The 543,858-nt window shown below is 43.1% G+C and overlaps 2 protein-coding genes and 8 non-coding genes across 11 annotated transcripts; 2 read left to right on the top strand and 8 right to left on the bottom strand.

Moving 5' to 3' along the window:
* The first annotated feature begins 40,882 nt into the window (after nucleotides 1-40,882).
* On the top strand, nucleotides 40,883-145,216 carry LOC146060604 (multidrug and toxin extrusion protein 2-like). 2 transcript variants are annotated; one of them, XM_083173989.1, is made up of 17 exons: nucleotides 40,883-41,151; nucleotides 80,699-80,800; nucleotides 82,609-82,677; nucleotides 91,478-91,626; nucleotides 104,348-104,390; nucleotides 105,988-106,032; nucleotides 108,204-108,301; nucleotides 110,097-110,194; nucleotides 113,257-113,370; nucleotides 114,096-114,163; nucleotides 121,269-121,377; nucleotides 122,170-122,245; nucleotides 138,594-138,663; nucleotides 138,770-138,902; nucleotides 140,209-140,303; nucleotides 143,065-143,164; nucleotides 143,874-145,216. In XM_083173989.1, the coding sequence occupies exons 1-17, from the start codon at nucleotides 40,984-40,986 to the stop codon at nucleotides 144,137-144,139; spliced, it is 1,803 nt and encodes a 600-aa protein (XP_083030115.1). In that variant the 5' UTR covers nucleotides 40,883-40,983; the 3' UTR covers nucleotides 144,140-145,216. The 2 variants fall into 2 exon arrangements, with proteins under 2 accessions (XP_083030115.1, XP_083030117.1); XM_083173991.1 differs by lacking the exons at nucleotides 80,699-80,800; nucleotides 82,609-82,677.
* Nucleotides 145,217-271,189: 125,973 nt separating this feature from the next.
* Nucleotides 271,190-271,409, bottom strand: LOC146060926 (small nucleolar RNA U3). Its single transcript, XR_014470496.1, has one exon. It is a non-coding gene; the product is annotated as a small nucleolar RNA U3 (small nucleolar RNA).
* A 1,712-nt stretch (nucleotides 271,410-273,121) lies between these two features.
* Nucleotides 273,122-273,341, bottom strand: LOC146060925 (small nucleolar RNA U3). Its single transcript, XR_014470495.1, has one exon. It is a non-coding gene; the product is annotated as a small nucleolar RNA U3 (small nucleolar RNA).
* A 1,716-nt stretch (nucleotides 273,342-275,057) lies between these two features.
* LOC146060924 (small nucleolar RNA U3) lies at nucleotides 275,058-275,277 on the bottom strand. Its single transcript, XR_014470494.1, has one exon. It is a non-coding gene; the product is annotated as a small nucleolar RNA U3 (small nucleolar RNA).
* Nucleotides 275,278-277,015: 1,738 nt separating this feature from the next.
* LOC146060923 (small nucleolar RNA U3) lies at nucleotides 277,016-277,235 on the bottom strand. The gene has a single exon (XR_014470493.1). It is a non-coding gene; the product is annotated as a small nucleolar RNA U3 (small nucleolar RNA).
* Nucleotides 277,236-278,964: 1,729 nt separating this feature from the next.
* Nucleotides 278,965-279,184, bottom strand: LOC146060930 (small nucleolar RNA U3). The gene has a single exon (XR_014470500.1). It is a non-coding gene; the product is annotated as a small nucleolar RNA U3 (small nucleolar RNA).
* Nucleotides 279,185-280,913: 1,729 nt separating this feature from the next.
* On the bottom strand, nucleotides 280,914-281,133 carry LOC146060928 (small nucleolar RNA U3). Its single transcript, XR_014470498.1, has one exon. It is a non-coding gene; the product is annotated as a small nucleolar RNA U3 (small nucleolar RNA).
* Nucleotides 281,134-282,862: 1,729 nt separating this feature from the next.
* On the bottom strand, nucleotides 282,863-283,082 carry LOC146060929 (small nucleolar RNA U3). Its single transcript, XR_014470499.1, has one exon. It is a non-coding gene; the product is annotated as a small nucleolar RNA U3 (small nucleolar RNA).
* Nucleotides 283,083-284,811: 1,729 nt separating this feature from the next.
* Nucleotides 284,812-285,031, bottom strand: LOC146060927 (small nucleolar RNA U3). Its single transcript, XR_014470497.1, has one exon. It is a non-coding gene; the product is annotated as a small nucleolar RNA U3 (small nucleolar RNA).
* A 2,138-nt stretch (nucleotides 285,032-287,169) lies between these two features.
* VPS53 (VPS53 subunit of GARP complex) lies at nucleotides 287,170-497,621 on the top strand. The gene is made up of 22 exons (XM_083173988.1): nucleotides 287,170-287,372; nucleotides 294,401-294,481; nucleotides 316,011-316,060; nucleotides 316,586-316,652; nucleotides 347,526-347,612; nucleotides 349,507-349,622; nucleotides 364,258-364,377; nucleotides 377,260-377,338; nucleotides 378,295-378,438; nucleotides 379,570-379,712; nucleotides 386,944-387,085; nucleotides 389,429-389,524; nucleotides 393,294-393,388; nucleotides 408,209-408,451; nucleotides 419,336-419,483; nucleotides 424,768-424,850; nucleotides 429,832-429,910; nucleotides 444,673-444,821; nucleotides 450,460-450,529; nucleotides 458,422-458,559; nucleotides 482,425-482,529; nucleotides 496,512-497,621. Exons 1-22 carry the CDS (start codon nucleotides 287,289-287,291, stop codon nucleotides 496,677-496,679), a joined length of 2,487 nt encoding a protein of 828 aa, XP_083030114.1. The 5' UTR covers nucleotides 287,170-287,288; the 3' UTR covers nucleotides 496,680-497,621.
* The last annotated feature ends 46,237 nt before the right edge of the window (nucleotides 497,622-543,858 follow it).

Genomic DNA, 543,858 nt, shown 5'->3' with positions numbered 1-543,858 from the left:
ATATATATATATATATATATATATATAGATTCGGGGGTCGGTCGGCACTCTGGTTGCCTGGCTGCAACGGACCGTGTTGCCTTCCCAATGCTGTGATATACAAAGACGTGGAAAGAATGGGCGGCACTCACGGGTTTGAATCCGAAAATCAACTTTAGTGGGGGTGTCACAGGAAAACCAACGTTTCGAGGCTTCTCTGCCTCTTTTTCAAGGTGTGTGTCTTGAAAAAGAGGCAGAGAAGCCTCGAAACGTCGGTTTTCCTGTGACACCCCCACTAAAGTTGATTTTCGGATTCAAACCCGTGAGTGCCGCCCATTCTTTCCACGTCTTTGTATATATATACACACACACACACACACACAAAACTACTACAATTACAGAAAAGACTATAGCCTTAGGGATCATCATCAGTGCTAATAATATTGTAGATGGAATCATCTATTTAAATTGACCCAAAATAAATGTTCAGTTCAATAAAAATGTATTACTGCTATATCTTTGCATACATGTGAAAACATCTCCCTCTTTCTGTAAAAAAGGTTGCCAGAAAAAGTCACTGTTGAAACTTCTTGTTCCATTTATTTTTTGGTGAATTACATGCATGAAGCAATCTGACTTGTGGTTACACGACTACCACTTCCCTAATTACGATTTTCTAATTAAATCCAACCCACCCACACAAAAAAAAACTTTAACGGTAACTTGTCAGAGTTACGCATACTGTAGAGTAAACAATGAATTCATTATCATGCTGTTAAAAATAGCCTTAGAATGATAGACATAGCTCAAGATGTGAATTCAATAAGCCAAATACAGCTTCCGTGCAGTATTTAATGCCGGTGCGAGTGGCCGGCGAGGGGGTTCAACTGCGAGGATCACAGAAAACCAGTGATCCTCGCAGTTTAACCCCCGCGCCGGCCGCTCGCACTATGCAACGTTCCGGGGGAATCCTCGCAGTCACAGAACGGCGAGGATTCCCCTAAACTGCGAGAGCCGCGGCTAGTGCAGCAAACTCGCTGTAATTAGCCTCGATTCTCGCAGCTTTTGGAGGCACATTCGCAAATTCCCCCTCGCTCAAAAAATGGAGCGAGGGGGAATTTGCGAATGAGGGGGGGTCAGTTGAATACTGACAGGGTGAGCGGTGACTGCGAGCAAAAAGTCCTGCTCGCAGTCACCGCTCGCCCACGGCATTGAATATATGCCAAAGTATACAAGCTATATACCCTATTGTAGTTTTAGTATGCCTGAACAACAAAACTATTTTAGCACTAGCACCAATAACAGATGAATGGAGTCTGGGTACTGGGGGTGTGGCCATATTAGGGGGCATGGTCACGCCCACTTTAAAAATAAATGGAAAAAGTATAGACATTTGTCTGCCTCAGCAGCACTGGAAAAGCATACATTCTCCTCACTCAGCAGCTAACTCAGACTTTCCACCTCCCTCCTCATTGCCCATGCTGTGGGTTTAGCACAAGAGTTGTGTTATATGTAGTTCCAGATTATAGCACCAAATACAAGCTATGGACCTGAATTTGATATGGGATTCAGTATTGAATCCCGGCGGTCGGGATCCCGGCGTTCAGAATCCCGACGCCGGAATCCCGACAGCCGAAATGCCGACAAGGGGGGAACGTGGATCGCCCCCCCTTGCGGGCTCGCTGCGCTCGCCACGCAGCGGGCCCGGTGCCTCGCTACGCTCGGCACGCTAATTTATTCTCCCTCCAGGGGTGTCGTGGACACCCCAGGAGGGAGAATGTGTCGGTATTTCGGCGGTCGGGATTCCGGCGTCGGGATTCTGAACGCCGGGATCCCGACCGCCGGGATTTTAACTGCATCCCTTTGATATGTACGCAAACACAATGTTTTCACAGTCGAGCTATTAGTAGTGCACCTGAGTCCCGATGGTGTTACAACAGTGATTGGCAGTCAGGCACTGTTTGGGAGAGGAAATGGGGGCGGGATGGCAAGAAGAAAGGAATGTTTTTACCATTTTGGAGGGGTGTTACTGCTTTCTATTATGATCCTACACACCGTAGAAATGTGTGTGTTGCTATTTACCAGGAGCGGATTGGGAACTAAAAGTGGCCCTGGAAAACCTTTAAAGAAGTGGCCTCACGTGGGCGGCACCAAATCAAATGTAAGCGGAGCCAACAACAAAATAGGCAGGATTAATACATCACTACTGTACATCTGGGTGGAAGCCATATTAAGTGGAGCCCAGAAACACCCCAGAAATTGTGACACCCACTCCTGTCCCTGTAACAGATATCACAATGGATATAGATGTCTTAGATGAGTATTTGCAGCGTCGGGTACTTTGCTCTGTGACCGGCAACGGCTGTTTGTGTGGGAGACAGGAGGGGTCAGGGCCACTGCTCTGGGAAGGCCAGATCATAAAAATAAGTGACTGGCTCATAAGTGGCCTCATAGGTGGGTCGGCCTACCAGGAAACTTCCCTGTAAGGTCTATGGCCAATCCGCCTGTGCTATTTACAAACATGCTTTATAGCTATAGAGGTACACAGACAGTCATTTTTGCATACCCCACAACTTTTGCTATTAACAAATCGGGCCAGAAAAGTGGCGGTGCTAAGGGCAGGGTGGACTTGGCCTCTGGTAGAGGGGGCATGTCATAGTGCAGCGACCCCCATTTTTTTTCCAATTTTCGGGTCATGCCCAGTGCTCCCTTAGTAACTGGGAAGCCCCGGATCCCCTTCCTTCCCTCCCTCCCTGCACTGAAGAGATGTACAGTGTATCTCCTCAGTGATCACCGGCTGCTCTGCAGAACAGAGCAGCTGTGATCTTTAGCTCCACCCAACTGCCCCCCCCCCCCCCACCGAGGGACTGTCCCTCTGTAATAGGCACAATTGGAAGGTATGTGTTTGCTTTATGTGTGCGCATTTGCAGATTAGAGAATGCTAATTGTTCTATACAACTCAGTGCAGCTCCAACATTCACAAATCTCCATGCATCTGTGAATCACGCCCCTGTGTTCCTCTGTAACTTGTTGTTGACTGAACAACTTTAAATCTAATAAAGAGGAAACAGCAAGTTTACACGTTCTCTAAAAAGGGGAAATGAGCTATTTTCTAAGAATCTAACAATGTAAAAGTAAACAAATGTTTTGATAATACTGGTCATAAATACTGTAGATTATATGCTGGCTAATGAAAAAGGTAAATTTGTGTTGCAGCAATGTAGAATAAACCTGTACCCTTGCCAGTGGCGGCACCTACCTTTTGGCAGGAGGGGGGCTGCAGTACCTACCGACGTAGGTACTGCACATGCGCAATCCCCAGATTGTAGGGGCTGCCACTCGGCAGCCTGTAGAGAGGCATCCCGGGGGTAAGGGAACATCTCACAATGGCCCTTATTCTGATCGGTGCGGTAATATCCGCGTACGTCCGTGCCGCCGATGTTTTGTGTCTGCGCATGTGCAGAGGCGTCTCTGCGCATGTGCGAGCGGGGCGTACGGCCAAATCCCGCATGAAATGTGAACACTCCGAACAGGGGGTGGAGAGGGGTGTGAAGGGCTATTTGGGCTCATTACCATATGCATACGCCCTGCGTTTCATGGGCGTTCCCATGCAAACGCTGGTCGTACGTATAGTAATGCGGCCGTGATGCACGTGTAGGGGGCGGACATATGACATCGCCGGATGTCAGCTGCCCGCCCAGATCCCTGCTTTTGCACGGAAAAATGTCTGTGTGGTCTGAGGTTGCGGGAGCTGGTGAAGCACTCGGTCCTGCGACCATCGAATGATGGGGGAGGTTCCCTGAGATGGAGGAGGCGTATTCCATGAAAAATACACGTGCGGTCCGTTCGGTCAGCTTCTTACCGCGTACGGACGGAGTTGGCGATCCGTATGGAAGGCGGGGTTTCGCACGCACGGTCCTGCCTGCATAATCGGATCCGGCCGCACCGATCAGAATAAGGGCCAATGAGACTGCCTTGGTGACTGGCAGGTCGGACTTCCAATAGGAAGTCACAGCCACTCACAGTGAAGCCAGTGTAGTCTCACAGACTGCATTTGGCTTCACTACAGTGGTGGATTTTACCCTGGGGGGCTGCAGCCCATAGGTAAAAACCGCCACTGACCCTTGCATATAAATTAGTATCTGCTCAAGAAATGCTCTCTTCAGTAAAGTACTTGTATAGTGCAAGTACTGGCATTCTCCAAATAAAGAGTCCTGCCGCGATACTGGCTGAGCCACGCTAGGGCACAAAGCAGCAGTACAAAGATAGTTTTGTCAGATTTTTGATAGTACCACCCCTGGGATACTAGCAGAAATCCACAAGTCAGGCATAGCAGCGTGCTGATTTGAATAGCTCTTTGGAGCTCTCTCACTGTGCTATTCACAGTGCATTGAATTAAATCAACCCCAAATAGGGTGTCTGGGAAAGGGAGAGAGAAAAAGATAGAGGAGCAATAAAGAGAGGTAGAGAGGAGTGGTGAAGGAAAGAAAAAGATCTTCATGGCAAATGGGGAAATAAGAGAGGTGTATGGGGGCCAGATGTATTTAGCTTCAAAAGTGATAAAATGGAGATTAATAGAAAGCCAGTCAATCAGTGCCTAACTGTCATGTTACAAGCTGGGTTTGAAAAATGACAGGTAGGAGCTGATTGGTTGGTTGTTTATTAATCTACATTTTATCCCTTTTTGAATCTTGATACATCTGGGCCAGAGAGAGAAGGGGAAGGAGCGAGAGATTGAGGGGTGCAAGCAGGAGTGGGCGAGAGAGAAAGAGGGGAAAAGGAGAGTGTGAGAGTGTCAGGGAGAGACAGGGAGTGAGACATGGTGTCAGGGAGAGAATGAATGCAAATGGGGTCGATTTTAATTTAAAACGATGTTAAAAGAGCTGGGAAAGAGGTCCCAGACGTTCAATTGTTGTCACCATAAGTCTGGAGATGCGGCTGTTTATTTGTGTGAATGGTATTATGCAACTTAAGTGCTTGCTGCAATGTTGCTTGCATTGTGCTAAAGGCAGAAAGCAGCATTGTGGCACTAGTTTGTCCTCTGGAGGAGTGCCATAACAATAACAAGCGCTATCAATTGACAAGTTCCGGGACCTCCATGCAGGCCCTATTTACATTGGGAACAGAATTGAATAAATATGTAAATGTTTGAAGTCACAACAAAGGCAGGCATTTTAGGGTCATATATAGGTCATATATTTAGGGTTATACAAATTCCGGTGGGGCCGGGGATGGTCGCATGCACGTGGAGCTCCGGTCCCCCATCCACGGAGCTCCACCATGGCCATCCGGCCTCCGTAGCAGCGGGCGGTGTGCAGCGGGCAGCGTGGCAGTGGTGGTGAGGAGAGGGAAGGAGAGGGAAGAGGCAGGCCTGCTCACCGCTGGCAGCGAGAGGTGGCGAGGGCCGCAAACCACTGGAGCAGCAGCGGCCTGTGGGCGGGCGGCCCCCCCCTGCTGGGGTTGAAGAGGAAACCACACTGGGAGCTCCAGCTCCATCCATGCAGCTATCATAACAAGGCCCCCCAGCCCAACTGCGGGATCGTGAGCTGAGACAGCCACCAGGAGTGAAGAGGAGAGAGGGCCGGGATCCCCCCAGGCAGCTGCGGTCCGGCCTAGCGGAGGCACCACACAGAAGTCTGCAGGCAACTATCTCGCGACCACGGCATCCAGGCATCCAGGCTTCCGGCGGTAGAGGTGGTAGAGGTGAGGGGAAGCTATGGGAGGGCACCAGCGGTGCCCTCAGGAGACATTGTGGCATGGATTTCAGCCCAGGGAGGGCCCAACTCCAGTCCCAGCCCTCACTGACTCTGCCCAGGCCTCGCTGATTCTCTCTCACCCACTCCCCACCAACTCCAGCCCCAACCCCAGGCCTCAATGTCTCTGCCCAGGCCTCAGGGACTCTCTCTCCCCCCCCCCACCCCCACTGCTGCCACCACCGCCACCAACGCTACCTACGGCTCTCCCTACAGGAAGATGCAAGATGACGCCGCAATGGCTGTTTAGGAACTGTGCACTCAGCCATATGTATACCGTGTCCTCTTTATGATAACTGTACTGTCTCTGTTACAACTGTGCTGTCTTTGCTCACACTGGGGCAGATGTATGATCTGTCGTTATGGGGGAGAAGGGGTATCAGCGCACATTATGTGCACTGATACCGCTTCTCCCCCATGTATGACGGCGCCAGGATGCGGTAATGGACAGGGGCGCTATGCGCCCCTGTCCATATCGGCGCTGCTATCAAAATGATAGCAGGCCGAATGTATGAACGGTCAGCATCGCTGACCGTTCCGCACGAAGCCGGGGTTGGCTTCGCCAGCATCAGGCTGGCGAAGCCCTATCTAAACAGCAGGGACAGCGCTGTCCCTGCTGTCAGCTGTGGGCTGCGCTGGGGATCTCGCGTGAACAGCGAGATCCCGCGCATGCCCAGTGCGGCCGGCCGGGGGACAGGAGATAGCGCATCAGTATTAACTGATGCGCTATCTCCAGAAAGGGACATCGCCGAAGGGGGGAGTTAACGCTCCCCCGCTTCGGCAGACAAGATGTTAATACATCTTGTCGATGTCCCTTCCTGCTTCGCCTCGCTATTGAGGCGAAGCAGGAAGTATCATAGCGGCGCGATAAGCGCTGCTATGATACATCTGCCCCACTGTTACCTCATACTGTGCTCATACTGTTACCCACCTGGCTGCTGCAACGATCAGTGGCACCGCTAATGGCTGCCTAGGCGCTGTGCAGCTAATCGGGAATGTGTTCCCTGTGCGATAACTGTACTGTCCCTGCTTATATTGTTCCAACCTGGCTGCTGCAACGACCAGTGGTGCCGCTGAATGGCTGCCTAGGCGCTGTGCAGCTCAGCGGGTATGTGTCCCCATGTGAAAACTGTACTGTAAAAGAAAGGTGGGGATCTGGTACCAACTCTATTGAAGGGAAGGAACTAGGGGGAGCGCTCGGTAGGGGTGGCTACCTCAGCAGCTGCTAGAGAAACAGGTTAGTGAGACTTGTATAATTGAAAAGCAAAAAGGTGGGGGGGGGGGGGGAATAGCAGCGCTTTGGGGATTTAACCCAAAATAGAATAATATATTAAATTAAATGATCTTTACAGATATTATTTATTATTACCATTTGACAAAAATAAAATATAAAATCATATAAATTGTAACAATTGTCGACATGTAATGCCCATAACCACAAAATAGCAACAAGATAGGGAGAGTCCGTTCCTATTATGCCCAAAGAAATTTGGATGATTTGATAGTTACCACTCCTGGTTAAATGCTGGAATGTTTCTTGTAGACACCGTCCATAAGTCCAAGTGGCCGGCCCAAACCAAAACCTGGCACAAATAACCGGAACCACTGGCAGTTGGAAAAGATGGTGGGTCTTCTTTTCTCTCAGCAGGAGGAGTGATGGCTGGTGCACCAGATTACGAAGTGACCTCCCAGATGGAAGTTGGTGGTCTGAGTGATTCAATCTTGTAGGGCTGGTCCAGGCTACAATCCCAAATGGATAGGTGGATGATGGGCAGGCACTAACTGACGCGTTTCGCCGCTCTTGGCAGCTTTATCAAAGGTGTAGTGCTTGTGGGCATGTGTGGGTATATATACCTTAGAACAGGGGTGGCCAAACCGGTCCTCGAGATCTACCAATGGTCCACGTTTTCCAGGTTACCTAGCTGGTGCACAGCTGTAGTCATTACTAACTGTCACATTAAAAAACATGCTGCATTCATTCCTACTATAGATCCACAGGTTGCCTGGAAAACAGGAGGCAGACCATTATTAAAAGCTAAACATATATATTTATATATAACGTAAAAATGAATGTTAAATTAATTTTTATTAGAAAAACAAATGTGAGTGAATTCACTTCCTTATCCACGGCATCTGCCGTTTCTCATTGGTGGAAGTGGTCACATGACCTGGAATGGTAGAGCTTATTGGTATAACGCGTGGTTCACGTGATTACAAGAATAGTAAAACAACTACAATGTCCATCAGGCATAGCGTGCAGCATATTCCGTGTTTCCCGCTTCCAAATTTCACCAATTAAAGATTGGATCACGAGATGCAGTTTCAAATGAAAAGGATCACAGAGTCATGTTGGTATATAGCTAGGTAGAATCCTTAAAACATCGTATATTGCACAATCTTTGCTCCTGGACTTTACTCATGGTGCGGGTCACGTGATCACTTCAGACACTGTTTCACGTGTATCGCGTGACTTGCGTTTAACACTCCAATGAAATGGGAAGGAGGTGATACTTTGATGATAAATAAGACGAATAAATCACAGGGCTATGGTGGTATATAACTATACAGGTTGAGTATCCCTTATCCAAAATGCTCGGGACCAGGAGAATTTTGGATAACGGATTATTCCGTATTTCGGAATATTTTAATATTTAAATTATGTATTTTGAAGTATCTTGCATGTATGCTGTATAAACACATAAAATACACACAAATATATTTTATTACCACATAAAATACACTCAAATATATTTTATTTGTTCAAAAAACAAGGTTTCAAACATGAAACAAAATTTGTGTTCTATCTCAGATATTGAATTTGAATGCCAAGCAATCATTTTCTTGCACATATATAGTGCCAGTTACATATCATGTCACCAGTAGTGCTGTTACAAATGTCCCCAGTGAGTTTTTAGCAAAAAAAAAAATTTAAGTTTTCGGAATAATTCGGATAACGGATACTCGGATACGGGATACTCAACCTGTATTAGTATCCTTTCTACACAGTATACAGTGCAATTAATGCTCCGGGACCTTTCCTAATAGGGCGGGTCAATTGATTGCTCCGGCATTGTTTAACTACAATACCCAGAATGCATGGGCTTATCGCGTGACTTGCGTTTAACACTCCAATGGAATGGGAGGGAGGTGATACTTTGATGATGAATAAAAAGACTAAATCACAGGGTTATGTTGGTATATACCTATATTAGTATCCTTTATACATTATAAAGTGCAATTAATGCTCCGGGAACCTTTCCTAAACTTTACTGTCCCTGCTTATATTGTTACCCACCTGGCTGCTGCAATGACCAGTGGCGCCGCTGATGACTGCCTAGGCGCCGCGCAGCTCGGCGGGCATGTTCCCCCCACATGTAATGTCCCAATGTAATGTATGTAATGTCATCCCCCCCCCCCCCCCTTCATCCCTGCTTGATGCTGCACTGAAATGCACAAAAAATTCCTAGTGTGCGCAAGCACACATGGCCAATAAAGTTGATTCTATTCTATATCTAAAAGGAAGTATACCAGAGACTGATCAGTGATTGGTGCCACAACTGATGGGTTGTTTCTGATAAAAGAAAAATGAAAAATAGAAACAATCACATGTGCTGAGTGCTATAATAACAAAACTAATAAATACTATACGTTCCTTTTGTGCAGAACAGATAATAAATCATGAAATAACATGCACATGGGGGGTTATTCTAGTCCATTCTTTCTGACAAAATCCTTCTTAGATGGACAAAACCATGTGCACTGCGGGTGGGGCAGATGTAACTTGTGCAGAGAGAATTAGATTTGGGTGTGGTTTTTCTTCAAAGTGAGATCTATATTGAAGTGTAAAATCATGCAGTCAGTATTTTCCCTGCACAGAAACAAAATAACTCACCCAAATCTAATTCTCTCTGCACATGTTACATCTGCCCCCCTGCAGTGCACATGGTTTTGTCCATCTAAGAAGGATTTTGTCAGAAGGAATGAACTAGAATAAACCCCATGGTGTCCTCTGTTTATATTCTCTGTTCAATGACTGGGATTCATCGAATAATATGAAGGGAAAATGGAGAAATACAAAAGAACAATGTGTAGTATTGTCACATCACAAAATTGATAGATGAAATTCTAAAGTGCCTTGGTGCTTAGCAGATAGAAGAGCGTATCCCACTCAGATGTAAATGAGTATTCACAAGTGTCGCTTAAGGTGTCAGAATCTACATTTTTGGGCCTTATTCTAGTTCACTCTTTCTGACAAAATCCTTCTTAGATGTACAAAACCATGTGCACTGCAGGGAGGCAGATGTAACTTGTGCAGAGAGAATTAGATTTGGGTAGTTATTTTGTTTCTGTGCAGGGTAAATTCTGACTGCTTTATTTTTACACTGCAATAAAGATCTCACTTTGAAGTAAAACCCCACCCAAATCTAATTCTAGCTGCACATGTTACATCTGCCCCACCTGCAGTGCACTTGGGGCCTTATTTTGGTTCATTCTTTCTGACAAAATCCTTCTTAGATGGACAAAACCATGTGCACTGCAGGGGGGCAGATGTAACATGTGCAGAGAGAATTAGATTTGGGTGGGGTTTTACTTCAAAGTGAGATCTATATTGCAGTGTAAAAATAAAGCAGTCAGTATTTTCCCTGCACAGAAACAAAATTACTCACCCAAATCTAATTCTCTCTGCACATGTTACATCTGCCCCACCTGCAGTGCACATGGTTTTATAGAAACATAGAATTTGACGGCAGGTAAGAACCACTTGGCCCATCTAGTCTGCCCCTTTTTTTAAACATGTTACCTCAAACCATATTTGAGGTGTTGTCCATCTAAGAAGGATTTTGTCAGAAAGAATGAACCAAAATAAGGCCCCTGGTTTTGTCCATCTAAGAAGGATTTTGTCAGAAAGAGTGAACTAGAATAACCCCCAAAAATGTAGATTCTGTACCCCAACTCATATAATTTAAGGCATTGTGAAACACGTAAAGGTATATTTCACTTTCTAGGGATCAGTAGATCAAGGTTGGCTTACCACACTTTTTTTTATGGCATGTGTACTCATATAAATGTATCTTTTTGATATCTGTTGGTGTTTACAGATAGTTTTCTTATACTTTCAAGAACAAATATAGAGGTGGGTATCAGTTCATGTGTATTTAGTAAAAAAAATATTTTTATCAACAGATTACACAAAAATGGCACATACTGTGGCTGTGATTTCTATCAATAATACATATTTTAAAACCATGTATATACCATATCTATATCTGAAAAAATCACTGGTCTATAAAAAAGGTGGGATTCAAAGAGGCTGTGGAACCAATCACACAGCAATGTCATAACGAGAATGACCCCTAGGTAATGTGATTTGCCTTTTTATCAAATTGGTCGTTTAAACACAGGGGGCCAGATTCTCTAAGCTTCAAAAGTGATAAAATGGAGAGTGATAAACAGCCAGCCAATCAGCTCCTACCTGACATGTCACAGACTGTGTTTGAAAAATGGCAGGTAGGAGCTGATTGTCTGGCTGTTTATCCCTCTCCATTTTATCACTTTTGAAGCTTAGAGAATCTGGCCCAATGTGTGCTACCATTAGACAAATATAATAAGACTAGTAAACCAGCTAGAAGCAAATGCTTCGAAAGCTAGTCTGCTACTCTGTGATTGCCTCTGTGTTTGTGCATGTGGGAGAGAGAAAGAGATGTAGGGTGACATTTAATGAGATGCGAAAATGTGACTTTTGAGATATTTTCGCCAAAAACGTCCGAAATCACACTTTGCGGCAAAACCGCAATTTTGCAGCGAAATCGCACTTTTTGAAAGTGCGATTTTTAGTCACACCAGAACTCGCATCCCGATGTTTTCCCATTGATAAGTCTACAATTCGCATATTTAATGAGATGCGAATTCGGGAAAATGTGTCTAAAATCGCAAAACATTTAGACCAGGTTCTGATATGTGAATTGCCCAGAATCCTGCACAGATCATTGTTTGTTTTTGTTTTTTTAAATGGCGTGGGGTCCCCCTCCTGAGCATAGCCAGCCCCTGAAACAGTGCTACAGAAGGTGATAGCTGCACCGGAAAAAGCCGCCTCACCCCGCTGTCTCTGCGGGGTGAGCTGGCTATGCAGAAAGGAGACCAGCGCTGGATCCTGGATTGTTAAGTATATTGGTGTAAAAGTGAGGTGTGTGTATGTGTGCAAAATAAAGTTATGCTTTTCTCTGTGTGTGTGTGTGTTTTATTTTAACATTCTTTTTACAGGTGGACTACAAGTCCCAGCGGGCCATGCTGGGACTTGTGGTTCTCCAAGTCCCAGCATGTAGGGGAGGTCTGCTGGTACTTGTAGTTCTCCTGCATAAAGCAATGTTAGGTATGTGAGAATTAACCCTATCAGGCCGGCGTCCACTGGCCACAGACGCCGGTGACAGCCCCGGGCTGCAGCCTTGTAAAGGTGAAGCCTGGGGGGCTCTTTATTGGGTGGGTCCCCACTCCTCAAGGTACCCCGTCCAAGGCTGACCAGCCACGGTGCTCATATTTCGGTGAGGGGACCTTATATAAAAAGTGTCCACCGGCTGTCACCGTGGGCTGTTGGAGCCCGGTGCTGGTTTCAAAATACGGGGGACCCCCAGATATTTTGACCCTTGTATTTTTGGAAACAGGTCTGGCTCAATGAGCCCGGGCTGGTTATGCTTCTAAACACAAAATCGCACATTTACTCAAATTCGCACATTTTCATGCCTAAAAATCGCACATTATCGCAATTTTGCGTTAAAAAATGTGATTTTAAAAAGTGCGATAAAATCGCATTCTATTAAATGTCACCCGTAGTTTCACTCGCTGCCAACAGATGGCAGTGTTTCAGAGACACACAAATGGACACTAGACACATATATATAGATGATAAACATAGAGAGTTTGTGGTGCACCTTCGACAAAGTCATTTTTTCTTTATGTTTATCTAAAAAAAAGTTGTACTTTTGACCAAGAGGAAATGAAAATATCCAAACCATGAGAAAGTTTAGTCCGGACCATTCAAATATAGTTAATGTTAAATAACCTCCTTGGTGTCAATGATCCAAAAGTGTGCAGATTCCCCAATTTGTAAGCACGTTTTGGGCCAATAGGAGCCATTTCAAGACATGAGGCCTCTGCTACAACCTGAGTCCGAGCTACACATTGGCAGCTTTTGTGCAAAGTTTTAGGAATTTACCCTTTTCTATAGTTCCTATAAACTGCCCATATAAACTGCATCAGTGGCGTAACTATGGAGGGTGCAGGGGGTGCAACTGCTATGGGGCCCGGGGGTTTGAGGGGCCCCATGGGCAGGCAATCCCCTGCACCCTCTCTTGAAGTATTTATTTATATTTGTAAGTAGTGGCAGCGGCTCCTGTGCACCCTGTCAGCGGCTGCTGTAGTCTTTTGACCTTTTCCCCTTTCCTACCCACGTGACATCAAGTGTCAGCGTGAGTCCTGGTGCCCGGGAAGGGTAGAATTGGGGCTGCCAACAGGGGTCAGCGGGAGACTCGGTGCTGCTGATCGTTACAGCGGGAGCTGTCAGCAGGGGGACCCGACGCTCCAGAACGCTACAGCGGGGGACCCGGGGCTGCAGATCGCTACAGCAGGAGCTGTCAGCGGCAGACCAGCGCGTCTGGCATCGTGACGACCAGGTACACCGCGTGGCTTTGAACTAAAGGGGGAGGGGGTACTTAGAGGGACAGGGAGTAGGGGGGATTGGAGGTACTGTACTATGTGATTTATTTTACCACCCCCTCTTCCTGCCTCCCCAACTCTCCCATTTGCTGCAACCCCCCTTTCTCTCCCCATCCTCCCTCAACTCTCTCTCCCCAGCCACCCTTTCTCTCCTCCCTCTCTTCTCAGCCACCCCTTAAGGTGCCCACACATGGAGCATTTTCCCTCTCCCCCTCTTTACCTTGCAATGTGTCTCTCTCTCCTTGACACTCTCACACCCTGTCTCTACAGCTTTCTCTTCCTGAAACTCTCTCTTGCTCCACTCTCTCTCTCCCTCCCTGACATTCTCTCTCTTGTGCTCGCATCCCCCTCTCCGACACCCCTCTCTTTTCCTATGAAGAGGTCTCCTTGACCACCCTGTCTCTATCTTTATCGCTCCTCTCTTTTTTTCTCTCCCTCTTGCCAACAGCCTCTTTGCCACTCTTTCTTCTGCACCCTTAATTCTAGTTACAATGTTATGTGGGGAGGGGGGGGCCCTTTCAAGATTCTGCTATGGGGCCCTCAAAGTTCTAGTTACGCCCCTGAACTGCATCCAAGAAAGCATTGAATTGCTTTGAATAAAGTCTGACAAGAATAGCTGGCAATGGCAGAAAGCTTATCAGTATCCAGCTGACTAGATCCAGAAACAATGTACACTAGGAATGCAATCTCTTCTCACTCAAATGTGCATGTCTCCAACTTAAAATATAGCTGGACAAGACCTTGCATACAATACATGCTCACGTGACTTTCTATATTCTTGAAAATGAACAGGTTATCATCCAACCAAAATGCTAAATCAGTGGCGTAAGTTCATCCCAATTGCCCGGGGGCAAGATGTATATTGGTGCCCCCCAACACATCCACATCCACACACAACCTTATATAATTATATATATATACATATACCTATGTCTCTTAAAATATATACTGTATATACATAGAGAGAGAGAGAGAGAGAGAGAGAGAGAGAGAGAGAGAGAGAGAGAGAGAGAGAGAGAGAACACATACAGTATGTATTTCAGAACTCAGCCACAGAAGTTATTTTGATAGCTTTCAATTAATGGATTTAAACTTTCAGGTGAGGAGAGGGGAAGCGGGACCATTTGTCTACAGCAATTAGATAGACAGCCATTAGGTCGACACCATTAGTTCGGCAACCAAATAGGTCGACATGCCAAAATGTCGACATGCCAAATGTCGACACTGTCATTGTGTTGACACTGCCATTAGGTCGACAGTGTCTAGGTCGACAGTCAAAAGGTCAACATGGGGTTTTTCACTGTTTTTTGACCCAAATGTCGACACAGTCGACATGGACACAGTTTGAAGTGAACCACAGCCCCTCGCAACGCTCGCTTCGCTCGTGATGCTTTGGGCACGGTGCCTTGCTGCGCTCGGCACACTATTTTATTCTCACACCACACCCACGTGGATGGTAGGGCATGAAATACCGCCTGTCGGCACATGTCGGCTCAAAAAACAGTGAAAAACCCCATGTCGACCTTTTGACTGTCGACCTTTTAACTGTCGACCTAATGGCAGTGTCGACCTAATGGCACGTCGACATTTTGGCATGTCGACCTTTTGGCATGTCGACCTATTTGGTTGTCGAACTAATGTTGTCAACCTCATAGCTGTCTATCTTTTTGTTGTAGACAAATAGTCCGGATACCAGGAGAGGTGCCCCCTTGAGTTCAGGAGCCCGGCGGCAGATGACTCTATTGACTCCCAGTTCTGCCACTGTGCTAAATATTTGTAAAGAAGATCCTGGAAGATGTTATTCATATATTTTTGAAAAACAGCTGGCACATTATTTAGGGCAGAATGCACTGACATCCAAAGCCCCTTACCACCCCCCTCCGACAGCTACCGCAGCGATAATAACATATGCTCGAACATATGCGATTAGTATCGCAAAGGGCAGCTCTTGCGATAAGAGCTACCCTTTACGAAGCAGTCAGTGGAGGGTGAGCCAGTCCCCGACGGCTCTCCCCCCTTCTTCTGCCCGGCTGCAGCTACCTGCTGTTGTGGGACTCAGCCTCCTCCTCCCTGCAAATGGAAATGGAAAATAGGACTGTCCCCTAGGGGTCAGAACTTGGGGGCGCTTGTCACTTGTCGCTTAACCAGCAGCTGTTCGAAAAACGGGGTAGTGAGTCCCGTGATAAGGAAACCAAAAGGAAATACAAATTTGAACAGCGCACATGTAATGAGAATCGATGAATGTAAAATTACTTTAATAAAAAATTGGAAAAATAATAACAGGGTTAAATCAATAACAAATGAATTAATAATAAAAACATTTAGCTAGAATGAACTAGCACAATTAAATTCATGTTAAAACAATGGAAGGGGAACCCCCTGCGGGATGGAAATTGTGTCCGTTCCTATGATACCCCTATATGAACATGAAGATATACAATTTTTACCACCCTTGGTAGGGTATGTGTGTCCTCCACCGAGTGTCCACAGGTCGGCCCAAAGATGGCTCAAATCACCGACAGTTTGTAGTGTGTGGTGCTCGGATGCTCCCCAAAGGGTGGTTTGCAGATGGTATATTACCAAAGGCTGTTCTTTGAATGGAGGCACATGAAGGTGGAATCCTTAATGGAAACAATGAATTTGTAGATCCAGGGGTTGGTTTGGACTTCAATCCAGATGTATATAGTATGTGGGGGGGTTCCCAGCAGCTACTGACGCCCCTCCTCGTACATACCCTCCTCCCTGCACCCTGAAGGGTATGGACGAGGCTAGGAGGTCGCTGGATCTGGGCAGGGTTTCATGCATACCAAAATGTTGTAAAATACGGTTTTTACTGCATTTTTGTGACAGTACATCCTGTCCTTAGACTGAAAAAGCTTATCTAAATACTTATCATGTCCATCATACGTTTTAAAGGCTTTTTTCTATTCAGCACCATCTGATTAACTTATAGGCCAAGTCAAAGCTTGGTGAAGACCTTTGCTCATTTATCAAAGAGCAAGTAAGTAAGTAAGGGGTTTATTCTGGTTCGGGCGGCTGGGCCGTAAGTATACGTTCCGGTTTTTTTTTGATCTGCGCATGCGTACCTTCCGCAATGCGTAGGCGCGACGACTCCACAACGCTCACGGACGGGTCTTTCCGTGCGAAAAAACCTGTCTGCAAGAGTACGGTCATTGTGGGCGGCATAGGGGCGTGTTGAGGGGAGCGGCCGAAATAATGAGGGAAACTGGGCGTACATAGGCGAAAGCACCGTTCATTTCGGACACAAAACAGGCGGCCGCCAACCGCCACCTCAGACCACCCATACAGATACCGCATGAGAGCGGACGCCTGTGTCTGCTAATTTACGCTGATTACTACTCAAACACATACACCTGAATGTAATAAGCAATGCTGCAGTCTATTAAGTCCAAACCATTATTTCACTACCTGCAAGCCACACACAGCCCTCAAACACATTGGAAGTTTATCTTTATACACTTCTCTACATGTAAAGGTTGGTTTAATTTAAGGTAAGAATCATTTTAAGACCAGCTTATATATGCTAAGGTATTTATTTGTAATACATTTTTACACAATCACTACGTGTTTTCATATAATTTACACAGCAGCACACTCAATCTACACAAGTCGACATGTTTTAACATTTTCACTCTAAAACAAACATATGTTTTGTATTTATGATACAAATACATAAACCACATCTAACAGCTACAAAGGATGTTTCAGCAATGTTTTCAGCCCATGGCCACTATTTTGCACACAATCATTGTATAGTACCCAAAATACATAACCGTACCACTTTCTGATCAGCTATGAATTGGATTTTACTACACTCTGGATGTAAAATGTCACCAATCACATTATTGCAATCACATCTCTCTAACCAATTGCTTATGACACTGAGAAATCATTTATATAAAAATGTGTAAACATGTTTGTTCACAAGCAATTTCATCATGTTTGGTCGACTCACACATCTTTAACATACCTGTACCAAGACATTACTGTTTTTTTAGGGAGGACACATATGCATTCCTACACAAATGTACCTTTTGATCCCTGTTTGCCTACCTCACCCACTCCATGACGAGATCATTGTTCTGGACCTGCTTTTACCTACTAACCTGCACAGAAACTGCTTTCTCACCTATTAAGTTGCTCTGCACATGTGCTGACACAAACTAATTAGCTGGGAAAAGTTGGATATGAACATGTGAATGGCCATGGAGAGGGTTACACATGGGAAACTTCTACAACACTTCAATAAATGCACAAAAATACCCTGGTCAGTAAGTACACATAAATGTATTATTTGTTTCACACAAGAAATTACACATGCAACAATTGTGTTTTCATTGTTAAAATAAATTTATTTTCTGTTCAGCATCACAACTTAGTTCACAATTTAATATCATAAATAAAAATAAAATGTAAAACATTATCAAAAATAACAATCAGCAACAACAAGAGGTTGCACATCTCCAAACATGTGTTACCCTGCAAATGCAATGGTGAAAGAAATGTGGACACCAGAATACAACCTGCAACAACCAGGGAGAATAATAAGCACTAGGTGATTCATCGCGCCCTACGGGCGCTCTTCACACCGTCGTAAGGGGCTGCGCCCCCTTAATTTGTGAACATTTGCATATGAGAAAGATGGTTAGAATTGTATGAAAGATGGCCTGTATTGCAACTTGAGTTATAGGTGAAATGTGTTAAATAGAGAGCATATGATGTGGAAGGGGGTGTGTATTGTTTTGTTTAATTAAAAAGCGGTTACAGAGTAAGATGTACATTGATAGTGTGGATGGTACATTAAATCCATTTAATCCTGGGGTTGCCGTGAATCGCGCGCGGGGGTGGGGGGGGGTGGGGGGAGGAGGTGAGGGGTGTCCGCGAATCGGGCGGAGGGGTCGTGGGTGGATGCCGTGAATTGCGGGAGGGGGGGGTTGCGGGGGGGGTTGGGTGCCGCGAATTGTGGGGGGGGCGCGGGGGGTTGCAGTGAATCGCGGGAGGGTGGGTCGCGGGGGCGGGGGGTTGCCGCAATGACAGGAGGGGGGGTCCGGGGTGGGAAATCGCGGTAGGGGGGGTCGTGGGGGGCACCGTGAACCGCGGGAGAGGGGGCCCAGGGGGTTGGCGCGAATCGTGGGAGGGGGTCGCGGGGTGCCGCGAATCGCAGGAGGGGGGTGTGTCACGGGGTGGGGCCGCAAATCGCGGGAGTCACCGGGGGTTCCGTGAATTGCGGGGGGTGTGCTGCAAATCGCGGGAGGGGGGTCGCGGGGGGTGCCGCGAATCGCCACAAGAAAAAATCAACACAGAAAGTTCAACACATGTAAATGTTGACATAAGTGTGGCACTTCATCGGTGTCCATGTCGACACATGAGAATGAATATGAAAACATTAAAAAAAAGAAAAATAAATCTTCAAAAACTCATGTCAACCTTTTTCATTGTCGACCATAGCCGTGCCAGTGTTTTGCATGTGCCATTTAATCCTGGGGTTGCCGTGAATCGCGTGCGGGGGTGGGGGGGGAGGGAGGAGGTGAGGGGTGTCCGCGAATCACGGGGTGCCGCGAATCGCAGGAGGGGGGGTGTGTCACGGGGTGGGGCCGCGAATCACGGGAGTCACCGGGGGTGCCGCGAATTGCGGGGGGTGTGCTGCAAATCGTGGGAGGGGGGTCGCGGGGGGTGCCGCGAATCGACACAAGAAAAAATCAACACAGAAAGTTCAACACATGTAAATGTTGACATAAGTGTGGCACTTCATCGGTGTCCATGTCGACACATGAGAATGAATATGAAAACATTCAAAAAAAGAAAAATAAATCTTCAAAAACTCATGTCAACCTTTTTCATTGTCGACCATAGCCGTGCCAGTGTTTTGCATGTGCCATTTAATCCTGGGGTTGCCGTGAATCGCGTGCGGGGGTGGTGGGGGGAGGGAGGAGGTGAGGGGTGTCCGCGAATCACGGGAGGAGGGGTCGTGGGTGCATGCCGTGAATTGCGGGAGGGGGGGTCGCGGGGGGGTGTGTGGGTGCCGCGAATTGTGGGAGGGGGGGGCGCGGGGGGTTGCAGTGAATCGCGGAAGGGTGGGTGGCGGGGGCGTGGGATTGCCGCAATGACAGGATGGGGGGTCAGGGGTGGGGAACCGCAGGAGGGGGGCCCGGGGGGTTGGCGCGAATCGTGGGAGGGGGGGTCGCGGGGTGCCGCGAATCGCAGGAGGGGGGTGTGTCACGGGGTGGGGCCGCGAATCGCGGGAGTCACCGGGGGTGCCGCGAATTGCAGGGGGTGTGCTGCAAATCGCGGGAGGGGGGTCGCGGGGGGTGCCGCGAATCGCCACAAGAAAAAATCAACACAGAAAGGTCAACACATGTAAATGTTGACATAAGTGTGGCACTTCATTGGTGTCCATGTCGACACATGAGAATGAATATGAAAACATTGAAAAAGTGAAAAATAAATCTTGTCAACCTTTTTCATTGTCGACCATAGCCATGTCAGTGTTTTGCATGTGCCATTTAATCGTGGGGATGCCGTGAATGGGGGGGGGGGGAGGGAGGTGCATACCTCCCAACATGACCCTTTCCAGGAGGGACACATTGCTTTGTTTCTGGACTTTCTTCTTAATTTATGGATTACCATCACCTGTGCTTAAACACCTTTCTTATCAATTACCCTGTTTAAAACAGGTGATGACAATCATAAATTAAGATGGAAGTCCACAACCCAGCGTTACAGCTCCAGACACACTTTGAGTGACAGATGTAGCCAAATATATAAGAGATGATACACACCACCAAAAATAAATCCTGCATTTCTAGAGGTCAAAATAAGCACTTTACTGCCCATGGCACGAAAATGGATAGATGGCCAACTCAGGAAGTGGATGTCCATTGCAATTTAAAAATGTGGGGTCCAAACACAGAGGAAGTGACCCAGGTGTCATTATTTTGGCCCTTTTTGCCCCTTTTTGGATGGGGCCTTGGGGACAGGGGCCTTTGGCACTGAAGGATTGCGCCCTCTTGCCCTAGTGGACACAGGAGGGTCAGCAGAGGTGGAAGGTTGGGGAGCAGCTTGGGGTGGGCCAGCAGATGGGGGATTGTCCCTTAGGGACCTGGCGGTGGTGAGCAGCTCCGTCAGAATGTCATTCTGGCGGCTGAGTTGTTGGGCAATGCTTTGCATGCCAGCCACCAGAATGTCATTCTGGTGGTTGAAGGCCTCAAACTGCTGGGTGTTGCTCTCCTTCCAATCCCCCATGAACTCCACAAACTGCTGCTGACGGCCTGCAGCCTCCACCCCTTGCTGCTTGATCTTGTCCAGCATCTCGATCCACCTGGCATCATATGTGGCCTGTGGCTGGGGGTGGCGTGTTGGTGGAGGCTGGACCACTTGCTCCACCTGTGGCTCTTAAGAGGAAGATGCTGCCGGTTCATCAGGTGGTTCTGCTTCTTCTAGGATAATAATTGTAAACAATGTCACCATCACATACACAAAAAATCTCTCTTACCAAATACAATGCATTACTGTGACTTACCATCAAAAGCAGCAGCAAAGACCTCCACCGGGAGCTCACTATCCATATTGGATATCCCCCTGACCTCGGCCACATCAATGACATCCAAGGCCTCCTGCTCCAGGGGGGTATATTCCAAGCTCTCTGGGATAGGCCCCCTCCCGGTGGACATGCTGTGGTTGTACCAGTCAGTCATCTTCCTCTTCAGTGTAGTTTTGAAGTCTGACCACCTACAAGGTCAAAAATACAAATATCACCATGAGATATGTGCACCACTGTGCTATTGAACATCATGACTACGTTACATTTCCTAGTGTGGGTGATCTTATGTTTTTTGTGCATAGGTTTCCCACACACACATTAATGTCTCCATTATGAGGCATTTCAGTGTCTCATCTCATTCATCAGGCCACTAAATGCACATACAGTACATATATCACTATGCAGAAATGACATCATCCCTGGCCAAATTATGCACCTCCACCTGGTGTGAAACTACACATCCCACCATAGCTTGACAGTGTTGATAATATGGAGTTATTTAACTATGGGAAGACATGCTGGGATGTGTAGTTTCACACCAGCTACATGTGCACAGTTTTGACATCCTTGTTTCAGTAGCATCATCTGGAACTTGTTACTACAACTCTTTTACAACTACACACTTTCTGTTGTCCCATCGCATACTTCACATGAGCAGAACTGTGCACATAACCTCACATCACACCAATGGTGCATGTTTCATATATACAGTAAATGTGGGTTATTAGACATGGTTGTGTTCACATGTGACATTGAAGTGTAGCAATATCTACAAACACACCTTTCTATTATTATCAAAACATACATGTAACATATGTACACACATATGACATTATCAGGGGGAGAAACACACTTGCCTTTTCTTCACTGATGTCAAATCTCTGACCACTGTTGACACCTGGTTCACTTCCTCTGTGATCTTCTCCCAAAGGTTTCTCCTTGCACTGGCACCCGGCTTCCTGGTAGGTAATTCTATCCATTCTCGTGCCCTGGGAACTAAAATACGCAATTCTGCCTCTAGAAATGCAGGGTTTCTTTTTTTGGTGGTGGTATCCTGCTCAGTACTCGGCCTAGATGGTGCAGGTCGTTTTCTGGTGGCCCCAGTTCTCTCACCATGCAGCTGCTGGGTCTCACATGTTTGGAAAGATGCAACCTCTTGTTCTGGCTGGTTGCTTGGCCCTTGTGGAGCTGGTGGCGTTGTTAGTGAGGGGCCCCCTTGGTCTTGGGCCCTCCTTCTCCGCTCCTGCTCCCTCTGCCTCAAACTTTCAAGCAGGGATTCTGCTTGTGCTCTTTGTAGGGCGTCCTCAGCTGCGGATCATCTGAGCCAGACATGTTTGCAGCAATTATGGGCAGCATCTGACTGGATATTTATATGGTAATTTCCCGCCTTGAGCAAGGGGGCGTATATTTTTTACCGCAATTTAGTAGCTAATTTTCGCCAATATTTCCCGCCGATATTTCCCGTCGATAATTTCCACGTTTATTACCACGGAAATTACGCAGGTCTCAACGCTCCTGAGCATTCACCTGTACATGCACATACACAGGTTGCTGACCATTGTGTGCTACATGGTGAAATGTGTGCACATGTTATGCCAATGATGAGTGTTTTCGGTGGTCTCTGTTGGGAGTACATGTATGCTTTCTTAAACTAAACTAAACATACCAACATTACAATGCTTTCCTTACATTTTTTAGGAGGATAAATTTGTCATACACCAACATGTTGTATGTGCCTTGTGATCCGCGTATGTATTAGTAGGTGGTTGCGTGTATAATTTTTCGCACACTGTATATACAGTACGTCTCTCTATACATTGAAAGCATACTGTTTGTTATGGTGTGTGTATATCGGAACGGTCCGCGAAAGTTTATATTTGCATACATATTGTTAATGTAAGGATTAATAAAGTTACAAATAAAAAAACTAGATTTTAGACCAATCAGCAACCACCAAAAGTTATATATGTACCTGCAATAATAACTGCGCCATTGCCAATATATCTTCAACCAGGGCTAACCCCTTTTCAAACGAAGAGCTGGTGGCCTTGGTTGAAATCATGGACCGGCGCCTGGGGCCCAGGGGCCCATATGTAACAAAAAGGGAGAAGCGGCGGGCGTATAATGCTGCCCGCCACATAATCTACGCCCGGACCGGCGTCCGTAGAAGCCTGGGGCAGGTGGAGCGGCGCTGGTCTGACCTGCGGCGGAGGCAGCCACACCTGCTATGCAGCATACGGTGCCATATTGCCCGATGTAAGTATATAATTTACAAATATTTATGCGTTTTGTAGCAATGAGTTCTGTAGTTTTAAAACATGTACATGAGTATGTGGGTGTATATGGGGTGTATATGGGGTGTATATGGGGGGTATATGGTGTGTATATGGGGTGTCTATGGGGTGTCTATGGGGTGTATATGGGGGTATATGGGGTGTATATGGGGGGTATATAGGGGGTATATGTAGTCCCTGTTTTTGGGTGTAGTATATCAATTAGTTAGCATGATAAATGTATTAAATATAACTGAAATGATCATTTGTAAGGTTATGAGCATGACTAATGTGAATTTTTCATTCCCCCATTTTTATGAAACCCAACCTTCGATTTCTATGCCATCAAAATGAACATTTCAGCAAGCGCCAGGGCACGCATGGAAGCCCGGGAGGAGGCAGCCCGGGAGGAGGAAGGCCGTGAGGAGGCAGGCTGGGAGGAGGAAGGCCGTGAGGAGGAAGAGGAGGAGGAGGAAGGCCGTGAGGAGGCAGCCCGGGAGGAGGAAGGCCATGAGGAGGAAGAGGAGGAGGAAGCCCGGGAGGAGGCAGCCCGGGTGGAGGAAGGCCATGAGGAGGAAGAGGAGGAGGAAGGCCGTGAGGAGGAAGAGGAGGAGGAGGAAGGCCGTGAGGAGGAAGCGGAGGGCCGTGAGGAGGAAGAGGAGGAGGAGGAAGGCCGTGAGGAGGAAGGCCGTGAGGAGGAGGAGGAGGAGGAAACATTGGGGCCTGCTGGAGCCCACCCCATATCTACCTACCCTTCCACCAGCCACTACCCTACCTCCACCCACACCCCTACCCCCACCCTATTTCCAACCCCCCTACACCTCCCCACCACCCACCCACAAACCTCTCCAATCCCCACTCCAACCCACTACCTCTATCCAAACTCCAATTCCATCCCCCTTGCTCCTGACCCCCCCAACCACCGGACACCCAACCAGCGGTGAGCAGGATGGCTCAACTAGCCGTAAGTAAATAATGTGCCTAATGTTTACCTACACTTTTCTACACATAAACAATCATAACAACCACATATGTGTATCCAACATCATCATTAGTTGCAACATATCACTGCAGGTTGATCATGAGGTGTGGCCTGTCCTTCTCCAGGAACAAGGGTCCCATGGCCATACCTCACCCCTTGAATAATTGACATAACAGTACATCCAACAGTACATCCAATGACATATCCGACATTAGTGGTGTTGTAGTTATGTGGGTCCAGGTTTTGTGTAACTCCACTTCCCAGCATGATGTGCAACATTAATTTATAGATTGTTTTGTTAATAGTGTGTGAGGCCATGCGGATGCATGCTTTACAAACATAGCTTTAGGCCTATAATTTGTACAGCAATGTCCTAAATTTTAAATAGTAAGGAGTGCTTAAGCCGCAACAATGTCATTAGCCTTAAATAGCACAGCCTAATTGTGAGGTTAGAGGTGAGTCCCCCCCCCCCCAAAAAAAATACCAATTGGGATACAGCATACATTCATCCAAGAAGAAGGAATCTATTTAATGTTATGTAATATATACAGTTATGTAATATGTACAGTATGTGTGTGTTAACATATTAGTTTTTAGTACTGTGTTTACAGCATACCCTTCTTCAATGTAGTTGAAAAATGTATGTGGCCTTCACACTTAACTCACAACTTCTTATTATGTACAAATACAACAAACATTTGTGTATATTATATATTCAATATAATATTTTTTTTCCCTTCACTACAGACACTGAACAGCACCAGGAAGATGTGGCCCAGAATTTGCAGGAAATATTTTTAACCCTGCTTTATTTGAACACTAGGTGATTCATCGCGCCCTACGGGCGCTCTTCACACCGTCGTAAGGGGCTGCGCCCCCTTAATTTGTGAACATTTGCATATGAGAAAGATGGTTAGAATTGTATGAAAGATGGCCTGTATTGCAACTTGAGTTATAGGTGAAATGTGTTAAATAGAGAGCATATGATGTGGAAGGGGGTGTGTATGTTTAATTAAAAAGCGGTTACAGAGTAAGATGTACATTAATAGTGTGGATGGTACATTAAATCCATTTAATCCTGGGGTTGCCGTGAATCGCGTGTGGGGGTGGGGGGGTGGGGGGAGGAGGTGAGGGGTGTCCGCGAATCGGGCGGAGGGGTCGTGGGTGGATGCCGTGAATTGCGGGAGGGGGGGTTGCGGGGGGGGGGGGGTGGGTGCCGCGAATTGTGGGGGGGGGCGCGGGGGTTGCAGTGAATCGCGGGAGGGTGGGTCGCGGGGGCGGAGGGTTGCCGCAATGACAGTCCGGGGTGGGAAATCGCGGTAGGGGGGGTCGTGGGGAGCACCGTGAACCGCGGGAGAGGGGGCCCAGGGGGTTGGCGCGAATCGTGGGAGGGGGTCGCGGGGTGCCGCGAATCGCAGGAGGGGGGTGTGTCACGGGGTGGGGCCGCAAATCGCGGGAGTCACCGGGGGTGCCGCGAATTGCGGGGGGTGTGCTGCAAATCGCGGGAGGGGGGTCGCGGGGGGTGCCGCGAATCGCCACAAGAAAAAATCAACACAGAAAGTTCAACACATGTAAATGTTGACATAAGTGTGGCACTTCATTGGTGTCCATGTCGACACATGAGAATGAATATGAAAACATTCAAAAAAAGAAAAATAAATCTTCAAAAACTCATGTCAACCTTTTTCATTGTCGACCATAGCCGTGCCAGTGTTTTGCATGTGCCATTTAATCCTGGGGTTGCCGTGAATCGCGTGCGGGGGTGGGGGGGGAGGGAGGAGGTGAGGGGTGTCCGCGAATCACGGGAGGAGGGGTCGTGGGTGGATGCCGTGAATTGCGGGAGGGGGGGTCGCGGGGGGGGTGTGTGGGTGCCGCGAATTGTGGGAGGGGGGGGCGAGGGGGGTTGCAGTGAATCGCGGGAGGGTGGGTGGCGGGGGCGTGGGATTGCCGCAATGACAGGATGGGGGGTCAGGGGTGGGGAATCGCGGTAGGGGGGGTCGTGGGGGGCACCGTGAACCGCAGGAGGGGGACCCGGGGGGTTGGCGCGAATCGTGGGAGGGGGGGTCGCGGGGTGCCGCGAATCGCAGGAGGGGGGGTGTGTCACGGGGTGGGGCCGCGAATCACGGGAGTCACCGGGGGTGCCGCGAATTGCGGGGGGTGTGCTGCAAATCGTGGGAGGGGGGTCGCGGGGGGTGCCGCGAATCGACACAAGAAAAAATCAACACAGAAAGTTCAACACATGTAAATGTTGACATAAGTGTGGCACTTCATTGGTGTCCATGTCGACACATGAGAATGAATATGAAAACATTGAAAAAGTGAAAAATAAATCTTGTCAACCTTTTTCATTGTCGACCATAGCCATGTCAGTGTTTTGCATGTGCCATTTAATCGTGGGGATGCCGTGAATGGGGGGGGGGGGGGGGGGAGGTGCATACCTCCCAACATGACCCTTTCCAGGAGGGACACATTGCTTTGTTTCTGGACTTTCTTCTTAATTTATGGATTACCATCACCTGTGCTTAAACACCTTTCTTATCAATTACCCTGTTTAAAACAGGTGATGACAATCATAAATTAAGATGGAAGTCCACAACCCAGCGTTACAGCTCCAGACACACTTTGAGTGACAGATGTAGCCAAATATATAAGAGATTTTTTTTTGCGCCTGTTTTTATGTTTCAAAAAAATAAAAGTTTATATTCAGTTAGAAGTTGCCTGTGTTTTTAATTATAAAAATGTTAGAGGGTTTGTAAGGGCAGGCACATACAGATGTGTAATGTAACTTATATTTGTAATTTGAGGTGAGGGGTAACGATTGCTGTGTGAATGCATACCTCCCAACTGTCACGATTTTAGAGGGACAGTCCCGATTTTCGGGTCCTGTCCCGCTGTCCCACCCGTGGCAGGCATTGTCCCGCTGCGGGGGGTGGCAGTTGGGAGACCCCCCAATCTAGTAGAATAGACGCTGTGCTGTTTTGTGGGTGGACTTTCACTCACCGGCCGCGTACGGGGAACGTACGCTGATATGGAACGTACGTACGTTTGGCCGCCGCAACCAGAATAAAGTCCTAAGAGAGTAAGGGTTGATGGTCTTTTATGGTGATGACATTCAGAACCTGGTAATCAATACAGGATCTAAGACCCCCATCTTTCTTTTTAATGAAAGGGTGCGGAGTCTAACCTGCCAGTGGTCTTCGCCAGGGAGCCCTGCAAGGAGCTTTGAACTTCGCTGGACCCGAGGAGCAGGTCACGGTCCCCTGCCCTGGTCCTCTGAACACAGTTGACTGATGTACCTCCAGGAGCTGGAGGTCTTGAGTGTATTTTGAAAATTCGATTTTGTGGTAGTCGGTCTGGGAAACAATGGCTTGGGTACTGGTGTTTAGCACTAATCAGTTAGGGAACCGATGTTTGTGACTATGATGGTGTTCTTCGAACTGGGAGCCAGGATTGATGTTAGTTAGCGGGTCAGGAACCCGATGATGTAAAACGGACTGGATTCGATGATAGGATAATTGGTCTGGAAAGCGATGGTAGCACTTTTGGCCTGGGAGCCAATGGTGACCTCTGCCAGTGATATCTTGGACTGAGCACAGACTACTTCAGATAGAATGCTGGAGATGGAATTAGCTTGAAGAGACTCTGGCAGATATTTAACCAGGGAGCTGGCTAGCAGCAGCAGGACACAGGTGCACAGGTAACCCTGGAGCAAGGATTAGCCTGGAGCCTTAGAACGCTGACTCTGGAGAGTAACCGAGGGAACAGACTAATTATTGAAGACACTGGAGGGTTCTGGGAGCCAGGGCTGGCTCCAGGCATGTTCGATAGTAGCGGCCACGCTGGGTGCTGACTCCTAAGGGTGGCCGTAATCAGGGCCGACCCACACGTTAGCACAGTAGCAGCTGCGTAAGGCTCCAGGCAACTTGCATGTATTCCCCCTTGGTAACAAGCATGAAACCCCATTGTCATTTAGCATGAAGGCCCTTGCATCAAGCATGAAGCCCCTGGCATCGAGCACGTAACCCCCGGCATTGAGAAAGAACCCCCTAGCAACGTGCATGTAGGTAAGCAGCACTTATGTGGCATAATATGCAATGGGTATCACGGTGTGGCATAATGTGTAATGGCATCACGGTGTGTGGCATATGTGTAATGGGCATCACGGTGTGTGGCATAAAGTGTAATGAGCATCATGGTGTGTGGCATATGTATAATGGGCATCACAGTGTGTGGCATATTTATAATAGGCATCACGGTGTGTGGCCTATGTATAATGGAGCACGATTGCCGCATTTGGGGGGGGGGGGGCTTTAAAAAATCTCACTCAGGGTGCTAGTAGACCTCAAGCCAGCTATGCTGGTAACCTTGCTTACTGTATATCCCCCTTGGTAGCTTATGTCGCAAGCAGCAGCATCAATTAAACCAGGAAGCTACCTGTGTTAGTTACCTATAACACTATAGGAACAAACTAGGGATGGCCATCGTTGCCATTGCCAGCGATGGTTGCCATTGATGGCAATTCAGCAACTGGCCATCGATAGTGCTTGACTATGCAATGGATGACCATCAATATTTTTACATATCGATGGTCAACAATAGTGTTTGATTGATTGGCCTGTGAGCCAATCAAAACACGGGGATGGGGCTCTGCGGGTGTCGGGGCCGGAGCTATGCTCCGTGTCCCGACACTTTGAAAAAAAAGCAAAAAAAACCAAAATCGTTTTGCTATTCCATCGATGGAGGTAAACCATCTGGTACTCCCCCAATCAATGGCAAAAGTATTCGACATCGGCCATGAACCATCAATGATTTCGAATCATCGATGGTCGATGGCCATTCCTAGAACAAACATAGGTCCAAGTAAAATGGTTTTAGCTGGCTCCATTTTCACTAGAATCAAAACTGAACCTAAAACACTTGAGAGTAGTTGTGCAAAACCAAAACATAGGGGCCTAATTTTTAATAATGACAGAATACATTGGCATGGCCTGAACTTTGTGGGCTCCATAGAAACATTTTGAAGTTGCCCTTGTCCCAATTTTTCTAGAATTAAAGCTCTCCACACCAGTTTTAATTTTCTGCACCATAATAGGTATAAACCATAGTAGTGCCCTAGTAAATGCCCCCTAGTGGTGCCCTAGCTTTGAACCATAGTATTTATTTATTTATTATTTAGAAGTGCCCTAGTTCACTTTATGTCATATTATAGAGTTAAGCTGGGTACACATCTATACAATCCCTGTTTTCTTGCGACCATTCGACCGACCATAGCCGCGTTGGACCGTCCACAAACAACAGCTGATACGCGCGTACACACCTGTACAATTTTACTTGCGACGTCCGATGTATTCCCGTCCAAACAGTCGCAAGAAAAAGACACCATACACACTCTCTCGATTTGGGCTTTTGACACGATATATATAAACAAAATTATCATAATGGGCTGGGTTAAGGGCATACCAATATAAAGAGGCGTGATTACAGAACCTAAAGTGATTTTCTTTTTTACATCAGTGCTGGCTGTGCAGAGAACATGTACGTTAGTTCATTTGTTCTGTTTGTTTTCTACCACTTTCATCACGAGCTTGAGGAAACGAAAGGTTCGTGCTTGCATTCTTGCTGCTATGGCCACAACATTGCAGTCTATAAAAAAAAAAAAAGAGGAGCAAGAATCGAAGCTGCTGGACCAGAGACTGGCTTCTGAGGCAAGACACCTTCTCTAATATACCATTGGTACAGGAGAAACGGAAGAAAAACCCAGATGACTTCCGGAATTATCTACGTATGGATGACCCTACCTTCATGGAGCTGCTGGCACTGGTCACCCCTTTAATCGAAAAAGAGGACACCTATTTCAGGAGGCCTATTTCAGCTGAGCAGACTGGTGGCAATGCTACGTTTCCTGGCTACTAGGAGGACCCTTGCGGATCTGAGGTACAGCACCGCTATATCCTCTTAAACTCTGGGATTAATAATACCTGAGACCTGTGATGCCATCATCCAAGTTCTACAGGAGCAATACATGAAGGTAAATATATGCCAAATAATATACATGCACCCCATCTTTATAGCAGTTCGTCATATGTCTGTCCCTAGACACCCTGGCGGCTGACTAAAATAGACGCTTACCACCCGTATGTCTGTCCCTAAATGAAATAGACGCTTACCACCCGTATCTGACCATAGTCACCCTGCCGGCTGACTAAAATAGACGCTTACCACTCGTATGTCTGTCCCTAGACACCCTGCCGGATTTTAGACATGAACACCAAATAATATTTTTAAAGTAACATCTTTTATTATACACTTGACAAACTTTGAAACATAACTATAAAAAAAACTTTATAATAAATATAGAAAAACAACTATAAGCGAAATCAAATTAACTTAAAGTGGCTGGTAATGGAGGGGAGTGTCTGTATCCATCACTGCTTGGGAGGGAGATGGAGTTTCCATGGTTCCATGTTACTGCCATGGTTGCCCTGAAATGTGGTACTGGGGATAGTAGGGATAATGACAATGGTGATACATTTGGTGGTGTTGTGGTACTGGGGCAGGATTGATGGGTTGTAATGGCATAGGGGGGTCATCTGTGAGCCGGGTTTGTCTGGTAAGGGTCCTGACACTGGCCCGGTACATGTCATTGATCAGCCACTCTGCTTCTGTCCTTGTTGCAGGATCCAGTTTTCGCAGTTTTTTTGCGACGTTGTTCCCCACGTGGTCCTGCTCATCTTCGTCCAATGCCATGAGTCGATTGGCAGACTCCAGAATCTGGCGGATCATGACCTCTGATGAATCTGGTGTCTGCGTTGGCCTTTTATGGCCTCTCCTTGATGCAGCATCAGGCTGCTGCGTGGCTTGCTGAATGCTGGTTGTGGGTGTAGGGGTAGAGCAGAGGAGGGGTGAAGGCAGCTGTGAGGGCACATCCAGTGTGGGTGAACACTGCTCTTCAGCAAATAGAGAAGGCTGTAAAACATAATGTAACAACAAAATCACTGATTTGTTTTGTAAAACCTCTTTACTTCTATATTTCAGTTCCCTACGACTACTGAGGAGTGGCAAGCTATTGCCCAAGATTTCAAGGATCTTTGGAATTTCCCCAAGTGGTGGTGCCATCGATGGAAAGCATATCCGAATCATGCCCCCTGCTAATAGTGGCTCTTTTTTCTGTAATTATAAGGCTTATTTAGCATTGTTTTAATGGCTATTGCCAATGCCAAATATGAATTTATCTTTGTGAACATTGGCAAAAATGGCAGGGTGTCTGATGGTGGGGCTTTGGAAAAGACCATGTTCCATGACAAACTGAAAAACAATGGACTTCATTTACTAGAGCGGACACAGTATGTGCATGGTCTGAACTTTGTTTTTGTGGCTGACGAGGCCTTTGCCTTGCACGCCAATGTTGTGAAACCCTACCCCCAAAGGTCCCTTAACAGAGAACGTAGAATTTTCAACTACCGCTTGTCACGAGCTAGGCGAGTGGTTGAAAATACATTTGGCATACTTAGCAATAAATTTAGGATTTTTCATAGTGCCATAAATCTTCGACTAGATAAAATAGACAAGGTAGTTTTGGCCTGTTGTGTGCTACACAACTATCTACGCAGAAAAAAACCCTGTCTGCACACCCCAATGTTTCAGCCATGGATGACAGTGAAACAGTTGAGGAGCCAGTAGGATTGACATGTTTGGAGACCAATCTAAACACAAGAAATGCTACTATGCGTGCAAAATTGACCAGGGAAAAGTACTTGCAGTACTTTAATGGTGTAGGCGCAGTGGATTGGCAGGATGACATGATCTGCTAAAAATTGCTATGAGATGCTACCTTTGTATTGTACTTTTTTTGTACTTTTTATCTTCATTTTTCAATAAATATTTCAAATATGTGTAATCGGTGTACTTACTGTGCCAGAGAGGGTTTCCTCAGCAGGTTCAGGATTCTGAGGTGTGGAGCATGGGGCAGCCTGGGCCGCAGCATAATTGCCGATGGACTCCCTCGGCAGCTCTTGGTCCACCGTAAATGCCAGCAGGTCGTAGTACCAGAGCCTGGACACATACACTTGGGGCCTTATTCTAGTTCACTCTTTCTGACAAAATCCTTCTTCGATCGACAAAACCATGTTCACTGCAGGGGGCAGATGTTACTTGTGCAGAGAGAATTAGATTTGGGTGGGGTTTTACTTCAAAGTGAGATCTATATTGCAGTGTAAAAATAAAGCAGCCAGTATTTACCCTGCACAGAAACAAAATAACTCACCCAAATCTAATTCTCTCTGCACATTTTACATTCCCCCCCCTGCAGTGCACATGGATTTGTCCATCTAAGAAGGATTTTGTCAGAAAGAATGAACTAGAATAAGGCCCTTGGTCCGTACCAGCCCCTAAATTTTTTGATCCCTCGACCTTGTTCAGCTCCTTTTTGAACACGGTCCTCATGTTGGCAATCCTTGTCTGTACCCATTCGATGTTCGCCGTGGGGTAATAAGGGAGGCTTACCCTCACCAACTCCAGCGCGACAGCTCTATTCTGCCTGTTGAAATAATCTCTGGATTTGCTGTTCCAGAGACAATTCTGGTCTTTGTAGGCCTCAATAAACTCCTTCATGAATTCCACGTTTTTCTCTGCCATTCTCGAAATGTCTGTTCAAAAATAAAACATAATGGACATTACTTTCATGATACACACAATACACACAATACATCAATACAGCATTTGCCATAACTGTGGTTGAGTACTCACCAAAGTAAAAGCGTGAAAGGAAGAGTGTGTATTCTGCTGTTTACGTCCACGTATTCCAACAGAATGAAGATTCTTTTGTGTCATAAGCATAGAAAACCTGTCTCACGCGTGCAGAGAAAACTGTGTGATTGGTTGATAGCGCTCGAATGTCCTGCCCATGCACGTGTTCAGTTGCACAAACAACGTACCTACAAGGAGCCATGTACTGCTCTCTGATCACAAAACTGGCTTTTGACCCTGTATTTGAAAACCACTATAAAGACGGGGTACGCGTCAGCTGGCAGGATGACTAGGGACAGACATATGGCAAATAGCTGGGATGCGCGTCTAGATGTAGACAGCCGGCAGGGTGACTAGGGACAGACATACGGCAAATAGCTGGGATGCGCATCTAGATGTAGACAGCCGGCAGGGTGACTAGGGACAGACATACGGCAAATAGATGGGGTGCGCGTCTAGATGTAGTCAGCCGGCAGGGTGGCTAGGGACTATACGGCGACCTGCTATAAAGATGGGGTGCATGTATATTATGATTATTTATTTAATTATACATGGGGAGAGGTGAACGCTTCTTGTGCTGTAGGAGAGATGATGCAGCTATGGAACGCCCACATGGGTGTTCCAGCTTTGGCAGTATAATCGCAAGAACTGCCAGCATATCGATCGAACATGCGTACACACTGCACTTTTGTTCCGATCTGGGCCCGTCCTGTCGGATGAAAATTAAACAGCACTGAACCTTCGACCGGCCGAGTATGGATGGACAAGACCGTTTTTGCCCGTTTATCGCTCGTACGAGACAGCGTACACACCTATACAATTGAACGGCCGTCCGACCCAGAACAGAAGAAGGGCACGACGATTGTATGTATGTGTACACAGCTTTACTTGAACACATTATGCAACACAGTACCCCCAATTCACATCTATATTGCAGTGTAAAAATAAAGCAGCCAGTATTTACTCTGCAAAGAAACAAAATTACATCCAAATCTACCTCTCTCTGCACATGTAACATCCCCCCCCCTGCAGTGCACATGGTTTTGTCCATTAAAGAGAGAATTTTCTTTGCAAGTGAACCAGAATCAGGCCCCATGTTCCATGCTGCAATTTACACATATTTATTTACTAGCTGACCCGCCGGACGTTGCCCGGGAAAACCTTGGGTTTTTATTATTTCCGAAATTGCTGAAAAATGTCATCTTACAGTATGCTGTGCCAAAGACCTAAGATTGTAATTTGTTCTAGATTCCACCATAATGTTAGAATGTGTTTGCATTGACACTCAATGATGGCAATGAAATCAGGTGTGGTGTTGTTGTTTGAAACACAACGCTCCTGAGTTGATAACTTGTATGTGTTGATGAATTCCACATCCACTCCTGAGATTTAGCACCTATGACATACCTTCCAACATCTGAGGGCCAAAATTAATTAAAAATTCACTGCTCCCTGCCACTGCCGCTCCCCTCACCGATCCTGTCTGCAACAGTCTCTGAGGTCTGGAGATCTGTAAAGCACATGCACCGGGCATCTCTACCAAACAGTGGGGCAGCCACTGAGTGTGGGAGCAGGTCCGCGGGCCTGGCCACATGACATCATGACTCGATGCACGCTAACCGCACCACTGCAATGCACCACTGGGAACGGGTGCAATGGGCCAAATTCTTCCCTACACCCACCAGGCCAATACACCGATCCAGCCATCGCAAATGGGTGCATTGATAAGGTTTGGAGTGTAATAAGTTGAAGAATAAGACTGAGATAAAGATTTGCCATGTTAAAGTGTTCAATTTACTCAATACATTGTGAAAACATATATACGTGTACATAGAAGTACAATTAAAAAATGAAAGTAGGATTAAAAAATAAGTTCTGATTCAAAGTGATAATTGTTTGGATGGGGGTGGGTTTCGAAACAAATCTATAGGTGGGTGGGAGTATGGATACTGGCCAGGGTGCGCAGAGATGGATATGGGAAAAAAGAAAAGCCGATACATTAGGTACAGTTTTTATTAGCCGGTACAGACTGTTAAATAAACGGCAAATTATTTTTTTATGTGTTTGTGTGTGTTACTGTTTTTGTGTGTGTGTTCCAGTGTATGTGGTTGTGTGTGTTGTGTTGTATGTATCTGTCCAATGCATAAGTGTGTTAGGTGTGCTATGTATATACAGTATGTGTATGTGTGTGTTGTGCCTTTGTGTATCTGTGCAGTTCTTAAGTATGTGTTTTGTGTGTTGTACTGTTTTTTGTGTGTGTGTGGTGAATGTGGGTGTGTGTTGCGCTGTTAGAGCTATGTTATGTGTGTGTGTTGAATGTATCTGCCCAATGTGTAAGTGCGTAAGGTGTGCTATGTATAAATGTGTGTGTGTGTGTAGTGTGCTGTGTGTATCTGTGCAATGTTTGTGTGTGTTCTTTGTATTGTACTGTTTTTGGGTGCGTGTTGTAGTGAATGTGGGTGTGTTTTGTACTGTGAGTGGTGTGTTATGTGTGTTTGTTGTGTTATGTGTATCTGCTGACTGTGAGGTGCACTACATATATATGTGCGTGTAGTGTGCTGTCCGTATCCTGACAATGCTTAAGTGTGTGTGTTCTGTGTGTTTCTGTATCTGCACAATGTTGAAGTGTGTGTGTTCTGTGTGTTTGTTGTACTGTTTTTGGGCGTGTGTTGTAGTGTATATGGGTTTGTGTTGTACTGCATGTGGTGTGTTATGTGTGTGTTTTGTTGTGTGTATCTGTCCAATGTGTAAGTGTGTGAGGTGCGCTACCTATAGATATGTGTGTTGTGTGCATACGTGGTGTTCTGTGTGTTTGTTGTACTGTTTTTGGGCGTGTGTTGTAGTGTATATGGGTTTGTGTTGTACTGCATGTGGTGTGTTATGTGTGTGTTTTGTTGTGTGTATCTGTCCAATGTGTAAGTGTGTGAGGTGCGCTACCTATAGATATGTGTGTTGTGTGCATACGTGGTGTACTGTGTGTGTGTGTGCGCGTGTACAATATGTACGTGTGTGATGTGTGGTCTATGTATATCCTCAGTTATTCCTAATTGTTTAAAGCCTTCACCATAATGTTAGAATATGTAATGCATACTCAATGACAGCAATGATATCAGGTGTGTAGTTGTTCCTTCGACAACGGTTTCCCCGATCGTCAATCTTTTCCCCAGATCATCAATGAAGGCAAATTAAAACTTGGGGGTTTATTCTAGTTCATTCTTTCTGACAAAATCCTTCTTAGATGCACAAAACCATGTGCACTGCAGGGGGGCAGATGTAACATATGCAGAGAGAATTAGATTTGGGTGAGTTATTTTGTTTCTGTGCAGGGAAAATACTGACTGCATGATTTTACACTTCAATATAGATCTCACTTTGAAGAAAAACCCCACCCAAATCTAATTCTCTCTGCACAAGTTACATCTGCCCCACCCGCAGTGCACATGGTTTTGTCCATCTAAGAAGGATTTTGTCAGAAAGAATGGACTAGAATAACCCCCTTGGTGTTTTTTAAATTTCTAAGTGAAATTTCCCAAAACCGGCTTCGAGGTGCACACCACCAGGTCCAGAGGTACCTTGTTGCCAAATTTGGCAGCTCTGAGTGCCACGGTGTGCCCGCAATGCAACGGACACGCACACACACACGTACACAGACTCTTCAACTTATTATATAGATTTATTTACAGTTTCCTATATAGCGCAGCAGATTCCATTGTGCTTTACAACTGATGACAACACAGAAAGAACAAACTGGGTAAAACAGACAGACATAGAGGTAATCAATACCAGTCAGTATTGTGGTGTTGGCATAATGGGCCTGATTCAGACCTATTCGCTCGGCTGCGTATACTCGCAGCCTAGTGAACAGGTCAGCATAGCCTGCTGCACTACTGATAGGCCGCCCCCCCCCCCCCACCGCCTGCGCCGCCCGCATCCCCTTGCATGCGGCCAAAATCATTCAATGGTCACGAGTCACGACCATAAAATGATTTCTCTCACCTCCAGAAATAAAGTCAGTCTAAACTGGCCCGAAGCAGGCAGCACCATGCCAGCGTTCCCAGGGAAAGACCAACATTTTCATAAAACGCTGGACATTCCCCTGATGCCTCCCCCTTCCCGTGCGAACGCCTCGGCGAGTGTGATACTCACCGAAGGTGTTCACACAGGGGATCTGCACTTGCGCATATATGTGCAAGTGCAGACCCTCCACCAATCGAAAAAGGGTCTGAAATCGGTCCCATACGAGCGCGTCTATGATTGTTGGCATTGTAAATGTCAACATGACGACTGCATCCCCAATAGTGGAACTCCCGTGTACACCGGTTATTTGTATATATTGTTAAGGGTTCATTTGAATGAATTGCTACAGAGCTAATTACCTTTAATTATTCAATTGTTTATCTGTATTGCATTTTACCATTACTGTATTTTCATTTATAAGTCAGTGCAGCCATCTAGTGGTTTATTAGGATAAATACAGATCAAGTTTTTCCTGAGATACAATAATATCACATTGATGAATAAATACCAGAGGTGTATTTAGACCTCATGGAGCCCTAGGCAAGATATTGGTTTGGGGCCCCCATCCCTCAAACAATCCAAAGCACTATATTTTTGCTGCTGATTGCAGGTGCCATAGATGGCGTACCTTGGCACAGTCCACCGATAAATGCACAATAAGATCGGATATTACAATGCAATCCTGGGCGGTAATATTCCAACCAGATTCCATTGTATATGTGATTCTTAATAAATGGGCCCGTTAGTCTAAATTAGTGGTCGCCAACCCCTTGCGGCAGTGATCTGGGTGGCTCAACTACTCTGCCTGCCACCCACCATACCCGCCACTTCCGTTCTCCCTCTGAGGGGAAGAGAGCACATCGCGCGTCTCTCCTACCACTCACTGTGCATCCCTGTGACTGGGCAGTCCGCCAATCAGGAGCCAGGCCGCCATCTTTGATTGGCGGACGGCCCAGTCACTAGGAAGTGAGGGGAAGGAGAGACGCGCGGTGTGCTGCGCTCTCCTCCCCTGAGACGGGAAGCAGCGGCGACAGGAGCAGTGCAGGAGGACTCCGGAATGTCCTCTCCCTGGCAGCAGCAGCAACAACAATGGTTAGTGTGCTGCTCCTGGGAAACTGGCACTGTGGGGCATACCCAGCACTATGGGGGCATACCTGGCACTGTGGGGGCATACCTGGCACCAGGGCCGGACTGGCCATCTGGCCCTTCTGGCAAATGCCAGAAGGGCCGATGGCCAGGTGGGCCGATTTTCGCCATCCTAATTGAACTAGTCAGCTCAGCACCGCCTCCTGTGCCGGTGTCCCTGTGCTGAGCGAACAGCCTAAGCACGTCATGACGCATATGACATCATGACGCAGCTCCGTCCTACAGCCAGTGATCTTCGCAGCAGCGGCAGCACAAGGGGCAGTTCCTGTCCCGCCTCCTCCCGAGAACGCAGCAGCGCTAGTACCAGGGATGAAAAAGTGCGGGCTCTATCACAAATTCATTATTTGGTGCTGTCCCCCAGGCAAGGGCGTCAATAATGCCTCCTATTCCTGCGTGGCAGCGCTATATGTGGAGAAGAGACTGAGGAACTTCACTCCTGCAGCTGAACATGGATACCGCTGTTAGGAAAGAGGCTGCAATCGTGACCTTTACATTGTCCACGTGCCTGATCATTGCCATGTGCATCTGAGGTAAATTGACACTTTTACATTGTGCCAAAGGCACAATGTATAATGGGCATACATTAGTGTGTGCCACCAATGTGTAATGGGCATAATGAATTGTGTAGCCTTATATAAAATGGGCATTATGGTGTGTTCCATAATGTGTAATGCCACGCCTCCTTTCCATGAGGCCACACCCCTTTTTGCCACGCGGCGAAGCCGCACAAGAGTCCGTCTACCGCAGGTGGGCCTGTGTGCTAAAAATGCCAGCGCCGATATCTGGTCCCAGTCCGGCCCTGCCTGGCACTGTGGGAGCATATGTGTAACTGGCACTATTGGTGGCATATGTGTATCTCCCACTCCACTATAAGGGACATATGTGTATCACACCCCCATTTTCATTGGCCGCACCCCCATGTGGCTACACCCGTTTTATGCTGTGCGCCGCACACAGTACCGCCATTTATTTAGAATGGCACCACAATCGGGCAGGCATTGTTTATCTGGCAGTGCTGGGGGGCATGGTGTTTCGCAGGAGTGCCACTATAGTAGGTCATGCCCCCTAATTTCGGCACGCGCAATGGTTCCTTCTATAGCTTTGCCGACCATCGAATGGTTTCTTCCTCGCATTCAAGGCTGCGAATGGATGATTATGAAAATCATCCATTCGCAGCTGTGCGGAGGATTGCGGCGTGGGGGGTGTCTGGGAGACACGTAAAGCAGGGTTGCCTACTTTTGAAAAATCATTTCAGGGAGAAAATTAAAAGCCAGGGGGCGGACCTTGCGTTGCCAGGGGGAGGGCCTTGTGACACAAGGGGGCGGGCCTTGTGGGGCGAGGGGGCGGGCCTTGTGACACAATGGGGCGGACCTTGTGATGTCAGGGGGCGGGTCTTGTGACACGAGGGGGTGGGCCCTACAGTATTTTGATAAGCATTACACGTTACGCATTACAAGCATACACTTGGGCAGGGATGGAGGCAAACAATCAGGGGCACAAATGGCAGGAACTGGCACACATGAGGAGGGGAGAACATGGGCAGGGGTAGAGGCACACATGGGCATTATGACAGTATGTCAGATAAAAGGATTATATGCCACATTCTTAAATGTACAGCACAGTTTGTATAATTAATTGCATTGTCTGTATTTTTTGTGTAAACCAAAACAAGGTCATGATTGTACTGTTATATACATGCTGCACTTAAAGAGGAATCTGAAGGGGAGGTGCCAGCATGGAGATAAAAGGCTTGTACTGTATATGATGACCTATGGAACTGGCTGGGAGGTAGATGAAGGATGTGGCATAGGGAAGGCACAAGCAACATGGAGCTGATAGATGATTTGGCTGCATCTGTGTAAAGTCAATAAATCACTACATCAGCTCTCACTAACCGATCTCAGAGGAGGAGAGCAGAGGATGAAGAATATTATATGATCGAGAGAGGCTGAGTGCTGAAGCCGTGCTGCGAATATACTGTACTTACACAGACAGAGGCACGCAAGAGGATCCCTTCCTCTTTCAGTTTCTCCCGGTCACAGCTGCGGCTTCCTTCATTTCCGCGATGGCTACGGCGCATGCATACCTCCCAACTGTCACGATTACAGCGGGACAGTCCCGATTTTCGGGTCCTGTCCCACCCGCGGCAGGCATTGTCCCGCTGCGGGGGGTGGCAGTTGGGAGACCCCCCAATCTAGTAGAATAGACACTGTGCGCACGCGCACAGCGTCTATTTTCGTATGAAAATGAGGTCGCGGCTAATTAGCATAAGCCGCGCCCTCATTTGCATACACCCCACCCCCTTTTCGGGCGCTCACGCGGCTTCGCCGCGCGAGTGTCCCTATTTTGTCACGGCAGAAGTTGGGAGGTATGCGCATGCGCTAGCAGCTAGATAACCGCGACGACGCGCCAACGTGATGATATTGCGTTGGCGGCGTCAGTGATGTTAACTAGCGCATGCGCAGTAGCCATTGTGGAAGAGCAAAGCGGCAGCTGCGGGAGAAAGGGGCCGACCTCCGGGAGTCCGTGAGATGTCCCAGAATTCCGGGACTCTCACGGACATTCCGGGAGGGTCGGCAACCCTGACGTAAAGCTGCAAAATTCACAGCTTTGCGAGTCAACCTGAATAAGGTCCAGAGTCCACATGAAATAGACTTAAAAGTCAGCGTCAAGAATGTAACCCTACAGCTGCCCTTATCTCCCCGTTGTCCTCCTTATCACGGGCAGGGGGCGTGTGCACTGCAGACTGCAGAGCCTTAGCGGCAGCAGCAGGCTGTCTTCGACTCCTGTGACACATGTCCCGGCGGCGGCATCAGGATGACCGGGCAGCAGCAGCAGGACGCAGCCGGGGAGCGGCAACAGATGTCGGAGAGCGCGCCGTTATCTGGGGGGGAGCCCGGCTGCCTGCGGTCACTGATGCGCCGCCTGCTGCCGCTACATTTCTGGGATGAAGTAAAGCAGCAGTTCCGGATGGCCGGCCCCGTGGTAAGCGCTTGGTGCTGGCTTATGTCACCCTCTGTCCCCCTCTGTCCCCATTCCTGCTTGCCGTTGCTTTTATTATTATACAGCCGGATATAGTATCTCTATCTCCTCTGTCAGTATCCGTCACCCTGTACCTGCTTACGCTGCCGTGCTGCATATTCATGTCCTGCTTAGTTCGTGTGACAGAATTTTCATTGTTATGATCCAGTGTGCAGTAATTTTATACAACTTTCATATCTATGGTGTATGGTGTACCCTCTTAGTGGCCTATATAGGGGTAGGTTATAGGACTTTGGTGCCCAATTATCAAACACTATTTGTGGCTACTTCAGGTGTTTTGGAGTTTAGCTGCACATATAAAAATATTCCCGCAACGTGGGGGTGGTTCAACACCGCTCGCTAAGCAGTGGTCGTTCGATGCTTACCAAGTGCTTTAATGACTGCCCCCACCCCTGTCACCGAATCCTGTTGGTACCCGAAAACATCCCATGTGGCATGTGACCGAAGGGGAGAAACTATGGTCGCCGAAGAGGGGGCGGGTGTTGTGCTGTCATGTCAGACACCTGCGTTCCCAGGGGAACGTCCAATGTTTTCTTGTGGACGCCTATAGGGTTCTATGGGGAATGCAATGCTGCTAGATTTACAAATATTTGGAATTGGTTATTGCTAGATCCACTTCTGTGTCTTGATTAGGGTGGCCAATCCCGGGATCGGGATCTGCGGGATCCCGGGATTTGGCCCCCAAAACACCGGGATTTCAATCCCGGGATTGGAGTTTCCAATCCCGGGATTTCGGGATTAGACTGCGCATGCGCAGTCTAATGCCGGGCAGCGTCTGAGCGGGTGCTCAGCAGCTGCCCGGCTTCTCCTGTCCCGGGCAGTGCGGCTCTGCGCAGCGTGACAACGTCAGAAGTCACGCTGCTCAGGCCGCACAGGCTGTCTGCCTCCATCCTGTCCCCGGATCAGCCCGCCCAGCCGTCCTGTCCCCAGACCAGCCCGCCCGCCCAGCAGCGGACCTGCCGGCAGACCGGGCCACCAGCGGACCAGCCCGGGCTGTCCCCGGATCAGCCCGCCCAGCCGTCCTGTCTCTGGACCAGCCCGCCCGCCCAACAGCGGACCTGCCGGCACACCGGGCCACCAGTGGACCAGCCCGGGCTCCATCACCCCACCTCGCCCACCCACCCGGCCGCACCACGCATCTGTAAGTAAATATGCGGGGCGGCCGAGGTGGGTTTTTAATAGTAGGGAAGCCAATCCCGGGATCCCGGGGATCCCGGGATTGGGCATTTTTCAATCCCGAATTCCGGGATTGAAAAAATGCCCCAGGATTGGCTTCCCTAGTCTTGATATTTCCTATCATGCTCTGGCCCCAAATATACCTGGAAGGGAATATAAATCTGTGGGAGCGAAGTGAGCCACCGTGCCTGAAGTGCTGAAGTGTGGTGAGCAAAGCAAGCCCACAAGGGTACAATCCAGCTGAAATAAAAGAAAGGCACCTACACCTATGTAAATACCTAAAAAACGCTGTAAGGGCATCTGACAACTTCTGCCCTCACCTAATGTCACATCCTCTTCAAGAAACAAAAGTGGATCTAGACACAACCATTTGGAATGCTTTTAACTACCGACATCTGCCCATTGTAGCCTGTGGGCTTCTCACTCCAATCTCAGCCATCATAGAGTGCCTGGAACCCTCCCTACCAGTGTCCAATCAGTTTGACTGCACACGTGTACACCCCCGTCATCTCACAGAGCACAGCACAGTCCTGTCCCTGCCTGTGCTTATTAATACATGCAGGTGACGTGATCCCATATTACAATGTGATCCCGTGCACTTATAATCCTGCTCAGTAGTGTGAATTGTGTCATGTCATGTCTAAAGGTGTGGATTGGTGGGCACAGCAATCCATGGAGATTGTATCATCACCAAGCATCCACTGCCTGATGAATGACCTGGGTCACCAATCGACCTGGGTTTGGTGTGAAGGACATCTACCCCAGGAATAACGTGGGTTCAACCAGCATATCTAAAAGTGGATTTGTAGCTCAGACCAGCTGAATTAATAGACCTGGAGCCAAGAATTTCCTGGCTCTTATGTGTGAAAGGGGTATAATTCACCATTTACCCACTCATCATTGGAGACAGAGATCACAGCATGTTTCACTGGGACCAGTGGCGTAACTATTAATTTTGCTCCCCCCTGCAAAAAAGTGTGTGGCGCCCCTAACCCCCCCTCCCCCCTCCAGGCTCCTCTCCAGTATTTTTCCCTAGCGTGTGACGTGATGCATGTGGTTACTCGCATAACAGAGAAACTAAAGCAGGGGAGAGGTAGAGAGACCCGCATACACTGCTGCTTCCCTTGGCTCTGACGCTTCCCAGACCGCCCTAGCATGCCCATTCGCCCGCCCATCCTGTACACAGTAGCCAATAGCCAGCTCTGTGTACAGTCAATTGAATCAGTGGGGGAATTTGTCATGTCTGCCATGGCCCCACCTGTGCTGCAGCTGACTCGCGTCCAGTGCTCAGTCAGTGGGCAGCGGCAGGCAGCAGCATGTCAGTGCATCGAGTGGGTGCCGGCGCCCACACAGACCCTGCTGCTTGCTCCCCCAAGCGGCTGCTGGGGCTGCCTTACAGTAGTTACGCCACTGACTGGGACAAGGCAGTATATGGAGCCCAGCACTGCAGAAATGCAGAGCTGAAATAGAAAAGCCCAGCACTCAGTTTGCCGGTGACCAAGACAGTAACTTGAAGCACTTCTAGAGTTAAAATGTCAGCACTGGATGCAGGGACTAGTGTATACAATGAACAGATATGACTGGAAGGACAAAGGAGTCTATGTAGAAAGAAAAAATCACTTAAATCATTCAGAAAATAATTTTTCTGCCTGATTTAAGTATCCTGCAGTAGTTATGTAGGAAAGGGTTAACAGAGAAGATGGAATTGTGGATTGGTATCCAGACTTATAGGTCAACCACTGTTGGTCGACATGCGACAGTACACTAATTTTAGGTCCATGTGCTACAAGGTAAAAATTGACACCCCAAAACTCAAATGAACAATAAGTAGCATACACTGGCCAGCAGTGAACAGCCCAGACCTTTCCATGGGCAGTATTTCTTACCAGAGGTAAGAAAGGGGCGCCAAAGAGGGGGTGTATGTGACCCGAGCAGCTCACACCAAGGAAGGTCAGTTCCTTGAGGAAGTACAATTGGTAAAAAGAAAAAAGAAGTGGAGCGCTAGGTTTAAAAATTTAAAATGAATTTGATATGGTCAATTGGGTATCACAAATTATAAACATTTATTAGCACATATACAGATAGCATTAATCGATTAGAGCTCATAAATATGAATTAAAAACAGTGGTTATATAACCATAAAAGAAGGGATAAAATAAAAATAGGACCGAGCTGTATACTTAAGCGTTCTCCCGCTTGCCAATAGTCCGGATCACAAAGTTCCCCTTTTGGTGGTTGGGGATCCAGATGTATGGGTGTCCATAAACCATGCAGGGATGTTTCTGCCGCTGTGCCTCAGAACTTGCTGTCTGTTGGATGGGTTGACAGATACACAGATAGATAATCGGCTTCCCAATTAGTTGGCTGGTGATGGTGTCCCAAAAGTTTCTTTCCAATTGTGGGGTGCAAGTAGGATCACGGTGCAAGAAGGTAACAGGCAAGGTATAGTTTAGGGAGTGTCCCGCAGTAAAGCTCCATGTCCAAATCAAGTGTATTCTGACGCGTTTCGTTACCCTAACTGGTAACTTTTTCAAAGGGATAATGCTGTGTGTCTGGTCAGGCTATTTATACCTTCTTGATCTAGAAAATGAACGCGATGGTTTATGATTCCTCTCTCTGGACAGAGATCTTTCTCTCCGACGTTCTCTAGAAAGGGACCTACTATGGCTATGTGAAAAGCTCCTTCTCCTTGGTGATCCTGCAAAAGTACCTCTGCAGTGCAAAATGTGCACTCCAACTACTTTTTGTCCCTTAAAAGGAGGGTCGTACATATTAAACAGCCCTTCCTCCAATTTGCATGTGAATACGCTCAATGTATATAGCTAAAAGTCTGTATTCTAAAAATATATATTCATTGTTTAATTATAAGTTTAATATGCTTGGATAAACAGCTAAAGGGGTATATTCAATGCCGTTTAGGCGAGCTATGACGGCGAGCAGTACCAATATCTCGCCGTCATAGCTCGCAGTCAGTATTCAACTGACCCCCCTTTCACTCGGTGTTTCCACATCGCTGGTTCTTTTCAGCGAGGTGGTAACAGCGAGTGCGGCCGTCAAAATGGCAAGGCTCGCCACTATATGCAGCAGGCTCGCTGCATTTGCGCCGAACCTCGCCCTTCCAGGGAATCCTCGCCATACTCTGACAGAGGGGGTTAGTTAGGCTGGCTTGTTTTTTTGGCGATCCTCGCCGAAAATAAGCCATCCTCGTCGCACAAACCCCCTCACTGGCGGCATTGAATACCACCCAAAATGGCAAATATTGTGTTAGCATTCAAATTTCTCTTTCAATGGTCCTGGTGACACAGCTCAACACTGGGATGTAGGAGGGTCCGAAGGAGCCAGGCACCTATCCTAAAGTTTTAGAGGGTAGGCTCCTCCCCTACTGCATCCCTGGACTCTTCAGTTCGTGTTAGGTGCCCACTGGAGTGGGTGCTATTCTAAAGGGCTGCAGGAGCAGCCGAAGAATTAGAGTAGTTAGGGGATTTTTATTGTTTTATTAACTTTTACCCTAGCTAGGTAGGCACAGTGTGAGGATTCTCATAGTGAATCCTCACACTGCTAGCGCAGCAGGAGCTGACAGAAGCGCGTCCTGTCAGCTCACTGTGCACAGGGGAGACACTGTCTGGTCTCCCTGTGCAGCGCTTATAGCCTTTTCTAAGAGGCTGCCTGGGCTCCGGAGTACCCTGAAACCGGCTCCACATTTAGGTGGGGATCATGGGGGACAGGCGCTCCGTGATGGCGGCGGCCATTTTATGCGGAGCTTACACGCTGAGCTCCTAGATGAGAGGACAGCAGCGTTGTGACAGGCATGTTCCAAGTGATCCCCAGTTGAGGGGGAGACACTGGAACTAGGAAATCCTACCTAAGGAGCGGCTGGCTGGGGGTGGTTGGCGCCAAAAGGTCACGGACCCCGCAGCAGCAGGGACCTGTGGTCTCTTCCTTCACTCTGACTTTGGCGCCTTTCAGAACGCTTGCAGCGGAGCTGAGCTGGCTTACTGATCCTGGCAGAGTGACTTGGATTTCCTGGGCATCGCTTCCCCGCAGTTGAAACCAACAGACAGATAAGTGACTGGGTGCATTGCCTCTGTATAAACGCTTGTACATTGTTTGCACTGTGTATACTGATAGATATACATTTATCACTGGCATCATGTCTGAGCATCAGGCTGTGGTTTTGGGGGAGGGAGCCCTTAGTGCACTGAGCGCGTGCAATGTTTGCACACAAAAGTTTGTCCCTGAGCAGATGGCCAAGGGGGGGTTATGTATTACTTGCGCTGATGTGAGACCCATGGGCAGTGAACCCCATAGGGCAGAGCAGATGGAACCTGCGTGGGCCAGGGCCCTAGGCAGGTCAGTAAACGCTTTGGTGCAGCTTTTGGACAGGCAGAGTGATGGGCTGGTAGAATCACAGAGACCTATGCCATCATCTCAGCAGTCGTCTGGCTCCTTGCCTCTTACCCAGGCAGATCCTGCGCTGATTCAGGTGATGCAGGATACTGCTAAAGGGATCAACAGGTTCAGTGAAATGCTGGACAAAATGGATGATGTGGCAGGGACCCCTAGAAGGTCTTATGCTTTGACTACTGTGGTAGATGAGGAGGAAGGAGAGTATACTGACATCCCCTGGGACCAGGGTGATGATTTGGAAGAGAACTCTGCTGCTGGTATAGAGGATCTCATTGTAGCTGTGAAGCAGGCTTTAAAGCTGTCTGTGGAGGATAAGACTCCTGTTAAAGGTGTTTTTAAGCGACAGCGGAAGGAGGCTGTTACTTTTCCTTCAGATGAGGGGTTACAGGAATTGTTAGAAGGGGCTTGGAAAACTCCTGATAAGAGGCTTCAGATGCCTAAGCGATTTCTTAGTCTGTACCCCATGCCAGAGTCTCATGCGGAGCTCTGGGAAAAGGTCCCAGTTGTGGACGCTTCAGTGGCACGGTTGTCCAAGGCTACTGTATTACCAGTACAAGGCGGTGCAGCTTTTAAAGATTCTGTGGATAAAAAGCTGGAGGGAAACCTCAAGGCTATCTTTGAAGGGGTGGGGTTTACCTTACGGCCCCTTATTGCTTCAGCCTGGGTCTCTAAGGCCATGATAGAGTGGGCTGGTGAATTATGCACCATGCTGCAGGCTGACCCTGGTGCGTTACTGCTTGCAGAAAAGATTAAGGCAGCTGCAGAATATACAGTGGAAGCAGAGGAGGAAGCCATTAAAATGGCAACCAGAGTGTCCACAGTCTCCATTAATGCCAGGAGAGTGCTTTGGCTTAAAGCCTGGGAAGCAGACAATGAGTCCAAGAAGGCTCTGGAAACATTAGCCTTCAAAGGAAGGGTACTCTTTGGTACCGAATTAGAGGAGATTATAAAACAGGCCACGGGCGGCAAAAGTACATTCCTGCCAGCCTCCTCAGCAAAGCAGACGTCCAGATTTTCTGCTTTTAGGCCGTCCTTTCGGCCCTCCCCTAGAGGTGGTGCGTCCTTTCGAGGACAGTCTTTCAGGGGAAGGTTTCAGTCCTCTAGAGGCAAGACACAAAAGTCAAAATTTGGCTCTTTTCTCAAGAAGCCTGCCACAAAAGGAGAGGACAAACCCTCTGCATGACTGTCAGGGGCTTCGCCCGACAGTGACAAAAGTGGGGGGGCGTCTCACACTCTTCAGGGACGCTTGGGCTTCTCTAGGCCAGGATGCCTGGGTGTTAGATATTATAACACAGGGTTACAAAATCCCTTTCAGAGGGCCGCCTCCGAAGAGGTTCATTCCCACATCCTTACCAAAGGAGGCACGGCTTCGTACAGCTCTTGTGAGAGCAGCTCACTCCCTTTTGGAAAAAGGGGTGGTTACACCAGTCCCCAGGGCAGAGTGGAAGAAAGGCTTTTACTCCACGCTGTTCCTGGTGCCCAAACCAGACGGGTCTTTCAGACCAATACTAAATTTGAAGTCTCTAAATGTTCATTTATGGGTAGACCATTTCAAAATGGAGTCCCTACGGTCAGTACTCCTGAGTCTGGACCAGGGAGAATTTTTGGCGTCCATGGATGTGCAGGACGCATATCTGCACGTCCCTATACACCCGGAGCATCAGACCTTGTTGAGGTTTGCCATAGGAGACCTGCATTTACAATTCCGGGCATTACCCTTTGGGCTAGCGACCGCGCCAATGGTATTCACAAAGATAATGTCAGTGATGGCGGCGGTGCTGAGGCTCAGGGGAATCACAGTAATACCCTATTTGGACGATCTCCTGTTCAAAGCAGAATCAGCAGCCATGCTGCAGAGTCACTTGGCAGAGGCCATCAGTTTTTTGCAGGCTCACGGCTGGATTTTAAATTTGCAGAAATCTCAGTTGGTACCGTCACAAAGGCTCCAATTCTTGGGAGTCATACTGGACACCCACCTTCATCGGGTATTCCTCCCGGAGGTAAAGGCCAGGGATCTGGTCACCCTAGTCCAGGAGATTCTCGGGGCTCAGAGCATTTCAGTATGGAGGTGCCTCAAGCTCTTGGGGAAAATGGTGGCGTCATTCGAGACGCTTCAATTTGCCAGGTTCCACTCTCGGAGGTTCCAATGGAACATTTTGTCAGCCTGGTCAGGAAACACTTTGACCATGAAATCCGAGATGATAGTGCTGTCTTCGGACACTCGGGACTCCTTGAAATGGTGGACAGAAGTAGATTCCCTTCAGTGGGGTCGGTCATTACAGACCTGGGACTGGTTGGTAGTAACCACCGACGCCAGTCTCAGGGGCTGGGGGGCAGTAGTCCTGGATCTCAGGCTTCAGGGCCTGTGGACGGCAGAGGAATCAGCGTTACCAATCAACATCTTGGAGCTGAGAGCTGTCTGGAAAGTGATTTCCTTGGCGGGAGACAGGTTACAGAACCTCCCTTTGAGGATTCAGACCGACAATGCCACAGCTGTGGCGTATCTGAATCACCAGGGAGGTACACGCAGCAAATTGGCCATGTGGGAGGTGTCCAGAATCTTCCTATGGGCGGAACAGAATGTTCCAGCTGTATCGGCTATATTCATTCCAGGAATAGAGAATATAGAAGCCGACTTCCTGAGCAGGGAGGAGCTCAAGGAAGGGGAATGGAGATTACATCCTCAGGTGTTTCACCAGATCACTTCGATGTGGGGGACTCCAAATGTGGACCTGATGGCATCCAGGGTCAACCGTCAAGTGCCCAGGTTCTATGCCAGAACGAGGGATCCACTGGCGGAGGCAGTGGATGCCATGACTATTCACTGGCAGGGAGATCTCCTTTATGCATTCCCACCTGTACCAATGTTACCGAGACTTCTGAAGAAAATACAGGGGCAGAAGGTTCCAGTGATTTTAGTGGCCCCAGATTGGCCAAGGAGGTCCTGGTACTCGAGGCTTCAGAGGTTGTCTGTGGACTCATGGCGTCTACCTCTGAGACCAGACCTTCTAAGACAAGGCCCATTCAATCACCTGGATTCCGATCGATTGATTTTGACGGCCTGGCTATTGAAACCACCATTTTGAAAAGGAAAGGGTTTTCTGAGGCAGTAGTACAGACGATGATAAAAGCCAGAAAAGCTGTATCTTCGGCAAATTATTATAGAGTCTGGAAGACTTACATTCGATGGTGTGAGAGAAGAAAGGTTCATACATCTCATTTTAAGCTATCAAGAATGATGGAATTCTTACAAGATGGTTTTTCATCGGGTCTAAGCCTTCAGTCACTGAAGGTGCAGATTTCGGCCTTGTCCATCTATTTCCAGAAAAAGATAGCCATTTTGCCGGAAATTCAAACCTTTTTACAAGGAGTATCCAGGTTGAAACCTCCATACAAGCAACCAGTAGCACCTTGGGATCTATCACTGGTTTTGGAATGCCTACAGAAGGCACCATTTGAACCTTTAAGGTCGGCTGACTTTAAGTTTCTCACGTGGAAGCTAGTGTTTTTGTTAGCAGTAGCATCTGCTAAAAGAGTTTCAGAGTTGGGAGCCTTGTCATGTAAATCTACCTTCTTAATTTTTCATGATGACAGGGCTGTTTTGAGAACAGTGCCTCAGTTTTTACCGAAGGTGGTATCTACCTTCCATTTAAATCAGGAGATAGTTCTACCTGTGTTTCAACCCCCAGAGGGTTCTAAGAAAAGGGACAAGTTGAGAACTTTGGATGTTGTGCGTGCTTTACGCATATATGTGGACAGAGTGAAGAGTGTCAGGAAGACTGACACATTGTTGGTATTGTATGACGTACACAAAATTGGTTGGCCTGCATCTAAGCAGACTATTGCTAGGTGGTTGCGGTCTGTGATAGCCTTTGCATACACCAAAGTGGGTAGACCGGTACCGGCCAAAATAAATGCGCATACCACCAGGTCAGTTGCCACCTCTTGGGCGGTTCGACATGGGGCCACAGCTGAGCAGGTTTGCAGAGCTGCCACTTGGTCATCTGTTCACACATTTGCCAAATTCTATAGATTCCATGAGTTCGCGTCGGAGGACGCATCATTCGGGCGAGCAGTGCTGAGAGCTGCAGACCTGAGCGTACCCTCCCAAAGGACCGGCTCTGGAACGTCCCAGTGTTGAGCTGTGTCACCAGGACCATTGAAAGAGAAAAAGGGATTTTTGTAAGAACTTACCGTTCGAATCCCTTTCTCTGATATGGTCCTGGTGACACAGCGATCCCTCCCTTACGCTCAGTAAGTATGCCAGAAGTTTCATGATGTTCATGTTAAAATGGTTAAAAGTTAACAGTTTCTGTTATAAAATGTGCATATAATATGTGCAGGCATTTGTACTGAGTTAATGTATTCCAGTGGCTTTGAAAGATTGAACTGAAGAGTCCAGGGATGCAGTAGGGGAGGAGCCTACCCTCTAAAACTTTAGGATAGGTGCCTGGCTCCTTCGGACCCTCCTACATCCCAGTGTTGAGCTGTGTCACCAGGACCATATCAGAGAAAGGGATTCGAACGGTAAGTTCTTACAAAAATCCCTTTATATACAGTATTAACCTAACTGTATAGGTCAGAGGTTCCCACATTTTCTTAAATCATAGCGCCATAGAGTATCAGCAATTTTTTTTACGGGATTGTGCTTACATGTCATCCTTAGGTTTACTTATGTGGAGTTGTGCATCTGATTATCTAAGTTTTGTGATTGGCAGCCACTAACATTGGTTTTGACTATAACTTTAACCATAACTAATTTTATTTGGTCCTGGACCATCAACCCAAGACACCCCTGGAAGCAGCATGCCAAGGTGCATAGGCACACAGGTTAGGAACCACTGGCATAGGGAACAGTAAGGGATATAATGGATTAAGTGATCCATAGGGAGAGCATTAGGCAAGCATTGCAAAAAGCTGAGGGGTACAGGATTATACACATGACAATAATCAAATCCACAAGGACCTGTAAATCCTCAGTGTTAGAGCTTATTGGAGTGGATATCTGTCTAAATTAATAGATGTTCAATAAACATCAAATAATGTGAAGCTTCATATGTAGGAAATAATTTAACAGGAAATAATTTAAGTAAGAAAAGGTCATATTAACTTGTTTTTGCTAAAAAAAAAAGAAGCAGTGAGCAGCCGGCGAGAGGGTTAGACGGCGAGGATGGCTTGTTTTCGACGATCCTTGCTGAAAACAAACCATTCTCGCCATACAAACCCTCTCACCGGCCGCATTGAATATACCCCACTGAATCCAAGATAAGTTCCCAAACCTATATGTTAACGGATTCACGGCACTCAAAAACAGGGAATTTAATGTGGACACCTGAAAAAAAAATTATCTCCTTTAACTGCAGTCTGTGCGTCCATCAGGGCTAGTGGAATAGTTCAAGGGAATCAATTAGCCTGCGGTAAATTACCGCAGGTAATGGAATTCCCCCCGTGGAGATAAATGTCTATGCAAATTTAAGTATAGATAAATGACTGTGACTCATCAAACTCCAGGAGAGTTGCACCTGAAACATATGTATAACAGGAGATAAGCTTTAAAAAAAACAAAAAAAAAAAAACAACACAAAATATCCCTATACGTATCTTTTTCCAGTACTGTATGTACTAAGGATTTTAACTGCTTTTTCACTGCCTTCACATGTGATTTGGGCTCTTTTTATGCAGCCACGGATCAATCGCATGAAAAGTGTCCAAATTGTATGTGATTGACAGCAGGTCTGATGCGATGCATGGTCCCATGTACATCGCACCGAGCATGCGACTCGCAGCAGCTGCAGAAGCAATCTGTTCGAAGGCAGGCTTGGTTGGAATTGCATGTGATATATTGTAATGTGAAAGGGTTGCATACAATATATTGCATGCAATCCTGCTGCGCCGGATGGTCTCGGGCTGCTCAAGGGCGGATTGTGGGTGACTTCTCCGCTCAGAGAAGTCACCCTAGTGTATGAGGGCCTTAAGTTTTATCCTATAACACTTCTATAGGCTTTATGGTGATATTTTCAATAGCTGTTAAGTCTAAGATAGCTCGCCGCCTGTCCGTTTCACCATCGCCAGCTTTGTCTCAGAGGACTGCCGTAATCTGCCTTCTCTGCAGTTCAGTGCGAAGGTCAGGTCTCCATTGTATTTGTGCCTGACACAGAGTGGCAATTTGGGCTCGAGTTTCTCATACACAGACAGCTCTGCTGACCAATGAGCGGTGTTAACATTTGCTTTTGGGCATATTTCATCACAGATTGGAAGACTGATTATAGGTTGAATGAAATATGGAAGAGGTGGAGTTATGAGTACAGGGGAGGAGCCAAGAGGGAATCTTACATGTGAAAGGTCCTTATTAGTAATACAAGGCGGGACTAGTAGGAATAGGGTGGGTCACACACAGTTGGGTTGATTCAATTCATGGTGAATAGCCTCAGCTATTCAAATCAGCACACTTAAGTCCGACTACTTGAAATCTGACTAGAAATCAACAACACTTGCACGGCACAAAGAGCATCACGGCAGGGCACTTAAGTTGGAGATGCCAGTTCTCGGGACTAAACACCCGCGATTACCAATTAGTTCTGCAAGCTCCCTCTCGAGACTATTCACAATGCACTGAATTGAATCAATCTCATTGAGTGTGTGTAAATAGGTGGGAATGGCTGTGAGTGATGGTTGGCAGAGATGTGACTGCCCAGGATTCGAGGTTCGAGATTAATCTTGGGGCTGATGCATTAGTAATGTAATGTTTAGTAAAGTGGATTGAAGAGGATTTACCATGGATTTATGTCAATGCTCTATGAAATAAAGAATAAGTATTTGAGCGCTGCTAGAGACCCTCGCTACAGAGTAAAATGTATTATTAGTTAACACCAAAATGCTGACTACAGTGCTCATTCTTCTACATGTGTAATGAATAGTAGCCCTGTATGTATAACTACTGTGTTTCCCTGATAATAAGACACTGTCTTATTATTTTTTTCGGTCCAAAAAACACCATAGGGCTTATTTTCGGGGTAGGGCTTATTTTAATTAACATTGATGACCGTTATGCTCCCCTGGTCCTGCTTTTATCCCCATCATGCCCCAGAGTCCTGCTTTTATCCATACCATGCCTCTCTGTCCTGCTTTTATCCCCATCATAAACCTCCGTCCTGCTTTTTACCCTCTCATGCCCGTCAGTCCGGCTTTTATCCACATCATGCCCCTTAGTCCTGCTTTTATCTCCATCATGCCCCTCAGTCCTGCTTTTATCCCCATCATGCCCATCAGTCCTGCTTTTATCCCCATCATGCCCCTCAGTCCTGCTTTTATCCCCATCATGCCCCTCAGTCCTGCTTTTATCCCCATCATGCCCCTCAGTCCTGCTTTTATCCTCATCATGCCCCTCAGTCCTGCTTTTATCCACATCATGCCCCTCAGTCCTGCTTTTATCTCCATCATGCCCCTCAGTCCTGCTTTTATCCCCATCATGCCCATCAGTCCTGCTTTTATCCCCATCATGCCCCTCAGTCCTGCTTTTATCCCCATCATGCCCCTCAGTCCTGCTTTTATCCCCATCATGCCCCTCAGTCCTGCTTTTATCCCCATCATGCCCCTCAGTCCTGCTTTTATCCCCATCATGCCCCTCAGTCCTGCTTTTATCCTCATCATGCCCCTCAGTCCTGCTTTTATCCACATCATGCCCCTCAGTCCTGCTTTTATCCATATCATTAACCCCCCAGTCCTGCTTTTATCCCCATCATGCCCCTCAGTCCTGCTTTTATCCACATCATGCCCCTCAGTCCTGCTTTTATCCCCATCATGCCCCTCAGTCCTGCTTTTATCCCCATCATGCCCCTCAGTCCTGCTTTTATCCCCATCATGCCCCTCAGTCCTGCTTTTATCCCCATCATGCCCCTCAGTCCTGCTTTTATCCCCATCATGCCCCTCAGTCCTGCTTTTATCCCCATCATGCCCCTCAGTCCTGCTTTAATCCCCATCATGCCCCTCAGTCCTGCTTTTATCCCCATCATGCCCCTCAGTCCTGCTTTTATCCACATCATGCCCCTCAGTCCTGCTTTTATCCCCATCATGCCCCTCAGTCCTGCTTTTATCCCCATCATGCCCCTCAGTCCTGCTTTTATCCCCATCATGCCCCTCAGTCCTGCTTTTATCCCCATCATGCCCCTCAGTCCTGCTTTTATCCCCATCATGCCCCTCAGTCCTGCTTTTATCCCCATCATGCCCCTCAGTCCTGCTTTTATCTCCATCATGCCCCTCAGTCCTGCTTTTATCCCCATCATGCCCCTCAGTCCTGCTTTTATCCCCATCATGCCCCTCAGTCCTGCTTTTATCCTCATCATGCCCCTCAGTCCTGCTTTTATCCACATCATGCCCTCCAGTCCTGCTTTTATCCACATTATGCCCCCCAGTCCTGCTTTTATCCACATCATGCCCTCCAGTCCTGCTTTTATCCACATTATGCCCCCCAGTCCTGCTTTTATCCCCATCATGCCCCTCAGTCCTGCTTTTATCCCCATCATGCCCCTCAGTCACCTTACACTTTAAGCAGGACTGCAGCTTTCCTTCCCTTTACTTCCATGTTTTTCAGTCACTCAGCCTTCCCGCCACGTCTCTCAGTCCTTGAGGTGCGCGGTGACATCACATGCACAATGCATCCCTGGGACCGCTGATGCCAGCAGAGGCTTCAGCGGTACCAGGGCTGTTAGGGACAAGGGTTAAATCTTTAACAGCAGCATCCATTTCATATGGGGTGGGGGGGAGCTGGAAGCATTGTAGTTTAGCGCAGGGACTGGGCAAAATGGGAATTTAGCTAGGGCTTATTTTCAGGGGAGGGCTTATTTTGGACCGTTGTGAAGAAATAAGGGTAGGGCTTATTATCGGGGTAGGTCTCATTATGGGGGAAACACGGTAGTAACGGTGCTGTGGAGGAGCCGTGTGACACACCATGACAGGGCTGAGACACTGTGCAGCGAGAGCACTAGTAATGGTGGTGGAAGAGAGAAGCTGGTTTATACTTGGTCCCTGACAGGACAGAGGGATCTGCAGTCCAAAGTGCAATCAATCACATCATGGCCAGTATCTGATTGAAGAACAGAGATGACAAATGTGCAGTGAACCCCTCAGGGATGCCCTATCAACCTTAATGCTGAGAGGTTGATTTACTATAATTTGTTTGTCAGGGGGCCTAATAGTAAATATTACATTAGCTGTATCCAGTACCGCAGCACTATGCAGAGGAAGCAGATGCAGCTTTTTTGTTGTAGTTATTACACATGTGAGGGACCGCAGCCAGTCAGCTCCTGTCATGTGTTTGACAAATTCACAGGAAGTGCCTTATGTGTTGTTTTGGATTAGTAATAAGTAATTTTTTGTCTGCGTCATTTGACTAAAGTTCACCTAGATTGCTGAATGGTATGATTGCTGAATGGTATTGCTATGTGTTTGTCAAGGATAACAGATAAAACATGTAAGAATATTTAAATGTAGATATTAGTAGTCAAAACCCAATTACACTACAGCAGAAATGTATTCATTGTCTTTTTACACAGATGTATATAATTTTCCATACTACAAATACGTATAAAGCAGTAACATAAATTGTTAGTATAAAGAACAGCAATATACACCTGCGCAGCTTTTGTTAGCAGATCTGCGAGTGTTTGCAAAATAATTTGTTGACCATCAAATGATTTTGTCCGGGCACGCAAGGCTGCGAATGGATGTTTATGCAAGCCTGGGGGGGGACCCCTTTATTGGGGGGGTCTCCACTCCTCCAGGTACCCCTTCCAAGGCTGACCAGCCACGGTGCTCATGTTTCGGCCGGGGGACCTTATGTAAAAAGTGTCCCCCGGCTGTGGCATGACACCATGGGCTGTTGGAGCCCGGTGCTGGTTTCAAACACGGGGGGACACCCCTATGCTTTTTGTCCCCCGTATTTTTGGAACCAGGTCCGGCCTAAAATTCGCACATTATCGCACTTAATCACACTTCTTTCCGGAATACGCACCTCATTAAATATGCGAATCAGCTGCAAAAATGCGATTTTAAAAAAGTGCGATAATTGGCGATTTTGAAAATGCGGAAAAACGCATCCTATTAAATATCACCCATAGAAACATAGAATTTGACGGCAGATAAGAACCATTGGTACTCTTTCCTTAGAACGGCGCCCACGATTTTGATCGTGGGCATCGTTAGTAAAAAAACGCGGGCATTGAATGCACTAAAAAATCGGGTGCGATGCGACCGACGCTATGCCCGCGATTTCCCATAGGGAACAATGTTAAATGTCTCAATTGACCCGATTTTCCTGTTCAATGCCTCAATTGACCCGATTTTTCCATAGGAAACAATGTTAAATGGCCCACAGAGGCCAAATAGGCACCCTGAAGTGTGAAATGGCCCCCACAATTGTTAACGCCACCCCACGATCAACGTGAACCCGAAGCGTGGCGAGTGCAGCGAGCCCGCGAGGGGCGGCGGTACGCGTCCTACGACCTTTTCATACCCTCACTATCCACGTCGGCGTGGAGTTGAGAATAGAAAGTGTGGCGAGCGCAGCGAGCCACCGAGCCCGAAGCGTGGCGAGCGCAGCGAGCCCCACGAGGGGACGCGGACAGCTGTGAAGCCCGCGAGGGGACGCGTATACCTGTGAAGGTATCCGTGTCCCCTCGCGGGGCTCGCTGCGCTCGCCACGCTTCGGGCTCGGTGGCTCGCTGCGCTCGCCACACTTTCTATTCTCAACTCCACGCCGACGTGGTAAGTGGGGGTATGAAAAGGTCGCAGGACGCGTACCGCCGCCCCTCGCGGGCTCACTGCACTCGCCACACTTCGGGTTGACGTTGATCGTGTGGTGGCGTTAACAATTGGGGTGGCCATTTCACACTTCAGGGTGCCTATTTGGCCTCTGTGGCCCATTTAACATTGTTTCCTATGGAAAAATCGGGTCAATTGAGGCATTGAACAGGAAAATCGGGTCAATTGAGACATTTAACATTGTTCCCTATGGGAAATCGCGGGCATCGCGTCGGTCGCATCGCACCCGATTTTTTAGTGCATTCAATGCCCGAGATGGCCACAATGGGCGCCCTTCTAGGTAAAGAGTACCGAACCATTTGGCCCATCTAGTCTGCCTTTTTTTTATCTTTCAGGTAATCTCAACCCTTTTTAATCCTTATTTATTTATAAGGATATCCGGTACTTGTTTCCTAGCACGGCCACAACGATCTTGATCTGGGGCATCGCAGGTAAAAAAATCGCGTCGGTCGCATCGCATGCGGGCTAAAAAATCGCATGCGATGCGACTGACGCGATGCCCGCGATTTCCCATAGGGAACAATGTAAAATGCCTCAATTTAACCAAATCAACATAGGGAACAATGTTAAATGGGCCAGAGACCGCAAAAAAAACCCCTGACCAGTGAAATGGCCCCCCAAAAATAGTTAACGCCACCCCACGATCAACGTCAACCCGAAGCGTGGCAAACGCAGCGAGCCCGCGAGGGGCGGGGGTACGCGTCCTCCGACCTTTTCATACCCCCACTATCCACGTCGGCGTGGAGTTGAGAATAGATAGTGTGGCGAGCACAGCGAGCCACCGAGCCCGAAGCGTTGGGAGCGGACGGGGATACCTTCACCGGTAAACGCGTCCCTTCGCGGGCTTCACAGGTATCCGCGTCCGCTCGCCACGCTTCGGGCTCGGTGGCTCGCTGCGCTCGCCACATTATCTATTCTCAACTCCACGCCGACGTGGATAGTGGGGGTATGAAAAGGTCGGAGGACGCGTACCGCCGCCCCTCGCGTGCTCGCTACGCTTGCCACGCTTCGGGTTGACGTTGATCGTGGGGTGGCGTTAACTATTTTTGGGGGGCCATTTCGTTTTTTGGGGGCCATTTCACTGGTTTTGGGGTCTCTGGCCCATTTAACATCGTTCCCTATGTTGATTTGGGTAAATTGAGGCATTTTACATTGTTCCCTATGGGAAATCGCGGGCATCGCGTCGGTACCATCGCATGCTTTTTTTGGCCGCATACGATGCGACCGACGCGATTTTTACTTTTTCAATGCATTTCAATGGAAAATCGCGGGCATCGCGTCGGTCGCATCGCAGACCATTAAAAATTACCCGCGATGCCCGCGATTGTGGCCGTGCTAGGAAACAAGTACCGTATATTTATATGCCTATCCCAAGCATGTTTAATTTGTTCTACTGTCTTAGCCTCTACCACCTCTGATGGGAGGCTATTCCACTTATCCACTACCCTTTCTGTGAAGTAATTTTTTTCTAACATTTCCCCTGAACCTACCTCCCTCCAGTTTCAGTTCATGTCCTCGTGTTCTATTACTTCTTTTCCTTTGAAGAAAATTTCCCTTCTATACTATGTTAAAACCCTTGATATATTTGAAGATTTCTATCATGTGCCCCCTTTCCCTTCTCTGCTCCAAACTATACATGTTAAGATATTTTAGTCTTTCCAGGTAAGTTTTGTGATGTAGGCCATGCACCATTTTAGTTGCCCTTCTTTGTACACTATCTAATGTATTTATATCCTTCTGAAGATATGGTCTCCAGAACTGGACACAGTATTCCAGATGAGGCCATACCAATGACCTATAAAGTGGCATTATTACTTATTTTTTTCTGCTACTGATTCCTCTCCCTATGCAACCAAGCATCTGACTAGCCTTCCTCATTGCTTTGCTACATTGCTTTCCTGCCTTTAAGTCACTTGAAATAGTGACTCCTAGATCTCTTTCCTCCTCAGTAGTTTCCATTATAGTACCCTTGATACTATATTAAGCCTTTGGGTTTTTGAGTCCCAGGTGCATAATTTTGCATTTTTTAGCATTAAACTGTAGTTTCCATGCTCTTGACCGATTTTCAAGTTTACCTAGATCATCAGTTATTTGATCTACCCCTCCTGGTGTGTCTACTCTGTTGCATATCTTTGTGTCATCTGCAAAAAGGCATACTTTCCCTTCAATACCATTTGCAATGTCCCTAACAAAGATATTAAAGAACACTGGTCCAAGTACAGATCCCTGGGGTACTCCAATGGTAACATGTCCCTCCATAGAATGCACTCCATTTACTACAACTGTCTGTTTCCTATCCTGCAACCAGGTTCTTATCCATTTAATTGTTTTATAATCCAATCCCACACTTTCAAGTTTATTTAGCAGCCTGCGATGTGGGACAGTGTCAAATGCCTTACTAAAGTCTAGATATGCCACAACTACGGCCCCTCTTCATCTAGTATTTTAAAAAAAAAGTCAATAACATTTGTTTGGCATGATCTCCCTGCAGTAAAACCATGCTGTTTTGGATCCTGTGAGTTGTTTAGGTACTTGTGTAGTATCACGGCTCCCACGATGGCCATCGTACAGGGAAAAATCACATTGCATCGCATGCGATCGCATGCGATCTGATGTAATTTTTCACTGAAATTATGGGCATGAGTTGAAATCATGTAAAATGCACCCCAAATGTCATTTTTCACACTGTACCACCCCCACTATCAACGCCAACCTGAAGCGTGGTGAGCGCAGCGAGCCCGCGAGGGGCGGCGGTACGCATCCTACGACCTTTTCATACCCATACTATCCACGTCAGCGTGGAGTTGAGAATAGAAAGTGTGGCGAGCGCAGCGAGCCACCGAGCCCGAAGCGTGGCGAGCGGACACGGATACCTGTGAAGCCCGCGAGGGGACACGGATACCTGTGAAGGTATCCGCGTCCCCTCGCGGGGCTCGCTGCGCTCGCCACGCTTCAGGCTCGGTTCTCAACTCCACGCCGACGTGGATAGTGGGGGTATGAAAAGGTCGTAGGACGCGTACCGCCGCCCCTCGCGGGCTCGCTGCGCTTGCCACGCTTCGGGTTGGCGTTGATAGTGGGGGTGGTACAGTGGGAAAAATGACATTTGGGGTGCATTTTACATGATTTCAACTCATGTCCATAATTTCAGTGAAAAATGACATTGCATGCGATCTCATGCGATCGCATGCGATTTTTATAAAAAAATGCATAAAAACACAGTAAAATCGCATCGCATGCCACTACATATGGCATGCGATGGGAGCCATGATACTACACAAGTACCGTTGTTTAATTTAAGATATTCCACTATTCTTTTTTTTTATAGTGTTCCAATTAATTTCCCTACTACTGATGTAAGGCTCACTGGTCTGTAGTTGCTTGCTTCTTCTTTGCTTCCGCTGTTGTGCAGTGGAACTACATTTGCTCTTTTCCGGTCCTCTGGAACTGCACCTGTATCTAGTGACTGGTTGAATAAATCTGTTAATGGCGCTACCAACACATTTTTTAGTTCTTTTAGTATCCTTGGATGCACTCCGTCTGGCCCCATTGATTTATCCACTTTCAGTCTTGAAAGTTCTGTTAGGACTTTCTCCCTAGTAAATGTACTTCCATCTACCTTATTTTTATGAATGTCCTTGCAACTTAACTGTGGTCCCTTCTCCTTCTATAGTGAATATGGAGCAAAAATAATTATTTAGATGATCTGCAATTGCCTTGTCTCCCTCCACCAAATTCTCAGTGTCTGTCCGCAGTCTTATTATTCCTCCATTTGATTTTCTCCTTTCACTTATATACTTTAAAAAAGTTTTGCTTCCTTTATCTACTGACAGAGCCATTTTCTCCTCAGCTTGTGCCTTGGCACGCCTGATCACTTTCTTAGCCTTCTTGCGTCTGGCAAGATACACTTCTTTGTCGTTATTATTTTGAGTCTGCTTGTATGTCCTAAAGGCCATCTTTTTTGCTTTTACACTAGTTGATACCTCTTTTGTAAAAAGGTTTTCCCACTTTAAAACGGCCCACTTCAATGTAGGTCTACAGCTTATCCGGCCAGAGCCGTATGCAATGAGAACTCAAATACTCTAACAATGCATGGTTCCCAATTCCCTATATATATATAGGAAGGTGAGGCGTCAACGTCAACAAACCGAGACCTGGTGACCTATTTGAGAAGTGATATCCCAAAACCGAATCACTCTTTCGATTTTCCCATTGGTATCTGAAAATTTACCTATATTTATACGATTCTGTGAGCCCTGTTCCTGAGGATCGTTGTTTTTTCTTTAACACATAAGGCCGGTGTAGCCTTTACCTATCTTTTCCACCATATTGGTATGGTGCATCCTACACCCTAGGATCACACCCTTAATTATATTATACACCCGACTTCCGGTTCCGGCTTCGGGCAGGACAGCCGCGTGAGGAGAAAGCTCCGTGGACGGCGAGGAGGGCGGCACCCCTAACTTGCCGGATCACGGTCCCCAACACCTCTCATGAACGGCGGAACATCTAGGGAGCCAGCGTGCAGTACATGGAGAGGTTTCTCCCTCCCATGCCTAAACGCCAGTCCCGCCGAGCTCCAGCAAAGCCGCAGACACCAGCATCCAAGATGGCGGCCGCACCTCCCTCCCCGGCAGACGAGACCCTGGCTGAGAGGCAGAAAGCACCCGGACTGCCAGCCCAGCAGCATCACAGGCCGAATGAGACCCTGGCAGAAGGGAAAAGGGCACCCGGTCAGCTACAACAATACCAGTACCAGCCACAGCAGACGCAGGTACCGAGCACCCCACACTCCCCTATTAATAACTATCAGAGCACCCCTGAGTGCCTGGCGCAAGACACAGGCAGTGGGGAGGAGGAAGAAATGGATGCTGGGGCATACAAGGGGATGATGAAGGCTATCAAGGCAACGATAGCACCTATGTTTAAGGAACAAGCAGAGGCATTTAATCTAAGCTTTGCTGACCTAAAAGGACATATGACACAGCTCACACAGAGAGTATCACAGAATGAGGCACAGATTGGGGCAACATTCCACGACGTGCAAGATCTGAAAACCCACAATGCTGAATTGCAGAAATCTGTATATGCTTTAACCAATAAGGTCGATGACCTTGAAAATAGATCGAGGAGATCGAATCTCAGAGTCGGTCAGGGGCCCAGCACTACATCATTTTGTCCGCAACACCCTGCCATCCCTGCTGGGAGTAGAACAAGAGTGTATGGACATGGTAATAGAAAGAGCCCATAGGCTAGGGCCTGAAAAGGGTGAATTTGAGACCAAGAGTCACTATATTCAAGTGCCTTAATTATTTACACAAGGAAACTTTATGGACAGCTTCGCGTAAGCTAAAATCACTGCAGTGGGAGGGCCACAAGCTGCACTTATTTCAAGACTATTCGGCTGAAGTGACCAGGGCGCGAAAAGAATCCACCAGCATTTGCTCAAGACTTATTGCAGATAAAAGGAAGTTTGCCCTGTTATACCCTGCCCGCCTTAGGGTGTTTGAGGGGGACTCTTTCAAGGACTTTTCTACAGCAGCTGATGCCAGGGCATACCTCCGGATGGAGAATGCAGATTCTGCTCAGCCGTGAGAAACACAAACGAGACAGGTGGCCCATGGGGGTCATGATGCAATAGCCACACGGTCTTTGGGGTTGAAAATTAACAGTAATTTACATGAAGTTAACCCAAGTGGAATCATCATAGCCTGAGGCCTTAGTATGCACTTAAGTACTTTCAGATATAGCAACTGTTAAGTATGATTTATGTAAGTCTTACATAAGATATTATGGGGAACGTGAGTTATATGTTATAAGTTCTGTATTAATATTAGGGGTGCCGACCCGACTACGCAACCCGGGAGATTGGTTTGATCTAGTCAACCCAGGTGCGTAGCGATAGACGGAGGTAGGGCAATAGCCATTGGAAGGATGTTGGGGAGGGAGGAGCCACAATGTTTGGGCTCGCCCCTCGCTGCTAGAGTCGTAAGAAACAACTTGCACAGTATAAGAGCGATTCTACTCTCAGGGGACAGTTTTTGGGTTCAGTGGGGAGGGGGGTGGAGAGATGGGAAAGTTACAGGTATGTTTTTCTGTGGTTTGTTCAGGGGGGGGGATGGGGGGGGGTGGGACTCAGGGCCAAGTGCATCTTTAGCAAGGAATATTCTCACAGTAAGTTAAAATGTCTAATGTGAAACTGTGTTCTTGGAATGTAGGAGGGATCAATTCCCCGATAAAAAGGAAGAAACTGCTGTTATATCTTAAAAAGCAAAAAGCAGACATTGCCCTGTTACAGGAAACACATCTCACTGATAGTGAGCATGAAAAGCTGGGGGCAATGGGATTCAAGGTGGAAGCATATGCTTCCTTTAATTCAAAGGCTAGGGGGGGTGGCGATATTATCGCGGAGGACATTGGGGGCGGTGGTTACCAAAACCATTAAGGACCCGGAGGGGCGCTATATTTTAGTGGAGATGACAATTCAGGGGGAGCAGTTTATAATCTGCAATATATACGCACCCAATATTTATTCTAAAAAATTCTTCGCCAACCTATTGACAAATCTATACCCTTATGCAGACTCACGCTTAATCTTGGGGGGGGATTTTAATATAGTAGCCAAACCACCACTAGATAGATCTTCTAAACCCAAACGAAAACTCACGAATCCTGCAATAGGCATAGGAGACATCTCATCACAATTGCAGGTAGTAGATAGCTGGAGGTTACTCCATCCTACTGACAGAGATTGCTCCTGTATCTCTGCAGCTCATGGTTCGCTATCACGCATTGACTATGTGCTTTTGTCTGCTGGCCTCTGTGGGCGTCTACTAGAAGCTGGGATGGAACCTATATGCTTATCGGACCATTCCATGATATGGATACTGCTAGAGACGGAGCTGGACGTCGGGAAACACCGCCAATGGCAGCTCCCCTCGTACCTAGCGTCGTCAAAGACGTTCAGGGATGCCCTGGAGGCCAAGTGGATGGAGTACCAACATAACAATGGGGAGCACAATGCAGATCCACTGTTGAAATGGCAAGCAGCCAAGGCAGTACTCAGAGGAGAAATTATTTCCTATGTAAATAAATACCGCAAGGAAAGGACGGCAGATTTATTTAAGGCTCAAGAGCTATTGACTTCTGCATATGCCACTTATAGTGCATCCCCCACTATGACACATAAAAATGATTACATGCAGGCAAAGACACAGTTTGATGCGCTACTGGAATCCCAGACCCTGTCATGTATAAACAACACCAACTTCCAATTCTACCGACACGGTAACAAAAACGGACGCCTGTTGTCCAACTTGATATGAGGCACAAGGACATCTGCACACATTAAAACTTTACATACATCGGGGGGCGACAGGGTACACAGGGGACCAGATATATTGGAAGTCTTGAGGGGATTCTATTCCAAACTCTACTCCCAGGGAGAAATAAATCAGGAGGAAAAAAATAAATTTTGGAGCTCGGTCTCCATGCCCCAGATCTCTACAGCTGCGGCAGAACGAATCATGGCACCCATAACAGCAGAATAAGTAGCACAGGCAATAACCAAGTTAAAACCCCTTAAAGCCCCTGGGCCAGATGGTTATTCAGGGGAATTTTATAAAATTTTAAAGCCTAGGATATGCGAAAACCTGACTGCAGTCTTTAATGCCATACTCACAGGGCAGCAACTGCCGCTATACTTCAACTCTGCAGTAATTAAGGTGCTCCCGAAGCCGGGAAGAGACCTGGAAGACCCGGGGTCCTACAGGCCCATTTCGTTGTTGAACACCGACTATAAGTTGCTAACTAAAATTATCTCTGAAAGAATTAAGTACGTCCTGCCTACAATTATTTCCGAAGATCAAACCGGGTTTATACACGGCCGCCATTCTGTAGTAAATGTACGCAAATTACTGGCGGTGATTCAGCGGTTGAGGGAAGAAGGGGGCTCGGGTGACCGGGTCATAATATCCATGGATGCCGAAAAGGCGTTTGACCTGGTCACCTGGGACCATTTGTACGAAACATTAGCCAGATTTGGATTCCCACAGACCTTTATTCAAATAATACGCTCCCTATACACCTCGCCCTACACACAGGTGGCATGTAATGGATACATCTCGCTCCCTTTTCTCATTCAAAAGGGGACGAGGCAGGGTTGCCCGCTGTCCCCACTTCTATTTGCACTGGCCCTGGAACCATTGGCAATAGCACTTCGGGCAAACCGGTGTTTCAAGGGAATCACAGTGGGAACCACAGAATTAAAAGTCAGTCTCTTCGCAGATGATATGCTGCTGTTCGTATCCCATCTATCTGAATCCTTACCGGCCATTAGGACATGCATTATCGGATTTGGGTCTTTCGCGGGTTACAAGATAAACTACCATAAATCAGAAATACTGCAAGTGTTAGGACCCCAGGTGGCAGAAATCCCACAACATATCATAGCCCCCTTTAAGATAAATACTAAGGCCATTAAATATTTAGGCATAAACATCCCGGACAATATTAGTGACCTATATAAATTAAACTATTCACCCATCATTGGGGAATTAGAGAGACTGCTGGGGATATGGAGATCGCTACCGATCTCATTACTGGGGAGGGCGGTGGTCCTACAGGTTATTGCATTCCCAAAACTCTCATATTGCGTTCAGATGCTACCGATTAGGTTATCCAGAACTGACCTACAAAAACTTGATAAAATATTTTTCTCCTTTTTATGGCAGGGAAAAAAAACACGCATTTCCAGGCACAAAATATATCTTAAAAAAGCGGATGGTGGGTTAGGAATACCAAATGTCCAGGCCTTCAGTCAGGCAGTCCACATGAGGTATATACTAGATTGACTTCAGGGACCTGATGCCTACACACACAGGGCCCTAGAGGGAGACATAGGGCGGTATTCAATGAGCCTGATTCGCCATGTTTTTATGGCGAATTTGTGCTGTTTGGCGAATTTCTGACTAAAACGGTGAATCACCCTATTCAATGACCAGATGGCGAATACATTTCAAGGTTTTTTTCGCCATGATTCACCGAGTAGCAATCGCTATCTTTTTATGGTGAAGTGGAATGTGAACTTTTAAAATAAAGTGTTTTGTTTTTTACATTTGGTGTCAAAAAATCAGGAATTTTATTCTGAGGAGGGGCATGCTATTTTTATTCATGTGCTGTAATTTTAAAAAAATATTTTTTTTTTTTTTTTTTACACAGCAGCCAGCAGGGGGCGCCGGAGCCGAGCCGCTCATTACATATTCATATATTCACTGCACCCGATCGTTACGATCGGGTATAGTGAATATACGGTCCCCTGCTGGCACCCCCGGGGGGCAGCCTGTGCTGCCTGGCACCCGGGGAGCCCACCTACCCCCCACAAAGTTCTGGGGCAGGCAGAGAGACTTCCATCTCTTTGCCTGCCACCGTCCTCAGGCTCCCTGCGGCAATCGCCGCAGGAGCTCATATTCGCCAGTCAGGGGCAGCGAGCCCCTGACACGTTGAATACCGGAGCCCACCGGCTCCGGAACGTGGCGAATGTGCAGCGAATCCTAAAAAGGATTCGCTGCACCTCGCAGGTATTCTCATTGAATACCGCCCCATAGTCTCACCATTTTCATTAGCAGGCCTGCTTCATGTCCCTAGACCCAAAATACCACAGCAAGTACTAGAGAACATATTGTTCAAAGACACATACTCCGCATGGCTATTCATTAATAAAAAATTGGACCGTAACCATCAAAACACAAAATACGATACATTATGGGGAAACCCAGGCTTTGCTCCAGGAATGTCAGAATTAGGATATGACAGATGGAAAAGACAGGGAATAATGGCGGTTAAGGACGTATTTGACCCTGGGGGACAGCTCCTCTCATTTCAAGATATAGCAACTAAATATTCACTACCCAACAGAGACTTCTTTATGTTTCTTCAGGTCAGGCACTTTATCCAATCTAAAAAGGGTCCTATGTTGGAGGCTGGAACTCCAGATGTGATTCAACAAGTGTTTGCCCTGAGCTCCACGGGTCCCTATAGGCTGAAATATATTTATGGGGAAATCTTGCCGACTTCATCTGAGGCAGTCTGGGCCGCCATGGTGCCAAAGTGGCAGACAGATATACCAGGGGTTACTTCAGGTGAAACGCTCCATAAACATATGGAAAAAACACTTAAAGTCTTACACTCCACTATGTTGCAGGAAGTCCATATAAAAACTCTGCACAGAGCGTACATCTCACAAGCCCAGAGAAAGTACTTTGTACCCGGGGAACTAGGAGTGTGTCTCAAATGCAAGGGTTTTAATGCTACATTCTTTCATCATATGTGGGACTGCGGAAAAATTAGGAAATTTTGGGACAAAGTGGTGATGTATATTAACACTACATGTGGAATAAAACTTACAAAAGACCCTCTGGCAATGCTCTGTGCGAACTTCTCCAATTGGAGTATACCTGGTCGAAAAACTGAATTGTTCCCACTTTTGACCATAATTGTGACAGTTGCGAAGAAAGTAATTTTGCGCAGTTGGACCAGTTCATCTTCTCCATTCTTGCAGGATGTGAAAGTGGCACTGACACAATTGCTATACTTTGATAGGAGAGCTACACTGCCAATGGTGGAGGAGGGCGTTGAGAAATTTTATGCAAAATGGGGAACGTACATAAGATCATTGGGAGAGGACACACAGAAACATGTCATGAAAATATTCGAGGGCACATCCTGGTACCTACTTAGATCATTGTCAAACAATTAAGATGCACTGAGTCCTAGAGGGGGGAAGGATTGGGAGGGGGGGTGGGAGTTTACGGGGTTAAGGTTAGTTAGGATAGAGGTAAGACATATGTTTCTTTTATATATATTAATAACTATTGTTTGGAGAAAAGGTACACATATGGCGGTAGTTGAAACCGTCGGGACTATTGAAGAAACCTAGACAATCCAGGGTACTTCGCCCCACAAATGACTTGAATAGGGGACTGGAAAACCTCTGTAACAAATTATGGTTAGTGAAATGATTGTAACCCAAGGCTTTATAAATGTAATTGTTATGCTTTATTCTCCAATGTTCTGAATTGTTCTGTGAAACAAACATTGCAATGTACAGGAAATGTTTTACCTTGAAATGTTTTACATTTTACATTGAAAAAATTTATAAAAACGTTGAAAGAAAAAAAAAATTATATTATACACCCAGCTAGACGGATTCTTCCGATAAAGTCATCATCCCAGTGATTTCCAGTATCCTATTGTCAAGGATCGGGTCCATACTGGTGTCATTCAGTACACCAAGCTAAAAAACAGCTTCCCCCAGAGTCATCTGTTCAGGGACCCTGTAAAACTCCAATATTCAAGGATTTCATCCCTACTTTCAAATTAAATCAGATTACCAAGCCAGTCTGGCTTTCACTTGGTTTACTATCTTCTGATTTTATCATTATCCTGTATGGATTCAAAACGCTGATTAAACATTTAAAGTTATTCTGTCTTACCCCTGAAGAAGTCGTTCTGACGAAACGCGTTGGGTTTCAATAAAGAACTTTTTACCGTGAACGGATTCCACGTCTCATTCGGGAAGGGGACAATAAATTGTTGTTATAAATTTTACCAGTGTCTTACACAGTAAGAAATTTATACTGAAGTGACTAGGTGGTACTAAACTCAGCGCTCTCCGATAAACCTATATATACAGGTACACCACTGATTTTCCGGCATCATTGGTTCCAGTGCCATGCCGGATTATCGATTTTGCCGGATTATCGAAGGATTTCTAGTTTTTACTAATTTTGCACCTTCAGTACATTTCTAAAGCAATACATAGTCAAATATATGCTACAGCATAATATTAATGAATGAATAAACACAGTAGTGTATGCAAAACTGTTTATTACAGTGTACTAAGTGCTTTATAAGCAAAACAGGTATCAGGTATATTTTGAACAAACATTAACAGTAAGTGCAGTATGAATGAAAGTCTTGCTGGGACCTTGGACGCCATATCTGCCCCACTGCTGCCTGCTGTGTCACCTGCATTGTACTTGGAAGCTGTACCCAGTGCCACTTGTTTATACTGTATCTTCCGCCCATGTGCGGTACTTGCTGGGATCTTGGACGCCATATCAGCCCCACTGCTGCCTGCTGTGTCACCTGCGGGATCCTTGGAAGCTGTACACAGTGGCACTTGCTCATGCTGTGTGTTCCGCCGATGTGCGGTACTGGCTTTGACCTCAGACACCATGATGCTTCCTGTGTCACCTGCAGTGTCCACGGAAGCTGTAATCACTGACACTTGCGCCTATTGCGTGTTACGCCCATGCGCAGAAAGTGTTCCTGGATTAAAAGAGTTCATAAACCTCTTTTAATCTGGACAATTTATAATTTTGCTTTGTCCGGATTAAAAGAGGTCCCTAAACTTCTTTAATCCGGACAAATCAAAATTGTCCGGATTAAAAGAGGTTCCGGACCAAAGGTTGCCAGAAAATCGGTGGTGTACCTGTATATGTATATATATGTAAATGTATGTATGTATGTATGTATGTATGTATGTGTATATATATATATATATACATACAAGTAGAGGATCTGCGCACGGTTAGCACATGATATGTAGGTTCCGTCTCTCAAGAATGTGGTGCTGCTCACTCCAAATAGGCTTGTCACGGCCACGGTAAATGTATAAAACAGAAGAAAGGAGGAGCGCACAGGTGAGTATAATCATACAGCGTTTACTTGAAAAAAGTGTAGGCTCACATACAATTAAAATAGCAGTATTCAGCTTGTGTGAGAATCACCGTCAATACGTCAGCTTCATAACACGGGCACCAGGAGGACATCCAGGAAAACCGGCAGATGGAAGTAGCTGCGGCGAGGACGGAGTTCAAGACACGAGGACTGCACATCAGACGGGAACCACAGTACAACGATCCGATACGTCAGGTGACCACGCCCCAACGCGTTTCGTCACTGATGACGAAGTCATGTCTTGAACTCCGTCCTCGCCGCAGCTACTTCCATCTGCCGGTTTTCCTGGATGTCCTCCTGGTGCCCGTGTTATGAAGCTGACGTATTGACGGTGATTCTCACACAAGCTGAATACTGCTATTTTAATTGTATGTGAGCCTACACTTTTTTCAAGTAAACGCTGTATGATTATACTCACCTGTGCGCTCCTCCTTTCTTCTGTTTTATATATATATATATATATATATATATATATATATATATATATATATATATATATATATATATATATATATACCAGGCTTTTTCTCACAAGATGGATAGAAACTGTGGTTCTCAAAATAACATTTATTTATACCATTCAAAATGTTCTAAAATATATTAAAATACAACATACATAACATGTCATAAAATTGAAGTACAGACATTCCTCACTTAACGACCTACCTGTTTACCGACAACCCGGACTTACGACCCGGGCCTTCATTTAGCGTCCGTGCTGTGACTCCTCAGACTTACGACCCCACCTGCTCTGATTTACGACCTGCCTGCCTACCATCTCGCAGTTACGACCTGCCCTGCCTATTTAGCGACCCGCGTCTCAGAAGTCTTAAGGGGTTTTACATAGGCTCGTTTAACAACCAATTCGCTTAACGACCTGGTCGTAGGAACGGAACCTAATCGTTAAGTGAGGAATGTCTGTATACTTATTTATCCATAATAGTGGTAGGAATATAAGCTTGATAAAGCCCACAATAAGGTCCTTAATTAAGGTCAAATTATCCAATAGTTAGCCAGAAAAGTTCCAAAACTCTTATTGGTATGTAGCAAAAGAAGAAAAAGTTAAAGATAGTTCGGGTGCACTCATAGGGTTGTTATATGGTCCGTTCAACTAGTTTAAAGGAGATGACTTTTATTAAAAATTAACCTTTATTTTTGCTCTTATTAAAAAGAGGGGAGATCTTATTGGTATACTGTGGAGCTGGCGTCCCGGATGATAAGAGGAGAGATGTCTAATATGATAGGAGCAATTGATATAGATTCTTTTCAGGATAGTAAATACTCATTGCACTGGGAACTGTGATTTCCCGGTGGTATACTGATAACTTAGATGGGGCACTGGACCTGAGGTCCACTTCAATTCAGGGATCTCAGTGCTCTGACCGCTAACAGCAGGAGGGCAGTGGTGGAGCCTGTGGATGGTAGGACATTGAGTCCCAAAGTTTCTCTGCTGGCAGCGAGGCTGTGGAAATGCAGGCTGGCTTGCCTATGTCAGAGGGCTAGCATGCCTGTATGTAGGAGCCACTGGGTTGTTCGGTGTCCAAGTGGCCATCTCTGTTTGCGGTGCGCTGGGATCTCTAGTGTGCCAGTTGCCACTCAGCTGGTGTTCATTCTGGGAGTGCTTCTTTGTGCAAGTGGTGGAGGAAGATAGTGTCAATGTGTTTCATCCCTTGATGCGGGGGACTTTTTCAAGTCAAGACTTTTTCTATTCCCTTCCCAGACACTGTGATCTAAATCTTTTCTTTTCCATACAGTACATATATATATATTTGAGTGCCGCCGCTACCCCCTACGCTGCATATATATATATATATATATATATATATATATATATATATCCATCCATCCACATAAGCATGTGCTTCTGAGGTTCTGGCAGTCTCCAATAGCCCCAAAAATGACCAGACAACGGGTCTTAAAATCAGCGTTTCAGGGGTCTTTTAATCGCCCCTTTTGTCCCGACGAAAGGGGCGATTGTAAAGACCCCTGAAATGTTAACTTTAAGACCCATTGTCTGGTCGTTTTTTGGGATATTGGAGAGTGCCAGAACCTCAGAAGCACATGCTTATGTGGATATATGCAGGCTGTAATTACAGCGACGTTTCAATGCTTTATTTGCATTGTCTTCAGGCTGGAATGGACATGTAAAGCGCCTCCACATCAATGGTACACCATTTGTATGTGGGGCGCCACACAAAATCTTTCAAAAATAATAAAATTTGTGTGGAGTCTTTTGTATAGGACCCCAAATTGGTGACATATTTTTGTATGAAAAGATCTACATATTCTGACAACTTACAAGTAGCATTGTCAATACCAGCAATGATTGGACGGCCCGGAGGTCTGTCCAATCTCTTGTGGATTTTCGGCAAATAATGGAATATTGCCAAAGGTGGATATTCATTAACAATGTATTTAGCCTCATTGCTGGAAATACATTTTTTAACAAGTCCCTCATTCATAAGGGTTTTAACTTTTTCTACAATAAGTAATGTTGGATCGGTTTTCAAACGAGAGTATGTGACAGAATCATTAAGAAGCCTATATGCTTCATCAAAATAATCAGAACGATTTAAAATTACAATCCCCCCCCCCCCCATCAGCCATTCTAATGACAATCTGATGGTTGTCCTCCAAATTTTTTATGGCTCTCCTCTCACTATTATTCAAAATATCTATGCTATGGTTTTTATTAGCACACATTTTCTCAAAGTCAGTCTTAATAAGATGGAAAAAGGTATCCACATAATTACCCCTGGATTCAATCGGGTAAAACACCAATTTTGGTTTTAAATCAGTTTTATTAACAGGGTCTAAGTCATAGGTGGGTGTAAATTTATTTTTAGCAAATAAAAAGTTCAAAAGGGTTTGGTCCATTTTTCGGGGCAAAAGATAATCCCTTCTTTAAAAGCGAAATCTCCTCACTGGATAATTTATGATTAGACAAATTAAATATCCCACAATCTTTTAATGTTAATATTTTCTTATTTTGTCCCTTCCCTCCTTTTTTTTCCACGTCTACATTTTGTTTCCTTTTTAGCGGGACCTTTGGACTGTCCGCAGTAGCCAGATATGTTTTCCTGCGATCTCTCCATTGAGGTCTCTCTAAAAAATCCCCCTGATTTTGTCTATTAGGTGTATTCAAAGCCTGATATTGGTTATAAACAGGTACATCATATCTGGGTCTGTTATAGTTATTACGTTTATAATTACCACGGTTTTAATTAGATCTATTGGGAACTGTATGCCACTCTTCTTGTTTCTGGTAATTATTATATATACGATTTTTGTTGACATAGCCATTATTCTCGTGTGTATTTACAGGCCATTTATAAACATTGCCATCCCTATAGTCTTGCAGATCTCTTTTAAATTTTTTAACCTTAGTTTCAACAACCTCATCTTCAATTTTATTCAACTTTGTATCACTAAGTTTTTTAAGATCCAAAAAATCTTTGGTATCTTTAACAGGTATCATCTTTAATTCTAAAGCTTCGATCTCAACACCTAATTTAGTAATTTCTTGTTTTCTTTCTTTAATTATTAATCTCATCAGTTGGAAGGAACATTTATCTAAAAGGTTAAACCATGTCTCAATAAAAACTTTATTCTCACTCCCAAAAGTGGGGTTCTTGGTTAATCTCAAACCTCTAGGTATTCTTTTAGCATCAATATCATTTTCCAGGGAAGTAACTTCCCAACTGTATTCCATCTCCTTAATGAGGAGTTTATCTAACTGCGCACACAAACTATCTAAATCGTTGTCATCTTGAGGGTTATTTTTATGCTCACACAAACCAGTCTCAAAGACTTGATTAAATCTTTTGTGGCATTCCTCAAGACGTCTATTTCTTCTATCCATTTTGACACACTAACACAGGTGTCCAAGGTGACTTAAAGTAATAAATAACAATTTGTTGTAGATCAGATAGAACTCAAGCAGCAATATGGAATATAGTGAAAAACAAGTTATACATACAGATGGTCCATAAATGCGCTAAAGAGTCCCAGGATGGAAAGGGTCTGTCTGTAATCAGATATACATGCAGTGCAGCTGTATTCCGTTTGGTGTTTCACAAAACACCGGAATAAGGAAACATGTAGAAAAAAAACAGAAAGCGCACAGGTGAGCTAGTATGAAAGTACAACATTTACTATAATAACAGGCTCACATACATGTAAGTAAGAGTATGCAGGTATGCAGTAGTATAAAAACCAGCATGGCAGGAGTCCACAATCAATAAACGGCACGGCGGCTTGGTTTCAGCGGCTGTAAGCGCAGGACCCGGAGACGTCACAGCGTCAGCAGCTTGTCGTCAACGTCAACCAAGGAACGCCCCAACGCGTTTCGTCAGCTTGTGACTTCGTCAGGAGGCGTGTCATGCATCAACAGAGATAGAACTTATATACCCAATGATGGGCAAACTGCGTGAACCTTCACTAATTATATTAAAAGGTATATCACCCGCATATACATTACAGAGCAAATAGAACATCAGAAATACAGAAAGAATCAATACATAATAAACTACACAAAATACAATAAAAAAAATATACATAAATATAATACATATACAGCAATGATCATAAAGGCTAAAAAATAACAGGCAGAGTGAAGGATACCGACACCGCATTGCACAACACAGACATCTCACACTGGACTAAGCATAGACTAAGGGGTATACGCCCAACTACAAAGCCCAGCACATCCAGAAAGAGAAGTCCATGTCATCAGTGCAAGAAAGGTACTATGTCGATACCTTCATTCATGCCTATAGGAGACATGGTATTTAGAGTAAAAATCCAATAAGATCCAATATATCCAATATATATATATATATATATATATATATATATATATATATATATATATATATATGCTACTGTTCAAAAGTTTGGGGTCAATTATATATTTCCTTATCTTTTAAAGAAAAGCACAGTTTTTTCAATGACGATAACATTACATTAATCAGAAATGCACTCTATACATTGTTAATGTGGTAAATGACTATACTGTCAATATTCAGGGTCTAGAAACACTTACTTGCATACCAGGTGCATACCAGAAACACTTACTTGCATACTAGGCTTGCTCAGAGACTGTTTTCCAGGTCTACACTGCGGCGTTCCAGTGTCCGGCTGGCGCTGGGTGTGCGCGGTAAGCGTCTCCTGCGATATCATCTCAGTGGGTGAGCACAGTGTGCAGCCTTGTTGTTCACAAACTCCCAGCACTGGGCCTTCTCTCCCTTACAGGCTTCATGTCACATGCACACCAAACATCACTTCAGTCTCCAACATGGACGCAGCCATATTGGTTTGATTCACAGGAGTTCCTCCGTCAATCCTGGACTGGCCATTTTGCCATCACTCCGTTATAACCAATCTGCTGCACTCCCTGCCTATAAATATGCTGAAGCGGCCAAGCAAACGGTCAGTGCAATGATGTCCTTAGGGTAATAGTGTCTCCTGCTACCTCTGAGTATTTCCTGCTTTCCACAGCACCTGCGGCTCATCATCCTGCTGCAGCCTGACTCCCTCCAGTGTCCAGACTGGGAAACTACCTTGGTGCATCCAAGTTCAGTGTTCCAGTGTACCATTGATTATTTATTGTTCTCCTGCCTCACTGCTTACTTCCATTTGCTATCTGCTCGCTTCTCATAATTATTACCAGCCACCAGTCAGTGAGTCAACATCGATATCACCACCATCGGTGGATACGATCAATCCCAGTCATCATTGATGGAACTCCTCTGTGTCTGCGTTAGTGGTACCAGCTTGAGCTACATACTCACCTGCAGTGCTCTCTTCATATTCTTCATCATCGATGGCCTACATTGGCTGAAGCCAAATACCCTTTATTATTATAGCTACCTGAATCCTTCCAGTGACTTCTTCTACACCCACGCCTTCGGGCCTCCTACCCTGCTCCCAGTTAGAATTACAGGGTATATGCAATCCAAACTCATTAAAGAACCTATCTTCCGTTACACTCCAGCCATAGTCCAAATTCACCCCTCAGATGTGACATATACTAAATGCAAACGTCTGTTTTTAAGGAAATATCTACATAGGAGTGTAGAGGCCCATTTCCAGCAACCATCATTCTAGTTTTGTAATGGTACATTATGTTTGCTAATTGCGTTAGAAGACTAATGGATGATTAGAAAACCCTTAAACCCTTGTGCAATTATGTTACTAAAGCTGAAAACAGGTTTTCTTGTTAGAGAAGCTATAAAACTGGCCTTCCTTTGAGCTAGTTGAGTATCTGGAGCATCTCATTTATGGGTTTGATTATTAAAATGGCCAGAAAAAGAGAACTTTTTTGTGATACTTGATAGTCTATACTTCTTCGAAATGAAGGCTACTCCATGTGAGAAATTGCCAAGAAACTGAACATTTCCTATGTGTGTATTACTCCCTTCAGAGAACAGCACAACACAAGTAGGGAAGCCAATCCCGGGGTATTTTTTCAATCCCGGAATTCGGGATTGAAAAATGCCCGATCCCCGGGATTGGCTTCCCTACTATTAAAAACCCACCTCGGCCGCCCCGCATATTTACTTACAGATGCGTGGTGCGGCCGGGTGGGTGGGCGAGATGGGGTGATGGAGCCCGGGCTGGTCCGCTGGTGGCCCGGTGTGCCGGCAGGTCCGCTGCTGGGCGGGCGGGCTGGTCCGGGGACAGGACGGCTGGGCGAGCTGATCCGGGGACAGCCCAGGCTGGTCCGCTGGTGGCCCGGTGTGCCGGCAGGTCCGCTGCTGGGCGGGCGGGCTGGTCCGGGGACAGGACGGCTGGGCGGGCTGATCCGGGGACAGGATGGAGGCAGGCAGCCTGTGCGGCCTGAGCAGCGTGACCTCTGACGGGGGTAGCCAGGCAGCTGCTGAGCACCCGCTCAGACGCTGCCCGGCATTAGACTGCGCATGTGCAGTCTAATCCCGAAATCCCGGGGTTGGAAACTCTAAACCCGGGATTGAAATCCCGGTGTTTTGGGGGCCAAATCCCGGGATCCCGCGGATCCCGATCCCGGGATTGGCCACCCTAAACACAAGCTCTAACCTAAGAAGAAAGAGAAGAAGTGGGAGGTCCCCGGTGCACAACTGAGCAAGAATACAAGTACATTAGAGTCTCTAGTTTGAGAAATAGATGCCTCACAGGTCCTCAACTGGTATCTTCATTAAATGGTACCTGCAAACCATCAGTGTCAACGTCTACAGTGACGAGGCGACTCCAGATGGTGGCCTGTATGAATGATTATAGTATGAACTAAAGTTGTATTTTTCTTATGTGTGTCTTTTATTTAACTATTGGTTTTGTTGTAGAACTGCAGGTACCCGCGGGCCCTTTAATGCCCTGCATGCTGGGACTTGTGGTTCTCCAAGTCGCTGCATGTGGGGGAGGCTTGCTGGAACTTGTATTTCCACAACAAAACCCAATAGTTTATAATCTTATTTTACACCACATTATCAGCCCGGTGCCAAATGCTCTGGGGCACCAGGGACAGCCGTGTGTGTGTGTGGTAGGGATGGGGGACGAGCCCATGCCGTTTTTATTTATTTTCTCTAATCTATTTATTTATTTATTTATTTTTTTTATCTATGCAGGCTTTAGTCAAATACAAACATAAAACATATTACTCGTGAATTCGTATTCGAATTCTCCAGTATGAATGATAGTAAATTTGTTGATACCATTGAAATGAATGAGGTTTTACGGCCGTATTCTATCGATGGTGTATTAATTGGGTGGGGGGGGGGACAAGCCCATGCCATTTTTATTTCTTTCTTTTTTTATGCAGGCTTCAGTAAATAAAAAAACATAAAACAACATTCGTATTTCTTGCCGATACCATTGAAATGAATGGGGATTTACGGCCATATTCTATCGATGGTGTATTCATTTGTATTTTTTACGAAAAATACATTTGTACGTTCGTAAAAAATATAATTCGTATACATTTCACCAATAGTAAATTAACCGATGTGTAAAATATGTACATATATCACATCGAATTGCTACGAATATTCCTACCCATTCAATCTTAGTAAATTCCCCCCCCCCCCCCAAGTATTTACAACTGTGGTGGCTGCTAAATAAGTGTAGACTTGGGACCTTATTCTGGTCCACACACTGTGAAATTTGCAGTGTTGCGTGTGGACTAAACGCCACCTGCAGTGCCGGCCACCCCCTCGCACCCGTGATCCCCCGCACGGCTGCGAATTGATAATATAATATTACTGGTACTGATACCAGAACAAAGTTCCCAAATATCCTTAGAGAGATCCCTCAATAGGGTATAATTTGGGAGTTAGTTCTGGGCACCCTGTATTTATGGGCAGTAATCACCCACTGCGGGCCCGCATGTGGGGATTAGCTAGCCTAAAATGTCTCCGGCTATCTGTCAGCCACTGTCAGTGCTAGTAATGTACTGAGCAGTGCAGAAAACCAAGGGTTAATAGATCAGGGTTAATCCCCATAAACAGTCAGGCTATCTCTAGCCTATCTGTGCGCAAGCAGATACAGCGCTCTCACACTTTTATTATTTTTCATACCAGAAATGTATTTAATGATTATGTGTGTCTCCGACTTTATCCTACAGCCTTTATTAGGGTAGTGGATATTACCAGGTATGGTCTCTGGCATAACCTATTGATTGATCTGCCTAGCCATTGAGCTCAATTATTAGGCACCAACAGCTGACGGGCGTTCATTAATTTCAGACCCGCAAGTTAGGGTTAAATTCAATCCTCACCATACAGCCTACAGATGTCCAGTTAGCACTGCATATATATTTGAAAAGCAGATGCTACAGGGACGAGAGATAGCCTGACTGTTTATGAGGATTAACCCTGATCTATTAACCCTTGGCTGACAGATAGCCGGAGACATTTTAGGCTACAGCTAATCCCCACATGCGGGCCCGCAGTGGGTGATTACTGGCCATCAATACAGGGTGCCCAGAACTAACTCCCAAATTATACCCTATTGAGGGATCTCTCTGGGGATATTTGGGAACTTTGTTCTGGTATCAGTCTGCCATACAGTTGGAGCAGACTTGTGACACCTGATACCTGGGTAATACTATATAGAAAAGAAAGGATCTCCTATCTACCTATGTAAAAACACACACATTACCTTTGTTGGTACTTATGTAGTATCTGGGCGTCCGATTTTGTGATTGTATGCCTTACCTTAAGGCATACAATCAGATGCGATTCGATGCGATTTTGCATAGGATTCAATGTTAAGAAGGTCCTGTTCATTTCCCCACTATCCAAGTGGGCATAGAGTTGATTTTATATAGCGTGGCGAGCGCAGCGAGCCACCGAGCCCGAAGCGTGGCGAGCGAAGCGAGCCCCGCGAGGGTACGCATATTTCTTAAAAAGTATTCTGTGTCCCCTCGCGGGGCTCGCTACGCTCGCCACGCTTCAGGCTCGGTGGCTCGCTACGCTCGCCACAGGTTTATATCCAACTCCATGCCCACTTGGATAGTGGGGAAAGGAAAAGGACCCCTTTTTCCCATTGAATTCTATGTTAAAATGGACTCAGACCATTTTAACATTGAATCCTATGGAAAAATCTTGACCATCGCATCGCATACGATTTGGTCGCATGCGATGCGATCCGATCCAATTTCTAAATCGGACGCCCAGATACTACATAAGTACCCCTTTGTTCAATATCGTATGACACAACAATAAACCAAGACCACAAAAGTGTATTTGAGAGAGCGATCTGCTTGCCACCTTTATTTTAATTATATATAATTTCCTACTTTCATTGTTGTCTGTCTTGTATCCATTTTAACATATTTTCGCAGCCTTTTATTATTGTTTATTAAAAGTTACATTTTATATGTCATTAGGCGCACCCATTAGGACATTCTTTCTCTGTTTTTGATATACTAGTACCCATTGTCCTAGGGTGGCACACCCCCATCCCAGAAGATTACCTCAAGCATAAAAACAAATAAGGGGGTCCTCTAACACACCACTGGTCTTGTGCGACCGACACACCTCTTCCTTTCTACTGACTTAGATGTGCAAGTGCTTGCAAAATCATTCGATGGTCGTCGATCATCAAATGATTTCACCCCCTCAAACATGCATGCAGCAGACGGCTTTATATAGACGATATAGTGGCAGATTAGCAGATAGAAATTGTGTGAATGAAAGGTCTGTTTTGCGTTTAACTACATTAACCATTTAAATACTGCTATCAGAACTGCGGTAAAACAGTGGCTGTTTATGGTTAGTTCACAACCCTGTTCATGATAGTCGTCCTGATGAGAACATATACTACAAAATAACACTTTATAAATGTATTTCATTGTTGTTTTTTATTTATTTTTTAGTGTCTCTCACAATTGATGGTTTACTTAATTAATATTATAAGCTCTATATTCTGTGGCCATTTGGGGAAGATTGAACTAGACTCAGTGACACTTGCTGTAGCTGTAAGTATTAATGTATTCCATATCAATTGTGTCTCAAATAAATGAAAGAATATTTGTATGAATTTAAATTAGACAAACTTCCCAATTCCTGGTTTTGTATGATGATTATAGATGCTCTTCACTGATTTACACTAGCCACAGAAACTACTGTTCTGCCAAGGAAGGTGTGTGGTCAACAGGTTGACAGTATAAAGGTGACCATACACTACTGCGATGTATTACAGCAGTGTATGGCCAGCCCATACCCCTCGAGCCGCCCAGGAGATCGGATGAGATACATTGCATGCGGTCCTTTCACATGTGATGTATCGAATGTGAACCCTGTTCCCCGCCGCCGGGAGGGGGGTCCAAGATCGAAGGTCAGACCTGCATGCAGATCCAACCTCCGACACAGATTCGGCTGCACATTGGACCTGAGGGGACATCAATAGCATCCAAAACGCTATAGTGTATGGGGGCCTTTAAAGTGCACAGTCAATAGGTCAACATGCTAAAGGTCGACACATGAAAAAGGTTGACATGGTCTACAGTAGGTCGACATGTTCGAAAGGTTGACATGGGAAAAGTGGTGGGTAAGATTTAGGGTGCGGAGGAAGACATTAGGGTTAGTCTGCACGGAAGGAGGGTTAAAGGAGGGTTAAAGGAGGGGAGAAGGTTAGAATACATATCCTAGAGCAGTGGTAGCCAACTACGGTCCTCGAGAGCTACCAACAGTTCACATTTTCCAGACAACCTAGCTGCTGCAAAGTTGCACTCATTACTAGGTGAAACATTTTCAAAGATCCACAGGTGAAGCTAATTACTTCACTTGTGATTGTGCAAGGAGATCTGGAAAACATTAACTGTTGGTAGCTCTTGAGGACTGGAGTTGGCTACCCCAGTCCTAGAGCTATTGGGATCATGCTTATTGGGATGTCAGGGTCGGTCTTCTTACCACTGGCATTTTCAGTGCTGAGATCCTGTAACCAACCCCTCTCCTCAGCCCAGCATGTTGCTGTGTGCTGCAGTGCCATAACTACTGTAGATATTTTGGTGTCCTGTGCAAGAAAGAGAATTGCACCAAATATTAAGTGGCGCGACCACAGAACACTACCAAATTACATTACACTGCACAGTAGTGTGCATTATTCATATTACACCGCATAGTAGTCTATATTATTCATATGACATCGCACACTAGTGTACATTATTCATATTACACCACATAATAGTGTACATTATTCACAATACACCACACAGTAGTGTACATAATGCACATTACCCCACACAGTAGTTATTTTATACACGTTACGCCAGACAGCAGAGAAACAGGAGACCCTTCTCCTCATTCTTCATCATCTCACGATGATGTCTCCAGATTGTCTGGATTAGAGTCCAGAGGTCAGAACAGCAGCATTGTGTGATTTTTAATGTACCCGCAACCCTGGCGTTGTGCAGACGTCTCCTGCTCTTACATATCCTGACGTACGCTGGCATCACTGGGAAGCAACTCCCCCACCCCGCCGCCTTGCAGCTCTCCCCCCGACCATGCTTCTGTGCAGTAGGCAGGGAGAAGCTTAACACCCCCCAAACACCGTAAATTGGCACCTGCTGGAATTGAGATCCACACAGCCTGCCAATGCTGCTTCACCTGCAAGTGCCCCCTGACCACCACCCCAGCCCAGGTGTCATTCAGGGCATTAGAAGAATGTACTAGTCCACAAAAAAAACCTAATCTACCAACTAATAGCATTGGTCAGTATTTAAAAATGAATGAAGTACTTTATTCCAATTACATTAATTTATCTATATTTTATTATGAACAACAGGTGATCAATGTCACAGGAATATCAGTTGGCTCAGGTTTATCCTCTGCTTGTGATACACTCATGTCTCAGGTATGTTGTAAAACATAAATTATGGTTTAATGTGTATATTTAATAACATATAGGCTATTATAAATGAATATAGAAAACAAATAATAGGAAAGGATATTTCTTAGTCATGTACTGTACAATAGGGATGGCCATCGACTATCGATCTTCCCAAAACATTGATGGTCGGGACCTAGTGCTCGATGTTTTAAGCATCAATAGGTGAGGGACGAATAGTTTGATGCCATCGATGGATGGCATCCGATGGCAATTTTTTTTCCCCTTGCTGGCTGCTGGCCAGCTACCAGGCTATACTACCCTCTCCAAGTCCTAGACTGTGACTCACTCTTTCTGAATTGACGAATGATGTCATCAATGCATCATGTCATGTGGCGCAGCGGCACTGGGAGTCGGGACTGTCTTGAAGTTCTTTGTGCATGTGTGCGTACTGGTGGCCTGCCAGGAGCTGGCCGGTCGATGGGGTGGCCGCCGCTGCCGGGAGGTGCGCGCATGCGCGATAGAACTATACCTGACGTGCTGGATTATAAGGTTGGTTTCTTCTGTGCATACGCACGTCGCACACGCACTCGGCCCGCCCCGTTCTTCCTCTGCGCATGCGCAAGTAGACGATGGTGGAAACCATTGATGGCTGCCGATAGAATGGTTTATAGTCCGGGATAAACTGCCATCAATGGGAACCATCGATGTAAGATGAGTCGATGGCCATCCCTACTGTACACTAATAAATTATAGTTAATCGCAACAAAAGGTTGATATATTGGGAGACGATCATAAAATGAACCACCCACACCCGCAATCAGTTCGCCGTGGCCACCCGCACCAACTGGCTGTACATGTGCATAAAAAAACTCCACATGCGCAGTCGGCAAACATCACTTACCGCCGCAAATGCACAATGGTGAGTGCCAGCCAGAATAAACTATGTATAGAGAAAGATAAAGAGAGAGAGGAAGACATTTAGGCCCTTATTCAGATCTGAGCGCAGTACAAATTTGTTTGGAAAATGGGCAAAACCATGTGCACTGCAGGTGGGCAGATGTAACGTGTAGAGAGAGTTACATTTGGGTGGGGTTTGTTGAAACTGAAATCTAAATTGCAGTTTAAAAATAATGCAGCCAGTATTTACCCTGCACAGAAACAAAATAACTCACACAAATTTAATTCTCTCTGCACATGTTACATCTGCCCCACCTGCAGTGCACATGGTTTTTCCCATTTTCCAAACAAATTTGTACTGCGATCAGATCTGAATAAGGGCCTTAGTCCGTGTAGTCATACTCTCCTTAAAGTAAGGGTTACCCCACTACTCCATGTAAAGTGATGCAATGTAAACTGCCCTACAATTTACCTTTGTGTTTATATCCTGCAGAAATTAATACAATAAGATAGAGGGACAGAGTCTGGAAACTGGGGTTTTTGCATATCTATGCACATTTTCCCACTTTCGTCTATAACTAACCAATTGCGATTCGGACGGAACTTGTCTTGGTCATTGTTGTACAGCAAATGGTAGCAACAATGCAATTGCAGGGAACCACCCTAACTTTTGGAACCACCCTATCTTGTGGAACCACTCCTTGTGACTCCCAAGTTATGCAGAAGGTGAAGTGCATGATCTTTCTGTTAGATCTCTTGCAACTAACATAAGATTTGTGCAAGTGCTGATTCTAATGGTCGCTGTTACGGTGCTGGCATATAATAAAAGGGTGGCATGGCTTTCCACTTGCATATTTATGGACACCAACATTAGCGATACAGATTCTCACATTAGCAAAATGGTGGGCTGAAGGGGGTGGCTAGTTTCCTGACAGTGGGAGTAACTGTGGGGTAGATTTATGAAAGGGCGATCAGGGGAATCTGCGCTATCCCCGTGCGTTATTGCAGGGGATAACGCTTCCCCTGATCTATGACACCCGCCCAGCGGGTGTCTTTCGTGCGGCGGTGCGGGGCAGGAGGCATAGCGCAGCTACGATATTTCGTGCTGCGCGCCTGCCTCCTGCCTAATTTATGAATGGTCAGTATCGCTGACTGTTCCGCCGCCTGCAGCTGTCGACTTCGACAGCTGCAAACGGCGATGCCCTATGCCTACAGCAGGGACAGCGCTGTCCCTTCTGCTGCGCTGGGATCTCGCGTGAGTAGCGAGATCCCGCGCATGCGCAGTGAGCCAGCCGGGGGAGAAGCAGACAGCGCGTCATTGTTAACTGACGCGCTGTTAGCTGGAGGGGACTTCGCCGGAGGGGGGAGTTAGCGCTCCCCCGCTTCGGCCGGCAAGATGTTGATACATCTTGTCGGTGTCCCCTCCTGCTTCGCCTCGCTAATGAGGTGAAGCAGGAACTGTTAGCCGCTATAATAAATCTACCCCTGTGTGAGCTACACTGTGACACGGCCAGTGCCTTGGCCAATAGGTTGCGATGCGCTGAGATTTTTAGATTAAACACTGGTGCTGCATGACTTTCGCCCACATCAAAGTGCTGGACAGCAAGGGAATTTCAACATCTAAAGCAGCCCATACATGCTGCTTTATGGGCGTGCTTTCCGTGCTGTACTAGCACGGATCACATTGCATTGCATTGCATGTGCATCCGTTGTGCATGCAATGCGATGCAATGTGATGAAACCTAAGTACAAAAATTATGTGCAAGCACATACTTTTTGTACTGTGCGATGAGGTGCGCAGGAGCGCGCACCTCAAAGCACACATCGGGTCAGCACGCTTAGCAGCGTGTATGGGGAGCTTATGATTAATAAAGTGTAGGCAGAATACTGATGGGGTTTTTTTTTATTTGATTTAACTACCTGCCTTATACCTTGGAGACAACAACATTTAAGTATGCATTATATTATAAGTTGAGTTTTTTCTTTTTTTATGGAAAAACCCTAAATTATTTGGGTAATATTATCTCAATCAACAAATTGTTCAACAAATTTTAAAGCAGTAAGATTATCTAGTGTAGTCTAGAAAAAAATGTAAAGAAAACATCTGATTAATTATTGTGAGCTGGTTGTATATGTTTCTCCTGTTGTACTGTGCATCAGAAAAGTAATATATTAAACCCTTTTAATGTTGTCATCACATTGATGTTAAGGAATTAAATCCTTTGTCTTTGAAACAAATCTTCAGCTTTATTAACCCTTTGAGTGCCAACGTTGCTGTGAGAAATGTGCAAAATATCTGCTAAAAATGCCAGGGTCGGAATCGAGGAATATGAATCACTTTAGTTAATGCCGGCAAATGATCTGATGTCCATTAATTGAAGTTTAGTTAAACATTGCGCCCCCGGGGGGGAAGCAGGTTAAAGGAAAAACTATGAAAGGACTTGACAGTTGCAAGACAAAGTATGTGAACCCTTTGGAATTACCTGGATTTCTGGATAAATTGGTCATAAAATGTGTTCTAATCTTCATGTAAGTCACAACAATAGACAAACACAGTCTGCTTAAACTAATACCACACAAACATATATATGTTCTCATGTTTTTAGTGAACACATCATGTAAACATTCACAGTGCAGGGTGGACAAAGTTTGTTGACCATCCTTTGGCAGCAATAACCTCAACCAAACATTTGCTATAGTAGCATATCATACCTGCACAACAGTCAGGAGGAATTTTGGACCGCGCCTTGAGTCTTGTTGGAGAAAGTGCGCTATATAAATAAAACTTACTTGCTTACTAAAACTGTTTCAGTTCAGCAATATTCTTGGGATGTCTGGTGTGTATTACTCTCATGAGGTCATACCACAGCATCTCAATCGGATTGAGGTCAGGACTGGGCCACTCCAGAAGGTGTATTTTCCTCTGTTGAAGCCATTCTGTTGTTGATCTACCTCTGTGCTTTGGGTCATTGTCCTGTTGCATCACCCATCTTCTATTGAGCTTCAATTGGTTGACAGATGGCCTTAAGTTCTCCTGCAAAATGTCTTCATAAACTTAGGAAATCATTTTTCTGTAGATAATATCAATCTGTCCAGGCCCTGAGGCAGCAATGCAGTCCTAAACCATGATGCCCCCTCCACCATACTTCACAGTTGGGATGAGGTTTTGTTGTTGTTTTTCTTCACACAAAGGGGGAAATTTACTAAGCTATATACGCTTAAAATAGGCGTATTTGTAGAAATAAATATGCCTATTTTAGGTGTATTCGTATTTTCGGAATTTACTATGCTGAAAATATGGCAATTCGTATACATTGCACATTCATATTTGTTTTTACGAATATGAATGTAAACGCCATTAGGAGAATATGACTAGGAATCACCATTTATGCGAATATGTAATATACGGCTGCTAATTCGCCGGATACGGACGCTAATTGCAGCGAAAATACACTTAATTTTTCAGGTGTATTTGGCAGAAGCCTGCACTGATCAAATCTGCGCAGGCTTCAGTGTAAAAGAAAAAAAACGGCGTGGCATAACCAGCCTCAGTCTCAAAGAGCCGGTCCTGGTTTTAAAAAATCAGAGAACCAATCAAATAAGGGTTCCCTGTGTTTTTTAAAACCAACAGTGGTTCACAAAATATGGGGGACAAAATGAGTATTTTATCAACGAGGGTAATGCCACAGCCGGGTGTAGACTTTTTGGTACTTGTTTCCTAGCACAGCGCCCGTCGTAGGTGATCGCATACCTTAACCGACGCGATTTTAGGGCTATTTTTAGAATTGAAAGAATTGCGTCCATCGCGTCCATCGCATGCCTTAAGTTAAGGCATGCGATGCGACCGATGGGATGGACGCGATTTTACATAGGGAACAATGTTAAGTGGCCCAATGGACCCGATTTTTCATTGTATACCCACCCTTATGGGTATTTTACATGACAAATGCCCCCCCCCATTGTTAACGCCACCCCACGATGAACGGCAACCCGAAGCTTGGCGAGCGCAGCGAGCCCGCGAGGGGCGGCGGTACGCGTCCTCCGACCTTTTCATACCCCCACTATCCACGTCGGCGTGGAGTTGATGTCATATAGTGTGGCGAGCCACCGAGCCCGAAGCGTGGCAGCACAGCGAGCCCCGCGAGGGGACGCGTATTACTTCACATGTATTCCGCGTCCCTTCGCGGGGCTCGCTGCGCTCGCCACACTATATCAAATCAGCTCCACGCCGACGTGGATAGTGGGGGTATCAAAAGGTCGGAGGACGCGTACCGCCGCCCCTCGCGTGCTCGCTGCGTTCTCCACACTTCCGGTTGGCATTCATCGTGGGGTGGTGTTAACAATGGGGGGCATTTCACCCATCAGGGTTGGGAAACAATACAAATTGGGGTCTGGGGGGCATTTAACATTGATTCCAATGTGAAAGGGTCTCAGGGACCATTTCACATTGATTCCAATGTAAAAATCGCGTTGATCGCATCGCATGCGATTTGGTTGCATGCGATGCGATCGATTCAATTTTTGGGGTCCCGATGGATACAATTTTTATCGCTGGCGCTGTGCTAGGAAACAAGTACCGACGTTTTATACAAGTCCCCCAGTCCAAAGTATTATCCCCCTGACCGGTCAGCCTGGGCAGGGATCCTGCGTTTTTTTCATTTTGCAAAGTCCAGCGTTTTTTTTTTTTTCATTTTCCCCCTGGATGCCTACTTGGAACGAAGAGGTTGTGATCTACGCCGGTGGACCCTGGTGAGTATCTATTCGTTCCACCCAAGTGTATTTTCTTCAGGACCAGCGGACAGAGGAGACCTACCTATGTGTCAAGGTAGGTAAGTATCAGTGTGAATGGGCTCAGTATGTAATAAACTTTTACTTTACTGATGTGTGTGTTTTTTTTTTTTAACTACAGTATTTGTTTTGTTGTGGGACTACAAGTCCCTGCATGCAGTACAATAATACACAATTATTATTAGGTCAGCCTGGTGCTCACTGCCCAGGGGCACTGGGGACAGCCCCAGGCTTCTGCCTGGGCAGGTAAATTCTGGAGGGGGGACCCCTTCATTGGGTGGTCCCTTCTTCCCCAGGATCCCTGACCAGTCAGGGGGTTAATGCTTTGGCCGGGGGAACTTGTATAAAAAGTCTCCCCCCGGCTGTGGCATTGCCCTGCTAGCTGGTTGGGACTGCTGCTTGTTCATAAAATATGGGGGACTCCTACTTGTTTTGTCCCCCATATTTTGTGAACCAGGACCGGCCCTAGGGCCTGGTGTTGGTTTTAAAAAATACAGGGAACCCCTATTTAATTTGTTCTCTGATTTTTTAAAATCTGGACTGACTCTTTGAGCCTGGGGCTGGTTATGGCCGTGGGGGGGGGGGGGGGGATCCCACAGCGTGTTTTTTTTAATTACTGCTTTTTTTTTTACACTGAAGCCTGCATGGATCAGTCATCAGCTAACTTGTATTGGTATTTATGGGCCATATATACGGCTCCTAAATACGAATAAGGCAGAATACGAATCTGTAAATACAGAATATTAGTAAATCTGCCCTATTTACTATTTGTATTTTAGACAAATACGACCAATGCCAGTCGTATGAAGAATATGAATTTGTATTCTTAGTAAATTTCCCCCATAGTGTTGTGTGTACCTTCCAAACAACTCAACTTTGGTTTAATCTGTCCACAGAATATGTGAACTATCCAGGTGCTCTTTTGCAAAAATTTAAATGTGCAGCAATGTTTGTTGTGGACAACAGTGGCTTCTTCCGTGATGTCCTCCCATGACCTCCATTCTTGTTTAGTGTTTTACTTATCGTATATTTTTCAACAGAGATATTAGTATGTGCCAGATATTTCTGTAAGTCTTTAGCTGAAACTCTAGGATTCTTCTCCACCTCAATGATCATTCTGCGCTGTGCTCTTGCAGTCATCTTTACAGGACGACCACTCCTAGGGAGAGTAGCAACAGTGCTGAACTTTCTCCATTTATTGACAATTTGTCTTACATGGACTGATGAACTCCAAGGCTTTTAGAGATACTTTTATAACCCTTTCCAGCATTATTCAAGTCAACAATTCTTAATCGTAGGTCTTCTGAGAGCTCTTGTGTGAGTCATGGTTAACATCAGGCAATGCTTCTTGATAATGGCAAACTCAAAACTGATTTTTTTTTTGTTTTTTTATAGGGCAGGGCACCTTAAACCAACACCTCCAATATGGTCTCGTTGATTTGACTCCAGGTTTTCTGACTCCTGACTCCAATTAGCTCTGGAGAAGTCATTAGTCTAGGGGTTCACAAACTTTGTCCACCGTGCACTGTGAATGTTTACATGATGTGTTCAATATAAACATGAGAACATATAATTGGTTGTGTGGTATTAGTTTAAGCAGACTGTGTTTGTCTATTGTTGTGACTTAGATGAAGATCAGAACATATTTTATGACCATTTATGCAGAAATCCAGGTAAGTCCAAAGGGTTCACATACTTTTTCTTGTAACTGTATTATTGGTACTATTTAGTCCTGGTTTGTATGTTTTCCACTTGAATTATGTTCATTTAATAAACACTACTCAACAAATAAGCAAATCCCAGAACATGTGACCAACAGATTTCTGAAGCTGTGTTTGCACTAAAAAGATAAACACTTAGGGGCTGATGGCAGCATACATAGTAAAATGGGTGTAGCTTGCAACAAAATAATGTACAAGCAATGTATTTTCACCCATATGCAGAGTTTAATGTGTGATCAAGATGCATTCTAATCTGCAACAGCAGCATATGCAACTGCTTTACACTAGGAACAAATAAAAGAAATCGAAATAAAGTCTGACTGCTATCACAGACTAAGGGCCAGATGTATCAAGCTTCAAAAAGTGATAAAATGGAGAGTGATAAACAGCCAGCCAATCAGCTCCTACCTGTAAATTTTCAGGCTAGGTTTGAAAAATCAGTACTTATATGTTAGTTGGGCACCCACTAAGCTATTTGCTTAGTTTTTCTCGTCCCCCTGCGGGGCTCGCTACGCTCGCCACGCTACGCTAGCCACACTTCGTGCTTGATGGCTCGCTGCTCTCGCCACACGATAAGATCGACTCCACGCGGATATGGATAGTTTGGGTATGAGCGTACTGTAGTGGGCGCCCAACTAACATATAAGTACCGAAAAATCACAGGTAGGTGCTGATTGCATACCTCCCAACTATCCCTCTTTTGTCCCATGGCGGGGGGGGGGCAGTTTGGAGTCCCCCGTCGCCCATTAATAGACGCTGTGCGCATGTGCACAGCGTCTATTATTGTAGCCAGAGGGGCTGGGGGCATATCCAGCAGCTCACGGAGCTGCTGAGCATGCCCCCATAGCGGCGGGAAAGGGGCGTGGCCTCACAGCAGCATCATGGGTACAGACCACACCCCTTTTGGCAGGCCACACCCCCTAAACTTACGGCGCGCAAGCTGTCTCGCCGGCCTGCCGTCATATGTTGTGAGGAATGTGATTGCCTGGTTGTTTATCAATTATTGAAGCTTGATACATATGGCCTTATTCCTATCTGCAGTAAACCCTGGCTGTGGCCCTAGTAACAACCTTCTTACAACAAGTATAATAGGCTACCAAAATCAGTAATGATCATTTATGCTAGTAAAAGTTAATTCCTTAAATCACAGATTTTTAAGGTCTGTCCTCAAGAACCCACACAGTGCATGTTTTGCAGGTTTCCTCACAGAATCAAGTGAAATAATTAGCTCCACCTGTGGATCTTTTAATATGTGTCAGTCAGTAATGAGTGCACCTGTCGGGTGACCTGGAAAACGTGAACTGCATGTGTCCTGGGGACCGAGTTTGAGAACCACTGCCTTAAATTATTATTATAAATATTATAAAGAATGTTTGGTAGTGTTGTTACTTTCCTGTTACTTTCCTGTCACCTTGCAGACATATGGAGGAAAAAATCTGAAACGTGTGGGGACAATTTTACAGAGAGGGACCCTCATCCTAATGCTGTGCTGTTTCCCATGCTGGGCCCTCTTCATTAACACAGAACATGTGCTGCTGCTCTTAGGGCAGAATCCAGATGTTGCCAGGTGAGCATTGCTTTACCACATCATTATATATTAGATTACATTGCTAAAAGTAATGTGCACAGAGAATATATTTTCAGATGTTATATTTAACAAATAACTGACACTGTACCTCATTGTTAGAATTTCTGCCTTATTAATTGATCACTGTAATACTCCTATTGCTCCAAACCACCAAAGGTCCAAATCAAAGTGTGCTTCCTACATACATTACAGACATCGGTTATGGATTATGGACCAATGTGCACACTATTAAGGGGTTGTCTCTAAAAGATGCCTTCTGCTGCATTACTGTACAATGCTATAACAGTGCAACTCCAACTACAGGCCAAATGTAAAAGGTTGTGAGAATCAGAAAGTGAGATATTTTGGGAGAGTTTCCCAATTTATTATTTATAAGTGGCAATAATTTACACTGCAAAACCTGACTTGATTTAGCCATGTAAATGATTGCCGCTTTAAAAAAAAATGAAAAGACTCTCCCAAAATCTCTCAGTTCTTGATTCTCACACCCTATTACATTTTGCCGCACATCTGAATAATGCAATTAGTCAGTGACATCACTGAGGTGCTACCTGACTAATAGTCAAGGATCTGGCTACCATTCATGAATTCCTGATTCCTAATGAATAAATTAGTAGTATTTTTATAAATATTGGGTCAGTGAAAAGAATGGCAGCTTACTCTGTGTGCAGATCACACTTCCTTTATAACATTAATTACTTAACTCAGACAAAGGAAATTGAGCTTTAAAACCACTGTTGCCCTGCATGAATATATAGAGTCGGGGTAGCAACACTTCTATAGAACCTCGCTGATAATAGAGGCACAAGGGATAGAGATGAAAGAGAAATAGATATAGAAGTGCGCTCTAAACATTCACCAGAAGAAATACACAATAGTAAAATCACATATGTTCTTTCAAATTTGCAATACATAGGTTTTTCCTCCAATGTTATGATCCAACACCTGAATGTAATCAGTTCACAGATAATACCCTACACGTTTCGTCCGCTAGGACGTCCTGAGGGGTGATCTGGATCTAACTGAATAATTCAAAGGGATTTGCTCTCCTCAATGTTAAAGATAGGGTGGTATATAACGACATTGTAAATAGAGTATGAGACCTTGTCATATAGGAAGATAATGCTCCTTAGTTGCCAGATATCAAGTCAGGCTTTAGATAATAATTTTACAGCTCACAGACAGGTGTCTCTTCAAAGCACTCATATTCAATAGTACATTCAGCTATTCAGAAGCAAACCGTGTATATATACTGTATATATATGTATATATATATATATATATATATATATAATACTTGTAGAAAGAGAAGTAGGCACTCACCAGCACTGAGAATTGTGCAAATAGCAGACAAAGTTTTATTTTCAATTCATCAGGTCATCAATATGGTCGACGTTTCGGCCCACCACAGGGGCCTTTGTCAAGACTTCAACACCTGGATACTCTGTCTGCTGCTGTATCCAGGTGTTGAAGTCTTGACAAAGGCCCCTGTGGTGGGCCGAAACGTCGACCATATTGATGACCTGATGAATTGAAAATAAAACTTTGTCTGCTATTTGCACAATTCTCAGTGCTGGTGAGTGCCTACTTCTCTTTCTACAAGTATTATTATTGGGATGGACAATCCTTTAAAGTGGAGCACCACCCTGTATCCTCATTAAATGGACTGAGTGCGGTGCCTTCTCCAGTGTATATATATATATAGTCAGGTCCATAAATATTGGGACATCAACACTCATATTCACATTCTCATATTTTGGGCTCTATACAATACCACAATGGATTTGAAATGAACCAAACAAGATATGCTTTAAATGAAGGCTATCAGCTTTAATTTGAGGGTGTTCACATCCAAATCAGGTGAAAGGTGTAGGAATTACAACAATTTCTATATCCCACTTTTTAAGAAACCAAAAGTAATTGGACAATTACATCAAAAAGGAAAAAAGGAATGTCCTTTTAGGTTGGGTGCACCTATATTTATCTAAAATCTAACTTTTAATGAGAATATATTAAAATGTTGCGAAATGTTAAAAGATACACACAGAGAATGGACATACAACGATTAAAGTAAGAAATAACAATTAATAAAATGAAGGTGGCAGACAGAATGCTCTCTACTAGTTCACTAATATATCAAGGATGGATCGATGTGTGGATGTGTAGGGCACCTTGATCTTTATTCACATGTGTTGGGCACTTTATTGGTTAATTTGCAGACCGTTTATTTGAACTGCTTGCTGCTGATGCCCGCTCAGCGGGTACCCACAATGTCTCTGCTGATGATAATTACGCACCTGGCCGTTCGCCCATTTACCCAGAATGTAACAGGGACAGTATGTGAGCTTGTACCAAGTGCAGTGTGATATTATCAATAACTGAGGTTGATATTCATCCACTGCGAGCCCGCATGTGGAAATTTATGCCTCAAGTGAGTACTGAGCCGGTTACTCACAGTCTGCTTGTGCTATTAATTGCATCGGCAGTGTGACGGTGAGTCTCAATAGGGGTGCACAGAGTTTATTTTCTCAGGATCTGTCCGGCTGCTGCGATGTAACATTCGTCGCAGTGCTCAGAGATCTCTGATATCAGATTGAGGTGTGTGTGCGCATCGGCTCACTAAGCGACCCCTAACGGAGCGGCTAGCTATCCCTTTTCCGTACCTAGAATATAAGCTTAATGGCTGGGCACGTGAGGGTAGAAAGCACCGGTATTGGTATCGTTTGTGCCCCGCTGTTTCTTATAGGGGCTGCTCAGTACTAAGTATTAATTCACATACATTGCAGAGCGTTTATATAAAATCCTTGCTGATATGTCCACACATCAGGTACATACAAATTATATCGCTGCCTACAGTAATCAGGCGCTCAGTCATTACCCATTTACCCCACATATAGCAGGGACAATTCGTGTGGGTTAATATTAGGTACAATATATTTATCTTAGATAGCTTGGGCTGACGTTAATCCACTGCGAGCCCGCATGTGGAAATTTACGTCTCTGATAGCTTTGAGCTGAATGCTCATTCACTGCCTGTGCTATTGGTGTGTACCGGCAGTGTGGTAGTCAATTTCAGCAAGTGTATTAAGCGTGTTTATTATCAGGGTTTCTCAGGCTGATAAGGTGTAATGTTCACCACAGCGCTCCGAGATCTTAATTATCAGATCGGAGCAGCCGGCCGTCCCTCCTATATGCCAAAAATATGCGCTCAGTGGCTTGGCATATGAGGGTTTGAAACGCCGGCACTGGTACCAATCTTGCCGCGCTACCCTTATAAGATCTGTGGAGTAACGCTTAATACTATACACAATCAAAATACATCCTAGTAATAAAAATAATAAAGAGTGAGAGAGAGAGAGTTCTGTCTGCGCACCACTAGCCGGCACGCGCTTCGCAGAACAGCTTTTTCAAGGCCTTGAAAAAGCTGGCCTTGAAAAAGCTGTTCTGCGAAGCGCGTGCCAGCTAGCGGTGCGCAGACAGAACTCTCTCTCTCTCACTCTTTATTAGTTTTATTACTAGGATGTATTTTGATTGTGTATAGTATTAAGCGTTACTCCACAGCCCTTATAAGGGTAGCGGGGCACGATTGGTACCAGTGCCGGCGTTTCAAACCCTCATATGCCCAGCCACTGAGCGCATATTTTTGGCATATAGGAGGGACGGCCGGCTGCTCCGATCTGATCATTAAGATCTCGGAGCGCTGTGGTGAACATTACACCTTATCAGCCTGAGAAACCCTGATAATAAACACGCTTAATACACTTGCTGAAATTGACTACCACACTGCCGGTACACACCAATAGCACAGGCAGTGAATGAGCATTCAGCTCAAAGCTATCAGAGACGTATATTTCCACATGCGGGCTCGCAGTGGATTAACGTCAGCCCAAGCTATCTAAGATAAATATATTGTACCTGATATTAACCCACACGAATTGTCCCTGCTATATGTGGGGTAAATGGGTAATGACTGAGCGCCTGATTACTGTAGGCAGCGATATAATTTGTATGTACCTGATGTGTGGACATATCAGCAAGGATTCTATATAAACGCTCTGCAATGTATGTGAATTAATACTTTGTACTGAGCAGCCCCTATAAGAAACAGCGGGGCACAAACGATACCAATACCGGTGCTTTCTACCCTCACGTGCCCAGCCATTAAGCTTATATTCTAGGTACGGAAAAGGGATAGCTAGCCGCTCCGTTAGGGGTCGCTTAGTGAGCCGATGCGCACACACACCTCAATCTGATATCAGAGATCTCTGAGCACTGCGACGAATGTTACATCGCAGCAGCCGGACAGATCCTGAGAAAATAAACTCTGTGCACCCCTATTGAGACTCACCGTCACACTGCCGATGCAATTAATAGCACAAGCAGACTGTGAGTAACCGGCTCAGTACTCACTTGAGGCATAAATCTCCACATGCGGGCTCGCAGTGGATGAATATCAACCTCAGTTATTGATAATATCACACTGCACTTGGTACAAGCTCACATACTGTCCATGTTACATTCTGGGTAAATGGGCGAATGGCCAGGTGCGTAATTATCATCAGCAGAGATATTGTGGGTACCCGCTGAGCGGGCATCAGCAGCAAGCAGTTCAAATAAACAGTCTGCAAATAAACCAATAAAGTGCCCAACACATGTGAATAAAGATCAAGGTGCCCTACACATCCACACATCGATCCATCCTTGATATATTAGTGAATTAGTAGAGAGCATTCTGTCTGCCACCTTCATTTTATTAATTGTTATTTCTTACTTTAATCGTTGTATGTCCATTCTCTGTGTGTATCTTTTAACATTTCGCAACATTTTAATATATTCTCATTAAAAGTTAGATTTTAGATAAATATAGGTGCACCCAACCTAAAAGGATATTCCTTTTTTCCTTTTTGATGTGATATTTCTCACTGTCCTGGGGTAGCACACCTCCGCCATCACCATAACTTGACAGTAGTGATTGACTTCAGGGGGTCCAATAACACTTATTGTATGGTCTTGTGCGACCAATCCTTTCTGTTCTTTTCCTAATTGGACAATTAACTCAAAAGCTATTTCCTGGACAGGTGTGGCCTATTTGCTTGTTATTTCATCATCAATTAAGCAGGTAAAAGGTTTGGAGTTGATTCCAGGTATGACATTTGCATGTGGAATCTGTTGCTGTCGACTCTCAATATAAGATTCAAAGAGCTTTTACTATCAGTTAAGCAAGCCATCTTTAGGCTGAAAAATAAAAAATAAAAAACATCAGAGAGATAGCAAAAACATTAGATGTGGCTAAATCAACTGTTTGGAACATTCTTAAAAATAAAGAATGCACCGGAGAGCTCGGTAACACCAAAAGACCTGGAAGACACTTCCCTGGTGCAGAAAAACCCCTTCACAACAGTTGGCCAGATCAAGAACACTCTCCTGGAGGTAGGTGTATATGTGTGTCAACAATCAAGAGAAGACTTCACAAGAGTGAATATAGAGGGTTCACCACAATATGTAAACCATTGTTGAGCCTCAAAAACAGGAAGACCAGATAAGAGTTTGCCAAACAATATCTAAAAGATCCTTTACAGTTCTGGAACAACATCCTATGGACAGAGACAAAGAGCAACATGTACCAGAGTGATGGGAAGAGAAGAGTATGGAGAAGGAAAGGAACTGCTCATGATCCAAAACATACCACCTCATCAGAAAAGCATGGTGGTGGCAGTGACATGGCGTGGGCATGTATAACAGCCAATGGAACTGGTTCCCTTGTATTTTTTTATATTTTGGCTGCTGACAAAAGCAGCAAGATGAATTCTGAAATGTTTCAGGCAATATTATCTGCTCATATTCAGTCAAATGCTCCAGAACTTATTAACCGGCGCTTCACAGTGCAGATGGACAATGACCTGAAGTATACTGCAAAGGAACCAAAGAGTTTTTTTTTTTTTAAGGCAAATAAGTGTATTGCTATGTAATGAACAAGTCCATCACCTGACCTGAATCCGATTGAGCATGCAGTTCACTTGATAAAGACAAAACTGAAGGGAAAATGCCCCCAAGAACAAGCAGGAACGGAAGACATTTGCAGTAGAGGCCTGGCAGAGCATCATCAGGGATGAAACCCAGCATCTGGGGATGTCTATGCGTTCCAGACTTCAGGCTGTAATTGACTACAAAGTATTTGCAACAAATGTATTAAAAAGTGTAAGTTTGATTTAAGATTGTTTAGTTTGTCCCATTACTTTTGGTCTCTTAAAAAGTGTGAGCTACAAATAGAAACCATTGTAATTCCTACTCCGTTCACCTGATTTGGATGTAAAAACCCTAAAATTAAAGCTGAAAGTCTGCAGTTAAAGCACATATTGTTTGGTTCATTAAAAATACATTGTATAGAGCCCAAAATATGAGAATTGTGTTGATGTCCCAATATTTATGGACCTGACTGTATATAGATGATAGTAAGTAACAAGACATTGGTTCCCCTGGCACACTGAATAGTTTTAGTAACCAATCTTGAACACTACATGATAATAGAATTCAGAGATATTGGTTACATATACCTGCGCAGGTGTATGATATGCCCCCAAGCCGCGTCAAGGCTACATTCTATTAACACTTTTCCCTCACTAACACTCTCTCTCTCTTATTTTAATTACATTTCATTTATCTCTCTCTTTATGTATAGCTTCGGCTTCCTATCATTAATTAATAACACTTAGTATCTCACTGGCATGCCGCACTGGGCCTCCTAGCTTATGATAGTTTTTGGGGTGCCACACCCTGCACCTAGATATAGCGCTAGGGACCCCCAATATACAGAGAAGCCTTGACGCGGCTTGGGGGCATATCATACACCTGCGCAGGTATATGTAACCAATATCTCTGAATTCTATTATCATGTAGTGTTCAAGATTGGTTGCTAAAACTATTCAGTGTGCCGAGGGAACCAATGTCTTGTTACTTACTATTAACCCCTCCCTTGCATGCACCTGAAAAGTTTTATTGAACTAATTTGAGCATCTACCACTATCTGTATGTATATAGATGATGCAATTTCAACAGGAAAAAATGGCACTCAGAAGACAATAATAATAGCTAAAAAATGTGTATTAGGTATCCACAGGGGGAATGTTTTGGTGTATGAGTCCCATCCTCAGCAAAGAAGCACCTCTTAACACAACACATTTATACTTATGAGAGCCTAGTGCGGCAGAGACCACCGCATGCCGTGTCCCACTGACTTGAATCGATCACCAAGCACTCCCGAGTGTATACACCAAGAAACTTGCCTAGCAACTGACTACTTGCGTTCCACACAACGCAATAGACGCTTCTGCAGGGACCCAGGAACCAGGGACAAGTTGTAACACAAAACATATATAGATACACAATATCCAGTGTGTCATGACTGTCGGTCTCCATCTACTACAGTATATACTATGAAGACACAGCCGGAGGGTAAGCAAGGGAAGTTGCTAGGCAACCGTCAGCTTGTATTCCACACTTTGGGAGTCACATAGAAACATCCTCTATATGTGAATGGGCAACATGATTGTCAGGACACAAAACTGGAACAATAAACATCACATAACATAAAAACAAAAACTAAGACATAAATATCAAAAACATGCAATGAAAAGAGAAAGTCTTAAATCAAAAACATAATCATAACAATATATTCCATCAAACTTTTTCAATTTATTTTATCGTTAAGATCCATTTGGATTCCAGCTTAAGCAACTTTTTTGCTTTGAGACCACCACGCATCGAGTCACTGACGTGATCAATCATACAATATTCCAAAGAGGTTATAAAATGACCCATCCCTATAAAATGACACGCCACCAACTGATCCACATCCCTACCAGAAGTAAAGTGCCATTCTATCATGAAACAGATGCATAGGAGGCCCGATGTAGTGTAACCCACACAAACAGACTATCACGTACACCACATGAGATGTTTTACAAGTCAAAAGAAACCTAATGTCAACATTCTTTGCAGAATGGAGGTGTTTTAACTTTTTGCAGATGATTTTATGTGTACAAGTAGCACAGGAGAGACAACTATAACAGCCGGGAGGCTTAGTATACGTGTTGGGTGGTATGGGGATACCCATCCCAATGATGTCTGATTTCACAAGGCGATCCCTGAGTTCGGGTCCCCTTCTTAATGCGGCCATAGGTCTCAAAGAACTCAGGCTTGGTAATGCTGGGTCTGTTGTAATGATGGGCCATAATGCATTAGTTGCATGGTGAATTACCTGACTGGTAACAAAAAATGCACTAGACTATGGCAGGACCAAAGTTGGATTCTTGATCTTAGGTGTTAATATTTATCTAGGAATAAACAAAACCTGGTCCTTTTGTTTTAAAAGAACAGATTGTTATACCCCCTATGTGCAGATTTTTAGATCAAAGTATTCAAATGGGACTCTACATGATGTATCAATCATTATACTAGATACCTGCATCATCTGCGATAGAGAAAGCCACGTTTAAATACAGGGGTATGATGACTAGAGGCCATCGAGAATGTGTCGGTCCACATCCTTGAAAAACACATCAGTACTAATTCTCCCAGCCTTGATGTTAACAGCGAGGAAATTAGTATCAGATAAACTCCAAGATGCTGTATATTGAATGGTAGAATCACCTGTATTTATCTCTGCAATCAGTTCAGTGAGATCAGGTCCACCCGTATACAAGATGAAATAGCACTCCATAGCACACCCTCTAAGTTGGACATAATAAGCTCCATCGAAAAGAAAATAATTGCATCTAAGGGTCAAACACAACAACTGCACAAATAACTCATGGGCAAACAGTTTGGGGTCTAGCTACTGCTGAATAAAGACTTTAACAGCCTCTAAACCCCTATCTTGTGGGATGGAGGTGTAGAGGCTACAGACATCAAGACAGACCATAATAGCGCCCCCTCTGGTACCTCCCCAATTTGCCCCAGCAGTTGTAAAAAACTGATAGTATCCTTCAAAAGAGATTTTTAAAGACAATAAGGGTAGTAAGTATGTAAGTCCAGATAAGAATTATTTCTACTTTTGCAGGGTAGTTTAGTGAGTTAATTAATGTTCAAAAATAATGTTCGTATTTTTGTTTTCTTAAGCACAAAGTATGTATATATAACCCCTGAGGAAGTCTAACAGATGAAACATGTTGGGTGATTCCTGGCTCCTAGCTCACCTCACAAGTTACATTTGGTTCTAATTATTTTAGCCTGTGTCCCCTATCTTAGCTTTTTAGGTGGATTCATGCATATATATTTTATTGATTTTATTGATTGTTTTTTCTGATTCTCATTTTTTATTGTTAGTTCCCTTGTCTTCTTTTTTGTTATATATTTTTTTGACTGCTGCATCATTATGCTGTCCAGGTTTTCTGGGATGTTTGCTGCAGCTGCATGATGCCACAAGCAGTCGCTATTAGATGTAAAATCATATCCGGTCGACTGATCTACAGTGTCTACATTAACCATGTTATGGTCAACCACGTTTAGTCAAATGTGTCTAGTTAGATGCCTAAAGATAGATCTAGACAGAAGTTAGAAGCAAGCATTAGGCCGCCAGGAGCATGGTCGATGGTCAAATGGTTGACCTGAGTTTTTCACTTTTTTGGTGCAAGTCGACTTGGTTCATACTTTACTATCCAAGTGGACATAGAATGAGATTATGTTAGTGTGCCTGAAGCATGGCAAATCATGCGAGGGGACACTGTGCACTTATACAGTGTCCGCGTTGACCTATGTCAACATAGCCACCAAAAAAACTTGAAAATTAATTTAGACCATGTGACCGTCGACCATTCTCCCATCAAACTAATGCTTCGACTATCTTTATGCGTTAGACAGCTTTGCGCTGTGCTTTGCCTTGATCTGTTCAAAAAGCAGGACTCGCCACTGCCAGTTCCTCTCTCTGCATAGCCGAATTTGCATTTGCGAAAATGGAAACTAGATTTGTGAGTTAGTGTCCATTTCTGTGGAAAAAGAATAACATTGAATAAATCGAAAGCAAAGTCAATTTCTACATGAGGTATTGCAGGTATTTCCGAGGATTGAAAATCTGCTGGGATTGAATTTCCCCTAGGCCTGTGTCTTTGCCTCATTGGCTCAAGACAGAATATATCTGTGTTACAGTGCCATTACTAAACATTTTGGAGCCCTGTGCCAGAAAAATAAATTGGTGCCCCTCCCCCCCACACACAACCACATTATGCCACACACCATAATGTTTATTTCACATTATATGACATGTCATAATGACTAGTAAACATTATGCCACATGCAGTGATGCCTATTACATATTATGCAACACGCCATAATGCCTATTATAGAATATGCCATACGGCGTTTTGCTTATTGCATATTATGCCATACTCCATAATGCCTATTACATATTACGCCACGCATTGGGCCTTATTTTGGTTCATTCTTTCTGACAAAATCCTTCTTAGATGGGCAAAACCATGTGAACTGCAGGTGGGGCAGGTGTTGCTTGTGGAGAGAGAATTAGATTTGGGTGGGGTTTTACTTCAAAGTGAGATCTATATTGCAGTGTAAAAATAAAGCAGTCAGTATTTTCCCTGCACAGAAACAAAATTACTCACCCAAATCTAATTCTCTCTGAACATGTTACATCTGCCCCCCCCTGCAGTGCACATGGTTTTGTCCATCTAAGAAGGATTTTGTCAGAAAGAATGAACCAAAATAAGGCCCATTGTGATGTCCTTTACACATTATACCACATATCGTAATGCCTTTTACAGATTATGCCATATTCTGTAATACACATCACATATTATAGCGATGAGTGCCCCCCAACAAAAGAGTTGACTTTTCTTTTGTGTATACAGAACTACACATGCAAGAATGCTCTACCACAGTTTTAAAATTATCTAATAGCAAAACTGTGGCAGATTATGCTTAGCTGTTTTCTTCATAACTGTCCTGCACTTGAACTTCCCACTCCAACTAATATTGCAGTTATATATTGAATTAATTAATTTATCTTTTATAAAATTATTTTCATTTATTCAGCACAAACACTTTTAAGAGAAAAGAAATGCACAGCTGCATCTTGTCCCAATATGCCATACAGCGAGAGATGCGTGTGAACTAACACGTCTCGTGCAACTCTATTGGTGTCAGGCATCTTGCATGCCAAAAATGTATCTTATTTGCATCAGTGTGTGTATGTGTGTGTGTAAAGGACCCATTAGGAGCTTTTGATAATTTAAATAATATGCAACATGCCTATATTTTGTGAACTGGGGCTGTATCTGCATATGAACATCTTTCTCACTGGGCCCCACACACAGCACGATATGCAGGCATTTTCTGAGCGATTTTAACAAACATGCCTGAAAACGCATGTAAATCGCTGTGTGTATATCCCTCACAGTGATTTACATGTGCGCCCCCGCCGTTCTGAATCTGTCCAACTTTTTTTTTTGGGGGGGGGGGGGGCACTAGGGCGAGGGCAAAGAACACTATGCCACCAACGTTTATTTGGATGAGGGAGGGGGGATACATACTATGCCACCAATGTTTATTTGTTTGGGGTGAGGGGGGGCACTATGCCACCAACGTTTAGTTATAAGGACGCTAATATTGTTTTGTTGTTTCATTCAATGCATGTCATGTCAGCAAATGCCCCTAGGTTAAATGTGGAAAGCATCAATATGGGTGGATGTATTGCTGTAATGCAGGTTCAGGAAATACATTATGACATTAGATTAAATAGAGGTTAAATGGAAACATACATTATTTATGTGGTGGATAGGAATTTACTGTTTATACCATAAAACATTATTTTTGTGATGAAGTGCAGTTTTTTACGTCACTTTCTGTGACAGTTGTGACAGATTTGAAATCTCCCATGCTGAATCTCCCATTATGAATCTCTGACACAAATCTCTCTGTATGTGGTTCATTATCTGAGAGATTGAAATCACTCATGCTGAATCTCCCGTTATGAATCTTTGGCACAAATCTCTGCGTATGTAGGACCCTTTAGAGTTTTCTAAACATTTACTCTGGACTCTGATTTTCAGATGTTATCACATAAAATATGGCTTGTTTTCTGCTCTGTGGAGGACTTGATTTATGAGGGGTTTCTCTAGCACAATAGGAGGTGGTCCAAATTAATTAACCATAAACTTAATTTTAGTCAGGTAATGTAGGCACTTAAAGCCATCCAGACATCAAATAGTTAACCTATCCATTATAAAATTACCCAAGATAACCTTTGATTTTGTTGGCAATGAAGACATTTTATTTTGACAGTATAAGTAATAAAGGTTAATATTTACACGATAATGACGGTGTAGATTACTCATCTATCAACTTTCACAAGATTATGTAAATAACCTCAATGACATTTAACTTTTTTTTTTATTTTAACTGTACATATTGCTAATTTGGTACTTATGTATTATCTGGGCTCCCATGTTAAATGCACCCCATTTTTTCATACCCCTACTATCCAACTACGCATGGAGTTGATTTTATATAGTGTGGCGAGCGCAGCAAGCCACCGTGCCCGAAGCGTGGCGAGCGCAGCGAGCCCCGTGAGGGGACGCGGTCTCATAAGAAAAACAGGAGCCAGATATTACATAAGTACCGCTAATTTCCTAGAAAATTAAATGCAGTGTCTATTAAAAAAAATTGAAATGTAACAAGCTTTTTTTTTTAGGTTAACACAGATCTATGTGATGATTTTTATCCCTGCCCTTCCTGTAAGTACAATGATTAATATGTACTTTATTTTGGACATTTCAGTCTTCTCAAGTATGATTTCACTTTAATTATTTAACTTTAGACTTTTAATCTAAAAAATTCTTAAAAAGGTATCTATTTACAATCAAACAACCCCCCCCCAAAAAAAAAAAATCCTTTTAGCAGTTTGTCAATAAAGCAATTTTCTGTTAATTTGTGTCCCATATGAATTATATTTGCAATATATATTGCAGCACAGTCTTTGGGGGACATGTAATAGTCTACAAGACGCATGCATCGGCACAATACCTATGAGTCTACATGTTTTTTTAAACTGACAATTTAAAAGGTAAAATCAGCCCAGTTAGATAATAATCTTTATTTAACAGTGTAAGTATTTGCTAACTGTAATCCCTATCCCTAACCCTCCCCTTACTGCATAACCCTAAACGTTTGCCCCCTGCATTCTAACTTTAACTAACCCAACCCACAATGTCAACATCATCATAGCTGTTAACATTGTGGAGTCAACAATATGACTATCTACATTGTAGATGTTAACATTTTGTTAACATTTTTACTACATATCCACCAGCTTTTGAAATCCATGAATTGGAGGCCACAGTAAAGGTGTCTTTGGAGCTGCTTAGTTTGTAAAGCACAGTAGCACCCTTTTTGCCCGAGATTCTTTTCCACCCCCCAAATACCTAATGCAGGTATGGATAGATAAAGCTTTCATTTAGTAATTATGCATTTTCTTTTTTCAGTTAAGTTTTATCGTTAAAGGAGTTTGAAACCATTGTTTTTATTGCTGATGTAATGCCTGTATACTTCAGGGATCTGCTGTCTTGGTAGTCATATAGTGAAGTTTCGGTGGTCATATATTGAGATTGTTATACTAGAGCGCACCTAACAGTTCAAAGCAGTCTGCAAATAGCATTATATTCAATCCTGGGTCCCGACTGTCGGTACGCCCCAACTGTCGTTTTGCTCACCTGTTATTCGTCAGGAAAGACAGCATTAAATAGGCACTCACCGCTATTTCCCCTATAGGAAATAGCGGAGGGAGATTAAATACTCCCTTATGTGTGGGGATATCCTTAAATTTTGTCTTGCTCTACCATTGCCTAAGCTTAATAAAGAGGTGTACACATGGAGCAATTCTTCTCAGTGATTTTAACTACATCATCAAAATCACTTAGAAGGGTTCCCTAAATCGCCCCGTGTGTACACAGTGGGCGATAGTGATACGCTATTACCCGGCCAAATAGACACTGCATGCAAGAATTGTTTTACTAGATTTGCAGTGCTGCTATCATGACAGCATCAACCCCAAACTATGCAGCAAACATGTCTAAAATACAAATTATGCTCCATAAAGATCCACACCATTAAATTAAAAAAATTTAAATGTTAAACAAAATAACAAATACTAAAATTGGAAATTAACAAATTAATAAACAAATGCAATTATAATTTAAGCAAATGTATTTCTGACTTTGGTATTGTGTAGTACCCTTTCAAGTTATTTTTTAATAATGGGATCCCTTTAAAATGACCATATTTGTACATTTATCATTCCATTATTGGGGATAATTTTCCCATTGTTTATTTCAGGCAGCATTCCTTTTCCAGCTGCAGACACGATATTTACTGAGCCAGGTATTTCTCTATACATTTTACACTATTTAGTTGATAAGACTTGACTCGTTTCTGGTTAACTTTGTAGTACAGGTTGAGTATCCCTTATCCAAAATGCTCTGGACCAGGAGAATTTTGGATAACGGATTATTCCGTATTTCGGAATATTTTAATATTTTAATGATGTATTTTGAAGTATCTTGCATTTATGCTGTATAAACACATAATATACACACAAATATATTTTATTACCACATAAAATACACACAAATATATTTTAATTGTTCAAAAAACAAGGTTTCAAAACGTGAAACAAAATGTGTGTACTATCTCAGCACTGAATTTGAATGCCAAGCAATCATTGTCTTGCACATATATAGTGCCAGTTACATATCATGTCCCCAGTGATGCTGTTACAAATGTCCCCAGTGAGTTTTTAGCAAAAAAAATTTTTTTTTTCACTTTCTGGAATGTCCGTATTTCGGAATAATTCGGATAACGGATATTCGGATACGGGATACTCGACCTGTAGTAGTAATGGTGGTAAAAATATTCCTGGATGATGATTGTACAGTACTGAAGTGACGATAAAATCACAATTTTGCAACGCTGTGCGATTCAGAATGTATTAAATATTATTTTGTTATCCATTCAGGATAATAATATCAGCCAGTACTGGTTCTCTTGCAGCCAACATCGTATCGTCTGTATACGTATAGTGCCTCCCTGTAATTGTCCTCTATCACCATGCTGATTTTTGTATGAGAGTATATGGGTGAAATTTAATAGGATGAAAGATTCATAAAGGGAGTGTTTTGGTAAGAAATCTCCAGTATTTTTAAAGCGGCAATCATTTACACTTCATAATTAAACTGCTTTTGCAGTGTAAATGATTGCCGCTTTTAAAAAAAACTGAAGATTTCTTACCAAATCTCTCACTTTCTGAATCTCTCATCCTATTAAACTTCCTCCATCTTTCTGAGGATGTATTGAGACCACTCTAGCAAAACAAATATATACATAATCCAATGCTTGTAAATAATTGCAAAACAGCAATAAAAACTGCATTATAAAGTGCCATTTTAAGTTTTTCCTTTTCCTGTACTGTAGCTGAATATGACATTAGGATTGATTCAATAGGGCTATTCTAATCTGTGCCCTGCCAAGTTGGAGGATGCTGTTCTCGCAAGTGTTTAGTCTCGAGTACCAGCATTTTCTGACTTAAGTGCCCCGTGGTGATGCTTTTTGCGCCATGCTAGGGCTTAAAACAGCATTGCCCCCCCCCCCCCCCAATTTTGTTGGATATCTGCTCGCACCCCAGAAATCCACTAGTCAGAGTTAGAAGCGCGCTGATTAGAAAAGCTGCAGGAACTCCCGCCGCTATTCACTGTGCACCGTGTTGAATTGACCCAATTGTGACTTAGGGCCTTATTTAGAGATGAATGCAGAAACACAGCCGCTGCACCTTTGTGTGCAGCAGCTGTTCTAAAATATGTAAGCAGCATGAGGCATCTTGAGTAGAAAGATGCACTGCTTGCTTTTGTGATTTGCTGCTACCTTCAAAGATGCAGCTTAGGATCACTCCACTTGGGTTAGATGCATTATTTTGGTCTCAGCAGCCCTCAAAAATGGTGCCAACAAGCTACCCATCAATGCTCAGTCCTGGGTGCTGTGGCTTAGGGGCACTGCGTATGATCTTGTGGATCCAGTTCTGCACATGCGCTGTGCTGCATCTGTATATGTGCACAGCTTATTCCAAGGGAGGTGTACATAAACTGTTGCATTTTGCGTAAATCTCTGAATTAGGCCCTTATCTGCATGAACATGAGGCATCTGAATAATCCTCAGGTTACTTAGGCTGTCCAGCGACTTCCCCCTGCTGGAGCCAGGGAAGCTGCGAAAACCTAGCCACTGGAATAGGCATGCTCAGAATAGGTGGGCATGTCACCACAACCCTTAAAAGGCATGCTGTGGCTAGGGTCCCTGTGACTGTTGTTACAGACACAGATCTGCACATATGCAGTACAGCTCATACACCTGCTCACATTCCAAATAACGGCAACATACATACGTTTGTGTACATCTCTGAATCAGACCCATTAAAACTTATAAGTAATTGATAGTAATAATTGAATGTTTTTAAGTTTGCTGTTATAAGCTTGACTAAGAGAATTGTTTTCATTGTATTCCAGGGTATAATATGGCCGCAGGTCATTACTGGCCTTGTTGTAAACCTCGTTAATATTGCTGTGAATGCCATCTTTATGTTTGGTCTGAATCTGGGAGTAATGTGAGTAATCATGCATTCAATCGAATTGCTACTATGATATTTATCCCTACATTGTCCATCCTTATGTTTTGTCATTAATTGGTCAAACTGACCATAGGGCTGCGAAATCGTATCTCGGATATGTTTATGCACATAATTAGGCATGTAAGATCTGTGAGGTTGGCTGATGATTTCATTAGTGAGATTTCTAATGATCGCCTACATAGTTATGTGTGGTTTCTTGCCAACCGCATCCACGCTATCTTGTTGTACATATGATATCTCCCATATAGACTTACGGGGACTATACGTATACCTATTCTGACCAAAAACTTATTGAGGACAGTGGTCCTTATTCTGATCACTTCGCTAGGACCAATGCATGGGCTGAAGCAAATGTACCAAACCCATGCCTAGCAAATGGATCGCCGGCGCCGCCCATTCGCATCCATTCAAATGCCTGTGGGAACCTCCCCCATCATTCAATGGTCAGCGATCATTGAATAATGTGGAAAGCGCTCGACCATGCATGAGTGGTCTAGACCACTCGTACATATCAGCAAAGAAAAGCAGGTATATGGGCAGGAAGCTGACATCCGGTTAAGTCAGCTGTCCGTCCCACACACGCACGTCACGACCGCATTTCCATCCGCACACCCTGTGTTTTCATGAAATGCAGGGCGTGCGCATATGGTTATGGCCCTGATCAGGCCACAACGCCCCTCTCCACCCCCTGGTCGGAAGGCCAGGAGCGAACACTCGGCAACCGGACTTCTCGATGAGTTTGCTCGCTTACTGCGTACAGACATGCGCAGAAATGGTCATAACATCAGAACACTGGCCGAATATGTGTCCAAATGAAGCGATCAGAATAAGGGCAAGTGAGTGGTGGCTTTTTTACATACAGAGAGATCATTGATTGGCACAATATGTATTTTTTGTCATCAGATCAGGTAATCGTTAGCGCTGATGTACGGCCCCTTATTAGGTAGGGATGGGCTGTTTTTTGTATATATGCAGTATGCTTAGTAGTTTTACACCAGTTGAATCTTAAACACTAATCGGATATACATATTACATTTATGATTATCTTAAAGTGGTCATAAATTATATTAAGTCTTTTATCTTAGTCATTACTTAAAATATTTTATCTAGGCATGTACATGTGCAATTGTTGAACAAAATACTTCAAAGAAATCATCACAAAGCACTGCTGTAAGTTTTGCAGTACTGTATGTTGTGTGTGGAGTGTTCCCCTTTATTGTACTAAGAAATCCTTAACCGTCTGAAAACTTATTTTGATTGACATGTATATTCCTGACTGATATACGATATCTGCCACAAAGTAAACTTATGGTGTGTACACACGTTAGATGTGCCTTAAGATCCTATCCACGATCTGATCAGATAGGATCGTGGATAGGATCTTAAGGCACATCGGATTTGCATCCTATCTTGACTATATATAGTGCAGATCTGCACTATATAGACAAGGCAGCCAAGACTTTCTGGCTTCCGGTACATGAACGCGCATCGGGATCGGATCGGGATCGCAAGGGTTAAAACCCTTGCGATCTGCATCCGATGTTGATCCGATGCCGATCCGATGTTGACTATATCGTCAACATCGGAAAGGAAATCGGACCGTGTGTACACAGCATTACATTTCTATGATGGCACTCACAAGGAAAGCAAAAACTTTGTTAAATTATATGCGGAAATTCATCATGTGACTAACGTAAACTAAAGTAGTCTGATTTGTTTTCTTATGTTGTGACTTTTACTTATTTATCTTATTTTTGTTTGATTTTTTTAGGGGATCAGCTTGGGCAAACACAATATCCCAATTTTCAATGTCTGGTGTGCTTTTAGTCTATATAATTTTGCGAAAATTACATATTTCAACATGGGGAGGTATGTGAGTATGAATAAAATGAAAAGGAAATGAACTCAAGTCAGCCACCAAATAATGACATACTGTACAAAGCATTTTTTGATTTTATGTCAATCTCAAATCGGTACTTGTTTCCTAGCACGGCGCCCGTCGGGTCCCATCGCATACCATAACTTAAGGTATGCGATGGGACTCGATCAGACCCGACCGACTTGATTTTAGGGCTTTAAAGACGTTTCCCGTACAATTAAAAAATCGGTCGCATCGCATGCCATTATAATGGCATGCGATGCCACGCGACCGACCCGATTTTTACATTGGACCCAATGTAAAAATGGTCCCTGAGACCCGATTTTACATTGGACCAATGTTTAAAGCCCCCCAGACCCGATTTTTTATTGTATTCCCACCCTGATGGTTAATTAATTATTATTATGTCAAATGGCCCCCCATTGTTAATGCAACGCCACAGTCAACGTCAACCCGAAGCATAGTGAGCCCAGCTAGCCCGCGGCGAGCCCAAATGCCCCCCCCATTGTTAACGCCACCCGAAGTGTGGTGAGCGCAGCGAGCCGGCGAGGGGCAGCGTTACGTGTCCTCCGACCTTTTCATACCCCCACTATCCATGTCGGCGTGGAGTTGATCTTATATAGTGTGGCGAGCCACCGAGCCCAATAGCCCATAATCGACTCCACGCCGACGTGGATAGTGGGGTATGAAAAGGTCAGAGGACACCTATTTGACATAGTAATTACCCATCAGGGTGGGTATACAATTAAAAATCGGGTCTGGGGGCATTTAACATTGGGTCAAATGCAAAATCGGGTCTCAGGGACCATTTTTACATTGGAGTGGGTATACAATTAAAAATCGGGTCTGTGGGGGCATTTAACATTGTAATCAGCCATCAGGGTGGCTGTACAATTAAAAATCTGGTCGAATCGGTCGCATCGCGATCTGACCGATTTTTCCGACCCGATTTCATACAATTGAAATCGGTGGCGCCGTGCTAGGAAACAAGTACCCTCAAATCAATCTGAAACCGTCTAACTTTGTAGGGGTAGCCAACAGGAAACCCCCATATTTATCATTTGCTGGGTTTCAACTTCATTTGAAACCTGACATTGATGTCAGTCAGGTTTTCATTTCTAAATGTGCCGCTCCTTTTGAACTTTTAGTTCAAACCTGACAACAAATAAAAGTGATGACAAACCCAGAGAGAAGCATTGCACACATTATAGGGCACAATGCTTCTTTGCTGTAAAAAGCATGTAAATTGTTAAGAATTATAAAAAAAATGGCATGGGGTCCCCCTCAAAAGAGTAACAAGCCCTGACTTTTGAGCCCAATCTGGTAATGGAAATATTGTGTGTGGGGGGTGGGGCACCGGTCCAGTCTCTCCATATCTCTAGTGAACAGCACAGTTCTCTGTGAGCCCAGAGATTGGTCTGATACTTAGCCAGTCATGCCTAAAGTGCAGAAAAATAAATAGAAAATATCATTATGGATGCCACCCTGTATGAAGACCAGAATACTATTGAACAAGGGGACCAGCCACCAGCATGGAGTAGGTGAGTATGTAGTGTTAGTGTGTAGTAAGGAATTACTGAAGTTGATGTGTGGGTACTTCGGTTTGGTGTTCTTTTTTAAAGTAGGAGCTCAGGTGGCAGTGGTCCATTACTGTCTTGGAATGCTGGCACTTGTGGATCTCCAAGAGGGGCAGGCTTGTTGGGACCTGTAGTTTCACCTCTGTAAATACCAATATTACTTCTTCTTTTACACCATCAACCCCTTGCCCACTGCCACCAGTACCAGTATGGGCTCAGATTTCCTGGGCTGGTTACACTCTTTGGGGATACCCCAGGACATTTAAAAATATTAATAATTAACTGTTTCAAACACTTTTAACTCTTAAGAAGCTTGCACAGTTGGAAAACAATCGGCACACATCTTTTCAGTGCTGCCATTTACAACTGCACTGAAGCTTTTCTAAAAAGTAAAATCTGCATGTTCAAAAATGGCCACTGGATTATCAAATCCTTGGCCGTTTTTTACCAAACATGTGGATTTCGACTATCCAAGTATTTCCCGGCTATTGGAATTCTTCCATCAGTCAGAACACCGAATACTGATAAATTAATTGATGTCTAATTGGTCGTGATTCATTGTTGGAAACGGTCCGACAGTTGGAATCAAACATTGAATACCCCCCACTATCATACCCTCCAACTGTACTGATTTAGCCGGCACAGTACCATTTTTTACAGTCTGTACCAGCTAAATCAAAGTGTACCGAATGTACAGTTTTTTTTAGGCATCCGTCTTGGAGGTACTGTACACAGCGGCAGCTAATCATAAGTGGTGGTGTTATTGGAGGCGGGCGATGGGAAGGAGGGGCTGGCTGCAGAGTGAGGCTTGCACCGCGTCCAATCACAGCGCCGGGGGGGGAGGGGCGGGAAGCCGCGCTTCAGTCCACTGCTTTCAAGGGCGATTAGCAGTAACTGCAGCCCAGCCTCCGCTCCTGAGTGACAGCTCCGTTGGCCAATCGTCACACCCACCCTGCCTCTCAGCTTCGGATCAGCGAACAATTCCCGAGTCCCGACCAGACCTGCACAGTGCGCAATCTCCGTTCCAAGAGTGCAGTCACCGGCGACCTGACAGCGGCGGCAGCTAGAGCGAGCGGCTGACCAGCTGGTCCAGATTGCTAAAACTGGGTAACACACCTAGTCACTCACCAACTATTATATGCAAAGAAGTGGGACACTACATACATGAATCCTACGCTCCTGTAACTACTTACATACTGTATTTACCCATTTCTGTTATTCTCTCCCCAGTCGGGTGTCTTCCTCACAAGTCTGACTTATTGAATATTTTTTTAGGTCTATTATTATTATTCATGTCACTGTTGATGACACACCCATTTTACCCATGGCCACTCCCTTTTGCAAATGGCTACGCCCCTTCCTAATGTGTGCCAATTTTCGCCCATCAAATGTTGGGGGGGTATGCCCACTATCTGTGTTGGAATTGCTCTTGTGTTCAGTAACCTCTATTTTTCTAATTGTATTTCTGCTTTTAGGTTGGTCTAGAGATTGTTTGCAGGAATGGGGCACCTTTGTGCGTCTGGCCATACCTAGCATGCTTATGACATGCATTGAATGGTGGAGCTTTGAAATTGGAGGATTCTTAGCAGGTTGGGCCCTATGTAATATTTCTACCAGCAGATTTTCCCCTTTTAGATTAATACAAGAAGAGCTGGGGGCATTTTAACTAGTTACAAATGTTCTTCATTCTTTATATCATACACAATAAGGGCTATGATTGCAGAAGTTGGGACATAGGGCCTAATTCAGACCTGTTAGCAAGGCCACAATTGTTGCATATGAGCAAAACCATGCAACCCTGCAGGTGGGGAAAATGTAACATGTGCAGAGAGAGTTAGATTTGGGTGGGATGTGTTGAAACCTCAATCTAAATTGCAATGTGAGAATAAATCAGCCAGTATTTACCCTGCACAGAAACCAAATGATTGACCCAAATCTATCTATATGCACATGTTACATCTGCCCCACCTGCAGTGCAGCATGGTTTTGTCCATATGCAAAAATTGCAGCCTTGCTAACTGGTCTGAATCAGGTCTATATACATTGTGGAACAATGTGTTGCTGCTTCAGAGCACTGAGGTCTTTTTCTAAAAGCATCCTATCTCTGTGTGAGGTTTATATATTCTCTGAGGGCTTGTGTAGGTTTCCTCCTGTAATCCATTGTTTTAGTGTATACAAGTGCTGCTTACAGTAAACTGTATGCGCTGTACAAATAACTGTAACAATAATGTTGGGATGAGTTGAATTAAATATAATTTAGAGCTTAGTGGTCCTTAACACTTTGCTTAGCATTTGGACCTGTATTTCTCTTTAGGTGTTATTAGTGTTGTGGAACTTGGTGCACAGGCAATAATGCTGGAGCTGGCAACTCTTGCTTTCACGGTAAGTTTTTTTTTATTGTCCTTTAAGCAGGCAGGTGTTATTTTACATTAAAGAACTCTCTTATTTTGATCAATGTAACTGTGTTCTCTCGGTTTTCAATTCGGTTAACTCAAGCGATTGCTCCTATAATTAATTTATTACATTTAACAATGCTGGGAAGCTTTACAATGCAGTGACGTTACTTGTCAATACCATAATGAATGAGTTCCATGCAGGGATAAATTTCTGCTTATTTCATATGCTAATAACTCTCCTGGGCAAAATTTTTCACCCTGAGTTTTAGCTTTTCCACATATGGTGGATAAAGATATACCTACTTTATTCATTTTCCATTTGTACAAAATTCAGACTGTACGGAAGGAGAGATGTCCAACCGGAAAAATGAAGGGGTAGGCACGGTTGGTCAGCTCATTAACACTTATAAACCACTATATTATTCAGAAGCTGTTGCCACACATTCCATAATTAGTATTTTCAATTTTTCTTTTGTATAGTCCCAACATTATGTAAGTATATTATCTAGACTCATCCCAGTGGGGGATTAGGACAATATCATCATACGGTACTTGTTTCCTAGCACGGCGCCCATCGCATACCATAAGGCATGCGATGTGATGTTAGCCAATGTTATACAATTTCAAATTGTATACCATCGAATTGTATGCCATATACAATGGTATACGATTTTAAATTATATAAGCACCCTAATGGGTATTTTCAATGTTAAATGTGCCCCCTATAATATAAATAATTGTATAAGCACCGTAATAGGTGCTTACAATGTTTAAAGCACCCCCACGCCACCCGTACCACGAGAACCTGAAGCGTCCTCCGACCTTTTCATACCCCCACTATCCACGTCCGCGTGGAGTTGATTTTATATAGTGTGGTGAGTGCAGTGAGCCACCGAGCCCGAAGCGTGGCGAGGGGACGCGGAATACATGTGAAGTAATGTGGGTCCCCTCGCGGGGGTCGCTGCGCTCGCCACGCTTCGGGCTCGCTGCGCTCGCCACACTATATGAAATCAACTCCCCACCGACGTGGATAGTGGGGGTATGAAAAGGTCAGAGGATGCGTACTGCCGCCCCTCGCTGGATCGCTGCGCTCGCCACGCTTCGGGTTGGCGTTGATAGTGGTGGTGGCGTGGGGGTGCATTTAACATTGTAAGCACCTATTAAGGTGCTTATAAAATTAAAAATCGTATAGGGGGACCATTTAACATTGAAAAGACCCATTAGGGTGCTTATACAATTTCAAATCGCATCGCATTGCATTGTATGCCATATACAATGGTATACAATTTAAAATTGAATACAATGCCATACGACTAAATATCGTGGGTGCCGTGCTGGGAAACAAGTACCCATCATACTATAAGCCATGTTCCCTCTAATTTTATGAAGGCTGAGTGCGGCAAAAGATTTTGGCTGTGCAACTTTGGAAGGAAATTTACATTTTTGTGCATCACTTATATATATAACTGGAAAACGACGTTCAGCATTTGTGTTAACTTAACTTCAAAATGATATTAAACATTCAAAAAATATAAACATTCAAAACACAGCACACAATGTAGTTAATGGGTGAAACATACATTAATTGAGTCCACAACTGCAAAAAGGGGACCACTGCTGCTAACAGTCTCTCCAGACTTGCTGTAAGAGTCTTAATAACCAGGGTCCATCACTCCGGCAGGTTTTTGCTATACTGTATTTGCCTTTTATAAGGTGGGCGGGCGGCCTTTGTGCGCTCTGTTGTAATGTCTGTGCGCGCGCTTGGGGAGTTGCACACAGCTTAGAGGTAACACTGACTATGGGCAGTATTCAATGAGAAAAGTTCTCCGTGTTTTGTGGAGAACTTGTGCTTTGTTCGCCTTGGACGGAGCATTTTGCTCTCCAAAAGCGAGCAACCCTATTCAATGTGAAATGTTCTCCGTCTTTCTAAGTGACTTTCTCCGTGTCTCCACGTGTAGCAATTCTCCATCTTTTGATGGAGAGCTGGAATGTGAACTTTTAAACTAAAAGGTTTTTTTAAGAAATTTTGGTGTAAAAAAATCAGTTTTTTTTTCTGTGAAGGGGCATGTTATTTTTATTCATGTGCTTATAGCACATGAATATATATTTAATTTAAAAAAAAATATTTTTTTTAATTTTATTTATTTATTTTTTTACACAGTGCAGCCAGCAGGGGGCCGGAGCGCTCGAGCCGCTCATTAGATATTCATATATTCACTGCACCCGAACGTAACTATGCACAAACGGGTGCAGTGAATACTGGGTCCCCCGCTGGCTATAGGGGGGTGCAGCCTGGGTCCTGGAGAGCCCCCCTCCCCTCCACAGTCCTCTGGAGCAGCCAGGGAGACTTTAATCTCTCTGGCTGCTTCCGGCTCCCTGAAAGCTCCCTGCTCCCTGCAGGGGTTAAGACTCTCCGCGAGTGGCGGAGAGCATCAGCCACATTGAATAGAGGGAGCAGGAGTGGCAGAGAGCCCTCCGGAACACGGAGAGTGCATGGAGAGTGAAATAAAACGCTCTCCATGCACGGAGAACTTTTTCATTGAATATTGCCCTATAAGGTTCCCAGAACCTCTCTGGAAAACACCTTCTTGGTCAGGCTTGATGCAATGGCTAGAACATTTTCCTTCTTTAACTACTGAGGACCTTATTCTGCTTGCCCCAAATGTAATCAAATTTCAGCAGACTTATACCATTGGCTCTGGTCTTGCCCCACCATTAAGCGATTTTGGGTCCGGATTTTGGGCTTACTATAGATCACTTAGGTGCAGATATATTAAGCCTTAAAGGGGTGTACACACGCTTCAATTTTGACAGGTTTTCAATTTGATTTTGCTTATAGAAGCAAAATCATATCGAAATCTAACGGTTTTTAATAGAGCATACACATGGTAATATTTGCTCTATTTTTCTATTCGATTTTGCTTCTATAAGCAAAATCGAATAGAAATTAAATCGAAATCTAATGCTTTTATTAGCATTCGATGCAGATTCGATCCCCCGTGTAGTGGAAATCGAATAGAAAAAAAGTCTTGGTATGCAAGACTATCTAGTGCAAATCTAATGTAGATAGTGCAAAGCTTATGAGTTTACTGCTGCATTCGATTTGATCCAGATTCGATTTCAATCTCTTGCATGTAGGATCAGGAACACTGTGACATCGAATCAAAATCGAATAGCAAATCGAATAGTGCAAATCAAATAGTAAATCAAATGGAGATAAGCAAAAATCAAAAAGGAGTAGAAAAAAACGTCAAAATAGGCCAAATCTACTCGAAATCGAATTTAACCCTTTCCCGACCGGGCGTTTTTTGTTAACTTTTTTTTTTTTTTCCTCCTCGCGTTCAAATAAGCGTAACTTTTTTAATTTTCCGGCTATATAGACACATGAGGGCTTTTTTTTTGCGGGACAAGTTGTACTTTTTAATGGTACCATTTACTATACCGTATAATATTCTGGGGAATCAGGAAATAATTCAATGTGGGGTAAAAAGGAAAAAAAACGCAATTCCACAATTTTGCGCTGGTTACGGTTTTTTTGGAGTTCATAGTTCGTTTAAAATGATGGGTTATCTTTATTCTATGGGTCGTTACGATTCCGGTGATACCAAACTTATATAGTTTTCGTTACGTTTTACCACTAAAAAAAAAATAGAAAATTTTACGGTTTTTCTAATTTGCGTCGCGTCGCCATGTTCTGCGGCTTATAACTTTTTTATTTTTCCACCAACGGACCTGGGTGAGGGCTCATTTTTTGCGGGCTGAAGTGTACTTTTTAATTAATACCATTATGGGATATGTGCGACTTTCTGATCTCTTTTATTTACATTTTTTTGGGTAGGCGATGCGACCAAAAAAGGTAGTTTTGGCGTTGGGAATTTTTTTCCGTTTACGCCTTTAACCGTGCGGGATAACTAATGTTATATTTTAATAGATCGGACTTTTAGGAACGCGGCGATACCAAATATGTTTATTTTTTTATTTTTTATTTATTTTTATTTGTGAAATGGGGAAAGGGGGGTGATTTGAACTTTTAATATATTTTTTTTTTTTACTACAAGGCCCCCTAGTGTACTTGACCACTAGGGGGCGCGATCGCCTGTACTAGGTTCAGCCATAGAGCTCTATGGCTGAACATAGTGATTTTCAGCACTTCCTATTACATCCTGCCTCAGGCAGGATGTAATAGGAATGCTGACATGGCCAGCACAGGGGTCTACATTAGACCCCTGGCTGCCATGGCAACCGATCGGCACCCTCCGATCTCGCCGCGGGGGGCCCCGATCGGCGCCGGAGGGGGGCGCCCCCCCTCCGATCAGCTATTTAAGCACTCCGGGCGCTTTGCCCGCGGTGCTTAAAGGGTTAAACGGCCACGATCTGCGAACTCGCCGCTCGTGGCCGTGAGAGCAGGTACCTGGCTGTAATATACAGCCATTACCTGCTCTCTTTCAAGCCAGCTCACTCCGTGAGCTGGCTTGATTCCCCCGCAACCGTCATATGACGTACATGTACGTCATATGTCGGGAAGGGGTTAAAAAAACATTGAATCGAACTGTGTGTATGCACTAAAAGACGCTTTTGATCTGCATTCGATTCGATTTGCATTCTGGTTTTCAGTATATCGAAAAGACAGGCAAGGAAGGCAGGCAAGGAAATATTGGGTACTTGTTTCCTATCTGGGCGCCCGCTAAGTTAATTGCGCACCATGCTATTCTCCGTAGAGAAATCGGATCGCATCGCATCGTACACATACACGATATTGAACGATGCGATCCGATTCGATTTCCCATAGGAAACAATGTTAAATGGCTCAATTTAGCCAAATTATCATAGGAACAATAGGAAATGGGCCAAAAACACCCCTGAACATTGAAATGTCCCCCCAAAAGTAGTTGACGCCACCCCGCCATCAACGTGAACCCGAAGCGTGGCGAGCGCAGCGAGCCCGCGAGGGGCGGCGGTACGCGTCCTCCGACCTTTTCATGCCCTACTATCCACGTCGGCGTGGAGTGAGAATAGAATAGTGTGGCGAGCGCAGCGAGCCACCGAGCCCGAAGCGTGGCGAGCGCAGCGAGCCCCGCGAGGGGACGCGGATACCTTCACAGGTAAACGCGTCCCTTCGCGGGCTTCCCAGGTGTCCGCGTCGCCATGGACACCTGGGAAGCCCGCGAGGGGACGCGTATAACTGTGAAGGTATCCGCGTCCCCTCGCGGGGCTCGCTGCGCTCGCCACGCTTCGGGCTCGGTGGCTCGCTGCGCTCGCCACACTATTCTATTCTCACTCCACGCCGACGTGGATAGTAGGGCATGAAAAGGTCGGAGGACGCGTACCGCCGCCCCTCGCGGGCTCGCTGCGCTCGCCACGCTTCGGGTTCACGTTGATGGCGGGGTGGCGTCAACTACTTTTGGGGGGACATTTCAATGTCCAGGGGTGTTTTTGGCCCATTTACTATTGTTCCTATGAGAATTTGGCTAAATTGAGCCATTTCACATTGTTTCCTATGGGAAATCGAATCGGATCGCATCGCATCGTTCAATATCGTGTATGTGTACGATGCGATGCGATCCGATTTCATTACGGTGCCGTACGTAGAAAACCTGGGCGCCCAGATAGGAAACAAGTACCAAATATTGAATTTGATCCAGTAAATCGAATGTGTCTTGAATGCACATTGAAATCGATATCGAATGCAAAAGTGCAGAACAAATGTGAAATCGAATGGAAAGCAAAGGCCAAATAAAAAGGGATTGGAATGGGGAAATTGAAAGCAAATCGAAATTGAATCAAAAGTAAATCGATGCGTGTGTACACACCATTAAAGAGATGAACCCAAGGGTGATAAAGAGTAATAAACATTCAGCCAATCAGCCCCTAACTGCCATGTTATAGGCTTGGTTTCATAAATGCCAGTTAGAAGTTGATTGGATGGACATTTATCATTCTTTGTCATCCTCACGTTTATCTCTCTTTAAGGCCTTATACATCTTACCCTTAATTATTTATGGCCCACATACCCTAGAATGGGCCATTTTTGTCCTTCTACCTCCCAATATTAGAATTCCTAGGGATTGTTCAAACATTTTTTATTAGTAGTCTCATCAGCTCTTTCTAAAGCCATTCTACAATTATTGATACAAAATACTTCACCAACTCTTAATGTTGAAGGATAAGCTTTTTTTATATTTCATATGAATCCGCTTGAAGCATCTCTTCAAAAAGTAATCTGCACAAAATTTTTTATGAGCGTTTCATAGAGGTTCTGACAGTTTCTACCAAAGAGGCTATAATGTACGCCAATGTTTGAAATACATATTCTTCTCAACAGCCCTCCAATATCATTTGAATAAATATATATTCATAGACCAGGACTTAGTTATTTCTCAGATTTGTCAGTACAATGATTTTATTCTATAGTATGTTTACTTTAATACTTTGAAATAATTGTCATAACTCTGTGATATTATAATTTCTTTACTGTATTTGTCACATGCTGGAGCTTCAATAAAAGAAAATATTGAAACAATAATTGTGGGTACTTATGTATTATCTGGGCGCCCGATTTTTTCATTGCATGCCTCTACTTAAGGCATGCGATGCGATTTTTCATTGTAAAGACCCGATTTTTAATTGTATAGTCACCCATGGGTGATTTCATACCCCCACTATCCAACTACGCATGGAGTTGATTTTATATAGTGTGGCGAGCGCAGCGAGCCACCGAGCCCGAAGCGTGGCAAGCATAGCGAGCCCCGCGAGGGGACGTGGATTACTTTACATGTATTCTGCGTCCGCTCGCCACACTATATAAAATAAACTCCATGCGTAGTTGGATAGTGGGGGTATTAAATCACCCATGGGTGACTATACAATTAAAAATCGGGTCTTTACAATGAAAAATCACATCGCATGAATTGTATGCCACTATATTGCATGCGATGCGATGTGATAAAAAAATCGGGTGCCCAGATATTACATAAGTACCTAATTGTGTGCCCTCAGTGTGGAATATGCCCCCTGTTTGCACCAGCATGTCTCTAGTTACTAGTATGTTCCCTGTGCTGCTATTGAAACAATATGAACTCTTCTGCCCACAGATACCTGTTGGATTCAGTGTGACTGCAAGTGTGAGGATAGGAAATGCTTTAGGCGCTGGAGATGTGGGGCAAGCCAAAACATCCTATAAAGTTGCTCTTCTGTGTATAGGTACCAGTATATATAGTTAGTTGAGACAAATTATTGCCTTGCATTTATAAGCAGATTTAAATGCAGAATTGTGCATTTGACACTTAGGGCCTGATTGCTGGTCTGCGAATGTTCGGAGACCAGCAATCAGTTTATTGCTGCCCCGTCAGGGTGCCCCCCCCCCCCCTCCCTGCAGGGCTGTGAATGCATTTGCAGCCATGCACGCAGGGGTAAAATCAATTCGCAATCACTGCTGTTGTGGTTGAGGTTTTTTTCACTCTTAATAGCCACCGAGTAAGTCTAGTCTATAGCGCTCAGTCTCCTCCACTGCTGGACTCCAGAGGGTAAGTATTTAAAAAATGGGTGCAGTGTGGGCCCCCTAAGACTCAGGGGCCCATGTGCACTGCACCATTATAGATATGCCACTGCTTATGATTTGTCCCCCTACGACTTCTTTGTGTTCCCATAAATGAAGTGCAAGAAGAGTGGAATTAGTTTTAAGTCACTTCAAGCTTTACTTACTCAGCGGCTGCGATAGAAACAGACTCTTCTTAAAATGCATGGCAACGCCTGTGTTTTTCCTGACACTCCCAGAAAACGTCCAATTACCACCCACAAACTCCGGCTTTCTGTCAATCTCCTTGGCCAGCCATCAAAAAAGTAGCAGGACTATATCGCAGGATGGCTGCACGCATGCATACTACAGGCCATAGTCTGCCCTGTGAATTTGCGATCAGGTCTGAATTAAGCTCTATGTATGTACAAGATAGTATGTTTAAAGTACCTTTCTAATCCAGTTTTTATTTTTCACAGGGTTTTGTGCTTTGTTAACTTGCACTTTGATGGCTGCACTAACAAATGTGGTTGCCTATATTTTTACCAATGACAGGTTTGTACATTTGTACTGCTAAAGATAATGTGTGACTCTTATAGGCTGATTCTGATTTTGCTGTGGCTTTGCCTTTATACTAATGCAGTTACAAAGCTCTGCCCTGGTGTATATCCATATATCCAAATGCGCACGGTCACCCACTGTTAGCATGCTGAAATCCCACTTAGTGTGTCTTTAGGTGCATAATGGGCAGCATCATCAAACTGTACACCTACTGTATGGCAGGTGCAGTTTCTCCGTCTGAGTACGGCCTCCCATGTGAGCAGGTGTGTGTTTCTGCATGCAACTGCATTCAGCAGCAGCCAAATTTGTTCTCAAAATGGGTAATCCTAACTTTGGTCTGCAAAAGAAAGGCATGCTAATCCCTACTTTACGTATTTTATATTTATATATATATATGCGGTAGGTAGTTCGGCACTGCTGCTGAATATTGGAAGAGTCCGTGGTGCCTCCCCTATAAATAATACTGCTCCAGGACCTTTATGAGCCGAATGAACAACTCCAATAAGGTGGGCGGCACTCCAACGGTGAAGGGTTAAATCAGGTGGTATTTATTTCAAACATGCCATAAGCCATATGCCAACATTTCGAGGCATTGAGCCTCTTTTTCAGGGCGTGCAAAGTGCTGCACTTTATTCTTCTATATTTGCACGCCCTGAAAAAGAGGCTCAATGCCTCAAAACGTTGGCATATGGCTTATGGCATGTTTGAAATAAATACCACCTGATTTAACCCTTCACCGTTGGAGTGCCGCCCACCTTATTGGAGTTGTTCATTCGGCTCATAAAGGTCCTGGAGCGCTATATATATATATATATATATATATATATATATATATATATATACTCCAAAGGAAAAGAGCACTCAGGAGACTTGGCATGAATTCAACATAACTGTATTAACGGTATGAACAGGACCGCAGCCCCTTCGTCAGATACCTACAGCCATGCCAAGTCTCCTGAGTGCTCTTTTCGTTTGGAGTTTACATGTGCAGTATTTGGGAGCAGCTGACTACATTAGAGTGCCGGCATAAGTGGATTGCTATATATATATATATATATATATATATATATATATATATACGCCAAGGGGGGTAGACCGCACTCACACTTTAAAGTTACAACTTGGGGGTGTTCAACAAAGAGGTTAATATGTGTCACCATATCCCTCAAACATAGTCCAGATTCCCAGAACACTTCCGTGTCAAGGATGTGAACACTCTCCTCTGAAATAACACTTCAAATGTTGATATCCATAGGAAAAGATTTTTAATCCAATAGTTTAACTTGCATCATGCCCCGACGTTTCGGTCCACATCAGACCTTTATCAAGGAGCCTACAATATAGTATAAAACAAAACAATTCGCTGCAGGAGTGTCCACACAGTATCACAAGTGGAAAAACAACTCAAACAACTTAAGTCATAAAAATTACATACTTTGATGATGGTCATAAACAGTTCAGCATAGCTTCACAGATTAGCCCTCGGAACGGGGGATCAGCTACATTATAGTGCTGCCTATGACTGACTTAAATACCCTGTTTAAAGTGGTCGATTTGGCGCCGATACTACGATCAGCGCGATAGTGCGCTGACGCAACTTCCGGTGAAACCGGAAGTGCGTCACCCGGAAGTACGTTCGGGTGGAACGCACAATTGAGCCGCACAGAGCCCGGAAGTCCCGGCGCTGTGTTATGGCTCATATAGCGATGAATATATTTATTCTATCGTGCACATACTGTTCAAAGCGGCTTCATGCAGCATATGAGTGATCAACTCAGTTCATGTCAGAAAAGTGTGTGATCGTGTGTTTATTATAATCCGACTGTCTGTCAGTGTGACGGAACGCTTGGGGTGACAGCGCCATCTATTGAGAAAAAGGCATAGTGTGCATGATTATGAGAACACATATATTCTACCTAAATACACCCGGTCTATTATCTTCTATAAACGATTTATAGACGATGTGTTCTTGATTTGGGACGGAGAGCAAGATGAATTTAATCAAATGGTCATTGACCTAAACGAACTCAGTTGCCCTATCAAGTTCACACATAGCATAGATGCCTGTTCTATCAACTTCCTGGACATCAATGTCAAGATCCAAGATAACACACTCCAAATAAGTCTGTATCGCAAAGATACAGATCGGAACACATTGTTGTTCACTACAAGCCAACACCCCCCTGCCTTGAAGGAGAACTTACCAATCTCGCAATATATGCGAGTGATCCGTAATAATACAAATATCGGAATCATGGAACAACAAATACTAGAAATGACCAATAGATTCAAGGAGAGGGGCTATTCCACACAAGCGTTGGATAGATGTCTCAGGAAAGCAAGGAAAAACATGCGCAAACAAAATCAAGCTACTAGTCCTGAGACCTCGACTAAAACAAATAAACGCATGATATATGTCAATACCTTCAATCATGCATCCAAGAAGATCAACAGCAGTATCAAAAAACATTGGTCCATTCTGTCTACTGATACCTCACTCAAATTACAGCAGTATCATCCCCCTATGGTTGCATATAAAAAAGGCCCCAACCTTAAACAGCTATTGATGAGGCCCACAACAAATCCCAACTCCGAAACAAAGACAACATGGCTATATTCCAAGCGTCCGGGCTGTTTCCGATGTGTAGGATGTACTACATGCAACAGCATGACTCCGGGTCCATCATTCCCCCATCCTCATTCGGGCAAGTCGATCAAAATTCGATACCACCTACACTGCCAGATGGACTTTGTTATATATCTATTGAGTTGCCCGTGTGGACAATCGTACGTAGGAATGACCACGCGGAAATTCCGCGAGCGGATGGCAAACCATCGAAACTCGATTCGAGCAGCCATGGAAACAGGGAAGGCTGAACTCCCAGTGCCACGCCATTTTTTGGCGGCAGGCCACCCGATATCTACACTCCGCTGTCGACTTATAGACTGGGTACCTCCCCCACCAAGAGGGGGTGACCGAGTCTTACTTCTCAATCAAAAAGACTGAATGCAGGTGGATTCATCAATTGGGGTCGTTATCCCCAAGAGGACTAAATGAGCATAACCCTCTATCTTTATTCTTGAGAGGGTGATTAAAAATGGTGTATGTACTGATAGGATAATTCTAGATTGCCTTTTCTTATATCTAGTTGGCTCTAACATCATGACTGTTCGACGAAATGTCGAGCAATGATAATTGATGGCCATCATAGACCATCAACCGTTACACTTAATACCCTATTGTCTATTGATAGTAGGTCCCTGGTAGGTCCATTTACATCTTGATAGCATTGGACAGTTGGACTTGGGTCCTAATGTTCCAATGCATTATTGGCACAACCCCAATAGGTGATTGATAGATATGTACTTCACCAACGTGAGAGGTTGCTGTTAAATTATCATTTACATTTGAGACTCACACCCACGTTTACATTACTGTGTGAATTTGTTTTTTTCAATAGTGTAAATTAATAAAATAAAAATAAAAATAAAAAGATATATAAAATATAAAAAATAAAAAATTAACAATAAATTTTTTTTTATAAAAAATATAATAAAACATAAAAATAATAAAACACCTATAAATTATTGTAATGAAATTAATACTGAGTGAATTTAATTGATATTGATTTAAATATGATCTATTTCCAATACACAATAGTACAAACTTATATCTTGTATCACCTTGAGGGGTTATAGTCTGACAGATAATACCCCTGCACATAGGATTCATAACGTGCTGATGCTGGCATTAGATTAAATATAAGCACACTATGCCTTTTTCTCAATAGATGGCGCTGTCACCCCAAGCGTTCCGTCACACTGACAGACAGTCGGATTATAATAAACACACGATCACACACTTTTCTGACATGAACTGAGTTGATCACTCATATGCTGCATGAAGCCGCTTTGAACAGTATGTGCACGATAGAATAAATATATTCATCGCTATATGAGCCATAACACAGCGCCGGGACTTCTGGGCTCTGTGCGGCTCAATTGTGCGTTCCACCCGAACGTACTTCCGGGTGACGCACTTCCGGTTTCACCGGAAGTTGCGTCAGCGCACTATCGCGCTGATCGTAGTATCGGCGCCAAATCGACCACTTTAAACAGGGTATTTAAGTCAGTCATAGGCAGCACTATAATGTAGCTGATCCCCCGTTCCGAGGGCTAATCTGTGAAGCTATGCTGAACTGTTTATGACCATCATCAAAGTATGTAATTTTTATGACTTAAGTTGTTTGAGTTGTTTTTCCACTTGTGATACTGTGTGGACACTCCTGCAGCGAATTGTTTTGTTTTATACTATATTGTAGGCTCCTTGATAAAGGTCTGATGTGGACCGAAACGTCGGGGCATGATGCAAGTTAAACTATTGGATTAAAAATCTTTTCCTATGGATATCAACATTTGAAGTGTTATTTCAGAGGAGAGTGTTCACATCCTTGACACGGAAGTGTTCTGGGAATCTGGACTATATATATATATATATAGTTTACATGTGCAGTATTTGGGAGCAGCTGACTACATTAGAGTGCCGGCATAAGTGGATTGCTATATATATATATATATATATATATATATATATATATATATATATATATACATATACAGGTTGAGTATCCCGTATCCGAGTATCCGTTATCCAAATTATTCCGAAAACCATACATTCCAGAAAGTGAAAAAAAAAAAATTTTTTTTGCTAAAAACTCACTGGGGACATTTGTAACAGCACTACTGGTGACATGATATGTAACTGGCACTATATATGTGCAAGAAAATGATTGCTTGGCATTCAAATTCAATATCTGAGATAGTACACAAATTTTGTTTCATGTTTTGAAACCTTGTTTTTTGAACAAATAAAATATATTTGTGTGTATTTTATGTGGTGATAAAATATATTTGTGTGTATTTTATGTGTTTATACAGCATACATGCAAGATACTTCAAAATACATAATTTAAATATTAAAATATTCCGAAATACGGAATAATCCGTTATCCAAAATTCTCCTGGTCCCGAGCATTTTGGATACGGGATACTCAACCTGTATATGAGATCAAACAGGCCATCAGGCAGCTGGATTCAGTATAATCAAATCTTAAGGAATTGTAAAGTGCAGTTCATCGGATATGGTCTCAAATTCCTCATACCACCTACCAACATCGAGTCCATGCCAAGAATAATCCATATATATATATATATATATATATATATATATATATATATATATATATATATATATATATATATATAGCAGATTTGGGGTCGGCACTCCTTACAACTGTAGAAACTTTGCCGGTGCCTTCACAAAAGATTTAAGATTAGTATCCAACGTGGGTGCCGCACCCACGTTGGATACTATATATATATATATATATATATATATATATATATATATATATATATAGGATAGTGAAGAAACAACAGCGGCACTCTGGGGATTTTTAGAAAAAATATATTTTCAGCAAAAAAAGCTTCCAACGTTTCGGGGTATGTGACACCCCTTTGTCAAGGTTATACGTGCAATAATAGGTACATACATGTGCTTACCTTTATCATAACAAGTGAGAAGAGTGAGCAAATCACGTTACTGCAGCGTGCTGGCATCAAACAAGAAACGGACAGTGAAAGGAAGTGGCCAGGCAATGGATATCCTGCTGTTGGAACGCAGCGTGGACAGCAAGCCTCAGGTCTCCTAGGAGACTAATGGTGATTGCAGCAAATGTGTCCGGTGTAACGAGATGCCAGCATCACCTGACGTGACTAGCTTACCCTAGGGTGAATATTAACATAAAAAGTGTATATTAGATAATAAAAACAGTGTAGAATCAACATGAAGATGCATTTAAAATAACGCAATATACCAGTGACAAAATCATCTATATAAAATAACGTGCTGTGACCAAATAGTGTTTAAATTATCTTAATAATACATGTAACATAGACAAAAGGCACCTCTTTGCCCTGACCCCTGTATATTAGCTATGAGAGGTATATAATGAATGCAGCTGTCCCGTGCTGTTTAATACCAAAGTATTGATGTTGACGGGAGTCAACATGTTAGCGTGTCGACAACTCTGGGGGGTAAAGTAAGCATATAAGGGGGACAAATCACTAAAAATAGAAAGGGAAAAGGATAGAGAGATAAGAATATGGAGAAGAAAAAGCACATTGAGTTTATCCAAAGCCGTTATTGCTTATAATGTGTCGACATTGAGAGTCGACATGCGGTCCTGACTCTGTATCACACGGGTAACTAAAAATACATAAGGTGGGACAAACTAATGTAATAGAACGGGAAAAGGATAGTAAGAACAGATTAAGAGGAAGAAAAAGCACACTACGATGTCCCATGTCAGGATTAGTTGGAGCACGATGTAAGTGAGTGTCAACACTCCATGTGTCGACTTCTCTCAGGGGAAACAAAATATTTCTAAGGAGGGACAACTTAATGTAATAGAAGGGGAACAGGATAGTAAGATAAGTGTAAGAGGAAGAAAAAGCACACTGCAATGTAAATAGTAATACATGCTTACAATTATGGTATTGGCATGTGTCAACACCATATGGTGTCGGTATATGGGGTAACTCAATGTTTCTAAGGAGGGACAAAGAAATGAACTTGAATGGGAAAAGGATAGAAATATAAGATCAAGAGGAAGAAAAAGCACACTCTTTAAGTTTAGATATATTCTCTTAGGTAATGGATAATCCGGTAAGGACGCCCGATGAGACCATGGAGGTCTGTATGTCTCTTAAATACTCTGGTGGTACAGCAAACGGGGCATAACTTAATGTATCTAATGTAGGATAACAGAAAATAATAGAAAAGGTAAAGTGATAGAAAGATAAGTGGAGAGAAGAAAAAGCACACATGTTCCCTGCAATGGGCAATGTTGGTTACTTGGATTCTGTCCCTCTGGACCTCCTGGGATGTAGGGGGATAGAAAGCAGAAAAGGTGAATAATGTACACTGAACCGAATGTTAGATGGATTAGTTATAGAAAAATGGCATAGCTGAATTTGTCATTGAGTCCATAGGGTTTAACACTGTTCAGTTTATGAATCCATAACGCCTCTCTTTTTAGTAGAAGTCCATCTCTGTCTCCTCGACGTAACGATTCTCGGATGTGATCAATGATCATATGCTTGAGGTCATTCAGGCTATGTCCCATCTGTGCAAAATGTTTAGCCACTGGCTGTTCATTTTCTTTGCCATTAAGAGCCTTATTAATGGAGGATCTATGTAGAGCCATTCTTGTGCGCAGTGATCTGATAGTTTTGCCTACGTACAACAAATTGCACGGGCATTGGATGACGTATATTAGATGGGTAGTAGTGCAGGTGACGACATGCCTGATGGAAAAGGATCTGCCATCTATTGGGTGATTAAATTTAGATCCTGTCAGCATGTGCTGGCAGGTGGTACAGTGTAGACACTTATAGCATCCGTTGGGACGCTGTAGAAATCTACCGTCGTTGGCTGCAATCATTTTAGAGAACCCTGTGATGTCTCTGTGTACAATCTTATCACAGATGTTACTACCCCTAGTGTGGCAGATTAGGGGGGTTTTCTCGCGCAGACTGGTGAGGCTGGTATCACTTTTTACAATCGGCCACAAGGCTCTTGCTGCCCTCGGTCGAACATATGAGGCAGTGTTGAATTTGGATACAAAGGGTAGTGCATCTTCATGTTTCGATTTTTTGGTCGTGTTGGTGGACAGCAGACTTTTTCTGGACATCTTTAACACTTCAAGTTTTTGTAATTGAAGAATCTCGCTTTTATAGCCTCGTTTCTCAAACTTCACTACCATGTCATCTAGAACTTGAGGTAGTTCTTGCTCATTGCTGACAATTCTGGCCGCTCTCATCATCTGTGACCTTGGCAACGCTTTCTTCAATGAGGTCGGATGGAAACTGTTACCTCTCAACACGTTATTTTTATCAGTCGGTTTGACGAATAAGCCAGTGGTGATGTGACCATCTGTAAGGTTGATCTGAACATCTAAGTAGCTGATGGTGTCAGATGATGACTGGTAGGTAAATTTAATGGGGGAATTCATTCGATTAATGTTTTCCATTAAGAGACAGAAATCTTCCTTGGTGCCATCCCATAACATAAACAAGTCGTCTATGTAGCGTGTTATCAATAAGACTTTGCCTCTTGCATCAGGGTTGTCTAGGAACATTGACTTCGTTTCTTGAAACATGAAAATGTTTGCGAATGAAGGTGAAACATTACTCCCCAACAACCCGATAACTGCTTATAGAAGGCACTGTTGAATAAAAAATAATTGCGAGTAAGAGTCAATCGTAACAACTCCAAAAACAGGTCATGGTCCAAAGTTTGCATCTTTGTATCTTGTAGAAACGATTTCATGGCTTTCAGGCCATCGTTATGGGGAATGCAGGTATATAAACTGCTGACGTCCATGACGCACAGCAGAGTGTTGGGTGGAACAACCTGGAAATCGTTAAGAGTATTCAAAAAATCGGTGGTATCCTGTATATACATGGGTTGTATTTTAATCAACGGTTGTAGTATGCCATCTAAAAACTGGGAAATGGGCTGAAAAATTGAATTACGGGCTGATATAATTGGACGCCCAGGTGGGTCTTGGAGATTTTTATGAATCTTGGGCAACGTAAAGAAGATCGGAACAGTGGGGTGTGGTTGCTCAAGTGCTTATTGTAGTTTAGATGTGATATGTCCAGCAGTGACAGCATTTTTCAACACAGTGTCAAGTTCATTCTTGAACATTAGGGTAGGGTCACTGGGTAGGCATTCATATACAGTAGCGTCTTGTAGTTGGCGATCACATTCAGCTGTGTATTTCGATAGGTCCTGTACAACAAGGCCACCGCCTTTGTCAGCAGATCTAAAAATGACATCACGATATCCACTTAGTTTAGAGAGAGCTTTTTGTTCAGTGTTCGAGAGATTTGAATGATAGAGATGCTTGGCATCATTGAATTTGTTAATGGCTGTATCCAATAGCCGTGTATACATGGCTATAGCTGGATTCTGAGAGGGAGGATCGAAAGAAGACTTGGATTTGCTTTTAATAAACTGGGCATGATTCTCAATCGATGGTGGTTGGGGTTTATCTTGGAAAAATTCTTTTAACCTTAGGTTTCTTGAGTGGCGGTATAGGTCAATTTTCCAAGTAAGATCTTCAAAAGAGGTCGTGGGGACGAACGAAAATCCGTGATTGAGGACCTTTAGCTCATCAGTAGATATAGATATATATATATAGTGTTTTCTATAAAGTAGCGGCACTCAGAGATTTGTCAATTTTTCAAAAAGATTTCGGGTACTTGTGTATTTTGGCGGCGCCCATCGCATCGCATACCATAACACATACGATGGTATGCGATGCGACGCGATATCGTACGATAGTGCACGATGGCATACAATTTTGAAATTGTATGCCATTGTACATGGCATACGATGCCATACGATGCGATGCGATGCGATTAAACATTGTATAAGCACCCTAATGGGTGCTTATACAATGTTAAGCACCCAAATGGGTGCTTACAATGTTAAATGCACCCCCACGCCACCCCCCACTATAAACGTGAACCCGAAGCGTGGCGAGCGCAGCGAGCCCGCGAGGGGCGGCGGTACGCGTCCTACGACCTTTTCATACCCCCACTATCCACGTCGGCGTGGAGTTGAGAATAGAATAGTGTGGTGAGCGCAGCGAGTCACCGAGCCCGAAGCGTGGCGAGCGCAGCGAGCCCCGCGAGGGGACGCGGATACCTTCACAGGTAAACGCGTCCCCTCGCGGGCTTCACAGGTGTCCGCGTCGCCACGGACACCTGTGAAGCCCGCGAGGGGACGCGTATAACTGTGAAGGTATCCGCGTCCCCTCGCTGCGCTCGCCACGCTTCGGGCTCGGTGGCTCGCTGCGCTCGCCACACTATTCTATTCTCAACTCCACGCCGACGTGGATAGTGGGGGTATGAAAAGGTCGTAGGACGCGTACCGCCGCCCCTCGCGGGCTCGCTGCGCTCGCCACGCTTCGGGTTCACGTTTATAGTGGGGGGTGGCGTGGGGGTGCATTTAACATTGTAAGCACCCATTTGGGTGCTCAAAAGCACCCTTTAGGGTGCTTATACGATTTTTGGTCGTATAGGGGGTCAAAATCGCGTCGCATCGCATCGCATGCCATCGGGTGCATGGCATGCGATGCGATCTGTTCGTCGTACGACGGACATCGGGGGCGCCGCCAAAATACACAAGTACCAGATTTCGGGTTGGCGTTGATAGTACGGGTGGCGTGGGGGTGCTTTTAACATTGTAAGCACCTATTACGGTGCTTATACAATTATTTATCTTATAGGGGGCACATTTAACATTGAAAACACGCATTAGGGTGCTTATACAATTTAAAATCGTATACCATTGTATATGCCATACAATGGTATATAATTCGATGGTATACAATTTAAAATTGTATAACATCGGCTAACATCGCATCACATACCATTGTATGCCTTATGGTATGCGATGCGATGGGTGCCGTGCTAGGAAACAAGTACCAGCTTTAAATACGGGTTTAAGTGATCAACCAGTGGCCCGTCATTTCCTTGCAGCCTCACACAATGGGGGAAATTTACTAAAGAAAATTTGTAAAAAGTAGGTGTATTTGTATCCAGAAATACACTTATTTTTGACATTTACTATCCCGAAAATACATCAATACGAATACGAATTGCCGTATTTTCGGGATAGTAAATGTCAAAAATAAGGGTACTTATGTATTATCTGGGCTCCCGATTTTTTCATTGCATGCCACTACTTAAGGCATGCAATGCAATGCGATTTTTTCATTGTAAAGCATGCAATGCATTGCAATGCGATTTTTCATTGTAAAGACCTGATTTTTAATTGTATAGTCAACCATGGGTATTTCATACACCCACTATCCAACTACACATGGAGTTGATTTTATATAGTGTGGCGAGCCCGAAGCATGGCGAGCGCAGCAGAATACATGCGAGGGGACGCAGAATACATGCTCGCCACGCTTCGGGCACGGTGGCTCGCTACGCTCGCCACACTATATAAAATCAACTCCATGTGTAGTTGGATAGTGGGGGTATGAAATCACCCATGGTTGACTATACAATTAAAAATCAGGTCTTTACAATGAAAAATCGCATTGCATTGCATTGCATGCTTTACAATGAAAAATCGCATTGCATGCCTTAAGTAGTGGCATGCAATGAAAAAATTGGGAGCCCAGATAATACATAAGTACCAAAATAAGTGTATTTCTGGATACAAATACACCTATTTTTTTACAAATTTCCAATAGTAAATTTCCCCCAATATCTAGTATACGTTATAGAATGATTGATCATATCCCACAATCGCTGAGGGGAGATGATCGTGGGCTACAAATCTTGCGTTGTGAGGCCCGTTGGATACAGCTTTTGGGTACTGTAGCACCCCATGGCCTGAATGAATACACTGGTTTATCAGCTCTCCTTTAATTAGCTAATTAATTAGCACTTGCAAATTACTTGAGTCTATATCTACTAGCAGTTCTGATACATCGTTTTCTAGTGCCTTTCCCATTTTTTTATTGTTTTTATTAAATGTAATCTTTGTATATGTTATATATAACTTTTACACTTCATGATGTGATTGTTATTGTGTGACCATGGTGATGGTCCTAGCTGAAGCCCCCAAGGCTGACAGAGCGGTCCGTTCGGCGGGGTGATGTCACTGCACTGTGCGTCCCGATGTGGGCGTGATCGCAGTCAAAGACACCAGCAAGGGTGACCTATATAATGTGTGTTTGTAACTAAGTGTTTGTACTGCCTGATGCTACGGTATTGAAACGTTGCAAATAAAAGTATATTGCTGCATTAAGGGCAGTATTCAATGAGAAAAGTTCTCCGTGTTTTGTGGAGAACTTGTGCTTTGTTCGCCTTGGACGGAGCATTTTGCTCTCCAAAAGCGAGCAACCCTATTCAATGTGAAATGTTCTTCGTCTTTCTAAGTGACTTTCTCCGTGTCTCTCCGTGTAGCAATTCTCCATCTTTTGATGGAGAGCTGGAATGTGAACTTTTAAACTAAAAGGTTTTTTTAAGAAATTTTGGTGTCAAAAAATCAGGTTTTTTTTTCTGTGAAGGGGCATGTTATTTTTATTCATGTGCTTATAGCACATGAATATATATTTAATTTAAAAAAAAAATGTTAAACATTTTTTTTTTTTTTTTTTTACACAGTGCAGCCAGCAGGGGGCCGGAGCGCTCAAGCCGCTCATTAGATATTCATATATTCACTGCACCCGAACGTAACTATGCACAAACGGGTGCAGTGAATACTGGGTCCCCCGCTGGCTATAGGGGGGTGCAGCCTGGGTCCTGGAGAGCCCCCCTCCCCTCCACAGTCCTCTGGAGCAGCCAGGGAGACTTTAATCTCTCTGGCTGCTTCCGGCTCCCTGAAAGCTCCCTGCTCCCTGCAGGGGTTAAGACTCTCCGCGAGTGGCGGAGAGCATCAGCCACATTGAATAGAGGGAGCAGGAGTGGCAGAGAGCCCTCCGGAACACGGAGAGTGCATGGAGAGCGAAATAAAACGCTCTCCATGCACGGAGAACTTTTTCATTGAATACTGCCCTAAGACGTGGAGTGCCATGCTCTTTGGATGTCGTTTGTATGAAATTGACAAGGGCACCCACGCTAGTAACATCGCTAAGAGGCTGTGCCTGACACTGCTGTATGTTTTATATATATATATTTATATATATATATATATATATATATTTAGATATAGATATATAGATAGATACACAATACCCCAATTGCGCTTAACAGATTTAAGGCAGCACCTCTGAGGGATCCCCTGTTAGACGGGATGAAAAGAAGGAAAGTTCAGGGTGCGCCTGTTACAGATTTTCACAGTACAAATGATGTAAAATTTGTCCAATAGCGCAATATAATGAACATAAAGTAAAATTCAATACATAATGGTATAAAAATATTTTTTAATAAATATGTCTCAAAATAACTCACCCAAATCTAACTATCTCTGCACATGTTACATCTACCCCACCTGCAGTGCACATGGTTTTGCCCATTTTGAAAACCAATTGGTCCTGCGATCAGGCCCTATACTGTATATATGATTCAGTGTTTGGAATCCTGGAATCCACATCCGGTTTTGCACCACTACAATTGACCTATCCCTGGTGCCGTGTGTTCTGTTTTTTTGGAGCCATTAATTCCCCTTTAACCAGTTGGCATTTTAACATGGAGAATATTGGGCAATTACCAAGCTACATTTAATTGTTTCAATTGATCTTCAGTGATTTTGCTCCATTCATTTCCGGTGCCTTTCATCATATGGGAACATTTGCCATAGAAACGCAGTGTGTTCCATCTGAGATGATTTCTTTGTGTGAACCTGCTTTGGGTGAGTTATTTTGTTTCTGTGCAAGGTTAACACTGGCTGCTTTATTTTTACACTGCAATTTAGATTTCAATTCAAACACTCTCTCTCTCTCTGCACATTACATCTTGCCCATTTTGAGAACAAATGTGTCCTGCGATCAGGTCTGAATTAGGCCGATTGCCTGTTTGCGTGAACATTGGATCAGCACCTGACTCAGAATCTGCTCCTTAGTGTGATTTGGGAAATAATCAGTTTTTATAACAAAATAATATCGTAACAAAACATGCAAACACAAATGGTATAAATTGTTGATCTGATACATGAATATGACTTAAGGGGTGTACACACAGTACAATTCCTTTTCTATTCAATCTCCCCACTGCGGGGTACACATTCAATTTAGACTATGCAGTATCGATCTGAACTATAATGTCTTGCCTGCACAGTCTACTTTTCTATTCCATTTCAATGCCGCAGGGCCACGCATCAGAATCAAATCAAAATGGAATGTTTTCGATTTATTTCCGTTTGATGCCCATTCAATTTTGCTTATATAAGCAAAATTTAATAGAAAAATAGATGAAATATAAACGTGTGTACACCCTATAAGGCTTTCCCAGATAAAGTTTGTTGTTTTTTTACCTAAAAATGGCTTAAATATAAAAACATTAGTTGTGTCTCTCTCTACAAAGGGAGTGACTTATGAACAGGGTTTTGGGGCAATTCTCCCTGGCACCCTGGGGTTGCCCATCCCCGACCTGTGATGTTGGTAGTGATGAGGTGTGGACAGGGCTGACTAGAGAAGATGAGTAGAGTGAGGGCATCTATCATAAAGTACAAAATATATGCTCAAGTGCACCTAGGATTGCAGAACAATGGTGAAGGGTGCAGTATATTTTGACAATCATTGTGTCGTCATAATGTTGTTGGTCTAGGGGTCATTTACCTGGTCCAGCAGTCAGCTGATCATGACTTCAGGTGGCTGTAAACATCACTGACCCTAACCTTCATCCTAGTGCTTAACCCTAACTTTTTTCCCACTGCAAAACTTAAACCTCTTTCAGAATAATCCTAGTCCTCTGCTGACAGTTTGTACAGAATATTAGCATTTTACATGTCGACATTGTAAACATGCAGACTTTCTGCTCATTCCATCATGTTCAAAGTCAACACTTTAGCATTGTCAAAATCATAACTGTTGACACTTTGACTACATCCCAGTGGTGAATACTATGTAAAAGGACTTCTCTTATGCAACAGCTTAGAACTGTTGTCTTCAAAACAATTAATATATGGATTAGCGCAACTACTGTATATCTTTTCTGTCAATACACGTGTATATATCCTGATGACGAGATTAAATTTCGAAACATTGATGTAAACCAGTCTGGTGCACTTTACTTCAAGACGTCCAAGTGCCACCCTTCAACATACCTGCATCACGCTACCTCAATTGGTGTTCAGCTTGGGAAGGCACCGGGTGCCATTACATTGTTACAGGGCAGTGGAGTGGCAGAATTTCTCTGTGTGTATGTCGTCACATTGCCCCGGCGTTTCGGTCCTTACGTAATGGACCTTTCTCAAGGAGCATGAATGAAGAACAATAGCGATAAGGGACAATACAGACCAAAAGAGTACAGACGCCATGACACCCTGGACCCCTTAATGTGCACCCCACCAGTGTCCCCATAAACACCTAGTGTGAGTGTGGTCACCTCTTGGATTTTATATATATATATATATATATATATATATATATCGAGAAATACCCCGAGGTGCGCTACAGAAATAGCAGCAACTCCATAGGACCCCTCTGTTAGTGGGGGACAGCGAAAACAAAATGGAATAGAAGTTATAGAGTGCGCTTGTACCACCACCTTAACAGGATGACACCTCTTAGGTATAGAGGAATTCAACACATTTATTGTATGAAAATACACAATGTTAATAAAAACAAATTTTATAAAACAATGTAAAAAGTAATATTTTTCCAATAAAGTTGATGCTTAAATTCCCTACGCATTTCGTCTTGACGACTTCATCAGGGGAAGGTTCAAAGCAAATAACTTATTGGGTTCAATGATTCCCTTCACATGGTTTAGAAAAAATACCCAGCATTTGGGCAAAAAAAAAATATATATACTAGTAAGCCTGCTCAAAGCAAAAGCTTCAAAAGCTAGTCAGCTACCTTCTGTGTTTTTGTATATGTGAGAAAGAGCTGTAGTTTCACTCCGTGCCAGCAGATGGCAGTGTTTCAGAGACTCACGGACACTTGATATATATATATATATATATATTATAGAACCGCACTCAGTCCAATATGAATGACAACAGGGCAGTGCTCCACTTTAAAGGATTGGCAGTCCCAGATATATACATTCATGGAAAGTAGGCACTCACCAGCACTATAAGATATCGAACGCTAGCCTTTGCTTGCTGCTCGCAGAGTGATTGACACCCTATGACCATTTAGGGGCGGTAACCATGTGTGTTCTGGGAGTGCCCCAGAAAATGCAGGCTTTCCCTTGTCAATGGAAGGCAGGTCTGCTGATGATATCAGCTGCTTTAGCTGCGCTGAGTGAGTCTAGACTTACTCTGCACTGTGAACAGAGGAGAAAACTATTAGATGGCGAGTGATTCTGAATGGTCTTCCTCTCATGTGCAGGGCTGCAACCGCATTCACAGCCATGCACATGGGTGGGATTTCAATCATGGGACAGCATTTACCTGCTCACTGGGCTCTGAAAACTCAGGCCCTAAGTGCGTACATATTCAAATTTACAACAAGTATATGTTTCTGGTCCCTAATACTGCTATTTAAAAACTTTGGCTTATCAAATGTTATTGAGTACTAATAGAAAAAACCTTCTAGTTGTTTGCTTTATATTGAGCTGTAATTATGTGTTGTCTCATTGGTAGAGAAATTGCTGCATTGGTTTCCCGTCTAATGCTCCTCTTTGCTCCATTTCACCTATTTGATGCTGTAGCTGTAAGTATGTATGTATGTATGTATGTATGCATCTACTGTAAGTCACTTGTTTACCAGTATAGTTGACTACTAATCCTAAAAGTTCACACCTGATCTTTTCTTCAAGGCCACCTGTGGTGGAATATTACGAGGATCTGGAAAGCAAAAGATTGGAGCAATTACAAATGCTGTTGGGTATTACCTTGTGGGTTTACCGATAGGAATATCACTGATGTTTGCAGTGAAACTTGGAGTAATAGGTATGGATTTAGCATATGTTGGGTGCATTTATACAATTGGTAAAACTGCAAAATAAGAGCTGCTGGAAATGCAGGGCGATTTCTCCCTCATGGGGCGAGTGCAGCGAGCACGCATGGGGATTTCGTTGTGCTTGCCTACGTTGGAGAATCGGCAGTCGGGATTCCGATGTCAGTATACCGACCGTCGGAATCCTGACTGTCCGGCCACCATACCGACCCCCTGCAAAAATGAAAGGGGAAAGGTACCTTAATATTCATTAACACTACAATTTTTCATTGCTAGTGATGCATTTTTTTTTATAAAGATCATGCTGCAGTCACAGCAATAAAAGTAACTTTGTTTTCAGCTTTTTGCGCATGCGATATATCGTATGCAATATATTGTAGAAAGTTTGACTCACATTTCCAGTCCCTTTAGCCCCTAATCCAGCCCATCAGATTTATTGTATGGTACAATTGTATACCAAGATATATCTCATGCGATTTATCTTGGCTTGATCAATCGCATGAGATATATCTTAAGCAAAAAAAGGCACCGAAGTGCAGTACCAAATTGGATGGAATCACTCCCGGGAAGGTCCAGTGGGAGTTCAAGGGATATTGCATCCAATTTCAGCATCAGATATATCGTTGTAGTGTAAGGGGGCCTTAACTCTCTGCACATGTTACAGTACATATGGTTTCACTTCTTACTACATATGTGATTTGATCACAGCACTACGAATTAGCAGTCTGTTTATGAAGTTGCATACCCTCCAGCTGTACCTTTTTGGTAGGTACAGTACTGTTTTTTTTTTATGACCTGTACCTTTTTTGGGGTCTCCAACTGCCCATTCTAAGTATAGGAAAGGGGGCGTGACCATGCCCCTTTACACATGGCCACACCCCTTTCCGAATCCGTATCGGTTTTTGCTCTTCAGATGTTGGAGGGTATGAAGTTGCAATAGTAGAAATATTATCCAAAAATGCTTTTATGTAGAGTTGTGATAATATGTCTGTATGACAGGTATGACAATTTTTAAATGTAGTAACCATTGTTTTGAATGAATGAATGAATGAATGGGAAGTTGAATAAATGCTGGATTTTTTTTCTGCAAAAACTTAAAACCAGTAGCACAGTATATTTGTGATATCTACAATAACAGTAGTCAGGTTTCCCCTTTTAACAGTTTGCAAATTACTAGCATATGATCTCTCCATATTTAAATTGATCAGATATTGCCAAAATATTAATTTATTAATTTCACTTATGCACTGCAGTAATCTTAACTAATGAGAATGTTTAAATCATATTTCCTCGATGTAGGCCTTTGGTGTGGCATGATGTTCCCTGTCGTTTTGCAAGCCCTGGTCTTCATAACATACATTTTACGTATGGATTGGGATAAAGCATGTGAAGAGGTAGTTACAATTTGAAATGTTGCACACTAGGGAGTAAATTTACTAACTATTGTTTTTGGTTTTAAAATAAATCAAACTGAAAAGGGTTTAGGCGGTATTCAATGACTGCTCATATTTCTGGAAGTCCGAAATATCGTCAGTTTTCATACAGAATAGATCGAAAGCACATTGATGTATTCAATGTTTTTAGGTGAAAACGTCCGCTAGTTCAACAATTTAATGTCCATTTCCGCCAATGCAGATTCGGCTTTTCAAATCTTCAGCCGCGAGTCCCAACTTTCAGAAATATTGGCCAAACTTGAATACCCCCTTAGTTATCAAAAACTTACTATTTATCATCTGTCAGATTTCAGCTTGAACTACAACCTGATGTTGAACTTCATTCATGTTGAATATTCAACTGCCTCCCCTTCGCTCGCCATTTCCCCTCGCTGGTTCTTTTCAGCGAGGTGGAAATGGTGAGTGTGCCCATTAAAACAGCGGGGCTCGTCACAATATGCAGCGGACTCGCTGCATTTGCGGTGAACGATGCTGTTTAAGGGGATCCTCGCTGTCCTTTCACAGCGAGGATTTCTCCCAAACCCTGAATACGGCGAGGGGGTTGGATGGCGAGAAGGGCTTTTCCCTTGACGGAAATAAGCCATCCTCAGTGTACAAACCCCCCTCCTCGCCGCATCGAATACACCCCCATGTCTGATTGGTGTCAGCAATTTACTGAGTGGGCATTGTATAATCGCTATACAGCTTTAGACAGGTCACAGGAGAATGTTGGGTATTTTCAACAGTACCATGTGCAGGGCTGCCATTAGAAATTGTGGGGCCCGGGACTGACAAAATTGGAAGGTCCCCCACCACCTATATACCAAAATATTTGAGTCAGGTATTTTGTCTGCACCCCTCTAGCCGGTGCATCACGGATGGTGTGATCAATTTGAGTTTTAACAATAAAAACCTAAATGACAAAAAACCTAAATGACACACTGTCACACAACGCAAATGGCAATTACATATTATACCGCTCACCATAATGCCCATTACATGTTATACAGCACACCATAATACTGTAAGCCCATTACATATTACACAACACACCATAATGCAGATTACATATTAGGCCCCACAACATAATGTCCATTATGTACTATGCCCCACACATATTATGCTGCTCACTGTAATGTCCATTACATGTTATACAGCGCACCATAATGCCCATTACATATTATACAGTACACTGTAATGCCCATTACACGTTAAGCCACACACCGTAATGCATATTATACATTTTACCACACGCCATAAATCCTTTAACATAATATGCCACACACCGTAATGCCCATTACATATTATGCTACATAACTGCTGCTTACTTATATGCTCGTTTCCAGGGGTTACATGCCTGTTGCCAGGGGGGTACATCTTGTTGCCTGGGGTTGCTTGCTCCTTACCAGGGGTTTCATACTCATTGCCGTGGCCAGGGTGAAATGCCCATTTGCCAGGTGGTTTGGGGCGTGGCGCATGTGCCAGGCCCGGGACCCCATTAGCAGGAACGTTCGTCAGGAGTATAGAGGCAGAGTCCAATGTCTGTGGGCATGGTGTGTCTGCCAGTCTTGCAGCCCCGGACTGTGTAGCGACACTCACCACTGATACTTCTCGGCTTTGTGTCCCATGACCACACCATGTTGGACCATCGCCTTGCTCCTCACTGTTGCAGCCGGGTCCAGGCTCCAACAGAGCCGGAGATGTGCACGGTCTGCACCGCCCAGAGTAAGGGAGCAGCTGTCGCCTGTATGGGAGGCAGGGGAGGGGGCATCCGGCCAGGAATCCCACTCTCTGCTACTCCGTAAGCTGCCATACAGGATACCGTCACTCGCGGGGGAAGGGGAGAGGGATGGTGATGTCGGCGCTATGCTTATTATGGGAGGCCGGTGCCACTGTGTGGGCACATCATGCTGACTGACTCTGCTCAGCCTGGCTGCTCTCCGGATGAGGTCACCAATACATACAGATGATCAGCTGCCCACCTCTGACAGAAGGCTTCAGTAAGTGGCAGGCAGCCATCCCTCTGCTGATTACTTAATGCTGCTCCGGCTGCCAATATTTTGTAGAGCGACCGGGCCCTCCACCCTCTCTTCAGAGTGGCAGGGCCCGATACAATTGTACCCCTGGTACCCACCTGATGGCGGCCCTGACCATGAGCAATTTAGCATCAGATACTATCTGCTAAGCAAACAAAGAAGACAGACACCCTGCCAACATGTGTTTTACTGCTTAACAGCTTTGTCAAGGCCAGAAAATGCAAAACAACCTGCCTATCTTTTTTTTATCCTGTTACATGGTTAATCTGTTTGTGTTATGTTTAGGTTTTATATTGTAGCGCTCTGTTATTCCTCTTTCCTTCTCCTGTAATCACAAGCTTGCTCTGCTGTAATTCTGCTTTCTCTTGCTAAGTCTTTGAGATATCAGAATTTCTGGTGGGTAATTAGGTTGCTATGGGTCCTAGAGCATGCTTAGACCAGAAGCTGGTTTCTTCAGTAGTTCTGTTGGGTGCAATCTTCTTTTTCTACCCCAATTGTTCTGTTATTGCTGCTTCATTTTTATCTGATATCCTTTGTGTCCTGTTTGTGTTTAGTCGATTTACAAGGTTGTGAGTGGACTCCTAGGCTCGGGTGTAATGCAGTTTAAGTTCGGACCCTTTTTTTTTTATTATCAAATGCATATACAAACAAACAGTTCTAACTAAAAGAAAACATTTATTTTTCAGGCTCAGGTTCGAGCAGGCGTGAAATCCAACAAAAATCACGTAGAACGCATTGTTTCTCAGTTGGATACTTCCAGCACTGGATTTGGCATGGTTGCAAATGGTAAGTATGAGTAATGGTGTGGCCAGAGATGACAGTGGATGAGGGTCTTAGTAGCATCCTGGGTCAGAAAGGGTGTGATCCTGGAAATATTTTTGAGATGGAAACAGCAGGACTACGAGAGGTGCGGAATATGTGGAAGGAGAGGGAGAAATCAAGAATAACTCCAAGGCAGGGCACTTGGGGGCTAGAGAAGATAGTTGTGCTGTCAATATTGTGGGAGATGAGTTTATGCGGGAGTGTTGGAAGATGATTCAGTTTATGAAAGCATCGGGTCATCCAATGAGAGATAGCGGAGAGACAGATGGAAATATGAGTGAGGTCAGGAAAGGAGAGGTAAGTAAAAATATGCAACCATTTCAGAAGGTCTGTCACACAGAAGTTTAGGGACAACGTTGCTCTCATTGGGAATTAATGAAGTTTTCATTTAGCAGAATACAGAAATTAACCCTTTAGTGGTCACATTCCCTTCGTACTTTAAAAGAAAATATTTTTCCTTGTGGGTACAGACCTTAAGTTTCACCACCAGATCTGGATTTTGATACATTTAAAACAAAATTACATTAAAAAATTCCTGGCCTAGTTGTAACCATACGGCAACAATATCAAAAAAGGGTTTAAATGTAATTCTCAACTATGAGGCCACATAACAAAATTATATTAGCAGAACCCAGCAAATATTAATCAAAACACCTCATTTTATGTATTTCAGGGGATGTTCATTCCTTTGACAGTAGATTGCCAGTTGTGGACCAAGGCAATACAGGTGCAGTTATCCTGCCAGATGCTGTCTATAATGAGAATCATTTAGAACATCTGGTATTACAAGAAGAAGAACCATCATCAGAACTTTCAAACATAGTGGGTGACCGCCTTTCTGTAAAGCAGCTTATTCTGTGGCGTGGGCTAGCACTGTGCATAGCTGTGTTAGTGCTATTGACTGGGGTCCTGATTAAAATTTTGATTGGCAATGGATAAAAATGATCAGCACATGAGAAACATAATTACACCCATGTGCAGGGGTTGTACATTGAAGACCTTACAGCTGATTGGCTAAATGTGTCATCAGACCATTGGTTTTGAGAGAACAGTTCATATAGTTGAAAAATGCTTTCAGTGAAAAAGTGTGCTATCAGATCTGGTCCTGAAGTTATCCATGTACCTTTCACATATTTGTTCACCTTTTGGATATTTTTATGATATAATTAAATATAATAAACCCAAAATAAAAATGGATATAGCTGGTGAATGTCCCAACATTGGATTACAATTTGAGCTTTATGAATGCTAATAATACTTTACTTAGACCTTAGTTTACATATGTTTTATATTAAATTGTATCTAATAGATCTGAAGTTGGCAAAACAAATGTGTATTGTCTTTCTTCATATAACAGGCATAGTATAAAGGCTTATCCCAATTTTTTTTAGGTATCTTATTAATTTTAATTGCAAGGTATATTGCTGTGTACACACGGTCCGATTTCCTTTCCGATGTTGACGATATAGTCAACATCGGATCGGAATTGGATGCAGATCGCAAGGGTTTTAACCCTTGCGATCCCGATCCGATCCCGATGCGCGTTCACGTATCGGAAGCCAGAAAGTCTTGGCTGCCTTGACTATATAGTGCAGTTCTGCACTATGTAGTCAGGATTGTATGCAAACCGGATGTGCCTTGCGATCCAATCCCGATCCGATCTGAAGGCACATCTGACCATGTGTACACACCTTAACATGTAGTTTAATTATATGTAAACATTAAAATAAATGTCATTAAAAGTCCACCAAAATATTTGGTCTTCAATACAAAATTATGTGTTTTATAAATGTTTGTTCATAATATTATTATGCAGGTATTATGTAATATGCAATGGTGCTATAAGTAATGCCCTGGGGGGCGCAGAGGACACAGGGTACATCGTGCCATGAACTGCAGTCTGGAGTGACACAAGCAATGGGCCTGTGACGCAGCGCAGTCCAGCGTAAAGGTAAGGGGCACGGGACTGCACACCGCGATTTGTGACAGTAAGTGGTTTATTAACCCCTTCCCGACATTTGACGTATATATACGTCATGGCCGGGATGTATTTCCCGACACATGACGTATATATACGTCATGACTTTAAACTGTCCCCGCGTCTATAGACGCGGTGACAGTTTAAACATGTCTGCTGTCCCTGACAGCAGACATGTCCCTGCATGCCCAGGGGGGGTGGCGATGCCTCCCCCCGTCGGCGATCGCTGTGATTGGCTGTTCAATGTGAACAGCCAGTCGCAGCGTTTTCCTGTGTTACCGGCAAATCAGACGCTCGGTAACACAGGTGTCAATCACCGCCGGGTGTGAGGGGGCATGAGGGTGTCACCGGTGATGACCACACCTCACCCCACCTCACCCCACCTGCCCCCAAGGCTGTGATTGGTCCGTCGGACCGACGGACCAATCACAGCCAAGGCGCGTCATTTAAACTAACGGTGACTGCGCTGCAGACGCCATTCCGGTCTGGAATTGCGTGCAGAGCGGTCACCGGCCACTCTGTCGTGATATACATACCTGAACCTTACCTGATACTTACCTGATCACCGCTGATCACCGCTGGTAGCGTGCTGCCAGCAGCTGGATGCTTCCTGGATCTTGTGACTTCCTGTGTCCTGCTGCTGAGTCACAGATCGTGAGAGATAGTGACAGATAGTGACAGAGAGTGATAGAGAGTGCTATATTTTGTGTCTGCTGCACCCCTTTTGTGCTGATCAGTATATCTGTGCTGATCAGCAACTTTTGGTTTTTTTTTTTTTTTATATATATACCTGTCAGGTCAGTTGCACCAAAGGTTGTGCTGCCTGTGCAACTGACTGCTGCCCCCCCTTTTGTGCTGATCAGTTTAAATTATTTAACTGATCAGCAACTTTTTGGGGGTCCAGGTTTTTTTTTTTTATATATACCCTGTCAGGTTGCACCCACAGTTGTCTGCCTGCTGCCCCTCACTGCTAATCAGTGTCGCATCACTGCATCACTGATCTGCAGTTTTTTTTTGGGGGGGGGGGATTGCAGTGGGGTTTTGTTTTTACACCCACGTTGCTTTTGTGGGTGCTTTTGTGGGTGTCCTGTGGCCGCTGATTAGTGACGTACATCACTGAACAGCATTTTTGGCACAGGGTTGATATCATTTTTTTTTCTGCAGTTTTTTTAAATTGTTTTTTTTTTTGGAGAGTGCTGTGGTTTATTACACCCACGTTGCTTTTGTGGGTGTCCTGTGGCCGCTGATCAGTGACGTACATCACTGAACAGCATTTTTGGCACAGGGTTGATATCATTTTCTTTCTGCAGTTTTTTTAAATTGTTTATTTTTTTTGGAGAGTGCTGTGGTTTATTACACCCACGTTGCTTTTGTGGGTGTCCTGTGGCCACTGATCAGTGACGTTCATCACTGAACAGCATTTTTGGCACAGGGTTGATATCATTTTTTTTCTGCAGTTTTTTTAAATTGTTTTTTTTTTGGAGAGTGCTGTGGTTTATTTTTATTTTTTTATTGTTTTTACACCCACTTGGCTTTTGTGGGTGTCCTGTTGCCTTTGAGCGCTGTTCAGTGACGGACGTTACTGACCAACATCTGTGCTCAATTTTTGGCGCAGGACCTTTTTTTTTTTTTTTTTTAACTCCTTCAATTTTTTTTTTTTTTATTGGGATCAAATTCCTGTATAAAGTATTTTTTTTTCTGCACTACATACACACTACACACTACATACCCCCCGTGTTGAAATAAAGTTTGTACCCCCCCTACACTATACACGTGTTGAAACATTACACTTACAGAAACACAAAAATAAAAATGTCATCCCAAATGTCATCCCAAATGTCATCCCAGTCATCCAGAAGAATGTATTCAGCGGAGGAGGCATATGCCATGCTTGCCTCTGACTCTGACACAGCCAGTGATGCAAGCGGGGAATTTGAAGGATTCGTCTTAAGCTCCTCTTCCTCCTCTAGTGATGAGGGACCCCCTCAAAGACGCCCCCGTAGAGCAGCTGAGACCCCCCCCCCAAATGATTGATCCCGTATGGACCCCACCACCAGACAATTTTGAGCCCCAGGTTCCTGAGTTTTTGGCCATCCCAGGAATCCAATTTGATTCAACAGGTCTCAGAGAAATTGACTTTTTCAAATTATTTTTCTCTGATGATTTTATAAATTTAATGGTGGACCAAACTAATTTATATGCCCAGCAGTTTATTGCTCAAAACCCCACGTCATCATTTGCTAGGTGGACCCCTGTAGATGCAGTAGAGATGATGACGTTTTGGGGTCTGGTGTTACATATGGGCATAGTAAAAAAGCCAGAAATTAGGCAATATTGGAGTACAGATGTTCTGTACAGCACCCCACTTTACCGTATGGCCATGACTCGGACTCGTTTTGAGATGATCCTTAAATTTTTACATTACACCGATAATGCACAGTGCCCACCCAGAGATGATCCCACCTTTGACCGGCTATTCAAAGTCAGGCCGGTCATTGATCATTTCAGTGCCAAATTTGCAGAGATGTACATCCCTGAAAAATTTATTTGTATCGACGAGTCCCTTATACATTTTAAAGGAAGGGTTAAATTCCGCCAGTACCTTCCCAGTAAGAGGGCAAGGTATGGCATAAAAATGTATAAACTGTGTGAAAGCACCTCAGGGTACACCCACAGGTTTAGGGTATATGAAGGGAAGGATTCAAGAATTGAACCGCCAGAATGCCCCCCCTCCCTCGTAGGTGTTAGTGGAAAAATTGTCTGGGATTTAGTGCACCCCTTCCTGGATAAAGGTTATCACCTCTATGTGGATAACTTTTACACTAGCATCCCCCTGTTTAAGGCCCTTGGTTCAAGAGGTACAGCAGCTTGCGGTACTGTGCGCAAGAACCAAAGAGGCCTCCCAAAAACGCACATTGCCCAAGTACTGAGAAGGGGTGAAAGCAGGGCACAATCCACTGAAAATATGTTGTTGGTCAAATATAAGGACAAGAGGGATGTCCTTATACTGACAACAATTCATGGAGACAGTACCACCTCCATCCCTGTACGAGGTACCAGTACCCACACCTCAAAACCTAATTGTATCCTAGATTACAATAAGTACATGGGCGGAGTGGATCTTTCAGATCAGGTACTGAAGCCGTACAGTGCCCTGCGGAAAACAAAAATCTGGTACAAGAAGCTGGCCGTGTATATCATCCAGATGGCACTGTATAACGCTTACGTGCTATTCCGTTCTACCAGCCAGAGGGGGACATTTATGCACTTTCAAGAGGAAGTCATAAAGGGCCTAATATTTGGGAACCAGCAGGTAGAGGGCCCCAGTACTTCTAGTACTGGCCCCCGTATTGTACCAGGGCAGCATTTTCCTAACGAAATCCCCTCCACTGCAAGAAAGGGCAGGACACAAAAAAGGTGCAAAGTTTGCTATAAAAAGGGAATAAGAAAGGATACTATTTTCCACTGTGAAACTTGCCCCGACAAACCCGGCCTATGTATAAAGGAGTGTTTTAAAATATACCACACATCTATGGATTATTAGGTTCATCATTTCACCGTGCTTCGGGGGTCTTGCTAATGCCACATAGCACCCACCATTCATTCCACCAGAATCTGAGCTGCAAAATCCAAAAATCACTCCTTCCCTTCTGAGTCCTGCCATTTTTTGGTCACACATGAGGCATTGTCGTACTCGGGAGAAATTGGGGCACAGATTTTGGGGTGCTTTGTCTCCTTCATTCCTTGTGAAAATGAAAAATTTTGAGCCAGAACTGCATTTTTGTGTAAAAAATGTAATTTTTCATTTGCACAGCCCAGTTGTATCAAAATTGGTGAAACCCCTGGGGGTTTGAAATGTACACTATACCCCTAGATGAATTCCCTGAGGGGTGTAGTTTGCAAAATGGGGTCACTTGTGGGGGGGTTCCACTGTATTGGTGCTTCGGGGGTCTTGCTAATGCGACATAGCACCCACCAACATTCCACCAGAATCTGAGCTGCAAAATCCAAAAATCACTCCTTCCCTTCTGAGTCCTGCCATGCACCCAAATGGTATTTTTTGGTCACATGTGAGGCATTGCCGTACTCGGGAGAAATTGGGGCACAGATTTTGGGGTGCTTTGTCTCCTTCATTCCTTGTGAAAATGAAAAATTTTGAGCCAGAACTGCATTTTTGTGTAAAAAAATGTAATTTTTCATTTGCACAGCCCAGTTGTATCAAAATTGGTGAAACCCCTGGGGGTTTGAAATGTACACTATACCCCTAGATGAATTCCCTGAGGGGTGTAGTTTGCAAAATGGGGTCACTTGTGGGGGGGTTCCACTGTATTGGTGCTTCGGGGGTCTTGCTAATGCGACATAGCACCCACCAACATTCCACCAGAATCTGAGCTGCAAAATCCAAAAATCACTCCTTCCCTTCTGAGTCCTGCCATGCACCCAAATGGTATTTTTTGGTCACATGTGAGGCATTGCCGTACTCGGGAGAAATTGGGGCACAGATTTTGGGGTGCTTTGTCTCCTTCATTCCTTGTGAAAATGAAAAATTTGGAGCCAGAACTGCATTTTTGTGTAAAAAATGTAATTTTTCATTTGCACAGCCCAGTTGTATCAAAATTGGTGAAACCCCTGGGGGTTTGAAATGTACACTATACCCCTAGATGAATTCCCTGAGGGGTGTAGTTTGCAAAATGGGGTCACTTGTGGGGGGGTTCCACTGTATTGGTGCTTCGGGGGTCTTGCTAATGCGACATAGCACCCACCAACATTCCACCAGAATCTGAGCTGCAAAATCCAAAAATCACTCCTTCCCTTCTGAGTCCTGCCATGCACCCAAATGGTATTTTTTGGTCACATGTGAGGCATTGCCGTACTCGGGAGAAATTGGGGCACAGATTTTGGGGTGCTTTGTCTCCTTCATTCCTTGTGAAAATGAAAAATTTTGAGCCAGAACTGCATTTTTGTGTAAAAAATTTAATTTTTCATTTTCACTGCCCAGTTGTACCACAATTGGTGAAACCCCTGGGGGTTTGAAATGTACACTATACCCCTAGATGAATTCCCTGAGGGGTGTAGTTTGCAAAATGGGGTCACTTGTGGGGGGGGTTCCACTGTATTGGTGCTTCGGGGGTCTTGCTAATGCGACATAGCACCCACCAACATTCCACCAGAATCTGAGCTGCAAAATCCAAAAATCACTCCTTCCCTTCTGAGTCCTGCCATGCACCCAAATGGTATTTTTTGGTCACATGTGAGGCATTGCCGTACTCGGGAGAAATTGGGGCACAGATTTTGGGGTGCTTTGTCTCCTTCATTCCTTGTGAAAATGACAAATTTGGAGCCAGAACTGCATTTTTGTGTAAAAAATGTAATTTTTCATTTGCACAGCCCAGTTGTATCAAAATTGGTGAAACCCCTGGGGGTTTGAAATGTACACTATACCCCTAGATGAATTCCCTGAGGGGTGTAGTTTGCAAAATGGGGTCACTTGCGGGGGGGTTCCACTGTATTGGTGCTTCGGGGGTCTTGCTAATGCGACATAGCACCCACCAACATTCCACCAGAATCTGAGCTGCAAAATCCAAAAATCACTCCTTCCCTTCTGAGTCCTGCCATGCACCCAAATGGTATTTTTTGGTCACATGTGAGGCATTGCCGTACTCGGGAGAAATTGGGGCACAGATTTTGGAGTGCTTTGTCTCCTTCATTCCTTGTGAAAATGACAAATTTGGAGCTAGAACTGCATTTTTGTGTAAAAAAATTATTTTTTCATTTTCACTGCCCAGTTGTACCACAATTGGTGAAACCCCTGGGGGTTTGAAATGTACACTATACCCCTAGATGAATTCCCTGAGGGGTGTAGTTTGCAAAAGGGGGTCACTTGTGGGGGGGTTCCTAACTTTTAGCATCTTATGGTGCCTAGAAACCTACATGGTGCCTAAAAAATAATCTCATAAAAAGGAGGCTCCAAAATCAAGTAGGTGCTCCTTCTATTATGAAGCCTGTGGTTTGGTCAACGTGCACACTAGGGCCACATATAGGATATTTATGAAAACAAAAGAATTGGGGGAATCAATTTTAGTCACATTTCTCTAGTAAAATCTACTGTGTTCCTTTGAAAAATGTATTAAAATTGCAAATCTGCAAAAAAAATGAAATTTTGAAATTTCACCTACACTTTGTTTTAATTCCTGTGAAACACCTAAAGGGTTAACAAACTTCCAAAATGCTGTTTTGAATACTGTGAGGGGTGCAGTTTTTGAAATGGCATCATTTATGGGGGTGTCTCACATACAAGTCCCTCAAAGTCACATCAGAACTGAACTGGTCCCTAAAAAAATCAGTGTTTGAAATTTTCTTGAAAATTTGAGAATTTGCTATTCATATTTTAAGCCTCCTAGTGTCCAAAAAAATTAAAAGGATGTTGAAATAATGATGGAAACATAAAGTAGACATATGGTCTATGTTAGTTATTAACTATTTTGAGTGGTATGATTATTTGTCTCACAAGCAGAAAATTTAACATTTTGAAAATTGCTAAATTTTCCATTTTTTTACGACATTTTGGTATTTTTCACAAAAAAACACAGACTGTATCGACCCAAATTTACCACTAACTTGAAGTACAATGTGTCACGAGAAAACAATCTCAAAATCACTGGGATAAGTAAAAGCAAAAAAAAGTTATCCCCACTTAAGTGATACCTGTCAGATTTGAAAAAAAGGGCTCTGTCAGGAAGGCAAAAACAGGCTGCGGCGGGAAGGGGTTAAAATGAATTAATGTGCTGTTATAGACAGAATAAGGACTCTTTTGTTCACAGATATCTTTTGGATTCAGTGTATATTCAAGTGTAGGGATAGGAAATGCTTTAGGAGCTGGAGATGTGGAGCTCCTCTGTGTATAGGTAACAGTGAAATATGGTATGTTGTGTTAAGATGCAAGATTGCATTTTATTCATATGTAGATGCAGGTGCATGCTTCCCAACTTTCCTTAACCAGGAAGAGGGACACCTTTGTGTGCCTTCGCGGTGTGCCCTTAATAATGGGTGTGGCCTCATGGCTAGGAGGCATGGCCCATAAGAACTTCCTTGAGAACACAAACCCATTTTCACCATTGAGGGGGCTTTCACAGCACTCTGGCTTGCCCCCTGTGCCTCTCTGCTGATGCATAGATGCTGTGCACATTCGCATGGCATCTATACACTACTGCTCTGTTAAGCAGAGCAGAAACTGAGAGAAGGGCTCCAACTGCCCCCACTCCACCCCAGGACACTGCTGCATGTGTGACTGTCATGCCAAAATTGGGACAGTTGGGAGGTATGGGGTTGTGTATTTGAGATTTATTGTGTTTAATTGCATTTTTTTATCATATATTACTGAATTCACCTATAATGGTAACTTACTTACTGGGAGCCCCTTCCCTGGCATTAAGAGGCGGAGCACAAGCTCCGGCCGCAGACATGTCACCTGGCGCCGGACCCGTGCACTCTGCCACTGGCTCCCCGCCCTGCTCGCCTGCTCCACTGCCCAGACACTCCTAGCCAGGGCCGCCGAGAGGCAGGGGGCGGGTACATTTTACACACACTTTAAAAATATATATTTATTGGGGCTGCGGGTGCGTCGGGAGGACTAGGACCTGTCCGCCCGCCCTACCGCCCATGTGACTGGCCACCCGCACGTCAGCTGTGGCTGCCCCTACCTTCCCCTGTCTATTCCTTCCCTGCACACAGAGAGCCAGACGCTAGAAGTCATAGTTCACCTCTAGCGTCTGACAGGAAGCACAGCTCTGCACTTCCTGGTAGTCCCTGTCAGAGACGCTGGAAGTCTCTGCTTGCCGCCGGGCCTCCCACATCCTGCCGCATCCTCCCACATCATACCCTATGCCGGAACCTGCTCGCCGCCGGGCCTCCCACGTCCTCCCATATCATACCCTATGCCGGAACCTGCTTGTCGCCGGGCCTCTCACGTCGCACATGTCTACCCGATGCCTGCCTCTGCACTTTGGTCGCCTGCACCCCTCCGCAGCTCAGAAACTGTAAGTCAGTGTGGGGGCACAGGGGGCAATTTTCTTTTAGGGAGGCCAATCCCAGGAGTGAGCATTTTTCAATCTCAGTGATATTGGTGTACCAGCCCCAAGATTTCTGTTGCCATCCCTTACATAGAAATGACCTTCTAGACCTACTTTGTCTCTGTCCTTGCGTCCCCACCATCTCTGTCCCGACCGTCTGGCCCTTCGTCACCACCGTCTCTGTCCCTGCATCCCGCCATCCCGCTCTATGCACCTTTGTCTCCGCCATCTCTCTCTCTCTCTGCATCCCCACCATTCCTTTCACTGTCCCTGAATTTTGCCTCAATCTGTGTGGCATACTGTGAATTTTGGCACAATCTATGTGGAATAATTTGAATTTTGGGTACTTATGTATTATCTGGGCTCCCATGTTAAATGCACCCCATTTTTTCATACCCCTACTATCCAACTACGCATGGAGTTGATTTTATATAGTGTGGCGAGCGCAGCGAGCCACCGTGCCCGAAGCGTGGCGAGCGCAGCGAGCCCCGCGAGGGGACGCGGTCTCATAAGAAAAATGGGAGCCCAGATATTACATAAGTACCGAATTTTGTGTCATTCCATGTGGCATAATGTGAATGTTAAGACATTCCATGTGAATTTTGGCTTATTCTGTGTAGCATAATGTGTAAGGGGCAAGTATAAGGAGTCTACTATTGTGTTGCATAAAGGGTATATGGTGTGGTACACACCCCTATATCCTTTAATGGCCACACCTCTTCAGAAGCAGCATTGGCTGCTGGACTGCAAGCGCCTATTGGCTAGCGGTCCAGGCAGCAGGAGACTTGAGCTCTGGGGCTGGGCGGCTCTGGGGCTGGGCGGCTCAGCTGCGCACAGAGGGGAGCAGATCCAGCTTGATCAAGTCGGCGGCAGATCCAGCTTGATCAATTCGCACAAACCCCTCACACATACACAGTGTGGATCATATCAAAAGTCCATGTGAGTGTTTATTTAATCTGAATGTTACTGGGACAAGGTCTGGGAAGGGTTTTTTATGCAGAGAGGGACAGGGTGGGGTTTTTTTGCCCAGAGGGGAGAGTTCAATTGGGGGGCTGTTATGCATTGTGAGGGGGGAGAGGATTTATATGCCCAGAGGGGGGGTTGTTTGCCCAGAGGGGAGAGTTTAATTGGGGGGCTGTTATGCACTGGGAGGGGGATGGGTATTTATATGCCCAGAGGGGGAGAGGGTTATATGCCTAGAGGAGGGTATGTTTACCCAGAGGGGAGATTTCAATGGGGGGGGCGCGAAACATGCTCTTGCTCCGGGCAACGTGGCACGTAGCTACACCACTGCTGGCAATCCTTAATTTGGATTCTGCAGTGTTGTAGCACTCACATATGCTGATCACATTTGCTGCTGCTTTGTGCATTTTGATTTTGAGTAAATTACATTGTGCATGCATTTTTTTTCTGTTTTGTTAAGAATACAAAACTATGCAAAATTCACAACTCGCCATTAGTCAGCTGCATAGTGATCTAAGCTCACTCCTGGATGGCATCCATTATTTAAACTTCTCTGAGCCCAAGGCCACTGGAAGGGGAGCAATGAAGCAAAAGGAAACTACCCCAGAGGGACTAATGATGAGCATGTGGCCAAGAGAAACTAAGTAACAGCTTTGTATAAAACACAAGCTGCTTCCCCGCCCAGTCCCCAGGCAGAGGGTGCCCAGACAAACATTTTTCTGTTCATTTCTGTTTTAAACATATAAAATGAGTATTCAACAAAAATGACAGTTTTAGGCTGATAATATTGTAGCGCTATGAACATGTTCAGTGCAAGAATGTCATTCATGAGGTTTATGTATGGGATGCAGTTGAAATCCCGGCGGTCGGAATCCTGGCGGTCAAAATACAGACGTCGGAATCCCGACCACCAAAATCCCAGCACTTTGTCCCTCTGTGGGTGTCCACAACACCCATAGAGGGATAATAAATTAGTGTGCCGAGCGTAGCGGGGCACCGAGCCCGCTGCGCAGCGAGCCCACATCCCCCCTTGTCGGGATTTCGTCCGTCGGGATTCTGGCGTATCAATCCCTTATGTATGTACAATATAATATGAGAGTTTAAATACCTTGGTATTGCTTTCTCATCCAGTTTTTTTGTTTCGTAGAGTTCTGTGCTTTGCTTTCTAGTACTGTGCTGGCTGCACTATAAACATGATTGCCTATATTTTTACCAGTGACAGGTTTGTATATTTGTATTACTAAACAGAACATGTCACTATTAGAGCCTGATTCTGCATTGGCCTCGGCTGCACCTTTATACTAATGTAGCTACTACATTAGTATAATGTACATTGCATAGAGGTAGAAACAAGTTGCAGCAGCTGTCCCGACAGCTGTTTCAACTGAGCAATGTCCCTGATGACAACTGATATTGCTCAGTTCAAACAGCTGTTGGGACAGCTGCTGCTGCTACCTGATTCTACCTTTATGGAATAAAAGGATTTCTTCATACTTGTGTGCCGGTTCTGACTCCTTCTATGCCATGGGGGGGGGGGGGTTAAGTGTACTGTGTATATATAAATAAGACTACATCGTTATGGACCTTAATACAGGTATCAAAAAGCACTCCGTTATGAAGAGATACAGGAACCACTGATGTGAGCATAGTGTGAAAGGGGCACTATTATTGTTTACATAATGTGTGGCCTGCTGTGTGGCCTAATGTGTATATGAAAGAAACATTTGTGATACTGCTTTGCCTGACAGTGGAGTGATTCACTAAAAACAATAATACAGTAATAAAGTTGCCAAATAATGAAGGATTGGCTGCTGCTCACCCAAATGGAGGAGTACTAAACTGCCACAAAATTAGACATAGACACTGTAAGAATAACATAAAAATGTAATATCAAAAATATCTAATAATAGGCACATACAGATGCGGCAGATCTCATCAGAGCGGCTCCCAATGTGCAAGGGGCACTACTGTGTGGCCTAATGTGTATATGATGTACTATTGTGTAGCATAAAGTTAATAAGGGGCTCTAGTATGTGCATAACTTGAATAAGGGAAAGCACTGTGTGGTGTAACAGGAACAAAAAAATAATACTGTGTGGTGTAATGTGATAAAGGGACACTACTATGTGGTGTAAAGTAAATAAGGGACACTACTGTACAGTGTAATATCAGTAATTGACATTTTATGCAGTGTAATGAAAGGGACACTACTATGCAGTGTAATGTGAGTAACTGACAATAATATATGGTGTCTTTTGAATAACCGACACTACTAGTAATTGACACTACAATGTGTTCAAATTTGAATAAGCGACACTACTGTGTGTACTAATTTGGATTGCTGTCATTTATTTTATACATGTATTTCTATGCTTTATGGTATTTGTTGTATGTGTAATTTTAATGTGATTTCATCTAAAATGTGAAGAGTCAATCCAACGGTATATATTAATTTATTTATGTAAAGGTTTAAGCTCTGCTATTTTTTCTTCTTTCTTTATTGTGTGGCCTTGCTCTTTCCCCGCAAGACCATTTTCCAGATATTGCCAGAAAATTCATGTCACTTATAACTTAATTAACCAGAATATTTAAATCATATTTTCTCAATAAAGGCTTTTGTTGTGGCATTATGTTCCCTGTCGTTTTGCAAATCTTAACCTGAATAGCCTACATCTTAGGTATGGATTGGGGCAAAGCATGTAAAGAGGTAGTTACAGTTTTCTGGAAATATCTATTTTATTTTCTCCTGCACTTGTGCGGTTTCATTTGAAATGTCGCACACTAAAGCCCTGATTCAGAGGTGGATGCAGTATCGATATTGTGCAGAAGCAATCATTTGCTTCTGCGTATATGCAACGAAAGTCCTGGAAACCCCTTTGTCTCATATGTACCATTGAGTGTCCGCAAAAACAACAGTTGTGCAAGGAATCGTATCCCTTTGAGCAGATGAGGGAAAGCCATGGGTTTTTCTGGGAGGTGAATGTGAAAAAAATCTTATGTGTGTTATGGGAGGTTCAGGGTCAAGTCAGTTGACTGCATTCTAAAATGCAGAGCCACATCTACAGGAGCCATGTTTAGGGAAAATTCATAGGCAGGCACATATAAGTCTTGTAAGTCTTGATGTTGTAAGTTGATGTTGTAATGTTGACACATTGTAAGTCTTGATGTTGACTGCAATGGTGCACCAATGGTGTAGTGTTTTACCATGCAAAGGCTAAAACGAGCATTTGCATATTATCTCTATTTCAGCCATGCATGAATTATTGTCCATCTCTGATTCAGAGACTCGATTTCCATGATAGTTTTCTAATAGTTCTTTTTTGATATTCTACAATTTAAAAAATGTAAACCTTAGACATAACTACAACAAACTCTCAGCTTCTACTGTACCTCAGGAACTCTGGAGTTGTCCAAGAGAAACCAGTACTAGTTAATACTTTCTTTGTGTGTTTATTTATTTTAATACTTACTGGCAGACTCTCAATCAGTTTAGTGTTATCACTAAGATGTGTGAAATGGAAGGGTTATACTGAGTAAGAAAAAACTAATTGTTTCCCCCAGCATGCTGCATGATATCAGTAACCAGATTTAAAAACCACAATGTAGGATTCAGAGATCTGGGTTACATATACAGTATTTGCAAATACATGGGTAAGCCCCGAGCAATATGTCAAAGCTTCTGTGAGTACTGGGGGTCCCTATTGCTATATATAAGTGCAGGTTGTGGCACTTGCAGCAATTGCTCTGGCGCTGCCCAGCATTAGACTGCGCATGCGCAGTCTAATTCCGAAATCCTGGGATTGGAAATTCCAATCCCGGATTGATATCCCGGCGTTTTAGGGGCCAAATCCCGGGATCCCGCTGATCCTGATCCCGGGATTGGCCACCCTTCTCATGATGCAAACAATGCTCTTTCTGGTGCAGGCATAGTCATTACCACTTATTTGAATAAATAGTTTATTGAAGATTTGTAGTGATACATCAATACAAATGTGTCTAGCAGAAGTAACTCAAAATCTCCAGCACAGAACAAGCTAGACACTGGCATTGTACAAGGGTAAAAAGCCTGTTTATTCTGATCCCACCAATAGGATTGTCAGAAAAAAAAAATGTCTGAAGTAGCTGTCAGCAGTCCAGTGAAATGCATTACGCAGTTTATGCGGTTTATAACATACTGTACCAGATAACAAAGACACATTTGTATTGATGACATACTATAAATCTTCAATAAAATATTTTGAAAAAGTTGTATTGACCACTCCATTGAAGGGTATTGTTTGAATTTGGATTCTGTTGGAGAATTTCTGGAATTTTCTCCTTTTTAAGGCTGCAAAAACCACCAATTTTTTGGTCTTAATCAGCGGTGTCGAGAGGGGGTGGGAGCAGTTACTATTTACCCGGGTCTGATGGAGGGTCCCAGGTCCCACGCCCCCTTCCCCTGCTGCAGAGACCGGGCATGGGGGAGTAGAGAGGACAGGCTACAGCAGCACAGCCTCTCTCCCCCACTCAGCACACACTGCTCAGTGCTGTCTGCTGAGCAAAGAAGAGAGGCAGCAGCCTGTCCTCTGGCACACATCTCGTACCCCTGCCAATTTATATATATATATTTTTTTTTTATTTTTTTTACAGAGGCGTGATCACACCCCCTCCCATTGGCCATGCCCCCTCCAGTTGGTCACACCCCATTTTACAGATTCACCATGATGCAGATAAATCTGAATCTTAAGTTAATGTGAATAAATGTATGTAATATCTTTAACCTATTCCACAGTGAATTTGCACTATACAAAATAAGTTCCCCAGGGTTTCTGCTCATATGTTAATATTGATTCTTCAACAAAATGTCACTAAATCTTAGTAAATACACAGTCACTGGCATAACAAGACTGACTCCCCCTTTGGCTCTGAGATTGTGGCATCGCTTCAGGTTAGGAAGGTAGAAATCACCCTAAAATAACTACCCAGAATGCTAGAAAGTTGCCTCATTTACAAATCATGAACGCTGGTTTTATAAAACTGAAACTGCAGCTGGAAACAAATGAAAACCATAAAATATGAATGTTTATATAATCCTTCTCATGTGCATTACTAAACCGAACAGAGGATTATATTTACAAGATAAATTAAAACCTTAATTGGGCAATTCACAGGACATTCCATTTGGTATTTCATCGGTTAAGTTAGTTTTGTGAAATTAGCTAAATTCATGAAAAATTGCAATACAATTGCATGCAAACAAAAAATGCAAAAAAAATTCTGTATGTCTTTTGTATCCTGCTATGTCACATGACAACATGTTTAGTAGTTATTTCTATACTTCTCTCTTGTTCTCCTGGCATCTCACGCTTGCTTTGCTGTAGTTGTGAAGTTTTTCTTGCTAAATATATTAGACATCAGAAATTCTGATGAGTAAAGAGGCTGAGGGACCTTTGAACGTTGTGAGACTAGTGCCTTTTTCTAGTAGTTCTGTGGTGTAAGCCATTTTGCCTAATCTACTGAAAGTTGAGGGAGATTCCTGATGTTGCAGTAGATAGATCTCTAGTGTCCTGTCCAATTCCTTCTGAAGTGGACAAAATGAGAACATACTGTGGGAAAATTTGTGTACAATTTGAACTCTGCCCAGTAAAGCATTGTATGTTTCCATGACTTGAGCAGGGCCAAGTGACATGAGGGCACAAAACTGTAAACAATGTCTTCTTTTCAGGATTATTGGTAAGCAAGGAGTACTGGCCACACATCAGACCAACTTTCCTCCAACCATCCAACTAGTTGGTTGGATGGAATAAAAACATGGTACTGGATAGTAGCAAATGTAATTTGTTAAGTCATTTGTTTCCTGTCACACCAGGGGTCTGAGTCGACGAGACTGAGACCTCTGGTGGGGACCTGGACCGGTACCTGAACCGGGGAGGTTGGAGAGGACCCTTACACATAGAATGCGTGACAGTGCACCCGAAGCCAATGAACAGTCAGTGGTAAAATACAACCGAGTTTTATTAGCAGATGGTTGTAAATAGACAGGCAGTAAAGTATGCAGATGATATAGTACAGTCTATGTAGATAGCGATACTTTACAGCTGGATGATGATGTGGTATCGATGGTGGAACATCGGATCCGGAATATCGGATATGGAGTGGAGACTGTGGGTCCGGAATGACGGACGGAAACTGGAAGTAGGAGATCCGGAATATTGGACTTCAATGACGATGATGGAACATCGATGGTGAGCGATGATGGAACATCGGAAGGACCAGAGTCCCGGAGCTAGGCTTGAATGCTGGGCTGTAGAAGCAAAATCGCAGGAGATGGAATAACCTGGACTTCACAGGAGATGGGATGCCTGGAGTACACTGCAGCATAGGAGAGACAACACCAGCAGGGATACACTTGCACGGAGACAAGGACAGCTGAACACACACTGGAGACAACTGAAGCACTAGCAATGGTTCTGAGAGCTCCCAGCATACTTATACCCACTGAGTGGCCAGGATTGGCCGGGCAGGTATGACTGGGAGATCAGAACCATCAGGATTGGACAGTGAAAACATGTGACTGGGAAAAACATGGCAGCCCCCATGTCTGCTATGGCGGGAAACAGTGTTTGTGGACGCCATGCTTGTGGCCAGGAGCAATGGCGGTGGACAGACGGATTGCCGGGCACTGGGTACTGTCACTGGGGTTCAGGATAGCGGTGCGCCGCGCAGCCGCGGACTCAGCAGCGCTGAGAGGACTGGAGGATGGCAGCGATGATGGCGCACGGCAGACAGGACGCTGGCAGGGATGACACTTGAACCGCAAGCTGAGCCTGCGGAGGCACTTAGCCGGTAAGATAGTCTGTCTGAGAGCTCGGATCGTGACAGCACCCCCCCCTTTAAGGGTGGCCCCAGGACACCTTTTAGGCTTGCGGGGAAACTTGGAGTGGAACGCCCGGATGAGTCTGGGAGCATGGACATCGATGGCATTGGTCCATGATCGTTCTTCGGGGCCGTAGCCCTTCCAATCGATCAAATACTGCAGACGACCATATCGGATGCGAGAGTCCAAGATTTTACTGACCTCATATTCCGTTCCACGCTGGGTGCAAACCTTAGGTGCCTTGGGGAGCTTGGAATGAAAGCGATTCAGGACCAGCGGCTTGAGCAGCGAAATATGGAATGTAGCTGGCACTTTCAATTAAGGCGGCAACTTGAGTTTGTAGGCCACAGGGTTGACGACTCGCTCAACTGGGAATGGACCAATATATCGGAGAGCGAACTTCATAGATGGCACTCTCAATCGAAGATTCTTGGTTGACAACCAGACACGATCGCCTGGACGGAGGGCTGGCACAGCTCTGCGTTTCCTGTCGGCAAATTTTTTGTACCTGCTTGAAGCTTTCAGGAGTGAAGAACGAATGAGCTTCCAGGATTTGATGAATTGCCGGATGGTCGTGTCGACCGCTGGAACAGAGGACACAGGTTGCAGAGTGGTCAGGAACTCGAGGATGAAACCCATAGTTGGCAAGGAATGGAGTGACATTTGATGAAGAGTGATGTTGGTTGTTACAGTATGGCAGAATTCTGCCCACGGAAGAAGTTGAGCCCAGTCATCTTGGGAGGAAGAGACATATGTGCGGAGAAATGCTTCAAGATCCTGATTCACCCTCTCCGTTTGGCCATTTGTTTGAGGGTGATAGGCTGTGGAGAACTTTAACTTGATTTGAAGCAGGGAGCACAGGCTTCGCCAGAATTTGGCTACGAATTGGAACCCTCTATCGGAGATGATTTCAAGAGGCAGACCATGAAGCTTGAATATCTCTTTAATGAAGAGCTGGGACAGCTTGGAAGCTGACGGAAGGCCGGTGAGGGGAACGAAGTGAGCCATCTTGGTGAACCGGTCAACAATCACCCAGATGGTAGTGAACTTGTCAGACTCTGGAAGATCAGTTACAAAGTCCATAGATATGTGCGTCCAAGGACGATGTGGCACTGACAGTGGCATCAATTGCCCAGGAGGAGACTGATGACTGGTCTTGTGCTGGGCACATTTAGCACAAGAGGAGACAAAGTCCTGTACATCCTGTTTGAGGGACGGCCACCAGATAGGACCTGGTGATAAACTCGTAAGTTTTCTGAATGCCTGCATGGCCAGCAAATTTTGAAGAATGCGCCCAACAAAGCAGCTTCTTCCTTAGGGCTGGCTTTACATATCTTTTCCCTGTAGGGGGCGTGAGATTTGAAACTCCCGTTGCGGAGAGGGCCACTGGATCAATAATAAAATGTTGATTTGTGGACTTTGACTCACTATCTTGCTCCCATGAGCGGGAAAGGGCATCAGCTTTTCGATTTTGTGTCCCTGGACAGAATGACAGCTTGAAATGAAACCTGGAAAAGAAAAGTGTCCATCTGGCTTGACAGGGATTTAAACATTGAGCAGACTTGAGATACAGAAGATTCTTGTGGTCTGTGATAATTGTGATCTCATGGACAGCGCCCTCTAGAAGATATCTCCATTCTTCTAATGCCAATTTGATGGCGAGGAGCTCTTGATCGCCGATGGCATAGTTACACTCTGCAGGCAGGAACTTACGAGAGTAAAACCCACAGGGATGAAGACGTCCATCGGGCGCTTTCTGCAAGAGGACTGCCCCAACGCCCACGGAGGAGGCGTCGACCTCGAGAATAAAGGGCAAGGTGGTGTCAGGCTGTCTTAACACAGGAGCTGAAGTGAACCTCTGCTTCAACAGATGGAAGGCTTCGATGGCTTCTGCCGGCCACTTCGCTGGATTGGACCCTTTTTTTGTTAGGGCAGTGATGGGTGCCACAATAGAAGAGAAGTTACGGATGAATTTTCTGTAATAATTGGCAAAACCCAGGAAACGTTGAATACCTTTCAGCGAAGAGGGAATTGGCCAATCTTGAATGGCCTGCAGTTTTCCTGGGTCCATTTGTAGACCAGAACCAGAGACAATGTACCCTAGGAAGGGTATAGACTTCACCTCGAAGACACATTTCTCCAGTTTGCAGTAGAGATGATTAGCTCGCAGCCGGGACAGAACCTCTTTGACCCAATAACGATGTTCTTCGATGTTATTGGCGTAGATTAAAATGTCATCGAGATATACGACTACATGTCGATACAGAATGTCCCGAAAAATCTCGTTGACATAGTGCTGGAACACGGCTGGTGCATTGCTGAGCCCGAAGGGCATGACGAGGTACTCATAGTGGCCGTCTCTGGTGTTAAACGCCGTCTTCCACTCGTCGCCCTCTCGTATGCGGATGAGATTATATGCGCCCCTCAGGTCGAGTTTCGTGAAGATGGTTGCACCGCTGACACGGTCAAACAGCTCGGTGATGAGGGGCAACGGATATCTGTTCTTTACAGTGATGTCATTGAGGCCGCGATAATCAATGCAGGGACGTAGGCCTCCATCCTTCTTCTTTACGAAGAAGAATCCTGCGCCAGCAGGAGAAGTTGAAGGACGGATGAATCCCTTTGCCAGATTTTCCTTGATGTAATCGGTCATGGCCTGAGTCTCTGGAAGAGAGAGGGAATAGGTTCTACCTCTCGGTGGTTCTTTGCCTGGGATAAGGTCTATAGGGCAATCCCACGGTCTGTGAGGAGGTAGAATATCAGCGCCAGACTTGCTGAATACATCTGAGTACTCTTGGTAGGGAAGAGGCGGAAGGTCTGCTGCATCGGCTGAAGAATGACGAGCTGGGAGTACCTTTTGGAGACAGGTACCGGAGCAGGAAGGATCCCAGGACAGGATTTCGGATGTCTTCCAATCAAGGCGAGGATTGTGAAGACGGAGCCAGGGTAAACCCAGAACCAGAGCATGAGTGGCTCGGGGTAGGACCAGAAAGGACAAGAGTTCAGTGTGCAGGACTCCCACTCTCACTGTAAGTGGCAAAGTTCTGCGGGAGACTGTTGCATCAGGAATCCTACTGCCATCCACGGCAGTAAGGAAGACAGTCTTGGAAAGACTTTCAGTGGGCAACCCCCACTTGCGAACCAGTTCGGCAGTTACGAAGTTGCCAGCGGCACCGGAATCAAGAAGTGCGGAGACAGTCTTGAAATGCTGACCAACTTGTAGGGAAACTGGAAGTACACAATCAGTTGCTGATGGAGAGGACTTAATTACTCCTAGCCTACCCTCTCCTTGACGGGCTAGGAGGAGGAGTTTTCCTGACGCTTTGGGCATGCAGAGATTTGATGTGCAGGGTCGGCACAATACAGACAGAGCTGTGCCAATCGACGACGTCGACGTTCTCCTGGAGACAAATGGAAGCGATTTATCTCCATTGGTTCTTCTTTGGAATGAGCCACTGGAGCAGCAGGTAAAGAAGGCGGAGGAGTTGGCACTTTAACTGGAGCGCTCTTGTGACGTTCTACAGCCCTTTCACGGAAGCGTAGGTCTACTTTAATGCATAACAATAAGTCTCTGGTAGCGAGTTCATCCTTAATACGGTCGGATAGACCATGCCAGAAAGCTGCGTATAAGGCCCCATCACCAGGGCTATTTTTGTGCAGGCTCCAGCAGGAACTGTGGCCCTTATTCTAGTTCACTCTTTCTGGCAAAATATTTCTTAGATGGACAAAACCATGTGCACTGCAGGTGTGGCAGGTGTAAAACCCCACCCAAATCTAATTATCTCTGCACAAGTAACACCTGCCTCACCTGCAGTGCACATGGTTTTGTCCATCTGAGGAATATTTTGTCAGAAAGAGTGAACTAGAATAAGGGCCACAGTTCCTGCTGGAGCCTGCACAAAAATAGCCCTGCCCATCACACCAGGAGAGTTCAGACGCCAGAATCTGGAATTGGACCAGATACTGCCCGACGGAGCGGGATCCCTGTCTGAGACGGAGGAGTTCAGTGGAGGCAGATGCTGATCGCCCAGGCTCATCGAAGATGCGCCGGAATGTTGACACAAAGTTCTTGTAGTTAGACAAGATGGCATCAGATTTTTCCCATAAAGGTGACGCCCATTCTAACGCTGCTCCACACAGGAGGGAGATGATGTAGGCGATCTTGGCCCTTTCAGTAGGGAAGTTACTGGGTTGCAGCTCGAAGTGAATCTCACACTGATTGAGAAAACCTCTGCAGGTCTTGGGGTTCCCATCATACTTAGTGGGGACAGACAGATGAAGGCGAGGTGCAGCAGCCAATACAGGAGGATGAACTGGACTTGGAAGTTCACTGACAGGCTCAGGGCCACTGAGAGTGGTCTGTTGTTTATCCAGCCAGGAAGACAGATCTTGGAGACAATGAATCACTTGGCTCTGCGCAGCCTCTTGCTGATCCAAGCGAACAGCCAGTTGCTGTACAGGGCTGGATGGTGATGCTTGGCTTGCGGCTGGATCCATTAGGCTAGTGCTTACTGTCACACCAGGGGTCTGAGTCGACGAGACTGAGACCTCTGGTGGGGACCTGGACCGGTACCTGAACCGGGGAGGTTGGAGAGGACCCTTACACATAGAATGCGTGACAGTGCACCCGAAGCCAATGAACAGTCAGTGGTAAAATACAACCGAGTTTTATTAGCAGATGGTTGTAAATAGACAGGCAGTAAAGTATGCAGATGATATAGTACAGTCTATGTAGATAGCGATACTTTACAGCTGGATGATGATGTGGTATCGATGGTGGAACATCGGATCCGGAATATCGGATATGGAGTGGAGAATGTGGGTCCGGAATGACGGACGGAAACTGGAAGTAGGAGATCCGGAATATTGGACTTCAATGACGATGATGGAACATCGATGGTGAGCGATGATGGAACATCGGAAGGACCAGAGTCCCGGAGCTAGGCTTGAATGCTGGGCTGTAGAAGCAGAATCGCAGGAGATGGAATAACCTGGACTTCAGAGGAGATGGGATGCCTGGAGTACACTGCAGCATAGGAGAGACAACACCAGCAGGGATACACTTGCACGGAGACAAGGACAGCTGAACACACACTGGAGACAACTGAAGCACTAGCAATGGTTCTGAGAGCTCCCAGCATACTTATACCCACTGAGTGGCCAGGATTGGCCGGGCAGGTATGACTGGGAGATCAGAACCATCAGGATTGGACAGTGCAAACATGTGACTGGGAAAAACATGGCAGCCCCCATGTCTGCTATGGCGGGAAACAGTGTTTGTGGACGCCATACTTGTGGCCAGGAGCAATGGCGGCGGACAGACGGATTGCCGTGCACTGGGTACTGTCACTGGGGTTCAGGATAGCGGTGCGCCGCGCAGCCGCGGACTCAGCAGCGCTGAGAGGACTGGAGGATGGCAGCGATGATGGCGCACGGCAGACAGGACGCCGGCAGGGATGACACTTGAACCGCAAGCTGAGCCTGCGGAGGCACTTAGCCGGTAAGATAGTCTGTCTGAGAGCTCGGATCGTGACATTTCCCAATTCAGAAAATGGACAACAACTGTCTTTCAGACAATGTATTGAAGTTGGACCTATTTGATTTAAACAATTTCGCTGAATGTTTTTGTCCATTCTCCTGAGTTTGTGAGCAAATTGCTTATTGGCATTTGCCCCCATACAGTACCAGATTTTCAGTCCAACTACCAACTAGTTGGATGGTTGGAGGAAAGTTGGTCTGATGTGTGACCAGCCTTTTAGATCTTTTTCTTTTCCCTTCCCTTTCCTCCTGTTACTGCTGCATGGGTTTTTTGTCTGATATTGTATGTTTCCTGCTTATGTTGGTGTTTTATATTTGGTCGATTTACAAAGTTGTGAGTGGACATCTTGTGTTTAATATAAATAGCATATACTTTTACATCAGGTAGTTAAAACATATTTAACAATGCAAGTAAAGACATTTATTTTTTAAGGCTCAAGTTTGAACAGGAGTGAAATCAAACAAATGTCACATTGAACTCAGCATTTTACAGTTGGAGTCTTCAAGCACTGGATTTGGCATTGTTATAAATGGCAAGTATGAGTGTATTTGTGATGAGAAAGGAGGTGCAGTGCCAGCTTGAGGCCATCCATACTTTTTGGGAATCAGCCTCATCATAATGGGGTAGCCACAACAGTGATGCATTTGTGTGAGACAGGTCATTTGAGTAGGGTTTGCTATCGACCATGGTCAATGTTGAATACTTTTGAGATAGATTAGGGAGAGATTGTGTATTCCTCTATCAATGATATCCAGAGGTTCTTCCAGACAATCTCTATTTATATGTGTTGTTCTTCTGATGGTGGTCCACCATAATAAAGACAAAAACAGAGAGGATATCCATCATTGCCCTCTTGACAATATGTGACAAATCTGACTATCTTCTGAGAAAGTGCAATTGTCGATAATATGATTTCCATGGAGTGGTAGTCCACCAAACACCTCGAAGAGAATATATGGAATATATATATGGCCTAGCATCAATCTTGGATGTGAGTGTAACCGCTCCAACAAAGCTGCAGTGTGCAGACCTCGAGATTATGCTGTAATCGCTGTGGTTGTGTTAACAGCTGATCTTGGTACGTGATTTTATACCACATATAAGAGTGGATTTTAAAAGAAATAAAAACTTTTATATTTCTGATACACGCACTATGGAGCACTCCTGTTTGTTTTTTCAGAGATATATATATATTTTTTGGAGCATATAATAGTTTAAATTTAGGGAAGGGTGCTTTGATTGGTGACTTACATAGTAATGCATTGCACTTCCTGGTTGTGCGTTCCAGCCGGGTGAAACGCACAATATTGTTATAATATAGAGATGGGTGTTTGCTAGCTTAGTGACCAATTATGTTCTTTGTTTAGATGTGTAGCCAATGATGGACGTGCGCCGATTTTGCATGCACGTGGTGATGCTTCACCGGGAAGGGACACGCACCATGTTGTTGGTCCGCCGTTTAGATGACACGCATAAGGGACCGCAGAGTATAATGGCGGTATGCGTTTCCTAGTCTCGAGAACACTTGAAAGATAAGGATGAGTTTATACACTATGTATTTGTGGTTCCTAGGAATGTATTGGTAATATCCATCTATACAAACTGCATCTCTGAATACTGATAAGTGGGGCATTTTAGAAATAACTATGGATCTATAACACGGTTGGTACATTTGTATGAGTGAGATATTGGGACTTCCTGTTTGCACAGATGTACTGGGTTAATTTAATTATGGCCCTATTAGAGTGTGCAGCATGTGGCAGGTACTAAGTTGTACTTTTTTGGGACTCAGGACACCATGATTAAGGGCCATGATAGGTCCGAAACATTGGCTTATTACTTGTTTGGAATGATAGAATAAAAAGAAAGCACTTGCTTACTGCTGCTTGGTGAGTTCCCTGATTCTATAGACTGTGAATTTGGACCATATCTTTATATGTGCCTGATGGGAGCACCTATATATATATATATATATATATATATATATATCACTATCTGGTCCTTCCACATGTAATCTAAGGTATAGTGATTCTAAATGCCAAAGTTAGACTGGATATATTTTAATGTATATTCGGCAATCAGATTCTATTATTTTCTAGATGGTGTTAAATAAATAACAAGTAGAATATGATTGGTTGCTATGGGCAACATCCCATCTTCAATAGAACTCCCATTTTAGTAAATTTACTCCAATGTGTGAAATGCAGAAGTAGATTTTAAAGCATTAAGAGACCAGGCCCAAGTCCCATGCTCCTCTGATCTGTCCTCTGGAAAAGGCATTAAACTTTAGCTCCCCCACCATCACATTTCTACCGCATTGAATAAGAGTTAGGTCCACATATAGGCCCTTATTCTGGTTCACTCACAAAGGAAAATTCCTTTTGAAATGGACAAAACCATGTGCACTGCAGGTGGGGCAGATGTAACTTGTGCAGAGAGAATTAGATTTTGGTGTGGTTTTACTTCAAAGTGAGATCTGTATTGCAGTGTAAAAATAAAGCAGTCAGTATTTACCATGCACAGAAACATAATAACTCACCAAAATCTAAATCTCTCTGCAGATGTTACATCTGCCCCTGCCCCCTGCAGTGCACATGGTTTTGTCCATTTGAGATTTCAGAAGGAATTTTCCTTTGCGAGTGAACCAGAATAAGGTCCATAGTGGCCAAGCGGGTCCTGTTCAGCGGGGTCTGCTTGACCAGAAAGAGGCTGTGTGGGGTCAAACAAAGCATTGTGGACGAATCCTGGAGAACAAGATTCGGGCACTGCTGAATAGATTTCAAGGGGGTCACAGTGTGGCACAGCCTCGCTGTGTGACCACATACTGTACTTTCAAATGTATTTGCTTTCCTGAAATCCGGTCATCCCGCCGTCCTGTCCAACTGCTTCATGCTGTGGTAGGACCCAGCAGTTGTGGCCCTGCCGCTTAAGTTTGGGGTGTCTCATAGAAGCCTTTGTGCAGGCTCCTTCTGTCCAAATGGGTCCCACTGAATGGGGCCCCCTTGGCTGCTATGTGTGGCCCCAACCTTAGGTTTGGGTATTTTCTTTCTTTGCAGGGTAAATGCTGGCTGCTTTATATTTAACCTGAAATTTAGATTTCAGTTTGAACACACCCCACCCAAATCTAATTTTCTCTGCACGTTACATCTGCCCCACGGTTTTGCCCATTTTGTGAACAAATTTGTCTTACGATCAGGTCTGAATTGTAAGGAGAACTATGATTAATATCCACTCTGTTTTTATCTTTGTTGAGGTAAACCACCAACAGAAATACACAATATTTGAAAAGAGATTGTATGGAAAGACCTCTATCTGATATTTAGGAACTTAATAGCACCTGTATAAATAAATTTAACAAGTGCGATGCGATGCACGCTCTCATGCACATCACCTCGCACAGCACAAAAAAATATGGCTGCACATACTGTAGTTGTTTTTTTTTTCCAAAATATATTTTACTGAAACTTGAATTATAAGATAAGGTATTTATGTATTAGCAGGGCGCCCAATTAGCATACATACGCTAGCGTAGGGAAATCGCATCGCATGTGCCGTTTTAGTGCCCTATGTAATTTATTCACTGCTCTGTTGGCCCCGGCGCATCGCACCTCCCGCAAAATCACACGCATGCAATTTTATAGGGTGCAATGCACATTAGCTATACACTTGTATGACATACAATGAGGTTTTAGGCACCCCCCCCCCCCTCACTATCCACGCCACCCCGAAGCGTGGCGAGCGCAGTGGAATGCAGCCTCCTGACCTTTTTGATACCCCCACTATCCACATCGGCGTGGAGTTGAATCTATATAGTGTGGCGAGCGCAGGGAGCCACCGAACTTGAAGCGTGGCGAGCGGACGTGAATTACTTTCCATGTATTGCGCGTCCCCTCTCAGGGCTCCCTGTGCTCACCATGCTTCGGGCTCTCCACACTGTATGAAATCCACTCCACGCCGACGTGGATAGTGGGGGTATGAAAAGGTTGGGAGGACGCGCTCTGCCGCCCCTCACGGGGTAGCGTGGATAGTGGAGGGGTGCCGAAAACCTCATTGCATGTCATACAAGTGTATAGCTAATGTAATTGCATCGCAACCCTATAAAATTGCATGGGATTACATGCAATTTTGCAGGAGGTGCGATGCGATCCATGCGATGCGATCCACCGGGGCCAAGAGAGCAGTGAATAAATTACATAGGAAAATCGGATTACATTGCATCGCACGGCACTAAAACGGCCCATGTGATGCAATTTGCTTAGTGGGGGCCCTGCTAATACATAAGTACCTAAGATAACATACAGTGGAAGTGCACATATACATAATGCACAGGATCAGTCAAACTGTAAATTATACACATATTTCTTGTAGTAGTCTAGAGCAACGACATATTGTCAACAGTGATAGAAAGTTTCAAAAGATTTTTCCTATTTTTATATAACAACGAATCACGGGAACAATATACACACATCCAGAGTGGGAGGTTATCTTGCATGAAGCAAGTTGTGTGAACCACAACAGATTAGTCAGTGTATTCATAACATAAAGTTTTTGATAATAATAGATTGTTATAATCTGTGTTTCGACTAGAAGGATGTGTATATAGCAAAACTGGGTTTTGTCCAACTGCACATAGTTTTTGTACTAGATTGCATATAATTGCATTGCAAAACATATGCTATGCAATGCTATCTAGTCCAAGTTGTACCGTGTATGGGCACCTTAAGCCTTGGTTTTGAAATAATGACACTGAGTAAGGTTGGAATTCGTAAAATACTTGTCTATTCATGTGACTTTCGATGTTTGTAAATTCTCCTCCATCTCCCATGCTTGTTTTTGTCAGGTCATCAAGAGGGAAAATGCAATGAAATATAGAATCAATTGGTATTGGGATTCCCACATACAGGGTCAATCGGAATCAAACATTCAAAATGTACAAGCAATGGCACATACCTTACTTACACATAAATTAAATGCTTGACACATGTAAAGGTATCTTTAAACAGGAAGCGGGTATTAGCCCATATCCCTTAGTTTTTGTACAAGCCAATTTTTATGTTTCTCATGTACTATCTCATTTCACAGATAAGGACTGGAATAACACTTTGGACACTATGCTTTCCTACCTGGTTCCAAATTCTAGGGCTATATCTGTACACTACACCTTTATGAGACAAATTCTCAACTACACCAAGTTTAAGGGAGGAATGACCACATGGTTACACAATTTTCCCTCCATGACTGTACCACAATTGCAAAAAGGCCTCCTTTATTCTAGGCAGACACTCAAGGCTAGTATGTTCACGGTATAAGGCTAGTATATTTCTCAGTATCTACCATAATTCTTACGTATCTCCAATCAGACGTTACCATATGGGGACATCTGATACACACACTTGTCCAAAATGCCGCCTCGACAATGCAGATACATACCACTGTTTATGGCCCTGCCCAATTATTCGATACTTCTGGCTTCTTGTAAAATGCTATGCAGAAGCCAAACTAATCACATTCGTCCCATTCATTCCAGAATGGGCAATATTGGGTAAATTTGACCCCAATATCCGCATGACGAGAGAAAGCAAAAAATTGCTACTAGTTTTGAGTGCAGCAGGTATTCTTCAAGGATGGATTGACCCCAACACACCACAATTTCCCTTATTTCTAACCATATTCCATTTCCTATTTAGAATGGACTGGGTGGATGCAATTGTTGACAGGGGGAAAAAAAAATTCTTTCTATTATGTGATTCATACATACAAATCTTCCTCTCATCACAAGACAAATGATACATGATAGCCCCCTGGACTGATGTCTCCAAACCATTAATGTTATTCTTAAGACCTGAATGATGATTGGACTCAAAATACTATCAGACTATGTTTTAAATTGATATGTTTGTGCAACACTTATACATAATTAGTTTTCAAATGTATCTATAACCATGTAATGCAATGTCTCAATAAAAAAAAGTATAAGAAAAAAAAAACAGGAAGCGGGTGCGAACCCTGTTCTCACAATGGAATTGATGTTAACACTCCTCAAAAGGTATCTTTCCAACTCCTTCTCAATATGAAGTGATGATAAAGCTCCTCAGGAAATAACTCTTAAGTATATTCCACTGCTTATATGTATAAAAAAAATAAAAAAAAATTATGACATCCAGCAAAGTTCTGTCTTTTGGGCAAATGAGGGAGGCTTGAGATTAGGGGCCTTATTCTGGTTGGCGCGGCCGGGCCCTACGCGTACGTCCCGGGATTTTTTATGATCTGCGCATGCGTACATTCGCCAATGCGCAGGCGCGACCACTCACCAACGCTTACGGACGGGTCTCTACGTGCGAAAAAACCTGTACGCGAGTGTACGGTATTCGGGGCGGCATAGGGGTGTGTTGAGGGGAGCGGCCGAAATAATGAGGGAAAATGGGCGTAAATATGGGCGTACACGGGGGTGTGCACCAAAAATGAGCGGTGCTACTACCGCACGATCGACTAAGGCACCGTTCATTTCGGACACAAAACAGGCGGCCGCCAACCGCCATCTCAAACCACCCCTACAGATACCGCATGCCAGCGTGCGCCTGAGTTTGCTAATTAACGCTGATTCCTACTCAAACACATACACCTGAATGTAATAAGCAATGCTGCAGTCTATTAAGTCCAAACCATGATTTCACTACCTGCAAGCCACACACAGCACTCAAACACATTGGAAGCTTATCTTTCTATACTTCTCGACATTTAAAGGTTTGTTTAATTTAAGGTAAGAATCTTTTGAAGACCTGCTTATATATGCTAAGGTAGCTATTTGCTAAACAGTTAGACACATTCACTACGTGCTTTCATAGACTTTACACAGTAGCACACTCAATCTACACAAGTCGACATGTGTCAACGTGTTCACTCTAATACAAACATAGGTTTTGTATTTAGGATACAATAACATAAACCACATCTAACACCTACAAAGGATGTTTCAGCAATGTTTGAAGCCCATGACCACTCTTTTGCACACAATCTTTGTATAGTACCCAAAATACAGAACTCTACCACTATCTCATCTGCTATGAATTGGATTTGACTACACTCTGGATGTAAGATGCCACCAATCACATTATTGCACTCACATCTCTCTAACAAAGGATTCCTACATCTGCTTATGATACTGTCAAATCATATATATGTAAAAACTTATACATGTTTGTTCACAAGCAATTTTATCATGTTTGGCCCATTCACACATCTTTTTTTAGGGAGGACACATATGCATTCCTACACAAATTTACCTTTTCACCCTTGTTTGTCTGCCTCACCCACTCCATGAGGAAAGCATTGTTCTGGACCTGCTTTTACCTACTACTGTAGGAGCTACCTCACCTGCACACAAACTGCTTTCTCACCTATTAAGTTGCTCTGCACATGTGCTGACACAAACTAATTAGCAGGGAAAAGTTGGATAGGAACATGGGAATGGCCATGGAGAGGGTTACACATGGGAAACTTCGACCACACTTCAACAAATGTTCAAAAATACCCTGGTCAGTAAGTACACATAAATCTAGTATTTGTTTCACACAAGAAATTACACATACAACAATTTTGATTTAATTGGTAAAAGAAATTTATTTGCTGTTCAGCATCACAGCTTAAAGTGTGAACACTTTAATGTCAGAAATCAAATAAACAAATAAAATAGACACAAAAATAAAAAAACAGCCAGAACAAGAGGTTGCATATCTCCAAACATGTGTTACCCTGCAAATGCAATGGTGAAAGAAATGGGGACACCAGAATACATACTGCAACAACCAGGGTGAATACTAAGCAAGATACACACCATTGTACAAAAGAAGAAAAAAGATGACTCTCTTTGTTGGGGCACGACTTGAATTTAAAATGTATAAATTTTAATAGATATGTGTTAAAATATGGAACTCACTACAGACCCTCCAAAACTAATATAGTTATTCACAAAGTCTTAAGAGAGAGAGGAAGGAAAGAAAAGGAAAACGAGGACGCAAATATTGCTTGTGCTGATTGTGTGACAGAACAGAAAGAAGCTTGTCACAATATCAAGGAAATTGCAGATATATTAAGATTGAGCATAGATGAAAAATCATAAATGAAAAGTAAATCAAAATACAGCTAAAGGTATGTATGTGTCAGCCTTGGTCGGATGTAATCTCAATGTGGGGATATTCTCCCATGAAATACATTGGTGACCTGGCTGGTATTAATCTTTAATTGGTATGTGACAAGAAAAAGAAAAAAGAAAAAATATATACATGAAAGAATATATAAATGTATTAGTATTGAAAATTCATAAAAAAGACCCAAATTAGGTCTGTAATCTTGGTTTCTATGCAAAAGAGATATATATGTCTTGTCTGAGACCGTATATCAATGGCGAAAATATTACAAGTTTTTTGTATAGGCTGTCACTGTGGGTAACCACAGTGTATGTCACTGTGGTACCAGGCGGTTATGGCTTAATATTTATAAAGATATATGCCGTTTATACATATGCGCAAACACATTGAGAGAGATATCTTAGCAACCTGGATATATATTTAAATAATGAGTGGAGTCACATACAGTGTGTTCTCACTGGTCTCTGATCGTTCCTGCTTTTCGGGTCGTGTGTCTCAAGGACAGTGAACGAGCCGAATGAGGGGCTTGATCATAGTAGAGACCAGCATAGTGAGAACAGCTTAGAAGGAAGAAAAAGTGGAGATCTGCTGTTGATTTCCAGTGTCCACTGTCACCCCTGTTGGTCAGAAGACCAGCGCAGAGGATCAAGCGGCCACCAGATTCAATGAGAGTCCCCTAATATGGAGAGAGTTTGCAAGATATGTACATATAGGTTAATACATGTTATACACCTCCTTTTAAACATATATTCCTCCTAATACCAGTGTGTACAGTTCCTGGTGCAAGTGCACTGGGGAAAGAAAAACATAAATCCACTCAAGAATTAATATTATGTAGCAATCAGATATCAATCCTGGTTACTTATCTGTACAGCGCTTCTGTATCACATGCCACAAATGGCAGCCTCCCCGCCTGTCAGCCTTCCTGCCTGGACGCGCGTTTCGCCTGTGCTTGTTCACCAGTATCTGTTACATGTCACACACGCTCTATTTGTACCTCTTAATTTTCGCGGGGAAACAGCAATGCTGTTTCTATTGGGCAGTCCCCCTGCACGCCTCCACCGATCAATGCAATCGCCGGCCGTCTGCCTGTCGGCGTCTGACGTGTATCACGCAGCAAGTGTTTGCGTGGTCGTCATGGAGACGCTCCATGTCATACTTGGTCAGGTGACCTGCGTCACCCTCTCCAATCATAACAGCCGCTTATATCCGGAGTCTCCTGCGTATCGTCATGTTTGTGTCCTTGTTGCTTAGCAACCTTGGACACAGTTTTTTACTGATCATTCCGGTCGCGTGATTCAGGGAAAAATGTCTGCTGTATTGGTAATCCCGCAGGCCTAGAAGTTTATATATCTTGCCACTATATCTCTCTTTATAGAATAGCAAGATAGAGGGCTTGATATTGGGTACCGTTTGTATCTTAATTGGTTATAACTAGCTAACTGCGTTTCTCTCTCTCCCCATTTGTTTATGGCATTACCGTTTTGTATATGTCAAAGATATTACCTAATATCAAATTTCCTTTCTCTATGTTTCAAAATGACTTAGTTTTTACATCCTCTTAAATCGATACTGTTGCTAACCTTCTGTGCTAAGGTTAGATATGATTTTAACTATTTACAGCAATTGTTTATAGATATATCCGTTAATTGTACAGTTTCTGATCTTAATAGTATTATTACTGTTGAAGTCTCTATTAATCTGATTTTAATTGAAATACAATTCCATGTGCTTCCCAATGGTGCTATGCAGATACGAAAAAAATATATATGAAAAAAATATATATATGAAAAAATATGAAAAAAATATATATATATATGTCTATGTTGATAATAACAAAATTTAAAGGGGATTATTGTAGATCGTTACACAATAACAATATTCATAATGTCATTAATAACATTATCTAATAATTTAGTAGATTATGACTGTAAACTTAGAAAGAGTTTATTTGTATATATGTATATATAACTATAATTTATCGTTGCTAAAGAAAAAAAGTGATAAGTGAAGAAATGACATACCTATAAATGTGAAAAAAAAAACTATGTGCCAAAAGGTGCCTAGCAATAAAAATAAAATGTAATAAATGGAATGTGATATTATGTATGAAAATGTAGGACTATCCTTGCCTCTATTGAGCTTATTGCCTCATTTTCTGTGTTTAAGATAGAAAGAGTAGTTGTATGTAAACTACTCTTATAAGGTGTATGTGTTTACTAAGTGCTAAACATGCTCCTCATATGCATATTCTTGTAAAGAGGGAAAAAGCGTCTATTCGAAAAGAATTAAAATATTATAGAGTGTCTAATTATGGTGATGCGTGAGTTCCTACTAGGATGATGCGTGAATTCCTACTGGGGTAGAGTGTCTATGAAGAGACTCCTGCAGTGATTCATATCAAATTTCAATCTTACTATTTTTCACCATTGGGGGAATTAGTCATGGAGTGTGATTCTATGAGATTCTGCAGTTAGGGCTGCATTTCATATTGATGCTGTTTACAAGAATGTTTGGTAATTAATGTACTCATTAAGTCCATGGGGTGATAGGGCATTCAGCCGGAAAGTCCATTCACTCTCCTTCTGTAGTATGTTTTTCTGGAGGTCATACTACACCAAAAATTTATCCTGCATTTGTAGAGGTCAAAATAAGAACTTTAATGCCCATGGCACGCAAATGGATAGATGGCCAACTCAGGAAGTGGATGTCCAGTGCAATTTAAACATTTGGGGTCCAACCACAGAGGAAGTGAACCAGGTCTCATTATTTGGGCCCTTTTCTCCCCCTTTTAGATGGGGCCTTGGGGACATGGGCCTTTGGGTCAGATGGCTTGCGGCGTCTTCCCCTAGTGGACACAGGAGGGTCAGCAGAGGTGGAAGGTTGGGGAGCAGCTTGGGGTGGGGCAGCAGATGGGGGATTGTCCCTTAGGGACCTGGCGGTGGGCAGCAGCTCCGCAAGAATGACATTCAGGCGGCTGAGGTGTTGGCCAATGTTTTGCATGCCAGCCGCCAGAGTGTCATTAATGCGGTTGAAGGCCTCACACTGCTGCCTGTTTGTGGCCTTCCAATCCTCCAAAAATTCCCCAATCTGCTGCTGACAGAGCGCAGCATCCACCCCTTGCTGCTCGATCCTCTCCAGCGTCACCATCATGCTCTCTTCCCATGTCTCCTGTGGCTGGGGCTGGGGGTGTCTTCTTGGTGGAGGCTGGACCACTCGCTCCACCTGTGGCTCTGCAGAGGAAGATGCTGCCGGTACATCCTGGGTTTCTGCTTCTGCTAGGATAATAATTGAAAACAATGTCACCATCACATACGCACTAAAAAATCTCTTTCAAAATACAATGCATTACTGTGACTTACCATCAAAAGCAGCATCAAAGACCTCCGCCGGGAGCTCACTGTCCATATTGGAGATCCCCCTGACCTCGGCCACATCAATGACGTCCAAGGCGTCCTGCTCCAGGGGGGTATACTCCAAATGATCGGGCATAGGACCTCTCCCGGTGGACATGCTGTGGTTGTACCGGTCAGTCATCTTCCTCTTCATTGCCGTTTTGAAGTCAGTCCACCTACAAGTTTAAAAATACAAATATCACCATGAGATATGTGCACCACTGTGCTACGTGTAGGGTTACCACCTAGTCCCTTTAATTCCGGACACATGTTACTTACACAGGTTCTGTGGCAGTTTAAAATTAGGTGAAGTGGAGTCTTGAAGTCAGCCAGCCACAGAACCTGTGTAATTAATATGTGTCCGGAATTAAAGGGACTAGGTGGTACCCCTAGCTACGTGACATTTCCTAGTGTGGGTGATCTTATGTTTTTTAGCCATATGTGTCCCACACACACATTCATGTCTCCATTAGGAGGCATTTCAGTGTCTCATCACATTCATTAGGCCACTAAATGCACATACATACATCACTATGCAGAAATGACATCATCCATGGCCAAATTATGCACCTCCACCTGTTGTGAAACTACACATTCCACCATAGCTTGACAATGTGGTTATTATGGAGTAATTTAACTATGGGATGGCATACTGGGATGTGTAGTTTCTCACCAGCTACATGTGCACAGTTTGCTCATTCTTGTTTCAGTAGCATCATATGGAACATGTTACAACAACTCTTTCAAAAACACACTTTCTCTTGTCCCATCACATACTTCACATGAGCAGAACTGTGCCCATAACCTCACATCACACCAATGGTGCATGTTTCATATATCAATGTGGGTTATTAGACATGGTTGTGTTCACATGTGACATTGAAGTGTAGCACTATCTACAAACACACCTTTCTATTATTCTCAAAACATACATGTAACATATGTAAACACATATGACATTATCAGGGGGACAAACACCAGGGCTATTTTTCAGCAGGCTCCAGCAGCAACTGAGGCCCTTATTCTAGGTCACTCTTTCTGAGCACATATTTCTTAGATGGTCAAAACCATGTGCACTGCAGGTGAGGCAGGTGTAAAACCCCACCCAAATCTGATTATCTCTGCACAAGTAACACCTGCCTCACCTGCAGTGCACATGGTTTTGTCCATCTAAGAAATATTTTGTCTGAGTGAACTAGAATAAGGGCCTCAGTTCCTGCTGGAGCCTGCTGAAAAATAGCCCTGACAAACACACTAACCTTTTCTTCACCGCTAGCCAATCTCTGACCACTGGTGACACCTGGTTCACTTCCTCTGTGATCTTGTCCCAAAGCTTTCTCCTTGCACTGGCACCTGGCTTCCTGGTTGCCAATTCTATCCATTCACGTGCCCTGGGCACTAAGATTCTTAATTCGGCCTCTACAAATGCAGGGTTTCTCTTTCTGGTGGTGGCATCCTGCTCAGTCCTCACCCTCGATGTTGCAGCCTGTTTTCTGGTGGCCCCAGTTCTCTCACCATGCACCTGCTGGGTCACACCTGTTTGGAGAGATGCAACCTCTTGTTCTGGCTGGTTGCTTGGCCCTTGTGGAGCTGGTGGAGGTTGAACAGGGCCTGTTACTGAGGGGCCCGCTTGGTCTTGGGTCCTCCTTGTCCTCTCCTGCTCCCTCTGCCTCAACCTTTCCAGCAAGGATTCTGCTCTGGCTCTCTGGAGAGCGTCCTCAGCTGCGGAATCGTCTGAACTAGACATGTTTGCAGCAATTGTGGCCTGCATCTGACTGAATATTTATATGTTAATCTCCCGCCATGAACAAGGGGGCGTATATTTTTCCCCGCAATGTACTTGCTCATTTACGCCGATATTTCCCGCCGATAATTGCCGCTTAAATTACGCAGGTCTCCACGCACCTGATCAATCACCTGTATATGCACATACACAGGTTGTGGAGCATTGTGTTCTGCAGCGTGAAATGTGTGCACCTGTCATTCCAATGATGAGTGTTGTCAGCTGGTATCTGTTGGAGTTCGTGTATGCTTTGTGAGTCACATTTCAAAACATCACGTTATAATGCTTTCCTTACATATGTAATGAGTATGAAATTGTCATACACCAACATGTTGCATTGTGCCCCTTTAAGCAGCGTATTTATAAGGTAGACGGTTGCGTGTATTATTTTCCGCCCACTGTATATACAGTACGGCTCTCCATGGTAATCGGTGTATTGTGCCCCCTTTAAGCAGCGTATTTATAAGGTAGACGGTTGCGTGTATTATTTTTCGCACACTGTATATACAGTTCCTCTCTATACATTGAATGCTTGCTGTTGGTTTTGGTCTGTGTATATCGGAACGGTCCGCGAAAGTTTCTACTCGCATCCAGTTTGTTAATGTAAGAAGGATTAATAAAGTTAATACCAAACAAACAATTTTTTAGACCAATCAGCAAGCACCAAAAGTGATATATGTACCTGCAATTATTAACTGCGCCATTGGCACTATGACTTCAACCAGGGCTAGGCCGTTTTCGACCCAAGAGTTGTTGGCCTTGGTTGAGGTCATGGACCGTCACCTGGGGCCCAGGGGCCCATATGTGAGTAATATGGACAAGCGGCGGGCGTATACTGCTGCCCGCCGCCTAATCTACTCCACGACCGGCGTCCGCAGAAGCCTGGGGCAAGTGGAGCGGCGCTGGTCAGACCTGCGCCGGCGGCAGCCAGTTTTGCTCTGCACACTTCGCCGCCATATTGCCCGATGTAAGTTTTTATTACTAGTATGTCTGCGTTTTTTTGCAAATGTTTTCTGTACTTTTTATAAATATGTTCCTGAGTATGGGGGTGTATATGGGTGTATAGGGGGTGTATAGGGGGTGTATATGGGTGTATAGGGGGTGTATATGGGTGTATAGGGGGTGTATAGGGGGTGTATAGGGGGTGTATATGGGTGTATAGGGGGTGTATATGGGGTGTATAGGGGGTGTATAGGGGGTGTATAGGGGGGGGTTTAAGTAGTTGCTCAGTTTTTGGGTGTAGCATATCAATTAGTTTGCATGATAAATGTCTGAAATATAACAGCAATGATAATTTGGAAGGTTATGAGCATGACTAATGTGAATTTTTCTTTCCCCCTTTTTTATGCAACCCAATCTTCGATTTCTATGTCATCAACATGAACATTTCAGCACGGGCAAGGGCACGCATGGAAGCCCGGGAGCAGGCAGCCCGGGACCAGGCAGCCCAGGAGCAGGCAGCCCTGGAGCAGCCAGACGAGGAGGAGGAAGAGGAGGAGGAAGAAGAGGAGGAGGAAGAAGAGGAGGAGGAAGAGGAGAAGGAGGAAGAGGAGGAGGAAGAAGAGGAGGAGGAAGAGGAGGAGGAGGAAGAGGAGGCCGAGACAATGGCTCAAGCTGGGGCCCACACAATTTCCCTATCCCCTTCCCCCACCCCCTCCCCAACCCCCTCCCCAACCCCCACCCCCACCCACACCCCTACCCCCACCCACACCCCTACCCCCACCCCCACCCACAACCCTACCCCCAACCCCCACCCCCTCCCCAACCCCCACCCCCTCCCCAACCCATTTCCAACCCCCCTACACCTCTCCACCACCCACCCCCAAACCTCTCCAATCCCCACTCACACCCACTACCTCTATCCAAATTCCCATCCCATCCCCCTTGCTCCTGACCCCCCAACCACCGCACAGCCAACCAGCGGCGACCAGGATGGCTCAAGTAGCCGTAAGTAAATAATGTGTCTAATGTTTACCTACACATTTCTACACATAAACAATCACAACAACCACATATGTGTATCCAACATCAACATTAGTTGCAACATATCACTGCAGGGCGACCATGAGGTGTGTCCTGTCCTTCTCCAGGAACAAGGGTCCCCTTGGTGGTTTTTTTGAGTGTGGCCATGCCTCACCCCTTGAATAATTGACATAACAGTACATCCAATGAGATATCCGACATTAGTGGTGTAGTAGTAATCTGGCTCCAGGTGTTGGGTAACTCCAGTTCCCAGCATGATGTGCAACATAAATGTAGAGATTGTTTTGTTAATAGTGTGTGAGGCCATGCGGATGCATGCTTTACAAACATAGCTGTAGGCCTATAATTTGTACAGCAATGTCCTAAATTTAAAATAGTAATGAGTGCTTAACCCACAACAATGTCATAACCCTTAAATAGCACAGCCTAATTGTGAGGTTAGAGGACAGTCCCCCAAAACCAAACTACCAATTGGGTCTCAGCATACATACATTCAAGAAGGAGTAATTTAATTAATGTTATTTACTATGTACAGTATGTGTGTGTTAACATATTATTTTTTAGTACTGTGTTTACAGCAGACCCATCTTCAATGTAGTTTCAAAATGTATGTGGCCTTCACACATAACTCTGAACTTTTTATTATGTACAAATACAACAAACATTTGTGTATGTTATATATTAATTTTTTGTTTTATCCCTTCATTACAGACACTGAACAGCAGCAGGAGGAGGTGGCAGCCCTAATGCGGGAGATCGTCCTCACCCTCCTGTACCTCCAGATCCTGTTTGGCCTTCTGGAGGCCCGCATTTAATTTTTTTTTATCCCCCCCCTTATTATTTTTGTTCTAAATAAAAGTTTATGTACAGTTCGAAATTGCCTGTGTTTTTAATCAGAAATATGTTAGAGGGCTTGTAAGGGTAGGTACATACAGATGTGTACTGTAAGTTATACTTGTAATTTGAGGTGAGGGGTAATGATTGATGTGTGAATGTGTGTGTTTTTTAGTAAAATAACACATAGTGAAAATGCATGAATGTTTAATGTTGTTAGATTAAAACATCACACATAACATCAGGGTAGGTATACATGTTACACATTGTGGACAAAGTAATTATGGACATAATTTAGTACATATACAGAAACACCAACATAACTTGATTTAAAAGTAACAGCAATATGGGGACACATAGATAGTGATTAAAATGCCACATTAGAACATAACAAATATACATGTAATGAGGGTTCAAATGTTGTTTTATTAGGTCTTTATTAAGGTAGACAATTGAGTTAATAGAAAACAATAATAGATTAACAAATAGATTAATTAATCAATTGTCAGAATTGTAGTTGAAAGGCAAGATGTGCAGGTCCATATATGTGAAGGGTATGGCAGCGTACACGGACGTACGCTCACTCTCACGAGCGGTGACATAAGCTGTGTTTTCCATTGAAAACAATAGGGACCCGTCCGTGCAAGCTGGCGTACGCTCAGATCTCCGCAAGAAGTCGGTGGGAAGACGGACGAAAGACGTCCGTAAACGGCGCCGTACGCTCAGTTGTACGCCTGTTGTCGGAGTGCAAGGGCTGGGCCGTCCGCGTACGTTGCCGTACGCTCATTTGTACGCCACTCCCCTTCTACGTTATTTCTGCCCGTACGTAAGCGGCTGATTTGTGGGTGGACTTAACCCTAACGGCCGCGTACGGCTAGCGTACGTTAATAGTGAACGTACGCACGTTTGGCCGCTCCGATCAGAATAAGGCCCTAGGTCTGGATCATAGGTGCTAAACCGGTAAGCACTAAACATAAGATGGTAACAAATGTTAGATCTGACCTTCTCCACAAGACCACCTCCAAACAAGAGAGACTCCCTGCGGCATGCGCATTTGTATTATCCTTGTATATTTTAGTGATACTTCTCCCAGACATGACTGTCTCTGACAGGTCTATTGTATGACAGGGTTCCTCCTCATTGTTTAATTTTTATTTGAAAGGTCAAAACTAATGGACTTTACAACTGCCAAATTATGTTGGGTTTCAATTGTAAGTTAAACCTAATGGGTAATAAACAGTTGTATTTATACCCCTTTTACACCGCCGAAAAATCCGGGTCAGCGGCGGGTCAGACCCGGATCTGCGGCGGTGTAAATGGGGTGAAGCCGTGTCCATTTGCACGGGTCCTCTGCTCAGGTCCTGACCTGGGTAGAACACGGTCAGGACCCGTGTAGAGACCGGTGTAAATGGCCCCGCTGCGGGTTGAGGCACCCGCAGCGGGTCCTTCCACGGCGTGCAGCGCTGTCTCCTCTGCTGCAGGAGGAGGGGGTTGTCTACTGCTGCTGAGGGGGGGAAGCTGTCAGGCTGCTGAGGGGGGAGACGGAGGGGGTGCTGGCGGCAGCTACTGTAACTCTTAGCTCTCCCCTGCAGCCGCAGGTCCCTGCGGCGAATGGGATGTCAGTGGCGGGGGTCCCTGAGGCGAATGGGAAATAGTAGTTTACATCCGCCGCAGGGACTCTGCCAATGACAGCCCATTCGACGCAGGGACCCCGCGGCTGCAGCGGGGAGTTACAGCAGCAACCGCAGCCAGCATCCCCTCCATATAAATACCTTAAGAAAGGGCGCCAGTCCCTCCTTCATTGACCCTGTCAGCTGGTGCCTATGGCGGGGTCAGCGGTGACTGACAGCCGCGCCGTGCGGGGTTGCCGTCATGTAAGGTGACGTCAGCGGGGGTATCCCCTGTAACTCAATGTATGTGCGCGGCTATCTAATGTTAAGTGAACGGAGTAAAAGCTCCGGTCTGTGCAGCACAGCATGAGCAGGTGTTGTGTATGCAAATGGTTTGTGTGCACTGTGCAACTTGGAGAAAACAAGAATAGCAGTGTCTGCTGATGTTAAAGTGAAGCCGTATGTCCAATAAGCAGAGACATTTGTTGCTGATAATGTAACATATAGACATCAATTGGTCTGGATGAGCGGTATTTATTTGTTAATGAAGGGAGTAAATGTAACGTTGCTATCAATATTGAAACTCAGATACAAAGTGGCAAGGGTTACAGGGGATACCCTGCTGACGTCACCTTACATGACAGCAACCCCGGCGCGGCTGTCAGTCACCGCTGACCCCGCCACAGGCACCAGCTGACAGGGTCAATGAAGGAGGGACTGGCGCCCTTTCTTAAGGTATTTATATGGCTAACTCCTATGTGTTACCCCTGATGAAAACCAGGACCCCCTGGTTGAAACAGCTGTTGGGCCGGATCTCTGCATTGTTTTTCTAACATGCCTGTATTGTAAATACAAATCCGCATCTTTTCAATTGAACCGAGTGCTGGTCCTTGATGAGCAATTTCAACCCCCCCTTGGCAACGAACAAGCATTTTTAATGACATCCACAAGAAAAAGCAGGGCTGACCCAGGTCCAGTGTAATACCCCTTTTCCACTAGCAAATTCTACCCGGGTTTTTGCTCGTGGACACGCACCGACACGAGTTTTTTGTCAGTGTAAACGTGTCCTTTTCACAAAACACGGGTAGAGAGACCAGGGAATTCTACCCTGGTATCTACCAGGTAAAACACGGCAATGACACGGGTCTGTGCGCAGTGTAAACGCACATTACCCGTGTTTTAGATCCGGGTAACGCTCTGAGGCCGGTAATTGGTTCTTCAGGGGCACCAGAAGATGATATCATCTGCTGGAGACGCGCTGGGAGACGCTGACCACGTGGACGCTTCCCAGCAGCAGCTCCTCCGGCGCTGGCCACAAGCAGCCATCGCAGCACATTGCCCACGCTGGGCACAAGCAGCCATCGCAGCACATTGCCCACGCTGGGCACAAGTAGCCATTGCAGCACATTGCCTCCTACCTACGCTGGGCACAAGCAGCCATCACAGCCACAATCCCTGCGACGCTGGGCCCAAGCAGCCATCACAGCACATTCCCTACAACGCTGGGCACAGCAGGTATTTGAACAGCAAAACATGTCTAGCCATAGTTGGACAGACAGTGAGATAAGAGAGCTGCTTAATATTCGGGGAGAGGAAGAAATAAGAAGACAGATGACGGGAACAGTAAAGGATACCTTTGTCTACAAGAACATATCACTTATACTGGCCGACAGAGGCATAAAAAAAACACAGCAGCAAGTGGTCAACAAATTAAAGGCACTACGCAAACAATTTATGAAAACACACGACCATAATCGTAAGAAAAGTGGCGTAGGACATATTGATTGGCCATATTATGAGCTGTGCCAATAGTCAGATGTCAGTAGAGGAGGACCATGCCGAAACACAGCACAGCCTCCCCAGCTCACAATGTGGACCACCATCCCCGCTGCTCGCATCTGACTGCAGTTTGGAAGAGTCAAGCATGAAGGATGATTCCGTCAGCGCTGTAATAAATGAGGAGGTAGAGGCTTCTCAGCCGGAGACTTCACAGGCACCCAAGTCGCCGGAGATTTCCCAGGCACCCAAGCCCACAACTTTGCGCTCCAATAGTAAGTATTAAATTTGCACACAGACAAGCACATACACAGACATTATGTAGTGGTGTCAAAACTATCACACTTCAAGCTCCTTTGGTACTACACATCCTAGCATACTGTGTCATAGTTGCTGCAGTAGTCCATACGTAAGACCAAAACTTATGTTAACACATGGTGGGATGTGTGGATAGTTGAATAGCAACCTAGAACAAAATTACACCACAATACCTTTAAACTGTCTTTGAAAAAGGATTGAAACCATAATGGGTAATGGATAGGTAGTGTGCATGTGCCGGAAGGCCGCAAACATGTGTTGGTTAAACTATGCAATGTTTATATATCATCAGTGTGTAACAAATCATTTTTTTATCCCTTTCACAGTCTATAACGTTCCCAAAAGAAAGCCGAAACCAAACAGAACAGAACAATCGGTGAGAGCAATGACAACGATTATTCTGGAACATCTACGTGAGGCGGATAGCGATTTGAACGCTCATGAAGATGCAAGAATTGCCCGATTTTTAGCATCTGAAAAAGAAATGCATGATTCTTTTGTCACAAATAGCGGATATGCATGAGAGGCAGATGACATTGTTTGAGCGTATGTTTAGCCGTATGCCTGCCAATACACAAGCACCACAAAAAGACCACACACAAGTGCCATATGGCCAGTACAACTATGACCATGCTCAGTATCCTAACACATCAACCCCACAACCCGAACAATATCGGGTTTATAGGCAATTGAGTTAGGCCTGTTGTTCCTACAGCAATGTTTGTATGTATCTTTTCAGGTTGTTAGGTTTCTGCACAATGTAGGTAGAGAAGCCAAAGTTGGCCCAGTTGGTACACATTTTTTATATATAATTTTAAAATAAATAACAAGTCCATATTACAGGTACAGGTAGTATAGGGCACATGTATAAGATATATATATATATATATATATATATATATATATATACACATAGAAGGGCAAGTAAAGGTCGCAGTACTAGGGTGCTCATTTTTTTTTATTTAAAAAAATATATAGTATATATATATTTTCCTACCTCAAGGATGTACGTTCTTAGGCCTGAAATAATTTGGTCCACGTGATAACTAGAATGGGCATAGCAGAGGGGAAGATGTATGGAGCAGTGATAGTGCTTTAGGCCCTCCTATCAGCTCCAAACTGTTAAGTGTATGAAGGGTTTCTGAACGGACAGTTAGGAGCTGATAGGATTGTCACTTTATGACTTCTCCCCCCCCCCCATCACTGCGTCATACATCTTCCTCCCTCTTGTGTTCTCTTTGCACTTATATTTTTGCACTAATAAATGTTTACCAAGCCATTTTGTACCTGTATGTCAAGTTTTGAAAACATACACGAAAGTTTTTTGACATGTTTTATAATTATACTTCAAGTATACAAAAAATGAATAAACACAAACTGTTCAACCAGCAATATTTCTCTGTGTCCCCTACTGCAACATTGATGTAAGGTTTTGAGTTATTGTGGCTCTTATCCGCTCTGCGGCAACGCTATGCACCCCCTCATAGCCTGCTGCATCATGTACGTTTCCCAACAACTCCTGGTCCAGCACATTCCACTCAGGAAGAAAGTTTTCCTTTTGCAACTCACATATATTGTGCAGAATGCAGCAAGCTGCGACAATATCTGGCATGATTTTTAAGTCCACATCATTCCTCTTCATGAGGCAACGCCAGCGTCCTTTTAATCGGCCAAAAGCATTTTCAACTGCCATACGGGCAGAACTGAGGGCATGGGTATATGCAATCTGTTGTGGCGACAGTTGAACATGCTGGGTGTAGCCCTTCATCAGCCAGTGCTGCAAGGGGTAGGCTGCATCACCAATGAGGTGGACCGGAATTTCCACACCATCAACAGTCACCGATTTCTGTAAAAAGAATTATATTTATTCCTGGTTCAAAACATAAATATTGGTTTAAGGGGACGCGGATACCTTCACAGGTAGACGCGTCCCCTCGCGGGCTTCACAGGTGTCGGCGTCGCCACGGACACCTGTGAAGCCCGCGAGGGGACGCGTATAACTGTGAAGGTATCCGCGTCCCCTTAAACCAATATTTATGTTTTGAACCAGGAATAAATATAATTCCTGGTTCAACGCCACCCCACGATCCACGCCAACCCGAAGCGTGGCGAGCGCAGCGAGCCCGCGAGGGGCGGCGGTACGCGTCCTCCGACCTTTTCATGCCCTACTATCCACTAGGGCGTGGAGTGAGAATAGAATAGTGTGGCGAGCGCAGCGAGCCCCGCGAGGGGACGCGGATACCTTCACAGGTAGACGCGTCCCCTCGCGGGCTTCACAGGTGTCGGCGTCGCCACGGACACCTGTGAAGCCCGCGAGGGGACGCGTATAACTGTGAAGGTATCCGCGTCCCCTCGCGGGGCTCGCTGCGCTCGCCACGCTTCGGGCTCGGTGGCTCGCTGCGCTCGCCACACTATTATATTCTCACTCCACGCCCTAGTGGATAGTAGGGCATGAAAAGGTCGGAGGACGCGTACCGCCGCCCCTCGCGGGCTCGCTGCGCTCGCCACGCTTCGGGTTGGCGTGGATCGTGGGGTGGCGTTAAAAATTTGGGGGGACATTTAAGGGTTAATGGGCTCTGTGGCCCATTTAACATTGATTCCTATGGCCAAATCGGGTCCATTGAGCCATTTAACAGTAAAATCGGGTCCATCGCGCCTTTTAACATTGATTCCTATGGTAAATCGGGAGCATCGCGTCGCGGGCATCGCGGGTACATTTATGGCCGGCCGCGACGCGACCGACACGATTTCCATGTTTAACATGGGTTTCAATGGGAAATCGCGGGCATCGCGTCGGTCGCGTCGCGGCCAGACATAAATGTACCCGCGATGACCGCGACGGGCGCCCAACTAAGTAAAGAGTACCCAAATTTCTTACCTCTCTAGGGAACAGACATCCACCTAGCTGGTCCTCCGCAATACTGTACAGATCTGAATTGGCTAGCACCCTCGCATCATGTGACCTACCGGGCCAACCTATGAACACATCTGTGAAACTAAAAAGAATGGTATATTACACATTGTTCCTCCAAAGAAAATGCCCACCCTTACAAAAAAAATAGTAAACTATTGCTTACCAGTATTTATGGTCCACTACAGCTTGCAGGACAATAGAATGCCACCCCTTGCGGTTATAGTAGTCTGCAGGGTTATCACGGGGGGCAATGATGGGAATGTGGGTACCATCGATTGCTCCACCACACTGAGGATAGCCACGCCTCTTGAATCCCTTGACAGTGTCCTCTAGCCGCTGTCCTTGTGGCATGGATATAAAGCGCTGGTATAGGGTTTTCAGCAATGCCCGTGTGACTTGGTATACAATCTTGCACACTGTGCCAATTCCTACACCAAATAGACAAGAGAGTGTTCTATACTCTCCAGGGGTAGCGTACCACCAAATAGCAATTGCTAACCTCCTGCTGGGCTCAATAGGCTTCCTGAACTTGGTGGTCTGCTTCGTGATGGCAGGGGACAGTAGTTCCAAAATATAGAAAAATGTAGCACGGGACATTCTGAAATGTGCCATCCACTGCTCATCCTGGAAACTTAGAACTGTCTGCATGAAAGCCTCCCCATGTCTGCGATCTCTCATCCACATTCTTCTGGTTGGTGCAGTGCTCATTTTGCAGGATGGTGGAAACACTCGCTGATAACAGCACTCTCCTCCTCCTCAAATAATGGCGACGAGCACTCTCCGCAAAGAATTGGGTCCTCCTCCTCCAGCGCAGCAGTAGGTAGCAGAGTGTTATAAGCTGCATCAAGCTGTCCATGGCAGAATAGTACAGCAAAATACTGCAAAATGTCTGCAAGCCCAGCATAGACACAGCTACTCTCTCAGACTCCATTGCTGCAATGCTGTAAGAAGTCCCCACCCACCACCCCTCCCCTTTGTCCCCTTTGTGACTTCAAACTGGTTTGGACTGGAAAAAAGCTATGTCTTGTGGGCATTCTTGGGATTTTTCAAAGTTTACCCGGGTTTAGTGTAAAAGGCTCCGACACGGGTATAACACAGGTCTATGTGCAGTGTGAACAGTGTTTTTACCCGTGTCTTACACGGGTATGATCCGTGTTCAAAAACCCGTGTTTAACATGGGTTTCAGATGGAAAAGGGGTATAAATGGGGTATAAAGCAGGGTCAGATCCTGGAAACTCCAGTGTTCAAAGACCAGGGTCTGACCAGGGTTTTTGGTGTAAAAGGGGTATTAGTCAGTAACATGCTATCTATTGGCCTAATTCAGACCAGGAGCCCAAATTCAGATGTGTTTGCACAGCTGCGAATTCGCACAGAGGCCGATTATCAATGAACTGTGCATGCATATTGGCCGATATGTGCGTGCACGGTGAGCAGCTACAATCAAGTCCTGCAACTTTTTCTGTTTTCTGGCTGTACGAACTGTGATTGACAAATAGGGGGAAATTTACTAAAGGAAATGTGTAAAAAATAGGTGTATTTGTATCCATAAATACACTTATTTTTGACATTTACTATCCCAAAAATACGGCAATTCGTATTCGTATTGATAGCACATGAATACGAATTGCTGTATTTTCGGGATAGTAAGTGTGCGTGTGGGGGTGTAAATCTAACGTTTCATGGAAGTGCCAAGAAACACACTGGGCGTGCCAAAAAAAATGCAAGGAGTGACAGGGAAAACACAGGCATGCCTCAGCCTGTTAAGGGATGTGATGTCAGTAGTAGCCCGGATGTGTCTGTTTTCATTGCAGTGCTGCAATGTCCTGGGCTAGATTAGTTAGTGAGTTCTTTTGTTTCTGTGCAGTGTACATGCCAGCTGCTTTATTTTTACACTGCAATCAGTTTGAACACACCTCACCCAAATCTAACTCACTCTGCACATCTTACATCTGCAGCAGCCATTCACAAACTTCCGATGTTAGGAACCATCGATGGTATGGCATAAAATAGTTTTATACCATCAATAGTTCCTCAAGGGCAACCATCAATGGACAACACACTGATGGCCATCCATAATTGACAGTCAGCTATAATTATATTATGAGCATACAAATAAATGGAAATATTTTTAATAGCCCCTTTTTGGTTAACTACTAAATCATTGCAAATGGTTAAGTCATTCAGTGCTAGATGACTCTAGTGAATGGGAAGTTGTACCTAAACCACAAAAACACACTCATTGCATTAGTCATGGTGATTTTGTTCATAGTCTTATGAGTTTGTGTAGAGGAGCAGGTCAAGTGGTATACAGAATGCTATCAAAATGCTTTTAATAGTTGATGTATCTGTGTTAATGAATATGTGTAATGGTTATACAGAAGTACACAGTTTAGTTAACTTAGTGTAGTTATTTTATCCAGATGGAGTGTTATAATTATTTTGCCAGTGATTTGGGCAATAGAATAATCCCTAGATCTCTCTCAAGACTGTGGAACATTTGTAGCAGTTACCTGACAAGAATACGCCAGAGTTTCCTGGATAATAATGCAGCAGAAGTAAAGCAGCTATGTGGATTAGCAGGACCTCTGGTAAGTAAGAGAAGATCATGGTCATTCACCAGGATTTAATCTGCAGTAAAACCCGGTTTATTCATGGGTGACAATAGATTCACAGCCGGTAAATCATATAACATATACAGATGTGCCCGTCCTGACACATCCTACAGCAAAGATGTGTCAGGACAGAGCTGTACATATATGGAAGGAGGGGTTAGGATACAGGTCCAAATGTGTTAGTAAATTCTCCATATATTGACATTCTATCCTATCAAAGGCCTTTCAGCATTGGTTGATGTTAAGATTACTCAGGCATTAATCCAAATTAAACATAGAAAGATAGAATTTGACGGCATATAAGAACCACTTGGCCCATCTAGTCTGCCCCTTTTTTAAACATGTTACCTCAAACCATATTTGATCCTTATTTTTTGTAAGGATATCAATATGCCTATCCCAAGCATGTTTAAATTGTACTACTGTATTTGCCTCTACCATCTCTGATGGTAGGCTATTCCACTTATCTACTACTCTTTCTGTGAAGTATTTCTTCCTCAAATGTCCCCTGAATCTTCCTCCCTCTAGTTTCAGTGCATGTCCTCGTGTTCTGCTGCTCCTCTTCCTGTGAAGAATGTCTCCCACCTGTACCTTGTTAAAACCCTTGATATATTTGAAAGTTTCTATCATGTCCCCCCTTTCCCTTCTCTGCTCTAAACTATACATATTAAGATATTTTAGTCTTTCCTGGTACATTTTGTGATGTAGGCCATGCATAGGGTGACCAACTCATCCCTTTAATCCGGGACACATATTAATTACACAGGTTCTGTGGCTGGCTTTCACCTGGTTTTAAACTGCCACACCTCAAGACTCCATTTCACCTGGTTTTAAACTGCCACAGAACCTGTGTAATTAATATGTGTCCCGGATTAAAGGGATGAGTTGGTCACCCTAGCCATGCACCATTCTAGTTGCCCTTCTTTGTACAGTCTCTAATGTATTTATATCCTTCTGGAGACTGGAGGCCTGTACTCTAGATGAGGTCATACCTATGACCTATACAGTGGCATTATTACATCTTTCTTTCTACTGTTGATACCTCTACCTATGTAACCAAGCATCTGACTTGCAATCTTCATTGTTTTGTTACATTGCCTACCTTCCTTTTAGTCCCTTGAAATAGTGACACCTAGATCCCTCTCTTCCTCAGTAGTTTCCATTACAGTGCCATTTATACTATATTTAGTCTTTGGATTTCTGAGACCCAAGTGCATGATTTTGTATTTTTTGGTATTAAACTGCAGTTGCCATGCTCTTGACCATTCCTCTAATCTACCTAGATCATCAATCATTTGTTTTACCCCTCCTGGTGTGTCTACCCTGTTGCATACCTTTGTGTCATCTGCAAAAAGGCAAATTTTCCCTCAATTCCATTTGCAATATCACCAATAAAGATAGTAAAAAGGGGGGCGTGGCCTAGCGGGCTTGCTGAGTGCACGCATCTTAGTGCAGCTCCCGTTGCCCGACTCTCCCAAAAGCCCTAAAAAGCCTTTTTAAAGCCAGTACATCCTGATCCTTCCCTACACCCGGCTGAAGGACTCACCCCTCACAGCTCCGGTCGCGAGATCTGCCAGCTGCATAGACAGGACGCAGCGCTGCACGCTCCCACAGGCTGCGGCCTGGGGATTGTGCTGAAGCCGGGGGCTAAAGTACTGACCCCCCCCCCCCCGCCGGAAGCGCACATCGCGGAGGATCCCCTGCGCCGCCCTACACACAGAGAGGCTTGCCACCTCCTGCCCTGCCGCAGACTACCCCCGCAGGCATACCTGAAAGCACGCCACCCGCCGCTGCCTCCTGAAGGACTGTGCCCCGGCGAGCGGAGGTGAGACGCGGCGGGAGCCTGGCCTGAGGTGCCGGACAGGTGAGGAGGGAGCCAGATAGGGGATGGAGGGCTGCAAGTGACCCCACAGACAGGCTGGGACCCCATAACCATAAAGGCACGCCCGCCATTTTAAGCTCCTTCACCAGCGGGCCCTGTGCTGCCCTATAAGAATTAAGTGGGACCTATTCCCCAGGCCTGTGGGAGACACCAACAAACGTACTGAGACATTACAGAGGAGGAGACCCCGGCTCAGCTGAAGAGAGGTACCCCAAAGACATAGAGGTCACCTCGCCTGAGATTAAGACCCTATATAACAGGGGATTGTAAAAGAAAGACATTTTGCTCTGCCTCCACGGGCATCCCCATTACTTTGGTTATCCTGGATCGCCATCTAGTGGGGAAAGTGAATATAACACCCTGATATACTCTTGGTTTAAATCATCCCATACCTCTTTATACAAAACTTGCTTGCAGACCTGTTGTGTATTGGACAATTCTGCTTCTCAAGGAGGATACCCCTCAATAGACCCTTACTCACGCAGACATTCTCCACAGGAGTGCCCCTGAGTGGAGCCTCCAACCCACTGCCGACAAGCCATTTAAGCAATAATGATCTGACAATAACAGAGACCCGCAGACCATGACCCCCTAAGCACCCATACAGTATGGGGTGGTGCAGTCGCTAGTCTACCACCAGGCTAATCATACATCACAGCTCCTCCAATGGTACAGCACATTGACAAGGCTATCCACACGTCCACCTTCTTCTAATATCCCGTCCACTTATGGGGAAAACCAAGAGAAGCTCGCAGGCACCGGTGTCTAAAAACCAGAGCGACAGTCAAGCTCAACCCAATATCTTCCGATATCTCACGCAGGGTCCTGGGACCACTATCGACGAGACCCAAGCGCCATCAGGCCGCTCGCAGTCACCACAAGACCCCCTTCAGATGTATTCCCTAACGAATCCCTCCGCTTCACAGAACGCAGAGGTCACGCTGACAGAAGTCCTAACATACCTCCGCACCCTACCAACCAAAGCGGACCTCCCATCCAAGAAAGATTTTCTAGACTTGGAACAGTCACTACGCGAATCAATTAAAATAGAAGTCTCGACAATCCAAACTGACCTGAGGCAGACGACGCAACGAGTCTCAGACCTGGAAGATCAAACCGAAGACATCGCCAACTATCAGGACAAACTCTACGAAATCGCCGCCACCCATGCCCAAGAACTGGCAACCCTCCAACGGCGTGTAGATGATATCGATAACAGAGGGAGGAGAAACAACCTACGGATAAGAGGCCTTACAGAGGATATTCAGGGCCCGGGCATCGTAGACGCGCTCACGAAAATCTTCAATGAGATAACTGGCGCCATACCGGATAATCCCATTGTTTTTGACCGAGCTCACCGAGCCCTGAGACCCCGCGGACTGCAACCCGATAAACCCAGAGATGTCATCTGTCGGCTACATTACCACAGAGAGCGAGAAGACATCCTAAATAAGGCCCGAAAATTAGAATCCATTGAATTTAACGGCGACAGAATCCAAATATTTCCGGACCTCTCATGGAGTACCCTCCAACAGCGACGCCTTCTCAAACCCCTTACTGACCTACTTAAGCAGAAGAACGTCAGATTTCGCTGGGGCTTCCCACTGAGTATTCAGGCATCTCACGAAGGTAAACTGGTGACTTTACAAACTCCAGAGGACTTGGACTCATTCTGTAGAGCTCTGGGTATCTCCAGACCACACCTCTCTGAATGGATACAACTAACAAAACGGCTGGACCCCCCGCACCCCCCGCCCGGTCGCACACGCTGGCACAAGGTGGGCGAGAATGCCGGTGCAGCTGTACCTATTGGTCTGACCCAGCCTGACGCAGTGCCTTGAAAATGGCCCCTCTCTAACGCACTGGGCTATAACTAACGAAAGAGAGTCGAGTTCTCTTATTTAACTGTTACGTTCCTAGTTATAAGTTCAACCTATTGAAAGGGTCTTGGACCTCCTCTGTTACTGCTAATGTTAGGACACCTTGGTCCCTTCAAAACATGCATAGGATGTACTAGGTGATTAGGGGAAACTTTAGGTAAATCATTAGCAATATGATAGTTCTTAAACAGTTCAAACCCCCTTAGACCGAGACACCTAGGCACTCTTTTCTCCCCCAATGATATATGAGAGGTTTCCCTGTGTGATACGGAACCTCCCCGTAGTAAAAGTTTAGGTTTTCCCCCGACCCCACTAACTAAGGAATCACCGGGCTCCGCCTTAACCAACACCACCAGCTCCCCTCATCCATATCCACCACGCTCTAATGAGTCGTGTCTCGTAAACTGAAAGGGGAAAATTAATAAGTGTACCCTGCCCCAAAGATCTCCTTTCCTTAGTGGGAAAACACACTTACTAGAAATGGATAGCCCTTAGTTAGGATATTCTGTGTACTAATAAGTGATATAATGTTAATTATTTGATATAATAGTTTTGTTTGTTTTTTTTTGTTTTTTTTGCTTTTAGTTTTGTTTTTGTTTTTTTAGTTCCTTTTTTTTTTTGCCCTACCCACGCCTGGTGGAGACTGCGGGCACTTACCCCAGTTCGGGTGAGCCACATTTTCCTTGGACTATGATGCCCAACGCCGGCATCACCAGCTCCAACAGTGGTTTAACACTTTTCTTGTTGAAAATTTGTAAATTACTAACTTTTTCAAATGTCTCTTTTTTCACTCCCCTCTCCTCCTCCCCCCTCACCTCCTCCCCCCTCTCTTCCTCCCCCCCTTTTCTCCCTACACCCAGGGACCGCTCCACCTCAAAACATCTTGGTAAGATCTGGACAAGGTATGTAAAACAGTGCGCTAAATAACCTTAATATACCGCAACCCAACACAATGTCACTTAACTTTTGTTCCCTAAATGTGAAAGGGCTTAATGTGCCAGAGAAAAGGTCTTCTTTAGTTAGAGAACTCAGAGCCAAAAAAATTGATATAGCTTTTCTACAAGAAACGCATTTTAAATTAGGTTCCTCACCTAGATTGACTAGCCACCACTACCCCCTAGTATACTCTAGCAGTAACTCCATGGGGAAGTCCTTGGGGGTCTCCCTGTTATTTTCTCGCAGAATACGGCCCACTGACATCACACACCACGCCCTAATAGAGGGACGTTGCCAAATATTGAAATGCTCAATATCCTCACAAAAATACACATTTGTGAATGTGTACTTTCCCAATACTAGACAAAGACAATTCTTTGGTAGGATCCTGCGTCTTATTGAGCCATTCAGAGAAGGTTGCCTCATGATAGGTGGGGATTTCAATTGGTCATTAGATCCTCTGCTGGATTGCAACCCAACCCCTAGTTCCCTACGTGTACGGGACCATCGAAAAGTTAAGCAACTTTTGCACGATCATCAACTGATAGACGCATGGAGGATTCTCAACCCCTCAACTAGGGACTACACTTTTTTCTCGTCCCCTCACTCTGTTTATTCTCGCATAGATTACTTTTTGGTAGATCATCAGTTCCTCCAACATTTTACATGTAGCGAAATTGGCCCGATCACCTGGTCAGACCACGCCCCTATCTACATCACAATGAAAACCCCATCCCCTTCCCCCCGCCCTTGGACCTGGCGGTTTAATGAACTCCTCCTCTCCGACGTCAGATTCAAAAAGGAACTAGCCACGGCAATTGCTGAGTATATCACCAACAATGATAATGACCTAACATCCCCAATAACGATATGGGAAGCACATAAATGTGTAATTAGGGGAAAGTGTATACAGTTGGGGTCCTTAATGAAGAAGGAGAGGGAGGCAAGGAAGGTGAAACTAATCGAACAAATAAAATCCTTAGAGACTTCCCATAAATCCACACTTTCTCCAGACACGTTAAAAGAATTGACTGAAGCCAGATCGATGCTCAACCAATTAATACGGGATAGAACTAAACTTGAGCTGCGCAAGTGCAGGCACAAATATTACCTCTGGGGGAACAAACCCAGCTCCATGCTAGCAAGGGCCCTAAGAGACCAAAGAGCACAGGCTTACGAACAGAGTGTAACAGACGCGGAGGGGAAAAAGGTCCACACCTTCTCCCAGATAGCAAAAGCTTTTGAGGAATATTACACTCGGCTGTATAATTTAAAAAGTGACCCCTCTCCATCAGACAAACTCTTACTTAAACAAAAGATCAACAAATATTTAGCATCTGTACAATTTCCTAAACTCTCTGATGCAGATCTGGCCTTACTGGAGAGACCATTTACTATAGAAGAGTTGGAACAAGCCCTGTCTAACACCCCCTCTGGAAAGAGTCCAGGCCCAGATGGGTTCCCGATAATTTATTACAAATCTTTCAGTTCGGCACTGATGCCCCTCTTCCTAAAGGCTTGTAATGCCATTTCAGGAGAGAAGATTTTCTCCCCGCAAAGTCTAGAGGCCCATATCTCTATCATCCCAAAAGAGGGAAAGGACCCCGCTCAGTGCTCGAGTTACAGGCCCATCTCACTTTTAAACACAGACCTGAAATTATTTGCCAAACTTCTTGCCTTAAGGCTTGGACCCCTTCTCCCGGAGGTGGTACACGGGGACCAGGTGGGCTTTGTTGCAGGTAGGGAAGCAAAAGATAATACAACCAAGGTGATTGATTTAATACACTTTACGAAGCTTGGGAAGGCCCACGTGGTCCTCCTGTCCACTGACGCTGAGAAGGCATTTGATAGGATAGACTGGACCTTCATGGAAGCCCTCCTGGAACACATGGGATTGGGCCCAAGCTGTCTCCATCGTATAATGGCCTTATATAGCACCCCCATGGCCCGAGTCCGGGTCAATGGAGCCCTATCGAACCCAGTCAGGATTCGGAATGGCACCCGCCAGGGCTGTCCCTTATCTCCCCTAATTTTCGTATTATGTATGGAGGCCCTGGCACGTGCGATACGGATGAATGAAGACATTAAAGGTATTCAGGTCGGCAGACATGAGCATAAACTGGCGCTATATGCGGATGACCTACTGGCATCCATCTCGAATCCAACCACATCGCTGCCGTCACTGATGTTGGAATTCGAGAAATTCGCACTTCTATCTAATTTCAAAATTAATTTCGCCAAGTCTGTAGCCCTGAATATATCAGCCCCAGATGGTACAGTGGAAGGTCTAAAACGGGCCTTCCCCTTCCACTGGCATCCAACGCACATCAAATACCTAGGGGTCTTGTTGTCCAAAGACAATTCAAACCTGTATCAGCTCAACTTTGTGCCCCTGCTCGCCAGCTTGAAAACCTCAATTTTAAAATGGTCAGCACTTAAATTATCCTGGTTGGGCCGAATTAACACAATAAAAATGAACACCCTCCCAAAAATATTATTTCTGCTTCAAGCCCTCCCAATTACAATACCCCCCTCCTTCTTCAGGGAACTACAAGCTATCGTAAGTAAATTTATTTGGGCGAACCGCAGGCCTAGGATATCCCAAAAAGTTCTTGTCCAAAGTCGTGACAGAGATGGCCTACAACTCCCCCACTTCCTCAGCTATTACCACTCGGTTCACATTACCAGAATTGTGGAAATGTCCAGACCTATACCATCCAAACAGTGGCCGGCTATTGAAGGTCACTCAGTGGGGGTATCCCCAAGGGTTCTCCCGTGGCTCCGGAAGATCCCACTGGTAAAGCACCCCACCCTGACCCCTACACTCTCCTGCTGGGGCAGGTATAGGAATCTGCACTATTTTGACCCGGGTGTGACGCTCCTTACTCCGTTAATTAATAATCCTGAATTCCCTCCGGGATTCAAATTACGGAATCTCTATAATCGCTTTTCAGTGGAGGTGTCCCACCTGGGTCAATTGGTAGATAGGTCTGGCCTTCGTCCCTTTGAGGACTTGCATAGAGATTTTGGTCTCCCGACAGGTCTCTTTTGGTTCTACCTCCAGATCAGACATTATATCTCCTCCCTCCCTAAACGAAAGCAAGGCTGGGAACCAACTCCCTTTGAGTCGCTAATACTCTCCAGGGAGACCCCAAAACACTTGATCTCTAAATTTTATCAAATATGTCTTAGCAACCTGCCAGACCCAATGCCTGCATATACAGGGGCATGGCACAAGGAGCTGGGCCGAGAACTGTCGGAGGACCAATGGAGTAAAATATTTCAATTTGTCTCTGCATCTTCCTCTTCTATCCAAACACTAGAAACCCAGTATAAGATACTATCTCGCTGGTACAGATGCCCTTCCATACTACATAAAATGAATAATGCCCTCTCGGAGTCCTGCTGGAGGTGCGACCAACATACTGGCACTCCCCTGCATATTTGGTGGTCTTGCCCAGTTATACAAGAATTCTGGCACCAGATCCATACCGTTTCAGAAAAGATCATTAATCTCTTCCTCCCTTTCAGCCCCGAATTCTGGTTATTCAATCTTATGGATATGCCCATCTCCCGATACAAAAAATCTCTAATTAGGCATCTAATGAATGCGGCTAGAGCGGTCATTCCCTGCCACTGGAGATCCAGCAGGGCCCCTCCCATTATGCACTGGTTTCGTAGAATAGATTTGTATATGTCAATGGAGGACATGTCGTCCTTTCTGAAAGGTACACCACAGACTTTTACTGCTACTTGGTTGAGCTGGCTCACCTATAAAGAATCTGCAGACTACTCCCATCATACCACACAAAGCCAGATCGCTGAGGTGTAAAGTCCCCCTGGGTACAACCCCCCCCCCCTCCCCCCTTACCTGACCTCCCCCCTCACCTGACCTCCCCCATCCTTCCTTCTCCCCCCCTTTCTCTCTTCTTTTCTTTACTCTCTCTTTAATACCCCTATTTTCTTTCAAATCTGAACATCTTATTTTAAGGACTAGTTACGCTGCCAATACTTATTTGCTGACTATGTCTATAATGTTTACTGCAAAACTAATGCTGCATTTATTTTTTGTAATTGTCTTTAATGTTTACATGGCACTGATGCATTACTAAGATGTACTGTGATTTTTCCTTAATAAAACTGATTGCATAAAAAAAAAGATAGTAAAAAGCACTGGTCCAAGTACAGATCCCTGGGGCACCCCACTTGTAACCTTTCCCTCCTTTGACTGTACTCCGTTTACTACAACGCGCTGTTTTCTGTCCTGCAACCAAGATCTTATCCATTCAACCATCTTAGAATCCAATCCCAAGCTTTCAAGTTTATTTAACAGTCTGCTATGTGGGACAGTGTCAAAAGCCTTACTAAAGTCTAGATAAGCTACATCTACAGCCCGACATTGATCTATTACTTTAGTCACCCAGTCAAAAAAGTCAATACGATTTGTTTGACATGATCTTCCCCCAGTAAACCCATGCTGTTTTGGATCCTGTAAATTTCTGGTTTTGAGATATTCTACAACTCTTTGTTTTAAGAGTGTTTCCATCAATTTGCATGAGGTCATTCATGTTGGTAGCTATCTCATCAGGAGACTTAAGCTGGAAACACATTAGACAATACTCATTGCGATGTCATGCATGATGGGACACCTTGTCTACATTATACATGAAAAGGGAGGTTTGATTAAATGTTCGACAATTGACAAATATAATAGTTAATCAAATATAGATCTTATCAGTATTTATAATTTTTTATCCAGCTATTGCAGTTGAAAGTTCCTGTAGTCTGGAGACTGACCCATGATAGGTCCCAGAAGATTTTAATAATCTGCCCATCGATAGCTATGATAGCCTTCTGAAATATGTCCTCTTTCTGAGTGTAATAGTGGAGGCGGCATATAACCTTGGTTGATCAAATGAAGCTCCTCTTAGCCAAATTTCTCTGTGTGCTTTGAAATTATTTTTAGAGTAATCTTAATCTTGTTTCAAAATGTAACTCAAAATTCTAGTCAGAGAGTCTGAGGTTCTGAGTTGGAATCTCCTCTGAAATGCCGCTAACCTGTTCATTGATAGTCTGACCCCAAACCTACTGTGGAGGAGTTTAAAAAAAATTCTCATCTCTTCACTTCTTTATTATGCAATTATTCATGGGCCTGATGAAAAGACCTACAAATGGAGACCCTCTCATTCAATGCCGGCGCTCACCAGAATGTCCCTGCTGTCGAGCGTTGGCTGAGAGGGAATTGGCAGCTGTGTGGCGGGACCCTGCCTGTCTCCACTTCAGGGAGATGGGCAAGGTTAGGGGGCGTGGCAGTGACTGACAAGGACCAGTGGCAAGGATGGACGGGGAGCTTCGTTGGAACAGGGCATGCGCCCCCTTCCCATGGATCGCGGGGCCAGACAGCTGGCGGGGGACGTCACGGCTCCATCTGTATATGGCCTTAAACGTCTTATGGAATCTATGGAAAATTATGGCAAAGTATACGACCATATAAACAGGAAGTTTCTTTATCATGTATAGAAAACGTCCAGATATATATATACAGGAAAGTTCTGCACTCACATCCAAGAGCAGTGAGTTACTGGGGTGCACAATTAAGGACATCCAAGCAGGACAACCATAAATAAATCCACAATGCTAAATGAAAAGCGGGGGCACTCACCAAGGCAGCTTAAGTCAGCGTTTTATCATTGAAAGTCACATAAGCAAAGTCGACCTTTCAACCCTCTAGGGGGTCTTTGTCAAGACAACAAATGCATGTTCAAAGGTACAACAGGCACGTAGCTCATTTCTACCTGCCTGCTGTACCTGTGAACATGCATTTGTTGTCTTGACAAATCCCCCTAGAGGGTTGAAAGGTTCGACTTTGCTTATGTGACTTTCAATGATAAAATGCTGCCTTGGTGAGTGCCCACACTTTTCATTAAGCATTGTTTATATATATATATATATATATATATATATATATATATATATATATATATATATATATATATATAGCACTCCTTAGTGCATTTATCAGAGATATAAAAGTTTATTGCATAAAGGTTTCCAAGGATTATACAAGCAATGGGTCACGTACCCATATTGATGGTTTACACAACCGCAGTGGTATCAGCATGGAACTCACCGTTAGATGGAGGGATTACACTCGCACGACAGGACAACGCTAGGCCACACCCCTGTATGCCACATCTTTGTGTAACTTAAGTTTGTAGCCAAAACTGTAAAGATAATGGGGAAGATGTATTAAGCCTTAACAAGAGATAAATGGAAGAGTGATAAAGAGAGATAAATATCTAGCCAGCCTAACTGCCATGTTACAGGCTGTGTTTTCAAAAAAGTCAGTAAGGATGTGATTGGCTGGCTGTTTATCTCTCTTTATCACCCCTGCATTTATCTCTTGTTAAGGCTGATTACATCTGCCTCACTGACCCTTAAGTCCTCAAATAATTAAGCCATTTGCAGTGGCGTAACTAGATATTCGTAGGCCCCATAGCAAAAGTTTGTAAGGGCCCACTATTTACCAACTGATGGTGATAAATGTATGTAAAACATATTACTTAGACAGTAAAGATGGGCCCCCTTCAGCTCTGGGCCCCATAGCAGCTGCACCCCTTGCACCTATGGTAGTTACGCCCTTGGCCATTTGTATGGCTATATTCTGGTTTTTGGATACCTGGTTCTGCCCTGGCAAAGATGTTTGATTAACTTTTTCTTTGTGTTATTGAGCATTTGATTGTGGTACAATGGGCCTTATTCTAGTTCACTCTTTCTGAAAAAATCCTTCTTAGATTGACAAAACCATGTGCACTACAGGTGGGGCAGATGTTACTTGTGCAGAGAGAATTAGATTTGGGTGGGGTTTTACTTCAAAGTGAGATCTGTATTGCAGTGTAAAAATAAAGCAGCCAGTATTTATCCTGCACAGAAACAAAATAACTCACCCAAATCTAATTCTCTCTGCACAAGTAACATCTTCCCCACCTGCAGTGCAAATGGTTTTGTCCATCTAAGAAGGATTTTGTCAGAAAGAGTGAACTAGAATAAGGCCCAATGTATGGAACTGATATCAGAATTTATCCATGAATAAGGGTTGTGCACAGATTGTAATTTAATTTGTTTTCTAATGTTTATTTTAAATACAATATACATTTCAAGGACTTCGGAAATACAGTATACGCTCTTCTCTCCAATTAAACAAGATTATAACATAAAAATGACAGTTCTGACTATCAAAAGTAAGTTTGGACCTGTAATTACAAATGTAAGTAATTACTGTCATAGGAAGCCAATAATGTACTGAACTATTTACAGTATGGCTCTTGGAAATTAATCATCGATATGTGATGGAGTTTATTTTTTCTAATGCTTTTGGAAAAAGTAAGAAATATTTTTTTAAAAACTGTGTTATATGTGGGAGCATATTTGACACTCGTGTATTAACCCTATTAACTACTCCATTTTTTTGGGGCCAGATGCTTTCCCAGATGCTATGTTTCCTCATCAATACTGTCAGCACCATTTTCTGTGGTCACCTGGGGAAAGAGGAGCTGGATGCTGTCACACTCGCCAATGCAGTAAGCTTATTTTGCTGTATATAATTAAAGATGTTTACAGTAGGCTTAGGGGAAAATGGCCTAGATTGTGAATTTTTGACATATTTAAATGTGCATGTTTCCAAATCAGAGTAGCTAGAAGTAATTTGTTGGCGTTAAGCAGCGACGGACTGCGCCCTATGTCACGCGTGTGCACACTCCGGGCACACGCATGTAGGTGTACACATGCACCGTGCATGCATTCGCTGCCTCTCCCAGCTTGCAGGAGAGAGGGGATTAGTTGCGTGTGATGCCCCCTCTCTCCTGGACCTAAGTGGTGCACAGAGAGAGCCGCTAGTCCTGCTACAAGTCCAGCGGCTCTCTATGTGCGCCGATCCAGAGGCTGAGCCTCCACTTACAAGAAGTGCCCTGTCGTTAAGAGAGGACATCATCACCAGAAACTTACCAGTAAATGGACCTGGCCAGAGATACAGTATTGCTGTAACTATGTATTTTCAGTTATTGGTCCAGACAGAACATACATTAAATAAACATATTATTTATTTATACTTAATTAATTAAAAATGCAAATATATTGATGTGCGATATTTATTGAAATATATTATTATATGGGCATAACATTTAAAACAATGAATACAATAATTTTATGTTCATTGGGGTTTTATTTTATTTAATGATAGAAGCACCAATTATATTGCAAATTTATGGCACTACAAGTGGCAGCAGGGATGTATTTAATATGCATCAATTAATATAATAATATGATTTGAAATCTTCTTACTTTTTTAAACGTTATTGCCCGGTTACTAAAATAATTAAATAGTAATGTCCAATCAAGATATTTTTCTATTTTTTGGGCCCCTTAATTATTAAGTAATAGCAAAATAGCAAACATATGTTTAACGTGGCTCTTTCTTATGTTCTGCCCAGAGTTAAAGCATACAATGCATGCAAGAGGCACCTCTTCTATTCTACAAATTTCTCTGACATTTCTCCTGCATGCTTTCAAGTCACAGACTGATATGTTTCATATTACAGTAATCGTGTTGTGGTCCTGAAACTTGATAGTTTAAAATATCTAAAATTACAGTATTACAGTACCTCCTAAGGATGAAAATGTAAATGTATGATCCCTCATCTAGGATTTACAATATCTGGACCAATAATTGGGGCCGAGGCATAACTAGAGGCTTGGAGGTTACCCCCCAAACTCTCCAGGTGGGCCTCTTATTTGATTTCACTAAACCCTTAGGTCTACATGTGCAGCTGCATTTTGTAGGTAGCAAAAGAGCCAATCAGGAAACGCAAATGAGTAGGAAGCTGTACAGAATTCTGACCAGAGTCATTCCCAGGTGTACAGAGGCAAACCAAACTCGACAGGTGGACCCCAATGACAGAGGAGCCTAGTCAAATAAACAGCAGACAACAAAGAGCCAGGCAGGCCTAATAAGGCAGCAGCATCAACATGGCAGAAGATGATTCAGTGTCCAGAAATCAAGGCTGCAGCTTTGCACCTATCCAGATGCAGGAGCTCAGATGCCGGAACTTGTTGAGCCCTTTTCACCTTGTGGGCCTCTGGACATTTGCTAATATAGACACCCTGTAGACACACTTAAGACACCACAGACGCAAGCCTCATAATAGGCCATGCACATGCGCGGTCCCCAAAACATCGGGACGAGGCCGAACTCGCTAAATAGCGAGTAAACTAGAATCACCCCCTTAGTGCACAAGATGAAAGACACATCTTGCTTACATCCCTTCAAAATAAAAATGTAACGATTGGAAACATTTACTGTAGAACAGATATGTCCAACGTTGGCCCTCCAGATGTTGTGAAACTACACATCCCAGCATGCTTTGCAATAGTTTTAGCATTCTCTAATAGCAAAACTGTGGCAAAGCATGCTGGCATGTGTAGTTCTCACAACATCTGGAGGGCCAACGTTGGACATGTCTGCTGTAGAAGTACTTTCCTACCTTTGAAGTGCTTCTCCAGGCTTGTGCTGCAAACTGTTTCTGATGAACACCCCTTTGCTGGCAGCAAACTCCGGTCTCAGTACTTCACAGCATCTGGATGCTCTGCCTTGACTACAGGATACAGGCCTGCTACTACTAAGCCATATTTCCCTCCAGTACACAGACATGGGCACAGCCATCATGGACTCTGTCACATGACACTACAGCCAACCCTGCCACTCTGATCATGACATTATTCCACTACAGCCTATCCACTGTCCAGACACTATAAGTATGCTGGGAAAACACTACCAATTTGCCAGTTCAATGAAATCTACAGCCTAGTTGCAACCTGTGTATCTGTTCCTGTGTAAATCCTTCCATTTACAGAATCTGTACTAATAACCAACCTGCTGCACAGTCTAGCTCCCACCAGTGTTCACTGGTATTAACTTCTTCAGTTCCAGATGATTCCAAGTGCTCCTGATACCATCCAGAATTAAACTCTTCAGTTTCAGCTGATTCCAAAAAATTCTGTTACCAACCATTATTGACCACCATCGGTAACTACAGACTCATGCATTTGCTTCCTAGCTGTTTCCTAGTGAGTCATCGAATACGGTCCCCATTGACTCATCATTGAGGTACCATCAGTTCCAGCTGATCTCCAGAGAATCTCACTAGCTTCCAAGCTACTCCCTGTGGGTTATCTCATTTCTACCAATCTGACATAGAATCACCATTGATTAATCATCGATACTTCGTTGGTTCCAGCCAATCTCCTGTGACTCCTGTTAGCTTCTTAGCTACTCCTGGTTAGCTCCAGCTCACCATCATCTCACCATCAACTCCCAATTGGTTCCAGCCCATCTCCTGTGACACCTACTAGCTTCTCAGATACTCCCTGTGGGTTCCAGCTCACCAATGGCTCAGCATTCTATTACCGATTCACCATCAATATTATATCGGTTCCAGCTGATAACCTGAGTTTCCAGTAACTTTCCTAACTTTTCCCAGTGGTCTATCAAGTCTGTCAGTCATCTCCAATCAGTCAGTCAATCATCGGATCATCTCCTGCTTCAAACTTTCACTGCTCATCAACTGCTACCGCTCATACCAAAGAAAATTCACTTCTACCAGTCACCTGTCAGAGAGCGACATAGATATTAGTCCCCATTGGTATTCTAAACATCGAGACATTATAAATATCTGTGGACACCCTCTGTGCCTGCATTAGTGGTTCTTACCTGAGCTCATATACTTACCTGCAGTGTACCTCTCATCATCAGATACTCTATTGATAGTCGACATTAGAGACATCTAGTACCAATTCCCAGTATCTCCAGCTTCCAGCACTCCTCTGGCTCCTTCCATTTCCTGCATCTGCTTCCCTTTGATTCCAGCTGATTCCAAGTTATATCTGGATTCATTACGGTCCAAGTCACCTTCCCATGTGAAATAGAATTCCCTCCTTTGTAAATCCCCCCCCCCCCCCCCCCCATAGACTTTCTTATTCTTCAATAAAAACCCTAAACTTACCTTAGTTGTCCATCATATTCTCAGCCATGCCTTTTTGCCCTGGTTTCTACCTATCTCTCTGCGGTCCAAACCTTATGTGGGTAAAGTTTATCAGTAAGTCAAGCTTCAAGCCCTAGACCAAGTTTAAACCTCAGGGAAAAGATGTCCAACAGTGCCATCAAAAGTGGTCTTCATGGAAAAAAGCCATTACCTTCAATGTGAAAACAAGGAAAAGTGATTCAACTATGCATGAAAACATACTGTGGAACCCTTTAAGAGCTTTGTGGCACCCCAGGGTGTCTAGGCACACAATTTGTGTACCACTGGATTATAGTGATATTTGAAATTAGTTGCTTTCTTAAATTACTGTAGCATCACACATGTTTTCAATCTTCTAATTAGTCATTCAGTCAGGGCCATCTTAACAATATAGTAGGCCCCTGAGCAAAATAATTTCTGGGCCCCCCCTCACAACCCCCCCTCCTCCTCACAACCCCCCTCCGCCCACCTATGTGCAGCAGCAGAGGGGGGCTGGGAGCTGATGTAGCGATCTTGGCAGCGGGTGGCGGGGTCCATCCAGGCAGTGGTGACTCAGACCTTGAGGGAGCGCTATTTGTTACTGGGCAGGAAACGCTGCAGATTTTGAAAAGTCTGGCTGCAAACCGATTGGCTGAGCGTCCGGCCAGTCTTTTTAAAATCAGCAGCGCTTCCTGCTCAATAAATAGCACTAAATCAAGGTCTGAGTCGCCACTGCCTGGACGGACGCCGCTGGCAGCTGCTGCCTGGATCCCCACCATACGCCGCCTGGATCCTGCCACACGCTGCCCGGATCCCTGCCAAATGCCGCCCGGATCGCTACATGAAGTCAATATTGTCTAGCATAGATTGCTAAGCATAGGTTGATTGTGCAGGCAAGGCAATTGTGACTAGATCATGGAATATTATTACTTAGACAAAATTGCTTAGTAAAAGGGGTACATCCAAAGGTTTAGGGCGAGCTATGATGGCGAGCATTGCCTATTGCATGCCCTCATAGCTCGCGGGTATGTATTCAACTGACCCCCTGCACTTGCCCTTTCCACTTAGCTATTTCTAAAATGCAAAGTGGAAATTGCATGTGCGGCCGTCAAAACTGCGAGGCTATATGAAGCAGGCTCCCTGCATTAGCCGCGAACCTCATCGTTCGGGGAACATAGAATAGGGCGAGCGGCCAGCGAGGGGGTTAAACGGTGAGGATGGCTTGTTTTCTGCGATCCTCGCCAAAAACAAGCCATCCTCGCCAACAAAACCTCCTTGGCAGCTGCATTGAATACAGCCCTATATCTCCAGTTTGTCCATTAGCTAATATCTCACCCTGTGTACGGGGCTTTGCATGCAGGCTTGATGGTGAGATATTCCTTGATGATCTGTACATATTATGATCTTATGATCTAATGTCACACTGTATAGTGTTTACATAACATATCACATGTCTGAGAGAGCAGGGAAATTGTATACAATATCTTATCTTATCCTATAGTTCTAACATGTACATAGCCTTACAGCAAACACAGTATTTCCTGTGATCTGTCCTAATACACTAAACAAAGAAGTTTTCAAGCATGAAGGGGCTATTTTTAAAAACTGTGCCTTCATACAGCTGGTTACTGTGTCATGTCAGGACCTGACCAAATCACAGATACCGTAAAGCTTGTAGTAGAGGGGACTCACATCAAGACAAGCTAAAGGAGCCCACACACGGTCCGTTGTGGACCGGCTCCGTTCTGTACTATGCGATGCGCGCTCCCGCGCATCACATAGTACGGTACAAAAAGTATGTGCTGCACATACTTTATGTACTAGCTACACATCGCATCGGATCACATTGCATGCACACTGCATGCACAAGGCATGCAGGGGCAAACGCAGGATTTTCCGAAGGGGGTTTCCAGAGGGGTGGAGCAAAGCACGGAGATGGACACTTAGGTGACCCAGTATATGCCGGGTCAGTTAAAGTATTATAGATAGACCAAATGTATATAAATAATAATAAAATATATATACATATATACATACATATATATACATATAGGGGCATCAACAGCAGTGTAGACCCCTGGGCATAGCAATGTATGCTATCCTCCAGCTTTGATGTCCTGCGGGTGGTAGGGGGTATTATATTCATCGCTCAGCATGTAGGGCCTGGATCAGTAATTTCCACTAATTACCTCTTTACTGCACAGATGGTGCGAGATGAGATGGGAGAAGGGGGCATTGGGCTGAATGAAGGGGCCCTGATACATAACTTCCAGGGTGGTAGAGGATGTTTAATATGCAGAGGAGGGGTGTATAGTGGAGTTCGCTTATTATTCATAATTTTCTGGTGGGAGGACAGCTTGCTTGACTGCAGATATCTCCAGTTCCCGGAAATAAATTTCTTAGATTTTAATGGAATTAAAAACTAGAGAATCCCACCTACCAAATGGTACTGGGGACTAGGGGATCAGAGTTCAGGAGGCAGAGCAATCTGCCAACGAGGATATAAAACTACATACCAGATGTGTGGAGCTGGAGCAGTAACCAGCTGCTGGAAGGCTGATATCTCTGGTTCTGGGAAAAGTAGGAGAATCCCAGCTTTTGGAATCTACCCTCAGAAAAACTCGATGTCAGACAGAACCTGAAATATCTGACTGGGAAGAGCAATTAACAGGCTTGGATGGGGACCACTGCTTTGAAGTCAGATATCTCCGGTTCCCAAGGGCCGATTTTTTTAATTCTTGTACCTATGGAAAGAGGAGACCCTCAGCTTTCAGACTCCTGCTTGCGCTACTGGCATGCAATGCGATGTGTGCTATTTAAGTCCCGAATGGATCCGTTAAACGGACCATGTATGGGGACCTTAAGCCGCAGTCAGATACTGGCAGCTCGGAGGCAAGCAGAGAATCTTTCCTGGCTGCCAGGCATGCAGAGAGAGAATGCAGACGGTCCTTTTACTGCAGGATTTTACTGGAACACCATTGGGTACTGCCTTCAAGTTACTTCAAGTGTGCAACAGTGGGACAGTAACGGAGAAGTTGTGCATTGGGTCTCCAATTGGGTTAAGTGAATCTAAGAGCTAATGTATATAAATCAATAAACATATACATTAAAGATGTTGGAATGATCAGACAATGTTATATGTTGGATTTGGGGATTAATGTGTTTTAATATTAGTTTGTAGCTTACTACGATCATGTAATTCTGGACCAGGTGTTCTTAACAGAGGAGGGTGAAAAGGAGTAGTCTCCAGCCAGATACTTCCCAGGTGTCATGAAAATGTGGGGATTTTAGGAATTAATATGGAGCCTTGGTGGTAAGCAATTCTCCCTGGTCAAAATGTTTTTATTGTGAGAACCATACAAGGTAATGTCAATGGACATGGCATAGTGTACATTGTGTGAAATTGTAAAATATACAGTTACACTCATGGTGACAGTAGATGGGTAAATATAACCACCCAACATGAAATAAGATCAAAAACTATAAATATACAAAATAGAGACCACATATAATAGTATCCCATTAAAAGAGTGTCTTTCCAAAACATCTTTTATTGAGATACACAGGAAAAATACAAATATATAAATTACCATACCCTTCAACATGACCCATTGCATTCGGTACACAATGCTCTGCTCCTGGACTTCCCTCTTAATGTATGATTGCCATTACCTGTGTGGAACTAGGTAATTGATGAGAAGGGTGTTTCAACTCAGGTGACGGCACACATACATTAAGAGGGAAGTCCAGGAACAGAACATTTGTGTACCAAATGCAATGGGTCATGTTAGAGGGTATGAAATACTCGCTTGCGTAGCAAAACAGACATAAATCAGACATGATAAACTACAAGGCCGATACTGCATGGTCCATTAAATCATGAAAGTCTGCCTCATGGACTTCAAGGGAAACATAAATTGAATTATCTCATTTTACAAATCAGTTATGAACAAAACTAAATAAAAGTAGTAAAAAAAATAGAAAAAAATAATTCAAAAATTAAAAAGGAAAGAAGAGAACTTAGAAGATTCAAACTCAGTGCAGCATGGATTATCTTCTAAAAATCACTCCAGATTTTGTTATAAATACCACATTGTTGTTTCATACAACTACAGTATATGGGTCTTTGTGTCCTCATGAAAAGAGTCTCAATAATAAAAGGGGAGACTAATGGCTAAAGGGCAGAGTTTTTATAAAAGGAATATTAGTTTTACATTAAAAGAAATAATACATTGATTCATGTGGTAAAAAGTGGGGTGTAGTCAGAGTAGTCAGGCAGAGATACATTTTAGGGGCTGATAGGAAAGTAGTAATGTTACAGCCAGGGAGGATGTGAAAATCTCAGAGGTAAAGAAAAGAAGCATAATGAGGTGTTAGCCATATGCCACTTGTTATGACTAGGAAGGAAGGTAGAGAGAGACGGGTGTGGTATGTTTCTCTGACAGTCGGGATCCCGACAATCATTATCCCGACGTCAGGATCCCGACTGCCCGGACTCAGACAGCGTGGCCAGCGCAACAAAGCCCCTTGCAGGCTCGCTGCACTCGCCGCGCTGCGGGCATGGTGGCTACGCGAGCCACCTATTCTATCCTGCCTCTATGGGGGTCATGGACCCCCACGAGGGAAAATAGCAGATGGCCGTCGGAAACCCGGCCATCGGGAACCCGGCCGTCGGTGTTTTAACAGTCGGGATCCCGACGTTGGGTTAATGACTGTCGGGATTCCGACTGTCGGGACCCCGTCCGGCACCTGAGAGAGACCATAGAGGTAGAGGGAATGTGTGTTGTCAAGACAGGTGAATCTGTTTAGAAATACCCAATACATGGTGCCTGTTACAATCATACAAAGCTCAGGCTACTTTCACAACATCACTGATTGGCTTTTTAGATGATCCCCCACTCAGATCTGAATGCTAACAATCTGTCTTCGATAAAGCGGACTCAAACTCATTTTGGAGGCCTTGAAAAAGCTGCTAAAGCGAAACGCGTTGGTACATCAAAACAGAGGACACCCACCTCCTGGATTACAAATTTGGCATTAGTACTTGTGCCCGGACAAGCTTCAACGGACCACCCCAGCAAACACGGAGCATAAGGACTCTAACATTCTCCATCGTACCAGGTAGTACCACAGACCATCATACGGCCCCTGGCTAAGGAGGGAATACAACTTCCAAGTCCATGCCACAGTGGTTGGTCCTAACAAAGTGTAGATCCCCCTTTTTTAATGTATATTGTATTCATTTTAATGTAATAAATTTGTATTGCATTTTACACCTCTTATGAGTAGGGTCCTCCTTCCTCATGTACTCACCCTACCTCATTACCTCACCTGTGCTCCTGTCCTGTTCTTCCCTTCCTCTACTTCATCTTCAGTCTCCTCGACAATTTTGACACCTACTTCTGAACTGATGCTGATTTTAGTTCTACCAGCTATACCCCTATTTATACTGTATTTTTCAACACACCCTGTACGTTACCTTGTCATTTGTTTTTTTTGTTTGCTATGTACGGCGCTGCGGACACTTTGTGGCGCCTTATAAATAAACGTACTACTACTACTACTACACCTGTTGCATGTGTACACGTTTAGCGCAGTTTCACACCACCTCCTCTTTTTCTTCACTTTATCCATTTGGGCTTGACCCCCGAATAAACCGAAACTGCAGCTCTGGCAAACCCACTCTCCATAGGCGCCTTCTCAGGACACTTAGGGGGAAATTTACTAAGAATACGAATACAAAAAATTGTATTCGTATTCTTGCTACGAATGAATACGACTGCATAAGTCGTATGCAAAGTCGTGTTCCGGAGGGGAATTTACAAAGCAGTCAAATACGACTGCTTTGTAACCCTCCGATGTCGTATCAATTCGTATTAACGGCCGTATATACGGCCGTTAATACGAATTAGTGTAGGCTGTCTGCACGGATCAGTCAGATCCATGCAGGCTGCAAGGTGTAAAAAAAAATGAAAAATAAATAAATAAAAAACAAAACAGCGTGGGGTCCCCCCCACAGCTGTAACCAGCACCAGGCTCAAGGAGCCGGGGCCGGTAATAAAAAATCAGGAAACCCGACAAATAGGGGTTCCCCGATTTTTTTTTTTAAACCAGCTCCAGGTCCGGGGCTGGTTCCCAAAATACGGGGGACAAAATAACTAGGGGTCCCCCATATTTTAAGAACCAGCCAGCAGGGTAATGTCACAGCCGGGGGACACATTATAGAAGGTCCCGCGGCCAAAACATCACCCTACCGACCAATCAGCCTGGCCAGGGGCCCTGGGGGAGTGGGGACCCCCCAACAAAGGGGTCCCCCCTTCCAGGACTTACCTAACCAGGCTGAAGCCTGGTGCTGTCTCCGGTGGCCCTGGAGCGGTGGCCACCGGGCTGATTGAGTGTAAAAAAATAGAATAAAAAACTATTGTTTTTAACTGTGGAACTATGAGTCCCAGCAAACCTCCCCCGCAAGCTGGGACTTGGAGAACCACAAGTCCCAGCCTGCAGGGCATTAAAGGGCCCACTGGCAGTTGTATTTCCACAGTAAAAAAAAATAGTGAAATAAACACACACTGACACACAAGAAAAATAAAACTTTAATACATCCAAAGCCCATACATACTTATACTTATTTATCTTGAGCCTGTAGGTAGGTCCCTGGGTTTTGGTCTGGTGCCTTGTCCTGGTTTTCATTTATTTATTTAATTTTATATTTTTTAATCACTAAAGCCTGCACGGATCTGACTGATCTGTGCAGGCTAAAGCCAAATACGACAGGAACATAAAGTGTATTTGGCTGGCCGTTTCACGCCAATTAGCTGCCGTATTTTTAATACGGCCGCTTAGTAAATCAGGAGTCACCATTCTTTTGAATGGTGATTCCTGTCCTATTCTAACGATGGTGTATGCATTCGTATTTGTAAATACAAATACGAATGTCCCATCAATATGAATACGAATATTTGTATTTTTGGCATAGTAAATGGCAAAAATACGAATACACCCCAAAAATTTGTATTTTCCTAGGAAATTCATATTAGTAAATTTCCCCTTTAGTGTCCTAATCCCTTGATTGTGCAGGATATTGAAGTCCTTCTCTTGGAGTAGTTCTGAAATTGTGGGGCACCATTAATATGTCCATTTCACCCCTGGAACATTTTTAGGGCAGGTGCTTTGCAGAGCAGACTGTCCTTGTGCATAAAGGGCCTTATTCTAGTTCACTCTTAGAGGCAAATTCCTTCTTAGCTGGACAAAACCATGTGCACTGCAGGTGGGCAGATGTAACATGTGCAGAGAGAATTAGATTTGGGTGGGGTTTTTCTTCAAAGTGAGATCTATATTGCAGTGTAAAAATAAAGCAATTTATTGCTTTATTATTTGCAAATTATTATTTGCAAATTCCCTGCACAGAAACAAAATAACTCACTCAAAGCTAAATATCTCTGCACATGTTACATCTTCCCCCTTGTAGTGTACATGGTTTTGTCCAGCTAAGAAGGAATTTGCCTCTAAGAGTGAACTAGAATAAGGCCCAATGAGTGCTACACAGAGGTGTAGCGAGGGCGGAGCCAGTGGAGCACCAGCTCCGGGTGCCGGATGATAACATGGCGCCGGAGCCGTGCCGGCACCGCCATGCTCGCCTGCTCCTCTGGCTGCTCCCCCTCCCGTTCCCCCTCCTGTTCCCGGCTCCCCGCTGTGTCCGGGAGACGTGTTTCTATTTTCAATCCACGTCTCCCGCTGGACCGCGCTAGCCAATAGGCGCTTGCGGTCCAGCAGCCAATCAACTGGTAGCTGCTGGACCAGGAGCGCCTATTGGTTAGCAGTCCAGCGGGAGACCTGAATTGAAAATAGCAGCACATCTCCCGACCCGGACACAGCAGGGAGCGTGCATTCAGGGCTGGTGCAAGCCCTGTCAGCGATCCACGGAGGGAGCCTGGATCTGGATTAGGGGCTACATGGCTGCAGTGTATGTGCCCCGCTCGGTGCCCACAGTCACAGCCACCACCAGCAGCAGCAGGTACTGTGCCCATCCTCTATCTCCTCCCTCTGTGCCCAGGTAATGCCACCAGCAGAGTTAGTGGGGAACGTGCTCCCGCCCCCCGTAATGCCCAGTGTGACTCCATGCCCTTGTGTTATATTGTGCCCCCCTGTGTTACCATGTGCCCCCTGTATTACTCTGTGCCCCCTGTATTACTGTGCGCCCCCTGTGTGACTCTGTGCCCTTGTGCCCCTGTGTAACTTTGTTTCCCTGTGTTATACTGTGCCTACCTGAGCTATGTGTTACTCTGCGCTCTTCTGTGCCATGTGCTCCCCTATGCCCACCTTTGCTATGTGTTAGTTTGTGCCCACTGTTATGTAGTATGTCATGGGCATAAGGGTGTGTTATATAGTATGTAATGGGCATTACGGTTTGTTATATAGTATGCAATGGGCATCATGTGTGGCCTTATTTGTAATTGGCATTACGGCATGTGGCTTTATGTGTAATTGGTATTACAAAGTTTGGTAAAATGTGCAATGGGCATTACGGTGTGTGGTATAATGTTGGGCCGCGCCCACTTTTCACTGCGCAGGAGCCTCACCTACTACAAATTGGGGGGGCGAAACATGCCCTTGCTCCGGGCACCATGGCACCTAGCTACACCACTGGTGCTACTGATACTATGTATTATGTCCCATTGAATTGCAAAAGTCTGGAGCTTGATTTCCATGGCAATGTCAGTGAAGAGTTTACAATGTATAACTGGCCTACTGAAAGTGCCTCATAATCCTGTTGATGACTATAGTACTCATAAGGTTCAGTAGATAAACCTTTCCAAACCAGCTGATCTAGGATTCAACTAACACCAAGTTCTCCTTCATTGAAAATATCCAAATCAACTGTGAACCAATGAAGGCCAGGCACTTTATGCTGAGTGAGCAGCTCATTTGAGTGATGAGCCCACATTGCATTGTAGGAAGCATAAACACCAAAACCCGTTCATCATCAAAGCCCAGAACAATGCATTTTTTTACGTCACACAAAGGTGTTCTTCATGAACTTGATGTGCATAGAAATTCTGAAAGGTATAAAAGATCACACACAAACTGTTGACCTCACAGAAGTCATCAAAGAAGCTCACTTCATCAAGCATGACAAAGAATTATCCCAGTCTTTGAGGCAATTTCCTGGTGAAGAAGTCCAGCAAGTAAGGCTGATGTGGGACACACATCTGTAGATCATGGTATCTCCGAAGTTCCAGAAACCTAGTATGATCTCTGATTCATCTAATTATTGTGCCTTTTATTTGCTCATGCATATTATGCATTTTAATTGTTTAACTATATGCTAATATTATCTACATATTTTATAACGTATTAAAATAGATTTTAATTTAATATTGAGTTTAGTTTTTAACCTTTATACTTACATTTTAGCTATTGTAGGAAACTATTTCTCCAAGATGTCACAACGTGTCCTTGTAAAATACAAACTTGATGATTTATTTTTTTATTTTTGTCAAGCAATCTGCTTAATCAAAAGTAAGATTAATGTATAAATAAAATCTTCTAAATCAAAACTGAGATTCTATTAGATTTTCTATGTAATATAATATATACTGTAGATATTTAAAACTTAAAGAAACTGAATAAACAATATTTGTTAAATGTATAAATGTCTGCTTCTAAAATGTATTGTGCATGCATTTTATTGTGACCATTCTCTGTTTCTAGGTTATTTCAGTTACTGGTCTTTCGGTAGGGCTTGGCTTGTCATCAGCATGTGATACCCTCATATCACAGGTATGCGAGTTTGGTCATTTCTAAAGTATATTGAAACCCGCACATAATCCTCTCTGCAGACCAATGGCAGCAATGTGGGGGGACTGTCAGAATAAAGACTATGGAACTGATTTAGGGCTGGATGCTGTGGTGGCATCAGACACAAGCTGCCAATGTTTTTAGTCTGTGTATGCATCTGTGCATGTATCGCAATGGTAACTGCAAATAAATGCAATTTCAATGGACCTTTCTGGGTGGTTACTGGGGGAGTGGGTAGTCCAACACCTTTGAACTGGCTCCTGCGACCATGTTCAGACAGAGATGTTTTACCTCCATAGGGCTGCTGCATTCTCCAATGGAGTGACCAGAGGAGTGCCTTTGTACACAAAGCAGTGGATTTGCGCTGCTGTGAATGGGTGTCTTTGTAGGTCATACTTCAGCCTATATATTAGAAAGCTCACGTTTTATTGGGCTGTAGGTACAACACTTATCGGCTACCCGCTCCCAACGTGCCAAAGCTCTCTCCTTCGGGGGAGCTGTGGTCCCCTAGGGCGACAACGACTCGCAAGGTGGAGGGAAGCCTACTGAGGGTCTCTCCAAGCTTCGGCAAGGAGAACACACCCGCCCTAACCCTTCCGGGGGTCTAGGAAAGAGGGTCTCTCTAAGCTTTGGCGAGGAGGACTCACGATCCCTATTTTCCCCTCTTGGGCCTTTTGGCTGAGAGGGATTAGGGGAGTAGTGGGGTCCTTCTACTTTGGGAGATGGTCCATATGTACGTACGCCCCTATGCATGATTTAGGTCACTGCACTGGGTGTTAGGAGCTTGGGCTCCAAGAAAAAAATGAAACTATAAGCACAGTAATTGCGATTACAGTTGTATCCACTTCTGTATCAGGCCCTATGGTCTGTATGTATTATAGGAATTGTGTATTATAGGAAATAGCGTACCGCTGGCATGGATAGTGGGGGGTTTGAAATGGAGGCATTTGCCAGTATGTAACATGGAGCACTGGCAAATGCGTCCTTTATTGTGCATGAGACCCACTTGCACACCGCACCCCCCTTTGTGCAGGAGACGCATGCGCTACCGAACCCCTAACCCTGTCCATTTTCCTGAAGCGTACATAGGCAGGGTTGCCATACCCTGCCGCAATAATTACTGAGACACAGGAGCGTTTGAGATGCTCCTGCGTCTCAGACCGATGGAGCGCCTCTCCGCCTGCGCCCGCATGATCCCCTCTCTGCCAGCATCCGCCAGCTCAGGGGATCTAGCGGTTACCGGTGCTGTGTGAAAGGCACTCACTAGACTTGCCAGGGATGCCGGGGACAGAGCTGCAGCTCCCGGGGACAGTACGTGACTAGCTGCCTGACAGGGACACTACGCTGACTACGCAGGGCTGCTGCGGAGTCAATACGCTAACTACACAAGCAGCCGTTGGGCTACACTGACAACGTAGCTTACCCTACGCTGAAAACGTAGCTTAGTCGGGCGCCGTGATAAAACACAAGTACCGGAAATATTAATATAGAGGAAAGAGTAGCACACTCTCAATCTTTCCTCTATATGTGCAATTATGCATCAATGAGGCTTTCCAACTAACAGCTGAAACAGGACTTCACTGCACCTACACTGGCCCTGTGCTTCTCAGAAGACCAAAGCAGGCACCTCCGAATGCAGAGGATCATCTGATCTGACTGAAGCACACTCATAGTCAACTTTTAACTAAGGCTTAATAGGAATTATAAATAGTGGGATGCAATTAGCTTCTTAGTTGCACAAATCACGTCACGGTTGTAAAGCTTCTGGTTATGGATCTGCATCTCTTTCTATATCTCTGCTGTTTACATGCTGCTTTATATATTTGCATCAGATATTTGGAGGTAAAAATGTAAAGTTAATTGGCATTGTCCTGCAACGTGGGATCCTCATACTACTACTGGCTTGCTTTCCCTGCTGGGCACTATTCATAAACACTGAGAAGATTCTGCTGCTCTTCAATCAAAACCCAAAGGTGGCCCGGCAAGTACATTTTTTTTAATTATTATTATTGAAGTATATATTACATTCTTTATTAAACATTTAGGAACCACTCCACCCTTCTCTCCCTTAATTACAAAATTGTTATATCATATTGTATTTAGTTGCATTTAGCTTTGCTGCTCCATATACCTGTCTGTTTAAAATGTCATAGTATCAAAAACAGATGGCAAAGATGACACCGTTTATAAACAACATACAATTGATGTAGGATAGACAATACTGGGCTGATTCTGGATCACTCGTAATGATCCGAATTAGGCCCCTGCCCGATATTCGGGGTTTGCGCATGCACATTTCTGCGCATGTGCAAACCCCGACAGCCAGGGTCGCCAATAGAGGGGTTCTGTGAGTACAGCTGTCCCAGTGAGTACTGGAAGGGCCCGAGCAGCTCATTTTGGCCACTGCAACCCCCTCTGACTGTCTCCGCTGCGCTCAGTTCACTGAACAAAGCAGGTCCCGTAGCACAGGTTTATTCAACCCAGGACGTTGGTGGCCAATTAAAATGCTGCACCGGCTTTTCAGACAATCAGAGCTCACATACCTGCAGCCAATCAGAGCGGCTGCCGGTACACAAGCTCTGATTGGCTCACCAGCTGGTGCTGCATTTTAATTGTCCACCGGCATCCTGAGTTGAAGAAGCCTGCGCCCTGGGACCTCCGGGCTGCAGTTCCGTGGAAGAGGAGATGGGGGAGCAGAAGCCGGGTTATGATAAGTCAAGTGTTGAGGAAGGGGGGGGGGACTGGAAATGAGTCCCGGGCCCCAAAATTCCTGATGGCAGTCCTGCCGGCAGTGAACGGCCACCGGGAAGGGATGGGGAGGTGGCAGTAATAGGCCATAGAAATGCCCAGCTGGGGGCAGGCAGCTGACTTCACATGACGTCAGCCACCCGCCTTGTCTTCGTCTCGGCACATGCAGATAAAAGTCAGTTGAGACTGACTTTTATTTGCGCAGGCAGGATAAATCGTTTGATGCTCGGCGACCATCTAATGATTTCTCCTCTAGTGGAGGCATGCGAGGGGATGTGTTCTCGTTACACATCCACTCGCAAGTTTCCGAGGTCATTCGGCGACGGCGGAAGGGCAGGTATTTGGCAGGGCTGCGGAGCGGTGTTTCTGGTGCTCGGTAAGCTTCGGTGTTCGCAGCTTTCCGAGCCAATCAGAATCACCCCCTATATACGTTGGTGTGTGTGTAGGGCAGTGTTTTTCAACCAGTGTGCCGTGGCACACTAGTGTGCCTTGAGCTGTTCTCAAGTGTGCCCCCACATCTAGAGATACCCAAACCAGTTTACAGCCACCACCAGTTCAAATGTTATTGACTGGTCTCTTCTTTTCATGTAAAGGGCCAATGTATTTTATTTTTGTTACCTGTGGGGATCAGTGTGATTGTTTTTAATGTGGGGGCCAATAGGTTTGTTTTTTTCCTGTGGTGGCCAATGTGTTTTGCCCTGTGGGGATCTTAGGGTGTGCCTTGGCAAATTTAAAGTCTTATTTAGTGTGCCGCGAGGTAAAAAGGTTGAAAATCACTGGTGTAGGGGCTATAGCAACAGCAATGCGTGTCCCTGTGTGTCACTGTCGCTGGCTGAGATTGATGGTCAGTGACCATCAATATCGCTGATCGCCAGTGCACTGTCAGCTCGCTCAGTACACAAAACTGACAGCCCGCGCTGTGTGTGGACTGTCAGCACTGTGTGCTGAGCGACAGCACCGCAGCAGAGGCCAACCTAGCATCGCTATGTGTGTAGGGCCCATTAGGCTGAAACTGTACTGCTGAGCATGCACTCTTTTAATTTAAATCAGCTGCATTAAACAGAGCCCTGTTATGTGGCCAGAAGAGGTGTACAGAGGTTTGTGCATCCAATTTCTGTGCTTTTAAAAACTTAAGAGGGCCAACCATGAAATGTCCGATGTACCTGTTGGTGCATATATCAAGCCACATTCTTTAACAGAATGTTTGCAGTGGTCATATTGAGCCAGGAGTAAACTTTTGTACTTAACACTACTTGCTATCAGGATATGGAGCCGCAATAACAGGTCTACCAATGCACCTATACTTCATCCTGCATGTGACGGTACTGGGTTTCCAGCAAGAGTGATTATTCCCTAGCGTCTATTCTATCTACGCTGTCTCTATGGCAATGCTATTGTTTAGGACAGTGGCTCCCAAACTTTTTTAAACCACAGCACCCTAGAAAATCAGAATTTGGTTCATTGCAACCCTAGGCCAAAAGTTTCTTATTCAGAAATTCAGAATTCAGATTCAATTATGTGGTGAGGGATATAGGGCATACTTGCCGACTTTCTGTTTCTCCTCTCTGGGAGAAGCCTGGAGAGGAGACTTTCAGCATGCTTCTTTGAGCGGGGCCAGAGCCTTATGCCATCAAGCCCCGCCCCCAATTACTAGAACTGCCGCAATTTGTTGGTGTACATTGAGGCACGGAGCTAAATTAAGGAAATGTATATATTTTAGCCCCGCCCCCTCCGCATACACCTGCAGTTGCCGGTATTTAACCGACAGGGTAGGAGGAGGCCAGGGGGAATGCGGGGGACTCCAGGCCATTCCGGGAGGGTAGGCAAGTATGATATAGGGCTTGATTAAGTCTTGATTGCAAATGCTAAATTTTTCTCAAATGGACAAAACCATGCTACACTGCAGGTGGGGCAGATTTAACACGTGCAGAGAGAGTTCGATTTTGGAGGGTTGTTTTGTTTCTGTGCAGGATAAATATACACTGCAATTTAGCTTTCAGTTTCTACACACCTCACCCAAATCTAAACTTTCTCTGCACATGTTACAGTATACCAGCCCCACCTGCAGCGCACATGGGCCCTTATTCTGATCGGTGCGTACTTTGCCGAATTCTTTCGGTGCGGTCCGCACGCCACGCTGTGCGGTGGCGTATGGCCAACATCCGTAGAAACGCCCACGTGTCCTCCGCATTCGGACGGACTCACTCTTTAAGAACAGGGCGTGTTTACGGACGACATACAAACCATGCGTGTGCGGGGGAAACACTCCGATTCTGCACGGTCTGACCGCGTATGCATGGCCTTCCCGTGTCCGAACGCACGCGACCCGGCCACTACACACAGATGTGGTGTACTTACGCACAAAACCAGACTACTCTTATCTGAGTTCCCAAATAGATCACATGACACACTTAGGCAATTATCCAACCACTTTGAAAAGAGATTGTTGCTCCTGGTCATCTCTTATTTATCTAATTGATCCTTAAACACTTACAAGCACTATACATTAACCCTAACATTCCCTATGGGGATAAAAATGTGATCTACCCTTTTGCTGCGTACATAACTAAACATCAACATGTTTTTTGTTTATATGCTATTTATACTTTTAATGTAAAATACTAAAATAACACACAGACAACTTCTTAATCCAACCGTAACTTTTATTTACATTAACAAAAATTTAAAAATAAATTAATCAAGGAGCAGGTCGCAGAGGTCCTGGAGATGGCCACCCATCCTCAGGAGGTCCTCCCGCATCCTCATGATGGCCGCACGCACACCTGGGCTGCCTCCTGGTAATCTGTAGGCATGAGAAAGGGGGTACAACATTAATTATGCTACTCACGTACACCTTGTACAGTCAATCCTAAGTACCTACACCATGAGAAATCATACATACAAACATATACTTAGCCAATCCTGTATGTAATGGCAGCAAATATATGATCATGATGCTGCCACCACACACACACACACACACACACATACACATACACACACACACACACATACATACACACACACATACACACACACACACATACACACACATACACACACACACACACATACACACTTGTGTGACATATACATTTCACAATCTATATATCAAAATCACAACCACACTTGAGGATCACTCACAGTTGTCCTGCCCAAAGACTCCTCACTCAACTCAAAACATACACCCACTACAACATGCCACATTTACCCATACATATATACCTGCATGTTACTGCTTAATAGCTAAGCTGCATGATAGATAGATACATAGATAGATAGATAGATAGATAGATAGATAGATAGAGAGAGAGATAGACAGAGAGAGAGATAGAGAGAGAGAGATAGAGAGAGATAGAGAGAGAGAGAGAGAGAGAGAGAGAGATAGAATAGATACCACATTAAAAGGCTAGCCTAGTCCCTCTACCCATTACTTCATGATTCCTTGTCACATTGCCAGATAGGTGAAAGTGCAGCACTAATCCGCTTCCATACACCAAACAATTTCTAAGGTCAATCCATCCTACATAATACCTTTCAAAAATACATGGCAACAACACGGGCCCACTGGCTAGAGGGGAGCCCAGGCAAACTGGCCACTTGGGACTCCAGTATAAATCAGGCCTGCCCATATTCCATTGATGTTTTATTGTTGCTTCTATACAAAGACCCTCCATAAATAAACACTCATCACCTACATGAGCATCCAGATTGCACGTTTGCAGCATGGCCCTATAAGGCCAAAGTGTGTCTGTTGTTTTCCATTTATTTGGACTACTCTTTACTATATTATAGCAAAATGTAATCAGCTGTGCGACATAACAAACTGTACCTAACTCAGTAATGATGCATTATGTCTACTTACCCCTGCCAGCCAGCTCCACCATCTCTTCTTCCTCCACATTGGGAGGTGGTGTGAAATCGGGGAGGGGTAGGGTGACCTCCTCCTCCTCTTGGTACACGGGGGGGGGGGAGGTAGACAGAGGAGGTTGGTGAGTGGCTAGGGGGAGGGGTGTGTGTAGAGGTGGTGAAGGTGAGGTATTCCACCTCATGGCGGCCCTCAACCTCCTCCTCCTCCATCTGCACCTGTCCCGCCTCCTCCTCCTCCACCTCCACCTGGCCCTCCACTTCTACCTCCTGGCCGACCTCCTGGGCCACCTCCTGGGCCTTCTCTGTGGCCTCCTCGTGGGCCTCCTCTGGGGCCTCCTCTGTGGCCACCTCCTGGGCCTCCTCTGTGGCCTCCTCCTGGGCCTCCTGTGTGGCCTCCTCGTGGGCCTCCTCCTGGGCCTCCTGTGTGGCCTCCTCCTGGGCCTCCTCACGGGCCTGTCTGGCTCTCTCCCGCGCTGTTGGTTAAACAAACAAAACGGTTGAGTGTCATTTGACATTCAAATCACTCTAACAAGTACATATCATAACCACATTATATATGTGTTATATATCACACATATAGTATATGGCATTTCTATGTCATCAACACCCAATTGACCTCATGTAATATTAATATTAAATAATGTGAAAATGCAAACACTCACTGGCCTAGATGCACTAGGCTTCAAAAGTGTTACACTGTAGAGTGATAAACACGCAGCCAATCAGCTCTTTCCTGTCATGTCACAGACTGTAGTTGACAAATGACAGGTAGGAGCTGATTGGCTGCCTGTTTATTACTCTCCATTTTATCACTTTTGAAGCTGAGAGAATCCGGACCAATGTCAATTATATGTATTTTGCGAAAATACTTTACAGCGTTGAAGACGCCGCCTCAGAGCCTGCAGCCGCTCCGGCTCCCGCCTCCGCAGGTCGGACCATCGCCTCTCCAGTTGGGCGATGGTCCTTCGCACATGAGTGCGGGCGAATATGCGTCGCCGGGCCGCAACATATGCCCGGCGCTTGTCCCGATTCGAAATGAAGGGGCCTGCCTGCCCCAGTCTCCTCTCCATGACTGCCACCAGCGACAGCAGCTCCGCAGTGGAGAAGGGTTGTGCTCGCTGGTAGGCAGCCATCTTAGCAATGGCACAAATCAAGCAATCATGTGCTGTCATTGGTTGATCAGAGTGATATTTGGTATTAACTTTATTGTTCATTTTTACACTAACAGCGTGTATGCGCCCGACCAGACGGCTAACCCATTGCATCGCACACCCACACTTGCTGTACCTTTGCATAGTTTAACAGACCATCCTAAAGAGACAGTGTCAAATAAGACTGGAACCCATTATATAGAATCTATAACATTCACCAAACATGGGTATAAGCAACAGGTGAAATAGTCTGCATCACTAGACACTTACACCTAACTCCACAAGGTACTAAACAGCTATTTTATAATGAAAGCTATGCAGCAGAAACATAGCAAATAGTGCCAGGCCCTTTCCCAAAATTAGGCCATGCTGCCATGTGTACACTTACCTTCTACTGGGCCATACTAGAGAGGTGGAATGAAAAGTAGCTAGCATCAAGGCAGAATTTGGAGTGCTTTCACATGTGAATTGGATGCTAGCACTGATTACTTGTGCCTAAGTGGTGGACTGGATTTACATATGGAATGGGTATTGTCAGTTGTACTACATACCAAACAAGTGCACAGTACAGATGTACATTCAAAAATACATTTCATGTGCGACCTCAGTTTTATTTGGTCATTGGTGGTCAAATCTGCATTTACCTACTAAATCAGACTTACTCAGTTTGCCAGTTTTTTTTGAATTTTTTTGGCACAGCAAGGGGCGTGGCCTATGCGCCGCACGGGTGACGCTGCCGTACGGAACGCGGACGTACGGAACGCAGGTTGTAGCTGATTAACGCCAATTACAGAAATAGTATTTAAAGTTGTGCTAGAAAGGCAAACAGTTGTTGCAAACATGGCTGGCTCAGAGTCAGAGGAAGAACAGGTGGTGCAGAACCTCTTGTCCCGCATGGAGTCCAACACCACCTATGTCCCCCTCAACCCAGACCAGCCATTGGGGGAAGAGCAGCCTGCTGGGCCATCCACATCTGCCCAAGCTGCAGCTGGCCCATCTTCAGCCTCAGCAGAATTATTGGGAACACAGCAGGTGGCTTCCCAACAGAGTAGCCTGCACAGCACTTCAAGTACAGCGACAGGTGGCCGTGGCCGTGGCAGTGGCCGTGCCAGTGGCAGTGGCGGTGCCAGTGGCCGTGGCCGTGGCCGCAATCGGCCAACAGAGGAACCATCCACCAGAAACATGGCATTTGAACCGCAGGAGCTTGACATCCTGGTGACCCGGGCACGGGATTTGATCGAGTGCCCAACGGCTAAGCTGACACACACAAGGAGATGGAAGATCTGGGAGGAGATAACGGCGGAGATTAATGCGGTGGCTCCACAAGTTCGTGAGGCGGAGCACGTTAAGAAGAGGCAAGTTCATGTGTGTTACATTTGAGCAGTACAAGTCCAGTAATGGTTACATTCGATATTAGATGGAGTTGGTCAATGGGTGGTCACGTTGCTTGGAGGCACAGACATGTTTGCCATGTCATTGAATTGATAGTTATTGTAGAGTGAGTGTGACTGTATCTTCTATGAGTTGTTTCTCAAAATGATTATAATGTAAGTTTGGTGTCAGGAGGCACATGTTGTATTATGTTTCAGATTGCAATGGGTGCTACAGCAAACATGAGGAGTGACATGTATTAATATGTACACTTTGATTGCAGGTGGCACGACTTCAAAGGTAACCTCAAGAAGAAATTGACCCAGCGGTGGGAACACAGCCACACCTCTGGGGCTGGCCCCATGCCTTCCAAGCTGCAGCTCACCCCCCTGGAACAGATGGCAGAGTGCTGCATTGCAGTGGAGGAGGTCCGGGGGGTGAGCACCATAGACAGCGAGTCCCCAGCGGAAGTGATGGCTTCTACGCTTGAAGGTAATTATTTGCCAGCCCATAAGTAGATGTTTTGAAATTTGCATGGAATGTGTGGTAATTGGTATTTTCTCGTTCAACAGCATCCCCACCGCTTGGTCAAGAATCTCTTGAGGAGGTTGTGGAGTCTGTGCCACCTGGCCCCAGTAGCAGGCCCGTGCAGCAGCAGCCGGCAATGTCCGCGGCTGAATTGGCCACGTGGGGGCATGTGCTTGAAAGTATTGTGCAGCAGGGAGAGTCGGCATCAGAGCGGGTGCGTAGGGCCGAGGAGGTGCTGCAGGGTTTGACCACCAGCCAGCAGAGTATCGCTGGGAGCCTGCAGGCTATGGCTGTCACCCAGCAATCCATTGCTGCTAGCCTGCAGGTGCTGGCTGATCAAGCCCTGCGGCAAAATGACCTCCTCCTCCGCCATAATGAGCTTATGGTGGAGCTAGTTACCAGCAATAGGGTCCTGATAGCATCCGTTTCTGGTGCATTACCACCATCATCACTCCCTGCTGCCAGAGGGGGAAGAACATCCCCTTCCTCCCCAGCATGTGCTCCACGTGACCCACCATGTGAGCGTGGCCGTGGGCGAGGCCGAAGAGCTGCTGCACGTGGCAAGGAGCCTGCCAGGGGCAAACGTGCCCGCAAATGAACTTGTGTCCGCATTAATCTCCACCGTTATGTCTTCCCAAATCTTCCATTGAGCTGTGTGTGTCAGCATCCTGTGTCAAATTCCGTGCCGAGGGTCACCACATTTGCCCGCGGTTCAAATGTCATGTTTGGTTCCCCTGTTGCCCTGTTTCGGCTACCATTACTGTCTGCTGTACTTGAAGTGTTGGTGCTCTACTTTTGTTGTGAAGCCACCTGATGTGTTCCTAATGATTCTGCTGTGGCTATTTATTATATATTATTTACTTTTAGTCCTGTTATGGTACCATTTATTTTGTGATGGTTTTGAAATTATTTTCTAAGTTTATTTAATAAATGTTATTTTGGCCCCCCAAATGTCTGTATTAATTGATACATGCAGAAGTGACATGTGTATTAGTATTATTAATATTAAGTTGTGTTCATTATTTGCAGTGTAAAAGTGTGTGAAAACTGCAGCATATATGTGTGTGTTTAGTAATGGTCCATTTAAGGTGCATTGGTTTCAATTGAAGCAGTGAGAAGCGTGTAATTTACAAGTAATGAGTAAATGAGGTGATAGTATTGTGTTCAGGTGACATTGGTTGAGGTGCGTCCGTCCAGATTAGGCGTTCCGATTGCCTAGCGCATGACCGAGTGGTGTCCGCTAAGCAATACTAGCCTTTTGGACACCGCACATTTCTTCCCTTTTTGTTCGCGTGCATTCGGCGTGCTATCCGAATGCACGCCTACCAAAATAAGTGTACTCCCCCGTGTCCGCCCATGTTTCCGCCCAGTTTAGCCCACTTTGAAACTACGCCCCTGTGTCATCCCGCATGACGCCCATAACACGCCCATATTTCCCGAGTGATTGCGGTGCACATTTCTGTACGGTATTAGTGAGAATAAGTACGGAGACCATGCGTGGCACATGCGCATGGCGTTCCCCACGCATGCGCAGAAGGCTAAAAAACGCGATCCGAAAGAATTCGGGAAAGTACGCACCGATCAGAATAAGGGCCATGGTTTTGAGAAAGATTTTGCTCTTGTGACCACCTCTGAATCAGGACCTTAATTAGTCTGGGGCCTACTTTTATGCTGTGTTAATTATTATGACTTGGTCATATTTTAAAGCTTATTTGCAGTCTACACTAGCAAGTAGGCACAGCAAACACTGGCAGACTGCTTATACCCACTACAAAGTGCTTGGTCTGAACACATAAATAGATGGTTTCTCAGCAAGTGTGGTCCTATAATCCCTCACATGAATATGTTTACTGCAATAGTTCTTCAAATGAATAACTGATGAACTTTGTCACTCTTACAGCATGGCAGAAGATTATGCTCTGATTTTTATCCCTGCTCTTCCAGTAAGTTCTTACCACTTTAGTACAAATATCTTAAAATAAGCTTGTAATCAATATACAGCTATGCAAAAACAAAAGTAATTGGCTTGATTCTGAGTTTGTGTTTTCTCTCCCTCACTATCTTAAGCTGGGTACACACTAGAACAGGGGCGAGCAGTTATTTTGGTTGGGGGCCCACTTAACACAAGAAAATACTTAAAAAATGGGATGGAGGGGGTACCTATCTGCGAGCGCTGTCTTTAGCTGCTGCTCTGGAGGGAATTGTGGGAACCCTCTAAAAAAGCAAAAATGGACAAAAAAGGGTTTTGAGCAGCGCTGGGTTTCACTGAAAGAATCACAAATGCGCAGAACCCGTTTTGGGGGCTGCCTTGCATTTGCGGAGAGAGAGGCATCTCGGAGGGAGGGAACACCTACCGATGGGATGCCTTGAGTGACTGGCAGGTCAGACTTTAAATAGGAAGTCACTGGCAGTCACAGTGAAGCCAGTGCAGTCTCACAGACTGCATCTGGCTTCACATTAGGTAGAGACAGTGGCGGGTTTTACCTGGGGGGCCTGCAGCCCTACAGCCCATAGGTAAAAACTGCCACTGGTAGAACTGTAAGTGGGGGGGAAAGTGCTGCAGGACGTGATAGATAAATGGAGAGAAATATGCATGAAGGAGTAAATCTTTTTTAGGGGGTAAAAAAGGTGTAGGGAAGTGGTAAGGGAGGGGAGAGAGGGAGTGGTAGGGTAGGTAGGTACTTGGTATAATAAGTAGTAATGATTAGGCTGTAGAATCTTCACATAAGTTACTTAGATATGGTGTAGGAATTAGATTGAATCATACTAAATATACATAGACATTAAAGGTAATTGACCGACTGAGGCTGTTTCTCCACGATATGGGAAATTAATTGATATAATGATCTATTTGAGGGTTATGTCTGATGAATATACCAGTTCATCTTTGTGAAAGGTCATAGGATATCTTCTTAAACATTGGCTATATTCTAATGTTCATCACCCGCACATTTAGTTAGTTAGCATGTGCTCCAATTGAAACCCTGATTTTGTAGCCTAAAAGTATTTACTATCAATCTGCTGTATTTTTACAGGCTGCATTTCTTTACCAACTAGAGGCTCGATATTTACAAAATCAAGTATGTATTTACATTCTAAATAGACAGACAAGTAAATTTATTATATATAAAAAAAGATATGTACAATAAAAGGTAAGTTTACATTTCTTTATTTTATATGCTATATTTTGTAGTACCATCAAAGTTTAAGTCTTACTGTACATTATTAATATAAGTCTTCTTTCATCTCTGATAATATTTTTAATGTTGACCTACTAAACAGGCTACGAGAGGTGGCTTATGGCTCCTTGGGGCCCCAGGAGACAGTGATTTGGGAATTCAAATTCTCAATGACCAAAACTCCCACTACCATACCGGTCTGGCTCCAGGTTTTAGCATAGCTCTGGAAAAGCAGACCTAAACTGTTTTATTCAATCCGTTGCCCTCCTGTTCCGTGTAGCAATAAGCCACAGAGTGAGTTACCAGAAGACCCAGGAAAGCATTAACCACAGCCAGATATGTCCCTGCACTGTGGTTGGAGTTTTACCTAGGGTGCCGAGAAGCCTCAGGGACTGTGTTCATCCATGCATCTGAATGCACAAGGACTGAGATGCCCACTGCCAGATTACAAATAGGCAGTTGTAAACCTGTCACTTAGACACATGTACATTAGTAAACAAGCTTTACACTACCTCTGATATTGGCATTATGCACATCTGAATCAGGACCACAGTCAAGCATTAGGTCCACATTAGGTTTTTCAATTTTTTTTAGAGCCGACATGTGCCGACAGGCAGTATTCCATGCCCTACCTTCCACTAGGGCATGATGGGAGAATAAAATAGTGTGCTGAGCGTATCTAGGCACCGTGCTCGAAGCATGACGAGTGCAGCGAGCCATGCGAGGGGACGTGCTGCTACGTTTCAGTGTCCATATCGACTGTGTCCAAATTTAGGACAAAAAAAATTTGAAAATACCCATGTTGACCTTTTGACTGTCGACCTTCCCCATGTCCACCTAATGCTTGTGTCGACCTAATGACCATGTCAACCTAACCCATATTGGCCTACAGTCATGCCGACCTTCCTGCCTGCCGACATTAATGCATGTCAACCTAATGGTGTCGACCTAATGCTTGTCGACCATCATGCTGTCTACCCAATGACCCAATCCAGCAGTGGATCAAAAAAACAGGTAGGAGATGTCTATTTACACCAGACGTTTCCTGCCGCATCAGCATATTAATTGTACGGTATTGCACATCCGCTTCCTTGCATCTGTGCAATACCGTACAGCTAGGAATAAGGCCTGATAGTAGTTGATATTTTTTAAGGTTAAAGTATCATAATTTCAAAGGCGTAACTATCATAGGTGCGGGGGATGCAGTTGCTATGGGGCCCAGACCTGAGAGGGGCCCACTTTGCCTGTCAAAGTTACATATGCTGTATACATTTTTCAGCATTAGGTGATAAATGGGGGCCCTTACAAACTTTTGCTATGGGGCCCACATGTATCTAGTTACACCACTGCATAATTTGCATCACATTTAAATGATTCTGTCTTATGGGGCACTTTGTGTAATGGCATAGGCACACATGAGCAGCAGCAATATGCCAATAATGGAGTTGATACAATAATCAGAATTACCTTCAAATGTTTCTGTTTTACAGGGAATAGTCAAAACACAGATCTTTGTCAGCATTATATCCAACATCATAAATGCCCTTGTGAACTATATCTTTCTATTTGTACTGGACCTTGGAGTCATGTAAGTAGAATATAAAATACTGTAAATCGGGGAGTCGCCAGCTGTTGAGTGCTTCAACATCATCTTTTCATTATAAACCTATTGAGGGGGTTATTCTGGTTGATTCACAAGGCTGTGAATTTGCAGCCTTGCGAGTCCATCAAATCCGCCTTGCGAATGGTTGCCTGGCGCCACCCATTCCCTAGGGCGACTCGCTCACAGGGGCTTGCGAATGGATGTTACACAGCAGAGTTTCGGAGGCAGAGGGGGAGTGGCTACCATACATTGCAGGGAAGCGGGTGTGTTATATTGTCCACCGTCTCCCTGCTGCATGACAATATGGGCTATGTGCGGGTGTGACAGGCTGGCAACTCGTGCCGTGGTGTTTAACAGACCTATACTTGACACAGGAAGCTCTGCATGAGTGTTACCTGGCTCCCTGGCCCCAGCACATCGTCATTGCTGCACTGCTGACACTGCCGCTCCTGACAGCTCAGTGTGTGCAGCCTGCAGTGGATCATGATCTCTGTGCATGTAGCGGTCCGCAATCGACAGGTTGAATGTCTGCAGTTGACCAGACGATCGCGATCGACTGTTTATCCACCCCTGCTATATACCATTGCTGTTGTCATAATTTGAGCCACTTGCCAAGAGGACGGGGGTTTCCAACCGGAAATCCCCTGCTCTACCACGCGTTTTGACGATACATGTGCTCCCACACTGTGAAGCTAATTCAGATCTGAATGCATGGGCACACATTTGCAACGGCCAACATTCAGGTAGAGGCCACCCCACTAGAGTAAAATCCCGCCTTGCGAAGTAGTGTAATTGCTCTGCAAATGGATATGTATGGCTACACCTCTATTCGCAGCCGAGCAAATATGTTCAAAATCCATCACATTACACTGGGGACAAGTCATTGTAGACTCAGAGCAGCCAGAGACTTACTCAACGGTGCGAAGGAAAAAGGCATATCCGGCCTGGAGCTGAAGTCACACGCCCTCCCTTAGTGTATTCCCACACATTCCCACACACTTTTCCTATGGACAGCTTTTTCTTAGTACTTCTACTAAAGGGACGGTTTCTACCCCTGATATTGATGCCACTGTGTTTAAATGTAAATTTATTTACAAATTAAAGAGCAATGTGAACAAAATATGCTGTAACAAGAAAATATGTTTCATTGTTGTATGAAAAAACTTTTCTTGTGTTTTTTTTTTTTTAACAGAGGATCAGCGTGGGCCAACACTATTGCTCAGTATTCTCAGGCTCTTCTTTTATTTATTTATATCCGTGTCAAGAAACTCCATGTAAATACCTGGGGAGGTACTGTGTATTTGATTTTTACACTTTAAAATATATGTGTACTATAGAGCAATTGCACCTAGTTTGTATTGCCGCTTCACAGCTTGATTCCCACCAAGGATCAAACTGTGGAGTTTGTATGTCCTCTTTTTGTTTTCATGGATTTCCTCCCATACACCAGATGCATTCTGGTATGTTTGCTGGCTTCTAGCCAAATGATATAGGGGGTGATGATTGCCACTTTAAATATACAAGCAATCTTGGCTGAAATCCCAGACCTCTGCCAACTCAGACCCTTTTACATTTCACCAACTAAGAGGTGGTATCTTGCTGAGACTTGTAGTTCCATACAGAAAAATTACTGCAGATGCACAATCTATAGTATTCAAGATACATTTAATGAACTCTGCCATCTATCATTGAGAAAAATAGATATATTTGGTATATTTTTTGGCCAAAAAATATGGACCCACCAACCATCGGCCAGATGACCTCATCTGGTGGGTCCCCAACACCAAGGTTAAAGTCCACAGTGCGGGGCTCAACCAAGTCAGCAAAGGCCAACCACCCAAAGGGACAACACAATGGGGGTTATTCTAGTTCACTCTTTCTGACAAATTCCTTCTTAGATGGACAAAACCATGTGCACTGCAGGTGGGGCAGATGTTACTTGTGCAGGGAGAATTAGATTTGGGTGGGGTTTTACTTCAAAGTGAGATCTATATTGCAGTGCAAAAATAAATCAGTCAGTATTTTCCCTGCACAGAAACAAAATAACTCACCCAAATCTAATTCTCTCTGCACATTTTACATCTGCCCCCCCTGCAGTGCACATGGTTTTTTCCATCTAAGAAGGAATTTGTCAGAAAGAGTGAACTAGAATAACCCCCAATGTGCTGCACATACTTTTTGTACTGCTTTCGGATCGCATCGCACACACATTGCATGCATGCTGTGTGATGTGATCTAGCCCATAACGTATGCGATTCTCGCAGCTTTTATGGGCGCCTTTAGGGGCAGATTTATTAAGCTTGGAGAAGAGATAAACTGGAGATAAAGCGGAGAAAAGGTAAAAGGAGATAAAGTACCAGCTAATCAACTCCCAACTGTCTTTTTCAAACACAGCTGATTGGCTGGTGCTTTATCTCCTTTTACCTTTTCTCCGCTTTATCTCCAGCTTATCTCTTCTCCAAGCTTAGTAAATATGCCCCTTCGTGCCTGCAACATTTTGCGGACACCGCACTGAGATGGTGTATGCATACATGTACATGCACCCGAGATCCTCCATAGGATCGCATGTTGCATACGCTCCCACAATCGGGCTGCAGCTTGTTGCAATGGCAATGTGAAAGGGCGCAAAATTTATGGTTTGCAGGAGGGCACCGGACACCCTAGCACCGGCCCTGGCAGCATACATTCACAACTTGTAAGAGGAGCAGGGAGATCACTCTCTGTGGCTAAGATCCTCAGCCTTTGCAGGCATACAGCACTGACAACACCGGTGACTTGGGCTGGAAGAATGATGGAAAAGTGTTCTTCTCATGGCTGGAGCACAGAACCAACCAACTCCATTGTCTCCAGTAGTTGCGCCCCTACATGGTGTCAATAAATACCCCACAGTCCTCTGTTTAAGCTGCTATTCACTGCATTGTACATAAGGATGTAGAGCCATGATGATGCAAGTCAGTGCAAATAATGGCATAAATTCCTAGCAACAGACATATTAGCCAAATCGCTGAAATTAAGCAGAAATCTCCCCATGTGTATGGGGCATTAGGTTTAGTTGCATTATTTATTTATTTTTTATGGCGGTCTCAATAACATATCCAGAGAGTCACAGGGTCCTTATGATTGATCCCAATCTTTCATTAAACTAGGAACAGGAGGGCTTACATACTGCAACACTCACATGATTTTTCTTTCTACTTTTAGATATGTGGAACAGTATAATCATTATCAAGTCACAAGCTCATAAATGCCACACTGTATACCATGTATAGACTACTCTTTAGGAGAATGAAATACTGTAGGAAAATAATGACTCATACAGGGCAAAATCTGCTAACAGTAATATTTATTACATAACAAACCCCTTAAACACCAAGACTAAATATAAATTGTTATAGAATTATAGAATTATAAATGAAGAAGGGTACAAGCAGGAACAGACATAAAGGAATGCAGCCTATGCCACATTTCCATAGAACATGGGTGATTTTTAAGTGACCGTGTCAAGAACTACAAAATATTTTTAGCTGGTTTCTTAATTAGCACTGTCTCAGTGTTTAAGTAGAACTCTTCATTCGTAAACCCCAATATTAAAGGGGTGATTTATCAAATCATGGAGAGTTAGATGAGAGAGTTAAAGATCTAACCAATCAGCTCCAAACTGTACAAACACAGCCTGTTAAAAGAGGTAGAAGCTGATGGTTAGTGCTTTATACCTCTACACTTTATGCCTCTATGGGTTTGATGCATGTTGGCCCAGTAAACAGCAAAAATCACTACTTACCAAGCACTGAAATGCCGCTCCAACGAATGCTGTGACATCAGCCGCCCGCCCCATCAGGCATTGGCCCATCTGCGTACCCATGTGAACGCCCAGCGTTTTCATGGGGACGCCCATAGAATGCTGGGCATTCCCATAGGCAAACCCATTTCCGACCCGTCTGCTCCCGGCCCTCCTTTCCTGCAACGAACAGGCCGACGAACTAACTCGCTGAAGCTGTTTGTTGCTGGTATCTGCACATGCGCAAATACGCGATTGAGCATGCGCAGACCCCCCAATATTGGAACGGGGACAAGTGTTGTTGACTCAGACTCTATGGGGGTTATTCTGATTCACTCACAATGTTACATAAGCCCCACCTGCGGTACATATGGTTATGTCCATTAGTGGGTGATTGTGCCTTTCCGATTGAATCAGAGTATATGCTTTGATAAATAATCCCCTTAGTATGATATACCAATGCAGCGGGCAGTACTTGGCCAATCAAGATATCCCAGTTCACATATTACCATCACGTGATTGACTCACATGCTTCCATCCCCTCATTGATGTGCAGAATAAAAGGCAAGAGGTCAATTACATGAGCAGAGCTAATGAGGAGAGGTTATGGTATGTAAACAATACATGAATTTATCTAAAGCTCTCCAATTTTCGAATCCAGTAGTGAATATCTTTTCAATAGAAGAACTGAATATTATTATTATTAATAATAAGTTGCTGAAAGTTATTCATTTGAAGATACGTATATAGCATGAGTATATATTATATATATTTTAAATCTTAAGGTTGGTCTGCAGAATGCTTACGAGATTGGAACTCCTTTGTGGTGTTGGCAGTACCAAGCATGCTCATGGTGTGCATAGAGTGGTGGACTTATGAAATTGGCAGCTTACTGGTAGGTGAGTAAAACTAACAAGTGCCTAAATCATACATTCAAAGCACCAAATGCATCATATGTAGGAATAGAAAAAGCTAGTCCAGCGCCTTGCAAAGGAAATCATTAAATAAATATTGTTTGTATAATGTTACAAAAATGTTTTTTTTTAATGACAGTATAAAAATGTTTTAATAAAAATTTCAAAATTACTGTTACATTATAAAGAGCTTGAACTATGGGGTCGATATGTAATAGCCTCTGATCTTGTACAAATAGCCATATGTAATAGAGGGCCTGGGGTTTATTGAAGATGGGATTTTGCTATGGGCAACCAATCAGATTCTATCTATTATCTTTTAGAACAGTGAAGGAGAACCTTGGTACTCTGCTGTTTTTGAACTACTCACTCCAGCTTGCTCTGCTACAGTTTTGCTATTTGGCCATGCAAAAACTGTTGCAAGGCATGCTGGGATGTGTAGTTCATGAACAGCTGGAGGGCCGAGGTTCTTCATCACTGTTCTAGAAGGTGCTAAATTAATAAGTAGATTCTGATTGGTTGGTAAGAGCAACATCCCATCTTCAATATAATTCCCATCTTAGTAAATAAACCCACCCAGTCATGTTTGTCAGTAAAGTAAAAAAATAAAAATGAGCAAACCAATGTTGCATTGCAGGGTGTACAGATGTTACATGCAGAGAGATTTAGATTAGGGTCGGGTGTGTTCATACTTATATCTAAATAGCAGTGTTAAAATAAAGCAGTCTTAACATTTGTGGGCAATACAGTGAAGCTGCCACTATTTACTATTTACCCAGCACAGAAGAAATGTAAACATATTTGCTCTCCTTGCACTGCAGGTGGTTTGTTCCAGGCACAGTTACTTACAAACATGAATCAAACTTAAACCAGGCCCAGAGTGAGAAATGACACAAAATCCGCCCAAAAAAGGATATATTCTATTATTAAATATTATACTGTACCACTGTACATGCACCGATATAGAGGTGTAAGATGAGTGCTAGCGCTATGTGCATGTGCACAAGGCTGGTTATTCATAAGGCTCTTTCTTAGATTGAAAATGGGGGGGGGGGAGGGTAGGCTCATCCTCTCACTAAATACAGCCCCATGCTGATTGGCCTAGGGCATGTTGGGCAAGCATAGTGAGTTTTTCCCCATATTCAGTGAGTTTCAATGATCAGGTGCTACCTGCCTCAACTGTTACAGGGAAAGGGGGGTAAAGGGGAGGGAAGGAAAGTCTGCACAATGCTGTATTCAGGCCTTTTAATTGAGGCTGGGTTTCCGCGGTATTATATCTTTTTATTTGTGGGGGTGCAGTCCGAGACAACCTGTGAGGTGAGAAAAAAAAGTGGGTTGTAAGGTTGGACGCACACCTTAAATTTGGATTTGTGTTGAATGTCTATTGAGTTAATATTTAACTTTTAATACATTTTCTATTTTTAAAGAATATATTTTGTCCCCTATGTGTTCCTTTGTTAAATGAAACAAAAGAGAGAGGATCATAAAGGTGAAATAAGGAGTTAAAATCACAAACATAGACAACATATAACACCAATATTGGGAGTTATTCTGGGTCACTCCTTCTGGCAAATTCCTTCTTAGATGGACAAAACCATGTGCACTGCAGGTGGGGCAGATGTTACTTGTGCAGAGAGAGTTAGATTTTGGTGGGGTTTTACTTCAAAGTTAGATCTCAATTGTCTGTATATCTCTGCACATTTTACATCTGCCCCCCTACAGTGCACATGGTTTTGTCCATCTAAGAAGAAATTTGCCAGGAGTGAACCAGAATAACCCCCATTGTGCTCAAAGGAAATTTAAAAAGTGTAAATAGTATTTAAAAATTCAGAGCCTGTTTTCTGACACACAGGGGGAAATTTACTAAAGGAAATTTGTAAAAAATAGGTGTAAAAATAGGTGTATTTGTATCCAGAAATACACTTATTTTTGACATTTACTATCCAAAAAATACGGCAATTCGTAGTCGTATTGATGTGCTATCAATACGAATACGAATTGCTGTATTTTCGGGATGGTAAATGGCAAAAATAAGTGTATTTCTGGATACAAATACACCTATTTTTTACAAATTTCCTTTAGTAAATTTCCCCCACAGTGTATAACTGGAGGGTTAGCACTGTGTATCTAATGAGATTCTTGCTACATTGCAATTTAATTATTCATCTCAGCCTTCTTTGGCATTGATCCCAGATTAGTCTCTCCAGGGGAATGTGTGTTGGTTACAATTGTTTCTTTTCTTGAAACACAAGGTAAAATCAAAGTTGTAACAGTATTAATCTTTACTTATTAAATGTATGAGTGGAGACCTTTTTGTATTCCAGTTATAATATATTTTTGTATTCCAGTTATAATATATGTATTACTGAGTTTTATGGGTGCTGGATTATTAGTATCAGTGATGTGATTTCAGGTAAGGTATAGGGTGATATATATGTGTGTTCTTTTTATTATTGATCCCTTTATTGGGTTAACATTTTTTATTTACGACATACGTTTTTATGGTGTACTCACCACAAAAACTTTTTACACATTAGTTGATATCACTATGGTTATTGGTATTTATTCTGCCCCAATGTGTGTGTACTCAACACAGTTTCATGGGAATCAATAACCGTATTATCTGTTTTAACTGTACTCCTATATATGCGTAATTGGCCTGGTTTCATATGGGCTGATAGTGATGTTTATTACAGCACTATATGTGCATCGTGGGCCTTATTTTGTATGAGCTAATAGCCATATAGAGTGGCTGCTATGCATACAAGTATCAGTTCCTGCCTGGACCGGCAGTCAACTTTATAAGGTCTTCTATCACATGGGTTAGTATTTGTATCCTATAGTCTCATTAATATCTGAACGCTTTAAATTAATTAATGTTTCACCCTTCTACATGCATATTCAGCCTGATTTACTGTGGGCTGATAACTATTTTTGTTGAATCTCCAAAATATGTGTTTTAGCTGCTGCCGAAGCTGCAGTCAGCTATATCAGGTCTCTAACACATCCCCTTATTTTCTAGTAAATATATTAATCTACTAACTAAACATTTCTATGTTACTACTGGCATCTACACAGGCTCTGATTTTTCTCCGACACGTGTTTCACCTACATAACAAGGCTTTTCAAAGACTCATTCAGCATGGATCGCATTTGTAAAGCTGATCGCAGGGAACGTTACAAAGGCGATCCATAGCAATGTATACACACCGCCTTGCTGCATTTGCAATTGCAGAACTGTGACCAGAGTTGCAATCTGGAATCAAACATCAGGATCATCAGTTCACATATTTTAAAGAGACTGCAAAACTGATTGTATCTGAAATAAATAATGAATCAGGCCCTATATTGTTTAAAAATAATGCACATCTCCAGCAACTTTGTTTCATATCCTCCAAATCAACAGCTATAACTAATGTTTAGTTAATAGATTAAATCAACTGAAAATTGACTTATAAGTCACCGCAAATTCAGTCTATTACATTCTGACCTTCATATGATTGTTAACCCTTTGAGTGCCAATGTTGCTGTGAGAGATCCTCAAAATATCCGCTAAAAATGCCAGCATCGCTCACAGTGACTGTTCTTTTAGTATAAATAAATACAAATACAGCCAAGTCAGTTAATTGAAGTTTAGTTAAATATTGCACCCAAAGGGTTAAGGTCAAACTTGTGTGATTGTGACAGCACATACAGTAAAGTTGCTCAGTAAAATAGTATTGCAGTACAGTATAAGCTCTGGCTTGCATTATATTGGAATCAATTGCATTTATCATATTGAGTGATCATTTGTAATTCAAGCAATTGTGATGTACTAATTAGTTGGTTACTCTGTACTTGCAGTTTTCAAGCAACTGCTGATATTTTAAAAGTGTTAATCTGCCTTTCTGGATGTCTTATTCACAGGCCTTTTAAGCATTGTGGAGCTTGGTGCCCAGTCTGTCATATATCAAGTGGTGACAATAGCATATATGGTATGAGTATACTATTACCTTACTCATTCTTTACAGACTTATTGCAGTCCTTTTGCAACTAGGAATATTAAGGTATACTGTAGTTAAAAAGACAGTATCTCTGAAAAATTGTAATATTTTTATCATCTATAGTTGCATTTTAAAAATGACTTTGTGTAAAGATAAGTGAAATAAGTTTTTTTTTCGGTACTCTTTACCTAGAACGGCGCCCGCGATTGTAATCGCGGGCGTCCGGGTAAAAAATCGCGGGCATCGCGGGTCCATAAAAAACGGGTGCGACGCGATGCCCGCGATGCCCGCGATTTTCCCATAGGGATCAATGTTAAAACGGTGATTGGACGCGATTTGACTGTTAAATGCCTCAATGCCCGCGATTTGGCCATAGGAAACAATGTTAAATGGGCCACAGAGCCCTAATAGTGCCCTTGAACTCTGAAATGGCCTCCACAATTGTTAACGCCACCCCACGATTAACGTCAACCCGAAGCGTGGCGAGTGCAGCGAGCCCGCGAGGGGCGGCGGTACGCGTCCTCCGACCTTTTCATACCCTACTATCCACGTCAGCGTGGAGTTGTGAATAGAATAGTGTGGCGAGCGCAGCGAGCCACCGAGCCTGAAGCGTGGCGAGGGGACGCGGATACCTTCACAGGTAAACGCGTCCCTTCGCGGGCTTCACAGGTGTCCGCGTCGCCACGGACACCTGTGAAGCCCGCGAGGGGACGCGTATAACTGTGAAGGTATCCGCGTCCCCTCGCGGGGCTCGCTGCGCTCGCCACGCTTCGGGCTCGGTGGCTCGCTGCGCTCGCCACACTATTCTGTTCTCAACTCCACGCCGACGTGGATAGTAGGGTATGAAAAGGTCGGAGGACGCGTAACGCCGCCCCTCGCGGGCTCGCTGCGCTCGCCACGTTGATCGTGGGGTGGCGTTAACAATTGTGGGGGCCATTTCAGACTTCACGGTGACTATTTGGGCTCTGTGGCCCATTTAACATTGTTTCCTATGTAAAAATCACGGGCATTGAGGCATTGAACACTAAAATCGCGTCCAATCTCATTTTTATCATTGGTCCCTATGGGAAATCGCGGCCATCGCGGCCATCGCATCGCACCCGATTTTTAGTGCATTCGATGGTCGCGATGGTCGCGATGGGCGCCGTTCTAGGTAAAGAGTACCTTTTTTTCACTCAGCGTAAATTACAGCCACTAAAAACATTACATTACATACAACTGCCATGTTTAGTAAAGTGGGAAAGAAAAAAGTCAAAAGGGATTAATTCAAATGAACTAAATATTTACTACAGATATGTAAAATTACATTAAAACCTACAGAATAAAACTTACAAGAAGCAAAGTTTCTGAGGCTGTATTATAGGAATAGGTATAGGTTGTATACTTAGTTGGCAATTATGATTTTTATTTTAAATGTCATCATATGTTTTCACTGACCTTTTGAGTGACAGAGAAATTCTGTTCTTGAAAAATTCCTTTCACTATAGATAAACTGTACATTACACTTCGGGGGAAATTTACTAAGTATATATGGCTACAAATACGCCTATTGGTAGCCATTTGTACATGTAATGTCATTTTTGTTTAATTGTGCCTCTCCCGGGATGCTACTTAGAACGAAGTGGACTGATCTTCGCCAGAGGCCTTGGTAAGTAAATTTATTTCCGCAGATCTGTACAGTTGGATTCTACTGGAGAAGGGGACAGACCAGTGGTGGACCCTATGGGTAAGTATAGTGTGAATGTTTGCAGCGTGAATTAAAGTTTTACTGTACTAGTGTATCTGCGTTTTATTTACCTATGCATTTTTGTAGAACCCGAATGATGGGACTTGTGGTTCACCAAGTCAATAAATGCGGTGCAGGTTTGCTGGGACTTTTAGCTCCACAACAGTGCATAATAATTTATTCTTATTTTTACACAAAAGCCATCAGCCTGGGCACCATGTACAGCCCCAGGCTTCAGCCTGGGCAGGATTAATTCTGGAAGAGGGGGCCTTTTTATTGGGGTGTCCCCACTCCCCTAGGGTCCCTGCCTGGGCTTAACAGTCAGGGGGAATAATGCTTTGGCCGGGGAAACTATTATAAATAGTTTCCCCCGGCTGTGGCATTACCATGCTGGTTGTTTGGGCCTGGTCCTGGTTCTCAAAATACAGGGGATCACTACTCCTTTGTCCCCCATATTTGGGGAACCAGGACTGGCCCTTGAATACGAATCCTGTAAATAGGGCAGATTATTAATAAACAAAAGTAATATAACTCAAACTGCAGCACAAGAAAGGTGACTGATTCTCATCCAGTTATCACAACATACAACAATGATAAGAAGAATAATGAATATATACTTCCATTGTTAAGTGTGTTACTCCAACCTGTTACAAAGTGTGTTCCTTAACCGTGGGGAGATCCAATTCAGTCGGAATACATATGCAGGAGGAGAGAGAGGCTTAAAATGGTGAAGCAAGTTTTAATATAAATCACATATACATTAAACACACAAAAATAATGTTTTAAAAATATAAAATGATCCAGGAGGTGGGGGCAAAAAGACCAATTACCAGCAAGTAGTTAGAACTGGTTTTAAACATTTTGTTATAGTCACCAGTTCAGTGCCCGGGTGAAAGGAATGGGGCATGCAAAGTCGCTGGAATGGAACCCATCTCTGTGTCCTCCTGGTCCTAGATGAAGGTGCCACAAGTCTACTATCGCATTTCGATTAACTGACTTGGGGTCTTTCTTAAGGCTGAATGTGTGGCTTATTCAGTGTCCTCTATATATCCTCCTAAAACAATCAATGGGGTAGTGGGTGGAGTGGAGCGCCCGCCCTTCGAATTTCCCACCTTGCTGCTCACTTCCAGGTGTGTGCACGGTGGTATCATTTCCGGCGATTGGAATGCAATCTGCGTTTTACTGCCATTTGTTTACCATCTGTGTGTCCCAGTCTCGCCGGAACATAATTTCCAGTATTTTGAACACATGCCTTACAGCATGTGTTCCACTAGTGCTTTATCCTACAATATGGTTCAGTATTAATCGTATAGAGAGTCCCATTTGTTCAATTACAGGTGCGGGGGCGTATATTAATGTAATAGTCCACATAGTGCCCTAAAACTGAATCAAATGCAAATAAACATATATAAAAAAATTGAAATACAGCTATGATTGTGCATACAGAATACATGACAGAAACAGAAGGCGGTATATGCACCTATCAGTATAAGACTATATCATCACAAGATATAAGGTATTATTAAATCTGCCCTATTTATGAATTGTATTTTCACAAAAATACATCCGATGCCGGTCATATGCAGTCGTACCCGGCAGCGGCCATATTCGTTAGTTAGTAAATTTCCCCCTTTGTGTTTATAATATATATTCAACAGAGTTATCAATATTTGTATGGAATATCAAGTAAGGTATAGCATATTTAATGGGATATATGCTGTAACTTGCCCGGGTTTTTTTATTGCAATTGTAACTGAATGCATTTAATAAACAAACAACAGATTTGATAAAAGCGTTCTGAGGAGTTTTCGGAACTAGGAGTTCTTATTACAGGGAGGGGTAATCAGAAAAGGATCCTTCGTATCCCTCCTAGATGAAGTCGGTAGAAAGAAGTCTAAAGGCTTCAATAGCCAGCATCATCTAGAATTGTCTACCCAAAACTAACTGGAAAGTTTAACTTTTTGGAGCTTGAGGCATACTGGCATCTTGCAGCTCCATAGAATCCTATGAGTACTGCAATGGCAGTGGACACTTTAGTGCAGGGGCTCTCAAACTCGGTTCTCAGGACCCCACACAGTGCATGTTTTTTAGGTCTTCTCACCAAAGAGAAATAATTAGCTCCACCTGTGGATCTTTTAAATGTGTCAATAAGTAAAGAATGCACCTGTGCACCTGCTGGGTGACCTGGAAAAAGTAAACCATGTGGGCTGCTGAGGACCAAGTTTGAGAACCCCTGCTTTAGTGCTTAAAGAAAATGTGGCATTAGCAGTTTTCAGAGGTTTAATTGCATTTTGGATCTGATACCTGTACATCCTATCTATATGCTTTATTTTCTGAATATTATTAAATATTAATTCAAATTTTAAATTTTATTAATGTACATCATTGTGATCAAGTGCATTCAATTTTAAATATGTGCAATGAAATACCCCCAAAATTAAAATATATCCATCTGGTTGCCTTTATATGCTGATTACCACCCATTTCCACTTGGAAAGCATTCCATATCGTAAAATGTCATCAATTACATAGTATATAGTGCGCATGTATTGTTTTTTTTTTTTATAGATACCATATGGAATTGGAATGGCTACCAGTGTCCGAGTGGGAAATGCACTTGGCGCAGGAAACATTGAACAAGCGAAGAGATCCATGAAGACTGCTTTCCTCATCACAGGTGACAGTGTAATGTGTGTTCTCTATAAAACTAAACTAGGCACAAGTCACTTGTTCTGCACCTTGAAAACGGGGGTCATGTACCCCCGAAACCTTGGTTCCATTTATTGCAACATGTATTTGGGATAAATTGTTTTGCATCCACTGAAGCCTCCAAGTACCTCTGCTTTCTTGACGCCTATCATCCATACTCTCAGGAGGCACCGGAGCACTGCCAACACGGCAAGTGAGAGTGCCGGTCCACCCCACAATCTACATATATATATATATTCTCCAGTCCGGTATGTTTACACAGTACAGCGTCCTATCAATTGCTGGTTATGGTCACTAATTTAAAACCACACATTGAACTGGCATCCCTAACTTTTGTATTTTAGTATATGCACAAATTACAACAGATTATACACATCAGGGTTTTCAACACACAGCTAAGCCGATGCACGCTTCGCTGTGAAGCTTTGAGAGGCTAATTAGCGTAAAACGCCCGCGAATGACGGGCCAGGTAAGTCCTGGAGGGGGAGGACCCCTTTATTGGGGGGTTCCCACTCCCTTTGGGACCCCTGGCCAGGCTGACTGGTCGGTAGGGTGATGTTTTGGCCACGGGAACTTATATAATAAGTGTCCCCCCAGCTGTGACATTACCCTGCTGGCTGGTTTGGCCTGGGGCTGGTTATAAAATACAGGGGACCCCATGTCATTTTGTCCCCCGTATTTTGGGAACCAGCCCCGGACCTGGAGCCTGGGGCTGGTTTTAAAAAATTGGGGAACCCCTATTTGTCGGGTTCCCTGATTTTTTTTACCGGCTCTTTCAGCCTGGTTCTGGTTACGGCTGTGGGGGGGGGGGGGGGGGGGGGCTACGTCGTTTTTTAAATTAATTTATTTATTTCTCTATTTTTTTTACACACTGCAGCCTGCACGGATCAGACTGATCCATGCAGACTACCTGTACAAATTCATATTAGCGGCCATATATATGGCCGCTAATACGAATTAATATACGCCATCGGAGGGTTACAAAGTGGTCGTATTTGACTGATTTGTAAATTCCCCTCCCGAACAAGACTTTGCATACGGCTGAAACAGCCATATGCATTCGTATTTATTCTTATTAAGAATACGAATACGAAATTTCGTATTCGTATTCTTAGTAAATTTCCCCCATATTGTCTGATTAGGGAACTATACAATTAACTATTGGAATAGCACACCAGATATAAATATTCACACGTCGGGGCAACAACACACAGCCCTATTTTAAATTCACACTTTATTTCCTTACACCAATCTTTATTTTAAGTATATTTTGCTGAAGTTAGATAAGTATTTTAAAATAAACCAATAAAAGTTGATAAATTTTACTGCATTGTCATTTAGTGCACAGGGATCAGATCCTTCTTTTTCTCCTCCTTGTGCACAATATTTGGAATATACTAGTCCTAATTTAAGAAAATATATATTCCACTTATTAGCTCACCCAGAAGCGGGATGTATTAAAAAACACTGCGTTTTACCGCATTTTCCTATGTACCATTACCCGTCCGCCCGTCTCCGCCTGGCAGGGTATCGCCACCCTCTGGGTGGTGATACCCTATAGAAGCCTATGGGCTTCTATCGCCGTCCGCGTGACCCCCCCCTCCCGTCCTCCATCGATCTCCTCCTCCCCCAGCAGGTGTCACAGCCGGGAGGACATCCGGCTGAAGGGGGGAGCAGGAGACGCAGGGGGACACTGACAGCCACCAGGATGTGACGGAGACCCACGCACACCACATTACAGGTATCGCGGGGGTCTCCGTCACCGCAACCCGATACTAACCGCATATGTTAGTACATATGCGGTAGCATCGCGGAGGCTGGCAGGCGAAGGGCGGCTATGTATATCAATACATCCCGTCCCCAGTGCACCACGAATAGTCTCTCTCTTTCCTTCTTTTGTTCTTTACATTTACTACTGTCTAAGGCTGCACCCCCTCAAGGATAATAACAATTTATGTTAAACAAATATAAAGGAGGGGTTCTTTATATCTTTCTTCTATAAATAAACCAATAAGACCTGGTGCGGTAACCCAAAATCTGCGTTCACTAATCCCTGGCCAGGGAGCCAGCTCCATGGGGGCACAGGGTCGTGGCACAGAGACCTGCCTGAACCGGAGACAGTGACAGGATGAATGCTGCGGGCTGCAGCTACTCCCCAGCCGCTCTTACTGTGCACTCCACTGTGTGTGGCAATACAGAGCTGGGCTGTCTGCCTTTGGCTGCACAGGCTGTTCTATTCCACCAACAGCCTGTGCAGCTATAGGCTTTCACTTGTCTCCTTCTGACAGCTGCCGGTGCAGACAGCCCAGCTCTGTACTGCTGCACTTCACTCTTCTACTTGTCTCTCAGTGGCAGTGGCGGAAGTGCCGGAGAGGTGGGGAAAGTCTGTGGCGCTGATCTGTGCTCTCCTACACCTCTCAGTATCGTCAGCCACCGGATGGGTGGGAGAAGAATATGGCAGCGCGCAGCAGGGGATGTGGGGTGGTACGGCATACCGGCAGCATATTTCTTAAAGGTACACCATACCACTCCTTACCACCGTACTTGCGCCACTGTTAGATATACTGTCCTGGCAAGAGTTTCTTGTTAAATTGCTGTAGCAATTAATCTGTTATTACTGTGAAAAATAGAAACATCTCAGCATTGTTGCTTCCAGCTTTGCCTCGATAAATGCCCCTGTAGTAATCTACCTCTGGAAAAAGTCACATTATTTTAAATATGACAGTTTCTTCACATAAGTATGTGCTGCATTTTAGTCTTGCAGTAATAGTGGAATAAGTATAATGATAAACTTCATGTACTTAATATGACTTTGCATTTCTGTGCCCTCCAGCTATTTTCATCATTATGGACACAATCCTGCTTGCTTTCTTAAAGAATGTATTTTCATACATATTTACTAGTGATGGGTATGTATAATGATTAATCATTGGGAAATGTTATGTTGTTACATTCTTTATTGCCCTTATTTGTGACACACAGTAATACCCCTTATATACATTATGCAACACAGTGGAAGTGTCTGTACCACATTATACCCACCCAGTAGAAGTGTCCTTTATGTGATTTACCCAACTAAGTATCATCTTTAAAGACATACAAGGGATGTTTCACTATTAAATAAAAGTACTTCATGTAGGTTTCTTTTTGTTAAAGATACTGTGCATTTTAGGACGTATGCCAGAAACTAAATACTGTACATATTTGCCAACATTGTTAAATATTGGTGGCAGTGGCAGGCACAAGAATAGTGCCAGTGGAAGACAGTCAAAGGGGAAGCATTAGGGCACTTATGAAGGCAGTTATATGTAGGACAAATAAATAAATAATAAAGTAGACTGAGCTGGAATAATGATGTTTCTTTTTATTAAAAAAAATTAAGAAACCAAGATTAATATTCTACTACTATACACTTAATAAAATGATAGCCGGATAATCATTTAGACATTCAATAAACACAATTACTAAATATACAACAAAAATTTGCAAAAGAAGGTAATAATAAGCACTATAATCCACTCCAATGGGGATGACCGCTCTCCTGTGTAAACCCAGTATGTTAGAAGGGGTTAATGAATGTTCTACAAGAGAAAAAAATTCTTAATGATTAGGTAACAATAGGCAGCCATAAGGCGGGATTCTCTAAACCCAAAATGCGGTAAAAAACTTGTTATCTGGGTTTTTACGGGATGCTCAAAAGCTGGCGATGCCCCACAGAAGCCTATGGGCTTCTACCGCTACCCACCGCCGCCCCGAATAGACCCCCGCCGCCCCACATGGACCTCTGCCGACCCCCCCCCCCCCCCTCACGTGTGTCCGGGCAGCACAGCGCTGTCCGGACCTGTGACCTCCTCTTCTCTGCACTGAAAATCCTCTCCTGGGTGCAGGGAGGAGGAGGAGAGCAGCAGCAGCACAAGCCGGGTAAGAGAGGGAGGGGGGAGCCGCTGGGACTCGCTGGCTCACCGCAAGAGTTGTCCTTTGCCATAATTATCACATATGTTAGAGCATATGTGATAATTATGCCAGCGATGTGCTGCGAAGTGCTGTGAAGGGCGGGTGTGGATGTTAAAGCATCCCGCCCTTAGTATTTCCATTTAGTATGCTTGTTAGCCCACCCACAGTTAGTAAATGTTAACGTTTGTTTGTCACAGTACTAGCATTTTTATAATTCAAAGTAACGGCATTGTTAGTATATTAATTACCATTTGTATGGAATTTTTCCTTTTTAAAGCTGTCAGCATGCATGCAGCTCCTTGTAGATGGCCATCTGTAGCCCCATGCTAGTGAGGCGTCTACCGGCTGGTTAGCACTGCCAGGGATCACTCTCTGTGGAAGCCGCTGGAGTAAGGCAGAGAAACACGTAAGTTTTGGTACCATCACCTGTCATTTCAAACTCAAAGACGCTCTCCAGATTAGGTGTATTGGAAGTACTAACCAGCCGGGAGATGCCCCACAGGTGGTTAATAGCTCATTATAGCAAAGGTTTGAGCATTTATATTCTGGCATTACATGGTTATCCCCTATGAGACCAATTTAACAGCTACAGTGTGCCTGGACTGCTGCACAATCATTGGCCCGGCTATACTGGTAACTGGTGCCCTGCAGAAGTAAGTGTGGGGGAAATATGCAGCATCAGTCAATACCCTGCATTCTGGGGACTGGATCCTAAGGCATTTGTATTACTGTGAGTGGTGCTTGTAACAGCTGGCACCTTACTTGCTTCATTACATGGTACCAGTAGCAACTGCATGATTTCTAGAGGAGGGTCTACAAATGCAATCCACAAACTCTTCGAAACACTGGCGCAAGTGCAAGAGTCTGAGAGAGTGATAGAAGAACCTAGTGACATTGGAAATTGATGTACAAATTGGTCTTTTTATACACTTTTAATAACTATATAGGTCTATAACATTGTTTTCCAACCCTAATCCTTAAATAGCCCAAACAGTTCACATTTTCCAGGTCACCTGTGGAATTTTAAAATGTGACAGATACACAATGCCCCTGCTGTGTGACTTGGAAAATGTGAACTGTTAGGGGTAATTGAGGACCAGGGTTCAGAACCACTTGCCTATATCATAGGCTATATCAAACATTTAAATAATAAAATAAGTGGTAAGGAAAATGTTAAACATACCATTATAAATAAATACACAAGCATAATCAAACCACCTTCTAAGCTCACATTCTCCCACCTCATGGTAAGGCTCCTGTCTATTCTTCCTATTAGCTACGCTCTGGTCCACTGCACTGATTGATGACTCATTTCCACAAACACTGCAAACTTGGTAGATGAAACTGCTACCACTGGTGATGTCTCTTAAACTGTATGATGTGGCGGAAGCTCTAATACACATATTATATACCATTGTTATAATTTAATCCACTTAAGGATGAGGGTTTCCAGGCAACCGGAATATCATACCTATCGTATTTTTTATATTGATATACTTTTTGTATTCACACAAATATCTTGCTAAAATAGTGCAGCATATGTCACTACCCTTAATAAACAATAAAAAAGAGGTGGATATTAAATTAATCTATCAATAGAATTAACAAAAGACATGTGTACATTGTAACAATTGCTTACAGTAAATCTACATATTTCTTTTCAGAGAAATTGCTGCATTGGTTTCTGAAGTTATACCCATATACATTGTATTTCACTTGTTTGAAAGTGTTGCTGTAAGTAGAATATTTATTCAATCTAATGGAGATGTGCATTCTTAAGGTTTTGTCACAGCTACTAAAACTTTTAAATGCAGCTATTATTTGCTAAAAGTATTTATATAACCAATAACCGGAGATCCACAAGTTATATATATAATGTAAAATGGCAATTCAATTAGAAGTCAGGGATCTAAAGTGCCAGAGAAATGGACACCTTGTGGCCACAAATGTTTCCCCATGTTCTCGATAGATGGTTTGCAGTAAATGCACTTAGTTTCTCATTCAGTAGAGGAAGCAAAACTCCACATCCGGAAAGATGCAATCACACTTAGATTGACAGTGGCAGGCATCAAGAGAGGCAATGCTGCATTTAGGAGGAATGGTCTGGACAATGCACGCATGTCCAGATCAGATGGCAGCAGTTCATCTGCCTTCGCAGCCAGGCTGTACAGGTAGGTAAAACCTAATCACTGCAATCATGGCGATCACTTTGCTGGGCATCCCTTAATATTCTTGGTGGCCTTGCCTTATGCTGGCTGACCCCCAGCACACAATTGATGGCAGTATCAGATTCTGCTATTTAGCAGAAGATGCTACATATACTGAATAAGGCCCTTAATTCTCAGAGATGGGAGCAGCCACATATCACAGCTACACATGAGAACTGATCTTGAGCCTGCATTTATTATATATTATCAGTTCTTTAAAAAGTAGGCACAGCAGTTGCATGGAAATAGGGGAGGGGGGGCGGGGGTTGGATGACATTTACATTTTCACTAATAAATTTATAAACACAGACTATGATCATGTTATTTGGCTCTGGACAGGGCTGGCGCCACCACTAGGCAGCTCTAGGCATTTGCCTAGGGCGCCGGCCAATGGAGGGTGCCAGTTTGCAGCAGGGAGCCGAGAGGTGAGTGGCACCTCTCCCCCCCCCCCTCCCGGGAAATGATGCGGCGTGTTGCACATTCTAGATCCTGCAAGATATCTAATACCAGCAGGTGTGAATGTACTCACCCATGTCATTTTTCCCTATTCTTTTCAAATACCTCCAGTTAAAGACCACATATATTATGGGTACAACTTTCTGATAATGTAATGCCAAAACTAGCATGCTTGCATATGGAGTTTACATGTACTCTCTAAGCGCAATGTTCCTACTTTTGCTTTGTAACATGTTCTTAAATTTGAATTGGCCTCCTTTTATTTTTTAAATAGTCAGTGCAGTGCCAGATTAAGCCTTCGCGGGGCCGGGGGCACTTTAGACAGGGGGGGCCCCCTTGCACTTGTCATTACTGGCCGCAAACTGCATGGGAGAATATTACACTGTCAAAACACAGAGTAAAGGCAGTATAAACTTGGTCAATGGGTAACTGCAGGGGATATATATATATATATATATATATATTATAGAGAAAGAGAGAGAGAGAGTTTTCGGAGACTCACGAACACCTTTGAGATTTCAATGGGGTGCACCTCTGAGGAGACACTCATTAGTCCCATTCATATAGCAGTTTAGGATATAGATACAATGAGGGCACTCACCACATTTGCATAATGAGAGAATTTTAATTAAAAGTACATCACCATTACATAGTGTAGTCAGTCTACGTTTCGGAAGACAGGAAATCTATCGGCGACTTCACAGCTCAAGCATCAGGATACATATACATATATATATATATATATACATACATACATACATACATACATACATACATACATACATACATACATACATACATACATACATACATACATACATACATACATACATACATACATACATACATACATACATACCACATGAAAAGCCTGTGTTTGTCCCTCTGCACCTTACTCTGTGGGAGACCTCAAAGTCCCAGTGCTGCCTCTGATTAAAAACCCTCCCATGACTAGTAATGAGCTCCACCAATCAGAGCTCAGCACAAACGTCTCAGCCTCTGCCCTGTGATGCAAAGTGTCATGGGACTTAGTCAACTCCCAGACTTAGTCAACTAATACACTGCAGACCTGTGCAGTCAGTGTGCCTTGGCTCCCGATGCTCAGCACCATTAATCATTGTCACATTGGCAGATAGGTGAAGCTCAGCACTACCCCACTCCCATGCACAAAATCTTTATCTAAAAAAAATAAAAAATATATATATTTTTCAAAATACATGCCAACCACAGGGGGCCCCTAGCTAGAGGGGGGCCCAGGGGTACTGACCCCTTGTGCCCCCACTATAATCCGGTCCTGAGTCAGCTTTGCTGCTAATATTGGCACTTGTTTTTTTCTGCTATTTTAGCATCCCAATAGTCGTTAAGTTTATACTCCCTTTACTCTGTGTTTGACAGTGTAATATTCTCCCATGCAGGATGCGGCCAGTAATGACCGAGGGAGAGGGCCCTCCTGTCTAAGGTGAAGGCTTAATGCCTCACTATGCTCTTGACGCTATTTTATTCTCCCATCATGCTCCAGTGGATGGTTGGGCATGAAATACCGCCTCTCGGCACATGTTGGCTCAAAAAAAAATGTATTTTATACTCCTTAATTTGCTAATGGTGCTTTAATAAAATAATGCATGATAGTCTGCAGCCTGGGGGTCTATTAGCTGTTACATTAATTAATACAGTAGCATATAATGGTTTGCTTTCCTTGCAGTGTGTTTCCAGTGGAGTATTAAGAGGCATAGGAAGGCAGAAGGTCGGTGCCATTATATTTGCCATTGGCTATTACTTGCTTGGACTGCCAGTTGCTGCATCTCTTATGTTTGCAGCCAAAGTGGGCATCAAGGGTATATTTACCATGTTTATGCAAATTTGATTAAAAACAACACATTTTTCAAAAAGATGAGAAATAAGGGAGGCAAGAACTACTAGTTAATGTTAAGAAACGCACACACATTAATTCTATGGTTAATTTTGTTGGGAGTCAATTAACCTACCAGTATATTTTTGGATAGTGGGAGGAAACCGGAGTACATAGGGGAAACCCAAGCAAGCATAAGGAGAATATACAAACTACACACAGGAATCCATGACTTATTTTGATTTATTACCCTTAAAAGTGATGAAAATTGCAGAAAACCAGAGATTTTACTAGGGGTAGGTTTGAATCCTGCTGAAAATCATGCTAAAAAATTCCCTAAAAAGTGGGTTGCCTCTGAGAAGCATTGTGTGTTAAAACCTGCACTTCTCTATATTATTGGGTATTGATCAAAGAATAGACAGTCTCTAGGCTCACAGTTAATAGGTCGACATTGGCAAAAGGCAGACAAAAGCAAAAGGTTGCTATGGAAAAGGTCGAACTGAGTATTTAACTTTTTTGTGTCAATGTTGACACCTGAGGATATGGACTCACAATTAGCGTAGTTTAGTGTGTACTGTTGCTTGGATCGCTTCGCCCTCCATGCTTCAGGCAAGGTGTGTTGCTCTCTTACCAATGTGCTAAGCACACTTTTTATACATTTTGGGGGAAATTTACTAAAGGAAATTTGTAAAAAATAGGTGTATTTGTATTTAGAAATACACTTATTTTTGACATTTACTATCCCGAAAATACAGCAATTCGTATTCGTATTGATAGCACACCAATACGAATACGAATTGCTGTATTTTCGGGATAGTAAATGTCAAAAATAAGTGTATTTCTAAATACAAATACAGAAAAATGGTTTTTAACACTGCGCTCTGCCTGTGTGGTGTTCTAAGCTAGATTCAGGTGCTGCTTATCCCTAAGGGTATCCCTGTCCCTTATAGCTTATAGTAGAAAAGATTGGAAATGGGAAAGCGCTATCCTGATGGTGTTAAAAAAGGAGCTGAGTGTTGTGCAAAGAAGAATTCAGTCAAGTATTGAAAAGTGAATAAAATAAATATTTATTAATTAATTAATGATGTAATGAATTTAGGATATTATGTGTGAGCCAGACTTGGTATAGCCGACAGGGGGGGGGGGCGGGGGGGGGGGTTTTGCTGCAGAGGGTACTGGTCGGCAGTACTGGGCAGTGTTGCAGTCTTGTTACCCTAGGGGTAATGGGTACCCTTGGTGGGTGTACGTGGTGTTTCTATACACCTATTAGGGGTCCCCAATTGCTGGGAATCTTCCTACACAGGTGTCGCCCGGGGAGAGTTCCCAAATGGGTTTTCAGTAAGTCTGTGCTAGACCACTTTGGCTACCGTGGGTCCTGAGCCCAGGACCTACGGCCTCCCCTGACGATCTGTGTGGGAAGTTGGTGATTAGAGTGTGGCAGTCTGGCTGGATGTAGTGTGCAGAGAGGTGCCTAAAAGGCTTCAGGCGATTCCAGATGGAACCCCCTTACAATCACATAGGCGGGTGACCTATGCCCTCACTGCTTCTATACTTGAAGCAAATGTCCGTGGTGTGTCCTTACTATGTAACGCTGGCGGCGTCCCGCATGTCAGCGTGTGTGCGCAGTCACTCACGGTTTCGCTGGGCGTCTGTGGAGGATGGCTGCCTGGGTGCTTCTCCGTCCGGAGCGGGTCCCAGGACTTTCCTCACACCCTCTGTGTCAGGATGTCTTCCGGGTCTCAAATCTCGCGAGACTACGGGTGTTCACTGCTGGTGCAGCGTCTGCTGCTGGATCTGTGGGATAATGGTTTAGAAAAAGTCTGTAGTTGTTGTGCGGAAGTCCTAGTCCTATACAAGCGACGCGTTTCAGCCTCTGAAGGCTTTTTTCAAGCTTAAAGGATCATCTGTACGTGAAGTTCATTTATGCCTGGTCTGGTCGTTTCATTGGTTGATAGCGCTGATCCGCTATTGGTTGACGGGGCGGGTGGGAGGTGCTGGCATGCTGTCAATCGAATAGTGGTTCCTAATGAATGAATATGTGAATCTTTAAAGATTCTATGTGTAACCTATCTGTGGATTGCGTTACCAGTGTTAATGCATACTTCAAGAGGGATACTGTATGATTTCAATATATGGAAACTGATTAATATGGATCTAGACCTCTTTGCTAAGTGGTGACATATGATGTTAGGTGGGCTGGTCTTTGTAGCTGTACAAATTTCGTATAAAATAAAAATAAAAATAGAGATTGTTATATTGTGAACGAGATTATTCCAGATGAGTATGGTGACATACATGTAGTTTACATGTTGTATATGAGAGCATAATGTGCAAGTATATGGTAGGCAGGTATTGTTATGAAAATTGGGAGATCTGAAATTCAGAGAGAGATAAAATCGTAAGAAAAAGGAAAGAAGAATTGAAAGATTTACACAAGTGTAATACCTATGTAATATCGGTATAAGTCTGACATGTTGATAGAGAGGTTATGGAGAGAGATAAATGCAGACATGTTGATATGGACGGTATGGAGAGAGATAAAGTGTTGGAAATTTAGGTTGTAATGAGGTTATACTTATAATCATTTAGGGTGGTGGTTGTCTAAAGATGTTACAGTATTGTAGCCACATTGAAATCTATATTTAAACCCTTTGGTTCCAGTGTCTTAAGTGTGTAAATCCACTTGAGTTCCTCTTTATCAAGCTTTTTCTCATAGTTCCCCCCCCTCCAGTTCTGTGTTACGCTGGTGATTATTGTGAATTGTAGACTTGCGGGGTCTTGGTTGTGCTTGTCCTTATAGTGAGCTGACAGGCTATGCTGCTCATAGCCTTTTCTTATGTTGCGTATGTGTTCCGCTAGCCGTATTTTAAACGGTCTTATTGTGCGGCCCACATACTGTATGTCACAGGGGCACCAGAGGAGGTAAATCACCCCTTTTGTATGGCATGTTACTTCCTGTTTGATTTTGAATTGTTGTTTAGTGACTGTGGATGAGAAAGTTTTTGTGTTCTTGCCTGTCGTGAGTTTACATGTTTGGCAGCCTATACAGGTTCCACAGCGGTGGAATCCATGTGTGTCGGAGTTGCTGTTGAGTTTGGTCTGTGTACTGCCGACCAGTACCCTCTGCAGCAAACCCCCCCCCCTGTCGGCTATACCAAGTCTGGCTCACACATAATATCCTAAATTCATTACATCATTAATTAATTAATAAATATTTATTTTATTCACTTTTCAATACTTGACTGAATTCTTCTTTGCACAACACTCAGCTCCTTTTTTAACACCATCAGGATAGCGCTTTCCCATTTCCAATCTTTTCTAAATACAAATACACCTATTTTTTTACAAATTTCCTTTAGTAAATTTCCCCCATATCCACACGGACTCTGATTGTGAAGTCCAAAAAATTGGAGCTTATAGTGTATGGATTCTACATTCTTACATGACAATGGCCCCACCTCCTCCTTTCTCATAAGAGAAATCTGTACCAATATTTAACCTTAGTATCCCTGTGAGCTTAAATGCTCTGCTATACAATGGTCCACAAAAGAGTGACCGAATTCTGTCTATTTTCAGACACTCCTCCCTGTTATTGGTAATCTACATTTAAAATATATTTTATAGTTTGAATTGTTTTCTCAATTTTTCTTATAAAGGTCTTTGGAGTGGAATGATCGTCTGTGGAATTTTTCTGTCTGCTTTCTTCACCATTTATCTCATAAAAGTAAACTGGAAAGATGTCTCCAATGAAGTAAGTGTCTATTGCTACAAAATTCTGACATCATTAGCAACATTTCACCAGTTTGATACCATTGAACAGTGATTAATACAGCAGGAGAATGATCAATTTGATCTTCAACAAAAAGTGATAACATTCTGAAAAGTCCAACTTTATGTCTTCTATTAGTTTTCTGTAGTCTCCAGCTTACCTGAGAAAGGTAATCATAGTCTATATTTTATGAAATGCAGCCGGTGAAGGTGTACATATATATATATATATATATATATACACATATATATATGTGTGTGGTATATTTAATTAAGCACATGCTTTTCTGCACAGGGAAAAACTATGGGTTAAATGCCCAGAGCTATTCAATTATATCGTATTTTACCCATGTAGGACCATATTCGTTAATAAGCAAAAACTCACTAAGGGCCAGATGTACTGAACCTTGAAAAGTGAAAAAGTGAAATGTGATCAATACCAAGCCAATTGGCCCCTAAATGTAATTATTCAAACCCAGTCTGTAACATGACAATTAGGAGCTGATTGTCTGGTTATCCGTCTCCTCTCTTTGAAGTTTAGTGCATCTAGCCCTCATTTCCACATAAAAGGGGTTGTTCTGGCTGATTCGCAAGGCTGCAAATTCGCAGCCTTGCGAGTCTACCAAACTCTGTCTTGCTGGCCACACCCACCCGCAAACGTGATTCGCACACAGGGCATGCGAATGGATGTTACGCAATAACATCCATTTGCAGGCCAGGGGGAACCTCCCACATCTATCAATGGTTGCCAACCATCAAAAAATGTGAAAGGTGCACAAATATGTAAGGTTGCTCTGAGCAACCTTACATATTCGTACACGTTCAGGGGGAAGTGGGCAGGCAGCTGACATCACCATGATGTCAGCTGCCCGCCCCCTGTCTGTCCCTCATGTCCGCACTAGCATGAGAACTGGGTGCTCCCATATGCTAATGGGGCCGTCCACCGCCCTACGCTCCTCTCCGCCCCTTGCCCGCTGTCCTGGGTACATGCACCTGGCGAAAGGAATGTTTGCTGTGGGTGCAAGCACATTTAACACTGATTGTTTTCCTTTTGGGATTTCTGCAGTCCATAATATAACTGAGACCCACCGATAAAAAACTTTAAACAGTACTAATGATCTAAAGGGCCCCTTACACTTGTGAGATTTTGTCAGATTTGACCCAATTCAGATGGATTGGGCCAATTTATCTGACAAAATCTGATGTGCCTGATGTGTAGGACCCAATGCACAATCCCGTGAATTGGTTTAACCAAGAGATGGATCCTCCTGCACATAGGATAAATCTCAAGTCAATCAGGTCCAATTTGTTGGACAACAAGTTGGACAAGTGTAAGGGGGCCTTAAGAAATCCTTTGTTTACAGCATTCAGATTATTCACAAACAGCTATCATAATACAGAAATGTTCCCCATATATTTTCACATCTACATATTTTTTTATTAATGTATAAAATAACTTTTATCTCCAATATATACTACCGTTCCCCTCCAGAACACAGTCTACCACCCCTCAGTAGTTAGACCACTTTCCCAACCAGTCAGAACTAGTTTACTCGTCTGCATGGCATTAGTCTCCGAGTCCTACATGCATCTTGGCCAGCTCCCAGGAAATCTCATTTTTAATCCAAGATGTCTATTGCAAACAGCTCTATCAGTAAAAAGTCATTGCACAACGATCATCATTAATTCAAATTGAGAAACACATTTTAGATAGAGTTTGATGCTGCCTAAGGATTGAGCAAGTGCACACTGTGCAAACTCTGTGTGGATCCCTTTGTATGCATAAACCCTTTGGGCCAGATGCACTAAGCTTCAAAAGTGATAAAAAGGAGAGTGATAAACAGCCAGCCAATCAGCTCCTACCTGCAATGTCACAGACTGTGTTTGAAATATGTCAGGCAGGAGCTGATTGGTTCGCTGTTTATCACTCTCCATTTTATCACATTTGAAGCTTGGTGAATCTGGCCCTGTGAGTGCCAACTTTGCTGTATTAGATGTGCAAAATATCTGCTAAACATGCAAGGGCCATAGTCCAGGAATATGAAATATGAAGAAGTTATTGCCAGCAAATAATTTGAAGTCAATTAATTAAAGTTTTAATGCATAGTGCAATATGTACTAACTTTTATTCCGAGTTTGAATATATAGTCAACATTTTATGTACATATTGCACCGTGTGAATACACCTTAAGTCACGCAATAAATCTAGAAATTTTATATGTGTCTCTTCTGTTTCAAAAATGCTATTCAAATAGACTGAGAATGCATATAAATGTAGAAATGTGAAATAAAACCAAATATAAATAGACAATATTAGAGCAGAAAAAATGGAAGCAACAAATCTTATTATAGATAAGCATTCTTATAGTTGATAAGTTGCAGGTTGAGCAATACCTGTCTGTTTGAAATATGAGGGAATACGTATAGAAGATGGAGAATGCCTATAAAAAGGTATTCTGACTCGAGTCTTAAAAACTGCACCTGTAATCCTGTACAATCCAGAACAAAAACCTATTAAAATTTACTGAGAAGAGTATTATGATATATTTTTTTTTCCAGGCTCAAGAACGAGCAGGGATGACATGTCAGGAGACTATTCCTGCAGGTATGTGTCCTGCTTGATCAAAGCAATGGTTACGTTAAAAAAAAAAATAATAATTCCCACCACAAGCACCCAAGGAAGTCATTGATTTACCCTATCATTTTCACTTTCCTTATAATCTCTTGCATTGAAAAAACTGGGGGCCTGAATGCATGCACTGTTGCGGCTTTTCCCTAAGGTCACTGCATTGCACTCTGGGCCTAATTCAGTCCCAAATGCAGATTTCCAAAAATCGCAGATCATGATTTTTGGACATCTGTGCACGCACGCACGTGGCAACACTTATACTGCAATTTACTAGTGATCGCAGTTTAAGTTCTGGCAGGGGACAGCAACAATGTCACGGGGGCGGCAATGTGGCATTGAGGTGGCATGATACAGCGTTTTCTGAGAACGGCCCAGAAAATGCAGGCATATCTGGGCTGCTCCAGGGAAAGGCTGTGGCTGCTGCGTGATGTAACTCCCAGTGGCTGTGACCCAAAGCATGACTGGCCTGTGCCTGGGTTCACAGCTAGGCTGTGCAGCCGGGGGGCTACATAGTTGCATAGTAGGTAAGGCTGAAAAAAGACTTGCGTCCATCTAGTTCAACCTGGTATAGATATCCATTGCTGATTTGGTAGGTTCTGGTATTTTGGTAGGTTCTGGTATTTTACAGACAAATTATATTTCTTATTTGTACCCATGGATGTTTTTCTCCAGTAAATGTTTGTCCAACTTTGCCTTGAACGCATTTAATGAGCCAGCCGTTACCACCTCTCTGGGAAGAGAGTTCCAGAGTTTGACTGTTCTGACCGTAAAGAAATTCTTTCTACTAGCTGAATGAAATCTTTTTTCTTATAATCTATACTCATGCCCTCGCGTCCTAGATTCCTTTCTAGTAGAAAATAGGGTGTGTGACAGTTCCTTATATTGGCCCTTGATATACTTGTACATGTTGAGCATGTCCCCCCTTAAACGTCTCTTTTCTAATGTAAATAGTCCCAAATTGCTTAATCTCTCCCCGTAGCTTAAATTCTCCATTCCCCTAATAAGCTTTGTTGCTCGCCTTTGGACTTTTTCTAATTCTATGATGTCCTTTTTATAGTGTGGGGCCCAGAACTGTACTCCGTACTCTAGGTGAGGTCTCACCAATGCTTTATATAGTGGCATAATTACCCTTGAGTCCCTAGTTTCCATTCCCCTCTTAATACATGCCAAAATTTTGTTGGCCTTTTTTGTAGCTACATTACAATCCTAGATTGCTGTCTATTTGGACTCCTAGATCCGGTCATGTGCAGATGATTCACTGTGGGCACAACCATGATACTCCCAACCTTTAAAAAAAACACAGTGCATGTCAATACTCTCGGCCCACTTTTCACCCAGAAAAGCCTACTTCTCACTGGTCTCTGTTTGCACATACCTCCCAACTGTCCAACTAAACACGGGAACGTTCCAGTTTTCGGGGACGTTCCCGCGTCCCTCCCACGGCCGGCAGGGGGGGCAGTTGGGAGTCCCCCCCAATCTGACAGAACAGACGCTGTGCGCATGCGCACATCATCTATTCGCGGCCGAAAATGGGGATGCGGCCTAATTTGCATAAGCCATACCCTCATTTACATATGTCACACCCCCTTTTCGGGCGCTCGCGCAAGTGTCCCTATTTTAATATTGAGAAAGTTGGGAGGTATGGTTTGCACAAGATGTGGCACGCATGCACCTACATACAAGGTTAGAAACATGTGATTTAACCGTTTTCACTTGTTGCTTTGTGTCTACTTTTGATACTCTATGTAATATGTGTCCTTCTGATACTCTGGTGTAATATGTTAGCACTTTTTTATATAAATAATTCTTGGGCATACAATGACTCTGGTTGTCTTCCACTATGCTGTTCCAATGTTCAAACAACCATGAAATGTTTTTACTAAATTACTTACCTTACCAATACTGGAGTTCTTCCTAGTGCCCCGTACCATTACCTGTATTTATCAGGATTCTGGCATTTAAATATAGCCAGAACCATGGCTGTTCACCTTTGGTGTTGCTTAATTTTCTCAAACACAGTGGTTCTAATTGAAACTAAGGGCTATTTCACACACTCCGGCTCCTGCCGGGCGGCAAAACCCCACACGGCCAGGAAGCCGTGCCGCACACAGCAATTTACAATGCTAGGGATGGCCACAGCCCGGCAGCTGTCCCTTCCAGTCATGACATCCGGCTGCAACCAGGCGGCCGGCCATGGCCGTCCCATGTGAATGGACACAATCGTGTCCATTATTAACTACTGTGCACGGCATTTGGCCATGCGGGGTTTCGCAGCCCGGCAGGAGCCGGAGCGTGTGAAATAGCCCTAACATTCCTCTGAATAAGGTGACCAGTCAAGTTTGTGGCTTTTTGTATGTACAATAAAAAATAGGCATCTTGTAGGTGCAGGTGGACCAATAGAATTAAATTGAAGGTTCTGCTGGATAAAAATAATCCAAGACAATAGGGCCTGAAGGAAGTCATGAATTAAACATTGCGGTGCTACCCCGCAGGTTGCCCAGGGGCCTTCCCATATTGTACAAGACACATTTACATCCTCTAATTAAATGGAGCTGCACCAGAGACTCTGGGCTCTTTGATCTGCGTCTCCAAGGCTGGAGCTGTCCCGGGACTCTGCAGATCCTGTCAGGCTTTTAGACAATTTTACCTTCCAGCCTGCAGTCATCTGCCTGCAATGAAGAACCCAGATCAAGTGCACAGCCTGGAAAAATGGAAAAAAGTGGTTGTAAAAATAACCCAATTGGGTGCTTTGATGGGATGTGTTTGTGGAGCTGCTACTAAAAAAGGGATTGAGAGTCCCTTAAACAAGAAGAAGAAATACACAAAGTTAGTAGCGCTAAACAATGATAGGTTTAAAAGTACATATTTAATAATGAAAAATACCATAAAAAAAGCACAGCCAATTGGAATATAGAAAGCACAGGCACCTCTATTTCTTAGCTACCTAATGAGAGGATCCATTCCTATTACACCGCCATTACTCCTAAAAGGAATTCCGGATATAGCAACAATGTCTTTTTGATTCTGGAAAAGTGTTGTATAATTACCGCAATGGATATCCAAGTGAAGATTTTAATCCTTATTAAGGAAAGCGTAACAGCAAAGTCCTTCATGTGGATGTGAGAATTGAGTAATTTTGCAGAGTTCCATATAATAGCGTCTGGATGGTCTGGAACAAAGTGGCAAGGTAGCTCTTAGCTATTAATTGTAGTTTCTTAGGGTCACTGGAATGTCTCTCTAGGAAGTGTTTAGATACACTATGTGTGCAGATCTTGTTAATTATATTTCTTCGATGTTCTAAAAACCTTTGTTTGAGGGGGCGGGTGGTTCATCCCACATATAAAATATATGACATAAAGAGTTTTATAAACTGTAATTCGGGCTATGTTATTTATGTTCTCATATTTCTCATATACAAGTGTATTTCATATAGAAACCCTAGTTCACATATACTACAATGGATTTAACAGCACTTACCCTGCCTCCTAGAAGGAAAGGAACGGACCAGCACTCACAGAATTTTAAAAATAAGTTGTATTTGTAGTTACAGCATGGTACAGAACAAGCAGGCTGACCCAACAGCCGTTTCAACTGGAAGCCTGTCCAGTCTTCATCATCCTCAGAGAAAACTATTTGTGAGACCCTGCTCAGAGGCCTCATTAACTCATACCTCCCAACATGACCCTTTCCAGGAGGGACACATTGCTCTGCTCCTGCACTTTCCTCTTAATGTATGATTGCCATCACCAGTGGTGAACAGGGTAATTGCTAGAGAAAGGTGCTTCAACACAGGTGATGGCAATCATACATTAAGAGGGAAGTCCAGGAGCAGAGCAATGTGTCCCTCCTGGAGAGGGTCATGTTGGGAGGTATGTTAACTGCAGTACCTGGTCATGGTGGATAAGAGGGACACTGTAACTAAACTGAAGCCAATGATCTCAGTATGACCAAAAATACTAGCATTTTTGTATGTAGTATCAATCAGTGTTTTGTGTGCTGTGTAAAATAAAAGGTATTGTTGTACCTAGTGACACTAATCAAAGGATCCAAATCTAAAGGATTCCTGGATTTAGCATCAAAGCCTAAGATTTGAACCCTGGGATTTTGGGATGACTTCCAGCATGTGTGCATTCCACCGCAGTGACAAAGTCACTGCAGTCTTAGCAAATAGACAAGGAGTAGCCAACTCCAGTCCTCGGCATCTACCAACAGTTCTTGTTTTCCAGAACCTAGCATGTGCACAGGTGCACTCTTTAGTCACTGTCAAATTAAAAAAGATCCACAGGTAGAGATAATTACTTAACTTGTGATTCTGTAAGGAGACCTGGAAAATGTTAACTGGAGTTGGCTACCCCTGGGTTAGACAAACTGGGCTTTTCCAGCAGCTCAGATGTTTTCCAGACTGTGTCCTATAAATAGCTACATGCTGGCATAACATCATAGGTCACACATCTGCAAGCTGGGCCTTCAGTCCAGCTTCACACAATGTACTGCACTGATCTGATCTGAACAGAGAGAACCAATCACTGATGACTGTAAAACTATAGATTAAGTGAATGGCAGCTGAAATGGGTTTAAAGGGACTAGGAGGCACAGCTCCCTTTCTTCCACTGCATGTGAGTCAGCTTCTTTAGCTCTGCAAGCTGAAGTGATACATGGGCTGATTTGCAATTGAATATTTGTGGCTAAATCTGTTTTGACCAAAAATCGCATAACAAATAGACCATAGGCCAGATATATCAAGCTTTAAAAAGTGATAAAATGGAGAGTGATAAACAATGAGCTCCTAACTGCCATGTTACAGGCTAGGTTTGAAAACTGACAGGTGGGAGCTGATTGGCTGGCTGTTTATCACTCTCTATTTTATCACTTTTCGAAGCTTGATACATCTGGCCCCAGGTCCAGCCTGGCGAGTTTGACAGAACCATGCACAGATCAGTGATTGTATCGACCTTTATTGTGTCGATGTCCAATGACTGTATACCGTGTGTGTGTGTGTGTGTATTAAACTTTTACTGTTCTATGTTGTTTTCTTAATTGTTTTCACAAAAGAACTACAAAAACCAGCAGGCCCATTAATACCCCGCATGCTGGGGCTTGTGGTTTGCCAAGTCCCAGCATGTGGGGGAGGCCTACAGGGACTTGTAGTTCTTCTGTGAAAACCGAGTTATATTTAAATTCTATTATTTTTTTTTACACAAATTAATCAGCCCAGCACCCACTTCCCAGGGGTGCTGAGGACATCCCTGGGCTTCAGCCCTGGAAGGGTGAAGCCTGGGGGAGACCCCTTTATTGGGGGGTCCCCACTCCCCCAGGTTCCCCCGTCCAGGGCTGACTAGCCAGGGTGATCATGGTTCCGCCAGGAGACCTTCCATAAAATATGTCCCCTGGCTGTGCTATGACATGTATGGTATGCTGGTTCCAAAATATGGGGGACCCCCAGTTTTTTTGTCCCCCATATTTATGGAACCAGGAACGATCCAAGCGCTGGTTTCTTAAATATGGGAGATTTTGCCCCAGACTGGCTCAATAAGCCCGGGCTGATTTTTTTCCTCCGTATTTGGGGAACCAGGACTGGCTCAATGAGCCCAGGGCTGGATATGCTTGGAGGGTGGGGACCCCACACCATTTTTTTATTTTTTACACAAATCCTCCTATTACTAAAAAAATGCACTTGTCTAAATAACCGCACATTCCATTACTAAAAAAATCGCCAGAAATCTAACCCTATTACATTTGTGACATGTGCGATATGGTGAGATTTTTTTTAGACACCTAAAAAATCACACCCTTTTATATTTTGCCCAAAGAATCTTATGTATTTTTTGTTTATTTTTTCCTCTACCTAAAGGTAAATCATCTTTAAATCATCTTTGTAAATTATTTTTCTTAATTTCTCAATAAAAGTATTTCTATCTATTTCCATACAATATTAGACTAATGTAATAACAATTAATGTAAAAGTAAGCATTCCTGCAGTAAGTCATTAAGGTTATTGAGCTGTTTTAACTCATGTTTTTCTGACTTTTGCATTTTATAATGAAGTGAAATTCAATTTTTCCATTACAAATATTGTTTTGTCTAGTATGGGGCAAATGTACTGTATAAAACAGTCAAAAGAGTGAACCAGTGGAGACATTCCCTCTACCAACCAATCAGTGTCTCCAGTACCTATTATTTTATAATGTAGTTGATAAATGCTTTCTCAAAGCCAATTGTTTGCCAGGGGCAACTTCTCCACTGGTCCAGTTCTCCGCTATTTTAACATCAACCCTTAGTTTTTGTCACTATGGGGGTTATTTTAGTTCACTCGCAAAGGCTCAATCACTCTCTTATGGACAAAACCATGGGCCTTATTCTGGTTATTGCGGTCCGTTCCGACTTCTTTTGGAAATGACCGAACGCCACGCACGGCGGACATTCTAAAAACACACGCCCACAGGTCGTCCGCATCCCTTCGGACAGACTTGCTAAGAAGAGGGAGTGTCTTCGGACTGCATCCAAACGTGCGTGTGCGGTGGGAACACAAAGATTCTGCACAGTCTTACTGCGTCCGAACGCCGAGTTGGTGTATTTCCACAAACCTCACTAATCTATTTGGAACTCATGCTTCTGCAACATGACACACTTATCCAATTAGCCAACCTCATAATACATAGATTATTTTTAAATGTAATCAATTACTTCCTAATTGATAATTAAACACATTACTTGCACTTTAGATTAACCCTTACATCTGGGGTAGCCAACCCTAGTCCTCGAGAGCTACCAACAGTGCATGTTTTGCAGGTCTCCTCACAGAATCACAAGTGAGCTAATTAGCTCCATCTGCGTATCTTTTAAAATGTGTCCGTGATTAATGAGTGCAGCTGTGCAGCAGCTAGGTTGTCTGGAAAATGTGCACTGTTGGTAGCTCTCGAGGGCTAGGGTTGGCTACCACTGCCTTACATCATGTTAAGTGTTGTAATGGGCCATTTAGGCAGCAATGCTTCCAATTGAAACTGTGAAAAGAGTGTAATTAATCACTAATGACTAGAGGAGTGGATTGTATTGTGGTCAGCTGCGAGTGTATAGGGTGCGGGCGTACTAATTGGGCAATCCGAATGCCTAGCGCATGAACCAGTGCTCTCCGAGAACTGAAACTTGCTTATGGACTCGCAGATTTCAGGTGTGTTGGTTCGCTTGCACTCGGTGTCCGGTCCGAATGCATTCCTACCACTGTTCGTGCACTCCCAGATTTACGCCCAGTTTTGCCCACTTGGAAACCGCACCCTTGTGTACGCCCACATGACGCCCATGTTACGCCCATATTTCCAGAGGGAGTTCGGTGCACATTTGTAGACGGTATTGGTGAGAACGAGTGCGCAGACACTACGTTGCACATGTGCATTGCGTTGCCTACACATGCGCAGATAGCTAAAAAGCGCACTCGGAAAGAATTCGGAACGGATCGCACCAAGCAGAATAAGGCCCCATGTGCACTGCAGGTGGGGCTGATGTAACATGTGGAGAGAGTTAGATTTGGGTGGGGTTTGTATTTCAAACCGATATCTATATTGCAGTGTAAAAATAAAGCAGCCAGTATTTGCCCTGCACAGAAACAATAAAAAACCCAAATGTAACTCTCTCTGCACATGTTACATCAGCCCCACCTGCAGTGCATATGGTTTTGTCCATAAGAGAGTGATTGTGTCTTTCCGAGTGAACTGAATAACCCCCTATGTTGAAATCAGTTACTGTTATAGTAACATAGAGCTGCCTTTTCCGTTTACAGAAGCAAATAATATGTCAGACATCATTGGATTATCTGAGGTCCCCTCTCAGCATACAGAAACAAAGCAGCCACCTCTTCAAGAAAATCCAGTTGGCTCTAGAAAGCTCTTACCAATGAGGGAAGTGATTATTCTGCGTGGACTCACTCTGCTTCTGGCCATTGTTGTGCTACTAACTGGAGTTCTTATTAAAGTATGGGAACCTGGTCACTAGAGAACCATCCACGCTAAAGGAACATTATACTGAAATAAATGATACAGACATATTTTTTTTATTGTTCTGCACAACCTGGGGAGCAAATACTTCTAGGCAGAACAATGGGCCCTTCATCAATGCAATATTTACATCATATTGCACTGATTAGAGGCTATTGTGCTGCCCAAAAATTTTAGCTCTTTGCTATGTTGTTTACTGGGTTTCCTGATAGCAATAATAAAAAGCTCAAATTAGCTGTGTGGTTATTTTTTATACTAAATTTGTTGTCGTGAGCAGGCAGGTAGGATTAGGGCTTGGTAAGGTCCGGGCACTTAAGCATACCTCCCAACTATCTCGCTTATCGCGGGAATGTCCCGGTATTTTGGGACATTCCCACATCCCTCCCACCGCCGGCAGTGTCCTGTGGCGGGGGGGGAGGGAGTTGGGAGTCCCCCCTGTCCTCCGTCAATACATGACTGAATAGACGTTGTGCGCATGCACACAGAGTCTATTCTTGCAGGCTGGGGGCTGGCCAGCAGCTCACAGAGCTTCTGGGCATGCCCCCACCGCAGTGAAAAAAGGGGGAGTATAAGTCACGCCCCCTTTCCAAAAAATTTGCCAGCGCGCACCGAGTCCCAACCCAGTGTCTCCAAATGTTGGGAGGTATGCTTAAGACAGGGGGGCTAGCAGTGAGGGTGTATTAGATAGTGCATACCTCCCAACATGGCCCATGATATATGAGTGTTCTCTGATATATGATATATAGAGAACACTCTATTAACCCCTTGAGTGGTGGGTTTTGCTGGGGCAGGACAAACCTACCAGGGCAGGTTTATCCTGCCCCAGCAAAACCCACCACAGAAGGCTAGAAGCAGCCAGCCCCCCCCCCCCCCCCCTCGCCTCTGCTCCGGCGTTAGTACGCCGGAGCTTCCCTGCTATCTCTCTCCCCAGCCCTATGCCGCCTGTCACATTTAGCAGTGACGTCGGCGGCAGGCTGGGGGATGTTCGCGGCTCGGGAGGAGTCGGGTGCCTGAGCGCTTCCGAGTCCCCCGAGCCGCTCCGATACCCGAGCCTGCCGCCGACGTCACTGTAAAGTGACAGGCAGGTGGGCGGGCGGGTCGGGGAATCTCCGATCGCCGGAGCAGAGGTACAAGGGGGGGAACAGTGGGGGACTGGGGGGCTGGAGCTGGTCGGGGGTGCAGTGTAGAGGTGCTGCGCCAGTGGTGCACACCTGGACACCACTGGCGCGCACCTATTGTATAATAGTGGTATGCCTGGAGATTTTCCGGGACAGCCCGCTGCGGCAGCGCAGCTGAGCCCGGAAAATCTCCGGGCATACCACTCAAGTGGTTAATAAAGCCTGGTCCAAAGCCAAACACTTCTAACACCGTTCATAAAAAAATCCACTCCAGCAAATCAAAGGCCTTGTTAGTGTCGAATGAGGCCACTGCTATCTCTGTACGGACTAAGGAGCCAGTCTGCATATAAGTAAATACTCTACGCAGGTTTATTGCAGTAGACTGGTCGGACCTAAAACCGGTCTGATCTGAGTGTATTATTTCGTCCATCACACTATTTAATCTCCTCGCCAAAATAGTCGCAAATATCTTGGCGTCGACAGACAACAATGATATAGGACGATATGATTCTGCCCTAAGTGGGTCTTTGCCTTTTTTGAGTATCACTGTAATAACAGCCTCTGTCATTGACTGAGATAGCGTAGCCTCCTTCTCCATTTCCCGAAAGAAATACAAAAGCCTCGAGGCCAATGTGCTCTCGAGCACCTTATATATTTCTGCCGGGAGTCCATCTATTCCTGGAGCCTTACCCACCGAAAGATCCTTTATTGCAGCCTCAACTTCTTCCAGCCTAATGGGATGTTCTAGTAATTCACTGGACTCTTGGGATAATTAAGGAAGCCCAAGATCCTGTAGATATTTTATACAGTCCTGGTTACTCACATTGACCTTAGAGTTATATACTTCCCTCAAATGTGTCACAAAGACCTCCGCCACTTTTGGGGTTTCTGTAACTATATCCCCAGTATTTGTGGCAATTTTTATTTGATAGCTTATCAGACTTTGCAATATAGGCCATAAGTTTACCAGCTCTATCACTATTTAAGTAAATTTTATGAGCAGCCTTTAAAAGCCTGAGCTTTGCCATCTCCTGCAGGTGTGCTATCCAGGCTTTTTGGGCAATTAACCATTCCTGTCTACTGGATTCGGCTCTATCTATCATAAAATTTTGTTCTAATTTCAACATGTTCTGCTCCAGTACGAGTTCTGTTTTTTAAATTGAATCTCTGGCCTGGGCAATTTTATTAATCAAGATACCCCTTAAATAGGCTTTAAAAGATTCCCACACTATTATAGGTTTTGTGGAGGTTATATTAGTTCCAAAGAAACCTTCAATATTCACCTTTACATCTTCTAAGTCACCCAGCCGGGATAACCACATCGGAAGCCATGCATCGATTGGATCTTCAGGCTCCCAACATCAAATCTAGCTGTGTGTATCTCAATGATTCAATGGTCTAACTATTGATTATTGTACTGTGCACATGCGCAGAAGCTCTGAGCTTCATGCACACGCACATTACCTGAGCTGCAGACGCCAGCTGCACAAACATACTTAATGAGCAGATGGGCATTGGAAAGCTGCATCCAATGGATGGCAAACATCAAATTCTCTCAATTTGAAGGATCAAGTACATACATTGAATACAAAATTGATGGTTTCTAGTTTATTTTTGAACTAGAATTCCGAACTGAGACCTGCACTGTTACTTGGAGCACCATCTGCTGGCCATTCATGCAGAACTGCACTTGTGACACAGTACTTCAGCCAGCAAATAGGCGTTAATTTAAATATTTTGAAGCCATGAAGCCAATACAGCAATATTAATAAAGGACTACTAATATATCTGAATTTGTCATACGATAAAAATAGCCATCACAGACCGATGGTTAACAAGCATCAATATCTTTTGTTCCAATGGAAATTCTGTTTTCAATTGAATTCTGTGTGACTGGAAACCATCTTTGCGGTTTCTTTCCCAATGTTTGGTGATGTTACTGTGAATCTTGCAAAAAATTGTTGATGTGCGCACAGGGTCAATGATTTTTGTCACACCACTTTAAACCACACAGCAACAATGACTTACAATAAATCTACAACTGTTCCTCCCTACTGATCATCATTCCACCACATGCAAAAGAACACAATGATCTTCTGCATTAAAATCTGTCATTTACAATGATGAAAAACAACCACTCAGCTTGTAATCTTTTCCTCCTATTCTCCCATGACAGAAGAAAAGGAACGGTCATCAAAAGCAAACAGCAGCTACAATGAAGCAGCACTGTGAGCTCACTTCGCGCTCAGAAAAAATTACTATTGCTCTTCCTCATGGTTGGTAGGTCTGGACACTTTAGAGCACATTTCCAAAAGTTAAAAACTATAGAAATGATCCCTGAAAGTATAGTCTTACCTGAAACAATGTATCATTCTAACTGCCGTGGCAAAGAGAATCTTTTTAATATCATAGAGATTTTTTTTTAAAAGTTTTTACACTGTGTCACAACTGAACATCTATTCAATATATCTGAAAGTAAGACATTATGCTGCATTTAATATGAGGACCAAAGTTGAATTCAACTTTTCTTACAGGATGTATTCTTCTATATTTGTGCACTCACTTACTCATTTGCATGTTTGAGATTCTCTAACCAATCAGGAAGTGGTCCTGGAACAGCTGTGACACAGATTAAAGCAGCAACTACAGATTAAGTTTATACAGAATGCTAGGATTACAACACCAGATTTTACAGAGAAAACGGGAATTTAAATATATGCTTTTTTTTGGCATGGTGACAGGTTCTGCTCTCTAGATCACTAGCGATCCTGTAAGATTTGCTGTGGGATTGGTGCTTTCTATCTGTTCCTCTACTTTTGGTTCATTTTATGGCAGAGGACCAAAATAATCTTAGCAGTAATGAATTTAGAGGCAACATACCCTCATATGTACGATAGTATTTAAAGAGTGATAGGTATGATAGATGACATAATATTAAGGTAACAAAGATACTCATTTTTTTTCTTTTAAGAAGGAAGTAAAGGAGTAAACCTTGGGAATAAAAATGAAACACAAACCAGCTCCTGCTTGCTTTTGGGTGTAATTTGTAAGAAACCATAAAAATATTCAAATGGACCATGTTAGTTTTACTGGAAGCCTACAGTTGGTATTAATTTAACATATATGTTTTCTATATTACACAATTGGGCATCCCTTTAAGTTGCAACTACACTACCTTACATCCCAAATACCTCCAAAATAAGGATGTCCTGCACTCCCAAATGGCTTCCTACCACGCCACAGTGTGCATTGACATCGGAAGCCAGGCATCAATTGGATTTTCAGGCTCCCAACATCAAATCTAGCTGTGTGTATCTCAATGATTCAATGGTCTAACTATTGATTATTGTACTGTGCACATGCGCAGAAGCTCTGAGCTTCATGCACACGCACATTACCTGAGCTGCAGACGCCAGCTATACAAACATACTTAGTGAGCAGATGGGCATTGGAAAGCTGCATCCAATGGATGGCAAACATCAAATTCTCTCAATTTGAAGGATCAAGTACATACATTGAATACAAAATTGATGGTTTCTAGTTTATTTTTGTACTAGAATTCCGAACTGAGACCTGCACTGTTACTTGGAGCACCATCTGCTGGCCATTCATGCACAACTGCACTTGTGACAGTACTACAGCCACCAAATAGGCGTTAATTTAAATATTTTAAAGCCATGAAGCCAATACAGCAATATTAATAAAGGACTACTAATATATCTGAATTTGTCATACGATAAAAATAGCCATCACAGACCGATGGTTAACAAGCATCAATATCTTTTGTTCCAATGGAAATTCTGTTTTCAATTGAATTCTGTGTGACTGGAAACCATCTTTGCGGTTTCTTTCCCAATGTTTGGTGATGTTACTGTGAATCTTGCAAAAAATTGTTGATGTGCGCACATGGTCAATGATTTTTGTCACACCACTTTAAACCACACAGCAACAATGACTTACAATAAATCTACAACTGTTCCTCCCTACTGATCATCATTCCACCACACGCAAAAGAACACAATGATCTTCTGCATTAAAATCTGTCATTTACAATGATGAAAAACAACCACTCAGCTTGTAATCTTTTCCTCCTATTCTCCCATGACAGAAGAAAAGGAACGGTCATCAAAAGCAAACAGCAGCTACAATGAAGCAGCACTGTGAGCTCACTTCGCGCTCAGAAAAAATTACTATTGCTCTTCCTCATGGTTGGTAGGTCTGGACACTTTAGAGCACATTTCCAAAAGTTAAAAACTATAGAAATGATCCCTGAAAGTATAGTCTTGCCTGTAACAATGTATCATTCTAACTGCCGTGGCAAAGAGAATCTTTTTAATATCATAGAGATTTTTTTTTAAAAGTTTTTACACTGTGTCACAACTGAACATCTATTCAATATATCTGAAAGTAAGACATTATGCTGCATTTAATATGAGGACCAAAGTTGAATTCAACTTTTCTTACAGGATGTATTCTTCTATATTTGTGCACTCACTTACTCATTTGCATGTTTGAGATTCTCTAACCAATCAGGAAGTGGTCCTGGAACAGCTGTGACACAGATTAAAGCAGCAACTACAGATTAAGTTTATACAGAATGCTAGGATTACAACACCAAACAGATTTTATAGAGAAAACGGGAATTTAAATATGTGCTTTTTTTTGGCATGGTGACAGGTTCTGCTCTCTAGATCACTAGCGATCCTGTAAGATTTGCTGTGGGATCGGTGCTTTCTATCTGTTCCTCTACTTTTGGTTCATTTTATGGCAGAGGACCAAAATAATCTTAGCAGTAATGAATTTAGAGGCAACATACCCTCATATGTACGATAGTATTTAAAGAGTGATAGGTATGATAGATGACATAATATTAAGGTAACAAAGATACTCATTTTTTTTCTTTTAAGAAGGAAGTAAAGGAGTAAACCTTGGGAATAAAAATGAAACACAAACCAGCTCTTGCTTGCTTTTGGGTGTAATTTGTAAGAAACCATAAAAATATTCAAATGGACCATGTTAGTTTTACTGGAAGCCTACAGTTGGTATTAATTTAACATATATGTTTTCTATATTACACAATTGGGCATCCCTTTAAGTTGCAACTACACTACCTTACATCCCAAATACCTCCAAAATAAGGATGTCCTGCACTCCCAAATGGCTTCCTACCACGCCACAGTGTGCATTGACATCGGAAGCCAGGCATCGATTGGATTTTCAGGCTCCCAACATCAAATCTAGCTGTGTGTATCTCAATGATTCAATGGTCTAACTATTGATTATTGTACTGTGCACATGCGCAGAAGCTCTGAGCTTCATGCACACGCACATTACCTGAGCTGCAGACGCCAGCTGCACAAACATACTTAGTGAGCAGATGGGCATTGGAAAGCTGCATCCAATGGATGGCAAACATCAAATTCTCTCAATTTGAAGGATCAAGTACATACATTGAATACAAAATTGATGGTTTCTAGTTTATTTTTGTACTAGAATTCCGAACTGAGACCTGCACTGTTACTTGGAGCACCATCTGCTGGCCATTCATGCACAACTGCACTTGTGACAGTACTACAGCCACCAAATAGGCGTTAATTTAAATATTTTAAAGCCATGAAGCCAATACAGCAATATTAATAAAGGACTACTAATATATCTGAATTTGTCATACGATAAAAAAAGCCATCACAGACCGATGGTTAACAAGCATCAATATCTTTTGTTCCAATGGAAATTCTGTTTTCAATTGAATTCTGTGTGACTGGAAACCATCTTTGCGGTTTCTTTCCCAATGTTTGGTGATGTTACTGTGAATCTTGCAAAAAATTGTTGATGTGCGCACATGGTCAATGATTTTTGTCACACCACTTTAAACCACACAGCAACAATGACTTACAATAAATCTACAACTGTTCCTCCCTACTGATCATCATTCCACCACATGCAAAAGAACACAATGATCTTCTGCATTAAAATCTGTCATTTACAATGATGAAAAACAACCACTCAGCTTGTAATCTTTTCCTCCTATTCTCCCATGACAGAAGAAAAGGAACGGTCATCAAAAGCAAACAGCAGCTACAATGAAGCAGCACTGTGAGCTCACTTCGCGCTCAGAAAAAATTACTATTGCTCTTCCTCATGGTTGGTAGGTCTGGACACTTTAGAGCACATTTCCAAAAGTTAAAAACTATAGAAATGATCCCTGAAAGTATAGTCTTGCCTGTAACAATGTATCATTCTAACTGCCGTGGCAAAGAGAATCTTTTTAATATCATAGAGATTTTTTTTTAAAAGTTTTTACACTGTGTCACAACTGAACATCTATTCAATATATCTGAAAGTAAGACATTATGCTGCATTTAATATGAGGACCAAAGTTGAATTCAACTTTTCTTACAGGATGTATTCTTCTATATTTGTGCACTCACTTACTCATTTGCATGTTTGAGATTCTCTAACCAATCAGGAAGTGGTCCTGGAACAGCTGTGACACAGATTAAAGCAGCAACTACAGATTAAGTTTATACAGAATGCTAGGATTACAACACCAAACAGATTTTATAGAGAAAACGGGAATTTAAATATGTGCTTTTTTTTGGCATGGTGACAGGTTCTGCTCTCTAGATCACTAGCGATCCTGTAAGATTTGCTGTGGGATCGGTGCTTTCTATCTGTTCCTCTACTTTTGGTTCATTTTATGGCAGAGGACCAAAATAATCTTAGCAGTAATGAATTTAGAGGCAACATACCCTCATATGTACGATAGTATTTAAAGAGTGATAGGTATGATAGATGACATAATATTAAGGTAACAAAGATACTCATTTTTTTTCTTTTAAGAAGGAAGTAAAGGAGTAAACCTTGGGAATAAAAATGAAACACAAACCAGCTCTTGCTTGCTTTTGGGTGTAATTTGTAAGAAACCATAAAAATATTCAAATGGACCATGTTAGTTTTACTGGAAGCCTACAGTTGGTATTAATTTAACATATATGTTTTCTATATTACACAATTGGGCATCCCTTTAAGTTGCAACTACACTACCTTACATCCCAAATACCTCCAAAATAAGGATGTCCTGCACTCCCAAATGGCTTCCTACCACGCCACAGTGTGCATTGACATCGGAAGCCAGGCATCGATTGGATTTTCAGGCTCCCAACATCAAATCTAGCTGTGTGTATCTCAATGATTCAATGGTCTAACTATTGATTATTGTACTGTGCACATGCGCAGAAGCTCTGAGCTTCATGCACACGCACATTACCTGAGCTGCAGACGCCAGCTGCACAAACATACTTAGTGAGCAGATGGGCATTGGAAAGCTGCATCCAATGGATGGCAAACATCAAATTCTCTCAATTTGAAGGATCAAGTACATACATTGAATACAAAATTGATGGTTTCTAGTTTATTTTTGTACTAGAATTCCGAACTGAGACCTGCACTGTTACTTGGAGCACCATCTGCTGGCCATTCATGCAGAACTGCACTTGTGACACAGTACTACAGCCACCAAATAGGCGTTAATTTAAATATTTTGAAGCCATGAAGCCAATACAGCAATATTAATAAAGGACTACTAATATATCTGAATTTGTCATACGATAAAAAAAGCCATCACAGACCGATGGTTAACAAGCATCAATATCTTTTGTTCCAATGGAAATTCTGTTTTCAATTGAATTCTGTGTGACTGGAAACCATCTTTGCTCCCCCTTTGCGGTTTCTTTCCCAATGTTTGGTGATGTTACTGTGAATCTTGCAAAAAATTGTTGATGTGCGCACAGGGTCAATGATTTTTGTCACACCTGACACACCACTTTAAACCACACAGCAACAACGACTTACAATAAATCTACAACTGTTCCTCCCTACTGATCATCATTCCACCACATGCAAAAGAACACAATGATCTTCTGCATTAAAATCTGTCATTTACAATGATGAAAAACAACCACTCAGCTTGTAATCTTTTCCTCCTATTCTCCCATGACAGAAGAAAAGGAACGGTCATCAAAAGCAAACAGCAGCTACAATGAAGCAGCACTGTGAGCTCACTTCGCGCTCAGAAAAAATTACTATTGCTCTTCCTCATGGTTGGTAGGTCTGGACACTTTAGAGCACATTTCCAAAAGTTAAAAACTATAGAAATGATCCCTGAAAGTATAGTCTTACCTGAAACAATGTATCATTCTAACTGCCGTGGCAAAGAGAATCTTTTTAATATCATAGAGATTTTTTTTTAAAAGTTTTTACACTGTGTCACAACTGAACATCTATTCAATATATCTGAAAGTAAGACATTATGCTGCATTTAATATGAGGACCAAAGTTGAATTCAACTTTTCTTACAGGATGTATTCTTCTATATTTGTGCACTCACTTACTCATTTGCATGTTTGAGATTCTCTAACCAATCAGGAAGTGGTCCTGGAACAGCTGTGACACAGATTAAAGCAGCAACTACAGATTAAGTTTATACAGAATGCTAGGATTACAACACCAAACAGATTTTATAGAGAAAACGGGAATTTAAATATGTGCTTTTTTTTGGCATGGTGACAGGTTCTGCTCTCTAGATCACTAGCGATCCTGTAAGATTTGCTGTGGGATCGGTGCTTTCTATCTGTTCCTCTACTTTTGGTTCATTTTATGGCAGAGGACCAAAATAATCTTAGCAGTAATGAATTTAGAGGCAACATACCCTCATATGTACGATAGTATTTAAAGAGTGATAGGTATGATAGATGACATAATATTAAGGTAACAAAGATACTCATTTTTTTTCTTTTAAGAAGGAAGTAAAGGAGTAAACCTTGGGAATAAAAATGAAACACAAACCAGCTCTTGCTTGCTTTTGGGTGTAATTTGTAAGAAACCATAAAAATATTCAAATGGACCATGTTAGTTTTACTGGAAGCCTACAGTTGGTATTAATTTAACATATATGTTTTCTATATTACACAATTGGGCATCCCTTTAAGTTGCAACTACACTACCTTACATCCCAAATACCTCCAAAATAAGGATGTCCTGCACTCCCAAATGGCTTCCTACCACGCCACAGTGTGCATTGACATCGGAAGCCAGGCATCGATTGGATTTTCAGGCTCCCAACATCAAATCTAGCTGTGTGTATCTCAATGATTCAATGGTCTAACTATTGATTATTGTACTGTGCACATGCGCAGAAGCTCTGAGCTTCATGCACACGCACATTACCTGAGCTGCAGACGCCAGCTGCACAAACATACTTAGTGAGCAGATGGGCATTGGAAAGCTGCATCCAATGGATGGCAAACATCAAATTCTCTCAATTTGAAGGATCAAGTACATACATTGAATACAAAATTGATGGTTTCTAGTTTATTTTTGTACTAGAATTCCGAACTGAGACCTGCACTGTTACTTGGAGCACCATCTGCTGGCCATTCATGCAGAACTGCACTTGTGACACAGTACTACAGCCACCAAATAGGCGTTAATTTAAATATTTTGAAGCCATGAAGCCAATACAGCAATATTAATAAAGGACTACTAATATATCTGAATTTGTCATACGATAAAAAAAGCCATCACAGACCGATGGTTAACAAGCATCAATATCTTTTGTTCCAATGGAAATTCTGTTTTCAATTGAATTCTGTGTGACTGGAAACCATCTTTGCTCCCCCTTTGCGGTTTCTTTCCCAATGTTTGGTGATGTTACTGTGAATCTTGCAAAAAATTGTTGATGTGCGCACAGGGTCAATGATTTTTGTCACACCACTTTAAACCACACAGCAACAATGACTTACAATAAATCTACAACTGTTCCTCCCTACTGATCATCATTCCACCACATGCAAAAGAACACAATGATCTTCTGCATTAAAATCTGTCATTTACAATGATGAAAAACAACCACTCAGCTTGTAATCTTTTCCACCTATTCTCCCATGACAGAAGAAAAGGAACGGTCATCAAAAGCAAACAGCAGCTACAATGAAGCAGCACTGTGAGCTCACTTCGCGCTCAGAAAAAACTACTATTGCTCTTCCTCATGGTTGGTAGGTCTGGACACTTTAGAGCACATTTCCAAAAGTTAAAAACTATAGAAATGATCCCTGAAAGTATAGTCTTACCTGAAACAATGTATCATTCTAACTGCCGTGGCAAAGAGAATCTTTTTAATATCATAGAGATTTTTTTTTAAAAGTTTTTACACTGTGTCACAACTGAACATCTATTCAATATATCTGAAAGTAAGACATTATGCTGCATTTAATATGAGGACCAAAGTTGAATTCAACTTTTCTTACAGGATGTATTCTTCTATATTTGTGCACTCACTTACTCATTTGCATGTTTGAGATTCTCTAACCAATCAGGAAGTGGTCCTGGAACAGCTGTGACACAGATTAAAGCAGCAACTACAGATTAAGTTTATACAGAATGCTAGGATTACAACACCAAACAGATTTTATAGAGAAAACGGGAATTTAAATATGTGCTTTTTTTTGGCATGGTGACAGGTTCTGCTCTCTAGATCACTAGCGATCCTGTAAGATTTGCTGTGGGATCGGTGCTTTCTATCTGTTCCTCTACTTTTGGTTCATTTTATGGCAGAGGACCAAAATAATCTTAGCAGTAATGAATTTAGAGGCAACATACCCTCATATGTACGATAGTATTTAAAGAGTGATAGGTATGATAGATGACATAATATTAAGGTAACAAAGATACTCATTTTTTTTCTTTTAAGAAGGAAGTAAAGGAGTAAACCTTGGGAATAAAAATGAAACACAAACCAGCTCTTGCTTGCTTTTGGGTGTAATTTGTAAGAAACCATAAAAATATTCAAATGGACCATGTTAGTTTTACTGGAAGCCTACAGTTGGTATTAATTTAACATATATGTTTTCTATATTACACAATTGGGCATCCCTTTAAGTTGCAACTACACTACCTTACATCCCAAATACCTCCAAAATAAGGATGTCCTGCACTCCCAAATGGCTTCCTACCACGCCACAGTGTGCATTGACATCGGAAGCCAGGCATCGATTGGATTTTCAGGCTCCCAACATCAAATCTAGCTGTGTGTATCTCAATGATTCAATGGTCTAACTATTGATTATTGTACTGTGCACATGCGCAGAAGCTCTGAGCTTCATGCACACGCACATTACCTGAGCTGCAGACGCCAGCTGCACAAACATACTTAGTGAGCAGATGGGCATTGGAAAGCTGCATCCAATGGATGGCAAACATCAAATTCTCTCAATTTGAAGGATCAAGTACATACATTGAATACAAAATTGATGGTTTCTAGTTTATTTTTGTACTAGAATTCCGAACTGAGACCTGCACTGTTACTTGGAGCACCATCTGCTGGCCATTCATGCAGAACTGCACTTGTGACACAGTACTACAGCCACCAAATAGGCGTTAATTTAAATATTTTGAAGCCATGAAGCCAATACAGCAATATTAATAAAGGACTACTAATATATCTGAATTTGTCATACGATAAAAAAAGCCATCACAGACCGATGGTTAACAAGCATCAATATCTTTTGTTCCAATGGAAATTCTGTTTTCAATTGAATTCTGTGTGACTGGAAACCATCTTTGCTCCCCCTTTGCGGTTTCTTTCCCAATGTTTGGTGATGTTACTGTGAATCTTGCAAAAAATTGTTGATGTGCGCACAGGGTCAATGATTTTTGTCACACCACTTTAAACCACACAGCAACAATGACTTACAATAAATCTACAACTGTTCCTCCCTACTGATCATCATTCCACCACATGCAAAAGAACACAATGATCCTCTGCATTAAAATCTGTCATTTACAATGATGAAAAACAACCACTCAGCTTGTAATCTTTTCCTCCTATTCTCCCATGACAGAAGAAAAGGAACGGTCATCAAAAGCAAACAGCAGCTACAATGAAGCAGCACTGTGAGCTCACTTCGCGCTCAGAAAAAACTACTATTGCTCTTCCTCATGGTTGGTAGGTCTGGACACTTTAGAGCACATTTCCAAAAGTTAAAAACTATAGAAATGATCCCTGAAAGTATAGTCTTACCTGAAACAATGTATCATTCTAACTGCCGTGGCAAAGAGAATCTTTTTAATATCATAGAGATTTTTTTTTTAAAGTTTTTACACTGTGTCACAACTGAACATCTATTCAATATATCTGAAAGTAAGACATTATGCTGCATTTAATATGAGGACCAAAGTTGAATTCAACTTTTCTTACAGGATGTATTCTTCTATATTTGTGCACTCACTTACTCATTTGCATGTTTGAGATTCTCTAACCAATCAGGAAGTGGTCCTGGAACAGCTGTGACACAGATTAAAGCAGCAACTACAGATTAAATTTATACAGAATGCTAGGATTACAACACCAAACAGATTTTATAGAGAAAACGGGAATTTAAATATGTGCTTTTTTTTGGCATGGTGACAGGTTCTGCTCTCTAGATCACTAGCGATCCTGTAAGATTTGCTGTGGGATCGGTGCTTTCTATCTGTTCCTCTACTTTTGGTTCATTTTATGGCAGAGGACCAAAATAATCTTAGCAGTAATGAATTTAGAGGCAACATACCCTCATATGTACGATAGTATTTAAAGAGTGATAGGTATGATAGATGACATAATATTAAGGTAACAAAGATACTCATTTTTTTTCTTTTAAGAAGGAAGTAAAGGAGTAAACCTTGGGAATAAAAATGAAACACAAACCAGCTCTTGCTTGCTTTTGGGTGTAATTTGTAAGAAACCATAAAAATATTCAAATGGACCATGTTAGTTTTACTGGAAGCCTACAGTTGGTATTAATTTAACATATATGTTTTCTATATTACACAATTGGGCATCCCTTTAAGTTGCAACTACACTACCTTACATCCCAAATACCTCCAAAATAAGGATGTCCTGCACTCCCAAATGGCTTCCTACCACGCCACAGTGTGCATTGACATCGGAAGCCAGGCATCGATTGGATTTTCAGGCTCCCAACATCAAATCTAGCTGTGTGTATCTCAATGATTCAATGGTCTAACTATTGATTATTGTACTGTGCACATGCGCAGAAGCTCTGAGCTTCATGCACACGCACATTACCTGAGCTGCAGACGCCAGCTGCACAAACATACTTAGTGAGCAGATGGGCATTGGAAAGCTGCATCCAATGGATGGCAAACATCAAATTCTCTCAATTTGAAGGATCAAGTACATACATTGAATACAAAATTGATGGTTTCTAGTTTATTTTTGTACTAGAATTCCGAACTGAGACCTGCACTGTTACTTGGAGCACCATCTGCTGGCCATTCATGCAGAACTGCACTTGTGACACAGTACTACAGCCACCAAATAGGCGTTAATTTAAATATTTTGAAGCCATGAAGCCAATACAGCAATATTAATAAAGGACTACTAATATATCTGAATTTGTCATACGATAAAAAAAGCCATCACAGACCGATGGTTAACAAGCATCAATATCTTTTGTTCCAATGGAAATTCTGTTTTCAATTGAATTCTGTGTGACTGGAAACCATCTTTGCTCCCCCTTTGCGGTTTCTTTCCCAATGTTTGGTGATGTTACTGTGAATCTTGCAAAAAATTGTTGATGTGCGCACAGGGTCAATGATTTTTGTCACACCACTTTAAACCACACAGCAACAATGACTTACAATAAATCTACAACTGTTCCTCCCTACTGATCATCATTCCACCACATGCAAAAGAACACAATGATCTTCTGCATTAAAATCTGTCATTTACAATGATGAAAAACAACCACTCAGCTTGTAATCTTTTCCACCTATTCTCCCATGACAGAAGAAAAGGAACGGTCATCAAAAGCAAACAGCAGCTACAATGAAGCAGCACTGTGAGCTCACTTCGCGCTCAGAAAAAACTACTATTGCTCTTCCTCATGGTTGGTAGGTCTGGACACTTTAGAGCACATTTCCAAAAGTTAAAAACTATAGAAATGATCCCTGAAAGTATAGTCTTACCTGAAACAATGTATCATTCTAACTGCCGTGGCAAAGAGAATCTTTTTAATATCATAGAGATTTTTTTTTAAAAGTTTTTACACTGTGTCACAACTGAACATCTATTCAATATATCTGAAAGTAAGACATTATGCTGCATTTAATATGAGGACCAAAGTTGAATTCAACTTTTCTTACAGGATGTATTCTTCTATATTTGTGCACTCACTTACTCATTTGCATGTTTGAGATTCTCTAACCAATCAGGAAGTGGTCCTGGAACAGCTGTGACACAGATTAAAGCAGCAACTACAGATTAAGTTTATACAGAATGCTAGGATTACAACACCAAACAGATTTTATAGAGAAAACGGGAATTTAAATATGTGCTTTTTTTTGGCATGGTGACAGGTTCTGCTCTCTAGATCACTAGCGATCCTGTAAGATTTGCTGTGGGATCGGTGCTTTCTATCTGTTCCTCTACTTTTGGTTCATTTTATGGCAGAGGACCAAAATAATCTTAGCAGTAATGAATTTAGAGGCAACATACCCTCATATGTACGATAGTATTTAAAGAGTGATAGGTATGATAGATGACATAATATTAAGGTAACAAAGATACTCATTTTTTTTCTTTTAAGAAGGAAGTAAAGGAGTAAACCTTGGGAATAAAAATGAAACACAAACCAGCTCTTGCTTGCTTTTGGGTGTAATTTGTAAGAAACCATAAAAATATTCAAATGGACCATGTTAGTTTTACTGGAAGCCTACAGTTGGTATTAATTTAACATATATGTTTTCTATATTACACAATTGGGCATCCCTTTAAGTTGCAACTACACTACCTTACATCCCAAATACCTCCAAAATAAGGATGTCCTGCACTCCCAAATGGCTTCCTACCACGCCACAGTGTGCATTGACATCGGAAGCCAGGCATCGATTGGATTTTCAGGCTCCCAACATCAAATCTAGCTGTGTGTATCTCAATGATTCAATGGTCTAACTATTGATTATTGTACTGTGCACATGCGCAGAAGCTCTGAGCTTCATGCACACGCACATTACCTGAGCTGCAGACGCCAGCTGCACAAACATACTTAGTGAGCAGATGGGCATTGGAAAGCTGCATCCAATGGATGGCAAACATCAAATTCTCTCAATTTGAAGGATCAAGTACATACATTGAATACAAAATTGATGGTTTCTAGTTTATTTTTGTACTAGAATTCCGAACTGAGACCTGCACTGTTACTTGGAGCACCATCTGCTGGCCATTCATGCAGAACTGCACTTGTGACACAGTACTACAGCCACCAAATAGGCGTTAATTTAAATATTTTGAAGCCATGAAGCCAATACAGCAATATTAATAAAGGACTACTAATATATCTGAATTTGTCATACGATAAAAAAAGCCATCACAGACCGATGGTTAACAAGCATCAATATCTTTTGTTCCAATGGAAATTCTGTTTTCAATTGAATTCTGTGTGACTGGAAACCATCTTTGCTCCCCCTTTGCGGTTTCTTTCCCAATGTTTGGTGATGTTACTGTGAATCTTGCAAAAAATTGTTGATGTGCACACAGGGTCAATGATTTTTGTCACACCACTTTAAACCACACAGCAACAATGACTTAAAATAAATCTACAACTGTTCCTCCCTACTGATCATCATTCCACCACACGCAATAGAACACAACGATCTTCTGCATTAAAATCTGTCATTTACAATGATGAAAAACAACCACTCAGCTTGTAATCTTTTCCTCCTATTCTCCCATGACAGAAGAAAAGGAACGGTCATCAAAAGCAAACAGCAGCTACAATGAAGCAGCACTGTGAGCTCACTTCGCGCTCAGAAAAAATTACTATTGCTCTTCCTCATGGTTGGTAAGTCTGGACACTTTAGAGCACATTTCCAAAAGTTAAAAACTATAGAAATGATCCCTGAAAGTATAGTCTTACATGATACAATGTATCATTCTAACTGCCGTGGCAAAGAGAATCTTTTTAATATCATAGAGATTTTTTTTGGAAAGTTTTTACACTGTGTCACAACTGAACATCTATTCAATATATCTGAAAGTAAGACATTATGCTGCATTTATTATGAGGACCAAAGTTAAATTCAACTTTTCTTACAGGATGTATTCTTCTATATTTGTGCACTCACTTACTCATTTGCATGTTTGAGATTCTCTAACCAATCAGGAAGTGGTCCTGGAACAGCTGTGACACAGATTAAAGCAGCAACTACAGATTAAGTTTATACAGAATGCTAGGATTACAACACCAAACAGATTTTATAGAGAAAACGGGAATTTAAATATGTGCTTTTTTTTGGCATGGTGACAGGTTCTGCTCTCTAGATCACTAGCGATCCTGTAAGATTTGCTGTGGGATCGGTGCTTTCTATCTGTTCCTCTACTTTTGGTTCATTTTATGGCAGAGGACCAAAATAATCTTAGCAGTAATGAATTTAGAGGCAACATACCCTCATATGTACGATAGTATTTAAAGAGTGATAGGTATGATAGATGACATAATATTAAGGTAACAAAGATACTCATTTTTTTTCTTTTAAGAAGGAAGTAAAGGAGTAAACCTTGGGAATAAAAATGAAACACAAACCAGCTCCTGCTTGCTTTTGGGTGTAATTTGTAAGAAACCATAAAAATATTCAAATGGACCATGTTAGTTTTACTGGAAGCCTAAAGTTGGTATTCATTTTATATAAATGTTTTCTATATTAAACAACGGGGCATCCCTTTCAGTTGTACGAAAATGTTGCAACTGCACTACCTTACATCCCAAATGTGGGCCGATGCTTGCTCAGTGCGTGCGGATGACATCAGTGCCCGCCCTTTGTTTTAGCGATCATCGATGGCAACGGTTTTTACTGAATGGGAGAGACATCATTCAATGGTCGGCATCCATCAAATAAATTCTCTCCCGCTTGGTTGCATGTGAAGAGATGTGTTCTTGTGCATGTCCCTTCACATGCTAGTCATGGGATGCGGTCGGTGCTGGTGGCTATGACGTGTTCGCTATGCTGCAAGTGTACGCAGCCTAGCAAACAGGTTTGAATCAGGCCCTTAAAACAGATCACATTGTTACTGTCACAGAGAAATAAGGATTAAAAAGGGTTGAGATTACCTGAAGGGTAAAAAAAGGGGCAGATTAGATGGGCCAAATGGTTCTTATCTGCCATCAAATTCTATGTTTCTACTTTCATTCCATTGTACAACTTAAATTTGCCAATAGGAGGCACTATGACGCTTTCCCTTTTTAATTCTTTGCTATTTTCTTTTATTGTCTGCATCATGGTATTGTCAGTTTTATGATACAGGAGTATTCATTTTTTTCTAGCTGGTTTTCATTTTTGGGGGCGGGGGGGGCGGGAGGGGCGGTAGGAATGAGCTCTATGTTGTGACTGCTATACATCCAATAAGTGGTGCTATGTTGTTACTGCTGTACAACCAATAGGTGGGGATGTACTGAGACTGCTATTCAAAAAATAGGAGGCGATGTGCTGTGTGTGTACTATACAACCAATAGGTGGCGCTGTGTCATGCCTACTATACAACCAATAGGTGGCGCTGTGGCAAATATACTATACAACCAATAGGTGGCGCTGTGTCATGACTACTAAACAACCACCAAGACATAGCTACTATAAAACCAATAGGTGGCGCTGTGTCGTGACTGATCTACAACCAATAGTTGATGCTTTCATAGTGTACAACCAACTGGTGGCGCTGTGCAGGACACATGCACCTGAGTGCCGGTATTAGCGGTAAGGGCTGTCTGCCCCTGGTGACCATTCACAGAGAAAGAGGATTGCTAACAGCTCGTCTTTCTATCGTGGCATGTGTTGCTCTTGATGGATTATAACGTGTGTTTGAAATGTCATTGTTGCCAATGCCCACACTACACTGTATTAGCACATTTCAATATTGAAGGAGCGGACATATTTGTTAATGGCAAATAGAATGCATGCCGCCTGGAAATAACGCAAATTTATAAACAATTAGCAAAACATGTAACAGTTACGCGATTTTTAGCATAATACTCCCCAAATATTTCACAGCCGATGGTTACTTTCCTGCTGCCCAAATCAAACATGGCCGCCACGTGTTCCCTTGTCATCTCTGGTAATTTACTTCCAGTGTACACCGCGCTCCAGGAAGTGGCAAGTGTTGTCTGAAGCAGCTGGGTCGATGGAGGAGGAAGAGTTGGAAGTGGTGGAGGAGCTGGAAGCAGTTCTGCACCTGGCACCGGAGGTGCAACAGGCTATAGAGCAGGTGAGGGCACTTGCCTGCATGGAGGCCACTCGTCTGTCGCAAAAGGAAACGTTTAGCGATGTATGAAGGGTGGGGGCCCTGTGGCATGCAGAGCAGCATGGCAGTGTAGTACATTGCAATTACACCCTGCTGTGTTCAAAAATTAAACAACTTGGTTGTCAGTGTCATGTGTACGTGCCCTGCGGAGCAACACAGTCACAGGTTATGGGCACCAAGTAGTCAGGTGCCTGTGCATGATATCAATTTTACATGTCTGTGATTATAATGAAATAACATAGTCTGTATGTGCCATTGTCAGCTATAAAATGGTATATTCTTGTGTATCTTAAGTATGGGGGCACTTAAGGAGCCCACACACGCACCGATCCCGGCGGTGCGATGCTATGCGATGGGGTGCGCGCTCCCGCGGCACCTCATCGCACAGTACAAAAAGTATGTGCTGCACATACTTTTTGTACTAGCTTTTTATAGCATAGCATAGCATCGCATCGCATCGCATGCACAAGGCATACAATGCGATGCTATGTGTGCTAGTTAAGCCCACAACGCACGCCGGGATCGGTGCGTGTGTGGGCACCTTTATTCAGATCTTAATCGCAGTACAAATTTGGGTACTCTTTACTTAGAAGGGCGCCCATCTCGGCCATCTCGGGCATTGAATGCACTAAAAAATCAGGTGCGATGCGACAGACGAGATGCCCGAGATTTCCCATAGGGAACAATGTTAAATGTCTCAATTGACCCCATTTTCCTGTTCAATGCCTCAATTGACCCAATTTTTCCATAGGAAACCATGTTAAATGGGCCACAGAGGCCAAATAGGCACCCTGAAGTGAATAATGGCCACCCGAATTGTTAACGCCACCCCACGATCAACGTCAACCCGAAGCGTGGCGAGCGGCGGCGGTACGCGTCCTACGACCTTTTCATACCCCCACTATCCACGTCGGCGTGGAGTTGAGAATAGAAAGTGTGGCGAGCGGACGCGGATACCTTCACAGGTATCCGCGTCCCCTCGCGGGCTTCACAGCTGTCCGCGTACCCTCGCGGGGCTCGCTGCGCTCGCCACGCTTCGGGCTCGGTGGCTCGCTGCGCTCGCCACACTTTCTATTCTCAACTCCACGCCGACGTGGATAGTGGGGGTATGAAAAGGTCGTAGGACGCGTACCGCCGCCCCTCGCGGGCTCGCTGCGCTCGCCACGCATTGGGTTGACGTTGATCGTGGGGTGGCGTTAACAACAATTCGGGTGGCCATTATACACTTCAGGGTGCCTATTTGGCCTCTGTGGCCCATTTAACATTGTTTCCTATGGAAAAATCGGGTCAATTGAGGCATTGAACAGGAAAATTGGGTCAATTGAGACATTTAACATTGTTCCCTATGGGAAATCTCGGGCATCTCGTCGGTTGATCGCACCCGATTTTTTAGTGCATTCAATGCCCGAGATGCCCGAGATTTTTTACTAACGATGCCCACGATCAAAATCGTGGGCGCCCTTCTAATACCACTTTCACATCGCAGACCCGTTTTAAAAACCGGTATTTTAAAACGGTAATTAAAACGGGTCAGAGCCTTAATAGTGGCCAGATTACCGTTTTAAATACAGGTTAAGTGTCATTCACATTGCAGTTGAAACGTTTCATTCTGAACACGTTTCAAGGCAGAGTGTGACCATTGCCTGTCATTATGTGACCTACGGATACCTGTGCTGGGACAAAGGTGAGCCGCGTCTGGGACACCAGCAGTCCTTGTATGGAGATCTGATGGAAGATGTGGATGAAGTCCGGGGAGTGGGGCACCAGCCTCACATTATATTCATACTGGCTGAAGATCAGGGATACCGTGACATTGGGTACCACGGATCTGAGATCAGGACCCCGACACTGGATAGATTAGCTGCGCAGGGAGTAAAGCTGGAGAACTACTATGTGCAGCCGATGTGCTCCCCCTCCAGGAGTCAGTTCATCACTGGGAAGTAAGTGCCGAGTGAGTGAGTGTTATCACACAGGATATCAGTGCTTGTGCTTGTGTTGTTTGCCTGAAATACCGTTTCAGACAAACTGTACACATTCACATTGCACAAAAAACGGCAAGGAACCGTGTAGGACTCTGCTTTTTACACGGTTCGAAATGCCAGTTAACTTAAAACGGTAAATCGGCTGTGGTGCATTCACAGTGCAGCCTTAAACGTTTAAAAAAGGGAAAGAAACGGCAATATACCGTTTTAAAAGTGCGATGTGAAAGGGGTATAAGTAAAGAGTACCCAAATTTGTTCTCAAAATGGGCAAAACCATGTGCACTGCAGGTGGGGCACATGTAACATGTATAGAGAGCGTTAGTTTTGGGGGAGTTATTTTGTTTCTGTGCAGGGTAAATACTGGCTGCATTATTTTTACACTGCAATTTACATTTCAGTTTCAACACACCCCACCCAAATGTAACTCACTCACCCACCCAAATGTAACTCACTCTGCACATGTTACATCTGCCCCACCTGCAGTGCACATGGTTTTGCCCATTTTGAGAACAAATTTGTACTGCGATCAGATCTGTATAAGGGCCATGGTGTATGCAGTTTGCATGATCACATACACATGGCATATTCACCAGTCAGAACTGGAGAGCTTTATTTATTGTAGATTATATAATAGTTTGTTTTAGATTAGGAGATACTTCTTCAATATTAGACATGTCATGAGTAAAGGGACCTACACATATAGCAATTTTTTTTTTAGATCACTTCAAAAGTGACCATACATCACTGTGTGTGTAGGCGCCAGTGATAGCAGTGCGCCACCCAACACAGCGCTATCGCCGGTAGAATAAAGAAAGAGCAGGGACCATAAATATTGTCATCGCCAGTGTTCTCCAACGGGAGAATGCTGGCAGCTCTCTCCGTACACAGCACTACACATCAGTGTGTGTGTGCTAAGCAGTGCTGTGTACTGAGCAATCTAGCATAGCTCAGATCGCTCAGCACACTCGCTGTGTGTGTAGGCCCCATTAGTCAAATTATTTAGGAGGGACTTCTGGTCTCCGCACCAAAGTAACCGTGTAATGCCAAGCTTAGATATTATTAATGGCAGCCTCCTCCGTGAATGCTTGATTCCCTATGGCCTGGTAAATGCAGTAGTGTAGAGTTTGTCCTTGCATCTAAAGAAAGTGCGTGATATGATTCCCACCCACCCCATAGTACTTAAGTATATTGCCCCATACAGTTTTCTTACTCCATTATACATGGCCCCCAGATCATGTATAAATCACATTTAAAAATTAAAGTGCCCTTTGTGAGTGTACCAATCTGATATAATAATGATTATTATATGGTATTGTACCTGTTTGAAGTGTTAAACCTGTTGTACAGTAGGTTAGCGGGAGCTCTCTGTCAGATGGCTCTATGGCAGTGGTTCCCAAACTGTGTCTCAAGGCACTTGCAGGGGTGTCCTGGATTTGTGTTCCAGGACCAATTCAAATTAGTTATTGGCAATGTATTACTCAAAACCAGTCCTTGTGGCTTTATAATAAAAATATGTGAACTAACAGAAGCAAATTTTTTCCTAAGCCACATGTTGCACTGCAGGTGTGGTATATGCGACATGTGCAGACATAGTTAGATTTGGGTGAGTTATTTTGTTTCTGTGCTGAGTAAATGCTGGCTGCTTTATTATTACACTGCAATTAAAATTTCAGTTTGAACTAGGAATGGCCATCGGTGTAGTCGCCATCGATCGTGATTCTGCAACCAGCTATCGATAGTCATAAACTATGTGATGGATAACCATCGATAGTTTTAGCTATTAATGGTTATCTATTATCTCTGACTGAATGGCACCTCAGCCAATCAGAATGTGGTTTCCGGGTGTAAGTGGCGTAGTATGCAGTCTAGGCAGATATCCTTTGTTTTTGTGTTTTTTTAATTATTGGCCTGATTCAATGCAGTGTGGTGAAATGACTTGACTCTGCATGGCCTCAATTTACATCCATCTGCTACATTCAGAGAGGCTCATTAGGAGTATTTAACATGCCAGTGTATGCAAGTTAAGCATACCTCTTTGGACTGTTTAATTTTTCATTCTTTAGTTAAGCTGGGTACACATCTATACAATGCCTGTTTTCTTGCGACCGTAGACGCGTTGGACCGTCCACAAACAACAGCCGATACACGCGTACACAACTGTACAATTTTACTTGCGACGTCCGATGTACTCCCGTCCAAACAGTCGCAAGCAAAAGATTGCATCACTGTACACACACTCTCGATTGTCATTGCATGATGGTGCACCCCTGTTGCACAGGTACTTGTAGTGCCACGTAAAAAGATGTAGTCAGCCGGCAGGGTGACTAGAGACAGACATACAGCAAATAGCCGGGGTGTGCGTCTAGATGTAGACAGCCGGCTGACTACATCTAGACGCGTACCCCGGCTATTTGCCGTATGTCTGTCTCTAGTCAACCTGTTGGCTGACTACATCTAGACGCGCACCCCTCGGCTATTTGCCGTATGTCTGTCTCTAGTCACCCTGCCGGCTGACTACATCTAGAGGGCCAGATACACCGTTCTTCAGAGCAGTTTGCCGGACTTAACTTTTTACGTGGCACTACAAGTACCTGTGCAGCAGGGGTGTTAACCATCATACAATGACAATCGAGAGAGTGACTACATGCTGTGCTGTAGGAGAGATCATGCAGCTATGGAACGCCCACATAGGCGGTCCAGCTTTGGCAGTATAGTCGCAAGAACGTCCAGCATATTGATCGAACGTGCGTACACACTGCACTTTTGTTCCGATATGGACCCGGGCGGTCGGATGAAAATTAAACCGCAATGAACCTTCGACCGACCGAGTATGGACGGACAAGACCGTTTTTGGCCGTTTATCGCTCGAACAGGACAGCATACACACCTATACAATTGAACGGCCGTCCGACCCAGAACGGAAGAACGGCCCGATGATTGTATGTATGTGTACCCAGCTTTACACATATATTAAAATACTGTTGCTTCCAGATGTAATTTTTGAAGTGACCTATACCTAATGCTGTGTACATATGGTTAGATTAAACATTAGATTTTGACAATATCGTCAAAATTGACTGGAAATCGAATGCACATTGAATGCAGAATCAATCCTGATGCGCGGTTATGTTTAGTGGAAATCTAAAAGACTATATAGTAGAAATTTAATCGGATGCCAGATCAAACAGTGTGTACACACCTTAAGTCATACCACCCAATGTTGGCATTTTGTTTTGTGTTTGGAAGGACGTCTGTCACCCACTCTTCTGCTTGGCAGAGAAAGCTGTGCATAGAATAGATGCCATTCTCATACATGTCTATCTATTCAATACGGTGAGGGAAAGAGTTCAGCCCAGCTCTCTCTCGGAGGGCTGGGTATTCCCCCAGCATGACCAAAATGCTGGGGCATGAGTAGCAGGGACAGAATTTCCGATAAGGACATGCCATTTACTTCAAGACCATGCCCATCATGGCGGTCACACCAATTTTTTGGGTTTAGCGCACCACTGGCACATGCAAAAGTATCTTTTATAGTACTCTATCCCATCTCAGGGCTTCACCAGTGTTCTGCTCTTTTGATGGGAGCAAATTTAGAAAAGCTCTTAAATAGCGGAAAAGCAATTTCAATGATTTAATTCAATGTCTTTTATCTTTAGGAATTTGTTTAAATGTGTCTTATGTGTTGCCTGCAGATTGACACTTTTGATTGGATAATGTTTGCATTTTTTGACCTGTATCGCACTATGATGAAAAATGGGTATTTGCCTAATCAAGCCATTATCTAGTTGAATTAGTAATCTGATCAGCGAGTATTGGCATTTGAGCAGGTATTAGAAATCCCATTGAATTAATTGATAGCCAAAATGTCTCTAGAATTGTGACATCCCATATGCATGCACCAATTTATTTCTCTGCTCTGCTCCTTTGCGGATTAGGTTGAAAGCGTTTTTTCCGAGACTTACATACATTAACTGACAAAAGGTTTTACTTTTAATCTACATACAAGTATAATTGAATGATGTTTCTGTGTGTATGGATGTTCCACGCTAACTCTCGGACGCTTAAACTAATCGTCTTCAAACTTTGCACACTACCGTATCATCTTACGGGACAATCTAAGTTGGGTTTTATCGGACAACCCCTTAAGGGTGCTGTCATAAGGGCCCATGATATTTCTGTTTGCTTCATACATTGTGAAATGTTGTTGGAAAGCTTATGACTTTCTGAATACAACCAGAGCTGCTGAAAGCGCTGCCGGCCCCAGTGAACAAGAGGTGTGATCAAAAATAGGGGGCTTTGCCATGTCCCTGTACAAACATTATTAACCAGGCAGTGCTGCAGCTGCCACTTTCCCCCACTCAGCACATGGCACTGGTTAGCATGTGCTGAACAGGGATGCTGTGCTGCTGCAGCAGCCTCTGCTCTCGACTCCCACTGCCCGGTCTCTACATCAGACCTGGCCTGGGTAAAAAGTGCCCGCTCTCCACAGATCTGCCAGGTCAGGTTTGTCCCGCCCCAGAAATACTAACCACAGAAGAGGCAGCCGCTGCCTTCTACAGCAGCCCCTGCTCCCCTGGGGCTGCTGCTACCGACTTCGGCTGTTTGCAGACGCTTGGAGTTGTTCGGGGCCGTTTGGGAGCACTCGGGTGTTCGGGCGCTCAGTCATTCGTCTGTTCAGGCATTTCTGTGTTTGGATGCCTGAACACACGGATGTCCGAGCGTGGCTGATGTGGTGGGTGGATCTGTGACAGGGGGGATGTTGGTGTGCCAGTGGTTCACCCTTTCTTTACAGTGGCATGCCTGTAAATTTATCGGGAGAGCCGGCTCCTGCAGCGCAGCTCAACCTGAGCAATTTTCAGGCATACCACCAAAGGCCTATAAGGGTCCATTAAATGGAAAACTTTTTCACTTTACAAAACTTTTGAGAATTGCATAAGCATAAACTTTCCCCATCCGTCGGACATGCCTTAAGACTAGTAGCTAATAAAATATTGTGATTTGGATTCACAGGTTTTTCCAAGCCAGGATCCTTTGGACCGTGCAGACTTTAATGCTGTTGAATATATTAATACTCTTTTTCCAACTGAACAGGTGAGTTACTATAAGAAATGCTAGTGTAACCTGCAGTTTCTTGTCACTTTCATCATCATTTATTATTCAAAATTGTATTTGCCATTTCTGCAAGAGCAACTAGCAAATGCTGCAACTTGTTACATATTTGGGGAAATTTACTAAGATGTGATTACTACTTCACATGTGTTGTTGCTATGGGCCACCAATCAGATCTTGTCTACTATCTTCTGGAGGGTGCTAAATAAATAAGTAGGTACTTGTGTATTTTGGCGGCGCCCATCGCATCGCATACCATAACGCATGCGATGCGACGCGATTTCGGTGGTTAGTGTACGATGGCATATAATTTTGAAATTGTATGCCATTGTACATGGCATACAATTTCATTGTACATGGCGTACTTTTCATACCCCCACTATCCACGTCGGCGTGGAGTTGAGAATAGATTAGTGTGGCGAGCGCAGCGAGCAGACGCGGATACCTGTGAAGCCCGCGAAGGGACGCGTTTACCTGTGAAGGTATCCGCGTCCCCTCGCGGGGCTCGCTGCGCTCACCACGCTTCGGGCTCGGTGGCTCGCTGCGCTTGCCACACTAATCTATTCTCAACTCCACGCCGACGTGGATAGTGGGGGTATGAAAAGGTCGTAGGACGCGTACCGCCGCCCCTCGCGGGCTCGCTGCGCTCGCCACGCTTCGGGTTCACGTTTATAGTGGGGGGGTGGCGTGGGGGTGCATTTAACATTGTAAGCACCCATTAGGGTGCTCAAAAGCACCCTTTAAGGTGCTTATACGATTTTTAATCGTATAGGGGGTCAAAATCGCGTTGCATTGCATGCCATCGTGTACATGGCATGCGATGCGATACGTTCATCGTACGATGTACATCGGGGGCGCCGCTATAATACACAAGTACCAATAAGTAGATTCTGATTGGTTGCCCATAGCAACATCACATGTGAAGTAGAATACACATCTTCGTAAATTTCCCCCATTGTGTTCTTGACTTCTTGTGTGTATTTTGAAGAAGTGATGTAAACATTGTCTTCTCTCAAAGCTTCTTTCACTGCTGTCATGGAAGGTGATAATTTATAATCTAAAACTGTATATGTACTAAGCGCTCACCTTCTATATCAAGATGTTAATTCAATATTGTCGTGTGAACTGTAAATTTGAATGCAATAAAGACAGTGATCTTGGTACACCCTAAATAGCTCATTATTTGGAGACTAGACCACTCCAGCCAGCAGCCCCTTCGCACACTAACTTTAGTGCTGTAACCACCTCCCATTCTAAAACTGTAAATACCTTGTAGTACGCCTCAAGATATAAATATATTGCGATAAACATAAAAAATAATTGTGTGGACAACAATAGATCTGTCTATCATAACCAGAATGAATGTAACTTTACCTTGCTTATAGGTCTTATATTATGCACTTAAATAAATCCTCTGCTCCGTGGGAGCGACTTCCTGTGTTGCAAGCTGCCGGTGTGGCATAGTTTATCTCCTCCCCAGATCCGCGTCTTTCATTTTTGAAACACAACCTGTAAAATAACAGTTTTGCTGGGTATTCACTAAAGGCCCCCCCATACACTAGTCCGACTTGTCCTAAGGACAAGTTAGACCAAATTCCTCTTAATCTCCCTGGGAGGGCTCACTTACAATTTGGCACTTAATGTGCCATTTTTATAAGCGATAAATCGCAGGCAGTACTTTACGGATGCACTGTATGTAGAAAATATTAACAACCAATTTGTTTTAGTGTTCATTCTAGCACCCGCTATCTTTGAAAACCCATGCAGTTCCTCTTTCCTGCCTGGTAGTCATGGGCAAGACAATTCATCGAGCCGCACGGCTCAGCTCTGTGAAGTGTGTTGAGGCAGTGACTCGGCTCTCGAGTCACTACTCATATGGAATTACAGGCACAGGGAAACAGTGCAGGGCTCACAGCACACTCAGAGACTTGCAGAGTCTCTGTCCCTCAGTGTGTGCTGTGTGCCGGCAGACAGGAAGTAAGTCAGTAGCTGGGCTCATGACTCCTGTGGAATTGCAGGCAGAGAGACCGTGCACGGCTCCCAGCATAGACTTGACTTGGACTCAGCTGTTACTGCACTCTCCTTTCTCCTGCTGAGCCTGACGATTCAGAGAGGAGGGGCTGAGCCTGCTAGTGCTATGCTATAATGCTGCTGCTGTCTCGGCTCTTGCCACAGTGAGTGACTCGAATCATGTATTCGGCTTAATGGTTCAAGTCACTGAGTCGAGGCAGCGATTCACTAGCCATCTCTACTGCCTGGGGTGTCGCGGTCTGCTGTTGTGCTTCTAGCACAGTGTGGTCTGTATATCAGCACTGCTATGCAAACCAGACCTGTGCTAGAAACAACACAGCAGACTGCGACACCCCAGGCAGGGAAAAGGAAATGCATGGGTTTTCAAATATAGCGGGTGCTAGAATGAAGAATATGTTTTTCCTGTATCTCCCATTCTTGATTTGCAGGACTAAGTTGCACAGGTGCAGTTTTGCCAGGCAGCAGTTGGCTCAGACACTGCACAGGTGGCAGCAAAGTATATAGTACTTAGGCAGGCAGCCATAGAGACACAGGTAGCACAGTCAGCATTTTAAATGTAGTGCCGGTCGTCAACTAGTTGAAGCTTGCGGATTACCAAATCAGGAAAGCGGCTGCAACTGCATCCTCATCAGCACTACAAATAACTTCACGGAATTGTTCGACATTACAATTGATTGTAACCAATTTACATTGGTCAGTGTGGACCCACTGCTTATAAACCATTGTGTCCTCATCATCCAGGTAACTATCATGAAAAAGTTTAACTATTTTCTGAAGTGCTTCCAGACCTGGGTATTTGTTACATCGATGAAGCATTACAAGCTTTTGAGTGTGAAGGATTCCAGTTACGTGTTTGTAGTCCATCTTTATATATTTTTTTTAATTGTGTAGTTTTTATTTAGCAGAATTGATTGATGCACATTTGTACAGTTAGTATGCATTACAATGAACAATAGTAAATTTCGAGAAAACAAGTGAGAGTTAATAAACAAAAGCCATTCAGCAATGTCCATGTTTGAGTCTCTTCTTCTTCTTGTTTGTGTTCGCTTGAATAGGCAGAATTCCTGCACAAGTTATGCAAATGGGTTGTCAATTTATTCACTTTTTCCTTTTTTTAACTTTAAACTAGTCCCTATTCCCAAGTTAAATTAATACCCACCCACCCCCCTAACTAAAGAAAAGAAACAAAAACAAAAAAGAATGTAAGGTACAATCAACTGTGGTAGGGGTACATGACTGCAACAGGATTGTTAGTTTTGAGATGTAGGCGGAGAGGAGAAGCAACCTACTCAGACCAGGAGGAGGGAGGAATGGGTCAGCGGTGGATCCGCGTGCAGTAGGAATTAGTGTGCGACTGGATCCTGTTGGGGGTCAGCGGACAGGGCAAATCTAGAGGAGGTCCATCTACTCCACTTAGCCACATAGGGGGCAAGTGAGCCCCTAGATCTATATGTGAATCGCTCATGTCCCGTAACCTCGTTGACCAGAGCCCTCCAGTTGTAGATATTTGGGTAGGAGACGTCGAACCATTTTCTGGCAATAAGGACCTTGGCCAAGGCGGTCAGGCACAGGACATATTTATAAATTGGTGGCGAGCGGGCCTCCTCAAGACCGAGAGCAAATATACAATATCTGGGGTCTATGGGGGGAAGAGATGGTTCGGTGACAGTTATGTCAGTCCAAACCGCTTCCCAGAAGGCCAGTACCGGCGGACAGGACCATAGCATGTGCCAGAAGTCTGCGCCAGGCGAGGTGCATCTAGGGCAAGCATCGTCAGTTCTAAGCCCCGCTCGAAACATAGATACCGGAGAGCGATAGGCCCTATGCAGCACATAAAATGAAATTTGTTGGTATTTCGAGCAGAGGGTCGCGTATCTGACCGAGTCAAGGATTTCGGCCCACTGCTCCCTGTCCAAAGTGCCAATGTTGAGCTCCCATTTGGATTTAAGGGGGTCAAGACTATTGACGTCTACCTGGCTGACAATGCTTTTATATATAGTAGAGACCTTCTTTGTCGTGGCCAGATTTTGCAGAAGGGTCTTAATTGGGGAGTCAGAGGTAGAAGGGGGAGAGCCTGTGAACTGAGCTTGAGCAGCGTGTCTAAGTTGCAAGTAGCGATAAAAGGATCTATTCGACAGTTTAAATTCCCCAGAGAGTTTTTGGAATGATTTAATAGATCCCTCTAGAAACAGCTGGGAAACAGATATGAGACCCGCCTTCAACCAGAAACCATCGGAGGACAATTGTTTGAACTCAGGATATGTCTTATTGTGCCATAGGGGGGTCTCTCCATCCACCCCACCCCAACTGCAAATTTTATGGGTTTGCCGCCAGACAAGTAAGAAGAGAGGGGAAAGGGTAGGTGTGAAAGGAAAGGACAGAAGAAATTGAAGGGGAGGGAGATGGGAGCCCACACACTCGGCATAGGAGCATTCAAAGGTGGTTCCAGACCTGCCCAGTATCCAGTCTGATAGATGCATTAGCTGCCAGGTAGTAGGCTCGGAAGTCCCAGTCCACCGTCAGTTCTGGGTTTAGTGAGTGTCCTCAAGGCAATTCTAGGTGGTCTATTCGCCCAAATGAAGGACGAGAGAAGGGTGTTAATGTTCATAAATATATTTAGGTATATATATATATTGGGGAGTGTTGTAGCAGGTATAGGTATTTGGGGAGTATCGTCATTTTAATTGATTCGGCCCATAACGATTAGGGGTAGCTTTTTCCATTGGTGTATTTTATTCTTCAATTCCGTAGTGACTACATCAATGTTAAGGGATACAAAGTCAGACACCTTAGGGGTGATCCAGACTCCCAAGTACTTAAACTTGAGAACCCACTGAAGGGGGGAGGAGGAGGACAGCCCATCCGGAACTCTACCCAAAAGAGGGAGAATACTAGATTTCCCCCAATTTATAAGCAAGCCCGAGAAAGACCCAAAGGACTCCACTATCTGCAGAACTGCTGCCAGGGAAGCCTCAGCATCATTGAGGAAGAGAAGAGTGTCGTCAGCATACAGGGCTACAACGTCCACCCGTCCACCCAAGGGGATACCCCGAACCATCGGGGAGTCGCGGAGCATAATGGCTAAGGGTTTAATGGCGAGGGCAAAGAGGGCAGGTGACAGTGGACATCCCTGTCTGGTGCCCCTGCCAAGCGGGAATGCTGAGGTCACAAACCCATTTACCGCAATACGGGCCATAGGGGAGGAATATAGCAGATGGACCCAGGTAATAAAGTTGGGGCCGAAGGAGAAGCGACGCAAAACCGCCCACAGGTAGTTCCACTCAACTGAGTCGAAGGCCTTGGCGGCATCTAGAGACACCACCACTGCCCCGGCCCAGTGCCACGCCCCCCTGTAGATGGCAGAAGAGCCTCCTAAGGTTCCGTGTGGTAGAGCGGCCCGGCATAAAGCCGGATTGGTCTTCATGTATAACTGAGGTGACCACCGCATTAAGCCTAGTAGCTAAAATTTTGGCCAGTATTTTCACATCTGTCGAGAGGAGTGATATGGGCCGGTAAGAGTCTGGGAGAGAGGGATCCTTCCCAGGTTTAGGGATCACCACTATAATTACCTCCGCCATGGACGGGGGGAGAGCACCACCCTTTTTGAGATCATCGGCATATAGCAGCAAGAGATAGGGTACAAAGTAGTCTTTATGCTTTTTATATACCTCTATCGGTATACCATCACTGCCAGGGGCTTTTTTATTTGGGAAGGAGGTAATGGCAGATTAAGAGATTGTTATATCTGCCTCCAGAAGGGTCACAGACTGCTGAGACAGGGGAGGGATATTGACCTGTGCAAGGTAGTACTCCAGTTGATAAGTAGTATATGTCACCCGGGACGAATATAGCGAAGAGTAGAAAGACAGAAAAATGTGGGCAATCTCAGGTGTAGTGAAATATTCCACTCCCTGCGAGTCGCATATTTTTTGAATGGAGCTAGAGGATCTTTCATCCCGGGCGAGATACGCCATATAGCTGCCCCCCACATCTGATTGGGAGTACCTAGCGTGCGCTGAAAAAAGGAGTTTACGCTTGGACTTATCCAGTAGGTGGTCAGTCCATAATTTACGTGCTACATCCCACCTTAATTTGTCCTCCCTGAGGCCAGATCTCAAGTATGTACTTTCGCTCTGAGAGCACAAGTTTTCTAATTTAGCCTCCTCCTCCCTACCAGCTTTTTTAATATTAGCTATTCTCTTAAGAAGGGACCCTCGAATAACAGTTTTAAATGTCTCGTGCCTAATAGCAGGGTCAGTACATGAGGCATTATCTAGATGGAAATCTGACCACTCCCAGAGAAGCGCATCCCCGTCTGTCAAAAGAGTAAGCCAGAAGATTAAGCCTCCAGGTGCTCGCACCTCTAGGGGGCATCAGGTCCAATGTAATAACCACAGGTGAGTGATCCGAAATCCCTCTCTGGAGATATTCTACTAGTGTAGTTTTGGGTATCAAGTCTGGAGAGACTAGTGCAAGGTCTATCCTAGAGAAGGATTGATGACTTGCCGAGAAGCAAGAGAATTGCCTCTTATTCGGATTTCTATGTCTCCAGGCATCTATCAGATCGAGTTCGTTTATCAGTTTGGCGAACGGAGTGGGGGAGGGAGGGGGGGAGGGCCGAGATTGCCAGCACCTGTCCACCTGTCAAGAGATTTATCAAGGATATTATTAAAGTCCCCTATGCAGACAATAGGGGCTGACGGGAAGGAGGCAAGGAACATCACAGCCTTCCTAATTATGTCATTGTTATAGGGGGGAGGTATGTAGATAGCTAGTATATTCATAACAATGTGATTAACGTTTGCTCTAAGAAAGACATATCAGCCATATTGGTCAATTTGATGATGGGTGAGGTGGAAGTTGACTGTTTTTTTAATCAATATTGTTACCCCTCTAGCATTGTTGGAGAACGTGGAATGAAACATATGTCACACCCAGGGTTTTTTAAGTGACAATGTCTTAGTACCAGACAGATGTGTTTCCGAAAGGCATGCTACGTCAGCTCCGTGTTTTTTAATCTCGGAAAGGACAAGGGAGCGCTTAACATGGTCATTAAGGCCCCGTACATTCCAGCCAAGTATGCGGAGCCCCGCTACACCCTGTGGGTGAGACCTAGTAACCGAAGGAAATGGGAAAGCAAGAAAAGGAGATGGCCGCCCATGAGGCCAAAGGAGGGAAGACAGATCATTGGAAAGTAGAGGAGAGTGAGGAGTGATGTAAGCACAAGTTTCAAAAAGACCCTGTCCATCCGTGCACCATCCAGCCGATGTGTGATAGGGGGAGATTTACGCCTCCACCGCCTGGGGTCGTGGTCATAGTAGTCAGTATAAACCCATCGTATTAGCATATATTTCAGTACCCGTTTCCATATTATTATATTCAAAAGAAAGAACCATAGTAAGAACAGCAAAGAAAAAATTCCCAACTCCCTGACCCACCCGGATTATCTATCGAACATTAGATACACTTTGGATCCCAATCAACAGCTAAAACTAGATTTACCCAACCAGTAAGTTAACTGTGTTAACCGAGAGGTATAGAGACCAGCGGTCACCTATAGAAGAGACTATTTCCTTGCATTAAGCTCCTTTAAGAGGTATGTATCCTGTGCTGACTAAAGATTATGGGCAGTATTCAATGAAAAAGTTCTCCGTGCATGGAGAGCGTTTTATTTAGCTCTCCATGCACTCTCCGTGTTCCGGAGGGCTCGCTGCCACTCCTGCTCCCTCTATTCAATGTGGTTAAGACTCGCCGCCACTCGCGGCGAGTCTTAACCCCTGCAGGGAGCAGGGAGCTTTCAGGGAGCCGGAAGCAGCCAGAGAGATTAAAGTCTCCCTGGCTGCTCCAGAGGACTGTGGAGGGGAGGGGGGCTCTCCAGGACCCAGGCTGCACCCCCCTATAGCCAGCGGGGGACCCAGTATTCACTGCACCGTTCGTGCATAGTTACGTTCGGCTGCAGTGAATATATGAATATCTAATGAGCGGCTCGAGCGCTCGGGCCCCCTGCTGGCTGCACTGTGTAAAAAAAAAAAAAAAAAAAATGTAAAAAAATATTTTTTTTTAAATTAAATATATATTCATGTGCTATGAGCACATGAATAAAAATAACATGCCCCTTCACAGGAAAAAAAAACCTGATTTTTTTACACCAAAATTTAAAAAAAAAACCTTTACGTTCAAAAGTTCACATTTCAGCTCTCCATCAAAAGATGGAGAATTGCTACACGGAGAGAGACGGAGAAAATCACTTAAAAAGACGGAGAATATTTCACATTGAATAGGGTTGCTCGCTTTTGGAGAGCAAAATGCTCCATCCAAGGCGAACAAAGCACAAATTCTCCACAAAACACGGAGAACTTTTCTCATTGAATACTGCCCTATATCAGGGAAAGGATAATGTTACCTGGACCTTAAGCATAAAATAAACATTGATACATGTAACAGCAGAGTCAAATGGCCCACTTAGCATAGATTAGAACCTTGTGCTCACGAAATGAGTGCCAGTTTGGTCATTGCGGTCTGCGGTCCAGCCACTGCTCAGCTTCTTGAGGAGAATTGAAGAAGTGGGTGTTGCCATCCGACACAACTCGCAGACGTGCTGGGAAGAGCATAGAATATTGGACTTGGCGGTCGCGGAGCTTCCTCTTGACCTGGAGAAATTGGGCGCGTGTTTTCTGGACGTCCGCTGCAAAATCTGGGTACACCGCCACCACCTGGTTATCAAATTTAAGAGGGCCTTGTTCACGAGCCAGCCGGAGCACCGCATCTCTGTCCCTGTAATGCAGGAAGCGGGCGATGAACGTGTGCGGGGGTGCACCCGGCGGCGGAGCCCCGGTGGGTAGACGATGAGCCCTCTCCACCGTGAAGTGACGGCTGAAGTCTTCAGCTGTGAACATCTCCATAAGCCATCTCTCAAGAAATTTCTCAGGGGAGGAGCCTTCCGCTCTCTCGGGAAGGCCAACAAACCGCACGTTATTGCGGCATAGACGCCCCTCCATATCCGATAGTTTGGATTTGACAGCTGACATCTGTGTGGTGAGATCAGCAACCGTAGTTTTAAGAGGGTTAGTTGCATCTTCCAGATCGGATATACGGTGTTCTGCCTCTCCCACCCTCTCTCTCACCTTTTGCATATCATGACGGATGAGAGAAATATCGGATTGGACCTGGCCAATTTGTCCATGACTCTCTGTTCAGTTACTGATATGGCTAATAGGATCTGTTGGGTGGACTGAGTGGGGTTTTCAACAGGAGGTGATTCCTCTTCTGTCTGGAACTTCACAGGTATACGCGTCCCCTTGCGGGGCTCGCTGCGCGCCACGCTTCGGGCTCGCTGCGCTCGCCACACTATATATTCTCTAACTCTAACTTGACATAGGGCTTCCATTTTGTTTTATGGTCTGTACATATTCTCCCAAAAGGCTTGTGGGTCATCTAGATGCTTCTCGGAAATAAATGGCAGTAATTGTCATAATGAATCTTGGTTCTTTTTATTACAATTAATCATGAGAGATGCTTCAAATGCTGCATTTTTCGATTTTCATTCTGTATTATAATATTCCATTAGACCCAATTAGCTCATTGCGACTGCTTGGTGAAAAACCTTTTACCTACTGCTGCAAGTAATCGTCTAGGTTTGTAGAAATTCAGCCGCAGTATTAGCATAAGATGCTGAGTCTGCATCATACTGAGCCCCAGAATGTTTTTAGTGTAGCAGAACCTACCATAGGTACAGTGGGGCAAAATAGTATTTGGACAACCACCGATTGTGAAAGTTGACCCACTTAAAAACAAGAGAGGTCTGTAATTTCCATCATAGATACACAAGGACGAGGGGACGCAAAGGCTGTCATTACATAGAGCCGACGAATCCATCTTGGATATGACCGTACTGCCAACTGTCGGAGAAAATCGCCGGTGACTGCAAGCCGCAACTGACATTGACCCTGGAATATAATAAGTATATACCACTATCTAAATGTGCACATTTGGTGGGGACTTGAACATTGAATACTTGCACCTCTTGTAATCTGTCTGTCTCCCCTTCCTACTAGATTGTAAGCTCCTCCTAGCAGGGCCCTCTTCCCTCCTGTTTTCAAAGCCCACTTCTCTTCACATTTCACTCACAGCTCTCCTATACTCACTCAGTGACCATCTTCGTCTGCATACTCATCTCCATCATTGGCCTCAAGCCTCTAGTTGTATGTTGATTGAGTCCTCACTACTTATATTTAAGCTGTAATGTGTATTGAACTGTGGCGCTCTTTATTTGTACTCTATTTTTGTTATTTATTCAATGTAATACTGTTTTGTCTCCCTGTACTGTTCCTTTGTACGGCGCTGCGAAACAGTTCTGGCGCCTTATAAATAAAATAATAATAATAATAACCCCAATAATTGGCTTCAGAAATTATCAAAAGAAGTCTACAAATGCATGCTTGAAAACTAACCAGTTCTAACAAGAGGGGGAGTTATTAACTTTAATGTTTGTGTGTCTTGTCTGTCTATTAATGGCCATATTAATGTGTTTAATTTTAATAAATTGTATCTTATTCAGCACAGCGCTGTTCCAATTCCTTTTTTCTTCTTGTGATTTTCTAAAGGGGTTTGGGTAATTCCCCTTTCAGGTTCAGCAGCAGTGGAGAATAAATCAATCAGCGCTCATTATCACATTGTGTTGTTATTACAAAGTATTGAGTTTATCTTTTTGATTATCTAAATATTTATTTTCCTTAAGTATGGACGTGTAATGGTTAGCATTACTGCCTCATAGCACTGAGGTCATGGGTTCGATTCCCACCATGGCCCTAACTGAGGAGTTTGTATACCCTCCCTGTACCTGCGTGGGTTTCCTCTGGGTACTCCGGTTTCCCTACACATTCCAAAAATATACTGGTAGGCTAATTGGCTCCCAACAAAATGAACCCTAGATTGAATGTGTGTACATGTGGTAGGGAGTATAGACTAAAAGCTCCACTGGGGCAGGGACTGATGTGAATGTTCAAATATTCTCTGTAAAGAGCTACGGAATATGTGTGTGCTATATAAGAAACTGGTAATAAATAAATGACATTATACAAATAAATTGTTTAAAAATAAATCATACAATGTGATTTCCTGTTTTTTTCTCCACATTCTGTATCTCACAGTTGAAGTGTACCTATGATGGAAATTACAGACCTCTTGCATCTTTTTAAGTGGGTCAACTTCGGTGGCTGTCCAAATACTTTTTTGCCCCACTGTATAAGCAGTATAGGACAGTGCCTAGGGACATCTTAAATAGCCGATAGGTATCTGGACAGGCTGTGCCGGCTCCAGATTTGAGAAGTCCCGGCTGATGGTGGCTGTCCTTTACTGGGATGTAGAAGCTTTTCAGCACTGCTGCACTTTTACCTTATATGACCGGTAGCAGTAGCAAGTCATGTATTATACAGCACATGCAGCTTTTTTCAGTGTGACACTGGCGTGACCTAAGCTCACCACAGCACCATTTACAGCAGGGAAAGCAAAGGTATATAAAGTATAAGATTTTGTTAGAGACAGGTTGTGCATCGGATTCCTCGATACAATAGGGAGATATTTTATTACTGTACATAGGGACTGAGGTTATGTGAGATGTGATATTCATGTCTACATATCTGTATTAAGGAGGGCGACCATTGGATTGGGATACAAGTCCACAAAGGACGGCTCTATATCAAAACCAACCCCATATGGTGATATTTTCCATTTTGTGTTATACGTGGGGTGTTTACTATTAAAAACTCTGGGAGTGCCTCACAGTGATGCTAACCTTTTAATTTCTGATTATATTGATTATGTCAGAGGGCGCACCACGCATACGGCAGTATTCAATTAAAAAAATTCTCCGTGCATGGCGAGAGATTTTTTCTCTCGCCATGCACTCGCCCTGTTCCGGAGGGCTCGCTGCCACTCCTGCTCCCACTATTCAATGTGGTTAAGACTCGCCACCACTAGCGGCGAGTCTTAAGCCCTGCAGCGGACGAGCGTCCGCGGCAGGGAGCTGGCTGGGAGCCGGGGGACGGTGGCAGCCAGGGAGATTAAAGTCTCCCTGGCTGCCCCAGAACATATGTGGAGGGGAGGTGGTCTCCCAGGGATCCAGGCAGCACAAGCTGCCCCCCCCCTATAGCCAGCGGGGGACCCAGTATTCACTGCACTTGATCGTGCATATGTAATGATCGGATGCAGTGAATATATGAATATCTAATGAGCGGCTCGAAAGCTCCGGCCCCCTGCTGGCTGCTCTGTAAAAAAAAAAAAAAAAAAAATGTTAAATATTTTTTTTTTAAATTAAATATATATTCATGTGCTATAAGCACATGAATAAAAATAACATGCCCCTTCACAGAAAAAAAAATCCTGATTTTTTGACACCAAAATTAAAAAAAAAAAACCTTTTAGTTTAAAAGTTCACATTCCAGTTCTCCATGAAAAGATGGAGAATTGCTACACGGAGAGACACGGCGAAAATCACTTAAAAAGACGGCGAAAATATCACATTGAATAGGGTGGTTCACTTTTGGAGAGCAAAATGCTCCTTCCAACGCGAAAACAGCACAAACTCGCCATAAAACAAGGCAATTTTTTCTCATTGAATACTGGCCATAGACTTTAATCAGTTCCCTAGAGGCAAACAAAATTAAAAAAAGATATCTGGTTGGCTGCAAATCACTAATTGTCACAAAGGCGACTTTTGTTCTGGGGTTAGCTATTATTGCAGAAATTCTCCGTGTCCTTCAGAATAGAATATTTTGTATATAAAAAATACTACTGAAATCTTCTGTGTGGGATTTTGATGTTCACAAAATATGTTTGCAGCCACTAGATGTCACTGCAGTACACCGCAATATTACTACACAAAGACCACATTACACCATTCAGTCCCGTCTTACCTAATATGCTTCTGATCTTTGTAGTTGAAGTAATTGGTCGGCATTTAAGGCCCATACACACTTAAAGATTTTCATTTCAAAAGACTTTGCCAAAATCTCTGAAAGATATATCTTTCACCAAAGTAGTTCGTACACACTGAGCTATTTTCACCAAAGAGCGAGAGATTTTCAGCCGGCGAAAGACTTTGATGAAAATCTTTCATTATAAAAGGATATTTACATAATGGGCGGGGTTTATATTCCAAGAGTGGGAGCAGGGGCCCTTTAATTTCAGTGCGTTTCTGTTCTTGGGTCCTGATTCAGAACTGATCGCTGGGCTGCGTATATTGGGAGCCCAGCGATCAGGTAAACGCCGCCCTGGCCGTTACCACTATAATATACATTGGTGGGCATATATATGGGATGCGATTAATTTCCCGGCGGTCGGATTCCCGGCGGTCAAAATCTCGACGCTGGAATCCCGACCGCCGAAATCCTGAAACTTTCTCCCTCCGTGGGTGTCCACGACACCCATAGAGGGAGAATAAATTAGCGCGACGAGCGTAGCGAGGCATTGGGCCCGCTGCGTGGCGAGCCCGCAAGGGGGGGCAATCCACGTCCCCCCCTTGTTGGGATTTCGGCGGTCGGGATTCCGACCGCCGGGATTCCATACCGAATCTATATATACATATATATATATATATCGATATATATCTATATATCGATATATATCTATATATCGATATATATCGATACATATCGATATATATAGATATATATATCGATATATATCCAAGAGATCCACACACAGTGGTGTAGAAGCAGAGCACTCGCCACAATCACAAATCAGCCTTGTGATAAAAGCAAAATAGTTTTTAATCCAAACGGGTCAACACCGTTATAAGCAAATGAGAAGTATATAAGCCCCGACGTTTCGGTCCCAACATGGACCTTTATCAAGGAGCCTAAAATATACAGACAATACATCAGGATATTTACATTGACTGCATATCATGCTGAAAAAAAGGACATGCAGAAATTCATTAGAGCAAAACATAGTTACGTTTTTCAAAGAGAAGTCACATAGTCAACGAAGCAGGAACAACCTGGATACAGACAGGGTCAGCCAGCTGATCTGACTGCCCTCTGGTCCGGCTATTTATACCTTAAGTTAAGGGGGTGTGTGAGCTGCGCAGCGCCACAGAACGGAGTCTGTGTAGCGCTATGGGACTTCCGGTACAACCGGAAGTGCGTCGGCCGGAAGAGGCCTGTGGAACGTAGATCTGGAACGCACATGCTTCCGGGTTTCTCCGGAGCTGTGCGCGATACATAGGATGTATACTGGTTTAAAGCACGGATAGTTACAAATAATAAAAAAAACGGCAATAATGGCTCTGAAGTAGCGTGATATGCAGTCAATGTAAATATCCTGATGTATTGTCTGTATATTTTAGGCTCCTTGATAAAGGTCCATGTTGGGACCGAAACGTCGGGGCTTATATACTTCTCATTTGCTTATAACGGTGTTGACCCGTTTGGATTAAAAACTATTTTGCTTTTATCACAAGGCTGATTTGTGATTGTGGCGAGTGCTCTGCTTCTACACCACTGTGTGTGGATCTCTTGGATTTGTATTAAGGGGCATGCGATTGCATGTACCTTTTGCTGGGCACCCCACCGCTGTCTATGTTTGGGTGAGAGTGCGGTCTTTCTTTGTTTTCTAGATTATGAGGCTCTGACCTCCTGACCTGACACCCACACTTAAAGCCTGGTACCTAAAGACCAGGAGTCAGCACTCTGAACTACTGCCCATTACTATACTGACCAGTATTCTTCCCCTCCCTTACTCTCACTTGACTTTGTGCACAGTGCTAGTTTTCTTGTTGTTTGTGTGTATTCCTTACCTTTTGATCATATTTCCCTCACGCCATTCCCCAACCAGTATGGCCACAGGGGGTTTTTTGGATGACGTCTTACTCTCACAAGCTGAACATGGCATAGTCTCCCTTACTGACGATGACGCCGACAAAGTCTTATTTGACCTCTCCGACTTTGACTCATTACCCACTGAGTCACCCACCGATCTCTACCAAAGACTCCTAAAAATCAAAAAACGTGAGGTGGATCTGTCCCTCCACGGACATTTTCTATCAGAGTACTATAGAAAAATTTTTATCCCCAGGGGCTTCAGGATCGCCAACGTCCCTACCATTGGCAGACGGAACCCCACATTCTGCAGCCGCTGGTGTGGGGTCCTTAACAAATGCTCCTTCGACCTAATGTTGCTTGTGGTCGAGGAGGTAGGAGCTGAACTTAAAAAAGTAAAACTAGACATAGACGAATTTAACACAGCTCATCTGGCCACGATAAAAACCGATAAAAACAGTAACTTCATTGATAAAATTAAAACCCAAATCGAAGCATATAAACAAGACCTTATCTCCTTCAAACGCAACAAGCTTGCGGTTGTCACGTCCGACTACAAAAACCACACTGTTTACAGGTGGCTGGTTGGTGACTCAGGCTCTGCCCGCCCTCAACGCCCCTTTCGCCAGAGACGTCAAAGAAACCCATATCAGTTTAACACTGGGTCCTCCACCTCAGCATCAGAAAACGAACAATCAGAATCCCAGTCTGATTTTTTAGACGCAGGCCCCAGCAGTTCCATCAAACCGGGAAAACCCCCAAGAGGAAGGGGCGGCGCCCACACCCTCGCTGCGGTCGTCGCAGGCAAACGGATACGCAAGCAGGTTCAGAACTAGTCTTCAACCTGTCTGATCGCGAATTAACACCAGCAATGACCTCCCTCTTGTCCAAAGGACTTTCCTTTGTACCCACCCACCCCCATGACGGTTTTGATACCACTGTAGATATTTACAAATTTGGACGCAAATTACGTTTGCAAGAACAATTTGCCGACAACAAATCCGAAACCCCCAGATCAAAATTCCATAAACCCTCGACGTTCGACCCCTTATCCACCAACGCCAGCATAAAGACCTTTACGAGACTGGTTGAAAGGGATGCCCAACAGGCACCGTCAAAACCCAGATATGACAACCTCACCAGAACGGGACGAGAGGCACTTAAAGAATTAAAAGGGGACCCCAACCTAGTAATAAGACCGGCAGACAAAGGGGGAGGTGTGGTAGTCCAAAACTGGTCAGACTACCACTCAGAAGTGACCCGACAGTTAGAGGACAGTAATACCTATAAACCGGTATCACACAACCCCATACCCGAATTCAAACGGGTCATTGACAAAATCCTACTAAAAGGGCTGACATCCAACTATATCTCCAAGGACACACTTGACTACCTGACGGTAGATTACCCTGTGTGTCCCATTATATACACTCTGCCTAAAGTCCACAAATCGCACTCTCACCCTCCCGGGAGGCCCATCATCTCGGCCCGAGGGTCTCTATTACAACCGCTGGCCATCTTTGTGGATAATTACCTCCAGCCACTTGTCACCTCGAGTGACACCTACATCAGAGACACATCTGACTTCATTGACCAGTTAAAAACGGTCAACATTTCCTCTCAACAAGTACTCCTCGCCACAATGGATGTTAACTCCTTGTATACTGTGATCCCCCATTCGGACGGCCTCCGTGCTCTAAGGTCCAGACTGGACACACGCCCAATACCAACACCTCCGACTGACTTCTTGGTGGAACTGGCCGAAACCATCCTCTACCATAACCACTTCATGTACCAGAAGAAGTACTATATTCAGGTGTCTGGGACCGTGATGGGGTCGAACCTGGCGCCTTCCTACGCGTGCACCTACATGCTTGACTATGAGCACAGATACATATTACCTGAATACTATGAGAAGATCAAGTTCTACAGAAGATATATAGATGATGTCTTTTTGATCTGGGCAGGCTCGCCCGATGAATTCTCTGACATGGTCAACCACCTAAATGCTATGGACCATCCAATCAAGTTCACACACCTCATTGAAAAGGACTCAATAAACTTTCTGGACATCACGGTCCACATCAGCGATGGAGAACTTCAGACAAGCCTGTACCGTAAGGCTACGGACAGAAACACCCTCCTTCTCACATCCAGCCAACACCCACCAACGCTTAAAGAACATCTTCCAATCTCCCAGTTCATGCGAGTGATACGTAACAACACGTCCAATACCACTATGGAAACTCAACTGGTTGAGATGACTGACCGTTTCAAACAGCGGGGATACTCAGAAACAACTCTAAAGCGTTGCCTGGCTAAGGCAAGAAACAAAATGAACAACCCCCGAGTGGACACACAGACCCCAAAACCAGAGCGAATGGTTTTCGTCAACAAATTTGACCATGCTTCCTCCAAGGTCCAGACGAGCATAAGGAAACACTGGCCTATCCTGGCATCTGACCAAAACCTGAAAATGCATAGTTTTGGTCCCCCTATGATAGCATACAAAAAAGGCCCTAACCTAAAGGAACTTCTCATGCGACCAACGACAAGCCCACAGACTGAGTCCAATACTACTTGGCTCTATTCTAAACGACCCGGCTGCTTCCGCTGTGCAGGTTGTACCACCTGTAATAGCCTCATCCCCGGTCCGACGTTTCCACATCCACACACAGGCAGACAGATCAAGATCAGGTACCGCCTACACTGTCAAATGGACCATGTTGTCTACCTCCTCCACTGCCCATGTGGCCTCGCCTATGTCGGGATGACTTCAAGAAAGTTTCGAGAAAGGATGGCGAATCACCGCAACTCAATTAGGGCGGCCCTTGAAACAAAAAAAGCTGAACTACCCGTTCCTCGCCACTTCCTAGCGGCAGGACACCAGAACTCGAGCCTTCGCTGCCGCATCATAGACTGGATACCCCCACCCCCTCGAGGTGGTGACCGTGGGCTAGCTTTGAAAAAACTCGAGAGCCGATGGATCTATAGATTGGACACTCTTGCCCCAAAAGGACTTAATGAAAATAACCCCCTCTCTATTTTCCTGAGATAACTTATATACTGTACGGTCATTACACTGTATTCTTCTAACATGTCTGCATTTTTTCAATTTGTTTTTTTCTGTGTGTATATTTATTTACTCTCTTTCTTTATATATTGTTTTCTCGATGTTCAGATCTTTGCTTGTCTCCCTCAAGTAGATTGCCTATTGTGTTACGTCTTAGATCATTTGCCCTTGCAAATTCAAGGACACTCTCACACGCAGCTTAATTTAAAAAAAAAAACCCACTGGTTAGTTCTGGTCTCTTCTTTCCTCCCCATCTGGTCCAAACCCACAACTCCCCCTCCCCCTCCCCCCACTAACCCCCACCCCCTGTTATGTCTGTCTCTGTTTCTCCCCCCAACCACCCTCTTTTTCCTTTATCCCACCCCCCTAAACCATTCACAACACTCCTCTAACACTAAATACCCCAACCTATGCACATCTGGCATCGGGTTACCACACCCCCTAATTTCACCACGGGATCCCCCCTCCCCCTTTTTGACACAGCCCAATCACACAATAGTGGACACTTAGTAACTCTAGTTGTCACTGCGGGTTCATCACACCCCAGCCCAGGAGAACGCAGCTCCACTCCCCCGGGTTTTAATTGGATGCACTGAGCAATCCCCAACTCCTAATCACCGCCTCCCTACCCATCCCTTCACCCTGGTCTCTATAGTTAAAACGATCCGGCTAATACCTTGTTAATTACAACACACGCACGGTTTGATTATCTAAGTTACCCCGCTACTTCAGAGCCATTATTGCCGTTTTTTTTATTATTTGTAACTATCCGTGCTTTAAACCAGTATACATCCTATGTATCGCGCACAGCTCCGGAGAAACCCGGAAGCATGTGCGTTCCAGATCTGCGTTCCACAGGCCTCTTCCGGCCGACGCACTTACGGTTGTACCGGAAGTCCCATAGCGCTACACAGACTCCGTTCTGTGGCGCTGCGCAGCTCACACACCCCCTTAACTTAAGGTATAAATAGCCGGACCAGAGGGCAGTCAGATCAGCTGGCTGACCCTGTCTGTATCCAGGTTGTTCCTGCTTCGTTGACTATGTGACTTCTCTTTGAAAAACGTAACTATGTTTTGCTCTAATGAATTTCTGCATGTCCTTTTTTTCAGCATGATATGCAGTCAATGTAAATATCCTGATGTATTGTCTGTATATTTTAGGCTCCTTGATAAAGGTCCATGTTGGGACCGAAACGTCGGGGCTTATATACTTCTCATTTGCTTATAACGGTGTTGACCCGTTTGGATTAAAAACTATTTTGCTTTTATCACAAGGCTGATTTGTGATTGTGGCGAGTGCTCTGCTTCTACACCACTGTGTGTGGATCTCTTGGATTTGTATTAAGGGGCATGCGATTGCATGTACCTTTTGCTGGGCACCCCACCGCTGTCTATGTTTGGGTGAGAGTGCGGTCTTTCTTTGTTTTCTATATCGATATATAGATATATATCGATATATAGATATATATCGATATATCGATATATATCGATACAATATATATATATATATATATATATATATATATATATATATATATATACACAGTATACACACACATATATAATATAATATAATATATATATATATATATTAATATTAGGAAGCCTTGCATTGGTGTCAGTGGTTATATATATATATATATGTATATATATATATATATATAGCCTTGCATTGTGGCAGTGGTCATATATATATATATATATATATATATATATATATATATATAATATATATATATATATAAAAATTGGGACACCTTGCATTGGTGGCAGTGAAGCTGAGTCAGTAGGGGGACACCGAGTGCTGACAGAGGAGGACAGGTCCCCGTGACAGGGGGGACCGAGAGCTGCTGCGTGGCGGCGGGCTTGCTGAGGCTGCTGGCAGACGCAGACGGCAGTGAGTCTTTTCCTCCCTGCTCCGTCTCCGTGCTGGGAGCAGGGGGAGGGGGGAGGGAGCAGGGGGAGGCGGCGGGGCGGCACACGGGCTGAAAGTGGTTAATCTTTCAGCCCGTGCAGCGTACACATACAGCGATGATGGATAAAAAACCATCCATCATCGCTGGCATGCTGGTAAAACCAGCCGACGTGGGACCTCGCTAGCGATGATGCGGGAGCGCGCATCATCGCTAGGAGGCAATCTGTGGGGCGTACACACTAGGCAATTTTCAATTGAAAATCGCTCAAAACGGCTGTTTTGAACGATTTTCAGGTGAAAATCGTTAAGTGTGTATGGGCCTTTAGTAAGTTTATTAATATCTTAATTAAGCACATTCTACGAAGTAGATGTAGCTCTAGATGTACAGGTACAAACCTGATTGGGGAACAAATCAGTTTTTTTTTTTGTTGTTGTTTTAAAAATGAAAGGAAATATGTATTGCAGCAGTCTAGTATGTGTTGTTAATGGGTTACAGCAGTGTTATCTGTAAGTATAGTGTTCATTCTAGCACCCGCCATCTTTGAAAACCCATGCAATTCCTGTTTCCTGCCTGGGGTGTCGCTGTCTGCTGTGATGTTTAACGCACAGGGCTGGTTTGCATATGGGTGCTGATATACAGACCACACTGTGCTAGAAGCACTACAGTAGCCAGCGACACCCCAGGCAGGGAAGAGGAACTTCATGGGGTTTCAAAGATGGCACGTGCTGGAATGAACACTATAAGTATACATTAAGGGCTGTTTCACACAGTACGGTTCCTGCCGCACGGTGAAATCCCGTACGGTCAGGGAGCCGCGCCGCACTCAGAATTTTATAATGGCAGGGATGGCCACAGCCCGGCAGCCGTCCCTTCCAGTGGGGGGATCCGGCTGCAGCCGTGCGGCCGGGCCGTGGCCGTCCCGTGTGAATGGACACAATAGTGTCCATTCACAACTGCTGAGTGCGGCACGGCTCCCTGGCCGTACGGGATTTCACCGTGCGGCAGGAACCGTACTGTGTGAAACAGCCCTAACTCTTTGCTTTTTGTAATAAATGTTCTGTTGCTAGACCTTCTAATAACAAATTTGGATATGCTATACTGTATATGACATATAGCAATCACTTAGACATATGCTTTCTTTTGTAGACCTGCACTAGACAGAGGAATTTTGGATACTGTGGGCCAGTATTGAACTGGGCTTTTGGGGAAAACCTCAGTAGGGCCAATGTCTGAAGGACTAGTTCCCTACCCTATTTATGTAGGGGACAGACTGTGTAATATAACTTATTGCCAGCTTGTGTCCATGCTCTTATGCATCGCAGATATCATCTAATGACATCGTAATTCTGACTCTATAGAGGAGACCGCTGGACCACAAGCAATCAGTTTCAGAAGGGAAGAAGCCAAGATGATAGAAACAGTAATAAAGAAACCAGGAACAAACGTTCACCATGACTGCACCAGCACTACACTACTTCTGAGTGCACACTGTAACTTGTTATACCTACAGCGTCTCACACAATTGATTAAGGTTAAGAAAGTATATGTAGCTGTACAACAGGTGTTTTTAAATTACAGGGTTACGGCCACTGTTATCCATTAATGCTTCATAAAGTGAGATATCCTTGAAAGATGTCTAATTTGTAACCATATGTATCCTTTCCTTTTTGCAGTCCTTATCCAACATTGATGATGTTGTAAGCAAAATTCGTTTGAAAATAAGGTACATTTTGAACATAATCCTCATATATATGTGTATATGTATGTATATATAATGTATGATTAAATAAAAACATATGTCACTGTTTCTTAGTTAACATTTTTGTATGTACATTATTTCTCTTCTAAGGTTAAATATAAACAGCATTTATGGAGGGGGGGGGGGGGGGGGGGTGAGTCTATTAGCCGAAAATTATGGGTACTTTAAATGGGTAATGGTATATATTTTGGTCCTTTTAAGACATTTTTGAAAACAATTGCAAACACCCCCGATACACAACTGCAAGCCTAAAATGCACTCCCATATACAGTACCTGTCCCCTGTAATTTCTTACATTTTGTCACCCAAAAAATGTAAGTCCTTATTGGCCAACAAAAAGTATTGGGTACCATTCAAAATTGCTATGTCCCCATACACACAGGGGGCAACAAATCTTTACAAACATTGAACACACATTTTTCTAACACTTTTGAACATGATTGATACATTGTTACATTGATACATGATACTATATATTTTTATCTTCAGACGTTTGGATGATAACATAAGAACTGTGGTTCGCGGCCAAACAAATGTAGGCCAAGATGGGAGACAGGTATGTACCATTTTTTTGTTACCAAGGTTAAGATGGTGAAGGGAGAGATACATTGTTTTTTGTGTATGGCGATGTGACATATACATATTTAAAATTGTATTCAGTTCATACATTTATGTACCAATGCACATTATGTCCCTTTGTCTGCCTTCATTACTTCCTTTCTGTACCTGCATCACTCACTCCCTCTCTCCCTCACTCACTGTGGGCCTTATTCTAGTTCACTCTTTCTGACAAAATCCTTCTTAGATGGACAAAACCATGGGCCTTATTCTGATCGGTGCGGCCGGATCCGAATATGCGGCCAGGACCGTGCGTGCGAAACCCCGCCTTCCATACGGATCGCCAACTCCGTCCGTACGTGGTAAGAAGCTGGCCGAACGGACCGCACGTGTATTTTTCACGGAATACGCCGCCTCCATCTCAGGGAACCTCCCCCATCATTCGATGGTCGCAGACCATCGAATGCAGGACCGAGTGGTCCACCAACTCCCGCAACCTCAGACCACACGGATATTTTTTCGTGCAAAAGCAGGGATCTGGGCGGGCAGCTGACATCCGGTGATGTCATATGTCCGCCCCCTACACGTGCGTCACGACTGCATTACCATACGTACGCCCAGCGTTTGCATGGGAACGCCCATGAAACGCGGGGCGTATGCATATGGTAATGAGCCCAAATAGCCCTTCACGCCCCTCTCCACCCCCTGTTCGGAGTGTTCACATTTCATGCGGGATTTGGCCGTACGCCCCGCTCGCACATGCGCATTTTTGTCTCTGCACATGCGCAGACACAAAACATCGGCGGCACGAACGCACGCGGATATTACCGCACCAACCAGAATAAGGACCCATGTGCACTGCAGGTGGGGCAGATGTAACTTGTGCAGAGAGAATTCGATTTGGGTGGGGTTTTACTTCAAAGTAAGATCTATATTGCAGTGTAAAAATAAAGCAGTCAGTATTTTCCCTGCACAAAAACAAAATAACTCACCCAAATCGAATTCTCTCTGCACATTTTACATCTGCCCCCTGCAGTGCACATGGTTTTGTCCATCTAAGAAGGATTTTGTCAGAGTGAACTAGAATAAGGTCATGTGTCTGTTTCTGTCTACACCACTTCCTCTTCTGCACCATTCTGTCTGAAGTGCAGCTAGAAGATTCAAACTTTTAGTTTTGCAAACCCAGGTGTAGTTATACTTAATAGAGATGTCTCCTGAGAGCGTTTGTGCCAACCATTTAAGTGCATCAATTTAAAACTCATGCAATTTGCTGTGGCCTACAACTGTGCGCAATAGATAAGAGGAGTGGTGTGAATCTATGTACTATGAAGATTGAAATTTCAGGTTGGTCCTCTTTCTTTAACACCCCTTTTCAGCCTTGAACCCTTTGAGTGCCGTAGTACATTTGGCAAAGTAAGTGTAAAAATTGCCAATAAAACATATTTATTCATCATAATGACCTGTAATGCTTACCTTTTATATAGGAAATATAATCTTTTTTGTATACAGTAATTTATTTGAATTTATATAACAAATGTGGGCAACGCTGGCAGTTTTAGTGCATATTTTGTGCATCTCGCACAGGGATGTTGGCACTCAAGGGGTTAAAAAGCATTCAGCAGAAGTAACTCCCACAACTATAATCAGTCAGCTATTATATATATATATTCTGATCAGACTAAAATACAGATCCTAATAACCACCTAATTTTATACACAGAAATAACTGAGACCGGGTGTGAAAATTCCTTTACAGGGTGTAGCAAGTTTCTTTAAAAGCTTTGGCACGTCAGTTATTTTATGTACGCTAGACAGACAAGGACTTCAGAATCTTGATATTCTGTGTTGTGTTTTGTTCTTATTTGCTATGTCAAGGTTACTATATTCTTCATCTCTATAAGGTACTCCGTAGAGAAAAGCTACAAACACCATTACTCTTAAAGCTGAGGGAAACAATATTTTTATGATACTGCAACATAAACTCCAATAAACTTTAAAACGACAACAGAACTAAAAGATCTGGCCGACAGTCATTTACGTGCTGAAATGCATGCTTTAGTCAACACACATTGGTTGTAGCCATTTTTAACAATGTCAACATCATAAACGTCGACATTTTGACTACTTACCCAAGCATGCCAACTACAAGTGTAATCTTGTATGTACAATAAACCTAATGCTTGCAGCTAGTGTTATAACTGCAAGTTTATTTCTCTTCTATAAACTCAAGGGCGTAATGAAGAGCAGCAAGAAATCTCTCGTTCCCTGTAAAATGTTGCTTTTACTTTTTACCTGGGCAGGAAAGTGAGAATTGTGATCACTACTATAAACATTTTAAATATGTAATCACTCCGATCCTATCTATACCTCTATTAAGTGAAAGTCTGTCTGTTTGTCAGACTAAAGGCCCATACACACTTGAAGATTTTCATTTCAAAAGACTTTGCCAAAATCTTTGATAGCTATATCTTTCACCAAAGTAGTGCGTACACACTGAGCTATTTTCCCCAAAGAGCAAAAGATTTTCAGGAGGCGAAAGACTTTGCTGAAAATCTTTCATTATAAATGGGCTGGGTTTGAATTCCAAGGGTTCCATATATACACAGTACATTGGTGGCAGTGGGCTTATAAATATATAAACATTGGTGGGCAGTGTTGATGCTAATTTATGATTTATGCATTGCTGGCACAGACCAGCAATGTATACGTTACTGCCAACACTGCCCACCAATGTTTATATATTTATATGCCCACTGCCACAAATGTATATTTATTTAAATGCAAACCCCCCCCCCCCCATGTGCCCCTGGAGTGACTCGGCGGCCGTCACCACATCCCCCTCCAGCCCCTTCCCTCCCTCGGTGAGATGTGGCCGCATAGTTCCCCTGTGGAGCAAAGCGGGTAAGCGCCAAAGCGCCCTCCCTCCCCGCCTGGGGCGCCCCGTGCCCTACACTATCCATAGCCGTCCCCAGCAGATAGCGACGGACACAGCTGCCCACCAATGTTTATATTTTATATGCCCACTGCCACCAATGTATTCATTTAAATGCACCAACAATATATTATAATATATTATAATATAAATTAATAAATATATATTTTATATATATATATATATATATAATATATATATATATATATAATATATATATATATAATATATATATATATTATATATATATATATATTATATATATATTATATAATAATATATATATATATATATATATATCTATATATATAATATATATATTGCGTGCATTTAATGAATACATTGGTGGCAGTGGGCAGAATAATATAACTATTGGTGCCCAGCAGGTGTTAGCAGGGAGCAGTGCTGTCTGCTCCGTGTGTTTAGGCTGGGGGCGGGGCTAGCCTGGCCGGGGAGCAGGTCTCTGCAGCAGCAGCAGCATCCAGCCGGCCAGCCAGACGGAGCACAGGGGTGAGTATGACGGGCGAGGGGGCGAGGGGGCGGGGGGCGGTCCGCCGGGCTGAAAGTGGTTAATCTTTCAGCCCGGCAGGCGTACACACATGGCGATGATGGATGAAAAACCATCCATCATCGCCACATCTGCTGGTAAAACCAGCAGATGAACCACTTTCCTAGCGATGATGCGGGAGCGCGCATCATCGCTAGTCGGCAATCTCCGGGGCATACACACTGGGCGATTTTCGGCCGAAAATCGCTCAAAACGGCTGTTTTGACCGATTTTCAGCTGAAAATCGTCAAGTGTGTATGGGCCTTAAGATAAATCCTGAATCCACTGAACTAATCGCTGTGCGCTTTTTACCATTGTGTGAGTTCCCCACGCAGGTACAGGCTGGAGCGATGAGGATTCCCTCCGACATTGGAACAAATCCCTGTCGGCCCAGATTTCCTGTACACACTGGAGCTATTTTAACGAAGGACTGAACAATCATGTCCCCTCTTTCATTAGCGATACCACAGGACAATAGCAATAGCATCAGGTCTAATATGCAGCACATAAAACCTGACAACATTGCATACAACCTCATAGACAATGAGCGTTGTAAGCGGTATGTTGGTCTGATCTGCCCTACTGGACAACATACCCAGCTTTAGAGAAGAATCGTCATGACAGTCCTCAGGGTAGTGTGGGTACTATTAAGGTATTTTATAATTACAAAAATTTCACTAACATGATTGGACACACCAGATCACATGCTAATTTTTGCCCAATGATTCCATACCTGAATTACAGCCAGCTGTTACCAAATCCCATCACTGAGCCACAGTTGTAAAACTCCACAACTGCAAACTAGCATCATTCACGAGGCACTACTCTGAGAAGAGAAGCCCATCCCTGCCCTACGCAATAAATACACACACCTTGGGTGGTTGAACAAACCTGGCCTTTGGCATCCTATAGGACTGAGCTTGAATAACAATCGCAAAAAGTTGCAGTTTGCACAATAAACATATTCGTTTATTACATTTGCTCTTGACAAACAATTTTTTTTAAGAATAATGAACTCTAGCACCTGGACATCAGTCTTTTATTTATTTATACTTTATTTACACTTTATTAGTCTGTCTATCTAGCACATCTAATATACAATAAACAACGTGTGTTTAATAACCATATGTTTCATACAGTAAAGGGCCCCTTATGTGGGGTACACACCAGGACGATATAGCCCAAAATGAGTCAATTTAGATACAATTTTGACCGATTGTATGTAAATTGGCCAAGTTTTTGGCCATTTCAGTGTCCTTTTGATGCGATCCCATTCCGATGCGCGGCCCCGCGGGTCAGTCTTTTCCGAGATCCTACCTGCTGCAGGTAGGATCTCAGAACCGACCATTGCAGTGGGTGGGGGTCGTTATCGGATTTGCGGCGCTGTCAGCTCGTGTGCGGGTCGTACGTTCCTGTGATGACCCGCTTACGAGCACCATCGTCCTGGTGTGTACCGGGCATTACACTTGTGAGATTTTGTTAGATTTGACCCAATTCAGGTGGATTGGGTCAATTTATCTGACAAAATCTGATGTGCCTGAGACAGTGTTCCCTCTAAGCTTCTTTGACATGGTGCCACACTGTGCCCATTTTTAAAACCCTGCACCCTGCCCTTTTTGTGTGGCACTGTGTGCCTTTATGCTGCCCCCACCGTGCTGACATGCCACTGAGAACTTTTGTGGGGTGCCATCATGTGTAATGGGTATTACGGTGTATGCCATCATGTTTAACGGGCATTATGGTGTGTAGTATAATGTGTAAGAGGCATTACAGCAGTGGTCGGGGAACAGGATTAAATTACCACAAATGGGGTAAAAATGTAATTCCTGCCGAGACACAGCCAGGCATGCGTATGAATTTATATGCATGCCTGGCTGTGCCTCGGAAGCACGACCCCCATTACCCCCAGGAATTGAATTTAATTGCATATAGACTCTCTATCTATCTATCTATCTATCTATCTATCTATCTATATATATATATATTATATATATATATATATGAGAGAGAGAAAGAACATTGGTGGTACCCGTGCTGATCCACCTTTTTTCAATAAGTCTGTTAAACAAGTCACACACACTTGCAGAAGGAACACAGTCTCTTCTTCTACAACTCTCTCCAGGGCGGCTGCTCTTTTCCAGAAGGCTACTTCAAAATAGCCAATTTCAAAGGAATCTGGAGAAAAAGGGTGAAAAGAGCGCCTCCTAGTGTAGTAGTTAAACGGGTTCAATGTTACACCTCCACCAATTTAGTAGCACCCCAAAGTGTGAAGGTGTACCGTTAGGGGTGGTATCCAACCACCTTGTATAACACGTTATAACATCACTTACAAGCTTCAATCAGCATGTCAGGAGATGGTCCTTTCCCAGAAGCCAATGGCAGTATCTCCAAAACCAAAAGGGGAAAAAGGAAAAGATCCTAGTGCAGTATTATAATAAAATACATTTATTTAACAAAGAAGACAAAAAATATTGCCCGTACAAGATAAAAAACAGATGAGGCTTATCTGAAATGCTTTCGTCCAAATTATAAATAGATCTGGGTAACCTCCATGGTGTACCCCTCTGCTCAGAGGATATCTCTGCAGGGATAGTAATATCTACCATCAAATCAATTGCAGTGGTGCCATATTAACCAATTTATTGTATGAGGGTACACACCAGGCAATTTTTGCCAAAGACGCATTAGGTTGCATCAGATCGTTTCCCAAGGGGACCCGCACATTAGATATATTTGATATGATCATCCTCTTGAAGCATAGGATATATATTATCTGATTTGCAGCCAGGCGCACTAGATTGGCAATCTTAAAAAACACTACCAGACAGGAGCTATATGGCCAGATTCTGACCACTTTCTCCTCACTGCACAGCAGTTAGCTACATATAGCTATATACAGAGTCTGGTTGTGGAATTTTTTGTCTAACGCACGGATTGTTACTGACAAGGAGAGCTGCAAGGTGACTACTTCACTGCAGTGTCTCTTTCTCGGACTCCGCTGCCCTCATAGATCATTGCTTTTCTGTGTGTAATCCACAAGCGACAATATAGTATTATCATGGCAATCTGAATTCGGTCGCAACACTGCACAAACAGCACATACAACGAGCGGATATTCGCACCAGACCAGTGGCGTAACTACCATGGGTGCAGGGGGTGCAGCTGCTATGGGGCCCGAGCTGTTTCCAGGGCCCGCAGCTCCCCCTGCACCCACTGAAGTCTGCCAAAGCTCACCACTTATGCCTCTCCCTGCCGAACAGTGTGGTCAGCAGCAGAGCCTGCTCCTCCCGGCCCCCGAAAGCAGCGGAGGATGTAGCAGCACTGCAGCAGCGTACTACCCCGTCCCCCACAGTCTTCATTAGCTGCCTGTAACTATATCGGGTCGCACTTCGGGCACCATCTAAGAAGCAATTTGCGGCCATTTAGGGGGCGGAGCTTAATGCCGGGAAGGTCCCGCCCCCATCAGAGAACTCTGGCTGACTGCTCAGGAGTCAGGCTGCTGTTATAAGGTAATTCATTCTCTCCTCCCTCTATTTCTTCCTTTACAGTATGTCTCTACACCTTTACATTCTCTCAATTCAACTATATATATGTATGTATATATATATATATATATATATATATATATATATATATATATATATATATATATATATATAAATTCTATTTATAATCTGGACATACTTTAGCACCTTGAGTTGTTTATCTGTGTTTAGGATGGAGTGGCTTCATGTGAGTGAACTTTCCCCACAAGTAATCAGGGAAAGCAGGGTTTGCTGACAAATTACTGTAGTTATACAACTGCTACTTCATTGTGTGTGTGACTTCGTTTGTGTATGAGACACTCAGAAACCACCTCCCAGCTGTGTTTAACAGTGTGTAACCCCTTCCCTTTTGCGTGACACCCTGTGGTTCCCCTGACACTGTACACCCCCTACCCTTGTGTGTGTGACACAGTATAACCCCCTGCTCACTGTATGTGACAGTATACACCCCCTACCTCCGTGTGTGTGTGACACCATGTACCCTCCTATCCCTGTGTGTTTGTGATGCCTTGTACCCCCCATCAACCTGTGCGTGTCACCCTATACCCGCACTATGTACCTCCGCTACCTGTTGAAGGGGGCCCCCTTCAAAATTTTGCTATGGGGCCCACCAAGTCCTAGTTACGCCCCTGCACCAGACGCATCTATCCCGGCACGGCTACCTTGCAGACATACAGTGACAACACTGTCCATTACTAGAGAAATTGTTATAACAAAGGTGCAACCAATTTATTGTATACTTGAGTATAGATACACACCATGAGATTAAATCAAGACACATCTAAGATCCATTTCATGGGGATCCACACATTCTTAAAGATTGTGAAAAACGCACACATATATTAACTCCATAGTGACAAAAATAATCACAACAATTGATATGGAATGTGCATGAATCCAATCTGCATTAATTAGTGAATCAAAAAATATTTTTCCTTTTTTATCTGTCTTCTACCCATGTATGTTATGTGTTTTATATATCGCCATTTTAAGATATAAAAATTAAAAGTTATTTTTCATTGTACAATCTTTTCTTCTTCAAGTGCGCCACACTTATGATAGCCTTCTTCTTTCTTCAAAAATTGTGCCCAATTTCTGTCTTAGTGGCAGCACAGGACAATATTTGCAAAAGGAGAAAGAATGTACCTTGATAAGGTGCACCTCAGAGAAATTATTAAAAATTAACCTTTATTATTCCATATTTAAAAAGCTGCGAAAATTTATTAAAAGATAAACACTTAACATACATGGGTAGGGTTCACACAATTTTAAAAACTGTGGTGGCAGGCAGATATGGCTGTAGGAATATGTGTATTTCACTGGTTGTATTGTGTGTAGGCTACTTAGATCTGTGCAGACCTTGCGAGTAAGGATAAATCGCAACGGCTGCCTTCAGATCTTCATATATAAGGTGCCAGGTAGGAGTGGGTTAATTTACCTCTCCAGCAACTCCTGTTATTTAGATATAGTGTATGGGCTAACCCGTTCTACACAGTTTACTACGGGTCTCTAATATTTCGCCTGAGTAACTGTTAGATCTCATGGGTTGGGAGCCTCAATAGGAGTGGGTATAGCAACCTCTTATAACTCCTATGTATCCACACAACTAATTGGACGTCTGTAAATGTGTCAGGGTCCTATCTGTGGCATGCTGGTGAGAGACGCACCAGTGCACTAACAGATCCTCCTGCGTACTTCTGGGTATCCCACCGTGTCAATACACCAGGGGATCTCGACCCAGGGAGGGACTGGACTCCTTAGAGTTTAGGAAGCAGTATATCTCACTCTCAGTAGGCGTACTGACACATAGACACAGGCGTGTTGGAGCCTTTTGCAGCGGCTTCAGGGATATTTACACTAATCTAAACACACAATCAAAATACATCATAAGAAAAATAACAAATGTTAAGCCATCTGCCTGCGCACCGCTAGCCGGCACGCGCTTCGCAGATTAGCTTCCTCAGGGCCAACCAGACACTGCCACGTAGCGGGTTTATATGCATAGTGTAATCATGGATTGTCCAATCCTAGCGTTCGGATCTGGCGCGCCTCTGCAGCATCACCTGGGATATCCCATCCTATCAGGTAATGCGCTGGCGCCTGGCGTGTCGACGTCACATGCATCGGGTGGTTGTCATGGAGATTGTGTTGGGTGTCTAGCGTACGCATAGTATGCGGGGATTCTCAGTTGCGCTGATAGGCTACCTGGCCCACGTGTCCTGGCACGTCAGTACGAGCGTTACCATGGGGACCGGAGTTCGCGTTCCTCCTATGTAACGCTCCAATGGCCGGAATGGAGTTGGGCGTATCTTGGTACATCTACCCCATAATGTTTAAATCTTGCTGCTTTTTTTAACCACTATTTTCTTTTTTTTTACTTGAGAAATGTCAGATACTAATGCTTTATAGTGCTTGTTTTAGGAAACATTTGTTGTGGTAAAGTATAGATACGACAGATCCTTTTTTTTTTTTTTAGTTTCCAGAATTATAACTAAGAATTTGCACACTCAGTATATGCAAACCTATTTATAAATTGTCTGATGTTACAGTACAATAAAATAGAAAACCACTAGAGTTCATCTGCCTGGCTTTTGCTGTAAACACATCCTGTCCTATACTTCATAAAGCTGGAGCAAACATTCCACCGCTAATAATTTGGGCAGATGTGGTTTCTTACTAATAAAATGTAGAGCAGTCTTTGGAGAAATTCCAAGCTCCAGGTGATAAGGTGGTGAATGTGCAGCACTGTAAAACCGCCTATTGATGTATTTTATCTATAAGCAAAGATAGACAAAAACCATAAACTACTCCATAAAACAATATAGTCAGTTTAACTAAATGCTGATTATCCTATTTTTTATATTGTTGCAAAGATTAGACTACAGTCATTTTAGTTCTGATTTCTTAAGCTTTCTGGGCCTGTCTCTGGGGTATATTCAATGCTTTTTGCAAGCTGTGACAGCAAGCAGTGCTGACTGCACATGCTGTTTCCACCTCGCTGGGTTTTTACAGTGACGTGGAAACGGCATTTGCAGCTACCAGAACCGCAAGACTCACGGCTAAATGCTGTGGGCTCCCTGCATTAGCTGCGAACCTCGCTGTTTGGGGAAATCCTCGCCGCCATCTGACAGCGAGGGTTCAACCAGAACATCGAATGCGGTGAGTGGCCAGCGCGGAGGTTAAATGGCAAGGGTCGCTTGCTTTCGGCGATCCCTGCCGTTTAACCCTCTCGCCGGCCGCATTGAATACTGCCCTCTGAGTGCAATGCTTCTGCTTCAACCTGTGGCAGCAACATTGTACTTTTTTATGCTAATGTCAGTCTGCTGAAGTCATTCTCAAATCTGTGGATTTGAAAATGAGGTATCCTTCCCACTGTACTAGCATTTGCTGATGCAACTTTCTTCATTAGTATTTGCAGTTGCCCCAGCTTCATTCTAAAGTCTAGAGATCCCGGAAGATATTTGGCACAATTCAACCTATTCAAATCAAGTGAAGATTTTTACCTATTAAAAAAAAATTGGCAGGAGTGAAAAACAAGTGGATCGTTAAAGCCACATGTTTTCACCTATTTTTTGATGAAATTACCAGCGTTTCATACATTTTTAGTCCTTTTTAATTAAAAAAAAAAATAACAAAAAGGCACGTGCAAAAAATATACATAAAAACTAAGTAAAAACACCCACAATTGAACACTGAAGCGTTGAAATAGTCCAGTTTTTTCACCTGGGTGTAAAAAAAGGAACTAATTGAATATCCCCCCCCCCCCCCCATGTGATTCAGTCACATGTGCATTAATTTCGAAAATGATCTGCATTTGTTTGAACAGATATGTCCAACTCACAATCAGATTCTCTTGTCTGCAGCCTTGCAGATAACATTAACTGGCATGAATAGTTCAAATGTATTGAGCAGTGCAATTGGTACATGATTGTAGGGTGTGCCAGCTAGGTCAACGCTGCAGAGCTGGCAAATATGTCTGCTTTGTTCTTATGTCTAATTATACAGTACTTCTTCAACAAAGTAGACACAAGTTGTAGCAATTTAGCTATGTGGAGAAACTGCATTAAGTTTGGCATTCAGGGCATGTAGGATTTATGGTCCTCAGAGATCACAATATTTGAACACAAGAATTTAGAGGCCACATATACATTTGTTCAATTGGTATTTATGAGGAACTGTCTGTGCATGGCCGTCCTAGCAGGAGGTGTTTTTCCTTTATAGGTCTGTTTTTCATTGAGGATGATAAAATGCTAGCATGGTGGATGGGTAGTCTGTGACTCAAAGGTGGTGTTCATGTCCTCACTGAGAAATATGACCAGCTAATTGCAATTCTTCATTCTGTTGTATTGTCTGACTGACTGAAGTAGTGCTACGTTTTAATGTTTGGAGTAACAGGTCATAAAGACCCTTCTGAAGAGTTTTGATGGTGTCCTTGTCCAAGAGGCCCATATCAAATGTCTAAAGAAGAGCTAAATACATGATGAATATTTTAATAGGGATAGGGGCCTTTTTATTTATTTATTTTTTTATTTAGACCACACAACAATACAGACACAGACATGGTGATACGTAACAAATAAATGCAAATCACAGTGACTGCCAATACAAAATAGAAAATAAAATAAATATGTCCCCTTAATGAAGAGGTAAAATAAGTTTGTAAATTTAAAAACTAATCAACATAAGGCAAATGTATTTATCTATTAACAGATTCTTATATAGCGCATACATATTCCGCAGCGCTTTACAGAGAATATTTGAACATTCGCATCAGTCCTTGCCCCAGTGGAGCTTACAATCTATATTCCCTACCACTAATACACACACACACACACAGACATTCTAGGGTTAATTTTGTTGGAAACCAATTGACCTACCAGTATATTTTGGAGTACCCAGAGTAAAACCACGCAAACACGTGGAGAATATACAAACTCTGCACAGTTAGAGCCATGGTGGGTAACAAACCCATGACCTCAGCTCTGTGAGGCAGTAATGCTAACCATTACATCGTCCATGATTTCCCAAATATGATTAGATCAGATTCACTGGAGCATGGTCAACATTTTCCCCAAAAACAGTCAGTGGAAACAATCTCAATCCTTGGTAACTCAGGAATCCTGGTATAAATTTTTTTCAATACTGAATCCCTAGGTTGAAAAAAATGCCCCAGTATTGGAATCCCTAGTATAGACCTTTGCCGTGAGTAATTGCAGGTTGGTTTTGGCTCATTACTGCTACTAGAAAAGTGGCATATCCGTTCTACAAACTCCCTATGCTCTGTGATTTTATCCTGAGCTGCTTTCTCTGGTAGATTTTGACAGTTTATACTGTCATCTAGAGTTGAGCACCAATTTGTTTAACGCTCGCACTTGCATTCTACCTTTCTGGGCTTAAGTGCAATTTACTGTACTCAAGCAACTAAAGTCCAAGGTGGTTATTCAGACCTGATTGCTGCTCTGCTAATTGGCAGATCCTTGCGATCAGGTATACACCGCCCAGACATATTGAAATCCCGCCCCGTGCAAGCCTGAAAATTTCTTGCCATCAAGTGATTTTTCCAGTGTGTGCAGTCTGTGCATTGTCCAAGAGTTGGCAGCTGCAATAGAAGCAGTCGGATCGGGACACGGAGCTGACATCACACACCCTCCCCTCAAACGCCTGAGCATGCCTGCGTTTTCATTGACACTCCCAGAAAATGTCTGGATGACACGCACAAACACTAGCTTTCACAGCCAGCAATTAAAAAATTAGTAGGGTTTTATAGCAGACTGGCCTCCCACATGCACGCTACTATCCATACGCAGTCTATTGATTACCTGGCCTGCGAATTCACAGCCACACGATCAGGTCTGAATAAAACCCAATGTCTGGTTATAATTGTCACCTTAGAACTTGCTATCTTTTTATCTGTCAAAAGAATGCAACTTTCATCAGGACTCTTACAAACACTTTAATATTCCATTTTAAGTGGTGGTGAATATTTCACATATTAAGGGGGTATTCAATCCCGGGTCACAACTGTTGGGACTTCCTGACAGTTGTGATCCCGGCCCATCCTGGCCTGTCCTCTAGATACCATGAGAGAAGGAATCTGTCCAGGAAACCACACAGGACAGCAGCAGGACCTGATTAGTAGGCAACAGCTGAGCAGATACAAATGCTCGGTCCAAGACTGCCATGAATGACCCCACTCCAGAACCAAGCATGCCTTGGACTCCTGTTCAAGTACGCTTATGCATATGACCAACTTTATTTCTGCATTGTAGCCTCTCAAGAAGTCATCTTCCAACCAGCCAGACAACCAGATTTTCCAGACATTTCAATTGACATCCCAAAGATCTAAAACGTTAGAATGTAATGGCCTGTCACATAAAATTCCATTGATATGACAGACTTAGCCTGTGTGAACAGCTTAAGCAAGAATTGAAAGCTTTCGCTGACTCTTCAATGATTATTGCTTTCCTTGACTTTCAGTCCATCTGCCCTCACAAAGGGCACAAAGTGCAATATAATCCCGAACATGAAACACCCCAATGTGTTAATTTTGTGTTCTATGCTAGCAGTGAGAACAGATGCTTATTTTTATCATGGTTAAATTTTCCCCTAAGCTGTTTGTTTAGAGGTTGCCCTTGTGAAATATATCGCTCTCACCAAATCTCTAGAGAGTACCTTAATTTCTCAACAGTGAAAGCGGAGATGTTAATTTTTATGGTCCACTCTGGTGGTCTATAACTCCAGACAAGCAAACCTTAAAGCAGGGAACACGTGGATCATTACTTGTCTACTTACAGATCAGATAAAACTTGAAGTTAATGCTTTTGATTTGACTCATTTCCAAAACTTGTTGCAAGCATAGGAAAAGATGCAGATTAGAAACTATATCTTTTTAACTCACAATTCTGTATATGTATTGTAGGAGTCTATGGGGAGTATTCAATGTTGTTGTTATCCATGTGCAGCGAATCCTGTTTAGAATTCGCTGCACATTCGCAGGGTTCAGAAGGGCTGCAGCATTCGCTGCCAGCCCTCCCTGTCACCCTATTCAATGTAGCAGGGGCACGCTGCCCCTGCTGGCGAATTTTAACCCCTGCAGCGAACGCCGCAGGGAGCCGGGGACGGAGACAGGTAGGGAGATGTAAGCCTCCCTGCCTGCCCCAGAATTTGAGGGGGAGGGCACCGGGGCACAAGCAGCAGAGGCTGCCCCTCGGGAATGCTGGCACGGTACAGGTGGTAGGGAGCCGCTCCACTGGTCCCGCACGTAACAAGCCAGGACCAGAGTGAAGTGAATATATGAATATCTAATGAGCAGCTCCCGGCCCCCTGCTGGTGAAAGTGTAAAAAATTTAAATAAAAATGTTAAAAAAATAAAATAAAAATGAAATCTATATTAATGTGCTTCAAGCACATGAATAAACATAGCATGCCCCTTCACAGAAAAAAAAATTAGATTTTTTGACACCAAAAAAAAAAAAAACCTTTATTTTAAAAGATCACTTTCCAGTTCACCTTAAAAAGATGTCGAATGCAAAATGGTGAATCATGGCAAAAATCAGGGAGAAAGCAATTCGCCATCCTAGCATTGAATACACTCTCAGCGACATCCAGTGAAAACCCCATTGAAATGCACCAGCGAATTGCAGCGAGCATGAAACGGAGAACTGGCCGGCATTCACTGTTCGCTTTCAGTGAACATTGAATAGGGTGAATCAGATTTTCAGTGAAAAAAATTCACGCAAGGAGTGAATACAGCCCGATTCGCCGAAAAAAACGGTGAATCGGGAGCATTGAATACTGGCCTATATGTTGACTGAAATACTACTATTAAATCGGGAAAATGTGGCAACTATGCAGTCTTCCCTTTTACACAGTCAGCAGGATCCTACATATTCAATGACTCTTCAAAGGAGATGTAGCTCTGAGTTGTCTATGCTTTACTTTCAAGGAGGTCCTTAACCTTGTAAAGCTATTTAATGCCAAAGCCAGATGGCAACAGCTGTCAGCATTCCATGGGGCTACTTACATGCCGAAGGACAAGATTTCACCGTGAAAGACCATTCATGTCTCTTTCCAATGTTATTTTGTAATAGTTCATTTCAAGTGTAAAAAAAAAAGGTTTTTGACATGTTGTTTAAAATGGGAAATGCTTTATATTTATAAAGATAATGTCTAGAGAGGGCATCGCTTTTAAAAAGCTTACTTTTTTTTTTACTACTTGCATTATCACTTTGATCCTTAAACAATGATCTGTTCCTATAGTATATTATAATATAATATACTATATTATTTAAAACTTGATAATACTGAACATAACTATATAACAATCAGCCTTATTCAATCTATAAAGCAGGTTATATGACAGTTTTGTGCATTATAATGGTAAAAATTAATAATTAGAAACAGCAACAGTGTATTTCTATAAATATGAAAAATTACTGGCCACTTGTTTCCTAGAATGGCGCCCACTAAGCTATTTGCTTAGTGGGCTATTCTGCGTAGGGAAATCGCATCGCATTTTAGTGCTGTGCAATGCGGTGCGATTTTTTTCATGTAATATTAGGTATACAATAATATAATTGTATGTCATAAAATGAGGTTTTACGCACCCCCCCCCCCACCCCACTATCCACGCCAGCCCGAATGACTTTTTCATACCCCCACTATCCACATCGATTAATTCATATAGTGTGGCGAGCCACCGAGCCCAAAGCGTGGTGAGCGGCTGCGGAATACATGTAAAGTTATCTGCGTCCCCTAGCGGGGCTCGCTGCGCTCGCCACGCTTCAGGCTCACTGTGCTCGCCACACTATATAAAATCAACTCCACGCCGACGTGGATAGTGGGGGTATGAAAACGTCGGAGGATGCGTTCCGCCGCCCCCTCGCAGCGTGCGCCACGCTTCGGCGTGGATAGTGGGGGGTGCGTAAAACATCATTATATGTCATACAATCATATTGTATAGCTAATGCAATGGCATCGCACACCCTATAAAATCGCATGCGATCGTATACGATTTTGCGGGAGATGCGATGCAATGCGATCCCCTGGGGCACACAGAGCAGTGAATAAATTACAGTTAAAAAATCGCATCGCATCACCTCGTATGGCACTAAAATGCCCCTGCGATGCGATTTCTCTACGTTTGCGTACATAGAAAATCTGGGCGCCGTTCTAGGAAACAAGTACCATTTACTGTAATCAATGTGTCTGGCATATAAAAGATGTAGTAGCACTTCCTCACATGTCCATTTTTATAGAGTCCTTAAGATTACCCCATGATGGGTAGACTCGGCAACGCCCCCCTCCTCAGATCCTGGCACCATGGAAAGCTGCCTAAAACTAAAACGGTAAAACTAGCCCTGCTGGAGGGACATGGAACATAAAAAAAATGGGTGAACCAGGCCCCGTTATTTATGTTAGATGTTGCCATGCTACTCCTTGATGCTTGCTCCATATTTGATGTGTCCTAGGACACAGCAGCAATTTACAAAAGCCTGCAGTGGGCATGTTTTTACAATACACACTTCCTGCAGCTTTTGCATACTGTATTTTTACACTGCTGTATCGTACAAAATACAAAGCAGCAGTGCAATTAGCTTCTACCTTAGGTTCAGCCCCCAAATATGGAGTATGTTTCCTCCCTGTAAGGAAGAACTGGTCATAATGAATACCAACAAAGTATTGATATCCCCACCAATCAATATTTAATAGATACATTATTGTTAAATGCATATTAATCAGTGGTGAATTAGATGGCGATGCAATCAGAAGTGAGAAAATGTCCAACAATGTTTTTTTTTCAACTGTACATACCATAAAATCCTATATAATGTGGAAATGGCCTAGCAAAGTTGTGATTTATATCTGTGACGGTCTGTGGAAAAGACACTTGTCATGATGGATAAAGACTGTTTTTTTTTTTTTTTGCAGTATAATGATTTACTGCATTAGCTTGAGCTATGTATATAGACATTTTTGTATTGCCGAGTACCAAAGGACAAAACAGATGTCTCTAAGTGGGTCTACTGATCCCATGGTCTTTATAGATGGCTTAGCTGTACAGTCTGTAACTCAACTGGCAAGTGCTCCAAGAAATCTATAGAAAACAAATGGGTAATTTAATATGCTTCTGTGCTGACATTTGCACCAGTATCTGCCAAAATAATGTAGTGCAAATCACTATCCATCTTGTTGGAAATAATATCCACGAAGTCTTATTAAACAGAATCTCTTTTTTGTTTAATATGATTCTATAGGTTATTAACCCCTTCACGACATTTGACGTATATATACGTCATGGCCGGGAAGTACTTCCCGACACATGACGTATATATACGTCATAACTTTAAACTGTCACTGCGTCTAGAGACGCAGTGACAGAGGGACGATGTCTGCTGTCCCTGACAGCAGACATGTCCCTGCATGCCCAGGGGGGGCTGCGATGCCGCCCCCCCGTCGGCGATCGCTGTGATTGGCTGTTCAGTGTGAACAGCCATTCACAGCGTTTTCCTGTGTTACCAGCGAATCAGACGCTCGGTAACACAGGTGTCAATCACCGCCGGGCGTCAGGGGGCATGAGGGGGTCATCGGTGACGATGACACCTCACCCCACCCTCACCCCACCTGCCCCCAAGGCTGTGATTGGTCCGTGGGACCCACGGACCAATCACAGCCAAGGCGCGACATTTAAACTAACGGTGACTGCGCTGCAGACGCCATTCCGGTCTGGAATTGCGTGCAGAGCGGTCACCGTGCCTATCTGCCGTGATACTGACCTGATCCTTGCTAATACTTACCTGATCCTTGCAAATACCTTACCTGATCACTTGATCACTGCTTGTAGCGTGCTGGACGCTTCCTGGATCTGACTTCTTGGGACTTCCTGCTGCTGCTGCAGTGTGATAGAGAGATAGAGAGATAGAGAGAGAGATATAGAGAGATAGAGAGATAGTGACAGAGAGAGCTATATTTTGTGTCTGCTACCCCCCCTTTTTGGGGGTGCAGGTTTTTTTTATATATAAATAACTGTCAGTGCTGCTGCTGCAGTGTCATAGAGTGATAGATAGTGATAGATAGTGATAGATAGTGATAGATAGTGATAGATAGTGATAGATAGTGATAGATAGTGATAGATAGTGATAGATAGTGAGAGATAGAGAGATTTGTGTCTGCTACCCCCCCTTTTTGGGGGTGCAGGGTCAGTGCTGCTGCTGCAGTGTCATAGAGTGATAGATAGTGAGAGATAGTGAGAGATAGAGAGATAGTGACAGAGAGTGATAGAGAGTGTATATTTTGTGTCTGCTACCCCCCCTTTTTGGGGGTGCAGGTTTTTTTTTATACATATAACTGTCAGTGCTGCTGCTGCAGTGTCCTAGAGTGATAGATAGTGATAGATAGTGATAGATAGTGAGAGATAGTGAGAGATAGAGAGAGATAGAGAGAGATAGAGAGAGATAGAGAGAGATAGTGACAGAGAGTGATAGAGAGTGTATATTTTGTGTCTGCTACCCCCGCCTTTTGTGCTGATCACTATATCTGAGGTGATCAGCAACTTTTTGGGGGCGCAGAGGTTTTTTTTTTATATATATACCTGTCAGTTGCTGCCAGTTGCACTGTCAGTTGCACCAAAGGTTGTGCACCTGCTGCCCCTCACTGGTAATCAGTGTCGCATCACTGATCACCTTTTTTTTTTTTGTGGGTGCTGTGTGGTCTTTTTTTAATTTTTTTTTTACACACACTGTGATTTTGTGGGTGTCCTGTGGCCACTGTGCGCTGATCAGTGACGTACATCACTGATCAGCTTTTTCGGCACAGGGTTGATCTATTTTTTTTTTTTTTGATCAAATTCCTGTTGCCTTTGAGCGCTGTTCAGTGACGGACGTTACTGACCAACATCTGTGCTCAATTTTTGGCGCAGGACCTTTTTTTTTGTTTTTTTAACCCCTTCAATTTTTTTTTTTTAACCCCTTCAATTTTTTTTTTTTTAACCCCTTCAATTTTTTTTTTTTGTATAAAGTATTTTTTTTTTTCTGCACTACATACACACTACACACTACATACCCCCCGGGTTGAAATAAAGTTTGTACCCCCCCCTACACTATACACGTGTTGAAACATTTCACTACCAGTAACACAAAAATAAAAATGGCATCCCAAATGTCATCCCAAATGTCATCCCAAATGTCATCCCAGTCATCCAGAAGAATGTATTCAGTGGAGGAGGCATATGCCATGCTTGCCTCTGATTCTGACACAGCCAGTGAGGCAAGCGGGGAATTTGAAGGATTCGTCTTAAGCTCCTCTTCCTCCTCTGGTGATGAGGGACCCCCTCAAAGACGCCCCCGTAGAGCAGCTGAGACCCCCCCCCCAATAATTGATCTCGTATGGACCCCACCACCAGACAATTTTGAGCCCTAGGTTCCTGAGTTTTTGGCCATGCCAGGAATCCAATTTGATTCCACAGGTCTCAGAGAAATTGACTTTTTCAAATTATTTTTCTCTGATGATTTTATAAATTTAATGGTGGACCAAACTAATTTATATGCCCAGCAGTTTATTGCTCAAAACCCCACGTCATCATTTGCTAGGTGGACCCCTGTAGATGCAGTAGAGATGATGACGTTTTGGGGTCTGGTGTTACATATGGGCATAGTAAAAAAGCCACAAATTAGGCAATATTGGAGTACAGATGTTCTGTACAGCACCCCATTTTACCGTATGGCCATGACTCGGACTCGTTTTGAGACAATCAATAAATTTATACATTACACCGATAATGCACAGTGCCCACCCAGAGATGATCCCACCTTTGACAGGCTATTCAAAGTCAGGCCGGTCATTGATCATTTCAGTGCCAAATTTGCAGAGCTATACATCCCTGATAAATGTATTAGTATCGACGAGTCCCTTATACATTTTAAAGGAAGGGTTAAATTCCGCCAGTACCTTCCCAGTAAGAGGGCAAGGTATGGCATAAAAATGTATAAGCTGTGTGAAAGCACCACAGGGTACACCCACAAGTTTAGGGTATATGAAGGGAAGGATTCAAGAATTGAACCGCCAGAATGCCCCCCCTCCCTCGTAGGTGTTAGTGGAAAAATTGTCTGGGATTTAATGCACCCCTTCCTGGATAAGGGTTATCACCTCTATGTGGATAACTTTTACACTAGCATCCCCCTGTTTAAGGCCCTTGGTTCAAGAGGTACAGCAGCTTGCGGTACTGTGCGCAAGAACCAAAGAGGCCTCCCCAAAACGCACATTGCCCAAGTACTAAGAAGGGGTGAAAGCAGGGGAATATGCACCGAAAATATGTTGTTGGTCAAATATAAGGACAAGAGGGATGTCCTTATACTGACAACAATTCATGGAGACAGTACCACCTCCATCCCTGTACGAGGTACCAGTACCCACACCTCAAAACCAAATTGTATCCTAGATTACAATAAGTACATGGGCGGAGTGGATCTTTCAGATCAGGTACTGAAGCCGTACAGTGCCCTGCGGAAAACAAATATCTGGTACAAGAAGCTGGCCGTGTATATCATCCAGATGGCACTGTATAACGCTTACGTGCTATTCCGTTCTACCGGCCAGAGGGGGACATTTATGCACTTTCAAGAGGAAGTCATAAAGGGCCTAATATTTGGGAACCAGCAGGCAGAGGGCCCCAGTACTTCTAGTACTGGCCCCCGTATTGTACCAGGGCAGCATTTTCCCAACGAAATCCCCTCCACTGCAAGAAAGGGCAGGACACAAAAAAGGTGCAAAGTTTGCTATAAAAAGGGAATAAGAAAGGAAACTATTTTCCACTGTGAAACTTGCCCCGACAAACCCGGCCTATGTATAAAGGAGTGTTTCAAAATATACCACACATCTATGGATTATTAGGTTCATAATTTCACCGTGCTTCGGGGGTCTTGCTAATGCCACATAGCACCCACCATTCATTCCAACAGAATCTGAGCTGCAAAATCCAAAAATCACTCCTTCCCTTCTGAGTCCTGCCATGCACCCAACTGGTATTTTTTGGTCACATGTGAGGCATTGCCATACTCTGGAGAAATGGGGGCACAGATTTTGGGGTGCTTTGTCTCCTTCATTCCTTGTGAAAATGACAAATTTTGAGCCAGAACTGCATTTTTGTGTAAAAAAATGTAATTTTTCATTTTCACTGCCCAGTTGTATCAAAATTGGTGAAACCCCTGGGGGTTTGAAATGTACACTATACCCCTAGATGAATTCCCTGAGGGGTGTAGTTTGCAAAATGGGGTCACTTGTGGGGATGTTCCACTGTATTGGTAATGCAACATAGCACCCACCATTCATTCCACCAAAATCTGTGCTCCAAAATCCAAAAATCACTCCTTCCCTTCTGAGTCCTGCCATGCACCCAACTGGTATTTTTTGGTCACATGTGAGGCATTGCCGTACTCTGGAGAAATGGGGGCACAGATTTTGGGGTGCTTTGTCTCCTTCATTCCTTGTGAAAATGAAAAATTTTGAGCCAGAATTGCATTTTTGTGTAAAAAAATGTAATTTTTCATTTTCACTGCCCAGTTGTATCAAAATTGGTGAAACCCCTGGGGGTTTGAAATGTACACTATACCCCTAGATGAATTCCCTGAGGGGTGTAGTTTGCAAAATGGGGTCACTTGTGGGGGGGTTCCACTGTATTGGTAATGCAACATAGCACCCACCATTCATTCCACCAAAATCTGTGCTCCAAAATCCAAAAATCACTCCTTCCCTTCTGAGTCCTGCCATGCACCCAACTGGTATTTTTTGGTCACATGTGAGGCATTGCCGTACTCTGGAGAAATGGGGGCACAGATTTTGGGGTGCTTTGTCTCCTTCATTCCTTGTGAAAATGAAAAATTTTGAGCCAGAACTGCATTTTTGTGTTAAAAAATGTAATTTTTCATTTTCACAGCCCAGTTGTACCAAAATTGGTGAAACTCCTGGGGGTTTGAAATGTACACTATACCCCTAGATGAATTCCCTGAGGGGTGTAGTTTGCAAAATGGGGTGACTTGTGGGGGGGTTCCACTGTATTGGTGCTTTGGGAGTCTTGCTAATGCAACATAGCACCCACCATTCATTCCACCAAAATCTGTGCTGCAAAATCCAAAAATCACTCCTTCCCTTCTGAGTCCTGCCATGCGCCCAACTGGTATTTTTTGGTCACATGTGAGGCATTGCCGTACTCGGGAGAAATTGGGGCACAGACTTTGGAGTGCTTTGTCTCCTTCATTCCTCGTGAAAATGAAAAATTTTGAGCCAGAAGTACATGTTTGTGTAAAAAAATGTAATTTTTCATTTTCACAGCCCAGTTGTACCACAATTGGTGAAACCCCTGGGGGTTTGAAATGTACACTATACCCCTAGATGAATTCCCTGAGGGGTGTACTTTGCAAAATGGGGTGACTTGTGGGGGGGTTCCACTGTATTGGTGCTTTGGGAGTCTTGCTAATGCAACATAGCACCCACCATTCATTCCACCAAAATCTGTGCTGCAAAATCCAAAAATCACTCCTTCCCTTCTGAGTCCTGCCATGCGCCCAACTGGTATTTTTTGGTCACATGTGAGGCATTGCCGTACTCGGGAGAAATTGGGGCACAGACTTTGGGGTGCTTTGTCTCTTTCATTCCTTGTGAAAATGAAAAATTTTGAGCCAGAAGTGCATGTTTGTGTAAAAAAATGTAATTTTTCATTTTCACAGCCCAGTTGTACCACAATTGGTGAAACCCCTGGGGGTTTGAAATGTACACTATACCCCTAGATGAATTCCCTGAGGGGTGTACTTTGCAAAATGGGGTGACTTGTGGGGGGGTTCCACTGTATTGGTGCTTTGGGAGTCTTGCTAATGCAACATAGCACCCACCATTCATTCCACCAAAATCTGTGCTGCAAAATCCAAAAATCACTCCTTCCCTTCTGAGTCCTGCCATGCGCCCAACTGGTATTTTTTGGTCACATGTGAGGCATTGCCGTACTCGGGAGAAATTGGGGCACAGACTTTGGGGTGCTTTGTCTCCTTCATTCCTCGTGAAAATGAAAAATTTTGAGCCAGAAGTACATGTTTGTGTAAAAAAATGTAATTTTTCATTTTCACAGCCCAGTTGTACCACAATTGGTGAAACCCCTGGGGGTTTGAAATGTACACTATACCCCTAGATGAATTCCCTGAGGGGTGTACTTTGCAAAATGGGGTGACTTGTGGGGGGGTTCCACTGTATTGGTGCTTTGGGAGTCTTGCTAATGCAACATAGCACCCACCATTCATTCCACCAAAATCTGTGCTGCAAAATCCAAAAATCACTCCTTCCCTTCTGAGTCCTGCCATGCGCCCAACTGGTATTTTTTGGTCACATGTGAGGCATTGCCGTACTCGGGAGAAATTGGGGCACAGACTTTGGGGTGCTTTGTCTCTTTCATTCCTTGTGAAAATGAAAAATTTTGAGCCAGAAGTGCATGTTTGTGTAAAAAAATGTAATTTTTCATTTTCACAGCCCAGTTGTACCACAATTGGTGAAACCCCTGGGGGTTTGAAATGTACACTATACCCCTAGATGAATTCCCTGAGGGGTGTACTTTGCAAAATGGGGTGACTTGTGGGGGGGTTCCACTGTATTGGTGCTTTGGGAGTCTTGCTAATGCAACATAGCACCCACCATTCATTCCACCAAAATCTGTGCTGCAAAATCCAAAAATCACTCCTTCCCTTCTGAGTCCTGCCATGCGCCCAACTGGTATTTTTTGGTCACATGTGAGGCATTGCCGTACTCGGGAGAAATTGGGGCACAGACTTTGGGGTGCTTTGTCTCCTTCATTCCTTGTGAAAATGAAAAATCTTGAGCCAGAAGTGCATGTTTGTGTAAAAAAATGTAATTTTTCATTTTCACAGCCCAGTTGTACCAAAATTGGTGAAACCCCTGGGGGTTTGAAATGTACACTATACCCCTAGATGAATTCCCTGAGGGGTGTAGATTGCAAAATGGGGTGACTTGTGGGGGAGGTTCCTAACTTTTAGCACTTATGGTGCCTAGAAACCTACATGGTGCCTAAAAAAAAATCTCATAAAAAGGAGGCTCCAAAATCAAGTAGGTGCTCCTTCTATTATGAAGCCTGTGGTTTGGTCAACGTGCACACTAGGGCCACATATAGGATATTTTTGAAAACAAAAGAATTGGGGGAATCCATTTTTAGTCACATTTCTCTAGTAAAATCTACTGTATTCGTTAGAAAAATGTATTAAAATTGAAACTCTGCAAAAAAAAAGAAATTTTGAAATTTCACCTACACTTTGTTTTAATTCCTGTGAAACACCTAAAGGGTTAACAAACTTCCAAAATGCTGTTTTGAATACTGTGAGGGGTGCAGTTTTTGAAATGGCATCATTTATGGGGGTGTCTCACATACAAGTCCCTCAAAGTCACATCAGAACTGAACTGGTCCCTAAAAAAATCAGTGTTTGAAATTTTCTTGAAAATTTGAGAATTTGCTATTCATATTGTAAGCCTCCTAGTGTCCAAAAAAATTAAAAGGAAGTTGAAATAATGATGGAAACATAAAGTAGACATATGGTCTATGTTAGTTATTAACTATTTTGAGTGGTATGATTATTTGTCTCACAAGCAGAAAATTTAACATTTTGCAAATTGCTAAATTTTCCATTTTTTCACGATATTTTGGTATTTTTCACAAAAAAACACAGACTGTATCGACCCAAATTTACCACTAACTTGAAGTACAATGTGTCACGAGAAAACAATCTCAAAATCACTGGGATAAGTAAAAGCAAAAAAAAGTTATCACCAATTAAGTGAGACATGTCAGATTTGAAAAAAAGGGCTCTGTCATGAAGGCACAAACTGGCTCTGTCATGAAGGGGTTAAAAAAGGTTTAGGCAGTTCTATAAGTTGTGTAATAAAAATGTGTTCATTATTGAATATTAATACAATCAAAGTGATGGGGAAGTATCTTTAAAGACTATGCCATGTTTTGTTTTTAATGCATTAACTAGTATTTATTATTCACTGGTATTTATAAACACATGAAATGTAATTAGTCTCCACTTATTTTTATGTAGCACTTATGGTAATTGCAATTAAAGTTTGTAAAAAATGACAGACCTTTTTCGTGCAGTTTATATTTCACTTGTGCGCTTTTGGCAGAGCGCATGCAATTTTTTTGCCTGTCTAGGTATTGTACTAATACAGATTAATTCTTGGTCACCAGTAGCTAATATATTATGCTACTAACCTGTCCATGCACAGCGAGAGCACCATGTTCACAGCTTCCACTGACACCAATGTCACACATGTAACTCACCTTTGCCCAACTTAGCTAGCCTGCTCATTCACCTCGACCCAAAAATATTTGAGGATGGACTCCTTCTCATTCCTGGCAAGCAGCATGGTGGTCAGCCTGAGGCGGTAATCTGGGCCAATGCTCCTCTGGGAAGTAGCCAATGATTCTCCTATGAACAAGACAACTAGAGGCCTCAGCAGCACAGTTTTCGGACATAGATCACTTTCAGAGCTGCAAATACAAAACCAAAGGCAAGAGTAGTACTTTTAAAGGGAAGGGGTCATCATAGCTCAGAGAGAGAGTGCATTATCAGAATGAGTTATATTCTGTTTAAGGCAGTAGATACAGTATTTCACTTCTGACTGGCTGTTGAACATGTACTGTAATTTGGGAGAATTCTTTAATTGTTGGGCGGTCTGCCAACTCAAAGCCATCATACACCATGTAGAATGACAGCTGTGAGCTTGGTTCAATCCAGATGTTTGGGTGTGTGGGATAAGCTGTATGACCACAAAGAATATTAGTCTAATAATTCTAGATGAGATATTAGTAGGTGAAAAACTTCTTCAATAATCCTACACTGCTTTGCCTACACTCCATTTATTGAAATGATTATCCTTATTTACTGACTAGAGAGGAAGAGAGCGGGATAAACACTGGGTTGGAGAACACCAAAAAACTGAGGAGAGGAAGTGGGAGATTGAGAGATATGTAAAGAGGAGAGACAGAAAAGTAGAGTCAGGGGGTAGATGTTTGAAGCAGTGATAATGTGCCTGGTACATTATTACTGGCCAATCAGCTCCTGACTGTTAGGTTACAGGCTGGGTTTAAAAAGGGACAATTAGGAGCCAGTAATAAAGTATCAGGCACTTTATCACTTCTCCTCCCATATCACTGCTTCATACATCTGCCCCTCAGAGTGGAAAGGAAAGAGAAATTGAGAATCGTCTAACTACAGTGGAATTTTTTTTTAATGTTATGTCTATTGAGGATATTTAAGTGGGTATGTTTAATAATTCAGTCTGTACTACTTTCTGTTAGTACTCTGATCTGCTGCTCTGATTAGCATAGTCAGCAAAATTGGCATGTGCAATGTTCTGCAGTTTATTTCTTCTTCAGGCCTTCTCAGCAAATCATTTCCTTATCAATGATATGTGGAAATCCTAACAGTTCCCATTGTAACATGTGGCCCTGTAAAAGAAATCATCCTTTTGTAGAGTTTCTGACAGAGCACTTTCTGGTGACAAATGCAAGAGGCAGCAGGAGATATCTCCAAGTGGCCAATCAGTCTGAAGTGGTCTGCAGCAGCAGTCATCTAAATGACAGTCCAGACTGTTATATGGGTTATAGAAGAGAAGCCAGGATATCAAAGTGGGCTCCATTGTAGACTGAGGTGGCAATGTGGGCTGGTGTACCTCCAATAATGCTTGGTCTGGTCAGTATCAATGTGTTGTCTGGTAAAGCTTTAAGGATGGGTAGCTGCTTATATGTTTATAACAGAATAAGGGTCCATGTTGTCAAAGCAAAGCCACAGCCAGCATCTTTAGCAATGTAGCCTGCTGTACAGATGCGCTGTGGGCTTCTATATCAGCAGAGTGTGTAGCATGTTGATAATGTGATCTGCTTAAACAAGTCTGCCGGTCAGACTCATGCTTACAGTGTTGCATGAAGCAGATGAAGAGCTATGCCGCTGCTGTGTGTGTGCTAGTCTCAGTGCATTGCTGAACCTGTTATGCAAACATCTACACAACATTTGTTATGGCCCTTGACAAATGACAATCCATTTAAAAAAAAAAAAAAATTTCTCTTTATGACCGTATACTTACCCTACAGTGTTTCACCAGTGTTCATTATTTAAAACACTTTTTCAATTGCCAGGTAAAATTATTAATAAAAAGCAGTGAAGAAGATTAAAAGCATGAATAAGATAGAGGCTAAATGGCACATTATATAGCAAGACTTTTTTTTTATAGATATGATTTTATAGCTATCTGCTAAGTTTTGAATAACGGTCAGACGTTTTGCTATTGTATGTTATTATTGGCTGAAGTGACATATTTTCACATTTCTGGACATAACTGTATTAGATCAAGATCCTGTAGTCAGCACAATTCAGCATAGTGTTATAGAAAGTGCAGTCTGTTGAAAAGCTTTGAAGAGAAATCATATCCTTTTTCTAACCTCCAGTTTTATCCTGTTAGCAAAAAAAAAATTATATAAAAAAAAATTGAGCAATATAGTATATAAGATATAGAGCCAGATGTATCAAGCTTCAAAAGTGATAACCTGGAGAGTGATAGCCAGCCAATCAGCTTCCAACTGCCATGTTACAGGCTGGGTTTGAAAATAACAGGTACAGTTGGAGCCCCTCTTAGGTCATGGCTCACCATGGCTATCCTATTGTTCTTAGCAGCAATACAATACATAGAACAATACAGTAGGGGATTTGCATAGTTATCCTATTAACAGGTTAAATGAGGAGGGCTCCATCTGTAGGAGGTGATTGGCTGGTTGTTTATCACTCCACTTTTTCACCTTTTTAAGCTCTGTATATCTGGCCCTCAGAGAGCATAAATAATATATAGACAACAAGGAAAAAGCTGTGGCATAAGAATGCTATCAATAAAGTTAGGTGTTGAGGGGTGTATCAAGTGTTACATACTGTAAAAACAGAATTTGACAGCAGATGAGAACCACTTGGCCCATCTAGACTGCACCATTTTATCCTTTAAGTCACCTCAACCCTATTTGATCATTAATTATTTCTTTGTAAGGATGTTCATATGCCTATCTCAAGCATGTTTAAATTGCTCTGGTTCAGTGAAGAATGAAAAGAGGTTTTAACGAGGCAGGTCAGAGCAACAGCTGAGACGTAGGGCAGTATTCAATGCTTTTTGCGAGCTATGACAGCAAGCAATGCTGACTGCTCGCTGTCACAGCTTGCACGGTCAGTATTCAACTGATCCCCTTGCAGATGCCATTTCCACCTCGTTAGGTTTTTACAGCGACGTAAAAATGGTGTGTGCAGCTGGTAAAACAGCAAGGCTCGCGCTTAATGCAGCAGACTCCCTGCATTAGCCACGAACTTCGCCGTTTGGGGGAATCCTCGCTGTCCTCGGACAGTGAGTTTTCCCTCGGAAAGTTGAATACAGTGAGCGGCCTGTGCGGGGGTAAACGGCAAGGGTCACTTGTTTTTTGGGCAATCTCCCCGTTAAACTACCTCGCCGGCTACATTGAATATGGCCCGTACTGTACTGCTTTTTGTATTATTCTTAAGACTTAAAGATATACAGATATGCTTTATCTACTCCTTCCATTCGGAACACACAGATGTGGTATGAGATGATCTCAAAATTTTCCAACTTTTATAATTCTTCTACAATTTGGATTTTAAAAAGAGCGCTAAATGATTATTAAAGTACTTTTATATTATTGAGTATAGGTCAGTTTTTACTATAGAGTGCTACCTGTAAGGAAAAAACTTTTTGTTAATATAAATGTTTACACCCTTTTGGGGAGGATTTATATTGAATTGAGGTTCCAGAAGCCTGTCCCTATCTTACCCGAACACTGCTGTATGCCACGGGAGCCGGAATGTGGAAGTGACTGTAGATCGCAGTTGACGGATGAACAGTCAGGGTGATAACCACTGTGTGCTGGACAAGCTGAGTGATTGCGGCTGTGTCCTTGATGTTGACAGGTCACTTTGGGTTGTGATGTTTGTTGCGCAGCCCTGCTGCGTGCTGCGCGAACCAGAAGTAACCGGAAGTCGGTGCCGGCCACCGGTTACTTCCGGTTCTCGCGGCACGCAGCAGGGCTGCGCTACAAACATCACAACCCGAAGTGACCTGTCTGCAACATCAAGGACACAGCCGCAATCACTCAGCTTGTCCGTCACGCAGTGGTTATCACCCTGATTGTTCCTCCATCAACTGCGATCTACAGTCACTTCCGCATTCCGGCTCCTGTGGCATACAGCAGTGTTCGGCGATATATCAACTTTAGCCCACAATGACCTGCTCAAACATCTCCAGCCACTGAAGTAAGACGCAGGCTTGTAGGGTAAGATAGGGACAGAATTCTGGAACCTCAGTTCAATATAAATCCTCCCCAAAAGGATGTAAATATTTATATTAACAAAAAGTTTTTTCCTTACAGGTACCACTTAATAGTATAAACTGACCTATACTCACTAATATAACAGTACTTTAATAATCATTTAGCGCTCTTTTTAAAATCCAACCAATTATTCCAACCCATAAGAGCTGCTTATTATAGCGCAATTTCCATATATATACTAAACCTCTTCTATAATTGTATTATATATTATATACAGTAATATTTTTTAAATAGCTGAAAGGAATGGCCATGGATACAACTACTCACTAATGCAGTGGTCCTCAAACTATTTTGCTCTGGGACCCCATCAGACAATAAAAATAATTATAGGACCCCAGCAAGTTACTGCAGAAGGTCCTCACATCACATCACATGTGTAGTCAGTAGACAGCACATACATGGCAGCATTGTGGAGGCACAGAGTGATGGGAGGAATCTAAATAACAGACAATTTAACAGATTTTCAGACTCCTTGAATCACTGACTGAGATTAGAAAGGTCATCAGCCGGATGGTCAGCAACATGGAGTCGCGACCCCACGATGAGAAGGTCGGGACCCACTTTGGGGTCAGGACCCACAGTTTGAGAACCACTGCACTAATGCAATGTGACTAGGCTGGTCCTAAACATAGAAATGAGCAAGTGGGGGGAAAAAAAGGAAATTATGATGTCATCTCCAAGCGCCGGTTCAGGAACCGCCTCCATCAGGGGGGTTGGTGTGCAGGTGAAATTTGCTGGTGAAAAAGGTAACAAACGCTGAGTTGCACCCGGGTTGAAGCTGGGTCCAAAAATCCGGGTGCGACCCGGCGTTTTGGTGTAAAATGGGTATAAGTGATTGCCCATTTAAACCAAGTTTGCATTCGGGCAGCATCCCGTAGGGGTACCAAACTCGGCGACATTAGTTCCCGCCCATTGGTCCTAATAAAATCTGTCATTATGATGTATATATTTTGGCAATTCAAGTTTTCTACTTTTTATTAAATGCACTAAAGTCTTTAATGTTTATCTATAATACATTTTAAGAATTGTTAGTTGAGATAAAACATGGTCATCCTTTAAAAGATGATTCTGTTTGTTTGAACATGAAAAGCCAAAATTGCTCATATTTATATAGATACCATTTAGCAGAGTCAGCTGGCAAGTACAAATTGTACCGTCTTTTAAAATGTTTATTTTTATGAAGTATAGATTAAAAAGTGTTTAGAAGTTAAAAAAGAAATTCTATATACACCATTTTCATATGAAAAGTTATATACACTTTAATGTTTATTTACATTTTATATAATGTATGAGTCACATAATTTAAGTGTACTCTGCTTAACGTGAATACATTGTTCTGAATTTGCATAAATAATAAATACTGTCAGCTTTACATAGAATTGATGAATTGCTGAATATCTGTTTTTTTCACTTCCACAGGCTTTGGAAGAGGCTCAGAAAGCTATACAGCAACTCTTCGGCAAGATCAAAGACATCAAGGACAAAGCGGAGAAATCTGAGCAAATGGTAATTCAAATTGACCGAAACAGTATACAGCGTGTGTATGTATATGTGTGTATATATATTATATAGAATCCAAGAGACCAGCACTCAGGTCTTCAGAGGTGAAAGCCACCGTTGCTTGCTCCGGTGCCCTCCATCGAGAGGGGATGAGGCCTCAATGATGTATAGACAGGAAAAATAAGCGTCACTGAGACTGAATGGCAGTGAAAAAGTAAGGATATATAATCCATGTGCAGGAAGGACAACGTTTCGGGGCTCGGGGGCCCTGTCGTCAGGTCAGAGAAAGCACAAACAGAATGCCATACAAACAAGTGAAATATAAAGGTGAGGGTAAGTCACCTTTATATTTCACTTGTTTGTATGGCATTGTGTTTGTGCTTTCTCTGACCTGACGACGGGGCCCTCGAGTCCCGAAACGTTGTCCTTCCTGCACATGGATTAAATATCCTTACTTTTTCACCGCCATCCAGTCTCTGAGTGCCGCTTATTTTTCCTGTGTGTGTGTGTGTGTGTGTATATGTGTATATATATGTGTGTATGTATGTATATATATATATATATATATATATATATATATATATATATATATATATATATATATATATATGATGAGTCACAAAAATAACTGCACTTGGCCGCATTGTCTTATCAACCTTTTCCGCACTAGGTCCCTGTCTCCCCAGTCACTGCTGTGCTGCTTTTTATGTTACCTCAGTTCATTTGTGACTGCAGTGCAAGAAAAAATGGATTCCCCACTTGTTATTGGCATGATTGAACAGTTCAGAACAAATCAAAGATCATAGTAGCAGGAAGCAAAAACCTGTAGCAGGCAGAACATTTTCACCTATCTCCCTTTCCCTCCATTGAGATACCCCTTTCACTTTTCCAGAGAGCACAAAAGAACTCCTCCCTCTCTTCTGCAATGGTGCCCACAGTCTTTCTTTTTTATTTTTTTTTAAATGGATTCGCCCTTGCAGATAGCTATTCCAGCAGAAAATGGAATTAAAACAGCAACATTCACAAAGCAGCAAAATAGCATTGAACAACTTTAAACGTGTTCTTTAACACGTGTCGGTAGTTGGGTAAAGTCTATACATGTAAATGTTTTGTGCATCCATTCTTTTCTGAAGGTATTTTTATAGATACTAAAGTTAAACATTGGTTCATGCTCTTGAACATGTAAAATATGCTTAGAAAAAGTAAATGTGTATTATATTTGTAACAGATGGAAAGGAAAGGAAGTGGTTTGCAGTAATGGATTCAGTATTGAATCCCGGCGGTCGGGATACCGGCGTTCAGAATCCCGACGCCGGAATCCCGACAGCCGAAATGCCGACAAGGGGGGGACGTGGATCGCCCCCCCTTGCGGGCTCGCTGCGCTCGCCTTGCAGCGGGCCCGGTGCCTCGCTACGCTCGGCACACTAATTTATTCTCCTTTCAGGGGTGTCGTGGACACCCACGGAGGGAGAATGTGTCGGCATTTCGGCGGTCGGGATCCCGGCGTTCAGAATCCCGCCGGGATTGTAACTGCATCCCGCAGTAACAAGGTGTTAAATTAACAGGAAAGTGACAATGATTCTAAAATCTTAAGTTGTAAGACATTAGTCAATAATAGTCCATGGTTTTAAAACAGATAAAACTCAGAAAAAGCCCAACCTATAATTTGAATAATGATCTGGCAAAGATACTTTATTGACCTTATTACTGTTGGTGAGCTTTAGGTGCCATATAAAATAAACTACTATCGTATAGTCCTGCATTACCCCAGAGTGTTCTCACATTTTATAATGCATGTCATAATTGGTGAATTCTGATTTGTTATGTTAACTAACTGAGATTTCTAGATTTTCTGCCTCCGATGTTCTACCACTAACCTGCCTTTCATGGTTCCTCCAAGGTGAAAGAAATCACACGGGATATTAAGCAGTTGGATCATGCCAAGCGCCATTTGACCACCTCAATTACAACACTGAACCATCTGCACATGCTTGCTGGAGGAGTTGACTCACTGGAGTAAGCTTTTTAACTATTAATTTAATTTCAGCAGTAGGGTCGTCTCCGCCCCCCACCGTACTACAAGCAGGCATTTTTTTTTCAATCAAGTTTTATTGAAGCATTACAGATCAATATAATAAAAGTACAGTGTGTACAGAAGTAAAAACACAGTTCACTTAAAAGAAGGGGTTTGTCAACGGCAAAAAAAAAAAAAGAATAATAATATACATGACATTTTCACCGTGCAATAGCATTCCATTCAAGAAGTCAATGAACATACAGGAAAGAAAAGAAAATAGAAAGATTATATATAATGAGTCACAAGAGGGGCCTGGGACCAGGCCATTTATTACCTCCACTAGCCACTCCATTCGGAAAATGGGAAATCATTTTTTAAGAAAAGTGAGAACGGGGGAGCTGTAGGGTGTAGCCAAAACTGAAGAATACACTTCTTTGCAGCTGCAGACAGGATGATCAGTTATTTTTCAAACCCTTGCGGGACTCGCATCCCCTCTGGCATAATGCCAAATATTACCCATTCCGAAGTTAAGGGGAAACTAGACACTAAGTGGTGAGTAGCATATTTCCAAATTTGAGCCCAAAACCCCCGAATTATTGGACACTCTCACAAGCAATGGTACAATTCTGCCCTTTGTGAACCACATCGAAGGCATAAATGATCATCAATCTGTCCCATCAAATATCGACGATGAGGTGACAAGTATGTACGGTGTAGTATATTCAAAAACAGCTCTGTGTAAGAGGTTGCAGGGACCAATTTTGCAGAAAGTTCAAATGATTTGAGCAGTATTTTGGTAGTTAGAGAGGGCAAGTGGTCTCTACATTCGCCAACCCATCATATTGAATAGGAGTGCACAGGAAATTGTAATGTACGGAAATTGCCTTGAATGAGGAGTTCTCCCTTTGTAATAGAGAATCCAGGGGGTTTGGTAAAATCAGATAGGGAGAGCTTACAAGCAGGCATTTTAATATAGAAGTGTTATGTCTAAAACACTGAATAAAAAGTGTACTAATAAAATTAGTTTTATGTATTTTAATAGGTCTCTATAAAAGGCTTGTCCTTAAGATTATAGAATTTTAGTGTATGCTTATGGTAATTAAGATGTACAGTCTACAATATACAAAAATGCTGGATACCAGGAGTATTTTGGATATCAGATTTTTTTTTTTTTTAACCCCTTCCTGACAGAGCCAGTTTTTGCGTTCCTGACAGAGCCCTTTTTTTCAAATCTGACATGTATCACTTAAGTGGGGATAACTTTTTTTTGCTTTTACTTATCCCAGTGATTTTGAGATTGTTTTTTCGTGACACATTGTACTTCAAATTAGTGGTAAATTTGGGTCGATACAGTGTGTGTTTTTTTGTGAAAAATACCAAAATGTCGTAAAAAAATGGAAAATTTAGCAATTTGCAAAATGTTAAATTTTCTGCTTGTGAGACAAATAATCATACCACTCAAAATAGTTAATAACTAACATAGACCATATGTCTACTTTATGTTTCCATCATTATTTCAACTTCCTTTTAATTTTTTTGGACACTAGGAGGCTTACAATATGAATAGCAAATTCTCAAATTTTCAAGAAAATTTCAAACACTGATTTTTTTAGGGACCAGTTCAGTTCTGATGTGACTTTGAGGGACTTGTATGTGAGACACCCCCATAAATGATACCATTTCAAAAACTGCACCCCTCACAGTATTCAAAACAGCATTTTGGAAGTTTGTTAACCCTTTAGGTGTTTCACAGGAATTAAAACAAAGTGTAGGTGAAATTTCAAAATTTCATTTTTTTTGCAGATTTGCAATTTTAATACATTTTTCTAAGGAACACAGTACATTTTACTAGAGAAATGTGACTAAAAATTGATTCCCCCAATTCTTTTGTTTTCATAAATATCCTATATGTGGCCCTAGTGTGCACGTTGACCAAACCACAGGCTTCATAATAGAAGGAGCACCTACTTGATTTTGGAGCCTCCTTTTTATGAGATTATTTTTTAGGCACCATGTAGGTTTCTAGGCACCATAAGATGCTAAAATTTAGGAACCCCCCCACAAGTGACCCCATTTTGCAAACTACACCCCTCAGGGAATTCATCTAGGGGTATAGTGTACATTTCAAACCCCCAGGGGTTTCACCAATTGTGGTACAACTGGGCAGTGAAAATGAAAAATTAAATTTTTTACACAAAAATGCAGTTCTGGCTCAAAATTTTTCATTTTCAGAAGGAATGAAGGAGAAAAAGCACCCAAAAATCTGTGCCCCAATTTCTCCCGAGTACGGCAATGCCTCACATGTGACCAAAAAATACCATTTGGGTGCATGGCAGGACTCAGAAAGGAAGGAGTGATTTTTGGATTTTGCAGCTCAGATTCTGGTGGAATGTTGGTGGGTGCTATGTTGCATTAGCAAGACCCCCCAAGCACCAATACAGTGGAACCCCCCTACAAGTGACCCCATTTTGCAAACTACACCCCTCAGGGAATTCATCTAGGGGTATAGTGTACATTTCAAACCCCCAGGGGTTTCACCAATTTTGATACAACTGGGCAGTGAAAATGAAAAATTACATTTTTTTACACAAAAATGCAGTTCTGGCTCAAAATTTTTCATTTTCATAAGGTATGAAGGAGAAAAAGCACCCCAAAATCTGTGCCCCAATTTCTCCCGAGTATGGCAATGCCTCATATGTGACCAAAAAATACCAGTTGGGTGCATGGCAGGACTCAGAAGGGAAGGAGTGATTTTTGGTGGTGGAATGTTGGTGGGTGCTATGTCGCATTAGCAAGACCCCCAAAGCACCAATACAGTGGAACCCCCCCACAAGTGACCCCATTTTGCAAACTACACCCCTCAGGGAATTCATCTAGGGGTATAGTGTACATTTCAAACCCCCAGGGGTTTCACCAATTTTGATACAACTGGGCAGTGAAAATGAAAAATTACATTTTTTTACACAAAAATGCAGTTCTGGCTCAAAATTTTTCATTTTCACAAGGAATGAAGGAGACAAAGCACCCCAAAATCTGTGCCCCAATTTCTCCCGAGTACGGCAATGCCTCACATGTGACCAAAAAATACCATTTGGGTGCATGGCAGGACTCAGAAAGGAAGGAGTGATTTTTGGATTTTGCAGCTCAGATTCTGGTGGAATGTTGGTGGGTGCTATGTTGCATTAGCAAGACCCCCCAAGCACCAATACAGTGGAACCCCCCCACAAGTGACCCCATTTTGCAAACTACACCCCTCAGGGAATTCATCTAGGGGTATAGTGTACATTTCAAACCCCCAGGGGTTTCACCAATTTTGATACAACTGGGCAGTGAAAATGAAAAATTACATTTTTTTACACAAAAATGCAGTTCTGGCTCAAAATTTTTCATTTTCAGAAGGTATGAAGGAGAAAAAGCACCCCAAAATCTGTGCCCCAATTTCTCCCGAGTACGGCAATGCCTCACATGTGACCAAAAAATACCATTTGGGTGCATGGCAGGACTCAGAAGGGAAGGAGTGATTTTTGGATTTTGCAGCTCAGATTCTGGTGGAATTTTGGTGGGTGCTATGTCGCATTAGCAAGACCCCCCAAGCACCAATACAGTGGAACCCCCCCACAAGTGACCCCATTTTGCAAACTACACCCCTCAGGGAATTCATCTAGGGGTATAGTGTACATTTCAAACCCCCAGGGGTTTCACCAATTTTGATACAACTGGGCTGTGCAAATGCAAAATTACATTTTTTACACAAAAATGCAGTTCTGGCTCAAAATTTTTCATTTTCACAAGGAATGAAGGAGACAAAGCACCCCAAAATCTGTGCCCCAATTTCTCCCGAGTACGGCAATGCCTCACATGTGACCAAAAAATACCATTTGGGTGCATGGCAGGACTCAGAAAGGAAGGAGTGATTTTTGGATTTTGCAGCTCAGATTCTGGTGGAATGTTGGTGGGTGCTATGTTGCATTAGCAAGACCCCCCAAGCACCAATACAGTGGAACCCCCCCACAAGTGACCCCATTTTGCAAACTACACCCCTCAGGGAATTCATCTAGGGGTATAGTGTACATTTCAAACCCCCAGGGGTTTCACCAATTTTGATACAACTGGGCAGTGAAAATGAAAAATTACATTTTTTTACACAAAAATGCAGTTCTGGCTCAAAATTTTTCATTTTCATAAGGTATGAAGGAGAAAAAGCACCCCAAAATCTGTGCCCCAATTTCTCCCGAGTATGGCAATGCCTCATATGTGACCAAAAAATACCAGTTGGGTGCATGGCAGGACTCAGAAGGGAAGGAGTGATTTTTGGTGGTGGAATGTTGGTGGGTGCTATGTCGCATTAGCAAGACCCCCAAAGCACCAATACAGTGGAACCCCCCCACAAGTGACCCCATTTTGCAAACTACACCCCTCAGGGAATTCATCTAGGGGTATAGTGTACATTTCAAACCCCCAGGGGTTTCACCAATTTTGATACAACTTGGCAGTGAAAATGAAAAATTACATTTTTTTTACACAAAAATGCAGTTCTGGCTCAAAATTTTTCATTTTCAGAAGGTATGAAGGAGAAAAAGCACCCCAAAATCTGTGCCCCAATTTCTCCCGAGTACGGCAATGCCTCACATGTGACCAAAAATTACCATTTGGGTGCATGGCAGGACTCAGAAGGGAAGGAGTGATTTTTGGATTTTGCAGCTCAGATTCTGGTGGAATTTTGGTGGGTGCTATGTCGCATTAGCAAGACCCCCCAAGCACCAATACAGTGGAACCCCCCCACAAGTGACCCCATTTTGCAAACTACACCCCTCAGGGAATTCATCTAGGGGTATAGTGTACATTTCAAACCCCCAGGGGTTTCACCAATTTTGATACAACTGGGCTGTGCAAATGCAAAATTACATTTTTTACACAAAAATGCAGTTCTGGCTCAAAATTTTTCATTTTCACAAGGAATGAAGGAGACAAAGCACCCCAAAATCTGTGCCCCAATTTCTCCCGAGTACGGCAATGCCTCACATGTGACCAAAAAATACCATTTGGGTGCATGGCAGGACTCAGAAAGGAAGGAGTGATTTTTGGATTTTGCAGCTCAGATTCTGGTGGAATGTTGGTGGGTGCTATGTTGCATTAGCAAGACCCCCCAAGCACCAATACAGTGGAACCCCCCCACAAGTGACCCCATTTTGCAAACTACACCCCTCAGGGAATTCATCTAGGGGTATAGTGTACATTTCAAACCCCCAGGGGTTTCACCAATTTTGATACAACTGGGCAGTGAAAATGAAAAATTACATTTTTTTTACACAAAAATGCAGTTCTGGCTCAAAATTTTTCATTTTCATAAGGTATGATGGAGAAAAAGCACCCCAAAATCTGTGCCCCAATTTCACCCGAGTATGGCAATGCCTCATATGTGACCAAAAAATACCAGTTGGGTGCATGGCAGGACTCAGAAGGGAAGGAGTGATTTTTGGTGGTGGAATGTTGGTGGGTGCTATGTCGCATTAGCAAGACCCCCAAAGCACCAATACAGTGGAACCCCCCCACAAGTGACCCCATTTTGCAAACTACACCCCTCAGGGAATTCATCTAGGGGTATAGTGTACATTTCAAACCCCCAGGGGTTTCACCAATTTTGATACAACTGGGCAGTGAAAATGAAAAATTACATTTTTTTACACAAAAATGCAGTTTTGGCTCAAAATTTTTCATTTTCAGAAGGTATGAAGGAGAAAAAGCACCCCAAAATCTGTGCCCCAATTTCTCCCGAGTACGGCAATGCCTCATGTGTGACCAAAAAGTGGCAGGACTCAGAAGGGAAGGAGTGATATTTGGATTTTGCAGCACAAATTCTGGTGGAATGTTGGTGGGTGCTATGTCGCATTAGCAAGACCCCCAAAGCACCAATACAGTGGAACCCCCCCACAAGTGACCCCATTTTGCAAACTACACACCTCAGGGAATTCATCTAGGGGTATAGTGTACATTTCAAACCCCCAGGGGTTTCACCAATTGTGGTACAACTGGGCAGTGAAAATGAAAAATTACATTTTTTTACACAAAAATGCAGTTCTGGCTCAAAATTTTTCATTTTCATAAGGTATGAAGGAGAAAAAGCACCCCAAAATCTGTGCCCCAATTTCTCCCGAGTATGGCAATGCCTCATATGTGACCAAAAAATACCAGTTGGGTGCATGGCAGGACTCAGAAGGGAAGGAGTGATTTTTGGATTTTGCAGCTCAGATTCTGGTGGAATGTTGGTGGGTGCTATGTGGCATTAGCAAGACCCCCGAAGCACGGTGAAATGATGAACCTAATAATCCATAGATGTGTGGTATATTTTAAAACACTCCTTTATACATAGGCCGGGTTTGTCGGGGCAAGTTTCACAGTGGAAAATAGTTTCCTTTCTTATTCCCTTTTTATAGCAAACTTTGCACCTTTTTTGTGTCCTGCCCTTTCTTGCAGTGGAGGGGATTTCGTTCGGAAAATGCTGCCCTGGTACAATACGGGGGCCAGTACTAGAAGTACTGGGGCCCTCTGCCTGCTGGTTCCCAAATACTAGGCCCTTTATGACTTCCTCTTGAAAGTGCATAAATGTCCCCCTCTGGCCGGTAGAACGGAATAGCACGTAAGCGTTATACAGTGCCATCTGGATGATATACACGGCCAGCTTCTTGTACCAGATTTTTGTTTTCCGCAGGGCACTGTACGGCTTCAGTACCTGATCTGAAAGATCCACTCCGCCCATGTACCTATTGTAATCCAGGATACAATTAGCTTTTGAGGTGTGGGTACTGGTACCTCGTACAGGGACGGAGGTGGTACTGTCTCCGTGAATTGTTGTCAGTATAAGGACATCCCTCTTGTCCTTATATTTGACCAACAACATATTTTCGGTGCATATTCCCCTGCTTTCACCCCTTCTCATTACTTGGGCAATGTGCGTTTTTGGGAGGCCTCTTTGGTTCTTGCGCACAGTACCGCAAGCTGCTGTACCTCTTGAACCAAGGGCCTTAAACAGGGGGATGCTAGTGTAAAAGTTATCCACATAGAGGTGATAACCTTTATCCAGGAAGGGGTGCACTAAATCCCAGACAATTTTTCCACTAACACCTACGAGGGAGGGGGGGCATTCTGGCGGTTCAATTCTTGAATCCTTCCCTTCATATACCCTAAACCTGTGAGTGTACCCTGAGGTGCTTTCACACAGCTTATACATTTTTATGCCATACCTTGCCCTCTTACTGGGAAGGTACTGGCGGAATTTAACCCTTCCTTTAAAATGTATAAGGGACTCGTCTATGCAAATGAATTTATCTGGGATGTACATCTCTTCAAATTTGGCACTGAAATGATCAATGACCGGCCTGACTTTGAATAGCCGGTCAAAGGTGGGATCATCTCTGGGTGGGCACTGTGCATTATCGTTGTAATGCAAAAATTTAAGGATCGTCTCAAATCGAGCCCGGGGCATGGCCATACGGTAAAATGGGGTGCTGTACAGAACATCTGTACTCCAATATTGCCTAATTTCTGGCTTTTTTACTATGCCCATATGAAACACCAGACCCCAAAACGTCATCATCTCTACTGCATCTACAGGGGTCCACCTAGCAAATGATGACGTGGGGTTTTGAGCAATAAACTGCTGGGCATATAAATTAGTTTGGTCCACCATTAAATTTATAAAATCATCAGAGAAAAATAATTTGAAAAAGTCAATTTCTCTGAGACCTGTGGAATCAAATTGGATTCCTGGCATGGCCAAAAACTCAGGAACCTGGGGCTCAAAATTGTCTGGTGGTGGGGTCCATACGAGATCAATTATTGGGGGGTGGGTCTCAGCTGCTCTACGGGGGCATCTTTGAGGGGGTCCCTCATCACCAGAGGAGGAAGAGGAGCTTAAGACGAATCCTTCAAATTCCCCGCTTGCATCACTGGCTGTGTCAGAGTCAGAGGCAAGCATGGCATATGCCTCCTCCGCTGAATACATTTTTCTGGATGACTGGGATGACATTTGGGATGACATTTGGGATGCCATTTTTATTTTTGTGTTACTGGTAGTGAAATGTTTCAACACGTGTATAGTGTAGGGGGGGGGGGTACAAACTTTATTTCAACCCGGGGGGTATGTAGTGTGTAGTGTGTATGTAGTGCAGAAAAAAAAAAATACTTTATACAAAAAAAAAAAATTGAAGGGGTTAAAAAAAAAAAAAAAATTGAAGGGGTTAAAAAAAAAAAATTGAAGGGGTTAAAAAAAAAAAAAAAAAAGGTCCTGCGCCAAAAATTGAGCACAGATGTTGGTCAGTAACGTCCGTCACTGAACAGCGCTCAAAGGCAACAGGAATTTGATCAAAAAAAAAAAAAAATAGATCAACCCTGTGCCGAAAAAGATGATCAGTGATGTACGTCACTGATCAGCGCACAGTGGCCACAGGACACCCACAAAATCACAGTGTGTGTAAAAAAAAAATTAAAAAAAGACCCCACAGCACCCACAAAACAAAAAAAGGTGATCAGTGATGCGACACTGATTACCAGTGAGGGGCAGCAGGTGCACAACCTTTGGTGCAACTGACAGTGCAACTGGCAGGTATATATATAAAAAACAAAAAACCTCTGCACCCCCAAAAAGTTGCTGATCACCTCAGATATAGTGATCAGCACAAAAGGCGGGGGCAGCAGACACAAAATTTAGCACTCTCTGTCACTATCTCTCTCTATCTCTCTATCTCTCACTATCTATCACTCTATGACACTGCAGCAGCAGCACTGACAGTTATATATATGAAAAATAACCCCTGCACCCCCAAAAAGTTGCTGGGGGTGCACAAAAGGGGGGCAGCAGACACAAAATATAGCAGTCTCTATCACTCTCTGTCACTATCTCTCTCTATCTCTCTATCTCTCACTATCTATCACTCTATGACACTGCAGCAGCAGCACTGACAGGTATATATATATATAAAAAAAACCCTGCGCCCCCAAAAAGTTGCTGATCAGTTAATTTATACTGATCAGCACAAAAGGGGGGGCAGCAGTCAGTTATATAAAAAATATATAGCACAATCTGTCACTATCTCTCTATCTCTCTCTCTCTATCTCTCTATCCAATAACTCGCAGCAGCACAACACAGCACAACACAGCACAGGATGTCACAAGAAGAAGCAAGATCCAGGCAGTGATCAGGTAAGTATTTAGCAAGGTTCTGGTCAGTAAATGGCGACAGCTGGGCACGGTGACCGCACTGCACGCTATTCCAGACCGGAATGGCGTCTGCAGTGCAGTCACGTTAGTTTAAACCCCCCTCCATGGCTGTGATTGGTCCGTCGGTCCGACGAACCAATCACGGCCTTTGGGGGCGGGCGGGGTGAGCACCAATCACCTCCGATCCCGTGTCACCGGCGAACGTTATTCGCCGGTGACACAGAAAACGCTGTGAATGGCTGTTCACACTGAACAGCCAATCACAGCGATCGCCGACGGGGGGGCGGCATCGCAGCCCCCCCTGGGCATGCAGGGACATGTCTGCTGTCAGGGACAGCAGACATCGTCCCTCTGTCACTGCGTCTCTAGACGCAGTGACAGTTTGAAGTCATGACGTATATATACGTCATGTGTCGGGAAGTACTTCCCGGCCATGACGTATATATACGTCAAATGTCGGGAAGGGGTTAAATATTGGCTTACCCTAAAGAAATATCTTGGGGATAGGCACTATGGGGGGTATTCAATCCCGGGTCACGACTGTCGATCCGGTCCGACAGCCGTGACCCTGGCCCGTTTTTGATTGACTGCAGATCGCCAGACGTGATTCAATGTCCCAAGTCGCGATTGGCGAAAAGGGGGCGTGTCCACATAAACGGCCGCGGATTGTCGATATATGGCTGCGATCGCGACAAATCATGGCCAAAATGGAATAAACTGGCATGACTGCTTTTAAAGTGGGGCCCATTCTGTCGATCTGCCTCTTCAATGCTGTCGGGAAAGACAGCATTGAATAGGCGGTCGCCGCTATTTGCCCCATCGCAAATTGCGGCCGGGATTGGATACCCCCCTAAGTCTAAATCTAAAATGAATTTGTTTCATATACATCTTATACACAAAGACTGAAGTTAATGGAATACAATATTTGCAGTAAGTTTGTGTACATACAGGAAAATGTATTTGTTTTATATACACCTTATACGCCTAATGACGGAATTCAATTAGCCACATAAAACTTTACTGCACAAAGTTTTGTCTTTTCTATTAATCCAGTTAATGGACATTTTTTTTTAAAATTTACCCTCTTTTTTCTGGGAGCTTGTCCCTATGTTTTTATGGCCACAAAGGTGAATCCGTATCCCTGATCATGCTGGCTATCAGCATCAGTTTTCTACATTTCCGTGTCAGCCAATCCCAGTGGCCGTTCAAAATTTTTACTTAATGTTTCTAAATAAACTTCAACCCTGACCTCTGTCATCACGGCTGTTAGTTTACCACGTCTAATTGAATCTCCCCATAGCATGAAGATAAATTTGTGTGTGATACAAAGTTAGTGACACCTTTGCTTTCTGATAATTTCATGCACACATTCTCAGTCATGCTCCAAAAATCCTGTACTTGTAGATAGTATTTTGCTTTAGGAATAACTTTAAATAGTTGATTATCTAAAGAAATATTTCATATTTACTATAATTAAAATGGGTTTGCCTGTGCTTGCTTAGTATGCAATGCATATTTTACTTAAGTCTAAATGGTCATTAATTCATAAACTGACATTTTCAGATAAGAACTAAAGCATAAAAGGCATGGACCAGTTGTCAGCTAATGTTGCACTGCTGCTGTCACAGTGGGGATCCAGTACTGTACTTTCTATAACCATTCAATCTTCTCCCACCTGATCAAGGCAGTGTATCTAATCTGATTCTATTAATACTAAGAAACTGATAAAAATATTTATCAAACCTTCTAAAGAGACCAAGCAGAGAAGTTAACAGTTATTATTATTTACAGTTTCGTATATATCGCATATTCCGCAGCGCTTTACAGAGAATATTTGAACATTCACATCAGTCCTTGCCCCAGTGGAGCTTACAATCTATATTCCTTACCACATACACACACACACAGACATTCTAGGGTTCATTTAGTTGGAAGCCAATTAACCTACTAGCATATTTTTGGATTGTGGGAGGAAACCGGAGTACCCGTAGGAAACCCACGCAAGCACGGGGAGAATATACAAAATCCGCACAGTTAGGGCCATGGTGGGAATCAAAACCATGACCTCAGTGCTGCAAGGCAGTAATGCTAACCATGACACCATCCTAGCTGTCCAAGACAATAGCTTTCATTCCTAATATTTCAAATCATATTAGCTGGTGACATATCTCCAAACCCAGGTTTTTACCACCTGTCCCACTCAGATTTAACTGGTTCCAGATAAACTCATAAATATTACATGACGCTCACCACCCACAAAGCAACTTAAATGTGCCCTATTGAATGCACGCTCTGTTTGCAACAAATTAACAATCATCCATGACCTCTCTCACAACTTCAACCTTCTGGCTGGTACAGGAACCTGGCTCACACAATCAGACACAGCCTCGCCTGCAGCACTGTCATCTCCACCATCATCCTGGGTGACGTATCACTGTTGACAGTCCACAATCTCTGCATGCTCCCAAACTCCTATCTTTAACCTCCTCTATTAGCCTCTTGCATTGGTCTGATTCCTCTACTCATGAGGAAGGCTGCCTTGACCTTGTTTCTGATTTTACTAACACTCCCTTCCCTCTCACAATCTCATTACCCTTTCGCTCTCCTCCATTCCCCCAAGCTCACTGACCCTGAAATCATGCAAGCTCACTCTAATACTAATGCTATTCATTTTCCACAACTTTCCACTTCTCTGCAACTCTTACCAATTTATACATTTATCTCTCCTGACGCTGTTTCTCACCTGTACCCAAATTCTTGAAACAGCCCTTGATGAAGTGGCTCCAGCTTCCCATTATACCCCACGCAGGCTTAGATGCCAGCCGTGGCACTCCAAAATAACAAGACAACTACAAAATCAGTCACGTAAAGTAGAATACCAGTGGCATAAATCTCGTAATCTGAGTGATTTCCTCACATATAAGACTATCTAGCACGCCTGCTACAATGCTTTGGACACTGCCAAACAAATATAATACCAATCTCTCATATCTTTTCATGCCACCAACCCCAGGCGATTTTTTAACACATTTAAATCTATTCTGTATCCTCCCCCACTGGCTACCATCATACTTTAAAGACAAGATTGATAACATACATCCAAGAGGAAATGGTATGCTCTTCTGCAGCCTCTAACCTACTTACTTCCCCGCCTGAACCCTCTGGCACTTTCTCTTCATTTGAGCCCACAACTGAAAAGGAAGTATCCACACTCTTATCGTCCTACTCCACTACCTCTCGTCGTAATCCTATACCTGCACAAGTCATTAACACTATCTCCTGTGCTTATCCCAAACTTAACTAAAATCTGCAATCTCTTGCTACTGGTACTTTTCCTTCTCTGTTCAAACATGCAGTAATTACTCCCATTCTGAAAAAAAAAACACAATTCTGACCCTAACTCATGTTCTGTCTCTCAGCTCCCATGCCTCTCCAAGCTACTTGAGAGACATGTCTACACTCGCCTCACACACTTTCTTAACCCTCACACCCTATTAGACCCACTTCAGTCAGGCTTTCCTTCCCAATACTTTACTGAGACAGCACTGACTAAAGTGGTGAAGGATCTGGTCACTGCTGAGTCTCAAGGCCATTACTCACCACTCATTCTTCTAGATCTTTCTGCTGCATTTGACACTGTTGATCGCACTCTTCTCATACAAATACTGCACTCCCTAGGTCTTAATGATACAGCACTTTCCTATTTCTCATCTTACCTATCTGATCGCTCTTTCAGTGTTCAGTTCTCTGACTCAACCTCCTCTTCACTACCTCTGTCAGTCGGAGTTCCGCAAGGCTCAGTCTTAGGTCCTCTGCTTTTCTCAATCTATACCTCATCTCTTGGCAAACGTATCAGCTCCTTCGGATTTCATTATCACTTGTATGTGGACAATAATCAAATCTATCAACCCCAGAGTTGTCACCAGTGCTTTTGGGCCGAGTCTCTGAAAACCTCTCTGCCATCTCATCTTGGATGTCTTCTCGCCACCTCAAACTCAATATGTCCAAAAATGTAATTAATTATATTCCCACCAGCCAAGAGCAGTTACCATCCTGATATCTCCATAACTGTTAACAACACGACAATCCAGCCTACCACACAAGCTCGTTACCTAAGGGGGTCATCCTCGACTCTGAACTGTCCTTTGTTCCCCACATTCAATCGGTCTCCAAATCATGTTACAGGCATCTAAAAAACATGTCCAAAATACAACCCTATCTTACACATGAAACTTCTAAATCTCTTATCCATGCACTCATTATATCCCGCATTGATTATTGCAATAGTCTCCTAACTGGTCTTCTGAAGAACAGACTCTCACCACTGCAATCCATTTTAAATGCTGCTGCTAGGCTAATCTTCCTAGCAAGACGATCATCATCTGCTGACCAGCTTTGCCAGTCCCTCCATTGGTTGCCTTTATTTTACCATATTCAATATAAAATACTTCTACTCACATATAAAGCTATTAACCATACTACACCAGCATACTGTATATCTCTTTACTTATCATAAAATATCTCCCAACTCGACCACTCCACTCTGCACAAGATCTGCATCTCTCTTCTGCATGGATCACTAGCTCCCATTCACTATTACAGGACTTTCATAGGGCTGTTCCTACCCTATGGAATGCCCTTCCACGCACAATAAGACTCTCCACTAGCCTCCAAACTTTCAAGTGTTCCCTCAAAACTCACCTCTTCAGGCATGCATATAATATTTCATTTCCACATGTATAACCCTCTGAGGCACTTATGTATTATATAGCTTTCTTTCTGGACTTGCAACTTGGTGGGACTGCTATGTTATTACTGGTGCCTGTTTTTGTGTTTACCTCCTATATCCCTATAGATTATAAGCTTGCAGCAGGGCCCTCCTACCTCCAAGTCTGTTGTTACCCAGTTAGTTTTATCACTGTCTACAATTGTAAAGTGCAACGGATTCTGCTGCGCTATAGAAGAAACTATAAATAAATAAGATTTCTTAACTAAGTAATAGCTGTATTAGCTATGTAATAACTGGAATGTGAATGGTTAGAATTGGCAACATGTTCACTATATAAGGTTTGCGTTGCAGTGACAATATTGCCCTGCCCTTCAATCTGAATTCATCTGAACAGTGCATTTCTGCAAAGCTAGTCCGTCTCAGTTTAGTTGTGGCTGTCCTCTCTCCTAACATGACAACCTGCAACATGGGTGAAAGGTGGATAAACTGTTCAGCTTATTAATAGTCTTTTACTTATGTGTCTGGTAATATTCATCTGTGGCTTTTCTTGATCTTTAATGGCCAATCATGTGAAACTTTTGCAATTGGACTGTTTAAGATTTGATTTTGAAATTTGATGTTATTTGAGTCAGTTTAAAAGTGCATTATTATCTTCTCAATTGTTATTAAAATATGCTTTTTTTTATAGAGCAATGACTAGAAAACGTCAGTATGGGGAAGTGGCCAACCTTCTACAGGGAGTAGTGAATGTATTGGAGCATTTTCAGAAGTACATGGGTATACCACAGATACGCCAGCTTTCAGAAAGGTGAGATATAATAATAAAAAATAATTGTAATAGGTGTTGGTATATACAGCATAATTACAAATTAGCTCACAATGGGGCAGATGTATTAAGCCTGATGAATAGATAAAGTGGTTAAAAGGTGGAGATAAAGTGGAAGGAGATAATGCACCAGCCAATTAGCTGTGTTTGAAATATGACAGTTGGGAGTTGATTGGCTGTGCCTTATCTCCTTCCACTTCTCCACCTTTTCTCCACTTTATCTCTTTGCCAGGTTTAATACATCTGGCACAAGGAGTGCTTTGAATTTGCTGATTTAAAAAAAAAAAATTATCCCCATATACACAGTGTGGGTCTCATTTAGACTGTACTTGCACATATATATTATTGAGTGCACCTTTTTCCGCCAATGAACAACAAAAATTGATTCCCAGCTCTCTTAGATTATGTTTACAGCAATGTAACTAATTACCTTAATGTGCTACATTTATTGACATTGCAGCAATGTAACTCTGAGGATATACCCCATGTGTGGTGCGACTGCTACCTGCTTTTTTTATTTTTATTTCTTGAGCATCACTTCACAGTGCACACTTGATATACAGTACAAAGAGAAAAGGGGGGACATATTGGATAATTGATACAGTTGCATTCACACACACAAAAATTCGTATCAACCTTCAGGACATCTTAATGACCATAACTTTCAACAAGAAGTACAGAAAGTGACAATATAATTATGTGCTTGTATGAGCATAGAAATATAGGTAACAGTCTGTTGGGCTTCCTTATCCTTCTATCTCTATATATACGAATTGGGGGTGTTCTGTGAATAAACACTTATCAGAATACTGCTACCTGCTTTTATAGTATACACCTCAAGATGTTAGATCAATGGATTGTTCGTGTGGTCTGCTAGTTCAATCATAGCTACCTTCCACTGAAAATCCATATGTATTACAATGCTGCTCTGTATTGAGTATTATTTGATAAACTACCCAGCATTTCTTTGGTGTTGTGACCTTATTCAAAGTTTGATTCAAGCAGACGTTCAATATGTGTCTGAAAAAAACTTTGCAACTGTAAATTTCTTTGAGAATTAGTCATATGCAAATCTAGAGCTTGAGCTCCCTTTATACCTGGCTTGCTGATGTGAGATTGTGACTGTTGCTGTAGCTTAGCTGTCAGTACATAAAATGCTGTACGCAATAGAAACATATTGCATTTAATAGCTGGATTGAGTAGATAATAAATAACAAAGTTTATCTGTAGTGCTTAATGAAGCAGTTTTAATTTCATTGACAACACTTCCGAGACTATGTAGCAGCTTCCCTATTGTGCCGGAAGGATTATATGTTTGTGTAAAGGGCGATTTTGAGCTGAAAGCAGCTCACTTTTACGTTTGATCTGCTTTCAGCTCAGTAGCCGTCCAGTGTGTATGACCTGGCAGTGAGCGCTGATATGCACTCCTGCATCATCACCCGCTGCCGCCACTTATTTGATAGTATTACCAGCAGAGGGACGGGGTGGACGGCTTTCCATAGCATCCTGCTTTGGAAAGCGGTTTGCCCTCGAGATGATCGCTTGGACGAGCAAAAATCTTTCAGTGCCTATGCACTGAGTGATTTTCGACCCATCGATTTTTACCCATCATCGCTGTGCATCCACGCTGGGGAAATAAATGTCCAGTGTGCATACACCTTAAGGAGAGGGTTTATTCCATTGTAAAATCAGAGCTAACTGGAGTAATGCCCTTCCAGGCAGCTAACTTACAGACTTTTCTGTACTTTTGCCACTGTGGTTACACTCATGCCTATTTCAGCCCTGGGCTCAGTACCCTAAGTTTATTAAGACAGATTGAAAAAGGAATGCATGTAAAAAACAAAAACAAAACAAAAGCGTAAGCGAAGACTGAAGTAATTCCAAACTTACACTTAGGAAGGACTTTGTTTGGGGGATCAGTTTTGTTTCACAGTAGGTTTTGGCTTTAGACTACAGGTTCCAGCTGATCCTGGATGCAAGGACAGATTGTTTGTAGGTTTACAAGTGCCAGCATTCTCTGGTAGCCATCGGTATTCTGATAGTTGTAGTTCAAAGAGCACTGGGAGCAGTTCGGGGCTGCCGGGGTTTCCTGAAAACCATAGTTCCCCAGGGAAAATCAGCATCATGTGCAGCTGTCTTACTCTTAAGCCCTGTACACACGGGGCGATATATCTATAGCACCGAGCAATATATCGCTCACAATGAGCAATATATCGCTCACAATGAGCGATATATCGCTCGTGTCCTGTTTGCATCAGTGACCAGAGATTGTCGCTGATGAAAAATAAACTTCCGGGGATCGCAACCAGCGATCACTACGGGCAGAAAATAGGAGCACGCACCCAGCGATTTATCACCGGTGCACACTCCAATTGCTGGCAATATGGTCGCCCAGCAACCATATTTCCAGCGATATTTGCTAGAATCGCTCCAGTGTGTACGCACCCTTAGAGTGCAAGTACATGCCTTTATTTATATGGGTCATTGCCTCTTTGGATGTGTATTTTCTGTGTGCATGCACTCTTAAAAGTTGTGTATTTTATGTTTAAAAGGGCCTTGTGCCTTGGTCAGAATGTCCTTGCCTGTGAAGCATGCCCCCCATCTATTTTCGGATTTTCCTCTACTTACTAAATCACATTCATTTTTAATGTTTATCTATATAATGCTTTTATGTGTCCTTATAATGTTAGTGTTATCACTTTGCAGATTACGCCAATAGCAGTACACATTTATAGAGCTTTCCATTATGTAGCCACATCCTTATCCTATTAGTGGAAACATTTCGAGAGACAGAGCAGGGTAAGGTTTTTCAGGCATTGATCACTGGAGAATAGATGGGAGCCCAGATGCCACCTCTGTATTTGAAATGTCAGTGGGAAACATGATGGATAGTTTATCCTTGATATTTTTAGTCCTCTCTTTACCAAGCTCCTTCCTAATGTTTACATTCTGATAACCATTCCATCTGGTTGTGATAGGAATCGTGATTTGTGCGGAAATGAAAGGCACACCCCGCACATTGCTTACATCTCCAGTGCTCACAATAAGGAAATACATCTAGTTAAAGCCAGAATAAATAGACTTGGGGCAGTTTTTCTCCTTCCCGTTTCTGACAACAGCTAAAATTCATTATTTCCATATTTGTTCCATTTCTAAAATGGATTCAAGTTGTTTATTGCTATATTTACAATTTAGTGCCATCCATGCTGTAGTATGTAAACACTGGAGATCTTAGAATACATGGACACAGGTATGTGCTTATGTATGGGGAAAAAAATCCTATTATATTTGCTACAATTCTGGGAGGAAACTTGCACAACCATACAAGTGTCACACACCGATATTTCCCTGGCCAGACGGGAACCCAGGTTCGTACAATAATATAGCAGCTTCATTACGGGCTTAGGATCACACCTCACTAATGGTATAGTAAATTCCTCCCTAAACATATTTGCATGTGCCTGAATACATTATAGTTATGGAAATTAAAACACTCCTTGACATGTAGATCCTCATAAACACAATATGTTGTGTTCTTGACCATTTATCTAATCATTACAGAATGTCTCTTTGCTCTTTTCTCTGTGATTAGCTAATTTGTTTCCAAGCCTCATGTGTTAAGCCCCATACACACTAGGCAATATTGACAGTATTGCTCAGAATAGGGCTTCTGAGCGATATTGTTCCCGGCATGGTAGCCTGGAATGCCGCCCTGTGGTCAGTGGCACTGTTGCAATACTGTTCAGAACAAAAATACATTCTGTGCACACACCCTGCATTCTGTAGAGTCATCTGAAACATTTAAGATTCTTTACATTTTCACATGTATTGCAGTGAGGCCATCATAGGTTGCCAGGGATCTCTGCCCTGGTGCTGATCCTTACATAGCATACATAAGTAGCCACACTCATTGTAACTCGCGGCATATGCATGCTGGGGTTGCAAGTTTGGCACGTTAAACACGCACAAGCAGCGGTATCGCAGCACCAATAAGTGCAGCTACATCTGTATGCCTGTGTGAATATTTTTTTCTATGTTACTTCTGTTGATAAAATTCTATTTTCCAGTAAGTAGAATATGGACCGACCCACCTAGGTCTGAGGGTACTTGAGGCGTTCAACAAGATTGGTTTTAAATCCAGCAGCTGATGTAAACAGGGTTGTTAGTACTGTGTTAACAAGGTAAACAAAAAAATAAGAGAACTAGCAGCACTATCCAGGTCCAAATGGAGTGGGTGTTTGTCCAGCAGGTTTCTGACACGTTTCTCCACACCTGGTCGCTTTATCAAAGCTAAATTACATCTGGTGATTCAACGCAACTATCTATATAGAGAAGAGGTTGCTGCCACTTGGAGAGGGATGGTCAATCCCTCAATAGGTACAAGCAAAAACAGAAAGAATAGTGGTGCTAAACATTAAATAATGAATTAATTTTAATATAGTAAAATATTGAATAGAATTGGTAGATAATCACAAATAAAAGCAAAGATAAAAACAAGGATGCAAAACAATGACATTTGGTTGCATATGGTGGACCTATAAGGAAAAGGAGTCGCTGGTGGAGTCCCTTTCCTATTATGCTGCCAAAGAATAGATGGTACTTTGGTAACCAGAATGTTGGGGAGGGTACTAGCTCAGATGTAATGAGCGTTCCCACAAATGTTTACCAAGCCGTTGGAGGTAATTAATCCCTTGAAGGAAAGCGTTTGCACCAAGAGTGTAGCATCAGTACTATTGAATAACAATTGGTACTTAATAAAGATGATTGGCAGGCCAACCTACACCGCATTCTAGGAGAATTAATTTCCTCCAGCGGCTTGGTAAATATTTGAATAGTGAATGAATTTAAATTTTACTATATTAAAATTCATTCATTATTGAATGTTTAGCGCCACTTTTCTTTCTGTTTTTGCTTAAATCACACCTGGTGGCTTTATCAAAAGTAAATCACCTTTTGATAATGCCATTAGGCTTGGTAAAATGCATAAGTTACCCGCTGGACAAACACCCACTCCATTTGGACCTGGATGGAAGCCCGAACCAGCTTCTATGTAATTCAGCTTCAGCAATAGCATGTCTCCAGGGCAGGGTGCGTTTTGAGGTTTTAAAAATGGGCAGGGTGCGGCACCCTGCAAAAAAAGCTTGGAGGGAGCAGGACTGACAGCAAGCTATCAGCACTGCTCGCCATCATAGTTCTCCCTCAGGGCATTGAATATAACTCATAGCATACATGTACTATAACCTTTGAGTTGTAGTAAGTATGACTTAATAAGCTGTGTAATAAGAACATTTTATTTCTTGCCCTACTTTGCCACAGTAATACAGCAAGTTTTTAGCTTTTAGTAAAATTTCTCATTGGTAAGAAATAATATATATATATTTGTTTCATGAAGAGGTTAAATGGACACTACAAATAATTGAAATGGCCTGGAAAGTATTTTAACTGAGACATAACAACTGTACCACAAGTCAGAAAAGAGCGGCTGCCTCAGCCCCTTTTTAAGCTGCACACTGCCAGTTCCTGTCTAAAATTTCTGGTAGGCTAAGCAAAAAGAACTTGTGGTTTTGTAAGACTTACTGTTATTTGAAAACTTGGGAAAATAAATGTGAATGTAAGGAAAAAATAAGAATTGCGACTTGAACTGGAAGCCGGGTGCCAGCTTTGGTATGCTTGTTAAGTAATCTGTTCACTAATCCTCTTGAATCTAAAAATCCGCATGTTCATAAATAAAGTTTGCAATAATACGATTTAAAGGGTCATTGCTGTTTAGAAAACATTGCTTTGTATATACAGGCATTTCCTGGCAAGTGAAGCAATCCTACTGCTGTGTCTGAGTGATGCATTGTTGAGGTATTGCTTGTTGCTGCCAGACACGTACTGTATATTGCCGTTTTCCATGATCATTTTTAAAATGGATACAATGTATGTGGCAGCTAATGTGTGTATTTACAAATATATGGAGGGATTTTTCACCTTGAGTTTCAGTAGATATTTTACTTTACATTTTCAGTTGTCTACTTTAGGCCATAGGCGCCGATTCTGTGGGGGCTCATGAAAATTCATGAGCACCCACTGGCCGCCCCCAAGTCCCACTGGTCGCCGTAGTACTACTACTGCAGCTGTTGAATCTGATTAATGAATCATCATACCCGCCGCGGCCGCTATAACAGCACTTCCGCCCTGCCTGCAGACTAGTGCACGCCTCGCGCAGTGCGCACTCTTACGCGACCTCCGTCACGCTCACCGCGACCCGCCGGGTGCCATCGCCAACCTCCCCTCCCTCTCCTCCGTGCGCAATCACACAGCGCGTCGGGTTTACCTGCTGCAGCAGGAGGAGGCAGCTTACCCGGTCCCCGTGAACCGTGACCCCGTCCCCAATGGATACTGGTAGCCTGGCAGGAGCGGGACCGCCTGACATCTAATTACAGTAAGTCCAGGCTTGTGGCTTTTGTCAATTTTAAATATATGCTCACTGAGCATTGCGGTCCAAAAATGTGTTAGTAGTTATTATTCCTGACTATTCTGGCTTTATGACTATTAAGTCATAAAGCCAGATTCCATAGAACAAAAATATCTTTAGCAACAACTATCTGTGCAATATTTCTCATCCTGAGCCTCAGGATGAGAAATGATGCACAGATAACTGTTGCTAAATATATTTTTGTTCTATGGAATCTGGCTTTATGACTAATAACAGGTATTATTTTGTGGCCAAGCCCCTCCCCCATTAAGCCACTCCCCTATAGTTTTGGCTTGAGCACCCACCCGCAAAAACATAAATCGGCACCTATGCTTTAGGCATGCTGACCGGTCCAGTGCATGGATGGAAAGGCTACCTTGCACTTGACTGAATGGGCATGGCGTTCTTCTAACAAGAACCGTTTTATAAGTTTCAGAACATGACTCCTGCATTTATCATACAATGGGGCAGATGTATTAAGTAAAGCACAATGGAATATGCTGCGCTATGTAAGAAACTGTAAATAGAGGTGCAGATAAAGTAGAAGGTGATAATGCACCAGCCAGTCAGCTATGTTTGAAAATGACAGAAGTTGAGCGGAGATAAAGTGGAAGTGATAATGTACCAGCCAATCAACTCCTAACTATCATTTTTCAAACATAGCTGTTTGGCTGGTGCGTTATCACCTTCTTCAGGGTTCTGAATTGTAATAAGTAATAGAATCCAGTTTTTGACAACCAAGGGATGTCAAATAGAATTTTACATTTAGGGGGATATTCCATCTCCGGCGAGCACCTCCCGCCGGGCCCTATTCAATGCTGTCTTCCCCGACAGCATTGAGCAGGGTATCTCGACAGAACGAGCCCGACATCACAAGCTGTCGGGCTCGTTCTGCCGAGAACAGCCGGGAAGTGACGAGCTGCCGGCTGCAGCTCGCCTCTTCCCGGCCGCAACTCGCGGCCACGCCCCCTTTTCGCTCCCCGGCAGGCGGGACATTGAATCCCGCCTGCGTGTTCTCGGTCGAGCTGACCGAGAACGGGACTGGGTCACGGCGGTCGAGCAAGCTCGACTGCCGTGACCCTGACATTGAATACCCCCCTTAATGTCCTGATAAAATAATGTTGCTTGATTATTTCAGAATATTTTTATTTGTTTTTGGCTATCTTGCTAGTCAAGTTGGATATTTTATCTGTAGACCTCGGTATTATGAGACTTGCATATTTTAATTAAACAGCTTAAGTTTGGAACACTGTTTATTTCTTTATTACCCTGGTGGCAGGTTTACTAGAGCTTCTAAAACAGACAAGTGGAGGTGTTACCCACAGCATCCAATCCAATTCCAATATTTTATAAGATGCAGTAGAGAAGTGAAATCAAAATGTAATTGGTCGCTATAAACACCACCTACTCTTTTTTTTTCAGCAGATTAATACTACTATATAATGTGCCAGCAATGTATATATTACTGGCTTATGTGTCATTGGTGCCCAGTGGTACAGTAATATATACATTGCTGGCATGTGCCAGCAATGTATATATTACTGCCTTAAAACAAAATCATTGGTGCCCAGTGGTGCAGTGGTCAGTGGCGTTATGTCCACACAGCAAAAGCAGGGAAGTCATCCTGGGGGTGGGGCTTTCTGCTGGTGGCGGGGCGTCACACCGGGCTGTATGTCCGGCCAGGGGAGTGGAGCAGAGAAGCTGTCACTGTGCAGCCGCAGCGTTAGAGCCGGAGGAGAGGCAGGCAGCTTTGGAGCAGGGAGGGGTGAGTATGAACAGGGGGAGGGAGCGGGCTGTCAGCTGGACTGAAAGACTTTTATCTTTCAGCTCGGCTGCTGTACACACTTGGCGATGATGGCTGAAAAACCAGCCAGCATCGCTAGGTGTGCTGGTAAAACCAGCAAATTGCCCACCTTGCTAGCGATGATGCAGGAGCGCGCATCATCGCTAGTCGGCAATCTGTGGGGCATACACACTAGGTGATTTTCAGCTGAAAAATCAGTCAGACCAACCAGGAGAGATGGTGAGCATTGAGCAGTGGATTAGAATGATCTGCACAATCATTGTTATACAGTTTGGGCCAAGCAGCCCAATTAATCACATTGTGTACTACTCTAGTACTGGTTCTCAGGGTTAGCTGGTGTTGCAAAAGCTTGTGCAAAGCTTGTGGGTTCACAACAGCTGGAGGGCCATAGTTTGGACATGACTGCCCTAGTTGATGCCTTTACCATATATTTTTCAATGTCAGTATTTGAGGAATAAAATCCTTGTTCTGCACGGGAATGCAGTACCTAATTGGGTCCAAACCAACAATTTGTTTAGGCCACAGCTAATTGGATATTTCCCTATGTTTATTTACCTTGGGCTATAGCTCTGTCAGGATTTTTTTTGGTGCTGTAATATTTCCATATTGTTTTTATGGGGTTTCCATGTTTATATGTTAATAAATTAGATTATATTGGACAAGTATATTAGCACTTTTTATATCTTTTACTGGAGGAGTTTGGCCAAGCCTACAATGGGACTCCTGTTATCCAGACCTTTTCCATACTGGCTGATTGCACTGTGCCTTAATACTTATTCAATTTTGAAAAAATTCCAATAACAGTTTATAGTTGCAGTAACGTGAATAGTTATGCATGACAAGTAAAACAAAAGATTTCTATCTTCCAATTAAAAGCACTTCTGAAAATATCATGGAATATATACATCTTATATAATTCTAATACTGTGTCAGACCAATCCATAATATATTCAAGTATAAAACTATAGGCATATAATAAAAAAGCCGCTAGCAATAAAGAACAATGTACAATAGTTAAAGCAGCTGCTCATTTATTTCACACTTTTTTCAAAAGTTTGTCATTCTCTATAAGGAGTCACTCAATATAACGGGTTTGTTACATTTTCAGCAAGATCATTAGGTGTAGAACATACGGTAAGTCTTGAAGATGTAAGCCAGATCAGAGGGTACCCTCTCCAAAATAGTATAGCTTTTATGAAAAGTTGAGGGATTTTGTCTAATGGTGTGTACACACGTTAGATGTGCCTTAAGATCCTATCCACGATCTGATCAGATAGGATCGTGGATAGGATCTTAAGGCACATCCGATTTGTATCCTATCTTGACTATATAGTGCAGATCTGCACTATATAGACAAGGCAGCCAAGACTTTCTGGCTTCCGATACGTGAACGCGCATCGGGATCGGATCGGAATCGCAAGGGTTAAAACCCTTGCGATCTGCATCAGATGCCGATCCGATGTTGACTATATTGTCAACATCAGAAAGGAAATCGGACCGTGTGTACACAGCATTACACTTATTAAAAGTTATAGGTAAGAGCCATTTTGAATAGTATTGATAGCTGCGACGTGTTAGCATTCCCGCCATTTATCCAGCAAATATTTTAACAAAAACTGTTGATTAAAAGTGTCAGAAATTTCATACACATTTATGCTAAAATTATTCTGTTTATGAGACTTCACAAGTATATTTATTCGTGTTTGAACCACAAATAAAATACAGGATGAGTTTCATTTATTGCCACTTCTGTATTGCAAGAGTATTTGATTAAGGGAAAAGGCAGACTAATCCTGGTTTGATTCATAAACCTTTATTAAGGTGAATGAAGACAGATAATTTATTTTTAATGCTTTCTTTGTTTACCTTCATTTTTAACCGCAAGATGATAGGTGCATGCCAAAATATACTAGCAATGAAGAAAATGTACAACTTTTGAAAAACTCATGGACTGTCTTTTGCGTCCAAATACTTTTTCTGATAATGAAATGTTATGAATTATATCATTTGTTATTGGTATTCTTCCAAAATGTACAATTTGTAACTTTTTTTCAAGAGTCTGATTACAATGGTTGTGTAAAATAATAATTTTTTTCCTGTTTTATTTTAAATATATTCTTACAAAGCAAACGCATATATTACGCAAATAATACAGAATTTTACCTAAACTAGGTTGCTTCATAAGCATTCTTAGGCTTTGGCCACACATTGGGTGAAATTTACTAAGATGTGAAATACACTTCACAGGTCATGTTTCTATGGGCAACCAATCAGATCCTCTCTACTATCTTCTAGAGGGTGGTAAATAAATAAAAAGTAGATTATGATTGGTTGGCCATAGCAACATGACCTGTGAAGTGTATTTCACATCAGTAAATTGCACCCATTGTGTTTTAACAGAATATAGCGGTACAGGACCTTCTAGGCAGGATAAACCTTTTTGGGGTTTTCACATTGTGCTTTAAGTGCATTCTGCTTGAACGCAATGTGATACACCTTTAACACAGGGCAGAGATTGTGGTACAACTGCACTGTGTACACACATACATTCAAATGCATGTGTTGTGTTTGTTATCCGATCGTCCTGTCATCCTGCTAAATAGCCGTATGCTGCAGTTGTATCTGGTGGCTGTGGTTCAGCAAGATGTGTAGACGGCCAACATAGAAATACATGGGCAGACTTCTTCCTGCCAAACAGGTCCCGTTGGATAGAACCTGGTAAACCACAATGTGTGGCCCAAGCCTAAACACAACCTCCCTTAAGCTGATTACAAACTAGAATGATCTCTGGCCAATATTTTGTTTCCGGCCAAATTGGAACAACATGCTGCACAGCCAACTGGATGATCACATGCACCGCCATGCAGTATAATAGAGGATGGAACGAGCGATTGATACATCATTCTGATGTGTACACACAGGGCCTGTTTCAGCATTGTTTCAAAGCAAAAAGCAAATGGGTTAAACCATGTAGGTGGAACAGATGTAATATATGTGAGAGCGTTAGATTTGGGTGGGTTGTGTTCATACTGAAATCTAAATTGCTGTGTAAATATCAAGCTGGCTAGTATATGTGAGCTACATGCAAAGACAGCCAGTATTGACCCTGCAAAGAAACAATATAAATGTGTTCCCCTTTACATAGCAACATGGTTTGTTCCAGACACAAAATTATTAGCATTTTTGCTTTACTGAATCTGTCTCACAGTACGATATGTCACCCCATGAACTACCATATCATCCAGGTAGACATCGCTCCACTGTGTACCTAGCTTTAAATGTTTTTCATTTGTTTTTGCTCTTTTTATAAATATGTATGGGACCTCAGGTTAAAAAGTATAATAACACAATGGGCGGTATTCAATGAGCCTGATTCGCCATGTTTTTATGGCGAATTTGTGCTGTTTGGCGAATTTCTGACTAAAACGGTGAATCACCCTATTCAATGACCACATGGCGAATACATTTCAAGGTTTTTATCACCATGATTCACAGAGTAGCAATCGCTATCTTTTTATGGTGAAGTGGAATGTGAACTTTTAAAATAAAGTGTTTTGTTTTTTACATTTGGTGTCAAAAAATCAGGAATTTTATTCTGAGGAGGGGCATGCTATTTTTATTCATGTGCTGTAAGCACATGAATATATATTTAATTTAAAAAAAAAATATTTATTTTTTTTACACAGCATCCAGCAGGGGGCGCCGGAGCTGAGCCGCTCATTACATATTCATATATTCACTGCACCCGATCGTTACGATCGTGTGTAGTGAATATACGCTCCCCTGCTGGCACCCCCGGGGGGCAGCCTGTGCTGCCTGGCACCCGGGGAGCCCACCTACCCCCCACAAAGTTCTGGGGCAGGCAGAGAGACTACCATCTCTCTGCCTGGCACCGTCCTCAGGCTCCCTGCGGAAATCACCGCAGGAGCTCATATTTGCCAGTCAGGAGCAGCGAGCCCCTGACACGTTGAATACCGGAGCCCGCCGGCTCCGGAACGTGGCGAATGTGCAGCGAATCCTAAAAAGGATTCGCTGCACCTCGCAGGTATTCTCATTGAATACCGCCCAATGTCTGTAAATAAGAATAAAATGGTAACAATAGAAATATCCCACATGGACGAGGATGACAACTGGGTTTGACAGTTGCTGAGAATTGGAGATCAAAGCACAAGGGTAGAGCCCATTTTAACATGTGAGATTAGGTTTTTGTAGAATGTTGGCTGTCTCTTTTGACTTTAATCATTTTACTATTGATAGAGTAGTTTTCCACTGTAATAGAACATAAAAATATGTTCACTTAGTCATTTTCTTTTTCATGAAATATGTTGGCCATTCTCTGCTCTATGTATTTATGCACTATTTTGCATGCTTATCTGTTTATATCCAGGTTTGAAACAGCAATACAAACCTTAAACAGACATATACAGAATATACTATAGGAAGCAAAGTTGTCATATATACTGTATTGTATTGTTTTAGAATTCTATCATTTGTTGCCATGCATTTCCTTGACCATATCACCATAAAAACCTTTGTTTTATAATGCAATAAATCCTGTGCATACCTTTTCATATACTGTAGTCCATTTTTTACTATGCAGGGTTAAAGCTGCTCAGACGGAATTGGGTCAACAGATATTAGCTGATTTTGAAGAAGCTTTCCCATCACAGGGTTCTAAGGTAATAATATATGTATCTAAACCATAATGCAGGTTACCGACAGTGCATGTTTAGTGTTTTTTATGCCATGGATTCATTCATATTTGCCAACTAGGACCAAATCCAAAGATGACAATCTCTGAAGGCCCACACACAGTGGGCGACTTTGAGCTGAAAGTCGCTCAAAACACCCAGTTTGAGCGGCTTTCAGCTCAAAGCCGCCCAGTGTGTATGCCCCAGTGATGAGCGGTGAGCGCTGCTGCGCACTCCCGCAACATCACCGGGAAAGCCGCTCATCTGTTGGTTATACCAGCAGATGAGTGGCTTTCAGGACGGCTTTGCATAGCACTCCGCTATGCAACGCCCCCCCTCAGTCGGCGCCGGGCAGGAGGAAAGCCGCTCAGTGTGTATGCACTGAGCGGCTATACCCCCGGCGATGATTGTCATCATCGCTGTCCATGCACGCTGGGCATAGTCGCCCAGTGTGTATGGATCTTAAAGCTGGCCATACACTTGTCCGATTTGGCCACTTTTCACCCTATTCCGACGGATCGGGCCAAGAAATCGGGTGAAAAGTGACCAAATCAGATGTGTTAGACATCTGATCCAATCTGATGCGTGGTCCCATGCGCATCGGAGTCAGAGATCGACCCTGCTTGCAGGTCAGACCTCCAACCTGGCTGCAGAAGGACCATATGAGATCCTGCCCCCTGGGATGCTCCCAGGCAGTTCATGGAATTTTTATGTGACTTATCCATTTTAAAAGTTGCATAAATGTATGGGGGGCCTTTAGTGTGAGACATGAGGATAAGGGCATTGACCTGCATGTAGTAAATACAAGCAAACAAAAATAAATTAAATGACTCCTTAACATTCGCTTTTATGAGTTCTTGAAATAATTTTCTTACTGACTATGCTTTCAAAGTTCAGTTTAATTCAAGCACAACTAATGGCCATCATTTTGATGTTTCTACCAGAGAACAGGAGGACCCAGCAATGTCCTGCGGGATGCCTGTTTGGTAGCCAATGTCCTTGATGTCCGGATTAAACAAGAGATCATCAAGAAATTTATCAGGCAGCATCTCTCTGAATACTCCGTGCTCTTTCAAGAAAATCAAGATGTAAGCATTACCTTGGTTAATGAGTTTAATCTTAATTTCACAGCCACTGACTACTTGAAATCATTAACTACGACAAACAACCTAGCCTCTTAAACATTTTCAAGGAACAGCAAAACGTGTTTTTTTTTACCATACGTCATTTTATGGAACATTAAGATCTTGCCATTTACTCTTAGTAAGGAAATAATTTATTTATCTGTAACTGTTTGTTATGTACTACTATCAATGGCTGCTGCTTTACTTAAGGTTTCCCCTAGTTGCCTGACAGCTAAAGACCAGCACAGTTTAATTTGTGGGATATGGAGAGTTCATGCATTCATGAAAAATATACAGTAGAGTTGAACATAGAAGCACTAGTAGAACATGCAGGTAGAAAATTAATGCAATAAATAGTTTAATAAAAGTTCAAATATTTTGATTGGAAATAGGAAGGGTGTCCTGGGGATGATAACGTTTTTCCTATGGTGAGGTTCCCCTCAGATATATGAGGATGAAATAGATGGGATTATTTCATGGAACTTCTATGATACTGTGATATTAGATTTCAGGGGTACAAAGTTCCTGAAATTCAGAATTGCTTTACAGAGTGTCATTCAATAACTTTTGCAGTAAAACCAGACACATTGCATCGACACCAACCTGTTTCAACCTCAATTCTGTATTGTAGGTAATATACTTGGGTATTTGCTTTCTCATCCACACATGAACCTATTCTGAGAGCCCCTAATTAGAAATATCAAGTTTGGTTACTTTCATCCACATACACACTGATATCTGGGCAATACTTCATAGGAAGAATATTGTCCCTGGGACTCCTTCCCATTTCCAAGTAAATAATTTCTTGGGTTGTTTTACACAAGCGCTTCTAAGTCTAACGCTATTGTATGTTTCTTAGTTACATCTTAGCAAATATCTGTGGTATTTTCTTAAAGTTCTCACCATTCTAGCTTTCAATCAAACTCAACTTAAAATGTAGCAACCCACTGGCAAAATTAGTTTACAGTGGCTTCTTTCAGCCTTTAATAACAATAAATCAATTATAATGATTAAATAGTACCACACATGTACATGTCCGATTTATAATATATTATCTATTATCACTTTGGAACTTTTCATTTGTTTCTGTGTCAGGTTGCCTGGCTTGATAAAATTGATAGACGTTATGCATGGATTAAACGCCAATTGGTGGATTATGAAGAAAAGTATGGTTGCATGTTCCCAGTGGACTGGTACATGACTGAGCGCATTGCTGTTGAGTTTTGCCATATAACCAGGTAAGTTTTCAAGCAGAGCTGTCATTATTCAGAACTTTTTTTTTCTAGTATTCCAAATCTACCAGTTAATGGGAAATGCAGAAAAAAAACAGTTATCATTTTATCTGAATATGAATTAATCAAACACCATGTGTGACCTTTTGGCAAAACAAAAATTATCCATGATCTGGCAAAAAAAGCTGGTGCAAAGAAAAAATGCCATCTGATACAAAGAGCTTCAAAATGCCATATTCAGTGCAATGGTGTGGTCCATCACCAGTGACTTTTCAGGCACAGCTTGCTCAGGCAGTACCAAGCACACATAGGTTTCTGGCTTGGCTAGAGAACCAAGGGATGTCCTATCACCTACTGTGGAGCATAGTGAGAATATACAAACTCTGCACTGTAAGGTTCATGGTGAAAATTGAACCCATGGCCGTCCGTGTAATCGAAGATATCGTGGTCTAAGGTCACTCCATAATTGGCAAAACCTGTAAAGTGTGCCAGCACATGCTAGTATGATTTGAACACTCCATCCCCCACCGGATTCCAATGGATTGGGCCAAGAAATTGTGTGAAAAGTGGGCAACTTGCATGCGTTTGACATTAGATCTGATCCATTGCTTGGAACTGTGCGTATCAGAGTTGGAAATTAGACCTGTTTCACGTTTGAGCTCCAACTCGGACAGCCTCCCAGCAGCGGGAAAGGGTATAGCATGCAATATATTGCATGAAAGGATTAAGAAGTTCAGAGTTGGCTTTTTGTTTAATCTGCTTTGGGGCAATTATTTATTTTCTCCTGATCCACACCGTGTAGCTTATAATGGTCAATCTCCTCCTTTATTGCATCTTTAGAAAAGACTTGGTAATCCTTAAGCCACAGTTGAGAAGCTTTAACCCCTTCCCGACATTTGACGTACATTTACGTCATGGTCGGGAAGTACTTCCCGACACATGACGTAAATGTACGTCATGACTTCAAAGTGTCACAGCGTCTAGGGACGCGGTGACAGAGGGATGATGTCTGCTGTCCCTGACAGCAGACATCTTCCCTCATTGCCCAGGGGGGGCAGCGTTTACCGTGTGATGTGCATAATTTTGACTCTGCTGCCCCCTAGTGTCCAAAAAAAATTAAAAGCAGGTTGAAATAATGATGTAATAATAAAGTATAGATATGGTCTTTGTTAGTTATTAACTATTTTGAGTGGTATGATTATTTGTCTCACAAGCAGAAAATGTAACATTTTGCAAATTGCAAAATGTTCATTTTTTTTACAAATTTTGGTATTTTTCACAAAAAAAAAAAAACTGTATCGACCAAAATTTATCACTAACTTGAAGTACAATGTGTCACGGGAAAACAATCTCAAAATCACTGGGATAAGTAAAAGCAAAAAAAAGTTATCCCCACTTAAGTGATACCTGTCAGATTTGAAAAAAAGGCCTCTGTCAGGAAGGCAAAAACATGCTGCGTTAATATTTAATATAGTTAATATTCAAAACAATAATAATTCTTACATATTTTTCATACTATCCGTCTTATCAATAGCCTATGACATGATATAATACACTGTTGTAGGACGGATGGTTGGTCTGGAAAGGCCCTAGTATTCTAACAAGCACAACAAGGGGCTCAGTCACATCTCCCGGGGGGAGTGGCCTAGCGGCACGCCCCCATCTTTCTCAATGCTGGGTGGCTAAGCAGAGCATCGGGAGCTTGTTCTTCTTTTGCAGTTTTTTTTTTATTATTTTACGAACAGCTTGATTTTTTGACACACATGGATTTGTTATTATTAAAAATGTTATTTACTTTTTAGGTTTTACAAAATGATTTCTGACCACTTTATCTCTGTTATTGCAGTTCAGGTTCATCTGTGAATCATTTTTTTGTATAGCTAAAGCAACACTATTCTTGTTCACTAGTTAAAAATAACAAGCACACATCCTCTTTACCTTGGTGAAAGCTTCTTCCCATAGTGAAAAGATTTCAGATTGCAAGACTTTTTCTGCCCAGCTTATACTATTCTATAATTTAATGGCTCATTCTGTGTGAGCTTACTCCAGGAAAAAGAAGAAATCCCCTGGAGATGAAAACATTCACAGTACAAGAGCTTTTACAATATCCTCTATACCTGTCATTGTTCTTTCTTTAATGAGAACTTCATCTGCTGCCAAAGCTTTGTTCTTCTAATACACAAACTGGCTTAAACCCCTCATGAGTTGTACCATGAACTCCTCACCTTTCCACAAACATGTTTCTTGCCCAGTATGAAGAGTAAAGGGCAAATCTGAGGCAAGTGGAAAGTCGTTGTTATCTTTTCATTTAGAATGAGTGTAGTTATGTAAGACCACTGATACTGAATGTCAGAAACAGAGATGACAATTCTTTCTATGTAATTGCAGTTCATTATGAGTGATGAAACCGTATTATCAACTTCCACTTTATTTCCAGGCACATAGATTAGAGACTTAGTATAGTTAAATAGTAAAAGTTAAGGAAAACTGTGTTGATGCTGACACTTTGGTAACATACAGCAATAAAGTTACAGAAAGAAAGAACCAATGTGGAATGGGCGCTGGTATCTTGTTTGCATCAAATGTGGCTCATAAAAGAAATGAAGAAATATGAACATACATTAGGGATATAAGTGTATGTTCTGCGGTCTTGGTTTAGATGCCCAAGATGGCACAGATGATATGGCTCAAATGGATATCATACCATCACTCACATGGAGTAACGAGTAGGCAAGCATATAAAGGTTTCTTTAAAACTTCAATGAAACATCACAATGCGCTGTCTTGTATGTAAAAAGAATGAATGCGTACCGTACTCACATGTACGAACACTTCTGCAATCCCATAAAGGTATCTTTTTAGGATTCCATAGATGCTTCTCGGTGTGTTAATAGCGAGTATCCTCCAAAAGTCCCCCAGCATAAAAAAGAAAGAAAACGTTCTTTCTTAATTAAAAGATTTTATTGGGGGTATAACAAAAAGGAAGTGCAGGGTGCAACCTGAACCCACAGATGTTCACAAGGACAAAGGAAAATCGTACCTGAAATGGCAGAGTATGGCCATCCACTGCCAAACAGGTGCTTCCAGGGTTACAGGTATAGGCTGCACAACTCCTCTCCACCAACGCGTTTCGACAGGTGAACTGTCTTTCTCAAGGCTGGAGAGCAGTAGTGCCTAGTGCTGGTATTTATAGTAATGGCTTTAATCATGTTGGACTCTCCCCCTAAAGGGGAGGAGACCCAACCGGATGTGTCAGTATAATACTGAAAACGGTGCTAAATAGCTTAAAGTAAAGGTCTCCTAAGCGACCTTGTATATTGTATAATGCCCCCTTCTACATATAAGAAAAAAGGCGTTCGTATACACTATTTAAGTGATACAAAATCGTATAAGGAGCAAACCAGGAAGCGGCGGGTGACACGCATCTGGAGCGCAAACGTCACTTCCGCCGCTTCAGATAGGTCGTGCAGCCGGAGGCTGGACCGTCTGGATCATACACCGAACGGAGCGTCACTTCCGTCTGTGTTCTATATGCGGAAGCGGTGGGTGACACGCAGACGTCACATCCGCCGCTTGTCCGTCCAAGACGGAACTATTACAAGAACGTCCCTCCAGTTTCCTACTAAACGTAACTGGTACCTCAATCGTGCGCAATTAAAGTGCAAATGCTAATGAAATATAAAAGGGGATATGTAAAGCATTAGCATATTTCATTAGCATTTGCACTTTAATCTATCATATGCGGTTCAAATGCGGGTCATGAGTCCTATATATTAATTGGGCTCTCTTTCCACGCTTATGATGAGTATTAGTGACGTCAGCGCGCTTTACAGAGCGCACGATTGAGGTACCAGTTACGTTTAGTAGGAAACTGGAGGGACGTTCTTGTAATAGTTCCGTCTTGGACGGACAAGCGGCGGATGTGACGTCTGCGTGTCACCCACCGCTTCCGCATATAGAACACAGACGGAAGTGACGCTCCGTTCTGTGTATGATCCAGACGGTCCAGCCTCCGGCTGCACGACCTATCTGAAGCGGCGGAAGTGACGTTTGCGCTCCAGATGCGTGTCACCCGCCGCTTCCTGGTTTGCTCCTTATACGATTTTGTATCACTTAAATAGTGTATACGAACGCCTTTTTTCTTATATGTAGAAGGGGGCATTATACAATATACAAGGTCGCTTAGGAGACCTTTACTTTAAGCTATTTAGCACCGTTTTCAGTATTATACTGACACATCCGGTTGGGTCTCCTCCCCTTTAGGGGGAGAGTCCAACATGATTAAAGCCATTACTATAAATACCAGCACTAGGCACTACTGCTCTCCAGCCTTGAGAAAGACAGTTCACCTGTCGAAACGCGTTGGTGGAGAGGAGTTGTGCAGCCTATACCTGTAACCCTGGAAGCACCTGTTTGGCAGTGGATGGCCATACTCTGCCATTTCAGGTACGATTTTCCTTTGTCCTTGTGAACATCTGTGGGTTCAGGTTGCACCCTGCACTTCCTTTTTGTTATACCCCCAATAAAATCTTTTAATTAAGAAAGAACGTTTTCTTTCTTTTTTATGCTGGGGGACTTTTGGAGGATACTCGCTATTAACACACCGAGAAGCATCTATGGAATCCTAAAAAGATACCTTTATGGGATTGCAGAAGTGTTCGTACATGTGAGTACGGTACGCATTCATTCTTTTTACATACAAGACAGCGCATTGTGATGTTTCATTGAAGTTTTAAAGAAACCTTTATATGCTTGCCTACTCGTTACTCCATGTGAGTGATGGTATGATATCCATTTGAGCCATATCATCTGTGCCATCTTGGGCATCTAAACCAAGACCGCAGAACATACACTTATATCCCTAATGTATGTTCATATTTCTTCATTTCTTTTATGAGCCACATTTGATGCAAACAAGATACCAGCGCCCATTCCACATTGGTTCTTTCTTTCTGTAACTCCGTCGTCAAGAGGTTTTTGGGTGAACCCCTTCTTCCAGTGTGCGGCTGCAGGATTCTGGCTTTGCGCCTTGGGACGTTTTCACTTTTGTGTATAAATTATACAGCAATAAAGTGTCTGAGTTCTTTGTAAAATAATGGCATGGAATCCTGCAATGAGAAGAGAGACCAGTGAGGAATTTGCCCATAGCATCTAATCTGCTTTCACTTGGAATTTGTCAAGTGTATTCGATAAAATCATAGATGCAAGCTGATTTGTTGCTATGGGCAGCTTCCCAACTGGTCCACTTCTCCACTCCCTTTTTTGGTCTTAATTTATTCACTTAAGTTATCATTTCTAGCTTAAAACCCCCTCCCCTTGTTGTAACCCTGCTTGGACCCGTGGCACTGTGCATGGGTTCAAGATGGGGTTTTCTGTACTTACCCCCCATTCACACATTGGTGATTAAATCAGAGATGTACCAGTGCTGGCTGTATAGCATTCTACAAACAATTTGAATATTATAAATATATATATAAAGATGGGAGCGGTTTCTTCTAAACGTAAACAATTTAATTATACAATTAAAAAAACTATATATATTTAGACCATATGGAATTCCATACTAAAATTACATATATTGTGCACGCAATTGGAAATATAAAATCAAACAAAGCACAATGCCTCTGATTGCATATAGATAATGTGAGATGGACTTTGTATAAACCAATATTTTGCCCAGCGTGTATGGACAGCAATGATAGCGCTCATCGCTGCGCGGAAAGCCGTTCAGTGCATACACACTGAGCGGCTTTCCACCTGCCCGGCGCCGACAGAGGGGGGGAGGAAGGCGTTGCATAGCGGAGCACTATGCAAAGCCGTCCTGAAAGCCGCTCATCTGCTTGTATAACCAGCAGATGAGCGGCTTTCCTGGCGATGTTGTGGGAGCGCGCAGCACCGCTCATCGCCGGGCCATACACACTGGGCAGCTTTGAGCTGAAAGCCGCTCAAACCTGCTGTTTTGAGCCACTTTCAGCTCAATCAACATTCCTTAGGTGCAATATGTAAACAAGCGACTCTTCATGTAATATAATGCTGTTACCTGAAACCTCGACTTCTACAACAATACAATTGGTTGCACCTACGTATTAAAATGTTGCTATCTTGGTTAGTAAAATAGAGCATTGCTCTTTAAAAACACATGACTGCCATGCAATTTGCATTATACATTCATCTATTTTACTTCATCGGACTATTGCCATTTTGTTCTTGTCTCCTCTTTTTGTGTCGGTGGCCCTATCTTAATAGTTTGCAGCTGAGACATTTTTAGAAATCTCTCCTTGCATAGGTTTGGAGTTGAGCCCATATCATTGAAAGCTTTGTAGCTGAGCCAAAGTTTATTGAAACTTTTCTTAGGCTTAGAACTCAGATTAGATTTAGGTCTCTCCATAACTGTGATCACAATGTTATGGTGGGGAAGATTCCTCTGACTGTTTTCAGTTGTAGTGTACAAGTCCAGACATGCGTTCCTTTTTATTTATCCCAAATTGGCTTATACTATTCCTGCTGCACACGGTCTTATTTGAATTATCGAAAGTACTGTACTTTTTTTTTAAATTTGGAGCAAGTGCATGGTATATTACAGTTTGTGTGCGTGTATACACAAATACAAATCTAATCGCTTATTCCACATTATCCTTATTCCAATGTGTCGGTCCTACCAATTGTATCTATTGCCTGTGTGCAGATGTAGCTTAGGACAGTAAGTACCTATGTAATGGAAAGTAACTACTGATGTACTATAGGTTCCCACCTGAATAAGATCACCTTGTCATGTTACATGGGTCTTCACAATTGTTCAGACCATACACTGGGAAGCTTTGGTTTATTTTCTGGGAAACTGTGTTGTGTGTTTGGAATTAAATTTGCCCATGAAAAGTTTGCAGAAACTAACTCGCTCCTAATATAAAATCCCAGAACTCAGCACCCGCTATAATAAACTCGTTCTGCATAATAAACTGATGTTTATTGAATGAGTGTATTATGGTGAATGCAGAGTGCTGTGATTTTTATTTATACTATATGGTCACATGCCACTTGAAGTATGAGTGTGTGTATGTGTATATATATATATATATATATATATATACTGTATATGTATACTGTCTATGCAGAAACACACACATATAGCCATCAAGTCATCTCTTCATTTTTATCACCTAAAATATTGCAGTATTAATGGTATAACACATTTTTATTTTGATTATATAGTTCTGATCTTTATTCCACTTTGTTTCAGGAATGACCTTTCAAAAATCATGAGGACAAGAGCTAAAGAAATAGAGGTGAAACTTCTGCTCTTTGCTATCCAGAGAACCACTAATTTTGAGGGTCTTCTAGCAAAACGTTTCTCTGGCTGCACTGTGACTGACATTGTTGTGGTAAGACTACTTATGCCAGATGCCTCCTGCTGCATTTCTATATAAAAGCAGGGCTGCTGCTACACTTTTTGCAACCACATTTGCTTCATCCCCAGTATGTGTCCTTGGAAAAGGCGCACAAACGTAACTGTACAATATATATGCATGATTCAGCAAGCTCAGCAATAGTAGCATATGCACCTTCTATACTTCTTCAGAGCACAGTTGTATATGTACTTGTAGTACCCCTGAACATCTGGCTGAACAAAGCAGTGTTCTCACCATTTTTTTTTTATTGGCTTCCGGGGTGGGGAGGCGGTAGGCTGCGGATCCTGACATGCCTCATGTGAGGGGGGGGGGGAGGTGTCCTACTCTGGGCACCTCTCCAGCAAGTTTACCGGGGTGAGTGAGATTTGGTAGACTGTTTCTCAGTGGGGGAGTCCCCTACATCTGCAGGGGCTCAGTGTATAGATGGTACATGGCCGGGAGCGAGTACAGCAGTGGCAAATCTCCTCACAGAGCGGCCGTCTCACCTCCTATCCCTTCTTGCTTGCCACTCCAGCCTGTCAGCAGCAGTGAACCATGGGGAACAGACGCCACAGGAAACTTACTCACACCTGGATCCTACGGAGAAGGAGAGTGTTAAAAATGCAGTATATGGAGAAATGGTTATTTAACATGCTGCCGTTAGCTGTTAAAAGATACAGCCCAGAATGCCCTGCCACATAAATGAGAAATTACCAAAACTGCGGAAGGGCTGGGATATGTTGTTCTACAACTGCTGGAGAACCACATGTTGAATGGGTGTCGATCATAGGGCCAACATGGGAGAAAGGTTGACACAGAAATGCCTTGGTCAGGTAAACAAAATATGGTACTTGTGTGTTATCTGGGCGCTCGATTTTTTGATTGTATGCCTTAACTTAAGGCATACAATCAGATGCGATGGACCCGATTTTTTCGGAAAACCAAATCGCATGCGATGCGATCAACCTGATTTTTACATTGGATCCAATGTTAAATGGTCCCTGAGACCCGATTTTACATTAGGTCCAATGTTAAATGCCCCCAGACCCCCCATTTTCTATTGTATACCCACCCTGTTCATACCTCCAATATCCAAGTGGGCAAGGAGTTGATTTTATATAGTGTGGCGAGCGCAAAGCATGGCGAGGGGACGCGGATTACTTAACATGTACCCGCGTCCCCTCGCGGGGCCCGCTGCGCTCACCACACTATATAAGGTCAACTCCATGCCCACTTGGATAGTGGGGGTATGAACAGGGTGGGTATACAATAGAAAATGGGGGTCTGGGGGGCATTTAACATTGGATCCAATGTAAAAATCGGGTCGATCACATTGCATGCGATTTGGTTGCATGCGATGCAATCGACCCGATTTTTCCGACCCGATAACAAAATCGGGTGCCCAGATATTACACAAGTACCCAAAATATTATACTGCCAGCAGCCGAGACTGATTAAACAGTCCCCAGGAAAACAGTTAGCAGTGGCTAATTGAATATGACCCTTAATGATAAAACACAACTGTGTGCTCTAAAATTATTCAGCACCAACTTACTGTACACAAGATAAAGTGCTGGATCTAGTTCTGCTTAAGTTACAATGCACATACCAGAACTACATTGCTTCTTAGAGCTTGTAATAGGCATCAGGGAATGGGGACAGAAGGCTTCCCTGCCCATCTCCGCTTCAGGGAGAAGGGAGGAGGGCTGCAGGGGTTCCAGGAGAATGGGGCGCAGGAGTGTCTCGTGTGACTGCGCCCCATTCTGTTTGACTCTGGCGGCTGATGGGGGGGGGGGGGGTGGAGAATGGCTATAGAATCATTAGGAGACGCTCTAATGAGAGCGGCTCCATCTGTACTTGCAAACATTTAAAATCTCAGCAAGTAAATGCATCTTTCTGCTTCAGAGAACAAGGTTGGGCTGCACTTCGCTACATTTTTGTGGTTGGGGCCTAGCGATGTTTCAGTCCGGAGGTAGGGGGCGGGGCTAAATGATGGCAATTTTTGTAATTTATTCCCCTCCACATGGCACCACTATTTCCTGCTGGTGATGTGTCCACTCTTCTGTGGATGCATAAAAGCATGTATGTTTATAGTGTAAGCTCTTGGTTTAACTAATAATGCAAAAACATGCTGCTCTTTTCTGAATACTAAAGGAAATTTGCAGAAAGTCCGAATTTCTCCACTAAATTTTTTTTATTTTTAAACTTCTTTGATATTTTTTAGTTATAAAACAATACATTTTTGAATAAACAGTGTTATCATTTCAGAACATAGAATCAAGTACTGTAAATTGATAATTTTGCTTTCTCTCTATAAATAAATAAAATGTCTTTCAGAAAAAGCCAGAGCCCCAACCTCCTGTTTCTACTAATCCATTCCTGGATGATGACAACATGGTGGAGGAGTCAGCTTTGCAGAATGATTTTGAAAAAGTGAGTATTGCAGGCTTCTTATACTTAAATTATGTAGATAATGTTGGATTATTATTATTTGTTCATGCTAAAATGATTTAGTTTTTCTATAGTGTGCGGTAACTGGTAAGCATAGCACTAAAGTCGCCTACAGTCTTTTTTGTTAGTATAAATGTCTGCTTGAAATCCCAAGGTGTGGAGGTTATGTTGTTACTCAATTTAAATCTAGTATAAACTCATGAGGGGCTTACTTGTCATACAACAGAAAAACCACAAGGGTTTTTTAAGCAAATTAACAGTGGTTTTACCTGGTTGAATTCCTAATTGATGTAGTTATTAAAGTTTAGGTCAGGTACCCTTTGGTGATTGTGGTTGATGCCAAGTACCCACTGACGATTGTGGTCTAGGAAAGGTACCCACTGTGGATTGTGGTTTTTAATGCTAGCAAGTATACAAGTCAACATTAAATATTTTCTGTAGATTCTGGGGGTTATGTTACACTTTGTCACTAACACAATGTTGAGGATGCAGAGTTTCATGTATGTCTGTTTGTGGAGTTCATCTTACATCTGTTCGCACTGCAAGTCTTCAATAACATACATAAGTACAACGGATTCATACACATTTTAGTTGCATCTCCTGAGTCAGCTTAACTGGACTGTAAAGGGACACCCTTATTTAGGCAGAGATGAATGAGGAATAGTGGATATATAGATGTATGGCATATATTCTGGTGGAAGTTCACGCTAGGGTGACCAACTTTCCAATGGCCCAACCCGGGACAGGTCTGGGCGGGCTCGACACCCCCCCGCGCGCGCGCACCAACCGCCGCGCCCCGCCCGGAATGTCGGGTAAGACACTGTAACGGAAGCTGTTGCGCTATATATAAGACGCTGTAACGGGATATGCTGCACACTATATAAGACACTGTACCAGAATCTGCTGCTCTATATAAGACACTGTAACGGAAGCTGTTGCGCTATATAAGACACTAACGGAATCTGCTACACAATATAGGTCACTGTAAATAAAATAAATAAATTTAATGGGATTTCCATTCTAGGTTTTGTATGGAATTATGTAATAAGTTTACATAGTGCTGTGTAAAACAAAATATAGTAACACAAGAGATTTCAGAAAGAGAAACTTCAATAAAAAGAGTTTATTGAATCAGATAGCCTATACATTTACAGGTCACAAATAGAATTAGGCCCCAACATGTCTTTGAACAAATGAAGGTGCATTAGCCACAAGTACAAACCTAGTAGGCCCCAACATGTCTTTGAACAAATGAAGGTGCATTAGCCACAAGTACAAACCTAGTAGGCCCCAACATGTCTTTGAACAAATTAAAGTGCAATAGCCACAAGTACAAACCTAGTAGGCCCCAACATGTCTTTGAACAAATGAAGGTGCAATAGTCACAAGTACAAACCTAGTAGGCCCCAACATGTCTTTGAACAAATGAAGGTGCAATAGTCACAAGTACAAACCTAGTAGGCACCAACATGTCTTTGAACAAATGAAGGTGCATTAGCCACAAGTACAAACCTAGTAGGCACCAACATGTCTTTGAACAAATGAAGGTGCATTAGCCACAAGTACAAACCTAGTAGGCCCCAACATGTCTTTGAACAAATGAAGGTGCAATAGTCACAAGTACAAACCTAGTAGGCCCCAACATGTCTTTAAACAAATGAAGGTGCAATAGTCACAAGTACAAACCTAGTAGGCCCCAACATGTCTTTGAACAAATGAAGGTGCAATAGTCACAAGTACAAACCTAGTAGGCCCCAACATGTCTTTGAACAAATGAAGGTGCAATAGTCACAAGTACAAACCTAGTAGGCCCCAACATGTCTTTGAACAAATGAAGGTGCAATAGTCACAAGTACAAACCTAGTAGGCCCCAACATGTCTTTGAACAAATGAAGGTGCATTAGCCACAAGTACAAACCTAGTAGGCACCAACATGTCTTTGAACAAATGAAGGTGCATTAGCCACAAGTACAAACCTAGTAGGCCCCAACATGTCTTTGAACAAATGAAGGTGCAATAGTCACAAGTACAAACCTAGTAGGCCCCAACATGTCTTTGAACAAATGAAGGTGCATTAGCCACAAGTACAAACCTAGTAGGCCCCAACATGTCTTTGAACAAATGAAGGTGCAATAGTCACAAGTACAAACCTAGTAGGCACCAACATGTCTTTGAACAAATGAAGGTGCATTAGCCACAAGTACAAACCTAGTAGGCCCCAACATGTCTTTGAACAAATGAAGGTGCAATAGTCACAAGTACAAACCTAGTAGGCCCCAACATGTCTTTGAACAAATGAAGGTGCAATAGTCACAAGTACAAACCTAGTAGGCACCAACATGTCTTTGAACAAATGACACTGTAACGGAATCTGCTGCGCTATATAAGACACTGCAACGGAATCTGCTGCACTATATAAGACACTATAACGGGATGTGCTGTGCTATATAAGATGCTGTAACTGTATCTGCTGCGCTATATAAGACACTGTAACGGAATCTGCTGCGCTATATAAGACACTGCAACGGAATCTGCTGCACTATATATAAGACGCTGTAACGGAATCTGCTGCACTAATATAACAAGACACTCTGCTGCACTAATAAGATGCTGCTATATAAGACACTTGAATGAAATAAAATAAATATAAGGGGATTATTTCCATTCCGTTACAGTGTAACGGCCCGGGGGGGCCCCACTGGGGGGACTGGGCTGGGGAGAGAGGGAGGAGGGAGGCAGAGGGCCTGCCTGGGCGCCGCGGCCCGCGGCCAGACTGCACACTGCAGCCGACTGACTGGAACGTCCTCCTCGAGGCGGCCAGGCCTACTAGACTACTCTCTGACTCTCACTCTCACTGTGAGTGTGAGAGTCTCACACACAGGCTCAGGCTGAGGCGAGCCGCTCAGCACAGCAGCAGCACACTGACAGGAAGCACGACTCACGAGCGAGCAGCGAGCGAGGGTAGGCCGCAGTAGGCCAGAGTCTACTCACTCAGTCTCCTCGCTCTCCCTCCAGGAGTCCACGCACTGCACTGCGCTGTCTCATGCGGTGGACGGTGCGAGTGGTGACCCGCTGCCGCGTCTCTCCTCGGCTCGTGGGCCACGAGTCGTGGCGTGGCCCGGGCGGTGGTGGTGACGGACGGGAGTCTACGCGCCGTGGTCCATCTCCGTCTTCTTGCGCGCCTGCCCCACCCCAGCATGCGCAGCACAGCTTTATATGGGGAGTGTGTGGGAGGTGTCCGGCCGGGTCACGGGTGGCTAAATAACCAATAACAAGGAAGCGGGAGGCCGGAGGGTGGGCGTAAGAGTTCCCTCCCCTCCCCCTGACCCCCTCACACTCATTTTTATGCTGCGCGGCTGCGCCGGTAATTGTTTGCACGCGGAGGGATCAAAACCCGGGACTTTCTGCGTCCCGGCATGGGTTCCCCCGGGACGCGGGATTTCACTATTGAAAACCAGGACAGTCCCGGCAAAAACGGGACGGTTGGTCACCCTAGTTCACGCTGATGGTGAAGATTGGTGTCCAGCCATGCCTAAGGATGGGGTTGGGTGTACCACAAAATACAGAAAACTCTGCATTTGGGCGAATATACACATTTTTAGTTTACAAACAAAACATTGTAATTTTAAGTATATGTGACCACAGTTACACAATCCATTTAATGTCTCTCTGCTAACTGAAATCCACTCCTAATGTGTTCTAACATTAGAAATGCAAATAAAATATTCTAATGCTGTGGGGTTTTTTGCAGCCAAAGAAACCCAAAACACCGGAAAATCCATTCCATGGCATAATTTCAAAGTGTTTTGAGCCTCATCTGTACGTGTACATAGAATCTCAAGACAAGTAAGTAATTTCACATATTGCACTTTTACATTACTAATTCATATTCTGAATTCCAACATCTGCTGTACAAGTGATTTATTTTCAGCTTTAAATAACTTCAAAAAAGTGATTTCCACATGGAACCAAAATTCCCTATTTTTATGCATACAGGATAGTGTGCCTAGAGGAGGGTATTGGTTTCAGTTACTTCTTGTGCCAATTACCATTTTCTCACATTCAGGCCTAGACTTCCTACACAGACTTGCTCCTATAATTTGACAAAAATAAATAAAAAAAAGTGCATTTTACTTTTTTCCAAAACATGTTGTAAATATTGCTCACTGCATCTTTTTGTAGATGCATATTATTGTGTCTTGTTGACATTGAGCGATTCCCTGATCTAAACCCTGAATGCAAGTACTTTTAAGTGGTTGCAAAGTATACCAATATCATGCAATTATGGGTTTTAGAAATGTAATTGCTTTGAAATTGTTTTATGGCACAGCCTGTTTTATATTTTTATGTGCCTTTTCTATTTCTCAGTAAAAAGGTTGTTTTTGAAAAATAAAAAAATGGTGATGCCAAACCCAGTTTCCTTTAGCAAATCAGCTTTGTACTTAAAACTGATTTAAGACTGAAAAGCGGAACTGTATAAACGGTATATGATTATTTTTTTTTATAAAACGTTAAGAAACCTCTTTCAACCTGGGTGCTTAATGGGATGATTACGTACTATGAAATTCATTTTGTTTTAAAAACATACTCTACTATATATGTTTCTTGCGAAACACTGAAAACATATTTTTAACTTTTGATGCATTTGGACAGGGGCCAAATTGTTGCTTTGGTGCCCACAAAGTTCTGACATAAAATATATCAACCTTGATTTATAACTTACACATATCACTGTAGATGACTAGCATCTAATGTTTTTTTAGGGGTGTATTTCCATTACATGTGATGGCCAAAATATGCAGTTTCAGAGTGGTGAATCATAACCAGCAACCTCACTAGTTATGCGCAAGGAAATTAGGGTACTTATATGTTAGTTGGGCACCCACTATAGTTAGTATGCTCATACCCCCACTATCTATGTTGGCATGGAGTTGATTTTATATAGTGTAGCGAGCCCCGCGGAAAACTAAGCAAATAGCTTAGTGGGCGCCCAACTAACATATAAGTACCGAAATTAGCAATCTTGCAGGAACCTTAATGAGCATATACAGTGTGCTCATATGCTATTTCTGCAGTTATACCAGACAGACCTTATCAGTCCATCCTTTGAGTGCCAACATCTCTGTGAGAGATGTGCAAAATATCAGCTAAAAATGCCAGCGTCGCTCACATTTGTTATATAAATTCAAATAAAATATGTTGTGTAAAAAATTATATTATTTCCTATATAAGTTCATTATAATAGGTCATAATGATAAACAAAAATGTTTGCTTGCCAATTTTCACACCTATTTTGACAAATTCACTTGGCACTCAAAAGATTAAGAAAGAAATATACAGTGCTGGTGCACTCTCCACAATTATAATAACCTCTGCTATATTGAGGTTCTTGGGGGTCACCCAAGGGAAGCACACTAGTGAAAAACTAAAACATTAGTGAGTTAATAAGAAATAAGCAAAAGCTAGAAGTTAAGAGGTGTACATAGGGTGAAAAAATGCTACAATGTGTAATATTAGTAAAACAATAATGTTAAAAGTGCTAAATAAATATTATAGTGTGCCACCCCAAGCCCAAGGCAACCCATGGGGAGCCGTGCTTTTAATTCCTCCCTAAAACTAGCACACTGTACAAATTTGTACCTTTAATTGTGCCTTTGGTTCCAATATGCAGCCTATAAATACTAGAGACCTAACTAGCTAAAGCTATTCAGGACAGGGTGGGGAGCTACTCTAAGTTGAAGTAGTCCAATCTTCAAATGTATAACACCTTTTAACCCTTAGCTTTTGTTTTTTTCTTATTAACTTATGTTCACTTCAGTTTCACAGTAGTGTACTTCCCTTGGGTGACTGGCTTTGGCCGGCTTTATTGGAGTCTTGCACCCTGGATTCAAGCTTAGTATTTTTTGATCCACCAGAGAGATAAGCTCACCTAGATGCTGATTGGTGGGTTATTATTTTTTGGCCATTAAATATTCCAAGAACCTTGATATTGCTCAAAATTGGATAACATAGCTTATTATAACTATTGTGGCGTGTGAATCAGTACTGTAGTTTTCTTTCTTTGTAGAACTACAAGTCCCATTATGATGCATCTCTTGATATATATGTGTGTGTGTGTGTGTGTGTGTAGTCAATTATCCCTTTCCCCATAGACCAGCTCAGCTTGCCAGGTCCCACACAATTTGCAACAAGCATCTTTTCTTCTGGAATGTGTGTCTTAATCACAATGCAATGCAACAAATCCACTTCACAAGACTGCAGTGATTAATCTAATAAGCGACACTTGCATATCTGTGTGCGACTGAGCCTGAATTTGTATGTTAATTGCTTGGCAAGTTTTGTTGTACTTCATTTATAGATTCAGGATATTCAAACTGGAATTCCGAATGTCGAAACGTCCCGACAGTCAGAATCCCGGGCCATTTAATTTCTGCCGACTGTAACTTGACAGCCGGAATTTAATATTCCGGTTGTGGAGTGTCGGAAAGTCTGTGGATCGACAAAAATGGCTGCGGTTGTTGAAAACCATCTGTGAATGCAACAATTGGTGCCCGTTTCGGACAAAACAATGCTGCCGTTAACGGCAGCAGCACTGAATAGGGAAGTGCCGATATTTCTCATCGGGAAATATTGTAACAGATTGAATACACCCTCACACATGTATTCAAGTATCACAGATCAAATTTATCAGTGCAGTCTTGTGATGCTTTGTTGTTGCATGACATTGCAATTAAGTAGCGCCCTGTGCGGGAAGCGGGCAGCGAACATCCGCTGACGTCATTTGCCCGCCCACTTCTCGCAGAGGGCGCTCGCAAATGTAAGGCACCAGAGTGGTGTCTTACACCTGCAAGAGTCTGTAGAAATCATTGATGGTCGCTGACTATCAAAATTTGGCCCCAGCACCCAAGGCTGCGAATGGATATTTATACTGAACATCCATTCGCAGCCATGCGGGGGAACTCGGTGAGCGAGGGGGGTGTGCAGGCGGTGAAATTCACAGCTTTGTGTGTGGACCAGAATAAGGACCTTAGTGTGCCACATGCTTGGCGTAATAGTCAAGATGTAAATGACTATTTAGCTGAAGTTTACACCAGCCTTGATTGTTGCAAGCAGGAATTCACCTTACCAGGGGCAAATGCAGGACTTGTCAGGAGGGGTTTCCTTCTTTGTATGCAGGTGTCACAGTCACCATTGCTGTCGTCACATCAATACATTCTAAAATATAAGTACTAGGTATAATTGACTGTGGTTTTTAGAGAAATAAAAATCTAAACGGTTGTATTTTCATTTTGCAAACTGACTGAAGATAGGGTATCCCTTCATATTTTTCCCAAGGATCCTTAACTGTAAATATTATTACTTTATTAGTCCTTACTAAGAACCGGCATATGTTCGGCTTTATTATTATTATTCCTTTTCAGTGTACCTTGCTAAGTGGGTCTGGTGCCTAATCCAATGCTGAACTAGTCCAAAACTGTCAGGGGTCTGTCATTCTTCCTGCCAACCAATGTAATCCCCGTTCTCAGTATTCCTGACACACCCTGTCCTGATTTTACATTGAAATTAATTTTTACTTTAGTCTTTTCCACTCAAGTCAGAAATGTTTTCCATTAGTGTTCCCCTTGCAGGCACCCTAAACTTGAAAGGAATTTGTAACCTTAGCTAAAGGTTTTGAGAAGAGAAAGTTTACAGTTTCCCAGATGATTATTCTAGTTGTGCTTAGAATATAGATGTGTTTTAGTGTAATATTTCTGTTTTTCTGGGTTTATTACTAGAATACTGTATATACAAACTGCACTGAAATGTATTGGAAACACTCCACTTGCTTGCATGTGTTAAATCTGTTCCTTCTATGTATAACCATTTACAGTGGCTTTTATTCTTACTGCTTATTGCTTGAGAAAAAGAGTATTACAATTTTATCATTTGTATTTAGTGTAAGCTTATATACTCCAATAATCATAACACATCATTTTCAAAAATACAAATACTGTATCTGAGATAACCCTTCTTGAGAAGATACAGGTTGAGTATCCCGTATCCAAAATGCTCGGGATCAGGAGAATTTTGGATAACTGATTATTCCGTATTTCTGAATATTTTAATATTTCAATGATGTGTTTTGCAGTATCTTGCATTTATGCTGTTTAAACACATCAAACACATGAAATACACACAAATATATTTTATTTGTTAAAAAAAACAAGGTTTCAAAACATGAAACAATTTGTGTACTATCTCAGATATTGAATTTGATTGCCAAGCAATCATTTTCTTGTACATATATAGTGCCAGTTACATATCATGTCCTCAGTAGTGCTGTTACAGATGTCCCCAGTGAGTTTTTAGCACTTTCTGGAATGTACGGTTTTCGGAATAATTCGGATAATGGATATTCGGATACGGGATACTAAACCTGTATAAGGCTGTGGTTCTCAAACTCGGTCCTCAGGACTCCACACAGTTCACGTTTTCCAGGTCACCTGACTGGTGCATTCATTACTGACTAACACATTTTTTTTTATTTTTTTTTTACTTTAGTGAGAGGGGCGGGAAGGGACATGGACAAAGGAACAGGGGGAAGGGGACAAAAGGCACACGGCAGGGGACACAACAAAAAAACGTTCGCCTGTTTAACTGGCTAACACATTTGAATCTAATTATTTCACTTTATTAGTTATCGTTATTCGTTAGTAGACCTGCAAAACATGCACTGTGTGGGGTCCTGAGAACCGTCTGTGATATAAGGGCGCTAAAGAAAGCCTTTCCTTGCCTAAAATGCCTAATGACATACACATTCTTTATATTGAGTACTATAAAACCTATCATGAATCTTCTCTCAAAAGCATTTTTTCTGATGACACCCATGGCTCAGTCAGTAGAATTGTAGGTATACCATAGTTCAGGAGGTACAAATCTTGTTTTGATTTATGGTAGATCTTTAAACTAACTAAAACTACACACGGGGCCACTGTGCTGAGTGATCTGAGCTATGTAGATGGCTAATATTGCTCAGCACACGGAGCGGCACAGCGATCTGTCAGGGCCAGTGATCTCGGGTGTGAACACTGGGACTGGCAACCTAACTAGATTTATCCTGCATGCAGGATCTTAATCATCCGGCAATTGCAAACGCGCATCGCTTTCGCCCCTACACACAGAGTGATGAAGGTCATTTTCACAGTGATCCAGTCAGATCATAGAAAATGTGCTGAAATCACCCTGTGTAGGCCCCATAAGACCATTGTATGGTTGTGAATCGAAGTTCTTCACTAAACTGCATTGATAAACACAAATACATTGTTCTTTATTTTTAACCTCCCTAAAAGCTTTTAGAGTTTAATAACTGATGAGGAGGTTTTAAAATCATATACAGTATATCATGTATAAGTATAATTTAAGTCATAAACTCCTACCAGGCCATATAGTTTTTCCTATTTTTAATCATTACACCAGATTTCTAGATTCATTGTTTTCTGATTGTTTGGCGGTTACAAATTGGGAATGAACATAAAATATATGATTTGAGTGGTGGAAATCACCTCAACCTACTTCACTGTCAATTCTATATAATTTGGTAAAAATGCTGTTCATGAACCGTACTATGACCATGTTGTTGTTATAGCCATTCTATTATTCTAACCTGCCCTTTAAATTTGGGAGAGGAAGGCATTGCACAGTAGCAGGAAGGCTTACACCAATTAATAAACATGCCTAATTCCATCGTTAGTGCAATTGTTTTGTGTCCTGCCCAGTTCCTTCTCTTCCCTGTAGTGTCAGGAAGCTGGACTCGTTGCTGGGTCGTTCTTAGAATGCGTTCTTTTCCTGTGTTCTATTTGTAGTTATTTGAAATCCAGAACATAATATAGAAATGGAAATGAATATTAACAGTCTCACAGAGTAATAACCACAAGGTCTCTAACCATAGCGTAGCAGGTTACTGGTTGTTTGTAGTAAATGGGAAGTTTTCTAGCAGGATAGGAATGTATTAAATATTCATGTTAGGTACTATTTGTTGGATACCCAAGCTTCAACACTATTTTTGTATTATTATTATTATTATCATCATCATCATCATCATCATCAGATATATGTGGTTGGTTTCCCCCTATCTCCATGTTTCTGGAAAGGCTTTCCAATATATTTTGAAATATGGCTTTGGGTATTCTCTTCCATTCAGCCATAAGAGCATTAGTGAGGTAAACCAGAAGACCTAGCTCATATTTGATGTTCCTTCTAATCCCAATGTTTGCTGGTGCTGTTAGGGCTAGCTCCAGTCATGTGCTTTTTTTTTTTTTTTGGTTTTGGTTGACCATGTTTTGTATATGTGAAAGACGAAAGGGCCTTCCTCCACCTGTTTCTCAGAATATCATTGTATGTTGTAGAGTTAATGTTTTTTATTAGTAATAAAAAAGGGCCCTTTTAAACCATGGAAGACCTCAACAGCCTATTATTCCACATCCACCAAACTGTAGAGTCTGCTATATGCACTGTAGGAACGTGGCATCATACACTCCGATTTAAATGTGAAATTAAATGTGCTCAGATGTTTATCTTATCATAAATCTGTGTGTGTTTCATGTTTCCAAACTGAAAAGAATGAACTTGCATAGTAATTATCAATATTGGGCGTACACATGGGGTGATTTCAGGGCATTTTCTAAGCGATCTCACTAGATCTCTTATAAAATGCCCCTACATCGCTCCGTGTGTAGAAGCCTTTGCGATAGTGATGTGCGGCCCGCATGCCGGTATCGACGGGGGATTAATATCCAGCATGCAGGATAAATCTAGTTACTCGCCGGTCAGGGCCAGTGCTCTCCCCGTAGATTGCTCAGCACGCATCTCCCCGTGTGTAGATGATTTAGGTCACAGTGACACAATCATCTTGGATTGTTATCTTGCAATGGAGGACTTCAATTACCTAAAATATATTACTGCAGGGTTTTTTTTTTTTACCTAAGTCTCTTGTTAGTACCCATTAACTTAATATGTTAATGGGTGTTAACACACCATCTATGATACATTCAAGGCCTTGTGTATTATCTCTGTCACAGCACCCATTTATCCCTCTAGTTATCAAGGGGGGGGGGGGGGTTGAAGTCAGACAGGTATAAATAATTCTCGATTCAATGCTGCCTGCGTGTTCACTTTGGGGCTAAGGGATCAATTACCATGACTAATTGAATTATTCCTTGTACAAAAATATTAAATAAGGCACCACAATTGGTAGTATTTAATAAGTTACTTTCTGTACAGTCCTTTTTAAACAAAAAAAAATTAAATAAAGGAGAGCAGTGCTGTTATATATTGACATTTTATTTCCCTAATCAAAAATATAACAAAATAAGGGTTGTAGCGTGCCATCTTTTCATACTGAAGCTAGTAAATTAAGTATGCCAGTTGTCAATAAATAAAATAGAATACACTACTTTGCTCAATTACACTTGTTGTGCTTGTGACCAAAAATTTACTATTAACCCTTTGAGTGCCAAGTGAATTTGTCAAAATAGGTGTGACGATTGCCCAAGCAACCATTTTCTTCATTTATATATATACCATATATACTCGAGTATAAGCCTACTATTTCCTTCATGCCATTGGTGGCCACTGGGACAGTGGGAAGGGGGCGGAGCCATGGCGACAGGCACCAAGTAGCTAACACTTTAGTGGTGCAGCCCAGGCCCCTCCTTCCCCACACTCCATTATAGGTCAGTTTTTTCTTGGTGCCTAGAAGCACAGGCACATTTTTAAGTAGCTGCTGCAGTTTTCTGCAGCGTTTTTTAAAGAACATGTTTTTTTTGTTTTTTTTTTATTACTCTTGCGGTGAGCAAGCCGGGTGGACCACCCAGGCTGCTCACCTGCTCCGGAGCCAGCTCGTCGTGAACTGCCACGGACCTGCAGGCTGGGTCCCAGCACAGAGGGATCGTGCGCCACGGAGCAGGTAAGCCGCACTTCCCCCCTCCCTCCCCACAGCACGCAGCGGTATCGCGGCTGGGTGAGACGCGAGGCAGAGAGGCTTCCCGATGGAAGCTTGACTCTGTCCCGCAACGGTGACCGCAGCGAGACGCTGGGCAGGGTGGCTTCCCGATGGAAGCTTGACTCTGTCTCGCAACGGTGACCGCTACTAGGCGTCTAGATGTAGATGCCGGAGGGAGGGAGCCCAGCGCACTTAGCCGCCGGGGGTTGGTGCGCTCCCGGCGGTTTCCTGGCAGTGACTTTCGGTCCCCACAGGGGAAACCGAGGCCACTAGACCACTAGGGCTGTTTTTGTAGCGGTGGGGGCCGCCATTTTTTTTTCTCAGCCCTGGCAAGGTTCCAGGAGGGGGGGAGGTCCCTCACTTTCTCCCCGCCCAATCCCCGGCAGGGAGCCGCTATATGAGTTCCCGCCGGGGACTGCCAGCGTCCCGTCCTGTTGGAAGCTTGACTCTGTCCCGCATCGGTGCAGCAGAGAGCAGCAGGAAGCAGCTTTTGTGTGGACACTGTGGCACCCTTCCTTCCCCGGTCTCCAGACGGGTCAGGTTGTACTGCGTTGACACTGCACCCTTGAGGTGTTCAGTGCTGTGTTTTCACACCCCTCTCTATATAGGGGTTTTCTGTGCAAATCTCTCTATTCACTCTGTCTCTTGTATTGAAGTGTGATAGAGCATAGCCATGACTTCTAAGTCAGGCTCAAAGTCCACAAGACCCTCGCGGTCAGGGGACGCTCCTGCCCTGAGGGCCTTTAAGTGTGTTAGGTGCAAGGAGAATTTTTCTTCCACCTCGGCAGACCATGGGGGGGTGTGTACACGCTGTAATGGTGGGGACTCTGTGGATTCAGCCCCGTCCCAGGCATCCCATTCCGTGGAACCGGGTTTTGCGCAGGCCCTGACGGCAGCCATGAGGGACCTTGCTGGACAGCTAGCCGCTTCCCGTTCACACCCTCAGCCCCCACCAGTGTTGAGTCAGCCTTCACAGGCGACTCCTCCACCAGCTCAACCGGCTCCGCTCACGCAGTCCCAGCCTCAGTTGCTGACGCTTGCGCCTGAGCCAGCTTGGGTACAGGGCCTTTCTTCCTCAGTGCAGGGACTGGTTCAGGTTTCTTCTTCTCTACAGAACCTGCTGGGTGCCGCTAGCAAGCGCAAGAACCCAAGAGCCCGCACCCAGAGAGCTGACTCTACGGGGACGGATACTTCAGGGGACGACCAGGCTGACACAGATGACCCTGATGACCCTGACGAGGAGGCTACATCCCAGGACGAGGTTATGACTCAATCCAGGGTAGATGCGCTGGTGAAGGCGGTCCGCTCTTGCTTAAACATACAAGAGCCAGACCAGCCCCCTGCGGAGGTGGCACCCTCTTTTAAGCGCAAGAAGAGGGATCCGGCTGTTTTCCCATCTTCGACGCAGCTGGAGGGAGACCTGGCAAAGGCCTGGTCTTCTCCTAATAAGAAATTTACGATTTCTAAAAGGATGGTTTCTTCTTATCCCTTTCCGGCGGACGGGCGCACGAAATGGGAACGCCCGCCTCAGGTGGATTCCCACATAGCCCGGCTGGTAAAGGCTACTACCTTGCCTATTCCCACTGTGGCGGCTCTAAAGGACCCCACTGATAGAAAGATGGAACATGTCTTTAAGTCTATCTTTACTCATGCGGGTACGCTTACTAGGCCAGCTTTGGCCTCGGCCTGGGTGGCTAGGGCGGTAGGCAAATGGGCAGATATGCTGACGGAGAACATTACGTCAGGCATACGCAGGTCGGAGCTGCTTTCTCTGGTGGACCATATCAGAGAAGCCTCCATGTATTTGGGCGAGGCGGCCCTGGACACGGCTACGTTAGCCTCTAGGATCTCGGCGTCTTCGGTTGCAGCCAGAAGAGCCTTGTGGCTCCGCACTTGGAATGCGGATGCAGAGTCCAAAAAGGCCCTGGAGGCCCTTCCTTTTGTGGGCGATATGCTTTTTGGTCTGGAGCTGGACAAGATTGTGACTACGGTAGCCACTTCCAAGACAGCCTTCCTCCCGTCGGCACCGTCTAAGCCGAAGCAGTCCTTTCGTTCCTTTCGGCCGCAGGGAAAGCCGAGGGGACAATCTTCAACAAGAAGCCGTCCTCCCAGGAGGGAGTCGTTTGGTAAGAACAGACAGTCCCAGTCTGGCAAACGTCAGCCTCCTAAGGCCCCTGAGAAGGCCTCCCAATGACTTGGGGACCCCTCAGGTCGACTCCCTGCCGGTAGGGGCTCGCCTTCTCCATTTTGCCAACAGGTGGAGGGAGACGACATCGGACAATTGGATTTTGAGTATAGTGTCGGAAGGATACTATCTGTCCTTCCGCCGACCCGATTCTTTATCACGGGGCGCCCAGCCTGTCCTCTGAAGGCGGAGGCTCTCAACGCCTCCATTCAGACTCTTCTCCAGTCTCAGGTGATAGAAGTGGTTCCTCCTCAGCAGAGGGGCCACGGCTATTACTCCAATTTATTCCTGATCGGGAAACCGGATGGTTCATTCCGACCAATCCTGAATCTCAAGGACCTCAATGGTTACCTGAACATTCCGCGGTTTCGCATGGAGTCCCTCCGGTCCATTCTACAGGCAATGGAGCCGGGGGATTTCATGGTATCTCTGGACATCAGAGATGCATACCTGCATGTTCCGATACTTCCGGATCACCGCAAGTACCTCCGGTTTGCAACCAAGGATCTTCATGTCCAATTTCGGGCTCTAACCTTCGGAATCTCTACAGCACCAAGAGTCTTTACGAAGGTGATGGGAGTTATGGCAGCCTTCCTTCGCCTCCAAGGAGTGCGGATTCTGCCTTATCTGGACGACCTTCTGATTCTGGGACAGTCCAGGGAACTACTGCTGCAACACCTAGGCCTTACGCTGGACCTGCTCCAGGCTCACGGTTGGCTAGTGAACTGGCACAAGTCCAGCCTGGAACCCTCCCAGGAGATGATACATCTGGGAGCGCATCTGGATTCCCAGGCCCAGAGGGTCTATCTTCCAGACAAGAAGCGGCTGGCTTTGCAGGCCCTCTTACGAGGGTTTCTCAAGCACAGGAGAGTCTCTCTTCATCTGTGTATGAAGATTTTGGGCAAGATGGTCTCGTGCTTCGAGATGGTGGAATTTGCCCAATTTCACTCTCGACCGTTGCAGCACCAGATCCTCAAGTATTGGAACCGTTCACCACAGGCTCTGAAAAGGCAGGAGGTAGTACTCTCTCAAGAGGTTCGACTATCAGTGCTCTGGTGGCTCAAGCCATGTCACCTGTCCATGGGACGGCCCTTCCTAGTCTCCGACTGGGTACTCTTGACGACAGATGCCAGCCTCAGGGGCTGGGGAGCGGTGGTGGAGGACCGATCCTACCAGGGAGTTTGGTCCCACCAGGAGTCGCGGTTGCCGATCAATATTCTAGAGCTCAGGGCGATCTACTTAGCCCTTCTCCAGGCGGCCCCCCTGATTTGCTCTCGTGCAGTCAAGGTACAGACAGACAACGCCACGGCGGTGGCGTACATCAATCACCAGGGGGGAACTCGGAGCAGAGCAGCCTTTCTGGAGGTACAGCCAATTCTTCGATGGGCAGAACGTCACCTCTTGGCATTGTCGGCAGTGTACATTCCCGGCGTTGAAAACTGGGAAGCAGACTTTCTGAGCCGCCAAGAGATCCACTCCGGAGAATGGTCTCTTCATCCGGAGGTGTTTCACTCTCTAACCCTTCGTTGGGGAAGGCCTCAGATAGACCTCCTGGCATCCCGGTGGAATCACAAGTTGCCTTGCTACGGGTCCAGGACTCGGGATCCAGGCGCATTTCTGGTCGACGCTCTGTCGGCACCTTGGCCGTTCGATCTGGCGTACGCCTTCCCGCCTGTGGCTCTTCTTCCTCGGTTCCTAAGAAGACTCAAGCGGGAACGGGTAAGGGTAATCCTGGTGGCCCCAAACTGGCCACGCAGGGTCTGGTATGCCGATCTCCTGCACATGGCGGAGGAACCTCAGTGGCGGTTACCTCTCCGGCCAGACCTTCTGTCTCAGGGACCCTGTCAACATCCCAACCTAGCTCGTCTCGGTTTGACGGTTTGGAGATCTTAAAAGACAGGGGGTTCTCAGATTCTGTGGTAAGAACCATGATAGCGGCCAGGAAGCCGTCTTCAGCAAGAGTCTACTACAGGATCTGGAGTTCTTTCTTTTGCTGGTGTGAAGAGAACGAGAAGAATCCAAGGAGGTTCTCGTTGCCCAATGTTTTGGCCTTCTTGCAGTCGGGAGTGGATTTGGGCCTTCAACATTCCACTTTGAAGGTTCAGGTCTCGGCGCTCTCGGTTCTGTTTCAGAGGCGCATTGCGACAAGACCGGAGGTTCGCACTTTCCTCCAGGGGGTCATGCACGTGACTCCTCCCTTTCGGAGTCCCTTAGTTCCGTGGGATCTACCTTTTGGTTCTGAAAGCTCTTCAGGTGGCTCCGTTTGAGCCTCTGGAGTCAGTGGAGTTGCGTTGGCTTTCATGGAAGGTGTGTTTCCATCTGGCAATTGCGTCAGCTAGGCGGGTCTCTGATTTGACCGCTCTATCTTGTAAGCCACCGTTTTTGGTTTTCCACCAAGATCGGGCAGTTCTCCGTACCAGGTTGGGTTACCTGCCAAAGGTGGTATCCAGGTTTCACTTAAACCAGGAAATCGTGGTTCCTTCTTTCCAGGATTCAAGAGGTGGAGAGTCTCTTGATGTGGTTCGGGCCCTTCGCATCTATGTGGATAGGACCAGGGAGATTAGAAGAACAGAAGCTTTGTTTGTTCTTTATGATCATCAGAAGCGGGGTTGGCCCGCATCCAAACAGTCCATTGCCAGGTGGTTGCGGCTTACGGTTCAGCAGGCATACCTCCTGGCGAATAGGCCGGCGCCAGCAGGGCTCACGGCCCATTCCACTCGCTCGGTAGGATCATCGTGGGCTGCGGCTTCCGGAGTCTCCGCAGAGCAGCTGTGCCGCGCAGCCACATGGTCTTCCATGCACACTTTTATACGCCACTACAGGTTTGATACTCTCACAGAGGTCGACTCTGCGTTCGGCCGTGGCGTTCTTTCTGCAGCTCAGGAGCGTTCCCTCCCGTGAGGGGACAGCGGTGGGACGTCCCACTGTCCCAGTGGCCACCAATGGCATGAAGGAAATAAGGGGATTTTTGTCCTTACCTGGAAAATCCTTATTTCTGAACCCTTTGGTGGACACTGGGCGCCCGCCCAGACGCCCCTGATCGGCTGATGGGTTGGTTTTAGGGAAAGCTCTTGTTCATGGTAATACAAGATCTCTCTTTTTCTTTTCTTTCATTCTCTCCTTTCCTGTGCTCCTAAGTCCGGTGGTAGTCTAAACTGACCTAGGATGGAGTGTGGGGAAGGAGGGGCCTGGGCTGCACCACTAAAGTGTTAGCTACTTGGTGCCTGTCGCCATGGGTCCGCCCCCTTCCCACTGTCCCAGTGTCCACCAAAGGATTCAGAAATAAAGATTTTCCAGGTAAGGACAAAAATCCCCTTTTTTCAGAACATTTTTTATGCTGAAAAAGCCCCCCTCGGCTTATACTCGAGTGAGGGTCCCATTTGAGTCAATACGTTTTCCCAGTTTTTTTGTTGTAAAATTAGGTGCATCGGCTTATATTCGGATCGACTTATACTCGAGTATATACGGTATGTCTAGTGTCCGTGTGACTTGGAAACGCTGCCATTTGTTGGCAGTGAGTGAAACTGCATCTCTTTCTCTCACACATGCGCAAACACAGAGGTAAGTGTTTGTGCATGTTTGTACAAGGTAGCAGACTAGCTTTTGAAGCATTCGCTTTGAGCAGGCTTACTAGTTAATCATAATGACCTGTAATGTTTACCTTATATAGGAAATATAATCTTTTGTAACACAACATTTTTTTATTTGATTTTATATAACAAATGTGAGCAACTCTTTTGAACATCTCCCACAGAGATGTTGGCACTCAAAAGGGTTAAGCCAAGCCTTTTCTGTGACTTTCCTTATGCATTTTCAATGAAAAGTACACTGAGTAAGTAACTTCATAGGGACATGTTTACTTTGCTTTGGAAGCAAGTAAAATATGATTTCTTCTGTTACTGGCAGGTTTTAGTAGAAATCAGATCTCCAGTTTTCTTCCATCAGGTATACGGAAAATAAACGTGGTTTGGAGGCAAACGTGAACATTTTTGGATAATAATGGAACATATAAAAACAGTAGAAATATAAAACCACTTTACTGCACATTAAATTTATATTGGTATGAGATCTGTTATCCAGAATGCTAGGGACTTGAGGTCTTCTTGGTAAGGGATTTTTCCACAATTTTGAGAAGTTTGCTTTAAATGTACTGAAATGTATTACAAAATGATTGTTTTCTTTATTTCCATCATTTACTTTTTGTAGCAATGTTCCTCACTATTGCTGTAGGAAGAAACACTTACCTCTATATTTACCTGTGATTGTGAGATTATCTCCCAAAAAGCGCAGTAGCCATTTACTTTTTTTTATGTTTTTCCAAACTCTGTATAGCAGGTTTACAGATAAAATATCCCATGCATATGTACACATACACACCTTGACAGAATTTGTCTTTATAATTTGTTGAACTATCTGACAGTGTATTGATAGTGCTTGTCTACAATTTTGCTTCAGTCAGAAGTATTACTTAAAGCAGGTGCTTTTTTTTTGTCCCTCACAGGAACCTTGGAGAATTAATTGATCGTTTTGTAGGAGACTTTAAGGCCCAGGGTCCACCAAAATCAACGTCAGAGGATGCAGGGGCCGTTCTCCCAAGTTGTGCGGACCTGTTTGTTTACTACAAGAAGTGTATGGTGCAGTGTTCCCAGCTTAGCACTGGGGAGCCAATGATTGCCCTTACCTCTATATTCCAGAAGTACCTGCGGGAATACGCTTTGAAAATTCTGTCTGGAAATTTGCCAAAGTAAGTTTTTTTTACACCTATTTTTTTCTAACGTCTTTTCTTTTATCTTTCTTTCTTTTCATCACTCTAGAAAAAAAATATTAATTTTGGCTCTGCTACGTATTGTACAGCTCTATCTGTTATTGATTTATGACATCCATGTTGATTTACTGTGAACCTCTATATAAATGAGAGTAGCAGAAAATGTTCTACTGTATCATTTTACATAAAAACCAGGCATTATATGGATATTCCTTCTTTAAGTATTATCTGTATAACCTATATAGGCAAAAAAAAAAAAAAATATATATATACATATTTCTGCAGTAGAGCTGGCACTCTTCCAATAAAGATAACTTGGCCCCGGTGCCTACAGATCACAGCAGCGCTGTGACCAAATACACAATACCAACACCAGTGGCACTCGGGTGAATCCAATAATGACAACACACAGCGGTGTTTAACAACGTTTCATTTCTCTAAACGGAAATTTTATCAGGTTACAAACAATGTGCATACAGGTGCTTACCTTATACCCCTCCGGTGGTCGCACAGGCAGCATCATTCGGGGCGTCATCCGGCCTCTCCGGTAACGTGCGTCGCCAGTCTGACGTCACCGCGTTCCCTGCACGCAGCGGGGCTAGTCACAAACCTCCGCCAGGCTCTGGGTCCTTTACTAATGACGTCATTACGCTCCTTCACGCAACCTGGAGTTGATTGGATCCTGCACCCGACGTGCTTATTACCCTGTCGCCATGGAGACATAAATACATATAATAAAATATACAATACAAAACAAACAGTGATACAGTGCTACAAGTTAATATAATGCATAAGAGAAAACTTATTTAAGCAATGTATAATACGCAAAATGCACAAAGATAAATCAAATTGACAGCGCAACATCACATCCCACTACAATGGAATGCGATGCTGCCGCTGAGTTTCTGGAACTATACCAATGCAACAAACCACCAATATAAAATATTATTTGAAGAGGTATTGTCTTTTGCAAAAAAGACACATACATATACTCTATGGTTCCCTTGTCAAAGGCAGAAAAAATTAATATTTAAATACATCAAAGAAAACAAGATAATGGAACCATATCATTTAAACCCTTTGGATGTAGCACATTAAGGCGATGGATCCAGCGTGCCTCACATCTCAAAAGGGCCGCACCTCTATCGCCACCTCGAATTGATCGTTCGACGTGGTCGATCATGCGGTACCTAAGGCTGGTTAGATTGTGTCTCTCCTGGGCAAAATGGCGGGCAACAGGTTGCTCACTACTGCCCGAAAGGAGAGCAGCCTTAATGGCAGAGCGATGCCCTGCCATACGCTCTTTGAACTTCCTTGTGGTCTTACCTATGTAGGTAAGACCACAAGGACAAATGATTTGGTACACCACGTGACTGCTTTCGCAAGTCAAGTGGTGTCTGATCTGGTAGACATTTCCATCATGGGGGTGATGAAATTTGTCCCCAGTAATCAGAAATTTGCATGTGGTACATGAACATTTAAAACAACCCCATCTTTTCTGTAAGAAATTCTTTGATGGAGGTACTCCTTTCCCGGCTATATCGGATTTAACTAGAATGTCTTTCAAGTTTTTTGGCCTGGAGAAACATGGCATCAGCCTTGTCTGTTCCAGGCCTAGATGTGGATCCGATTGTATGATCCTCCAGTTAGCTTTGGCAGTCTTATTCAGTTTCTCAGTAAGAACGTTATATTGACAGACCCACGGTATGATTTTTGATTTTGGATCTTCATTTCTGTTAATTGTTAAAAGTTGTTCACGGGTCTTGGATAATGCTTTATTCTTCGTATTCAACAAATCTCGCCAATGATAACCCCGTTCAATGAATCTGGAGATCAAGTCGTCGATTTGTTGGGTAGCCGTGATGATGTTAGTGTTAATACGGATTATCCTTAACATCTGGGAGTATGGCAAACTGGATTTAAATTTTGTAGGATGGAAGCTCCTATTGTGTAAGAAGGTATTACGGTCAGTGTCCTTTGAGAACACCGTTGTCTCAATTCCTTCTGCACCTAAAGAAATCCGCACGTCCAGGAAATCGATGTATTGTTGATGCATCTGGAACGTGAATTTGACTGGACTGGTGCTGTTATGAGCTTCCATGATGGATTCAAAATGTTCCTTAGTGCCACTCCAGAAGATCAATAGGTCGTCGATATAACGGGTGAAAAAAAATTATATTACTGGAAATATTGCTGTCAGAAAAGAAAAGTTCCTCCTCGACCCCAAACATAAAAATATTTGCGTAGGTCGGTGCTACTGATGACCCCATAGCACAGCCTCTTGACTGAAGATAAAACTCATTATCAAAAAGAAAAAAATTTTTTGTTAAAATTAATTCTAGAAGATGCAAGAGGATATTAATGGATTCTGATAAAAAGCTGCTGGAAGAAGTTAACAAGCGGTGCACTGCCGCTAGGCCCTCTACATGTGGTATTATAGTGTAGAGGCTTGAAACATCGGCAGTGATGAGCCAGAGATTATCAGGGAGATTGGTTAATTTCTGTAATTTTTGTAATAGTGAGGTTGTGTCCAGTAAAAAATTTGGATGCGTTTGAATCAGGGGTTGTAGTACAGAGTCCAGAAACACAGATGATGGTTGAAACAGGGATCCACGGGCTGATATTATAGGCCTGCCTGGTGGTGGCAGGCCCTTGTGGACCTTCGGAAGAGTATAAATTAATGGTACCAGAGGAAATTGAGGGATAAGAACATCATAAATTTCATCACTAATGACAGAAGCATCGCGAGCAAGAATCAGGGTTTCTTTTAATTCTTTGAGAAATGTTGGTGTTGGATCACCCTTTAATTTCTGATATACACCTGGTTCTGCGAGTTGTTTCTGGATTTCTTGTCTGTAATCTGTGATATTCTGCAAGACAATGGCTCCTCCTTTATCCGCAGGGCGAATAATTAGGGATGTGTTCTTGCGGAGATCAGACAATGCCTTGCGTTCAGAAAGCGATAAGTTGTGATGATGTTTTGTTTCCGATGTTTGAATCTCCTTTGACTCTTTGTCGATCAATCTCATATATGTCTTGATACTTGCGTTATTTGAAAGAGGATCGAACTGTGATGGAGCTTTAAACTGTTTTAATTTCTCTGGTAACTGTTGTTTAGGTATGGTCGTTATGACTTTATTGTTAAAAAATTCCTTGAGCTTCAGCTTCCTTTGTAACTGTGTCTTCTCCACTTGCCAGCGTAGGTCATCAAATTCATGTGTCGGAATAAACGACAGACCTTTTGATAATAATGATTTTTCTGGTGCTGACAATTCATGGCTAGACAGATTGAAGATTAATTCTTCTTGTTTGAGCTTGGTGGTTTTCTTGTATTGACTCTGACGCTTCCACTGGCCTCCCCTTCTGGTTGATCGTTTTTTGGGGGACCGCGGGTACGAGTTATCATGCTGAGGGGTGCTGATGGACCTCTGCGACGTCTCCTCCTCTTATCGCCATCACTTGCAGAGCTGTTATCTCCCGCAGATGTATCGGTGTCGATAGTTGTTCTGGGGTATCTTTGGCGGCGAAAGGGAGGGCGTCTATTCTCGTTATCAGTAACATGATTGCCGGAGAGCCATCTGTAGACCTGATGGTTCTCATAGTCCTTAGTGACTTTGGTCAACTTTTCTTTTTTAAATTTTATAAGGTCTCTTTTATAGATGGTAATTTGGTTACTGAGCTTCTCCAGCCAATCAGTATTGGAGTCAGACGTCAATATGGGCATATTGATTTTCTCAAATGCATCGATCTTGGCTTTAGTGCTGGTTACCTCTTTGTTGGAAAAGTCAATAACTAACAGCATCAGATCTGATGAGCACTTATTCAATATAGAAACCCATTTACAACAGAAATTTGGGTCAAAACGGCCAATCGTGGGGCAGTTACGGATGCGGAAGCCGCGTGGGATCATCCTTGTTTTAAAATAATCACTGAGCGTGATGGCATGTAACTCAAAATCAATTTCACGTTTTTTCAGTCTCATCAGGTCATTATATATCGATTCCGGTGAATGTGCTTCTTCCATGTCAACAAATTTACCCTTGCGCAGGATGCCCTCTGTCTCGGATTCCGAGTAACTGAAGAATTCCTGTACAGGGACTAGAAGAGGATTGAAAACATCATGGTCGGCTGCCTGTGAGGCCGTCATCTTCCCACTTCAATCCAAAGTCCTGCACTGTACCGCTGTCTATCACAATCACCCATGTGTTACACACAACACAGTGATGAGGGTATGTGAGAGGACGACAGGAGGAGATATAAGCCTGAGCAATCCAGTGGAAGATATAGACAAATGTACAGGTGCCTTGCTCTGGTCCAGTCCCGCGGGCTGTTCCAATAATACTTCTGCAGTAGAGCTGGCACTCTTCCAATAAAGATAACTTGGCCCCAGTGCCTACAGATCACAGCAGCGCTGTGACCAAATACACAATACCAACACCAGTGGCACTCGGGTGAATCCAATAATGACAACACACAGCGGTGTTTAACGACGTTTCATTTCTCTAAACGGAAATTTCATCAGGTTACAAACAATGTGCATACAGGTGCTTACCTTATACCCCTCCGGTGGTCGCACAGGCAGCATCATTCGGGGCGTCATCCGGCCTCTCCGGTAACGTGCGTCGCCAGTCTGACGTCACCGCGTTCCCTGCACGCAGCGGGGCTAGTCACAAACCTCCGCCAGGCTCTGGGTCCTTTACTAATGACGTCATTACGCTCCTTCACGCAACCTGGAGTTGATTGGATCCTGCACCCGACGTGCTATTACCCTGTCGCCATGGAGACATAAATACATATAATAAAATATACAATACAAAACAAACAGTGATACAGTGCTACAAGTTAATATAATGCATAAGAGAAAACTTATTTAAGCAATGTATAATGCGATTTATGACATCCATGTTGATTTACTGTGAACCTCTATATAAATGAGAGTAGCAGAAAATGTTCTACTGTATCATTTTACATAAAAACCAGGCATTATATGGATATTCCTTCTTTAAGTATTATCTGTATAACCTATATAGGCAAAAAAAAAATATATATATATATATATACATATATATATATATATATATAGTACAGGTTGAGTATCCCGTATCCGAGTATCCGTTATCCGAATTATTCCGAATTATTCCGAAAACCATACATTCCAGAAAGTGAAAAAAAAATATTTTTTTTGCTAAAAACTCACTGGGGACATTTGTAACAGCACTACTGGTGACATGATATGTAACTGGCACTATATATTCAAGAAAATGATTGATTGGCATTCAAATTCAATATCTGAGATAGTACACAAATTTTGTTTCATGTTTTGAAACCTTGTTTTTTGAACAAATAAATTATAATTGTGTGTATTTTATGTGGTAATAAAATATATTTGTGTGTATTTTATGTGTTTATACAGCATACATGCAAGATACTTCAAAATACATAATTGAAATATTAAAATATTCCGAAATACGGAATAATCCGTTATCCAAAATTCTCCTGGTCCCGAGCATTTTGGATACGGGATACTCAACCTGTAGTATGGGGTCTGGCAGCCCCACTTATATAGTTTCCCGGCGGGTGCCCGCAATCTGCTGTTTCCAGCAATGTAGCAAAACCATTTGAAGCAGCACTCCAGCCTTGAAGTAAAAATGTGTATTTATTTTCACAGCAATAAACGGCAACGTTTCAATACGATGTGTATTGTGTACTATGGCTGAGGAAAATACACATCGTATTGAAACGTTGCCGTTTATTGCTGTGAAAATAAATACACATTTTTACTTCAAGGCTGGAGTGCTGCTTCAAAAGGTTGATATATATATATATATATATATATATATATATATGCGGGGTAGAAATAAGCGGCACTCGGAGGCTGGAGTAACAGGTGAATTAACGTGGAAATTTATTCCATGTGCAATTAGAAAACGTTTCGGAGCTCGGGGGCTCCGTCGTCAGTTCAGGGAAAGCGATATATATAAATATATATATATATAATTTTATTATTACTATCAGCCTAAATTTGGGTACACACCTGACGATCATGTGACCCAGCAATGTGATGTAACAGCACATTGCACCGCCACATAAATTACAATCCGATGTATAATGGTGCATGTAACACCACTGGATATGCAACACCTCTAATGGAAGGATGTGACCACCAAATTCTTAAAATGGGGGATTTGTTGGAATAGAGGTACCCAGTTGAAGACTTTTGTAGAAACGTCTTTAGATTCCTTTTTCAGTTTTGTGACTGCTTATCTTGACAAAATTCAGTTGTAGTTGGGAAAAGCAGCTATCAGTTACATTACATCTGTATTTCCACTTTTTATACCATCTGCAATCTACAAACATTATTGCAAACATGATGTAATCAAAAAGTCAACAATAACCACGTTTGCATTCATAATGTTGACATCACAATGGTAACAGTTATGATGCCAATATTGTTATAATGCCAACATTCTCAGAATGTCAACAGATGGGCTATAGTGCAGGTTGGGTTAAGCTGTGGGTGCTGTATCAACATTTTTTGTCTGAAGATAAAAGTTGATTGAGAAATGCAAAAAATAAAATTAAGTCAGTTGTGCCTATCTGTCACCCTTAGTGTCAGTTATGTGTGGTGGTCTACAATTGTGCTTCTGATTGTCTTAATCAGGCATGTCCAACAATGGCCCTCCAGATGTTGTGAAACTACACATGCCAGCATGCTTTGCCACAGTTTTGCTATTAGAGAATGCTAAAAATATTGCAAAGCATGCTGGGATGTGTAGTTTTACAACATCTGGAGGGCCAACATTGGACATGCCTGGTCTAAATGATTTATGATTGGCAGTCAATCATGATTTGGTCCTGGACCACCAACCTGAGGCACCCCTGCAAGATTCTCAAGACACCCCAGGTTGCCCAGGCACACTGCTTGGAAAGCAATGGGTTAGGCACTAGAGGGAGCATTACGGGTTGGGAATAGAGTAGTTCACCTAAAACTCTGGTAGGATCAAAGTTCTGACCCAGAAGTGGTGGTCACTTGACCTCATAAACCCAGCAGATGCCACTAAAGCATTACTGTTGGATTACTGAGACATAGGGAGTGTTCAATCTTGGGCCACAGCTGTCGAGCTGGCTGGACAGCCGTGACCCTGTCCCGTTCTCTGTCTGCTCAACCAAGAAAAAGCAGGCGGGATGAGAAGGGGGTGTGGCTGCCAGCTGCGGCCGATAAGAGGCGAGCTGCAGCCGGGAAGTCACTTCCTGGCCTTTCTCGGCAGAACGAGCCTGACTGCTTGTGAAGTCGGGCTCGTTCTGCCGAGATCCCCTTTTCAATGCTATCGGGGAAGATAGCATTGAATAGAGCCCCGCAGTCATCTCCCCCGTCGGGGATGCTGCCATTACATTTTGACTGTATGGCTCTTTAATGTTTTTTTTCAAGTAAAAACGCTGCTACTGAAATGTGAGTGCTGGTCCTTTTTTCTTTTTTATTGCATGAAAAAGTGATTGTTATTTACTAATAGTTCTGGGCCCTGCACTGCCCTCTATCTTGGATATTAAGGGGGTTATTTTGGTTCACTCTTTCTGACAAGTTCTTTCTTAGATGGACAAAACCATGTGCACTGCAGGGGGGCAGATGTAAAATGTGCAGAGTGAATTCGATTTGGGTGAGTTATTTTGTTTCTGTGCAGGGAAAATACTGACTGCTTTATTTTTACACTGCAATATAGATCTCACTTGAAGTAAAACCCCACCCAAATCTTATTCTCTCTGCACAAGTTACATCTGCCCCACCTGCAGTGCACATGGTTTTGTCCATCTAAGAAAGAACTTGTCAGAAAGAGTGAACCAAAATAATCCCCTAAGTGCTGTCTCCCCTGTATATGTATATAAATGTATGTATGTGTGTGTGTGTGTGAATATATGTATAAAATGTCATCGCTGTTGGATATTCCAGAGTTATTTCGGTTCTAAATATCTGGGGAAGGGATTCACTATTGGATATTACTTTCATTCTACACTAGAAGGTGCACACTTACCCCCCTGACGTGAAAGGGTTCAAACCGGCACTCATACTTGAAGAAAACTTCTTTCAATCCATAAAGGTGTCCTTACAAGTGAAAGACAGGTAGCAGCAACTGTTTCAACTGGTCATAACCAGTTGAAATAGTTGTCGGGACTTGTATGGACACCTTTATGGATTAAAAGAAGTTATCTGAATCCTACCACGTCGTGGGGCTTAAGTGTGCTCTGTATTTGTTATGGATCTGGCACTGTAACAGTTATTTATTTAAATGGAGTGTTGTCAGTAAGTGTCATTGGACAGATCATATCTCGTGCCCATTTATTGTTTTTGCCACAATGGAAAATACTTTAAAACAAAAAAAAAGAGTCCGTAAAATTGAGTTCTACAAAGATCTTGCAGATTGCACTGATCTAAATGACAGAACAGGAAAATGTATTCAGGCCACTTTCGTAAGTTATACAAACCTTAGAATTCAAAGCGGTGCAATGCACTGGAGTGATATTACACATGCTACTTATTAATGAGTGCGTCTTCTCACCTTTCCCTTTTAATAAAGTGTGTTCAGATTTAGGAGCCAGTGGTGCTGAGCGCTTAATGTTTTCATTTCTACGCATGAGAATTCTCTTTTGATAGCAGCTGCACATTTCTTAAGTCGGGGTTCTCTGACACTCTGAAAATAAGCTACTTATGCTGTAGGAACAAAGCAGTAGTTTTGCAGTTGTGTGTTAGTTTCTTACAAGCAAAGTCTGAGCCGTGCGTCACTTTATTAATGTCTCAATGCTCAGACGGCTTGTAAATTCCCCACATATGTATAGCACAGTAAGGAAGCCCTTCTGTCGGCTGTTTTCCTTACAGATGAATGGCTGTTTTCATGCACATATATGATGTCTGTTGTTAAATGCAGTAGTAGCCCTGTAGTCCAATAAATCTTTATTCTGCTCTGAAATGAGAAGGGGGTCCATGTGGATCATTGTGCTCCTTGGAAAAGGTATGTGTTTTTTTTATACTTGCAACAAGACACCAGCAGATTCCTTTCCAATGAGAAACTCCTAAGACTTGTTTTCTTTTTTGGGGACTGAAAAAGGCATACCTGGAATTTGCTCTCCTTCATCCCTTTGAATAACAGCAGTTGCTTCCAAAACAAATATGTTCTGGATACAAGAAAGGAAGGAGTCTCCTTCGCCGTCTGTTAAAATAAGTCTTCATAATTGTTTGGAAATCCAAAAATTTTAATAGGTTTATGGCAAGTACAAGTTTTTCCCAACAGGTTATAGCCATTATACCGACCTTGAGTGACTGGCCTTCAGACATGTTCCAGGAACTATTCTTAGTTTGAGCATAAAGCCAGAGCATAGTTTATTGTCTTTTTTAAAGTCTGTCATCATATTTTAGTAAATTCTTAATCATGCCCTTTTCGTAACTTTTAAAGTGGATCTGTGCTAGTAAGAATATGTGAAGATATTCTGGAGTTGAATAAATAGTATTATGCTGATGTTGCTGCATATCCAAACAGCACAGTTGTTGTTTATTTATTTACAATTTCTTATATAGCGCAGCATATTCCGTTGCGCTTTATAATTGGAAACCGTTCATTGAGAACTTAAAAAAGAAGGCAATCGACTGTGATCGAAAAAAATAAGAATATTTATTAGTAGTAGGCATAAATATTGACCAGCCATCTGGATTAAATCAGGTTTGTGTACAAATTGTCTCGTTGGTACAGGTGCCCGGACACCCTCTCCAGGATGGGCATCGGGGTCCCTAATGTCTGCTGGCGGTGCTCCGGGGCTCCTGGTAACCCATTCCACATATGGTGGCAATGTCCCCTCATAATACCCTTCTGGTCTGAGATTTTCAAACTTTCTAGGATTACATTGGGAGACCCGGTTCCCACAGATCTGCGGTTCTGGTTGTTTCACCTCTCTCCCGCTCCTGCGCCCTTTAAATAATGCTGCTAAATCAGTTATACCGGTGAAATGGCGCTCCTCCTCTCCTCCAACAATTAGAGACTGGTTTAAAAAATAGATTTTTACATGAATATGGAGGATATCCTGTCCTCAGTGGATGATAGATATGCTTAATTCAGGGATACATGGTCCCGCTGGTTAGCCTTCTGGGATTCAAAGACCTATAGGGATGTCATGGCATCCCAATCCTTAGGCCCTCCCTATCCCTGTGACTTGCTTCTATTTTTGCCTTTATGGGTAAGCGAAACTTACTATATTCCTACTAAAAACAACCTGGAGTACTCCCTCCTTCTGCCCTCCTTCCCCCCTTAATTCATTGTTCTTCCTTGCTCTCTCCCACTCTCTTTTTGTATACTTCACTGTACAACTTCTTACCTTACATTTTGGTATGCGGATATTTCTCACCACTTTTTATACCATATGACATTGATACCAAAGATTGTTTATATACCTGTTGTTCCATTTAAAACCAATAAAATTTAATTTGCAGGTTTGTGCTATAGCTCGCAGACAATTTCTAGTTAGACACCATAGGTTGACACCAAAAGTTAGACATTCATTAGTTAGACATTGACAAAGTTAGACAGCTTTTTGTTGGTCACACCTCAATAAATTGACATTTTCATTTCTGCAGTTCCCAGGGCTCCACTAAGGTTAAGGTGAACACAGTTTACAAGTGTTACAAGTGCTTACAAGTGTTAACATTTATCCAGTTGTGCACCATTAAACTTATAAATATGAAATAACCAGAATTCTATCATTTGATTTTGATAGTATTACGGTTACTCTTAAGGTACTATTTTTTTTAAATGATTTCCATTAGTAAGTCTCTTGCTAAAAAAGAAAATAAAAAGCTGCTTTTTATTTTATTTTTCTCCTTAGAACCAGTAGCGGCAGCAGTGGATTGACAATTACCAGTCTCCTAAAGGAAAAGGAAGGCTCTGAAGTTGCAAAATTCACCACAGAGGAACTATGTCTGATCTGCAGTATTCTCAGTACTGCAGAGTACTGCCTAGCAACAACGCAACAAGTAAGCATTATTTATTTATTTGTCATGTTCTGTATATAGCACACACACATTCCGCAATATTTGGCTATTCACACCAGTCCTGCACCAGTGGAGCTTATGATTTATAGGGCCGTATTCAATGAGCCTAATTCACCATGTTTTCTGGCGATTTTGTGCTATTTACGGCGATTTTTTTGACTAAAACGGTGAATCACCCTATTCAATGACCAGATGACGAATACATTTCAAGGTTTTTATCGCCATGATTCACCGAGTAGCAATCGCTATCTTTTTATGGTGAAGTGGAATGTAAACTTTTAAAATAAAGTGTTTTGTTTTTTACATTTGGTGTCAAAAAATCAGGAATTTTATTCTAAGGAGGGGCATGCTATTTTTATTCATATGCTGTAAGCACATGAATATATATTTAATTTAAAAAAATATATATATATATTTTTTTTTTTACACAAGCAGCCAGCAGGAGGCCGGGAGCCAAGCCGCTCATTAGATATTCATATATTCACTGCACCCGATCTTTACATATGCACGATCGGGTGTAGTGAATACCCGGTCCCCTGTTGGCTATCCCGGGGGGCAGCCTGTGCTGCCTGGCACCCGGGGAGCCCACCTCCCCCCCCCCCACAAACTTCTGGGCAGGGAGACTTCCATCTCCCTGCCTGCCGCTGTCCTCAGGCTCCCTGCGGCATCCGCCGCAGGAGTTAAAATTCGCCGGTCAGTGGCAGCGAGCCCCTGACTTGTTGAATACTGGAGCCGGCGAGGCTCCGGAACGCAGTGGGCAGTGGCGAATGTGCAGCGAATCCTAAACAGGATTCGCTGCACGTCGTCATTTTTCTCATTGAATACTGCCCATATTCTCTACCACATGTACTGTACATGCGCACACACACACACTCTAGGGTTAATTTTGTTGGGAGCCAGTTGACCTACATGTATATTTTTGAATTGTGTGAGGATAATGGAGTCCACATGGGAAATACACAAACTCCACACAGTGGGAATCAGGCCATGGTGGAAATCAAACCCATAACCTCAGTGCTGTGAAGTAGTAATGCTAACCATTACGCTGTCCATACTTCTGATTCACTGCTTTATAAAAGCAGGCCTATCTACCATACTCGGCTCCACTGACACCTAACTGTCCTCTCTCCCAGATCCCCCTCCTTGTTACAGTACTCACTCTTATATCCCTTTTACACCGCCGAAAAATCCAGATCTGCGGCGGTGTAAATGGGGGGAAGCCGTGTCCATTTAAACGGGTCCTCTACCCAGGTCCTGACCTGGGTAGAACACGGCCAGGACCCGTGTAGAGACCGATGTAAATGGTCCCGCTGCGGGTTGAGGCACCCGCAGCAGGTCCTTCCACGGCGTGTAGCACTGTCCCCTCTGCAGGAGGAGGGGGGTGTCTACTGCTGCTGAGGGGGGGGGGGGGGGGGGGAGAAGCTGTCAGGCTGCTGAGGGGGCAGATGGAGGGGGTGCTGGCGGCAACCCTGCGGCGAATGGGATGTCAGTGGCGGGAGTCCCTGCGGCGGATGGGAACTAGTAGTTCCCATCCACCACAGGGACTCTGCCAATTAAAGCCCATTCGACGCAGGGACCCCGCGGCTGCAGGGGGGAGTTACAGCAGCAGCCGTGGCCAGCATCCCCTCCATATAAATACCTTAAGAAAGGGCGCCAGTCCCTCCTTCATTGACCCTGGCAGCTGGTGCCTATGGCGGGGTCAGCGGTGGCTGAAAGCCACGCCGTGCGGGGTTACCGTCATGTAAGGTGACGTCAGAGGGGGTATCCCCTGTAACTCCAATGTATGTGAGCGGCTATCTGAATAATGTTAAGTGTAAGGAGTAGAAGCACAGGCAGGTGTTGTGTATGCACTGTGCGACTCTATTGGGACTTGGAGAAAATGAGAATACCAGTGTCTGCTGATGGTAATGTGAAGCCGTATGTCCAATAAGCAGAGACACTTGTTGCTGATAATGTAACATATAGACATCAATTGGTCTGGATGAGCGGGATATTTTATTAATGAAGGGAGTGAATGTAATGTTACAATCAATATTGAAACTCAGGGGTAGATGTATGAAGCAGTGATAAGGGAGAAGTGATAAAATGCCTGGAGCTTTATCACCGTCCAATCAGCTCCTGATTGTAACTTAACAGTCTAGAGCTGATTGGCCACTTTATCACTTCTCCTCCATTATCATTGCTTCATACATCTGCCCATAAGATACAAAGTGGCAAGGGTTACAGGAGATACCCCAGCTGACGTCACCTTACATGACGGCAACCCCGCCGCAGGCACCAGCTGACAGGGTCAATGAAGGAGGGACTGGCGCCCTTTCTTAAGGTATTTATATGGCTAACTCCTACTATTTGTTACCCCTGATGAAAACAAGGACCCCCTGGTTGAAACAGCTGTTGGGCCGGCTGTCTGCATTGTTTTTCTAACATGCCTGTATTGTAAATACAAATCCGCATCTTTTCAATTGAACCGAGTGCTGGTCCTTGATGAGCAATTTCACCCCCCTTGGCAACAAGCAATTTCACCCCCCTTGGCAACGAGCAAGCATTTTTAATGACATCCACAAGAAAAAGCAGGGCTGACCCAGGTCCAGTGTAAATGGTGCAGACCCAGGTCCGACCCTGGTCGAAGTGCTGTGTAATACCCCATTCACACCAGCCTAAATTCCCGGGTTGAGTCCGGGAACAACCCGGTACTAGCACTGGTGTGAAAGGTTCCTGGGACAATATCCCGGGCAAATTTCAACCCGGCTAGGTACCAGGGTTGTTCCCGGGTTCAACCCGGGGACAGGGTATACTTACCCGGGTTGCCGTGTCCTGTCCGACGGAAATTAATGCAGGCGGCGGGCGCAAATGACGGGACAGCCGGTGGATGATGATGACGCAGCTCTCCGGCGGCAGTGAGGATGCCGGAGAGCTGCGTTATCTTCATCCGCAGCCTGTCATTTGCTCCGCCGCCTGTGTGGATCCCTGGCCTGCACGGAGGACCAGCAACCGGGGTGAGTATTCTACCCACCTCCGCCAACTGCCCGCCTCCTCCCCACCTCCTGCCGGCCTCCTTCCCACCCCCTTCTCACACCAGAAAATGCAGGGACATTTCTGGTGTGAAGGGTCCAAACCCGGGAATGTCCCTGCTTGTCCCGGGAACGGAATTCCCGGGTTTGTCCCTGCATTTCTGGTGTGAATGGGGTATAATGCAGGGTCAGATCCTGGAAACTCCAGTGTTCAAAGACCTGGGTCCAACCAGGGTTTTTGGTGTAATCTCCTTTTAGAACTATCCATGCTACCCTATCAGCAGTGCGTCATTGTTCCACTACTTCCCTTTTCCCCACTGGTCACTCTTATCATGTCTGTGTGATTGTTTAGAGATTTTACTCTCATTTACCACTGTTTTCTATCAATTCTCATGTGACCCGTCATTGCTTGCTTCTAAAAGACACTCCACTTCTCACTAACGGGGCTTACACACAAGGAGCTGTGGCTGAGCATTCTAAACTTTGCTAGATCACTCAGAACTCTCAGCAAGATCGCTCAGCACACAGTGATGTATCAGTGCTGTGTGCAGAGTGATCTGTCCATGATTAAGAAATTAATATACAGCATGCTGGATATTAATCGCCGGGCTATAGCGACATGTGGGACCATGCTTTGCTACACACGGAGCGATCTAAAGGGCATTTAGTGATTAGATTGCTTAGAAAATGCCCTGAAATCGCTACGTGTGTAGGCCCCATAACAATTCACCACCCTTTGGTTGTATCATCGTGTTTATAGTTATGCTATGTATTGCTTATCACAATATTGTGGTATGGACTCTCTGTGATGATCTATAATTAAAATATGCTATGTACACATGTATCCACATCCACATATAGCCTACTTAAAATGCCTTGCGCGAGTGATCAGACAGCTCTGCTAGAACTGGGGGGTTTTATGTATCTTTTTCACCTGTAAATCTTTTTAGTCTCAATGCGATGTGACTAGGACACATAAGGAGATGTACACACAAGTTTTGCATATCAAATTGATCTGTTCATGCTCCGGTGATATATACGCATTTTCACGTAAATAACGAGTTGGAACTTGTGTATTAGCACGGTGCCCACTAAGCAAATAGCTTAGTGGGCAATTCTGTGTAAGAAAATCGCATCGCATCACATCACATGCGTTTTTTTGCATGCGATGCGATTTTTCTTATGTAATTTATTCACCGCTTTCTCCCTTTGGGTGGTCTGATGCCATCGCATGCGATCTTATAGGGTGCGATGCCAATTACTTTACTATACATTTATAGGAGATGCAATGAGATTTAGGCACCTCCCACGCTCCACGCCACCCTGAAGTGTGGCGTGTGGCGGCGGAACGCGTCCTCCCAACCTTTTCATACCCCCACTATCCACGTCGGCGTAGAGTTGATTCTATATAGTGTGGCAAGCGCCGCGAGCCACCGATCCCGAAGCGTGGCGAGCGCAGCGAGCCCTGCGAGGGTATGTTGAATACTTGAAACGTAATCCGCGGCCGCTCGGTGGCTCGCTGTGCTCGCCACACAATATAACGTCAACTCCACGCCAACGTGGATAGTGGGGGTATGAAAAGGTCGGGATAACGCATTCCGCCGCCCCTCACGATGCTCGCTGCGCTCACCACGCTTCGTGGTGGTGTGGATAGTGGGGTGGTGCCTAAATGTCATTGCATCTCATAGAAGTGTATAGTAAACTAAATGGCATGGCACCCTATAAAATCACATGCGATTTTGTGTGCGATCGCATCGCACCTCCCGCGGGCAGAACGCAGTGAATAAATTACATAGGAAAATCGCATTGCACGCAAAAAAACACATGCAATGCGATTTTCCTACGGTGCCGTATTTATGCAAATAGGGCGCTGTGCTAATACACAAGTACCGCAGAGTCACTTGTGACATAGTGAATTGAGAGGGGCTGATTGGTGCAACTGCAGCAGTGTGTATGGTGTACATCTGTACCTAGTACAGTATTTGTGACAACATTGAGGAAAATCTACTACAATGAAGGAAAAGTAGCAAACAAGGAAAAAGTACACAAGGCAAATTTCAATATGAGTGACCCTCACCTTGCATAATTATGCTTAATCTGTGACTTTATGCCAAATGCTTTGTACAATAAAGCTTAGTACATGTACAATTTTTTTTTCTTCTTTATTTCATTTTATCCTGATAATGTTAATATAAGCACTTTTGAGCTGCATCAATCTTCATTTTATAACCATTGTATTACACATCTCTCAATAGCTTGAAGAGAAGCTGAAAGAAAAAGTAGACATGACACTGATAGAAAGAATAAATCTTACTGGCGAGATGGACACTTTTAGCACGTAAGCTTTCGGTTGAGTCTTTTTTTTTTTTTTGTTATATCAAGTATAGTAAATATCTGTAAATTACTTGGAATGAAATATTCAGTTTGTTCTCTTGCATACTCTCAGTATACATGTTTGTGGTTGCTGTATTTATTGTTTTTATTTATCGTTAGGGGGGGGCGCCCATACCCACCCCCCGCCGTCGCCCCGCCGCCTATGCTAACCCCCTCCCCCGCAGTCTTACCTATCGCGCTGCGCTGGTCCCGGCGGCTCCGTTCTTCTGCTGAGGACCACCACAAAATGGCCGCCCCCATACAGCAGACAGTTTCAGAGAACAGTGTGCTATATGGGTGCGGCCATTTTGTGGTGGTCCTCATCAGAAGAATGGAGCCGCCGGGACCAGCGAGATACGTAAGTCTGCGGGGGATTGGGGGGGGGTAACTATAGCACCGCAGCCCCCGGCGCCCCCACATGCACAGCGCCCCCCCGCGGTGGCGGGGGCTGCGGTGCTATAGTTACGCCCCTGGCTACCGCCAATTGTTAACTTAAAGTATATGAAACATGCACAATCTATAATGTAGCCAAATATTTCTAAATATAAACTGAATTTGTTGTAAACCACTGAGACTATCTCTTTTTGTTGCTTTTAGCTTTAATGCAATCAAATTAAAAGGATAGTAATAAATCTTATCAAACACAAATTAATTTGCACATTGTGGTGTTTCTTTGTCGAGAGAAAGACTTCAGTCATTAGAGGGGCAGCAATTTTTGCGTTTTTGGAGGCATCAGCGGAACACATAGGTTTATACCAGGGGCGAAATGTAATAGGGTGCGATTTTTTAGAAATGTGCGATTTTTGGTCAAAAACGGCAGAAATCGCACATTTTCCGAAAATCGCACATTTAATAGGTTAAAAATCGCGGTAAAAAGCGCACTTTTTACCGCGAAATCGCACATTTTAAAGATGCGATTTTCAGTCACACTGAAAATCGCATCCAGATGTTTTCCCATAGGAAACTATAGAACTCGCATATGTAATAGGATGCGAGTTCTAAAGTCGCATATGGGACCTTACCAAAAAACGCAAAAAAAATAGACCAGCTTCTTGCTGGCGATTTTTACAGAACCATGCACAAATCTGTGTGATCTGTGCATGGTTCTGTCCAAAAAAAGGCTAAAAGTTAAAGTAAAAAAAAAAAACGGCGTGGGGTCCCCCCTCCAGAGCATAACCAGCCCCGGGCTGAAAGAGCCGGTCCTGGTTTCATAAAATCACAGGAACAAACAAGTTGGGGTTCCGTGCATTTTATAAAACCAGCACCAGGCTCAAGGGCCGGTCCTGGTTCCCAAAATACGGGGGACAAAATGACTAGGGGTCCCCCGTATTTCAAGAACCAGCACCGGGCCCAACCAGCCAGCAGGGTAATGCCACAGCCGGGGGGAGACTTTTTATACAAGTCCCCCCGGCCAAAGCATTCAGCCCTCTGACCGGTCAGCATGGGCAGGGGTCCTGGGGGAGTGGGGACCCCCCCAAAGAAGGGGTCCCCCCCCTCCAGAACTTACCAGCCCATGCTGAAGCCCGGGGCTGTCCTCGATGCCCCTGGGCTGTGGGCATCGAGCTGATTAATTGTGTAAAAAAATAGAGAAATTCCTATTGTGTATTGCTGTGGAACTATGAGTCCCAGCAAGCCTGCACCACATGCAGGGACTTGGAGAACCACAAGTCCCAGCATGTGGGGCAATAAAGGGCCCGCTGGGACTAGTAGTCCCACAGTAGTACAAATAGTTAAAAAAGTACACAAACACACTGACAGTACAACTTTAATACACACCAAGCCCATTCATCCATACTCACCTATGTTGCCACGAAGCTTCGGTCCCCTTGTCCAGTAGAATCCAGAGGGGAGGCTGTGGAGAGAAATCATACTCACCACAGACGTCTTCAGCGCTTCTCCGGGTGCCCAGCAGCATTCTTCCCACGATCACCGTCCTCCGGTCTTCTGTTTACATCTGAGGCTCCGCCCCCCGACCGGGACTTAGGCCCGCCCATCAGCCAATCATGACCCGGCATGCCGGTTTTCAAGGACCATGATTGGCTGATGGGCGGGCCTAAGTCCCGGTCGGGGGGCGGAGCCTCAGATGTAAACAGAAGACCGGAGGACGGTGATCGTGGGAAGAATGCTGCTGGGCACCCGGAGAAGCGCTGAAGACGTCTGTGGTGAGTATGATTTCTCTCCACAGCCTCCCCTCTGGATTCTACTGGACAAGGGGACCGAAGCTTCGTGGCAACATAGGTGAGTATGGATGAATGGGCTTGGTGTGTATTAAAGTTGTACTGTCAGTGTGTTTGTGTACTTTTTTAACTATTTGTACTACTGTGGGACTACTAGTCCCAGCGGGCCCTTTATTGCCCCACATGCTGGGACTTGTGGTTCTCCAAGTCCCTGCATGTGGTGCAGGCTTGCTGGGACTCATAGTTCCACAGCAATACACAATAGGAATTTCTCTATTTTTTTACACAATTAATCAGCTCGATGCCCACAGCCCAGGGGCATCGAGGACAGCCCCGGGCTTCAGCATGGGCTGGTAAGTTCTGGAGGGGGGGGACCCCTTCTTTGGGGGGGTCCCCACTCCCCCAGGACCCCTGCCCATGCTGACCGGTCAGAGGGCTGAATGCTTTGGCCGGGGGGACTTGTATAAAAAGTCTCCCCCCGGCTGTGGCATTACCCTGCTGGCTGGTTGGGCCCGGTGCTGGTTCTTGAAATACGGGGGACCCCTAGTCATTTTGTCCCCCGTATTTTGGGAACCAGGACCGGCCCTTGAGCCTGGTGCTGGTTTTATAAAATGCACGGAACCCCAACTTGTTTGTTCCTGTGATTTTATGAAACCAGGACCGGCTCTTTCAGCCCGGGGCTGGTTATGCTCTGGAGGGGGGACCCCACGCCGTTTTTTTTTTTATTTTATTTTTTTACCCAAAATCGCATATATGAAAATGCGCACATTTTCATGACTGAAAATGCGCACATTTTCATGACTGAAAAGCGCCCGAAATCGCGGCAAATCGCATTTTTTGCCGCTAATTCGCATCTCATTACATATGCGAATTCGCGGCAAAAAACGCGATTTTTAAAGGTGCGATTTGGTGCGATTTTTTTTTAGTCTAAAAATCGCACCCTATTACATTTCGCCCCAGGTGTTTATTAAGACTACTACATACTTTTGCACAGCAGCTACTTACAAAGACAAAACTGCTGTGGTTATTGTGCCTGTGTTTGAATCAGACCCTATGTTTCTTTGTGAAATAATCTGGCATTCAAAACTAGCTGTAGAAATGACAGCAATTTTCATACTTGAGGGGAAGGCAGGGTTAGTTGTTAAAAAAAATACAGCTATTCATACAGATATTCATACGGTATACATACAGTATACTGTTGTAGTGTCAAAATATTCATTTGATGAAAATCACCTGCTTTTCTTAGAACCACCTATACAGAAAAGAAAAAACAACCTAAACTGAAAACAAAATAATGGTAGCACCATATCTCTCAACTATCCCAATTTTTGTGGGACAGTCTCATTTTTGGAACTCTCCCCCTTTCCCACCTGTAGGTAGCAGTTTTATGTGGTAGAACAGTTAGGAGACCACCTGTCACTAACTTGCACACAGCATCTATTCAAAGCAGACCGAGGGACTGGGGATATGCCAGCAGCTCACAGATTGCTGGGTATGCCCCCATAGTGATGACAAATATAGGCGTGGCTTGCATTTGTGGCATTGTTGTGAAGCCACACATGCTTTCCATGGCCACACATCCTTTTTGGAAGCACAGCCAAGCCATGTGCAGTAGTCCCGATTCCACAATTCTAACAGTTAGTCCTCCGGACCCCACACAGTGCATGTTTTGCAGGTTTCCTCACAGAATCAAGTGAAATAGCTCCACCTGTGGATCTTTTAAAATGTGTCAGTGATTAATGAGTGCACCTGTCAGGTGACCTGGAAAACGTGAACTGTGTGGGGTTCCGAGGACCGAGTTTGAGAACCAATGTTCTAAAAGTTTAGAACTATGAAGCACTGTGGTGCATGTTGCAGTTAATTTGCCTCTAATATTGTGTAACCACTTGCACCAAGTCATGTCAGATACCTAAAGTAGTGTACACACAATGAGATTCAGGGTCATTTCTATTCGATTTGGACTATTTAGTTTAAATCAAATAGAAAGTTAGTTTGAATCGCACTTGTACAGCCGCATTTTATGCCAATTTGATCCTGATGTGCGAAGCAGAAATAGATTGTTCAGGCAAATCTATTTCTTCCTGTTCGAAAAGAGGGTCATGCTGCTCTACAGAGCTGATTGGCTGGTTGTTTATCACTCTCCATTTTATCACTTTTTGAAGGTTGATACATTTGGCCCTTAGTGATTGAATAATACCTATAATTGGGCAGCTGCAGTGGTATGCAGTGTACCCATTTATGTTTTCATAGATAACCCATGCTGATCTGCTACACATTTTTCAGCTGACCATTGTATATCAAGTTTCTGTGTTACATTGATAGATTTTGCACCAGCTTTAATTGTTAACACTAAAATAAAACTTCCAATCCACCCTTTTGGGAGTTTGACTGACTATAATACAGGTAAATAAAAAATTCACGTGTACTAAACCTTTTTGCAGTAGGCTTTTTACAGTGTAGTTTCTAGGGGATGCAGTATTCTAGGGGTGCTGGACTTTTGTGTGAGTCTGCCTGTTTTCTTTTAAAGCAGCAATCATTACATGGCAAAGCCAACCTGGCTTTGCCTTGTAAATAATTGCTGCTTTAAAAAAAGAATTGGAAGGTTCGTCCAAAAGTTCTGCACCCCCAGAACTCTGAGGCTAGTACATTTTAGCCTTGTGTGTTGTCTGAATAGTGAAAAATATTTTTGAAATGTAGACTTTTATGTCTACCTTTTATTATAATAGGAAGTAGTATCACACTCTGTTGCTCTGTTTTTATGTTTTTTAGCGTGATTTCCAACAGTATTCAGCTTCTTGTACAAGATCTAGACTCTGCCTGTGATCCCGCACTTACTGCCATGAGTAAGGTATGTACTTTTCAGTTTCTTTTTCTCTTGCTGTCCATGTTCAGTATAAAAATATATATTGAGTCATTTGAATTGTTGCAGTAAGCCACCTATGGGCTACTGGGAAGATCAAAGACCACTGCTGTCTTGGATACCATTGCCATTGAGGGATGTGATTGGTCTGCATCAATGTTTAGGTAGGAGGTACATGTAAAAATATATACCCCATAAATCAGCAGCCCTCATTCCCAGATTTACCAACCAGCAATGATCAGTGCTTCATCATTATTATCAAGGAATTGGGGAAAATAAATTGTTAAAAATGCCCAATTAGCCAATCCGATCTGTTTTCTATCGGGATGAGGGAATTGGGATTTTTAAAATGTTTGCTGTTCCAGATTCCCCAACCTAAATAAAGTGAATACTAAGCGCTCACCTTAGTGGTGTGGTGTAGTATGTTATTAACTCTATAAACACAAAAACACTGATGTGAAAACAATATGTGTTTTATTTATCTTTTAGTGAGTAATAGCAAGTCAAATCACAGGAATAGGCCAGTGAGGTATCACTCTGTGTGGACCTTTACAGGGCTTAAGGGTGTCTTTTAGGGACCCCTGTGTACCAGCGTGACCGCAGCGGTCTCTGATTGGGCAGGGTTGGTTAGTGGGGATGTGTGCTTGAGCACTGGGGATGATGAATCCTGCTAGATGAGCAGTGTGTGTAAATACTCGCTCAAACTGGTGGGTGTTAATGAGGAAGTCTATGTCAATAAAGTAAATAAAGTCTTTCCAGGAAAGAAACAGTGTCAGCAGAGAGTGGCATCCTGCTGCTTACCCTTTTGCTGTGGTGGTGCTGGGGTGGGGAGTCCGGGTGTCCTTATGCGACTTCAGCCGCGGTAGGTGTCTGCTAGGCGAGATGGTCCTGCCTGGCTCCACAGCACACTGGTGCGCGAGACTTCTGGGATGCCGGTCTTGCGAGAGTTCGGCAAACAGGAGTCAGCACTGGACTGGCACTATGCGCTCGACTCCCGGCCAGGAGGAGGCTTAGCAAAGGGTGAGGGGATGGTGTCCTGGTGTTGGGTGCACTGTGATGAAGGTCCAAAATGTTTCAGCCACATAGGCCTTTTTCCAGGGTTACCAATTGTGCAATGTGTCTGGTTTATATGCCATGCATTTGAAGGAGGTCTCTGATTGCGATAGGTTAAAGGGTTTGATTCCCCAACCTGGCAACCGGAGAATTGAGACATTGCCCCAATATATCTATAAAGTATGGGGGACTTAATATTAACATGAATGCCAGAGCACAAGGTTTCCCAGCAAAATATTGCCTACAGCATCACACTGCCTTCCCTGGCTTGCTTTCTTCCCACAGTGCGTTTTGGTGCCATCTCTTCTCCAGATAAAAAATGTACCAGTCCTTCCAAATGATATAAAATAAATTGTGATTCATCCTCCATAGCTCCATGTTCCAGTTATGAGACTCACTTGCGCATTGTATGCGCTTTCGGTGGTGTATAGTAATTAGCATGGGCACTCTGACTAGTCTGTTCTGACACTTTTCTATCATAGCCAGAATTACCTTTTTCAGCAAGTTGTACTACAGTAACTTTCCTGTGGGATCAGACCAGACGGGCTGGCCTTTGCTCCCCACGTGCATCATTGAGTCTTGTGTGCCCATGACCATGTCACCAGTTCTTCAGTTGTACTTCCTTGGACCACTTTTGGCATGTACAAACTACAGCATACTGGGAAAACTCCACAAGACTAAACTGACTTTTTGGAGGTGCTCTATACCCAGCCATCTAGTCATCACAATTTGGCCCTCGCCAAGGTCACTCTCAAATCGATCTATTTGTTCTGGGTGTCATTTAATAGAATGAGATATTTAGACATTTGCGATTTTTAGTCAAAAAATGGCCACATTTGCACGTTTTTTCCGAAATTGCCAATTTAATAGGGTATTTGCAGTAAGAATCACTCAATGGCCAGTCCTAATTCCCAAAATACAAGGGACAAAATGAGTAGCGGTCCCCCGTATTTCCGCAACCAGCACCGGGCCCAAACAGTCAACAGGGTAATGCCACTATTTATGCAAGTTCCCTCGGCCAAAGCATTCACCCCCGTTGCTGGTCAGCACAGGCAAACACCTTGGTGGAGTGCCCCCACCACAATAAAGGGGTCCCCTTCTCCAGGGTTAACCCTGCCCAGGCTGAAGCCTTGGGCTGTCCACGATGCCCCTGGGGCGGTGGGCATCGGATTGATAAATGGTTAATAATAGATTAAATTGTGTAATGTTGTGGAACTGAAAGTCCCAGCAAGCCTGCACAGCATGTAGGGACTTGGGGAACTACAAGTTCCAACATGCGGGGCATTAAAGGGCTTGCTTGGTCTTGTAGTTCCACAACACGACCAATAGTGAAATAAAATACACACACACAGTATAACTTTATTACACACTAAATTCATTCACATTATCTATAGATTCGAAGGAATGTGATCTTATCCAAGTAGAGTTGGAACAGGTACCCATTGAGGGAAATTATATTCACCACACACCTCTTGGATCGATTTCTGCCTGCCAGTACCCCTGCGAGTGAAGCCCGCATAATTGTTTACATTTGCAGATCCTCCCACATCCTGGGGGATTAGTCCCGCCCACCAGCCAATAAGGAGTGGAATTACCCTGTTGGCTGTATGGGCTCGGTGCTGGTTGCCTAAATACGGGGACCCCTACTTATTTTGTCCCCCGTATTTTGGGAACAAGGACTGGCCCTTGAACCTGGTGCTGGTTTTATAAATCCTGGGGATCCCATATGTTTTTTGCCACCTGAATTTCTAAAGCCAGGACAGGTTCTTTGAGCCCTGAGCTGGTTATGCTCATACATTTTCATGACTAAAATTTGCACTTTATCGCATCACATCGCATTTTTCATACCTCAATTCGCATTCCATAAAATTGGCGATTTTGAAAAAAAAATTCCCAAAAATGCAATTTTGTGCGACTTCAGAAACTTACTTAAAAATCTCATCCTATTAAATGTCACCCATAATCTTTTTTTAATAGAACATTTTTTTATTTGGATTTATATAACATACTTGAGCGACACTGGCATTTTTAGCAGATATTTTGCACATCCCTCACAGAGATGTTCATAAAAGCTGCCAAATTTGCATTTGTATAATTTATTGCCCCTTTAGGAAGATTTAATTCATTGGGTAAAGCCATTGACTTGAATTAGCAAAGCTTTTTTTAAACCAGCAACTAAACAGAACTTTTTGCTTCTCTACATCAAAGATATACATATTTGTAATTCCACTGTAAGAAAGCAGCATAAGTGGCTAAATCACTTCCTAAACAAAGTGGAGCTTTCCTTAATCTTTTTCTTGAGAATTCTGTCAACTCCCTTGTAAACCTGCTGCTACTCCTTTACTCTGGTAAATAAGACCATGCTGTGTTTCTGAAGTCTGGTATAGATGTGTAAAAGTCAATGGTTTTTTTTTACCACAAAATAAATATAGAAACAGTATTTTAACAGAAACAGCCTGTGAGCAAAAGTAGGAATACAGACATGGCCAGCAATGGAATGTTATATTTCCTTGTTAGATTTATTCTTCATGGAAGAGCCGTTTCATAGTGAATGTTGCTGTACTATATTTCACCCATGTGAGCAACAGCAGCTAATCATAGAATAGGGATGTTATTTGCAGTTCCGTTCCTTGCCTTAATGATTATAAAATAATAGCAGCAAAATGTCTAATAAATGAGCTTTTTCCGTAAGTCCATGGCAAAAGTCTACAAGTTCCCTAAATACCGCAGCCAATCTTCTATAAGGGGGAGTTACGGTCTGGGATGGTAGTGTGCGCTACTACTAGATTCTGATCACGCCGCTACCCCATTAATGACCAGAGCTTTGTAAAGTTTAAACTGTTGTTGCAGTGGGAGCAATGTTTTGACTAACCGGTTCTTGCATGTTTCACCATCTGCAGTTGCTTGGGTCTTAAGTCAAATGCTGCTGGTATGGACCTTGCAAAGCTTGTAAAAGGGAATGGATACATAAAATATGGAAAGCTGATCAATTCCTTAACACTTTAAAATTCCTTAACCTAAACTTTGATATCAATAGCATACAAATTTGATAAATCCTATCCTCCTGTTTCTGCCCTGACCGTAAATGAATACTATTCACAGTTAATACCTAGAGCAAGTATTGCTCTCTGTTTCAACCTCACTCTTAAGGTGGCTTTACACAAACCTTTCATCAAGCGGTCTGTAACTGAACTTTGATAGGCTGGTTATGGAAAAACCAGGTGCCAAAAATCATATTCCACTGCAATAGGCCCTACCAATCATGTTCTGCAATAGTGCCATGCTGGGTTCCATAGTTCACTAAAGGAAAAGTGTGTGTATTGTGTTTTCACCATTATTGTACACACACCAGGCATTGAGTATGGGAAAAGCCCTAGTGCTAATGTCTTTAGAGCTTCTTATATCCGCGAGGTTGGTGCTGCACAGGTTTTTTTTCTTTTTTTTTGTGGTGGGGGGGGGTGATGACTTCCCTGGGGAAATTATCCCTATTGCCAACTGGTGTGTTAGAGAGCAGCTGTCACAATCTAAGTAGTCAAATGCTTGCTTGCAGAGTTCGGGGGGAGATTGGGGTGCAATATAGGTTAGTCTTGAAACCAGGACACCCCTAGTTATTGGTATGTCCTCTGTAACTGATATGTGGAAGCAGCTGTGATCGTATAGCCATGGACCAGCCAGTGACCAATAGTAGAGCAGGGTTCTATAGTATAGTTACAGTATGAAGGAGTTATTACTCTCCGTTGCTCCCATATATGTCTCTAGGGAGAGGAGAGAGATGCAGTCCAATTGTGTGATCCAAATTGCACGGGGCTGCTGGTAGTGACCAGGAGGGGCTGTTGTAGGAGGAGGGGAGAGAGGCCACCATATATACGAAGTCTCTTATATGTCCCCAGCTCAATACTAAGATTGCTTTAGCAGGAGTCAACTGGGACAGTGAGGCTATTACGTACCTGGCAGTAGCTGAGGTTATAAGCCCTATGGAAGCCGCTGAGAGCAGATGGGAGCCGAATTCAAGATGGCTGCCGGGAGCTCCATTTGTTTTATTTTTTCAAAATCACTGACCTGGGAGGAAATTTGTACATTTTTACCCAATATACTAAAACAATTGTAATATTTAAAAAAAATATCTTGTTGAGTATTGGTTATATCCAAAAAGTTGGAAAACCAAAACCAGTCTATCATATTTGTTCTCTGCTATCTTTTAACATTTTTTTTATGGTTTTGCGGCTCCTCAATCCTTCCTCAAACATACATGTAAGTAAGTTTAAGTTATATGCTTCGGAACAAAGGAAGGTCTGCTGGCGCTGAACTTGTTTGTCCACGGGATGAATACTCGTGATATGGATGGGAATATGAAAAATAATAATAATAAAAAATTTGATAAGATGATTGTGAAGTGAGAGTGCTTTCTGGTGAGACAAGAACACTCTGGGTGAGGGATTCGTACCAAAACTCACAAATAGTAGGTGCGTTATAAACATATAACGGTATCTTTTTATGGGTCCACCCGTGTGTGAGATGTGGAAGACAATACCAATAGTGAAGGAAAGTCTCAAGAAGGGTGTACCGTACTCACTGAATGATCAGGAGTAATCACGCACATAAAGGTATCTTTATGAGTGGGTAAATATGTAGTATCCAGGATAGATGCCTACCGTACTCACTGAGAACTCAGGCAGTATACACACATAGAGGTTTCTTTTAGAAGACACGAGGTCCACTCTCCAATAGAAGCCCTCAGCCTCAATGGCAGGGGTATATGCAAAAAAGGTGGAGGACCGTTCTTAGTAAAATGATTTAATGGAGGAACAACTGATATGTGGCCAATTGGCCAATAACCACAAAACAGAAGGTCCAATGAATGATAAAAAATGACAATAAAAACAGAATGAAACACTCACTTTTCTCCCAACATGTTTCGGCGGTCACAGCCGCCTTTTTCAAGGTAGAAAGTGAATGAACTGGCATGGCTGGGGAGCAAATCTGGTACAGTGGTGGCGCTATATTGACGACGTGCTGTTTATATGGAGGGGACAGGAGTCAGAGCTTGATAGGTTTTGAGCACACCTGAATAATAAGGTTTTAATATTCAGCTCTCCTTCAATATCATTAAAATTGAGGTGAATTTTCTTGATCTTAGATTTTTTTCAGAAAATGGGAAATTGGAGACCACGGTTTATTATAAACCATCAGACTCGAACTCCTACATTAATCCTTCGAGCAACCACCTCAAAAGATGGGTATCCAACGTCCCCAAAGGACAATTTGTGCGTTTGAAACGCAATTGCTCCAATTTGACCAACTTTGAGATGAGCGCAAATAAAATGAAGAAAAAATTCTTAAATAAAGGATATGATAATACATTATTAGATAAAGCTTTGGAAGAAACTAGGTCTCTCGCAAGAGATGACCTACTTAAAGATAAATCTACTAGTACAACTTCTCAGAAACAAAATTATACCATTGCTTTTAGTACCCAATATAATGCTTATTATAGGTCTATAGAGCAAATTTTTAAACAAAATTGGAAACTCCTAATGGAAGATCCTGTCTTGGCCAATGTTTTACCAATCAAACCAAAATTTATCTATAGGCGAGCAGCTAATCTTAAGGATAAATTGGTTAAAAGCGCTTTTATTGAACAGAATGTCATCTCCACGCGTAATAACGGGTTTCATCGTTGTGGAGATTGTGCCATCTGTAAATCTTGTCCATCAATGGTGAGGAAATATACAGAAATAAATCTTAATAACATCATCATTAAACCCAAACAATTTATAACATGCAATACTAATTATGTTCTTTACGCTATAAAGTGTTCATGCGAGAAACTATATATTGGTAAGACCAAAAGAACCATGAAAATACGTCTCGCTGAGCACGTACGCAACATTAAGAAGGGTTTTAAGGAACACCCTTTTTCATTGCATTTTCTGGAGGTCCATAATAGTTCCACCAAACATATCACAGGCTTTTGGGGCCTAGAGGCCGTCAAAAGTAATTGGAGATATAATAATAGGGATGTTCGCCTTGCCCAAACGGAGATGAGGTGGATATTTAATTTGTCCACCCTATCTCCTAATGGTCTAAACCATGAGTTTGATCTCAAATGGTTTCTGTAGATACATCACATAGTCACTTTTCATTATAAAATTCATATATATGTTTTTTTTGTTTTTTAATTGTCTTTTTTAGCATGTATTTTTAAGTATGTATATATGCTGCATTTTTTCCATGAATTGGTCCTTTTAGTAAATTCGCTATTACCATGTGTCATATAATATTTCGCTTAGATTAAATTATTATGATTTTTTCTATTCCATTGTCCGTCTGAAAACCATTAAGGAAATTAGGAACATTATTTCTGCTTGCACACCTGCTGTCCGGCCGTGCGTTTCACGGTCCGGAAGCAGGATTGTTAATATGACACATCAATGATAAGGATCCCGGCGGTGTGCTTTACACGGCGCACCGTGTCAATGCGGACTTAGACTTCCGGCTGTGCGTTCCAAATACGAAGGAACACGCATTAAAGTGCCGGTAAGAATAAAAGTTATATTTTATTACTTTTGAGATGGCGTCTTAACCAGCGGCACCATAGGCATGTGTATATATATTACATTAAGCCCTGTTTTATTCTTTACACGGATAATACTGGGACCCGGAAGTGCTTCCTTCATGGTGCTATATAAACCCTGCCAGTTCATTCACTTTCTACCTTGAAAAAGGCGGCTGTGACCGCCGAAACATGTTGGGAGAAAAGTGAGTGTTTCATTCTGTTTTTATTGTCATTTTTTATCATTCATTGGACCTTCTGTTTTGTGGTTATTGGCCAATTGGCCACATATCAGTTGTTCCTCAATTAAATCATTTTACTAAGAACGGTCCTCCTCCTTTTTTGCATATACCCCTGCCATTGAGGCTGAGGGCTTCTATTGGAGAGTGGACCTCGTGTCTTCTAAAAGAAACCCCTATGTGTGTATACTGCCTGCGTTCTCAGTGAGTACGGTAGGCATCTATCCTGGATACTACATATTTACCCACTCATAAAGATACCTTTATGTGCGTGATTACTCCTGATCATTCAGTGAGTACGGTACGCCCTTCTTGAGACTTTCCTTCACTATTGGTATTGTCTTCCACATCTCACACATGGGTGGACCCATAAAAAGATACCGTTATATGTTTATAACGCACCTACTATTTGTGAGTTTTGGTACGAATCCCTCACCCAGAGTGTTCTTGTCTCACCAGAAAGCACTCTCACTTCACAATCATCTCATCAAATTTTTTATTATTATTATTTTTCATATTCCCATCCACATCACGAGTATTCATCCCGTGGACAAACAAGTTCAGCGCCAGCAGACCTTCCTTTGTTCCGAAGCATCTACCAGAGAGGATTGTTCAGTGGTCCTCCAGTTTTGGTTTGCGGCTGCAAAGAATTTTTAGCGCCTTGGGACTTTTCAAACACCTTTTTTGTTAAGTTTAAGTTATATAGCGCACTTTCTTCAACAGGACTCAAGACAGCCATCAGCTCATCCCGCCCTGTGGGGGAAATTTACTAAGATGTGTATTCTACTTCACATGTGATGTTGCTATGGTTTTATTCCCACCCCCATCTCTCTGACTCATCCTCCAATGTTCATCAGCACAGCTTCATCCCCCTCTGTCAGCTTCATCCCCGTGTGTTGTAAGAAAATGTCTGCCATTCTCTAGCACGCAGATGTAGACATTGCTGCTTCTACCCATTGTTCTCTGTGCGGTTATTGGAGGGTGATAAGGTGAATATTATCATTGTGCTATGCTCAGCCCTCCATTTCTCTCTCGTATCCAGCTTCAGTTCAGGGTGATTGTCAGACTCTGAGGAGCCCAGAAAATGTCATGAGTCTAGCTAGCAGGTATTAGGGGAACTTTGGCAAATATGGTTTAGACTTCAATTTATATACTTCAAAAATAATTATTCCTAAACAGATATGATGAGCAACAAAAGCATATCTTGGGCATCGCAAGGTAAAAAATCTCGTCCATCGCATGCGACCAAAAAATCGCATGCGATGCGATCGACGCGATTTCATATAGGGAACAATGTTAAATGGTCCAATTGACCCGATTTTACATAGGGAACAATGTTAAATGGCCCACAGAGGCCAAATAGCCACCCTCAAGTGTGAAATGGCCCCCCCAATTGTAAACGCCACCCCACGATCAACGTCAACCCGAAGCGTGGCGGCGGTACGCGTCCTCCGACCTTTTTATACCCCCACTATCCACGTCGGCGTGGAGTTGAGAATAGAAAGTGTTACCATTTAACATTGTTCCCTATGTGAAATCGCGGTAATCGCGTCGGTCGCATCGCATGCGATTTTTGGTCGCATGCGACCGACGCGATTTACATTTTAACATTCATTTCTATGTGAAATCGCGGGCATCGCATCGGTCGCATCGCATGCCATAATGGCATGCGATGCCCGCGATGGGCGCCGTTCTAGGTAAAGAGTACCAAAGCATTTAATGGTTGTATCATAATTATTAGCAGGTGAATCTTAATATATTTGTGTTGCTGTTTGTACAGCACAGGATATATGAGGTTAATAATAGAGGAAATACTTAACATTTTACAAGAAAACATGCACCATTCTAAATGTTATATCTAAACTGAATTATGCATTCAAAATGTGGTTTGCTGTGTAAAAGTATGTATTGGATTATGTAGCGAAATTGAGGCAGGTAAATGATTTCCAAATCTAAAGACAACATCTTATATCAAACTCAGATCCAAATATTTGGTTTCAGATTGTTAACATAGTATATTCCATTGGCCAGGCATCTTCTTTTGAGAACATTTTACCTGCCAGTCTCAGCAGACAGGCACCTGTGTGCAGACAAATTGCAATCAGCAGGTAGCAATTGTATATGCTGGCTTTTTATTATTATACATGTTAGATGGGACCAGTTGAAAACTACCTGGCACATGCCCAAACAAAACACAAGGGGGAAAACGTTTAAGGCCAAATGAGAGAATTTATTCTGACAGCCACAGCGGAGTTCAGTTTTCCCTTAATGGATTTTCATGCTGCTGCTTCTCAAAGCAGCAGAAAAAGATGATAAACTAAATCTTGGTTCACAGCTATTTTCCAACCACTTTATTTAGTCAAAAAAGGAAAAATGTTTTGGGATTAAGGAAATGGGAAAGGAAAGTGACACAAATTGCTGCGCTGTAATCATAGACACTACAAATAATCCCTTTGTGCTACAGAGACTTAACAATTATTTACTGTATGGTAATGGTGCGTCATCAAAACTAGCAGGCTGTACTTTGACACATGAGTTCAATATGAATATTGCAAAAAGAGAAACTAAATGCAGGGTTCTGTAAAGTCCCTTCTTAGCTACATGTGTTCTTTTAGTCTTCCAAACACATTATTGGCAATTGCCAGAGTTTCTTTGAGTGTTGTCACACTGTGTATTGAATACTACATTTTTGTAGCTCAATATAACCTAATTACAAAGTTACTGTATTGGCACATAACTGTGTATGGGACATACTGAACCTGTGAAGCAATCATTTATTTAACATACATGCAGTATCTTTTAATCAATGACCCCATTTTACTGGCATACAACCTGTAAATTCTGTTTTTGTTGGTACCACCACCATAATATGCCATAATGATTTTCTTGCACATGGTCTCCATTATTCCTTCATTAATGTTGGTACTTGGGAATTGCAGTCTACATTTCTATTTTAGTAATTGTGTACAGCATGGGTCTTCAACCTGTGGCCCTCCAGATGTTGTGAAACTACATGTTCCACCATGCATTGCCACATTTTTTCCTATAAGAGCATGCCAAAACTGTCAGGGCATGCTGGGACATGTAGTTCCACAACATCTGGAGGACCACAGAATATTTCTGTCAACCATTGTGACACTGTATAATTTGCTATGGGAAATAACTGATCCATAACTCCATTGAAGGACCTTTTTAAATATATTGAAAAGTTAGTGACTGGGACTTCATTGGTCTTAGTTGCCTTGTAACAACATTAAGTACAATATTTCATAAGAAAATAAGAGCCTGTGGAAATGGATGTTTGTTTTTTTAACAATTACTAAAATATTCAAACATAAGTGCTAAATAAATTATTTGACTTTCCTATTTTGATGCAGGATGCAGTTTAAATCCCGGCGGTCGGGATCCCGGCGTTCAGAATCCCGACCGCCGAAATCCCGACACTTTCTCCCTCCGTGGGTGTCCACGACACCCCTGGAGGGAGAATAAATTAGCGTGGCGATCCACGTCCCCTCCTTGTCGGGATTTCGGCGGTCGGGATTCCGTTGTCGGGATTTTGACCGCCGGGATTTCATACTGAATCCTTTGATGCATGGGTTTTCAATAGAAATCCACATGGTTACACAAGACATCCCATTACCTAATTGGTTACTATCCGACTCCTATTCAGTCATTTTAATGAACATATACACGTGTTAGCTTTCAAGTCTCATAGGATTAACGGGTGCAACCACTTGTGAAAGAACAGTTGGATAGCTTGTACTCGTCTGTATTGTATAGTTCCTCTGTCACTATCCTGGTTTTTAGCCTCCTTTTTATGACGTGTTCTATGAGTGTCAGCTTCCTTTAACAGTTAATGTACCCAAGGCTCAGTCCTGGGTCCTCTATCTTTTTCTCTATCTATACCACTTCTTTTGGAAAACAAATTAGACCTTTATGCTGATTTTCACTCACAAAACGGTCATCATCTGCTGCTTTGCTATGTCATTCCCTTTATTTGTAACCTGTATTACAACCAAATTCAGTATTTATTACGTCTGCTTACTAGGCTGCCATTAAAACTACCCCAACATACAATACATGTGTTTGCTCATATCAAAATATCTCCCAACTTCACCCATACTTTTTTTACAAGATCTGTGTTTGTCATCCACACTGCTGTTATTTCAGTCTCCTTTGTTTGAACGGTTTTGTTCACCATTGTAACATATCATGCAATATGCTGCGGATATATAAATAAATGTTAATAACAATCTTAGAGAAATATTATTAGTGAGCTGAAATATTTATTGTTTTGGAACTTTCATTACATTCTGTTGGGGAAATTTACTAAGATGGGAGTTCTATTTCACATGTGATGTTGCTATGGGCAACCAATCAGAATCTACTTCTTATTTATATAGCACCTTCTAAAACAGTGGTGTCAAACTCATGGCCCTTCAGCTGTTGTGGAACTACACGTCCCAGCATGCCCTGCCACACTTATAGCAATAAATTATATAAAATCTGTGGCAGGGCATGCTGGGACGTGTAGTTCCACAACAGCTGAAGGGCCATGATTTTGACACCACTGTTCTAGAAGATAAGTTAATAGACAGGATCTGATTGATTGCCCAACATCTCATGTGAACTAGAACTCCCATCTTAGTAAAATTCCCCCCGTATGTTTTATATTGTGATACACACAAACTTTTATTAGGCAAGCTCATGTTATTTGTTGTATAAAACAAGAGGTGACAGTAGCATATTTAGAATTGGAGCATCTGTGCGTAGTGCACACAGGCCATTGGGTTCAGGGGGCACACACCCTGCACCCATGTTCTTTTAATATTGCGGTCAACAGGAAAATAACAGAAAACATTTTTCTGTATCCTCATAAGTTTTTGCTACAGTCACGTCAAACAACCCCCCTTGGCATGCGTGCTAGGTCCAGTGAAGGACTGCTAGTTTATGGCATCCTGTTTCCAAAAATTATTCTCAACACACTGTTACTAGGTCCCACCATGGCTGCGTTAATTAATTTAATTGCGAAACGTGTATATCTGGGTTTGACTGAGCCTCCGCGACTTTATCATAGCAAATTGTATGCAGATTCAATCGCATACAGATATACAAGTGTTGCATATCAAATTACATTTGATTGTTGACACTCAGACCATTTCCACATAAGGAATTCTGACATTCCTAATGTTGACATAGTATACTATACCCATTGTTTAGTTATTTTTCAATGTGTCCTAAATTTCTCTATCTGTTTCACATGCTGCCTTCAGTTGGATAACTGTACATACTTGTAGTCCTTGTTAAACATTTATTTGTGTTTGCATTCCCACTGTACTGTATTGTCTGGAGCAATTTAGCCTTATGCCACGTACATACGGGACGACAGGAGCCATTGTGCTGAGCGATCTAGTTAAGCACAGATTGTTCAGCTCACATCGCTGCACCAACGATGGTTGCTGAGCGATCTGTCACAACGAGTGTTTTCAATTGAGAGAACACTGGCAATGGCTAGATTTATACTGCATGCAGTATATATCTAGTAAGGTGATCATGACACGTGGAACAGTGCATTGCCATCGCCAGGGGCCAGACACATGGAGTGGTCCATGCTTCATTCCAAGGGTGTCTTTTATCTTGTCCTGTAGAGAACCTAAAATCTAGATTTCCCTGTATTGTACTTCTGTCACTGTGCTGTGACTTCTTGCCTGCTCTTTGATAAGGGCCATAAAACCTAATTGCAGATCCTGATTCCCTCTCTGACTTATGGAGGGTACACACCAGAACGACAAGGGCTTAATCCCATCAATCTAGATCCAATCCCGACCGATTGGATGTAGATCGTAGGTAGATTGTGCCCTTTTGTGCCTGTTCTGGTCCGATCCGGGCCGGGTCGGTTGGTCGTTATTCAGATCCTACCTGCAGCAGGTAGGATCTGAAAACAACCATACACCCGGGTGCAGGTCGCGATCGGATTGGAACCCTCTCACATTGCACATAGTGAGCTGGTCGTGCGCTCCACATAATTCTGAGCAGGTCATCCTGGTGTGTACCGGGCATTATATCTCATTATTCAAATGGAGTAGATAATGGCCACAATGTTTTCTTTTGCCTGCCAACGGATAAAAAGTATTTTTCGTGGAGCATAATTTATCTGCAGGGATTGGGTAATCATTCATTTATCACTTAATATGTATTTCTTTATGTTTAAAACATTTTTGTAGAATGCTACTCCTGATGGATTTGTCAGAGATTCTCTATTAAGTTAGCATTGGATACATTTTCAATTGTCATCTTTTTTTTTTGTTTTATCTTCTGTTTTCTTTTTTTACAAAAAAATTATCAAATGCTGCACTTGTGATGTCTGGAACGAACATTAAACTTTGTCTTGACAGCATGCCTGTTCTTAAAAGCAAATCTTCACCCAGGACTAATATTACACTGTTTCATCCTGCCTCCCCATAAATCAAGCCTCCCCCCTGAAAAACATAGTGGGGAGGCCACTATGTTTTTCAGGGGGGAGGCTTGATTTATAGTCACTTATGAGATATTAATTATAATCGCTCTCCGATTTCAATGCTCTTTTGCCTATTGTTTTTAGAACTTAAATTCAACAGCTGCCCAGGCAACCAATACATACACTATAGTCCCAAGGATTGGCAGCACATGAAACTAAACCATCTTGGTGTCCCACATATTGATCTGGACAGCAGATACCAGTATTTTTTCTAAGGGATGGATATCAAAATATAATTTACTGTACTGCAGTTCTAGAATTGGTTTCATGTAATGAATTGACTGTACTTTACTGTAAAATTGTACATTTTAATTGTTGAGCATACGGAGTACTATGATCATTCTGTATATGTGTTGCAGTTGTTAATCCGTTTTATTTTGATAAATAGATGCAGTGGCAAAATGTGGAACATGTTGGTGATCAAAGCCCATATGTCACATCAATTATTCTACATGTCAAGCAGAACGTCCCAATTATTCGAGATAACTTGGCATCAACCAGAAAGTACTTCACTCAGTTTTGTATCAAGTTTGCTAAGTAAGTAACTAAAGATTTACTGAACTTTTTCTATTTTTCTTTTTTACAATTCAGTGTAATTCAGTCCAAAACCAAGTTTTTCTAGTAGAATTACTACAGGGAATGTCACCATGGTTTAAAAAGAAAAAATGCCTCCACCATAAAAAAAAATCTTTAGTTAATAACAAGGACATACATTTGTTTTGAGTGCTCCTTTGGTTTAGTAGAGATTAATGAATTTTAAAAAAGGATCAAGACTCCAAAAATAATCGTTAACATATATTTGCATACATATATTTATGTAATTTCTTTCAGGTTTCTGGATATTTTAGAAAGATTCTGAAATGTGTATTTTTCTGGTTTCTACTGTTAAAACTGCTTCAACTTTTTCTTAGCAAATAAAATTTCATAACCACAGAAAACATTGCTAAATTTAAGTTTTCAAAAGGTAGTTCCACTTATCCCATTTCCCAAAAGCTTACATGTTTACAGTGCAGTACCACATTGACCTACTGTAGTTTGCCAGATCCTTCAACATTTTGCCCACAATCACTACAGACCTGGTTCCTGCAAATAAGATCAGCAGAACTAAGGTAAGTACAGCAGATATCACTGGAGTTTTTTTAGGCAGAAGGCATGTAATGTACACTGCCTGTGGGCGTATGCTGGAGCCAGGAGAACAGGACGCGCAGGAACAGGACATTGAGACCCTCCAAAATGTTTTCTTGGGATTGAATTTTAACTTGTTATGCTCTGTTTAACTTTTGTGTACCATATTCACTACTTATGGCTTTCGTTTTGCATTATTTTTTTTGTTTGTTTGTTTGTTTATTTTGCAGACTAGAGTATAAATTCGCCAAAAATAGGTAGTGGGCTTGGGTAAATAACACAAATTTAATTATCAAACTCAGATTTTGTCATTATTCGGTCATTTTAAACTGAAAATTAGTCAAATTGAACAACCCAAGTTCCTGGAGCTTCCTTCAATTCGTAGATCTATGTTAGTAGTTCTGAAACATATGTGTATATTTGAGCTTTCAGCTACTTGTGCCATGTAGTAGGATACAACATTTGTGTGCTTTACTCACTGGGGTGACACTTGATAGGGCCCAGAAATAATAGAGTGCATTGGTTGATTTTCTCGCAGCTTGCAAACCTATTCCTAATTTAAGTCTGTTTTTTTTTTAGGCTAGCCTGAAAATAAAAACTGACTTTAGTATTCAATTGGGGGCATTTTCACACTGACAAGTGGCTAAAAAAAGGGCCAAAAAGCCTGCAATTTCACCAAAAACACATGGATCGGCGTGTTTGTTGACCATGCAGATTTTTTTGATTTAGCTTAAAAAGCAGCACTAAAAATAGAAAAAGAGCACGAAATCAGAATGAAAAAAAAAACATTTCATAAATACTTAACTAAAGTATATTTATCCTAAGACCTATTTTACCCAAATACTAAACCATTTTCACTTTTCAAGCCTCCATACCTGCACTTCTAAGATAGGTGAAGTCAGGTATTTAAAAATGCCCTCAGATATTAAGCTGCTTCTCTGTGATGACATTTTTCAATTGAGTATGAAAGGGTTTTTTTATAACTGAAGTTTGTTCACAGATTAAAGGAAGTAGTCAGTCTTCAAAGCAGTTTACTGAATTTATATCTTGGATGAAATATTTTGTCACTGATTTGCAAGGAATTCAAAGGGCACGATTCCAAGACAACTATGGAATTAGAAAATTCATATTTTCATTCAAAATGGGTGTAAGTGACTGAAGATGATTTAGAATTATTGTTGTGAGGCACTTACACCTTTTAAAGGGTGACACAGCAAGTAGACATTACAAGAACTCTTAAAGTACAAATTGTGTGTTGAGTATATATTTAATAGGTACTAGTTTGGTAGCACGGTGCCGAGATTTATTACGTACGCAAACGTACTGAAATCGCATCGCGTTATGTTATAGTACCATGCGATGCGATTTTCCCTTTCCCGCTCCCTGTCATTCCCTCCTAAAACACCAGCACGACCCACACCACCCCGAAGCGTGGCGAGCGGCGGCGTAATGTGTCCTACGATTTTTTCATACCCCCACTATCCATCGGCGTGGAGTTGATTTTATATAGTGTGGTGAGCAGACGCGGATTACTTTACATGTATTCCAGGTCCCTTCGTGGGGCTCGCTGCACTCGGCACGCTTTGGACTCGGTGGCTCGCTGCGCTCGCAACACTATATAGAATCAACTCCACGGCGACGTGGATAGTGGGGATATCAAAGGGTCGGAGGACTTGTTCCGATACCCCTCGCTGCGCTCGCCACGCTTCGGGGTGGTGTTGATACTGGGGTTGACGCTAAACAATGGCATAGGTGCAGGTGCTTACAATTGTAAGCACCCATTACATCTCATACTATGCACACATCACATGTCATACCATCACATCTCATTGTAAGCACCCATCACATCTCATGGCATGGGTGCTTGTACAATGAAATATCGCATTGCATTTGGTGCACTGAGATCGGATTCGATATTTCATTGTATAAGCACTCCTGTGCACTTTATATGGACATTGCATCGCATCGCATTCTACTATAACGATTTCACTACGGAGAATAGCCCAGTAAGCATTTAGCGTACTGGGCGCCCTGCTAGGAAACAAGTACCATTTAATATAAATCAAACATTTGGAATACCATATTAAAAGATGTATGCACATTAATTTTGGATGTTTTTAGTTTGAGGGTTTCGAGTAAAGATTATACCCCTTCAAGTCCTCTAGTTAACTTGAAAATACATCCACACACCACATCTTAAAGACAACTGCATTGGGATAGTCCCTAGGCTTTTTGCAAAATAAAAGGCTCCATAATACTACAGTGGTCAAGAGGAATGGCAAACATTTTGCCACAGAGTTGATCATCTAAGTATTTTTATCCTCCCTCACCTCAGCAATTCAGTGATGTAAGAAGACCAGGAATCCAGTAAAAAAAAAAAATTCTAACTTTAGATAGTCCCTTTAAGCACACAAGTTTACAGATCAAAAACAAAAGCCAAAAAGCACCGCAATGATTGTTGACATAATTAGTATTACATATGTAAAGCCCTTCACACAATTCTGGTCCTTGAAGTTCTCAACACATTTGTAAATAGTGGACCGTGTGACTGCTTACATCCATCAACACTGTTATACATCTTTCACACCACACCTCGGATACAGTATATTACTAGGGGAATATGGTTGGGTGTCAGTGTGAAAGGATAATCCTGGGTTGTGTGTCCCGGGTCCTCAGCCATGGTCATGACCAGGTTAGGCAATAGTGTGAAAAATACATCCTGATTTTGTCTAACTGGGTTTCATTAATGCCTCTGTAACCTTAACTTAGGTTATCTATATTCAAACAGACACACAACTCAGGTGCCTCTGCAGAATTAGACCTAAATACCTTCTCCTTGTCTTATTGTGGAAGGGTCTAAAACAGGTATCAACACTGCTTGAAACTGTGTTGATAATACAGAGTTTGACTTGGGTTTTAGGTGTGAAGGGGATATTTCTTTCATGCCCCAGTTCAGCACAGAAATGGTCTTCTGACAGCAGTTATTTACAGGAAGGGACTGTTTGGGCGATTTAACAGGGAGTGGCTGCAAAAAAAGCAGGTGCAACATTACTGTTTTCAGTGTGCTTAGTCTGCGATCCCACTGGAACACTGGCTGAACCTTCAAAGTCAAGCAGCTAAGTACTGTGCATCCAAAGTACTTTTGAAAGTCTACAAATGTCAAGCTTGATAGCTCTTTATCAAGGCTTGTATGCCCCCCCACACAGACGGTCTTATAGAAGCATTCAAAAGGCAGTTCCAGTTCCACATGCCCCTATCAAAAGTGATGTCACATTGAATTATAATGACAGTAGTTATATAACAAAGTAAATCTTAAGCCCCATACACACTAGAAGATAAAGTGAAAGATATCTTTCAGAAAACCCATTGTAAAGGTCCATACACACTGGGCGATTATGCCCAGCATGAATGGACAGCGATGATCGCTAAGGGGAAAACCGCTCAATGCATATACACTGTAATGTGGGAGCGCGCAGCAGCGCTTACCGCTCATCGCCGGGCCATACACAAAGGGCGGCTTTGAGCTGAAAGCCGCACAAACTTGCTGCTCAAAGTCACCCAGTGTGTATGGGCTTTTAGAGATATATTTTACTTTATCTTCTAGTGTGGTTGCTTGATGTCGTCACTCCTCCCGTACTCCCCCCCCCCCCCCCCCCCCCCTTGTCGCTCACCTCATACCCGCATTGGCAAGTGTGTATGCACTTGCTGATGCCAGCACCCCCAGCTGGGCCTGGTGTGTATCGGGCTTTAAAGTCCACAATGTTCCAAATATAATATATACAGAGTATTCATAGCAGCTATTTGTCTGGGTCCTGTACTAGCACTCAACATGTGCTGCCGGTGTATGTTCTGCTGCATTTCCTGTTTTGAGATTTTGCCACACTTCTGGTTTTAAGTGCTCTGCCGAAATTCCAGTCTGCATTATATTTTCATATATTTTTGGTGAAGCGCCACTTTTTTTTTACTTGCGTTTGTTACAGTTGCAACTGTATTGTTGTGTGTGTTTTTTGTATGATATGTAGATATATTCTGAAGTTTGCATGCATTTGTTTGATACATACTGTATGTGCATTGTGGTTCTTATTGGTTAAATAACATGTCCTGATATCTTTATTATATCTGCCATATCATATGTGGAGGTTTTTTTTTTTTTAAATCCGCAGTTCTCCATCAGCTATTATATGGAAGCATTTGAAACCTGAAGACAAGTAAAATGTCTTAAATCAATATATAAAAGATTTCCTTAAAATAAGTTTGGTTTTCTTATGCATAGAAATGTACTTTAAAATGTAATATAATGCTGCTCCACTGTACATTCCTTTTGCCTAACCATTAGGGAGTTGTGTATGTGCTAGCAGCTAGCTTATTCACATTACTTCAGCGCCAATCTCGTCTGTTACATTTGCTGAATAAAAAGTGGTGACAACTGCTTAGATAAGAGAGGTGGATTTTGGTGGCTATACTGCAGTAGATGATATAGTCTGACTTCAATAATATATTAATATAACTGAAAATATGTGAATAAATGTGTTTTTCTAAGTAAATTATGTAAAAGTAGGGTTATATGTGGTATTCACTTCCCTGACAATATTTCCGACGGGGGAAAGAACGGACCCGAAGCAGTCAGGACATTTTGCAGAGGATGGTCATGGATTGTCGAGATTACGGCCATTTCCGCGGACACGCCCCTTCGTCGGCTGGCGGCACATTGACTCCCGCCTGCTGAATAACATGCGAGCGGGCCAGGGTCATGACTGTTGGGACGTCATGACTGTCGTGACCCAGGATTGAATACCCCCATAAATGAGTGTTATGAGTGTTTATGAGTCTTTTAATGGTAAGATTGTTTAACCAACATTTTATGATAAATTTGTTGAACTTTACAAATGCACCTATCTAATCTGTTGTGTGGCATTTATTTGTAATTGATCATATACTGTAGAAAGTAGTGTGGTTTGTTCTGTTTATTTAAATTGTCATACTGATTTTTTTAGTATTAAAATCTCGGATATAGTATTTACCATCTATTATTTTTTTTCTTGTTTTTCAGTTCCTTCATCCCTAAATTTATAAACCATCTTTTTAAATGCAAACCAATTAGTATGGTGGGTGCTGAACAGGTAAGCACTTCCTGGTCAATTAAAATGATAATTTATAAAAAAAAAATACTATGCAGTATTTTCCACACACATACAGCATAAAAAAATATATATATATATATATATATGTGTGTGTGTCTAGTGTATGATTGTGTGTCTCTGAAACACTGCCATCTGTTGGCAGCGAGTGAAACTGCATTTTTGGGGGTTATTCAATCTCCCGCAGCCTGGGCCCTATTCAGTGCTGTCTTCCCTGACAGCATTGAACAGGGGATCTCGGCAGAACGAGCCCGACATCACAAGCAGTCAGGCTCGTTCTGCCGAGAACGTCCGGGAAGCGACGAGTTCCCCGCTGCAGCTCGCCTCTTCCCAGCATGTGGGACGTTGAATCCCGCCTGCAAATTCTCTGTCAAGTAGACCGAGAACGGGACAGGGTCACGGCTGTTGGGCCAGCTCGACAGCCGTGACCCAAGATTGAATACCCCCCTTTAACTGTCACACATAAACAAATACAGAGCCAATCACAAGATAGCACACTAGCTTTCAAAGCATTTGCCTCGAGCAGGCTTACTAGTGTGTGTGTGTGTGTGTGTGTGTGTGTGTGTGTGTGTGTGTGTGTGTGTGTGTGTGTGTGTGTGTATAGATAGATATCTATATATTGTTAAATGTTAAAAAATGTATCAATAAATGAGCTGCAGTTTTTTTTTTTGTTAATCTAAGTCTGCCTTTGATACTGTGGATTGAATAGCAAAGGAAAATATATTTATATAATCCTCTATTGTTTCCAGAATTGGGCTTCTTAGTAGAGATTTAGCAATCATACAGTATTATTGCAGACTGTTCACATTTTACAGATAATGCCACACAAAATGAAAAACCTAGAAAATGAGTTTTGATGGAATAATGCCAGATACATACAAAAGGAAAATCTAATTTAGCTGCAATTTCCTGATTTCCAGTGCTGCTTGGAGATTGAATACAGCTATTCACAAGCAGGAGAGATGTCCTTGAACAGAATTTTAAAAGCATTACATTCCAAAATTGGAGCAGTGGTGTAGGGAATATAACTGACTTACAGATGCTGTAGTGACTGCTGTGGCCTCAGAGATGGATACTAACAGTTGCATAGAGGTGACTGCTATGACTAATGTCTATGTTAAGCGCCCATGAGCAGAGTTATTTAAAATACACTGAAACCGCTCCATATTAAACATAGCAAGAATTTGGTTCCTTGTGGGCATAAGTGGACTGGAAATCAATTAATACTTGTTCAACCATATGATGTATTATTTGTTTTTAATGTATTTAAACAATTTCATTTAAACATTGCATAGACCACAGGTTCTCCAACTCGGTCCTCAGGACCCCACACGGTGCATGTTTTGCAGGTCTCCTCACAGAATCACAAATGAAATAATTAGCTCCACCTGTGGTTCTTTTAAAATATGTCAGTGAGTAATGAGTGCACCTGTGCACCTGCTGGGTGACCTGGAAAACGTGAACTGTGTGGGGTCCTGAGGACTGAGTTTGAGAACCCCTGGCATAGACACAGGGCAGGCTGTTGGGAGAACTGCAATCACCAACTCAAGCTGCTCAACACCACTGCATTAGCCTCCTCTTCCATACATACATACATACATACATACATACTGTACACACTTTTCTCATCTTTTGTAACCGGGAAAACTTTGTTACATGATGAGAAATGTACATTTGTCAGTCATTTGTTCATTGTGCTCTTTATGATACTTCAGTTGGGGGTAACTTTTTTCTTCTGATACTTAGAGGGCATGTACAAGCCTACTCCAATGCTCTTGCCTGGCCTGGTCTTTACCAAGTACTGAGCCGCCACTGATATATTTTTGAGTATCAACATGCGTACACACGGGCATAAAATCGCTGGCAATATAGTCACTGAGCGACCATATTGCCAGCGATTGGAGTGTGCACCGACGATAAATCGCTGGGTGCGTGCTCCTGTTTTCAGCCCCCTAATGGTCGCTGGTCGGAGGAGCATGCTCCTCCGACCAGCGACTTCCCCTGCCTCATCTCCGGCAGTGTGTCATTTTCATCAGCGACCATCTCTGGTCGAGTTCCCTGACCACTGCCCTAGGTGTATAGGCACACAGTTTGGGAACCAATGGTGTAGACATAAGAATATCCATAAAAAATAACTTAGGATCAAATAGGTTTGAGGTTACCAAAAGACTTTGGTTCTCAATTTGACCTGAAATTCCATGTTTATAGCTTTCTGGTGAGATTTTGGCTATTTTGTACTATATTGACTATGTGATTTCCCTTGAACTTCCCAGAGCCCAGAATCATACAATCTTGACTATATTTACTTGAGATTTTGACTATGGACAATTTTTCTATACTAGAACACTAGACTGTATACAATATAGTCAAAATGACTTGTCTTCAGAGTTTATTTTTTCTTGCGACGCTGATCCCATGGGGGTGTGCATCAGCAGCGTAAGCTATATACACAGTCAGTCCGCAATTTGTGTTGGCTTTTCTTCTGATTTTGACTATATAATCAAAATCAAAAGCTCAAATCGCACAGTGTTGTATACACCTTAAGAGGTCTGCTTGGCCTCCAACTTCTCCAGATCTCACAATGATCAAGCATCTGTGGGATGTGATGGAAAAACGAGTCTGAGACATGGGTTCCCCACTTGTTTTTGCATGAATTGTTCAATTATTTATCCAACTAACTAGTTAAACGCCCATCAAAATGACATCATCTGCTATATTTTCATTTTGAGCTGTTACCATTTTTTAGCCTACAAACTCCCTATCTGCTCCTACCTCAGTCTGTCTTCACATCTCCCTCTCTCCATATCCAGAAATGGAGCAGTGTCCCTGCAAAAATTGCTTTCAATTTTTGTTATGACATCTTTTAGCACACATAGACATAATTTGGTCCGTTGCGTGTCCTCTAGTGGTCAGCAGCAGTACTTTACCTCATAGACGTCAGGAGTGTTGGCCTTTTTTTACATAGGAAGTGTATTAAAAACAAAGGTGTATTATGGCAAAAAGTACATGTGATGTTGTCAACGTATCGAGGCTTTGCCACATCACATGTATTTTTTGCTTTAAAACGCTTTTTGAATCAAAGTCTCCAGAGTGACACTGCCTCTTTTCCCGTTTCTTCTACACAGAAGGTAACGGAGTAATCTGCAGCTACAAGTGAGTGCTGGACCAGTACCTCCTTTTCTAGATGGATAGATAGATAGAAAACTTATATATAAAAAAATATTAGATCTGTAACTGGGCTGATCAGATGAAGTTGAATTGACAAATATTGAAAACCTGCATGTGTTGAAAATAATACTGCATCAATCAATCGATTCCTTCATTTTAGAGAACTGCATTTGAAGTCTTGTTGGTTTGGGGGTCAGAGGGTTGCTTAGGAGTGAGAGATTAAAGGTTATGCTGAATATACACTGCGATGTCGCGCACCACCGATATTGTTAACTATGTCAGTACCGCAGATTTCACAATATAGTGTATGGAATAGAGTTTATTTTCAATTGACCCTAGCATGAAAGTAGATGTCTTTTGAGTTTGTGATGTAAAATATATGTTCAAAAGAATGGAAACACTCTAATGTTCAATATTTAAAATCTCTAATATGTAAGGGAGACAACTGGGCTCATGGAAGCCTATTTTAAACTATGTCTATATAACAGTTGTCTCTGAATAATTATTTCGGTTTTTGCTTCTGAACTAATTCAGCATCTGCAATGTAACTTAAGCTGGAAAAAAAAATAGTAGCTGAATTTTTTTTCACACAAAGCCACTAAAGGAAAGCAGAGGTTTCATAAATAAAGGAAAAACCATTTAATAACAAGCTTTGTGTGCACTGTTTATTTTACTTTACAGCAGGAATTATTTAAAAAATGTTGCTTTACTACAAATAAAGCCATTTAAGCAAAACCACATTACTATCACTAGTTCATACTATTAATCATTCTAGCTTTGGTCTATTTGTCCTTTTACTTTTTTCTTTCTTTGAGTAGACGCATCCAATTGAATGTCATTCCGGGGGTTTGGAACAGGCTAGGCATACTGATCTATGCTTCCTGTCCGGCAGTTCTATTTATACTTAATTGTTGTACTTAATGCTTGTGCCAAGCAAACAGCACAGCACTATCGAGCACCTAGTCAGAAATTGTCAGCTACCATGTTGAGCTGCATTTAAAGTAATACCATATTGACAGAGTAACTAAGGGGAAGCTGTAAATCCATTTAATATGTATGTTCTTTAATGTCATTTTTTTATTCATTAACGGTGTACTCCCAACTCTTTTTCTACCTTCACACTCACTATATCCAGATAAAATGTTATAGCCACTGCTAAAAGTTCTATGCTATCCAATTTTGGAAGGCTGATGTTGTACAATTAGCTACCTTTTTTGTTGTTGTTATTATTATTTACCCTAGTCGTTATCCCTGGGTTGCTGTCTATTTGAGGTCAGAATCAGTAATTAATTCACCTTAATCAGCACTCATTCCTTTAGCGCCTTTAGGACTGGAATCGCGCAGGTCTTGATGTAGTGAGGGCAGAGCTGCTCACATCAATATTCTATCCTTCTGACTGTTATACCATATACCTCTCTAGTGCCACCACCCTTGGTAAATAAAGGGTGGTGGCACTATTACAATTACAGAATAAACTACTATGCAGATGTTTTTTCACCACCTGCTTTTAGCAATGAATAATAGTTTTAGCATATCCTAAGCAATCTAATAGAATCCTCAAATACAGGGTTCTGGAGTAAAAGGACACATTTGTAACAAGACTTCTCAGGTGCATGATGTTCTCGATTTCATTCTAATTTCCCTCAAGACCAGAGCAGGTAGGCAACTGTTTCATATCCTGGCCTTTAGACTGCACCTCATATCACTCATACTGTTCAACATCCGTTGTAAGATGTCTGGGTGGGTGGAAATGTAGTCAAACATTGAGCTGCATAGTGTGATCAGATTTCTGCATCTAAAGGGCATATAAGCAGCTATAATTCACCACCAGCTGGTTAAGGTGTCAGGGAATTTGGCTATGGCTTGGTGCACTGCCTTTGATAACAGCAGGACAGATATTCAAAATAAGATGAGATCAGGCCGACCACCACAGATACCAATTTCTCATTCAAGAGAACAGAGTCATTCGAGTTAGTGATATTTATGATGCATTGTATGTGCTCTTCAGACACACATCTCATCACACTACGTACCTCAACCTTTGCCCATGTTTCCACAAGCCCCTTATACCTGGTGTTGGGGCAGTATGACAGATACAGGGTCTGATTCAGATGTGGTTGGAGTGGCTATGGCTGCTGCTTCTTGGAAGTCAGCAGTGATAGCTTTGTATGTTAATGCAGCATTAGGCGTCTATTACAAGTAGATGCCTCTTGCTGTTTTAGTGATTCAACCTGCATCTTCTTCGCAATCTGAGGCCATTGTCTCCCCACTGTGAAACAGCAACACACTGTCAATAACTAACAGTCTATTGATTGCATGCTACGTCCTAGGACCCGTATGTGCACCGAAAATCAGTACTTTGGAGCATGCACCACAAAAAGGTCCAGACTTGTAGAAGGTCCCATACCTAATAGAAGGACTACATAAAGTCTCTTTGGACCTTTTGGTTAATTTCCAAGATGAATGGAAGGTCTATAGTTAGGAGCAACCAGAGGTTGATGTTTTGAAGCCCTGATTTGTTGCAGAATTGTTTTGTAGTTCACAAGGGCAGAGGTGATAAAGTCCTGCGGGTTTGAGCTTGACTGCCAAAGGCAACAGGACCTCCATAACCATATGTGTATATTAAATAATTAGAATGCAGGCAGGTTAACATTGGATTTATTGTTTCCCAAATTGGTTTTGCATCACCCATCTTGCACAGATCGTTTGCCACAAATTGAGAATTGTTCTACTTGATCATTGACATACCATCCAAATGATCAGAAATGGTAAATATTGACAAAGCTAATAGGTTCCAAGGCTTCAAGTGTCACATTTTTAAAATAAATTGATGATTACCTGTGGTGAAGCAGACAAGACTGAGACAAGACTTGTACTCAAAAATACCATCTTTTAAGAATAGAGGAAGCATGTCCAAGCAAATCCAGATTTGATAGTTGTCTTTGATAGAACAGCGTTTTTTTTTTTGTTTTTTTTGAAGACTTGCTACAAGAAGGTTCACCAGTGAATCAACATTACTTTAAAAATGTTCTAGAAACTTTGCTGGAAAGAATTGGAGGATGAAGCAATTGTTCCACGACACTGGCCTCTTCTGTCTGGACAAAACAGGTTTTTGGCAGCGAAACAGATTGTAGTGTTAGAACACCCTCCACGCTCACCAGGCCTAGTGACTTCTTTCTTTTCCCTACAGCTTTGACCAATTAATAATATTAAATGCAGTGGTGTGTAGAAGCCTGTGACTTTATTCAAACCTCTTCCCTGGTGTGCATTCATGCATATCAATGTGCATGAGTGAGATGCCCGCTTTCAGCATCAGTAGAAGCTGTAATACAACCTGGTGCTTATTTAGCAGCACCATCAAAACTTGCACTGGACCTGTGGTAGGTGACGACTTACCTTCTGAGTGTGGCCTCAAAAGTGAGTGATTAAGTGCAGAGGCAGGGCCAGATTGTTTTCAGGACATTTCTGATACAGTGCGTTGTAGATGTCCAATAGTTATATGTGGCACTATGGGTTTTTTAACTGTGGGGTTTGACTGTGAGTCACCAGTGTCCTTTCCAAGCTGTACTGACACACTCAAAGATGTGAAAATGCACAGTGTGGCACGGTTGGTTAATCACTGTTACGGGAAATATATGGGAACAGTCAGTTAGCTGGCTCCCCACATCAAGATGACTAAGCATCCTAAATGAAAGTTTATTTCCTCCATTTATTCATGAACGCACCGCTAAGCTAAGCTGCTTCAAAATTTAATTTTGGTCTAGAGTTTAAAATAATTAGGTTTTGTTTTTTTTCTGGGAGAACAAGCATTCCTCAAAATATGCTTGCAGGTGTCCTCACATGGTACAGATATAAACTGTGTGTTTCTTTCATTTGATTCCTGCTGTTAGGCAGTACATGATTAGTCATTTTACTCTCAAGCACAAGGTTGCCACTGTTATTTCTTAATCCCTACAATGTTTTTCAAATTATAATTCTGTAGCTCTCAAAGTCCAAGCAACACAGGAGTGCAGTAATTCCTAACTAGGGCATTCTTTCAATCAAGTTATTGGTGATCATAGTCTTCTCTCATTTTTATTTTTAATGCAATACATTTACATTGAACCATCTCTTAAGGTTAGCAAAAGCAAAATAATCACTCATGATAGTGTGCTAATAAGGGTATACACTAAGCAATATATCACCCGTTCGATATCGCAAGCCAGTCAGTAGATGTGTACACCCGATTTTCTGTTAATGAAGTCGTTTAGACATATCATGGTGGTGTGCAGCACAGACAATGCCCGTTGTATTTAAAGCTATATTGGTGCATTGGGCTGTGGATTGCCGGTGTGACTTCACCGCTGGGTGCGTGAGTTCAAGTGCCCGCCCAGCTGGGTGTCCTGACTGTCACATCAAGCAGCCGATTGGTAATTGTGCGTGTGTTTTCCTGAATTGGCCTCTCTGACGTTTCCACCATCAAATCGTGATGTGTGCACTTAGCCTTAGTCTTGTTTCCTTCATTACATATATTTTATACAATGACATATCCATGGTGGGAGCTGATGTGTAGTATTGGCAATATTCAGCAGTTCCATTGGTGCTAAGATACTGCTAGTGTGATTTCAGGAACAATAAATAAAAGGGGAAAAAAATTGTGAGTGTACTACAGATTATTATCTAAGCATTTCTGAAAATAAAGGAACAATTATTTGTTATGTTTACAGCTTCTCCTTGATACTCACTCTCTGAAAACAGTCCTTCTCGACCTGCCATCCATTGGTTCTCAAGTAGTACGAAAAGCTCCTGCAAGTTACACAAAAATTGTGGTAAAAGGCATGACCCGAGCTGAGATGATCCTGAAGGTGAGCTGCCCAGAAGTCTTTTAATGTCTGTTACAAACGACTGTATCCATTCCACCATTATGGATACACATGCAGTATGATAAGCATGGCATAGATAGGTTTTATGTGAAATAAGGACATGGTTTGGGATGGTGGGGGGTTGTGAAGCAAGCTCTCATTTGTTTAAAAAAAAGTTAAAGAATTTTTTTTTGCATTACAGTGGACGACTAAGCTTCCTATCCAGCATTTTAGAAGTTTAAAAAAATAAACATATACCAGGACAGTTTTATGACTGTCTAAAACTAATAGCTCAGACCACTTTAAATAAACTATCTGCAGGACACCACTTTGACAACTGTATTGCAGTGAGAGCAATTCAGAATTCTGGAGCTTTAGTTATGATTAAGAAGAAAGGACCATATGGAAGTGATTTATCAAATAATTCCTTTTTCCTCTGTTAACCAGCACAAGTGTTGGATGTTTATAGAAAGAACTATCCATTTTCAAAGGACATTTTGTACTGCTAAGCGAGCAACTCTATATATTAGTTAGCTTTTTATGGAATATTTCACATTCTTGTTTCTACTTCATAGTTGCTATTCCCTTTACTTATTCACCACAAACAACAGTAATTAAATAAATACTGTTTCTGTTCTTGAAGGGTTTCTCTACTGAGATTTACTGTAAATGATAATCAAGTGTTCTGTTCAATTACACTGATGACATAGTGTTTGTGCACAATACAGCTATATTCAGTTAAACTTACCTGCTTCTATAAAGGAATCTGGTTAAACATCACTCAGAATCCCCTACCTAATTACATTAATGCTCAGTGTGTTGGATTTGGAAGATAATCTTTTTTTTGGATGCAATGCCACTTATACCACGTTCAGAACATAAATGCTGGGTCATACCCGGGATTGGGATATGGGTCCGTCCCAGGAGCAACCCGGCATTTGCGGTCTGAAAGCTCCACGTCCGACCTGGCTTATTGCCGGGTCGGTGACGTCCCAAGGTGGTGAGGTTGAACGGCGGCCATCAGCAGGGCGTGGGGGAGGAAGCAGCGCTTGGAGCTGACAGCCTGCCTACACCATACTGTGTACAGGACGGGGGTACCTGAGTTATTTGTTGATACTGCACCTGACCAAGGTCAGAGCCATGTTCAACTGTGGTCATGACCAGGGTTGAACTCCCGAGTTGCTTGACCCTGGGTGGCCTTTTGAGGCCACACCTCCACCCGGGTTGGTGACATAACAACCCGGCAAAAACCCGGGTTGAGAGTGTGGTCTCAGGGGTTTTACAGTTGTATCTTTATACATAATTGCTTCATTTGTGCTAAAAATATATGCCACACTTGTATATCCGTGTTAAACTGAGACTAAGGGGGGTATTCAATCGAGGATCATGGTTGTTGATCCATCCCGACATCCGTGGTCCTGGCCCATTTGTGTTTTGATCAACAGGTGAACAACAGGCAAGATTCAGTGTCCCACCTGCCGAACGGCACAAAGGGGGCGTGGCCACATTACGGGCCCGACAGCTTCTAAAGTCTGTCCCGTTCTGCCCTGATTAGCATTGAATAGGGAGCCGGCGCTATTTCTCCATTGGGAATAGCTGTGGCACATTGAATACCCCCCTATGAACCTGAACATGAAATGCTGCAATGTAGAAGCTGTGACTTTTTTATCCAAAGTTTTTTGTTTTGCTCAATATATAGACTGTCACATTCAATATATTTATCACCTATCACATTAACATCAGACGCATTTTCGGCAAAAAAGAAACCCGACATTAGCAGATTTGCATAGGACCTAATGGCTCACTCATGCCAGTCATCTCATGCTGCATGGTGTATTGAGGCTAAGATGTACACCACTGTAGCACAAAAATGTTTACTGCACGCACCTCAAAACTAGGTAAGCATACGGAAGAGCTTGCTTGGCTATACTGTGTACAGGAAAGAGTGACAGGTGACTGGCAGAGTATCCATTTGCTTGATTTAGCACCATTAAAAGTTCAGGTATTTTCTTATTCTATTATTTGAAAATGTAATTGCATTTGATCTACTGTAGTTTTATTTGATGTTCTTTGTGCTTCTGACTTAGTTTTGTTAATATAAAATAGACAAATGTATATGCGCCTCTGTGAATGTACAGGGGTACCCCCGGCCCACAATTTAACTTACAACTCAAAAAGAGAGATGGAAACAGTGGGGCCAGAAAAGGTTGTTGTTAGGAGTTGTATGAATCAGAAACCTGACCTATATGGATTATAAAACCCATCAATGTAGGGACTGGAGTATGGTATATATGTGCATATATAAATAATTTTTGGAACCTTAATATTTTGACAATTAATTTTTTTAAATATAATTTTAACCCCTTCCCGACATTTGACGTATATATACGTCATGGCCGGGAAGTACTTCCCGACACATGACGTATATATACGTCATGACTTCTAACTGTCACTGCGTCTAGAGACGCAGTGACAGAGGGACGATGTCTGCTGTCCCTGACAGCAGACATGTCCCTGCATGCCCAGGGGGGGCTGCGATGCAGCCCCCCCGTCGGCGATCGCTGTGATTGGCTGTTCAGTGTGAACAGCCAATTACAGCGTTTTCTGTGTCACCGGCGAATAACGTTCGCCGGTGACACGGGATCGGAGGTGATTGGTGCTGTAAAGTACAGCACCAATCACCGCGGGGTGTAAGGGTGACACTGGTGTCACCCCACCTCACCCCGCCCGCCCCCAAAGGCCGTGATTGGTCCGTCGGACCGACGGACCAATCACAGCCATGGAGGGGGGTTTAAACTAACGGGGACTACACTGCAGACGCCATTCCGGTCTGGAATAGCGTGTAGTGCGGTCACCGTGCCCAGCTGTCGCCATTTACTGACCAGAACCTTGCTCAATACTTACCTGATCACTGCTTGGGATCTTGCTTCATCTTGTGACATCCTGTGCTGTGTTGTGCTGTGTTGTGCTGCTGCAGTGTCATCGAGTTAGAGAGAGAGAGAGATAGAGAGAGAGAGATAGAGAGGCCTAGTGACAGAGAGTGCTATATTTTGTGCTGCTGCAGTGTAATAGAGTTATAGATAGAGAGATAGAGAGAGATAGAGAGATAGAGAGATAGTGACAGATCGTGCTATATATTTTTTATATAACTGACTGCTGCCCCCCCTTTTGTGCTGATCAGTATAAATTAACTGATCAGCAACTTTTTGGGGGCGCAGGGTATTTTTTATATATATATACCTGTCAGTGCTGCTGCTGCAGTGTCATAGAGTGATAGATAGTGAGAGATAGAGAGATAGAGAGAGATAGTGACAGAGAGTGATAGAGACTGCTATATTTTGTGTCTGCTGCCCCCCTTTTGTGCACCCCCAGCAACTTTTTGGGGGTGCAGGGGTTATTTTTCATATATATATAACTGTCAGTGCTGCTGCTGCAGTGTCATAGAGTGATAGATAGTGAGAGATAGAGAGAGATAGTGACAGAGAGTGATAGAGAGTGCTAAATTTTGTGTCTGCTGCCCCCGCCTTTTGTGCTGATCACTATATCTGAGGTGATCAGCAACTTTTTAGGGGTGCAGAGGTTTTTTTTTTTTATATATATACCTGCCAGTTGCACTGTCAATTGCACCAAAGGTTGTGCACCTGCTGCCCCTCACTGGTAATCAGTGTCGCATCACTGATCACCTTTTTTTTTTTGTGTGTGCTGTGGGGTCTTTTTTTAATTTTTTTTTACACACACTGTGATTTTGGGGGTGTCCTGTGGCCGCTGTGCGCTGATCAGTGACGTACATCACTGATCATCTTTTTCGGCACAGGGTTGATCTATTTTTTTTTTTGATCAAATTCCTGTTGCCTTTGAGCGCTGTTCAGTGACGGACGTTACTGACCAACATCTGTGCTCAATTTTTGGCGCAGGACCCTTTTTTTTTTTTTTTAACCCCTTCAATTTTTTTTTTTTTAACCCCTTCAATTTTTTTTTTTTTTAACCCCTTCATTTTTTTTTTTTTGTATAAAGTATTTTTTTTTTCTGCACTACATACACACTACACACTACATACCCCCCTGGTTGAAATAAAGTTTGTACCCCCCCCTACACTATACACGTGTTGAAACATTTCACTACCAGTAACACAAAAATAAAAATGGCATCCCAAATGTCATCCCAGTCATCCAGAAGAATGTATTCAGTGGAGGAGGCATATGCCATGCTTGCTTCTGACTCTGACACAGCCAGTGATGCAAGCGGGGAATTTGAAGGATTCGCCTTAAGCTCCTCTTCCTCCTCTGGTGATGAGGGACCCCCTCAAAGACGCCCCCGTAGAGCAGCTGAGACCCCCCCCCCAATAATTGATCTCGTATGGACCCCACCACCAGACAATTTTGAGCCCCAGGTTCCTGAGTTTTTGGCCATGCCAGGAATCCAATTTGATTCCACAGGTCTCAGAGAAATTGACTTTTTCAAATTATTTTTCTCTGATGATATTATAAATTTAATGGTGGACCAAACTAATTTATATGCCCAGCAGTTTATTGCTCAAAACCCCACGTCATCATTTGCTAGGTGGACCCCTGTAGATGCAGTAGAGATGATGACGTTTTGGGGTCTGGTGTTTCATATGGGCATAGTAAAAAAGCCAGAAATTAGGCAATATTGGAGTACAGATGTTCTGTACAGCACCCCATTTTACCGTATGGCCATGCCCCGGGCTCGATTTGAGACGATCCTTAAATTTTTGCATTACAACGATAATGCACAGTGCCCACCCAGAGATGATCCCACCTTTGACCGGCTATTCAAAGTCAGGCCGGTCATTGATCATTTCAGTGCCAAATTTGAAGACATGTACATCCCAGATAAATTCATTTGCATAGACGAGTCCCTTATACATTTTAAAGGAAGGGTTAAATTCCGCCAGTACCTTCCCAGTAAGAGGGCAAGGTATGGCATAAAAATGTATAAGCTGTGTGAAAGCACCTCAGGGTACACTCACAGGTTTAGGGTATATGAAGGGAAGGATTCAAGAATTGAACCGCCAGAATGCCCCCCCTCCCTCGTAGGTGTTAGTGGAAAAATTGTCTGGGATTTAGTGCACCCCTTCCTGGATAAAGGTTATCGCCTCTATGTGGATAACTTTTACACTAGCATCCCCCTGTTTAAGGCCCTTGGTTCAAGAGGTACAGCAGCTTGCGGTACTGTGCGCAAGAACCAAAGAGGCCTCCCAAAAACGCACATTGCCCAAGTAATGAGAAGGGGTGAAAGCAGGGGAATATGCACCGAAAATATGTTGTTGGTCAAATATAAGGACAAGAGGGATGTCCTTATACTGACAACAATTCACGGAGACAGTACCACCTCCGTCCCTGTACGAGGTACCAGTACCCACACCTCAAAACCTAATTGTATCCTGGATTACAATAGGTACATGGGCGGAGTGGATCTTTCAGATCAGGTACTGAAGCCGTACAGTGCCCTGCGGAAAACAAAAATCTGGTACAAGAAGCTGGCCGTGTATATCATCCAGATGGCACTGTATAACGCTTACGTGCTATTCCGTTCTACCGGCCAGAGGGGGACATTTATGCACTTTCAAGAGGAAGTCATAAAGGGCCTAGTATTTGGGAACCAGCAGGCAGAGGGCCCCAGTACTTCTAGTACTGGCCCCCGTATTGTACCAGGGCAGCATTTTCCGAACGAAATCCCCTCCACTGCAAGAAAGGGCAGGACACAAAAAAGTTGCAAAGTTTGCTATAAAAAGGGAATAAGAAAGGAAACTATTTTCCACTGTGAAACTTGCCCCGACAAACCCGGCCTATGTATAAAGGAGTGTTTTAAAATATACCACACATCTATGGATTATTAGGTTCATCATTTCACCGTGCTTTGGGGGTCTTGCTAATGCCACATAGCACCCACCAACATTCCACCAGAATCTGAGCTGCAAAATCCAAAAATCACTCCTTCCCTTCTGAGTCCTGCCATGCACCCAACTGGTATTTTTTGGTCACATATGAGGCATTGCCATACTCGGGAGAAATTGGGGCACAGATTTTGGGGTGCTTTTTCTCCTTCATACCTTATGAAAATGAAAAATTTTGAGCCAGAACTGCATTTTTGTGTAAAAAAATGTAATTTTTCATTTTCACTGCCCAGTTGTATCAAAATTGGTGAAACCCCTGGGGGTTTGAAATGTACACTATACCCCTAGATGAATTCCCTGAGGGGTGTAGTTTGCAAAATGGGGTCACTTGTGGGGGGTTTCCACTGTATTGGTGCTTTGGGGGTCTTGCTAATGCGACATAGCACCCACCATCATTCCACCAGAATTTGTGCTGCAAAATCCAAATATCACTCCTTCCCTTCTGAGTCCTGCCACTTTTTGGTCACACATGAGGCATTGCCGTACTCGGGAGAAATTGGGGCACATTTTGGGGTGCTTTGTCTCCTTCATTCCTTCTGAAAATGAAAAATTTTGAGCCAGAACTGCATTTTTGTGTAAAAAAATGTAATTTTTCATTTTCACTGCCCACTTGTATCAAAATTGGTGAAACCCCTGGGGGTTTGAAATGTACACTATACCCCTAGATCAATTCCCTGAGGGGTGTAGTTTGCAAAATGGGGTGACTTGTGGGGGGGTTCCACTGTATTGGTGCAACATAGCACCCACCATTCATTCCACCAAAATCTGTGCTGCAAAATCCAAAAATCACTCCTTCCCTTCTGAGTCCTGCCATGCACCCAACTGGTATTTTTTGGTCACATGTGAGGCATTGCCGTACTCGGGAGAAATTGGGGCACAGATTTTGGGGTGCTTTTTCTCCTTCATACCTTCTGAAAATGAAAAATTTTGAGCCAGAACTGCATTTTTGTGTAAAAAAAATGTAATTTTTCATTTTCACTGCCCAGTTGTATCAAAATTGGTGAAACCCCTGGGGGTTTAAAATGTACACTATACCCCTAGATGAATTCCCTGAGGGGTGTAGTTTGCAAAATGGGGTCACTTGTGGGGGGGTTCCACTGTATTGGTGCTTGGGGGGTCTTGCTAATGCGACATAGCACCCACCAAAATTCCACCAGAATCTGAGCTGCAAAATCCAAAAATCACTCCTTCCCTTCTGAGTCCTGCCATGCACCCAACTGGTATTTTTTGGTCACATGTGAGGCATTGCCGTACTCGGGAGAAATTGGGGCACAGATTTTGGGGTGCTTTTTCTCCTTCATACCTTCTGAAAATGAAAAATTTTGAGCCAGAACTGCATTTTTGTGTAAAAAAATGTAATTTTTCATTTTCACTGCCCAGTTGTATCAAAATTGGTGAAACCCCTGGGGGTTTGAAATGTACACTATACCCCTAGATGAATTCCCTGAGGGGTGTAGTTTGCAAAATGGGGTCACTTGTGGGGGGGTTCCACTGTATTGGTGCTTGGGGGGTCTTGCTAATGCGACATAGCACCCACCAAAATTCCACCAGAATCTGAGCTGCAAAATCCAAAAATCACTCCTTCCCTTCTGAGTCCTGCCATGCACCCAACTGGTATTTTTTGGTCACGTGAGGCATTGCCGTACTCGGGAGAAATTGGGGCACATATTTTGGGGTGCTTTTTCTCCTTCATACCTTCTGAAAATGAAAAATTTTGAGCCAGAACTGCATTTTTGTGTAAAAAAATGTAATTTTTCATTTTCACTGCCCACTTGTATCAAAATTGGTGAAACCCCTGGGGGTTTGAAATGTACACTATACCCCTAGATCAATTCCCTGAGGGGTGTAGTTTGCAAAATGGGGTGACTTGTGGGGGGGTTCCACTGTATTGGTGCAACATAGCACCCACCATTCATTCCACCAAAATCTGTGCTGCAAAATCCAAAAATCACTCCTTCCCTTCTGAGTCCTGCCATGCACCCAACTGGTATTTTTTGGTCACATGTGAGGCATTGCCGTACTCGGGAGAAATTGGGGCACAGATTTTGGGGTGCTTTTTCTCCTTCATACCTTCTGAAAATGAAAAATTTTGAGCCAGAACTGCATTTTTGTGTAAAAAAATGTAATTTTTCATTTTCACTGCCCACTTGTATCAAAATTGGTGAAACCCCTGGGGGTTTGAAATGTACACTATACCCCTAGATGAATTCCCTGAGGGGTGTAGTTTGCAAAATGGGGTCACTTGTGGGGGGGTTCCTAACTTTTAGCATCTTATGGTGCCTAGAAACCTACATGGTGCCTAAAAAATAATCTCATAAAAAGGAGGCTCCAAAATCAAGTAGGTGCTCCTTCTATTTTGAAGCCTGTGGTTTGGTCAACGTGCACACTAGGGCCACATATAGGATATTTATGAAAACAAAAGAATTGGGGGAATCAATTTTTAGTCACATTTCTCTAGTAAAATGTACTGTGTTCCTTAGAAAAATGTATTAAAATTGCAAATCTGCAAAAAAAATGAAATTTTGAAATTTCACCTACACTTTGTTTTAATTCCTGTGAAACACCTAAAGGGTTAACAAACTTCCAAAATGCTGTTTTGAATACTGTGAGGGGTGCAGTTTTTGAAATGGTATCATTTATGGGGGTGTCTCACATACAAGTCCCTCAAAGTCACATCAGAACTGAACTGGTCCCTAAAAAAATCAGTGTTTGAAATTTTCTTGAAAATTTGAGAATTTGCTATTCATATTGTAAGCCTCCTAGTGTCCAAAAAAATTAAAAGGAAGTTGAAATAATGATGTCAACATAAAGTAGACATATGGTCTATGTTAGTTATTAACTATTTTGAGTGGTATGATTATTTGTCTCACAAGCAGAAAATTTAACATTTTGCAAATTGCTAAATTTTCCATTTTTTTACGACATTTTGGTATTTTTCACAAAAAAACACAGACTGTATCGACCCAAATTTACCACTAATTTGAAGTACAATGTGTCACGAAAAAACCATCTCAAAATCACTGGGATAAGTAAAAGCAAAAAAAAGTTATCCCCACTTAAGTGAGACATGTCAGATTTGAAAAAAAGGGCTCTGTCAGGAACGCAAAAACTGGCTCTGTCAGGAAGGGGTTAAAGGTACACTACCGGCCATTATTTTCAATACACCACCAAATTTTTGATTATTTTCTCAAGGAGAGATGCAAGTAAAAAGCTATTTTGTGATAAAAGTGGAGTTATCACATTTGATTTCAATTACAGGGTTTTCAAACAACTGGAAAGATTATTTAATTTTACTTTCATTAGAGAACGCACACCTGGCATTTTAGCTACCAATTTTTCTGAGTTTCAGCTCAGATTGCCCTCCACTCCTCTTGCAGTACCTCCCACAGATAATCTGGACTCATAATTTGCTCTTCTCAAAAGTATCTGATCCCACAAGAGTTCAGTTGGGTTACAATCTGGACTCTGGGGTGACCAAACCATATTTTCATCACATTTTGCCGTTCTATGCACACATAATTTTTTAAAATATTTGAGGTATGTTTGGTGTCATTGTCTTGCTGTAGGGTGAACCAATGACCGGTAAGGCAAATGTGCCAGAGGGAATGGTGTGACGCTGTCAGATGCTGTGATTGTGCTTTGAGACTGAATCCTTCTATTTTTACCAAATCACCAACAGATGCATTTCCAAAAGAGCCCCAGACCATGATAGAACCTCCACCATGCTTCACTGTAGGCTCAATGCATGCTGGGAGCATGCGCTCGCCTGGTATGTGATAGACGAACTTGCGCCTCTTTGACCCAAACTTTTGATTCATCCTTGCAAAGAAGCTTCTTCCATTGCTCAGACGGCCAGTCCTTGTGCACTTTAGCGCAGAGTAACCTTCTTTTTGTTAATGGGCCTCAGCAATGGTTTATGTGCTGCTACATACCCCTTTAACCCTGCAGCTTTGAGGCGGTGCTTGACAGTAGAGACTGACAGGCTCTTCTCTCATGAGCGCAGTGCTGTTTGGAACCTTTCCCATCTACTACTAACTAATATTTGTCCTCTTGTTTTGTGGTCACACTAGGCTGTCCAGGTTGCAGGCAATTATGCACACTGTTGGTTTTCGGCATGTCTTTTCTGGGGCAACTGCACCCCACCAAGGGAAATCTTCTCTTGCTGGACAATCTGTCATAAACTATAGCATGCCTTTCTCAAAGTGATGATGGCAGATTGTTTTTCAATCGATATCTCCATCCTGGGAGCCATTATTCATAACACATTGTACTCACAAATATATAGTATAATCACACCGGCACCGAACTTCATCAGCTATGTTTCCGGTACTGAATGAGCACCAGGCATGCACACAACCACGTGACTTTGAGCCTGAGTTTTAAACCATTCTGGGGATCATATACTGTTCTGATGTAAACCTCGTTATCTATCAAGTTATGAATATCGAGTATTTTACAACAACTATATGAAGAGATATTATATATGAATGAGAGCAGACATCCCTTACAATAGTAGTTCTACTCATTTAGGTGAGTCAATTATATAGTGCATAACTTTTAAAAATTTCAATTGAATAAAGATGTGCACTCACAATATTGCAGAAGATCAAAGCATATAAACAATGTCCGGGGCATGGCAGGTCACATGGATGTCCTCAGAAAAGGTAGTCCAGCTCCGGATCTGGTGGGTGCCGTCCAAAGGTACCAAGGGGTCTGGAGTCCCAACGGCTGATAATCCGAAGGAAGTGGCAAGGCACGCCAAACGCCTTTTGGATCGTAAGATCCTTCATCAGTAGCGTGTGACAGGAAATCTCTTTGTATGATTTTTAAACAATTTATTTGTATATTCTTGTGGAAAATAAATATTTGGACACCTACCAACCAGCAAGATTTCTGGCTCACAGACCTGTTATTTCTTCTTTAAGAAGCTCTTCTGTCCTCCACTCATTACCTGTATTAATGGCACCTGTTTGAACTGATTATCAGTATAAAATACACCTATCCACACCCTCAAACAGACTGCAACTTCTCCACCATGGCCAAGACCAGAGAGCTGTCTAAGGACACCAGGGACAAAATTGTAGAGCTGCATGAGGCTGGGATGAACTACTCGACACTATATAAAAGCACCTGGTTGAGAAGAGATCAACTGTTGGCACAATTATTAAAAAATGGAAGAAATACAAGATCACTGGCAATCTCTCTCAACCTGGGGCTCCATGCAAGATCTCACCTCGTGGGGTATACATGATCTTGACAACAGGGAGGAATAAGCACAGAACTACATGAGGGGACCTGGTCAATGACCTTGAGAGCTGGGACCACAGTCACAAAGGTTACCATTAGTAAAACACTATGTCGTCATGGGTTAAAATCCTGCAGCACCCGAAAGGTCACCCTGCTTAAGCCAGCACATATCCAGGCCTGTCTAAAGTTTGCCAGTGACTATCAGGATGATCCAGACAAGGATTGTGAGATTATGTGGTCAGATGACCGCAAAATTGAACTTTTTTTATATAAACTCCACACTCTGGTTTTAGAGGAAGAAGAATGATTAGTGGCATCCCCAAAAAAACATTCCCACTGTGAAGCAAGGGGGTGGAAACATCATGCTTTGAGACGCTGCTGTTCTGCAAAGGGGACATGATGACTGATCCATATTAAGGAGAGGATGAATGGGGCTATATATCATGAGATTTTTGCCAACAACCTCCTTCCATTAGTAAGAGCATTGAAGATGGAACGTGGCTGGGTCTTCCCCAGCATGACAATAACCCAAAACACAACACCTGGGTAACTAAGAAGTGGGCTCCGTAAGAAGCATTTAAAGTTCCTGGAGTGGCCTAGCCGGTCTCCAGACCTCAATAACAGATCTAGAGAAGATGTGCATGGAAGATTGGGCCAAAATTCCTGCTACAGTGTGTGCAAACCTGGTCAAGAACTACAGGAAGTATTGAGTTTAACTTTTTGATTGTCCAAATATTTATTTTCCGCAAGAATATACAAATAAATTGTTTAAAAATCATACAATGTGATTTCCTGCTGTTTTTTCCCCACATTCTGTCTCCCACAATTTAAGTGTACCTTTTGATGGAAAGTACAGACCTCTCTCATCTTTTAAAGTGGGTCCACTTGCACAATCGGTGGCTGTCCAAATACTTTTTTGCCCCACTGTAGGTGGTTGTCAGGTGTCATGGTATTAGAAACCATGAATGCATTATGAATCAGGACATACGCGCATCTCTGGTGAGAATTATCCAGAAGAGATGTTTATTTTATGTATACCTCCTGCTGTCTGACATTCCTCATTCCTTGTAAGCATGACAATGTCTGGTGACATGGACCCATAGTAATGCATCATATTGCTATTAAAGTTACACTAACAGCTACTTTTTCACCAGGTTTAACAGCCTGAGTCAATTTTTATTTAATAATATTAACAAAAAGAAAGGGGAGGGGGAAATCATGCATAATAAAGAAAATTGACAACAGTATTTGAAAAAATGCCAATCAATTAGAAAACATAAATCATGGTCACAGTTAAATATCAAATCCAATGAAGTGTTCTGGAAAGTGGAAAGGGACAAAAATAAGGGAGAGAAGGAGGAGGTTTATGGGGGGGGGGGGGGTGTGCTCACTGTCAGTCCAAAAAGAGACAATAAAATTACTCCTGCTGCGCTCAAACTCTAAAATGGGGAGGGAGTGAGCGAGCTAAAATGGCTTGAGAAAGGTTAAATAATCATTTTTAAAACAAATAAGTTAACATTCTCCAAATGGAGTGGCTTGAAGCTTCTCTACAAAAGGAAAAGTTCACTGGAAAAAAATTTGACTCTTGGGAGAGCTACATCAACACCCTATCTCCAACATTAAAAAAATTGGAAATTGTTTTAAAAACACATTATAGTACGAGACTCGGGTATGTGCACAGGATCCCCCCCCCCCTTCCCATAGAATACTGTTTACTTTGGAGCTCCACTCTTCCAGGTGTGACAGTACACCTAGGCCGCTCTTGTGACTCTCATTATATATAATCTTTCTATTTTATTTTCTTTCCTGTATGTTCATTGACTTCTTGAATGGAATGCTATTGCACGGTGAAAATGTCATGCATATTATTTGTGTGTGTGTCTTTACTTCTGTACCCACTGTACCTCTATTATATTGATCTGTAATGCTTCAATTAAAGAAACTTCATTGGGAAAAAAAATATATTTTTGAAAGTTGGAGAGATTCGATCCTCCATCCTTCCCCCTATATATATAGTATACAGAGACATACTCTTGGTCTCCTACCCGACCAAATAATTTAAGGCCAGTTTTCCACAGAGTTTAAGGAGGCTGGGACACATACTGGAGGGTGTTATAATAGATAAAGACATTGACATGTATTCAATGCCGGTGCGAGCGGCCGGCGAGGGGGTTAAACTGCGAGGATCGCAGAAAACCAGTGATCCTCGCAGTTTAACCCCCATGCCGGCCGCTCGCACTATGCAATGTTCCGGGGGAATCCTCGCAGTCACAGAACTGCGAGGATTCCCCTAAACTGTGAGAGTCGCGGCTAGTGCAGCAAACTCGCTGTAATTAGCCTTGATTCTCGCAGCTTTTGGAGGCACATACGCCAATTCTCCCTCGCTCAAAAAACGGAGCGAGGGGGAATTTGCGTATGAGGGGGGTCAGTTGAATACTGACAGGGTGAGCGGTGACTGCGAGCAAAAAGTCCTGCTCGCAGTCACCGCTCGCCCACGGCATTGAATATATGACATTGGGAGGCATATTTACTTTAATTGTACGGTCACTCCAATCCATCATAAAACTCTATCCAGGGTGCTCCATTCTTTTTAACAAACCTCATGATTGGAGGATAGTTAGCCATGCAGAGATTATCTTAATAAAAGTTAGATGAACACACAATTATTATTATTTTTTTTATCAGTACACCACCAGAGACAGGTAATAAAGTGGAGGAATTTCGATTTTGAGGAACATACTCTTAATTTTTTTGTTAAAATTGGAAAACGCTCTAAAAGAGCCGAGTTAACCCAGCAATGAGGGAAGAGAGACAACCTGAGTAGTGGTGGTGAGCAAAATATCATCAGCATAGAGCACAAGTTTGTGAACACTAGAGCCCGATGATATGCTGAAATCACCAGACAGACCGGAGATGTGATCCAATAGCACAGCTAATAAGATACATTTCGAGACACCCCTGCCTCGTGTTCTGCTGATGGGAAATGAAGCAGAAGTAAAACCATTTGCCACTACCTATTCACTATGGTTGACATTGAGAAGGGCCAAGTCACATATGAAGTCCACATGGAAACAAAAAACTTGCACTGGTTTGCCCATGGACTGCGGATCGGATGGGATTTCAAACACATTTTTAAATCACGATTTTGGCAGATTTCACCTCATTTCTTGACCAGATCCGTCCAAATCTGGTGAAATCGGCCCAAAATCGCATAAGTGCATGGGGGCCTTAATGTCTATACAGAACCACCACCTCAAGGAGGAGGAAATGGCCTAGACACCGCATGCTCTACAATGGAAAAGGCAGACAACTGCAGATCCACACAGTATACAAGTCTCCCCCCCCCTGGCCCCAGCTAACATCTATCAATGACATATTGTTTTTGTGGCAAAAATGAACACCCCTGTGCACATGAATGCAGTTGTGTGCACTGATAATTCTTACATTATCCAACGGTGAGCAATTCGACTCAATATTTTGTTCTACAAAACCCCACAGTAAATGAAAAATATAAAAATGTTGAAATCATCCTGTAACCTAAAAACGGGCAACTTAATATTTGTTAACATTTAACCTATCTATTATTATGCCAAAGAAAAATATTTGGAGCTCTTATCTTTTAAATGGATGGTTTTCTAGTTTTGTTTAGAACAGTTTAAACGGAAAGCTTTTTTTTTCTATAGGTAAATAATTGAAACTTCGTTTTGTGAGGGCATAAGCAAATTTCTGCTCATTTAAAGCAGGTGTGTTATAGCTTGCAAATTACTCTCTTGGTTTATAGTCAGTAGATTAACTGTAAGGTTTGACACAATCAAAAAATGTCAACATGGAAAGGTTGACACCTGAGCATGCAGACCCCCAATTAGTGTACAGGTCCCCAGAGTGCTTTTCCAAAGCTGTAATCGTTACCCCTGCCAATAGATTGAGATAGGAGATTTAGGGGGGTATGCAATCGCCGTCGAGCATCTCCCGTGGGGGAGATGCTCGACGGGCCCTATTCAATGCTGTCTTCCCCGACCGCATTGAACAGGGTTTCCTGGCAGAACGAGCCCGACATCTCTAGTTGTCGGGCTCGTTCTGCCGAGAACAGCCGGGAAGTGACGAGCTGCCGGCTGCATCTCGTCACTTCCCGGCCACAACTCGCGGCCACGCCCCCTTCTCGTCCCGCTGCAGGCGGGACATTGAATTCTCGAGCTGACCGAGAACGGGACTGGGTCATGGCGGGCGAGCAAGCTCGTCTGCCGTGACCCTAAGATTGAATACCCCCCTTTTTTGCAGAGTGAGTGACAGAAAGTCAGCATTTAAATTGATAAAGCCGCCCAGTGTGCGGCGAAACGCATCTTTTAAGGACCCACAAGCTCTGGTCTCATCAAGTGCAGGGGAACCGATACATCGTGCACCCAGCAAAACCCCCAGCACGGAGACACCGGCAGGCATTGACATTCGGCCGCTACACAGTGCCCTGCCCGGCTCATCACAGCCTCTTCTCCCCATCACGCTTGAACAGCCTGACCCGGGTACCTACTCCGGCGGCTCAGCAGGGAGACGCTGCATAGAATACAGAGCACAGGTGGACAATGCTTACACACATACAGTGTGCCAGCCAGCTATTCCATCAAAGCGGCAATCCAACAAGCCTTGGACATCAAGCCACCCGCACTATAGGGGAGGCGCACATCTGCACACGTAAGTGAGCATCAATTACAAACTGTTCATTGCTATTTTGCCATCTATTCAGTATAAGGGACGTTTTGGGACTCCAGAACCACAAGTGTGAATTACCCCACAGTGTGGACATTAACTTTTCAAAGTGGACCACCGAGCCCCTATACTAAACTAAAGGTCTGCACCTGACCAAATTGAATTATCTATGTGTACCTCTGATGTTTATCACAGTGCATAATACCACGTTCAATTGAGCAGATCCATTTTATTTATTTTATAATTTTTTCTTTTAAGGTTTAGTTTTATGTTTATTATATTTTATTTTCTATAATAATGTTTTTTTATATATTTGTATATGCAATTGATTCATTTTCTACATCCAGAGCGCCTAGTGGTAATTTTTTCCAGACCCCCCAATTAGTGTACAGGTCCCCAGAGTGCTTTTCAAAAGCTGTAATAGTTACCCCTGCTAATAGATTGAGATAGGAGATTTATTTGCAGAGTGAGTGACAAAGTCAGCATTTAGGGGCTGGTAACAGAGTATTTCTAGAACACCAAAGGCACGTCAGGACAATTTTTTGGTGTGCCCTATTTAGCCACTGCAAATTCGTAAGCTACAGAAGTGGGCCCGTGCAAGTTATACCCCTTTCACACCAGCCTAAATTCCCGGGTTGAGTCCAGGAACAACCCAGTACTAGCACTGGTGTGAAAGGTTCCCGGGACAAATTACCGGGCTAATTTGCCGGCAATCCAACCCTGCTAGGTAGCAGGGTTGTTCCCGGGTTCAACCCGGGGACCTGGCTGGTGTGAATGGGGTAGGGTATATTTACCCGGGTGCCGGTCCTCTGTGTCCTGTCCGGCCGGGAAGAATTGACGCAGGCGGCGGATGATGATGATGACGCAGCTCTGGGTCATCTTCATCCGCTGCCTGTCCTGTCATTTGCGCCGCTGCCTGTGTGGATCCCCAGCCTGCACAGAAGACAAGCAACCGGGGTGAGTATTCTCACCACCTCCTGCCCACCTCTGCCGCCATCCCGCCGACTACCCGCCTCCTCTCCACCTCCTGCTGGCCTCCTTCCCGCCCCTTCACACACCAGAAAATGCAGGGACTTTTCTGGTGTTAATGGGTCCAAACCCGGGAATGTCCCTGCTTGTCCCGGGACCTGAATTCCCGGGTTTGTCCCTGCATTTCTGGTGTGAAAGGGGTATTAGATACTCATTTTGAGACCACATAGAGTTACTGAGAGGTTTCATGGTTCGAGAGATTTTCCCATTTTTGTACAAGAGCCAGTAATGTGAGAAGACAGCAATGGGCATCTCTGCACATGACTGTGTCATTGCCATATTTTCACAAGTCAGCTGTGTATGAAATCACAGCTTTACATATAACTACATTAGCCTCTGAGTCGGGCCTTATCTCACACTTAGGGACTAATTCAATTAGCTGTGGTAATTTATTGCTTAGCTCAGGGGTCCTCAAACTATTTTTCTCTGGGACCCCATCAGACAATAAAAATAATGAGAGGACCCCAGCAAGTTACTGCAGAAGGTTATCACATAACATGTGTGGTCAGCAGACAGCAACTGCATGGCAGCATTGTGGAGGCACAAAATGATGGGAGGAGTCTAAAATAACAGACTCCTTGAATCACTGACTGAGATTAAAAAGTAATCAACCTGATGGTCAGCAACATGAAGTCATGACCCCACAATGAAAAGGTCGGGACCCACTTTGCGGTCAGGACCCACAGTTTGAGAACCACTGGCTTAGCTGATACTGCCTAGCTGTGCTCGAACACAGATCTGTGGTAAGTGCCCATATCACAGGTGCGCCAAATTCTTAAACCCATATCTCCAGGTTCTTATTGGCACAAATTTGGCTCTTTAATACCAGTTAAGCATCATTCAAAATGCTACAGCTTACCTGATTATTGATGCTGATTATGTGAAACCCTTCTAAAGGTTCCTATGGTTTAATGAATATTAGCTGCACAAGGAAACTATATTCTAATTGAATAGCTCTGGACTTAAAATTCAGAGGCTACCACCCCTTTCCTTAAGCAGTACGCCTTAGAGCCTAATTGAATGCAGACATTAATATCATATGTAATACATGTGTCAATTATTTTGTTGTCCATATAATATATTCTTGTGAATGAAGGGTACATTACTATATTACATATTTCAACTGGCAATGCAGGCAGAGAAAATGCTGTGTAGAGGTTTTGTGTCCATCCAGAGACCACAAGATCTCCCCAGGGAGGTGGAATGCTCTTTGGGGTTTTCTGGAAACTTTTCAGTCTGCTGGCAGCTTTTGCATTGTACATTCCAAGTGCAGGTTGGGCCTTCAGCCCAGAAATGAAGTTGGTCATAAGCATTCTGATCATCCAGTCTGCCACATTTAAAGTGCCAAGAACCCTCACAAAAGGCACTCACATCCCTAGCTTAAATTGTTACTATTCTGTTCTACTTGTGTTTATTAGATATATATATATATTTTTTTTAAATACATTTAAAGTGCCAAGAACCCTCACAAAAGGCACTCACATCCCTAGCTTAAATTGTTATTATTCTGTTCTACTTGTGTTTATTTTATTTATATATATATATATATATATATATATATATATATATATATATATGTAGATAGATAGATATGTAGATAGATAGATATAGATAGGGACTTGGCTATGTAAAGTACTTGATGAGAATGTATGAGAATGCACTTGGTGATGTGAATGTGTTGATCAACATGTTGAAAGCGAGTCGAAACCTTAGTACGTGTATTTAAGATTCTTATTGTCAATGTTTCCAACTGGTTTGGGAGATTGATGTTTACAAGATCATTGCTAAGGCAATGTGTTTTTATTTAGATTTCATTATAAGGTGTAGGCATTTTTGCTTAGGAGCTGGGCAAGTTTCCACCAAATAGATTAAGCCTTCCTTTTTTGTGAAATCAGGGAAGAATCTCTGATTATTTATGGCTAGTAAAAATGCACAATGCAACAAAGTATACTGTAATTGTAAGGAAAAAAGGTATTACGTATATGAATGTAAGCATGAATTAAATTGGTCAGTGTAGAAAAAAAGGATCGAGGTTTTAAAAAATGTAATTACATGCAGGGCCGGTGCTACCTTTAGGCAGCTGCCTAGAGCGCCGGCCACTGGAGGGCGCTCTTTGCTCAGCAGGCACCTCCAACAGCAGCCGCCTGTCTGACCTTACTCCACACCTTACACCTGTCTGGTGCACTGACCTGCCTAGGGTGCCAAGAAACCTAGCACCGGCCCTGATTTCATGGGTCATTAGATACCTTTTACATGTACTGTACATTATGTGGATACAAATATTTAATTACCCATACCCCACAACCACAATTCTACTCTTGCAGTAGTCTAAAGTGCTGGATTAAGCACCTGAGCATGATGCTTAAAAATCCCAATTGTGCTTAAGGGGCCATATTAACCCATGGCTGAGCCTCTAGGCTTCTCCAGGTATTTTGGGTCCCTTTGCCACTTCAATTTTTTTTTTTACTTTTATTGAAGCGTAAAAGAACAATTCAAGCCAAATAAGTCATGTACATAATTCAGTATGCAAGTCATAGAATAATTTGACAAAATAATAGAACATACCATAGTCTTATTTCAATGTGTCAACGTCATTTGTTCAATGAGGTATACATAGATATTCTTAGAAAATCATGTGGTGGGTCCAAGTCTACTGCCAAGCCAACACCTCTATTACTAACAGGCCCATATAAGCAGGGTATGTATTTAAGGTTGGACAGAATCAAATTAAATTGGGGGATCTTGCATATAAATTTGTGTTTTGAACCACAGTGTGGTTAAGGTTCGGTACTGAAGGGGTGGGTAATGCTGTGGGTTCCTCAGGCACCCACAGGCAAAATGGTCAAACTCTGAGATCCTTAGTGATTACTTTGTTAGGTAACTACTGTTAAGCTTATATTCTACAGTGGTTTGCAATAGAAACCACTGTGGAATAGAACATGCCATGGCGGGTCATCCTTAAGAAAATGCAGGGAATCCGTTAAGCACAAAAATATCTGGTTAGCAAAAATGCTATCATTTAGCCATATAAAACCTGTTGTAATTTGGTGGCAGGCTCTGGTGTTTTTTAAATGCCAACAAAATCACTTTGTAAATTTGGCCCTATATGTGTTTTGGGTACTTGTGAGTTATCCGGGCTCCCGATTTTTTGATTGTATGCCTTAAGTTAAGGCATACAATCAGATGCGATGCGATGCGATGCGATATCGCATCGCATCGCATCCGACCATCGGATGCGATGACCCGATTTTTCCATAGGAATCAATGTTAAAATGGACTGAGTCCATTTTAACATGGAATTCAATGGGAAAAAGGGGTCCTTTTCATACCCCTACTATCCAAGTGGGCATGGAGTTGGATATAAATGTGTGGCGAGCGTAGCGAGCCACCGAGCCCGAAGCGTGGCGAGCGAAGCGAGCCCCGCGAGGGGACGGTATTCCGTGTCCCCTCGCGGGGCTCGCTGCGCTCGCCATGCTTCGGGCTCGGTGGCTCGCTACGCTCGCCACAGGTTTATATCCAACTCCATGCCCACTTGGATAGTAGGGGTATGAAAAGGACCCGATTTTCCCATTGAATTCCATGTTAAAATGGACTCAGTCCATTTTAACATTGATTCCTATGGAAAAATCGGGTCATCGCATCGCATCGCATTGCATCCGATGGTCGCATGCGATGCGATGTCCCGATCCGACCCGATTTAAAAATCAGACGCCCGGATAACTCATAAGTACCGTGTTTTGTAACATGAGTTAATCCTGTTGGAAGTAACCTTTTAGAAGGGTTTCACATAATCAGCATCAATAATCAGGTAAGCTGTAGCATTTAAATGATGCTTAACTGGTATTAAAGAGCCAAATTTGTGCCAAGAAAACATTCTCGATGCTGTTACATAGCACCCCCCTACCAGCTAGAACCATTGACACAAGGCACAACAGACCCAAGGATTTATGTTTATATCTTTTTCTGACCCTGGCATCTGTATGTTGCAGTACAATTTGAGATTCATAAGACCTGGAGTTATTTTTCCAGTCTTCAACTGTGCAGTCTTAGTCCCCTTTCACACCAGAAAATGCAGGAACATACCCAGGAAAATGGTCCCTGGATCAAGCACCCATGTCCCCTGTATTTTCTGGTGTGAGGAGGGCAGCAGGGTCCAGACTGCGAGGATCCGGGCAGTGGTGGCTGGGCGCTTATAGCTATTTGCTGTGCAGCGGGGTAGAAAGCACTGGATTTGAAAACATATTGAAGAGACTAGCCATACGCTGATTGACTGAGAGCGTCCGGCAAGTCTTTTAAAAAGGTTTTCAAATTCAGCAGTGCTTTCCACCCTCTGCACAGCAAATAGCGTTACAAGCTATTTACTGGGCAGCAGGGAAGGGAAGCGCCGCCGAGTTTGAGAACAGTTGGAAAACACTGGCCGGACACTGATTGGCTGAGTGTGTCTGGCCAGCCTTTTCAATATTTTTCAAATCAAACACTTTCCGCCCCACAAATAGAGCTAGAAGCGTCCAGCCGCCGCTACCCGTATCCCCGCAGTATGGACCCCGCTGCCCCAGACCCCGCCACCCGATGCCCGGACCTGGGTAAGTACTTTTCACACCAGCCGGTTACCCGGGCTGGTCGCGGGAGCAATCCTGCTAGATAGCAGGGTTTAAATCCCAGCAAATTTTCCCTAGAATTTGGATCGGGAACCTTGCACACCAGCACTAGTCACGGGTTGTTCCCGGGACGAACCCTGGAATTTTGGCTGGTGTGAAAAGGGTAGTGAGTCTGTGCTCCGTGTTGCTTCAGTTCCTTCTTCTTTGTTGACAGGATTTTAACCCAGTGCTGTATGTTAAGAATTTCACACCACCGTTGCATTTTTGCTCACAGAACTAGTAAATCCCGCCTCATTTTTTCAATCCAGGAATTTAAAAAGTCTCAATCACAGGATTCCCAGGCCCTCCCCCTTTACTCCTGCAAAGATCTCTTTAAAAGAACACTATATACAGGACAGTAGGACAAGCCCAGCTTCAAATCAGGCAGCAATCATTGGCCAGTCCACTATTTTGCACACAGCAGCACAGTTTGTCTTGTCTTTGGCAAAACAGCAAAGTGCGGTGCAAGCAGGGCCAGGCCCTGGCTCATTGGGTGGTGGCATTAGTAGGCAGCAGTAGGGGCACGGGTACCAATACACTCCCATCATAAGTGCCACCATGAGCACAGGGAAGTGATCCTTGAGCCCCTCTCGTGCCATAGACACTGCTAAGTGTGACAATGTATCACTCTGAAGGTGAGGGCTGGCATAGGGCTGTGCAGCATTACCTCTCTGACATCACGCCATTCGCAGCTGCAGAGCCAGGCGGCCTCTGAGTGAAATGCTACCAGTGCTCAGTGCTTCCAGGTGAAAAACTAAACCCACTAAATCCCAGGATTGGAGGCTCCAGTCCCGAGATTCAGATCCCAGCATTTTTGTGGCAAAATTCTGGGATCCCGCCGATCCTGGAATTGGCCTCCTTTTACACAGAACTGATGCTCACTGGGTGGTTTTGTAAACCAGTTTCTGTAAACGTACTCTGTTATGCATGAAAATTCCAGGAGATCAGAGGTTTGTTGTTTTCTCTAGTCAGCCCATTTGGTACCAATAATCATTCCATGGTTAAAGTCCCTTACATTGTATTCTTTGCTTTATATTGTTTGTTTTGAGCCAAAACGAAACCTCTTAACCATGTTTGAATGTTTTTGTGCAATAAATTGCTGCTGTGATGGGCTGGTTAGATAATAGTAAATGAGTATGTGTGTCCGTCTACTAAAGTGACCCGGGAGGGGGTTCTGAGGCAGAGGTTGAGAATCACTGTGTTAGAGGATGGCTTAGTACTATCATTTCAACCCTGTTATGCTGTGGATGTTTTACTGACCAGGCTTATCGTATGTTGGATTTGCACAATGAAAATTATTTTATTAAGTGATGATAAAGACAATTTTTTGCTTATCTTGGATGTTTGCTGTCTCACTCTCCCTCTATCCCCTGTCTCTCTCGATAGATAGATAGATAGATAGATAGATAGATAGATAGATAGATAGATAGATAGATAGATAGATATATGCCAATATTAATCTGTAGTTCCCAATAAATTTGTAGATGTGATTTCCATCATTACAGGTTTTTTTTTTTTTACTTTTTTTATTGACCTACAACCAGTACACTTTTGCTCAACAGTTATATTGTTGATACATCACAGCATAGTACAGCAAGGAGCACGTATGCAGATGCAACTGCTATCCATTAGCTATAATGAGGCTGCAAATTAGTTAGGTGTTTCACTTAAAACCATAGCAGAGCAACAATATAGCAGTGTCACTTTGATGTTATAGTTAGCATTGCTAAAAAAAAAACATGACCGTAAAAGCTACATGCTGAATATCATTTTTAGCTTACATACCCTTTTCAATATTGTCCGCTATGAGTTATTTATTGATACTTTGTGTAGCTCTGAAGACCAATTGAGCTAATTGATACATTTAAATGTGTGTGTGTGTGTGTGTGTGTGACACTTTATTTATGTGTAAACCGTAAGTTCAAACATATGTTAAAGAAATGTACTGATGCTAGGTCTGAAATAACCAAACGGTTTTATTTTTATCAAATGCTTCTTCACCCCTCTGCAGCATTTTACTATATTATTAGGTTATTTACGAACTGAGCAGGCACGGTTTGACTGGTAGTTGTGCAGCCTTAATAAATAAAAGTGCGCTATTCATATTTGTAGATTAATAGACCAGTACAGGACTTACAATACTTCTGCAGCTCGAAATGGGTCAGTGAAAGTGTCTGCAGCTCGAAATGGGTCAGTGAAAGTGTCTATCAATGATGATTATTTTTTTATAGCTTATATCTCCTTGTCTCTCTTAAAGAGAAAATACGAGTATGCCATTTGGAATGCATATGCATGAACATATGTAACTGTATACCTGCTTGCTTCCTGACTTTTTAGGTAGTGATGGCGCCACATGAACCTTCTGTTGTGTTTGTGGATAATTACATCAAACTGCTCGCTGACTGTAACACAGAGACTTTTCAAAAGATATTGGAAATGAAGGTAAGAAGAGCACATGAAGTAAATCTGTGATACACATGTTTGTGCATGGCTGTCTCTTGTCACGTTTAAAATAACTGCATGCCATTTCCAGAGAGTCCATCTGTTGATTCACTAGACTAGATCGTAACCACATATATGATTTGTATGTGTCATTGAGGTTGGGCCTTAGCTAGTTTTGCATTTGGAGAGATTATAGCATTTTGACTACTGCTACAGCCATACAGTACACTGTCTTGACAGTGGGCATTTTTTAAATCCTTTAAATACAGTATGTGAAAAAAATGTTAATGTGGAAAAATGCACTTATTTAAGTACACTGAAAGTTCATATCCATTTTTTTATGTTTTAAGATTTCAGATCAGTACAAATAAAGCTAAAGGCAATGCAATGCCTAAATATATGATATGTAAAGAAAAGTTGTTACTCTTTATGTGAAAACAAATCGCTCTCATTAGTCAGTCTGGCAGTTCTCTCCCAAGCTGCAAGAATGAGAGGAATTCCCCCTCCACACATAAAACACTAACCCTACCTGTTGTCGTTGCCACACAGGGTTTTATTTGAGGTAAAGCATCAAAAGAAGCACCACCCTCACACAACATTTAATGCGCAGGGATATTCGTGGTTTTGTCTCAAAATTATTATCGTGTTCTGCTTTTAGCAGAACCACTCTGAAGTGTTTTGGATCGGTAGCAAATCTATAACAAAAAAAAGTTATATAAAAAAAAAAAGCTGATGAAAAACCATTTTGTGACACAAAACATTAAATTTCGATTTTATTATTGATCTCTAATTCTGAGCTGCAGGAATATCTGAACCAGGGCTTGTTTCAGATCGGATCTCATCAGGAGAATCAAACCATGCATCTCTAATAAAGAGAAGCTTTTAAAGTAAAAAATGCTGTTTCTTCCCTGTTTCATTTTGAGAGGAATATCTAGAAAGCACATTTGGGATGCTACTTTCTTAGTAAACAATGCTCTATCCATCCATTCCATACCAGCTCATTGTCGGTGCTTCTGGTGTATAGCACTGAAATGGACTCCAAAATATCCCAAAGAATAAGGAGGCATGATAAAAGTAGATATCTACTTCAATTAAACAGTAATTGTTTTGTATTCGGTGGCTGTATTGATGATAATGCAAGCTAAAATTAAATAGATTGAAGATATAGACAGAGATGCTGAAGGGGAAGAATAACCACCTGTTTGGCAAATAGTTGTACTTTTATAGCCATTCCCCATGAATTTGCCACACCTCCTTTAACCCTCTGAGCCATTGGTTTCTCATTTTAGCCACAGAGACAGATACTTTATTTAAACTATCCTGATTAGTAACGCTCACCAAATAATTGTACAGTGCTTAATTTGCTTTTAAATGACACTAATCTATTTCGGGCAGTGGTTGGTTTTGTCTTAGAGGAAGCCGAATAACTTGCCTACATGTGGCAAGTTATGACTAACTTCTAAACTGTTTGCTGCACCTCTTTTATTACAACCATGGTTGTCATACTTTTACTTGTTATTGTATTCATAATATGATAATATTCCTTATTTTTCTGTATGATTTAGTTATTAAAGTCTCTTAAGCCAGCAAGTGAATTATTGCTGCTTTGTTCTCATCTTTCAAGTAAAGTATTTATACAGAATTTCAGAGTCCTTTGGTGATAACAACCTATAAATTGTGTCTGGAAAAATATATTTTTTAGATTTATCATTCCAGTAGTTTTTTTTTTTTTTTTTTGAGGAATTGTAGGTATTTTGTTACATTTAATATTTTATTTTAATATTTTAACCTCCTGTTAATAAATGGGATCTGAAACACTACTAGAATATTATTTACATGGAACTTTAGCACCGTAATATGCACTGGGAGACTACTGTCAGTGAGCTATGCCTTGCACTATTTAACTGCCTGTGGCTTCCCACTTGCCCTATTTCCCTTGTTGCATTATGACACTCCACTGTGACATGCTGAATTAAGTTCTCAACATCACCTGAGTGAATGGGTAACTGTTGAGGTGAACATTCCAGTGGTTTTTATATTACCCACTTCAAAACTAGACATATTTGCATAAGAAGGATATTAAGAAGTATAAAATGCATAAAATCCAACACACTGTAAAAAGCAATTACGATAAACCATGCACATTCAATAGTATATTGTTTAAAATATTGTATACTGTAGTCCACTGTAATTTCCCCTTTAAACTTTTTGGTACTTGTTTCCTAGCACGGCGCCCACGATTTTGATCTTACAGCATCTTATACATTTCATAGATTTTTTTATTGTACAAGCACCCAGATGGGTGATTACAATGTTAAATGCACCCCCATTGTGAACGCCACCCCCACTATGAACGCCAACCCGAAGCGTGGCGAGCGGCGGCGGTACGCGTCCTCCGACATTTTCATAACCCCACTATCCACGTCGGGGTGGAGTTCATTTTAGATAGTGTGGCGAGCCACCGAGTCCGAAGCACGGCGAGCGCAGCGAGGGGATGCGGATGACTTAACATGTATTCCACGTCCCCTCATGGGCTCGCTGCGCTCGCCACACTATCTAAAATCAACTCCGTGCCGACGTGGATAGTGGGGGTATGAAAAGGTCGGAGGACGCGTACCGCCGCCGCTCGCCACGCTTCGGGTTGGCGTTGATAGTGGGGTGGCGTGGACAATGGGGGTGCATTTTACATTGTAAGCACCCATCATGGTTGTACAATTAAAAATTGCATCGCATCGCAGGCCATTTCGGGGCATGCGATGCTGTGCGACATTTAAATGTACAATCCGGCTCATTTACCCGATTATAGCATCGCATACCTTATGTAATGGTATGCGATGGGCGCCGTGCTAGGAAACAAGTACCAACTTTTTATAGCCGCATTAACTAGAAGGTTAACGCCCATACTTGCTGAAGGTAGACAGAGTGGATAGGGGTTTGGGGGGTTCTGCACACAAAAAACAAGGAATTGAAGCCCTCTATTTAACGGGCAATATACCACTGTATGTTGGTTCACCACAGTGGGGGTGCTATCCCAAACATTGGCATACAAAGACACAAAAGAGGAAAAGAGTTTGTATGGATGCACTCCTTAGTGGACAATCAAAAAACAAAATATAATTGGATTTTATTCCTTTTCAAATTTTGTTAAAAAATGTGGAGGTTCCTTTTATCTTTATTAGGACCTGGATGGATAAGGATACCACCACATATAGCGAAATAAGAGGTTAAAAGAGTTTTCTACATTGATCAACAAACAGTGTTTTTTAGGAGAGAAAAATGTGATTAAAGATTTTTAAAAGTGTAGGTAGATACGAATGTTGGTGCTAGTATTCTGACAAGAATTGGGGTGTATTCCCCACTAGAGTCCTTACATATATTGTCAAATCTGTATCAATAAAGAATTATTACCACACGTGTTTGTTTATTTTTGCCTTGTGGGGGCTTTCTCAGGTATGATGGATTGAATGCTCTCGAATGTATCGGTGCAGTATTCCACACGTACAAGGTCCCTGGATACAGTTAGTAGGAATTAGGGGTAGATTCCCCACACACCGTAGAGGTATAAGAACCCAATGTGTGTTCACAGAGGACGTTTGTTAGGGGGTGGGTTCCCCATAGGTATCCCCCAGCAAGATACAGTTTATACAAATTAGGGGTAGATTCCCCACTAGAGTTTTACCGGACAGTGTAAATTTTCCGGACAGTCGACGTATCTAGTATTAGTTCACCTGTGTAGGTCGGTCGACTCCTAGAATATTGTGCAGGGGGATACTTGGTATATGTGCCTCAATATAGTTGATCGGGTTTTTAGGGGTAAATTCCCCATACGGGTCTTTCAACAGCGTTGGTAGGTGTTAGGGGTAAAATTCCCTACACGTCGTCACTTGGGGTGCCTGGTGTCTATTTCACATTCAGAGGCTATGCATATATTTAAGGGGTGAATTCCCCGTGCACATCCCCTAGATACAATCTGTGAGAATTTAAGGGGTGAATTCCCCAGATGACGTCTGTTGTGAGGCCCCGTGTTAGTTTACCTATATCAACACTGTATGAGTCCAGGGGTGGGTTCTCTGCAGATATCCCAAAATATGATTTAATAACAATTAGAGGGTACACTCCCTGTGGGAGTCCCTAGGTGAGATTGTACGCACACCAATATAGAATCTGTGTAATTAGGGGTATATTCCCCAAAGAATATGATCCTATACAATTTTTAGGGTTAAATTCCCTGCAGAAGACCCAGAAAGATTTTTTGTATACGTTTAGAATTTTCTACTGAGATAGCCCAATAAATGTTTTTTATAACAGACAGGCAATATTTATCATGGGGGGTATATTCCCCTTAATTGTTGTGGTAATTAGTCTAAATATACATATGCAGGATCACTTTAATATAGTATGGAAGTGTATTCCTTTTATTCGGATTGCTGCATACCAACAATTAGTCTTCTGATGATATAAAGACTCTAACCACTTGGTGTGGATCAAGAGGTTGTTTTAGCCAGAGAGGAGAGTTTTACACAATATTTGTATCTTATTATCATACAAGGTTTGTAATGACGATACAAATGTGTTTATTATGTTGCAAATTGCAGCCAGAGCTTCTGAGACAGCTTAATACGTTGTCTCCATATATTTGTTAGCTCTGAGTGAGGTACAGCAGCGACACCTACTGGGGATTGCAGGGTACTGATGTTCAAGCACTATCTATATAGTATATGGTGCTGGGCTGCGTAAATGCTACCAGAGGTGGGTGAATAGCAAGACCACTGTTTGGTCTGCTAACACTGGCTGCTGCACATATACTGGCTACAACCTCCTGGATACAGATTAGTAAGGACGCTAGATATATCACAATAATTGTAGGAAATACATGTCTAAGCTAAACACCAAACATTCTATCTAACGCTACACGGACAGGACACGTGTTTCACTTTGTGAGCTTCTTCAAGCTTGAAGAAGCTCACAAAGCGAAACACGTGTCCTGTCCGTGTAGCGTTAGATAGAATGTTTGGTGTTTAGCTTAGACATGTATTTCCTACAATTATTGTGATATATCTAGCGTCCTTACTAATCTGTATCCAGGAGGTTGTAGCCAGTATATGTGCAGCAGCCAGTGTTAGCAGACCAAACAGTGGTCTTGCTATTCACCCACCTCTGGTAGCATTTACGCAGCCCAGCACCATATACTATATAGATAGTGCTTGAACATCAGTACCCTGCAATCCCCAGTAGGTGTCGCTGCTGTACCTCACTCAGAGCTAACAAATATATGGAGACAACGTATTAAGCTGTCTCAGAAGCTCTGGCTGCAATTTGCAACATAATAAACACATTTGTATCGTCATTACAAACCTTGTATGATAATAAGATACAAATATTGTGTAAAACTCTCCTCTCTGGCTAAAACAACCTCTTGATCCACACCAAGTGGTTAGAGTATTTATATCATCAGAAGACTAATTGTTGGTATGCAGCAATCCGAATAAAAGGAATACACTTCCATACTATATTAAAGTGATCCTGCATATGTATATTTAGACTAATTACCACAACAATTAAGGGGAATATACCCCCCATGATAAATATTGCCTGTCTGTTATAAAAAACATTTATTGGGCTATCTCAGTAGAAAATTCTAAACGTATACAAAAAATCTTTCTGGGTCTTCTGCAGGGAATTTAACCCTAAAAATTGTATAGGATCATATTCTTTGGGGAATATACCCCTAATTACACAGATTCTATATTGGTGTGCGTACAATCTCACCTAGGGACTCCCACAGGGAGTGTACCCTCTAATTGTTATTAAATCATATTTTGGGATATCTGCAGAGAACCCACCCCTGGACTCATACAGTGTTGATATAGGTAAACTAACACGGGGCCTCACAACAGACGTCATCTGGGGAATTCACCTCTTAAATTCTCACAGATTGTATCTAGGGGATGTGTACGGGGAATTCACCCCTTAAATATATGCATAGCCTCTGAATGTGAAATAGACACCAGGCACCCCAAGTGACGACGTGTAGGGAATTTTACCCCTAACACCTACCAACGCTGTTGAAAGACCCGTATGGGGAATTTACCCCTAAAAACCCGATCAACTATATTAAGGCACATATACCAAGTATCCCCCTGCACAATATTCTAGGAGTCGACCGACCTACACAGGTGAACTAATACTAGATACGTCGACTGTCCGGAAAATTTACACTGTCCGGTAAAACTCTAGTGGGGAATCTACCCCTAATTTGTATAAACTGTATCTTGCTGGGGGATACCTATGGGGAACCCACCCCCTAACAAACGTCCTCTGTGAACACACATTGGGTTCTTATACCTCTACGGTGTGTGGGGAATCTACCCCTAATTCCTACTAACTGTATCCAGGGACCTTGTACGTGTGGAATACTGCACCGATACATTCGAGAGCATTCAATCCATCATACCTGAGAAAGCCCCCACAAGGCAAAAATAAACAAACACGTGTGGTAATAATTCTTTATTGATACAGATTTGACAATATATGTAAGGACTCTAGTGGGGAATACACCCCAATTCTTATCAGAATACTAGCACCAACATTCGTATCTACCTACACTTTTAAAAATCTTTAATCACATTTTTCTCTCCTAAAAAACACTGTTTGTTGATCAATGTAGAAAACTCTTTTAACCTCTTATTTCGCTATATGTGGTGGTATCCTTATCCATCCAGGTCCTAATAAAGATAAAAGGAACCTCCACATTTTTTAACAAAATTTGAAAAGGAATAAAATCCAATTATATTTTGTTTTTTGATTGTCCACTAAGGAGTGCATCCATACAAACTCTTTTCCTCTTTTGTGTCTTTGAAGGTAGACAGGAAAGAAGTTTTCACTAAATAAGGCCACCACCTTCTTTGTTCCTTTTTCCGGTCTAGTTTTGATAGGCACTCCCTAGTAACATTTGTGAAGCTAAGGTGGTAACTTGCTGCACTGGTTTACAGTCCTTAAGGGAATCCAACACGAAATCTGCTTGTGTTTTGATCTTCAAGAAAGCTATTGTTGAGGGCCAGATGATCTCTGTTTCAAAAAGTGATAAAGTTGAGACTGTGATAAACAACCAGCCAATCAGCTCCTAGCTGTCATTTTTTAAACCACAGCCTGTGGCATGGCGGTTAGGATCTGGTTGGCTGATACTTTATCATTCTCCAATTTATCACATTTTGAAGCTTACTGCATCTGGCCCAATGAAGTATATTTTTTGAGACTTTAGGGTTTGCACTTGGCTGTGCCTTCTCCTAAGCATAGTTGATTTAAACTGCTCTCCCACCTCCTCCTTGGATTACCAAGGATCCATTAAACACCCCCATTGTGTAAACCTGTGGCATGTTCACGTTTGTTTAATTTCATGTGAGTAGAAATTGGAAAAAAGCAAGGAACCTGAAATGTCCTTCTCTTAAAAAAAAAATATTTCATTTTTAAACCTAGAATGAATGTTTTTTGATTGTCCAGTGATATAGTAAGGGATTTCTGAGAATGCAAACTATTCGACAGTAGGCTACACTATCTTACGTTCGTATACATAATGCATTCTTGGCTTCATTATATTTAGTCAATGCACATGTTGACTTTCTTTATGTTATGTTATAGTGTTGACATTGACCATATTGGTCCAACTGTGATCTATGCTATTCGGCTTCTTCTGGGTCTGATGATGATGCCTTTTGGCATTCAGCTGTACGTAACTTTGCTAACCCTAATCCTAACCTCCATCCTAGTGCCTAACCCTACCTCCCACCTCCTAAATCTAACCCACCTTTCCCGCAGCCTATCTCTAACTCACCCCTACAGAATAACTCTTACTTCCCCTTTTACAGCATAATTGCATTCTCAACATTGTAACAGTCAATGTAAGGACTGCATTTTTATAAGGTGCCGGTATAAAGTAGTGCAGTCATTGTGAGCTTTTTAACCTATCATTACATTATAGGATGGCACTTCTACTTCTTTCCTGGACATGGAAATGTGTGCCATTCCATGCTAATACAGCATTTATATTGGATGTCTAATTTGAAATTTGGCCCAAATTTCCATTCTATGATTTGATGATACAGCTGCTATTACAAATCGGGAGAATCGAGGAAGTTCCTGAAGACTATACACCAATGTTATGAGAGGCAAATCATACTGACCAGGCAGGACTTATAGCACAGGCAAGGAGGAATAGAGATTTTAATGCCGAGTTTAAGCACTGACCATCTGTGCTTCGTAAATGTACAGTCATGTCTGAGCACTGACCATCTGGGCAACATACATATATAGTCAAGCCTAAGCACTGACCCTCCATACTCACACAGTAATGCCTAAGCACTGGTATATCTGTGCTTCATATTCATACAGTAATGCCTAAGCACCGACCGTCTATTCATTCACATAAACAACCATAAAGCTTGCATTTCATGACCTTTTTTGCAGACTGTCAGAAGTTTGTCAGGATTACAGCAGATATCAATTTTTTAGGTTTTTCATTACATAGGTTGTACTTTAGTGCAAAGCAACTCACTGCAATCACACAGCACAAATTATTCCGACCATCCAAATTCATGGGTGCTATATAACCTGGGAGTGTTGAATGACTCAGTCAGATCAGTCTGTCTTAATGATTTTCAAAGTAAGAGCAGCAGCAAGCTAACCAAAAAAATTGCGTTGTTGTGCTGGGGATGTTTTCTTTGACAATCAGAGCACTTCTTGTTGTTTTTTGAAGGCCACAGAATCAAAAACTGAATCAGCCTTCCAGTAGTAGCAATACAATCGGTAATAAGGTGCCCTGCTCTCTATTAATCTGGAATAAATGGTATTTATAATGTGAAAGGTTGACAGTCTGAGGATGCTGCCAGAAGGGCCCAGGTTGTTTATGGTTAAGCTGTAGCGGGCCATAACTGTCAACCAATTTCCTTTGTGAAAAATAGCTCAACTTCCATTAATACCGATGCTGCTAATCTATATCAGGCAAGAGAAGACTGAAGTAGCTGTATTCTTTGTTAGGAGAACCTCTTCTGCTGCCTGCGAGACCAGTCTTACTACCTTGAGATCTGGTAAATCACCCACGACACCTTAATGTGAAGAGTGGGTTTAGAACTGGGGTAGCCAACCCTAGTCCTCGAGAGCTACATGTTTTGCAGGTCTCCTCACAGAATCACAAGTGAGCTAATTAGCTCCATCTGTGTATCTTTTAAAATGTGTCAGTGATTAATGAGTGCAGCTGTGCAGCAGCTAGGTTGTCTGGAAAACGTGAACTGTTGGTAGCTCTCGAGGGCTAGGGTTGGCTACCACTGGTTTAGAAATAGCTCAGAATATATATACTTAAATCCCTATACGTATATAGCCAGAACGTATACCATTACAGTACTGTATGTTTTAATGGAATTTATTAAAAAATATATTTTTTTCTTTTTTTAGTGACTTGAGTGAAGGGAACTTTGATCCTTGAATAGTCCCCCCCCCCCCCCCCACACACACACACACACACACACACACACACAAGATGATCTAGGGAAGTGATGGATATTCAGTTCTCTTTAGGGTGATGTTCCTGTAGTAATGCTGTGTACACACGGTCCGATTTCCTTTCCGATGTTGACTATATCGTCGGCATCGGATCGGAATCGGATGCAGATCGCAAGGGTTTTAACCCTTGCGATCCCGATGCGCGTTCACGTATCAGAAGCCAGAAAGTCTTGGCTGCCTTGTCTATATAGTGCAGATCTGCACTATATAGTCAAGATTAGATGCAAATCGGATGTGCCTTAAGATCCTATCCACGATCCTATCTGATCAGATCGTGGATAGGATCTTAAAGCACATCTGACCGTGTGTACACACCATTAGTTAAGGTACTTGTGTAGTTTCACGGCGCCAGTGTTTGTTTGTTAATCCAGACAGCTGTGTTTAATGTTTCTTTGAAAATTGGCAGCGGTACTTATGTAATATCTGGGCTCCCGTTTTTCTTAGGAGACCGCGTCCCCTCGCGGGGCTCGCTGCGCTCGCCACGCTTCGGGCGCGGTGGCTCGCTGCGCTCGCCACACTATATAAAATCAACTCCATGCGTATTTGGATAGTAGGGGTATGAAAAAATGGGGTGCATTTAACATGGGAGTCCAGATAATACATAAGTACCTTGGCAGCTTGCCAGAGTCTGTGATTACTGTAAAATTTGGCAGGTTTCCAGACTCCTACACTGTAGTAGGCTAGCGTGTGCTTAATCGGTATAACTGTACTAAGGTACGTTATCCGTGAAATAGCGGGGGGGGTGGTTTTGTGCTGCAGTAGCGTCCCAGTCACAAACAGCGGCTGTAGTCGCAAACTGCATCTAGTTGGCCGCAGTCAGAATTTGAGTCCCAGTCACAAACACACTTTCCACGCCACCCCGAAGCGTGGCGAGCACACACGGTACACATCCGACTGACCTTTTAATATCCCCGCTATCCACTCACTGCGCTCGCAACGCTTCGGGTTGGCGTGGAAAGTGTGTTTGTGACTGGAACGCAACTGTGACTGGGGCTCAAATTCTGACTGCGGCCAACTAGACGCAGTTTGTGACTAAAGCCGCTGTTTGTGACGCTACCACAGCGCAAAAAAACCCGCTATTTCACCGATAACGTACCTTAGTACAGTTATAGTGTGTACACATGGTCCGATTTCCTTTCCGATGTTGATGATATAGTCAACATCGGATCGGAATCGGATGCAGATCGCAAGGGTTTTAACCCTTGCGATCCCGATGCGCGTTCACATATCAGAAGCCAGAAAGTCTTGGCTGCCTTGTCTATATAGTGCAGATCTGCACTATATAGTCAAGGTTGGATGCAAATCGGATGTGCCTTAAGATCCTATCCACGATCCAATCTGATCGGATCGTGGATAGGATCTTAAGTCACATCTGACCGTGTGTACACACCATTACACAGATTAAGCAGCCAAGTTTCACATTTAAAGTAAACACTGACTCAGGACGTGGACTCTGGCATGCTGCCAATTTTCACAGCTGTCTGGATTAAAAAACAAACACTGGCGCCGTGAAACTATACAAGTACCTAAGTTAATTAAAGAAATAAATCTGGAATTAGTTTATAGATCGATTTCACCAAGCAGAAGAGATGGATTATTCATATAATGGGGCCTTTAAGTTAGACTTTTGTTACACCCTTAACCACCATGCCACATCTTAACCACCATGTCACCAACGCCCACCTGCCAGATTCCATGTTAGCTGGTAAATCATTTAACCTACCTACACTCCCACCAACTTAACGCACTCTACTCAATTCTTCACTCTCATCTACCAACTTTCACTCCTATTCCACACTCCTAAATACACTCACACCCCCAAACTCCGCGTTTACTAATTTAACCAATATGAACTCACTGCTTTACCCCAACACTACCCACTTGTCCAACACCATTATCAATGACACTTCCCCCTACATTAACCTTTACACCTCCATCTCCATAAGCCCTCACACCTCCATTACCAACCTTCACCAATGACAACATCATTACTCTACTCACAATTCCACACCAACTGCACTCCCCCTCCACTAACAGCCACCAGAGAGCATCAATCGGACACTGCCTGCTGCACTAACTGTGGCATCTCAACATAGCCATTAAACATGACATTCATCTGGCTATTGGTTGAAAAGATATCAATCTGTGGGGCTCTCCAGGTGTGATTGGTGCACATGGTCTCCCTGACCATACGGCCATCTTGTTGCTTTTCCAGGAACCTCATTATGACTGAGAATGACTGCAACAGAGATGACTGCGTCTGTCCTACTGAATCTGACATTTAATGCAGCACGAATTGTCATCTGTGTTGGATGTGCTTGGCCGGCCAGATCACTGCTCATTATGAACATCTGTCCTGCTGTTATCAAAAGCAGTGCACCAAACCCAAGCCAGTTTCTGTGACATTATGTAACGCCTCGACAAGTTGGCAGTGAATTTCAGCTGCTGATGTGCCCTTTTAAATTTGCTAACTCTACGCACCTTAATTTTTGCCATGTTTTCACCAGCCCACCTTCTTAAAATTGATGTTGAGACCTTATGACTGATATGAGGTGTAGTCTAATGGCTGTGAGGGGAAGGGTCGATCTGGGTGGAATCTTACTGCCCAGGATCACATTGCAATATGCAACCCCATTGGTGCTATCTATTGGTGCTTTGCATTCCTGATTTTGGTAAATCATGCAGCATCGCATCCCCCATTGAAACCTATGGGGATATGATTATGTGTGGCAATGGGGGGATCGCAACAGATATCGGAGATACCTGCTGCTGTCTCTTTCATTAAGTATGTACTTAATATTTGCGGGTGACAAGTTATCGGGGATATAGCCGCAAATATACTTTTCATAAATAGGCATAATAATGGCTGAGAGAGGCTGTTTGGTATCTGTCAGGTTCTGTGCCATAAAAATGTGCATCAGAAACAATGTCCTGCAAGTGATTACTAGATGTCTGAATGCCTTCAGATGTCAGCCTGATAGACCATGAGCTGATAGAAGCCTGCACTTTGAAAACATCTGCTCACTGATAAATCTTCGTTATTCTGCCATTTATTGCTTTTTTTTTTTAAGAATCTGCATTTTAAATGTAGAATTAATTTAAACACATTCCGAGGGCAGCTAAAGTGCATACATATATTGTACTGCATAGTACAGCTTGATTTAATAAAACCTATATTTTCCTTTTAGTCATTGTACTGTTACATTGTAGATCTTTGATTTCTAATGGTAAATGCTATGAGAAACAAATTTGAGCCTGTAGTTTAACAATATTTCTCCCTTTGTAAAGGTTTACTATTCTCAAGAATGGCTTGCTTTTCTTAAATCAACGTTTAGGGCTACATTTACCAAGGTTTTCCGTATACGGCCAATCTCTGTACGAACGGTTGGAAGTCAATACTGCAACTATCGACTTCGGCAGCTGCAGGGTGGCGATGCCTTATTCCTACAGCAGTGACAGCGCTGTGCCTACTGCCGGCTCCGTGCTGCGCTGGAGATCTCGCACCTGCATAGTACAGCCAGCTGGGTAGGCAGAGACAGTGCGTCAGCATGAACTGATGCGCTGTGCATAGATGGGGGCATCGCTGGAGAGGGGAGTTTTCACTCCCCCGCTTTGGCATACAAGATGTTAATATACGAAGCAGGAAGTGTTACAATGGCACAATAAGCGCCACTATACATCTCCCCCAGAGCCCTGTGGGAAGCGCATCGGCAGCCCCACCAGGAGGAGGCACTTCATTGCACAATATAAAACATTGCTGCAGCCTCCTTTCCAAGGGCCCTTTAAAATGAAAAAAAAGGTCCACACAGTGCAGGGGATCCAGAACAAAATGACAGGGGAGGCACCATGACAGGGAAAGGAGGGGGCTTTTTTTGCAGGCGGCGAAACTGAAAGAACTCCTTTATAATGTGGGTGTGCTTGCAACAAGGGGAAAGGGAAAACCTATATACACAAGCAACACCCACATTGGAGAGGCAATAGATGATGCCAGTAAATGGGTGATGTAGATGATAGGCAGTGGGTGACGAGGAGAGTGAAGACTGAGAGTGAGTAAAGATAGTGGGATTTGGAGAGGAAGTGTGTGGCAGGAAATGGTTACAGGGTTAGGCAGTAAGTGACATGGAGGAAGTGATGGAGAGAGGCAGATAGTGAAATATAGGGAGGGGGGGGTACTAGGCTGAATGGAAAAGGGGCGCCACTCACCAAGAATGGGATGCGCGTTCAGGAGAGATGCTCGCGGGTCTCCTTCTCGGCGAATGGCTGGCTGAGAAGGAACGCTTTGGTACGCTGTTGGGTTGAGTAATTCTCCTAATATCTCTCACTTTCTGATTGGGAACCCCTAAAACAGTATTGGCAAATATTTAAAGCACTGACATACAGAGTTGATCATTTTCTGTTTTTTGATCATTTTATATTCTTCTTTCCAGGGATTGAAAAGAAGTGAGCAGAGCAGCATGCTGGAGCTGTTTCGACAAAGGCTTCCAACTCCTCCTTCGGGTGCTGATAGCAGTTCTGCGAACCTTCAGACCCCAACCCCTGAACAGGAGTCCTCACGAATACGGAAACTGGAAAAACTCATCAAGAAACGTCTATAAGCCAAGTACAGAGCCCTGTGCGCGTCACAGTGGTGTGGTAGCCGTGTTAAAAGCAAGTCTGGTGTAACACTGTAACAGCTATCCTGTTTTGTTGTCATCCCCTTTAATCAATAATTTGAAGTGTCAACACTGCAGGAAATGAAGGACTGAGAGAACATTGGTCTGGCTGAATGGTATGAGTTTGTCTCTGTCTAGACAGAACATATCTTGATCAGCCGTTCCCTCAAGCATGTTAAAAACACTGCGAGGGAGTATTGTGGTTACACAGAATTATTCCTTGTAATTTTTCTATTTAGTTTTTCATGGGGCTTGTATGTAGGCACATAGCCGCAAGTCCTGTCTATTTAGGCAGACACTTCTGTTCCTGCTGTGTTTTAACCACTAAAACACATCACAGGTTCTAGCCTGAGCAAACTATTGCTTTGTTTTCTGTATCTATTACACTGAAGCAATTGCCACAACATACAAATTTGATGTGAGTCAGGAAAATAATTTTCAATGGTAAAAGTTTTCCACCAATACAAATAGTTGGTGTTTTCTTAGACTAACAGCAGAGCTAAATTGGGTTTTTAGTCACCCTGTTTAAACTGACTGTAAAATACCTGCTAGTTTCCTGAGTCCAAATGAGCATTAGAAACTTTATTTAGATAAGTGCGATTTTATTTTCCTTACACGGACACAGTAGTTATTATATTAATTCTAGAACTTGGCAGGGAGAAAATATGATGTGAATACTGGCATTAAGAGATTTAGTTTTCGTAATACCTGTACATGATACCACGGTCTTGTGTAATTGTTATACAGAAACAAATAACTAAACACTCCAAGAGAAATGTAAATCTCCAATATCTTCCAAGTGATATTAAGATGCTTTGCAAATCATCACTCAGGGGTGAATTTATGAAGCTTGGAGAAGTGTTATCTATCCCCATAAAGAACGTTATGAGCAAGGTGATAATGGTTCAGCCAATCAGCTCTTACCTGTCAATTTACATATTGTAGCTGATTGGCTGAACCATTATCACCTTGCTCATAACGTTCTTTATGGGGATAGATAACACTTCTCCAAGCTTCATAAATTCACCCCTCAATTCTGTGCTGCTGTTTGGTAGAAAATTAAGAATGTTATTTATAACCTACATATCTTCTTAGTAACTGGATATTATGGATGACATGGATTAATGGTCTGGTCTCAATTTACTTACTTTTTCCTATTAAGTACAGTATAGAAAGACCTTTTGTTTTTTTATATTGCATGATGTGAATCCTTAATGCTGCAGAGGAACGGAGCATTGTACATTTTGCTTTCAACCATAACGTACCATTTTTTTTGTTGTTGTTGTTCATTACGTTGTCAGATCTGTATTAAAAAAATGGGTAATCCTTGACTTTAAGGAATTCATCAATTGCATATTGCTACTGGAACACCGCATATTTGTACCAAAGAGTACTGCAATACATTATTCTCTATTGTTACCAACCAATCATAGGTTGCTGGGTTGTGATGAGCGATTTGTACAATACTTATTTTTGCTGATTTAAAATATACCAATTTCACTTAAAGGATATAGTTGTTGGATATATTCCACATGCATAAATCTCGCTTTTCTCCCTGTCTGATTTGAAGGTTCGGTTCATTATCTATGGGTATGTAAGGTCTATTCTGCGCATGCTTTGAACAGGCTGTGAGTTGACGCCCCTCTTTTGCCTTATTGACAGGCAGCAGAGAGGGCGGTGTTACCGAAATCGGGGGGTGGGGGTGCAGAGAGCCGAGGTCTCTGTGTCATCACGGAGACGTCCTGGTCTCGCAGCCTGGAGGCTTTATCTGCTGGGAACCAAGAGTCACAATGTTGGATCCCATCCTGCAACATCAGTCACAGTGCTCGAATCTCATCTATATGCAGGAGGCATCTCTTCTATGGAGACGTCTCCTTATACTGCATACCCCTCCTAGAGATCAGACAGGAACTCCATGCTGCTTTCATACTACCCTGATATTCCATCCATCTCTGAACCAGGCCCATGGTCATCACTTGAACATAAGTATTGCATTGTCTTCGTCCATAGTTTTTACTAGCAAGTTTTCACTGTATTTAACTAAGATCAGATAATGTTTTTTTTTCTGTTTTGTTTATTTTTTGTCTGGGATTTAGTAGAATTACCACTGTCCTCTTCAAGGACAGGGTATAGAGCACCAGCAACCATATATTTCTATCTCTCGATACGGTTACTGATAAATAGCATATTAATGACTTTATTTATAGATATGCTGATGCCCTATGAGTACTACAATGGATAACTATAGGCTTCAGGTGATGCAAGCTGTAAATTGATGCGGTTGATGTATATCTTATTTTGCAGAGAGTAGGGATTTAAATGAAAAAGCACGCGCTATTCAGTCATTTTGTTTATTTTAGGATGTTTAAGAACTATTTAATGGCATGCATTCTGCACTTAATGTATGTTTCCAGTCTGACAGGCTCGCTAAAAGCAGAGAATATCTACATTTCCAAGACAATATAGAGACTGTAATTATTTCATTAAAAATGTTTGTTTTTGTTTCTCTTACATTACAAATTTGGATTCTAAAATGATGTTTGAAACTGATTGTTTAACTGTATATTTTCTTTATTTTATAAAATGTATCTGAGTGAGGATTGCTTTACGCAATCGTAAAATTCCCAAGAATTCAAAAGTACATTCGGATTTAATTATATAAATGTCAGTATTTAAAACAAATGTTTGTTTTCTGTGCTGGTAGTGTGTGTGTGTGTGTGTGTGTGTGTGTGTGTGTGTGTGTGTGTGTGTGTGTGTGTGTGTGTGTGTGTGTGTGTGTGTCTAATAAAGTTTAAGGTCTCCTTTTACTGTTGACAAGATTATAATTATGTAAACAAAACTGCATAATATGTACTTCACTTTTATGTCAAGTACAATTGGAAATGTATACTATATGTAAGGGTCATCTATATATATCTGTACAAAACACTAATCAATATTTTATCAACCATTATTTAATTACTTTTTCCAAAGTACTTTAGATTCTTCTGCATATGTCATCTGGTATGTTAAAGTTTATAGGAATGGCATTGCCTTAATGCATCAATAAGTTTGTGTAAATCATAGGTTTATCTAATAAAGGTTCCCTTAAAAACACTTTACTGTATTGAAGAAATTTTATTTGTCATTTCTGCTAATTAATATCCTTTATTTACACATTTGGAAAGCTATATTTAAGACTTTTCTGGACTGTTAACCAGAATTTGAGGTAAGATATCGCTACCCTGATGTTCATGTGTCCAGGGCGTGATTGGATTTAGGTTTAGCGCCTTCTGGCTTTCGCTTTATCAGAGTTTGGAGTTTAAGAGCCTATAACTGCAGTTGGAAGTTTGGAAAAGGCTCTGAAAGGTGGCGCCTTTATAAGTAGGAAGGAATTTGGTGGGAGATGAATGAAGTGTCAGTGCTCTATTTTACACTTACCCTGTATGGAGGAAAACAACCTACAGGAAACTCCTTTTCTTTTTAATATCTGCAAAATGGTATACAGTGACTAGGTCGACTTGTCGGAAGGTAAACAACCCTTTTGAATGTCGACCTTGCCCATGTTTAACTAATGACCCTGTCAACTTAACCCCATGTTGATCATCAGCATAAACATAATGCATGTTGACCTTACTCTTGTCGGTCCTATGACCCACACCCCTGCAAACATCTAACTATTTTGCCGTCATCCAGATGTAATTAAACCAATAAGCACACATTTTCTGCTTATTGTTTTTTTTACCAGCAGGTATGGTCTGGCCATAAGAAGCCTAGCCAAACCAGTCTGCTTTCCAGAGCTCTTTGCTCTGCTAAGACTAATGTGCTACATTCATTCAGACCATGCACTAAGATTGGGTGGACTGTGGCAAAGTGGACTATCTGTTATTCATCAAGTGTGGCCCTCCAACCTTCAGAAAAGCTGTACATTACAGTAATTACTACCAAAAAAATTGATTCAAAAACAACATTGGCAGACCTGGCTGTGCACTTATAGGATGTTTTTTATTTTTTTTGTGGCACAGACCCTACAATCTGTCAGTTTGGACTAACTGTATGTAGCCTAGTGTTTTTCTTTTGTATCGTGTTTGCTGCTGGAAAAAGCCAGGTCTTTTATCCCTTCATGTTTGGTGGCAACTACTGTCACCAAATAGGCAGTGGGGATCACCAGACCACAAAACAAGGAACAGCATTAAAAAAACGCATTGACAATTAATCTTACTAGATCCAGGAGCTTATATGGGATGAAATTCAGCAGATATTCTAAACAACATTGTTCTTGGTGTGGTGGTGCTCCATGAAGCAACCACAATGATTTGCCACCACCTTCGCAAAATTTTAGATTAGGCATGTCCAAACCGTGGCCCTCCAGCTGTTGTTAAACTACACATCCCAGCATGCCTTGCCATAGTTTTAGCATTCCCTAATAGCAAAACTGTGGCAAGGCATGATGGGACTTTTAGTTTCACAACAGCTAGAGGGCCACAGGTTGGACATGTTTTAAATGATCTGTATTGGTGAGAACATTACACTAGGATGCAGAGATGGCAGCTCAGCATTCTCCAACATCCTACCACATGCCAAAACAATAGTTTAGTAATACATAGTTGTCACACATACTAGATGTAATGTGAATTTCACAAAAATTGGGTATTAAAAAAAAAATTACATACAATATGTGATTGCCATTAGTACTATAAGCAGACAATTACGTGAAATGATTGTGCAGTAATTAGTCTATAAATAAACATAAAATACAATGCATATGCAGTGAAACTAGACACCGAGCATGATAACAGTGGTCACTCAAATGTGCCAATATGGAATTGAAATGTCCGTCTCACAATGCAGCTGAATCAAATTGACCTGGCCACTGCAAAAGGCAGAACACGCATGTGAAGCATACTTGGAAGGCAAAGTTACAATTCAGGTAGCCATAACCAACGTGTATGGTTTCTGTAAAATGTCATCAGGGGAGTTTGTTTTGGTAGTCCCTATGCATAAAATAATTGCTTTTTTTTCTGTTGCAATATGCTTAAATGAATGTAAAACAATTACAGTGTACTTACAAGCAAGCTAACTTTTGTACAGTCAGTCATGTTTGGATAAGAGTATATTTGAAACATTTGACCTTTTTGCAGGTGGGAGCAACAAATCGGCTTAGTGCTTCTAATTATTTTTCTTTTATACGGTTTGTTGATACAAATGAAGCTGACATTCCAAAAACATCATGACGGGCCAATTTTCTTAATGTATTGAAAATATGTCTGCTTTTATCGGCTTTGTTTTGTTAGTGAGCAGTCACACCGAGCCACCAAGCTGTGTGTTTAACCTGAAGGTCCAGTTATTTGATTAATAAGCACAAAATATGGAAAATAAAGCACAAAAGTCAAACTCTTCTAAATCTGTTCTTCCTTGTAACTGTTACTGGGAGAGTCCAGTTCACTATTTTCTCAACTCGTTCTTGCTGATGACTAAACATAAATTATAGTTGGACATTTATTTCTAGCTCTGCTGTTTTTCCTTTTTTTAATGTGATCCTCCACGTATTTCTTTTTTCCACCTTCATAAATTTCTGTGGCTTCCGTGAATAGCCTCTTTAGCACAATATCCACATTCACTTGCTCCACATGTGTGTACTGTATTCATCTAGTATTCTACTAAGAGTCCGCAAAACAATATATAGAATTACAAGAATTAGAATCGCTCTATTAAATCTATTTCAGACCAAGAAAATAGGTTGCAGAAAAGAGTTTTAAGCCACAAAATATTGAATTGCATTTCATACCTAAGGTGCATACAAATAAGATCTTATTCTGGTTGATTCATTCGGATACACATTTGCTCACAGCCAAGTGAACGAACTGCACACAGGGATTGAAGGCACGCCTGTAAGGCCACCAAAGCCGTTCGTTCGGATAATCACAAAGGGGAGTGGTCACGTACGCTACCGTGTGCATACGGATCTTGCAGCGCATGGACGGCTGCTGGTGTTTAACATGCCACAGCAATAATCCGCACAGAAGTAATACTCAAACCATTACCCAATTATCCAAAGTGTATGTTGTTTATTGCATTCAATTGACTAATTGCCTCCCCCCAATTACACTACACTAATAGCAGTTAAGAATATTGCTGCATTTGTGTGTAAAAGCTATGCAATGTCAGCTATGAATGCAGAGAAGTGTAAATGGTTAAACTGCAAAAGTGATCTTCCTGTGTTGCTGCCATGTAGTTAATTGAAAAGTTAGCAAAACATCTATGCTGCATGGGTGTGTATTGCGTGCTGAAAGTAATTTCGCTATTGTGCGTGTTGATTGTCCGAGCGAATGCGCGCCCGCTGATGCGGCAGGGCTGTGAGGCGTGTGACTTGCTTTTTTCATGCGAGGTGTACACCCAGTACTTGTTGTCACTATCCACATACACGCCCCGGTTACCGCCCAGTTTTGCCCACTTTTAATGCTGCGCCCTATATTACGCCCACTGTGTCCGAGCGTGCTCGGCAGAGTATTTCTGTTCGCTGAGTCACGTCCATACACGGTTCAATGTGGCCACACATGTGCATTGCAAATGGTATGCATGCGCAGTAGGCTAAGAAACGCACTCTGAGTGACAACGTATCTAAGTGAGTCAATCAGAATAACCTCTACAGTGCAATTTGAGCTTCCGATTTCAAGAATATAGTCACAAAGTTAGCAAAAATCACATAGTGCATACAGTTTGTGATCCCGATGCGTGCACTAGTGGGATCGGCATCGCAAGAAAAAAAATTAACTGTGCAGGCAAGCCAATATTGACTACATTTTTACAGTGTTCTAGTATACGGTTCCGGGTTCAAGGGAAATCTCATAGTCAAAATCGTACATTGACAAAATGCGCTTCAAACCTGAGACAGTGGTCTGACCTCCTTCCCAATGCGGTGGGCAGCTCATAGTGGCAGGCAGCGGGGTCCGAGCAGCGGCAGCCGGGAGGCTGGAGTGGCATTTTGCCGGGCGGGATGCAGGTGCTGAATATTTTTAAATGATTGGCCAGGTGTGGATTGGCTGTGAGAATTCTCTCTTCAATCAGTGTCTGCTCAGTCATTTCAAAATATTCAGCATTCGCATCCCGCCCCGCCGCCCAGCAAAAAGAGGCTACAAGCTCCCAGCCACTACTCGGACATACCCTGCTGCCGGCTACCATCACCAGCTAGCCGGAACCCACTGCCCGCCCTCCGCTGCCGCAGCAGTTCAACGGGAGTGTTACATGCATACGATTTATTGCATGTAAAATGGCACATCAAGTGCCAGATCGCATGTGAGCCTCTAGCGGAGTTGCCGGGGGCTCTCAAGGGCAAACTGGTCCGACTTGTCCATAGGACAAATTGGCCCATTGTATGGGGGCCTTTAGATTCTATTTCACATCAGCTCAAAGTCTAGTCGAAAGACATTATAACAAATGTGAGCGACGCTGGCGTTTTCAGCAGATATTTTGCACATCTCTGACCGAGATGTTGGCACTCAAAGGTTAAGGAATTTCTGCCCATTTACATGTACTTTTCTCTTATGCAAAGCGACAAATAGTCTTTTTTTCAATAATCTTTGAACTTGCTACTGAGCATTTGTCCCGGTACCTTCTGGCCATATAAAGTCTACTCGTCCACTAAATGCTATGGGTCATTAGGTCGACATGTGAAATGGGTCGACACAAGCATTAGGTCTACAATGTGATGGTCAACAGTCAAAAGGTCGACATGAGTTCACAGGTTTTCGTCCCGAATGTCAACATAGTTAACATGGACACCGTCAAAGTGTAGCGCATCCTTTCCTTCCAATTGTTGACCTAATGCTTGTGTTAACCTTCAAACCTTGTTGACCTTAGCCTTGGCAACCTAAGCCTAAGCCATGTTGACCTTTAGTGGTCGACCAAATGACCGTATAACCACTAAAAGTCTGTTATGTAATATATAAGTTCTGTATGACGACTGGTAATATGATGTTATGTTAACTGGTGTAGATGATACAGCCCTGTGTCCATCTGCAACCAGTTTCGGACTATAACCAAGGGGAGACTGAGCTTAATGCTGGCTCACCTCTGGTTTCCCACTGACAGTCTCTGTATCCAGCAGATTGATTGCAATTTTGTGACTTTTGACTATTTAAAAATTATTAGAATAATCCAAAGATATTTATAAGTTACACATAGTGGGTGAGATTTAATAGGATGAGAGATTCAGAAAGTGGGAGATTTGGTAAGAATTCTCCAGCTTTTTTAAAGTGGCAATCATTTACACTGCAAAATCAAACTGGTTTTGCCGTGTAAATGATTGCCGCTAAAAAAAAAAATGGAGATTTCTTACCAAATCTCCCACTTTCTGAATCTCTCATCCTATTAAATCTCACCCATAGGCCCTTATTCAGATCTGATTGCAGTACAAATTTGTTCTCAAAATGGGCAAAACCATGTGCGCTGCAGGTGGGGCAGATGTAACATGTATAGAGAGAGTTAGATTTATGTGAGTTATTTTGTTTCTGTGCCGGGTAAATACTGACTGCATTATTTTTACACTGCAATTTAGATTTCAGTTTCAACACACCCCACCCAAATGTAACTCTCTCTGCACATGTTACATTTGCCCCACCTGCAGTGCACATGGTTTTGCCCATTTTGAGAACAATTTTGTACTGAAATCAGATCTGAATAAGGACCATAGTCTTTGTATTATACTTCTCATTTTTATAGTCAAAACTGAAGTACAGGATAATGACGTATGACTGGTGGGACTCTGCCTCACTTCATATCAATGAGTCCTAATTTAACAACCTGGGAGACACTGCAGCAATAGTAATGACAATGCTGACACAGCATTTTCAAGGGTTCAGTGGTTTCACAATATGCTTAGGATTATACATTTTATGCAAGTAAAGAATGTACACACAGACCTGGAAATTAAATGTATACATGTGCTTAACTATTGTAAGTGAAATCTAACTTTCTAATTGCACTTTAGCTTCCTAGCAATTACTTAAATCCAGGGGGAACGTCATTCCCTAAGGCAGAGAGCAGTAACCGCTCTACAGGAAAGTTCACCATTTGGAGATGATTTTCCACGGTTCTCAAATAACTATTGGTTTCTAAATTTGAATTCAAGAGTTCCTCTACAGATGGATATCAATGAGACTATTGTTTGCTGCTAGGAGTGGGTATTGTTAATGCTCATAATAATGGGCTGTACAATAGAGGAAGGTTTCTCCTATAACATAAATAGTTATCCAGCATCCTCATTGCTTTCCAACACAGAGACAATAAATAAAACAGAGGTTTAAGTGCTTATAAAACACACTGATGATCATCTGTTAAGTTAATTGCTGAGGATGACTAGGCTAAACAGAAATGGGGCTAATGAGTCTGGCTGTAAATGAGCAATATAGCCAGGGCCTGAGTCATCACTGGGCTCTCACAAATGTGTTGTTACCACAGACAGACATATCATAAATTAGAGACGGCTACTGGGGATGAGTAATGTAACAGGAACAACATAAACAAATATGTTCTTCTCTTTATGCCATTAGATAATATAAATGATGCATGTGTGTGTTATAATATAATCCATGTGTTTATTTTCATGGATTTACTAATTAAAATCACACTTGCAGAAGTTATTGTATCCGAATATACAGTAATACACCTGGGCGGCTAATGTGTATCATTCACATGCCTAGTTGTTACTGTTCTGTATACAAATAGAACCCATGTTCATTCAAAACTAAAGGTCCCCATACACTTATGTGACTTCACAGAAGTACAGTAATCGCATCAGATTTCCTTTGCGCTGCCGGACAGGATTGCATATGATACATCACTTATGATAGTAGTAGTAGTAGTAGTACGTTTATTTATAAGGCGCCACAAAGTGTCCGCAGCGCCGTACATAGCAAACAAAAAAAAAACAAATTACAGGGTAACGTACAGGGTGTGTAGAAAGATACAGTATAAATAGGGGTATAGCTGGTAGAACTAAAATCAGCATCAGTTCAGAAGTAGGTGTCAAAATAGTCAAGGAGACCGAAGATGAAGTAGAGGAAGGGAAGAACAGGACAGGAGCACAGGTGAGGTAATGAGGTAGGGTGAGTACGTGAGGAAGGAGGGCCCTGCTCATAAGAGTTAACATACTAAAAATAGGTGGGTGGACAAACGAAATACAATAGGATAAGTAGGAACGGAGGGTAATGGAGGCAGGATAGGAGGATCAAAAGAGGTTAGGAGGAGGGATAGGCTAGTCGAAAAAAGTGGGTTTTGAGGGAGTGCTTGAAGGAGGTAAGGGAATCAGATAGCCTGATGGGTGGCGGGAGGTTGTTCCAGTGCAGGGGGGCAGCGCGAGAGAAATCTTGGACACGGGAGTGGGAGGAGGTGATTAGGTGAGAGGGCGGTCAGCGATGGAGCGAAGAGGACGGGAGGGAGTGTGGATAGAGATCAGTGAAGAGAGGTAGGGAGCTGTGGAGGAGGAGAGAGCCTTGTAGGTGGTGGTGAGGAGTTTAAAGAGAACTCGGAAAGGAATGGGGAGCCAGTGAAGAGATAAACAGAGGGGGGAGGCGGAGGTAGAGCGGCGGGAGAGGAAGATGAGCCTAGCAGCAGCGTTAAGAATGGATTGGAGAGGTGCGAGGCGGGTGAGAGGTAGCCCAGAGAGAAGGATGTTGCAGTAGTCAAGGCGGGAGATGACAAGAGAGTGAATGAGAATTTTGGTCGCGTCAGTGGAGAGGAATGGTCTGATGCGTGAGATGTTGCGTAGGTGAAAGCGGCAAGACTGTGAGAGAGCACGAATGTGGGGGGTGAAAGAGAGGGAGGAGTCAATGATGACACCGAGGCAGCGCGTTTGGTCGGTGGACGTGATCTCGGTTTCACCAATGCTGATGGAGATAGTGGGAGAAGAGGGGATGTTCGGGGGATGGAAGATTAGAAGTTCAGTTTTAGCCATGTTTAGTTTCAGGAAGCGTTGGGTCATCCAGGCTGAGATGGCCGTGAGGCATTCGGAGACCTTGGACAGAAGTGATGGGGATAAGTCGGGGGAGGAGAGATAGATTAGGGTATCATCAGCATAAAGGTGGTAATGAAAACCATAGGAGCTGATGAGGGTGCCCAGAGAGGTGGTGTAGAGGGAGAAGAGGAGAGGGCCAAGGACTGACCCTTGGGGAACACCGACTGGCTGGGGGGTAGTAGGAGAGGAGGAGCTCGGAGTGGAGACGGAGAAGGAGCGATCGGAGAGGTATGAGGTGAACCAGGAGAAGACCGTGCCAGTGATGCCAAAGGAGCGGAGGGTGTTGAGCAGGAGAGGGTGGTCAACAGTGTCAAAGGCAGCCGACAGATCAAGCTGGATGAGGATAGAGAAGAGGCCTTTGGATTTAGCCGATAGTAGATCGTTAGTGACTTTGGTCAGGGCAGTTTCAGTGGAATGTAAAGGGCGGAACCCGGATTGGAGGGGGTCTAGAATGGAGTTAGCAGTAAGGTGGCTTAGGAGACGATTATAGGTCAGACGTTCTAGGAGTTTGGAGGCAAAAGGGAGGAGGGAGATGGGCCTGTAGTTGGATGGAGAGTTGGGGTCCAGATTTGTTTTTTTGAGAATTGGGGAGACAAGAGCGTGTTTGAAGGAGGAAGGGAAGATCCCAGAGGATAGGGAAAGATTAAAGAGGTGAGCCAGGTGAGAGCAGACTGATGGACTGAGACGACGGATAATATTGGAGGGGATAGGATCAAGCGGGCAGGTGGAGGGAGAAGCGGATTGAAGGATAGAGTGGACTTCAGCAGCAGTGGTGGGGTAAAATGAGGACAGGGGTTGGAAGGAGGGGAGTGGAGATGTAGGAGGGGAGGAGGGAGAGGGTGAGGTCATGGCAGCAGTGATGGCAGTCCTGAGAGAGGAGATTTTGGTTGAAAAGTAGGTAGCAAAATCAGCGGCTACGATGGAGGACGGAAGAGCTGGAGGAGGGGGGGAGAGCAAGGAGTTGAAGGTGGCGAAGAGCCTGCGGGGATTGGATGATTGGGAAAGGATGAGTGACTTAAAGTAGGATTCCTTGGCCAGAGCAAGGGCAGAGCTGAAGGAGGAAAGAATGAATTTGAAATGGAGATAATCCGCAAGGGAGCGTGATTTCTTCCAGAAGCGCTCAGCAGTGCGAGAGCACTTTTTAAGGAATCGGGTGATAGGTGAGTGCCACGGTTGGGGGTTGGAGCATCGAAGGGGGATAGAGGAGGGAGGGCAGGCAGAGTCCAATGCCGAAGATAGGGTGTCATTATAGAGGGAGGCAGCGAGGTTCGGGCAGGACATGAGGGCGATTGGGGCGAGAAGAGGACACAGCGTGTTTGAGAAGGCAGCAAGATCAAGGCCCTTATTCTGATTGATGCGGACTTTACCGCGTTCTTACGGATCGCGTCTTTACGGCGTCTGCGCATGCGTGGAGAACGCTACGCGCATGTGCCACGCCTTGACTCGGTACCAGTTCGGACAAAGCCCGTCCAAAACTGGTCACCGCAATCAGTCGGGAAATAGGGGCGTATTATGGGCGTCATGCGGAATGACACATGGGCGTAGTTTCAAAGTGGGCAAAACGGGGCGGAAACATGGGCGGACACGGGGGAGTACACTTATGTTGGGGGGCGTACATTCGGAAACCACTCCGAATGCACGCGAGCAAAAAGGGCTGAAATGTGCGGTGTCCACAAGTGTACTATTGCTTTGCGGACACCACTCGTTCATGCGGTAGGCGAACGTACGCCTAATGACTACAACCATTAACACCTGAACCCAATACAATCTACTCCTTTACTCATTACTCACTAATAGGACGCTTGTCAGTGCTTTAATTGAAACCATTGCTGCTTCAAGGAAACCTTAGTAATCCCCCACATATGCTGTACTTGTCCCACACTTAAAAACTGCTAACAATTGACATGACAGAATATTAATACTAGCAATACACATGTGTATTCGACATGTACTCATGAAACCACACATTTTGGGTAAAGTAAACACATTTATTTATATTCATGTCACACTCAATGCCACTGTCATGCAATGACCATAAAATTAAACATCAAAACTATAAACAACATGCCAGGAATGCAGCAAAATAAATAATAATAAAACACAAATATAATAGCACACAGATGGACTCCAGCACCTCCTATGTGCCACTGCACATGTAGCCAGTGGGAAATGAGGAGGCTGCTGGCCCTTCTACAGCAGGGCAAGCTGCACCTGACCATTCTCCAGCAGGGCACCCTACACCTGGCCCTTCTGCAGCAGGCCAACCTGCAGGACCTCAAGGACCAGCTTCTTTAATTTTGATTTTTATATTTTTTAAATTATGTTAATTGTGGCATTAATAAAATTGTTTATGCAAGTTCACAGTTGTTGGTTTTATTTGCACTTTAAATAGTATATGTGTAGATTGATTATAATCTTTTACACAGGGTGTAATACAAAGCATTGCACTTACATTGCTGTAAGGGTTAATGTGTGCTATGCATGTGTTAGGCATGCTTGTAAGGATATATTGGAATCTAATTGATTCCAATTCCAAATAAGCAGTTTTTTATGAGGATAGGTAATTGAATAAGTGGGTCATGTGATGTCTTGCAGAAGATACTTCATAGTGGGTTGTTTGGCGTAAATCCTCCGCTTACGTGCGGTAGCACCGCTTGGCTCCCGTTCGGATGCGGTATTCCCGAGCATACTCTGTAATACTCTGTAATACCGTGCCGAATCGGAGTGTTTCTCCCGCACACGCATGGTTTGTATGTCGTCCGTAAACACGCCCTGTTCTTAAAGAGTGAGTCCGTCCGAATGCGGAGGACCCGTGGGCGTTTCTACGGACGATGGCCGCACGCGGCAAAACACCGTGGCGTGCGGACCGCTCCGTAAGAATGCGGGAATATCCGCACAGATCAGAATAAGGGCCCAAGTGTGTTGACGTTATGCCGTGAGACAACATTGCTTATGATGTATCATATGCGATCCTAGCAAGGACTGCGGGATCTGGTACATCTTCAGTGCAACAATCTCCATCTCTGTTCCGTTGCTCACAGGACTACACATCGGATTAGAATTGGAGGTGAAGCACATGCAATTTGACACTTTTTCCTCAGTCTGATCAGTTGAAATTGCGTGAAAGGGGCCCATAATGCACTAGTATGCAAAAGGTTTAGGATCAAGACCAGGTAAGAACATTTTATTGTTCCATAGAAAGGTCATGAGCAGGCAGAGAACGCTCCACTGCAGCAGTCCCAAATCAACAGGGAGAAGCAAAGAGTAGGAGGGAGAAGAGGAGGGGTTGTATTTTTTAAGTCTAGCGGCAACTAAATGATACAGAAAAAAAAAATAGATCTTTAAGTTTGCTGAGGTTCAACAGACAACAGTGGTAATGGTTGTTATATCACACACAGTATACATAGCAGTGACATAATTAGTAATTTTGTGCCCCCCCCCAAAAAAAAATCTGTCACCCCCTACCCCCCCTCACACACACAGACACACACATTAATCAAAAAATTTTTTTACAAATATCGTTCCCCTGCCCCCATCACAATTATCCCTCCTGTGCCCCCATCACAAATATCCCCTATGTGCCTTTTCCTCCCATCGAACATAGAACTTAAAGGAATTTCAGACCTGACACAGAATAGGAGTCATAGTCCCAGGTCCTCCTGATGCCATTGGTGCCCGGCAGGATCCAGGAGCAGGTGTCCGACACAGTAGGGAAGTTCATGTGCTTCTTTCAGCACTCCGCTCACTCGGACTGTGGCAGACTCTATAATCTATCCATAGTAGGGATGGACAAATGATGGCTGGGCATCTGCCATCAAATCTTTCAATGAGATGGTCACTGATCATCGCATCAAAAGTATTTGCTAGACATTTATTTTATTATTATTGGCACATGCGCAATCATCTTCAGTCTTGCCACGCATGCGCAAATGCACTGCAGCGTGGCTGGCTGGTGGGCAGGTCTATCGGAACACCATCAAATGTTTACCATTCGATGGCGGCAAACATTGGAATGAACGGTAAAACCGGTACCATCAAAACAAAAACATTGATGGTAGTGAAACATCACGATGTGTTGTCCATCCCTAATCCATAACCTCACTGTAATGTACTTGACTGTGAGGATTTTAGGTTGATTGTACAGTCTGCCCTAGTCTATGTATATCAAGTGTGGTTGAGGGAAAGGAGAGTGCGGTCTTCATGATGCTGGAAAACTGACAAGGTGAGTTTCCAGTTTGATCAATTCTCTGGATTTAAATTGAGGGATGATTCTCTCCGAAAAAAAATGAATAACACTTTATTGGATTTTTTTTCTTTTACATCCTCTGAACAAAAATGACCATTTAACTTCTTAATGATTGAGAAAGAGTTTTTAAGAGCCATTGTAATTCTAAAGAAAAAAATGTAGAAATAATAAATAAGTATAGCTTTTCCTAATGTATGATCTCAACTTGCAAATATGTATAGTAAGCCCTACTAATGGCACAATTATAATGGGTACAGGGGGTGTGGTGCACACTGCACACCCTGATGTTCCCGCAAACATGGTGGGGGTGCCATGTTCCTGGAGACATGTGCATGTGTGGTAGACAGTGGCACAAAGCCAGAGTCTACTACACTGCTAGGCCGGAGGGGACACACATGGAGCCTACACACAGACCCTCTCCTCCTGTCTTAAACGACCATGCATATCTCATCACCTGCTGGGTTTCCAGAGAAATGGATCATTCGAGAAAATACCTATACATTTAGGAAACCACTAATGCTTTAATACGTAAAGACACATTGTAGTTGGTTACGGTATAAATAGTAGACCTTGACATGGTCGACATACCCAAGATCGGCATTGACAAAAGGTAGACACACGCGTATGGTCGACATAGACAGGGTCAAATGAATAAGGTTGACATGAATTTTTCACATTTTTTGGTGTCTGTCGACACGGACACCGTAGAAGTGTACTCGCTGTGCTCGCCATGCTTCAGGCACAGGGTCTCGCTCGGCACACTATTATATTCACACTCTATGCCCACTTGGATAGTTAAGTATGAAAAACCACCTTTTAAAAAAAGAAAAAGCTTGAAAAACCCATGTAGACTTTATTCATGTCAACCATTTCAATGTGTCGTTCTAGTCACTGTCGACCAATGGTGGTCAACCTGATGACTGTCAACCATGGTATGAGGTCTACCCAGTGACCGCATACCATTGTAGATTGAGATTATTATAGGACAACATATTTTGGGGAAGATGTATTAAGCCTTGAAAAGTGATGAAGTGGAGGGAGATGAACTACAAATCAGCTCCTAACTATAATTTTTCCAAACAGCCTGTAACATGGAAGTTGGGAGCTGGTAGTTTATATCTCTCACTTTTCAAGGCTCAGTGCTTATGCCCCTAATTACCAATCATTTATCTGACAATGCTCTATAAATATAAGGGGCATGGCTTTGGGAGAAATGAATTACTAACCAATCAGCTCCTGTAGTTTTCGAATAAATCCTGACAAATTAACTTTGTCTCCCTGCAAGCTTTGATACATAAATTTGTTACAAAATGAATGAGCTCATTAGGAGATACTGGAACATTGCAGCCTGCCAGTTTATCTTTGATTTATTTTGTCATTGCAACCAATCGGACATATGGGTTGCTTGGCTATATAGCCAAATTGACCTGCATGTTCAGCAGACATCAGTCATCGTAAACGATATTTAGTGTACACATATATAAGATATTGTGAAATATATCACTCAGAAGCCCAATATCTTTCACAATATCCTCTAGTTCTGGGGTAGCCAACCCTAGTCCTCGAGAGCTACCAACAGTGCATGTTTTGCAGGTCTCCTCACAGAATCACAAGTAAGCTAATTAGCTCCATCTGTGTATCTTTTAAAATGTGTCAGTGATTAATGAGTGCAGCTGTGCAGCAGCTAGGTTGTCTGAAAAATGTGAACTGTTGGTAGCTACCGAGAGCTAGGGTTGGCTACCACTGCTCTAGTGCATATGGGGCTTTAGACACATTTTGGTGAGCGCAGACATGAGGCAAGAAAAATAGGGAGGGATGCAGCTATACAACAAAGGGCATGGAAAAAAAAACGTAACATAGCAAGTTTAAAATTAAATTAAGGGGAGAGATGACAAAATGGTATATAAAGTTGACCAACATACTGTAAGCAAGGGCCAAACATTACATGAGAAAGGCAGACCTATGATTAGAAAGTAGATCAGGGGTGGGCAATGTACAACCTGTGAACCATATGCAGCCCGCAAACCGATTCTGCCTGGCCCGCTCAGGTGCGAAAGCCGCAGCACTGCACGACAATGTGGCCACTTCTGACAGAACTCTCAGACCTGCGCCACCGCTGTCCATAGCTTCTAGTGTAGCCGAGTAGCCAGGCAGCACTACCCCTGCAGCTTCTGCTCCAGTTCTTCTCCCCGCTTCCAGACTTCTCCTGCAGGAGTAGTGTGCCCCCCCTTCGTTTAACCATGTGGAGCTGGCATCCTATCCGACCTCGCGGACCGTCACCCATAGCACAAAAAGCGTGCACAATATTTGAAATGTCTGCTGGACTCAGCTGGAGGGGAGCAGGATCATGCTCTGCACTTCGCTCTGCTCCTCTCTCCATAGAAGCAGCTGTGTCAGCAAAGACTGGCCCTCATAAAAATTTACAGTAAGTGGCACTTTTGGGGGCATTGCTTAAGGGACATAATGTGTGGCTTCATGTGTAATAGGCATTACAGTGTGTAGCATCATGTGTAAGGGGCAATTCAATGTGTGGCATCATGTGGAATGTGTACTATGGTGTGCGTCATTATGTGTAATGTGTACTTTGGTGTGCGTCATTATGTGTAATGTGTACTATGGTGTGCGGCATCATGTGTAATGTGGGTGCTTTTTTCCTAGCAGGGTGCCCAGATTTCTTGCGTACGCAAACGTAGTGAAATCGCATCTCATCACATGGTGTACAAGCACCCATGCCATGAGATGTGATGGGTGCTTACAATGAGATGTGATCAGGGCTATTTTTCTGCAGGCTCCAGCAGGAACTGTGGCCCTTATTCAAGTTCACTCTTTCTGACAAAATATTTCTTAGATGGACAAAACCATGTGCACTGCAGGTGAGGCAGGTGTAAAACCCCACCCAAATCTAATTATCTCTGCACAAGTAACACCTGCCCCACCTGCAGTGCACATGGTTTTGTCCATCTAAGAAATATTTTGTCAGAAAGAGTGAACTAGAATAAGGGCCACAGTTCCTGCTGGAGCCTGCAGAAAAATAGCCCTGGATGTGATGCTATGTGATGTGTGCATAGTATGTGATGTGATGGGTGCTTACAATTGTATGTGATGGGTGCTTTCTGCTGCTGCTCACCACGATTCGGGGTGGCGTGGATACTGGGGTTGACGCTAAACAATGTTGTAGGTGCCAATCACATCACATACTATGCGCACATCACATAGTATTACATCTCATTGTAAGCACCCATCACATCTCATTGTAAGCACCCATCTCATGGCATGGGTGCTTGTACAATGAAATATCGCATCGCATTTGGTGCTATGCGATATTTCATTGTATAAACACTCCTGTGCAGTTAACATGGACATCGTATCGCACAGCACCATAGACGGTACGCAATGCGATGCAATTTTCCTACGCAGAATAGCGCACTAAGCTATTTGCTTAGTGGGCGCCCTGCTAGGAAACAAGTACCATAATGTGTACTATGGTGTGCGGCATCATATGTAAAGTGTACTATGATGTGCAGAATCATGTGTAATGTGTACTATGGTGTGCGGCATCATATGTAAGGGGCAAGTGTAAGGGGATCCACTATTGTGGCTTGTAATCTGTATAAGGCATATACAGTATGGTGTCGTACATTACACTCAAGGACAAACCCTTTTGAGTGGTCAAACCCCTTTTGAGTGGCCACACTCCATTCTGGAGTGCGGCCCTCAAATATTTAATGGAAGTGCCCCCCCCCCAGCTAAAATAATTGCCCACCCCTGGAGTAGATGGAACATGTAGGGAGGTCTGTTGGAAGCAATGTGGCAAAATAAAATCTAGATAGATATTATATGATATTCTGATCATTATTGACCCTACACAATGACCACGATCTCAGAAAGTAAAAGGTCCACCTACCATTTGTTGGTTGACCTTACATATCTGATGCTAGAGGTCCCCAACTGTGGTGAGTTTATATATTGTCTTTTTGGTACTTATGTAGTAACTGGGCTGCCGATTTTGAAATCGGGTCCATCGCATCGCATCGCACCCGACCAAATCGCATGCGATGCGATGCGATGCGATGGACCCGATTTTTCCATAGGATTCAATGTTAAAATGGACTGAGTCCATTTCAACATGGAATTCAATGGGAAAAGGGGTCCTTTTCATACCCCTACTATCCAAGTGGGCATGGAGTTGGATATAAACCTGTGGCGAGCGTAGCGAGGCGAGCGTAGCGAGCCCCGCGAGGGGACACAGAATACCGTCCCCTCGCGGGGCTCGCTTCGCTCGCCACGCTTCGGGCTCGGTGGCTCGCTACGCTCGCCACAGGTTTATATCCAACTCCATGCCCACTTGGATAGTAGGGGTATGAAAAGGACCCCTTTTCCCATTGAATTCCATGTTGAAATGGACTCAGTCCATTTTAACATTGAATCCTATGGAAAAATCGGGTCATCGCATCGCATCGCATCGCATCTGATTGTATGCCTTAACTTAAGGCATACAATCAAAAAATCGGCAGCCCAGATACTACATAAGTACCGTCTTTTTTATATGAGCTGACTGGATTTTAATTGTTTGAAACAAAAGAACAATGGCCCTTGGAATTAGATTTGGGTGGGGTTTCATTCCAAAGTGAGATCTTTAGTGCAGTGTAAAATAAAGCAGTCAATATTTTCCCTGCACAGAAACAAAATAGCTCACCCAAATCTAATTCTCTCTGCACATGTTACATCTGCCCCCCTGCAATGCACATGGTTTTATCCATTTGAAAAGGAATTTGCCAATGTGAGTGAACCGGAATAAGGGCCAAAGTATCTAATATCTGTCCATCTGAATTCCGTTGCAAATAGCTACAAGTAATACTATTAAGCACATGTGTATTTCATAAGTCTTCTGTTTTAAATGGCAATCTAAAGTGCCTAATAGACAGTATATACAACACTATGAGTTTGACTGTTAATTAAAATGTCGTTGGTGACCTAAAGGCTGAAAAAAGTCAATTCAGTTTAAATTCTTCTTCTAGAAGTGCAGACCGTTCTACTAGTTCGTTTTGTAAAAGCCCAGCTGGCACGAGAACATCATGACTGAACAGGTTGGCATAAGCCACCTCCCTTAGGAGTCACTGAATTTAATTATGAAACCATAATTTTGCAGACAGCCGGCCTGTAACATAAACACGGCAGTGGTGTACTAATGAATGCCCTTTTGTGTCAACTGGAGGGAGACAACAAAAGTTATACTTGCCAGCGAGAAGGAAATATGCTGAGTTACAAACTGCAGTTTATGTTTAGGAAATTGAATTGAATAAACAAAGAACAAGTACATTAATGCATTTGTGCCTAAATCAGACACATGCGATGTAACAGAAAACTAAAGAAGCATTGCCAATATCTGTTCTCATTCAAACTTCTAATGCTTTAAACCACAACAAGGAAAAGTATTGGAATAAGAAAGAAAATGTAAAGTGAATGATTTAGTTTAACTTGTCAGTGTGGCTGGACTTGGAAAGGAAATATCCATATGTGTGTATTTATGTTTGTGTGTTATATGATTGATATATTTGTGTGTATATCCCTGCATGAGATTGATATATCCATGCGATGTAATCCATTATGGAATTGCGGATTGGGCCGTTTTTTCTCGCATTTGTATTCTCAGATGCGGATGGTGTTAAATTGGTCCCTAATAGTCAGTGCCTTGTACCTGAGGGATTGATAGAGGGCCTGATTCAGATCTGATTGTTGCTGTGTGAATTCGCAATGCAGATTATTATCGAACTACTGCAAAGGTTGTTCGATATTGCATGTAGCGCGCATGCATTAGCCTACGCAGTACCAAAATCCAGCATCTATTCTGATCGTTAGCCATTTGTAAGTTGATTGTCAGGAAGCCGGCATTTGTGGGTGGTAACCTTCCATTTTCTGGGAGTGTCAGGGAAAATGGCGTTGACAGGGAGGGTATGTAATGTCAGCTCCAGCCTCGATCAGCCTGTTACTATTGCACAGTTAGAGTAGGTTCCTGGTTATGCACAGACTGGGAAAATAATTCCATGGTGGGTGATTTGCGAATGGATTTGCAGCTACTCCAAATCTGGGAGGCAATGGAGTCATCTTCTACCAGGCTTCTGCTCTGTGAGTTTAAATCAGTTGATTGAAAGCTGTTGTTATCACTTTTGTGGCTTACTCCCCCTCCAAGCAGGACAACAGACAACACACTCTTTTTATTCTAAATATAGTCTTACAAGTGTCACACCCTGTATTCAGAGCCAGATTAAGGTCTAAATGGGCCTGGAGCTGAAAATTATCAAGGGCCTATTATGTGCAATAATAGAGGTTGTGGCCAGCACCTAATAATGTGGGGGGCGTGACCAGTGTTCTGGTTGGGTGGTCAGCTCATGGGTGTGTCTGTATTTGTGTAAATACTTTTATTAATGCTTAGCTAATTATATATGCCTGGAAAAGGCAGGGGGCTGACATAAGAAAAATGCAGGGAGATATATTGGCGGGTGCACTCCAAAGGTGCACCCGCAGGATGCCGATGTCCTAAGATATTTGTGGGGTGAGCCGACACTCCAGTCATAAAAAAAATGCTGAAAGCTGAAACTTGGTAGACAACATTTCAGCACCTTTTATGTGGCCACCTAAGTTTACCACACCATATACCCCTTATACAAATCATGCAACACAATAGTAACCCCCTTATACTGTACTTGCCTTTTACACATTATGCCACACTGATTTAGCCAAAATTCCCACTATGGCACACAGATTGAGTCAAAATTCACATTATGTCACATGGATTGAGCCAAAATACACACTATACCAGGCATGTCCAAACAGAGGCCCTCCAGATGTTGTGAAACTACACGTCCCAGCATGCCTTGACATAGTTTTAGCATTCCCTAATAGCAAAACTGTGGCAATGCATGATGGGACTTGTAGTTTCACAACAGCTGGAGAGCCATAGTTTGGACATGCCTGCACTATACCAAACAGATTGAGCAATAAAGCAGAATATGCTTCATAAATAGGCACGCATTAAAATTTTACACCATAATGCCCATTACATGTTAAGCCTCACACCATAATCTCCAATACGTATTATGCCAAACATCATAATGCCTATTAAAAATTATAATTGTTGCTTACCTACATGTTCATTGCCAGGGGTTCCATGTTTATTGCCAGGGGCTCCATGCTCGTTGCTATGTGGGATTACATGCTCATTGCCAACGAGGAATATATGCTTGCGGTAAGTGGGGGACAGCTGCCGCTGGGCAGAAATGACAGCCATTGACAGCCGGGCAGAGAGCAGGGGGCTGCCCGGCTGAATTCAGAGCACTGCATGTCCTGGCTATTTGAAATAATACCCCTTTCATACCAGAAAATGCAGGGATTTACCTGGGAATATGGTCCCAGGGTCATGCAGGGACATTCCCGGACTGGCCCATTCCCGGACTGGCCCCTTTTACACCAGCCTAGTCAGAGCCGGCCTTAGGCATAGGCAAACTAGGCAATTGCCGAGGGCATTTGGAATGCCCAAGGGCATAAGCAGCTTCTGCTGATTAAAATTATATGCAGCATGCCTATATTCTGTGTGTGAGTGAGGCTGTATCTGCATATGAAATAGTGTATTCACGGAAATCACTGTAACATAGTTCCGTATGCAGGTACAGCCACAGTCGCACACAGAATATAGGTATGCCGCTGGTCATATCAATGCAAATAAGAAGAATTTTCATCAAAAAAAGGCACCCAAACTTAGCAGAACTGGCCAGGAGCTGCATGGCCTATTGAGGTAAGATGTATGAGGAAACATCTGTATCCAAGCAGAGGCAGAGGTCACAGTGATAGCGGCTGTGCGAGTGCTGTCTGCACAATGGTTGGTTGGTTGTGCAATAGTGTTCGGCATATGTGTAAGGGGCATTATGTGTGTCATGTATAAACGCATTATTAATGTGCGACATATGTGTAACAGGCATTATTTGTGTCATGTGTATGAGGGCATCAATAATGTGCAACATATGTGTAAGGGGCATTATGCGTGTCATGTATCAACGCATTATTAATGTGCGACATATGTGTAACAGGCATTATGTGTGTCATGTGTATGAGGGCATCAATAATGTGCAACATATGTGTAAGGGGCATTATGTGTGTCATTATGTGTATGAAGGGCATTAATAAAGGTTGGCATAATGTGTAAGGGGCATTATGGTTATAAGGACATTTAATAATGTGTGTCATGTGTGAGGGGCATTACTGTGTGGTATTATCAGGGGTGCCGAGAGAAAGGGGTAGGGGGTACAAATTACCCAGGCCAAAGTCTGATGGAAGGGCCCAGTGGGGGCCCTGGGCCCTCTCCCCTTAAGTGACAGCAGCAGCTGCAGCTCTTCTCCTCTGCCCAGCACACACTGCTTTGTGCTGGGTTGTAGTGTGGCCATGGAGGTGCTTAAAATACAATATTTTCTCAGGATTTTTTTCTAAGGGTATAATGTGAATAATGTGAGGAGTAATGTACATAAGGTAAAGTGGTACTACACTGTGTGATGTAACGTGAATAAGGGACACCATCACATGATATAATGTGAATAAAGTTGCACTACTGTGTGGCATAATTTGAATTGTGGGTATTATTGTGTGGCCATGCCCCTTCCCAGCAAGAACACACCCCTGTTTGGGCTGCGCACCGAATGTGTGCACTGTTTCTATTTAAAATATTGCGGGCAGGGGCACCAAAATGATTACTGCTATGATGAGGGTTGATGGTGCTGGGAAAGGGGAGCAGGGTCAGAGGCGGAACTAGTGGCGGTGCTAGGGGGCACCAGCTAAAATCTTGCATAGGGCGTCATTTAGGCTAGGGCCGGCTCTGAGCCTAGTCCCGGCATTTTCTGGTGTGAGGGGAAGAGAAAACCACCCTTACCCCCCTTTAAAAAACCAGCTATATCTTCGGAACCAACTGACCCATTTACATGTAGACTTCGAATGATTTTGGTCTCGTGAAACTGGGCCGTTTGGTTCCAGAGAAATCTGTCCTCAAACAACATGAACAGCCATGAAATTACATTTCGGAAATGAAATAAATTGGTTTACCAGCAATATCTCTAGAACCAATGAACCCATAGGGACCAGGTATAAAATTGAAGGCCCAGCGAATTGGGTTAGACTGAGATCAACCTCGAGCTTCTGTGATGCCAGAGGGGGGAGGAACTGGCAGCCGTTGGAACCGGGTGGTCGGAATTAGCGGGTCCCATGTTATCCTATGGGGAAAACGTTCCAGGTTTGCCTGGCGGTATCTCCGGTTCCTGGGGGGCTAGCAACGCGGGGCTGGGCTCTTTGGAAAGCCCTGGCCCTCAGCTACAACATGGGCCTATTTGGAGAGTGGGCCTGGAGCTGTAGCTCCATCAGGCCCATTGTTAATCCGGCCCTGCCTGTATTACAACCCATGACCTGTTCCACTAGAAGCAGACACCTTACTGATTAAGTAATTTGCTCCTGCATAGGAAGCGTGTGAATTCTCGCTATATGACGTTACTACACAGATCTGCCCAGTACTATTTTTCTGAAAAAATAGGTCCATGAACTCAGGGTCTGGGGGTGTGTGGATCGACATGATTCTAGGTCGACATGGGTCAAGGTTGACAGGTGTCTAGGTCGACATGGGTCGGCTTGACAGGTCATTAGGTTGACACGCTGGAGCACTCATATCACACCAACCTACCAACATAATTATCACTACAGCAACCATACGCATTGCTGGAGAATTTGGACGATCCAGCCGGTCACGTGACCCGGAAGAACATAACGGGATGGAGCCGCCGTCAATCAGAACATCATAGGGCGAGAAGACCGGACCCAGGAACGAGTGAGAAGGACACAGGGGATAGTAAGGTGAGTGCGACAGGGTCCATAGTGGAAGGCTTAGCGAGGGACAATCAGCGGTCCAGCTGCGGTCTCGCTCACCTCCCAGACAGACCGAAGGCAACCTGTGGAAGCCCGGCGCCAGCTGCACCCAGCCAATCCTCCCGGCGTCAGCGGCGTTTGTGCGCACCAGGGAACCAGCAGGTCCGGACAGAAACTGTCACTCCCAATGGGTCCACTATTACCACTGACAAATCCAATACATATTTTGCGGGACGTGGCATTATGTCAAACACCTGTTAACTTTTTCAAATACTTCGGCAAGCCCGGCAAGCTGCCCGCCCCCCACAACATTGGGGACAAAAACTGTGTTTTCCAAAAAACTTGAGTCCAGAATCCCCCACATATTGGGGTACACATATGAACCCAAGTTAAACCAGCCGAATGTATTGAGACAACTCTCATCAGTACTGTTACTACTAACCTGTGCACACCATATGTGCAAAAAAATGTTTTGCTTATTTTAAAGCGTAAACTGCATGCAGTAGTTTGATGGAATAATTAAATTATAGTTTGTTGTTTGTATGTAATATGTATATATATATATATAGATATAGATATACACACACACACATATACACACATATATATATATATATATATTTTTTTATTTATTTATTTATTTAGATTTGTTTATATCACTTTTATGATTAAATACCATTTATTTCAACATTGTATATCGTTTATACCACAGATATTGCAACATAATTGTTTGTTCATTTTGAGCGTGTTTCCTGTTTTATTTATATTTTAATGTTGTGTGCAATAAATGCTTACACTTCTCAAACTTCTTTGAATCATGACACCCTGGAGTGTCAGCTTTTTTTCACAGCACCCATGCCAAAAGTTTTTTTTATTGAGAAATTCTGCAAAAATGATTAAACTAAGTAGATTGTTCTTATATGTCATCCTTAAGGGGCATACACACAGGACGATTTAAGCAATTTTTCTAAGCAATCTGCCTTGAAGCACAGATCAATCCGTGTATACACCCTATAGCATGGGTCTTCAAACTGTGGCCCTCCAGATGTTGTGAAACTACAAATCCCAGCATGCCTTGCCACAGTTTTAACACTCCCTTATAGCAAAACTGTGGCAAGGCATGCAGGGATTTGTAGATTCACAACATCTGGAGGGCCACAGTTTGAAGACCCATGCCCTATAGCACAGGGATAGCCAACTCCAGTCCTCGAGAGCTACCAACAGTGAACGTTTTCCATGTCTCCTCACAGAATCACAAGTGAAGTAATTAGCTCCACCTGTGGATCATTCATAATGTGTCAGTCAGTAATGAGTGCACCTGTGTACCTGCCAGGTGATCTACAAAATGTGAACCGTTGGTAGCTCTCGAGGACTGGAGTTGGCTACCACTGATATAGCATTTAGTTTTATTTACATGTTTGGTGGACTGGGTTGTAATTCTGTTTTTCCACATATTTTATTGTTGACAGCCATTAGTTCTGGGCCTACCTACAATATACATCATTTGATTTGGCTCTGGACTACCAGCCTGTGGTTCTCCTGCAAATGTCTCAGGCACACTAAAGTGCCACTGTACCCAGTTCGGGAACCACTGACTTAGGGATATATTTAAAAGAAAAAAAGGCTTACATTGATTGCACCATAACCGATGTAAGACAGTGTCACTGTCTCTTGCCTCACTACAGCAGCAGTTGTCCTGATGAAGGGGCATGGTATGGACCAGAAACACTGCGTTGACAAAGTGGTTATTTTGCCATTATTATGGGGAGGGGGCTGGTCATTATGGACTGGGAAGCCTATATCAAAGAAGCCCAGAGGCTTCTGGGTGACAATGTATGATCCTATACCATCCTACCAAATGATCTCAAGGAAAATTACATTGAGAACTCCGGACACTACTTCTACAGGGCCTGTGTATAAACACTATCACAAAAAAAAGAGTTCCAATATCTGATTCCCTGACTTTAAATCTATCCAAATACATGAATATATTCCTTAACAAATATGTGAAGGATCTACCCTAATATCTGAAGGATACAACAACAGTTTTAAATCTTATGAAGAATTTTAAATATAATAAACATATACCACTGGGTAACCAAGGATGTACAATCCTTGTACATGTGCATTGAACATTCTAAAAGATATTGAGGCATGTAGGGGATATCTTGAAAGTAATACTTCTCTCACCATAGGACACAGATTATTAATTTGTGATTTTTTTTTTGTCAAAACTTCTTCAAATTTTTAGATCAATTTTACTTACAAAGGTGTGGCAAGGCTATGGGGACTATTTTTGCCCCTAGATTCACCATCCTTTTTATTCATGTTTTTAAACATAATATCATATTTTATAGAAGATATATCAATGAAATTTTAAATGTGTGGGAAGGCACAGAGAATCAATTTTATATTTTTTTTTTTTTTTAAGTGTTTCTTTATTTCATTTTCTTGACATATAAAAAGAAGACATATGATACATAAAACATACAAAGACAGACTTACAAAACAGTGTACATTGCTTGGCTGTGGGAAATCCCCCCGCACATTCTTATATGTAGAGATATATGTAGAGATATAGATATACAATAAAATTCCTCCTCTATCAATCCCTATGTTAGAAATCTATACCGGGCATGTATCCCTTATATATAGAGCTATACTAGGCTCGGCATTTTTCCAATCGGCAAGTGTGTAGTGGCCCTTTTACGTTGGTCATTATGATGCTGCATTTTTCTTTTCTTTTTCTTTTCCCTCCTCTTCCTTCCCCTCCCTCCCACCCCTCTCCCCCTTCTTCCCCCCAATTAATTACCCCTTTTCCCCTGTACTATAAAGTGGAGCAGATCCAAATTGAAGGGAAAAAAAAAAAAAGGGGGGATTTTCTACCACTATGCTATGCAAACCTATGTAGTGTAGTTATAGTTTATTTATTTTAATTATCTTAATTGCTTCTTGTAAAAAAAAAAAAAAAAAAAAAAAAAGAAGGGGAAAAATTTTTATACCACTATGCTAACCTATGTAGTGTAATTATAATTTATTTATTTTAATTATCTTAATTGCTTCTTGTGAATGTGAAAGGGAAAAAAAAAAAAAAAAAAAATTTTTTTTTTTATACCACTAGGCAGACCTATGTAGTGTAATTATAGTTTATTTATTTTACTTATCTTAATTGTTACGTGTGAACGTGAAAAAGAGAGTGGGATAAAAGGTGAAAAGAGAAAAAAAAAAAAAAAAAAAGGGAAAAGGAGTTTTTATCGCTATGTACACCTGTGTAGTGTGATTATAGTTTGTTTATTTTCAATATCTTAATTACTTCTTGTGGATGTGCAAAAAATTGTGACTATTCAATAAAACTATTATCCTATTACTGTAACTTTCCTTAGTTACTCTTCCATTTACCCCAATTCTTATAAAACTTCACTAAAGTGTTCCTTTCTGTGTGTAAAATTCTCTCATGTTTAATCGTAAATTCAACCAACGCTTTCCATTCTATCAGGGAGGGACCGTTTTTAGCAAACCACGTTCTGGCCACTATCATCTTGGCCAATGCCATTACATTACATATAAACTCTTTATCCGGGTGTCTCTGGTATTGCTGCGTTACAATATTCAATAGGCAACTTCTTGGGGTCATCATATCCTGTGGTATCCCTAACCCCCCTATGGTATTCTTCACCTTGGTCCAAAATCCTTGAACCACCTCACATTCCCAGATCAGATGAAAAAACGATCCCACTCCTTCATTACATTTGGGGCAACTAGTTGTTGATCTACCACCAAATTTCGCCATTCTCACTGAGGAAATATACGCTCTATGCAAGATATATATCTGTGTTTGTTGAACCCTAATTGAGTTAGTAGCTTTTGGAATTAAGGCTACCGCACATTTCCAATCCTGATTTTCTATAAGGCCCACCTCTTTCTCCCATTTTGCCTTAAGAGCTAATAACCCATCACTGCTTTTAGCCTGCAACAATTCCTGGTATATCTTAGAGACCATTTTGGGTTTCCTACCCATCTCCACCCATTCTCTCACTGGGCTAGTTCCAAAGGTAGGTATAGAACCTCCAAAAATACTCACAAGCGCACTTTTAATTTGCATATATCTCCAGCTATAAGAGTCTGGGAGCCCAAACTCCAATTTTAATTGATTGAACGTCTTAAGACCCCCATTTTCATACAGCTGGGATAGTGCTTTTACCCCCAAGGGCACCCATATTTTATCGATCTGGAGTTTTTCAAGTGCTTTAAGCTTATGATAATCACACAACGGATGTTCAATCTCCCAATCCGAAAATTGCAAGATCTTATTTGCTTCTACCCAGGTTTTCACCACTGCCTTAGTTAATGGGAGGTCTCCTGCTTCCCTTTGTCCTTTTATTATCTTTTGAAGCGGTGTCGCCCCTTCTGATGCGTATCTGTCCTTAACTATCTCTAAGTCGATCCAATCCGACATTTGGGCAATCTGGCCTGCCAGATAATATAATTTCATGTCTGGGACTGCCATCCCCCCTTCATCTCTTGTTCTCATGAGTGATTTAAGACGGACTTTGGGACGTTTCTTACCCCAGATAAAGGTAGAGAACATGCTATTGACTTTCCTAAAAAATGCTTCTGGAATTATTATAGGGGCCTGATTTAATATGTATAAAAATTTAGGTAAGATAATCATTTTCAGCATATTCGCCCTCCCCATCGGTATCAAAGGCAGTCTACCCCATATCTTAATTTTTCCCCCCAGGTACTGCACAAGAGGTTCCAAATTTAATTTACAAAAATCCGTTGGATTGCGTGAGACCTGAATCCCCAAGTATTTGAAGCCATCCACTAGTTGAAACTGGGCATCCTCTACGCCTTCCCAAGTTTGACCTGTTCTCAGAAGCATAAGATTGGATTTGCTCTTATTTACTCTGAATCCCGTGTATCTACCATATTCATCTAGCACCATGTTTATCGCAGGAATTGCCTTACCTGCATCTGCCACAAACACTATAAGATCATCGGCATATAATGCCAAGACATCCGAACCCATGCCTGATCTCATTCCATCAATCCCCGGATGCCTCCTAAGTATACATGCCAGGGGTTCGATAAATAGTGCAAAGAGACTAGGAGATAAGGGACATCCTTGTCTCGTCCCCCTATATAGAAAGAAAGGTTGCGAAATATCGCCATTTATCGCCATTCTGGCCTGGGGAGCAGAGTACAATAATTGTACCCATTTAATATATCTTACTCCAAAGCCAAACTGTCTCATTACTTCCCAAAGAAAAGGCCATTCGACCGAATCAAAGGCCTTAGTGGCGTCCAGGGAGAGAACTGCCGGGCATGCATACTCCTCCCTTACCAACTGTAGGTGTAGAGAAAGCCTCCGTAGGTTGATGGATGTGGACTTACCTGGCATAAAGCCAGTTTGGTCCGAGTGGACTATCTTATACATATACTGATTTAATCTTTTTGCCAAAATTTTGGCTAACACTTTTGCTTCGAAAGAAATCAAAGAGATAGGCCTATAGGAGTCTAATGAGGCTGGATCCTTATCTGCTTTCAGTAACACTATAATCTTGGCTTCCAACATAGATAAAGAGATTGCGTTATCTTGAAAACCAGAATTAAATACCTCAAGTAAGATAGGAGCTAGAGTCTGAATACAGCTTTTATAAACCTCCCCTGGAAGACCATCTAGCCCTGCCGCTTTCCCATTTGGAGAGGATCCAATGGCTTCTTTAACCTCTAATAAACTGAGGGGCACCTCCAGGGCCATACTCTCTTCTACCGACAGGGATGGAAGCCCTATATTATTAAGAAAAGCTTTTATCTCTTCCTCCCCACATTCCGATCTAGACTCATAAATATTAGCAAAATATTCCCGGAAGGCATTCTGGATATCTGGGTTAGATGTTGCCATTTCCCCCTTTATATCCCTTATCTTTGTAACCGTGTTACTACCATCCTCGATCCGGGCCAGATGGGCCATTAATTTACCAGAACGATCCCAGTTTTTATATTTCATATATAGACCTCTAGCAAGTATTCTATCATTTTCCTCCTGTAGACACAACAGCCACTCCTGTTGGGCTGCCACCCAGGCTAATCTCGCATCCTCCGAGCCCGTCTCTATAAAGCTCATCTCTTTCTCTCTACACCGAGATTCCAAGCTTGAGATCCTATCCCTCTTTTTCTTTTTAATTATGTTCACCTGTTTTTTTAGTGTACCCCTCATAAAGGCCTTCATGGAATCCCACACTACTGACATGGATGCAGACCCTTTATTAACTAGCCAATATTCTTTCCAACTTTCTTCCACTTCCTCCAGGCTTTCTAAATTATTTAACCACCTAGGATCGAATTTCCAGAAGGTCTGCCGCCTGGCGTTATCGTCAATAAGCTCCAAAATAATAGGGGAGTGATCGGAGATCCCTCTGTTTTTATATTCAACTTCTTTTACCTGGGGCAACAGCTCTTCAGAAACTAACATAAGATCTATCCTTGAGAGCGAGAGATGAGAGGTCGAGAAACAGGAGAATTGAATTTCCTCTGGGAATCTCTCTCTCCAAGGATCTACCCACCCCAGGCTACTGATAAACCCCTGAAGTCCCACATTCCCCTTTCTATTGCCTCCCTCCCCTTTACTCCATCTATCTCGCTGTACATCCAGCACATTATTAAAATCCCCTGTACAGATTACAGGTATGTCAGGTGTCTGCAGTGTAAACTCCACCGCTTTAGATAAAATTTCATAAGAAAATGGCGGTGGGATATATATTGCTAAAAGCAACACTCGCCTAGCATTTATCGAGCAATCGAGGAAAACATACCTCCCCCATGGATCAGAGGATACCCTATTGCATGAAAAGGGTAAAGATTTTTTAATTAATATTGACACCCCCCTAGATGCTGAAGTGAATTGAGAGTGGTAAGCATGGCCCACCCAGGCTTTTTTTAACGACATAAGCTTATTGTCAACCAAATGGGTCTCAACCAAACACAAAACATCTGGATTGCATTTCTTAGCATATCCCAATACCAGCGATCTTTTCACTTTTTCGTTTATACCTCTAACGTTCCATGTGACAACTCTCACCATGGTCTTACGTTATCACTATAGTTCTCCCCCGGACATAACATATTTGAATCATCTTATATTTAACATGGCCACGGAAGTATAGAGTTCTGCAGTCATCAAACAAATACCTATAGCACTCAAAACACTCCATAAATCCTTTGCAGTCCCTACACAGTAGATCATAAATGCAGCTCAACCTAAACCAATGTACACACATAAACAGACACAAAACACACACCCCCCCCCTATCCCACCCCCACCCCCCACCCCGTATACCTACTCCCCCTGGCATACCTAATTCCCGCCCTACCCTTGACCCTAACCCTGTGGGGCTTTTACCTTAGGGCCACCAAAGTGCGGTGAGCTCCCTGCTTTATCATTACCATATTTATTCAGTGCTAACCGCTAATTGTCTAGGCCCTGGAGCCCACTGATCCAACCAGCTAGCCGCCTCTTTAGCTGACTGGAAAAAGAGCGTGGAGCCATCTGCAATGACCCTTAGTTTAGCAGGGAAGATCAGAGAATATTTCACACCCTTTTCCCTCAATCTTTTTTTAATGTCCATGAATTTGGCCCTCTCCTTCTGCACCTCAATCGCAAAATCAGGAAAAAGTGCAACCTTTACTCCATTGTACAGCAATGGGCCTTTTATACGGGCCTGATTTAAAATAATGTCCCGATCTTGGAAGTTCAACACTTTAAAGAGCATTGTTCTAGGAGGTGAGCCAGGCGGGCCAGGTCTAAAGGGGACCCTATGTGCCCTTTCAATTGAGAAAAATTTAGACAAGCATTCTTCTCCAATTTGTGCTTTAATCCAATTTTCCAGAAATCTTATAGGGTCAACCCCTTCCACACGTTCTGGAAGTCCTACCATCCTAATATTGGATCGCCTAAGTCTCCCCTCCATATCCGCCATCTTGCTCATAACCTCTTTCATTTGGGCTGCCAGATTTTCCACTCTGGACACCAAGACAATATTGCTATCTTCCACCTTAGAGATACGGTTTTCTACTTCAAGGATTTGGACTTTAATTTCTTTGATATCCGATCTCATGAGAGTAAGTTCAGATTGCACTTCTGTAATTTTTTGAGTCAACCTTTGTTCGGAGCCATTTACTGCTTCAATCACTTGCTGCCAAGAATTTTCTGTGGTTTCGCAGGGCTTATTCCCTTTAACAGGGGTTGACTGCGGTGTATTGGAAGGTGTCTGGGTTTCATTGGCAGGCTGCGTCCTCGCGAATCTTTCCAAACGGGCAGCTGTGGCTGCATTGCCGGTTTTGCCCATTGCAGCGTAGGACAAAAAGCGTGGACTATTTCTTTAAAAGTTCACAAGATATTTTCAACAACAGGCAGCTATATGCACCATAGGTTACAGGTCTATCTTTCTGTATACTGAGGCTGTTAGAGATATTTTCTTCTATGAGGCTGACTATCCCTGGGGCAGATAGTGCACTTGCGATAGACTAGTATGGTAGCTTTACAACCAGCTTAGATATGGACAAAGTAGCTTGGACACTATCTCTTATTCCTGCACACCGAACTTCAATCAAAGCCAGGTGAGCTCTTCCAACACCCGTGCATACCAAACAGTGGGATTACTAGGCGAACAGTTTGTTTCCTTAAAGCTGGAGAGTCATGTAACACACAGTCACTTATGCAATAGATTGTAACACCAGGTTCGCAGCCGACTTTAAAAGGTCTCTGTTGTAGCCCACACAGCTTCCAGCAGTTCACCGCAAAAAAAAAAGGTAACAGAGCAGCTGCCGCTGTATCTTACCGCACCTTCTCTTGGCACACAAATTTGTCCAGAATATTGATGTCACGAAGCACGCCTGCTGCCCCAGGTAACACAGCGCGTTCCGATCTACTGCAGCCGCCTCAGCCCAGTTCGTTCGCCCGGTCAGCAGCTCGTCTGTTTGACGCGTGTGCACTACCTTGACAAGCACACAGTACACGGCGCGTCAGCTCCGGTGCCTGTCTCCTTCCTCCTCTCGACTTTCTCTGCCCCACTCCTCCACGCCTCCGGCAGTCTCAAGCAGTCTCCAGCAGCCTCCCAGCCAGCGTATTTTAGCACAGTAATCCGAGCCGTCAGCACATCAGATTAGGACGCCATAGCAGGGAGCTCCCACCACACACTCCTCTACTCCCGCGCCGCCGTGGCCCCGCCCCACAGAGAATCAATTTAAGTATTTGGAGATTAATGACATTAATCTTCGATTCGCTTACCACATAAAAAGTGACAACATCAAATTTTTTAACTTAATCATAATAGGAGCAGAAAATGAGGTAGTGACAAAGAATTTCATCAAGAGTGTGGAAAGTTACTTACATCATAAAAGTAACCATCTGAAAAGTAACCATCTCGCAATTCCATATAGTATGTACACACGGTAAGATATGCCTTCCGATGTTGATAATATATCATCAACATCGTGTCGGCATTGCATGCAGATCGCAAGGGTTTTAACCCTTGCGATCTGCTTGCGATCCCGATGCGGGTTCACGTAACACAAGACAGATAGTCTTGGCTGCATTGACTATATAGTGCAGATCTGCACTATATAGTCAAAATTGTGCCACTGCATGCATTCCGTGCGATGTGAGTCCCGATACGATCGTATCGGGACTCGCATAGCACGGCATATCTTCACCGTGTGTACACACCAATAGATTGAAAAGGAATTGCAGCAGGACAGAAGACTGCGAAGAACAACTAATGTTATACCGCAAAAAATTCAAAGAATTGTCATAATACAGAAGACAAAAAAAAAAAAGAGCCACTAACCGTTAGTGGCTCTTTTTTTTTTGTCTTCTGTATTATGACAATTCTTTGAATTTTTTGCGGTATAACATTAGTGACTAACGGATTCTCTACTCCAGTACAAAGCTAAAGAAAACAAGAAAGAGTCAGTCGCTTTTGTTGCTACCTACAACCAAAAAGAAAAACGACATCCTTGAAAATTCAATGGGAGATAATCCTCTCACCCAAATTTAAGATTGTTTTAGGAAATATAACAGTTTGAAAGGACCTACTTGCACCTAGTATGCTAAAAGAGATTTCCCATACCAATTCAACATTACCAAAATGCATAGGTTCATATAAATGTGGAAAATGTGTTATATATAAATACCTCCATCCCACTCGTAAGAGCTTCTATGACACAGTAAAGAAGAATGAGTTTCAATTAAGGACTTCATGAATTGTTATAGTGCAAACACATGGTTTGATTCTGTTTTCGATTTGATTTTGATTACATTTGGCCTATTCGACCTGTTCTGAAGTTTTTTCTACTCCTTTTCGATTTTCACTATTTTTCATTTGATTTATTATTTGATGTGCATATAATTTGCACTTGCACAGATTTGCAATTTGATCTCAAAGTGTTCTTGATCCTTCAGGCAGGAGATTGATATCAAATCTGGATTGAATCGAATGCAGCAGTGAACACATTAGATATGCACTATCTACTATTAAGGCCCCCATACACTATGCGATTTGGGCATGATTTCACCCGATTCGGATGAATCGGGCCGTGAAATCGGCCCACATCGCACTTGCAGACACCCCCTCCGTTCCGATGCGCGGTCCTGTGCGCGTCAGATCGGGGTCGGGAGGTCAGACAGGCTGCACATAAGATTTGCTAAATCTTATGTGCAGCCCAGCCCCGGAGCCGTGCGGGGGATGACAGCAGGCGGGGGATGCCGGCTATATAGAGCCGAGCAGGGGGAGGCTGCATAGCGAGCCGAGCAGGAGGAGGCTGTTGTGGTGAGAGAGGTCTCAGCCAATCAATGACTTGCTAGTCATCTGTATGGGCTTTTTTTTTTTTCAAATTATCTGTTCCTCCCGGGCCGGCTCCTACCACTGCCCGGCAGCCAGCGTGCGTCATCCTCCTTGCTCGGCGCCCTGCTCTCGCTGTCACCCCACCACAACAGCCTCCTCCTGCTCTCTATTAGCCGGCATCCCCCGCCCGCTGATGTCCCCTGCATGGCTCCCTCCTCCTGCAGCTCCCCGGGGACTGCATATGATAAATCCATGCGATTTATTATATGCAAACCTTGGCACATCAAGTTAGTCATCTATTAGGTAATGACTATTGAACCTGCTCTGAAGTTTTTTCAAGATTTTTCAATCAATGTGCATTAGAGTTGCTATTAGATTTGCTGTTACATAAACACTGGCTTCAGGGAGGAGATGGACATGGAATCGAATGCTGCAGTGAACACAATAGATTGAACACAATAGATTTGCACTATCTACTATTAGATTTCCACTATATAGTGTTGGCTGCCAAGACTATTTTTCTATTTGATTTACACTACACAAGAGCGCGCATTGTGATCAAATCTACATTGAATGTAGAAAAACCATTCAATGCCCATTCAATTTTCTAGTCGATTTTGCTTCTATAATTAAAATCGAATAGAAAAATAGTGAATATCTCACAGTGTGGATGCCCTATAACAGTACTTCATATCTCCTGAAATGCACCTGCGGAAAAAAAGGAATCGGTACATCTGTCAGAATGAACTTAGGTCTACAGTCATTAGGTCGACCCCACTAGGTCGACTGGCAGGAAGGTCGACCTGATTTAAGGTCGACATGGGCCAAGGTCGACATGAGTTAAGGTCGAATTTGCATAAAGGTCGACATGAGGAAGGTCGACTGGTCATAAGGTCGACATGGGTTTTTCACTGGTTTTTGATCTGAATGTCGACACAGTCGACATGGACACAGTTGGCAATGAAATTCGGACCCTCGCATTGCTCGCTTCGCTCGCAATGCTTCGGGCACGGTGGCTCGCTTCGCTCGCCACAGCTTTAATATCCTCCTCCACGCCCTAGTGGATGGTAGGGCATGAAATACCGCCTGTCGGCACATGTCGGCTCAAAAAACAGTGAAAAACCCCATGTCGACCTTATGACCAGTCGACCTTCCTCATGTCGACCTTTATGCAAATTCGACCTTAAGTCATGTCGACCTTGGCCCATGTCGACCTTAAGTCAGGTCGACCTTCCTGCCAGTCGACCTAGTGGGGTCGACCTAATGACTGTAGACCTAAGTTCATTCTAATAGATGACCGTTTCCCGGAAAAAAAGTATGTGGGCAAAATGTAAGAAATATTAAAAACAAAGTGGACACCCACACCATTCCAAGACATTTTACCTCTGCACATGACTCCAACCCAGATGAACTTATGTTTAAAGCTATAGAACATGAACTACCTATCTGCTCCACTTTTCCTGTTTAGAGGGACTAGGCAGGGTTGCCTCTGTCACCTTTGCGGTTCACTTTAGCAATAGAACCTCTGGCAATAACCTTGCGTGCCTCGCAGGATTTCACGGGAATCCGGGTGAATACCTCTGAGGTGAAACTTTTGGCCCCCATACATCAGCAATCACAATTAATTGCTTCTCAGATCCAGTGATTTTTTTTCCCCCAGATAAATTGTTTCTTCAATCTATTTGACTTGCCCACACACTACAGATTTGTTTCAGTGATCGGCAGATTTTTCCTGTAGAATGCCCACACATACAAAAGGAAACTCCAATAAAACCAGATTTTTTGAACATGTTTAAAAATCTGCTTCAGCAATCGATTGGCGATCCCTATTAATTTTTGATTGGGATTGCCAAAAGGGGGAGCCCGCACATTAAGGATTAATTGTGACAATCATCTCCAGAACGGAGGATTGTCACAATTAATTGCTGATGTATGGGGCCCACTAGTTTATTCGCAGAGGATGTACTATTGTTCATATCTAACCCTAATGTTTCGATCCCTGCCATACAACAGATTTTACCTCACTTTTCCCATTTCTCAGGTTTCCGAGTAAATTTTGATAAATCCCGCCTACTGCCCCTACATGCCTCGTCCCCATACTTCAATTCTTCCTCTTTCACATCGCAGTTCACTATTTGTCCAGCTAAGCTTAAATTCCTGGGAGTCCTGATTCCTAAAAAAATTAGATGATCTATATGATGTGAATATTCCTCCTTCCTATACTTCAGTAGATAAATTATTGACTGGATGGATGGAGCTGCCCTTATCTTTGGTGGGCAGAGTAGCTGTGATTAAGTGCACAGCCTTTCCTAAATTACCTTACCTAATACAAATATTGCCACTGCAGCTACGAAACATAGATCTGCAACAATTTAAGTAATTATTCCTTAAGTTTGCCTGGGCTGGAAAGAGAGCGCGAATTCCGTTCGATCGCCTAAATCAGACATGTCCAACGTTGGCCCTCCAGATGTTTTGAAACTACACATCCCAGCATGCTTTGCAATAGTTTTAGCATACTCTAATAGCAAAACTGTGGCAAAGCAGGCTGGGATGTGTAGTTTCACAACATCTGGAGGGCCAACGTTGGACATGCCTGGCCTAAATCTTCATAAATCCGATGGAGGGTTTGGCATGCCTGAATCATTTTCACAAGCAACCCATTTTAGATATATTACGGATTGGTATACAGCCAGATCTGAATATACTTTCCCCTCCTTTGAGAAGCAGATATTCCACCCGTATTTCCCAGCAGCCCTACTACATGCCCCACTCAAATTAATACCTAAACAGATCAGAGGTTCTGTGCTGTTCAGAGACACTTACAGGTCCTGGAAACGGATTAATAAGACTCTACACAGGAGGTTCACTTGCTTCTCCTTTACTACTCTGTGGGGCAACCCCCAGTTTGCCACAGGGCTTGAGAATGCAGAATTCCTTGGCTGGAGAGATAAGGGTATTTCTAACATATGCAATGTATTTGACCCGGGAGGCACGATACTGCCATACTAAAAACTGGCAGAGAAGTTTGATTTGCCCAGCTGCCAATTTTATATGTACCTCCAGTTAAGACATTTTGCACAGTCTAAACTACCCCCTAAGGAAGTCCATTTATTTATATATGCAAAGTCTATCTAATTTATTCATGTCGCACGCAACCAATAAGCGAATGTCCAGAATTATAATCAATGAATATTATTTATAAATGTAAGCAGATGAAACTGTATCATGGATTATACAATATAACAATACAGGTATTATAATTAATAACGATTATTACACCAGCATCCTTAAATACAGTTAACCTCAGTGTTATATATGTGTATGTGAATACAGTGCGGGAGGCGTGGCTATACAGTAGCATGAACGAACCTGATTGTCGGCCATTTTGTCCAGAGCACATGTTGGTCTGCCGCATGGCATTCCGCCATTTTGTGGTAGACAATGATGAACACGACCCTGCATCAAACAACACTCACAATCCAGAATATAACTTGCACATTCAGCAAACACACTAAACCTGCAGCATACACAATTTGAATATCATCAAGCTACAATGTACTTCTCTGAACAGAGCACCTAAATGGCACTATACAATCCAAGGCCTAGCTATACCATAATCACATCACATGGCATTACACACATACCATCCGAGCACATGCAAACAACACTTGTTACATATAAGTTGGTTTTATCCGCCAGTTTATCTAGATATTCTCACTGGATATTACACAAAGCATTCACACACTTGAATACAAAGAGTCCATACAATATACTATAAAACTCTTCTACAACCATACTAGGACACACATGGGCTAGTTCAGACACCAATGATAACCGTTTACCTACACAAAAGCCACACTGTGGGCCGGGGCCTGAGCACATGTTTCCAATTGATTCCAGGCCTCATTCTTTTTAACCCTCTGGTATGATACAGGATAGTATCTCAATCTAACAAGCCAAACATATCCTCTCCTAACAGATCAAACCACCACACTACTAACACAATAGACCTCCACATGTCCAGGGCCAACACACCACACCAATATCCTGCTGAACCACATATGTCTATGTATGATATGTTATTACAATGCCTTATCTCAATGATCCTAGCTAAACATTATTCACACAGGTCAATCTCAAACACAGACACAAGCTTTCTTTGTGTAACTATATGTAAATATACTCTGGGCCTAAGCACATGTTAATATCCGAAGATAACTAAGAATGGAAGTTAACTGCTCCTACTTTCTAACATAATCCATGTTCCATAACCGTGGGTCCTTTTACACTGTTCATATCAGTCCTATAAGTATACAATATATATATGTATATATATATATATATATAACAGATTCCAATCATCACTACTCTCTTACAGTCACGTTTCACATACCTTCCAATCATTTGACCTTCTCAGACATTCAACACTCCGTACCTGAACCATACTCTCATGAATAAGCTCTATCCATTATCAATATTCCGAGCCATGCCTGATACACAGTAAATAACATTAGATACTTATTCCTCAACATGTCCTGGCGAAGTCAGTCCCATATCTCCTTCCGTCTGCTGCTAAAAACACACTGCCTTAGTTGATTAAATTCCCTTTACAAGAAAACTCCCTTTGGTGGGCTCCATTCATCACTGGCCCACCCCTTTGTTTACGGTATCCTGTGACTGGTTCAGGTGGGTCCTTTTGTCTTTCCAGGAACCATTCATCACATTCTATCAATAGCCTGCAGACACGCCCCTTGTTACTGTATCTTAATCTATAGTGTGAACTTATAACTTGTATAACATGTGAGTGCAACTTGATATGAAATTCTAATAACTGTCATCTGACAGCTAATATGATTCCACTCATTTAGAGACTAAACATGGCATTATGGACTAAAATGTGTAACTTGATATGCAATATTTTCCTGGTTTATGTGATAAAGATTATTTATCTCAGACTATATTAATGTTATGGGCATGGTTAAAAATATAATTATGGAAATTATATGCTGGGAAAAATTAGGCATTGACAGTCGTCCCTTTGGCAGTATATAAAACTGTCACATTAAAATTAATAATGCATAATTTCCGCATTAATTTCCATAATTCATAAAATTTCAATTTTTTTTTTTTTTATAAAAATATTTTTCATTGATAAATTTTTTTTTTGAAGTGTGGAACATATGTGTATATGTAGAAAGAAGGGGATGTATCATTTTTGCGCAATGGCTTAATCCTAGATTAATAATAAATGGGGGAGTGCATTTACTTAACGCCGGCATGTCCAGACCATGACCTCACAATAGTTGCAGGGCCACAGCCCAGACACACACGACTGAATGATACACTTGAGGAATGTATGTGTAGATGTCTATGTGGGTGTAGTGTTCCTGCATAGGTGTTGTGTTACCTACCGCAGGATGTACAGGGGTGGACAACCTTCATATGTCCTACAAAGGATGCTGGGAAAACATTGATGAACAACATAACAAACAATTTAACAGAGTATTATAAAGATTTCCTGAAAGAGTGGAGAACAGTCATTTCTCCTTGGGCAGTAGGGGATTAAAAACCTGGATAGGGTCCCAGGACAAAAACCTTTTACGCCCTTTGGATTCTTCCTAATGTCCCTTGACATTAAAACTAAGGCCTAAAGAGTCTCTAGTGGGTCTTCTGCGCATCACGACGTGGGGTCGTCTAGGGGTCATCATTCTCTTGGTCGTCTTGTGTATTTCGTCGGCTCTTGGGGCTTTCTAGCTGGGTTCCTGTCCAGTCATCTGTCGGTATCCAAGGCGTCATCTCGAGGGCCATCATCTGTCTACAGCTGGGCTTGTCTCTCCATTGCATCTGTAGGAAAAAGAAGTATCAATATTTTTTTATTTCCACCTTTTTCCCTACCATTCTTGGCATCTTGTATTCCATCCGATCCACTTGTAGACTTCCGATAGTTCTGTCGTCGATTTGTTTCCCTGCAGGGACATAAACAGAAAAACTTTCCCAAGCATTAAAAATATCCCGCCTCCCACATCTGTGAAGCTTCTACACTCTAGAGTGCTACAGTTTAACCCTCGCCTTACTGTCTCTTGACACTAGGTGGCGCTCTAATTTATTTAAGGATATTTCTACCCTGTACTACCAAACCTCTTTCAGTTTAACCTCTATACCACTCCATATATTACAAATACAGTTTTCTGAGCCAAATAATCTGTGTTCTTCTTTGGAAAAATGTGACTAGAGGAAGTCTGAGATATTCAGCTTCCGTTTCGATATTCAATCTCTCATTTTCCTCTTCTCTGTCCAATCACTAGGGACTATCCGTTACTTGACATCTGGACCTAACACTATCAATATTTTGAGATTTTTAAGTCTCAATTAAAAACACTGTAATATATATCTCGTTGTCTAGGGGATGAAACTTTTTCAATGTTAGGTCCATACGCTCTCCATGCAATTAGGAGCAACAGGGGTTTCCAAATCCAATGCGTCACATTTGACCGGGTCCAAACACAGCTCTTTCCGGCTTAACTAAACAACAAAAGTAAAACAAATCTTTAGACACCTTACATGACATATGTCTGATTCTGAGAACCATCAAAACAAACAATAACAATCAAACAAACAAACAAAAGAGAGAACATACAGACTACCTTCCATTTCTCCTTACTTGATTCCTAAGAACCTGAACTGACAATTACATCACATACAAGTCACCACTTCCCTATATCTATGTGTTTACATACATATGTGTCATGGGAACTATATGTCATGTAATGAACAAGCATGTTTCAAAATCAAATTTCCCAATACGTCGTCACCCTGGTACCGAGGGCGGATCGTATGCAGTACTCCTTTGAATAGAACATGTTATCTTGTTCTCTATCTTTCCTCGTGTTCTATACCTGTATGTCTTACCATAGTCTAAACCTTCATGTGTTCGCTGTAATCTTATGTTCTATGCTTAAATCTTTAATCTACTTGTTAAAAGGGGAGAAAGAAAGTTTAGGAGTCTTGCTAGCTACCGTTCTTCATTTGTGCGACATCGCTGCTTCTCTATACCTACAGCAGTTATTAACCTGGGGATGTAATTAATTTCAAATACAATTTGGCATTCTCAATTTATCTTGTTACCTTAATACTTATTACCTGAGTCAGTGTGAAACCAGTATACCTACTTCTCCAGCTGTGTCAATTTGGCATCAACCGTACCGTCTCTTACCACTTGGGAAAAACAGCATCCTCTCTGGCTGTTTAACTCCGCCTTACATTCGACTTATCTCGTCTCGGAGACGACAGTGGTCTGGAACATTACTTCAACACTTACTAATCCTTAACAAGGAGTTGACACAGGGTATAGGTTAGTCAGTTTCACAATTTCATCAGACACCTTAGAATAACTGGTCCCATTATATACAAATGGGGGGGTATTGCTATTCCTCTTTAACAGTCTAATTGCACCTGTACCATCACTTTTCCTATTGCCTCTTCCTATACCACAGTTTTAAACAATCACTATGCCTTTTCTTACCTCGCGTTGATGAGAGCAGACATATTTTCAATTCTTATTGTGTAATTCATCCGGTTCGAAGCAATCAACCCTGGGAAATTCTAACTTGCTGCCTTGTGTCATTTTCTTTTGGTAAACAACTGCTCGTTCACTGTGCTCACAGCACATAATGAAGACTGCCGACCCTTTAGGTCGACTAGCTTCCTCCCTAACTGACACGTTATCACTGCGTGACCCGTTATTACCCATAATTACAGGAATAAACGTTCACAGCTAGTAGACACCGGTGGGTTGTTTAAGTTGAGAGCTCCCCAAACACTCACTTCTCAGCGACCTAGAACACTCCCACAACCAAGTGAGGTGCGAAGGCTACGAGGCAATAATACTCAATCACCAAGTCTTTCAACTAATAGCGAACTACTAGTCAACTTGCAAGATGCGGCCAAATTTTTCCGGGACACAAAACTAGTTTTTCCTGTATCCCCAAAAACTGTTTTTTCTAAAGCAGCTGATCGGATCACTGGGTTCCGATTTAGCTTCTTGTACCCTCCTAGTGGATCAAAATAGGTAGTTCCATGGAAGGGGCAGTTCCTATGGGCACGTCGTCACGTGCACCCTGTCCTACCCGGACTGTCCTACACTGGACTACACTGCCCTTGAGTCGTGCCGTCACACACCCGTTCACCTCAGTTTTGTTTCACGCTGGGTGCTAGTTACACCTAGGTCTTATGCTTAAACTTGAAATATTTCTGTACAGAAAAATCTTCCCAGGTTGGTAGCTCTTCTACTGGATGTCACACGAGTGTTCCCTTGACTATCAGTGGGAATTTAATCAATACTATTTGAATTTCTTGAATTTTGAACAATAATAAAAGAATCCTGTTAGTAACTCAACAGGAGTCTTCACTACCCATCCTTGGGCATTTACCTGTACAGCTTACGTAGGCAATCACACGTGCCAGCACATGTGTCCATCACGCAAACTGTGTCTCACTGAGCGGCAGACATTGACACCCATGTGTCCGAGTCCCGCCTTCTTTTGCATACTTATGGGTTCACACAATGCCACTTGGCATTGTCTCTATCCCACAGTAACTTAACTATTCAAGAAATCCAAACAGTACACTCTTTCTATAACATTTGTGGTTAGCAAGGATATGGCACTATGAATTTAACACCTCTTACAATACTGTAGATATCTCACATTCACAGGGGAAAAAAAACAAATGCAATTTTACTCTTAACAGGTACAAACTCCACACAATACAATACCTCTTACCAGTTTTCATGCACCTATGCATTTGGGGTAAAAGATCACAACAGGAAAAAAAGAAATATTCTGTCTCTATTGTGCCTATTCCAAACTACAGTCGCTGCTGGGAGAGTATAAATGAGCCATTCCTATTCAAATTCTACCTTTGGCTATGGTTGTAAATCTATTGTCTCAACACCTTAATTTACATCTAAATACCCTCTGGCTGGCACTTTTAAAGTTAAGAAATCTTTGTGCTGTGTTGTTTACATGTTTAGGGGAAATCTGTCTTTTAGCCTGGAATAAAAAAAAGAAAATGTTATTTATCATATTTGGTAACAATTAGTTTCAGATTTAATACTTTAGAGTAACATTCAAATTTCATACTGTTGTATTTAGAATACTTCTGGTTCAATCCTACCAATTATGGGAAAGATAGTTTACCATTAAACAATCTGTACATTGCTCACTTTAGTATTCACAGTACTTCCCACTGTGCTTAGTTATGCCATTATTGTATGCTAGAAAAGATATCTAAAAAATTTTTTTCCTTTCCTAGAACAAGCATTTTATCCCAGAAATCTTTGAAACACAAACAAACCGTTTACACAATTATCAATGGCTCCTTCAGGTTGAATAACTGGCTGCAACATACTTGCAGTTTATGACTATGCATATATACTTTATAATCCGCTTCTGCTGCTATTATAAAAATGTGTATTTTATTTAAAATTTGCACTGCTTACAAAACAATTCAAATTTTACTAAAACAATTCAACCTGAATCAGCCCTTGCCAATCATATCTGACTATTATTCAAAAGATAAACATCAAAAGGAGATAACATCGCATGAGAGAAAACAAATTATTATAACATATATACTTATAGAATCGCATCTTGGTATTTAAATATAAATAAATGTTTTTCCTTTTGTCCCAAAGTTCAAATTAGTATTTTACAGATTATGCATATGCAGGCCCGGACTATCAGCATTAGAAAAAACCCAAAACAAAACCGAAAAATTTTAAATAATTATTTCTATTCTATATGTGATCCCTCCCTTGCTGATTGGCTCAAATCTGCATAATATTGCATATCTTTAAGTATATAATATCCCATGACGAGCACGCATCTAAGGAAGTCCATTTATTTATATATGCAAAGTCTATCTAATTTATTCATGTCGCACGCAACCAATAAGCGAATGTCCAGAATTATAATCAATGAATATTATTTATAAATGTAAGCAGATGAAACTGTATCATGGATTATACAATATAACAATACAGGTATTATAATTAATAACGATTATTACACCAGCATCCTTAAATACAGTTAACCTCAGTGTTATATATGTGTATGTGAATACAGTGCGGGAGGCGTGGCTATACAGTAGCATGAACGAACCTGATTGTCGGCCATTTTGTCCAGAGCACATGTTGGTCTGCCGCATGGCATTTCGCCATTTTGTGGTAGACAATGATGAACACGACCCTGCATCAAACAACACTCACAATCCGGAATATAACTTGCACATTCAGCAAACACACTAAACCTGCAGCATACACAATTTGAATATCATCAAGCTACAATGTACTTCTCTGAACAGAGCACCTAAATGGCACTATACAATCCAAGGCCTAGCTATACCATAATCACATCACATGGCATTACACACATACCATCCGAGCACATGCAAACAACACTTGTTACATATAAGTTGGTTTTATCCGCCAGTTTATCTAGATATTCTCACTGGATATTACACAAAGCATTCACACACTTGAATACAAAGAGTCCATACAATATACTATAAAACTCTTCTACAACCATACTAGGACACACATGTTCTAGTTCAGACACCAATGATAACCGTTTACCTACACAAAGGCCACACTGTGGGCCGGGGCCTGAGCACATGTTTCCAATTGATTCCAGGCCTCATTCTGCTTAACCCTCTGGTATGATACAGGATAGTATCTCAATCTAACAAGCCAAACATATCCTCTCCTAACAGATCAAACCACCACACTACCAACACAATAGACCTCCACACGTCCAGGGCCAACACACCACACCAATATCCTGCTGAACCACATATGTCTATGTATGATATGTTATTACAATGCCTTATCTCAATGATCCTAGCTAAACATTAGTCACACAGGTCAATCTCAAACACAGACACAAGCTTTCTTTGTGTAACTATATGTAAATATACTCTGGGCCTAAGCACATGTTAATATCCGAAGATAACTAAGAATGGAAGTTAACTGCTCCTACTTTCTAACATAATCCATGTTCCATAACCGTGGGTCCTTTTACACTGTTCATATCAGTCCTATAAGTATACAATATATATATGTATATATATATAACAGATTCC

The sequence above is a fragment of the Crinia signifera genome, chromosome 2, assembly GCF_055691185.1.
Source record: "Crinia signifera chromosome 2, ASM5569118v1, whole genome shotgun sequence".
Classification (NCBI taxonomy): Eukaryota; Metazoa; Chordata; class Amphibia; order Anura; family Myobatrachidae; genus Crinia; species Crinia signifera.
Note: the sequence above shows the minus strand (reverse complement) of the source record. Positions and strands in the feature narration are given on the sequence as shown.

Bases quoted from the DNA above. Each gene is read 5' to 3' on its own strand.
- LOC146060604 (XM_083173989.1), top strand. From the start codon at position 40,984: ATGACCGGGCAGCAGCAGCAGGACGCAGCCGGGGAGCGGCAACAGATG. The intron at 113,371-114,095 runs GTTGGGCCCTAT...ATTTCTCTTTAG, and splicing joins AATTGGAGGATTCTTAGCAG to GTGTTATTAGTGTTGTGGAA. The intron at 143,165-143,873 runs GTAAGTATGAGT...TATGTATTTCAG, and splicing joins ATTTGGCATGGTTGCAAATG to GGGATGTTCATTCCTTTGAC.
- VPS53 (XM_083173988.1), top strand. From the start codon at position 287,289: ATGGAGGAGGAAGAGTTGGAAGTGGTGGAGGAGCTGGAAGCAGTTCTG. The intron at 347,613-349,506 runs GTAATTCAAATT...GGTTCCTCCAAG, and splicing joins CGGAGAAATCTGAGCAAATG to GTGAAAGAAATCACACGGGA. The intron at 393,389-408,208 runs GTAAGTAATTTC...TGTCCCTCACAG, and splicing joins TACATAGAATCTCAAGACAA to GAACCTTGGAGAATTAATTG.